Here is a 467,439-nt window from a genome sequence, read left to right on the forward strand (position 1 = left end):
AGAACAACCCCAGCTTCTCCATTCTATCCACGTAACTAAAGTCCCTCATCCCTGGAATCATTCTAGTAAATCTCTTCTGCACCCTCTCTAAGGCCTTCACATCTCTGCTCAAGTGCGGTGCCCAGAACTGGACACAATACTCCAGTTGTGGCTGAACCAGTGTTTTATAAAGGTTCATCATGACTTCCATACTTTTGAATTCTATGCCTCTATTTATAAAGCCCAAGATCCCGTATGCTTTTTTAACTGCTGTCTCAACTTACCCTACCACCTTCAATGATTTGTGCACATATACTCCCAGATCTCTGTCCCTGTACCCCTTTTAGAATTGTGCCCTCTGGTTTATATTGCCTCTCCTCATTCTTCCTACTGAAATGTATCGCTTCACATTTTTCTGTGTTAAATTTTATCTGCCATGTGTCCGCCCATGCCACCAGCCAGTCTCTATCCTCTTGCAGTCTATCACTATCCTCCCCACTGTTCACTACACTTCCAAGTTTTGTGTCATCTGCAAATTTTGAAATTGTGCCCTGTACACCCAAGTCCAAGTCATTAATATATATCAAGAAAAGCAGTGGTCCTCGTACTGACCCCTGGGGAACACCACTGTACACCTCCCTCCAGTCTGAAAAACAACCGTTCACCACTACTCTCTTTCATTTCAGGTGCTGAAGATGTAGACGTACCTCTGCCAGTTGAGGAAGAGGAGGCCAGCCTTCTTGAAGATGCAGTGTCACACGATCTGGACCCTCACAAGCACCAGCTCAGAGACTAGCACCACATATATTTTAGAGGCTAGGCTAGAGGACAGGTCTTCACGTGGTGAATCACCGGGCACAAGTGTGCAGGCCTGTGCTCATTTCAGGCAGCCACCAGGACTGAATAAAAAACGCCCTGACCAATTTAGCAGTGGCCCGAACATCCTACTGATCGGAAGCGGGCCTCTGCCCTGCTTAACTGTGTAATTTTACACGCATAAAACGAGCGCAAAGATGTTAAATTTATGTCCTTTAATGTCTGCAGAGTGATTATCCTTGTCTTCAGTACGTTTTTACTTTAGTCTGCACTGTGTAAATTATATAACCCTACTATTATTCAGTGCTGAAATCAGGAAAACGCTTTGAGTTCTTGGCATTACTTAAGATTCTTTGTTGTAAGAAAAGTTGTCATTAAAGATACAGGAAAATCCATATTCTTTCATGGCACCGACTTGCTGTATTTCATTAACCTCTAATGGGGGAGGGATGGGAACAGCAAGGTAAGACACCTTATGATAGCCGGCTGTTCATAGTTAGGATGATAGCTAAGGTTTCACCAGAGGTTTCTTCCAGAATTTTCAATCTGTAATTTTCTCTCCGTTTATTTTTCTGCTACTCAGTTTGAAAATCTCCATGGGTTAGTAAAGCAGAATGGTCAAAGCCTGGGGACATCTCTTTGGATGCTGTTAACAATACTGCTCTCTACTTGGTCCCCTCTGGTTAGCCCTCAGTAATATAGGAATAAAAGACAAAAGCATAACTGTGAGCTCTGGACGAAGCATTTCTTGCAGTGGGCTGTCAAACACTTGACTACAGGACTCTTAGGAACTGGTATATTTAAAAATGAGTTGGGAAAGTATTTGGTGTAAATGAGGTACAAGTCTAGAATTTGCAAGAAGACAAATATAAGTCATGCTATAAGATTATGGTGAAGTTATAGAAATAAAAGATATAATCATGAGCCGAGCATTTGAAGAACAGTTTGAATCATAGGAGTGAATTTGATAGCCTTGTCTGCTCATTGTATTCTTATCAAAGCACATTTCTTTATAATAACTTTCACTGATGTAAATTGAAACCTTAAATTATAATAATCTGTTAATCGGAGGCTCAGTTTCAATTGTGTTATTCACTTAGAAAGAACAGGGGAATTGGACTAAATGGATAGCCTCCTGCACTTTAAAATTCTACAATTCCACATATGCTTATGGCAGTGTTAACAGCGTTCAGTAAACAAGGCATCACGGAAGGGGAAATTAAGTGTCAAATGGTCATTAGGTCAGGTAAAGAATAGATTGATTGATGTTGCTGTTTTTTTACCCTTGCTAATAAATAATGGGTTAAACAATTCTATGTAGATTATTTAAAATAAACATTTTCCTGCACTTAATTTTTTTTAACTAAAATGTTGGGATGCATGAATGGGGACTTTTCCTGAAGGTGAAGGCAAAAAACTTGATTATTAGATGACATTGTTGTGATGGCTTTTTATTATAATAAAGCAAATTTCTTGACAGTCATTAACATTTGAAATGGACAAATAAAGGAACATTGTCTAATCTTTATTATCACTATACTTTTTTGGAGCATAGCACCAGGTCTGTGTTGAACCATTAACCACTGTGTACAGAATTATTTTTAAAAATACAGTCAGATACCATAATACACAAATACTTCAAAACTCTTGTTAGTCAAGGATAAAGGATATTATGATCAATCTATGTGGCCAAGACTTAAACCAAGAAACCAAAAAGTGGAATGATCCAGAGGATTTGGTTCATATGTAACCACAGCCAATCAGACAGTCAAATAACTTATAAATATCAAGCGCAGATCTATGGGGGTGAAACGTCTCTTTTTACAAATTGCGGGAGAATGCCCATTTTTCTCTCTAATTAATGGCTAACGCAATGACATTCTCAGAAATCACACATTTCAAAGCCCTGCTTTGCCATGGTTGTTAGCAGGTTGTTAATTATGGAGAAAAACAGGTATTCTCCAATTTTTCACTAAAAGAGGAATTTTATCCTATCTAGTGACTCAACACCAGATCACAAAGCGTTCAAAAGGAGCATTGCTGGAGTGCTGACAATGTTGTCAGTGAAGCCCTGGAAACTACAAAAGTTAGGAGTTACTTAAAAACCTCAAAAAACAGCACATCTGCAGCACAGCAGTCTGAATGAGGCCAGACAGATTGATAATAATAGTGACAACATTGTTTGCTTCGGGGCCTTGTGGTCGCTTACCAGCCCTAAAGCCTCGTAATGACCCTAAATGCCTGAACAAAAATGCAATTGCTGTGGTTTCCTAAACTAAATTGTGAAAGACAGTGAACTTGCAAAGTGTGAAATAGAGTCTGCATAGATAAGATTGCTACAATGCCATTGCTGTACATAGAACTGCTAAGATTGCTTTAAAGGAAATGATTTATATGTTTGCATTAATTTTTGCATCTACGGTTACGAAGGTGCCAAAAACAGCGATACACAACTGTATGAAAACCTGTTATAGGCAAAAGAGCAATTGGCATTTTGATAATCCATAACCTTGTGGCATGGAAAACAAATGTTAAATTGTATCTTAATCCACTATAATCACAAAGACAGGAAGTTTCTACTTATTTACTATTATTGTTATATAAAGAGTAATCACATTTCCTAAAGAGTTTATAAGACATGGGAATGGTTCAGGCTCTCTTTATACATTTTGTCAGTGAAGGTTTAAATATAGTTCTGAGTTAATTATGTTTTACACTACTTGAAAGATGTTCTAATGACAAACATCCCTTTAAACCAGGCTACTTCTACAAGTATAGTCTGCGACACAATTCATAAGAAAGTTGCATGTTACTCTTTACGTAAACATTAAACAAGTGTGGCCAACCACAAAGCAATTTGGCTTAAATGCTTTTTCAACTGGTATTTTGAGGGCCTGATGTTATTGTGTGTTACATGAAGGAAATAAGAATGAGGGTGTAAAATGTTCTAATAAAAATACATTATTCCGTACTTATCATCATTCCAAATTGATGTTAACTTCAGAGTCTGGAGAATGGAAGCTGTGGAACATTATCCTTATCAACAAGAATGCATTCTTTTTTTTAATGTATCACAATAGAACAATAATACAGATGCTTAGGCGTTTATCATCCTATATTAGCGAAAAAGACAGTGCAAGTATAAAATGGACTTTCCACACTTTATATCTATACCAACTTTTTTTGCTACTATTAGTGAGTTAGAGGAGATATACACCTTGGTATTTAAATGAAGCGCTGGTACTTTCAGAAGGTATGACACCGTCTGAAAATCTACTCTTAGAGGGATGCAATGGCGCTCAGCATACTGTACCATAGAATGGTTGGGTGCACATTCACAACCACAGTTTCAGCAGAGGCCAGATCCGGAGTGACATTGACAGAGGCAGATACTTATGAGCGAGTCACTTGTCTGCCCACGTTACTGTCAATGCAGGGAGTCTATAGAGGGGAATAGTTGAAAATAATAATAAATAACCAAAAACATTTCCCACTGATCTAGATTGGTTATGACTTGAATAGTCATTAGTTCTCAATGCATTAATTGGCAGATGGTTACAAAAAATGGGTTGGCATGAAAGGAAACTGGATTACTGATTGGAACAACAGGAATGATTGACAGAATCATCAGAATCTTACTTTCATTTGATTGGCATAGATAGGCTATTTTATTGAGTTTCCGAGAGTGGACTGGCTAATGCATCCTAACATAATAATCTGAAGCTCAACACGTAATGTTGATGCTGCTTTTAAATTGATATTTGGGATTAGGGAGATTCTGTGGAAATAATGAAAGGAATTTGAGAATAGACCACACCTGCACTTTTTCTATGGTGTCCATGCACTACCTGACAAAACAGTGCTGATCATCTGCATCAAGATGGTGCTGGCAATCTGCAGAATCTACAAAACTAGACTATTTATTGACTTGCTTCAACTACTATTTTTCATTGACCACCAATAAAATAATGAATTGCATTCCTTATCCAAGTCTAAATGGGTATGCAACTTGGGCAGTGCACGCAGATGATGCCCGTTTTTGTGGTCACTGATGCTAAGGAATGCTAACATTGGCAAATGTAACATTTTCCCATTTCAAGTATAGCACAAAAAAATGAAGCATAAAACTACCTCTTGACTGTTGCAAATATGTACCTAGTGCCAACCTCAGAAAAACACCCAAACTGCATCAGTGTGACATTTTCCTTTTTCCACACCAACCATGTCTCTGAATGAGATTAGTCATTTGAAGCCAAATTAGCTATTTGCCCACACACAGCAGGAGATGGATTGAGACTGTTCAACTTAATTTATATAGGAGACTGAAAGAGGACACTTAGGGGCCAATTGTTCAATTCTGTGCTTGCAGGGAGCATATTGTGGTTTTCTGCCCACTAAAATGAACAGATGGAAAATCATGGGCTGCGGGCCTGCAATTTTCTGTGATGCACTCCCTGCGTGTGCAGAAATGGCCTTTTTCATCCCATTAGTCTAGTCCGATTCAAAACCAAGTCCCACAGGCGAAAAGGCACCTAGGGCTAACCTGCTGTGTCGTCACTTCCCCCACAGCTCCCCCCCACCTCCCATCGTTCCTATTGTAACAGTCCTCCTGCACCACTATGCATCTAGTATTACCTCTAAACTCACAACAATAGCACTGCTAATGAAATCACTGGTTTTGGAAAATCCTGCTATCTGGGTCACTGATGAGTAATCTTGTCCTCTGAATTTGACATCCTTGAAATGATCAGATTAGCCGCAAACCTCTTACAAACTTTGACCTTTGATTTTGATTAGTTCAAACTTCACTAATCCATTCCCTGACTGGTTGAAAAAGTTTAAGATTGATTTTAGCCAATCGGACAGGGATTTTAAAGGATATGATGCCATCACCAAAGAAGGACAATGGATCAATGGAGATAGAGAAAAATTAGCGAGTTGAGTAAATCAAGACAAAATAACTGAGAAATAGAGAATAAAATATAAAATAAAGACAGCCTATGGAAGAAAAAACAGACAAAATAAAAGATAGTGTTTTTATAACTTTTCACTTTTATTTAGGATTTCTAAAAGTATATTTTAGTGAAATTACAATAATAAAACTATTATTGTTTAGTTGCATTATTACCGTAATATTAAGTGAATCTTGAGCTTCAGTGTGTGACGTGAAACATTAAAAAATAGGCTGGTCCATGAGGTACAGAGTTCTGTGGAGTCACAATTCTGTTAACTGGTAACATTGGAAGTAGGGTTTTGACCAGTGGAACAGGGATTGATTTTGTTCATCTTATAGAGAATTTTTTCCTGAACTATGAGATGTAGTCCTCATCCCTGCTGATTTTATTTTCACCTAAAATTCTTTTCCTTATGTACTTCTCCACCTCCCTTCCCTCCCCCACTCTGTTCTTGTTCCTGTTTTGATTGCTTTTCATCTTCCTCTGTTCAATTTCTAACAGTGTGGTATCTCATTTTGGTGTGTCATTGCTGGCTTTGGATAGTTTGCACCTTTGACAAGGGAAGATCCCTGTGCCTCTTTCTCAGCTTATTATCTTCTCCCTATCTGAAGTTATCAAGTCACTCATTTCTTCATGCCAGTTGCCGGTTACTTTGAGAACTTCAGCTGGGTTACTTAGATGGCTCAGGAGATCTTTTTTTTCTCCTGGGAGGAAACTGCTTTTCTCTCCAGCAAGTCAGGTACATTAGCATCTCTTGTCCTATGGCAGGGTTGCTATTTCATCCCTTTATTGATTACTTATGTAAGTGTCTTCTGCAAAATATTGCAGAGATGGAGGAGTTCTTTCAAGGTGCAGTCATTTGGCCTATAGAGTGGTCTTTGCTGTCTGCTGACTGTTCATTGCATAGAATTATTAGGATACTTCTTCACTGTTTGCTCTCTCTCTTTGCAGGTAAGACAATGTCCACTTACATTTTGTGAAAAGGAATGAAGGGATAATTAAATGTAGACTGTACAGGGGACATTTCCCTTTCAAGCTTAAGACCTGCCAATTTTAAGAAGCGCTGTAATCGTTACCTTTAAAGGGGCTGCTGCAGCTCAGTATTAGAGTTTCCCTTTAAGAGCAGAGGTTTTAGGCTTCCATCCTACATTGTCTTGAGCTGATCCTGGACCTTTCTTCCTTCTCAGAATGTGGAATTAGGAAGTACATGTGAAAGTAAAAGTACTATCCTTGAGCTAAGCTAATATTCCTGCAAGAACCATTTCCAGTGATTGTCACAACTCAGTGATTTAAAATGTACACCTGCTTATCAGTAATATCTGGAACATACTAAAATTTTCTTACAAAAGAAAAATTAAAAAAACTCTGAACTACATTAAACTCATTACATCAATTTTATTTTGCCTTACTTAGATATAGAGAAATAAAACTGTCATTTACAAAATATCTATATGATACTAAGTGTTTTTTTTAATATTCTTAGAGCAAGATTAACTAATCATATGACTGAGATATCATACATCTGTTTTAAATTTTAAGAATCGAAACTCACTGCTTTAATTAGCACAATAGCTCTCGTCTTGTGAAATAATATCAAAATATGGCATGTGGTGAATAACCCATAATATAAATAAAACCGTGTGAAAATAAATGATTGCGGATAAATAAAGAGAAAAGGACAAACTTTAATAAATTTGGAATAAATAGTGATTTCAATATTGTATAAAAATAAAATGCTAAAAACACTAAAGTAGAAGCACAGACTACTTCCGACAAGGATGCACTACTAAACCCTTGTTATGAAATCTTTCTGTGCTCAAGGTCTCTTCTGGTGCAATGTAATGATAGATTGAGGGACATTTCATTATATATACATAATAAACCTTTCTAATATTTCAGTGTATGAATCATAACCACTTCATGATGTTCTAAGCCAGAGGTTTAATGTTATGATGAACCTTAACTTATTATCGGTGGAGATTCAACACGCAAAAGCCTTGGCTGATGTGGAGCTGGGTGAAGTAAACATAAAAATATGTGGAACGATCCTCCCTCCCCGCCCTCTCCATACATGTCAGCAATGTCTTTGTACACACGCACAAAAAAAAAGGTCAGATCCTCATTCATGCAAAGAATGGTACAATGTCCTCTGGGTTCAGGGTAAACAGTGAATTATAGCTTTGAACAATTGAACTGGCCCGCTCCAGCTGAAGTATGAGTGAATATATCAGTAAGATTGCACCAGACTCGTCAGCCTCTTCGAAGTAAGTGACTTCCCCTGCACAAGGAAAGCAAAAGAGAATTATGGAATTAGGGCACGGCCGATACCATTCATTCACTTCCAGAAAAATAATTTCAAAAACATATAGACCATTGAACACTTTATCATAAATATAAGACGATAGAACCATTAAACATTACCCATGACATACATGAAAGACGCATATGGCAACAAAATAATAAATGCCTACATTTACAGTCTGCACAAAGGATATTCCACTTTCCTATTACTGTATTTTACTAATCCTCTTCCCCCCCTTAATAATGAATGAGACCAAAATTCTGTCCAAAAATACATTGTTTCATGAGCGAAATAAAGAATGCAATATCTCTGCATGCTGAACAAATATTTATATTAACAGAAGATGCACAGTGGTATATTCCTTGTGTGCTTTCTGTCTTGGACGGCTCCACTCTATTGAAATCAAGTAACAGAAAATAAGAAGTAAAATGGGGACTCAGAACCAATGAGACAGAAACTGTGCTTGTCCTAAACATCTCCTGCCACACAACATGACACCATGTACACAAACGAGTAAGACTAACATTAATATTAATATTAGTTCTCCGTTCATAGTGCTTTTTCCTGTTCTCGTGCTTTTCCAGCATGACGATTGATTACTAAAATGAACCAAAATGTCACTGCCCCCGTCTTCAGGCTGTACGCATTTCTGAAAATCACCAACAGCTCGTGAGAGTTTGCTGACTATGTATCTGATAGGCGGGGGCTTGTGATTTATTTATCCCTACGATATCAAATATTGCAGCAGAAATTGGTGTTTTTGGTATGATTTGTATCATTTGTTATTCATTGACGCTCTAGTTTTACTGTTAATGATTTTTGAAATAAGTACATGAACAAAAAAAATTTAATAAAGACGACATATTTATCAAAAAGCTCTTAAATAAATTAACAGCTATCGGAACGCTACAATATAAATAAGATGCCCAGTATGGGCTGAGCTCATTTCAGACATGAAAGTCATTTATGCAACTCCACCAAATGTTTCCTGTTGCTCTGTGAAGAGTATACCCAGCAGTCAATTTTCAAAATACTTGTGATAAGTATTAATGCCTCAAGGGCATTTGTGGGTCCATTATTTTCATAAATATGGAGCATGTTTATGTGCAACAGAGTTGGAAAATTGCAGACCTTTCAAGGAGATGTATAAAAAAAGCTATGGTGCAATTCTTTTTACTGTATGTCTGAAACCATTTACTTCAGTTCTCTACCTCGTGTCCTCCCAATGTCTTATTCTCAGATTTGTTTTGCTCCAAATGATTGGTTTGCATGATTGTTACTCTGTGCTGTTTTAACCTCCTCTAAAACGTAAGGAGAGTAGAGAAACTGGCAACTAAAAGAACTGTGAAGGAATTGTAACACAGAAAATTGCAGTGTATGCGCCATACTATTTATTTACACTGAAATGCAGATATCAGACCATGAAACACACGCACAAAGAAATGCCCAGTTTATACAAATTTCTAAACTTACAAATGTGAAAGTAATTAATTCTGATATCGAAGTTGGGTTGGGGAAATTAGACTACTACAGTCGATTTATAAAAGGAGGATTATCCCAGGCCGGTGAAATTTATTTTTAAAATTGTTTACCTGCAGACATCTATTGTCTAAATATAAATGTAACAGTTTCTTCATTTTGGAAATCACAGCGTTCAAAGTAAAGAAGCCTCTGTACATTTGCTAGGTTGGGAGAACAGATTTGCATATATTTAAAAAATGGGCTGACAATCACTTTGAGTTCTTATTTCCAGATCAGTAGATCTACACACACCCAGAAATGGAATAGCTTCTGTATCAATCATAATGTGTTGTTTCTATCAATGATTGGAAGAGTTACAAAGTCTTGTGTGAACTTGTGCAGATCAACAAATTGTGTCATTTTCAGATTGATTGATAACTATTTTTCGATGATCATTCAGAGAAACATCCCAGAATGCAGCAACAGTGCTCCGATGCACTGAGGTAAAACAGATTTATGGAATGAGAAAATAAACAATGCATAATATTGTGGTGGGAAACCAAGTTATAATAACTTAGAATAAAATGAAACGGAGGGAAAATATGGAACAAAACTATTGACATTACAATTTAGTAAGTTTCTCTTTATGAGGATTGGTAACTACTAGACTGGGTACGACTCACTTACTTTCCATCTACGATCAGACTATCAGTTAGGTTTGTAATGATCCTCTAGTTTATCACTCTTCTGCTTACTATGTTTATCCTAAAGTGTAATCTTGCATAGTGCATATTTTACTAACCTTTTCGAAAAATTAACAGAAGTTGTAATTCAGGACTAAAGAATAAAGGTCTATATTCAATATACTCATTGATAAAATGAGTTTAGAGCAGGCTCAATCCAGGTGCTAGTGGGCTCAAGTCCAAAGCACAAAACTGCCCATAATGTGACAGTAGATTAACATATTCACACACGCTTGGTAGTGTGTGAGAAATCAAAATATCATACTTGAAGAAATGAGTGGAGCAGTGGGTTAGACACTGACCTTTCATCTCTGGTACCTGGGTTCAAATCCAGCCCAGATGAAAAGGTCCTATGTGAGATACATATGGGCCGTTTCAATCCAGTTCCTGGTGGGGCATGGGCATACAGCAAAATACTACATTACTAATTGGCAATCGCACTTAGCGAGGCCACAGCATGCTGATGAGGTAAATGGGAAAAATGGTACATTGATGCACTACAGGGTTCTATCTGAGGTTTGGGCTGAGCTACATTGTTGGTGTAGAGGGAGCTTTACTCTGCACCAGGTGTGCTGACACTGGAAGCCTGAAATGGGAGGTGTTCCTTTCCCTAGCATTAATGCTCCTCACTTCAGTGAGCACAAAAATAACAAAAAAATGTCACAATTATAGAATAAGCTCTATTGAAGCTGGGTTAAAGCACATTATGAGGGCAGACTATTTTGCACCTGGACTGTGTTATTCCAGAGATAGGAGTGGTTGATGCTGGCATCAGACACCAAAATTCTCCAACACTAATATCCCTGCCATAATAAGCACAAGGATTTATTTTTACATCTGCATATTTTAACATTTTCCCAATTACACCCAGGGCTCACACACAGGGGCAGTTTTCACTCACTGCATGTGAGTGTAAATGATCATCTGGGTGGCGCACATATGGGAACATTTGGTGAGGAGGATCATGTGCCTGTAACACAGCCCACCCAATCTTGCATCCATTAATTTAAATAGATGGAAAATCAGACAGGATCCATTATGTGTGTGCAATCTTCCCTGACTGAATTATGCTCCATGTGCTGAACCAGGGTGATCCTTTACACTGAAGTGCTGTAAGAGGAAGGTCTCTCTTTATAAGGATTCCAGTGTAAATGCATTGTGGATTACCAGAAGCAGGGGTGACTGGGTAGCAACCAGCAACAGGAATCCTGGCCATTTCATCTCCCTAACCCAAGGGCACTGAGGCAAACACTTGCCTCAGCAGAAAGCAGCAAACTCAGCACAGACTGGGAGTCAAACCTAGGACTTTCTTGATTTGTATGGCTTAGTGATTCACTGGATAAAATAACTGACCACCACCCCCCCACGATTGATGATGTTTTGACTTCTTAATTCCATTTGAATGTTGATACGTACACAGTGATTTGTTTTTTTAGATATTTTGAAATTTCTTTTTCAATACTACAGGGAATAGAATATAAAAACAGGGAGGTATTGCTGCAGTTATATAAGGTATTGGTGAGACCGCACCTGGAATACTGCATACAGTTTTGGTGTCCATACTTAAGAAAAGACATACTTGCTCTTGATGCAGTACAAAGAAGTTTCACTCGGTTAATCCCGGGGATGAGGGGGTGGACATATGAGGAGAGGTTGAGTAGATTGGGACTCTACTCATTGGAGTTCAGGAGAATGAGAGGCGATCTTATTGAAACATATAAGATTGTGAAGGGGCTTGATCGGGTGGATGCGGTAAGGATGTTCCCAAGGATGGGTGAAACTAGAACGAGGGGGCATAATCTTAGAATAAGGGGCTGCTCTTTCAAAACTGAGATGAGGAGAAACTTCTTCACTCAGAGGGTAGTAGGTCTGTGGAATTTGCTGCCCCAGGAAGCTGTGGAAGCTACATCATTAAATAAATTTAAAACAGAAATAGACAGTTTCCTAGAAGTAAAGGGAATTAGGGGTTACGGGGAGCGGGCAGGAAATTGGACATGAATTTAAATTTGAGGTTAGGATCAGATCAGCCATGATCTTATTGAATGGCGGAGCAGGCTCGAGGGGCCGATTGGCCTACTCCTGCTCCTATTTCTTATGTTCTTATGTTCTTAATACCTGCCTGTGATCCTCTAGATTTCAGATGAGCTACTCTGATACAATGCAAGTGTATCATTTGGCAATGATTCTTGTCCAACCGGCATTCTCCTTTACCTTTTCAATAATCCAATCTATTTGCTATGTTGGTCCCAGCCTTTATTTTTACAGGTGCTTTAGGCATTATTCTGGTATGGGTGACTTTCCTAGAATTTGCAGGAAGGAGATGTAATTTAGCAGCTAATGATTTTAGAGAGATATTAAACTCAGTTGAAAGGTCACTTGCAATTAAAGGATCACAAGAGTGTTTTAGTTGTTGATAAAACTATTCATACTTGCGAGTTCCAAGGGGGCCCCCTGCAGACCATGGAATCACCCTTTATACTCCAACACTTGTGAGGACTGATCAGATAGACTGCATGATCCTTTTTTGGCCCTGTACTTTCCTATGTAATAAGAAACTACATGACCGTGAGCTCTCTGCAGTTGCTGGCATCAATTCCAATTGCATAGTAGAATAAGAATAAAATTTAACCTCGATAGCAGTTCTTTCAAATGTACCCACAGAGATTTCAATTATTTTCTTTTAAACAGAAATATTTAAACATCTGAACAAGCAAAATCCACTTTTCTATAAGACAGAGCTCACAGACTAGTGTATTTTGTTTTCTAAATAACACTATAAAGCATTTAATCTTTTACAAGATCCTACATAAGTTGTCATTCTGTGATCCCACGCTCCCTGTGAGGAGCTGCCCTTGCAGGGAGCGTGGTGGGAGATTCGGTTACAATGCTGTAGCCCTGATTCTCCAACCTGTGAGTGCAGGTTCATGGAATTAGCCCTATTCAGCTATCAATCAATAATAGTCTCATGTTTTGGCAAGTAAAGGCTGGAGTCATAGAAAGTACATCATGGATTGAACATAAACAGCAAGAAACTAAAAAGAAACTGTGTTAACATTGAGTTTGATTGTCCACCAATTGACTAAATGGAAAGCAAATCCACCCCAATAAGCTCATGTGGGATTGATTCATTTTGCAATTTCAAATATATCCAATTTTCTTACTTATTTACTAAAAATGCAGATATCTTCACTCGTAGATTATGTTTGTTGAAGCTATACAAGGAAGTTGTTTTTATAAAAGGCAACCCACTGCAGCATTATCAGATGAGAGAATGAGGCTTCTTCCAAAACTTGGAATTATCTCTCCAAATTTGAATAATATAAGTTTCTTACAGGTCTTGCATCAATCTGACACTGAAATCAAGTTCAATTGATGCAGACTGTGAAGTATAACTGCAGCGATCTTGGCACCATTTGGTACAGAAACAGTGTCAAATTTTACACATCACTTTGCCTTCACATTGGCTGCAATATAACAGAATCCAGTGTTGGACACTTGGGAACTTTTTGAACTTTATTTTCAATGTCAACAAAGGGCTGACTGTCCCAACGCCAGCATTTGGAGGCTGGTAAGCAGAGTTCTGCCCATGTGTATAGGTATGCATGTGCAGAGCTACTCTTTTTCCCGAGCTATCGAGTCAGCAGCATATTAGGTCTGTAAATCAGGTGGAAGCAATTCAAGCAGTGGCGGCTGTCTTTTAGGGCTGCATATCGCCTCCAACGCATTAGCTGACACAGTGCAGCTCATTGGCTGACAGAGTGGTGTCAATAGACACTTCGGTCTTTTAGATTCCTGAAGTTTTCTCAAAGAAGTGTCTACATTTTCTGTACTGTGTTCGATGAAGACTTTAGGGCTATCCCTTCACAATTATAAATCGCTGGTAAGTCATTTCCCTGCTCGATGTTATAATAGAGTAATGAAGTGATTCCGATCGTGAGGCCAATCGCATTTTGTGATGCATATAAGAGACACAGAATGGCTTCCCTCCAGGGTTCCGGGGACTGTTGGAATATGAAAAGATGTAGCCACTTCCAGGATAACTGATGTGAAAATGGGAATCAAGGTAGAGGGCAAAATAAAGCAGACAAAAGACTGGAGAGACAAGCACAGCAAGACAGAGGAGAAAAAAAAAAGTAAAAAAAAAGGGAAAGTAAAATCAAAATAGGGAATAGTTAAATGAAAAAAGGTAGATAAGATAGGACAATAAACAAAAATGAACAATAGCAGGAAAAATGAAGGGAAAGGAGAATGATTAAACAAAATCAAATTAAAAGAAGTAAGGGCTTGTTGCTATAATGCTGGAACTCCTGTTCAAATCTCACCCATGGCTAACATTTATGGTTTATTTTCTCCTGGAAGGGTGAGCTCAGCTGCGTTGAGTGAGAGACTGGGCAAGAAATGGGGGGGGGGGGGGCAGAGGAGGGGTCAAAATCCTTTTTGCACAGCATGAACATGCTTTTTGAACTGACAGTTCAAGAACAGCCGTGATGATATAGATTGAGATTTTGTGGGTTAGACTACGTCCCTGCCTGCCAACTGAGAAGTGTAAAATGCATGTGGGGGAGAAGAAGTTAAAAAATATAAGTGAAGTAAGTGTGAAAATGATGGCAAATAGCAACATAAAAGATTGATGGAAATTAAAAACGAAATTAAAAGTAAGAAAAGAATTCAGGATGAAAAGAGTAATGAAACACTTCCTGTGTAGCTTTAGCTACTGTAGCATTACTCTTGACTGGCCAATCTTGGTATGTTAGTGGCCTGTGATCATTAAAATTGGAGATCTTCTGTGCCACTCAGATTGTATTAGGAATTGTCCTCTTGTGTCCGATTTAAAAGACAATGTGAACTTTCCTGAGATGATTGGATTTATTTCTAGCTCCCTGAATTAGATATCTGTCCTCAACGCTGTGTGCAAAATGTTGGTGGAAAATAAGTGGCCAGCGTTCGAGCCCTTGAAAATAAATGCACTGAATACGTGAGTGTGTAAGTATGAATTATTTCTGCAGTATCGCCAATAATTTCAAACATTAAGGACACCACAAAAAATGTTACAGCTGACATTAAACATGGACAGAAAAAAGCCATTGTTCTTTTATATTACCTTTGTGAACATCCTTCAAAATAAGTTCATACTTTTCTGTGAACAAGGAGAAAGCAAAGTTGAGGGTGTATTATTGGCATTTTGGCTTCTGAAATGATATCACCAAAATGACATCCATGCAAAACGAGAATGCTTTGCATACATTGCTTGATGGAATCTCAGCCCACTGAAACATCTTTGAGGACTGGCTACAATCTGCCAATGCAGTGAGGCCTCAAGCAACTCAGGATGGAAAAGAAAATAAAAGAGCTCATGGTAGAAATAAGCCAGCATGTGTCAAAGATTTAGAATGCTTGGGGATGGTTAATTTCAAGCAATGTTAAGTCCAATAAGGTTAACCGTCCAGACTATCATTTCACCTACATAGTCCTCATGCTGTTATTCCCAAATCTTAGCAGTAACATTCGAGACTAGAATAAACGCGCAAAGGACTTAACAGCAGTAGCTTTATAATGCTCTCCACATAAAATAAGTAACAGTCTGTCTAAAGGAACAGATACGAAATTGAAATCTGGCACTTCCATTTCTACATGAAGTTTTGAATCAGTGTAAAAAATTGCAACAACTTCACTGGAGTTGTCATTCAGGCTCAAAATATCAACTTACCATATTGTGAGTGAATTTCTCAAAATGATCCTCAATGATTCTCGACTTAAATGAAGATAAAGGAACATAAAGAGGAAGAAAACAAGGCAAACAAAAGAGCTGAAGGAATGCAAAATTATAGGCTGCAGGAACAGCTATGGAGAAAACAAGAATAACTGCAGGAATGATAACTGCTGCGTAATGCCATAGGACATATTGGTAAGTACAATGAAGTTGAAGTTGAAGCATAAAGCAGTAAACCCTTCAGAACTTGATACAATATTGCTCCAAATCTACTACTATTAAATATACTAATTCTAATTGTTTACAGATTTTCAAGGGTAAAGATTAAGCCTCATATCATTTTGTGGTTAGCAGCTAACAAAATATGATCACAATGTTACTAGGTAATAGAAGCCTATAATCCAAGTCACACCAATGTTGACATAAAATATAATACGGGTGCCAGTAAAGTTCAAAACTGCAGTTTCAGGAATTTTCTCGGGCCCTAAACTGATCTAGTCTGAGCCCCGGTGGTGTAAAATTACTGTTTGAGTGTTGTTAAGTGACAGCTATTTTCCCAGTTCTAGAAGATTGTATGTACATTTCTAGAAACTGAAAACATCAATTAATATTCCCTACTCTCTTCCATTTTGAGATTTTCCACTAAACTGGCTTGAGTTGGCTTAGTTTGACCAGATTCAGAATTCCTGAACAAAGAAGCTATAAAATGTTACATGTCTGTTTAATTCAGACACAGCTTTGTTCATTGCTAGAGTTTATATTCCAGATGTTAAAGTCTCAGTGATGCCAGATACTTGCATTCATTAGCCATCAATGAGATGAGTTTCGTTGGATCTGAACTAGTGTACAAGATTGGCGTGCCCTGCAGAAATACAGCATTTACTCAAGAATTAATTGATCTGCACCTTCACTGCTCGCACCAAACATCTCTTCTGTCATCTTAGAATTGAGTGTCATTGATGCCAGTGGTCATGGTGGAGCCTACAAATCTTTTGCTTGTCTTTCAAACTAAATAGGATATTTTTGGCAAAGGGTCTATGACAGAGTGGGGACAGAAATTACCAAAAGTAATGGGGATAAAATGTTTTTATTAAATGGAAAAGGAATAGCAGGAGGAAAAGAGAGAGAAACAACATACACAAACTATATATAAAGAAAACGATTTTTTTGTTTTCAAATTTTGGAGATGATTCGGAATACATGTGTCATGACTGGACTGAATCTTTTGGCCTTACCATCCTAGATATTGTTTCCAGTGGCAGAATTTAAGTAAAAAAAAATTTCTGCTTTGTGATGTGCAGCAATGTTGTAAATGAGTTTATGAAGACTTCCTCTGTTTGTTATTTCTAATGAAATCATAGATACATTTTAAAAGAACACTTTTACAATTTCACTACAAGTATCAGAGGAAATTTTCATGAACGCACTTATAATGTCACTACACCTAATGGCTGATTCCACATCGGGTGCTCCCAGCAGAGACCGGCCTTATAGGGAGCCCGTCTTGGGAAATCACATTTCATGATTTTCTGTCCATTAAAATTAATGCTGAGAAAATCACAGGCTAGTTCCTTCCAATTTCCTGAGGCATATTCCCTGCATATCTTGGTCTCCACAGCAGTCACCCCTACAGATCATTAAAGGCAGCACCTCAGGTTGATAAGGCTGTAAAAAAAAAAGCTAATAGAAGTCTAGGCTTCATCTCAGGAAGAACAGAATATAAAAGAGTTAACGATGAGCCAATAAGACCTCAGTTACAGTACAGTGTGCAGTATTGGGCTCTGCACTATAGGAAGAATACTGAGGCATTAGAGAGACTACAACGCTCTAGGATGCTGCCTGGTATGAGGAAATACAAAAACGAAGAAAGATTGAAAAAAATTGGGTCTTTAGTCATTAGAACAACATAGGTTATGGGGTGATATAATAGAAGTATTTACAATTATGCAAGGATGGGACAGGATAGTTAGAAGCAAACTGTTTCAAGTATTTGAGGGGTCAAGAATGAGGGGGTCATAGATACAGCATTAAATGTAAGAGATCTAAAACAGAGAGCAAGAGAAATTTCTTTACACAGCACGTTGTGCGGCTCTGGAATTCATTTCCAGGATTAGTGGTTGAGACAAAAACTACGTCAACAGTCAAGATTAGTTTGGATAGGTGGATAAAGGAAAAGGGGTTGAAGGGATATGGGAACAGGGCAGGTAAATGTGATTAAGACTACTGTATTTGCTTGCGTGGAGGGTAAACTATGACACGGATTGGTTGAGCCAAATGGCCTGTTTTCATGTTGTAACTTCTATGTATGTATAGTGACGAGAACAATTCTTACTCTGTGGTCTTTGAGATCAAAAGGGTAATGTATCCAAGATGTAAAACTTCTAGATCTGTGTAATGATTACGTACTGGAAAAATCTGTCAAAATTTGTTGAATGCACACTTCTGAAATATGAATTTTATTCTTTAAAAGGGAATTCCTCAGGGCCAATTTTACAAAATCACACTCCCAGTAAGGAGCCTTGCCCACTGGGAGCGCACAGTGGGAGATTGCAGGTGCACGCCCCACTTTATTGCATCCACTGATAGAAAGTTGTGGGGAGGGTGGCTGCAATATGCATTCTCAGCGAGCGAGGCTTTCTGCCACAAATACACATTTGAAAAATTGACTTTCTAGTCTAAAGGTGCCTTCAATTTCTTATATGCTAAAAACAAAAAGCTTTAAGATTTTCCCTTTTAAGATAATATTGCTAAAGATCCATATTTTATTTGCAGTTTAGTGATATGAACATTTTTGTCATATGTTTAAAGCTGTGATACTAAATAGTGTATAAACAGTAACATAAAACATACTTTGCAGTGAAGGTGCAATGCTGTTTAAATCAATAAACACAAAATTATGAATCTGATGTAATCATTAGCCAATGTTATGTATGATAACATGAGTTCAAAAGATGAAAAAGTGATTTTCATTGTCCTTTTTTCTGCTCCAACACCTACCATTGTGTCCTGTATCTCCAGCAGATCATTAGAGGCTTGACGACTAAGGTACAAACAAAAGACAACTATGAACGAGTACCTTTTTTTTAGCCTGGAGCAGCTCCTGATAGGCACTGGAACGTATGAAACGAGGGTAGGAATCACTTTTCATCAGTTTGTAAATGTGCTCCTAAAAAAACAAGTTGTCAACTGTAAACATGAGCAGGCTACATCATGGAAGTGTACCTAAAGTGATGTGTTTTAATGTTATAGTATAGTCTAACCATAGAGCTTTACTCTGCATCTGGCTGTGCTACACCTGACCTGGCATTGAATGCCTGAAATGAGGCTCCACTCTATACCTTGACTCAAAAGTGTCTTTCCTGTGTCTATTTTGTGCAAATTGCACCAAAGTCTGTAGGTTAGGAATCACCCAAACTCATTTTCCATGCATTCCATGCAGATAATTGTGTTACTGCTATGAAAAAAGTAGTGGTTGCGTGGCATTCGTACTATGGAGCTTTTAAATAAAAGGCAGATAAAAATAAAGGGGGTGGCTGATGGGATTGAGGGGCAGAAGATCAGATGAAAGAACTTGGTGAAATATTAATGACCTTCTAAGAGCTTCTCTTTGTGCTTTTTTTGTATTAGATTCGAAAGTTAGGCCACTATGGTTAATTGTTGCAGTTAGTTAACTACTAGTACATTAACTGAAGTAAATGTAGTGCTCAATCTGTAGGATTCAATGTTATACAGGCTCTTGAATTTCTATTTTTGTTCTCTCCATCTTTGATAAAGCGGCCTCCCAGTCTTTGGGTCCCCCGTGTATCAAGTGTCAATCTCCAGCCAAAAGAACAAGTGGGCAACCTTCTTTCAGGGCTCTTGAACTGGCTACTGGAACATGAATCTGAGGAGCAGTTTGTGGTGACTCACCATTTGATTGCCCCAGTGTGGTCATTGGGCCTACCATTCCGTGGAATAGTTCATTATTGCAGCAATATACTGTGTCACCTTTGCCCCTCTCACAGTTTATATTTAGTTTTATGGTACAGTTGGAATTGTAAGAGAATTTGTTACAGATTTCCAGTAATACAAACATAGCTATGTGCTTTTAATGTATAGTGTGAGGTCATATTATAATATTTTCACTGGACACATGATACTTATGTGAATGCACACTTCCCCTTTCAGTGCCAATATAAGCTGCTTCTCTTTAGCGGCACAGCTTGCTCACCTGAGCATCTTCAAATGCATATCTTCCTGGGTCTTTCACATTTTGTGTGGTCTTATCGTAGCTTTTGGAGTCTACATTGATGGCACTGGGGGCTCCTGGGGCTAAAAACTCTTGCCAGATTTCTTGAACACGAGATGGCACCTCACGAATAGGCCTTTTCTTCAGATCCAGAACTGCTAACCAGAACCTGTTTAGAATCACAGGGCAGTGTCAACAACTATGCTTTTTCTACTAACTTAAATAGTCAAAAGTTCAAAAGATTGCAGTTTATCAAAAAGCAGGCCAAAATACTTCAGGTCAAGAATAGAATCAGGAATTGTTATTATACACTCAATTTACTATGTATTTTTCTGAAACACTGTGGAATAACGCATGATATTGGTGCTGTTTGTACCATTTTGTACAGTCTAGTACATTATATAATACAATTATTTTTGTGCTGTTGGGATTTTGGAAAGATTTGTGCCCTTCAACTAGTTAGACTTCAATAACATAGGCTTCACTGTTTGACTAAAATCCTGGAGTTTCAGTAGATATCTTGGAGGTCGGAGAAACTTCAAGAAAGTTTAGCCCAGTTTAGTCAGCTCCATCAAGAAGCATGCAGAGTCCTAATTGTACATGGTCTGTGGAAGGAATGAACTTGAGGTTCTAAATAGTTTTTCTTATCCCTTACTTTATTGTATTGTTAATACTGACAATAACAATTACTGTGTTTGGAATTTTTTAATGTGTAATTCTGGAGTTGAGAAGCATAAAATGTTTTTGCAGGTCGGCCTTTAATGATATTTCAGTTTGAATATGAGCATATAGAGATATTCCCTTAGGTTTCAATGTTTAATTTAAGCAACTGGTTGGATCCAGAGAGAAAAAGTCAACAGCATCTATAATATATTAAAATTGGTACTTGGGTCACCACATTGCATGCAATATCAATTATGTCTGTCGGTGGAACTGTTATAGGAGTTTGCAATGTTAAGTGTTAGCAATTGTTAGCTAATGAGGTCACACCATGGCTGCTTCGTCCTATTAAAAAGCTTTAGTTTGAATTTGGCTGCAGTTCCAAACTCTGGCCACTGGGTAGCACTGTGGAGCAGTAGAGTCCTTTCTTCAGCTCTGAATTGCTGCCATGATGGGTTTCTACTGTTGGAGGCGATTTCTTTAGTTTTCAAATTTTAATTTAACCTTTAACTTTAGGAATTTACTTAACTTTTGTTATTTTTTCCTCAACAGATCACATTTCACCCTGAAATTTATTTCCATTTTTCTCTGAGGGGCCACAGAGCCTTTCTTCCCCAACCTTACCCTCTCCCATCACCTCGTGCCTTGACGTAGGCGTATGGGCCTCCATGTGTGCATGTACCTCTTTTTGGTCTATAGAGGCCTCCTGTGCTTTCAACCCATGCACCCATCCGCACAACCTTCCCCCCATCCCCCCACTGATTGCCCCTCAGCTGGTGGCACCAGTCTGTGTCTCCACTGCCGCTAGCCCCTTTCTAATTTTTTTGGGGCTTTTCTCAGGCCCCTCTTTCCCATATGTATTTTTTTTTGGGCTCGGGCTCATTCACTGTCCATTCTCCCTCCCACCCCCCCTTGATGTTGGGGCTCTTGTGCTTGTTCTCGGGCCCCGCCCCTATTTTTACTTTTTTTTGGACTCCTCCTGGACTGTTCTGAGGTGCGTCTCTCCCCTATTTTTGTGAACTCCTGGGCCTGTTCTCAGGCTGCGCTGTTCCTCATAGAAACATCAGCTGCTAGCAAAACGTTTGCTCTCCCTTTCTCCCCCACCTCTCCCCTGCCTCCCTCTGATTCTCCCTCTCACGAAAGATTGACTAATAACATTAGAACAACACAGAACCTTTAAACTCCTGGCCCTCTGCTTAATGGCACTTCTGTTCAAATCACATGGTGAAATTCCATATCTGCTCCTGTTGTATAATTCACTTTCATGGAAAGCGAGGTGAGAGACAGAGAAAGAGAGAATAAGCATGACTGAACAAATCCTGTGGAGGCTAGACTGAAAATAAATCATTAAATGATGTTAGACCAAAAGCGAAGTGACAGGGGGCATTGTCTAACCCCGAAAACATCAAGATGACCTGCAAGAGAGCGAGGCTTCAGGAGGAAGATGCCAATGGTGGTAATTGAGAGCTACAGATGCTAATAGATAGTGTAATGGATAGTTTGAAACATATACAGAAATAGTGATCTCTGCTTCAATTACTAACTCTGATATGGCATTCCAGTTTCACAACCCTCTGTGTAAAAAAGCTTCTCCTGCTCTAAATATCTTACATTTAGTATTATATCTAATCTTATATGTGTATCCCCCATTCTAGCCCTCTCAATTACAACAACAATGTGCATTTATATAGAGCCTTAAACATAGTAAAATGTCCCAAGGTGCTTCATAGGAGTGCAATCAGACAAACATTACTGGAAATAGTCTGTTTCTATCTAGCCTGTTCCATTCTTTCATAATACAATATTTCTCTATTAAATCACCCCACAAAAATAGCCCCAATTTTTCAAGTCTACATTCGTATTTCTACTTTGTCATACCAAGCAACATCCTAATTAGTCTGCACTATACCTTCTCAATTGCCTCAACATTCTTCCTATAGTGTGGAGACCAAAACTGCACACAATACTCCCACTGTGGTCTTACTAAGGTTTTATATAGATTCACCATTACATCTCAACTTTTATATTCTGTACCTCGTGCCATAAAACCCATTATTCCATGTTCCAATGGTCTTATCCACTTTGAGGTGCTGCTTTTAATATCTTATGAACCTGCACCCCCAAATCCCTCTGCTCTTCCACATCACCCAGCTTTCCCCCATTCAAAGAATAATTATTTTATTTTTTTTAAGCAATATGTACCATCTCACACTCATGTTGAATTCCATCTGCCACTTTTTTGCCCATTCCACTATCTTATCAAAAATCCCTTGCAGCTCCTTTTGGTCCTCAGAATTATTTACTATGCTTCCTATTTTAGCATCATCTGCAAGTTTTGGCACCACTCCCTCCCGCCCTATATCCGAATCATTGATGTACACAGTGAACAGAAGGATCCCAGAATAGAACCTTGTGGGACACAGTTTTGCATTTCCATCCACTATGAGAACTGTCCTTAAATTCTATTGCCTGTTTCTTCCCTTCTAATCAGTCTTTAATCCAATTTAGTTCCCATTCCCTAATTCCATACTTCTTAACCTTCACCAGTGTAATACCTTGTTAAAGGCTTTCTGAAAGCCCATGTTCTCCACATCTACCGTATTTTCCCCACCCACCACCTCCTCAAAGAACTCTCACAGGTTTGTCAAGCACGATCTTCCTTTCTGAAATCTATGTTGGCTGCTTCCAATTATTTTCACTTCATTCTAGATATTTAGTAATTTCATCTTCAATAAAAATTACACCATTTTCCCTACAAGAAATACTAAATTAACTGGCCTGTAATTACCCCGGTTTAGCTCTGTCTCTCTTAAAAAGTTACACTCTCTAGCACACATCCACTCTCAATAGAACTCTGAAATATAATTTCTAGGGTCTCCGCTACTTTTCCCCATTTCCCTTAGGATCCTTGGCTGTATCTCATCAGGCCCGGGCTCTGTTGATTTTTTTTTTAGCTTTATTAATTTCGCTAATATGTTCCTTTTATTTGTTATAGTATCTCTCATCTCACTTTTCAACCAATTCTGGATTTACCTCATTCCTAATATCCTTCTCTTTTGCAAACACTGAAGCAAAGTATTTGTTAAGTATTACTGTCATTTTAATTTATCCACTGCCAACTCCCTATTCTGTCCTCTCAGGGGTCCCGCCTCATATTTAACAATTCTGTTTTCACTGATGTGCACGCCTGGCAGGCAAAACTCCGGGACACAAGGATTGCAAAGTCAGGAGGTTACCCCTTTAGAGTAGTTGCAACCAACTTTTCTGGTTTTATAGTGTGTGAACACACATGCAATTTGTTGTGTTTTCTTTATTTCTTTCATGAGGAAACCTTCTTTGAATTTTGGCAGCAGTGATGGTACCAGAAGTATTGATCTCACACGACAGCAAGAGGGAGTACAATAGGAATCATGATAACACACCTCCAGCATATCAAGTCATGTAAATGTCAGTGATATAGAAAAAATGGTTAGTGTTTGATACAAAATATGATCTAAATTGTGTAGATTCGAAATTGAACTTTTAGAAAATGCTAAGTGCCTTAAGACCAGAATTCCACTGTATATTTGGTTAATACCAGCACGTGACCTGAATGTGAAGTGGAAGATTTTACCAGTTATGTGACCATTTTCAATGTCAGTTTAATTTCCGCATAGGAAGACTCCAACATTCTGAATCGTTCTACATGCAGTACATACCGTAGGTTTTCAGAGCTGAATTCAGACTCCACAAACTTAAGGAACTGTTCCCTCCCTACAGGATCTTTCAAAACTTCATCGATGCAGAAGCCCCATCGCTTTACCCTCTGTGCATATGGTTCTTTACTGCAAACATAAGGAGTGAAGAATTTTAAGAGCCAACAACAGTAACAGCAGGTTTCATTTGTGCATATGGATAGTAGTAAATAATACTTATCACACTGTAACATCTCAAAGAACCTCAGCCAAAATTTACTTTGAAATGTGATGACTTATTACGTTGGCAAATGCTGTAACCATTCTGCACCAGCAATGTCCCACAAGCAGCTATCAAGTGAATGATCATGTCAATATTTTGTTCTCGCGGTGGTATTCATTACTAGATGGTTTAAAAATACCATTATATTTACTTGCCGTTTTTATCCAGCAGAGATAAGTTATCATTAGTAAGACTGTGTAATTAATTTGGGGTTTATAAATGTAGAGTGACACCATTTTGTGTTCCTTTCAGTGATATGATCAAAAAATGCCAATGCATCACTCTGAAACAGCCATCCACTTAGTCTCATTCCTCTTCCCTTTTCCCATACCCTTTTAAATATTTATTTTTCAAATATTTATCTACTTCCCTTTTAAAAGGTATTATGGATTCTGTTTCCATCACTGCTTCTGGTAGGGCAATCCATGTCCCAAAAACTTTGTGTAAAAAAATTCTCCTAACTTCTCCCTTTGTGTTTTTGGTGGTGATCTAAAATTTATGCCCTCTAGTTGCTGACTTGCTGAAAAGTGGAAATAGTTTTTTTTTCCTAATTGAACAATTCCAACCATTCTCCTCTTAACCTTCTTTGTTGTAATGAAAAGAGCCCAAGTTTTTCAAGTCTCTCCTCATTACTAAAGCCTCTCATCCCTGGTACTTTGGGACTGGAAGAGGCAAAGAGTTACTTCCAAGAGGCCAGAGAACTAGTGTCATTTAATGTAACTGAAATCCAGACTACCAGGAGGAAAGTAAGAGATATGAGGCTTGGTGAAGGAGATAACTTCTCCTGAGCCCCACCTCCCAGTTCACATTGGTGAATATACAATTTTTAAACAAATGAACGGGCCCAACAATTTATAACTCATTTCTTAAAATATAAAAACAACAATCTTGGCAGCATTTTTATGCAATAAATATTACCCCTCAAACACGTTTCATCATTTTCTTATATCTAGAAATGTAACCTATTCATTAAATCAGGTGTATGCATTTGAACATTTTTTTCGTCAATTGTTTGTTTGATAACGCTCCTGTGAAGCGCCTTGGGACATTTTACTATGTTAAAGGCACTATATAAATGCAAGTTGTTGTTGAACAAGCAATTGCTTTGTGCTATCTTCTTGATTATGCTTATAAAGTAAATGTTTAACAAGCTCATCATACTACCTAAACATTTTGTCACATTGAACATCCTGCTTCTTGTCTCCATACATTTCAATGGCTCTTAATATAATAATTTTTTTTAAAACTATGGTTATAGGTATGGTATAAGCTGGTACAAAATTAGTTGTGTTTAACTATCGAGTGGGACCATGCTAACCACTTTTATTATTTGAATGTTTAATTGAGGACTCAGCAACATTCCACAAACTCTAGCCAAGTAAATATTCATTGTTCCCTTTTAAGGACCATTGGGTTATCCTTTGCATTAAGCAGGTCATTAGGAAGTGGCACTGGCGGCCTGATATTCCTTAGTTGTAAACGGAGGCTGTACATCGAATTGGTATCTATCCCACAGATTCTTCATCCACATATTAGTATAACTATGTAATTACATTCTTGGAGCTATTAGAAGCTCTCTCTGTTATCTCACAACCCATTTGAAATTAAAACGGCAGAACTAAAGCATCTGTATTTTGGAATCTCGGTATCTGAACTTATCTGAATACACATTCCTTCGGGACACTCAGTGAGACAACTGTGGATCTCAGTGAGTCTTTGGAGTCTTCTTCACAAGTTGAATAAACCGCATTCCACAGACACCATTGAATACTTTGTTAGTTTTCATTACAACATTACAATTTAGAGAAATTAAGATACATTTTTTGATCATAGTCTGTAACATCATATACACTATATAGAACTCAATGGGCATGATTTTAACTTGGAGTCGCGAACCCAGTCCGTCCCTAGATATTCGTGGGGGGAACCCGGAAGCCGGGTGTCACAATCTGCGATCGCAATTCAATTAGAAGGTAAGTATTTGTGCTTCCGGATTTCCCACGCGCTAGGAAGCCAGATTGACAGGCTGGTGGTTCAGCCAGCATCGGGATTGTGGGGGGGGTCCAGCCAGCATTGGGATCGGGGGGGATCCAGCTAGCATTGGCATCGGGGGGGGGGTGTCCAACCAGCATCGGGGGGGATCCAGCCAGCATTGGGATCGGGGTGGGGGTCCAACCAGCATCGGGGGGGGATCCAGCTAGCATTGGGATCGGGGGGTGGGGGTCCAACCAGCATCGGGGGGGGGGATCCAGCCAGCATTGGGATCGGGGGTGGGGGGTTGGGGGGGGGTCCAACCAGCATCGGGGGGGGGGAATCCAGCCAGCATTGGGATCGGGGGGGGGGGGGGGTCCAACCAGCATCGGGATTGTGGGGCGGTGGGGGGTCCAACCAATATCGGGGGGGGGGGGTCCAATCAGCATCGGGATTGGGGACGTGGGGTCGGACGATCGCGAGGTCATGTCGCGCCTGGTGAGCTTGTTGGGTCTGGATGAAGCACTCCTGCTCCTCCAAGCCCACTGGCAGTGCAATAAAGGCACTCACCTCATGGATCCGGCCCTTCCCGCCTGCTTTCATCTGACATGAATTGGAAGCGATTGGAAACCCGAACAGGTAAGGTTTTGCAATACGTAAAAAATTAAGTACCTCAACTATTTCAATGAGGTATATTGCCCCTTTAAGTATCAGCCCGCCGGCTTTAAATGGGGGCAGGACTTCCGGGTGCCTGTTATGCGCACGCATCCAAACATGCCTGGGTCAAACCCACAAGTGGGCAGACTGAAACTAGAATGTAATCAGGCTCCAAAAAGTTGTTATTTCAACCTACCATCTGCCCCTAACTCACCCATTCTTGGGGGTTAAAATTACCCTCAATGCCTCAATAAGTAAATTAGAGACTAAAACATGCATTGTTATTTGTTTTGAAGTTGTAACAATATTATAAGTCTTGTGCAGAACAGGATCCGTAGAATCCAGGGTCTAGATCAAATGAACATAAACCAGCAGGTTTGATGCATTGATTATTTAAACTTCATTGCAGTTTAAGATTAATTATATCCTTGATAGGAAGGAAGGAAGGAAGCAAAAACATTTTGTTTTCTTTTTTAAAAAGTCCATGGTTTGAAATACTGCACACAATATAATTAACTCAATATAATACAACAGCAAGGCTTTGATTCATTTTATACATTTTGCAGTTAAACTGGACAAACTAGCTTGACAATTTAACACCTGTCAACTCGTACATATACAACCCTGTCTAATATAATTGCAGCATCTTAGTTGCAGAGTTCCAGTGGAGGGCACTGTAGAGGCATTTAAACACTGCTGGAAATGGAGGTCAGTTTTTATCTGTGACAATTCAACATTTGTTCTTAATTCCTCCAGATTGTACACTCAATGAGTACAAAACATTATTATGCACTATTGTGAAAGTAGGATAGAAAGATATGCTTTGCAATCAATGTACTGAATTACCAAATACTTCAATATGCATATACAATAAAGAAAAAGTCAATATTTAGTAATAAGAGTTCTTAATTCACTTACTTGTATCAGACCTTTCTCTACATCATCAACAGATATCAAATTCCTGCTCTAGTAAAAGCACAAGTGTAAAGGAGCTGTGTATCTTTGGAAGGATTTGTTTGGAGTAGAGTTAAGAATGTAATTCGCCCACCAGAATCTGTCAAGTCAAAGTTCTATTTTTATAAGTTGTTACCATTTTATAAAAACTGAAGGGAGTCTTGCGGCTACTTTCTATGCAGGCAGACTTAAGGAACATTGGCTGAATCTTCCTGCTCGCCTGCAGTCTGACCCAGTTTGTCAGACAGTGTGCTATACAGGGAAAGATGTGACAAACTAACGACTGCATCAAAGAAGAAAGAATAGAGGCTGAGTGTAATGTTGGGTCAAAGGTATACTGACCCAGTCATTTAAAATTATTTGAAGTTTTACAGAAAAATGAGGGCAAGCAATTATATATATTTTTAACAACATAAAAAGTGTACGCTCCTTTAACTGCTCAAGTATTCGAGAGTAGATGTCAGGCTTTCGGCAGTATAAACTGTGGAAATTAAGGAACGTGTGATACATTTAAGGACGTTTTCTAGGGAAAGAGGAAAAAGAAAACTACTTTAAAGACTGACCTTGCTTCTAGCTCCCAGAAGGAAATGTCATCTGACGTCCATGGGTTTGAGGGTTCAGGAGTTACAAGGAATGGGTCAAATTCCATATACTGCTCTGAGTACCCTATCAGACTAAAGACAAAACAGACAGCTTGTGAGATAAAAATGTGCTCTACAAGTGATATAACACCAAGGGCTATATTTTCTGAAGAAAGGGTTAATTGGTCTTATTTTACGGCAAGCAACAAACTCAAATCAAGATGGCAGCTGTACATAATTTTGCTCCTGAAATTCCTGAGCAATCTGAATTTGATAGCACAAACAAAAGAAACCTGTCAATCATAATGCACTTGCAGCAATGCTGCTTTCACATTTTTTGAGCATCTAAGTTACCACTTTACAGCTATGAATGGTGAATATTTCATCCACCCAACTGTGGAGCGTCCAAAGATTTGTAAGAATGTGAAAAAAGGAAGTCAGAAAATCTGTTTACTGAGCTAGGACACTGAGGTCATGATTGCTAGTATTCTGGAAGATATGCTGATTTTCTTGGCCTGGGGTGGATAGGCATTACATCAAAAAGCAATGTGTCCCAAGCACCTACAGTACCAAACGCTCCTAGCCCTGTTGCAAGTATATCAGAATTAATCACAGATGCAGGGGGCAGGCGTTCTGACTCACAGGCTGAATCACTGAGCTAGAGAAGCACTTAGGAGTAGGACAATAACTACAAACACATCAATCACAAAGAAGTTTTTGAAGCAGCTCGGAAAAAATACCTTGAAGTCTTATACCACACACACTCAAACATCATATGTATTTAAACACCACAAGCTCTCAAACAACACAAGTACGCCAACAAATGCAATAAGCACTCAAACAAACACCGCAAAGTCTCAAACTGTACAGGCACTCAAACACCATAAGCTCTCAAATGTATAGGTGGCAAACTACAAAACTCAGAAAAGCTAATGAACAACTTCAAAACAGCTAACGCATGCCCCCAAAAACCTGACAGCTCATAAGGCAACATACAACTGATAAATAGCCCTGAATAAAGTTAAATTCCATTTTATTGCAACAACTTTCAGGGTTTGTATTGGTACTTTGGGATCATATTTTGCAATTCAGTTTGTTTTTCTGTTAAAATGGAATCCAATGGCCTGATGTATGACATATGGGAATAAAGCATGTTTCTATCCCCCACTCCCTCAGCAATTCAGTCAGATCTTCTCCTGATTGGCCTTTAGCAAGGTAGAATTGTCCTTGACCAATGAATTTCTTTTTTTTATGAGCTAACTTTCTCGAACATATTTTAACAGGGAAGCAAGTCTCTGAGTAGCACTAAAAACATTAGAAAAGTCCATTAGTGCTCTCTACCTGTCTAGCTTACATGTTTCCTCATGTCTACTTTTAAACTTTGCCGATGGATATAAATAGAAACATAGGGCTCGATATTAGCAGGGCGGTGGGTTCTTAGCGGGGGGTCGACTGGGCACGTGGGTAACGTGCCCGGTGAAATCAGTGTGCTCCGTACAGAATCACAGGCTAATTGGAGCCACTTACCTGTGCTTCCGGGTTTCCCGCTGGTAAGCTGCGCGGCGGGCGGACTGCGCATGCGCAGTAAGGTCTGTCAGCTGGAGGAGCCCTATTTAAAGGGGCAGTCCTCCACTGACTGATGCTGCAGGAAAAAGGAAAAATTACAGCCTGGAGCAGCCCAGGGGGAAGGCTGCTCCCAGGTTTAATGATGCCTCACTCCAGGTATCATTGGATGGGGTGAGGAGGAGGGGGAGGACAGAGATCTTCCCCCCCGGCGGGCGGGAGGAAGCAGCCTGTCTCTGCCACCAAGAAGGCCTGGTTCGAGGTGGCAGAGGAGGTCACCAGCACCACCAACATATCACGCACCTGCATACAGTGCAGGAAGTGCTTCAATCACCTAAGTAGGTCAGCCAAAGTGAGTACACTTACTCATTCCCCTACACTCCGACTGCCACATCACCACCCCCATCCCACATCTCCTTCTGCACTGCCAACACTACTCTATCACTTCACCCCTCACACCCACTCAAAGCTCATCCTCATCTTACCTGCACTTACTCAACTCGTCACCACTACCACTCAACGCAATCCTCATACAATCTCATGGCTCTATCTCACACTCACCCTTTCATGCATCTCTTTCACGGTCAGCCTCACCCAACCTGCCACTACCTGTGCTGCAGCCACAGGGCATGTATCACATATGTGCAGTAGGAAGCGTAAGGCAAACGTGTCGTGAGCATGAAGGGGATGCACAAGGGTGTTTGAAGGTTTGTCATGGTGTTTACCTATATTTAATTTCTGATCAACTCACATAACATATTATATTGTCACCACTACTGCCACGTCTTTGCAAATCTTGTCTGGTTTGTGCAATAATGCCCTTTCCTGAGGATCACTATGAAGACCCACAACTGATGCCACCCATTGTGTCACTGCAGAGTAGGTGTAGGTATATTTGCAGGGCTCTTTTGTGCAGACGACTGAGAGACGTCGGCGATGTCCCCGGTGGCACCCTGGAAGGATGCGGAGGAGAAGTTGTTGAGGGCAGTGGTGACTTTGACAGCGACAGGTAAGAAGATGGTGCTCAGGCCAGCCGGAAGCAGCTCGGCATGAAGGAGGCTGCAGATGTCCACGACTACATGTCGAGTGACTCTGAGCCTCTGTGTGCACTGCTGCTCAGAGAGGTCCAGGAAGCTGAGCCTCCGTCTGTGGACCCTGTGCCGAGGGTAGTGCCTTCTGCGACGCATCTCTCTCTGCCGTTGCCCTCCCTCCTGCTATGCAGGTGGATGTGTCACAGCACTGTGTTGTGGAGCTCCACGTGTCAGAGGTGGACGGCGTGGCTGGTGAGGCTGGTGATGCTGTTCGTCCTCCGAGGAGGTCATGACTGCAGCTACGGCAGCCCCCATCCGCAAGATGTACATTTGAGGGGGTCCGCAAGGTAGGTACATGTGTCTGGACACCGGGGTAAGTGTGCAAGTTTGTGAATTTTATTGTTAGGAGGAGGGTGGTGGAGGCCAAACTTTGTCCAAAGTGACAGCGTGGCCTCCTGCAATGAGTGAGGGTCTTCCCCCCCACCTGTCAAATGGACCTTTGCAGCTGCCACAGGCTGATAGCTGCAACACGTCCATTTGAACTGGGAGTGTTTCCCCCAGTATGGGAAACAGTCTCAGTTCATTTCAAAATCCCAGCCCTCCTAAAATATCAGGTCAATCAGGTCTGTAAACAACCTGAAGTACCTGTTTAAGCACTTTAAGTGGCACCCCGCCGGCTTCAATTGCCGACGGGAGTCCCACATGTGGGGGCTGCACACGCAAGTCAGCATGTCACTGGGGAACCCGGAAGTGGGCGGGTTGGAGTCGGGCTCCAGACCCACCCTGGGAATCCCGGATTTTCGCAACCCCCCCGCCACGAACGCACCCGATCGCGGGTGCGAAAATCGAGCCCATAGAATCTTACAACACAGAAGGAGGCCATTCAGCCCATCGGCCTGTGCCGGCTCTTTAAAACAGCTATCCAATTAGTCCCACTCCCCTGTTCTTTCCCCATAGCCCAGCAATTTTATCCCCTTCAAGTACTTATCCAATTCCCTTTTGAAAGTTACTGTTGAATCTGCTTCCACTACCTTTCAGGCAGTGCCTTGGAGATCATAATAAGTCGCTGCATAAAAAAAATTCTACTCATCTCACCTCTGTCTCGAGAAATGACTCTTAATTATGGTCTACTTGGGTAAGACAGTGCTGGATTGCCAATGTGTCATCCCACAAAGTGGCAGGATGCAAGTTCTTGTTTGAAATCCTCCCGCAAAAAATTCCCAAACTTAGCTGGGCAGGAGTGATGCAGGAGTGACAAAGCAGAGGCTAGATGTTCCCTCACAGGGAGGAGAAGGGACGGAGTTTCACCATCAGTCACTCTCACGCACTTTTGACTGGACAATCCCACACCATCATTAATAAAGGTCTTGCAGCAAGGCATCCATGCACCAGCTGAGTTAGGACCTGGTGCCTGGTACAGAGAGGACTAATGAGGAAGAGTAGGGGAAAAGCAGAAAATAATTCAGCAAAGCCATCAAACAGGAAAATAGAAACTTACCTCTCTGCAACTTTAGACATTTTTAATCGATGCCTATCTAGCTGCATTTGCCAGAGCTTTATCTGTAAAAGGAAAGAACATCAAATCAAACTCACCAAGCTGGACAGGATTGGTTCTACTGTATAAATCATATTTGATTAATATTACCAACCTGTTGATGTAACTCTTCCACTGTGGGTTGTTTTGCTTCTGGTACAGGTGCGTGGGTGGGACTGTGACCTCGGACATCGTTTTGTAGTCCGTAGACAGACTGAAGAACAGGATGCAAAAGGGAAGTATTAGGAACTCTTACTGGCACTGACTTGTTTTAAAGTTACGTTCATTTTCCTTTCAATTTACAATAATTTTCAATCTTATTCAGCTAAATAAGATATTTTAGTTCAAGACTGCGATTTCAATGTATACGTGTTAATACATTTTCCTTTACTGTTCAGAAACATGAAGCTGGATTTTGAATTAACAATTAGCATTGGCCTTTACATAATGGTAATTGCGATCCAGGATTCCATGGCACTAAACATCTTTCTATTAGGCAGTTTGATTTTTCCAAAAGAACTGCTTTGTATATTTCAATTTTTGATTATTATGGCTGGTGTTTACCACTTCTGCACTCTTCATCACTGAATTTTCTACCCATTCACTTTAATGGAGGGGAAATTGCGTGCAAGAGGGCACAGAAGCAGAATTTCTGGCCCTATGTATTTACTTCTAACACCTTATGCACTACTACAGTCTGTCTGGGGTAAGGGGATGGAGTAGCTGCATACAGCACTAGTAAAGAACAGCTTCTCATTAATTGGAATATCCAGTGAATGGTCAATAATCACAGTCAAAACCTTTTCTTTTTCTACCTGTTGGGGGACACTCCTTTGCTGTGTGCTCAGTACTCATCAGCCAGTGGTCAAGGTGATCAGTTCAAAATTCAGTGCGGCTTCTCTGCACAGGTTCAAATCTTACTATCTGTCATTATGTACGGAGTCGTACAACACCAGGTTATAGTCCAACAGCTTTATTTGAAATCACAAGCTTTCACCTGACGAAGGAGGAAAGCTCCGAAAGCTTGTGATTTCAAATAAAGCTGTTGGACTATAACCTGGTGTTGTACGACTCCTTACATTTGTCCACCCCAGTCCATCACCGGCATCTCCACATCATATCTGTCATTACATTGTTGCCAATTTTCAGCACATGGCTTGATGACTCGAAATGCAGGGTGTGCAAGCTTTGGGTGTCTTCATGTGGACAGTGCAGGAGGGAGACATTTTGGGCCCGATTTTACCAGGGGTGCGGGTTGGCAGCGGGTGGTCGAGCGGGCTCGAGGAAAACGCGCCGGCCAAATTGAGTGCGTTGCGCACGCGATCGCGGGATGATTGATGTGATTAGCCGGCAGTTACGGGTTCCGCGCTTCTCAGCTGCGTGCCGGCGGCCTGCGCATGCGCATTGACGTCTGAGCGATGGTTGCGCTCTATTTAAAGGGGCAGTCCACCAAAGCCCCTCCAGCCACAAACTACACTCCATCAAGGATGGAGGAGCACAGGGGTAAGGCTGCTCCCCGTTTCACGGACCACGCCCTCCAGGTGCTGCTGGACGGGGTCCGCATGAGGGGGGAGACGCTGTTCCCCACGGATGGAAGGAGGTGCCCTGCCAGCGCCACCAAGAGGGCATGGGAGGAGGTGGCCGCGGAGGTCACAAGCAGGGGAAACACCACCCGCACTTGGATTCAGTGCCGCAAGAGATTCAATGACCTCACCAGGTCCGGAAAAGTGAGTACACTAACGCATTCTGCATCACTCCGTCTTCCACATCACCTCAAACACCTCACAACCCCATCTCCACTGACAGTACTGCGCTCCCGCACCAATCCTCACAGCCACCCAACTATCATCCTCACAGTGCCTGCACGTACCCACCGTCCCTGTCCCCACTCGACCACTACCACACACCCCAATGCCCATACAATGGGATGGCCATGTGGCACACGCATCCTCCCATCCATCTGGCACACGTTCAACCCAATCACACCAATGCTTGAAGCGTCTCACATTGTAATCATCACTCAATAACGTTTTTGTGTTTTGCCCTCACAGGAGAAGAGGGCCAGGAACGCACGCGATAGGGCATGCACCGGAGGGGGCCCGCCACACGAGATGGCCCTGACAGACGCCGAGGTCGAGGCACTGGAGATCAGCCGCACGCTGCATTGCCTGTCGATGGCGGATGGCGAGTCTGGTTCTGGCGAAACGGCCGGTAAGGGAAAGCTGGCACTCATCACTCATGATCGTGAATGATCGTAGCATCACATGGCATATGCCGCACCGCCACATTTGGTCACATGCCTGATATTTCCCTCTGTTCTCTTCCAGGACCGTCTGCGATCGACGTCTCGGTTGAGGGCGATTCCTCAGAGGACATGCCCGTCTCTGAGGGTGCATCGTCACACATGAGCCTTGCATCCACCAGCGCAGATATACACACCTCGGTGGGTCCCCCCCCTCAGCTAGTTGGGATTGCACATGGTGAGTCACCGCGCACACATGAGCATGAGCAGACCCTGGTGGCAGGGTCAGCCGCGGAGGGTCCGCGTCGGTGGGAGCACTCTTCTCCAGGCTTTGCTCAGCCGGACCCAGATGCTGAACCCAGGGGGCCACCTGTCAAAAGGAGAGTCGTCGAGGGGCACCAGAACATTGCTGAGGTACTGGGAGAGGTGCCACGCGCACTCTCCACAATCGCACGGAGGATGGAGGAGTCCAACTCCTGCATGAGGGGAATGGTGGCACAGGTGCAGGAGGGTATCGCCGAGATAGTGTCGCAGGGACGTGAAGGCATCTCTGAGATAGTGTCGCGGGTAGGTGTGGGAACGTCTGCGGTGGAGGACAGGCTAGCCTCCCTCGAGCGTCACGCACAGCTCACCAATGAGTCCATCCAGGCCCTCACAACGGCTGTTCGGATTCAGGGTGAACAACATTCTGCCGCCATCAACAGGTTGACAGATACATTGGAGGTGGCCTTGCAAGGTCTCACCCACGTCATCCAAACTGCCGTCCAGCAGGGTGGAAGGGGTGATGTGGGCCTTGGCCATGAGAGGGAAGATGGTGAACGGGGAAATGGAAGTGTGGACGCTACTCAAGGCGCCCCCAAGTCTCACCCGTTGCCCCCCTCTCAACCAGTGCCCGCAATAGTCCATCCTCTCCAGGTGGCCGAGTCTGCCCCTGCACAGGTGCAGGAGGAGCAGTCTGTGGAGGTGCCCTCACGGGCACCGAAACCCAGGGGGCGTCGGCCCAAAGCATCTACCCGGTCAGGGCACGAACAGGAGCAACCTGCCACCACCTCTGCTGGAGCCACAGGGGTAGCACCACGTAGGGGGTCCCGAAAACGAACGCCTAAAGTTCCGTGAGCACACAGGGATTGCACCAGGGTGTTTGTCGTTTTTTTTTAATTTTCTACTCTTTGAATGTCACCACAAAATAAACTCACTTTTTCTCACCAATGCTGCCACCTCTTGTCCATAATTCTGCGGCTTGTGCAATATGTCCCTTCCGTGCGCCTCATCATGACGACGACCACCCCGTCCCACCCATTGAGCATAATCCAGTGGGTGCAGGTGTACAGGCACCACTCTTCTGTGGAGGGAGCCTGTATGGACCCTCGTCTGTGCACGTTATGACATGTGAACGCCTCACACAGTGTGATGTTAGGAGAACCGTTGGCATATGAGTGCCTCCCTGGCCTGACGAGCACGCAGGTGAGCCGGTGTTCGGCGCATGGGTCGTTCCTCCTCCTCTCCCTCTTCCTCCTCCTCCTCTTCCTCCTCCACCTCCTCCTCATTGTCGTCCTCAATGTGGGTGGCGGGTGTGCATGGGGCCTCCTCCAGCGGCACCCCTCTCTGTAGTGCCATGTTATGCAGGGCACAGCAGACAACTATAATTCGTCCCACTCTGAATGGCGTGTATTGGAGCGCTCCCCCGGAACGATCAAGGCACCTGAAGCGCATCTTGAGCAGCCCTATAGCCTGCTCAATTGTAGACCTGGTAGCAATGTGGCTGTCATTATACCGACGCTGTGGCTCGGTAATGGGGTTCCTCAGAGGTGTCATAAGCCACGTGTGCAGGGGATATCCCTTGTCGCCGAGGAGCCAGCCGTTGCCGGCGTTGGGTGTGTGGAAGAGGGGCGGGACGGTGGACTCCCTGAGGACGAAGGCATCGTGGCAGCTGCCAGGGTATCTGGCGCACACGTGTAGGAATCTCTGGCGGTGGTCACAAATGAGCTGGGCGTTCATGGAGTGATACCCTTTCCTGTTGATAAACAGCCCTGGCTCATGTGGAGGTGCCCGTATTGCTATGTGGGTGCAATCGATTACACCCTGCACCCGTGGGAAGCCAGCCACAGCATGGAATCCAACCGCCCTCTCCGTCTGGCTGCGCTCATCCATGGCGAAGTTGATGTAGGTCGAGGCCCTGCGGAACAACCCATCGGTGACCTGCCTTATGCACTTGTGTGCAGACGACTGACAGACCCCGGTGATGTCCCCCGTGGCACCCTGGAAGGATCCGGAGGCGAAGAAGTTGAGGGCAGTGGTGACTTTGACGGCGACGGGTAAGAAGATGCTGCTTGGTCCATCCGGGAGCAGCTCGTCATTGAGGAGGCTGCAGATGTCGGCGACTACCTGGCGAGTGACTCTGAGCCTCCGTATGCACTGCTGCTCAGAGAGGTCCATGAAGCTGAGCCTCGGTCTGTAGACCCTGTGCGGAGGGTAGTGCCTCCTGCGACGCATCTCTCTCTGCGGATGCCCTCCATCCTGCTGTGCAGGTGGATGTGCCGCAGCACCGTGTTGTGGGGATGCATGTCTCTGAGGCGGACGGCGTGGACTGCGAGGCTGCTGAGGCTGGTCATCCTGTTCGTCCTCCGAGGATGTCAACGCAGCACCCATCTGGCAGGTTTAGGTTTGCGGGGTTGTGCACGCTAGAAAAGTGTGTCCTCGCACAGGGGTTGGACTTCCACGCCGGTGAATCTTCTTGCTTGGAGGAGGGTGGTGGAGGGCAGGCGTTGCCCAATGTTACGGAGTGTCCTCCTGCGTTGGTGAAGGCTCTCCCCCCCCCCACCTGTGGAATGCACCTTGGCAGCTGCCACAGGCTGCTGGCTGCAACACGTCCGTTGAGAGTGTGAGTGTTTCCCCCAGTATGGGAAACAGTCTCATTTCACTGTAAAATCCGACACCTGTTAAATAAACAGCTCAATCAGGTCATTTAATGACCTGAAATACCAAGATAAATACACTCAAGTGGAACCCCGCTGGCTTTAATTGCCTGCGGGATTCCCACCAGCGGGGCCAACGCACGCACCCCCGCACGTCACCGCGCAACCAGGAAGTGGGCGGGATCGAGGCGCGATCCGGTCCCGCTCCTCGAAACCGGGATTTTAGAGGCCCCCCCGCCGAGAACGCACCCGGAACCGGGTGCTAAAATCGGGCCCTTTGTTTGTTTTCCCTGGCTGTACCATTTTAATATAATTCTGTTGTAGATTTTGTCATTTTTGAAAATGATGTTTTGGTAGGCTAAATACTCCATGAATCTCAAGTGCTACCCACTCCATAGGGGAAGCACTTGGCATTCCCACGGGGTTTGGCTTTACCAATTCCACTGGCCTATCCCAGAGTAGGACACTTTGACTGTGTACAATAACCACAACTTGCATTTATGCAGTGCCTTTAATGTAGTAAACTGTCCCAAGGCACTTCACAGGAGCATTATCGAACAAAATTTGACACCGAGCCACATAAGGAGATATTTGTTTCATTGTGTACACATGTTTCCAGTGTCCTTTTGCAATGTGCGTAATCTTATATTCGTCCACATTAAAATCAATCTGCCATTCCTCAGCCTATCTATCAAAATGGTCCAGATCCCTCTAAATGCTATCGATCTCCATTTAGCTTGATCTCATCAACACAAATCTTATAATATTTCAAGAAATACTCTCCTCTGTATAATTTATGAAAAGGGAACCAGTGAAACAGGATACAGAGAGAGAACCAGAGAAATGACAGAAGGAAAAGCAGCTTTTTGTGTACAAGGAAAAATATAAAGATAAAATCAGAACTGAAATGTACAGAAAAAGTATGTGGTGATAAAAATACAAAAACCAGCCTGACAAATTATTAGTTATTTAAATTTTGACTTTCCACCAATAATAGGAATATTATAAATCTTACTTTGTGCGGGTAACTGTTAGGTGGGTGATAAACCTGCTACTAAATGCCCAAGGGAAATCTCAGCTAAATTTGCAGTAGAGGCTAATTGCATTTTTTCCTAATATTCACTGTCCATTTGATAGGATTTTATTCATGCTTAGTTTTATTTATTACATGTTTATTGGGAAATAATTTGCTGTTGTTTAACGGTACATAGTATTTACAGTGCAATGAGTGCCTGGGAGTGATTACCAAGCAGTAATCTAATTAAAGGGTCAGGATAATGTGATAAACTCAGAGTAAAGCTTGAGCAATTATAATAATCAACTGAGTCCTGGGATGAGATTACAGCCTTGAAATCAGTTCAGGGTATTTACTATTCTTGCAATATGCACTGTGAAATTCACACGATGGCTTTAATAAGTCATTTATCAATTTTTTTCAAAAGATAACACAGCAAGAATTGATGGCCCTTGAGCTCCTTGGGATTTATGATTAATGGCATCTTCGCTGAAGAATACTCAACTTTTATATTAGCCTAAGTTTGTCACTATGGGTGTAGTTTAGACCCGAATGATTCAGTGTGGATTTTAGACAAACTCAAATGAAAGGATGTTATTTGCACCCAATTTTCCAAGGTCATCTTATTAGCATAGCTCGAAGTGCAGATTTGGACTAGTCAGGGAGCATACAAGTGGTGGCAATAGATAACTGCATGTAAGTAAAATTTAAAGGAATGTAGACAATTTTTAAAAATTCATTCATGGGATGTGGGTGTCGCTGGCAAGGCCAGCATTTATTGCCTATCCCTAATTGCCCTTGAGAAGGTGGTGGTGAGCCGCTTTCTTGAACCGCTGCAGTCTGTGCGGTGAAGGTACTCCCACAGTGCCATTAGGTAGGGAGTTCCAGGATTTTGACCCAGCGACGATGAAGGAACAGCGATATATTTCCAAGTCGGGATGGTGTGTGACTTGGAGGGGAACGTGAAGGTGGTGTTGTTCCCATGTGCCTGCTGCCCTTGTACTTCTAGGTGATAGAGGTCGCAGGTTTGGGAGGTGCTGTTGAAGAAGCCTTGGCGAGTTGCTACAGTGCATCCTGTGGATGGCACACACTGCAGCCACGGTGCGCCGGTGGTGAAGGGAGTGAATGTTTAGGGAATAGCACAATTGAAGGGAATAGCACAAATGGGTGACTGAAATACTGAAAGCCTTTGGAAAGGCATCTCAACCTGTTAGTAGCCTTTGCCTTGCTGAAGGGGAAGGGGACTAATAAGCGACAAGCATTAAGGAAAAGGAAACTCAATGAGCTGGCAAGAGACTGCAAGCAAGTGACAAAGCAGCTCAGCGCCCAACCTACTGTTCATTGACTGCTAAAGTGGACCTGTTGGAGCGGGAAATGATTATGAGGAAGCGGAACCATAGAATCATAAGGGTTTACAGCACAGAAGGATTTCATTCGGCCCATTGTGTCTGTGTTGACTCTATGCTAGAGCAATCCAAAACTAATGCCAGTGCCCTGCTTTCTCCCAATAGGCCTGTATCTTCCTCTACTTCAAATATTTATGCAATGTTCACTTAAAAGATGCAATGGTCTTTGCCTCAACCATTCTCTTTGACAAAGCATTCCATACTCCAACAACCTTCTGCACAAAGAAATATCTTCTCATTTCACTCTCCTAGTGACAATTTTAAATTGATGACCCCTCATGACTGACTCCCCAAACAGAGGAAATAGTCTTTCACTATTTACTCTGTCAAAACTCATCAGAATGTTAAAAATCTCAATTGCATTTCCTCTTAGCTTCCTCTGCTCCAGTGGTATTAGTTCTAGTATCTGAAGTCTCCCCTCATAACTATATTTTCCCATCCTTGGCATAATCTTGGTAAATTTATGCTGTAAGCGCTCTGAATCAAATACCTCAACAGGCCATTCTGGCCCAGGCTAAACATTCATTTTCCTTAGCAATACAAAAAAAAACTCCTCTTTCCAAGTAACATTAGCTCAGAACTTTTAGCTAATAAACGTAAATACACTGAAAAATAATGATTACAAATGAAAAAAAATCCACCACTCATGCCTCAAGAGTTATTTGTAAATGTTCTGCCAGGTTTGTCACCATATATTATTGTTCCACAACAGCAGGCTGAAAACTACAGCTCCTATGATATATTTCATATGCATATCATTTGTCCACAGAAGCTGGAGCTCCCTAGTCCTTGGCTACTTGGTTGTCATGTGACAGAGGTTATTGAGGTGTGTTCTAGAATTTATGAAATAGATTTTCATCTACACCGTCCAGGCAACAATCTGGAAGAGCAGATCACCTGCACTTTATATAATCCGCCTGATTTTTATTCGAGTAATGTCTTTTTCAGAAGGGAGTTTTCTTTGCCCTTCCCCAGACCCATTGGAAATACATATCAGTCACAAACGGGGTGCAGGCCCAGTGTTATGGATCTCAGCCCTTTTTTCTACCTGCACTGCCTGAATTTTTAAATTCATTGCAGGTAGGTTTAAAAGGTGTCCAGGAGGTCCCCTGGGCCTTTTTTTAAATCCGACTGACACCACGCTGGAATTACACTCACAAGCACTTGGGCGCCTGCCTTCTTCAGGGAGTCTTACATCACTTATCTCAGGAGTCATGTTTTCCTTTGTGTATAAAGTTAAAGATTTTTTCTTATTTAACTTTTAAAAATAATGACAGTTTAGTAAAAGTATTTTTCATTAACTTTACACACAGGAAATTATACCACCTTTGCAAATTTATACCATATTTTTTTTCTCCAATTTATTCTCTTTAAAACACCTCATACATTCATAAAACATCTTCTTAGTCCCCTTAACATCCTTTAGAATTTATTTAATCACATTTATTTCACCTCAGGCTATCTTTTAGTAGTTTTCATTTAGTTTTCTATATTTTCCAATCTCCCCTGTTTATGAAGTCTTTTAAGACATTTCTATTCCTCCCTGTCCTATTTTAAGTTCTCTTTGTTTGAGTTGAAGTCCAAGTTTTGAAACTGATCTACTGACCATATGATGTGTATGTAATTTGAGCCATCGCTAATACTTGCTTAAAAGCACTTAATTTTCATTTGGTATTTTCTCTCTGGTATATTTTCTCAATTCGTCCTACCCATGTCGACCCTCATGGTTTTATAAACCACCTTTCCTGAAATCTGTTACATTCATTTCATCGTCTTAGACGAATGTCACAAGTTTGTATTAAGCCAATCACATTCACTTTCTGATTCCTCATAAAAGCCTCAAACTCCATTATCTGGTTCCTTAAACTTCTTTACATTATTTCAGTGAGCGAGTGGTAAATAGATGAATAGATTCCCTAGGGAGACGGTGGAAGCAGATGGTATTGATTCATTCAAATGTAAATTAGGTAGATTTCTTTCAGAAAATAATATTTTGGGATACAATATATGAGTAATTTGAGACGTGACATATGGTAAGTGTAGCATGCCTGGGAGGACCATCACTGGGGATTTCCTCATCTCATGTCTGGGTCCACTGCAGACTAATTGATGGAGATTGACTGCCATGATACACCAGCTGCATTATTGTTGTATCATGCGACTACCAGGATGGTAGAAAGCGAACTAGATGCACTTTGGTCTTTTTTGTCTAGCAATTCCTATGTTCCTATGAATGCCACATAATTTCTCCTCAACAACCGTACTCTACCTCTGACCAAAAGAACTGCCAAAACAGATTCTAGTATCAGTTAACCCAACTTTTATTACCTGTTACAGTGTGTGTTGCAATTCAATGGATTCTCCCCCGGTGCATCCCCTTAATGAAAGTGTAAGGAACCTCTAGAGATGGAAATAGTTGAACTACAGGTGCCATGGGTATTGCTGGGTGTCTGCCTAGCCTGCGTGCTATTTGCCACAGATGGAGTCATTTAAGGAGGTGGCCGGGTGTTCTGGATGTGACATCAATTTGAGTGGCAACTCTATAATGTGTGCCAGCTTCTATCATTCCCCTATTGCTAGCACTCCCTCAGAAAGACTGGAAATCAGTGGGCTGCAATAAGGTTGTTGTTGTGTTAAACTGTTCCTCAGCATGGTGAATCCAGCCAAGACTGATTGCTGCAGACTGGAGCTCAAGGTCTCAAAAGTTCCAGTCAAAGCAGTTATGATGGAAACAAAACCAGCACTTAGGATCTTTTCCAAGGGGGGAGGTTCACTATAGGGGGCCTGATAGTGGCCATGTTCTTCACAGTCCACATCTTGGTCAGGTGGTCATGCAGCATTGCACAGATGCAGGTTGTAGACTCTTTTGTAGACGCCCAAACCTTTCAGGCTGCTTGGCACACTCACAAAGTTTTGACGTAGAGCTATCAAAGTGCATTTCTAGGCAGGCACTGTGCGGTCCTAATCCCTGGCTTCAACAGCTGAAGCAGCCCTTAAGCTTGACCTCTGGCCAGTGGATACTATCTCCTGAAATTCCATTTGCACGTCCTCTTCACTCATGCTCTGTGATTCACCAAGAACTCCTTCTTTCAATTCACTAACTGATCCTCCCCCCACCACAGTGGGGGGGGGGGGGGTGCAGGGGGAACTCTACCATCTGCAGCTGTGGATATATGTAGGAGTATGCTTGCCACTGCAGGTTTGGCTGATGCAGGGACCTGTGAGGTGCTCAGTTAAGGCTGTACATCAGATTCTCCCACCTTTTTCATTTCAGCACCTAAAGGAACAGAAGAATGTATTTGGAATGCCAGCATTAAGAACTCCTTGGAAAATAGAAATGCATGGCAAAAGACTTCAGTGTGTTAGGATGCAATATCAGTCTATTTCTGAGGGAGTGGATGAGCGAGTAAATAAGGAGATAATCAACAAAAAGCAAAGGATACAAGCCATGATCTTGGGAGAGGCCTCCCAGCAACCCCCCTTCTCTTCTATTGCCTCCAGATCCATAAGTTTCATTTGACTCCCCCCCTCCTCCCCAGCTGACTGTGTGTACTACCTCTAGTTGTCTGTTTGGTAGTTTTCCACATACATTTAATGGGCCACATGGTCAACAAATAGATATTGTAGCATTACACAGTGCACAGTAATATAAGCATGAGTGTGCATGGATAGTTGGAAAATGCAGTGCATTCTCCTTCTCTGAAGGATATTGAGTTTAGAGGAATGTTTAAATTAATCTTGAACTAAATTTGAAGATCCTCAGCTGTGCACTTTCTTCTAAATATATGCACATATCCCAGTTGTAAGTCTCCAAGCACCTCGATAAACTATCTGTAGTAAACAGAGGTAGATAGAGGTCAGAATATGATCATTTTATGGTAATGATATTTTACTGAGACTGTTGGAACTCATTTGGATTTGACCAACCAAACCCAAGAAAGGATTTTGCTGCTAACTTGGCTAGTGCTAAAACAGCTGATCATCCCGAAAGAGGGAAAACTAATTTCATGGATGTAGAGAGGAAGGTCCTAGTGGAATTAAGTTGGCATGGAAACTCATTATTTCCAATGTATCTTTGGGGAACTTGCCATTAGACCAGCAAAGCAGAGTTCCTTTAGGAAAATTATTATTTGTAAGAAAGACATGGCTGCAGAGTTGGACAGACTGAAGAGTAACTCTTTATAGAAGGGAAGTGGCTGTATTGAATCAATCCCTGTGAACTTATTCATTACACACTGGCGCAGTGCTAATCCCTCCAAACTCATTCACAACGCGTTTCTATTGTCAGTCCGACTGTTCCTATGAGCTCGTTCACTTCACCCTGGCATTGGATCAATCCCTACGAACTCATTCACTACAATGTGGCATTGAGTCAATCCCTGTGCATACACTCACAACACACTGGCATTGTGTCACACCTGTGAACTCATTCACGACAAGCCAGAGTTGTAAACCCATATCCATCCTCCACAGTTGCAAAAATTAATGAGAACTGTAGTGGAACATTAGAAAATGCCCCACAAATGAATGAGTAAAATAACAATGCAGTTATAACGAGCCGGATTTTGCCATGCCAAGCTTTTACACACAAGTTCCTCTAAACTAGAAATCCAAAAAGCACAACATCCTCTTCAGGGCATCTGGGACCTGAGTGAACAGGGCAAGCAGCTGTGTATCCCCTTAACCAATCAGACTGAAGAATCATTAATTAGCAGCGCAGAGACTGAATCACTAAGTGTAAGTTAGAATAACAAATTCAATGTCAAATCAGGTACAGAAAGCGAAATAAAGTGAAGGTAAGAAAGAATGAATTAGGAGACAGATAAAAGAGACAGAAAGAAAAAGTTAAAAAAAGCCCTGTTAACCTCACTGTTATTTTTACAGCAAAATCCAGCCCATTATGTTTGGAAGTAAAATGTATAATTTCTGTAATAAAACTGTAATAAAAATTATAAATAATATTTTTTATATTTTCAGGTGTTATCCAGTTATATGTTTGGCACGGAAAACTGCAAAACATTGCTTCTGGAATGATGAAAGCCTTCACTTAATCTCTGCTCATTAGTAGCACAGAATGAAGGCTATAAAATGTTACTGACTATATGGAAATTATTCAAATATTATTATTTGAAACTGTTAGAATCTATAACTATTTCCAGCTAAACAGACACAGATGACAAAAACAGTACAGCTTTAAGAAGTTGTCAGAAAGGCTCCAAGAAGTTTTATCTACCTTCTTTGATCCAATAAAAACAACAATGTACCTCCAGGACCAAGGACCCAACTGAAGGAAACAGGCCACATTTTTCTTGGTAGGGACTTGTGAGTCACGCTAATGACCTGTCCAGGTAAAAAGGGATTTTGTTATGGAAACATGATCACGAGCATGATCTACCGGGTGTAAAGCAGTGGAAAAAATGATGCGTGAGAGTTTGAAATTTTAGCATTAATTTTATATGGACCACCCCTCATTTCCATCAAAACTGAGGCCTTAATGAGTCTGAAGCACAATTGGCGTATAGACTGCAGGCTTTAAGGCATTTCCTAGTGACATTATTGTGTGCTGTGAGCCTCGGGTGCTCTGTAGGCCTCAAGTGTCAATGCGTCATACTGCAGGGACCTGACAGCTGATATCCATGGGTGCCAAAGATTGCATTATTGGTTCTAATTTTACCCAGAAGGTTAATACAACACCTTTTATAACATCCCTAATGTCATAAAATGTCCCCAAAATCTCACGCACCATTTCTTCCACTGCTTAACACCCGGTAGATCATGCTCAGGGTTGTTTCCATAACAAAATCCCTTTTTACGTGCACAGGACATTAGCGTGACTCACAAGTCCCTACCAAGAAAACTATCTAGATGCAATGGGGGCAATCACTCCATTATTTCCCATTGAAGTGCCAATACATTGGGTTCCATATTGATCTGCCAAGACATTAGGTTCATCGTTGTTCTACCAATACACTGGTTCCACAATGCCCTGTTCATACACTGGTCCCACATTGCTGTGTCAGTGCACCGGTTTCCACATTGCTCTGCCAATACATCGGGTTCCACATTGTTCTGTGAATACATTGGGTTCCACATTGCTCTGTGAATACATCGGGTTCCACATTGCTCTGTGAATACATCGGGTTCCACATTGCTCTGTGAATACATTGGGTTCCACATTGCTCTGCCAATACATCGGGTTCCACATTGCTCTGTGAATACATCGGGTTCCACATTGCTCTGTGAATACATTGGGTTCCACATTGCTCTGCCAATACATTGGGTTCCACATTGCTCTGTGAATACATTGGGTTCCACATTGCTCTGTGAATACATCGGGTTCCACATTGCTCTGTGAATACATTGGGTTCCACATTGCTCTGCCAATACATCGGGTTCCACATTGCTCTGTGAATACATTGGGTTCCACATTGCTCTGTGAATACATTGGGTTCCACATTGCTCTGCCAATACATCGGGTTCCACATTGCTCTGTGAATACATTGGGTTCCACATTGCTCTGTGAATACACCGGGTTCCACATTGCTCTGTGAATACATCGGGTTCCACATTGCTCTGTGAATACATCGGGTTCCACATTGCTCTGTGAATACATCGGGTTCCACATTGCTCTGTGAATACATCGGGTTCCACATTGCTCTGTGAATACATTGGGTTCCACATTGCTCTGTGAATACATCGGGTTCCACATTGCTCTGTGAATACATTGGGTTCCACATTGCTCTGTGAATACATCGGGTTCCACATTGCTCTGTGAATACATTGGGTTCCACATTGCTCTGTGAATACATCGGGTTCCACATTGCTCTGTGAATACATCGGGTTCCACATTGCTCTGTGAATACACCGGGTTCCACATTGCTCTGTGAATACATTGGGTTCCACATTGCTCTGTGAATACATCGGGTTCCACATTGCTCTGTGAATACATCGGGTTCCACATTGCTCTGTGAATACATCGGGTTCCACATTGCTCTGTGAATACATTGGGTTCCACATTGCTCTGTGAATACATTGGGTTCCACATTGCTCTGTGAATACATTGGGTTCCACATTGCTCTGTGAATACATTGGGTTCCACATTGCTCTGTGAATACATCGGGTTCCACATTGCTCTGTGAATACATTGGGTTCCACATTGCTCTGCCAATACATCGGGTTCCACATTGCTCTGTGAATACATTGGGTTCCACATTGCTCTGTGAATACATTGGGTTCCACATTGCTCTGTGAATACATTGGGTTCCACATTGCTCTGTGAATACATTGGGTTCCACATTGCTCTGTGAATACATTGGGTTCCACATTGCTCTGTGAATACATTGCGTTCCACATTGCTCTGTGAATACATTGGGTTCCACATTGCTCTGTGAATACATTGGGTTCCACATTGCTCTGTGAATACATTGCGTTCCACATTGCTCTGTGAATACATTGGGTTCCACATTGCTCTGTGAATACATTGGGTTCCACATTGCTCTGTGAATACATTGGGTTCCACATTGCTCTGTGAATACATTGGGTTCCACATTGCTCTGTGAATACATCGGGTTCCACATTGCTCTGTGAATACACCGGGTTCCACATTGCTCTGTGAATACACCGGGTTCCACATTGCTCTGTGAATACATTGGGTTCCACATTGCTCTGTGAATACATTGGGTTCCACAATATTCTGTGAATACATCGGGTTCCACATTGCTCTGTGAATACATTGGGTTCCACATTGCTCTGTGAATACATTGGGTTCCACATTGCTCTGTGAATACATTGGGTTCCACATTGCTCTGTGAATACATCGGGTTCCACATTGCTCTGTGAATACATCGGGTTCCACATTGCTCTGTTAATACATTGGGTTCCACATTGCTCTGTGAATACATTGGGTTCCACATTGCTCTGTGAATACATCGGGTTCCACATTGCTCTGTGAATACATCGGGTTCCACATTGCTCTGTGAATACATTGGGTTCCACATTGCTCTGTGAATACATCGGGTTCCACATTGCTCTGTGAATACATCGGGTTCCACATTGCTCTGTTAATACATTGGGTTCCACATTGCTCTGTGAATACATTGGGTTCCACATTGCTCTGTGAATACATCGGGTTCCACATTGCTCTGTGAATACACCGGGTTCCACATTGCTCTGTGAATACATTGGGTTCCACATTGCTCTGTGAATACATTGGGTTCCACATTGCTCTGTGAATACATTGGGTTCCACATTGCTCTGTGAATACATTGGGTTCCACATTGCTCTGTGAATACACCGGGTTCCACATTGCTCTGTGAATACATTGGGTTCCACATTGCTCTGTGAATACATTGGGTTCCACATTGCTCTGTGAATACATCGGGTTCCACATTGCTCTGTGAATACATTGGGTTCCACATTGCTCTGTGAATACACCGGGTTCCACATTGCTCTGTGAATACATTGGGTTCCACATTGCTCTGTGAATACATCGGGTTCCACATTGCTCTGTGAATACATTGGGTTCCACATTGCTCTGTGAATACATTGGGTTCCACATTGCTCTGTGAATACATTGGGTTCCACATTGCTCTGTGAATACATTGGGTTCCACAATATTCTGTGAATACATTGGGTTCCACATTGCTCTGTGAATACATTGGGTTCCACATTGCTCTGTGAATACATTGGGTTCCACATTGCTCTGTGAATACACCGGGTTCCACATTGCTCTGTGAATACATTGGGTTCCACATTGCTCTGTGAATACATCGGGTTCCACATTGCTCTGTGAATACATTGGGTTCCACATTGCTCTGTGAATACATCGGGTTCCACATTGCTCTGTGAATACATCGGGTTCCACATTGCTCTGTGAATACATTGGGTTCCACATTGCTCTGTGAATACATTGGGTTCCACATTGCTCTGTGAATACATCGGGTTCCACATTGCTCTGTGAATACATTGGGTTCCACAATATTCTGTGAATACATCGGGTTCCACATTGCTCTGTGAATACATTGGGTTCCACATTGCTCTGTGAATACACCGGGTTCCACATTGCTCTGTGAATACATTGGGTTCCACATTGCTCTGTGAATACATCGGGTTCCACATTGCTCTGTGAATACATTGGGTTCCACATTGCTCTGTGAATACATTGGGTTCCACATTGCTCTGTGAATACATTGGGTTCCACAATATTCTGTGAATACATCGGGTTCCACATTGCTCTGTGAATACATTGGGTTCCACATTGCTCTGTGAATACACCGGGTTCCACATTGCTCTGTGAATACATTGGGTTCCACATTGCTCTGTGAATACATTGGGTTCCACATTGCTCTGTGAATACATCGGGTTCCATGTTGTTCTGTCAATACATTGGGTTCCACATTGCTCTGTGAATACATCGGGTTCCACATTGCTCTGTGAATACATCGGGTTCCATGTTGTTCTGTCAATACATTGGGTTCCACAATATTCTGTGAATACATTGGGTTCCACATTGCTCTGTCAATACATTGTGTTCCACAATATTCTGTCAATACACTGGATTCCACGTTGCTCTGTCAATACATTGGGTTCCACATTGCTCTGTCAATACATTGTGTTCCACAATATTCTGTCAATACACTGGATTCCACGTTGCTCTGCCAATACATTGGTTTCCACACTGCTCTGCCAATACATTGGGTTCCACATTGTTCTGTCAAAACATTGGGTTACACAATGCTCTCTAAATACATTGGGTTTGATATTACTCTGTCAATATCGCATACTGACATATGGAAAATATGTTTTACCTTTCTTGTTTTGTGAGGATTTCTCATTCGGGATGATTTCTTGATATCCACTTCTGTAGTATTTACACAGCCTGGCTAAAAAAAGTACATCATAATAACTTTAAATTAATACATATATCTTAACTCTCTATATATAAATTCACTCCTACAAAGTACACTGCAAAAAACTGTATTGGAAAATGCTTATCTCTAATCTATAAAGAACACTCAAACAGTAAAACTTCCTCACACTTATTAAAAATAATCTAAGACTTCAAATATTCTTAAAACATTTGTTCAATTATACAGTAAAAAGACACATTTTTATAATCACTTGAGAGGCACTGAGACACATAAAATGCTGATTAGGTCACGTGTGGAACTGCACGCCATACTATGCTCAGGAGAGATACAGAATACATGTTAGGATCTTTTGCATATAGTATTTATCCAATGACTTGTCCAAAGTAAATAATGGACTTCAAGGGTGCTATTATGTTAGGTTACCCCAGAGAAAAATCATCTCCAACAGGTCCCCACAGGGCAAAAAGAGTTAATGAAAATTTAAAAAAAGTAAAATATACTTACAGCTGACTAAGATGAACTTAGTGAACTCACAATGTTGTAGAAAATAACAATTTTTCTCTTATTGCACTTAGCTGCAAAGGATCATCTGATGGAGGCCATAGAAAAGAATCGGGCAGGTGAGGATAGCATGCCTATAATTTGATTAACCTGATTTTCCATCATTACTTTAATCAGGCAGGCTCCATTACGTATATTTGGTCCTTCATGCCTGATTTTCATCTATGATCCTGTATATCCAAGCGCAATAAAAGGAACATCTGTCCCACCAAGTCAGCTCCTCCAGATGGCTTTGGGACTTCAGACCCCTACACAACAGGTTCCATGGTTGTTATCATGCTGTGACCGCAGTGATTGTTTATTTGGTAAGTTTTGGTCTCTAGTTGATTAGTAGCGGTTTGGGGAGCACTAGATGTCCAGCATTAAATAACGAACACGCTCTGTTTTGTGCAAGCTAATTCTGTAAAAATTATATATCATGGGTGTTATTTCATGGGCTGAGCGATGCAGTTCATGACATACGGATAAATTCGGCAATCCCACTCCCAGTGATGATATGCACTTGAAGGGAGTGCTGGTCAGAGAATCAGGAATACAGAATCATAGCCCTGATCCGAGCTGTGCTCATTTTATGCTTAACTCCCCATTGGAAGTAAGGGCCTGCAGCATTCACCTTATAGTGTTTTACTGCCTTTTACAATGGCAAGTGCCTGCTGAATGAAAATATGCAGATTTCCCCTCCAGTCATCATTCACAGAGTGCTCTGTGAGACATGTTAATTTTGACATTGGAATTTAAAATGAATGATGTTGCAGAGGTACATAGAGGCCCTGAGATCCTGTGAGTCTTCTATGGGTCTCCCGTCGTACGTCCAGTGGGAAACTGGTAGAAACTCCAGGAAAATGTCTGGAATTTTCTGGCCGGAATCACGCCGCCCGTCATATTGAGTTAGAACAAACAAGAGGCATCTTTTACCCACTCCAGAATCAGTCGTTAGACCCTTTGCATATGCAAATAAAGGGCCTAACGCCTGCATGCGGTCCCCTCTTCCAAGATTGGTTTGTCCCAAGGCAGCCAGCGCCATAGTGGGCTGCACTCAGGGAAACCAGCCCTAGCGATTGCCTGCAACAAAGGAAGGTAAGTAACTTAACTGAATGTGGAGCCAGGAGGAGCAGGAGAGCTCCTCCCGACCCCACATTAAAGGAACCGAGGGCACACCTTCCAAATGCTCACTTATCAGAAAATTTAGACCCACTAGTGCAACTTCGGCTTACAGTAACTTGACTAATGCATGCTTTTGTTTAAAAGAAGGACATAACAGGAGGGAGAGGCAAAGAGCAGGTAATGGCCTCCCCAACCTGAAGTCCCTAACCATTGAGGAAATGACCGTGCAACTGATGGAGCCAGAAAATGATCAAGCCAATTGGAGAGAGTCATGCAGGAGGATATCACCAAGCTCTAGTCTATGACCTATCATTGCTATTTATTCTTCCTCCTCCAAATCATTTGCATATTCAGGCACACTGTCATTCACAAACTTAGCATGCTTTGTATTAGAAAGTCAAATCTGTTAGAAAGAATGTGTTGCTAATACCAATGTAATACTTGTTCCTCTTGTGTTCTTATAAGTGTCCTCAAGCAGCTGCCATTCACAGCCCCTGAGGATGCTCAACCTATCACCTCACAGAACCGTCAATCACTCGAATGATCACAAGCACCAGCATTGGTACATTCTCTTCAAGAAATTTAGATTTTGAGATTGAGGAGGGACAACCAGGATAAGGCACACAGGCAAATAACCCAGGCTGAGCCAGGAACAAGGCAGCATTGGATGTAGTGACAACAGTTGCAGGACTATCTTGTGACCCAGCACAAGGAGGCAAAGAGCCACCTCCATCTCAGGAGCCACTGTCCAACAGCCAGCAGATGGTCACCTCACTTCCTTCTGCCACTGGGACGGCACCTAGAAGAATTAGGTAGATTAGGCAATATAAGATACTAAGGGCTGCATCTCCCTCCACTATCCAGCCTGAAATCAGACAGGAAGGTGGTGGTAAGGACAGGAAAATGAAATGGTGAAACCTATCACCACCTCCCTACCCCAACCTCGATGTCCCATCACCTGCCCCCCCTTCCCCCTGAGATCATCGCGAGCTACTCTTTCCTTGCCCAGCCTCCCGTCCACCATCTTAAAGCTCCTTTTAACTTTGGGGATCTTCTGCCCCATTAAGATCCCTTGTAGTGCTGCAGTGGTACCTCTGCTGTAGCACCACCAGATTTTCCTCTTCGGCCCTGGCAGGCTCCCTCTTGTCAGTGGGTATTCTGTCGTGATCCCACTCTGCATGGCCAATGACCCTTGACCTAGAAAAATGGGTTGGGATGCGGTGGAATCGGAGGAGTGAGCGAAAGTCCCACCTCACTGCTACATTGCCATTGGAAGGAAAATCCAGCCTTCTGTGTACACAGTCATCAAGGGGAAGCATTGGTTAAAGAAGGATGAACACAAGTACACAAAGTACTTGTATATAAACAAATAGTTTGAACATAATTTTCATTAGTAGCGGGGCAGATTTAGGTACGAGCAGTTGAACAGATGGGCATGCATCGTAGATCATGTTTAGTAGAAAATAATCGCGTACTTGGTGTTTGATGGGCCAGCTGTTAAGGCACATGTAGTCACGACTGCTTGTCCTTTATGGAAGAAAATTCTAAGGGATATAATTTCCACAGCGATTCTCCGATTTCCTGCCATAACTTCAGTTGAAATCCCGGAGAAACAATGTAAACGGTGATTTATACCATTTCACCAGGGTTTCCACTGAAGTTACAGTGATCGATCTGAGAACCCCCATCGAAATTACTTGCTTACAAAGAGTTACACAGGGCAAAAATTCGATAGGGCCCATTTTCGGGTGCGGGTAGTGTGATCCGTTATTACCCCTGTGCCCAATGGCCCCTACGCAGGAAACACATGAATTTCGAGCTGCCTGCTACTTACCATATCGGCAGCCTGCCCCTCTTAAAGGGGCAGGTGCACATTTTAAATGGGACATGCACAGTTCACTAGGAGGAGGGAAAGATGGCCACAAGGGTGGCAGGACGGGTGCGAGAGAGGGCCCCACGATTCTCGGATGACGCAGGCATTGGCAGGCTGTGGCCCAGGAAATGAACGCCAGGAGCATGGCACCATGCACGTGGGTGCAGTGCCGAAAGAAGTTCAACGATTTGACACGAGTGGGCAAGGTGAGTGAATACAAGTGTCAAGTGGCACATCCAACCAACTACATCACTGCTCCACACATCACACCCCCTGTCACCCACCTACCAACAAACACTGCCCATCCATATGCAATGCTGCACTCGACATGCTGCATCTCACCCGTACATAGTACCACATTTGCAGGCCACACAACCACCACTCTCATGTCACACACACTGGCAGCTATTCAACCATGACAGGCACATCACCCACACACCTTGCAGGATACTCACTGACACACTGTCTTCTGTCTTGCAGGAGGAGGTGGCACATAACAGCCGGCAGCAGGAGAGACCTGAGGGTGGATGGGAACACTTACACTTCTTCACCCCCCCTAGGGGAGACAGTGCTTCAGATCATTGGGTGGGCCATCGCTGCAGCCGTGACAATATGCTGCGCTGGAGGTCCCAATGAAGGGGGTCTCTGCATATCTAATGCTCCTTCTTGTTTCCCACATCTCCCTCCTCCCATAATCTTTTCTGACTGTTAGCACGCACGTCTTACTTGCTCCTCTCCCTGCTCCACAACTCAACCTGTTTCTCTTTGTCATTGCAGATACCCAGGAACACGTGGCGGCACCGTCCGAGGAGGAGGAGGACACTGAAGCCGCACCGTCACTCGATCCGACATTCGCTTCCACAAGCTCAGACACTGACACTGCGCGTCCTTTAGAGTCTAGTTTAGAGGAGGGATCTGCACATGGTGACACATCAGGCACAAGTGCGCAGGAGCCGGGGTGGGGGGAATGGATACCGCAGGTGACAGCTCGCCGGAGGGCAAGGTCGCTCACTACTTCTGCTGCAGAGGTGTCAGATGAGGACTTTGATGGGCCAGGCTGCGGAAGACAGCTGGTGGGCGTACACGGCCAAATGCTTGGGGCACTGGAAAGCCTGCACATAATGAAAAGGGGCAAGGAGGAGTCCAGCCCCAACTTCGCACAGGGCTTTGCGCAGAGCTTGGAGCCCATCCTTTCCAACATGGAACGGGTGGTCACCTCCATCCCCACACCTGTGGAACCCACCATGATGCAGCGTCTGATGGCCAATGTTGCGGCTTCCGACAAGGATCGGTGTTGCAGCACAAACCGATGTCATCAAAGGTCTGCAAGCTACGGTTGCTGCTCAGACTGCTGCAATGGAAGCTCAGACTGCTGCTATCATGGATCCGGGGACCAATGCGAACGGGGCTTTCAGGGCATCACAGCACTCCAGCAATCCGTTCTCAAGTTGATCACCAGGATTGCTGAGATACCGCCCCGGGAGAGTGGCAGTGTCGCGACGGCAGTCGGACCTGCTGTCCTCTCTCAGGACGACAACGTTCCTGCTCCCACCCCTGCCACTCCGCCAGTGCCCCGTTGTTGCCCATTGGCCAGCCAGGCCAAGCTGCTGCAGCCCATGCTGAGATGGTGCAGTCTGAAGCCGGGCCCTCCAGGCCCAGAGCTGCTCGAGGTCGTCCTCCAAGGCCATCTGCTCCTCCATTGAAGGCCATGCGCCAGCCACTGGGGAAGCGCCTCATCGGATAGGTAAAGGCACACGAACAGCAGGCACTAAGGCAATGCACAAGGGTGAATAGTTCTGTTCTGTTTCCATAATTTCATTTATTTATTGATAAATGTGACTATGAATTTTCATTCTGATTCTGAGGGGACTCGATAGGGTAGATGCTGAGAGGATGTTATCCCTCATGGGGGAATCTAAAACTAGGGGGCATAGTCTCAGAATAAGGGGTCGGCCATTTAAGTTGGAAATGAGGAGGAATTTCTTCTCCCAGTGGGTCATGAATCTTTGGAATTCTTTACCTCAAAAAGCTGTGGAGGCTGAGTCATTGAATACGTTCAAGGCTGAGTTAAACAAATTTTTTATCAGCAAGGGAGTCAAAGGATATGGGGAAAAGGTGGGAAAGTGGACTTGAGGTAAAAATCAGATCAGCCATGATCTCATTGAATGGCTCGAAAGGCCGAATGGCCTACTCCTGCTCCTATCTCTTGTGGTCTTATGGTCTTATTTGGTGGTGGTTTTTATTTGTGCGATGAGCTGAGGGGGAAACCAATGTTCAATCTGATGGAGGATGATTTGATTGTCTTGTGGGAGCAGAAAGGTGGGGAGTGTAGGACTTTTGGTGAGTTGGGCGATGTAGTTGATATTATTGATAGCGGGCACGCATCAGGCGAGCACGCAGAGCCCTTGCAGACAAGGCATGTGGTCCCTGTTACACCCTTGCGTCTTCCTCCACTTCCTCTTCCGGCTCCTCCCACTCCCCTTCCTCTTCCTGCTCCTCCTCCTCCTCAGCCTCCTCTGCCTCCATCTCTGGCTCAGGGTCTTCTCCGATCATTGGTGGCAAAGGCTGGTCCCTCACGATGGCGAGGTTGTTCAGCATGCAGCATACCACCACGAATCTGCCCACCCGCTCAGGGGAGTACTGCAGGGCTCCTCCAGACCAGCCCAGGCAGCGGAAGCGTTGTTTGAGGAGGCCTATAGTGTGCTCTACGATGTGGCAGCATGGGTCTCATTATAGGCCTGCTGTGCATGTGTGCGTGGGTTCCTGACCGGAGTCATGAGCCACGGTGTGAGGGGACAGCCCTTGTCGTCCAGTAGCCAGCCTTTGCCTTGCCGAGGCAGGTGAAAGATAGCTGGCACGTTGGACTGCCGCGTGACGAAGGCGTCGTGACTGCTCCCAGGGTAGCGGGCATCAACCTCCATGATTCGATGTGTGTGGTCGCAAACCAGCTGCATGATCAGGGTGTAGAAGCCCTTCTGGTTGACGAAGACGGCTGAGTTGATATGCGGGGCACGCAGGGCAATGTGCGTGCAGTCAATGGCACCCTGTACCATGGGGAAGCCAGCAATGCGAGCGAAACCCCGTGCTCACTCGTTCTGCTTGTCTCTGTCAAGAGGAAAGATGAAGAACCTGTTCCTCATCTGGCACAGTGCGTCTGTGACCTCCCTCATGCAGCACTGCACTGCATACCGCGAGATGTTGCACATGTCGCCAGCAGAAGCCTGAAATGATCCTGAGCCATAGAAGTTCATCGCCACGGTGACCTTCACAGCCACAAGCAATGCTGTCCTCGTCCTGCTCTGAGGCTGCAGTTGTGGCCGCACCAGTTGACAGATCTCAGTCACGGCTTCCTTGGTGATCCACAGGCATCGGATGGAATCCTCCTCGGTCATGTTGAGGTAAGAGAATTGATCCTGGAAGGCCCTCATTGGATACGGCCTCCTGCTCAGTACCCTGCGCCTCCTCGTCCTCCCTCTCCTCGCAGCTTGACCTGCTGTGCGTGGCCTCTCTGCACGCTCCCAGTCATGCTCAATGCCCAGCGGGAGCCCTAGCAGACCACCCATGGTCGCCAGGAATGTTGCACACCACAGTTTTAACTTTCCAAACCGGAAGGTAGTACCTGCCAAACCGCTCTCAAATCTACTCTAGGAAATCTCAGTAAGTATAGGGAGCTTCAAAAAACACTTCCTATTCCACCAGCAGCCAGAAGCAATAATCCAGCAACTAACCTGTAAATCCTGCATGGTCCCTTTAAATACCACTGGTGAGGGGTCCTCCAGGCACTCTAAGACACATTCAGGTGTGCATGGTTAAGACAGTGCGTTGAGTTGGGCATCAAGTCCAAAATGTTGTTGATCACTTTAAATCAGTTTTGCACACTGATTGCATGCATTTTCTCTTTACTTTACATGCTTCCGGCGTTCGGTATTTGCGCATGCGCTACCTCCTATACCAAGATGGCGTCCGGCGCATGTCATGCTGGAAACGTGTGTGCGCAGCCAAGACGCCATCTTGGATGCTTGAGAGGCCGAAACAACGGGCGCTACACGGCCTAATTTAACACCCACAGAGTGCCATTTGGCCCAACGGGTCAATGCCGGCATTTATGCTCCACACGAGCCTCCTCCCACCCCTCTTCATCTAAGCCTATCAACATATCCTTCTGTTCCCTTCATGTGCTTATCTAACTTCCCCTTAAATGCATCTATGCTATTCTCCTCAACTACTCCTTGTGGTAGCACTTTCCACATTCTTACCACTCTTTGGGTAAAGAAGTTTCTCCTGAATTTCCTACTGGCTTTATTAATAACTATTTTATATTTATGACCTCTAGTTTTGGACTCCCCGACAAATGGAAACCTTTTCTCTACGTCTACCCTATCAAACCCTTTCATAATCTTAAAGACCTCTATCAGGTCACCCCTCAGCCTTTTCTTTTCTAGAGAAAAGAGCCACAACCTGTTCAGCCTTTCCTGACAAGTACATCCTCTCAGGCTTAAAGCTAGGAAGTCAATTCCCTTGTAACTAAATTTTTGATACAAGAAATCACTGGCCCCCTTCAATAGAGTTATTTCCAGTTGCCCATATGGTTGCTTGGCTGACAAATAAAAATTGGACATCGCCTTTAATTATCTGGGTTGCGCTTCTCAACTTTGTCTATATGCTGCACTTTATAATTCACCAAAATGGCCTCAAAGAACATAATTAAAATTTTTAACTAAACTGGAATAACCTTCTAAATAAATTATTTTCTCATGCCAATCTTCTATTAATTATAGCAACTATAAAACACAATTAACTTTTAACAGCTTTATAAATTTTACATTTTCCAGTGACAAAGCATTTACATGCTGTCATGCCATTTGGTTTTATGATTCTGTTGAGATGTAATGGAGGCAACGTCAAGCAATTCATCTAGCATTTCTAGAAATAGAATCCAATCATTGCACTGCGCTATGTGGTAGCAGCAAGTTATTAATCTCGGCACTGCGTCATCAAGGGCAAGTTGTCAGATTTTTAATTAATTCTTGTTGCTTTCTGATGTTATATTCATAAAAAAAAGGAGATATGAAGAAAATTGAAAGTGACGAAAGCACACAATTAAATGTTTACGGTCCAGTAAGTACTCCTGTGCGTATTAATTAATTTAACACTTAATCACTGACAAGAACTACCCTTTATGGACACCAATGCTGTTAGCACATATGATATAATTTAAATCATATAAAGTATATACAACAGTAAAATATTATATATAACAAAGACTTTGCATTGTAGATAAGGCAAGCTGCCAATTCACCAATTCAACAATGTTACTTATAACCATGTAAGCTATAATTAAATCTGTCATTAAATATAATTACATGACACTCTATAGTATTTCAGCTTTGTTCGTAACATGACTTGATGAAGAATTTATTAAAAGTGCCTACAAAATGAGCACATAATGTAGCAATTCATAAAAGGCTAGAACTATTAATTAGTAATTGAATTCTTAGACAATCAAAGCTACTGGGTTACACACTAATTTCTTCACTTTGCTCAGAATTTCTGACCATCTTCAGTCATGCAGAAAGTCTACTCTGCTTTCAGCTAAGATAAGGTCATTTTATGAACCTTTATGAGCTGCTTGAAACAGCAGATCACTGGTACCAATCAGCACTTCAGGAAAGTAACCCCTTGCTGATCCATCACAAAACATATTGCTAATGAATGAATTGTTCTGAGATGTACAATTTTCATGTTTACATCATAAATTATTATGTTGCTCCTTCCTAATGGATGCAACAATTAGATGCATGAGAATGCATTATAAAAGTATGCAGTGTGAGGAAATTACTTATATATATTAGAAAGTGTCCCATGTGTCTTGTAACCCTGCAGCAACTTCCCATTGCTGCAAAGGAATATACCATATATTGTATACGAAAGGGGGAAATTAATTTAATAGTAATATATTAATCTATTCTATAAGAAAGACTCCAAAATTATCTATAAAATATATTTATATATGTAATTAAATGTCCTTATTTCTGCATTTATATCCTTGATTTTGTTACGGAGCTGGTAACACCTTGCCTTCAAATACTGCAACAGAGTGTCTTGGGGTTGTGTTATGAAAAGGAATTACGAGCCCTTGGCTGTCTTTCTAAGGGGATTCAGAACCTTTGGCTGTCTTTCTAAGCTTTTAGCATTGGTTATTATCCCTATTTCCAAGTCCAAGTTGCTCATTGTTCCCATGGGTATATAAATTGCTTGCAGGAACATTATATTCTGAGCCTTTCTTACTGCTTTTGAGACTAAACATTTCAATTTAGTACATACATTTCCCAGAATCAGTAACATTATTGTTTTACAAAAGAACCAGATAATCGGCTGTAATCAAAATTATCAATCATGTTTCACCTTAGGTAAACTGTCCAGTAGCCAGAAGCAGTGTCTTAAGTGTTCTGTGTGTAATGAAGGGGATTTTTATTCATAAGGGGAATGTGCTCTTCTATTAAGTTGTAATTTGTCAATAATATTGCAGTAGGCGCTAGACATAGATCAACAAGCTCAATTATTCAGCTTCAATGCTGGCTTTCATTTTTAGATTCAGTCCAACCCCTGGAACAACAAAATAGTTACCCTAGTTTTCTAAGGTCTGTGTTTGTTGATCCATCTAGTAATAGTTTAATGTATTTATAATGTACCTTAGATGTTATTAAGCAGCCTTTTAAAACATAGGAACATAGGAACAGGAGTAGGCCATTCAGCCCCTCGTGCCTGCTCCGCCATTTGATAAGATCATGGCTGATCTGTGATCTAGCTCCATATACCTGCCTTTGGCCCATATCCCTTAATACCTTTGGTTGCCAAAAAGCTATCTATCTCACATTTAAATTTAGCAATTGAGCTAGTATCAACTGCCGTTTGCAGAAGAGAGTTCCAAACTTCTACCACCTTTTGTGTGTAGAAATGTTTTCTAATCTCACTCCTAAAAGGTCTGGCTCTAATTTTTAGACTGTGCCCCCTACTCCTTGAATCCCCAACCAGCGGAAATAGTTTCTCTCTATCCACCCTATCCGTTCCCCTTAATATCTTGTAAACTTTGATCAGATCACCCCTTAACCTTCGAAACTCTAGAGAATACAACCCCAATTTGTGTAATCTCGCCTCATAACTTAACCCTTGAAGAAAAAAAGAAATTGCACTAATAATTGTAGTAATTAATATTACTGCAATCTTATCATCACAACTTAAATATTTCTATTTTTATATGGAAAAAGTTAGGAATGGGAGTTTCTCTGACATGGTGACTCATAATAACCTTGTCAGACTACAATTAGCAAATGTGGACTTGTTGAACAAGATGGTGACATGCTTTTAGATTCTGCCAGGACTATTTTTCCAATGTAGCCCAGATTGATGGGATGAAAATCTCCTTTCCTTCCCAGCTGCAGGTGTCCTAAATGGAGATTCAGCAAGCTCCATCCAGATCCGAGTAGGAAGAAGTACATAGAACAAAACTAGCCATGATCCTCCATTAACTAGCGCTAACCTAGCAACAGCATTCAGACAGACCCCTGAGTATAATGGTGATGCATTACTAGTGCAACAAGGGTCCCTCTTTTCAGGTCGGAGTTAAGGTGCCTTGTTGGCAATCTAGGTGAGCTTTACACTGCATATGGCATACGCTATACCTAACCTGGAAGCGCTTGATGCTGAGACCGGGTGCAAAAAGTGGAAAAGCTCTCCATTCCACAGCATAGACATCCTTCAACTTGGTGAGCAGAAATTCACCAATATAAAAAACAAATAAATAAAAGAGAGATAGATAAAATATACAAGATCCCGTGAAAATTGATCAGAGATTTATGAATCGCTTCTACAAAACAAGCCATACAACTTTATTAAAGTTAATTCTCATTTATACTGAACATATATTTTACAACAATTTCAGTATAAAGAAGTTTAGGACTGGCAATTAATACCCACATTTTAGGTAGAGTTTAATTATAATCACTGTTTACATTTCCTATCTTAAAGTCTCAACATCTCATTTATCAATTGGTTACATTATCTGCTTATAGGTTTAAGCAGGCTGGAAAATTCCACTCACCAATTAACCTAGTTTGAGAAACGTTCCAGTTGTGGGAAGAAAGAAAACAAAGCAAGTCCTCACCTTGTAAGTATAAATAAGCCATAAATATAAGATAGTCACTAATAACTCCAATAGGGAATTCAGGAGAAACTTCTTTACCCACAGATTGATTAGAATGTGGAACTCACTACCACAAAGAGTAGTTGAGGCGAATAGCATAGATGCATTTAAGGGGAAGCCAGATAAACACACGAGGGAGAAAGGAATTGAAGGTTATGCTGATAGGGTTAGATGAAGACAGTTGGGACGAGGCTCGTGTGGCGCATAAACACTGGCATTGACCTGTTGGGCCAAATGGCCTGTTTCTGTGCTTTACATTCTATGTAGTTGTATGTAAAGTAACATCAATGGGGTAGATTTTCGTCTTTACTGCCTGAGTGTTAAACTTCACCTGTGCAGAAGGTAAACTCTGGCGGGCGGGTTTGCACATCCAATAGAGAATTCACTGGATTTTCCTTCTACTAATTTCAAGGATCCGACTAATTCCTTATTCAATGCTCGTCTCCAGCGTAGGATCCGACTAGCACATTGGAACTCACTTAGTGGGGAGGCGGACTGCAATACCTACTTAAAGAAAAAGCAGTCACTTAAGAGTACGTGGCCAAATGTAGAGAGCAAAAGGTATTTGACTGGCAAAAAAGAAGTGTCTGCCAACAAGGGAAGTGGAGATTTAAAAAAAAAAGTGGAGGCAACAAATGGAATCTCTAGGCAAGTGATGGAGAGGCACTGGATGCAATCCACCCTATTCGCAAAGTGGAAGTGCTGCTGCTTAAGGTGGATGCTCAGAGGCTGCTAGTTTTGGAATTTCAGGGCACCCTCTGCATGTCACAGGATGTTGGCCATCAACCTGCTCTACATTTAGTGCTGATCACTGCAAAGTCCTTACACAACCTGATAGTTCTTTCACTGCTTGCTATGTTCATATTCCAGCAGGACACACATTCAACTGTAACTTACAATGTACTCCTTGGCACAATGACATCTTAAAAGGGCTTCACACAGTAAAAAATTCTTTCTTTTAATTTGTTCTCAGGATGTGGGCAATGCTGTCAAGGCTGCATTTTTTTGCTCATCGCTAGTCATCCTGAGCAGGTGACGGTGGGTCTTCTCCTTCAAACTCAACCTAGCTGTATGATGCATGTTCATTTATACACATGCATACACTGCAATGCAGGATACGCATTTAGGTGTCACCATATATGCTCTTGAAACTTCCAACATCTTAGCACACTTTTCCAGTTACAGGACAGGTAAGGGTAGGTGTGGGCAGTCACCTACAAAACAATCTTTTTTCATCGCTTCTTCATTCTCCAAATAACACAAAAGGAGAGGAATCCACATTGGGATCTCAATTTTCAAAATTATAATTGTTGCAGCTAAATTCTGGCAACCAATAGTCTCGGGTGAAAATCACTATAGATAAACTGGCAAACAAACCATTAAAAGTAACACTTAGCTCAAAGCTAAAGAAAAGCTGCCCTTTCAGATATTCTTCTTTAAAAACAGTGGCTCCCACTTTAAATGTTGACTTCTTGTCAACGCAGAAGTAGCTTGTCTCAAAAGGCCCTTTTTATAAGGCAAACTCAAAGCACAGCAAGTTCCACAGAGAAATTTTGTGTGTGCTAATAAACCTAATATTACAATACAGTAATATTTAAATGAAACTTTTGTTTGTTTTGGACAAACATGCCCACCTTAAGGACTGACCAGAAGTTGATGTGTTACAGAATGGGCAGAGATCCAGCGAGGGTATCTCTGTCCAATCTTCCTCCCCCTGCACCTGTTCTGCTTCAGCACCACTAATGATGGTGACCAGAAAATGTCCCTTATGGTGTACAGTTAGAAGAGGCCTTCGGATCACCCTAGTAATTTGTACCATGTGTTTGGCAGGAAGTACCTTATCAGAACAGTATTTACAACCCAATCCTTTTAGTGGTCCTTAATTACTTCATTATATTGTTACATGTCAGTAGGTTCTCAAAACTTGACTACAAATCTTCTTTCAATTTTACATTATCAAACATGCTTTAACTCAGAGGGGTATCATTGTCTTGGTAAAGAGATCTGCAAGGCATTTTAACAGGTTTGTAAACACAAATGCAGAATGAAATAACAATCGGTAGTCATTGTACCCACTGCTACAGATATTCTCGTTTATTTAAAAATTATAATCTATCTATGGGCAGTCTACACTGCAACAATACACACTACAGCAGTGCAAATATTTCAGCTGTAAAGCCAAATTTTTGGATAATGTTGTTTTAGACAGTGAGTCTGTTCCAATATTCCCCACCCCAAAACTATGAAAACCCTTACATGAATTATCAAGTGACTTTTTTTTTAATCCATAGGTTACTTACCACAGGTCTGTGTACATCCCAGAATGCTCTTTCTTGACTATCAAGAATTTTTCTTTCAATTTTGTCCCTTTTCTTATCAACTCTGTGAATATTAACAATGTGATAATTGGATATTAGATATTTATCCTTGCCAGTTGAAATATCAACAACAATTTATATTTATATATAGCACTTCTCAAGTAAAGGGCACCCTCACAGCTCTTTAAAAATGGGAAGAATGGATATTTAATTGGAATTACTGGAATTTGGGGGAGATCAAATGCCCAGGTAAGCAGATCAATTTTTAGGAGGCTTTTGAATAGAGGGAGAGGTAGTAATGCAGAGTGGTTTTGGCAGAGAATTCCACAGGGCGGGGGCATAATAACTCAAAGATTAACCTCTGGTGGTGGGATAGGGGAACAAACATTAATCCAAAGCCAGAGAGTGAGAGTCTGTACACATGCTTGGATCTTGAAATCAATTTGCTGGGGCACAGCTACAAGAGTGATGGGTGTGCAGAAATTTTCCTGGGAAAAGGCATGTGCTACAGAGTTCTGGGCCAGCCGGTGTGTGTGGAGTGGAGATAGGCCGGCCAGTGAGTGGAGAAACAGAGAAATTTATCTTTGAGGTGATGAAGATGCGGATGAGGGTTTCAGCAATGGCGGGTGATGTTCCAGAGGTGGAAGAGGGCAGTATTGGTGATGGGCCAGTTGTGGGGCTGAAATCCCATCTCAGATTAGCAGACAGAATGCTACGGTTGCACACCAATGAATTTTCAGCCAAGGGGGCTGATGGAATTGGAGCCAGACAAATATATAGGTGCTGGTGGGAACTTAACAAGGCAGGAAACGACCATGTCAAATGAGCTCTCTCATACTCACTTTGCTTGTGCTTCTGCTTGCATAAAGATAAATTCCCATTTTCGAGCAAATGCTCTCTGTAGACGGGCCAAGCTCTCCTAGAAATTCAACAGACTATATTAATATGATCAGCAGAGCCGACATCCAACACCCTAAAAGTATCAGAGTATTGACACCACTGTGTCAGCCAATGAGTTGGAGGCGGGACGAGATTTACGTCAGGACTTACAGCAAACAGAGTCTATTTAAACAGAGTCTGTACGAACTACAGCAAAGGGAACTCATGACTGAAACTACAGCAAAGTCTCCCGATAAAAGCAGGATGATTTCTCCAGCAAAATGCAGGTGTGATCGACAGGGGAATTACCCAATCATCTCCATTCTGGCTGGGACTTGTGGTATCACTATAAGCAGCCTAAAACTATTTGTATTGATGACAAGTTATTGCTGTTAGTAAAACTCTTAACAACCTGTCATTATACTGCAGCCAAGGGAATGGACCTATCCATCAGTGTGTGGTTCCAGTTGTTTTTACTGACATACTTCCGGTCTTAGTAATGAATAATAATCAATGTTAGGTCGTATGATGTTAGACTGATATTTGCTCAATGACCATTTTTTCAAATATGAAGTTATGTTACAATCTCAAAACAAACCATCTGTATACCAGCCCCACTGCCGATAAAGTCACAGTAATGACAGTCACTGCTCCTGTGGTCTGAATGTTATCACAAACGATAATCCGGGACAGAATTAGCAGTCACTTGGACAAGTGTGGATTGATTAGGGAAAGTCAGCACAGATTTGTTAAAGGCAAATCATGTTTAACTAACTTGATAGAGTTTTTTGATGAGGTAACAGAGAGGGTAGATGAGGGTAATGCAGTAGATGGATTTTCAAAAGGTGTTTGATAAAGTGCCGCATAATAGGTTTGTCATCAAGTTTGAAGCCCATGGAATAAAAGGGACAGAATTGGCTAAATACCAGGAAACAGAGAGTAGTGGTGAACGGCTGTTTTTTGGACTGAAGGGAGGTGTACAGTGCTGTTCTCCAGGGTCAGTACTAGGACCACAGCTTTTCTTTATATATATTAATGACTTGCATTTGGATATACAGGGCACAATTTCCAAATTTGCAGATGACACAAAACTTGAAAGTGTAGTGAACAGTGAGGAGGATAGTGATAGACTTCAAGAGGATCTAGACAGGCTGGTGGCATGGGCGGACACGTGGCAGATGAAATTTAATGCAGAAAAATGCGAGGTGATACATTTTGATAGGAAGAATGAGGAGAGACAATATAAACTAAAGGGCACAATTCTAAAAGGGGTACAGGAACAGAGAGATCGGGGGGGTATATGTACACAAATTGCTGAAGGTGGCAGGGCAGGTTGAGAAAGCGGTTAAAAAAAGCATACGGGATCCTGGGCTTTATAAATAGAGGCATAGAGTACAAAAGCAAGGAAGTCATGATGCACCTTTATAAAACACTGGTTCGGCCACAGCTGGAGTATTGTGTCCAGTTCTGGGCACCGCACTTTAGGAAAGATGTGAAGGCCTTAGAGAGGGTGCAGAAGAGATTTACTAGAATGATTCCAGGGATGAGGGGCTTTAGTTTCGTGGATAGAATGGAGAAACTGGGGTTGTTCTCCATGGACAGAGAGGGTTGAGAGGAGATTTGCTAGAGGTATTTAAAATCATGAAGGGTCTAGACAGTGTAGATAGAGAGAATCTGTTCTCATTGGCAGAAGGGTCAAGCACCAGAAGATATGGATTTAAGGTGATTGGCAGAAGAACCAAAGGTGACATGAGGAAAAACTTTTTTACACAGCAAGTGGTTAGGATCTGGAATGCACTGCCCGAGGGGATGGTGGAGGTAGATTCAATAATGGCCTTCAAAAGGGAACTGGATAAGTACTTGAAAGGAAAAAATGTGCAGGGCTACAGGGTTAAGGCAGGGGAGTGGGGCTAGCTGGATTGCTCTTGCATAGAGCCGGCACGGATTCGATGGGCCGAATGGCCTCCTTCCGTGCTGTATCCTTTCTACGATTCTATGATTTTATGAAGTAACACATCTCCTGGCAGGAGACAACACAACATCTCAAGTGCGGGAGACAGTGTTAAAGAGTTTCTAGTTACAACTCACCCAAGGGTAAAAGCAACATTTACATTAGTTTCCATAAGCATTACAGTCATCATTAATTTACCTCAGCTCCCAGCGATATTCAGGTTATTCACCTCTGACATATCTCTGTCCTCCCTAAATCTCTTTCTCCGTGTAAACTCTCCTACCCATATTCATGGCCACCTCTCAACCTTGCCATCTCTACTCCCATGGTCTCGATAACAGACAAGGCCATATCCAACCACTTCCTTGTATGCCTAACCATCCACATCCCCAACCAACCCCACTTGCTTCTGCATCCACCCATGCAAAAGAAATCTCATCCAAGTCATTTACAATTGCACTTTCAAATTCCCAATTGCCTAGCTTTTGGCCTTTCATTTGCCACAATACTTATGCAGCTATCGATCTGCTGAACTACTCCTACATCTGCACCTTTAATGCCCTTGTCCCCAGTAAAACCTTTACTCTCTCCCATCCTGGTCGTTTCCCCTGGTATGGCCCCCATCTTCGCTCCCTGAAGTCCAACAGGCAGAGATTTGCACGTAACCGGCGCACAACTGGTTTCGCCATCCCTCAATAGATCTGGCTGGACCACATCAAGCGCCATCAGGCCTCAATCTCCTCTCCTAAAATTACCCGCTACTCCAGGATCATCCAACAACAAGTGCAAGGAGCTCATGGACATTTTGTCACTAAGATTAGGACCATTCTTTCAGCTGCCTCTATCATATCCCCCCTTCCTTTCCAGCCAAAGGCAAACCTCCCGCAGGCACCACCCACCCTATCCTTGATCCTGCATCTTTCCCTAGTTTCTCTCGTAACTTCCCTCATGCCCTCTCCAAGCTCATCTTCAATTTCACCCCCTCATGTCTGAATGTCTACTGGAAGTGTTTGAAACACGATAATGAATTACCTATTGTCTCAGATTGTTATGGATAATCGTTTCAGTGGTTTGCCTATTAATTCCTGGGTGAGATCATTAACATACCAATCCCTTCTTTAACTCAACAGCGCTAGTCACCTCTTACTGTCAAGGTGCCCAAAAAGGATGCTGGACCTTTGGGCAGTAAGGCTTAAAAAATCCTATTAGAACATGTTATAGAAAATATTATAGCTTAAATCAAAAACCCCTGCTAGGTCAAATAACCAATAATTCCCAATGGTGACAAAAGCCATAAAAAAAGGCCAATAACATTTTGGGTTTTATAAATAGGGGCACAGAGAACAAAAATATTGTACAAAACATTGGTTAGGTCACAGTAAGAGATTTGGCCACCCCATCATGGATAGGATGTTAAAGCCATTGAGAAAGCATACAGTGTAGATTCACTAGGATGGGAATGGTAAACTATAATTATAAAGAAAGACTTGAGATACTAGGACTAATTCCAGTGGAACAAAGAAAGCTAATAGGAGACTTAATAGGGATTTTCCTCTGATTGGGAAGTCAGTGTGGGGTCATGAATTTAAAATTGCCACTAATAAAGTGAAGTTAGAAAAAACATCTTTACACACAGGATTGTTGGAGCATGGAATGCTTTGTCACAGGGAGTGATTGAGGCAGAGACCACTACATCTTTTAAAGGAAAATTGGATAAATAGTTGAAGCAGAGGAAGATACAGGGCTATGGGGAAACAGCAGGCAGTGACATTAGTTTTGTATTGCTCTAACAAAATTCCAGCTCACACACGATGAGCCTCCTCTTGTGCTATTAACTTCTATGGTTCTACGGACTATATCGTACACAATCCCAAGCAACCAAAGTGCATGTTCAACATGCCTATGGTGTGCTTTATGATGGCGGATGAATAGACATGCTCAGTTGATATCCTGGGAAAGTACACAGGTGTCAACAGTCATGACTGAGACCTGACTATCCATGGTCAGTAGTAGCAGCACAGTAGACTGCCTTAAAATAAAGGCACTTTGCAACTCTTAGGGTGTAACCAAAATCATCAATTCTCTGCCATATGATATTCAAAAGCAGACACTGGACAATACCATGATTTGTTAGTTTACCCCATAAATAATTGTTGTGAGGAATAACAATGTAAATTGATTACCAAAGTCTTTCTCATGAGATAAAAACATTTTAATATCAGTGTTATCCTATCAGTGGAGGTAGCTGGCATCAGTTGCATTAAACTTAAAACTACACGGTAGATTTTCCCATCAGTCAGTACGGTTGTGCAGGTGCAGAACAGGTGCAGTGAGACCAGAAAATCAGGTGAGCGGGTAACAGGTACATTTTGCACCCACCTCCTTCTACTTGCGAGTTTTGTGCTAAGGTTTTGGTGCATATCTCATGCCTCATTGAGGCCCCAAAATACATTTTAAAATAATTAAATGAACGGTTGACACAATTTCACAGCTTTTGTGCTAGGATTGAGCTTTTTGTATTCAAAGCTCATTTTGAATAGAACAAAGGAAGCTCCAAGTTTAATGGAGATAGGCTTTGTATATTTTTTGATGTATTGTTTATAGTACCTTTTTAGTACTGCGCTGTTTTAATACAGATTTTTTCTCAAATTTTTATTAATAATATGTATTTTTGGAATAACTTTCTGGAGGATAATTTTTATGTACTCATTATAGTAAGTTTGCTTTTAAATGTCCCCCCAAAAAAGTGTATTCTTGCCCATGGAGTCACTGGTAGGCAGACTGTGAGTGAAGAATTTATAGGACTTCAGCAGAACAGGAACAAATGGAAAAGGGGACACATGAAAAATACCTCTTTTAATACAACTTTCATGGTGTTTAGGAAGCCACAAGCTGTGGAGTCCCAATTTAAAAAAAAAATGTTTATAATTTTAATTGTTAATGTTTTAAATGGTATCTTGTTCTCTGCTGAAAGTGGTTTGCCATCGTTTTGATGGGTACTATGTCTCAGCGGTTTTTGTAACAATTTCAAGGCTTTGTTTGTACTTGTCTTATTCAATCACATTATGGGATCCTGGATGAAAAACAGTCCTAAACTAATTAGTCTGACTCATTTAACATGCGCTTTGTAATTTGAGCATTAGTCAGTTTGTTGCAATTTAAAATTCAAACTCAAAACTATTTTAAAGCTGGAGTGGCATTTTCTAAATGCTGAAGCTTGTGAGATGTTTTTAAGTATCTAATGATGATGATACTCATATGTTTGGTGAGTCACTCAATGCTCATCCAAACAGTCAATAAATGCTGTCCTTCAAGATAAATTGATCAAGAGGGTACTCACAGCTTCGTAGTCTGCTAACTCGAGCCGTGCTTTATTTTGCATTGTTCGCTTGCAAAGGTAGACCGCTGTGAATAAAAACACAAAATTATCGCAGCCTTGACAAAGCAAAAGAACCAGAGGGGAGATGAGGAGAAATTTATTTGCGCAGCGAGTTGTTATGATCTGGAATACACTGCCTGAAGGGATGGTGGAAGCAGATTCAGTAGTAACTTTCAAAAGGGAACTGGATATATACTTGAAAAGGAAAGATTTGCAGGGCTATGGGGAAAGAGCAGGGGAGTGGGACTAATTGGATAGCTCTTTCAAAGAGCCAGCACAGACAAAATGGGCCGAATGGCCTCCTTCTGTGCTTTGTGATACTATGATTCTAAGCAATAAAAATGGAACAGACTTAAAATGATGATGAACATGCATTTTAAACTAGGCTGCACAATGATTGGCTGCCTTGTTGCACTACAGTCCATTTAGTTTAAACATATTTACAAAATGTGATTAACAAAGAGACTTTACTAGTGACACAAGCAGCAGGAATTTCCTCTGGGATTCTCCCGATTGGCTGCTGTAACTTTGGCGGAAGATGTGCAGAAATCCCGGAGAGATGGGTGAACGGGGTTTCTGCTGATGATCTGCCGAAGTCATGGCGGCCGATCGAGGGAACCCCCAAGAAAATTCTCAGAGAGGCTGTATTCAAGTGTCAGCTTTGCTCAGTTGGTAGAACTTTTGCTTCCAGGTCATAAAGTTGTGAGTTCATGCCTCACTATGGACTTGAACACATAGGCACCAAATTTCTGTGGGCCTCGTGATGTAAGCTGGGAGTGTAGCAGAGGGGGCGGAAAATCATAACCCAGGCCGCGATTTTCTGTCAAATTCTGTTTGTGGACGAGCCTTCATTTGCCCCAAACATAATCTGTAATGTTGGAGGGCGCAGGATGGGGAGGAGGGAGGGAATTCCTTGTCACCAGCATCTCTAACATCCGGTACCTAGATGGCAGGATGAACCTTTCAGCGGCAGAAGTGGGGGCCACCTGAGGATCCTGGCCTGGACCCCCAGTAAAAGTCATGGCTCAATTATAGATAGCAATCTTATAAAGGGGGCCAATTCGGCATATTTTTAAAAATTCTTTGCCACCAGTGCAGGCTGGGGCACTAGCAGCTGGCCAGCACCACTTTCCTCAGCCCCCTCTTCTGACTGGTGCTCAAGTTGCATCCATTGTCACGCGGACACCCACTGCTAGTATTTTAATGAGGTAAGTTCCCCTGATCCCAGACGCTCTGGTGAGATCAGGAGTGAAGGTCACTGGCTTGTTTATTTTCGGAGCCATAAACTAGGCTGTCATTTTAGTGCAATACTGAGGGAGTGCTACAATGTTGGAGATGCCGTCTTTTAGACGCGGTGTTGAATTGAGGCCTCGTCTATCTACTCTGGTGTATGTAAAAAAATCCCATGGCACTAATCCAAGAAACTAAGAAAGGTCTGTGTCCTGGCCACCATTCCTCACTTGACCAGCATTATCAAAAGTTGATTATCTGGTCATTCATTCATTTGCTGTGTCTGGGACTTTGCTGTGTGCAAACTGGCCACTGCATTTGCCTACAAAATAACAGTAACTCCACTTCAAAAGTAATTCATTGGTTGTGAAGCACATCCTGTGGATATGAACAGTGCTATATAAAAGGCAAATTATTTCTTTGTTATAAAAAGCATCATGGAGCTTCATGGTAGTTTGAATTCTTGAAACAGCATGTTCCGAAACTGCTTTGTAGCTGCCTCTACTGGCTGCAAAAGACCTTTGTGTTACTGGACATGTGATTGACCTAATTTAGCAGACAGTCACACTGTAGTGTCTAGGAATGAGGTACTGTTCTAGATAGTTGATTAGATGCGTGCCAATGGCTGGTTGAGGTCCAAAGGGAAATGTCTAACTGGATAGCTACCGTAATATCTTGTAATTCCTACTGACACTACATTTTCCTTTTAAAAACTGTTACTGTACCGCATACACAGACAGAGATACAGAAGGAAAAAGACAACGAGATCAAGCTATATAAGTGGAGAATATCTTAAGCCCAGAAAGGGCTTTTTTGGGGCATATCTGGGGCAGGGCAGATGTGCATCAGCATTATGACTGTGTCCCTAACCACAACCTGCTTTCCAGGTCATGTGGATTTGCATATTTCCCGATTCACAGTACGCCCGCCTGAGGTAGTAAGTGGTCCAGCTCTGATAGTTAAATTAGTAAAAAATTCCTTCTTTCAATAGACCAGTTTTTATACTGCAATCAATCACTCTGCAATCCTTCTGAATTTTAAATCCCCCTAAATGGCTTTTAGCAATATTGTACATACACGAGGGCTCCACAGGCAGACCGTTCACCCAGTGTTGCTGGGACACAAATGGAGGAAAGCGCATTGTATTATGTATTTCCCTCATTTGCATGGTGTCATAATACACCTCCTCCCACCTTGGGAACAGGAATTCTGATGAACAGAAAGAGGCATGGGGATATGGTGTGGCAAACTCCTGCTTGGAGTTCTGCCCAACCCACCCTGAAGATCCTCCATTTAAGGGCCGCAGAAATTCAAGACCCTTATGTGTACAAACTGCCTTGTCTTCATACAGAAACTGATCAGAGCAAGAAAAAATGCTTGCCTGAAACTCCAAAAAAAATGAGGATATTATTCAGTGACAGCAGACTTCGGTTAACCCTGCTTATCTTGGTGTTGTCCTCTAGCCTGATCCATGTACTGGGGCCAGCAAGGAGATAAAACGGTGTGGGTCAGCATCCAAAGTCATGCAGCCCAAACACACAAAATGATTGCCCTTTAGCTCTTCCATCCCTTTAAGGACTGGAATTACAGAGTGGGCAGAAGGAGCAGGCCGGCTTAAGATTTTACAAGGAACAAGTACTTACTCAAGTTACTTACCCAATTTGACAGGAAATGGTAAAAAAAAACGCTCGCCCTAATAGCCATCACCATCATAGTCTCTCCAAAATGTATTTGAAGCTTTCACTTTGTAGTGAATTTTGCTTATGAAATCAGAAGGTTTAAACAAAGTCAGGATTTTTGCCGTAACTGTTTGCATTCTGACAGATTGACACATGAAGAAACAGTTCACCGTGTTTAAGAATCTCCAGACCATATTAGGGAAATCCACACAAGTAGTGTTTCTGTTTGCCACATGGAGTGTACTCTCTCCTCCCATAGGGACACACCCACTGACCTAAATACAGATAGCTTAGGTGCAGATTGGCAGAACCAAAGCTTAAGGACACACAAGTGTGCTCAGGAGTACTATGCTGAAGTTAACATGTACTATGGTGCTTCTGTATCCAAAATTAACTATTTTAATTGTGTTGTTTGCTAATATTTAAAATATTTCTCTACTCAGCAATGATTTATTTCTAATTCCTTTGTCCTTCACTACAAATTAATCTTTGCACTGCCACATTTTCTGTTGACTTAGTCCCATGCCATTGTCTATACAATTGTGCAATTGGTGGTCACACCAATAGCACAATTTGTAAACTGTATCACATAAACACAATTTTTTCAAGATCCCACCTATCATCAACTTACTGTTGACAAGTTTGGTGTTTTGTCAACGAGTCTCATCATCTGTCAACAAATTATAAAATTTGTCGACAGCAGATTAATGGGTGAGGTATTTTCCATTATGGAAATCATCAGGCTCCCCATGGCTCAGCAGGTTTACACACTGAGTAGCCAGAACCAACAAACCTGCAAGGTTGAATTCTGAGTCTATGCTGAATTTGCTGAGATGGCAGTAGAGGCACCACATTGGGCCTCTGCCACGGGATTAGCAAGAAGACCAATCAGCCAGGGTTCCCACTCCTGATCAATATCCGATGCCTCCTTTGGAAGTGCAAGTGTATGGATGTAGGGTGAAGACACAATTGTGTTTGTCTGTGCTGCCCTCTACAGCTGAATAGCCTGCCAGTGCTCACTGTCAAAGCGATTATGTGAATCATGCCCACATGGGTAAAAGGCCATGGTGGTGAAGTACCAGTGGGATCTCAGGACGTGTGGAGCTGTATCTCAGTTAATGCCTTCAGGAAAGGAGCGGGAGGGAAACACTGGTGAGAAAAAATGAAGGAGGTCACAGCCACAAAGCTCTTCCATTTCAAAAAAAAGCTTTTTATTGTCATAAATTAAAAGCATATTTTGATTTTAGTTTACCTTATTTATGCAAAAATTAAGAAATAACTTGCATTTATAAAGTGTCTTTCACATCCTCAGAATGTCCCAAAAGACTTCACAGCCAATGAAGTGCTTTTGAAATGCAGTCACTGTTGTAATGTAGGAATATGTGTCAGCCAAAAATGCACACAGCTAGATCCCACAAATGGCAATGAGATAAATGAGCAGTGTTAATTTGTTTTTGATGGTGTTTGCTGAGGGATAAATGTTGGTCAGGAGACCAGAAGACCTCGCCTGCCCTTCTTCAAATAGTGCCATGGGATCTTTCATGGCACCTGAGAGGGCAGATGGGACCTTGGTTTAACGTCTCATCTGAAAGACGACATCTACTGACAGTGCAGCAATCCCTCAGTACTGCACTGGATTGTCAGCCTGGATTATGTGCTCCACGACCTTCAGACTCAGTGGCGAGAATGCTACCACCTTAAATTATGTTGAATAAATCAGCATCCCTGCTTTTCAAGAACAGCATTAATATATATCTACTGCATATTTCATAACAGTGAAGCAGGCTGAATGCTACCACACAAAGACCTGGACTTACAGAGCAATGACACCATAGAAGACAAGCAATTAATTTGGTCTTAATTGTTTCTACACCACAGTTAAGCACTTCTTTGATCAGGTTAGTAACGATTATCTGTCATGACATTCAGCTGGAAAGAATAAAGTCTGTTTGCATCTGGAAAATCCAGTTTGCATGTGCTGGGTAGGTTTGTTTGTATGTTTGTAATGAGTACGAGGTTGCTGATTATTTTGTGATAAATGACCACATCCATTTCAGCAATAGGCTGTGACGTTTTCTCTTTCTTCAAATTACTTTAGTACATTTTCACCATTATGCTTTAATTTCAGATCTCCACTCAGAAAATGACATGCTTTTGGGAATTATTAAGTAATATCAGAAAGCAGAGACTGTGAGAGGAAAGTCATGTGCATCCATCAGAAACAAGAGAACTCATTTACTGATAATGATCACACAGGAATGTTCATGCACCATCCTGGAGAAACAGGACCATGGGGTGTAAAGGAAACCCACTTATGCAAGGCATGAACTATCCATGCTTGTGCTAATTAGAAGTGTGAAAAATTAATTTCACCTTTAACACCTTCAAAACAGACTCAGGAAGTTTCAGCATTGTGCACCACCAAAGTACTTCAGGTGTCTTTGGGTTTAAGAGAATTGTTTTATAGTAATAGGAGGGGATGCAATCCTAATAATTTTGGTATGTTCAAAACCCACAGACCTCCTTGGCAAATTATAATACTACCTAGGAAAAGCCTGAATGTTTCTTGCACTTGACAGGCAGAACTAGATGAGCTGAATGGGCTTTTCTCACGTGTACCTTCTTATGTTGCTATTACTTTATTTCTAGCATTAGAGATAAATGGAAAACAATGTAATTGCTGTACAATTACACCAGTAAAAACTGGGTTCTGCAACATCACAGTTTACTTCTTATTCTCCATTCAGCTATCTAATTTTAGACTGTTATCTTCTTCAGGGTCTAGAATGCCAAGACAGGTTACGGGTTTTAAAAAGTGCCACCTTGAATTAAAAACTATATGACTTATTTCTCTATTAAATTGTTAATAATTAGTCATAACATATTTAGATAAATTGCTATAATCTAGTCTACTGAAATGAAACCATGCATTTGTATACCTCCTACATTTGTAAGTGGCCTTCAGTTATTATCATGCCTCTTGTGCACATATTGAGGAAATACCTTACACAAAAACTAACCATAGTCAGTGTTTTCTGGCTCCCAACAGTTGGATGGCCAAAAGTATGGTGTCTGTAGAAAAAAAATAGAAAAAGGCAACATATTTGTAATTTATTTGTTTCTTTTGAAAGTATCAAATAATTGTTCATTTTCATTTTCAAGTAATTTTGTATTTAACAAAACCTCTATTAAAATCAACTGTTCAGTTATTAATACATCCTTATATTTCATTGGAATTTCATCCATATAGCTGTGATCAATCCTTGTTAAGACCTACAGGAGTAAAAATTTATCTGGCCCTGTTTTTGGGCAGGCACAGGCAGTGCGTGTCACAACTGGGAGGCCCGAGGCCGGCTCAAAATTGCACTTCGGGTCTCATTTCAATAATTTGGACAATCTGCCGGTGTCTCTACTGGCAGCTTGCCCATCTCCGAAAATGAATTTTGGGCTGCATGCCATGCCAACAGCGACCCTCAGGTAAGTGCCGGAGGGGGGAGGACAGCGGGAGTGGGGGATGATCACCGCTGGCAGAAATGCCGTGGAGCTGTGGGGAGCACTCCTGATCCTTCTGGCTCCACATGAATTAAAACATTTTTAAAAAACTTATCTTTGTTCCAAAAAACCACAAGTATAGTGGGATTCCAATGGGCCACTACTGTTGTCATTGGCAAAAAAATGGCAGTGTCCCAACAACTGCCACCATGTCTCTCGACCACCTAAGGTAACCTGACCAATAAAATAAAGCAGCTTGGAAATTATCGCAAGTGATGGCACTGTACAAATGTAGAACATATTTACATCTGAGCAGATGGTTGACCATCTCTGGAGGTTTCTGTGGACCAGATGCACACATCTCATTTAGCATCCCAGTTGAGCCACAGCCTCATCATGCACCACTCCTTCATCATGTCCAAGTAACTGACTCTGTGATGGTAGGTCTGCTGACTGGGGTAATTTGATCTGTGAGTCCTGTTCTTCTGATGCCTGCCGCGCTAACACATCACACTCTCTTCCTGCTCCTGCTGCACTGAGATACCCGGCAATGGCTGCTGCATCCACACTGCAGGCCAGAAATGTCCTCTGTGCTACTTGCTTCTGTTAAAGTTGTAATTATACTTCATAATCTTGCCCTTTGTTCAGCTGACTAACTGCAGATCTGACTTGCAGTTCAATACTCACTTTTCATTTATATCCCCTCCAGTGTAATTCAACTCTATAAATGGCTTTCACAGGCAAAAAAAAAGTGGTTTTTTCTCTATTTTCAGTAAAATTAGCAAACAAGAGAACATGTAACTTATAATTATATAATATGTGTGAGCATAATTATGTAACATGTTCCCTTGTTTGCTAATTTTACTGAAACTACACATGGATAATTTGGAAAAGATATCAAAAATTCATAGATTAGTGGCGACACCACCCTCTAACTGTAAATGGAACCATTAAACTTTACAGCACAGAAGGTGGCCATTTATTCCATCATGTCTATGCCCGGTCTTTGCTAAAGTAATCTGAAACAATCCCAATGCCCAACTCTATCCTGAAGACCCTGCATCTTCCTTTGCTTCATATGATGTAAACAGAGAGAATAATGATGGGGTTAAAATCATGCTGTGTGATATTATAAGAAATGCATTATTTTAAATGGACTAACGCTTTTGTTAAAATAGTGGATGAAGGAATTTCATACAAATGCATTAATGTGTTTGATACTAATATTGCAACCTACATGTTCAATTGGCATTGACTCATTCACTACGTACTGCCTTTGTGATTTTACTTGCTGCATCTCCTGTCACTGTTGGTAGTCAAAAGTGCCTGTGTTTGTTCTTACCTTCAGTTTTCTCATGGAGAAAATCCCAGCTAGTGAGAAAAGTGCAAGGTGTTTTAAAATAGTTGAAAAAGATTAAACTAGTTAGCAAGATTAGACCAGCCAGAAAGATTAAACTAATTAGAAAGAGGAAAATGTTAGCTATTTATTGTCTGTAACATAATCACAGTTCCTGAGCTCTCAAATGGACCAATATCAGATTTAAAAAGATTGCAATCCCTTTGCTTACTTAGGGCTTTGGTGGCTGTCTCGTTGATTCTGCTTTGCTTCCAAAAAATGTAAATGATTTAATTTGCATGAATTTGCAATGCATTTTCACACTGGCACACAAATTTCCAGCAGGGTCGAAATTACTTCACGTGGCACAGCTATTTTCTCCTGACGTGAAAGAGAAGAGTGGGAATAAAAAATAAACAGAAGGTTGTGTATGTTTGGACTCTATGAGGATCAGGTAAATTTTTAACTGAGGTGTGAGAAACAAGGCATTTTGTATGTTACTAAAGCTTCACATTTCTTTGTGGAGTATTTTGTGATGCACTAGCCATGTTGCCTTCAAGAATCAATAGAATAATACTGATTACATTTATGGGCCAGATTGCATTGATAGGAAGTGAATTCTGACTGGAGACAGGGTAAAATTAATGGATGGAAAATCGAGGAAGGTGCAAGCCTGTATTCACCGTATGTGTTCCTGGCCAACAAAGCCCATCAGTTAAACAGAATTAAATTAAAATGGCAGTTGTCCACTATCTTTCTACCCTCACATTTTTTCCATATTCCATCCTCTTTCCCTGAAAGTCAAACTAAAGTAGTTTGGAAAGGTGTATTATTAAATCAAACCAGAAATGAAAAGAAATCTTGACTGAGAAAAGTCCATGGAAGGCAACGGCTAGCCAACAGAACTCTGATTGTCATTGAAGCAAAATCTAGCAGTCAAACCAGACCAGAGAGAAGATACAGACATACATTCAGAACACCAAACTAGACCATAGTGAATTGCAACTTTGGGTTTAAATGGAGGGAAGGACTACAGAAGTAACAGAAGAATGAAGGCTTGCACTGCCATAGTTATGGAGCTACCTGGAGAGTGTTATTGATGAGTTGTTCACTGATGACTGAATATTTAGTCATGTGACCAATTAAGTGGGTTGATTTTAGTTTCTCAAGTGGGTTATGTACTAGATAGATCACAAATAGCAACATTTAAGAAATCTTAAATTTTGAAATATAGTTTACAGTGCAGAAGGAGACCATTTGGCCCATTTGTCTATGCCTGTTTCTTGAAATGTTCAAATTTTCTTTGACAAGGGAGGGTAATGGTTTTGTCAAAGAGAAACTCCTAATAGGCCTAATGGCCCAATTAGGGGAAGGTTGAGAGAACAAAGGAGAATAAATCTAGATTCAGACATCACTAGCTGATGAGTGTTAAGTCTAAATTTAAGCGTCAGTTTGGCTCGGTGGTACCGCTTTCATCTCTGAGGCAAAAGGCTGCCAGTTAAAGCCTCACTATGGATTTGAGCACATCATCTAGGCTAACACTTCATCGTATTGTCACAGGTGCAGTTTTTCAGATCCCTCAATCAATACCATCAAAGGAGATTAACTGGTCAATTAATCTTGTTTGCTCTTTGTAGTACCTTACTGTGCACAAATTGGCTGCTGTGTTTCCCAACATCACAACAGTGACTACACTTTCAAGGTAGTTCACTGGCTGTGAAACATTTTGGGATATCCTGAGGATGTAAAGGGTACAACATGACTTGCAAGCCTTCCTTTCTTTCTTTCTTTCCACTTTTGGCACTGTTTGGCAGGAATGGCTATTGGTGGGTTTAAATGACACATTTAAATGGAAATCATAGAATCATAGAATCATAGAAGTTACAACATGGAAACAGGCCCTTCGGCCCAACATGTCCATGTCGCCCAGTTTATACCACTAAGCTAGTCCCAATTGCCTGCACTTGGCCCATATCCCTCGATACCCATCTTCCCCATGTAACTGTCCAAATGCTTTTTAAAAGACAAAATTGTACCCGCCTCTACTACTGCCTCTGGCAGCTCGTTCCAGACACTCACCACCCTTTGAGTGAAAAAATTGCCCCTCTGGATCCTTTTGTATCTCTCCCCTCTCACCTTAAATCTGTGCCCCCTCGTTATAGACTCCCCTACCTTTGGGAAAAGATTTTGATTATCGACCTTATCTATGCCCCTCATTATTTTATAGACTTCTATAAGATCACCCCTTAACCTCCTACTCTCCAGGGAATAAAGTCCCAGTCTGTCTAACCTCTCCCTGTAAGTCAAACCATCAAGTCCCGGTAGCATCCTAGTAAATCTTTTCTGCACTCTTTCTAGTTTAATAATATCCTTTCTATAATAGGGTGACCAGAACTGTACACAGTACTCCAAGTGTGGCCTCACCAATGCCCTGTACAACTTCAACAAGACATCCCAACTCCTGCATTCAATGTTCTGACCAATGAAACCAAGCATGCTGAATGCCTTCTTCACCACCCTATCCACCTGTGACTCCACTTTCAAGGAGCTATGAATCTGTACTCCTAGATCTCTTTGTTCTATAACTCTCCCCAACGCCCTACCATTAACGGAGTAGGTCCTGGCCCGATTTGATCTACCAAAATGCATCACCTCACATTTATCTAAATTAAACTCCATCTGCCATTCATCGGCCCACTGGCCCAATTTATCAAGATCCCGTTGCAATCCTAGATAACCTTCTTCACTGTCCACAATGCCACCAATCTTGGTGTCATCTGCAAACTTACTAACCATGCCTCCTAAATTCTCATCCAAATCATTAATATAAATAACAAATAACAGCGGACCCAGCACCGATCCCTGAGGCACACCGCTGGACACAGGCATCCAGTTTGAAAAACAACCCTCGACAACCACCCTCTGTCTTCTGTCGTCAAGCCAATTTTGTATCCAATTGGCTACCTCACCTTGGATCCCATGAGATTTAACCTTATGTAACAACCTACCATGCGGTACCTTGTCAAATGCTTTGCTGAAGTCCATGTAGACCACGTCTACTGCACAGCCCTCATCTATCTTCTTGGTTACCCATTCAAAAAACTCAATCAAATTCGTGAGACATGATTTTCCTCTCACAAAACCATGCTGACTGTTCCTAATTAGTCCCTGCCTCTCCAAATGCCTGTAGATCCTGTCCCTCAGAATACCCTCTAACAACTTACCCACTACAGATGTCAGGCTCACTGGTCTGTAGTTCCCAGGCTTTTCCCTGCCGCCCTTCTTAAACAAAGGCACAACATTTGCTACCCTCCAATCTTCAGGCACCTCACCTGTAGCGGTGGATGATTCAAATATCTCTGCTAGGGGACCCGCAATTTCCTCCCTAACCTCCCATAACGTCCTGGGATACATTTCATCAGGTCCCGGAGATTTATCTACCTTGATGCGCGTTAAATGTGCTGTGTTTGCATCTAAATTCCCACGGACAACTCATTCAGATAAATTCCGGGTAAATTTGGACAGATCTATGGAGCTTACTAGTGTTGGGAGAGGAAAATTTAAAAGGATGGGGACAATTGGGGACTTGGAAATATATCGCCGTTCCTTCATCGTCACTGGGTCAAAATCCTGGAACTCCCTTCCTAGCAGCACTGTGGGAGAACCTTCACCACACGGACTGCAGCGGTTCAAGAAGGCGGCTCACCACCACCTTCTCAAGGGCAATTAGGGAAGGGCAATAAATGCTGGCCTTGCCGGTGCGCCCACATCCCATGAATGAATAAAAAAAATGGACGTGTCACAATAGTCTGACAAAAATTCTGAAAGCCTTTGGAAGACCATCAAAAAATGCCTCAATCCATTATTAAACTTTGCCAAGGCTGAAGGGCAAAGGACTTAGAAGAGTCAGGCAAAAATGAAGGGAAAGCAGACCTATGGTTTAGGCAAGATTCTGCAGGCAAATTATGGAGCAGGAAGTTTAACAGACATAGGTTAATACACAAATGAAAAGCAAATAAAAATGACTCAATTTTGCATTTCAATAATTAGTTTGCATTTAGTCTACCTGAAATCTGTAGAAAGTTCCATCATCTTTCAACGTCAGTACATGGTCTGAGATCGGAAAGAAATAGCCATGAGCTGCCATCAGCGTTCCAAGATGCAGTGCTTCTACTGTTCAAAGGAAACAGAGAACAACATGAGAAGCGTTTATTTTCTTTTGCACATTTAAAGACTGTGTTACATTATAATTGACTTGCCTAGCATATTACATTTTCATAGAAGCAACAGAGTCCATATCATATTTTATACAATAGTAATGAATCACAAATGTAGTACAATGACTTAGGTGAAAAAAAGAAACAGGTTAATCGCAAATACCTCCTTAAAGCTGCTCTAGGCAAGGGAAGGGTGGGGGGAGAGCAGCAATTGCTTTGGAAATCAGTAGCAGGAACTACCGACTTGTCTTGGAGCTACCCTTCTGAGATTGGTAACTCGTATTCTGTTTAAAGCATGCATACACTTGGAGATCCAGAATGCAAGTATGGTTTCTACCACAAGGAGGGGGAACTGAGTGAGACCAAATATTACAATGAATCTCGGTGATATCACTGGCTTTTAAGGTGGATCTTTCAATTAACACAACACAACTGGTTTGGAGGCCCGCAGAATATTTCAGGAAACAACAGGCTAAATTTTCTTCTTCTGAGGAATGTGCAGGGCAGTTTGTGGCTTTATATGAGATTGTGAAGGAGCTTACAGCTCAGGGGAAGCCCACTTATTAAGAACCTGTAACTATAGAAGCACATGGTCAAATTCTGGATTTTATCTGGGATGTGTACTCCAGCTTCAAGATCTGTGTAAGGGTAGCTGATTTAGACTCATTGAACCTTTTTCTCTTGAAAAATTAGAATGAGGCAAGGTTGTCTACTGTTGCCCCTTCTATTCCATATCGTAATCAATGAAGTATTGGATGGTATTATGCAGGAATGCATTGGAGCAATTGTTGTAGGCATTCCTGATATTAATGCAGCACTCCTTTCCATCAATGATTTTGTGTTGTTGATTTGGGCATTCACTGACCCTGTGCTCCTAGCAGGGAGTCATGCTCGAAAGTGACTCTACATGACTATGAAACCATCTGAAAACAGTCACTTTTACATCCTAATATAATCATTCAAAGTTCTATTTCTTAATATTTGTCAATATATCGGTCATGTTTGACATTCCATTTGCCGGTCATTCAGCAGTATCTCAGTGATACTGAAACAAAAGTCTCACTAAGCACATAAATTAAATTCAATATCTGATAATACATTAGGCACCACTGAAGGCCGCTCAAAAAAAGGCCGAAGAAATTTTCTGTTTTTATTTTTGTGGGCCAAGGAGAAGCATGACTTCTCCTCCTCGCACCACAAAAATATTCCAGCCCACTACTTGTGCATTCAAGGCCCCCACTCCCCCCGTCCCCCAGATCGGCCCCCCCAACCACTTCCCAGACCTGACCTGCCGGCCGGCTCTGCAGGAGAGCCAGTCATTTTCTTGCCCTCCTCGACGAGCGTCCCCAGCTCGCTGGCAGCATTTAAATGAGGATAGACCGAGCAGTCACACTGCCAACTTTGCGTCCGTTTTGGATGCAAGTCGAACTTCTCCCCCACCATGTGCAAAATCCATCCATAAGCATTTACAGTCTATGCTAGCTTCATTGGTAGCTTTTTAACAGGCTTTTGCATTGGATTTTTGTACCAGCTATTCAGATCTAGTATGTTCAGCATGAACCAATTTCTTTTTGCCCTTTTTTCATGATCCCAAGGCTCTGTTAATGTTGTCTCAAACCAGTCACTGGGTGGCATTTTACAGTGGCCTAATGATACCCTGCACTCTGGTCTTCACTCTCCTTTCCCTGTGCTTCCTTACAGTAATGAAGCAGTGTTCTGGCAGTCAACTTTGACCATTTCCGTCAGGGGGGAAACGGGCAGCACTGGGTTGGTCACCCGTTTTACACATTGCAATTAATGGAAAAGAAAATTGAGTGGGCGGTAAAACGGGAGACTGATCCAGTACTGCCTGTTTCATGCCCGGTGGGAATAATCAAAGCCGACCCCCAGGAATTCACTGGTGAAGGCGATTCCAGGCACAATTCCATGTTCTGCTTCTCCGTGCTGTTGCACGTTGATGTTCTTGAGTGCCGAGCTATTACGTCTCGGTCATATAAAGTCAAGTGGTGTGGCAACAAATATAAACAATCTTGTGCAAGCTGGGGGCAATTTCCAACTTACTGCCGGAGCGTAAAACCAATGTTGTGAGTCGGGTGCCCGTTAGAGAAACCGCCCGATTTTCTGAAAGGTAATTTGGACTGTTTCTCTAACTGGCGCCCGAGCCACAAGTTGAAAATAAACCCCCACTTTCTATGCATTACTTTACTAATGCTCATCTTGTATGCCTATTCTTTGTTCACATATTATTTTGTAAAGCTGGGTAAAACCCAATATGCAAACTTTCTGTATTAATTATTTCCTTTTGCTTTGACTTTGATGGCTTCAATAAGCCTGTAAAAAAAAATTACAGTCACATAAAATTACATTTTGCTGCGATGACTTTGTTAAGGAATCTAAACAACTATTCTCTATATCAAAAACAACTCTCTCTGGAGAAAGGTATTGCTGATGCTGAATCTCTATGGTTACTTCTATAAACATTTCGAAGTAACAATTCGACTAACATCATCTGGCAGGATATTAAACACTGAAATTCTTTATCCCGTCATTTAGAAGCTAAGATAAAAAGCGCTATCTCTTGTAAATGCAGTTGGATTCGGTTTTGATAGAGCAAATATCAAACTGTGCTGTTCCAGTTCTGGAAAGAACTTCCACAAGTTTTGATAGTCATTGCATGTGGTGTAACTGATGATGCCTGCAAACTGTTTGGTAAAAATATTCAGTCGCTGCCATTTGATTTATGCAGTTATTTTAAGTAAAAAGTGAAGTACGTGCAGATCTTCACTTCTTTTCCTGTTTCACCTCCGGCACCAGCTTCTGAAACCAAGCCAGACAAGATAATGCAAGCTACATATGGTTGCCAGGACAATGTCAAATGATTAGACATGTGATTATATTCTAAGAGTGTTAACACAAAGAAGTTCTGCAGCATCCAAAGATCTCTGTGGTCAGAATTTATTCATCCCCATTTTATGTTCCCATATTATTACGCACTGTCCACTATCCTCAAATTCAAACTTTTATTTCAGTAGGATCAGGCAAACATTCATAATCGGCAGCAAGAATTTGACTGATGGATAACAAACTCTTTACACAGTTCTGCATTAGGTACAGGATGTCAAGAGTACAGATTCATGTTTTTAACTCTCCCATTTAAACTGCTTTTGATGAGGCAAACTTTAAGATGATGCACCATAGTGGAAATGGAGGAAAGCATAGAACTTAAAGTCCACTCAGTCCATCAAGACCATACCTTACAACAAATCTTACACTCTTACGATGGACTCTACCCGATCAAGTTAATTCCCTGAGGGAAAGTTCTGCATAAATGCTTCCTAAACGCCAAAGGTAATTAACCAAAATATTTAGAATTCATTCTCATATGTCAACTCTTCAACCGTGACCTGTTGCTTTCCAGAGATAACAAGCTTTCCCCTAACCCCAGCGCACAGGAACCATCATAGCCTGTGGAGTATTTCATCACCTCAGACTGCACTTACCCATATAACCTGCAATTCTGTTCCTAAGCAGATATTTACATAGGTCTTGCTTGATGGAGTTAATCAATACAACATTAACTGCTTTTGCTGGACTCTACACACGCACTAGTCTGTGGAGAGGGTGATAAAAGAAATTTCTGCAAGAAGGACCATGATTCAATAATTTTGGGTTGAAACAAGTCTGCAGACAAAGAAAAGACTGTCACTTGTATAGGATGAGGTTAGAAGTTACCAGGGCCTAAAAGTTTCCGTAAGGGGAAGAGATACGTGTCTAACTATAAATTCTTGGATTTGGCTGGCAGGTGTCCAAATATAACAGAACAATCTGACATCATTAGTGGCAGTAGCCAGAGGTTGAAACTATCAAACATGACTGATGACAATTCTGAAGGAAAAGAATGAATAATAAATTGCCCGTTGACAGCTGGTGGCACTGTGTCAGCACGATGAACAGTTCCATGAACACGAGCCTGCTGAGATTTCCACTGCTGGGCAAACCTTGCTTCGCAGCTGGTTCTGCTCCACGGTAACATGGAGGTGGAAAGATTGCTAGCTGGAACAAACAGAATGAAACACTAAGGGCAGAAATTGTCTGAAAACAGAAACTTTAAATGCTTTACTGCATGTGATCGTTAATAAGACTTTGGATGTTTCCAGTTCAGATTGTCAAAGACTAAGTTCCACTTACGAAAATCTAATGAGAAGTACAATAGATACTCTTAATAAGATTTTTGTAACAATCTGCATATAAATCAGGGTTTGTCCTGAGGCTGTTTGTTGTTTGCCGAATAATGCATCCTTAGGTCACAGGTTATTTAGCAAAATATCATAGTGATTTTATTTACTGCTTTCTTGTTTGTGGTGTGTTTCATTCATGTGGTATGAAGTCAATGGAAAGAAATAACAGGCAGGGTGGATAACAGTCGTCTGATCCATTTCCGTCTGTTTTTAACCCCCTCTGTTTGCCTGAAATGGAGTGCCAATTCACTCCCTTTGGGAACATACCCTACTTACCGAAGTCCAGATAGCTTAGACGCAGGTTAACAAGAACCAAGGCTCATGGAGTCCCCAGTCTGTGCAGAGCTACTGCTTGGCTTTAACTAGCTGAAACCATGCAGCTTATTAACACAGATCACTGGTAAACTTGCACTGCTTATTCCAGTTAGGACCAACCAACCCACTGAAGCATTAACTTATCGGGCTATGTGGAGTCATGTGGGAAGAATACCAGACTCTAGTGCTAGGTCTACTGCTCCAGTTCTCATTAATGAGCCAGATTGACTCATCAGTCATGAATAGTGCTCTGGAGTACTGCAGAATTGTCTGTCTCTGATACATTATCAGATTACTAAATCTGTCAGAGGGTTGACTCAGTTCCAATCTTTCAGTGCCAGGCATGACAGCTTGGGCCCATCTTAATCCCAAAGAGATACTGCTTGCCTCTCTCCTTCACTTGTCAGACCTGTTATGAATCTATCTTAGACTGACGAATGAAAATATCCTCTCTCTGACAGCTGTAAGCATCCTCTATAAAATGGCTTTAGACAGTCTGATCATTGGCATCAATCTACATCTAATAACCATATATAATTCAGTACTATTTGGCACCAAATTGGTGGGATTGAGTACCTCAGTGGGTTAGCACACTATCCTAGCACCTGTCTGAATTATGCTGAGATTTGTGGGACAAAATGATCCTCTCTCTAAAGGCTGTAAAGTTCTTACATGAAATTAGTTTGGCCAGTCTAAATCTAGCTTCCACTGAGCATGGGCAAAACTGCCCTTACTTTGATGCTATGGCCTATAAATTCGGCCCCCAATATGGTGGGCAGAAAGCACGCACACATTTCCGGCTGGACATGCGTCGCTCACCATATTGGTGCAAGAAAAAATTACATTTCAATTGGATCTAGTTATTCAAAGAAACCTTTTAAAATCTATTTGCCTTCTAAAACCTCCCTTCTCCTTTTGCTTTATCATCTTTTGCTGCATAAGTAATTTGAGTAGGATATGCTTCTCTACTGCTTTGGGTATGAAGCTCAGCTTCAATTTGGATTCCTTACCCCTTGGGATTAGCACTGAAATTTTACATTGAAAACTGACGGAAGTGTTTCCTTCTGCTGAACTTCCCCTCAATCATGAGCGCAATTGTTAAAAACTCTGCTGTGAAATATTACCATTGAAGAGCTAGCATTGGCCTCAGCAGGCCAGGACAGCATGGAAAATAAGTCAATGTTCCTGAACTGGACCACTATCCAGATTGTCAGAATGTTTGCCTATGCAGACATCAGATCAGTACAAATGGGGCTCTGCCAGAATGAACATTGCAATCGAATAACTGGCTATTTCCATGGGGGAAAATCGGCCAGGGTGTACAGCAGGTGGCCGATCTGCTACCGCCCATTTTGCACCCCCACTGAAGTTGAATTCCTCCCCCCACCACCACCCCGTGTATCTGTATCCTAGATCTCTCTGTTCTTCCATCCAGTTACGAATCCCCACATTTCGGATATGCTGCTTTCGCTGTTCTTTTTCACTAACAATGGTACTTCACATCTGTCTGCAATGAACTGTATCTTCTATTTATCGGCACACTTTGCTAACCTGTATATGCCACTTGCATTCTTCTGCATTCATTAAAAACCTTTGCAGAATACATGCCAACTCATTACTCATGCACAAGCAATATTCAAAAGGGAATCTATCTTGATGTCACTATGAATTCTTTGATAATATTCACGATTCAGTTCTGGCACTAGAAAACAACCAACTGTTTGATCTCATGCATTCATTACCTTTCATTTTGTCTCTATTTGTTCGATTTTAACTTCTGGGAGGGAACACAGCAAACCGAGTGCCCATCTGGGAGTAGTAGCAGGGAGGCTCGACCGATTTTAATGGCCGGGCCTCATTGGTTTGCTGACTTCCCCAACAATATGGCCAAAAAGTCGTCGCGAAACGGCTGTGCTTCCGTTAAAATCGCATCCCCACTGAAGTTGAATTCCTCCCATCACCACCACCCCGTGTATCTGTATCCTAGATCTCTCTGTTCTTCCATCCAGTTATGAATCCTCACATTTCGGATATGCTGCTTTCATTGTTCTTTTTCACTAACAATGGTACTTCACATCTGTCTGCAATGAACTGTATCTTCTATTTATCGGCACGCTTTGCTTAGGAGGCCACTGCCAGGGACCCAGGGGAACTGTCCCTGGCACAAGATTAGTGTTTTGGGAGGGAAATCCCAGTCAGGGGAGGGAGGAAGCCCAAGGTAGGGGAGGCCCGTTTTCTTGTGAGGCCCAGAGGAGAACTCCTGCTCCTCCTGGCACACAAGGAAACTTAAAAACTATTTAAAAAACTTACCTTGCTGTGCCTCTGCTGACACTGGCTGCTGTTTGGCCTTTGGAGAGAAGCCGCAACTGTTGCCTTTCTCAGGCCACAGGTTAAACTAGCAGATTGGGCCCCAATCGGAGCTTGATCTGCTTATGTAAGGAGGACCTCTGCCGACTTGGAGTGAGTGTCCTTGCCACTTGCAATTTAAAATTGCAGTTGGACAAATCAGGGCGGGAACGGAATGGCTAAGTCGCTCGCTCCATTTTCTGGTTTTCGCCAGGTGGGTGTGAGTTAAAATCGACCCCTATGTGTTTTCATTTATCTCAAATATACTTAATCTGATCTTTGTAAAACTTTATTTTCCTCCTCTTAAATTGCTTTTTTTTCTCATCCGGTTTCCTCTCAACTGAACCCACCTTTCACTTTTCTCTGTTCACCAGGTACTGGTATGCATCAGTGATCACAGCACAGAAATCGACCAGGACTTTTAAATCATGACAACAACAACAGTGTAGAGATAAGAGTGAGGCAGATGGACCATTAAAGTAACTGTCAGAAAATAAGAAAAAAGGAGCATCTGGGTGGTACAGTGGGTGAGAATACTCTACTTCCAGCTCTGGAACTTTGGTTCATATCCAGACTAGACAGATGGTAAAAAATCTACTCTCTCCGCTCGTTGTAAGGCAGTCTCACAGTGGTTCCAATGGAGTAAGTTCATAGTCTAGAATTGTCTATAATTCAGCACTAATTAACATTAAATTGGGACTCTCACGCAGGGAAACTTCAGAGATAGCGGGTATGGAAAATGGGAACAGTCTCACCATTAGGAGGTACTCTTCTGAGACAGGAATTGAGATGCATTGTGGAGCAGTGGAGAGGAAGCTTGCTACCCATGTCTTATCTAACCGGTTGGTGTGAACAAGGATCGTTCAAGAAGGCCACCACAGTTCTCCCTCTCAGGCTGCACACAAGTAGGCATCCCAGCTTTCTTTGAAACTCAGATCACCATTACATAAATAAAAGCATGGTTTTGCTGCATAACGTGTAACTATTCAACATCCATGCAGAGGTCAATGGTACTCCAAACTGCAGAGGAAGCCAGATCATCCAGACTGTTCTGGTCATAGAGCTGGGCATTTACCTACCAACACCTGACTTACCAATTCAGGGATAGAAATTGTGCTGGTAGCTAGAGATAGGGTGGCACCAATGCATAGAGTCATAATGTGTATTGTATTTTGGGATATTGAGTCTGCTCCCATTTAGTTTGTCACCTTAGAGTTCTGGCAGAGTTGACGCATTAAGAGCCACTTTGGATTCAGTAGCTCTATACTGGGGTATTAATAGCGCACTTGAGCTGCTTCGCGTGCAAATGTATGATGAGAATTTAATGGAGCAAGTACATTAGTCAGTAGCCAACTCTGCACTATAGCTTGACTTCGAAACACTTTATGCTGACACTTGGTACAAAAAGTGGTAGAGGTTTGGAACTCTCTTCCGCAAATGGCAATTGATACTAGATCAATTGCTAAATTTAAATGTGAGATAGATAGCTTTTTGGCAACCAAAGGTATTAGGGGATATGGGCCAAAGGCATGTATATGGAGCTAGATCACAGATCAGCCATGATCTTATCGAATGGCGGAGCAGGCACGAGGGGCTGAATGGCCTACTCATGTTCCTATGTTCCTATTTTCCATTCTTCAGCACTGACACCTCTCACCACAAAATACAAAGCCTGTCCCAAATTCAAACTTCCCTTTATTCTCAAAATAAAATTGTGTAAGAAAGAAAGCACCCAGCAGTATCGTGATATCACAAGGAGTAGTTAAAGCGAATAGCATAGATGCATTTAAGGGGAAGCTAGATAAACACATGAGGGAGAAAGGAATAGAAGGATATGCTGATAGGGTTAGAAGAAGAGGGGTGTGAGGAGGCTCATATGGAGCATAAACACCGGCACGGACCAGTTGGGCCGAATGGCCTGTTTCTGTGTTGTGCATTCTGTGTAATTCTTTATAATGGCATTAACGGTGCAGTTCAGGAGTTCAAGCTCCAGTGCTGGTCGGCTCTTGAATCTGCCAAGTACGAAATATAATGAGGTTCACAGGATTTAGCAGACTAGTTACAACAGACACGCAGGGCGCTAAATTGGGCTGTGTAGTGCCCGTTGTTTCGGCGCTACACGGCCTCTCCGACATCCAAGATGACGTCTTGGCTGCGCACGCATGTTTACAGCGTGACGTGCGCTGGACGCCATCTTGGTATAGGAGTTACGCAGATGCAGAAAACGAATGCTGGAAGAATGTAAAGTAGGGAAAAAATGGCTTCAATCAGTGTGCAACGTTGATTTAAAGTGACAGACACCATTTTGGGACTTAACGCTCAACTCAACACACAGTCCTAACCTCGACCATCTGAATGTGTCTTAGAGTGCCCGGAGGACACCCCCCCCACCCCACCCCGCCCCCAGCGCTATTTAAAGGGACCATGCAGGATTTATAGGTTAGTGGCTGGATTATTGCTTCTGCCTGCTGAGACATTTGTAACTGTTTTTGGAGGTCTCCTATACTTGAATACTAGGACCTGGGGACATGGCCTAACATTTAGAGCCAGGACGTGCAGGAGTAAAGTTAGGAAATGCGTCTACACGCAAAGGGTGGGAGAAGTTTGGAACGCTCTTCCGCAAACGGCTGTTGATGCTAGCTCAATTGTGAATTCTAAATCTGAGATTGATAGATTTCTGTGAACCAAGGGTATTAAGGGATATGGGGCTAAGGTGGGTATATAGAGTTAAGTTACAGGTCCACCATGATCTCATTGTGGAACAGGCTCGAGGGGCTAAATGCCACTGCCACTTGCTGCCTCCTGATATGCGCCACCTTCTACTGCAAGAAAGCGGGACTTATGTCTGGGTGATGTGTCTGTCATGGTTGAATAGCTGCCAGTGTGTGTGGCCTGTGAGTTGTGGGTGGGTGGCTTGCAACTGTGGTAATGTATAAGGGTGAGAGGAAGCATCTGATTGGAAGAGTTGAGTACTGATGGAAAGAGTTTATTGGTATGTGGGTGATGGGGGGTTTTGTGCGTGGTGCAGTTGGTAGGAGACGCCACTTGACAGTTGACCTCATTCACCTTGACCACTGTCAAAGCATTGAACTTCTTCCTGCACTGCATCCATGTTCATGATGCTGTGCGCCTGGCATTGACTTTGTCTCCTGCTGCCTCCCGCTGCCTTTTGGATATATGTCTGGAGGGCTTCTTGCCGCCCCCACCCTCCTCGCCCCGTGGATATAGGATGTCCCTCGATCTGTCCACCTCTTGCACCTAGGTCTTCAGTGCATCAGCAGAGAACCTTGGTGCACGCATTCTCGCAGGTCTGGTACCAACTCAGAACGGCAGATTGGTGAGGTCTGGCGTGAAGACTGGAGGATATGGGGTTTAGTAGTGCGCAACCTTTATTCAATGTTTTAACATAACTCATCGGACCTGCATTTGTGTTTTATGTGTGCGATGTCTGATCTCTGTTCAGACTACGTGCAGACAGTAGACTATTATTTTCAGCAAATAACAGGTACCAGCTACCTTTAAGAGATTTCTAAGAAACATCCTCCCTTTAAGAGATTGGGCTCCCCCTGCTGATGGAAAGTGCAAACTGCACTGATTTCATGTGCAAAGCCTGGATTAGAACGCTGATTGCAGCTGAGTCCTCGGGCCAGCTGAAACTTGCGTCCTGCCTGCGCAGGGGTCATTAGGCGCGGGGTAATAGCGCATCACGCTACCCGCGCCCAAAATGCCCTTATCCAATTTTTTTTTCCCCCCGCAATGTTTTAAAGCATCAAAACCTGGTGATTGGAATCAGGAAACACGATAGTTTCATTTAGTAGAATCCCCTTTATATAATGGGATCATTTCAAGCATCTACACTCAAGCTGAGAGCCTGTGCTTTCTTTCATTACAGGGCCTGGAGAAGAAGCCATTGCAGGTGCTTTGCTGCATAACCTGCGCAGACAGATGCAGTCAACAAGGTTTGTATGCGACCTGTCAAGCAAGCTTCACTATCAACAGGGTGCTAACATTCGCACCAGAAGCAGCTGGCTGACATCACTGACAGACCCGTCGCACCTACAACTGAAAGTTAACACTAGCCCCTGGCGATAGTACCATGTCCACAGAGGTGTGAAGTGAGCAGTCCATTAATGTGCCACAAAACCAGCATGCCTTTGGCAATTGAAATCAATCTTTGAAACCACTTAATGAAGATTTTTTTTCCCCCCATGACAAAGAGGAAGGCTAACTCCATGTGCATCAGTTCTCTCTGAGGGAAAAAATTGGTGCACAATGCTTGGGAAAAAGGAAGCTAATGTGACAAGGCTATAATACATTTACTAATGCATGTACCAGCAGAGGTACGTGTAAGAAATAGGGAAACCTCTTGTCTTTATTTAATATGTTTTTTAAAAAAAATCTATTAAGTTGAAAGTGGAGCTAGCTCTGTGTCACTGTGTTTTAAAATGAAGGACAGAAGACATGCTGTTTGCGAGAAGCAGGCAAGATTAATTGATCCGGAAATTAGTCAAGATGAAAGGGATTTGTTCTAAGTATAAATTAAATTGTACACTGTTGGGGTATTAGTAAGTCTTTGTAACAAAGTTGATGTGCAATTAAATGCTCATTAGCATTCAGCGCTGTACTCCCCAGGGTAAATTTTCATCTTTATTCGTGGGCCCATGATTTTCCATTCAATAAATTTAATGGGTTGGGAAATCATGGGCCTATGAATTGGGTGCAGAGCCAAGTTCTTAATATGCTCTATGCCAGGACACTAAAGATGAAAACTTACCCCTTGTGTATTGGGCCTTTGATCATGAGTGATTGACAGCACTGGCTTCAGAGGCCCTTATAAAATTATGGGATTCTCTTGTAGTCTTTAGTTCTGGCATAAGAATAATGATATATTAACCTTTTATGGATTTATTCTAGTTGTGTTGATTTTAAGTATTGTGCTCTTTATGTATCCGTTTCTTTCTCCTATTTATTATTCCACATGTAAATAAATCAGCATGGTAGCCATCCCACACATTCTCAACACAAAACCAACACAACTAGAATAAATCCATAAAAGGTTTTAACCAAAGGTGACACGAGGAAAAACTTTTTTACACAGCGAGTAGTTATGATCTCGAATGCGCAGCCTGAAAGGGTGGTGGAAGCAGATTCAATTGTGGCTTTCAAAAAGGAATTGGATAAATACTTGAAAGGAAAAAATTTGCAGAGCTACGGGGAAAGAGCGGGGGACTGGGATTAACTGGATTGCTCTTACAAAGGTCCGGCATGGGCTCGATGGGCCAAACGGCCTCCTTCTGTGCTGTAACCATTCTATGATTCTGTGATTTTAATATATCCATTTAGAATTGTACTTTTTACAATTTCTGATAAACCACAGATCTTTGCATGGTACAGTTAGGTTTGTGTCTTGCACAGGCCTTCAACATTTGGCTTGCAGCAGTTTGGGTTGTTAAACCTGGGCATGCTATCCCATAAACGGCAGTAAAAAAAGACACAGCTTTCATTTCATAAGGGACTCAGTCTGCTTATGCTTATGGAAATAGTTGTCAAACTCAAACATGAAACATAAAAGCCCAAACCTTAACAATTGGTGCCAGCTACAGTGGGATAAATACCAGGCATGGACCAAGCAAGTATTTGCTGTTTAAATTGCAGTAAATTGTCAGAAGCAAACTGCAAGGACTACGAACGGGAGACGTCAAACAGAAGTGGATACAGAGTTAGCATTTGTGCGATGGCTTGCAAAGAAAAGCCAGCCCTGATACAAAACTGAAATACAAGACAAGCAACAGAAGCAGAAGGTTAAACAAAAGGAGTGACTGCGCCAGCATGAGGGGGAGCAGTGCCTGAAGGTAAGGAGTGACAGCACCATCACAAGGCTAGGATAAGGAGTGACAGCACCATCACAAGGCTAGGATAAGGAGTGACAGCACCATCACAAGGCTAGGATAAGGAGTGACAGCACCATCACAAGGCTAGGATAAGGAGTGACAGCACCATCACAAGGCTAGGATAAGGAGTGACAGCACCATCACAAGGCTAGGATAAGGAGTGACAGCACCATCACAAGGCTGGGATAAGGAGTGACAGCACCATCACAAGGCTAGGATAAGGAGTGACAGCACCATCACAAGGCTGGGATAAGGAGAGACAGCACCAGCACAAGGCTGGGATAAGGAGAGACAGCACCAGCACGAGGCTAGGATAAGGAGAGACAGCACCATCACAAGGCTAGGATAAGGAGTGACAGCACCATCACAAGGCTAGGATAAGGAGTGACAGCACCATCACAAGGCTGGGATAAGGAGAGACAGCACCAGCACAAGGCTGGGATAAGGAGAGACAGCACCATCATGAAGGGAAGCAGCGTATGGATTAAGAGGAGCAAAAAGAGAAACAACACCCATGTGCCCTCAAATTGGCAGAAAGGGATCGAACACCTGCTAATCAGATGAGTAAGGGTAATGTGTTCCCAGCCTGTGATCTGGCACACAATAGCAGTTTCAGTTTTGCACCAATGCTAAACCTGCCTCATTTAAATTAGACCAGCAGGCTGCGGAGTCCTGTTGTGTGTCCCCAGGCAGCTCATCAGTGAAGATAACATCAATTTTGGGCTGCAACGCGCCAGCAGCAGCTCTCAGGTACATCCTGAGAGGAGGGGTGGGGGGAGGGAGGCCATCGGGGGCGGGGGGGGTGGGGGGGGGAGGCCAAGCTGGGGCCCTTCAATGGTCTGCAGGACTGCTAAGGAGATGGGAGGAGCACCCCTGCTCCTCCTGGCTCCCCTAGTAGGGGCTTTTAAAAAAAGCAATATTTTAATAATTTACCACTTGTTGGGGCCCGACCTCTGACCTACTTATCATTGCCAGATTTTTGAAAGGGATCTTTTAACAGGCGTTAGGCCCCAAATTAACATATTCAAGGGCCAGGATGCCTAAAAAATAGGACCCAAGAATTTAGCAGTGAGACCAACGTTTGCGCAGTTTGGGAGCAGGCCGACCCACTGCTAAATTGGTATGCTTTGCACCCAATTTCTACTGCTACAGCTTTATTGTGTGCTTCATACAGCCAGTGGTGCTTTCTAATGACCAGAGAGCTAGATCACCATAATACAAACCCTGTGTTCTCAAAAAATGTCTTTGATAGCCTTTATTAACAGCAAAGCCCCATTGTAATTCTGCAATCTGTCATTTAAACAGAATTAATCTTTGGGGTAGAATTGGACCTCATTACGGCCATTTTATGCCCATAAAATAAGCGCAGTGAGGCCCAATTTTGGGAACAACGTCCTGTGCCCTAAGGGCACCTGAACACTGTCTGACCCAAAACTGATTTAGGCCTTTTTTAGGGGTCAGTGGCGGCCGCCTAAAGCAGGCGTTAGGCCCTGTACATACTTAAATGAGGGAGGCTACTGCCTGTTTTTGGAACCCTTGCGGAAATTGGTCTGCGATGAGCAGGGCAGGAGTCGGGCCTGCTCCGCTCAGGATTTTTCAGCGGCCGTTGCAGCCAAAGCATCGACCACCAATGAAAGGTGAGTTTTTTTGAAGTAATTTTTTAATACGTTCTTGTGGAGGCTGGAGGAGTAGGAGTGCTCCACCCTGTTCCATAGCCCCTCCTGAAGGCCGCTGCCAGCCCACGATCGGCCCCTCCTCCCATTCTCCTTCTCCCCCACCCAGCACTTACCTGAGAGCTGCTGCCGGCTAGACAGGCAGCCTGAAATTCGGACATGCAGAAGGCCGATCTGCCTGTGGAGGCTTGACAGACGCTGGCAGCTCGCCCAAGTTATTTAGATGAGGCACCGAGGTCCAATTTTGAGCCGACCTCGGGCACCCTGGTTTGGGTTGCGGCCGCATCGCCATCTTCACGCCACCGTCGTTTTTACACCTCTTTGTCTTACAGTCACATCTAGTATTAGGCATTCCTGCTACAATGAAGGAGTGCCATTCTCAAAGGGTGGACAGAGCAGCCTGCAGGTTGCCATTGCTGCTGTAGCACCGATTCTGTGGCCCACAAGGAGTGCGGGCCTGGGTGAATTTACTCCATCAATCCATTTGACATCTTTTTCATTTAACCTTAAAAAATAATGAATAACGCAAAAGTAGCTGATTGCTGGAGTGTCCATTTGCAGTGCCGCACAGTACTAGTTGTATCTCCCACTGTGCTGAGCTCCTGTCATCATTTGCAGTAGATTGAGGAGTGCCAAGCAAAGCATAAGTTAGGTAACTTCCTACAGATGGAAGGGAAAATCGGAGGCTTAGTTCCAAGCACCTCCTGGCAGCCAGATAAGACTGGCATTGGCAGAAGACTGGAAGCGGATTGACCTGCCCAACCTCTCAGCTACAGTTGACCTGTGGCCTGGGACAGAAGAATAATGCAGATTGTCATTACTTGTTACTGTACAAGACAGGGGGTGGGGGGGAGGGGGGGTGCATAGGTCACATCGCATTACTGGTGAGTGAAATAGAATGATATCAATTTGGAATTTGTTTTATTACCCAACAACCAAAAAAAAAGAGTTTTGTTAAAACTCTCAGACTGATATTCTCTTGCAAAATAGTTAAACCTTGACAAGTTTTCAAGTCAAAAACTTCCACAGTACTTCTATTGAAAGAAATATCAGTTTTGTAACCTTATTCAAATGTGCCACTTAACTGTTACCTTGCCTTCGCTATTTGTTGTCCATAATAGACTGCCACCCAGCATGTAATTCCTTCCTTTTGCTTTTGTACTGTTCTTTGGTAGCACATCACAGAGAAACCCAAAGGCCCACAAATGTCCCTGGGGGTTCTGACAAAACTCCCACCTCAGTGGGAGTCTGATGGAACCAAGCAGATAACGGCAGGGACTCTGCTGCAGTGGGTCCCAGATGTTTTCTGGGATTTTCTGGTCACCCTTGTAAGGGATGGAAGTTCCTCTCACTCCTTACAAGGCCAGTGACTTCAGAGCGAAACCCTGAGGCCTGTGACTGAATAGATTGTATCGCCTCCCTATGCTGGGGTTCCTGCTTCCCTGGCTCATTTGGAACCTGGCATAGGACCTAGTGAGTTTTTATTGCTACACTTGAAAAAATTGCACTTAACCCAGGACAGAAGGTTTATATGGTTTGCCTCCAGGTGGGCATAAGTGAGGGGAATGCATGGACCCTTGGAGAAAATGTAAGTTTGAAAGGAAAATTGGATCATCCCCCTTGAACAGAGGGAGGGCACTACGGAGTCTCAGGGTAGCAGGCCAGGGCAACCCTCCCGCTCCCAATGAAGGGCAGCTATTAGGTTCCTCAGTTTGCACAGGGTGGGCCAGCACCAGAGATGCGTCCACTGGCCTCATGCAAATAGGATGCCCTCCAGCTGACCCATCAAACTCTGCCCCATGGATTTTCAGAGCCAAAATGTTTTCATTGACTGCAATAAAGCTGCTTTTGAAACTTGTTTTGAACTTACGTACTTTGTGATTTAAATTACTATTCTAATCTTGCTCACCTTCAGTTTCCAGTGAAATTAAGTTTGAAAGCAGGTGAACTGTTTAGATAGGGTTTTTTAAACCCTCTATGTAATTTAGGAGTCAGCAAAATCAATAACACAAGCAATGATATATAAATATGATATATATCCTTTGTAAAAGGAAATTATAGAAATCTTCTCTCTGAGGTTAAGTGCAGTTTTTTCAAGTATAACAATAAAATCTGACATTAGAATATTGACACATCAGAGTATCTGACAGGTTGAAATTAGCATCTTCTTGCAAGAGTATACGATAATAATGGTAGATGCCACATGGAAGAAAATGCTTACAGGATTTGCTTGTGTATGCTTCTCTTACTATTGTATAGTGCCTGAAGCTTATTGTAAAACTGTCCTTACCTGCAATGAAGGACTGTGCCTTTAATCACAGCAAGGTCAAGCCGCTGAGAAATGCAAAATTGATTTTTGATTGTGTTTATCCTGGCATGTAACTTTCTGTACTGGATCAAGTGCTCAGATAAATGCTCCCTGAATGCAACTGTCTGTAATTTTGGTTCTGAAAAGGGATTTCTAGATTTAAATCTAAGCTAGCTGCCAAATGGATAAAACTATTACTTGTGATTTGTATTAAAGAAGATTTATATGATGTAAACCAAGGTCATTGCACGAGTGCCACCAGTAACTTGATGTGACTTCTGTCTTCCGAGGTCTTTGTACAGTAAGGAGTTATGAAGATTTGTATTATTCTTCAATGTCGCATTCCAGACCAACTGAGCTAAACACTAAAGCCTACAGTGTAATCACAGCATATTGTTACATTGCAGGATTTCTTGCTGATCTAAACACACTGACTGATCCAGCTTAAAAGCTTTCAACACTAAAACCAAATTATTTACAACCATGGTATTCAACTTCTGCCGTAATCAAGTACATCAAGATCTTTATTCATGATTGAAGGAACACAATGTTTTTTCCTTAGATAGTCTGATTTTCAATAGAATGAAAGTCCCTTGCAAATATGGCCCCCAAAGTCTGAAACTGAACTTTTCTTAAAGATGCATTGCTCAGTAGATATTAGATTTGAAAACAAGAATCATTCCTGCGTTGGAGGCAAAGCACGCCTCAAACAATAATATTTCTTCCGTTCTACTTTTTCCAGTTCTGGTGAAAGGTCATCGACCTGAAATGTTAACTCTGTTTCTCTCTCCACAGATGCTGCCTGGCCTGCTGAGTACTTCCAGCATTTTCTGTTTTTACTTCAAATTTCTGCAGTGCATCATTTCTGATATTACTTTAGATATGTAGGCCCTGAAAATCCACAGCCATTCTGATGTACTCCTACTGTAACTTCAGCTGGGCTCCACCAAAACACCTGGAAACTAGGCCGAAATCCCTATGTTAGGAGGTCCCATGTCCCAAGCCTTCAGTGGGGCCCATAGGGTGCCTGACCAGGCATACTTCCCTGACCACCAGAGATTGTGAGGACCACAGACAGACAGACAGCGAGAGAGGCAGACGGGAAAAGTAAAATCACCTCAACATAGGTTAAGCAAAATTAAATCGATAAAGAGGGGAGACGATGTGGAATTTTTTTACTGCGTGTTATGATCGGGAATGCACTCACTGCCTGAAAGGGTGGAAGAAGCAGATTCAATAGTGACTTTCAAAAGGGAATTGTATAAATACCTGAAAAGGAAAAGTTTGCAGGGCAGCATGGAAAGAGCAAGAGGGTGGGACTAATTGGATATCTCTTTCAAAGAGCCAGCACTGGCATGATGGGCCAAATGGCCTCCTTCTGTGCTGTATGATTCTATGAACTATCTATCTGGCCTATCTATAAACGCCTCGGGATTCAGGCCAGGATCATGGTCTGGGCCGCAAGAGAAAAGGACAAATTTAATAAAAAAACTAAAAGACCACCCCCCACCCCAAAGAGAGGTCAAGGAGGCACTAAATTATTCTTTCCAGGAAAGGCCAACTCCCCCAGCCTGACAGTCATCAGTTAGGCATTCTGGCAGCCTAGATGTGCCCCTAGTGGTGTGGGAGCTCACCATTGGCAGCAAGATTAGGGAGCTTCCCCTGTCCCTGACTGGCAAGATTCCCGGTGGTTGCATCTTGGCACTTATGCCAAAGGGTGCCCCATTATAGATTTCCAGAGCTAGAGAATCATGTGAATTTAAAACTTACATCAGTTAGCTGTGGCTGAGACACTGGCCAAGATTTTTGGCAGCAGCCTCCATTCGGGCAGTGCATTATTATCACATGACTGACCATTAGTGTTGCTGATCCCATCTCAATTGTTAGGATCAGTCTAATTGGGAAGTCACCCACTTGCGCCTTTAAAGGCCTGTAGCAGTTTAAAGGGACGTAGCTGTTTCTAATGGAAAATAATGATTATCAAGGTATACTGACTTACAAGGATGACATCAAGTTGCTACAGCCACAAGACACCCCAATTTTCAGATAAGGCAATAGAGATCTGGTGCACCAGAGGCTGTAGGCCCTGTTTCTGATTAATGGCCACAGGTCTCAAGATGAGTGTCTTATGGTGTCTGGTGATAAATGTAAATGCCCCATTGAGCGGAACTGCCTGGAATACCGTAAAACGTTTGATGATCTCACCTGGTCCACCAAGGTAGAAAACTCCATAATAACTGTTTTTAACACTACATATTAATCATGCGTGGCCCCTAGAGTTGCCTTCACTATAGATAGTCTTACAGTATTTTGACTACTTCCTGTGAAAATCCATTTTATGGCAGCAACCCTCTCTTGTAAGTGCTCCTTTTCTCACACCCTTAAATAATTTTCCCCTGACAAATCCTTCCATGTGCTGTTTTTTTTTATTCGTTCATGGGATGTGGGCGTCGCTGGCAAGGCCGGCATTTATTTCCCATCCCTAATTGCCCTCGAGAAGGTGGTGGTGAGCCGCCTTCTTGAACCGCTGCAGTCCGTGTGGTGAAGGTTCTCCCACGGTGCTGTTAGGAAGGGAGTTCCAGGATTTTGACCCAACGATGACGAAAGAATGGCGATATATTTCCAAGTCGGGATGGTGTGTGACTTGGAGGGGAACGTGCAGGTGGTGTTGTTCCCATGTTCCTGCTGCCCTCGTCTTTCTAGGTGGTAGAGGTCGTGGGTTTGGGAGGTGCTGTCGAAGAAGCCTTGGTGAGTTGCTGCAGTGCATCCTGTAGACGCATGATTCATGTTTATATAATCACACCTGCCATGAACTGCATGCTGACACATGGGTATCCCTGTATGTCCTCCTGGCAATTTCAATTTCTCAGCTCTTAGATTTTGCTTGTAGAAGATCGAACATAACAAGAGGAAGAGAACACAGATTGGGGGAGGAACCTTCAACCTCTTAGTAAAGAAGCAATTGAAGCAGCAAGGGATGGGGAAGTTGGAGGGCAGACTTCAGCTCAGGGTTTGCACTACATTTCTCTTGCTCTTTTTTCTCATTCTATTTACCCTCAGTCACTGGCACCCAAGCACATAATGAAGTACAATTTCATATCACTCATTCTGTTGGAAGCTATTTGTGAAGATTTCTTATCAAGACACCATTTGTACAATAATAGAATCGTTACAGAACAGAAGGGGGCCATTCGGCCCATCGAGCCTGTGCTGGCTCTTTGTAAGAGCAATCCAGTTATTCCCATTCCCACACTCTTTCCCCATAGCCCTGCAAATCTTTTCTCATCAAATATTTATCCAATTCCTTTTTGAAAGCCACGATTGAATCTGCATCCACCACCCTTTCAGGCAGCGCATTCCAGATCCTAACTACTCGCTGCATAAAAAAGTTTTTCCTCACGTCATCTTTGGTTCTTTTGCCAATCACCTTAAATCTGTGTCCTCTGGTTCTTGACCCTTTCTCCAATGGGAACAGTTTCTCTTTATTTACTTTATCTAAACCCTTCATGATTTTGAACACTTCTATCAAATCTCCTCTTAACCTTCTCTGTTCTCAGGAGAACAACCCCAGCTTCTTCAGTCTATCCACGTAACTGAAATCCCTCATCCCTGGAAATCCTTTCTGCGCCCTCTCTAAGGCCTTCACATCCTTCCCAAAATGCGGTGTCCAGAATTGGACACAATACTCCAGTTGTGGCTGAATCAGTGTTTTATAAAGGTTCAACATAACTTCCTTGCTTTTGTACTCTATCCCTCTATTTGTAAAGCCCAGGATCATGTATGCTTTTTTAACTGCTTTCTCAACCTGTTCTGTCACCTTCAAAGATTTGTGCACATATACCCCCAGGTCTTTCTGTTCCTGCACTCCCTTTAGAATTGTACCATTTAGTTTATATTGCCTCTCCTCGTTCTTCATGCCAAAATGTATAATTTTGCACTTCTCTGCATTAAATTTCATCTGCTGTGTGTCCGCCCATTCCACTAACCTGTCTACGTCCTCTTGAAGTCTATCACTAGCCTCCTCACTGTTTACTACACTTCCAAATTTTGTGTCATCTAAAAATTTTGAAATTGTGCCCTGTACACCCAAGTCCAAGTCATTAATACATATCAAAAAAAGCAGTGGTCCTAGTACCGACCCTTGGAGAACACCTTAGTATACCTTCCATCAGTCTGAAAAACGACCATTCACCACTACTTTCTGTTTCCTGTCACTTAGCCAATTTCGTATCCAAGCTGCCACTGCCCCTTTTATTCCATGGGCTTCAATTTTGCTGACAAGCCTATTACGTGGCACTTTATCAAACGTTTTTTGAAAGTCCATATACACATCAACCGCATTGCCCTCATCAACCCTTTCTGTTACCTCATCAAAAAACTCAATCAAGTTAGTTAAACACCATTTGCCTTTAACAAATCCCTGGCTTTTTTTTATTAATCCACACTCGTCAAAGTGACGATTAATTTTTTCCCGGATTATCATTTCTAAAAGCTTCTCCACCACCGAGGTTAAACTGACTGGCCTGGAGTTGCCGGATTGATCCTTACACCCTTTTTTGAACAAGGGTGTAACATTTGCAATTCTCCAGTAGCAGATGTTCCTCCCTTTTTTCGTCTAGTTATTGCCACGTAAAGCTCAGCCAAGTCCCAGGCGAACAGAGTAAGCCACATCTTACAGCATGCAGTGCCCTTATTCTAATCAGGCATTTCCGCTATTACAAATTTGGGTCTTCCATACATATATTCTTAAATTCATTAAGTTGTTCCCTTAAGTGGTCTGAGCATCTTACTTTTATGGGAGCTGACTCACACTGCCCTGTGTTTGCTTGTACAATAGCATGACCTGGGGGTATAACAATAACACCCCTTGTGACCTGAAACAGATATTTATGTCTTTCACACGTGCATTTCTTCAGTCTCTCTGAAAGCGGACTGAGTGAACACTTGGTGAGATGAGGCTCGATACAAATCATTAAGCTGCTTTACTTTACATCGCGTGAACAGACAGGATCACGGTTATGATTGGGTTCACTTATTTTGACCAATACAACTTACCGTTGCAAAATAACATAAAATAACGAACATTCTATGCTTCCCCACATCAGTGGGTCATCTCACTTAACTTAAACAGAATGGGTTCGAATTTAGCAGGCCTGCGGGTTCCCAGCGGGTGGTCCTCCGGGAGCGTGGAAAACGCGGACGGCTAATCGCGTGCGTCCCCCACGCGATCGCGGGATAATTGGACCGATTAAGCCCTGCTTCCGGGTTCTCCGCTCCCCAGCAGCGTGCCGGCCGGCTGCGCATGCGCAGTGCCGTCGACGCGATGTAGGAGCTCCACTTAAAGGGGCAGTCTCCCAAAGCCCCTCCTGCTGCAATCATTAGGTTTCTAACGATGGCTCAGCCAAGGGGAAAGGCTGCGCCCCGTTTTTCCGACCTAGCGCTGCAGCTGATGCTGGAGGGCGTGAGGAGGAGGAGGGACACGCTCTTCCCGGAGGATGGACACAAGTTCCCTGCCGCCGCCACCAGGAAGGCATGGGCAGAGGTGGCGGCGGAGGTGAGCAGCAGGGCCAACACCCCAAGGACTTGGGAGCAGTGCCGCAAGCGCTTCAATGACCTGACTAGGTCTGGCAAGGTGAGTACACCAACGCACCCTCCCACAGCCCGTCCCCACCATCACGCCAAACAGATCACAACCCCTCCTGCACAGCCACCACTACGCTCCATCAGCAATCCTCACAGCCACTCATTCACCATCCTCGCCATGCACGCAAGTACCCACCGTCCCTGACCCCACCCGAACACTACCACACACCCCAATCCCCATGCAATGGGATGGGCACGTGGCACACGCATCCTCCCATCCATCTGCGCCACGCTCAACCCACCCACACCGATGCTCGATGCGTCTCACGATGCAATACGCACCCAGTCACACGTCTGTGTTTTGCCTTCACAGGAGAAGAGGAGCAAGAACGATCGGGAAAGGGCACGCACCGGAGGTGGCCCGCCGCAAGTGGTGGAGCTGACCGACGCCGAGGTGGAGGCGCTCAACCTCGCCCGCACGCGACATTGCCTGTCGGTGGCTGATGGCGAGTGTGTCGCTGCCGAAACGGCCGGTAAGGGAAAGCTGACACTCAACACTCATGATCGCGAGTGACCGTATCATCACCTGCCATCAGACGCACTGTCAAGTTGGTCCACATGCCTCATAGTGCCCTCTGTTCTCTTGCAGGTCCGTCTGTGTGTGAAGCGATCGAGGAGGGCGATTCCTCAGAGGACATGGCGGTCTCTGAGGGTGCATCGTCACATCAGAGCCAACCATCCACCAGCGCAGAGACACGCACCTCGGTGGGTCCCCCTCGCCAACTAGTTGGGGTAGCACTTGGTGAGTCACCGCGCACGTGTGAGCATGAGCAGACCCTGGTGGCAGGGGCAGCCGCGGAGGGTCCGCGACGGAGGGAGCACTCATCTCCAGGCTCTGCTCAGCCGGACCCAGATGCTGAACCCAGGGGGCCACCAGTGAAAAGGAGAGTCGTCGAGGGGCACCAGCTAATTGCTGAGGTACTGGGAGAGGTGCCGCGCGCATTGTCCACAATAGCGCAGGCGATGGAGGAGTCCAACTCCTGCATGCGGGCATTGGTGGCGCAGGCACAGGAGGGTACCGGCGACACAGTGTCGCGGGTAGGTGCGGGACTGTCTGCGGTGGAGGACAGGCTGGCCTCCCTCGAGCGTCACGCACAGCTCCAGATCGAGTCCTTGCAGGCCCTGACAACGTCTGTACGGATTCAGAGTGAGCAACATTCCGCCGCCATCAACAGGCTGACGGAGACACTAGGGGTGGCCTTGCAAGGCCTCACACATGCCATCCAAACTGTCGTCCAGCAGGGTGGAAGGGGTGATGCGGGCCGAGGCCACGAGAGGGATGATGGTGACCGGGGACATGGAAGCGGGGACGCTTCTCAAGGCGCCCCCATGTCCCACCCATCGCCCACCTCTCAACCAGTACCCGCAATGGTGCCTCCTCTCCAGGTGGCCGAGTCTGCCCCTGCCCCGGTGCAGGAGGAGCAGTCTGTGGAGGTGCCCTCACGGGCACCGAAACCCAGGGGCCGTCCGCCAAAAGCATCTACCCGGTCAAGGCGAGAACACGAGCAACCTGCCACTACCTCTGCTGGAGCCACAGGGGTAGCACCACGTAGGGGTACCCGGAAAAGAAATGTAAAGGCGTTATAATCACAAAGGGAATACACCAGGGTGTCTATTAATTTGTACATTTTTTTTAATATCATGTCACATTGGAGATATTAAATACTCTATTCTTACCACTCCTGCCACCTCTCGTCCATTCTTCTGCGGCCTGTGCAATAGGTGCGTTCTGTGGAGGCCACCATGACGGCGAACACCTGCTGCCGCCCATTGGGCACATTGCTGTGGGTGCAGGATTACTGGCAGCACTCTTCAGTGGAGGAGGCTGGTATGGCTGCTCGCATGTGCAGGTGAGGAGATGCGAGCGCCTCGCAGTGTCTGACTCTAGGAGAACCGTTGACGTATGAATGCCTCCCTGGCCCGGCGACCATCCCGGTGAGTCGTGGTTCGGCGCATGGGTCGTCCACTATCCTCTGGCGCGTCGTCCTCCTCCTCCTCCTCGCCCTCGCCTTCCTCAATGTGGGTGGCGGGTGTGGATGGGGCCTCCTCCAGCGGCACCCCTCTCTGTTGGGCCATGTTGTGCAGGGCACAGCAGACAACTATGATTCGTCCCACTCTGAATGGTGTGTATTGCAGCGCTCCCCCAGAACGATCAAGGCACCTGAAGCGCATCTTGAGAAGCCCTATGGTCTGCTCAATTGTAGACCTGGTAGCACTGTGGCTGTCATTGTACCGACGCTCCGGCTCGGTGATGGGGTTCCTCAGAGGTGTCATGAGCCACGTGTGGAGGGGATACCCCTTGTCGCCGAGGAGCCAGCCGTTGTCGGCGTTGGGTGCCTGCAGGATGGGCGGGACGGCGGACTCCCTGAGGACGAAGGCATCGTGGCAGCTGCCGGGGTATCTGGCGCACACGTGTAGGAATCTCTGGCGGTGGTCACAGATGAGCTGGGCGTTCATGGAGTGATACCCCTTCCTGTTGATGAACAGCCCTGGCTCATGCGGAGGTGCCCGTATTGCGATGTGGATGCAGTCGATTACACCCTGCACCCGTGGGAAGCCGGCCATGGCATGGAATCCAACCGCCCTCTCCATCTGGCTGCGCTCGTCCATGGCGAAGTTGATGTAGTGCGAGGCCCTGCGGAACAACCCATCGGTGACCTGCCTTATGCACTTGTGTGCAGAGGACTGACAGACCCCGGTGATGTCCCCGGTGGCACCCTGGAAGGAACCGGATGCGAAGAAGTTGAGGGCAGTGGTGACTTTGACGGCGACAGGTAAGAAGATGCTGCTTGGTCCATCAGGGAGCAGCTCGTCGTTAAGGAGGCTGCAGATGTCGGCGACTACCTGGCGATTGACTCTGAGCCGACATATGCACTGCTCCTCGGAGAGGTCCATGAAGCTGAGCCTCGCTCTGTACACCCTGTGCGGAGGGTAGTGCCTCCTGCGACGCATCTCTCTCTGCGGTTGCCCTCCCTCCTGCTGTGCAGGTGGGTGTGCCACCGCACCGTGTTGGGGGGCCCCACGTCTCCGAGGCGGACGGCTTGGACTGCGAGGCTGCTGGGGCTGGTCATGCTGTTCGTCCTCCGACGATGTCAACGTACCACCCATCTGGCAGGTGTTGGTCTGAGGGGTTGTGCAGGGTAGGTGGGTGGTTCCTCGGACTGGGGCTGCGGTTTCGTGTCGGTCTGTCCTCTGGCTTGGCGGGGGGTGGTGGAGGGCAGGGGTTGCCCTATGTGACGCGGTGGCCTCCTGCGTGGGTGAGGGCTCTCCCCCGCTGCAACACGCCTGGTTGAGGAGGGACTGTTTCCCCCAGTGTGTGAAACTCACTGCGTTGAACCTAAAATCCCACACTTCCTCTTTTGACAGCTGCTTCAGCTCATTAAATGACCACAACAAGCAAGGTAAGTACACTCAAGTGGAACCCCGCTGGCTTTAATTGCCTGCGGGATTCCCACCAGCGGGGCTTGCGCACGCAGCCCCGCAGGTCAGCGCGGTACCCGGAAGTGGCCGGATATCGGGAACCCGCCGGAAACACGACGCCAAAATCGAGCCCAATAACTCTTGCGCATTCTGGCCCACAGCCGGGACGCAACTTCCTGCCCCTGCACTCTATTATCTTTTTCTGAGCCTACCTTTACTGGGGCCTCTCTGCCCCACAACTTCGATGTTGCTAAAGCTTGACTTCCCTTGCAGTCTTCCTTTTTTTCTAAAAAGCCTGTCGCTATTTGTCTCTTTCTTCACTGACAAAGCGGGGTCACAGGGCTTTCCAAGACAAAAGGTGTCAGGTGTTCTTCGACTAGCTGGACAAGCTAATCAATTGCTTATTTTTAAAGACTCTGGCGAGAACAACTTCCATGTAGCATATTAATCACCCATTACCCAGGTGACTTTTTTTAAACTTGTGGGAATACACTTTGCTAAACAAAAGCATGAAAAGTAACTTCTACTTTCAAGTTTTTTCTGTGAAAAAAAAATTGTCAAAAAAGTCCTGAGACATGACATCCACTCTGGCGATTTTGAGCACTCAGAGCACAAGTGAGCAGGAGCAGATTGGTGAGGCAGCGGAGCAGCACGACCCTGCCATCCAAAGGGCCAGTCATGCACACTGTCAGCTGATGAGGACAGAGGTCGAGACCTCAAGGGTCACTTCTGCAGTCACTGGAGACCTGGCCAAACATCATCCTTCTCGCAATGGTCACAAGCAAGCTGGACCTCGATGGACTAATAGTCTTTGTGCTTCATGAATGCTTAGTTATTGTGCGCAGGAGCACAAAGGGTCACAAGGGAAGAATAAATGACTAAAAACAAAATACTGCAGATGGTGGAAATCTGAAAATAACAATGGAAAAAGCTGTAAAGACTCAGCAGGTCAGACTAGTCCTGAGTAAGGTTTTAAATGAAACGTCAACTGCTGTTTCATCCTAAGATTCTGCCTGACTTGCTGAGTATTTCCAGTTTTTTCTACTTTTATTTACAATCAACCACTTGGACTTTGAGAAACCCTGCTTTGAAAAAACTAGCGTGCCTCTTTATATGGTTGTCAGTTGTCCATGGGAAAATTATTTAAGTTCCTATCTCTGACAAACAAAGCGTTAAGTCACCCGTTTGATGAATCTGGGTACTGCAAATTGACTTATGTTGCTTAAGTCCTCTGTAGTAGCCTGTAATGAGCATGAGGAATAAAAGTTTAGGGCTGCAGCGACTTTGACAGTCATAGAATCATAGAAGTTACAACATGGAAACAGGCCCTTCGGCCCAACATGTCCGTGTCGCCCAGTTTATACCACTAAGCTAGTCCCAATTGCCTGCACTTGGCCCATATCCCTCTATACCCATCTTACCCAAGTCATTGGTATTGTTGGGTCTACCCTATAGTTTGGCTGCATATTACAGTGCAGCATACAGCATAACTCAATCACTAAAACAAAAGCAAACTGCGGACAGCAAGTGCTGGTACTGGTTCTGCTATTATCATTTACACCTCCTCTGGACCAATCTTTTGTTTCTTTACTTGTCCCATTTCCACCCCCTTTTGCCTTGCACCATCATCCCTTTTGTCATTTAATCACTCCTTCCCTCCATCCTATCACAGACCTTTCCCTTTGTTCTTTCCTCCCCCCTCCCCGCCCCCGCCCCTTTTCCTTGGCTCTGTACTTGTTTATAAACTGTTTAATCTTTAAATTCTTTCATTTTAAAGAAAGGTCATCAACCTGAAACGTTAACTCTTGTTTCTCTCTCCACAGATGTTGCCAGACTTGCTGAGTGCTTTCAGCATTTTCTGTTTTTATTACAACTAAGTCACTGCCTCCCTGGTGAACCAAAACACCGGTCCTATCAGCAGGGAGATATCAGACTCACTGCTTCTTAGCAGATATCCTCCACACGAATCACCTTGGCTTACATTAGCTTTACAAAGTGCACAAAGACCTTACTGCCAGCGGCCAAGGGGCATCCATTCAAAATCAGAATTTACAGATTAGACATTTTGAAAGATGATAGATTGAGGACGTGTGCTCACATCCATCTTAAACTGGAAAATTAAACAGCAGTTGCCAAAATATAACCCATCTGTGCACTGGCTTATTTCAATGTCACACGGCACAAAAAAATCTGGGTGTGAAAGAACCTGAAGCTACTTTTGCACAGTGCTTTATTTTCCTTTATTTTTTAACTCTCTGATCTCTGTATAATTCAAAGTAATATTCTATTCTAAAAAATGATACCAATCACAAAGGCAACATGATTCCGAGAAAGAAATTGGACTTCTCTATTTTATATTCAGGAGTAAATGATGAAAAGAAAAATTGAAAGCACCACAGTAATGGTCACCTCTCTTTTTAAAAAACACAGTTAAAAGGCCTGAAGCATTTAAAAGAACTCTGGTCAGTCCAGAAATTGTAAATTTTGACAGGTGCAAAATAAATTGCTCCAAGAACCAAAGACAATGACTAATTCATCAGCTCATTCTTCTGAATAACGACACAGCAGATGGCAAGGAAAGATAAAGGTCACACATCTCAGCAAACTAATTAGTAATCCCCACCATTTACACCGCCCAAGCTTATTGTGGGCAACCGTCTATACCAGGAAATTTCCCGTAACCGTTTTATATCACCATAGAAGTCAATTATAAAGGCTCGCTTACAACACATTAAGCACAACGGCTATTTTGGGTCATTCAATAAACTTCATGCACCTCGTTAAAGTGCGATTACTGTAATTATTTGATCCTCTCTATTTACCGTTTTAAAAGCTCTGTTGATTTCAGGCAAATTGAAGTATTTATTAAATGTCTTTCAGCTTGTACTGCTAACTATTCACCTGATAGGTAGGAGTTGAGGGTCTCAGTACTGCAGTGTCACTGCTTGCATCGGGAATGTGGTGAAATATTGGCTGAGCGACTTGGATTACATGTATTTACTCATTGTAGTGGCTTGAGTTTTATTGTCCTGACTCTCCTCTTCAGGATGTTGATGACTCCAACATGAACAAAGTAGAGCTGGAAAATTGTTCCATGATGCAGCTTTGGGCCAGGTACCTGATCGCTACTGACACTGTCTTTATTTTGCAATTCTCGGTTGTACCCTGCACCACTTATAGCGAGCAAAGCACGGTAACACCATCGCGCCCACTATAAACATGGGAACTGTAATCCACTAACATGTGTCTGCTATTTGGCACCCCTGTGTCACGAATATGCAAGGAAAATGAACCAAAATAAGATGGAGAGGAATAGCAGACTTCAATAGCCAATATGAGGTTCCCACATATTCGAACTCATTTAGTACAATTATCATTATGGAAAGTTAAAAAACATACATTACTTTTAATAACAGGATTGGTTTAATTCAATGCTAAAGAATTAATTTTTATTTTGCATTTTAGGTGGTATATTACTCATAACTTCTGTTTTCCCACAGGGCCTCCTATCACGTATTATATGCTTCCCTAACAAGGTTACTGCGTGGGAGATAATTGTGTATCACAAACAACCCCCAGATCTACTATACATTACTTCTAGCTATTTCATTACAACTCTCTGAATTAACATTAGAGTCATGTTCAGCTGAAGGTCGTTTTTATATCAGCCAAAAAAAGTGGAAACTTTGCTTTAAGCAACAAGCATTCGTACTCCACAATGAATCACCTAGCATCGGTTCGTCAGGGCACTTGTAAAGTAATTATAACAAGTTGATCAGGTAATTAGAATAGCCCACACAGTGCACTTCCCCCAAATGGGATAAAGTTGAAAATAGACTGAAAATATGGCAATTTTGTCAAAATTGTTTGTTATTGACAGAAACGTGGAAAATGTTCACAGGAGATATAGAGGCAGATTTTTCTCTAATTGCACTTAGGTGCAGAAGATCATCTGGGCATATTTAAATAGCTGGAAAATTGGGCAGGCTCCAATATAAGCGAGCGATTCTCCCCGTCTGATTCTTCTCTATATGCTGTGCCCTGGCAATCCTCTGTACCCAAACACAGCAAGAGGAAAATCTGTCCCATATTGTTTTGCAAAAATGTATCCGGCTCAAATCAGGAATATTCAATGTAACACAGCGCTCAAGAATGCTACAACTTTTGCAATAATAATGTTTATAAATATGATGAAGGGTCTGCATCTGAAATGTTAACTTGGCTGTTCTCTCCACAGATGCTGACTGACCTGCTGAGTGTTTCCAGTATTTCTTGTGTGTGCTCCACTTTCGAAGCTATGTTATCACAACATGATCAGACTTTTTCTTCAAAGTACATTTTTTATACCTTGTAATTTTCTGGTATCTCTTTACATGTATCAAATAAACTGTTCTCAGATTTCTCAGAATCTGTTTTCAATTGTCTGTGCATGTGAATACACGAATTGCTTTGATTTAAAAATACATTACACCATATATAGCATTGTTTGCTTTCACTTTACTTCTCATTATGGGTTCAACTTCTGTCCTGTGCTGTTTTAGCTGATCTCAGCCAAGGCAGCAGCTGGGGTGCTACAATTGGCCAGTGTCCCTTAAGTTCGCAAGGGGAAAATTCATGCAGCAATTCCACCACCTCCCCACCCCCGAGGCCCCCACCCTTCCTGATCGCTATCCAGTGAACACCCCACCCCCACCCCTGCTGAAAAGTGCATGTGTGTTATTGCAGGCAAAGACAAGTAGTGTAACATGGGTGACCCTCTGGTAGGGTAGCATGGAGTAGGACTGGATATTCTGGCATTTTTTTTTGTTTTGTGTTTTCATATGGTGCCTTCGGGGCTGGAAGTAGGTTCATGCTGCTGGAAGACCATCAACTCGGTGAAAGACGCCCTTTGGTCTGCCCGAAACTTGCTGGTCTTCCAGCACAAGGAGCTGTCCTCGACCGAGTGTTGCAGACTGGCACATTCCAAGGTCCAGGACTACGTGCTGAGGGACGCACTGAGGATGGGTGCGGCCGCCGCAAAGGCCCTGTGGGGAAAGGCAACCGTTTAGAGCCTTCCCGCCATTGTAAACCGAGGGGCTGCAATCAGGGAAAAACCCCCTCGGGCAGAATGTAAAATTCAAATTGCTGTAATGTACCTGTAATGAATCTGAAATGGACCAGAAATGAATCTGTAAGCAATAATCTGTGTTGAGTATGATGCAATGAGACACCCTAGAGTGTCATGAACTGTAATTATGTCCAATGTGTTCATTGTACTGCACTTAACGTAACCTGCAAATTGTATAATCTGTATTGTGTACGTTTGGAAAGTGATATGACAACTGTTTTGTATGTACTGCTGCAAATTTTATGAATAAAGTATATTTTTTGAAAAAAAAAAAGTAGGTTCATGAAAGCGGTGGAGACGAGACCGTCACCCATCTCCTTATGGAATGTGCCTTTGCAAAGAAGGTCTGGAGAGAGATGCAGTGGTATCTGTCCAGGTTCGTCCCGAGCAGTTCCGTAACACAGGTTTCTGTGCTCTACGGGCTGTTCCCGGGGACGCACACTGAGACGGACATCAGCTGCTGCTGGAAGACCATCAACTCGGTGAAAGACGCCCTTTGGTCTGCCCGAAACTTGCTGGTCTTCCAGCACAAGGAGCTGTCCTCGACCGAGTGTTGCAGACTGGCACATTCCAAGGTCCAGGACTACGTGCTGAGGGATGCACTGAGGATGGGTGCGGCCGCCGCAAAGGCCCTGTGGGGAAAGGCAACCGTTTAGAGCCTTCCCGCCATTGTAAACCGAGGGGCTGCAATCAGGGAAAAACCCCCTCGGGCAGAATGTAAAATTCAAATTGCTGTAATGTACCTGTAATCAATCTGAAATGGACCAGAAATGAATCTGTAAGCAATAATCTGTGTTGAGTATGATGCAATGAGACACCCTAGAGTGTCATGAACTGTAATTATGTCCAATGTGTTCACTGTACTGCACTTAACGTAACCTGCAAATTGTAAAATCTGTATTGTGTACGTTTGGAAAGTGATATGACAAATGTTTTGTATGTACTGCTGCAAATTTTATGAATAAAGTATATTTTTTGAAAAAAAAAAGTAGGTTCATGAAAGAGAATAATCCAGTCTATTTGATAGACAACAGTCCAGAAACAGTGCAGAGCTCTCTCTGCAGCTTCCCTTTGTTTGTTTGTTGCTGCGGTGAAGTCTGTGGGATTCAAAGGTGCCCAACTTTCTAGACTTGGAGGGCTATCATGTACTTTTTTAATTTGTCTATGTAGGCACTTCCATGGGGTCGCCCAACGCAGATCTGCATGAATATACTTCTTGTTTTCAATTTCTTTCCGCTATTCCCAGTTTACCTTTGGTGTCAGGTTCTCGCTCTGATCTCTTGCAAATGCCTGATAAAAACCCAGCAAGAGTTCTACTGTCGTACTAAGGTTGGAATCTTAATCCTGATTGAGCCTGACTTCAAAGAGCAAGTTGTTACATTTGTTTTTGCTAACATATCTGGTGGAGGAATTATTTTAAACCATTTTAAATACAAATACAAAAATGCTGATTGATGCCAATCCCTATATTTAAAAGGTGGGAAGGAAATGCCTCCTAACAAGGCATCTGAATGCTTTTGTCACCAGGAAAGTCTGTTGTTAGCAGTTTATTCTGGTTCCTGATGGCTCTGTGATGAAAGCTTTCCAGGAGACAACTGTTCCATCGCCTTAGGTGGGGGGGCGAGACTGATCTCTAACATCAGCTGAGTGCTTTGTATGGACAGACAATTTTATAACATTTTATTTCAGACAACAGAACGTAAAGATATTTGTAAAGCACCAATAACCAAGACAACGAAAATAAATTCATATCAAAAAGGATATAGAGGCACTGGAGAAGGTGCAGAAAAGATATACAAGGATGATACCAGAACTGAGAGGTTATGACTGTCAGGAAAGACTGAACAGGCTGGTGCTCTTTTCTCTAAAAACGAGAAGGCTGAGGGGTGACCTGATAGAGGTCTTTAAAATTATGAAAGGGTTTGATAGGGTAGACGTAGAGAAAATGTTTCGACTTGTAGGGGAGACCAAAACTAGGGGCCATAAATATAAGACAGTCACTAATAAATCCAATAGGGAATTCAGGAGGAACAACTTTACCCAGACAGTGGTTAGAATGTGGAATTTGCTATCACATGGAGCAGTTGAAGCGAGAAGCATAGATGCATGTAAGGGGAAATTAGCTGAGTACAAGAGGGAGAAAGGAATAGAAGGATATGCTGATAGTGCGTGATGAAGTAGGGTGGGAGAAGGCTCCTGTGGAGCATAAACACCGGCACAGACCAGTTGGATCGAATGGCCTGTTTTGTGCTGTAAATTCTATGTAATTCCTCTGTTCACTATTTTAACAGAGGTAATAATTCATTTAAAATAGATAGGTTAACCACACTGTTAAAATATCAGACAGGGGAATTTGATATGAACATGTTAAGCATTCAACTGCTAATATTATATGGCATCATTTCCAAGCTCTGATTGCCTCACTACTTTACACTGAGCCAATTCAAGCGGATCAGCAAAACTGTATCTGACCTTTGGATGAGATTTTAAATCAAGGTCCTGTTTACCTATTCCAGTGATTCAGGGGGCATTAAAGATCCTATGGGGTTATTTGAAGAACAGCCGGGAGTTCTCCTGGTGTCCTGGCAAACATTCCTCCCTAAACTACCAGCACCAAAAACAGGATTAGGTGGTCATTTATTTCATTACTGTTTAGCTGCATTTTTCTACATAACAATAGTCACCGCACTTCAAAGTAGTTCATTGTATGCGCAACACTTTGAGATGTTTGAGGGTCATGATAAGGTAACCTACAAATGAAAGTCTTCCTTTGACAAGATCAAATATGGTATACCATAAATGGTAGGAATACCATATTCCATGATGCCCAAAACACAAAATTACATACATAAATAATACTGTCCCTCATAGAAAATGCAGAATGAACTCAAATGTATAGACTGCATGGATTCTAGATTCATTAATATGGTTAGCCCACAAAATATTGCAAGTGAATGCCATTCCTCAAGAGGTGCAGCATAGCAATTGCTTGAAGTGCACTCAGTTTAACCAAAAGATCCAGGTGGAAATAATTTCATAGAATCACAGAAAATTTACTGCACAGAAGGAGGCTATTCGACCCATCGTGTCTGCGCCGGCCGAATATGAGCCACCCAGCCTAATCCCACTTTCCAGCACTTGGTTCGTAGCCTTGTATGTCGCGGCACTTCAGGTGCACATCCAGGTACTTATTAAATGAGTTGAGGGTTTCTGCCTCTACCACCCTTTCAGCAGTGAGTTCCAGACCCCTACCACCCTCTGGGTGAAAATAATTTTCCTCAGCTCCCCTCTAATCCTTCTACCAATCATTTTAAATCTATGCCCCCTGGATATTTCTGAAGCACTTTTTGTCCAAGGGGGAAAAAAATGGCAATGTAGTTACAGGTGGAGGTTTCCTGGTCTATTTGATTTAGGTGGGATTCAGATCAATTCAAAAGGGCTGTGTTCATTGGGCCTTTGTAAACAATTTTACAACACCAAGTTATAGTCCAGCAATTTTATTTTAAATTCACAAGCTTTCGGAGGCTTCCCCCTTCGTCAGGGCCTAACAGCCTTATTCTTTTTGTCAATTTTTTTTTAATGTTGCTGCTTTCCTGTTACAGTATTGTAACAAAACAGCAGTTATCAGCAAAGCTACATTAAGTACAGTACTTAAACAACCTGTTACTAGGGCAACGCATGTTAAGAACAGAACCCTCACCATAATTCACTTTATTAGATGTCTGTGGCAGCTAAGATAAGAGGTTTCTAATAATAATACTGATATACTTGCATTTATAAAATGCCTTATCATGTTTGAAGAGCACTTTACACTTTGAATTATTTTCTGAAGTGCAGCGATTGTTATTATGTGGGTGGGTAAACATGGCAGCAATTCTGCACCTGGAACATCCCTAAAGCAGTCATGAGATAGCGGCCCAATTAATCGTTTTTTTGTACTTGTTGAGGGAGAAATGTTGGCAAGGACGCGATAAGAACTCCTTTGAATAGTGCCACAGTATTGTTAATGTCCACCTGAACCCCACAACAGGATTTTGGTTTTTATGTCTCATGTGTAGGAAGACACCGACTTCAAGGCAGCTTTCCCTCAGTGCTGCACTGGAATGTCAACCTTGATTGTGAGCTTAAAACCCAATTATGGGGCTCACTCACAAAGTTCTGATCCACAACGGAGATTGAGTGAAGCAAACACACAAAGGCCTGGGAATTTGATTGCTCCTGACCACGTGGAGTTTGTGCTGGGACCTAACTATCATGGGTCAGCCATGCAGCCAGCGCTACCTGCATCTCTGATGCTACTTAAAGGCAGCCAGCAACTCTTGGTGAGGTGCACTGTGCTGCAGATGGCAGGAAAGAGTCAGAAAGGTGAAAAATGGCTGCAAGAAGTCCAGAGAGGGTACTCAGGTTCTCTGATACCGCATTGGAGGTCCTGGTCCAGATGGTGGGCAGGTGATCCTGCTCACCCCAAGGGGCAGAAAGCCCTCCAGGCAACACCTCCACTGCCAGTAGGAAGAGGTCACTGAAAAGTTCAATGCGAGGAACTTAGCTCCCAGGACATGGCTGAAATGCTAAAAGGTTAATGACCTTACCAGAGTTGTCAAGGAAAGAAACTTACTTCTCGCCGCTATTACTCTCTCCTCACACCTGCAGCCCCACTACTCACAGCACTCCCCTCCCCTCCCCATTTCCCTTCGCTCTGCACCTCCGAGTCTCACCATTATTGCGACCCTCACTTCCCCGTGCCACATCTTGCAGATGACATCTTCACTATTCAACCATGACAGGCACATTCTCAAAACAGCTCACAAGGCTGTCACTAACACACTCCCTTCTTTCTGGCAGGAGGTCGCAAACAACATGAGGCAGCAGATGCCCGAAGGGAAAAGCCAGAGTCGCCTGCACACCCTTTCCCCACTTGAGGAGGATGTGCTGGACATTCCAGGCAGGAGGCGACTCGTGGCCATGGCGAGTGGCAGCGCTTGAGGAGACGTCACACAGGGTCTCTTCAAACTTAACCCCCTTTTTCCCTTCTCACTTCTATCTCACACTACACACTCTGCACGACAAACTGCAGCTGCTTTCGGCAACCACTCATCTCTCTCTGCTCTCCTTTCACATTAAAAGATAACCCTTGTCGCTCTCTTTAATTTCAGGTGCTGAAAATGTCGAGGCCCCTGAGGAAGAGCACGTGGGCCTGGTGGCCAACATTGACAGAGGTTCCAGAGCATCACATCATCCCTATACTCTGTCCTCACGCGAAGCCATAGAAGTGTCCCCAGGAGAGTGACACTGGCTCCATGGGAGAGGCACCTGTTGTCCTCTCTCAGGACGACAGCATGTTTGCACCCCAGCCACCCACTCCGCCAGTGACCTTTTCAGTTCCACATCGCCAAGTGGGCCAGACTGCCCCAGCTCACGCTGAGATGCTGCAGTCTGTAGCCAGGCCCTCAAGGCCCAGAGCTGCTCGAGGTCTCCCAACACGGCCATCTGAAGTGTTCTTAATGGAAGCTCAGCTGCCTTCCACCTCCAAAGCTGTAGCCACCGGGGAAACACTTTGTAGGAGTACTAGAATAGGAAAACTAGCACACAAGACAGGCAATAAGAGTTTGCACAAGAGATATTCTTAATTCAGCAAGTTAATTGTTATACAAATTGAATCAAGTTGTTGGGAGTTTTTTGTTCTGGATCTGGTGTTGGTATTAATATTTGTAGTGCAGTGAGGGCAAGACCCATGAGGCTGGACTGCAGGAAGACAATCGGATGGTGGGTGTGAGGACGGCAGTTATAAGGATGGCAGGACGGTTGGTGTATTGAGGTAGGGAGGGATGGTTCAGATGAAGCGCTATTGGATCAGTTGCTCTCTGAGAGCTCTGGCAGCTAGAACCACTGGTGGTCGACTTTGGTGCTCCACTTCCTCCTCCACTTATTGCTGCCCTGGTGGTGGTAAGCGCTGGTTATGGAGCATTCAGCACACAGCCACAAATATGGATTCCCACTCGAGGGTGCACTGCTGAGCTCCTCCCCAACGATCCAGGCAGCAGAGGTAATGCTTGAGTACAGCGATGGTTTGCTAAATGATCATTCTGATGGCGCCATGTCTCTCGTTGTAGGTACGATGCTCTGCGCCTGGGCCCAGATATCTGACAAGAGTCATGAGCCATATCTGGAGAGGATATCCCTTGTCAGTAAGTAGGTAGCCTGTGACCTGACCGTGTGGCTGGAATAAAGGTGACACAGGGGACTGGCGCAGGATGAGTGAATCACGGCTGCTGCCAGGAAACCAGGCACAGACATGCATGATGCACTGCCTGGGGTCGCAAACAAGCTGGACTTTCTGGGAATGGTATCTCTTTCTAATGACAAGGATGCCGGGCTCAGGAGCATGCAAGGCAATGAGGATGCAGTCTAAGGCACTTTGAACCATGGGGAAGTCTTCAATGTGGATGAAGCCTGGTGCTCTCTCGATGGGGAATGTGATGCATGTATTCCTCTTGGCATAGAGAGCCTTGGTCAGCTCCCTGATTCAGTGGTGCACAGCAAACTGTGAGATATCGCAGATATCTCCTGCAAGCAGCCTGGAACGACTTGTGGTGTAAAAGTTAAGAGCCACAGTAACCTTGACAGCCACAGGCAGTGCTGTCCATGCCCTCGTTTGGGGCTCCAGCTGTGGCTGCAGCAGGTAATGTAGCTCAGTCACAGCCTCCTTGGTGAAATGAAGATGCCTCACAAGTTGCTCCTTGGTGTAGTTGAAGTATGAGAAGTGCTCCTCGAAGACTTGTTGTGACTATGGCCTCCTGTGCAGTGCCCTCCTGCTCCCTCTTCTCGTAGGTGCTCCTGCTCTCTCCTGTCTTCTATGCTGCTCCCCCCTCACCCTCCAGCCCTAAAGGCAGAGCTACCAGATCACCCATGACTAGAATAAACATTTTATTGCAAAGCAGACAAAATCAGTCTAGCACCAGAACAAAGCTGTCCCCAGAAGTCAGAGGTTACTTGTGCAATGGCAAAAATAGCAAAAATAAAGCCCAGAGGGTACCCAGCAACCTAAGTGGACAAAGTAGCCAACTGACCTGTATGGAGTGGATGAGCCCTCTGAATAGCGCAGTGCCCTTGCTGCCTGATAGCGTCATGATTTGCTGAGCGAGTTTATCACGTGGCGAGTCAGGCATTGGGGCAGACCAGTTTCACAACAGGGTCCTACAACAAGCGAAGGACCCTTCTGTGAAACTGTTTTGCAAACTGTTTATTCCAGTCATGAGTGGTCCGTTGGGGCTGGAGGAGGAGGGGGAACAGATAAAAGGAAAGGAGGCAGCAGGAGCAGCTGGGAGAAAAGGGAGGAGCAGCCGGATCCGATATGGCAGGCAGTGCACTTCTGGTGTGGGGCGGGCGCTCGCCTACCGCCAGCCATATTAGACCTATAAGCGTCCACTTAATGCCTGTAAAATGGGTGCAACGTGATTAAATTTCTAGGCCAAAATATTCTTGGTCGTGTGATGTAATTCAGTGAAAGAGGGAAAAAAAATCATTTTTTAAATTATATTGCATTGTTTGGAGGTATACAAAAAAAATCCCACTTCCAATTATTTTAGTTACTTCATTCTTTTTGGGACTCTTGTGAAATAAATGTGTTTTTTTTTTACTTATCAGATTGTGCACAGACTTAACAGTTTGCATCTCAGTAATTGTACCTTGGTCTTCAATGTTCAGGTTCTTCAATAGCCACTGGACAATATCTGCACCTGCAAAAAGATCAGAAAAAAATACTTGAATTAATATCAAACAATTTAATAATATTAGTGGACCTCCCATGGTATTGCTCACATTAAGTCATATGATGCACAGCCTTATGGCGCCAGAAGTGTTATACCATGTAGCGCACAAGATATTATTCCACTGCTAAGGCGCAACAGTGTTTAAGTTATCTTGTCTCTTTAAGGTCACCAAATCTAATTGCCACAGGCCAATTAAAGATTAATTGCAGTTGGTGAGGAAAGTGCAGATTGTCAGCTACTTGTTAATACTCAAGTTTTGGGTCGGAAGAAACTAGCATAAAATGACTGCCTGTCTTTCTTGTCTTTTTCTATTGTTGATACTTTGAAGCATGATGCCTGAAGTGCGAGATGCAAGACTTTTTATATTCAGTGACCTGATGCGTAAGCAGATCAGAGGACCTCTTGGTGTGTCTGCTGTTGGACCTCACTAAGATGGCCGTCCAGAAGGGAAGGTGAGGGTAAAGGGTTCGGGCAAACCAGAAGCAATTGTTTCATTTTTTAAATTTAAAATTGTGTTTTAAATATTTGTTTTTTTCAGATTAGGGTTATTTATTAGCACTGTATTAAAGCTACTTCTAATGTCTGAATAGCATTCAAATTTAAAGTCTGTTTCATCATCATGGAGTGTGAAGTGAAAACTCAGGCCAGGAAGATTGTAGATTCCCAGAATCAGTTGGCAATAAAAACTAGTCACTAAACAATGAAGAGATTTTGGTGCTTTCTGGCTTTATGACTGCATCAGTTGTCTGGTAATTCCAGTATTAATGGACAAAGCAGAAGTTAGTTGAAACAGTCTAAAGCGAGTAAAATATACTGATTATTTGCTTCTGCGTTGCCCTTAAATTCTGTGTCTTTCTCACATTCACTAAAGAGCTGTCACTGATAATCTACTAATTGGTATGATTGTCATCTTTAAAACATTTATATAACTAAAGTTGTTTACGTGTAACATAAGAGTTCGTGACTATTTATCCCTCTATCTACAGAATTATTATGTAGCCAAAGCACAACTTCTACAGACTGCAAGGTTTTTAAAAAAAGTTTCCATATTAAATGCAGCAAGTGTTGGCTTTCACTATTGTAAAATACTACAGAAAGCAAATATTAAGATTGGAAGAGAGCATTTAAAAATTGCAGAGGTCTCAATTAGTCTGTTTACTGAGGGAGAAAGGCCAAGAAACAAAAATGTGTTAACTAGACCAGTAGCGCATCAACAGTGCAAAATGACCTCCATTCCACAAGAGAGGCTAAGGAGCTAATTAGACACCCATCACTTGAAACTCTGCAATGTCAAAGCTGGAAACGGGTTTATTTCTGCTCCGCCACAGTTGTGGTGGTTAGCTTTGGAAGAAATAGTCTGCTAAGATTCTGGAGGATTTTAAACAAGCTAATTGCATTGGGTAATAAAACTGGCAACTGAGGTCTCTCATTAAGCAACATATGTAGCAGCAAAAAAATATGAAGTCAATAGCATTTTGGAATTTATAAATAGGGGTACAAATAATGATAAACTTGTACAAGCCAATGGTTTGGTCACAATTAGCGTATTGATTGCAATTTTGTGGCACCCCATTGTAGAAAGGACATTAAAGCTGTAGGGCCGATTTTCATCCCCCCATCGGGTGAGAATGGGAGGGTAGCACGATGAAAATGGCAGCACTGCACTGCGGGAGTGTGGCACTGTCGGAGGTACCGTCTTTCAGATGGGATGTTAAACCGAGGCCTCTCAGATGGACTTAAAAGATCCCATGGCACTGTTTCAAAGAAGAGCAGGGTCGTTCAACATCACAAACAGATTATCTGGACATTATCATAATTACTGTTTGTGGGACCTTGCTGCGAGCAAATTGCCTGCTGCGTTTCCTACATTACAACAGTGACTGCACTTCAAAAGTACTTCATTGGCTGTAAAGCGCTTTAGAACGTTGTGAAAGGTGTTTTATATATACATACAAGTCTTTCTTTATTTCTTTCCTTTCCTTCCAGAGATGTTAATTTAAATTAGTGAAAAGTAAACCTAAAACAAATATCAAGAAGACCTTCTCTACTCAAAGGGTAATAAATGTTTTGAATAATCTGCCAGGTTGGGTTTTTGGAGACAATCAGAATGTAGTTAGATAATACAATCAGAGAGCTAGGGTACTGAAAATTGAGGTTCAATGGACTTTTGCATCTTTGATCTCTAGTTTATTAGTAGATCATATATGGGAGTTTCACTGTGAACCTTGATCAAAGTCGATCACAAGCCTAGACTTTCTTATTGATTATTTTTATGTTTAAGAATTTATTTGGATTTAGTTTTCTGTGAATTCTGCTACTTTTATATTCCTAACATTTGATCCTGGTTGCTTCATGCAGCAAAGAATTGACTGTTCCGATTTAAAATTCCAGTCTGTAACAAACACAACTATTCCAGACATAGCCTTGTTTATGCCCCTTGTGAACAAAATCTTATCAGTAATCTTAAAGGATTACTGGCTTTTACGGTAATCTAGTCCATATTTCATCTTCAAATATTGACAATGTTGAATTCTTTAAACAGAATGATGAGTATTAATTACCTTCTGAATACAAATGTGTGGCCAAGGTTGACATTTCCCCTCTAACCAGGGAATTTATCCAAAAACATAAAACTTATCCAACAAAGGCAATCAACCAGTGGCGTACATCATTTTTGGACCTTGACAGACAGAAGATCAAGGTTCACAGTGAAACTCCCATATATGATCTACTAATAAACTAGAGATCAAAGATGCAAAAGTGGGTGCAGAGTGGTGGTCCTTTTTGGCTTGTCCCCAATGCCTGCCTGGAATGACCCTGACTTTAACAGCCTCTTACAGAATGGTCTTTGTGTGTGGTGGAGGTGGACTGCAGGTAGACTTGCAGCATGTAGCTTAACTCTTGACAGCTTCCTTTGTAAAATGTAGCATCTGTAGGCACTACTTCTTGATCAAATTAAGGTAGGAGCACCTCTGTCTGTATTATCTGGTGTGGGGGTACCAGTGTTGGGGGCCATGCACCTGCAGTGCAGCCTCATCAGCCTGGCCTCCATCTGTTTCTCCTCCTCTGCTTTTTCTTCCTATATGCAAAAATATAGATGAATTCCCAATGACCTGTCTGACTGTCTGAAAACGGGAAGAGGGTACAAATGGCACCAAAGCAAATGGCAAAGTCGATCACAACAACAAATAAACCCCCAGAAATCAACAAAAATGTCTCAGCAACAATGTTTTTACGGCTCTCTTTAAATTGACTTCCACCTTCAGAGCAGCGCCCAGCAATCCTGGACTTATACTGGCCTGAATATGGATCAATGTAAATGAGGCATAAATGATGGAAAATGGGACCTATGACCTCACCACATCATTACTATGTCATTTGCATGTGCCCACCCAAAATCGGGCAGGTGCTTCTACCAGAAATGACGGGGAGGAAATTGGGCGGGCGCAAAAGTGGGTGGAAATCTAGATTCCCCAACCCATTTCCCGCCCCGGTCTGCCAAATTACTGCCCCAAAATCCGGTAGAATATAGTGAAAAGTCGAGACCACTAACTCTAGGTCTGACCTGGAGTGCTCACTTTTCAACTTGACTGAGGAATGCTGCACCAGTTCCTAATCAATGGTCTTAACATGACCTCACACACACAAACCATCTTTTCCTCTGGGCTTTTCCCCTATGTGCGTTAGTCCATTTCTGGAGGGCTGGGAATACTCAGAGCAGTGCTCGTATCTACTTTTCCACTACAATTATGAAAATGAGGAAGATTGGCACCCGAGCAATTGGGAGAAGCCATTGAAACATAGATGACCAGGCATTAGAGGGCTATAACATAACTGAAAACACCCATTCCAGGCTTATAGAACGATGGGGGGAACTAAATACGGGAGAATTTGCTAGGTCAGTGCCGAGGCGGACTAGCTCGCTGCGGTGCAGTGAATATCGAACATCACACTCTGACCTCCTGCTATCTAATCCAAACTATAAAGAATAAATAAAAATGAGAAATTAACGCAAACCATTATTAAACAGGCCTTGTACTTTGCATAGAGGTAACAGGATAAATCCCTCAAAATTAAACTTTACTATTTTTTACTAGAGTGATTTTAGGGGTACAGAGATGAAAGAACCCCACGTCTTTTTTTAAAACCATTTTGAAATGCAATTTTGAGCAAACCTTATGAGGGTAGAGTTATTTCTTAAATTTGAACTTATTTTCACAGAATATATGTAAGAGAATTGATAGTTTCACCAATCCCCTCCCCCCTCCTATTTCTGGGTCAGCTGTAGCAGCAAAGCACACTTACTGAACTGAACAGTCTCTGGACCATATATTGGGAAATGGTGCTCAAAGGGTGTAGGTGTGCAGGAACTAGTAGCTGTAATGTACTCAAACTGCCTGTTTTCAAAGCACTGACCCCAGTGGGTAGTAGGAATGCAACTCCACTTGTAACTAATTTGAAAAATACATCTGTTTGGCAGATCATCGGTAGCAGAAACACAATTTTAGCAATTCAGCTGCCAACAATGTCACATTTAAAACAGAATTCTTTTCAGAAGGCAGACATTGATTATAAGAGTCTTTTAAGCTGGGTTTTTAAACATTTAAACAAGTGCACTAGAAAATAGTGAGAATGCACTTCCCGTTATAATTAATTTACTCCATGTATACCCATCAGTGGGAATGTATTCCTCCTGTCACTATGTGCAGCGGCATTATAAATATGTGTGGGAAGATTTCCTCAGCTTGACTCTTCTAGCAAAACCATTTTTTTTGAACAACAACTTGCATTTATACAATGCACATTCCAAGGTGCTTCATAAGAGACATGAGAAAAACAGACATCGAGCCAAGAAAAGAGAGATTAAGAGGGATTACCGAATTCTTAGTCAGAGAGGTAGGTTTTATTGAGGATCTTGAAGAAAGAGAGAGGTGAAGAGGCAGATGGGTTTAGGGAGGGAATTTCAAGAGTAGAATCAAGATGGCTGAAGGATCTGTCGCCAATGATGGGAGGGTTTGGGTGGGGGAGGGGCGCAAGCATGTATATAATTTCAATAGAAATAACAACCAGTGGAAATCTTGCTTGTTTATGATATCACTATGATGTGCAGATGCCGGTGATGGATTGGGGTGGACAAATGTAAGGAGTCTTACAACACCAGGTTATAGTCCAACAGTTTTATTTGAAAGCTTGTGATTTCAAATAAAACTGTTGGACTATAACCTGGTGTTGTAAGACTCCTTACATGATATCACTACACAGTGATGAGAGGAAATCATCTGCACAAGGTGATTACTTTTAAATGTCAAGGTAGCAGCTTTTGTTTATATTCCAGGTAAATAACTGGATTGACTTTGTGACGACTGGCAGACAATTTAACAAGCCAAACAAAGACAGCAAGCTCAGTTGATAAATTAAAAGCAGAATACTGCGGACGCTGGAAATCTGAAATAAAAACAGAAAAAGCTGGAAATACTCAGCAAGTCAGGCAGCATCTGTGGAGAAAGAAACAGGGTTAACATTTCAGGTCAAAGACCTTTTGGCAGAACTGGAAGAAGTTAAAGATTTAACAGTTTTTAAGGAAGTACAGAGCAGGGAAAGGGCGGGGGCGGAGGGGGGAGGGAGGGGAAGGGAGGAAAAGAACAAAAGGGAAGGTCTGTGATAGGGTGGAGGGCAGGAGTGATTAAGTGACAAAAGGGATGATGGTGCAAGGCAAGGAAGGTGGTAATGGGACAAGTAAAGAAACAAAAGATGGGTCTAGAGGAGCTGTAAATAGCAACAGCAGAACCATTACCAGCACCTGCTGTCCAAAAAAATGGGAGCAGTGGTTGTGATCTGAAGCTACTGAAATCAATGTTGAGTCCGGAAGGTTGTAAGGTGCCTAATCGAAAGATGAGGTGCTGTTCCTCGAGCTTCCGTTAAGCTTCAGTGGAACAGTGTAGAAGGCTGAGGGCAGAGAGGTCAGAGTGGGAGTGGGACAGAGAATTAAAATGGCAAGCGACCGGAAGGTCAGGGTCAAACTTGCGGACAGAGTGGAGGTGTTCAGCAAAGCGATCACCCAATCTGCGTTTGGGCTCCCCAATGTAGAGGAGACTGCACCATGAGCAGCAAATACAGTATACTGAATTAAAAGACATACGAGTAAATCGCTGTTTCACCAGAAAGGAGTGTTTGGGGCCTGGGCGGTGAGAAGGGAGGAGGTGAAAGGGCAGGTGTTGCATCTCCTGCGCTCACACAGGATGGAGAGTGGGTATTGGGGGTAATAGAAGAGTGGACCAGGGTGTCACAGAGGGAACGGTCCCTTCAGAATGCTGAAAGGGGAAGGGAGGGGAAGATGTGTTTGATGGTGGAATCGCGCTGGAGGTGGCGGAAATGGCAGAGGATGATTCGTTGAATGTGGAGGCTGGTGGGGTGGAAGGTAAGGACAAGGGGGACCCAATTATATGTGTAGTGTGAAACTCAGCCATAAACACTGGGTATGTCCTAGGTTTGGAACCCAACTATATGCTGTTAGTTGGTCTCAGCCAAGATATAGTGTAGATGCTGCAATTAGCATCAATTTTCATGGCTCGGAGGTCATAAAAACAGCCAAGGTTCTCAATCTTGTTTACTATGCAGTGACTCTGCTGAAAATGTGCATGCGTAAATGTCACACATGGAGAGAATTAGACTCCGTTGTGGTGATCCCTGTAGTCGAATAGTTTGCCAACATCATTAATTTAAGTGCAAGAGTCAGTGCCTTTGGGAGAACAAGGCATAAAAAAAGGGCATTCAAAGTGCAAAACTTTGTTTTTGAATCTATTACCAGAATTTTTAAATCTCCTTTGATCCACCAATCAATTTTTCATATTTTGTAATGTTTTATTTGAACAATACCCTAATAATCAGGTGTCACTGAACAAATAGTGCACACCTTTCTGGAAATGTAATTGCAAGAAGCAGATGAAAGATTTAGGAATCATGTTCGAAAAATTCAGACTGAAACATATAGTTAAATAATTTCTGACTCCGTGATGTACATTTTGTGGTAATGAACAAATTTTCTGATGGGCTCAGATTGTCTTTGTTAAAGTAATGGGAGAGGAATTTCATAGGAATGTGTTAACTTGTTCATACATTAATTTCATAGAATGCAGCAATGCGTACATTGAAAACTAAAGGTTCCTGGATGAAGAAAATTGATTTCCTTCTTTTTTTTAGGTTATTGTCACCCTCCCTTTTCTGAGGGTTTGCGCAGACAGAGAATCATTCCCCAGCTAAGAAAGCAGATTCGACCTCAATGTTACAGCCCCAGCACTGCCTGCGCCTCTTGTTTTCAAACATTACTGATATGTATGCGGCACACGTACAGCTCAGGGAAATGTATGAGAGCTGAATTTCTACTCAGGACTCACAAGGTTTAATTTAGTGAAGAAACATCAATTCTTTTTTTGGTGCGTGGAACAGTCCAGACTGTTATTTATATCATTTTTTTAAAAAGTCAGTCCACAGTTAGTTTTGTTGCGGGTTTCTAGATTGAACTCTTTAACGGCCCAGTTATACTGCACTGTCTTAAAGGCTCAGGTCGTGCACAATGACATTCATGCTGCAAGATTAATGACTGTGATCTCATCACCACAAATTTATACAGAAGCAATTCTCAGTTCGTTGCCAGGAAACTCTATGGTCAGTGTGTGTTATTGTTTGTTGTAGTATGTTTTTTTAAACTTTGGGACCAGCAAGATTGCCTGCAGTGGTCTTTTCCCAGTCTTTACCTTCCTATCTTTCTGTGTTGTATGGGACAGGACTATTTAATTATTTTTGAAACATCATCCAATAAAAATATGAAATTATATGATGACAGCTTTGTAAGTATATTTAATTGTTATTCCTTGCTACACTTCTGACTGAAAATGTTAAAAGTATCTTGACTGCAAAGTAAAGGCTGCGTTTGGCACAAGACCAGTTAGAATTTTGAACTTTACAGATTTAATCACAACAGCAGATGCTCATCTCAGCCTGAAGCTTATTAAAACTTGACAACAGTTAATTACAAATCCTTTTTAACATTGGCAGATATTTAATTTTCACTTTCCCGTTTGATTATGCACAAAGTGAATCAGTCTAATATAACATGCTTGTTTGACACTTCACACAAAGATTCACAACTGATGACTGATTTTCAATGGTGTTTGGTGTACAAGTAAGCACCAAACAATGATTCAACACACTGTAATTGCCTGGCTAAGATATGTAAGTGTGATGCATTATGACTTTGTTATCACAAGTACAAATTACTTACACTTTATGTTTGGCAATTTATAAGTCACATTTTTAAAGGGAAGTTTGACTCTGTATGAAAGACATTAAAACCTGGAAGGAATAATTGATATGGAACATGCAAATTTATATGAGTGCAGTCCATTATGTCCGACACCTGGAGGGAGCTCTGTCTTCCTGATTTTCTGCCTCCATAGGAAAGGAACTAAGGCAGTTACTGTGGCGAAGAGCACATCCATATGCACCGCAAATTGATTAATATTGCTTATGTTACCTGTTGCAGCCTGGAATGACCCTGAGGCATAGACATTCAAAGCGACAGTCACCCTCAGAGCCACATGCAATGAATTGTGTGGCCTGGTACTGGGCTGCAGTTGGTGCTGCAACAGGTAACAAAGCTCTGTCCCAGCCTCTTTGCTGAAGTGGAACCACCAAACACACTGTTCCGCACTTAACATGAGGTACAAAGTTCTCGTCTTGTAAACTTGTGTGGGGTAAGGACTCCTGTGACATCTCCTCCTTCACCCTCTTCTCCCTGAAGCTGCAAGTCTCTAGATTCTTGCTCGCTGCTCTTCCTCCTTCTGGTCCTCCAGCCTCAATGCCAGGCTGAACAGCACACCCATGTTGCCAGAGGAAATTTGTGCAGAAGCCCCTGGGCAGAAGTTGTGTCCCAGCTCCAAAACAAAAAGGCATTACCTTCTGTTTTGGGGGGAAAAAATGAGGATCATTTTGACTAAAACAATGCCACATGCAGGGTGACATAAGAAGATGCATTTCAGCACAACTTACATTACTATATCAGGTGTTAAAAACTGTCAAGTGTAGCTGTAAACTTCACTTATTAAGATGCTTTGTATTGTACAGCTAGAATTCCCTAGGATATAGCAAGTCATTTTAATCTGTGTAATTTTATTAAGGATTATTATTTGATTATAGCTTTAGTTTTTTTGTCTTAAGTGATTAAATTAAAATCATGGTACAAAGCAATTTTCATTAATTTTACATCAATTCATTTTCAGTACTAGAAAGTCTTTCATGAGTGAGATTTACAAAATGAAAACCATTAAAGTATTTTTCCAGTACCAGAATAGTTAAGACATTCAAATTCTGGAGCCACATAAATATAAGAGAATTTGATCTTCAGGTTGATACTTAGGGACCCCTAGGTTCAATTGATATCCCAGCAGCTATTAAATTAGCCCTTCCCTCAGAGTCAAATTGAAGTGAGGTACTGAAAAACTTTATTTAGAGACTGTTAAAATATACATGGCCAGCTGCAGCAATTCAGATGCATATTTACAATATGTAGCTCCAGTACAAACTCGGTGTTACATTGAAGTGATCACATATGAGGGACTGATAGCGCACTGGTTGATGCATCCATGTAAGATCTTTTTGGATGCAATTATAACAAAGTGCTTCACCCGATTTATTTTAAGCAAGATAACAAATGCATTGCAATAGTGCATAAAGGAATTTTACACCAACGCGCTAATCAGTACACTGGGGAAACGAAATCTGTAAGAGCCACGATGCACCTAATTCTCAGCCCATCAAACAGCTTCCTCAAGGCTCTAAAATTATACTTGCAAATTCTTCAGGGCCAACTTCTATTAAGCTAAAACACAAACCAATTTGGGAGTTCGTGTTTCATCCTACATCTCCACCTCTTCAGGACTTCTTTCTCTGCTTTCCCTTTGGGAACTTCACCAATCTTGTGTTACGAGAGTGATTGAAGGGAAAGTGGGTCGGAGTGTCGGCACTGCTGCGTTGTAGCCCTATTTCCAATGTAAGCTCTCGCTGTGGCTGCCGAGAGCTTACATGGGAGCACAGGATCAGTGAACTTACCCAATGGTGCCTTTGATCCTACGTAGCCCGTTGCATCTCCACCACTCGCCCATTCTCCCCATCCATACTAAAGGTGTATTTTATTTCCTTGTTAGGAATTAAATGAAATCCTTTCCCTGAAATCCAAACCGTTTCTGGTGAGTAAATGTTAACTTAAGTCAGTTGAAAACATTTCTATTTGGCAAGTGAAAAGTAACTTTCAAATATTCTTTCCAGTTCTGAGCATACCTAATATGGAGCTAGATTTTTTTCTTTTGGCATTCAGTAGCAGGTTTCCAAATAATACAGCTCCTGCCCATTTTCCTATATTTTTCTCTACTGATGACTACTATAAATTAAATATTTAAGTGTTTGCCCAGTTGGCTTTAGAATTCCATGGGCCATTTTGCTTTGCCATTGGCTGGGTGTAGTTGGAGGAAATTCCACATGAGTGGAACATGGGAGGGGACAGGGTTTAAACTTTTAAACAAACTTTTTTCTGGCCTCACTGGTTGTCACCAGAACACATGGTTTGCACCCTACCCTGCAGAGGGCAAGACACTTGGGAGAAAAAAAATCTGTATCTTGGCAGAGAGAGACGGCCATGTCCCTGTTGAACGTATCTCCAGTGCCATCAGTGAAAAAGTGGTAAAAAATAAATGAGGCAACAGGTTAGTAGTTAGTTAGTTGGCCCTAAGCTCTGGAATTCCCTCCCTAACCCTCCCCGCCTCTCTACCTCTCTCTCCTCCCTTAAGTCGCTCCTTAAAACCTACCGCTTTGACCAAGCTTTTGGTCACCTGTCCTAATATCTCTTTCTGTGTCTCGGTGTCAAATTTTGTCAGATAACGCTCCTGTAAAGCGCCTTGGGATGTTTTTACTATGTAAAGACGCTATATAAATGCAAGTTACTGTTGTTGTAGTTCCACTGCCTTACCCTGATTAGAATGACTACCCCTGTCCCTGAGCCTTAGCAGTAACTTTTACCCTGTAGTGATAGTAAGAAGGGAAAAATCTGAAAGCTGGCAGAATTCTGTGTTAAGTGAGTCAGATTCACTTAAGAATATATTAGTCTGTTTAATCGTAGGAATGATTGCAATGATTGGATCCCACAGTACTTGCGTTAGTAATCGTTTCCAGCAGTGTACTGACGTATTGCAATATGCTATTTAAGCACTCCTTTAATTTAAGGTTTAAACAAATGACTTTTATTACAGAGGTCTTTAAGCAGAGCATATACTATACATAATATACTTTATTATTTATTAAGTTACATTAATGACCGCTGATTAAGGTAGATTACCTACCTTTCCTTAGTCATCATTCTACAAATCAAGATATACTCTCTGGCCTAGAAATTTGGCTGTGCAGTGCCGGTTTTTTAGATACTGAATGGCCTTTTATGCCTCCAAAATGGAGGGCAGGAAGCGCACACTCATTACGAGCTGGATGTGCGCCGCCCGCTATATTGGTAAAGGTAAAAAAAAATCAGTGTGCAGTGCCAACACCTGAAACGGTCGTTAGCCCCCTTGCATATGCAAATAAAGGGCCTAATGCCTGTTTGAAGCCCCAGCTGCAAGAGTGATTTGCCCTGAGGCAGCCAGCACTAGAAAGCCAGGTCTACATATGGCTTAACGGGAGGTTCTTAAAGGAACATTTCCTACATTACGACAGTGACTACACTTCAAAAGTACTTAATTGGCTATGAAGTGCTTCGGGACGTCCTGAGGTCATGAAAGGCGCTATATAAATTCAAGGCCTTCTTTCTTTAAGCCGCAGCCAAAAAGAGCCGGGAGGAGCAGGAGTGGTGTAGTGTCCTGCCACTGGCTGATGACACCAAAGACAAGTCCATAACTATTTCAATGGCTCCTCCCCAAGACAACTGGAGGCACTTGACACCTTCTAGCTGCTGTTCTCCAAGCAGCAGCCAGAAAGCCTTGATTGCAGTGGCCTGAAGTGCAGCTGAAGGCCTCTCGGGCCTGCCACTGTGCTCTGATTTCGTCTTGTTTGAATCTAGTTTTAGAGGTCTACACAAAATGAATACACTAAAATGATGTTACAGAAATAGAAGTATGTGGAATAAAATACTGGGGCTTGGAAGTAATTCATGGAGGGAAAGGATTGGCATAATCAGTCCGACTGAGGCCTTGGCGAATTCTAACAATGGACCTGAGTTCCCTACCAGGGTTCAAAGCGTTCAGAAGTGACAGAATAAATATGTGTGGATGACAAGTAGAGCTGCTGGCCAGGAATGACCTGACTGTCAAAGAATATTCTCACAGGGAAGACTGTCAGTTGGTTTGGGTTGAAACTTACATCAATAAAATCACAAAAATAAGAACAGGGAACTTTTATAGACAACTGGGATAAAGCAATGAAATAGATATGGAAATGGTGTCAGAAATTAAGCTACAGCAATGGCCTAATTGTGAAATGGTGAGTAGTAACTATGCAATAATGTTGTTGCCCAGAACTAAAGTGGATTAAACAAAAGGTTAAAAGAACTCTGAATGGAAGAGAACCAAATCATGGAATCACAGCACTGGAGGTGGCCATCCAATCTATCAGGAGGAAGAATGCCAAGATAAGGCCGCCCACAGTTTAGCCCCTTACTGTAAGTCTATGCCCATAGTATACACGCCACAAGTTTGGTATCCTGAACATCAGTGACGGAGCATGGAAAACATTGGCACAAATTATCGTAAATTTCATACCTGCACTTCCTTATTAAAGAATGTTTCAGCTTGAACTTTCTGGCTGGCATTTAAATTGCTTCGATGTCACTCACAGTTTTTGCGTAGTGTGGCACCAAGTCAAAATACCACCTGAAACTACTTACATACTGGTTAGTCATCCTTTCACACAAATGTGATGTAGGCTGAGCACTGAGGTGTCACTCTATGTTCCTCCAAGCGCTAAAAGCTGTATATTTTGGACACCTTGGTATGCCAACCCCCACATCATGAATTGCATTAGGAGGTTGCCCTTCAAATCATGGAAGCAAGGCACTAGAGGATGTGTTCCAGCAGAAGATTGACAACTGGAGGCAGCCCAATAGGCAAGTGTCGTCTTTAACAAATTTTTGCCCTCACCAGCCAGCTATATGATCGGAGACGTGGATCTGCTACCACTGTCACATCAAGCGACTTGACCATTTACACTTGTGCTGTCCACGACGTATCACTGGCATCAAATGGCAGGACAGGGTGCCTAACACTGATGTCCTCAAGTGCTACAATATAACTGGAATTGAGACCATGATCAAAAAGGTCCGGTTATGGTCTGGACAAGTCGTTTGCATGCCTGATTACAGAATTCCCCAAACCGTCTTCTACGGCAAGCCACAGAGGTAGGCAGATGAAACATTGTAAAGACACACTAAAGGCCACTAAACCTTTCAATCGTACCCTCAACACTTGAGAGAACACAGCTACTGACCATGGCATCACATCTGCTGAGTCAGTTTGAATGAGTATGAGGCTGCGAGGTTGTGAGATCTGGCTGCCAAGTGCCTGACACGCAAGGCAACTCATCTACCCTCCTCATCTGGCTTTCAATGCGATATGTGCAGCCATATATGTGCGTCCAGGATTGGGCTCTTCTCCCATCAGTGCACCCGAAACAACTGAGACTCATCCGTCATTTGACAGGGGAGTCCACCAGTGGGGTCAATAGAAAGGGTGGTAATAGAGGTAGTGTTCATTAGCCAGAGCATGAATTTGTGGGCCACACTATTGTGCTCATAATCATAAGATTGTTCATGCATTTTCAGAGTTAAGTAAAAGTCTTTTCAATCAATGATCGTGCAGCAGTGAGTCTGAAGACACTCAACCATTTCTTCTCCCGTACCCTCCTTTGCTAACGTTTTCAGTTGGTCCTGATCACGCAGGAGGACGAAATGCAGATGCAATTCCACGTCGGGCATCTGGTGCCAACTCAGCCTTGTCCCAGGAGCTAGGCATACTTGCCTTCCTCATCGACGCTTTACAATGGAGGTTGGCACAAGGTAATGCTGTCTCCTTGAGATCAACTCCAGACAAGATCTACCATGGGGATGACCGTACCCATGGCTGTGAGGCCTACTGCAGAATTACATTTAACTCAACTGGACCCTTCCAAGCCACCACTGATGACATTTTTCACATCTGTCAGCTTTCAGTTCGTCACTGCATAAAACAATGGAAAGGAGGCAGCAACACGAGTGGGTGCAACATCTTAATCAGGTGACAGGCTTTCCAAAAAATGCAAAGCCCCATTAATGGCACACTTGTAGCCATTAGGATCTCTAGCCACAACAATGGCAGATACGAATATGAAAGGCTTTCATTTCATCAATGCACAGTTGGTGTCGAACCACAGGAACAGAATAAGGCAATTAAATGTGCGCTTCCCTAACAGCAGCCAGTGCCTTTATTTTGTGTGAGTGCACTGTGGTACCATTATTTGAAGGTGTAGGCAGGCTGGACAGCTAACTCCAGGGAACTAATTGATACACAGGACAGATGGTCTTATTAATTAAGAACAAGTTATAGGAAGAAAAGTTCTATTGATGATGGTGCTCAGGCAAACTCTATTTGGGTTGAGTAAAAAAACAGCTTGGAAATTATTGCTATATTGCGAGGGCATTATAAGGCCCATTAAGAAATGGTGCACTCACGAGGATGGGGGGTGGGGGGAATTTTGACATCGGGTCATAGCGTAAAACAGGTGATATCGGATCAGCCACCCGTTATGCATCTCTTCCGCTTTTCATTGATGTGTAACAGCCGGCTGATCTGGTATCGCCCGGTTTACACTATCGCCCAAAGTCAAAGTTAAAGTTACCCCCTCAGAGTGTACCCATGGGTTCTAGGAGCAGTCCCTTGTAAATTGGTGCCATGATGAAATCGGCATTCTTTCTCACATGTTCACTCTGTCAATCATTTAAGAAGAAGGAATGGAAAGAGACTGGAATATATATAAACATAAAATGAGATACTACAAAGATTAGGGAAAATCAAACTGTAGAGGGCGTGAAAGAGAAACTTCTCTGCTATGTCTGCAGCAAACAAGTTTTTGAGGAATAAATACAGCCTTGTGAGTATAAAAGGAAATATTGGAGATTGAAGAGGATCATATGGTTGACCTTGAACAACTTTTCATCACTATTAATTATAGAAGGTTGCAGCATTATCTCATGCTGACCAAACTGCATATTTTACGGAAAGAGGTTAGCAAGGAAATAACTATTAAGAAATGTATGTAATTGAAGATTCATAAACCAGTTGTCCCTCATTCACTACACCTGACTGTATTTTTATGGAACCGAATGAACAAAGAACGCTGGTACTGAAATTTTCCATTCTGCGTTGGAAATAATTCAGAAGACTAAAATATATCTAAAGTGATTTCAATCTGCAAGAAAGGGTAGAAGTGGAAACTACAGAGCAGTAAGCTTGATGGCGAGAGTGGAGAATATATGCGCGGGAAATAAAGAGAAAATGCTGCAAATGCACAGTAGGTCAGTGAACATCTGAAAAGGTCAACATTTCAGTGAGTACCCTTCGTTAGAACAAGTCAGACGATTTTATCCTATCATTTATCTTTTCAGCTGCTGACGAACCTGCCATGGGGGATTTTAATTCCCTCTGACCAAACAGAAACCGGGCGGAATGGAGGTTAAAATCAAAAGAGTCTCCTTTTTCCTGCGCCGTGGTGATTTTAACGTCGGACGGCTGAGGGGCCCCCCAGAGCCAAGTGGACATCTCATTAATATATGCTAATCGAGGTCTGACCAGTAAAACTTTTCGGCCACCCAGCAGAGGCCCCAAAAGGTAACTAAAAAATCTCCTGCTCCTCCATGCCCAAGGAAAATCTGGGCCTCTGCCACCCCAATATCCTCCCCCCCCACTTCCTACCCAGGGAACCTGGTTGAACTGCCGGTTGGTCTCAGGGCCACCCAATCTTCACCTGCTACCAGCCGACCAATTGTCTCTTTACGCCCGTTTCGGGTGGGCAGATGGCCGGCAGCATGTTAATGAAGCCCAGCCGGGCCCACGACAGAGATGCCCGCGCAGGAAGTTTGTCAGCTTCCCCCCCGCATCCGCATCCGCACCCACCCCCACCCCCCGCATGCCACCCGGCCGTTAAAATCTACACTGCTGTGTTTTTCCAGTATTTTCTATTTTTGTTTCACATTTCCTGAATTTTCATTTTTTTTCCCCTTCTACTACTGCAACATCTGAGAGTTTATTGCAGCAGAGATTATCTAGTGGAGATGAAGATAATAAACTCAAGCTTGTATGGATTCAGGAAAGGCAGGTTACAAGTAACAAATTTGATAGAAATTTTTGGTCAAGTTAGTGGAGGAAGGAACTGCTGTTCCAAATGTATCTCTTGACTTTCAGAAGGGAAGCCTCAACAACGACTGATAGAAATGGGCTTTTCTTCCCATAACTTTCTTATGTTCACTGTTTACTCAATTACCTTAAATATTTTCTTTTGCAGGCAACTTTTGGCAAATTCAAACATAAAACTAACCTTCAAAGAATCAGACTACTGAACTGAAATATGTAGCTAGATGAAATAGATCAAAATATAAGCATTGTAGTATATAGCAATTTTGCCAAGTAACAGATTATGGCCCCGATTTTAATGGGGGGGGGAGGGGTGGGAAGGTGTGCGCGAGCCCCAAAGCGGGCGGCGCATCCGGAGAGTTCGGGGACATGGAGGCCCTGCCAATAAAAGTTCTCGGAACCCACCCAGACCCCAGTCACTATTTGGTCGGCAGGTGGGTGTGGGAATTTGGCCACAGGAGGCCTCAGCCGGAGATCCGTGGGAACGGTTCCTGGCAGTCAGTGGAAGGAGGGGTCTGGAGACGATCGGGGATCAGGGAAGAAGGAGGGTTTCCAGCGCAATCGGGGGGAAGCTGGGGTTGGGAAGCCTAAGGACTCCTTGTGAGACCTGGGGGGAGTAAAATCTGTATTTTGCCCCATTTTTCTTCTTTCACAATAATGTTGTCAAACGATATAAAAAGCTATCTAGAACAAGAAGAAACTTTATATATGTCTAAACTGTTTCCCATTGGATGCAGAATCTACATCTTGTGTGATATTTTCATTGTTTCTGGAGAGGGCAGTGCTCAACTGTCCCATAAAGGTTCATTCTTATATTGCAATTTTAGGAAAGACATAATGGAAGTTGTGCTTTTACAGGACAACTCTGGAAAACCACTTTCCAAAGTCAATGGTGAAATCTTGGCTTTTATTTAACTCAGAGAAACATTTGAAAAGCACCTGATTCACACGTGTAGTACAATTTCATTGCTTAAAATGAGTGTTTCACAGATCTCCTGCCCACATTTTATACAGTATTAGCAAATTATACAGCCTTTCATTTTTGTCATGGAGCTTATTCATACCAGTCTGTGTCTGATAGTAGCTGGCACTGTAAATCATGTGTGAAATTATTTCATCACCTTCTCTCATTGAGTTCTCTCTGTTAGTTAATAATTCATATGTGGAATTCAGTAATGATCCATCCTCACATCAGTCATAATTAATATCAATAACGATGACAATCCTTTTTGGATCTGAAGGAGAAAGATAGGTTAACGATTCGGATATAGCCACTGATCAGAATTGGGTTGTGATGAAGCATCTTTTCTTGAAGCATTAACCTATCTTTCTATTTCAGATGGCAATCGGCATGTTGAACATTTCTAGAATTTTCTGTTTTTATATCAGATTTTCCATCGTCATGATTTGCTTTTTACCTTTTCTTTATGAATTGTTTTAATTTATGAATGCATCCTTCACCCTTGAAAATCCCTTTACATGTTTGCTTAATCTTATTTTCATTAACATCCATTGAATCTGTGTGGAGATTTAAAAAAAACCTTATGCATATTGCCAAATATCTAATACATGCCAGGAAATGTTGCTCTATTAGATTTATAATATGGCCTTCAGTCATCACCCCACAGCAGTCTACTATTCTCTTTTTAAACATCTCTCCCATCTTCCATAGCTTCTCAAAATATATTCCTTTTGATCACGTGTTCAGTCACCTCCCCATAAAGCCCTGCCCCGGTTAACCCGGTATGGTGTGTTTTATTTTGTTAAAGTTGCGGTATAAGTGAATGTGTTGTTGTTATGATGACAATGGTTGGTTGGTGGTGAGTAATGAGGCTGCAATTCAATGAAGGATTTCAGATGATATATTATGAAAAACAAGAGTGACGGTAAGTGGTTTATCCATATTACCTGATTAAGTTACAGCCCTATATTTGCTTTAGATAAGCTATAATCTTTTTTCTAATATACATACAGACATGCTAATATACATACAGACATACAAGCCATGCTAATGATAGAAAAGATGCTGAATTACGTAAACAGAAGATTGTGAGAGGCTACTGTTGTACTTCAACGTAAACTAAGATTTTAAGCAATGGAATATTTCAAAATTGCTAAAATATAATGGCTCAAAATTCCAGGGGCCAGGGAGGTTGGGTAGAGGCTGTGAAGCCGGAATTTGAGGCAGTCTGGAATCACCAGGTTTCTTTCTCATTTAAAGTGCAGCTCAAATTCCAGCTGACAGCCAGCATGAGTTCCACTGAGGGCCTTACTAAAGCTCTGAGAATGTACAGGACAAAGGTAATTGATGCCAAAGAGGATTAATGACCTTAAAAAAGGCTGGTTGGATCCCTTGGAACCATTTTGCAACTGTCTCACCTCCTCCTCTTTGACCCTTCTTGGCCACCGTTCCGATCTCTGAATACCGTTCCAATTTTTTTGACCCCATCCCCACTTCGGGGCTCGCACGCACCATCCCCCCACCTCCCCCCCACCTTAAAATTGGGGCCCAAGTTCCAGAAACTCTATCGAATACATCCTAGAAATCCATTGCCTTTACAACTTGAGCTGTTTTGCTTTTCCCAGTTTATGTGAAAATTAAAATCTCCCATTACGACCACGTTGTTTCTCCTACATGCCTCCCTGATTTCCGTATTTATACATCTCCCCACTACTTCACTGCTGTCAGGAGGTCTGTAGACAACTCCCACCAGTCTTGCATCCTTTGCTATTCCTTAGTTATAACCACAGTATTTCCACTGCCTGTTTACCTTTACTCAAATCCTGACTTTCTACTATTACTCCTCCTCCTTTCCCAATTTCCCTGTCTTTTCTGGAGATCCTATAGCCTGGAATATTTAGCTCCCAGTCATGCCCAACTTGTAGCCAGGTCTCTGTAATGACTACTATATCATACCCTTTAAGCTGAATTTGTGCTTCTAACTCGTGTTTTGTTTCTTATGGTACGCGCATTTGTGTACGGAACTCTTATTAGGGTAACTGTCCCCACACTGCCAATGTGCCCTGATGGTGTATTACTCACACTTTTAGACATATCACACTTTTTTTTTGCTCTGTACATTGATGCTCTGTACACTATTATACAGACAATTTAATATGTCCTTAATTTTCATCACACCTGCTTTATTTTTAACAAATATTTTATTTTATTTTCATATTTTTACATCCTGTTAGGTTGCCCCAGTCCAGGGTTTCCTTAAAGAGATAACTTAAAACTGTACAGGATGCAGTGGATCACCTGGGGACAACGGATACAGGAAAATTGAGCGGAGGAGAGCACCCACCTATAAGGGGGGCCATCAATCAAACAAATCACAGCAGAGTAAGGAAAGAAAATGATTTTGCACTTATAAAGGTAAAATTAAAAACCCAGTTCACATGTTCATTTCACAACCGTGTCTGTAGCTTCTAAGTTCCATTGGTGGCTGACATTGAGACTCTGCCAGTCACACATGTGAATAATTTTCATTGGCACTTCGCTAGATCTAACACCTTCACACTTGATGGTGAGAAGAGGGAAGCAGAAGAAAGAAACAAAAAACACTTTTTGAGCTGTAAAATCAAGGAAGAACGATTAGAATAGGTAGAATTATTGCAACAAAACAAGATTAAAGTTACAAAGATAGTAGAGAGAGTGAAAATAGGAAAAAGAGAGTGGAAGGAATAATGAGACAACAGGTTTTTATTTTTATGTAAAATTATTTTCTAATTTAGTAGATTAGGGTTCATATTAAAGTCATAAAACTATCCCCAATGTTTGAGTAGCTTTATTACTGGAATTATATTTAGCATTTAATATGTTACCTGAAAACAAATGAGATCAGTTCAGACAGATTGCAGTTGATGGACCACGGCTTAACATTATTTGACAGCAGTCTTACTGTCAATCATAACAAAATCTAGAAGCTGTAGGCCAGGTGCATGCTGGGAGCTGTCTAGTAATACCTTGTTAAATCTCTTAAACGCACAGTTATACATCTGGGATCCTGCATAAGCTCAAGGTTAAGGCTTCTCACAGACACAGGGTACCAACAGAAAATACTGTTATAGGTAATTTGAGCACAGAAAGGTGACCAAAGGACGTTCCAAAAATATTTGGGGTGCTATCATTACTTCACTTCTCCTTTCTTTTATTGGTAGATTTTACAGACTGCTCTGGTTTGATTCATTGTTTTGCAGTACTTAGTAATTCCTCATTGATAGTTTTTCTACTTGCATTAGGTTTGCATATTCCCTAACTCCCCAGTTCTGATTTCTTGTTGTTTTATGAATATGAATTTCGAGCCCATCAAGTGCAAATGTGATGCAAAAATGTGTCTGTAAAAAGATGCAACACAGTAAGTGTGACGCTAAAAAAACAACAAAGTATGAGAGGCACAGGCACACATGATATGCAAGACTTTTACATATACATATTATTAAAAATCTTGTGTGTGCATGCACTTCCTGTCCAACTGTTTTCATCATTGTTGTTATGCTTTTACATTGACATTTAACATTGCAACTGTACATGTCAACATTTGGAATAGAAATGCTGTATGTAAACAGTCCCCTGCAACAGTGTAGTTGCAAGCACTAACCAGTAGGTGGTGGTGAGGAGCAAGTTTCTGAAGTGTCTTTCCCAACTTTGTTGCCATCTTGTATATAATTAATTATATTTATCAACTGACCATAGGCAACTTATTTTAATATATTCGTAAATCTCCTGTGACATTGTACAAGGGGAGTAGACAGCAAGAGTACTCATCAGGTAAAGCAGGGTTAGCGGGCAAAGGATAATTAGACAGGGCGTACAGACATAATTCACTCCTCATTTTAAAGTCATTCCATCCTTACTTTTACATCATACTTTGATTTTATATTATTTTTAATTAAGTAACAAAACTAACATCAATTTTGTATGCAGAGAAGTAGAGTTGGAGCATAGGAGCTTCTGTGCAGTATGGGAGGGTATAATTATAGCAGGGCAATTTGACACAGTGGAGGGGATGGATGTTTAAGCTGGTGGATGGGGTGCCAATCAAGCAGACTGCTTTGTCCTGGATGGTGTCAAGCTTCTTGAGTGTTGATGCAGCTGCACCCATCCAGGCAAGTAGAGAGTATTCCATCACACTCCTGACTTGTAGGTGGTGGAGAGGCTTTGGGGAGTTAGGAGGTGAGGCACACGCCGCAGAATACCCATCTTCTGACTTAGTAGCCAAGGCATTTATGTAGCTTGTCCAGTTGAATTTCTGGTCAATGGTGATCCCCAGTAGGGGATTTGGTGGGGAATTTGGCGATGGTGCTACCATTGAATGTCATGGGGAGGTAGTTAGAATGTATCTTGTTTGAAATGGTCCTGACACTTGTGTGGCGCGAATGTTACTTGGCACTTATCAGACCAAGCCTGGATGTTGTCCACGTCTTGCTGCATGCGGGCATGGACTGCTTCATTATCTGAGGGGCTGCAAATGGAGCTGAACAGTGCAATCACCAGCAAACAAGCCCCACTTCTGACCAATTGGTGCAGGTTCTTCCCCAATACCACCATGAGCTGGTGCAGTCGCCAATGTGTACACTTAAAACGTTGGCCCCGTAGCAGTAATTCAACCAAGTATGTGACCCAATACTGCAGGATCCTCGATATTTTTGCCAGCAAAGGAGTATGCCAGACAGTGCCACAGGCTGCTGTTAGATCGAGGAAGTCAACACCAGTCTTGAGGTTTTTCTGTAAATTTATATTTCTCAGGAATACAATTTGGCAACTGGATACATAAAATCAATTCATTTCAAATTATCCAACTGCAAACGTGGTGTAAGGTAACACACCTAAAACTACACTTCAAAAAGTACTTATTTGGCTATAAAGAACTTTGGACTGTCCTGAGATCGTAAAAAGTGCTATTATGTAAGATATAATTCACAGGGCTCAGGAAACTCGGCAGCTGAAGGGAGGCAAGAACGGCCGGATCCAGCAGGTACATGCCTGTCCAGCACTGTTTGTGGGCCAGGAGGAGCAGGAGTGCTTTCTTCCATCGCCTCAAGCAAACCTACTGCAATCCGCTGACCCACACCTCCCCCACCATGACAGGATGCCCCCCCCCACACCCGAGCTCCAGGTTGACCTGCGACCTCCCATCCCTCCTCTCCACTCCCCGGTTGCGGCCTTCTATCGCAGGCCTTCCCATCCGACAGCCAGCCAGCCTCTCTATCTGGCTGGCTGCTGGCCGGGAAATGGAGAAAAAAAAATTCAAATGAGGCCCTGCCGTTAAATTCAGCAGGACCTCCGGAAAACCTGCATTTCCCGGCCTCAGCCTCCGCCACCACCACCCCCCCACCCCCACGTAAATATCGGATCCTCTGACTCTGATGATAGATTCTAGTAACCCCCTCATAATTGATGTTAAACTGACATTATCACTTCTTACCATGTAAAATTAGTATCTTACCAGAAAACACACTAGGGATCTTTGACAAAAAGCTTTTGACTGTGCGGATAGGAATCCCATTTTTCTCCTCTTGCATTCGTGCTATAACATCTTCCATCTGAAACAAGAGGATAGAAAATGTGTAATATGTTATTTTTGCATTGGATACCTTTAAATATACTTTCTTAAAAAGAGAGAGAGGCTTGCCAATTTTGTTCTTTGCAGGGACAAAAGGCATAATTGTTGTTCTTTAATTTGGTTAAGTGCCTTTTTATCTCCACACGATTTAATTTTATATTTACTTTAATGGACTCTTTTCCTAAAGAAGCTTCAGGCATAAACCATGGAAAACACTCTACAAGGGAAATGGCATTAGAGTTAAACAACATGATCAGTTCATGCACGATTTAGAATTGCTTTAACGACAATTAACAAAAACCTTCTGACTCCCCAAAATACATACCCTTTTGGAAAACAAAGAGCTTTCTTAGACTAACCCCTTAACAAAAGTTTATATATACTCATTGTTTTGCTCAGGCTTGTCGAGGCCCTCTAAATATCTTGATAGACATGGGTTGTGCTATAGCGCCTGGTTTTCTCTCGTGGTCAGGTCAGCCATTCCAGAAGCAATCTGTAAGCCTGCATCCAGGTAGAAAGTGAGCCATGAGGAAGATAGCAGTGAGGTCCAGGGCTTTGAGAGTCCTTTATTTGTTTAAACTGCATCTCTGGGCCCGTTGTTTGCCAACAATCGGCTTCTTCAAATACAAGCCCAGGACTGATTGACACTCCATTTGTTTTCTTTCAGTGACTTTAATGTAGCCCCGTTAACTAGGTCTTCAGATTGTCTGGAGCTAGGTTCTGCAAATTGGTGATCTGTCCTTTTGGTGTCTTTAATGAGGCGTAATTCAACAGTCCTTTTTGGTTCAACCTGTCTGTTTAATTCTTTTATATAAAACTTTTGATTATCATATGTATTTTTACTCTATCTTGTATTCTTTATTCTGTACTGTACTCCAAGTTGAATAACCTGCTTACATTATCCATACTTCTCAACATTTTAAACACCTGAATTATATCTCCTCTCAATTTCTTTTCGCAATGATTCGAAGTTCAGTTTCATTCTTTGACTCTTTGTGACTTGGAGCTCTAAGTTTTAGAATCATCATGTTGCTCCATTCTTAACTCTCTTCAATATATCAATGTAATTTTGAACATAAGTCAACCAAAATTGTACAAATTATTGCAACTATGCGCTCAATAATTATCTATATGAGATTAGACTAAATTGTTTCAACCTAAAGACAAATTCCCCTGAAATTCCCCTGAAATATACCGGAACATAAGAAAACTTAGAATGGGAACAGGTTATTTGGCCTATTCGGCCTATTCCTTTTCGCAATATGCTTTATCATAGATTCTCCTCAAACAATTTCCTCTCCTGCAGAAAGGTTCTCACAAAGTTTTTCACTGCCTCCCAAGGCAATCAAGCAAAACTCCAGAAGAGTTATGTAATATTATAAGGTAGAAAGTATGGTCAACAATAATAGTTTAACACATTTGTATGCCAATTATTATAACAGAAACATCTACCTCTGAAATGTGTATTGATGCCATTTCATGGACAATTCTAATCAGATTTTTCAATGGTAACAAAACTGAAAGCTCTTTTTCATTGCAACAGTCAGTTCAACAGCTACAGTGTGTAATTCCGCAAATGGCCAGTATGGTAGAGGTTCAACGCAAGCCGTTTGTGGCCGTTGCAGGAATTCTCCTAAATAATGAAAATGTTTCCTTAATGTTATTTGGTAATACTGAGATGACCCTAGTCTTCATACTTTAATAAATAATTGTACAATATTGTCAAAAATGGATTACCTATTACAATATTATTTATCTCCTCTCAGAGATTTAAATATTATTTCTATATATTGTTTCAGCGTGGTAAACATTACTCTTATTTGTGCCATTGATGAAAACTATAATATATTTTCACACTCTTTGCTGGATATTTGTAATACAAATTCACATTTGTGGGAATATTTTTCAGCAGCAAAGAAAATTCTGATGCTTGAAAGCTTATAACAATCAAATGCAAAGTATGTAAAGGAAGTTCATTTATTATCTCAAATAAACATTTTTTGTTTCAATGGAGAATCTAATCCATAAGACACATGACCTTTTCCCTAGTGAAATGTTGCCCACCTCTCAATTACACAGCCTCATTCTGCAGCCTGAAAGAATAAGCGGCTTTAGTTTAAATCAGTATTGCTCTCTTCAGGATCCGCTATTAGCTACTTATCTAGTAAAACCAGACCTTCTCCTTAAAGGAGATTATTAACTTGAAACTTGATTATGCAGGCAGCATTTGGCAGAGATGTCATCATTTAGAAACAATGAGCTGGCCAAAGAGCAGGAAGTCTACACAGTATAACCATAGAATCATAGAATGGTTACAGCACAGAAAGAGGCCATTCAGCCCGTCGAACCCATGCCGGCTCGCTGCAAGAGCAATCCAGCTAGTCCCACTTCCCTGCTCTTTCCCCGTGACCCTGCAATTTTTTTTCCTCCAAGTACTTATCCTATTCCCTTTTGAAAGCCATGATTGAATCCGCCTCCACCACCCTTTCAGGCAGTGCATTCCAGATCATAACCACTCGCTGTGTAAAAAGTTTCTTCTCATGTCGTCTTTGGTTCTTTTGCCAATGACCTTAAATCTGTGTCCTCTGGTTCTCGTCCCTTCTGCCAATGGGAACAGCTTCTCTCTATCTACTCTGTCTAGACCCCTCATGATTTTTAACACCTCTATGAAATCTCTTCTCAACCTTCTCTGCTCTAAGGAGAACAACCCCAGCTTCTCCATTCTATCCACATTCTAGTAAATCTTTTCTGCACCCTCTCTAAGGCCTTCACATCCTTCCTAAAGTGCAGTGCCCAGAATTGGACACAATACTCCTGTTGTGACCGAACCAGTGTTTTATAAAGATTCAACATAACTTCCTTGCTTTTGTACTCTATGCCTCTACTTATAAAGCCCAGAATCCCGTATGCTTTTTTAACCGCTTTCTTAACCTACCCTACCACCTTCAGCGATTTGTGCACATATACCGCCAGGTCTCTCTGTTCCTGCACCCCCTTTAGAATTGTACCCTTTAGTTTATATTGCCTCTCCTTCCTACCAAAATGTATCACTTCGCACTTTGCATTAAATTTCATCTGCCACGTGTCCACCCATTCCACCAGCCTGTCTATGTCCTCTTGAAGTTTATCGCTATCCTCCTCACTGTTCACTACACTTCCAAGTTTTGTGTCATCTGCAAATTTGGAAATTGTGCCCTGTACACCAAGTCCAAGTCATTGATATATATCAAGAAAAGATAACCATGAGCGTATTATCCTTCCTGAGCCCAAGCTTTAAGAAAAATATACATCTATTGATAATACACTACAGTGGTATTTGGTTATCAGCCATACGCAAGTCCCTCTTCGGCAGATGATGGCTATTGGTGGATAATTGAGATTCCCCCAGTGCTGACAATGAGGGAAAGAAATTCAATTTGTGCCGGTTTCTGGTGCAAAATGGACTCCGCAATTGGAACGCCCGCCCAAAAACGCCAGCCTGTGCCCTGATCGAAATTGGGCCTCGGCTTTCATTTGTATTAAACCGGCAAACTACAGACACCAATTGGGGGTCTCAATGCAGCTTGCAGGTCTGTCAGTTTGACGAATTCCAGCTGGCTTCGACTCCCACCGTGGATATGTCCTGGGAGAGGCGGCGAGGCAAAGCAGAGGCGGGGGAGGAGGAGTAGCGGGCCCAGGCTAGCAGCGGCTGACAGTATTTTTGTGGAGCCAGGAGGATTGCCTGATGTCAGGATTCTGTGCTGTGCTGATTTGAGTACTTGCATTAAATTCAGAATCAACCTTCTCACATGATTCTCCTAGGGGAATCCGGCGTGACCAGATCATGTGAAAAGAGGAAATTCAGCTTGGGTCGAAAACACAGTGGCCTAGAAATTAGTTTGTGCCAGCATGCCAGCGTGAACTAGGAACAATCCCTGCACTGGAATGGGTAGTCTCAAGGCCCACTAAATATATGGCCTCAGGCCTCATTTACATTAGACTGGCGAGCTGCAGATGCCTATTGGGCGTCCCCAGGCAGCTCGCAGCGTCCCTCAGCTAGGTCTTGGAAGGGGGGGGGGGCGGTAAGTGATCGGGAGGAATGGGGGCGACTGGGAGAGGGTGTTAAGCAAACGGATTGGGGGTGGGGGTGCGGCAGTGACGCCAGAAGATTGCTACAGAGGCAGAAATAAGGAGAGTGGGGAGACCGCCCTATTTTACACCCCAGTCCACTCAGTACCACAACACAGAATAAAATGCTGCCCACATTATCCTTTAATTTCCTATACTTTAAATTGGGATACAAAATAGATTTGCATAGTATTATAAATTCTCTTAGCTTTACATGCCACAAGTCTGTCAGTCTTACTATTTCTAATGCTGCGTTGTCTATGTGCTTCAAAAAGGCCATGGCCTAGAAATTTGGCTGCACAGTGCCTGTTTTTCGGGTGCTAAATGGCCTCCGCAGCCTCCAATATGGCGGGCAGGAAGCACATGCTCATTATGAGCTGGAAATGTAGCACCCGCCGTATTGGTAAATGCAAAATAATCGGCATGCAGCGCCAACGCCTGAAACAAGCATTATCCCCTTTGCATATGCAAATAAGGGGCCCAACGCCTGTCGGAGGCCCCCGCAGCAAAATTAGTTTGTCCAGAGGCAGCCGGCGCCGTCTGCTCTCAGGAAAACTAGGTCTACATGCGGCCTTAAGCCACAACCAACAAGGTAAGATCTTAAAATATACTTACTTGAATGTGGAGCCGGGAGGAGCACCCCACATTCAAAGAACGCGGGCTACTGCCAGCCACCACTCCCCCTTGATTGCCACCGCTACCTTCCCACCATCCCGACGACCACTACCTCTGGACCTGATCGCCCTTCCTTCCCAATCACCCTCCTTCCCTGTCACGCCCCCCCTTCCCAGTCCCCTTTATTCACTTACCTGAGGGCCGCTGCTGATGTCGCAGATCTCCCATCCTGCTCTGCCGGCAAGCTGCCTGTTACTGTCCGCTGCTCGATAGTAATGAGGGCCGAGGCCCAATATCATGTGTGCCTCAGGCCTCACTGATCAGGCGCAGGGATTGATCCCTCCACCATCCCTCCCTCTCTGCGAATGGGTCTGCCCGAACTTCTAGACCCATACTTTTAATAAAGAAAATTGAACAAATTGGGGGATTTTTCACATCCTTAGATGAACAGGGTGTTTCCTGTATTAAAATGTTAATTCTGCCATGTTCTATTGAACTAAGATATAAGATCTTAGCAACTACAACGCTTTTGATTTTAAAATGAGGCACTTATAGCAGCTGCGTCCCTGAAAACTGTGCCATCTCCCCATAATCAACTTGCAAATGAGTCCACTATCACCTTCTCACATTTATTCCTTTGCCATCACGCTGTGCTGTGTACAGCAGGACTGATCCTTCACAATTATTTACACTTGCAACTCCTCCACAAACCAAGAACTGTTCTGCCGGTTGCCCAGCAAGATCCATTTCATTTTGCATCCCTGCTGTATCTGCATCTGGGCAGGCTGGCAACTCTGACTAAATTGAATGATTAATATGGGAAAGACAGGAAACAAACCTGAAACAGAACAGGGGCAAGTTTTACAGAAAAACAAAAGAGAAACAAAAAGTAAAAATTAAAAAGATATTGAAAAGACTGGATACAACTGAAAGGCATTGGCATAAGAGACAGCACAAATAATATCACACAGCAAATTACTACTAGTAATAATCAGTTGGTCCATGGCCTCGCCCCTGCTTATGTCTGTGACCTCCTCCAGCCCTACAACCCTCCGAGATTTCTGCGCTCCTCCAATTCTGGCCTCTTGCGCATCCCCAATTTTAATCGCTCCACTATTGGCGGCCGTGCCTTCATCTACCTATACGCTAACCTCTGGAATTCCTTCCTTAAACCTCTCCGTCACTCCACCTGTCTCTCCTCCTTTAAGATGCTCCTTAAAACCTACCTCTTTAACCAAGCTTTTGGTCACCTGCCTTAATATCTTCTTATGTGGCTTGGTGTCAAATTTTGGTTGATAGCACTCCTGTAAAGTGCCTTGGGATGTTTTACTACGTTAAAGGCGCTACATAAACGCAAGTTGTTGTTGGATTTGCGGCTCTCTCTAAGAGCATTTAAGCAAAGGACAGATTATCCAAGTAGACTTCATTTGTTACAATAAAACCTACGGCAAATACAGATATTTTTGTCCTTCCTGTTTATGTAAATATAATTCTAATTTCTCCCTTGTCATAAAATATTGGATTAGTTCTTTCCTGTTATCACTGGATACCAGATTGAGCGTGAAATATTGTATTATCAGTAACGTTGCCTAAAAAAAATGAACAAATAAGCTGTTGGTGCACATTTTATTTTTAAATAATGCCTGAAATGAGTAAATCAGACTTACTCAGAATTTTAATAAATAGCACAGTTTGAAAATAAAAAATAGGCACATCCCAGTTAAGTCCTTCAAAATTCCTCCTTTTCGAGTGACTATCTAATTCCCTTTTAAAAGTACTTTTGGATTCTGCTTCAACAATGGTTAGTGGCAGAGAATTCCATAGTCTAACTATCCTTTAGGCCATGCACCCAATTTTAGACCCTCCTCTGGCCATGTGCAAGGCCCTTCCAGAATCATAGGACCTCACAATATTTACCCTCCTGTCTACTTTATTTTGAAGAGGTGTGTCGCATTTGCCACCCTCCAATCCACCGGCAAAATTTTCCTTTCCACAAAGTTTTGGAAAATTATAGTCAGAGCCTTTGGTATTTCTTCGCTCATGCTCCTCGAGTGCAAGTCTTCAGGTCCCAGTGATTTAAGCTTGATTAACTTCTGTAGTACCATTTCTCCTTGAATAATAGCCTCCACTATTTGTTCCACACCCATCTCCAATGATTGTACAATCCTAATATTCATTTCCTCTGTGAAAACGGAGGCAAAACACTTATTTAGTATCTCAGCTATTTCCTCACTCTCCATTACAGGCTCTTTCACCTCTTAGCAGCCCTACACCTATCTTTACTAACTTCTCTTGTAACTTTCCTATATTCTTTGTGTTTGTCCTGTCTTTCTTTTTGGATAAGATGACCTTTGGTTGAACTTGCAGCAAGCTTCACACATCTTGAAATCATGCAATATTGAGTAAACACATGGGTTTTAGTTACTGAGAAGGATCTGTGATATTTTGAGATCTTAAAGGTGAATTCTGGCATCAACCATTGCCAGAGATAATTCAATGGGAGAAAATCTACTTGAGGTAGTTTACTGATTGATATTGAAAACACAAAACCAAGAAAATGCATCGCTATTGGAGTTACACTATTAAAGAATTGGAAATTGAAACTTACCCAAAAGCCTAAAAATGTAGAAAAGAAATCTAACACTTCAAAACTTTTTGTAAAAGAGGAAACCACCAGAATTATCACCTGAAATATAAATGTACTGCTTAAATAGACAAAAGGTCTTCTTCCTATGTCACAGTCAATACCTTACTGATGATGGGAGATAAAGAATTGAGGTGTGACTCAGAATAAGGCCTTTAAACAATGGGCCAGAAATCACGTGGAGCAGTGAGGTAACGGTAACTGCTGCTCCTGCAAATTAAATGAACGAATTTACTTACTGCAGGCTTTGTGACATCCAATTGCTTGAATTTGGACTTTAAAAAAAATATGCGCTATCAACCCGGCCTCTGCACAGCGTGAGTTGCCGTGCGGCTGGAAAAGTCTGTGAGGGGAAGTCACGCCTACAAAATCTGTCATGAAGAGAAGTCCCGCCCACAGATTCAGGCTGCATTGCTCAAGCAGGCAAGCAGACTTCATTCATTTAAAGTTAGTATTCTGGATGTCATTGTAAATAAAAAAAATTATATTTTTAATAAAAAGCCAAAGAAATAATTGAATTAAATTAAAAAGACAGAAGGGAAAAGTAAAAAAAAAAAAATTTTTTAATTTAACATTTTTTTTTAATGACCACAAACTATTAAAATAAGGAGTAATATAAGACTCTACATTTTTAGAAGTTATTTTTTAGTTGTTTGCCTGTCATTAAGACTAACCACGCTGTTAAAATTTAGTTTATACCTGGTATTTTTAAGTACGTGTTTGGTGGCGTAATTAGTTACTTTCCAGCTGGACAGAAAAGCAAGTTGGCGCTTTTTTTAATGATTTCTCCGATTGCAGCGGGTGATGTCCCTTTAATTCGAAGCTGTCATATTGCTGGCAAACCACTAGGAGCAAGTTCCAGACTCACTGCGCATGTGCGAACGCCGCAACTTGCTCCTCCATTTCGCCACTAACAACAGAGAGCGCTGTTGAGCTCTCCGTTATTTCGGAAGCGATTTCTGCCCCAATGAGGTTGTTAAAAAGCAACTGACCAACATGGCACAAATCTCTTTAAGGGTTTCCTTGCTACATAGAAGAGCAGTAGTTTGTCTGTAAATGTTGAAAGAAAGAGGATACAATACAATGGCTATCATACATGCAGGCAAATCTGCAAAGGGCTGTATTCGACTGTTCTTGCTGGATAATCATTTGAAATTGTGAAATTAATATTGAAATGTGTGCTGCAGTGATAACATATCATGCAACCATCTTCCTGGGGTTCAAGCTTAAAGACTGAATTAAATCAGGTAAAATCCATAAAGATAAGTGCTCCTGTAAGCTGACCTCAATTAATTCTCAAGTGTCCCTTTACACTGTACAGTAGATTCTTTGTCAAGCTGTGCCTACGATCAGAATTTTAAATGACGTTGAGTATTGCTAATGTCCTCAGTTACAATCGCACAACACAGGGCAGATAACATTGCCAAATTTGAATGTACCTGTCTAAGCTATCCTCAAATATGCAGGTTATCTTCCAAGCAAAAAATACCAAAATATTCCAGAATTAAAAATTCACAGCTCAATTTTATCCTAGCAGTGCTTACAGTAGCACAAGGTGACTTAGAGGGCAGGGAGATTTTAACACCCGGTCCTCATTTACATGTCCCGATACGGACTCCCACCTGAAGCCAGTGGAAATAATGTCACCGCTGGCACATGGGAGTCAAAATTAATTGGGGGGGGGGGGGGGGTGTTGAGGCTACACGGGGTATCCACGGAAACAGTCCCTGTTGAAATAAGTAAGGATTGGGAAGGGGGTAGGGCAAGTCCAGATTGGGGAGGAGAAAGCCTGGGGCAGGTAAAATTGTGGGGCAATGAGGAGCACTCCTGCCCCTGGGCCTCCTGCAGCCAGGCTACTTGCTGCTGCCAGCTTTGGCTGGTGGGTTAGAGACTGCGTGGGCCTTAGTCGGGACCGCAATTACAATGGCGTGCATGTCCCGATGACGGCATCGGGATGCATCTTTGCCACTGAAATCCTCCGAAGCGAGCAGCCTGATTTCAGGCAAGTTAAAACGATGGCGGGGGGAGCGGAAATGCGTCAGGAACATGGTACGAATCCCCACCACCATCTTAACTCGCCGCCCACATAATTACCGCTGGGCGAGGGGGTTAAAATTGAAATTGATTTTTGATAAGAAAACAATGGGAAATTTCGGGGGGTGGGGGAGGGGTTCTCAAATCGGAAATCACTTTTTACTAGTTCTCCCCCAACAAAAATGCACAGCGTTATCAATGGAAATCAGTAAAAACTGATTTTAAAGGTTCTAGCAATAGCTGGTCCCCATTTTGTGCTGCTTCTAGCATGGGGAGTTCTAAATAGCAGAGTATTATTTGCATTTGTATATTAATTACTGGAAAGGTTTTTAGTGGAGTTGTATATGGTAACATGGTTAAGATGGGGGGATATGAAAAAAAAAAGCCATTTGTCTCACAACCTAGTTGTTGCTGGGGCACAGAAAGACTTGAAGAAATTCCATTAGGAGGACACTGACAAGTTTGAGATTTCCACAAATTTAATGGGCTGGATTCCGATATGAGTGCCATTCCTTCGACTTGCACTTGCCCATAGACTTTCCATGAGCTTTTGCACGGCAAGTTGCTCTCAGCGGGACAGCCAAATGATGTGGTGCCCTCTTCAGGGCATCTGGGACCTGTGTGAACAGGGTAAGTAACTGTGTATCTCCTTAACCAATCAGATAATAACAGCACAGTCGGAACCAGGAAGTGTAAGTTAGAATAGTGAATTCAATGTCAAATCAGGTACAGAAAGTGAAATAGAGAGGGAAAGAATGATTGAATTAAGAGACAAGAGATAATAGATACAGAAAGAAAAAGTAAAATAAAAATGTATTTAAAATTTTTTTTAAATGTCCAACAATAATTAAAATCTGAAGGAATAAGACTCCGCACTTGTAAAAGTTCATTTTCAGTGCCTGAGAAGTTGTTTGGCAGTAATTAAGACTTACCACGCTGTTAAAAGGGTACTTATACTGGAATGGACAAGCCCTAACTTTTTTTGATGTGGAGATGCCGGTGATGGACTGGGGTTGACAATTGTAAACAATTTTACAACACCAAGTTATAGTCCAACAAATTTATTTTTAATTCCACAAGCTTTCGGAGGCTTCCTCCTTCGTCAGGTGAACGGTATGGAAATGACATTTTCGAATCCTTCGCATTTTAAAATCCCAGAACAATGCCTGGTGATTACTGCCCTTTGCCAAGGCAATCACAGTGAGCAGACAGAAAGGTGTCACCTAAAAAGGCCACCGAATATACAAACCCCCCCAAAAAAAAAGAGAGAGAAGGAAGACAGTCAATGACCCGTTATATTAAAAACAGATAACATTTGTTCGCTGGTGGGGTTACGTGTAGTGTGACATGAACCCAAGATCCCGGTTGAGGCCGTCCTCATGGGTGCGGAACTTGGCTATCAATTTCTGCTCGACGATTTTGCGTTGTCGTGTGTCTCGAAGGCCGCCTTGGAGTATGCTTACCCGAAGGTCGGTGGCTGAATGTCCATGACTGCTGAAGTGTTCCCCGACAGGGAGAGAACCCTCCTGTTTGGCGATTGTTGCGCGGTGTCCGTTCATCCGTTGTCGCAGCGTCTGCATGGTCTCGCCAATGTACCATGCTCTGGGGCATCCTTTCCTGCAACGTATGAGGTAGACAACGTTGGCCGAGTCACAGGAGTATGAACCGTGCACCTGGTGGGTGGTGTCCTCTCGTGTGATGGTGGTATCTGTGTCGATGATCTGGCATGTCTTGCAGAGGTTACCGTGGCAGGGTTGTGTGGTGTCGTGGACGCTGTTCTCCTGAAGGCTGGGTAATTTGCTGCGAACGATGGTTTGTTTGAGGTTGGGTGGCTGTTTAAAGGCGAGTAGTGGAGGTGTGGAGATGGCCATAGCGAGGTGTTCGTCATCATTGATGACATGTTGAAGGCTGCGGAGAACATGGCGTAGTTTCTCCGCTCCGGGGAAGTACTGGACGACGAAGGGTATTCTGTTGGTTGCGTCCCGTGTTAGTCTTCTGAGGAGGTCTACACGATTTTTCGCGACGGGCCACAGCGAAAAATCGCGTAGACCTCCTCAGAAGACTAACACGGGACGCAACCAACAGAGTACCCTTCGTCGTCCAATATCGCTACTACCTCCTCCTTTACTGCTACATTGGCAGCATCCTCTTCTCTAGTGAAGACTGATGTGAAGTATTCATTTAATACCTCAGCCATACCCTCTGTCTCCACAAGATGATCTTCATTTTTGTCCCTAATTGGTCCCACTCTTCTTTTGACTACTCTTTTACTATTTATATGTTTATAAAAGACTTTTGGGTTCCCTTTTATGTTAGCCGCTAATCTAGTCTCATACTCTCTCTTCGCTTCTCTTGTTCCCTTTTTTATATCTCCTCTGTACTTTATGTATTCAGCTTGGTTTTCTACTGTATAATGAACCTTACATTTGTCATAAGCCTCTTTTTTATGTTTCATTTTAATCTCTATATCTTTAGTCATCCAGGGAGCTCTAGCTTTGGATGCCCTTCCTTTCCCCCTCGTGGGAATGTGTCTACTCTGTACCCGAACCATTTCCTTCTTGAAGGCCTCCTGTTCAACTACTGTTTTACCTGCCAATTTTTGATTTCAATCCATCTGGGCAAGATCTCTTTTTAACTTACTGAAATTATCCCTCCTCCAGCTACATATTTTCACATTTGATTGCTCCTTGTCCTTTTCCATAACTATTCTAAACCCAATGATATTATCATCACTGTTTCCCAAATGCTACCCCACTGAAACATGCTCCACTTGCCCCACTTCATTCCCCAGAACTAGATCCAGCAGTGCTTCTTTCCTCGTTGGGCTGGAAACACTCTGATCAAGAAAGTTCTCTTGAACACATTTCAGGAATTCCTCTCCCTCTTTGCCATTTACACTGTTACTGTCCCAGTCTCTATTGGGATAATTAAAGTCCCCCATTAGTCTATAGTTCTTGCATCTTTCTGTAATTTGCCTGCAAATTTGCTCCTCTATCTCCTTTCCATGATTTGCTGGCCTATCTCATACACCCAGTAGTGTAATAACACCTCTATTGTTCCTTAATTCTAACCAAATAGATTCTGTCTTTGACCCCTCAACTACATGATCCCTTTCCAGTGCATTCCAAACTCATCTTGACTGCCTCTCATTTGCCCCCTGTTTGATCCCTCCTATTTCTTAACTATTCTTCACTCTAGTACTATTTGTCTCTCCCAGTCCTCTGTGCACCTTGTTTCTCCATTCTACTGTTTCATCCAGGTGCCCATCCCCCTGACAAAATAGTTTGCATAAAAATGTAATTTTGGATGCTGCAGCTTTAAGACTATTCCTGTCTCTTGTATTGCTGATAAATGCATAGATTCAGCTAATGTTAACTGCGTCACACATACTGTGGCATTAATGAGGAGAATGGCACCATGCAGCTGTTAAAACCATTAAAGCTGCATGACTATCTCACTTCTTTAAAATTTCAGGAGCACGCTGTAAATTAATGAGCTCCCAAAGGGAGGAAAAACACAATGCTGCTTTATTTATGGATTGATTGATCATACATGTGCTAGCTAAATGGAAGAAAAATTAAATTTATGTAAGAAAGCTGATTAAAGAGATTGGAGGCTGAGTTTGTCGTGCACTATTTTCAGCTCCACTTGATTGTGACTTATAGCCAGGAGTAACTGAAGCCTACTTGACAGATTCAAATTGAAATTGTTCAGATTAACAAGCAGAAACGAGTCACTTGGCCTGTGCAAACAAAGTGATGTTTGTGTGGTTAGAACAGAAAATGATGACACCAACCAACCAGACACGCAAGACCATGTTTCAGTGAGATGGGACTTTAGTATAAATCTTCCAGTTTTGGTGTTGCAGCGTTGGGATTGCAACACAGTCAGCTTTACGCACGCTGAAGTCACATTTGGCTGACCTTGCCAGATTTGATGAGTGCAGCCTAATTAATTATGCATCGCAAGCCCTCAGTCTGTATTGGTCCAGTCAGCAGGAGCTTCCTGGCAACTCTTAAAGGTTGCAATTGCTATTTAAATGGGCAGTTTAACTGGGCACAATTCCTGGGCACAAACCTGCAAATGGCTTGGTAAGGATGCAGAGCACCTTCATTTGGTAATGTTTGGGTTAAGAAAAAAAGCAGCATAGTAGAGTGGCATCTTTCAGACCCCAGGGCAGCATCCCAACATGGGGCTCCATCCAGATTGCTTGGGATGAGGTAACACAGAGTCAATACTGTGTTCAAAAGCCAAAGGACGTAGGAGCAGATTAAAGACGTTTGCCATGGTAAGGCTAGTTGATGTTTCACTATACCAAGTAAAATGGGCAAATTATGTATGCCACATAGAATTTCCTCTCACCCCATTAAACCATAACTGAGATTGCATGCTAAAACAGTTCTTTCCAAACTTCACATGCATGCCCATATTGCAGCAGTCTTCTTTACTGCCACTTAAATTGGAGCTATTGTCCACTGTCATTTGAAAAGGTAAGCCCACAAACCAAATTTACAATACAACTTACCTTCATGATGTGTATTCATTTACTCACAGATTTAGGATGCAGAGTGGACACTTGATTCTAATTTTTTATGTGATCTTCAGACTTCCAACATTTCAAAACAATTTCTCTGCTTGCAGGACAAGACAGAGCATAACAGGGGGGTGCAAAGTCAAAATGGTGGAAGGCTTCCTCATTTGAGTCAGATTGAACTGGCCATGTTCAACATACTGGGGACAGAGAGCATAGGGGAAGTAGGCAGATGAAGCTAGAGGTCTCCCTGAAGTTCACAGCTGGTATTATCTCTTTCCTGTTATTCTTCCTTCTCGTATTTATGGACTCACAAACATAAGGGTAGATTCTCTTCTTCATCTGTCGGGTGAAGAGCAGATCAAGGGGATGTATCACATAAGACACAAGGCACAAGTATGCAGGAGCAGGTGATGGTGGCTGAGAAGGAGGATGAATCTGATGGCGGAAGATTTAGCTTATGTCCTTCCTCAGTTGCAAAGCCCTGGGATCTGGATCTCACAAGGCCAGCATTAAAAGAAGGATGCTGGCTGAGCAGTAAGATTTCTTGATGCAATTTGAATGTGTAAAACAGCCTGAAACATCTGATAGCAATTGTAAAATAGCTTGGCAACCCCCGTGATATCTGCTGTGGAGCCTCCAGTAACAGTCAGCCTCAGTGGGCTTAGAACTTCTATCATTGTAATCAATCCCCCCCCCCCCCCCCCACCAATGTAAGTCAGATGATGTGTATACAGTCAACTTGAACTCCACTGAACCCAGCTGTATTTCCAACTTGAACATCATGGCGAGCCTACCACCAGATTCAGTGCTCCTTCCATAGGGGGTGGGAATTCATGTGCTGCTGCATGTTTTAAAGGCATGTAGCAGGAAGCAGGTTGAAGGGGGAAACCAATTTTTTGAACGGTGATTGCATCAGCAGCTGAAGACATTGGCCCCAAATCTATTTGCCTTTTACAGCACATCTGTTGCATTGCAATAATGCAACAGCATTTTCTGGGCACCAAATTGAGAGGGGACCCATTTATCCCAGGTTTCCACCCCATTTTAGCAGTGGCATAATTTCCAATCATGCTTGGGGCCTCCTTGTAATCCACCTGCCCCTTCATGCCTGAGCATATTACCATATATTGAAATGAGGGGGGGGGATAGCATAAGGAGGCTAAAATCCCATGATTTATGCCCCTAATACACATAGGGTTAATAACAAAGAAATAAATGAGGTACATGTGTTGTCAGCATGAGCTAATACGGGCGGAAGTTCTTCTATTTGCAGCCTGTAGCCTGGTGGAGCTGTCGAGTGATTTCCGCACTTACAAGTCATCTTGTGGAAAACATTTTTTGCAGTGCTCATATAAAGAGGTGGACTTGCATCTGACAGACTGAGAGCCTGTCAGGCCTCCCGGTAATTTTAACCCCCACCAAAATTAAGAGGTTCTGATTCAGCAGCGTAGGATTCCCAATGGGGATTCCTTTGTTCATCATCTATTAATGTCACAAATATCAACTAACCATTGCATGCACCTACTTTTGTAGGATAAGGTTAACACATGACAAAAGGGAGAGGATGATAAGAGGAGGAGGACTAGTTGAGCTACATCCTCTTTCCATGTTTGAGCAGCAAACGGTCCAACTTTAAAGATGGACTTTGAAAGGGAGGCATGGTGCCAGCTCTGTGTTTCTACAGCAATTGTCCTTCCTTTATTTTCCATGCTATTTACTCACTCACTGGCACCAAAGCTTGTACTGAACAGCAGGTTTATGCCAGTACATTGGTGAAGGCTGTAATAAGGTCCTCTTGGTTACACTATTTCTCTTTCTGTGCAAGTAGTTTTGGAAGAAATAGCTGAGTCAGGAACCACTGAGGATCACCATGGTAGCAAGCACCAGGTTCAGAGACACATCACATTTTGTGGAATAAAATTTGGTGGCACTGGAGTTGCAGTGTGGGCAAAGAGTTTCAGTTGTATGGCTGTGGGAAGGCCGTGTGCAGATAAATAGGGTAGCAGTTCAAATTTACTGAAAGACATAGGGAAGATGGAGGGAAGGACCTTTGATGGAAAGGTTGCATGAGTTGATTAATAGAAAGTCTCCTCCATGAACATCTACCAAATGGCTCTTTTAGTTGTCAAAGATCTGTATGCTGCTGCATCCTTTGATTCCTTAGCGATGTCCTTTAGCTGCTCTTCAAAGCTCCTGCTGCTCCAATTGGTCCATATACACATTTCATCAAATCATGAATTTATGGAGAATAGAGTAGACTATAGTTATCCTGGAAACTTTGGTTGGGATGTATTGGACAATGTCCCTAAACTGTCATGGCATCAGAATCACTGATTCAACAAGCCTATGGTGTGGTCAATAAAATGGATTAATAGTGCAGGCATGCACTTTATTATACCTGTCCTCCACGGCTGTCCATAGATACCACAAAGGAGTCATGAGCCATGGCTACAGTGGGTATCCCTAGTTTCCCAGGATGTAATACTTGACTTTCTTTGCTATAAAATAGAGACATCATGAGTGCGGCTGGGGAAGTGGGTATTCATCTGCATTAACCTGTGCAGATGGTTATACACAAGCTGAACTGTGATTAAGCAGACGCCCTTGTGTATGGGACACTCCTCTGTGCAAGAGCACATAGGGCTATGTCTGTGCCATCCATGACACCCCGGACCTTGGGAAATACTGCCACTTGAGAAAATCCTAGAGTTCTCTCCTGTTCTTGCCCATGGGAAAACGATGCGATTGCTTGCTCTTCAAAACAAGGGATCAGTCACCTGCTTTATGAATCTGTGCACTTGTGCACTGCAGACTGACTGACGTTACCGTTATCCCCATTGGCAGTCTAGACGGTCATTGCCATTGTTAATGTCGTGCCTACCCTGGAGTTTGGATCGCGATCCTCCTGAAACATGTTGCACAGCCTCCTTTGTGAAGCAAAGGCGCCTCAGATATTGCTCCTCAGAGAAGCTGAGGTAGGAGAAGCGCTTCCTGAAAGCCGGCTGTGGGTATTGCCTCCTGCACAGTGCCCTCTTCCTCCCCCTTGTCCCAGCTACTCCTGCTCTCTACTGCTTTCCATGCTGTTCCCCCATATCCTCCAGCCTCAAAGGCAGCTCAACCAGACCACCCACAATGCAGTACAGCTGTTGTGAAGGCAGCCAAAACAGTCCAGCACTCGCAAAACCTTCTCAGCAGTCGGAAAACAGGCCAAGAAACCCAGATGTTAACCAGCAGCCTCAAATCGACAAACCAGCAACTAACCTGTATGTCGTGAGCAGGCACTTTAAATAATGCTGCTGAAGGGTCCTTTCTGCCTGTTAGCGCCACGAATTGTTGAGCGTGTGATGAGTCAGGTGCTAGGGCAGCCCAACATCAGAAAAGGGTCCTGCAGCAAGCGCGGGACCCTTACTTAAATATTTTAATTAAAGATCTTAATAGTTCTGGCGTTCGCCCTGGACGCCTACGGAGCAGCCTGATCCATTATGGCAGGTGACACATTTCTGGCTCGTAATGCACGCTCGCGCCGTGCCTGCCATAATGGATGCTTAGGTGCCCATTCCGTGCCTGAAAAACGGGTGCCGTCATCAAATTTCCAGGCCCGGGTGCATTTTTCACACTCAATACTTAAGGATTTAGCCACTGTGGGGCCTTATGTCCAAGCATTTCTTTGAGAACTTACATACTGAATTAAACAGCTGACTTGCCTTTGCCTTATCATTACTAATATTTAAGCTTTTAAAAGTTATAAACTACATTAAGTTCCATTTGTTTTATTTAGAGAATCAGTTTTCACAAAGATCCAATTGTTGAAATCAATTTTGTCTCTCACCATTAGATTATTTTAACATGGTTTTTAGAAGAGAAAAAATAATGTAGAGTGCAATCTGTCTATTACAGTCACCAGTGGGGCTGGCCCAATTGGCTCTGATACACAGAAAGCTGCTCTATGCAGGATCCTATAAAACAATTGGGAGCCGAGTTTCAACTGGGCCCAGAATGTATAATTGTTTCTGCTGAATAATCCGATCAAAATTACTGGTGTGGAAAATCAAGTTTGCAGCTAACCTATGCATTAATTAGCCTGGGAATAATTTAAGATTTAAAATGTTGGTTTCCTTAGCAATGAAATTCCTCATCCAATCAGAACATATATATTTTTAATTCCGTATCTGAACCTGATTGGAACTGACAAAAGGCGACATAAACAATTTGTTTAAATATAGATGCTGTTTGATCTTGCATTTTAATTAGCTACAGAAAGCTAAAATTACATTTGGAAAAATCTCGTTTTACCAACTACTGTGCTGCAAGGTCCCAGGAGCAAGTCGCATCCTCCTAATTTCCTTTTTTAATGTCACAAGAGGAAGTTAGTGTGCTATCTGCACCCAGTGGAGATAAAAAGCTGGGTCTGATTGCTTCTGCTGGGACCTACTTTAATTAGCAGTGAAAGTGAATGCCAAGCAAACGAAACTGAACGGCAGCATCACCTTGCACTACCTGTTCCTGCAAGCGCAGTGCAATTCATCAGGAGACAGACAGATCGCAAGGGACAGAGCAATGTGGTCCTTTTTTCCACTCCAATTTTGCACCCCCCACTCCCTTTTCCTTCCCTGAATACAACAACTAATGCTACCAGCACTCCTTGACAAACGTCCATTCATCACTTGTGAGCTCAGATGGTCGGTCTTAGCAAACTAGTTCAACAACTTGCTTTTATCACCTTTAACGTAGATAAATGGCCCAACACAGAGGTGTAACCAGACAGAAATTAACACAGAGCCAAAGAAAGAAATATTAGGAAAGATGGGCCTGGATTTGGGAGGTGACAACCTGTTCAAAGACTGTGAAGAGGAAAGGAAGGTTGAGGGTGGGGCGATAGTTTGCAAGGTCAGAGGGGTCAAGGGTGAGTTTTTTTGAGGAGTGGGGTAATGATGGCAGTTTTGGAAGGGAGGGGAACAGTACCTGAAGAGAGGGAACCATTTACAATGTCAGCTAGCATGAGGGCCAGAAAAGGAAGTTAGGTGGTCAGCAGTTTATTGGGAATGGAGTCAAGAGAGCAGGAGGTGGATCTCATGTACAAGATGAGCTCAAAGAGGGCATATGGGGAGATAGGAGAGAAGCAAGAGAAAGACCCGGGTTCAAGGGGGCGATGTGACAGAGGCAGCAGATGGGCTAAATCTTAGTGACAAAGATGTTCATGAGCTCCTCACATTTGATGTTGGAGGATAGGGTGGAGAGAGGTTTAAGGAGATGATTGGTAGTGGAGAAAGGAAATTGTGGGTTATCTTTGCATTCCAAGATGATCCTGGGGTAGTTAGAAGTTTCGGCAGAGGAGAGCAAAGCCTTGGTGTGGTCTAGCCAGATCTGCCGATAGATAGCTGAATCAATTGTGCACTAGATAAGCTCAAGTCGGTGCCTCTTGGACTTGAGTGAGCAAAGATGGGGAGCCATTCCAGGGGGAACAACAAGGGTGGAAGAGAGTAAGAGTTTTACTCTGGACAAGGCCATCAAATGCTGAGGTGAGGAATTGATTGAGCAGATCGACAGCTGCAGAAGTATAATGGCAAATGGAGGTCAAAAGGCTAGACAATTGGGAGTATGAAAAGGCAATTGCAAATGACTTGGAGGAGATTTTTTTCTAGGTCAGAGGCAGAGGTTAAAAGGAGGTGGGGGAATGTGAGTGGTGAGGGATACAAGGAAGTGATCAGAGATTTTCTTGTCTGTGGTCGAGTCAATGGGAATAAAGAGGCCACGTGAGATGGCAAGTTCAAGGGTGTGGCCGTGAATATGAGGAGGAAGTTTATATGGAGCGAGAGGTTAAGGGCACGAGAGAAGTGAAATCAGAGGAAATATGGGCAAGATGAGTTGAGATGGAGGTTGAAATCACCAAGGATAAGGGGTCACTCAGTGCAGAGGCTGAGAAAGGAAAGACGTTTTGGTGATAAATATGGCGTGCAGCTTGAGGCAGCGGTAGAGAACAAGGATTGGAACAAGGGGTGGAACAAGGTAAGGTTCTCAAAGGAGGAAAAGGTGCTAGAGCAGTAGGCGAAGAGACCAAGGTGTGATTTGGTGATACGGGCCACATTCCTACCGTGATGGTCAAAAGTGTAGCCAGGCAGGGAGGTTTCAGTAAGGCTCACGGTATTCTCACCATTAAGCCAAGTTTCCATCAAAGCCATGATGTCAATAAAATGATCCACAATATGGTCATGGATGGCAAGGGCCTTGTATGCAAGTCAACGGACATTCTGGAGGGAAATGCAGAGAGGGGCGGTAAGTGTTGCTCCACGAAGAGAGTCCGAGGGGCCAGCGGTGGGTGGGAAGCAGTAGCTGAGCTGAGTGGGATGGGAAGGAGGTCAGCGAGATTAGTTCCCAGCGGGAAGGTCGCCAAGAGAGGAGCATAGGGCAGTTGGGCTTGCTGCTCATAATGAGACAGTGATGGGTGCCTCGATGGGCTCTTCGGAGAATGCCATGTGAGGCACAGGGAATCGCTTGTACCTATCCAAGGGGGATTCTAACTTAGGATGGTGGCAGGAGAGTAGAAAAGCAGAGCAATTGTGAGGGTTGCTTCACTATAGAGGGCACCACATATGAACCTAATCCTGTCCATCCCAACATCCACACATTTTCCCAACTAGAACAAACGTGCTAATCGTCAGTGTTTTAAAATGATAGCAAGCACTGGGATTGAAAGTTAGTATCAACAATCAGGTTGGTTGCAGGGCAAGATTGGAGGCTGTCAGAATCAATCAAATGTTACTTTCTCCCATTGTTGGTTGCACATGAATTTGGGGAAGTAAAGTTTTACAGTGAAAGGATGATTTCTGATAGTTGAAGTTACAAAAGTGACTATTCATGGGTTTGTGCTTGACAAATAAGCTGCTAAAATATAGTCTGAAATTCTGGGGTCCTTGCTCTACCAACAAAAGCGCAGGCTTCAGTGTGCCTTGGAGTTGACCCTATCCCAAATAGCACAATGTGATCATTTCAATAGCTGGGGGAGGTGGCTCATGAGGGTAACAGAGGCACCTGCCCCAAAGAAGTGCAAGAAAATCAGAACAACTCCAACTGGGGGAGCTAGAGACCCTTAACGGACTGAAACGGTTAGTTAACATTTTTTAATGATTCACCAAAGGGAAACCATGGCCTGAATTCTAAAGTAATCAATCCCCTCTGGAATCGATTACCATTACTTCCTGAAACGTTTTGGGCCTTGGGAAGACCCTTACGGAACCTATACCAGCTCTCAGCAGGTGTGGCGTCCAGTAGGCCTAAGGAGGGTGAAATGGGCAGCAACCCCGAGTTAGTCCAGGAACACTCCTAAATACGGCCCCAAAGTATTTTATAGAGGTGATGGGAATGGGCAGAAAACTAACCCCCTCCCCAGATGTTTCGAGTTTGGGATGCAGCGTTTCTGAGGCATAAACCCAGCAGATCTGAGTTCTGCCCAAATTCTTGTTGCCTCGTGGGCAATCTGAACCAGTTGTGACATTTCCTACTCCAGGAGTTTCAGACCCTTTATTTTTTCTTAAAGGAACTTTGTCAGAGGCATGTTGTGAGGATTTATTTTCCTCAAAGCTGGTTATAGCTGCTTTTTTGAGATAAGGAGAATGTTTCCTGGTGTGACAGCATTAACCGACTTTATCTGAGCATTTCTTCGTCGGAAAGATAATGGAATCTTTACTCAAAGAAACCGAAAATATAATAAAGAATAGTCAGCACTGATTTCAAAAGGGGAGTTCATGCTTGACCAACCTTATTGAATTCTTTGAAGAAGTAACAGAAAGGGCAGACAAGGGTAATGCAGATGATGTAATATATTTGGATTTTCTAAAGGCCTCTGATAAGGTACCACATAGAATCATAACAAAATTTATGGCACAGAAGGAGGCCATTCGGCCCATCGTGTCCGCGCCAGCTGAGGAACGAGCCACCCAGCCTAATCCCACTTTCCCACATTTGGTCCGTAGCCCTGCAGGTCACAGCTCTTCAGGTGCACATCCAGGTATTTTTAAAATGATTTGAGGGTTTCTGCCTCTACCACCCTCTCAGGCAGTGAGTTTCAGACCCCCACCGCCCTCTGGGTGAAAAATGTTATCCTCATTTCCGCTCTAATCCTTCTACAAATCACTTTAAATCTGTGCCCCCAGTTATTGACCCCTCCACTAAGGGAAATAGGTTCATCCTATCCACTCTATCTAGGCCCCTTATAATTTTGTACACCTTAATCAAATCACCCCTCAGCCTCCTCTGTTCTAAGGAAAACAACCCCAGCCTATCCAATCTGTCATCATAGCTAAAATTCTCCAGTCCTGGCAACATCCTCGTAAATCTCCTCTGCACCCTCTCTAGTGTAATTACATCCTTCCTGTAATGTGGTGACCAGGACTGTGCGCAGTACTCAAGCTGTGGCCTAAATAATGTTTTATACAGTTCCAGCATAACATCTCTGCTTTTATATTCTATGCCTCAGCTAATAAAGGTAGACTCATGACGAAGGTCAGAACATGTGGAGTCAGAAGACAAGTTGCAGAATGGATAGCAAGCTGGCTACAAAACAGAAAAGAGAGTAGGGGTTAAAGGTAGTTACTCAGGCTGGCAAAAGGTGGGAAGTGGTGTTCCACAAGGATCAATGCTGGGATCACTGTTGTTCACAACGATTTGGACTCAGGAATCGGAAGTACAATTTCAAAATTTGTGGATGACACCAAATTTGGGGGTACAGTTAATACTCAGGAGGACTGCAAAAAAATACAGCGTGACATGAATAAACTTGCAGAATGGGCTTGTAACTGGCAAATGAATTTCAACATTGATAAGTGTGAGGTGGTACCTTTTGGTAGGAAGAATTAGAAGGCCACATACTCCTTGGAAAATGCAAATCTAAATGGGGTAGAGGAGCAGAGGGATCTGGGGATACAGATACACAAATCACTAAAAGTAGCAACGCGGGTTAATAAGGCCATTAAAAAAGCAAACAAAGCACTGGGGTTCATGAATAGAGGGATTGAATTGAAAAGCAGGGAAGTTATGTTAGACTTGTATAGAACCTTGGTTAGACCACACTTGGAGTACTGTGAACAGTTCTGGGCTCCACATTATAAAAAGGATATAGAGGTACTGGAGAAGGTGCAAAAATGATTTAATAGGATGATACCACAACTGAGAGGTTATACCTATCAGGAAAGATTGAACAGGCTGGGGCTGTTTTCTCTAGAAAAGAGAAGACTGAGGGGTGACCTGATAGCGATCTTTAAGATTATGAAAGGGTTTGACAAGGTAGATGTAGAGAAGATGTTTTCACCTGTGGGGGAGTCTAGAACTAGGGGCCAAAAAACAAGATAGTCACTAATAAATCCAATAGGGAATTCAGGAGAAACTTCTTTACCCAGAGAGTAGTTAGAATGTGGAACTTGCTACCACAAGGACTAGCAGAGATGCATTTAAGGGGAAGCTAGATAAGTACATGAGGGAGAAAGGAATAGAAGGATATGTTGATTGGGTTATATGAAGAAGGGTGGAAGGAGGCTCGTGTCGAGTATAAACACCGGCATGGACCTGTTAGGCTGAATGGCCTGTTTCTGTGCTGTACATTCTATGTAATTCTACGTAATTTCTGTCACTGTGGAATTGCCAGATGTTGGAAAGAAAATAGGGAGTGGGGTTGGGATGGTGTTGAGTTTTACTTTCTTTTAAAAATTCCCATATTAAAGTTTGCAGATGACACGAAACTCAGAAATGTAGTAAACAATGTGGAGGATAGTAACAGACTTCAAGAGGACACAGACAGACTGGTGACCCTAATGCAGACACATGGCAAATTAAATTTAATGCAGAGAAGTGTGAAGTGATTAATTTTGGTGGGAAAAATGAGGAGAGGCAATATGAACTAAATGTTACAATATTAAAAGGGGTGCAGGGACAGAGAGACCTGGGGGTGCACATACACAAATCTTTGAAGGTGGCAGGCCAAGTTGAGATCGCTGTTAAAAAAGCATATGGGCTTTATTAATAGAGGCATAGAGTACAAAAGCAAGGAAGTTATGCTAAACCTTTATAAAAACTGGTTAGGCCTCAGCTGGAGTATTGTGTTCAATTCTGGACACCACACTTTAGGAAGGATGTCAAGGCCTTAGAGAGGGTGCAGAAGAGATTTACTAGAATGGTGCTAGGACTGAGGACTTCAGTTATGTGGAGAGACTGGGGAAGCTGAAGTTGTTCTCCTTAGAACAGAGAAGGTTAAGGGCAGATTTGATAGAGGTGTTCAAAATCATGAACCGTTTTGACAGAGTAAATAAGGAGAAACTGTTTCCAGTCGCAGAAGGGTCAGTAACCAGAGGACACAGATTTAAGGAGGTTGGCAAAAGAGCCAGAGGCGACAGGAGGAAACATTTTTTACGCAGCGAGTTGTAATGATCTGCAATGCACTGCCGGAAAGGGTGGTGGAAGGAGATTCAATAGTAACTTTCAAAAGGGAATTGGATAAATACTTGAAGGGTAAAAATTTACAGGGCTATGGGGAAAGAGCAGGGGAATGGGACTAAATGGATAGCTCTTTCAAAGAGCCAGCACAGCCACCTTGGGCCAAATGGCCTCCTCCTGTGCTGTGCCTACTATGATACGATAATGATTTTACTACAGTGTACTATTGTGATGTGTTGCAAGCTGTTGAGCTATTTGTGGGTAAGTTATAGCATCCAATATGTTCTTTAATTTTGAAAGCTATTGTCAAATTGTTTCCATGCTCTTGGTGCAGCTTCTTTTGTTACCATGCATTAATCTAGGACACCCACACCATCTGGAGCAGAGTGGTTGACATCCAGTGGGAGAAACGACATTATTAATCAATGAGAGAATAACAAATTGCAAACTTAGACTGGAGGCAGTCAGTCGAGTCCATATAAAAGCTCAAAATTGACCTCCCAGTGGACATTCCTACAAACCATGTCTTTGTGTGCTTTAGTGATTTTTTTAAATGATTGCAATGTGTAATGACTTATAAGAAAATTTAAAGCAATACAGTTAAGTCAGGCAAGGTGTAAAATGGGCCAATTCGATCCAGTCAGTTTCCTGCTGGGTGGGTTAAGTTAAAATTGTTTTCCAGTGTCAATGGAGAAGCTGGGATTGTTCTCCTTAGAGCAGAGAAGGTTAAGGGGAGGCCTAATGGAGGTATTCAAAATAATGAGGGGTTTTGATAGAGCAAGTAGGGAGAAACTGTTTCCTCTGGCAAGTGGATCGGTAACCAGAGGTCATGGATTTAAAATAATTGGCAAAAAAAAAGGTGAAATGAGAAGAAATTTTTTCACACAGAGGGTTGTTAAGATCTGGAACGCACTACCTGAAAGTGATGGAAGCAGATTCCATTGGAACTTTCAAAAGGCAATTGGACATGTACCTGAAGGGTAATTTGCAGGGTTATGGGGAAAAAGCTGGGTTGTGAAGCTAAATTGGACAGCTGTCTCAAAGAGCCGGCACAGGCAGGACTGTGCTGCAAGATTCTATGATTCTATGAAACCAAATTCAAGACTATATTTAATTGTCAGCTCTTTTAAGGTTGTCGATGTTTCTGAAGCTATTGATCAGTTTTTCCTAGTTTTGCCATGTCACTGGATAGCACATGTTGCAATCACATAAATTGTGCTGTATTCAGCCTCCTTCCAATAAAGTAATTATTCCCATTTAAAGTCTTATAATTTTTAATCCGTTCTTTTTATGAAACTGTCCATGGAATAATGGTAAATAGTAACTCACACTAAGACTATCGACTCCATTTTTAGGCCGTTATCACCCTAATCACACCAGGTGATGGCAGTGAAAATCGACCCCTAATGCTTTAGGCAATAGTTTACACTGGGATGACTGAGAATTCACCAGAACATCTCCTCATGGAAGGTAAGATTTAGTATTACTATAACACCAGAGTTTGGACTATGGCACAGTTTACACTGAAGATATTTTTATTCTGTAGCTCCAGACTAGGTTCATCTTCCTTAGAAAACCTTAGCAGGGTGTTTGTTTTCGACAACCTACTGAAGACATCGCTACAGTGAACAAAATGGTCCAGTTTCAGAATGTAGAACATACTTGATCATATGAGGTCTGTGTGATTTGAATTAGTGCTGGACTGTATCTCTTGCCATTCTCATGCCATCTGTCAAAGATCATATTATATGCAAAAATCTCTGAAAACACATCGCAGCTAACTTGTGTGTCCTGAATCGGGGCTGTTTAAATTGCACCCACTTCAGGGTGACTTTCATATATGGTCCTTGGTTTGGCAGATGACATAAACTCAGGCAGTGGACACATGATCAAATTAGCTTTCTGCATTCCTACGTTCTGCCTGATACATTTCTCCAGCCCTCTAGACAACAGCCGGCCCTTTACGCAATGCTGTTCATTATGACTGCTGTTGGCCTCAGCAATGGAGATGGTTTGCCCGTATAGAAATACATAGCATGTATGAGTGTAAATGTACAAAAAAAACATAGATTCCTGCTGGGGCACTGCCTCACAGACAGCCAGCAATGTAATTGGGTCAACTTCAACTAAAGCCACTCGTACATATTCAAATGTTAAGGCTTGTTTATACCACTGGGTGTCAGCGTATCCAAGTCACAAAGGAACTGATTTCACTATAAATTTGTCATGTCCAACTGGACAGTGTTTCAAAGGGATGTGGCCTCACTACTTTCATATCCATGTCAGGAAATCTAAATGCAGATGCCTTTATCAAGTCCTGTAGATTCACAACGGTAATAGGTCAGATAGTATGGAACAACTTTTATATCAAAAAGTGACTTAAAAAAGACCCCTCCTTAAAATCGTAGCAGTCTTATGTTTGTTTTGCTATGATTATCTAGCTGGCTAAGTAAACCAAAATTACTAGGCTAAATTTAAAAGACAAAATTTGTTTCAGTTTGTTTATTAAACATAATTCCAAAAAAAATAAGCACATGTGAGTCAGCACTTTTAGTGTAACTTGGGAAGCTGTGCAAAGAAATAAAGAATTTGCATTTATATAGTACCTTTCACAACCTCAGGACATCCCAAAGTGCTTTACAGCCAATGAAGTACTTTTGAAGTATAGTCACTGTTGTAATGTAAGGAAACACAGCAGCCAATTTGTACGAACAGCAGTGAAATAAATGACGAATTAAACTGGTTTAGTGGTGTTGGCTGAGGGATAAATGTTGGCCGGTGCACTGGGAGAACGCCCCTGCTGTTTTTGGAATAGTACCACAGGATCTTTTACATCCACCTGAGAGGGCAGATGGGACCTTAACAGTGCAGTGCACCCTCACTACTGCACTGGAATGTCAGTTGAGATTATGTACTCAAGTCTCTGCAGCCGTGACCTTCTGATTCAGAGGTAAGAGTACCACCACTGAGCCGGGGCTGACATCTTAAAAGAGTTCTATGAAAGTGGTGCTTGACATGGATTCTTTATAACTAAAGGTGTCATGAATATGGTGAGCAGTAGCAGACCTCATGGTATTTCAAAGTGTTACTTAAATGGAAATGGATAGACTGGAGAGGGATAAGGGAGAAGTAATTAAGTATCATTCACAAAATAATGCTCTTAGTTATCAACAGAGGCTCACAGAATTGAACCTATTCGTGTTGAACAGAAGAGTGAGAAAGGACATGATCCATATCTTTAAAATGATGAAACCCATGGATCTACTTTGTCTGGCAATACTAAAGGAAAGTTGGACTGTTAAGTCAGATTGGGAGCAGTGTGACACTTTCCGTTAATGGAATAATTTTTAGTAATACACATCAATCTTGCAGTGGGAAACTGATATATTTGCCGGCAAATATTGGAAAAGGAATAAGACAGCGAAAGACAATGGCCTTGAAATTCTGCGGGGATTTTGCGGGTCTCCTGCTGGAGTTACAGCAGCGGACCGGTAGAGTCCCCATGGAATTTCAGGGCCAATAACAGAGATCAGACTAACATTCTTTATTCATTCATGGGATGTGGGCGTCGCTGGCAAGGCCAGCATTTATTGCCTATCCCTAATTGCCCTTGAGAAGGGCATATCATCATTACATATCATCCACCAGGCAAGGATGCCTAATGGATGTGGATGTAAGCTGACTTCTTTCAGACTTTCCTTCCTCCTACAATTTATAAGCTTGTAAAACTCAAGTTTGGTGTCACCTAAACACTACTTTCTGATTCATCCTATTTACCATCCTGTTCTTTTTCACCTTGGTGATATCCTGCACCATGGCCGTGGCCCTTCACCTAGATTTCTCAATAATGAAAGCAAACTATATAACTTTAACCCCAATCACAGAATAGTAGGTAGGATTACAAATTACTAACCCTCAAATGAGACTAGAGTTTAAGAAAGGTATTTTCCTATGGAGTCGTAAATATATGTGAAAAAATTAATAATTATTCAGCTTCTTTTTAAAGGCATCAAACATCTGGTTAAGACACAAGTTTGAAGATCACTATGATAAACGTAGGTATATGTGATGACATCCTCCACACAATATGATGGTACCTTCCTGTTGGGACCACAGGAACACCGTTTGTGAAAACCAACAGAAGTTGAATAAAGAAGGAACAAGACAGGAGATGAGAAGAGTTTGTTTTACGCAGCGAGTTGTTATGATCAGGAATGTATTACCTGAAAAGGTGGTGGAAGCAGATTTAATAGTAACTTTCAAAAGGGAATTGGATATATAGTTGAAAAGGAAAATATTGAAGGACTATGGAGAAAGGGCATGGGAGTGAGGCTAATTGGATCAAAGAGCTGACACAGGCATGATGGGCTGAATGACCTCCTTCTGTGCTGTATGATTCTATGATTCCATGAAAGTAAATTGTAACTTTTTGGCTGCATCCAGATCCCACCCCAAATTCCAGCTGCCCTCCCTCCCTTACAAAGACTGCTGTTAATTGTATCCATGTGATTTATATCAATTAGTGTTAATTATATTCAGGTGGTGCATATCCATATATAAGAGAGCTTATTTAGGGTGTGGAGTGTGTAATGTGGAGTTCTGTGAATAAAGGCTTGGAAGCAACTGAAGACCAGGCTCTAGTATTCTATCCTTTACCGCCTGGCTATTGAGTTTGTAACAGCTGCCACCAATGTTACCTCCTAGAGCCCAAGAATTTCAGGGGAAAATTATGGATGTTACTCGTAGATATTGGCCAAACCAGGGACTGTTCTGAGATGAGGTGAAATCAGGTGCTCAAAGCTGAACCTGGTGTACTAAAAGTTAAGATAAATACACACCCCTGAATGCACTGTTGCTAGTAGATTATAAATATGGATATTTTTATTTAGCTTTTCTTTCAATTTGCCAGCAGCAGATTTGGTCCAGTATAGTTTAAAGATGAATGAAACTACGAGTTTATTAATCACTTCACAACAGTTCTCAGCCACTCAGTATCCTTTATCTATTACCCGCTTACCCACACAAGAACATTTCAAAGTAATTCATTGTGTGTGAAATGCTTTGGGACATTTCTGAGACATATGATAAGGGACTATATATATTTGTTTGTTCTTTTATAAATTTGCCTGTAACCTAGCATTAATACACAAGCTACCAATGACCTCTATGAAGGTATATTTTGTAGCATGGTCCTTTAGGGAGCAAAATAAACATATGTGTGGCAAATCAAGGCCTTCCCTTCCCCAATGCCCTTTCTGTTTTCCCACCTCTATAGTGCCCTTATTCAAATAGAACAATGGGGGGGAATACGAATGCAGACTTCTCCCTGGCTGCTGCCAATGTGTCTCCCAATCAGTCGATCTCTGTTGCTGAATATATGTCCCTGAAGATTCCTCCCTGCCCTGAAGAGGAGCACCAAATTGACAGCGCTGCAGAACCTGAAAGGTTTACATTTTCACGGTTGCCAAATGTAAAGATCAATTAAGATTAATATTCAAAGTCAGAGCTTCACATTTGAAGACCATGGTTCAATATTAACCCCCCTACCTCAGGCCGAAGAGGGGGGGTTAAGTACTTAAATACGGGGAGCACATCCCCAATCCTCTTTACAGCGGCGGATATCATGGCATCTGAGTGTCCCGCTGTGGAGCGGCGTGACACTTCATTAACATATTTAAATCGAGCTCCTACAGTGCAATTGGGAGCCTGATTTAAAATTCACTTCTGCTGCGCAGGTTTCCCAGGGGTCGGGAAACCCGACAGTGAAAGGGGGGTGGGAGCAAACGGGTCCACAAGGTAAGTGCTTTTTCCAGCACTCCTTTTGGGCCTGGAGGAGCAAGAGTGCTCCTTCCGGCCCCTCAAGGAAGCCTTCGGCTTCCCCCTGCCGATCGCAGCCACTCTCTCTGCCCTGCCGTGACTACCGGCCTCCTCCCCCCACCCTATATCAGCCTCGATGGCCTCTCCCTCCACCCAGCCCCGATGCTCAATCTCTTCCCCACCACCCCCCACCCCAGCTGCATTGGCCGACCTTCTCCCCCTCCCGGATTGCCGGGGACCGTCCCCAAGGATCAATACAAAATTTCTTTTTCAATCAAAATGTTTTTTTGCAGGCAATAGCACAGAGAACATGCAGAAGTCAAATTCTTTTGAATTTCTGTAGTATCCAAACATTCAGTACACATTCAAATAGCGCCCGTTAATCTTACATAACAATCTAAAATCAAATTAAACAGACTTAGAGAACTGCATCTCTACTAGTGCACAAACGATCATAGTCAGTTCACTGGTCAGGTAGGTCAGAACTTGTGAATTAGTGCTTTAGCTTCAAGTTATGCATGAAATAGAATATGAAGCTAAATCCCCTAGGTTCTGGAATTCCTGATGACACACCCAGTGAATTGGAATGCTGATATCATAAAGATATGCAGTACTGAACAACAATATTGAACAAATAGTAAAGGACTGAGCCAAAATAGAAACCCAAGAATTACAACTCGGAATGAGTGATCAACAAACAGATCACAGAGAAATTCAATCATTCCTCATATTCTGTAGGTTCAAGCTAAATGTTCTATTTACGTGATGGCTGTTTTACAGATTTCGAGTCCTCTTCATATTCAGTTTGTAATCAGCTTTCACTTACTTATATTTTAAGCCTGGGTTTGATTTTACAGATCGCAGAGTTGCCTTTTTCCCAGTTGCGTGTTTGGTCAGGGCTGGAGCGTGTAAGGTAGTAAAGCTCTTTCTAGGTCAGCGGGAAAGTGGTGAGTCAAATATACTCTCTGTAATGAAAGGTTTGCCTTTCTCATGAACAAAAATAGAGATTTTATTAGCACCATTACTCACAGTCAGTCAGTTTACTGTGACCACAATCTCTCTGCTGTTGTTTCTTCCTAACTGTTGGGATATCAGGTTGTTGGATACTGAAGAACCAACATAACAACTACTGAAAGAGTGGGAGTAAAATTAGAAGTCAGAAACAACATGGGTAGAAATTAGCATGAAAGGACAACAAAGTGATAACCGGCAGCTGCAATCAAAGCTCAAGATGAACACGTAGGCGAGAAAGTGTTTCGGCAAGTTAAGAGGCTGCAGGCAATCATATTGTGTTAATCATGGGGGATTTAAATATCCCAAAGGTAAAGTGTTTAAACCAAGGACAACGAAAAAGGAGTGAAAGTATAAAAAACTTCACAGAGTCAGTAAATAACTGCTTCTTAACAAACTTTGTGAAGTAGGGAGCTATGGCTAATGTTATACTCGGTTTAACTCCCAGAAACAACGGACATCTAGCTTAACCAGGTCTCTGCCATTTCCAGGGGGTTCTGATGGCCTCCTGCTGGAGTTAGAACGGGAAACCGAAGAAACCTCCTTGCAATTTCAGGCCCCAGGGTCTCCATTCAAAATAATTAATTTTCCCTTTTTACATATTGACTGACCTACTGTATATTTCTGTTTCTGTTTTTATTTCATACCTCCAGCATTTACAATTTTTCTTTTTATTAAATGAGATTTGGGACTTAATTTATAACTACTGATCAGTAACCTGGAGCTAAGTAAACACTTAAACTTCAGTGATCAATGTGCAGTTCAATTTGATGGTCTTCGTACTGCATTCTGCCTCCATATCATTCTCAAGCTTTCACTGACTGGTCAGTCAAAGAAAAAGAAAAAACTTGCATTTATATAACACCTTTCACGACCTCCTAAAGCACTTTACAGCCAATGAAATACTTTTGAAGTGTAGTCACTGTTATAGTGAAACGTGGCAGCCAATTTGTGCACAGCAAGGCCCCACAACAGCAATGAGATAACGACCAGATAATCTGTTTTAGTGATGTCGGTTGGGAGATTAATGTTGGCCAGGATACCGGGGAGGACTCCCCATCTCTTCTTCGAATAATGCCATGGAATCTTTTATATCCACCTGAGTGGCCACATGGGGCCTCTGTTTAACGTCTCACCCAAAAAACGCCACCTCCAACAGTGCAGCACTCTCTCAGTACTGCACTGAAGTGCCGGCCTAGATTGTGTGCTTAAGCTTTGGGAGTGGTACTTGAAGCCACAACCTTTTGGCTCAGAGGCGAGAGTGCTACCACTGAGCCATGACTGACACCTAGAGGAACAAAATAGAAAAAGTTTGAAGTGGTGACCATGAAGCAAGAGATGACTTACATAACTCTTGTTGATTAGAGCAGCACTGATGGGCTTGTAAAACTGAACTTCGCATTTGAAGCTAGGATTAACCCACCCCTTTACCCAAGCCCCAAGTAGTAGCTCCCAACCACCACGGAAATAGAGGTATTTGAAAAGCTTAGCAGTAGTGGCAAATTTGGCTATTGCTGGTGGTAGTCCTGCTCCCATTATGGGAAAGTTGTTATTCCTGGCCATTCAATGAAATGTTTTAGTATTCAAAGGATGACAGTTATAAAAGTAAATCATCGGTATTTTTAGAAAGAGATAAAGGAAAGCAAACAAAAACACGACGCAGGACCCAGTCCCTGCATCAGCTATTTGCCATTGACATCACACTCAGGAAGGCCACATCATCCACCACTTCATTACTAATGAGATTGGGTACATTTAGTCTCCTTTGCTGCAGCTGCAGAGAGTGGGGAGACACAACATATGAGTCACGACTGTTTCGCAATGACACCTCCACAACACAGTAAATCACCATTTAAAACAGGTTTCATTAAAATGCTTTTAAGGACATTGGCTTTATTTCTGTCATGAATTTTGCCTGTTGACTGATCCGATTGAGCAACAGGTTACAAGATTATTAACCTTCTTGCAGTATGGTTTCAAGTGATGGTAAATGGATGCATTTAGCTCATGATTAAATGTTATGCTTTCCTTCTTATTTAGAAACATAGAAAATAGGAGGAGTAGGCCATTCGGCCCTTCGAGCCTGCTCCGCCATTCATTGTGATCGTGGCTGATCCTCTATCTCAATACCATATTCCCGCTCTCTCCCCCCATACCCCTTGATGCTTTTTGTCTCTAGAAATCTATCTAGCTCCTTCTTAAATATATTCAGTGACTTGGCCTCCACAGCCTTCTGTGGTAGAGAATTCCACAGGTTCACTACCCTTTGAGTGAAGAAATTTCTCCTCATCTCAGTCCTAAATGTCCTACCCCGTGTCCTGAGACTGTGAACTCTCATTCTGGACCCCCCGAGCCAGAGGAAACATCCTCCTTGCATCCAGTCTGTCTAGCCCTGTCAGAATTTTATATGTTTCAATGAGACCCAATCCCTCCTGATACCACAGTCCTGCCATCCTAGAGATCAGTCTGGTGAACGTTCGCTGCACTCCCTCTATGGCAAGTATATCCTTTCTTAGGTAAGGAGACTAAAACTTCACACAATACTCCAGGTGTGGTCTCACCAAGGCCCTGTTTAACTGCAGTAAGACATCCTTGCTCCTGTACTCAAATCCTCTTGCAATCAAGGCCAACATACTATTTGCCTTCCAAACTGCTTGCTGCACCTGCATGTTTGCTTTCAGTGACTGGTGTACAAGGACACCCAGGTCCCTTTGTACATCAACATTCACCAATCTATCACCATTTAAATAATACTCTGCCTTTCTGTTTTTCCTTCTGAAGTGGATAACTTCACATTTATCCACATTATACTGGATCTGCCATGTATGTGCCCACTCACTCAACTTGTCTAAATCGCCTTGAAGCCTCTTTGCATCCTCCTCACAACTCACAATCCCACCTAGTTTTGTGTCGTCAGCAAACTTGGAAATATTACATTTGGTTCCCTCATCCAAATCATTGATATATATTGTGAATAGCTGGGACCCAAGCACTGATCCCTGCAGTACCCCACTAGTCACTGCCTGCCACCCCAAAAAAGACCCATTTATTCCTACTCTGTTTCCTGTCTGTTAACCAATTTTCAATCCTTGCCAGTATATTACCACCAATCCCATGTTCTTTAATTTTGCACACTAACCTCTTATGTGGGACTTTATCAAAGGCCTTCTGAAAATCCAAATAAACCACATCCACTGGTTCTCCTTTATCTATTCTAACCGTTACATCCTCAAAAAACTCCAGTAGGTTTGTCAAACATGATTTCCCTTTCATAAATCCATGCTGACTTTGTCTAATCCCGTTGATATTTTCTAAGTGTCCTGTTATCACATCCTTTATAATAGACTCTAGCATTTTCCCTACTACTGATGTTCCCTGTTTTCTCTCTCTCTCCTTTTTTAAATAGTGGGGTTACATTTGCCACCCTCCAATCTGCAGGAACTGTTCCATAATCTATTGAATTTTGGAAGATGACAACTAATGCATCCACTATTTCCATGGCTACCTCTTTTAGTACTCTGGGATGCAGATTATCAGGTCCTGGGGATTTATCGACTTTCAGTCCCATTAATTTCTCCAACACTATTTTTTTACTAATACTAATTTCCTTTAATTCCTCCTTCTCACTAGTCCCTTGGTTCCCTAGCATTTCTGGGAAGTTATTTGTGTCCTCTTCCATGAAGATAAAACCAAAGTATTTGTTTAATTGCTCTGCCATTTCCCTGTTCCCCATTATTTGATTGATGTTTCCAATTGACCCAATGTCCAGCATTTCATATTGGAATTTTGGGGAGTTTGCTAAGGATGCTGGGAGGTTTAACTTTATAATAGGTTACTATACAGCACTCCTTGCCCCAGTAAGGTGCTGGAAACAAATGGTTGAAATTGGATAGAAACAGAAACATTTTGCATTGCACAGACATGCTCTTCCCAGGATCCTGAGGGAAATGTGGGAGGAAATTGCCGAGGCCCTAACAATTATATTTCAGGGTTTTAGTGAGTGTGGATGTGTGCTGGAGGACTGGAGAGTGGCCAATGTTAACCCGGTTTTTAAAAAGGGAGACAGATTTAATCCAAGTAATTACAGGCTATTTAATTTAACATCTATGGTAGCATTTTTGAATCTTTAATTAAGGATGAAATTTCCACATATCTAGATGAAGAGAAAATAGTTATAAGGAGCCAGGATGGATTTTATAAGGGACGATCATGCTTGACAAACCTCAGAATTCTTTGAGGAGGTAATAGATATAGTAGATGGGTGAAGTACAGTGAATATAGTGTACATGAACATTATGAAAGCCTTTGACAAGTTACCACATGGGCGATTACTAGAGAAGACTAAGGGGTGTATGGAATTAGGGGGAGGATAGCCAACTGAATTAAAATTGGTTAGAAGGGAGAAAACAGAGTAGAAATTAAGGGCACTTTTTCAGAGGGGTCGGAGGTAGGTTGTGGTGTCCCACAGGGGTTAGTTCTGGGGCAACTTTAGTTCACTGTGTACATCAATGATTTGGATATAAGCTTGGAGGAAGTGGTGTTGAAATTTGCAGATGATATCAAAATAGGAGATATGGTTAATTCTTTTGAAGACCAAAGGAAGCTGCAATGAGATATTAATAAGATGGGGGAGTGGGCTAAAAAGTAGCAGATGGAATTCAATGTCAGTAAGTGTGAGGTGATGCAAAATAACAACAGTAATTAGACTCTGAATGGAAGTAGGCTCAGTAGTATAGAGGAGCCGAGAGATTTGGGGGTACACATTCTCAGGATATTAGAAGCAGCACCTCGGGCTGTAATAAGGCTGTAAATAAAGGCTAATAGAATTCTGGGTTAATCACAAGAGATACAGATTATAAAAGCCAAGAGGTAAATATATGCCCATATAAAACCTTAATAAGACCTCAGTTAGAGTACTATGTGCAGTATTGAGCACAATATAGGAAGAATATTGAGGTTATAGAGAAGGTACAATACAGATTCACTAGGCTGCTGCATGGTTTCAGAAATACAAATATGAAGAAAGACCTGAAAATTTGGGCCGTTTGTCATTAGAAAAACATAGATTATGGGGCAATATGGTGGAAGTGTTAAAAATTATGAAAGGATGGGACAGGGTAGATAGAAGTGACTCTTTCCAGTAAGTTGAGGGGTCTAAATCGAGGGGCCATAGATACAGGGCTATATGCAAGAGATATAGAATAGAGGGCAGGACAAACTCATTTACAGAATTGTGCAGCTGTGGAACTCACTTCTAGGGTTTGTGGTTGAGGCAGAAACTATGTCAATACTGAAGATTAGTTTGGATAGGTGAATGAAGGAAAAGGAGAGAGAAGGAGTATGGCAACAAGGTGGATAAATGCGATTACAACTATTTGCTCACGTGGACTGGTTGGGCCAAATGGCCTGTTTCTGTGTTGGAACTTCAATGTATTTCTATGCATTTCTTTCAATTTATTGCATTATGGTTTTCTAGCGATCTTGTCAGTTACTCCAATTTAGTTTTTTTTAAATTGATTTACATGGTTTGCACAACAGATAGGCAAAATCTACTGAAAGCCCTCAGTGTTCCATTTCTGACTCACATCACGAACATAGTCAATCTCATTCTGGAGCTAACCTTCTAAGTAACAGGATGTTGCTCTTGCAGTCTCAGACCTTGAAATTCCTGTAGGCCTGCTCCACCAATGTGAGTGCAGTGGAGCGAAATCCCTGCCTGCCTTGTACCGGAGCCATTGACCCCATCCCAAATTGTGGAGAATTCAGTGTCAGGATCCGACCTGACATCAAAGCGAAGCTTTGCGTTGGAGATAGTTTGGAATTTGACACCCAATTTACCTTCTACAATATTAGCGTTGGTGTGAAACCAAAACCATTTCACTATAATGCTAAACTCATGGTGTAAATCTACTATATTCAGTGCCAAAGATTTTATTAATTTGCTTAAAGTTTAACTGTTCAAGTCCAATTAAAAATGTGGATGAGAAACAATGCAACAATTCAACTGCCAGTCTTCAAACAAGAAAGAACACCAAATTTGAGCATTTCCCAAGGCAACAACATGACACAAAGTATATCCAACACCATGCATATTTAATTGGCTCTGTTCCCACACCAACATAGATGTTAGTAGCTTCAGGAGTGTGACAAGCATGAACGTGTTGAGAAAAAATAGCTGTTAAAATGCTATATAAAAACACACTTGGCATATGTTTAACAACTGCCCCAATCTCAACATTTTTTCTCTGTTAATGGAATTTATTTCAAGGTAAACTTATGCCAAACAGACCTCTTCTGGATTGATGAAACTTGTTAGACTTCTATTTTTTATATCTGAATTTTAGGATAAGTTATCAACTAATCCACTTACATATAGTCAACTATACAAGACTGGTACAAGCAAACAAAGAAAGCCCAGTTTTAAAGATGTATATCTTCACCATTGACAATGGGGGTGAACTTCCTCCAGATTTGTCCAACTCTGCTGCTTCACTTCAGTGGAAGTTTGGCAGAAACCCAGCTTACGTGTGTAAATATTGCTTCCGTCGAATATCCACCAAGGTTACGGCAGAGAAGCAGGAGAAATCCCAAGAAAATTTCTGGTGAATGTCTTTGCTGTTTTAAGTGATTTGTGGTCAGTTTAGAGATCCATGACTCAACATTATTATCAGTGCACCGGTAAAGAGAAATAAGAAATATCTGCATTTTAGTTTTTTTTCTCTTGCTGTTCTGTTATGTCTTTATACTTTTTTTCCTGTTCTTCTCCCCACCCCAAATGTCTGTGTGTTTTCCCTTCTTTTTTGTTTTAATTGTTTATTTCACTTTTCTTTTGCTCACTTTCATGTTTCCATATTTTCTGTTTAATTATCAAGGACTTCCGAGCTTTTGAAAATAATCCTTTTTTAGACAGGAGCATGGGCTTGTCTATTCCTGAAATCAGACAAATATCAAATGTCATCTGCACAAATTTCACTCGTGGTAATATCTCCTGTCATCTTCCTACAATAACGTATGAAATCTGTCATTAGTCATGCTCTCCTACTCTGAATTAAATTAAATGTGACTGGCACTGTATGGACACAAAGTAAAATGCACTAGTTTCCATACATGAATAAAACAATAAGTTGGCAGTAAATGCGAGCTCACATGTTGGCTCAGATGGGGTGTTGCCTTAACATCTCATCCAAAATGGTACCTGCAATAATGGAGAACGTCCTCTGTACTGCAATGAAGTGTCAGCCTACATTACGTGCTCGTGTCCTGGAGTGGGGCTTAAAGTCATGATCTTTTGATTCAGAGGTGAGAGTACCACCAATAGAGCCAGGATGAAATTATAATCATGCACATTGGTCAGTTGGCACATGGGGTGTCGATACAGGTAAGCGGAGGACAGAGGCTGAGATAAATGAATTTTAGCCGGCTGCCAGTGAAACCCTGCAGCTAGCCAACACGCTTGCTCCATGCACATGGGACTCACTTAGAAGGTGAGGTGAGAGTGACTGCCCTTGACATCAAGGCAGCATTTGACCGAGTGTGGCACCAAGGAGCCCTAGTAAAACTGAAGTCAATGGGAATCAGGGGGAAAACTCGCCAGTGGCTGGAGTCATACCTAGCACAAAGGAAGATGGTAGTGGTTGTTGGAGGCCAATCATCTCAGCCCCAGGGCACTGCTGCAGGAGTTCCTCAGGGCAGTGTCCTTGGCCCAACCAGCTTCAGCTGCTTCATCAATGACCTTCCCTCCATCATAAGGTCAGAAATGGGGATGTTCGCTGATGATTGCACAGTGTTCAGTTCCATTCGCAACCCCTCAAATAATGAAGCAGTCCAAGCCTGCATGCAGCAAGACCTGGACAACATCCAGACTTGGGCTCATAAGTGGCAAGTAACATTCGCGCCAGACAAGTGCCAGGCAATGACCATCTCCAACAAGAGAGAGTCTAACCACCTCCTCTTGACATTCAACGGCATTACCATCGCTGAATCCCCCATCATCAACATCCTGGGGGTCACCATTGACCAGAAACTTAACTGGACCAGCCATATAAATACTGTGGCTACAAGAGCAGGTCAGAGGCTGGGTATTCTGCGGCGAGTGACTCACCTCCTGACTCCCCAAAGCCTTTCCACCATCTACAAGGCACAAGTCAGGAGTGTGATGGAATACTCTCCACTTGCTTGGATGAGTGCAGCTCCAAAAACACTCAAGAAGCTTGACACCATCCAGGACAAAGCAGCCCGCTTGATTGGCACCCCATCCACCACCCTAAACATTCACTCCCTTCACTACTGGCGCAGAGTGGCTGCAGTGTGTACCATCCACAGGATGCACTGCAGCAACTCGCCAAGGCTTCTTCGACAGCATCTCCCAAACCCGCGACCTCTACCACCTAGAAGGACAAGAGCAGCAGGCACATGGGAACAACACCACCTGCACGTTCCCCTCCAAGTCACACACCATCCCAACTTGGAAATATATCGCCGTTCCTTCATCATTGCTGGGTCAAAATCCTGGAACTCCCTTCCTAACAGCACTGTGGGAGAACCGTCACCACACGGACTGCAGCGGTTCAAGAAGGCGGCTCACCACCACCTTCTCAAGGGCAATTAGAGATGGGCAATAAATGCCGGCCTCGCCAGCGACGCCCACATCCCATGAACGAATAAAAAAAAATTGTTGGTTAGATGTCACACATTGGCATGTTTCCAAATTAAGCTAGCGATATTCACACACTAAACAATGGATTAAATGAATGCACCAAATTTGATTTGCACCTAGTACTAGGTGTATGTTTTTCATTAGTTACAATAAAGCAGAAGTCCGGCAATAGATGGCATTGGAAGAACTGAGCGTGAATGTGTAGAAAAAGGTAGTAAGGGCACAGATACATATAGATGTGGTTTGCAAATTTAAGGATTGTTTTTGCTGTAGTGCTTATTGGAAGGCACCTTGAATGAATGCCCGGCATAGTCTACCCTGCTGCATTACTGAGTTTGCAACTCATTCCCTGTTGTCATTCTCTTGCTCTGACATAGCTTTTCCACTCTGATCATTGACTTACATGCTGCGGCTTCTTTGCAAGATGATGCTACAGGCCATGCAGTAGAGGACAATTATTCCGGAAACCATGGTGGGGATGATGCCTGGGCAGTTGGGACATCTTAAACACTCTTTCAACATCCACATAGTAAATGCAATAATAAAAACAAGAACAGAAAATGCTAGAAACACTCAGCAAGTCAGGCAGCATCCGTGGAGCGATCAGACAAGTTAATGTTTCAGGTATGGACCCTTTGTCGGAACTTCTAATAAAAGAAACAAAGGGCCGATCGTTCAGGGACACAGAGTGGAAGGTCAGAGGCGATAATGAAAATACAGCAGCCGCTGAGATGGGGGTTGGAAAAAAAGTGAAAAGGAAGAAGGATCAGGAGAAAGGCTGGCATCCAAGAGTTGTTGACGATTGCAGTCTTTGCCAACTGAAAGGAAGAAAAAAATATTTTTTGCTAAAGCGCCTGATGAGATGAAGGATAAAATGGATCTGACGACCAGAACAGCTCAGAAATAAAGTGAATCGGTGCTGGTGAAAAGAAATGTTCAGAGCGTATACGTGGCAGCGCATGGTGGAGAGGGTGGATTTTATGAAGAGGTGAGAGCAATAGTCGGAGGAACGTTGAATATTACAGAGATATTGGTGATCATGGCTGGATCTGAAACAGGAAGGGTGAAATTTAAGTTGGAACTCTACCTCCCCTCCACCTTTTTCAACTCCTCCACTGTCTATTTGTTGTCAGACTGCTTATCTATCTGCTGCCCATATCCTAACTCGCACCAAGTCCCGTTCACCCACCACCCCTGTACTTGCTGACCTACACTGGCTCCCGGTCCAGGAACGCCTTGATTTTAAAATTCTCATCCTTATTTTCAAATCCCTCCATGGCCTCGCCCCTCCCCATCACTCCAGCCCTACAAACAGCCAAGATCTCAGCACTCCTTCAATTCTTGCCTCTTGCACATTCCTGATTTTAATCGCTCCACCATTAGCAGCCGTGCCTTCAGCTGCCTAGATCCTAAGCTCTGGAATTCTCTTCCTAAACTTCTCTACCTCTCTCTCCTCCTTTAAGACTCTCCTTAAAACCTACCTCTTTGACCAAGCTTTTGGTCACCTGTCCTAATATGTGGCTCGTTGTCAAATTTTGTTTGATAACGTTCCTGTGAAGCGTCTTGAGACGTTTTACTATGTTAAATGCAAGTTGTTGTTGTTGTCCAATGCCCAATCTTGGATGAGCCACAATTTCCTTCAACTAAACACTGGGAAGACCAAACCCATCATTTTTGATCCCTGCCACAAACTGTGCACTTGCCACCGATTCCAGCCCCCTCTCCAATCACTGTCTCAGGCTGAACCAGCCTGCTCGCACCTCGAGCTGCGTTTTTAACCACATATTCTCTCCATCACAAAGACTACCTAGTTCAAACTCCAACATTGCCTGTTTCCATCCCTACCTCAGCCCATCGGCTGTGGAAACCCTCATCCATGCTTTTGTCACTTCCAGACTCGACTATTCTAATGATCTGCTGGCCAGCCTCCTATTTTCTACCCTCCATAAACTTTAATGCATCTAAAACTCTGTTGCCCGTATCCTATCCCGCACTGTCCCGCTCACCTATCACCCCTGACCTCACTGACCAAAGTTGGCTCCCAGTCCCCCAACTTTTCAAATTTAAAATTCCCATCTTCATGTTTAAATCCCTTCATGGCTTCGACCCCACTCCACCACCACCCCCCCATCTCTGTAACCTCCTCCAGCCCTACAACCCCCAACTCCGAACTCTCCGTTCTTCTGATTCTGGCCTCTTGTGCATCCATTCCCCCTTCAACCCACCTTTGGCGGCCATGCCTTCAGGTGCCTAAGCCCCATATTCTGGAATTCCCTCCCAACACCCTTCCACCTTCCTCTCCTCCTTTCAGACCCTTGTTAAAACTTATCTGTATAACCAAACATTTTGTCACCCCTCAGAATATCTTCTTTGGCTCGTTATCCATTTTCTTGATGACAACTCTGTGAAGCACCTTAAGAGAGGTTTTATCTATGTTTAAGTGTTGTTGTAGTAGCTTAGTAGTAGTAATAGTAATAGAAGCAGTAGTACAAGGAAATGCTGCTTAACCTCACCGTGGCAAATTCTCTGAAGCTCACAAACTTTTTCCTCATAATGCAAGGTCCTCTGGATGTTGAACTTTTTAAGCCACTCCTCCTCTGTGGGGAGAGTGCACGTCAATGCCAAACAAAGCAAACCTTCTTTCGCCAACATCATACAGCAGCAGCTCCAAAGGGATTCTTTGGGCCAGCTGAGCCATTTTTGAACAAATGCAGACCCTTTTACATCATTACTTCTGCACTACATGTGCTCCCGTTTAATGCGCAGCTGTAGTGTTTTTAAGAGCTGCAGCAAAGCACTACTCCCCATCTCCAATAGTCAATGAGCTCTAACTGCTGGCCCAATCCAGCTTTGAGCTCATCTCGAAAATGTCATGAAAGGTCAAACCCCAAAAGATCCAGCAGGGTCAACCGTTGCTGATTTTGTTGATCTAAAAGCTCGTAGCACTGTGCTCCCACCACCTTGGTGCCAGGACTGAGAAATATACCCGTGGGTCTTTTTGATAGGTTTGTTTTGAATTTTACTTCTCAAATTTGCCAGCAAGCACATGTGCAAATATACAATTAACAAGGATCATGATACAGGATGAAAAGGAATAAAGCCTCACATGACTGAAGATCCTATAATATTATAAGACTTATCTTAGTACTGTGAGATAAGCTATACAGTGGGATTGTAAGGCCAAAAAGCAACTATCATTGAAATATAATTTCCAGTAAGGTACAATAATATTATTACCATTAACATAATACAGATGCTATCAGAACAGCAATAATATTATCATCATTAACATAATACAGATGTTATCAGAACATTTTTCATAAAATGCCTCAGGGCAATTTTTCACAATATATTTCCTGATCTATCTCCTAGTAAACATATAGATTGTAAGCAGGTAAAATCTGTTATTTTGTGGATTTTTGCCACATTGTTGTTGCAGTTTACCAGGCAAATATATTTTCCCCCAGTGACATAAGCCTTGTCTAAACTCTTTATTCCTTGCATTAGCAAATTTTATCAGGAAAGCTCTGAAGGTTTATGTTTCCTAGGAACTTGAAAGAAACAGACTGAGTCAACTCCGTAAGCATCTGCTGTACATGAAATGCCATATTGGAAGCCTGAATATGCGGCAGGGAAGTAAACTTGTACCATTTCAATAGTCAGTGAGGTTGCAAGGGGTGCAAGCATTCCAAGGAATATCCCACCCATCCCACCAACCAAGACGAAGCTTGGATGTTTGGGAATGAATGTGAATCAGCCCGGTTTAGAAACTTCAGATCCCAAACTTATTCGGATGTTCGTCTATAGTCATAGCCTTTTACTGCAATTAAAAAATATATATATATTATGGGTTATAAATTGATGTGCAAAACCAGCGGAGGCAACGACAGACGGAAAATGATGTGCCAGAGGACCACCTGAAATTGGTCCTCTTGCATCAACAGGACACAACCGGCGTGCCGGGGGCACCAAGAAAGCAGTGCGCCAGTCCTGAAGGGGACACAAGTTGGTCGGAGGAGACGCCAGCAATGGGCTCATCGTGAGTCCGTGGTGGGGGGGGGGAGATGGGGAGGGGGCCGAGCGGTAGCTGGCAGCAGCCTGCAGTTTCAATGTAGAGGCAGGAGGAGTACTGGCTCCTCCTGGCTCCACATTCAGGCAAGTCATTTTTAAAAACTTTTTTGTGGTAGCCTCCAGTGGTTCCTTTAAGGACCGCTGGTTTGGCTGCTTTAGGCCTGAGAAAACTGACCAAAGCATACACGGCGCGTGCTGTGGATTTGCATGGGAAACGATTCCAATGCTAATTTCAGCTGTGCACCCTGGACAACTCCGGGCCGTCCTAACCAATTTGGCGTGCAGTGCTCCCCTGACGTGGAATGAGCGTGCGCATGCCCCATGCCATATTGGACTCTTCAGCACCCGTTTCTCGCCCCAAAAACGGGCACTGCGGGATGCAATTTCTAGGCCGGTTTCTCTTGTGACATTTCAAATGCTCTCCGCCTCTTTCCAAATGATATGCTTTTTGCCTGATAATCTTTGGCTCTTATGTTTTGGCAGGTGGTTTACCAACAGCAAAAACAGGACAACATCAACATTTAAATTAGAATATACAAAGAATTTCTCGGTTGCAGATTCGGCGCTTTTGATATGATAATGATGGAATAAATATCATCCTTGTTAAACAATTTCTCATAAACATTTCAAACATTCATTCTTGAATACAGACTGTACTATTGAACTTGTTGAGTTGAGAAAAGCATTGCCCTGTACCATTTCGTCACCCCATTTTTTTTTCATCCATTGTCTTGTCTACATTTCAATGAGGACAGGGCTGTGAAAAAAATGAAGCATTCTTCTGTACATCAGATTTATTTATCAGTTTCTCTCCTGCTGAACATGGCACATGCAAGGTTAAGATCAGTCACTGCTCACTGTTTCCACAAATTATATGAATACATTCCAGCTCATTTTCAGCCTTCAGAGCAAACTGTGTCCTGTTCAGCACGGCCTTGGTCTGCATTGTTATCATTGTACTTGGATGTGGATCCATCTAACAGTAGTGGCTTGTCAGGTGAGGCAAGGCCTAACCTAGAATTGTCACGGACTTCCCTAATTTAAACATTTTAACCAACCGCATTTTTTTATTGGTTAAGTTTTATTAATAATAAACCATGAGAGTGTAATAGAACATTAATTAATTGCTACTGAACTTTAAATAATGAGTTAATATTTCTATATAAGGAAACACGCAGTGCGTTCAAACTAATGACATTGCGCATGCTGGAAGGGTCCATTGCCATGGTAACAAACACAGCTTGGCGAGGCAAAGTCATAGATTGCCTAAGGAGGAAGTGTGCAATCGTCTCTGCGGAGACGAGAATTTGTGGGATTTGAGTTGAAATGCTGCTTACTATTTCGTCATCCTAGCGGCATTTTGTGTTAAAATTGATGTAGGATACTATGTCATTCTTTCAAACTAAACATGGGACAATCGAGGACTGGAGATCCAATTTTGTCACGTTAATTTATGTGGTCATGTATAGTGTGTGCCTCACCTGTCAAAAAGGTCACCAGCCGCCACTGCTGGCATGTTAATGTTTAAATCCACAATCTGTTCTGTTAAAAACTATCAGTCCACATGAGGTTAAGACTCCATCCACAAACATTGTCTGTGTTTGAATACTGCAAATTGCTGACAATCTAATGTGGTTATGAGGGATACCTTTTTCTTTAATGTTCCCTTGTTTCAGTATATCCTCAAAGGATTTTGAATGATATACCTCTGGCTGACTTTATGCCAGTCAGCAGTGAGTCTGAGACAGGTAGAAAGACTGAGCTACATCACACACTCTGTCGTAGCAATTTGCCATGTAAGAAGCGAATGACCATGGGAGTAATTTTAACCCCCAAGAACGGGTGGGTTGGAGGTTAAAATAGAAGATTTTTGGAGCAGGACCGCATCCCAGCTCCAACGCGCCCACTTCTGGGTTTGACCCAGGCTCGTTTGGATATGCGCGCACAACATATCGGCCCACTCCTACTTAAGGCCAGCAGGTCGATACTTAAAGGGGCAATATAACTCATTGAATTAGTTGAGGTACTTAATTTTTTGTGTATTACATAAGTAAAATGAATTTAACCTTACCTTTTTGGATTTCCCATTGCTTCCGATTCACGTCAGGTGAACATGGGTGGGAAAGGCCTGATCTATGAGGTGAGTGCCTTTATTGCACTGCTTGTGGGCCCGGAGGAGCAGGTGTGCTTCATCCACGCCCAAAAACCTCACCTGGCGCGACATGACCCCTGCGATCGGCCGACCCCATCCCCCACCCACAACCCCCCCAATGCTGGAGCCCCCCCCCCTCCCCCTGAAGCTGGACCCCCCAATCTTCCGATGCTAGACCCCCCCTCACCGATGCTGGACCACAGATCTTCAAGGCCCACCCGATGCTGTCCACGTTCCTCCCCCCCCTCCAATTTGTTCCAGGGCCCATGATCTCTCCCTCCTGCCCCCCTCGCCGATTCGCGCCTCCTTTCCCTTCCGACAGGCAGCCAGGCGCTGTCAATCTGGCTGCCTGGAGCATGGGAAACCCAGAAGCACAAATACTCATCTTCAATTGAGTTGTGATCGCAGACTGTGACGCACTCATTTGGCTACCAGGTTCCCCACGCGAATATTTAGGGACGGGCTGGGTTCCCATCTCCCAGCAAAAATCATGCCCCATGTTTGAAAGATTCATTTTATATTAAGAGGTAGCTCCAAAGAAGTGTCTTTTTTTTGTTTTGACATTTTAAGGAGGACAGCCAAATTTCTACATACTATTTGTACTGAATGTTATTAAATTTGTTTGTGGATCTATAGCCTGAGCTTCTGTCTAATAGAATGTACTGCATCTGCATACGAAGACAAGGAGATCAGGTGTTGCACGTGATATCTTCCAGTAAGTCAGAATGCAGAGGCAAAGATTCTCTGTTTGATCCTGCGTCTCATTGCATTTACTTAGATATTGGGCAGCAAAAGACATACTCTAAGTTTGTGGGAGACATGAGGTCCACTTACAGGTGTGGTCACTGACGCTGAACCCTGGTAATATGTCTAATGCAAAAACTGAAAAAGGTAACAATGGGCAACACTGAATTGTGCAGGCTTATTCCAGTACAGCACTAACTCAGCATCTCCTTATACACTGAAAGAATCAAGACAGAAAAGAAAGATGGCCATAACCATTATATAATGCTGGCCATATTTAGTAACATATCCTGCATTCCACATATCACTATCAGTGCCTTGTGCAGTGAAACCACTGGGTAATAACCAATTCATGTGACAAGTACCAACTATCTGCTGGGCTAGTCTTCCTGAGGTTTTGCAGGTACCAACTACTACACCTCTTAGCACCTAACTAGAACTGCTTGAACTACTATATCTGTTTGCATTAATTCAAAAACAATTAGCAATTTTACCCTTAATTCTCACATCCAGAATATTTTAAATGGGCACTATCTTCATAAAAAGTGCTTGGCCAACTTTTTTCTCATTTGTTTACAAACACAATTTTACCTAACTGTTTGGTTTTCCCAGTGTCATTGCAAATAATTTGTATTTTATATACATGCTGCATCGATGGTTGTTTAACAATCTTCTTTTTTGACATTTTTCTTACTTTTCTATTTTTAAATTCTAATGCTTTCAAATCGCATTGTGCAATATTAATAACAAATGCCTTCTTAAGTTGCATGAAATTCTTCTGTCCACTATTACAATTAAAGCAGTTACCGTCTGAGTTAAAACAGCAGGCAAAGGAGTTTCATTTGAATGCGTTAACATGCTGGTTACCAATATCACACAGCACAATTTCAAGACAATAGTATTTTCAAAAATGTGAAAATATTTAATGTATCAATGCTTTCATTTCCGTCATCTGTTTATTACATGATTTTATTATGTCTTGTCACATTTTCTCTCTTGTACTTCCCTCTACATTAATGCTGTCTTCCCCAGTGGTCCTGCCTACAGACCCCTCTTCACAAGTAATTATATTGACAACATTCGTTGAAGCTCTAAACCTAGACAAGAACTGGGAGATGACAGAGTAAGCGATTTAAGCTCTGATTCCCCCAGTTGAAAAGCCAGTGCTCTGGCACTATAGTTACTGCCTAATGCACAATTAGTCTGGTACAAAGAGTGGGGCCGATTTTCACCTATTACTCCTGACGCTAACAAGGTGGTAACGACCTCAAAAGTTGGTAACCTAACCGCCCAGTTAACCCCGACGATGTGGCCAGTGCCATTTTGAAAGGGGCCTATGCCAGGCGCCTAAAGCCTGTTTCAGGCGGTAGGCACCTCTTAATACGCAAATCAAGGTCGTAGCACTCCGATTGCCATTTTAGGTCGTAAGTAGTCGGACGTGCGCGGTGCTCCTCCAGGCCCCACAAAAATAATCTGCACAACTGCCGCATCAGGACTCCCAACCCTCCGCTATCCCCTTCCCACACGCACTTACCTTGCTACCAGCCTGGGGGCCTTAATCCAGTGAGCTGCATCAGGACACCCTGCAGCTCAACAGCCCGATGTGAATGAGGCCGGGGCCTCAAAATCATGGCTGCTTCGAGTATGGGCCAGTCACTTGTTTAAAACTCAAAATCGACCCCAATCAGTCTACTGTTCAAGACTTTTTAGCGGTGAAATTGGTCTCGGATAGTAGCGCAAAACAAGCGAAGATCCGATTCGCTATTGCCCATTTTGTTCTACCGCCCTAGAGCAAATTCACCCCCCTTTATGATTAATGTCATTTTTAATCACTTGTGAGTATTTTTTTGTGGTAAAGGCCGCCTCTAAGGCAACTAAAATTTTAAAAATGTGTTCCTGGAGCCATTGGGTCAGGCTATTTGTTTCAAATTTAAAATAACTGACATCTCATTATACCAATTAAAGCTTTCATATTTGGACCCAACAGTGTTTAGCAACAATACAAAAAAAAATCTGCTTATAGTTATGTAACAGTAAAGATTATTTTAAGCGGTTTGCCTATCTGAAGAGCAAAGTATAGAAGATGTAAAAGGTAATTACCTTTAAAATATTCCCTTTGAAAACAACTGCGGTAGCTCGAAGTAGTTGAAAATCAAGTTATGTTCTGGGTCATTCTGTTCTGATGGAGGTAATTCCTTGCAGAGTTTACAAAAGCCTTATGGTAATTTATTGTGTAGTGAAAGTGGCTAGATAAGATTCTGGTCAATAATGAGTCTAGAACTATCCAACAATGTAAATTGCAACAAGTTACCCCTGGGAAATGGAACAAGAATCTAGAAAACATATCACTAATTGAAAAAGGCTTCTGAAAAAAAAAAGCTGGTTTCCTGTTAACTCTAGAAGAGATAAGTTGGAACACCTCTGACTCCTTAGTCTTTTGGGCTACCATACTGCAAGGTTTCAATCACCTGCTCTCAAAAATCATTTTTTTAAAAAGTTCAGTTATTTCCTTTACCCTACTGATCTTAATACATGACCTATGATGCAAATGTAGGGACTGAACATTCTACTGACTTGGAGATTCCATAACCGCCACACTTTAAGCCTATAATTCTCAACCTTGTTTTCAAATCCCTCCATGGTTTCACCCTCCCTATCTCTGTAACCTCCTCCAGCTCTACAAACCTCCGAGATCTCTGCGCTCCTCCAATTCTTGCCTCTTGCACATACTCAATTTGCAATGCTCCACCATTGGCAGCCATGCCTTTACCTTCCCAGGCCCTAAGCTCTGCTATTCCCTCCCCAAACCTCTCCGCCTCTCTCTCCTTCTTTAAGACACTCCTTAAAACCTGCCTCTTTGACTGTCCTAATATCGCCTTATGTGGCTTGATGTCAAATTTTGTTTGCTAACACCCCTGTGAAGCGCCTTGGGACGTTTTAGTACGTAAAAGGGGCTATATAATGCAAATTGTTGTTGTTGTTGTTATAAAGAAGGTCCCTATAAAATTCCAGTAGAGAGCAAGGAATGAGTTGTTGTGCTGTGTTGTGTAACAGTACTGAATGATGTCACTAGAAACCACATGGCTTCACACACTGGACCATCTGTGTGGGATAACACAATTGCACAATTATCATCAATTGCTGTATGTCGCCACTGGTGGTTATGCCACAATTTGTTTGCACAATATTAATCATGTCTTTAATAGATTATCACAGGTTGGCAATGATTTGGGAGTTGATCTCACTTGAGTAATCCAGTCTGTTACTGCCTTGTTTTAATGGAGGTGCTAAAATTTGCTAAGGCAAATAATTTCTACTAGCCTTTTAAAAATTTTTGTTCATTAATATATTTTTATATAAATATATGAATCTGCAATGAGTATCTACAAGGCCACATTATTCTTCACTACATACAATACCTGATGCATTCATTATTTTAAGCAATGAATGATTTTTCAAAATAAAATAATACAGTATATGATGTACTTCATTTAAAAGTGTACTAACACCACTTAATGAGACTCTTTACACAATGCAACTTTTAATAAATTAATTGTCATCAGCCAAGCCTTCTTTAGAACACAAGAACATAAGAAATAGGAGCAGGAGTAGACCATAAGGCCCCTTGAGTCTGCTCCACTATTCAATAAGATCATGGCTGATCTTTGACTTCAACTCCGCTTTCCCGCCCTATCCCCATATCCCTCTATTAGTATCCAAATATGCATCAATCTCAGTCTTGAATATACTCAACAACTGAGCATCCACTGGAGTAGAGAATTCCAAAGATTCACAACCCTCTGAATGAAGAAATTTTTCCTCATCTCAGTCCTAAATGGCCGCCCCCTTCTCTTGAGACTATAACCTCTAGTTCTAGACTCTCCAGCCAGGCGAAACAACCTCTCAGCATCTACCCTGTCAAGCCCTCTAAGAATTTTATACGTTTCAATGAGATCACCTCTCATTCTACTTAATCTCTCCTCACAAGACAACCCTCTCATCCCAGGAATCAATCTAGTGAACCTTCGTTGCACCCTCTCACATATCCTTCCCTAGGTAGGAAGACTAAAACTGTATACAGTACTCCAGATGTGGTCTCACCACAGCCCTATATAATTGCAGCAAGACCTTCTTACTCTTATACTCCAATCCCCTTGCAATAAAGGCTAACATACCATTTGCCTTCCTAATTGCTGTACCTGCATCTTAACTATCTGTGATTCACGTACAAAGACTCCCAAATCCCTCTGACTACGAACATTTCTTAATCTCTCACCTTTTCAAAAAATATTCTGCTTTTCTATTCTTCCTACCAAAATGGATAATTTTACATTTCCCCACATTATACTCCATCTGCCACCTTCTTGCCCACTCACTTATCCTATCTATATCCCTTTGCAGCCTCTTTGCGTCCCCCTGACAGCTTACTTTCCCACCTAGCTTTGTATCCTCTGCAAACTTGGATAATTCACTCGGTCCCTTCATCTAAGTCATTGATATATATTGTAAACAGCTGAGGCCCAAGCACTGATCCTTGTGGCACCCCACTAATTACAACCTGCCCAAAAATGAGCCCTTTATTCCTACTCTCTGTTTTCTGTCCGTTAACCAATCCTCAATCCATGCTGATATATTACCCCCAATTCCATGACCCCTAATCTTGTGTAACAACCTCTTGTGCAACACCTTATCAAATTCCTTTTGAAAATACAAATATACTATATCAACTGGTTCCCCCTTATCTACCCTGCTAGTCACACCCTCAAAAAACTCTAATAGATTTATCAAACACGATTTCCCTTTCATAAAACCATGTTGACTCTACCTAATCATATTATGGTTTTCTAAGTGCCCTGTTACTATGTCCCTAATAATAGATTCTAGCATTTTCCCTACTACTGATGTCAGGCTAACTGGCCTATAGTTCTCTGTTTTCTCTCTCTCTCTTTTCTTGAATAACGGGGTTACATTTACTACCTTCCAATCCATGGGAACCATTCTAGATTCTAGGGAATTCTGGAAGATCAAAATCAATGCATCCACTATCTCTGCAGCCACTTCTTTTAAAACCCTAGGATGTAGGCCATCAGGTCCAGGGGATTTGTCAGCTTTTAGTCCCATTAATTTCTCCAGTACTTTTTCTTTACTAATCTTAATTACTTTAAGTTCCTCACTCTCATTAGACCCTTGATTCCCCACTATTTCCGGTATGTTTTTTGTGTCTTCTGCTGTGAAGACAGATTACAAAATATTTGTTTAACGTCTCTGCCATTTCCTTATTCCCCATTCGAATTTCTCCTGTCTCTGCCTCTAAGGGACCCATGTTTACTTTCACTAATCTCTTCCTTTTTGCATACTTGCAGAAGCTCTTACAATCTGTTTATATATTTCTTGCTAGTTTACTCTCATATTCGATTTTCTCCCTCTTTATTAATTTCTTGGTCATCTTTTGCTGATTTCTAAAAACCCTCCCAATCCTCAGGCTTACTACTCTTTTTGACAACATTGTACGCCTCTTCTTTTAATCTAATACTATCCTTAACTTCTCCAGTTAGCCACGGTTGGTTCACTTTTCCCATGGAGTTTTTATTCCTCAAGGGAATGTATGTTCGTTGAGAATTTAAAAAGTAAGGCTATTGAAATAATGAACATGGGGGAAAGGAATTAGTCCTGTGTGAAACCACCAAGTAGCTTTTCTTTTTTAAAAAAGTGGAATAGCAACAGAACGCCTCTTTTGAGAAAAACTGGGACCCGGGCATCTTAAGGAAGGGGTGGGGGGGGGGGGGTGGGGGGAATTAGTGGAAGAATTATTGCCTGGCCTCCCTCACACAGCTTCTAGGGGGTGGTTCAGAACAGGACTGGAAGAGGCTTGGGAGTAGGTTAGCTGCCAGCTTTCTCAGCCAGGGGATAAAAATAGAAATTTATACACAAAACAAATTTTAAAATGTTCCCATCTGAGCTGAGCTTTTCCAAATTATGCCTCCTTGTTTATATTGCAGTGCTGTCCAAATGCTGCACTATAATACAATGCTCCCATTTATTTTGCAGATTCCTATGCCAGAGGACATGGTTTTAGAATGTAATCTGGCATAGGAATGTGCATGGACAGTTGCTCAAAGTTGCACTCACAACTTTACAATTCTGGCTGCGCTCTTTCCTTGATGTTGTCCTGGTTGGGGCAGGGGAGGATGTGGAAGACCGAGGTCATTACACACTACCACTGTGAAAAATCAAATTTCTGGCCTTCTTCATAACCTTCCCATCTTCTCTATTCCTCCTCCTTCGCCCCCCTCCCCCAAGTCACCCACTCTAGCTTCAATCCCCATCTCTGCAAATTCTCTGCTATCTTCCCCCCACTCTCTCCAACCTCATCTCTTCCATGAAACCCATCTCCTGCTTCTTTGATTGGCTCTACACTTAACTCCTGACCACTCATGACACCCCGGTCTGTGCAGAGTCACTGACTCCCGGTCTGTACAGAGTAACTGACGTCCGGTCAATGCAGAGTCAGTACCATACCTCTCCCTTTAAAAACCACTTTCATCATCTCCCTCCTCAGAAGAACAACTCTCAGCCCATCCGTGCTCTCTAACTACCACTCTATCTCTAACTTTTCTTTCCTCTCTAAGATCCTGGAATGTATCACTATTTCCCAGCTTTGAGCCATCTGTCCCAAAGGCAAACCCCTCTAGTCCAGCTTCTGCCCTTCTCACAGCACCAAGACTGCTCTGGCCATTCACAACTGATATCCTGCAACTGCAACCGTGGTGCATTATGTTTCCTTGTTCTTCTCAACCTCTCTGCAACATTTGATATGGTTGACCATGTCAGCCTCCTCTATTGCCTCTTCTCAGTTGCCAAGCACCGTGGCACTGCGCTTATGTGGGTTTACTCCAATCTATTCAAACACAGCTAGCGCATATCCAGTAATGGCATCACTTCCCATTCCATCACTTAGGCAGTCCCCCAAGGATCCATCCTTGTCCGCTCCTTTTTCTTAGATATATCCTGCCCATCGACAGTATCAACCACTGCATGGGATCAACTTCCAGATGTATGCAGATAACACCCAGCCTACCTATCCACCATGTGTCTCAACCCCACAACCACCACTAAGCTGTCAGACTGTCCAACATTAAGTCATGGCCAAGGTGCAACTTCTTCCAACTGAGCACTGGTATCATTTTCAACCCTCACCACAAATTCCATTCCTCTTACTGCTGACTCCATTCCCCCCACCCCCACCCTCTCCAGCCACTCAAAATCTTGGCATAATGTTTAACCCTGAACCAAGCTTCAAATCCACATTTCATCGATCACTAAGACCTCTTATTTCCACCTCTATAACAGTTACCTTAACTCCTCTGGCACAAAACATTGATCCATGCATTTTTCATCTTGAAACTTTATTTCTATAATGTCCTCTTTGCTGGCCTCCCACCCTCCACTTTCCATAAACTCTAACTGGTCCGAAACTCAGCCACCCATACCCTGTCCAGCTTGCCCATCACCACGTCCTTATTGATCTACATTCACTGTCCCCCAACACATTACGTTTTAAATCCTCATCATCAGTTTCAAAACCCTTCACAGCCTTACCCCACCCTATCTCTGCAACACTCCTTTAGCCTTATATCTCCTCCCACACCCTTCAGTCCTTCGACTCTTGATTTTTTGCACATGGCTGTCTCCCTTCGCTCCACCATATGTGGTAGAGCCTTCTGCTCCATCAGTCCTACTGTCCAAAATTTTTTCCCTAAACCTCTCCTCTTCTCTCTCCACTGTTGAAAACCTTCCCAAAACCCATCTTGTTGACCAAACTCTCAGTAACTGTGGCTCAACATCCATTCCTTAACTGTTCATAATTATATGTTTTTCCTTTTCTGTAAAGTACTTTGGGATATTTTTTCCATTAAAAGGTGCTTTATAAATGCAAATTGTTAGGTAGATGAGCTAATAACTTGAAATAAAACAGTGGTCCCAATGGCAACCGTTGCTACCAATGGCACCTTACCGCAAAAGCAAGAAACACAACCATCTTGTGACGCGGTGTTGCCTGTCTGTGGAAACACCTATATCACCTTGTTTATATTATCTGAGGCGGTATTGCAATATTCTTTACCCAGAGAGTGGTAAGAATTTGGAGCTCGCTACCACAAGGAGCAGTTGAGGTGAATAGCACAGATGCATTTAAAGGGAAAGCTAGGTAAACACATGAGGGAGAAAGGAATAGAAGGCTATGCTGATAAGGTTGAGAGGAGGCTCATGTGGAGTATAAACACCAGTATAGACCAACTGGGCCAAATGGCCCGTTTCTGTGCTGTACATTCTATGTAATTCTATGTAATATAAATGTAGTACAAATGTTACATTTAACGGTGAAAGCAGGCTCCTTGTGAGAGCTTGTCCTGGACTACAAATAAACTGCAGGTTCAGTTTACTGGAAAGCAGCTGAATTAGAATTTCAAATCTGCTTTCTTCTGAGGCCCCAATACTATTTACTCAATTCGACCTTTATGTAAGCACAAAGATCAAAAGATAATTATCTATTCTTTTACCAAAGACTATGCTCTACACACTCAAGTGAGCATCCATAAAACCCATACTAAACGAGGAGAGATGCATCCATTATTCTCATTTTAGTTTTAAAATATGCTGATTTATGTGCTATAATTATAAATTGTCCCAATATAACCCTTCTTTCACAACCTCATGGCTCATACTCTCTTTCATAGGCTAATCTTGAGGTAGTCAGATAATCGTTTATACAAAGGAGATCAACATTAAAAAAAACTCTTCCCAATCATTTTCTATTTAAATTGAAATTGGTAAGTACAATTATTAAACATTATACAGCCAATAAACTACAATTTAGCAACAATTAGACGTGATTTATCATTTTATATATTTTTTTCCTTTTCTCCCGCCGATTTTCTCTCCTCCTCTCCTGCAAGCACTGACACCTTGCTGGGATATGATTCCACAGACGCCAAACACTCTCTGGTACTTCGCCATTCCTCATATGTGAACCTAGGCAATGAGGGCATCACAGTGAAGCCTCATTCTCTTACTGGATAGCAATGGGAAGCAAAGAATCCTGGCCTGCTTCCCCTTCCCTAACCCGGGAGCACTAAGCCTAATTTTAGCAGCCCTGCCACCTCCTTACCTGTGATCCACTAAGTCAACTGACCAGAGATCAAAGGTGTCATCTTCTTTGTCTCAACTATTCTCCGCGTTATCCAGGTAGGACATCAAGGGAGCTAGCAATTTAGAAATCTGATATTGAGTTAGTCAAAAAGTGAAATGCTTTGTTTTTAATTCATTCTTGGAACATGGGCATTGCTGGCATTTTATTACCCATCCCTAATTGCTCTGATGATGGTGGGCCTTCTTGAATTGTGTAGTGGTTTGATACAACTGAGTGGCTTGCTAGGCCACTTCAGAGGGTAACAGTATCATTTCTGAACAATTTGATGTATTTTCTAGATATATATGTGCCAATTATATCGTTACTTGGTTTATTGTTATGTTTTCCACAAAACAGAATAAATGGAGTGGCTGTGACAACTCAAAATCTAAAGCAGCCCCTGAATCCCCACCAAGTTTGGATGCATTTTGCCCTGGCAGCACTTGGCTGAATCTTCACTCTTAGAAAGTTCTCCTCAGACTGGAGGTCTGGGCGGGAAGTCAACACACTTCAGATATTTTCCCATGTATGTGTGAGATTTCAAAATTGTCAAAATACTAGAGAAGCTCCAACAAAATTTGGACAGCATGGGGGTGATTTTAAACCCCAAGAACGGGTGGGTTGGGAGCGGGTGCAAGTTGAAAACAGTTGTTTTTTTGGGTCGCGACCACAACATTTTTGGACTTGGCATTCCCAGTGGGAAGCCTGTACTTTTCCACGCCGACGTTAAACCCGGAAATAAAGCCGGGTTGCGGACGCGACCCAAAAAAACAACTGTTTCCAACTCCCACCCGCCCCCAACCCAACCGTTCTTGGGTTTAAAATCACCCCCCATGAGCTTGCTAATAAATTTTCTGTACTAACTGTGATACATTGGCATTTCTGATGTGAAGATGTTGAATACCATGTTTATTCACTTGTGAAGGATACTAGGACTCGAGCACATAATCTAGGCTTACGTTTCAGTGCAGTGCTGAGGGAGTGCAGTATTGTTAGAAGTGCCACTTTTCAGTATGAGACATAACCCAATGCCCGTCTGCCTATTCAAGTGAACATGAAGGATCCCATAACACTATTCAAAGAAGAACAGGGAGTTCGCCAAGTGTCCTGGCACACCACCAAATGTAGATTAACTGGTCATTCATCTCATAGCTGGTTATGATATTGCTGTATGTAAATTGACTAACACATTTGCCTAACATAATTTGCCTTGTAAAGTAATTATTTGACAGAGGCCTTTGGAACATCCTAAGGATGTGATACAGAACTATATAAAGGCAGTTCCTTCTTACAGTTCACAACTTTGATGCCTATGGGTTATGTGGTGATTGCTGTCTACTTTCATTATGTATCTTCTTCCTTGAAATCATTTTTCAGCCACAGTACCTAGAAAGTAGGCCTCAGTATATTTATACCTATCCATGCACTGACCTTCAAAAAGATCAGATAAATATCAGGTTGTGGATTTAGAATTTTTGCATAGGAGTTAAAGTTTGCTCCGAAGGTTACTCAATTACGATCGGAGTAACCAATGAGTGTCTAGAAAGGCAGTAATCAGCTGATTAAAATTGCTTGAAGATTTCACCTTGGCTGAAATCAACTGAGCCTTTTAAATGGGTAAGTACAGGGTAAATATTTATTGAACTGCCCGAAATAGTCGGCGCGCTTAATACGTTATAAGTGGCATTTGCCCAATATAGGCGGCTGACCGTGCTAAGCAGGTCATGCTAAAGTGGTTTAAGTGGTGGGGACTGTATATAATATATAAATATATTTTATCATTATGCTACATTAAGTTTTATTATCCAATGATCATTCCACCGTGTTAAGTCCTATCTTTTCAATACTTTCTTAACGTTAGTGTGCTACCATAACTATTTGAAAGTTCTACACAAAACAAGCAAAACTCTACTAGAGCAACCAGAAAAACAGCTTTAGCAAAAACTGCGAAAAAGCAAAGGTACTCTTATTTTTGCACTTAATTCTGTTTTGCTTTTCTTTTGTTTAATACCTGTTAATATTTCACAGGAAGCGTCTCTCCTCAATTATCTACATCAATATAAAGAGGTTCCAGGTGGTCAGTGCTGTGTATCTATGGGGCAAGGGCCTATTTAAATCTTTGCAGAGTAGAATAATTAGTTGAGTCATTTTAATTATCTTGAATGCAGTGATCAGAAAACTTCTGAAACCCACTGCCATTCTGGTGGATGTACTGTGTTTGTTGTTAAATCTATACAGTTTCCTTTTATATATATTGGAAGTTCTAGGTGAGAAATATTAGACACATTACACTAAATGGCTGTCCAATTATTTAATGAAAGGTTTAAAGAGATAGGCCTAAATTTTAACACAGAGCAAGGAAGACGGCGGTGGGGGGGGGGGGGGGAATTCCTGACGGAAAACCCGGAAGTACGATTTTGACGTAAGGATGCCTTTTCATAGAATCATAGAAGTTTACAACATGGAATATTTTCTATTGTCGGTTTCCCGCCCGACTGGCCGGCCTGATTGACAGGTTTGCTGTCAGTCAGACAGGAGAAGACGAAGGAAGCAGATGCGAGAGGTAACTCTTAGATGGGGGGGGTCCGGGAGTCGGCGGGGTCGGAAGTCATTGGGTGTCGGGTCGGGAGTCACTATGGGGGGGGGGGGTCCAGAGTCGTCAGGAGTCATCGGGGGTCATTGGGAGTCAGAGATTGTGAGGAGGGGGGGGGGGGGGGTCACTGCAGGTAGGCTTGTTGGGCCTAGGGGAAGCACTCCTGCTCCTCTGGGCCAAAAGCAGTGCTATAAAGTCACTTACCTGCTGTCCTGGGGCTTCTCGTCTCTTCTCACGTGGCATGAAGTAGAAGGCCCGGGAATCTCAGCCCCCAGGGGTGAAAAATGAAAAAACGTGTCAAAATAGAGACCCGCAGCCTCCTTGAAAGCTTTCACTGACTGACCCGCCTCCGTTAAAACTGGAAGTTGGCGGGTTGGGGTCGGGTTTTAGATTTTAAAATTTTTACTGCCCCCCCCCCACCCCGACCCCAGCCCACCCGTACTTCCGGGTTAAAATTTAGGCCATAGTGTCACCTTCTCAGTACTCTTCTTAAAAAAAATCAAACAGCTACAAACAATAATCATTACCTTTACCATTCTTTCATTTTCCGTTCTGCTAATTTCTGTTGTTTTTCTAAAAGATTATCTATTTATTTAAATAGTGAATATAGGAGACATCACTGGGGCGATTAATCTGAAGAAGTTACTGATCCTGACTGCACAGAGTAAGTCACTAACCTGAAGTGATTTAATTTCATCAATGTGTAGTCATTCAGTTCCCTCACACTTTCAGGTTCAGTAACTTCTCGACAACTCTAATATTGATATTGTAATTCACTGATCAACGAAAATATGTTACATTTACTAAGAATTATTTTAAAAACAGCAGTAAGACTCGCAGCAACTGTTTTAATTATTTAGCAACTAGGTCCTAAAGCTAACGTCTAGCTCACAACTGAATCCTTTAATTAACTGGTCATTCAGTTCATGGCTGTTTGATAGAACTTTAGAAAATTTACGGCACAGAAGGAGGCCATCCGGCCCATCATGTCTGCCACAGCCAAAAATGAGCCACCCAGCCTAATCCCACTTTCCAGCACTTGGTCCGTAGCCTTGTAGGTCATGGCACTTCAGGTGCACATTCAAGTACTTATTAATATGAGTTGAGGGTTTCTGCCTCTACCACCCTTTCAGGCAGTGAGTTCCAGACCCCTATCACCCTTTGGATGAAAAAAAATTTCCTCAGCTCCCCTCTAATCCTTTTACCAATCACTTTAAATCTATGCTCCCTGGTTATTGACCTCTCTACTAAGGGAAATAGGTCCTTCCTATCCACTCTAACTACATCCCTATCCACTCTATCTAGGCTATTGTTGGGCATTGCTGATACAAAATGGCTGCTGCGTTTGCATAACAAGTCACTGTACTTCAAAAATAAATTATGTGAAGCACTTTAAGATATTTCAACCTGATAAGGCACTGTGTAAATACAATTGTTATTCATACTATCAAAATAACTGGTTATTATGCATTTAATCAGGGTTTAATATTATGACATTTCTACTGAAATATTTCTAATATTATCCTTCCTCCAGATTTCAATGCATTCCATTACAGTTGATGCACTTGGTCTGCTACTCTGGACAGAAAGTATTTCCCCTCCCCCCCCCTTTTTTCTACCTCTCCTAAAGGCACTGACTCATCAAAAGCAAAGTACTGCGGATGCTGGAAATCTGAAATAAAAACAGAAAATGCTGGAGAAGCTCAGCAAGTCTGGCAGCATCTGTAGAGAAAGGAACAGAGTTAACGGGCTCAATTTTCCCAGGAAATTGCGGGTGCGTTGGGGGTGGCGGGGGGGGGGGGGGTGGGCTCCGAAAATCGGGGCAATCCAGTTCGGGTTTGGAACCCGGCTCCAACCCGCAAACTTCCGGGTTCCCCACTGACGCGTCTGGGTGCGTGCGCAACTCCCGAATGCGGAAATCCCAGCGGCAATTAAAGCCGGCGGGATGATACTTGACACAGTTGTTTAGATAACTTAAGTAGTTGAACTACTTAATTTTCTCCACATTGAGGCTGGGGTGCGATTTTGAAGCGTCCTCAGCGTGTTTCCCGTGCTGTGGGAAACACTCCATGTTGCAACAGATGTGTTTCAGCCAGCAGCCAGTTGCACATTCAAATGGTTCTTTGACAGATGGGGAGAAAAGGTCACTTATTGCAGCAGGGCACTCAGTTCTTTCAGACAAAGTTTTGGCTGCGAGATCTCTGTGTTTTCATTGAAAACGCTTACTCTCCACCCAAAATTCTTCTGTTCACACATATTTAACTACTTTGCGGACTCCCTCAAACTCACACCGTCAGGATGGGGGGGGGGGGGGGCGCCATGGCTGCATTCACTACTACATCCGAGGACGAGCAACATCACCGGCCTCGCCAGGCACGGCGTCCACCTCCGCCACTTGGAGCACCACAATACGGTGCTGCGCCACAGGCACCTGCACAAGAGCACGGAGGGCAACAACAAAGAGGGGTGCCGCTTGAGAAGGCCCCATCCTCATCTGCCACCCACATGGAGGAAGTGGAGGAGGAGGAAGAGGAGGAGGAGGAGGAGAAGGAACCCAAGGGCAGAGCAGCGGCTCACCTGGCTGCTCGTGAGGCCAGGGAGTCATTGATATGAGAACGGTTCTCCTAACATCAGAAAGTGTGAAGAGTCCAGTCCTCACATCACCTGGAAAGAGCAGCGCCCACCCCAGGCCGCCCACCCCTCCCTGCACAAAACAATACTGCAACTACGCATACACCCACTGTAAAGTGACCCAATGAGTGGCATCAAGTGTCGCCGTTCATCATGAACCTCGTGAAAGGGCCCTATCACAAAAACCAGTCAACAAAGGGCAAGGCGTGGCAGCAGTGGTGATAATCATAACATTTAAAGTCACTTTAACAAAAGCTAAATATAAATGAAAAACATGACAGTCTGTCAAACACCCTTGTGCAAACCCTTTGTGCTCACAAAACCTTCGCCTTTCTCTTACGACTACTTCTACGTGGTGCATCCCCTGTGGCTGCAGCAGATGTAGTGGCAGGTTGCTCGTGTTCATGCCGACTGCTTAGATGCTTTGGGCCTACGCCCTCTGGGTTTTGGAACCCGTGAAGGCCCCTCCAAAGACTGCTCCACCTGCACATGTGCTGGGTCAGACTCGGCCACCTGAAGAGGAGGCAGCATTGTGGGTACTGATTGAGAGGGGGGCAACGGGTGAGGCGCGCTTTGATTGACGTCCCCACTTCCATGTCCCCTTTCGCCATCATCCCTCCCCTGGGCCAGGGCCACATCAATCCTACCACTCTGCTGGACAACAGTTTAGAGGACATGTGTGATGCCTTGTAAGGCCAGTGCTAGTGTATCTGTCTGTCTGTTTAAGGCGGCAGAATGTTGTTCAGGCTGAGTCCGAACAGCCATTGTCAAGGCATGAATGGGCTAATTTGTGAGCCATGCTTGAAGCTCAATGGAGGCTAGCCTTCTCTCCATCGCAGACATTCCTGCACTTACCTGTGAAAGTATCTCAGAGAGTTGCTCACGTCCCTGTGACACTATCTCGGAGACTCCCTCACGTCCCTGTAACACTATCTCAGAGATTCCCTCACGTCCCTGTGACAGTATCTCAGAGATTCCCTCCCATACCTGTGCCACCATTCCACTCATTCAGGAGTTGGACTCCTCCATCCTCTGCGCTATTGTGGAGAGTGCGCATGGCACCTGTTCCAGTACCTAGCAAATGTGCTGCTGTCCCTCGATCATTTTCCTTTTAAAGGATGGCCCCCAGGGTTCCGCATCTGTGTCCAGCTGAGCAGAGCCTGGACAGGAGTGCTCCCACCGACACGGACTCTCCACAGCTGCCCCTGCCAGCAGTGTCTGCTCATGCTCACACGTGTGTGGTAACTCACCAGGTGCCAACCCAACTAACTGAGGACTAGGACCCATTGAGGTGTGAGTATCTGCACTGGTGGATGGCTCGCTAAGATGTGACGGTGCACCCTCAGAGGCCAGCAGGTCCTCTGAGGAATTGCCCTCTGCCGTCACAGCAGTCGCTGAAGGCCCTGTAGTAGAACAGAGGGCAATATTAAGCATCATCACAGATGTGTCATGTTGCGATGAGCATACTGAGGTGCTGAAGATGGCACGGCATGTTAACATTAATTCATATTGTGTCACCAGACGTTTGTCGGGCCAGTCTCGGCGTCCTCGACAGACAGGCACTCGAGGGTTCAGCTGAGCTCCAGCGCCTCCTGCTCCACCTCTGTAAGGACAACAATTTGTTGCGGCCCCCCCTCCAATCCTTGCCCTCTCACGTGCATTCAGAGCTCTCTTATCCTATGAGGGGAGAAAGTACAGACGTGTGAATGAATGATGATGAAGTGGCCAACTGATGAATGCATTGGTTTGGGCGAGGCTGACCATGAAAGAGATGCATCAGAGGGTGAGTATGAGACAGAGCCATGACACTGTATGAGGATTGGGTTGAGTGGTAATGGTGGGGTGACTAATGGGGAGGTGAGGAAGTGCAGGTAAGTTGAGGCTGAGCCTTAAGTGGGTGTGAGGAGTGATGTGATAGAGTAGTGTTGGCAATGCAGAATGAGTTGGGGGGGTGACGGTGATGTGGAAGACGGAATGTAGGAGAATCAATAAGTGTACTCACTTTGGCTGACCTTGTTAGGTCATTGAAGCACTTCCTGCACTGGACCCAGGTGCACGAGATGTTGCTGCTGCTCGTACCTCCTCTACCACCTCCAGCCAGGCCTACTTGGTGGCAGAGGAAGGCCATTTCCTCCCATCTGCCGGGTAAAACAGGTTCCTCCTCCTCCTCACCCCATCCAGTAGCACCTGGAGTGAAGCATCATTGAACCTTGGAGCAGCCTTGCCCCTGTGTTGCTCCAATGTGGTGTGTGGGTGTTTGCTCCAGGAAAAGCCATTGGAAGAATGCCCCTTTAAATAGAGCTCTTCCAGCTGACAGTCCGTGATGCGGGTGCGCAGCCCGCCTGCTGCGCAGCTTTCAGACGGCAAACCCGGAAGCCATGTTAAGTGGCACCAATTGAATCGCGATCGTGTGGGAAACGGACATTTTTTATTGGGCGGGTTACCCATTCACCCCCCAGCTGCCATCCCACTTGCACTCTAATATCGGGGCCAATGTTTCAGGTCGAAGACCTTTTGTGAGAACTGGAAGATGGTGAAAGAGTTAAAGTTTTTGAGCAAGTACAGAGCCAGGGAAAGGGGGGAGGGGATGGAGGGAGGGGAGGGGAGGAAAGAACAAAAGGGAAGGTCTGTGATAGGGTAGAGGGCAAGAGACAGTAAATGACAAAAGGGATGATGGTGCAAGGCAAGGAAGGTGGTAATGGGACAGATTAAGAAACAAAAGATTGGTCAGGAGTAGATGTAAATGGCAGCAGCAGAACCATTGCCAGCACTTGCTGTACGAAAAAAGGGGAGCAGTGGTTATGATCCGAAGTTATTGAAATCAGTGTTGAGTCCGGAAGGTTGTAAAGTGCCTAAGCGAAAGATGAGGTGCTGTTCCTCGAGCTTATAGTGAGCTTCACTGGAACAGTGTAAGATGCCGAGGACAGAGAGGTCAGCATGGGAGTGAGACGGGAATTAAAATGGCAAGCGACCAGCAGGTCAGGGTCACGACTGTGGACAGAGCGGAGGTGTACAGCAAAGCGATCACCCAGTCTGCGTTTGGTCTCCCAATGTAGAGGAGACCGCGTTGTGTGCAGCAAATACAATCATGTTGGGCAGTTCCATAATCTCAGGCTACCCTCTGGTACCACATTAACTAGAGATTCTTTATGCCTAGATAATGGTTCTTAGGAAACTATACAAATGTGGGAGGCATCACAACTAGGCCCTATCCTGTCCTCATTCCACAACCACACATAAGCACTTTCCAGCGAGTGTAACTAGATATCAACCAGGAGCAAGCTAATTCAGGGAATCAAAAATGCAACCTTCCTTGTCTATTTAGCACTGGGCAGTCCCTTTGCCAATTGGGCTATCATTATCTATAATTATATATTTTACATTGGAAATTATAAACTCATTTCTTGAAGTCTTAAACAACAAGCTCACTTCACTTCAGCAAGAGAATACTGTTTCAACACAATGTATAATAGAGGGGGCACTACAGCAAACAATTTGATTGGGGAGAAGTCAGATCTGGAAATCTAATGGCAGTACATTATGCAAATATTTGAACAGGAAACAATCTATGCAACACACTGTACCACCTACTCCGATTTGACCTGTTCTCCCTCTTTATCGGTAAAGCTCTACTTCCATAGAATCAGACAGCTCTTCTCCCTCTAATAAATGAGTGGGAAGATGAGAGTTGTTGGAGGTTGGGAGACTGATAATGGTCATACTTTTTCATCAAAACAGCTCTTTTTTTCTCCTATTCTGTTCAAGGTACTGCCCATATCAATCCTGGAATGGTTTCACAAACAGATGATGGTGCCTATAAAGCTTAGACCTGCATTCTAACTGTACGGGTCAACGTACACAATTTATGTAATGCAGTATTTAGTCCAAGACAAAACAGGATCATACATTAGGAGATCCAAGAGGAAGGATAATTAGGACACAACAGCAAATTCAATCAGTAATACAGATCTGCATCATAAAATGGGTTATAAAACCTTGGAATACTCTGCCATTTCATGACAGCAATTCATGTGCATAATAATGTAACATCCAGAAGTCCATTTGCTTATCTGTCCTGCTAACTTTTTTCAACATAAGAAGCTGTTGGTTTGTCATTAAAACTCAACTGGTTCACTCATGTCCTTTAGGGAAAGAAACCTGACATCCTTACCCAGTCTGGCCTATTGTAACTCCAGTCCCACACCAACAAGGTTGACTCGTAAATGCTCTCTGAAAAAACTTAGCAAGCCGCTACAAAAAATAAAAAGCAGCATGGTAGAAGCACCTTCACCAAACGGTCTGCAGTAGTTCAAGAAGGAGGCCCGCCACCACCTTCTCAGGAAAACTAGGGATGGGCAATAAATAGAATCATAACAGCACAGAAGGAGGCCATTTGGCCCATCGAGCCTGTGCCGGCTCTTTGTAAGAACAATCCAGATAGTCTAATTCCACTGCTCTTTCCCCATAGCCCTGCAAATATTTCCCTTCAAATATTTATCCAATTCCTTTTTGAAAGCCAAGATTGAATCTGCATCCACCACCCTTTCAGGCGATGCATTCCAGATCATAACTGCTCACTGCGTAAAAAAGTTTTTCCTCATGTCGCCTTTGGTTCTTTTGCCAATCACCTTAAATCTGTGTCCTTTGGTTCTCGACCCTTCCGCCAACGGGAACAGTTTCTCTTTATTTACTTTATCTAAACCAGTCATGATTTTGAACACTTCTATCAAATCTCCTCTCAACTTTCTCTGTTTTAAGGAGAACAACCCCAGCTTCTCCAGTTTATCCACATAACTGAAGTCCCTCATCCCTGGAACCATTCTAGTAAATCTTTTCTGCACCCTCTCTAAGGCCTTCACATCTTTCCTAAAGTGCAGTGCCCAAAATTGGACACCATACTCCAGTTGGGGCTGAATCAGTGTTTATAAAGGTTCAACATAACTTCCTTGATTTTGTACTCTATGCCTCCATTTATAAAGCCCAGGAACCTGTATGCTTTTTAACCACTTTCTCAACCTGTCCTGCCACGTTCAAAGATTTGTACACATATAACCCCAGGTCTCTTTGTTCCTGCACCCCCTTTAGAATTGTACCATTTAGTTTACATTGCTGGCCTTGTCAGTAACATCCAAATCCTAAGAATGAATAAACAAAATAATATATATATATGTACATATATAGAGACAGAGAAAGGAGAGAACAAACAACAAATATTTAGCAATTAAACTTGTATTTTTCTGTGTCAGTGGAACCTGTCAATCTGTAGCAGTAAACCAGAATCTTCAAAATGTTGCCTTAGAGTTCCAATGCCTCGAAGACTGATTCTCAGAGGCAGTCATTAGCAAACAGTAGGTCTGTGACTAACAATATCGTTCCTGGTAACCAATGAAATAACAGCATTTCTTGAGGAAAACCGTTCTCTCCCAATGGGATAACAAAATAAAACAGATGCAGAGTTTAAAGGGCAAGTCGCATTATTTTTTATGGATTAGATATAAGGACCAATGTAATAAATTAATCTTGGTTTTAAAATTTACAATAATCACAGGATATTAAAATATATAACCCTTAAACTAGGATTTATGATTTGATACCAAAGTAAAGATAACAGCAGAAGTTCAAATGCACAAACTCCTAGCTCCACCCATTCTTTCATAAATAAATGCAACACCTGCTTTGGTATTGAATCCTGCTCACAAGCAAGGTGCAAAGTCCAGTCCCCAGTCTGCGCTGCGTTATCTGATCTCAGTTGGTGCAAAAGTTATGGGGCCACTAAAGAAGAAGAAAGCATTTATATAGCGCAATTCTTGGCCTCAGGACGTCCCAAAGTGCTTTACAGCCAATTAAGTACTTTTTAAAGTGTGGTCACTGTTGTAATGTAGGTAACACAGCAGCCAATTTGCACAGAGCAAGGTCCCACACACAGCAATGAGGTAATGACCAGATAATCTGTCTTTAGTGATACTGGTTGAGGGATAAATATTGGCCAGGACATCGGGAAGAACTCCCCTGCTCTTCTTCAAAATAGTGCCATGGGATCTTTTACGCCCACTTGAGAGGGCAGACGGGGCTTTGGTTTAATGTCTCAATCGAAAGACACCTCCAACAGTGCAGCACTCCCTCAGTACTGCACTGGAGTGTCAGCCTAGATTTTGTGCTCAAGTCTCTGGAGTGCGACTTGAACCCACAACCTTACCTTCTGACTCAGAGGCCAAGAGTGATACCCACTGAGCCACAGCCATCACCTATCCAACGGGCGTCAGCGCCTCTGGTCTGGGGGAGGGAGAAAATAAGACAAGAATAATGGCCCCATTTGCTATTCAACGACCCCTGCTGCAAATTGCATGTCGGTGACCATTGGGGGAAGTTAAGAGGGGGCTCAGCTGTAATGTCATCCACAGTTAAATAGCCTGCTGAAGTGCACTCACTATCAAGGCTCACATACGAAAAAGGGGTGTTGCAAGAATTTTATCATTTTTTTCATCCTGGTAACAGCGTAGATAAACTGCTGTGTGTTCCGTCATCCTTATAATGTGATGGCATTTCAACGGCACCAGTTTCCATGACAACAAATTCAAGAACACAAATCATGTTTGGCGAGAGGGTTTACACTGCATTAAATGATCCCTTGTAGCTTCTAACATGTTTATGTTCTTTATAATTAAAGAGCTCCCCGTTGCAAAGAGTGTCAATATTTTCACAAGAGTACAGAGAGCAATTGAAACCAGATTTTTGGGAGGGGTTAAGCAAAAAAAAAATTCCCTGCATTTATGGAAAAGAAAACACTAATGAAGAACCCCTGAGAAAATGTCTAAAGTGCAACTGAAAATTTACATATTGGTTGCTTTTCTCCCTCCCCAAATGATTTATCATGGAAAAATAAAAAGCAGGATGGATTCCTTACTGTCAGGGATTCAAATGTCTGCCAGAGCCGTTCGCTTAATCGCCATCCCTACCACTGGACTCAGTAGCCACCTCCTCCACCACCATCGCACTGTGTCTGCTGTGCATAAGGTGTACAGAATGCACTGCAGCAACTCATTGAGATTACTTCAACAGCATCTCCCTTTCCAATGACCTCTACTGCCGAGAAGGGCAAGAGCAGCAATGTTGTGGGAACACCATCACCTCCAGGTTCCCCTCCAAGTCACACACCATCCTGATTTGGACATATATCACCATTCCTTCATCATCATTGGGTCAATATCCTGGTATTCCCTACTTAACACAATTGTGGGAGCACCATCGCCACAAGGACTGCAGCGGTTCAAGGAGAAGGCCCATCACCACCTTCTCAGGGCCAATAAGAATGGGTAATAAATGGGGCTTCGCCAATGTTGCCCACATCATGAGAACAAATCTTAAAGAAATTATTCTCGACGTACACAACATAATGCAAAATAATGGTTAGCACCAGAATCTGGTTCAATGAGTTTGGTGTGAAGGACAGAAGGATTCTATTTGGTCAATAATTTATAGGGAGCGGATTGGAAGAGTGTGAAAACTAAATTGTTCATCAAATCAGGACGTTTGGCATGAAGGACAGAAGGGTTCCTAATAATTCAGCAATTTATAGAGAAGGGACAAGGAGAGTGAGCAAATTTATTTGTTTATCAGATCAGTGAATTTAGTTTAAAAGACAGAAGGGATCCTATTTATTTAGCTATTTATGGAGCTGGGAACGGGCCAATGAGATTGAGAGTTGTTATGGTTACAGCTGGCTTTCACTGTTGTTGACAGTGAATGCACACCTCTTTTTTTGTCGTAACGGCTTGTGGGTGACAAGAAAATAGTTCTGGTTGAGTTGTTACCTCATACAATGGAATAAATCATATGGCCCTTCTATATGACAGAAACAACTATCTATCACATGATAGTAATGGCCACATTTGTCATATCTTTAAAAAAGTACCAAAATAAAGAAAGAAAGCCAGTTGTTTCCTTCTGCTGCTGATCTGCAGAGAAATAATCATCCGCAAATTGATCTGTATAGTGTGCTGACCTCAGGATATGCCTGAGGAAATGGCCTCTATTTCACCTCACAATGCAATTATTCGTAACAATTAGACCTTAAAGGGACAGCTGTAACCTAGCAGCAAAATAATATATTTAGTGTTGCATGTTATAATGGTCTTGTTCTTATAAAATGGTATACCATCACTCTGACTGTGAGCAATGGCATAGGTGATCTGCTGATTATGTATAAAATAGCACAGCTGAGGACTGGACTATGGATCTCTCAAGAAACATATTTTAGGATGGGAACAAGCCTCGGGGTAGCCATAAAACCACACTAATTGTGCATTACCACTTTCTTGCGCACATTTACACACTTTTATTTCTTCCTCAAATTTAATAACCAATGAAAAACATGACCACAGGTGTTTTTCCCACAAGAAACCTCAAGATTGTTATCACAGACCGCTGATTCTTTTTTAACGTTTGCTTCATGTTTTCGACTCTGTGGCAGTTGGCAGTATTAGTTGCTGCTACGGTCGTAAACTGACAAATACCAAGTTTTCAAAAGATTGGCTTGTGAGTTTTACTTGTGGGCCCAAGCCAGCCGCTCAGCTGGACGGGAATCTGCAAGGAGCTGTGAATGATTCTGCATCCCAGCTCAAAGCAATGAATGAAATCTGCTTTGAAATGCCTTAAATTGCTTCATTTCTCAGTCATTGCCTGACCATTCTGTTTCTTTGCACAATTGTCATCTATCAAAGTCTCCATTTGTCTCCGAAAAAGTGTGCAATGTCATAATTTGATCAGATGTAAATCCCAGAGTTGCTGTTATATCTAAGTGGCAGTTGTTAGAGATGAATGGTGCTTATGTATTGGGCAAACTGAATGCCTAATTATTGTTTTTAAAAATTTTTTTAGGTTCGTTTGTCGTACCATACAAAAAGCAACAGCCTATCCGCTCTCACTGTGCAAACTTCCAGCTGCTGTGTTTTGGCAAAGTTTGTTAAAAAGAAAACAATTCTAAAAACTTGAATAATGGGTAGGAATAACTCCATGTACATTGCATTAAGGGAAAAAAAACTTGACACTCACTGCAATTCTTATTTTACAGAAGCCGTTTTTCAGATTTAGATAGCAGGTAAAATCCCATGAATTATTAGCTGCTTTTATATTGTTCTCCTTCAAATTTAGATTCGGTCTATATTCCAGCTCCCGGTGTTTATGCTGTCAAATCCGTTTTCTGTATCATTTGTTTCTGAATTTAGGCTGGTTAGAATAGTAAGGGTTCCAGCAATTATTCTTGGGACACTCCATCAGTACATCTTCCCAACCCAACATCACTCAGCTAGCTACTATTTCCTGCTTCCTCTCTTTCAGCCAATTCCCTCTCTGCCTCCAGTTTTTACCACAAAATTCTGGTCTGGGCGAAGAAAGAATCTCGGAGAAGGTTGACTGTCAGCATCGGGAGGCAAAAAATGGGGCAGTACCTGGTTCTACCTGCATTCTGCCCCATATCTTCTATCCTACCCACCAGCGACCCCTCCCCACCCCCACCGCATACATAGCGTCGTGTATCATGGGGAGTTCCCAAGCTACATTAAAAAATCCATTCATTCTGCCCTTTTGAGGTCTCCGTGGAACTCTCGCCAGGCGAGAGCTGTCTTGAATCCCATTGAGGCCTTTGAAAGGCAACAAAACTTATCAAAACTAAGGTAGTCGATCCTGGAGGAGATCGATTATTTTCTGTTTTCAGGCAGAATGACTTCTTTTGGAGTTGAAGACTGCTGCGGCCAATTTTTCCCAATACCAACCATGGTGCCAGCTGGGCCAGACAGCCCTGGCAGCAGCTGAATTGCGTCAGTCTGCAGCTGGGTCGAGACTCGAGCTCCCAGAGGACGCCAGCCATGAGCATCTCAAGGGTCCTCACATTAACAATAGCAGCCTTCCACCAACTCTGCTGAAACCACTGGGGGAGTGCCTCGTAGGAGCAGCAGAATTAGTAAACCTTCTTTTAAGTAAAGTACTATAGGTTGATCACTTAGGTGACAAAATAATTCACTGCAATATTGTTTTTGGCATTAAACGGATGACCTTTACCACATTTGGAACCTTGGTCTATAGTTTCTTTTCATTACAGCTTCTTTGTCTGTATTGTCAGGGAGTCATTGACATAGAGGTTGGTTGAATGGTTTCAGTGTTCTTTAAGGCAGAATCACAGGAGTTGTGAAGGAGTAAAATGGACTTTTCATGTGAGGAGAATGAGAAAGTCACCCAAAGCACTGCTCTACCAATTACTCCCCAGCCTGTCCAGCTGCAATGCCTGGTACTGGCCCTCCTTCTTGTGGTTCTCCCTTGCCTTCATCCTCATTCTTCCTCTTCTTATTGCTGTGCCACTTCCAACTCCAATCCTCTTTGCATTGTCAAGTTGTGCAGAATGCAGGAAGGTACAATGAAGTGGCCGACATTGTATGGGCCATATTGTAAGGTGCCCCTAGAGCAATCAAGGCACCTGAACCTTCGATTCAAAATGCCAATGGGTATGCTCTACGTCGTTCCTGGTGGTCCCATAGCCCTGATTGTACCTGTGTTGCTCGGGCATGGTGGGGTTGCACAGGGGTGTGATCAGCAATGTGTGTAAGGGGGTATCCCTTGTCCCCGAGCAGTCATCCTCTCACATTCCTGGATGGGTGAATAAGTGGAGGGGGGATGGATGAGTGTCACAAAATGAAGGCATTGAGGCAGCTGCCAGCAAAACCGGAACACACTTATAATATCCTTCTCTGGGTGATCACATTGTAAAGGGTTTGTTGTACAAGTGCAGAGGATGATGCGTGTGCTGGTGTCCAAGTTGGGCAAGGAAGAATGTTTGGTGTGTTATGTTGCCTGTTGTTGGTGAGGTCACTGAACTTCTAGCGGCAATGGTCTGCAGTCCTGGGGGGCGGGGGGGGGGGGGGGGGGGGGGGAGTGAGAGAGTTGGAACTCAGTGTCAGTGTCAGCTCCGTCCTGGTGGCACTAGTGACATTTCTGGCATGTTTGCTGCCATGGACACCCAGCAGTCTGTGTCTCCTGATATCAAGTTCCTCGAGGAGGGCTGGCAGGTCAGAATCTGTAAAATGATGACATCTTCTTCTCGATCTGTGTGCTATGCGCTGCTGACTGTTTGGCTGCGTGCGGCAGCTACTCCTATAGTAGACGTTCTTGAAAGTATCAGATAAAGATTGATAAGTGATACAGTGAAGTTTAGCTGAGAGTCAAGTGAGTAAAGCACTGCTCCTTCTTTATCTGCTTGTCCCTCGGTCTGCTGCTGCAGTGTTCAGCAGAACTGTCTTTTTAATGGTTGCACCCTAATTTCTATGCACCCCAGCAGATTACATCCGTCTTACAAGGGATTTACACCAATCACTACTCCATTGAGCGGATCCAGGAAACTCTCGTATAAATACCTCTCCAGACCACCAGCGGGCGTAAATCTTTTTCCACTGGCATAAAAGCAGCGCAAATCACCATGTGGAAATTCACTCCTATATATTTTGATCTTCTGACCTATGATCACTCAACTAAAGATAAACGAAACAGACAGATTTTCACGTCACACTTTTTCCTTGCTCACTTTGCCAAGTTGTAAATGATCAATTTTAAAACTCACTGGAGAGTTTCAGCAGAAGAAAAATGACATTAAATGTTATCTATTCATACACAACAGTATTATGGTGTCAAATTTTGTTTGATAATGGTCCTGTTCTACTATGTTAAAGGCACTATACAAATGCAAGCTGTTGTCGTATTAAATAAATATTTCTTGTATGTGGGGGGGAAGAGAGAGTTACTTAGTTTGAATAATTATAGTATTTCTGCTGCCATCTGCCATGCTTAAACGTGACAGGTGATCAGCAAACATAAACAAAAGCTTTATTTAAGTGGTACTTCGATTTAAAATGTTATTGCACAGAAAGAAAACAGAAAGCAATTGGTGGCATAGTCAGTGGGATAAAGGTTAGCCACAATCAGCACCACTCTGAAGATGTGCATTGTTGATGCTCTTTTAACATTAAGAAAATAAAACTGTCACAAGTACTGAAGATGGTCTTGCTGGGCTGCTTACACCAAGCCCGGCAATAAATTTTAAAATGGTGGAGATTCCAGCAAGGTAACGGGACAAACAAAGCTCCATTTGGAGTAGGTAGAAACTAGGCATTTTCCTGAAATATGGGGGGCCAGTTTGGTCTCTGCCTCATCCTGTTTTTCAGTAGGCTTGGGGTGCTGGCAAGACCAAAATAAAAAAAAAAGGCCCCCAGCCCGAGGTCCACCTGTTGCCATTTTCGAGCAGGCCTTGAACTCAGTGGCTAGCGCTCCCCTCCCAGAAATAGACAGAAACCTCACTGGGCAATGCAAATCGAGGTCCAATGATGTATATAGGACCCCGGTGCCATTTTCCTCCAGACCCGCCCTGTGACCTGAGCAGAAAGTGGCCACAACTAGCATCTGACAATTTCTGCACAGTGACTTCGGCAAACCAGTTTGTTCCGTTAAATTAGTTTTGGAATCTTAATTTTTTAAACTGCACAATTTATTTTGCAACAAAACAATAGTGCGAGATAAACCTCTTGGTGCATGTTATATAATCGATGACAACTTTTGGTCATTATAACAAATAACAAATAAAAACGATACCCTTGGAAAATCTCTCATTTGATGTTACAGTATCCTACTTGTTAAATGGGTGTTCTTTGTTGTAAAATTCACTTTGTCTGCAGTAAACATCCACCATTGGGAATATTATACCACAATACTGAGATTAGACTTCAAAGTATCCCTAATCTGTACATTTTCTGGAATTTTTGCCTATATTTCCCTGTGTTGTCTCTCCAATCGGTCACCGTATATTTACAATCACAGAACTGCTGCCATTTGCTTTACATGTTTATTTTTGTAGACAACTGCATATGTTCTGTGAGGTTTACTTTTGGAAAACTGATGCTTTTTTCACAATAAAGGAACAAAACACTGGTGAAAAAGAATTAATCTTGTTTTGTGTTTAGTGCAAATGATGTATTTGTTTAATTTGAAGAAATGACAGACATACTGAACAAGCATTTTGCCTCAGTTTTCATAGGAGGTGAACATTATTGAGACTGCAGAACCACCAGTACTGGGTTCAGAGCTGATTTTTTTTCTTTATTATTTGTTCTCAGAATGTGGACAATGCTAACAAGGCTGCATTTACTACCCATCCCTTGTTGCCTTGAGAAGGTGGATGCTCCTATGTGGTGACATAGAGAGAGACATGGTTGGAGGGCAAAAAGTAACAGGCAGGGGTAGAGGGAAATCTCTCAGACTGGAAAGATGTGGTGAGTGGTGTTCTAGAGAAGTCTATGTTGGGGCTACTCTTATTTACCATAGACGTAAATAGGAATTGAAATCTTTTTCTGCTGATACCAAACTGTGGGGAATATGGCAAATGAGAGTTTATAACTATCAGGAAAGACTGAATAGGCTGGGGCTCTTTTCCCTAGAAAAGAGAAGGCTGAGGGTGACCTAATAGAGATCTTTAAAATTATGAAGGGGTTTGATAGGGTAGATGTGGAGAAGATGTTTCCACTTGTAAGGGAGTCCAAAACTTGGGACCAAAAATATAAGATAGTCCAATATAGTCTAATAAATACAATAAAGAATTCAGGAGAAACTTCTTTACCCAGAGAGTGATGAGAATATGGAACTTGCTACCACATGGAGTACTTGAAGTGAATAGTACAGATGCCTTTAAGGGGAAGCTAGATAAATATATGAGGGAGAAAGGAATAGAAGGTTATGCTGATAGGGTGAGATGAAATAGGGTAGGAGGAGGCTCATGTAGAGCATAAACACCAGCATAGACCAGTTGGACCGAGTGGCCTGTTTCTGTGCTGAAAATTTTACGTAATCCTAAGTAAAATTCTGACGAGAACTGTAGGAGGACTTAGACAGGCTAGCAAGGTGGGTAGGTAGGTGGCTATTTGGTTGGCAGATTCAGTTCAATGTAGACATATTGGAAAGTAATGTACGTTGGAATAGGAGAAGGAAGTACATCTTAAATGGTAAGATTTTAAATGGAGTAGAGGAGCAGAGGGATCTCGTTACACAGGTTATTAAGATGGCAGCACAACTAAATAAGGTATAGAAGACAAATGGGATCCTTGGTTTTCAATACAGAGGCATAAAATACAAAAGCAGGGATCAAATGTTGAACCTCTACAAGAACTTGTAAGAATTACTCCAAAGCAGGTCAGGTTCAGTGAGTTGTCATGCACCCGTTTTAAATGAGTGGTGTTTGTGTAAGGGACAGAGCCTTGGATGAAATGGTGATATTCAGCATGGAACTTCTTTTCCATAATTTGTGTATATTAATTTTGGTTTGGCTTGCCTTCAGTGCTGCCCTCTTTCTCCCCACAGAATCATGCCTTGTAAAAAATGGGAATGCTACAAATCAGGTGCGTGAGTTTAGGGACCCAATTTTCCAACCTATGACCTCCAGCAGCAAGCATCGGCACTCCCAACAGAGCCTCATAAAATTGTCCCCATTAACCTCTCTCTCTTTTTCGGATGCTGACACGTAATCTCAACTTTTTCTGTTTCAATTCCTGAAAGGTTGTACTGTGTATGTTAAAAGATATACAGAAAAGTCAAGGTATAAGATTTTACATTTGAAATCCTGGCTGATTGTTGAGATGGCTACAGTTATCGACAGAACAATCTGCTAGGTTGACACGGCAAATAATTTCTCCTCACTCAGCCATGATCCCAGGGGTTTTGTTTTATTGACAGCTCAGAAGAATCTCTCAGTATCTAGGACAAGGTGAAATGTTGCAGAAACTTTGTTTCTGTGTTTTAAATCTAGCCTTGCTGTGCAGATCCAAGACAGGAATCACAAGGGCATTAACATTCTTATTAAATAGCTAACAAACTGATAATATTATTTAACATTTACTTTAACCCTTTAAATAACAGGCCTTTACTTGAAGATAATAGACCCAATTTATTTTATATTTATCCTCAGGATGTGGATACTGGCAAGGCTGCGTTTATAGCCCATCCTTAGTTGCCCTGAAAAGCTGGCAGTGGGCCTTCTTTTGGATAGCAATTTTTTTTCTGGGCATCAATGTAATTTGAGGGATATGGCCCTGAAATTCCTGTGATGTACGAGGGCAGAAATTGGTCAGGTTATCCTTTGGGGCCTGCAAATTGTGGCAAAACCCAGATCTGCCCTGAGTAAAGATCAGCTTAAATTCCAGATGAGGGAGAGCAGGTGACTCTTCTGCCTCCCCACCCCATATCAAAGGAGGCATGTCTGGGGACATTCTTGAGCTATCCTGGACCTTCTTTCCAGTATGCAACCAATGGGCCCAGTGGAACCTAAGCCAGCTGAGAGTTAATTTAAGTCCCACCCTGCTAAGACCCCAAAAAGCTTTGCCGGAAAAAGTACCGCTCCAATTTCCTGGCACTTCTTCAGGACGGACACTTGTGCAGCTCCTCTACAGGACCACCAGGTTATGTTAAAATTACTCCCAATGTTAAAATAATTGTTAATATTTTCTATACAGCACTGGTTTAGGATAAATTGAATTGCCACGAGTAAAGGGGCTAATTCTCCTATTATATTCAATTTCCATCGAAAAATTGTTACTATACCAGTAGGCTGTGTCTTATCTAAGATAAGAATCAACTAAACAATATTTTGTTACAGTTCAAGAACTCCAGCAAGTTCCACATAAGAACGTTGGTGCAAAATCTGGTACTTTGTGGACTGGCACCAGAAAATAACCATGAAAGCTTCTGGATTGTTATAAAACCCCAACTGGCTCATTAATGTCCTTCAGGGAAAGGAATCTGCCACCCTATCTGGTCTAGCCTAAGGCAACTAGGGATGAGTAATAAATACCACCTTGTCCCTGTTGCCCATAAGATCAAAAAAAATTAAATGTTTTCAAATGATCAGCCTCCTACAATACAAGGCTTATAAAGTTAAACTACAAAGCAACCGAGCAGCATGTTGAACTTGCTTGTTCAAAACCCAATGTGCTTCCCCACAGAGTAGTTAGGCAAAATACCCACAATCCTTCAACTCCTCGGTTGTCCATCTTAGCCCTTCGCTGCAGACAATTGAGGCACTTCCCCATGGAAAGGGAGTGAATATTGGCTCGAGAGTCACCATAAGCCACTCTAATATATATTTAGTGTCTGGTCAATTGCCCACTTTATCTTTCAGAGCAGAAGCTGGCAAGAGATGACCCAAGGAAGGGGAGAAACTATTTCCAACAGGGAATCTCACTCTCAAGCAAACAAATACATGAATGAATTGTAAATACTAATAAAAAAATATGCCAGCCCAAAAAAGGGAAAAGTTAAAAATGAAAGAAATAAATCTTTGTGAGTTCTTGAGGAGATTAGGAAAGGCGTAAACCAGTTATCCTGAGAAATCTTTAGACAGAATGATGAAGAGGAAACATTGGTTGACCCATGGCATATTGCCCTCAGTTTCCTTGGTTCTTGTTATTTAAAATCTGTTTCTCCAGGCTACACATTCCAAGAGCTGAAATGTATGATCTTTGTGCTGTCTCACTTCAGAATAAACAATAGCTAACTTTCCATTTTCATCATCTGACATTTACACATGCAGATGGGTAAAGATTGCTTCGTGCTGTGCCCAGGTATCCACAATGAATTGTCTATATTCAGATAGTTCTTGAGGCTCAAGGGCATTCATTTTTCAATATAATTATTTCCATCTGCTCTTGAAATATATTGTATACCTGCACTTATATCAAACAGAACATCAAATGCCTACCGCCAGTTAATCTTTGTCATCAAAAATACGATCAGGCACACAGATACGTTTCTGAAAACAGCAGCAAATTGGCATATGTGTGACTTTAACACACAAGGATTAGGTTAAGCAAAATTGAATTTGCTTTGGTTTTCTCTTACCATTCCTCTAGCATGTTTCTTTGTATTTTAGAACTCTGTAAAATTTCTTCCCAGAACCTATGAAACCAAGATTTTTTTTACTTTGTTCTCAGGATGTGGGCGGCCCTGGCAAGGTCACATGTATTGCCTATCCCTGGTTGCCCTGAGAAGGTGCCCTGAGTGGGCTTTCTCCTTGAACTGCTACAATCCTTGTGCTAATGGTGCTCCCACAAAAGGGAAATCCAAAAATAGACCCAACAATAATGAAGGATTGGCAGTATGAGTCCAAGTCAGGATGGTGTGTGACTTATAGGGGAACTCGCTGGTGATAGCGTTACCATGATGTTGCCGCTCTTGTCCTTCTCCGTTGTAAGCGAAAATACCACAATATCAAAGCAGCACTTGTCTTACATCCACAAGTGCATTGTAATTGCTGTCTACTTGCAGATTCTCGTGGTTGTAGGTGTAATGATTAGCAAAAGAAGGTAATACTTGCATTTACACAGTACCTTATTACATCCTCATAACTTAAGCTTAGTAGTTGATTATTCTTTAATATTAATATTTAATATTATTCTTTAATATTACTGATATGGTCTCACTTTCTAGCAATTGTGTTTAGATGATGAAAGGTTCTTGAAAAACTGCAACAAAAACTTTTCTGGAGAAAGTCTTCATTGCCTCTGCTCTATTTTAGAGGAATTCACTGCTGAATCGCTGTAACCAACAATTAAATTACATTTCACAGAATGAAGAAACCCAATACTAGAGAAGAAATGAAGAGGAGAAGAAACACCCATAAAATCAAATTAACAGAAAGTGCTTTTAACTGAATTAGCCCTCAAGCTATCCAACACATCATTATTCAAATAGCACTTAGCAATAATTGTTAGGACATGAAGGGGGAAAAGTTGAAAAGGGCCATTTTTGGGCACGAGTATTACCCTGCGCCCAGTGGCCGCTACTCAGGTAGCATGTAATCTTTGTGCTGCCTGTTAATTATCATGAAGGCTCTGTGCAGCCAGCGCCACCCGTGCTGCTGAGAGGCTGCACGGAGAATGAGGAAGTCGGAAATGGGGCGTCATCAGCAGCCTACACCTCTTAAAGGGGCAGGTGCACATTTTAAATGGCAGGTGCACAGTTCACTAGGATGGCGGGACCGGTGCGAGTGAGGGCCCACCTCTTCTCCGATGATGCACTGAGGCCCTGGTGGAAGGGGTGGACGAATCGAGGGCCAACTTGTACCCGCAGAGTGGCAGGAGAGCCTCCAGACTGCAGCTTCACAGGCATTGGCAGGCTGTGGCGTAGGAAGTGAACGCCAGGAGAATGGCACCGCGCACGTGGGTGCAGTGCCGGATGAGATTCAATGATTTGACACGAGTGGTCAAGGTGAGTGAATGCAAGTGTCAAGTGGCACATCCTACCAACTGCACCATGCATCACACTCCCCGTCACCCACCCACCAACAAACACTGCCCATCCATACGCAATGCTGCACCTGGCATGCTGCATCTTACCCGCACATAGTACCACACTTGCAGGCGACACAATCACCACTCATAGATCACACACACTGGCAGATATTCGACCACAACAGGCACATCACTCACACACCTTTCAGGACACTCAATGACACACTGTCCTCTGTCTTGCAGGAGAAAGTGGCACATAACAGCCGGTAGCAGGAGAGACCTGAGGGTGGACGGGGACGCTTACACGTCCTCACCCCCCGAGAGGTGACAGTGCTTCGGATCATTGTGCGGGCTGTCGCTGCAGCCGTCACAACATGTCGTGCTGGAGGTCCCGTGAAGAGGGTCTCTGCATATCTAATACTCCTTCTCATTTCCCAAATCTCCCTCCTCCCATAATCTTTTGTGACTCAGGTGCTGCAGATGCTGTCGGCACGCACGTCTTACTTACTCCTCTCCCCTTTCCACAACTCAACCTGGTTCCCTTTGTCATTGCAGATACCCAAGAACACGTGGCGGCACCGCCGAGGAGGAGGAGGGAGATAACGAAGCCACACTGTCACTCGATCTGACACTCGTTTCCACCAGCTCAGAGAGTAACACTTTAGAGGCTAGCTTAGAGTAGGGATCTGCACATGGTAAGACACCGGGCACAAGTGCGCAGGAGCCAGGGCAGGGGGAACGGATACCACAGGTGCCAGCTCGCCAGAGGGCAAGGTCGCTCAATATTTCTGCTGCAGAGGAGTCAGATGAGGACTTCGATGGGCCAGGCTACAGAAGGCGGCTGATGGGCGTACACCACCAAATGCTCGGGGCACTGGAAAACCTGCCAGAAAGCCAGTGCTCAAGAAGGGGCATGGAGGAATCCAGCTCCAACTTGGCACAGGGTTTTGCGTAGAGCTTGGAGCCCGTCCTTTCCAACATGGAACCGGTGGCCACCTCCATCAGCACACCTGTGGAACCTATCATGATACAGCGTCTGATGGCCGATGTTGCGGCTTCCATTGCAGCACGAACCGACGTTATCAGAGGTCTGCAAGCTACAGACTGCTGCAGTGCAAGCTCAGACTGCTGCTATCGTGGCTCTGGGGACCAATGTGGAACGGGGCTTCCAGGGTGTCACAGCACTCCAGCAATCCGTTCTCCAGCTGATCACCAGGATTGCTGAGGCACTGCCCCGGGAAAGTGGCAGTGGCGCCGCGGCAGTCGGACCTGCTGTCCTCTCTCAGGACGACAGCATTCCTGTTCCCACCCCTGCCACTCCGCCAGTGCCCTTGTTGGTGCCGGTCGGCCAGCCAGGCCAGACTGCTGCAGCCCAGGCCGAGATGGTGCAATCTGAAGCAGGCCAGTCCACCTGGCACAGAGCTGCTCAAGGTCGTCCTCCAAGGCCATCTGCACGCTCCTCCATTGAAGACCAGCAGCTTCCCACCACCCATACTCCAGCCACTGGGGAAGCACCTCGTAGGAGCACTAGGATAGATAAAAGCGCACGAACAACAGGCACTAAGGGAATAGTTCTGTTCTGTTTGCATAATTTAATTTACTCATTGTTAAATGTGACTTTGAATTTGCATTTGGTGGTGGTTTTTATTTGTGCGATGAGCTGAGGGGAAAAACAATGTGCAATCAGATGGAGGGTGATTTGATTGTTTTGTGGGAGTGGAAAGGTGGGGAATGTAGGACTGTTGATGAGTTGGGGGATGCAGATGATAGTATTGATAGCGGGCACGGATCAGGCGAGCATGCAGATCCCTTGCAGACAAACCGTGTGGTCCCTGTTGCACCCTTGCGTCTTCCTCCACTTCTTCTTCCAGCTCCATCCCCTCCTCCTCCACCTCCTCCTCCTCCTCCTCCTCAGCCTCTGGCTCAGGGTCTTCTCCGATCATTGGTGGCAAAGGCTGGTCCCTCATGATGGCAAGGTTGTGCAACATACCACCACGAATCAGCCTACCCACTCAGGGGAGTACTGCAGGGCTCCTCCAGACCGGTCCAGGCAGCGGAAGCGTTGTTTGAGGAGGCCTATGGTGTGCTCCACGACATTGCGTTTGGCAGCATGGCTCTCATTATAGGCCTGCTGTGCACGTATGCGTGGGTTCCTGACCGGAGTCATTAGCCACGGTGTGAGAAGACAGCCCTTGTCGCCTAATAGCCCGCCTTTGACCTGCCAAGCCAGGTGAAAGATAACTGGCATGTTGGACTGCCGCATGACGACAACGTCGTGACTGCTCCCAGGGTAGCGGGCATTGACCTCCATGATTCGATGCGTGTGGTCGCACACCAGCTGCACAAGGAGGTACTGGAAGCCCTTTCGGTTGACGAAGTCGGCTGAGTTGATATGCGGGGCATGCAGGGCAACGTGCGTGCAGTCAATGGCACCCTGCACCATGGGGGTGCCAACAATGCGAGTGAACCCCCATGCTCGCTCGGTCTGCTTGTCTCCGTCAAGAGGGAAGGTGATGAACCTGTTCCTCATCTGGTACAGTGCATCTGTGACCTCCCTTATGCAACAGTGCACTGCATACTGCGAGATCTTGCATGTCACCAGCAGAGGCCTGAAATGATCCTGAGCCGTAGAAATTCAGCGCCACAGTGACCTTCACAGCCACAGGCAATGCTGTTCTTGCCCTGCTCTGAGGCTGCAGTTGTGGCCACACCAGTTGACAGATCTCGGTCACGGCTTCCTTGGTGATCCTCAGGCATCGGATGCAATCGTCCTTGGTCATGTTGAGGTAAGAGAATTGGTCCCAGAAGGCCCTCATTGGATACAGCCTCCTGCTCAGTGCCCTGCGCCTCCTCGTCCTCCCTCTCCTCGCAGCTTGACCTGCTCTGCATGGCCTCTCTGCATGCTCCCAGTCATGTTCAATGCCCTAGCAGACCACCCATGGTTGCCACGAATGTTGTTCAACCATGGTTGTAACTTTCCGACCCGTATAGCAATACCTGCCAAACCACTCTCAAATGTACTGTAAGAACTCTCAGTAAGTATAGGTAGCTTCAAAAAACATTTCCTATTCCACCAGCAGCCAGAAGCAATAATCCAGCAACTAAGCTGCAACATCTGCATGGTCCCTTTAAATAGCACTGGTGCGGGGTCCTCCAGATGCTCTAAGACACGTTCAGATGGTCTTGGTTAAGACAGAGCGTTGAGTTGAGCGTTAAATGCCAAAATGGTGTCTATCACTTTAAATCAGCGTTGCACACTGATTGCACGCATTTTCTCCTTACTTTACATGCTACCAGCGTTCGGTATTTGCGCATGTGCTAACTCCTATACCAAGATGGCGTCCAGCGCATGTCATGCTGGAAATGTGCGTGCGCAGCCAAGTCGCCATCTTGGATGTTGGAGAGGCCGAGCATGCGAAGAAACAACAGACGCTACACAGTTCAATTTAGCGCCCAAAGTGTTTTATTTCATAAAGTAAATTGATTCCTTAAGAACAATAGTATCTAGTCCTACTGAAGCACTTGTGAAGCTATTAATAAAAATATGTAATGGACATTGCACAAGTCCTAGATTTATGCAAAATAAAGCAATTAAAAAAATAGAACTGAGCTTTTCATGTTTGTAAACATTTCACCCCAGAAAGTCTGTCACTGATGGTATATGGTTTACCCAGGGCTGGATTTTGCTGTAAGCAGCAAACGAACGGTGCTAGCCACTTGTTAGACTTGCACTTGCCCATACACTTTCTATGAGCTTTTGCATAGCAAGTTCCTGGAAATTAGGGGCGAGAAATTCAGCCATGTAGTGCCCGTTGTGCAGGCGCTACGTGACCTCCTTAAGTTCCAAAATGGTGTCCGGAACACGTGCACATGCTTCTAGTGTGACGTGCGGCAGATGCCATCTTGGTAAAGGGGTTCGCGCAGGCACAGATATCGACGCCAGCTGCACGTAAAGTAGGGACAATATGCGTTAGATCAGTGTGCAATGCTGATTTAAAGGGATAGACACCGTTTTGGCACTTAACGCTTCAGCCAATGCACTGTCTTAACCACCACCATCTGAACATGTCTTAGAGTGCTTGGAGGAACCCCATAAGGGCTATTTAAAGGGACCATGCAGGATTTACAGGTTAGTTACTGGAATATTGCTTCTGGCTGCTGATGAATTTGTGCCTGTTTTTGGAGGTCTTCTACACTTGAAAACTAGGACTAGGGGACATAGCCAAACATTTAGAGCCAGGACTTGCAGGAGTGAAGTTAGCAAACGCTTCAACACGCAAAAGATGGAAGAAGTTTGGAACGCTCTTCCGCAAATGGTGGTTGGTGCTAGCTCACTTGTTAATTTTAAGTCTGAGATTGATGGATTTTTGTTAACCAAAGGTATTAAGGGATACTGGGCTAAGGCGGGTATATGGGGTTAGGTCACAGATCAACCATGATCTCAATGAATGGCGGAACAGGCTCAAGGGGCTACATGCCACTGCCACTTGCTGCCTTCTGTTATTCGCCACTGTCTCCTGCAAGAAAGCGGGATGTTTGTCGGTGAGTGTCCTGCAAGATGTCTGGGGATGTGCCTGTCATGGTTGAATAGCTGCCAGTGTGTGTGGCCTGTGAGTTGTGGGTGTGCGACTTGAAACAGTGGTAATGTGTGAAGGTGAAAGGACGCATCTGATTGGAAGAGTTGAGCACTGATTGAAAGAATTTGTTGGTAGGTGGGTGATGGGGATGTAGTGCATGGAGCAGTGGATGTGGCTAGTGGTGTAGTTGGTAGGAGATGACAGTTGTCCTCACTCCCCTTGACCACTAGTGTCAAAGCATTGAACTTCTTCCTGCACTACATCCATGTTCGTGTGCTATGCACCTGACTTTGACTTCGTCCCCCACTGCCTCCCACTGCCTCCTGAGCGTATGTTTGGAGGGGCCTTTTGCCCCCCTGCTGTAGGATGCCCCTCCTTCTGTCCACCAGTGCATCAGCAGAGAACCTTGGTGCACAGGCTCTCGTAGGTCTGGTACAAACTCAGATCAGCAGATTGGTGAGGGCTGGCATGCTGATTGGAGGATGTGGGATTTAGTAGTGTGCAACCTTTATTCAATGTTTTAACATAACTCATCAGTTTGTAAACATAGGGACGGGATCTGCATCTGTGTTTTACACATGCGATGTCTGATCTCTGTTCAGACTCCATGTGGACCCTTAACTTATATTTTGCACATACATATATGGTGCAAGCTGCCTTTAAGAGGTGCAGGCTGCCTTTAAGAGGTGCAAGCAGCTCACGCGAGATTTGAGCCCCCCTGCTGGTGAAAAGTGACGAAGCTGGAGAGAACGTCACAGTTAGGCCTCGATGCTGCGCTTCAATTAGGTAAACGAGGAGGCAGCACGAATCTTATATGCTGCCTGCATCGGGACCACCGGGCGTGGGCTAATCGGGCACCGCGATGCCCTCGCCCGGATTCGGGCCTTATCCAATTTAACCCTCCTAAAATCCAAAAAGCACTGTGTCCTCTACAGGGCATCTGGGACCTGTGTGAACAGGGCAAGCAGCTGTGCATCTCCTTAATCAATCAGATTGAAGCATCGTTAATATCAGCGCAGAGTCAGTACCAGGAAGTGTTCGTTAGAATTGTGAATTCAATGTCAGATCAGGTACAGAAAGTGAAATAAAGAGAGGGTAAGAAAGAATGAATTAAGAGACAGAGATAAAAGAGACAGAAAGAAAAAGTAAATTATAAAAATGTATTTATATTTTCTTTTTAACGTCCAACAATAATTAAAATCTGAAGGAATGAGACTCCACACATGTAAAAGTTAATTTTCAGTGCCAGAGGGGTTGTTTGGCAGTAATTAAGACTTACTGCGCCGTTAAAATGGTACTTAAATTTGAAATGACCTGACAACTTTTGTTGGCGAGTTTAGTCCACATCCGCGACGTCAGTATAGGAACTTCACGCCGTTTAATAGGGGATCAGACAGCGAGATGCTGTTTTTGCAGAGCTTTTGGCGGAGCATCACATCACAGACAGCAACTTCCGGATTTCCGCGTTTGCGCATGTGCGGTCGCCGGAAATTGCTGTCTGATTTGCACATGAGTAACAGTGAGCGCTGTTAGACTCACCATTATTTTTACAGCAAAATCTGGCCCATTATGTTTTCGACAATCTTTTGGTACAAATGAACAATGAGCTAAAAATTCTGAAAATTTTAAATCACTTTCCATACGTCTGAAAATCCTCAGCTCTGTTGATGGAAAGGAAAGAACTGGTATTTATATGGCACAGCTTTTACATGAAACAGCATGCCACAATTTAACAGTAGCCACGAATTAATGAGAGTCCATAGAGGACAATGACAGACGTCACTGCAGTCTTTTCAGGGACTCGGAGAGCAGGCTGCAGCACTAAGATAAGACTACAGAGGTGAGGGAAGGGGAAATTAGGAATAAAAAAATTTGCCATTCCATTTTGTACACAACAAAGACGATTTCAAACAGGTGAAACATGAACATAAGTTTCAAAACCTCACTTGTATAAACGATGTGGGGCATCTGTTTTGTTTCACATCATCAGATTCCACATGTACGCTGACAACACCCAGCTCTACCTCACCACCACCTCCCTCAACCCCTCCAATGTCTCTGATTTGTTACACTGCTTGTCTGACATCCAGTACTGCATGTGCAAAAATTTTCTCCAACTAAATATTGGGACGATTGAAGCCATTGTCTTCAGTCCCCGCCATGAACTCCGTTCCCATCCACCGACTCCATCCCTCTCATTTGCAACCTCGGCCTCCTATTTGACCCTGAGATGAGCTTCCAACCACATACTCACTCACCAAGACTGCCGACTTCCACCTCTGTAACATCAACCTTCTCCACCCCTGCCTCAACTCATCTGCAGCTGAAACCCTCATCCATGCCTTTGTTACTTCTAGACTCTACTATTCTAATGGTCTCCTGGCTGGCCTCCCATCTTCCATCCTCCATAAACTTGAGCTCATCCAAAACTCTGCTGCCCATATCCTAACTCGCACCAAGTCCCGTTCATCCAACACCCCTGTGCTCGCTGATCTGCAGTGGCTCCCGGTCTGGGAACACCTCAATTTTAAAATTAAAATGTCATCCTTAGTTTCAAATCCCTCCACAGCTTTGACCCTCCCTATCTCTATTACCTCCTCCAGCCCTACAACCCTCCGAGATCTCTGCGCTCCTCCAATTCTTGCCTCTTGCGCATCCCTGATTTTAATCGCTCCACCGTTGGTGGGCGTGCCTTCAGCTGCCTAGGTGCTAAGCTCTGGAATTCCCTCCCTAAATCTCTCTGCCTCTCTCTCCTTCTTTAAGATGCTCCTTAAAACCGACCTCTTTGACCAAGCTTTTGGTCACCTGTCCTAATATCTCCTTATTTGGCTCAGTGTCAAATTTTATTTGATAACGCTCCTATGAAGCGCCTTGGGACGTTTTATTACGTTAAAGGCACTATATAAATGCAAATTGTTGTTGTTTACAGCATATGAAAAATGCAACTAGCTGTTTAACAGCATTGGCTGCACAGAAAATAAAAAGAAATAAAAATATAATCAGAATATCTTTCAGCTAGAAAAGCTTTTAGAACAGCCATGAACAGACTAGGAATAATAATTATTCTTTGCAAAATCCTTAACTATGAGACCCTAACAATAGTAAAAAAAAACATGCAATTCAATATTGAAATACTGTTGATTAGTTGTCATTCCGTGATGGGAAAGTGAATCATCCTATTTATCAAATCAGAACATAGGACAGGAAGAGCCCATTGCAGTCCATCTGGCTGGTCCCAAAGTTCAAACAATGTCATACTCCTCAATCACTTTCTCTGCCAAACATCTATCCAGTTCCCTCTGGAATTTGCCAACGCTATCCACCTCCATCATAACCACAGGCCGTCTGCTCATATACTCACCACCTGCTGTGTAAAGTAGCTGAATGTGAACTACTTGTTCACCGTCCCTCTTCTAAACTTAAGGGCTGTCTTCCCCTCCCCCCCCCCCCCCCCCCCCCCGCTTTGTGACAGGGTGGTGGTGGGGCAGGATGTCTGACAGCCCTGTCACTCCAAGCCATTTTTCTAGGTTAGGAGAGGAAATTCTAGCTTGGGGCTGTGACACAGCGGCAAGCCTTACCACTAGATTTTGTCCCCTTCTCTGTCACTATCCCACCTGAGTTCAAGCAGGATAGCAGAGGAAAATCCAGCTGTAAATCTTTGCCCTGTTTTTGTAGAGTTTGTGATTATGTCCAAATTATCATTACAGTTCAATTTATCTACAACCTGGAATTGTGAATACCTCTCCTTGCAACTGATGTGTCTAATCCAAGATATTAATTTAGCTGTTCTTTGCTTCACTCTCCAATGCTCCATGTCTCCTCTGTGATATGTCGGTCAGAACTGCACACAGTACTCCACTGCTTTCTACAAGTACATTCTCACTTCCTGGAACTTATGCTCTATCGCTCTGGCTGTCCACCCTAAGATCCTATTTGCCCCATTATTCCCATTGAAAAAAATATATATATTTGGATCAATACTTGAAGGGGAAACATTTGTAGGGCTATGGGGAAAGGGCAGGGGAGTGGGACTAATTGGATAGCTCTTTCAAAGAGCTGGCACAGGCACAATGGGCCGAATGGCCTCCTTCTGTGCTGTATCATTCTATGATTCTATAAGTGGTATGATTTTTTTTCTCTCTGTATAAGAATGGCACTGTCAAGTAGCAGTTACTGAATTCGTCATAGAAAATACCAACATTGTTGATTCAAATGTAATTTACCATGCTTTTATGCATTGATGTTCTCCTCAAGACGACATCTTTCCTACCTTTCCTTTATTACATTGTTTCTTTTAGTTGATGGAGTACTACATTGTAAACACATCCAGTTGGACCTAATTGAGTTGTGATGTAAAGTAAATATATTTACTACAGTACACATGCCAGTTGATAGAACACAGTATCATTGTGAACATATGTTTGAGAGGGCCATGTCTTTAGGCACCAAGCATTACTAATTCAAATTTTAAAAATAACTGGTGGTCTATATGAGCAGTGTAAACTGGGGTTGCTGCATTCTAGTCACAATTCTGATCCATGATTAATTAGCAGATTTATGTTCCTTAAAACCCCAATTTTTCAAGGCTCCCATCAGCAGCTTGGAGTCGTGCATGCAGCAAACGCGGATCAGCAACAAACAGGCCCCAGACCCGGGTGATTGATTTGCTTACTCTCTGACTGCCGGTGAACTTTCTGGTATTAGAAAAGAACCAATGGGGCAGTCAACTCTTTCCAAACAAATTAAACTTGGAGATGGTTCAGGGGATTCCCCATCTTTTTTTAAACTTTGAAACGTTTTTGCAACGATCACAGTTAAACTGTAGCCAACGTGAGGCCACAGCAATCTGAGACCACCCATACAAAGTGCTGAACTGACACAGTTATGCTGCAATTCTTCTGTTGTAGCAAAGCAGAATTGGCTTTACAGCCAGAAGATATGTCACTGCACTATGACGTGTGCCAGTACAATTAAAAGTTGGAGAAAACAGCTATCCTCCAACTTCCTAACCATGTGCAAAATAAACTTGACCTTGGAATGGCAACTGGCAATAACATTTGGAAGATCGTACACAAAGTAGGCAATTCATTCTGATTGTGTTAATGTTTGCTCGAGCATATCCTGATTCTTGGCATTCAAGATTCAAAGAATACTGGCCATGCAGAGAATATCCAAATATGTGAAAACCTGGAGAAAATTATGATTGCTGGAAATCTAGATTAAATACAGAGAATGTGGAATTGTGCAGCAGGTGATCAATACCTGGAAGAGAAAGTAACATTAATGGTTTGGGATTGACCATTGACCATCTGAACTAAATGACCTGCACATCCTGAATTTCTAGCATTTTTTGTTTTATTTGAAACCCTTGTTAACCCAACTGAATGATATGTTCTGTTGAATTACAACTGGTATATCTCAGGCATTTTGATTTTTTAGTAGTTCAGCATGTACTTCTAGATATCTCATCAAATATTTCAAGGGGCTAATTTAAATCTACATTTATTAATTATCTATGTGCTTTTGAGGTAGGATTCATGAATCTACCCAGGCAGGCAGGACAGAAGCTGCTGTTGAAGTCTCATTTCCTTTTCATGTGATATACATCAGCACTATGTCAAGCTTTCTCCCACATATATCACTTAAGATCCCAGATTGTGATATGGCTATAGTCAGCTATCTGTTGCCATTATAAAACCAGCTGCAGCAGGCAAAGAATAATCAGACTTGAAAAATCTGAACTTGCTATTTTTAAAAAATTGTTCAGTTTCCTATTGTTTTCACATTCATTTAGCAATTTTTGTTTTGAGCACTGTAGATTGCATGTATAAAGAAAGAACTTGCATTTATATAGTGCCTTTCATGTCCTCAGGACGTCCCAAGGCGCATCACAGCCAATGAAAACCTTTAAAATGTAGTTACATTCATGTAAGAAAATGCAGCAGCCAATTTGCACACAGCAAGATCCCACAAAACAGCAATAAAAGAAATTCTGTTTTTTTAGTGACGTTGATTGAGGGATAAATGTCAGCCAAGACACCAAGGTAAACTCCCTGATCTTCTTCAAATAGTGTCCACTTGGGACAACAGACTGGGCCACAGTTTAACATCTCACCCAAAAGACGGTATCTTTGACAGTACAGCACTCCTTCAGTACTAGTACCAGCCTAGATTATGTGTGCAGGTCTCTGGAGTGGGGCTTGAGCCAAAGACTTTCTGACTCAGAAGTGGGCATGCCACCACTGAGCCAAGGTCAAAACCGCTTATATGCTCTTGTATCTGTATATTGTCACACTATAACATGTATAGAAATAAGATTGTATGCAGTGGTAGTACCAAAACTTCAAGTTAAACTATTTTTTTTATTCGTTCATGGGATGTGGGCGTCGCTGGCAAGGCCAGCATTTATCGCCCATCCTTAATAATTACCTGATTAAAATACAACAATGCAATGAAAACATTTCAGAATAAAAAAAATTCAAATCTTCATTTTAAACAAACATGTAAGAAAGGTAATCATATATTTGGAAAGCACTTTAAGCTAAATCTCTTACTTAATTAATAATTGAACCTCAGCAAGTACATTTGTTTGTTCTTACTGTGTACCTTCTCACTGTATTATTCTTATTCACACTTTCTATGTTTTTCCTCCCCTTTGAAGCCAGTCTGCCACCCTCCCTCTTTCACCTAAGATGGAGGGATGACACTTTATACTAGGCCATAGATTCTGCTTGGGCACAGTGGTACCCACTCTGCGACTGGGTACTGCCAGTATTCCCAAATTCTCTATTTCCACGATTTCCAGAATCCTCTGGAACAATTGGTATTCAACTCACTGCCATGATAAAGCATCACCTGTTGCACCACTCCCCACCCCAGCAGTATGACCCAGTGATACACCATGTCATATAGAATATTTAATCATCTCAATCTATACCTACCTCTATAATCACCAATCCAATTCCAAACCACATACAGCACTTATCCAGCTATCCAGGTAATTATATGATTAGCATTCTTATACTTACTTTTATTTTTCTTGGCACTTTCTGCCTTGCCTCTGTGTTTTGCTTATTGTATTATAATCACAATGCACTGAATTATGTGAAATGTGCAGGGTCGTAAAAATGACAGGGCAGACAGTGGCCCATAAGAATGATTTTGAAAGGTGGCAAAATTGTGGTATGACCCAGGTGAAAGTGGTACATCAATGCTAGACATTTAAACACAGCACTGATAATAAGTGACAGAACTTTCCATCTTAAAACAGCAGATTATGTTAGGCTCATGATTAAGCTCATGGCTGATAACCTCACAGTAAGCAAAGTATAACATGATACAGTCACATCACCTGGTATTATAAATTTACATGACCACAAAGTTATTATCACCCTCTCATTCCAGTTAATGTTTAATGAGGAACTATTTGCTTTATGCTTTCATCAGAGCCAAACAATCACACTCATTCAAAACAGATTAGAATTATGGTATAAATAACTCCAGTCCAACTGAAACCGATTAGACCTAGAAATAATGTGCAGATTAATAGATATTCTCTGATATGATATTGATGATTATTCCATTTACAAATGGCAAATAGAACAATTTGCTCAATATCAGCTCACATCCTGTACCAGTCAAATGTCACAAAATGGACTTCAGGGGAGGGAGGCAAGAAGCGACTCTAGGTACAGAGGTGAGTCAGGAGACTACAGCCTTGGGTTCATGATTAATGCTGCCATTATGGGAGGCTTTTTTACATAAACATTTAGGTTAACCTTAATTCTGCACTCCATCCATTAAAGCTGCATGTTAACATGGATGCTCTTTTTAACAGCAATAACAGATATGGTGCTGATTTTGAAGCTAATGTTACATGGCACAACCTTTACCATTGTAAATGCCAATCACAGACACAATTACAGATGTAGCAAGTACTGTAGGTAAATGTTGACACTTTTACAATGGGTTTGCATATTCACAAAGCCTGACGTAGGAGTTTGTGCTGTATTTTGAGAGGGAATGTTGAGATCCACTCAGTAATATATATACAATAGATATTGTAATATAATCATTACCTGAAATTTTTATCTAATAATTAGACAAAAGACAACAAGAATAAAACAGTCAGTAGGTAAAAACACCACGGGATATTTCATTACGTGAAAGATGCTATAAAAGCATACGTTGTTGCTGTTGTGAACTACTGTCGGGAAAAAAACAGAACACCTATGTTGTTGGAATTACAGCTGTACAATGCACAAACATTTTTATAGTTTTTAAGCAACACCTAGGTCTAGGAATTGGATATTGCCTAATGAGGCCGGTGGTAGGACCACGGCAAATTGGTCTGCCTGCCTCATTAAGGTAGTAGCGGAGAGCTACAGGCGCCATTTGTGGCCCCAGAGGCGTCCGAGGAAAGTCCGGGGGGAGAGGAGGCAATTAGGAAGGAGGCAAATGGTGGCCGGCAGTAAAAAACTTACCTTTCGGGTACTAGCCTCCAGTGGCCCCTTTAAGGACCGCTGGTTTGGCTGCTAAGAGCCTAAAAATGGTGCACCATGGTGAGTAGTATTGAAATGCAAATAGCAGATATACATCTCGAGTCCCTTTGCATTGCAAAACAAGATGCCCTCAATAGGATTTGAAACTTCAATTTGTACCACATTTACATTTATGATCATGCAGGAAAGGAAAATCCTATTTCTTTCTTCTATTAAAACTGAGATTTTAAATAACTACTGAATCCCCATATTTAAATATTTTGCCTTACTTTGCTTGCCGTTCATTCTTAGTAATTTCAGTTTAAAAGCTCCCTTAAGCACTGCACTGTGAACTATTATTTATGTAAAAATATTAGCACAGTGGAAGCCTCTTAACAGAAACAGCCCGTGGGGAGAGAAAATGTCCCTTCTAACCACTCATTCCTATTAAATAAGCAGCATGAACCCGATTGGCAGCAATTTGAGGCTTCATTAGAATTTGAATTCTGGTGAAATTTCCCATTCATTCACACAACCACTGTCTATTCTGCTTTATTTTCATTAACAGGGTCGATTTTTAGCCTGCCTGAGCTTCTCTTCTTCTATGGTTCTTCTAAGCTGCAAATATACTGTCCTACACAATATTCCTCCTCCTTACATCCTCACTGTATTGAAATCAAGATTCCATGGAGTCTCCTACTCTAACCATTACCTTCTCTAGTGCAACAAACACTGGCCTTGCTAGTGGCGCCCTTAACCCAAAAATGAATTTTAAAAGAAACTTATACTTAGAACCTCAAAAGTTTGGAATTCCTTACCTCCCTCAGACTTGCCTTCCTCCTATAATCTTTAGGTTTTTAAAAGCCTGGCTAATCACTGCTTTGTGATTTACTGTGTCTTCTCTTTCCTATGGCCCTTGACACTTCACCGTGGCTTCTTAAAAATAACTAAATTATCAGAAATCATTTATATTTTTCTACAATTATTTGCTAAGACTGTTCCAATTTTTGAAGTCAAATAAAGTTTAATAAAAAAAAGTGGAAGAATCAAGAGGTTGCTCCAAAGTAGTGCTGTGACTATTTTAATTTACAGTGAAATAAAAGGCAGGGATTTAGCCACCCCTGTAGAATAGCAAAATCTCCCTGATGGACTGGGAAATCTCACTAAAAGCATCATCTTAAATCCCTGACGACATCAGTTAAAATGGCAATGTATGGACTCAAGAAGCACAGGTCAACATGGAGCTCTTTCCTGGTAGCCTACACAATCCAGGTACCTATCTCCACCCCCCCCAACCCCACCCCCATCCCGCCCCGCCCAACATGAACGTACGGACCCCCCTACAATTTTGAACACTGCCATAAGACAACAGAGGATTTCTTCTGTTTGCCTGAGCCCTTAAAGCTCCACGTTACACAACAACCCAACCCTGCAAAACCCTTCTCTATCTAGGTAAGATCCTTCCTCACCTAGCCAAACTGAGGGAAACTGTGAAGCTACCTTGGTCCCTGTAAGCATGTGGGTCTCAGCTTGTGCTTAACTGCCAACAATACAATGTGCCAACATACCCTCCTGCAAGTACCTCGTAATAAAACTCTGATTTCACAATGGGTTGTTAGTTGAGAAGTGTGGTAGGTTTATTCAAGCCCTGAACCTAATTTGAGCTACATCAAGCAAGGAGATGCCAAGTGAAGGCTACATCATCTCCCAGCAGAAGGAGAGAAAAGCAAAGGTGAGAATTATGTGTATGTGAACCCCCAGGTGTCTCTGTTCCTGCACCCCCTTTGAAATTGTACCATTTAATTTATATTGCTTCTCCTCATTTTTCTTTCCAAAATGCATCACTTCACACTTCTCTGCATTAAATTTCATTTGCCATGTGTCTGCCCATTTCACCAGTCTCTCCATATCCTCCTGAAGTCTGGTACCATCCTCCTCACTATTTACACTTGAGCACTCTCTGGTGCCCTTCTGGTGGCCAGCTACAGAGGTCATTGGCAGCTGTCTGGGAGCAGGACATGTACCTATTCTCTTGGGATCAACAGGCAGCAAGGTTATGTTGCTGGGTAACAGCCTCATAAGTGTGGGTCAGAGAATTGAGACCATAGCGTTATAGCCCTATCTTCAATTCAAGTTCATGCCTCGCAAACTGTGCACTTGGAGTGCAGCCTCGCTGAATGTAGCCACAAGTGTCAAACCAGGTGAATGAGGAAATTGAATAAAACGTACAAAAAAAGGGGAACTTGCAAAAATAATTTTTTTAAAATAAAAAGGGCAAAAGAACCAAGAGGAAAAGGTTATTCTATCAAGAAACACGTTGAAAATCAGTAAAGCTGTGTACGGAATATTTTGGGAGATTGCTATGTCATTTTGTTTCATGATGATATCGTCACTTGTGTAAAAATGTACTTCCATTTTGGAACAAGATTTCTGGTCAGAACTACTGTGTTTCCACTATATAAAGCCTTCTTTGTCTATGCAAGCACAGTGCTCTTTGGATTATAAAAGTATTTCTTAGTATTTTTCCAGAGTGCAAATATTTATTCTGCAACGCTCAACAAAGCAATAATTCCCTGTGCTGCTGGTGAAGAGAAGTGGTTACATTTCTCACATTATTCCACCTCTGCTATCTCTTCCTTTGTTTTTCTACTGCTACATCATGAATCTATTAATAGGCACCACTAATGCACAGTTATAAATAAATTGGATGTCAACTCACAATGCCCCCTTTTCTCATTTAAAAATGTAAAATAAGTAATTCAGTCAAAATCCATGAGCGGGGGGGCGGGGGGGGAACGATCGCGTGTATGGGGTCGCGGCAGGTAAGCTTGTGGGCCTGGAGTAAACACTCCTGCTCCTTCTGGCCTACAAGCAGTGCAGTAAAGGCGCTTACCTGTTGATCTGGGCCTTCTCGCCTCCTCACATGTGGCACGAAGCAGAAGGCCTGGGAATCCCGGCCCCCAGGAGCAAAAAAAAATGTTGCTGTTAAAATGGAGGCCCACAGCCTTCTTAAAAGATCTTACTGACCGACCTGCCTCCTGAGCGCGGGGTTGGTCACCCACCCCTCGACTGCCTCCATTAAAACCGGAAGTGGGCGGGTTCGGGTCGGGTTTTACTTTTTTACAATTTTTACCTTCCCACCCATCCCAACCCACCTGTTCTTAGGGTTAAAATTTACCCGTGTGTCACAACACATGGCTTCGACCACGAACTACAAATCAGGTTCGTTAAATGTAAAGGCAGCATTGATACAGCAGGTTTTACTTAATTACAGAATTTCTAACATACACTTCCTCAAATATAAAAAAGATAAAAGACACAATGCTTTTCTAACTCTTAGTAATGCTAAGCTTGGACCAGCATCCAAAACATAAAATGTATATGTGGGCTTTCACCTACTATTACGGAATCTCTATGTGTCACCTCCACACCGGCTGCAGAATAGTGGTACGGAAAGAACTAATAAACTTGGAGCACTTTTGCTCCACCTGGCCCACAAGGAAATCTGAAATAAAGTTATAAACTTACTTGCCTAGGCCTCTCTGGCCCACGACCCAGCTCCCGACATGGGGAAGCTGTCACTTCATAGGGATATATCTCATTATGTGAGGAACTGTAGGGGTGAACCTTTATCTCCACATCCTGCTACTCTAAGTGTACTTAACCATTCAGAAACATTATATACATGTATTCATGTTTTTATTATTCCCTTCCTATTGCAAGATAATGTTCTTAGTTAGTCCCAGGAAGAACCTATGATAGGAAAATGGCATCATTCCAACCATAAGAAATTCAGGAGGGATGCTTACACTTTCCAACAACAGTAAGTGATGTTCTCAATCAGACACAAACAGAATCCCATTAGTGTGTTACAAAATCTTATTATACTGTTAAGTGGCCTTTCAGTATAATCCAGTTTTAATTGGGGTAGTCCTCTAAGAATTGCCCACAATTCCTGACATTGAGCAGAGTGCTTATTTTATTATCGTTGTGGTTAAAAATCTTAGAGTACTTTTTAGTGCAAAAAAATACTGGCCCTGATTTTGGTGGGGGGGGGAGGGGGGATACAGTGTTTACGATCCCTGAAATGGGCGGCGAACCCTTGGAAGTGGAAGCCAAGGAGCGATTCTCCAGGAGTCCCACCCGAAACCGCCAGATGCACTACCTGGCCGGCGGGCAGGGGCAGGAATTATTCGGGGGGGGGCGCCTCTAGCCGTGATCGGGGGAGGAGGGCCGGGGTAAAGGGGGCCCAAGGCTACTTCGCGAGGCCCATGAGAGCACTTCTACTCCACCTGCCCCACAAGAAAATCTAAAATAAAGTTATAAACTTACCTGCCTGGGCCTCTCTGACCCACAACCCAGCTCCCGACATGGGGAAGCCGTCACTTCTCCCCGCTCAGGCCTCCAACTAATAGTGCTGTCGGGTCCTGATGACATCATGGGGGCCCGATCTGCATATTTAAAGCAGGACTCCGCTTCCTTTCTGTGGCTGTTCTGTTCGCTTGCACGAAGGAGCAGGTCAATATGGGGACATGGCGAGAAGGCAGCAGGCTCAGAGGGGGTAAGTGACTGGCTTCATTTTAAGTATTTCAAAATCTCAGCAGCCATCTTGAGTCTTGTAACTCTGGTTCCACCTCTCAATCTCCCTTTCCTGTTTTAAGACCCTCCTTAAAACCTACCTCTTCGACCAAGCTTTTGGTCACCCATCCTATTATCTCCTTCTTTGGCTCAGCATCCATTTTTCCTTATGCCTCTGTGAAGCGCCTTGTGATGTTTTTCTGCGTTAAAGTTGCTATATCAATGTAAGTTGTTGATGTTATCCAAAGGCCCCAGCAGGAAAGTGTACATGTGCATACATTAGGTGGGAACAGGAAGGAGTACGTGCAGCTGTGGTGCTTCCCACAATCAGAAAGCCTGCTGATGTTATGTAAACTTCCACAAGAAGAATGGCAACTTCAGCAAGCACCTGGAGGTTTCCTAGCATTCATGGAATTACACCTGATTTATTCTACGATGTCCACTAGCATTGGACAGTTCTCAAATTACAACTGAAACTCAAAATAATTAGGTATTGCGGGCCATTTCATAGAATCATAGAAATGTTGACTGACTAATGATATTATATTAAGAGCAATGAGAAGATGGTGGTTCTGCTCTGGCATATTTCCGAATACTTTTGAGGACGTACCAAAAATGACCTTAAAATAAACTGAAAATGACTCTCACGAGTACAATATCTTACACTACACAGGTTATTTCAACAAGGCTATTTTTCTAATGCATGTCTGTATATAAATGCACAGAACTGAAGTGATTAAAGAAATCTTGCACGTGTGTGCGTATCATTTCAAAGCTGAGTTTCCCCATAATTATTTTACCTAAATCAAAGTAGTATCAATGTCCATTTTTGTTAAGCTTTCCTGAAAAAATACAGCCAGAATAGCTCCACCAAAGCCTCCTGTGAATTCTGTCACATGCTCTGGTCTAACAGATGTTAGCACAGATTTTTCATATCTAGATGCTAATAGCAGACAATTAGGCCATTATGAATACCAATTCACTCACCTGTGTTTTAATCTTTTTGGAAGAAAATTTTAAAAAGTTGGTGCAATTGATTTAAATAGCCTTCCTTCTTCACTTTCTGAATAAACATTTTTTGTGAGGGTGGGGGTAAGGTTTCTGGAACTTTCAATGGTTCCGGCTCTACAGTAAGTAAACCAATCATAATGAACAGAATAGTTGTAATCAAAGCAACTGTCAAGTGAATGCAGTACTAATATTCTTATGGTTCTCAGAATTAAAATATTACTGGCTCTGTAAGCTGAATACGGTAAAATGGCTGCCAAATGTGTTAGAGATAAATGGTTTAAAAACATTTCTTTTGTGGTTGACAGTACTTGTCCATAATTCAGGCTGGCTCTTCCTGTAAGTGTCATTAGTCTACATGAACAGTTTGAGTTTTATCAACACTGCAGTTTCCTCTGTGTATGATTTGAGTTCTGAGTGCACATTAAAAACAATGAAACAAGTCTTGCATAAAAAAATCTTCTATATATTATTATTTACTGTATTATAGCAAACTCAATTTGGATAACATAAAATACTTGCTGTACTTTCTTCCAATTATTGCCTTGACAGTATTGTACTTTGAAATTTTATCAGATCACTGCTAGTAACAATATTATCTTATATCAATTAATTTTGAACAGTGATTACGACCAGTGGTTTTCATTACTCTCCCAATTTGAGGTTTTTTTTGTTAGTTCTGAATCGTTTGTGATGGATCATTTTGCAATGTTGATGTTTCTGGAAGTGCTGCCAGTATTATTGACACGGCCCATGTAATATTGTTGCAATATACTTCAACAGTAATTGTATAAAATTGCTACAAATTAGACTTGTTCTGAATGGGGCTCGGCTTTGACAGGGTAACAATGGACTGTGTCAAAGATCTGTATGATCACTTCAGAAGTAAACACACGTAGTTGTACGGCTAGAAACACATTTTCAAGTTTCTAAGACTGGTTTTATAAAAAAAGGGGGGAGGGAACTACTTGCCACTACATGTTTTTGAATTGTTTGCAAGTTTTGAGGCGAGTATATTAAGCTGGATTTTCAGATGCATGCGGGGAGTGTTGGAAGTCGACACATCAGGTGTTGTGCTTGCCTGATTGGAGGAGAACTAACCCCAGTGCAACTTCTGGGGTTAGCCTAATTATAATAACGGCCCACAGGGGCCTGGGGCTGGGAAGACAACAGGCTGCTTACAAGGATAATTAGCAAAATTTAACAGAATGCAGACGCTTAAAGAGATGCAGCTGCATAGAGGGTAACAGAACCATTGCTAGCCCTTAAAAAGGCAGTAAATATCTGAGATGCACATTTCAGCCTTTCCAAAGATTGTTTGCTGGCTGGCACACTAAATGTGGAAGCAGAAAACAGAGTCTGTGGGCACATGGCACTCAAACCATCTGTTTGATGGAAGTGGTGCTGCATGAGGTGTTGCAAGAAGAGTAGCCCTGTTTCACAATCCAGGGCACCTTTCCCCAAGGATAGGATAGCATGCTTGGCAGAAGATAGCAACCAGGATCAACACTGTGCGCTATGGGCATGATCTGGGAACAAATGCAGAAGAAGATGATACACCTTAAGAAAGCTGCCAAGATAAGCTCATCCAACGATTCCATTTACCAGAGCATGGCCCATGTTTGCATGCTGCAAAGTGCTGTCAAGCAACCCGTCGCAAATTTACTGCAAGCCCGTACAGAACCTTACCACTAAAGGCCTCCTCCAAGTTGGTACCATTCAGTTGTCATGTCTTGTCTCTTATCTCACACATGCCAAGTGAGTGGCCGAGCCAACATTGCCTGTTTTACACTCGTCCAAAGTCAAAACTGCCCCCCCGCTTTCTGGTGTGTGAAGCTCTGCACCAGCATCACTGAAGATACATCTTACCCCTATATCTTTAATAAAAATTGAAGACAATGTCAAAAAATGATTTGAAAAAAATTCTAGTAGGAGTTCCCTAATGGCTCAATTGTAAAGACACGGCCCATACAGATCAGGAAGGCTTGATCACCATCCATACTGAGCGAACTGATGTCAGAGAGGACTGTGTTAGACAGCCACAGTTGGCCTCCATGTCCCTGAACTAAAGAGGGGGAAAAACAACTGCAAGGGTTCCCAATCTTCTTCGCTATCCGCTGGCCCCTACTGATAAGCAGCAGCTGAGCACCGAATTGGACACAGCTGTTATTTCTCCCACAGTCGATTAGCCTGCCAACATACACTGTTTCGGCTCACACGTGATTTGCCACTTCGTTGGCTTTTCTTTTGCCTCCTTTTCAGAAGACACTGGCCCATGGTTGATGTACAGTTCCACAGGGATGAGTGAAACTGTACACCTAGTAGATTTCTGTTCCAGCATGAGTCAGTGCACTAGAGTTTGACCACAATAACAACAATTTGCATTTGTATAGCACCTTTTCAACGTAGTAAAACTTCCAAGACGCTCCACAGGAGCATTATCAAACAAAATTTGACACCAAGCCACTTATGGTGATATTAGGACGGGGGGGGTGGGGGGGGGGTCAAAAAGGTATGTTTTAAGGAACATCTTAAAGGAGGAGAGCGAGGCAGAGAGGTTTAGGGAGGGAGTTCCAGAGCTTAGGGTGTAGGCAGTTGAAGGCACGGCCGCCAATGGTGGGGCGGTGAAAATTGGAGGAGCGCAGAGATCTCGGAGGGTTGTAGGGCTGGAGGAGGTTTTGAGGGAACCAGCCGGCAGAGTGCACCCGACGACAGCCCGATAGTCCCAAGAGGAGGCCCGGGCCTCCTTACCATAATGCAGGTGCGCTGCGTGCATCCTGAGGCAACCTGCCGATTTTGGGCCACTGCGATATCAGGAGGCCCAGCTGGAAGAAAGGAGGTCTGGTGGGGGTGGGGGATTCATTCTTGGGATGGGCGAGGGCCCGGTGCGTCAGTGGCCCAGGTTGTTTTTGTGGAGCCTGGAGGAGTCTCTTCGGCTGGACCGCTAGCTGATCCTGTGCGGAACATGCACCGTGCACGCTCCACCGTTTCCACGAGACAGGAGGCCTCAAAATCTGACCCAGTGTCTCCTGGAGAAGAGGCAAATAAATGGGAGGAGAAACATCCATCAGATTGATCGTAGAAAATTGCATTATTGGAGATTCTAACAGTGCTAAATCATGCCTTAGGCATATCACTCCTCGAATAGCACTTCCAGTTATGTTTTATTACATTACAAAACTGTAAACCAACCAGAAACAATGGCAGGCACGAAGTACTGTCATCTCAGCTCAATGAGCATTAGACCTAAAACAACTGGCTGCAATTCATGATTACATTCACTGCAGTAATATGACACTGAGATAACACAATGTTTTGGATCGTTAAGGACCTTTCAACAGATCAGCATTTGGACCGTTCCCACATTCATTTCTTGCTGTTATATTTTCTGCCATTTACTGTATTCTCCCTTAAACAGCATTAATTTTCTGTGTAGCACGAAATAAAAAATAACAGCTTGACTGCAATCGATATGCACATCACATGGGTGCTTTGAAAACATGGACCTGCATAAAATATAACGCATGGTATAAAGTAAAGGCCATTCAGCCCATTAAGTCTACGTCTAGCACAGGCCACGTACTACATATTCTATTACGGGCTCTAATCTAGCCATGTCGTCACCCGAGAGAACTATTTCAGGGCGGGTTCTCCCTGAACTCACCACGTATTTTGACTCCAGCCTCACTGGTGATGACATCAGTCCCGCCAGCTTCGAGCAGGAGTCAATGTCAGAACATGTAAATGAATCCCGGGATTAAAACCTTCTGGGCCTCACGATCCAGGGGTCTCCACCCGCTTTGGCTGCCGCACCACCGATTCCCACCCCGAGTTAAAATTTGCGCTAAAAAGGTCAAAATGACTCCTCTAAAGGATCTGGATAATGGAACAGGCTGAAAGGCCTTTCTTTATTTCATCATAGAAACATAGAAAATAGGAGCAGGAGTAGGCCATTCGGACCTTCGAGCCTGCTCCGCCATTCAATATGATCATGGCTGATTCTCTATCTCAATACCATATTCCCGCTCTCTCCCCATACCCCTTGATGCCTTTTATCTCTAGAAATTTATCTAGCTCCTTCTTAAATATATTCAGTGATTGGCCTCCACGGCCTTCTGTGGTAGGGAATTCCACAGGTTCACCACCCTCTGAGTGAAGAAATTTCTCCTCATCTCAGTCCTAAATGTCCTATCCCGTAACCTGAGACTGTAACCCCTCATTCTGGACCCCCCAGCCAGGGGAAACATCTTCCCTGCATCCAGTCTGTCTAGCCCTGTCAGAATTTTATGTTTCAATGAGATCCCCCTCATTCTTCTAAACTCTAGTGAATACAGGCTGAGTCGACCCAATCTCTCCTCATATGACAGTCCTGCCAACCCAGGGATTAGTCTGGTGAACCTTTGCTGCACTCCCTCTATTCCAAGTATAACCTTTCTTAGGTAAGGAGACCAAAACTGCACACAATACTCCAGGTGTGGTCTCACCAAGGTCCTGTATAACTGCAGCAAGACATCCTTGCTCCTATATTCAATCCTCTTGCAATGAAGGCCAACATACCATCTACCTTCCTAACTGCTTGCTGCACCTGCATGTTTGCTTTCAGTGACTGGTGTACAAGGACACCCAGGTCCCTTTGTACATCAACATTCACCAATCTATCACCATTTAAATAATACTCTGCCCTTCTGTTTTTCCTTCCGAAGTGGATAACTTCACATTTATCCACATTACACTGGATCTGCCATGTATGTGCCCACTCACTCAACTTGTCTAAATCGCCTTGAAGCCTCTTTGCATCCTCCTCACAACTCACAATCCCACCTAGTTTTGTGTCGTCAGCAAACTTGGAAATATTACATTTGGTTCCCTCATCCAAATCATTGATATATATTGTGAATAGCTGGGGCCCAAGCACTGATCCCTGCGGTACCCTACTAGTCACTGCCTGCCACCCCAAAAAAGACCCATTTATTCCTTCTCTCTGTTTCCTGTCTGTTAACCAATTTTCAATCCATGCCAGTATATTACCACCAATCCCATGTGCTTTAATTTTGCACACTAACCTCTTACGTGGGACTTTATCAAAGGCCTTCTGAAAATCCAAATAAAGCACATCCACTGGTTCTCCCTTATCTATTCTAACCGTTACATCCTCAAAAAATTCCAGTAGGTTTGTCAAACATGATTTCCCTTTCATAAATCCATGTTGACTTTGTCTAATCCCGTTGATATTTTCTAAGTGTCCTGTTATCACATCCTTTATAATAGACTCTAGCATTTTCCCTACTATTGATATTAGGCTAACCAGTCTGTAGTTCCCTGTTTTCTCTCTCTCTCTCCTTTTTTAAATAGTGGGGTTACATTTGCCACCCTCCAACCTGCAGGAACTGTTCCATAATCTATTGAATTTTGGAAGATGACAACTAATGCATCCACTATTTCCATGGCTACCTCTTTTAGTTCTTTGGGATGCAGATTATCAGGTCCTGGGAATTTATTGGTTTTCAATCCCATTAATTTCTCCAGCACTATTTTTTTACTAATACTAATTTCCTTTAATTCCTCCTTCTCACTAGTCCCTTGGTTCCCTAGCATTTCTGGGAAGTCATTTTGTACATTAAAGTGATGTGTAAATGGAAGTTGATTTTGTTCTCGTTGTAGGGACAGAGCCAGGAGATGGAAAAGAACAGAGGATGTACACGAGACAAACAAAGTCCACAGAAATAGACCAAAACTGAATACAGTATTCTAACTCAGGCCAAATCAAGGTATAAGTCCCAGATATTTCTGTTAACCACTATGATCAACACTTGGTATTACACTGATCATAAATGAATGAAGGCCAGTATCAGCTTAGAGACCCCACTGGAGTATCTGAGATGATGAGTTGCACAACTTTTCAATAGGGCAATAAAAATGGATGGGTGTCTCAGTTTATTCATGGTGAAATATCACATTTTCAACATCTTTTCAAACCCTTTCCTGCGATTCTCGCTAAGTAACTTTGATTTCTCATGAAGCTCTGAAAGTTGTGAAGAATTTGCGTGATTAAATAAGGTTCAACAATGCAGCATTCAGACTGAAATATTAAATCTATAAGTACAGCTGAAATACACCTCAGTCACATTAATATATTCATCTGAATTACAATTAGGTCCAGTTCACCCACATACTCTAATGTAAACTCTTGATTAGTTATTTTATCCAAGTATAAGATAACTAAAGAAATATCAAATGGCAAATGTTGCCTGCAGCCAGCCCTTAATCAAAGGCTAGCCACAAATGTAATGCACATCTATTTTTCATTGGCCCAGTGCTGGGAGTGTGCAATTTTTATGGATAGGGTCATAAAGGAGGAGACTGAAGTGGAATGGTTCACATATGAAAAATTACAGACAGGAAAAGACCTACTGGTCCATCCAGCTCCCTGTCCCATTCAGCTGTGATGCCTAGTGCATACACAATACATCACTCCCCACTCCACCTGGATTCATGTGATCTCCAAGAAGGGGTGAAAAATCAGGATAGAAAACCCAGGCCAATTTGGGGAAAGAAATCTGGAAAATTCCTCTCTGACCCCCTTAGGCCATCGAAGCTAGTTCAGGAGACCACCACGGCCATGATCAACGTCACAAGGAACCTATCTTTTGTACAAGGTGATCTCCGCCCCAGCCAGAAACAGGTCCAGCTCTCGCTTGAAGGAATTCAGCGGTCACCACATGAGCCAGCAATCTGTTCCACAGGTCCACTGTTCTCTGGGAAAAGGAGAACCTCCTAACATCTAACTTAGTTCTGTCATTACTTAACTTGTAAGAATAATCCCTGGTCCTTCCTAACTATTCAGTTGAAACAATTGATCTATACAAATACAATCTATTCCCTTCAGCATCTTAAAATCCTCGATCAAAGCACCCCTAAGTCCACACTTCTCTAAAGTATAGACACCCAGTTCTTTGAGCCTATCTGGATAACTAAAATGCTTTAAATTGGGAATTAATCTTGTGGCTTTCCAAAGCCTCACTATCACCCACCATGTGAGGAGACCAAAACTGAACACAGTATTCTAACTCAGGCCTAACCAAGGTCTTGTACAAGGACAAAATGGTGTGTTTTGTTTTATAGTGAATTGTCCTATAAATACATCCTAGGATAGTATTTGCTTTAGCTATAGCTTCATGGCATTGGTCATGAACCTTTAGAGATTGGTGCACTAAAATGTCCAGATTTCTTTCTTTCACCTCTGGTTTTAGTTCTTTTCTCTGAAGAATATGTTCAGCATTTGACCTGTCCACATGGTAGGGCAACTAAAGCCAGAGCTCCCTGGATGACAAAAGAGATAGTGAGTAAGATGAAGCAGAAAAAAAGGGCGTATGACAGAAACGATAATCGGGGACAGAATTAACAGTCACTTGGACGAGTGTGGATTGATTAGGGAAAGCCAGCATGGATTTGTTAAAGGCAAATCATGTTTAACTAACCGGATAGAGTTTTTTATGAGGTAACAGAGAGGGTAGATGAGGGGCAATGCAGTTGATGTGGTGTATATGGACTTTCAAAAGGGGTTTGATAAAGTGCCGCATGGTAGGCTTATCATCGAGATTACGGCCCATGGAATAAAGGGGGCAGTAGCAGCATGGATACAGAATTGGCTAAGTGACAGGAAACAGAGAGTAGTGGTGAACAGTTGTTTTTCGGACTGGAGGGAGGTGTACAGTGGTGTTCCCCAGGGGCCAGTGCTGAGAACACTGCTTTTCTTGATATATATTAATGACTTGGACTTGGGGGTACAGGGCACAATTTCAAAATTTGCAGATGACACCAAACTTGGAAGGGTAGTAAACAGAGAGGAGGATAGTGATAGACTTCAAGAGGATATAGACAGGCTGGTGGCATGGGCAGACATGTGGCAGATGAAATTTAACACAGAAAAATGCGAAGTGATACATTTTGGTAGGAAGAACAAGGAAAGACAACATAAACTAGATAGCACAACTCTAAAAGGGGTACAGGAACAGAGAGATCTGGGGGTATATGTGCACAAATCATTGAAGGTGGCAGAGCAGGTTGAGGAAGCAGTTTAAAAAAAAGCACACGGGATCCTGGGCTTCATAAATAGAGGCATAGAGTACAAAAGTATGAAAGTCATCATGAACCTTTATAAAACACTGGTTCAGCCACAACTGGAGTATTGTGTCCAGTTCTGGGCACCGCACTTTAGGAAAGATGTGAAGGCCTTAGAAAGTGCGCAGAAGAGATTTACTAGAATGATTCCAGGGACGAGGGACTTTAGTTACATGGATAGAATGGAGAAGCTGGGGTTGTTCTCCTTGGAACAGAGAAGGTTGAGAGGAGATTTGATAGAGGTATTCAAAATCATGAAGGGTCTAGACAGAATAGATAGAGAGAAACTGTTCCCATTGGCGCAAGGGTCAAGAACCAGAGGGCATGGATTTAAGGTGATTGGCAAAAGAACCAAAGATGACATGAGAAAAAACTTATTTACACAGCGAGTGGTTAGGATCTGGAGTGCACTGCCCAAGGGGGTGGTGGAAGCAGATTCAATCATGGCCTTCAAAAGAGGACTGGATAAGTACTTGAAAGGAAAAAATTTGCAGGGCTATGGGGAAGTGGGACTAGCTGGATTGCTCTTGCATAGTACCGGCACAGACTCAATGGGCCGAATGGCCTCCTTTCATGCTGTAACCTTTCTTTGATTCTATGAATCTATGCATAACACTGCACTTATCTAAATTAAACATAATTTGCCAGACACTGGTCCAATCCCCCAGTGTGTCTAGATCTGCTTGTATTAGTCAAGCATCCTACCCTGCTCCTTAGGGAAGCTAGCAAACCATAAAACTATAAGGCCCTCTCTCACTCTGCTGCTTTGCTGTAATTCCAAAAGTTATAATTTGGGCTACTCTTGTGTAAAGGCTGTCAGCGACCTGACAAACCCATGCCTGTACTGCTCCTGAACTGATGTTAGAGATTCCCAGTGGCCTGAAATGACGATAGAAGTTGAGGGTGGTAGTCACTTTCATAGCCACTGAGCGAATGAGCACAGCTTCAGATCTTCCTGCAGCAGGTCACAGAGATGCCCTACCGTCTCTTTGGTAAAGCACACTCTTCTTACACAGAGTTCCTGATATGACTTGTGCTGCCTGTATATTCTCTGGGGGAGGGGTAATACCTGGTGGGCTGCACCTACCTTAAATGGTACTTGACACTCATTCTCCCCGTCCTGTACTGCTCATCCCCCTTCTCCTCATGATCACGGCATACAGTGGTATGCCCGTAGGGAAAGCCAGATCTACTCCTGAGATTCCATGAATGTGTGTTGGGGAAGGGGGATCCAAAAATCTTCCAATGGGCTGAACCTGTGAGGCACAGTCGGAAGCAGGTGCCAGTATTTGTAGAAATAAATGCAAAAAAAATGGGTTCAAAAAGCATTTCCAAGCTGCAGAAGTTAGTATTTAAACTCTCCAGACTCTTTATAGTCAAACACCTCCCTTCCACCTTGATCAGGTGGTTCTGGCCGCAGCAACACCTCCTGCATCTCAGTCTAACTTACCTAGAGTGTAATAGCAGTGCAAACCCAGGAAACGCACAATTTGCAATGCTACTGGCTCCCTCTCTGACATAAGCAAATTAGGACAGAGGGCGCAATCACAGGAAGGCTCAAGAAGCGCAAGGGAACTAGAGAGAAGTGTTTTCAAGGCAGACAACAGGTAGGAACAATTTATCAGTCTCAGAAAATTTCCTGTACCATTTCTACACTGCTATTGTGCTGAAAACAGCAAGGAAATTCACTCCCTTAGTTTCTGTAGAGAGGAACTGAAATCTGTAATAGCTCTGGCAATTTCAACAATAATTTTAAATTAAAATAGTAATTGCTACATGCACATTCCCCATCAGTCATCCCATTGCATTTCATTGAAATTTTAAAAAAATGCTTTAGAGGAAACTTTAAGATAGTAACATTCAATATTGAAGAGACTGGGAGCTTTCAAACTACTGTGGAAATCAACAACCAAGTACAGCTCTCCCTTCCTGCAAATGATACTTGCCAGTGGAATTGTAGATGGTGACTGCAAATCTGACAACTTTGAACACATGACCTTTTGTAGGTAAAAAACCATCTCAAATGCAAAGGGCTCTTAAAAAGGGGAAGAAAAATGTAGGTAACGAAAAGTGCACGTAACAAGCACTCTCCTAAATAAATTTCCCCCAAGTTAGTCTTTGTTCCATTTAATGGGTGATGGGTGAGATCCTAAATGAATATTTCACATCGGTATTTACGGTTGAGAAAGGCATGGATGTTAGGGAACTTGGGGAAATAAATAGTGATGTCTTGAGGAGTGTACATATTACAGAGAGGGAGGTGCTGGAAGTCTTAACGCGCATCAAGGTAGATAAATCTCCGGGACCTGATGAAATGTATCCCAGGACGTTATGGGAAGTTAGGGAGGAAATTGCGGGTCCCCTAGCAGAGATATTTGAATCATCCACCGCTACAGGTGTGGTGCCTGAAGATTGGAGGGTAGCAAATGTTGTGCCTTTGTTTAAGAAGGGTGGCAGGGAAAAGCCTGGGAACTACAGACCGGTGAGCCTGACATCTGTAGTGGGTAAGTTGTTAGAGGGTATTCTGAGAGACAGGATCTACAGGCATTTGGAGAGGCAGGGACTGATTAGGAACAGTCAGCATGGTTTTGTGAGAGGAAAATCATGTCTCACGAATTTGATTGAGTTTTTTGAAGGGGTAACCAAGAAGATAGATGAGGGCTGTGCAGTAGACATGGTCTACATGGACTTTAGCAAAGCCTTTGACAAGGTACCACATGGTAGGTTGTTACATAAGGTTAAATCTCACGGGATCCAAGGTGAGGTAGCCAATTGGATACAAAATTGGCTTGACGACAGAAGACAGAGGGTGGTTGTAGAGGGTTGTTTTTCAAACTGGAGGCCTGTGACCAGCGGTGTGCCTCAGGGATCGGTGCTGGGTCCGCTGTTATTTGTTATTTATATTAATGATTTGGATGAGAATTTAGGAGGCATAGTTAGTAAGTTTGCAGATGACACCAAGATTGGTGGCATTGTGGACAGTGAAGAAGGTTATCTAGGATTGCAACGGGATCTTGATAAATTGGGCCAGTGGGTCGATGAATGGCAGATGGAGTTTAATTTAGATAAATGTGAGGTGATGCATTTTGGTAGATCGAATCGGGCCAGGACCTACTCCGTTAATGGTAGGGCGTTGGGGAGAGTTATAGAACAAAGAGATCTAGGAGTACAGGTTCATAGCTCCTTGAAAGTGGAGTCACAGGTTGGTAGGGTGGTGAAGAAGGCATTCAGCATGCTTGGTTTCATTGGTCAGAACATTGAATACAGGAGTTGGGATGTCTTATTGAAGTTGTACAAGACATTAGTAAGGCCACACTTGGAATACTGTGTACAGTTCTGGTCACCCTATTATAGAAAGGATATTATTAAACTAGAAAGAGTGCAGAAAAGATTTACTAGGATGCTACCGGGACTTGATGGTTTGACTTATAGGGAGAGGTTGGATAGACTGAGACTTTTTTCCCTGGAGAGTAGGAGGTTTGGGGGTGATCTTATAGAAGTCTATAAAATAATGAGGGGCATAGATAAGGTAGATAGTCAAAATCTTTTCCCAAAGGTAGGGGAGTCTATAACGAGGGGGCATAGATTTAAGGTGAGAGGGGAGAGATACAAAAGGGTCCAGAGGGGCAATTTTTTCACTCAAAGGGTGGTGAGTGTCTGGAACGAGCTGCCAGAGGCAGTAGTAGAGGCGGGTACAATTTTGTCTTTTAAAAAGCATTTGGACAGTTACATGGGTAAGATGGGTATAGAGGGATATGGGCCAAGTGCAGGCAATTGGGACTAGCTTAGTGGTATAAACTGGGCGACATGGACATGTTGGGCCGAAGGGCCTGTTTCCATGTTGTAAACTTCTATGATTCTATTCTATCCTCTACAGTCTTAACTCTCACACATATCTTGGTATCATCATCAAACTTGCAGATCATTCCACCAACACCTACATCTAGATCATTAATGAAAATAGAAAATAGCAAAGGTCATAACACCAATCCCTGTGGGACACCACTGATGACCGGTCTCCAGGTAGATCCAAATTCATCAATAAACACTATCAGCCAACGCTCAATCCACAATCCTGGTGACTTCATCAAAAAATAGAATCAAATTGGTAAGACACAACCTTCTTTTTTGGAACCCGTGTTGGGTGTCCCTGATATGGTCTTCTATGTCTAAGTAGTGAGATGGAGCATCCCTAATGATTCCCTCAAGCATCTTACTGACATCAAGCTAATGGCCTCTAGTTACCTGGTCTACCTTATCACCCTTTTTAAAGATTGGAATTACATTAGCCTCTTTCCAGTTTAAGGGAACAGTCCCAGACTCCAGCGAGCTATTAAAGATACGGAAAAGAAGTTTGCATAGCACCTACCTTATCTCCTTGAGGACCCTCGGGTGGACGTCATCTGAGTACTTTCGATTTTAAGGTTACTTATTCTTTCTAAAACAAGAGTGAATTCCAGAGCGTGGGACCTAGATGGCTGAAGGTAATGCCGCCAATGGTGGGGTGAATGGAGGGGGATGCACGAAAGGCAAAAGTTAGATGAACAGAGAGTTCAGGGGTGGTTATGGTGATGGAGGATATCACAGAGATAGGGAGGAGCAAGACCATGAAGGGATTCAAACATGAGGATGAGAATTTTAAATTGGAGGCCTGGGAACCAATTTAGATCAGCAAGGACAGGGGTGATGGGCGAGCGAGACCTGGGGTGGGATAGCTGTCAGTAAAATCACAAAGCAGTAATCAATCAAGCAGGTTCAGGCACCTCATCATGAGGGCCAATTTTAACCCTGCTCGCCCAGTGGTTCCCTTTCCCTTCCCAACGTGCTCCCGCCCGCCACCGTGTTAACTGCCGGGTTTTCGGCAGCTTCGGAATCACCTGCCACAGGCAGGCGGGGGGCCTCATTGATATTTAAATGTTAGGGTCCTATGATGCAATTAGGATCCCAGCAGAATTTTAACTGCCGATCACGGCAGTGACGCCCAGCACTAGATCCGCCAGGGATACCTGGTGGCAAGCAGGAGCATGGCCAGAAGAATAAGTCAGTAAAAAAAAAATGTTTTTGCTTTTTTGTGGGCCATGAGGAGCAGGAGTGCTCCTCTGGGCCCCACAAGGACACCTTGAGCCTCCTCTGCCCTGGGCTGGCCTCCCCCTCCCCTGATTGCTATCCCCTCTGGAACCCCCACCCCCTTCACAACTTACCTTAGTGCCAGGGGACTGTTCCCTCGGGTCCCCGCTGGCCACCTAGTGATTCCCGCTGGATTTGGGCAGCAGTCCATCCTCTAAGGTGGTATTGAGGCCCCAGGAGCTAAAATAAACCGGGCCTCAAGCCACTACTGTTTATGGGCACTCCTGCCCAGCATGCTGCACTCATGCCCCAAGTTAAAATCGGAGCTATAGTTTGGGGATTTAAAAAAAAATTATTGTTTTCATTTTATCATTATATGACGGTACAGAAACATAGGAAATAGGAGTAGTAGTAGGCCATTCGGCCCTTCGAGCCTACTCCATCATTCAAAATGATCATGGCTGATCCTCTATCTCAATACCATATTCCCGTGCTCTCCCCATACCCCTTGATGCTGTGTCTAGAAATCTATCTAGCTCCTTCTCAAATATATTCAGTGACTTGGCCTCCACAGCCTTCTGTAGAAGAGAATTCCACAGGTTCACCACCCTCTGAGTGAAGAAATTTCTTCTCATCTCAGTCCTAAATGTCCTACCCTGTATCCTGAGACTGTGACCCCTCGTTCTGGAACTGTGACTCCTCGTTCTACAGAGGGTTGACAAAGGTAAACGAGTAATACAGATGATGGTGTTTTAGGAGCTGAAGGCATATGGCATCATGTGATTTTATTCCCTCCTGTAGTATAACATGCAAAAGGTTTATTGTCAGCATTGGATTACTGGGAACATAACGTACACTATACAATAAGCACAGTTCTCCTGGACATGACTTATTAGCATTGCCTGATTTAGTACAGAGCCCAGAAATCCCCTGTGACCAACTGAGTTCCTTAGGGCTGCCTCTACTGCACAGTAATAGTAAAAAGCTAAATAAAATCATCCCAGATAATTCTGCTACTTTTACTTTCTTCTAGTTATCAGCATTCATCACTAATAGTCATGGTACCTGGTTAATGTACATGAATATAAGATAATGTTATCCCTGTGAAATGTGACTAACTACATTCTAATTGTTGGATCTGTTTTTCCTTTTAAAATAATTTAGAGATACTGTTCAAAGTAGTATAAACATTTCTAAACCCCCTGTCACGACGACAGACTAATTACCACTCACTCTGCCTTCAGGCTCACTGCAACCAAGCTTCAAAGGAACTCAGTGTACCATTAAATCGATCTTTTTTATTTCTTCACCCAAGTGTTCACCAGATTAATTTCTAACACACAGCAAAAACAGAAATACATTATGAAGACCAGTGGGATATGATTTACAGCCAACTCATAGCACGGACCATAACAACCACAACTTCATTACATAAGTTATCATGTCAGATCACTCTTACAATATGAATCAGATCCCATGGGTCTTTATAATAGATCCTCTGTGTAAAATATTTGCTGCTCACGATGCGACCTCCTCTACCCGGGGATACCAAACGCAGATTGGGTGATCGCTTTGCTGAATACCTCCGCTCAATCCACAAGCGTGACCCTGACCTTCTGGTCGCTTGCCATTTTAATTCTCCGTCCCACTCCCACTCTGACCTTTCTGTCCTCGGCCTCCTACTTTGTTCCAATGAAGCTCAACAGAAGCTTGAGGAACAGCACCTCACCTTTCGATTAGGCACTATACAACCTTCCGGACTCAACAACGATTTCAATAACCTCAGATCATAACCACTGCGCCTATTTTTTTGGCCAGCAAGTGCTGGTAACGGTTCTGCTGTTGCCTTTTTCAGCTCCTCTAGACCCATCTTTACATGTCCCATTACCCTCCTTGCCTTGCACCATCAACCTTTTTATAATTTAATCACTCCTGCCCTCCACCCTATCACAGACCTTCCCTTTTGTTCTTTCCTCCCCTCCCCTTCCTCCTCCCCGCTTTGCCTGGCTCTGTACTTGCTTAAAAACTGTTAACTCTTTAACTTCTTCCAATTCTGACGAAAGGTCATCGACCTGAAACGTTAACTCTATTTCTTTCTCCACAGATGCTGCCTGACTTGCTGAGTATTTCCAGCATTTTCTGTTTTAAGATCAGTTACTAAGATGCCTAAGAATTAAATGTACCTGTAAATCAGCACTCTCCTCTCCTACTCCAATCTGAACAGTTCCTACAAACCAACAGTTGCTCCAGATACTGCAGCCACAGTGGACCAGTGGTGGAGAGGGCGAATATCGAATCCAGTGGTAAGGGTGTCAATCGTTAACTGCTTTGGCCTGGATAGTATTAAGCTTCTGGAGTTGCAGCCCATCCAGACGAGTGGTTAGTATTCCATCAGACTCTTGACTTGAGCCTCGTAGGTGGTGGAGAGACTTTGAAGGGTGAGTTACTCATCACAGTTACTCAAGTGTCTGCCCTACTCTTGTAGGAACAGTTTTGATATGGATGGTTCAGTTAAACCTCTGGGTCCATGGGATCCCAAGCTGTTGATGGAGGGGACCTCAACAATAGTGGTGTTGTTGAAAGTCATGGAGAGGTGATTGGAGGTGATCATTATCAGATATTTGTGGTGCAAATGTTACGTGCCATTTGTCAGCCCAAGCCTGGATGTTGTCCAAGTTTTTCTGTAAGCTGGCATGGGCTGCCTCATTTGGAGGAGTTGCGAATGGAGCTAAACACTAGAATTGTGAACAAAAAGCCCTGACTCTTCCTTTCTTTTGTCCCCTAGAGGCAATGATGTAGGCTCTGTGGAATGCCTTGGCACTCTCCCGCATACTATTGTGGACAGCGTGGCCTCAATTAAAACACAAGAAAGTATAGAATGAAACAAAAAACATTTGATTGCCTGCCATAGACTCTACCCAATCCACTCAATTTCCTTAGAAAAACAACAATTCACAGATAACATCTCCCAGAAGATAAAGTTCTGTGTAGTTTTATCCCAAAGGTATTCACACAAAACTCCAAAATATTAATCCAACCTTATTACTGACACTGTTCAATTCAAACCCACTGCATTTCACAGATTATTCTCTCAAGCTCCAGGCAGCACCAGAACGCTCCACAATGAATTTGATCACCTACAGTCTTCTCCTTGTAATGTCCAAAATCATTCTTAACCAGACATTTACCCAGTTCTTTACTAAAGGAGTTAAGCCATATAGCATTAATTGCTTTTGCTGAGTCAATTCCACATTTTCATTACTCTTAAGAAGGAAAAACAATCTTCTAATACCTAAGTCTCACTAGAAACTTGTTCATTTTATTCTCATGTTCTCTAGTTCTACAATCACAGTCCAAATTAAATAGCCTTTTATAATCCACATTTCCCTTGCCCTCATCATTTTAAAGATCTGAAACTTGCCTCCTCCAAGCCTTGTTTTATCGAATTAAAACAAGTTCAGTTCTGAGTCTCTTTTCAAAACTCAAAGCCCCAAGTGTCAGAATCATCCTTATTACTCCTTTCCAATAAAGAACGAAAAAAAGAAAGAACTTGCATTTATATAGCGCATTTTATGAACTCACGGCATCCCAAAGCACTTCACAATCAACAAAGTGATTTTGAAATGTAGTCATGGTTGGAATGTAGGGAAATGCACTAGTATCCTTTTCGAGTGGTGCCCAAACTAAACATAATTTTTCCTACTCAAGTGGGGCTACATTCAGGTTATAATGCACTGACTAGGCACCACAACCCCATCCTTTTGATAACTGTGTCCATTGCTCTGGATATCCTGCTGCTCCGGACTTTGCTGCACTAGTGCGTGTTAAATATCTCCACAAGTGAATCTGACTCAGAAGTGGGGATATTAGTCATATTACATGGCAGTCTATGACATATATCCTGGATAACTTTTGTAGTGGCAACTGAATCTCAGTGAGCATTTTGGTTGCATAAGAAAATCTGCTGAAGTTGATTTTTGATGCCATTTTGTCATTGATCAATTCTATTCTGACATTGTGTCATTAATTTCAATTTCCCACATTTTTCCTGTAGCATACTTACTTGAGTCCATATAGCGCTTTTTGAAAATAAACCTATAGAGCTTTGTTTATACATGACTAACATCTCCTGACTAACTCATACGCCTATTTCATTCTTTGTTAAACAATACTAAAATGCCAACAGTAATTAAAACATCATTGCTATTTCTGTCTGCACGTTTAACTGACTGGAAAATATAGTATAAAAGGATTGTAAAATCATAATGCACATCTTTCAATATTCTCATTAATGATTGTAAGAGCAGGTGAACAAACATTAACGAAATGGCCATCTAAACTAAACCACCACAAATGACTAATAGTAAAGATTTCATGTTGTGAAATGTAACATGGTATCAGAAATCTATGAAGATAGTCACCAATTATTTCTTGTGAGACTACCTGTATACAGGGAAACAGGTAGAAATATTTTAGGATTGTAGGGCTAGATTTTCGGTGATGGGTGGGTTTTACGCCCATCCATCTTCCTCAGCGCTGAGCTCTATGGAGCTTTGGTAGTCAAGTTCATTTCAATATTTTTGGCATCTCGGGTAGTGGGGATGGGGAAATGGCTTCTTGCTGTACTGTACTGTGGCAGGTGGACCTATACTGATACAACTGATCGCTCTGCACTTCTGTCACCCAGCGATGCTAAGGTGTTATTGGTGGGAAATATGACTGGAAATATGTCAGACGATGTATTGCCACCATTAAGGCATCATTTGATTATACCTGCTCAAATATCAATGGGCATATTCAAAATCTACCATCATTTATCCCTCGACCAACATCGCTAAAAAACAATTTAATTGGTGTTTGTGGGACCTTGCTGTCCACAAATTGGCTGCTGCGTTTCCCTACAGTAAAACACAGTATATTTCAGAAGTATTTCAATGGCTGTGAAGTGCTTTGGCATGACCCGAGGTCATGAAAGACATTTTATAAATTCAAGCTCTTTTTGTCATTAGCAAACTTGCAGCAAGAAACCAATTTAAGATTTTGAACTACAATCTGATGCATATTTACTTTTTTAGGTACAAGGTAATAGATCACTGCCATGTTCATTGCAACAGTACATGACCCAAAAGGTGTAAATAAAAAAAATCTAATTCACATTAGCTTTTCAGACATTACTGTTTGCGAGTGTCCCTGATAGAAGCAGTCATAAAAGCTTGTTTTATAACTTCGATATTACATTTGAATTTGATCATTTAATGTGCTTTTTAACTGCAGACTCTTCTGGGGTGTTCTAATGTTGTCTGTTAAAAGACTAATTATTCTTTTGTTAAATTATTTTCCTATTTCCAATCTACCTGACAGTTCCATGGGTTTACACAGTGAGGAGCTGAGCCACACAAAGCAGGTAGGTCCTAGGCTCAATCCCTGATTTACACTGAATTAGCTGATCTCAGTTGGAACATGGGAACATGAGTAGGCCATTCAGCCCATCAATCCTGTTCAGCCATTCAATTAGATCATGAATGACATGTATCTTAACTCCATCTACCCGCCTTGGTTCCGTAACCTTTGTTACCCTTGCCTATCAAAAATCTAACAATCTCAGTTGGGACACCAATGGAGGGAGAGGGTGTTCCCAATGGGAGCAGTGTCCCTGGGTTTGAGTGGGAAAAATTACTCCTGATTGTTTCCTGCTAGAAGTGAAGATGTGGAGATCAGACGAGGACAGGATAAGCTCAGCTGTAAAATCATCTGCAGCTAAATAATCTGCAGTTCTCACTGTCAAGGCTCACATGAATAATGGAAGAGATAAAACTGGCAAGAAAAAATTACATAAAAGAAAATGCAAAATTGTTCATTTATATTTTTACAGCTCTAAACACAACAAATTTGCAAATTTTGATCATTTTTCTTGTAATGAAATGGAAAAGAATAAAAGTCAGAATTTGATGTAACAAGTATAACTTATACAGCAACATATATTAGTTTATTTCAGTGGCCTTTTCTGTGAGATTCAGGGTCACATACTAGAGAAATGAGTACAAAGAAATTTAGAATACTGACACTTAAAATCTTTGTTTCAGCCACAAAAATGTGGAAACTAGTATTTATGATGTAATTTCTAAGTAAACATTCACTGATGCTGCCAGAGTTTGGAAATCAGTGCACTAGAGTATCATTGTCAACCTTTATTTGCCTGTCTTATCTAATATGTCTTTCTTACCAGTTGTAGGTGCTTTGTCGCTGAATTGAAATTGGTGATACAGTATTTACAAATCCCAGACAATGAAAAACTCTGAATTTTGACATGATATATTTTATGATGAAATTGTAGCATTCTTGCTAAAAAGAGATTGCAGCATATGCCTAAAAGTTATTCACTAATAAACCTTTAGTTTACTCACAAACAAAATTCTATTTTAAGTGTCCTGAACCATATACTGAGATACTGTGGAGTTATTTATTTGTTTTTGGGATATGGGCAACATTGGAAAGGCAATATTTATTGTTCATCCATGGTTACCTTGAAGGTATTAGGAGTTGTGTGGGCCTGGAGTCACATATAGGTCAGACCAGGTAAGGGTAGCAAGTTCCTGTCCCTGAAGGACATTAACAAACCAGGTGCGTTGCTACAATAATCCAGTAGCTTTCATGGTCAGTTTCTGATGCCAGCCCACAAAGTTTACCATTTATGTTTAAGGTTTGCAGTGATGCCCAAACAGGCAGGAGCCTCATTAGACAAGGCAAATCATGGTCCTATGACACAGATAGAACCCCGAGGCCACGTTCATCTGGGAACGCGCAACAGCCACACAGCGCAGGACCAGTATGCTGCCCCGAGCCACAGTCATCATTCCTTAAAGGGATCACTGGAAGCTGCACTGATAAAGTGAAAATAACAATTGAGTGAGGCTGTTTTGATGGCAGGATGGTTTGCACCTCACTTAAGAACCTCCCCAAACGTTAAATTTCATGTCCGCCACCCCCAATCAGCTCTCCCCTATAATGGAGCTGAAGAATTACAGAACCTATATATTTAATTAATTATTATAATCCTTTTGTATTTTCTTTTTCCTTTTAAGTGGTATTTTAAAATATCAGCTTTCTTCTTCACATTTTACACAGAATTACACAGAGTGTACAGCACAGAAACAGGCCTCCTCTCACGCTATTTCATCTAACCATATTTGCATATCATTCGTTGCAAAAATACAGCGCACTTTGTCACATTCAAGTCAACAAACACAAACCAAACCAAACCAAAAAGGAGAAAGCAATGCTTTCAACGTCAATGAGCTGTAGTAGGAAACTCAAATTTTAAATAGAAACGTGGTAACAATATTACACAACACCTCAGTGCTTCAACGTACCTTAATACTGAGTGATAGGAAGTACACTTGTACCTGGATTGTCTGAGTACAGATCAAAATTTTGGATGTACGACAGGCAGCCATATACCACTTAACAAGGAGGGAGAGAAAAAAATCAAAGGGCGTGTCTCACAAAATCACATTATTTACCCCACAGCTTCCAGTTCGAAGCTGACAGTGATCTAGAAGCAGGTATTCATCCTATCCTCTTTGCCTGGGAATGGTGTGTGCTAAGGGAAGATTTAACTAGATGAAGCATGGTGATTAAAATTAAAATAAGGGAGAATTCTTCAACTGTTTATATTTTGAGAGGATTAACTTTTATGTTTGTCTGACGATATATGTGACATCACTTTCCTTCTTCCACGCTGCAACATTTATCAATATTCAATACAATGTACATAAAGATTACACGTTGCTTCAGTTTAAGCAATAATGGTTCTGGAGGTGTGCACTAGGTTGCAATTGAAGACAGGCAGCTTGATTGAAGGATGAAACTATAGGTCAATTATCTCAATCAAACTGCCATCCTCAATTACACCCTGTTATACTACCACAGATGCATTATTGCGATTTGAAGATACTTTTTTAAAAGTCTGATTTGCTTTGTTTTCAGAAGATTTAACTGAAAACACTTTGAAAGCTACAAAATATTTAGTATTTCCTTCACATTTGTGGCCTCCAAACAGATAGAAGCAGCTCAGCTAGTTTAGGGCAGCAGTATAAAATGGAAGCTTTATTACTTCTTCCTGTACGTCTGCTGTTATATTTTTTATAGTAACCTGAGCACCAGCCAAATTAGTTCCTCAAAATGTTATACCATAGGCCTAAATCAATATCTGCTCTGAGAAGATTGCTTGCTGACAAGTGATATTGGCTATCGGTCCCCCAGTGCCTCCAATTTAAAATGCTCATCCTTGTGTTTAAATCCTTTCATGGCCCTCACCCCATCCTCTCTTTCTAACCACCTCCAGCCATACAATCCCACCCCTGAAATCTCCATTCCTCTGATTCTGGCCTTTTGTGCACACCTCCCTCTTTCCCCTAAAATTGGCACTGTGCCGTCAGCCACCTAGGCCCCACGCTCTGGATTTCCCCTCCTAAACCCCTCCGCTCGCCACCTCTCCCCTCCTTTAAGACCTTCCTTAAAACCCACCATTTTTTCCAAGCTTTTGGTCACCCCTCCTAATATCGCCTTCTTTGGCTTGCCATCCATTTTTGACCAATTACATCTCTGTGAAGTGCCTTGGGGCATTTTTCTAAATTAAAGGTGCTATATAAATGCAAGTTGTTGTTGCTAGCATGATGACTGTACCTGCATACAAAGCATTCTACCCACAGTGCAATTACTATGTGGAAAATTGCAAGGTTATGCAGGCCTCAGGGTTTGCCACTTGTCAGTCGTAAGATTGTTTCTTTATCATTTATCTTATCAAATATATGCTGCGGGAATTCTAAGTGTTAAGTTATGATATGTTATGAATTTGTGATTTGCCATGAGAATAATCACTTAGCCCTTAAACAGGAAGCAGAATGAATCAACTTCTTCCAAAGTCTTTAGCCTGTTAATTGAAATTAATCCTCCTGAAGTCAGAAACCAACATTAAACTGTTAATAGCCTTTGCTTGGCTAATAAGATTAAATCTAATTATGTTATGATCACTGCTGCCCAGGTGTTCTCCCTCATGGAGTTGCGATACAGCTGCAGGGTCAGTACTAAAAACTAGGTCAAGAATTTGAGAATCCCACAATCACATCACTAACATGTTGAGTTAAAAAACAATCGTAAAAAATAAATAATATCCACAAATGTTTCAGCTAATTTATCCACCACACAAGAGGATGGTACTGGCGAGAGGCAGGTCAGTAATTATAATATGTTAATGAGGCTCTGTGCCTCAGATTTTGGCAGCCATTTAGATTTAACACCTCCTGCATGGGTTTCCCAAGTCTCGGGAAACCCGGCAGCTAAAGGGAGGCAAGAACTGCTGGATCCAGCAACTAAGTGCTTTTCCAGCACTGCTTGTCGGCCAGGAGGAGCAGAAGTGCTTCACCCCGAGCCCCCAAGCAAACCTGCCGTGATCTTCAGAATCCCCCTGCATAATCTCCAGGCCCCGCCCACCCACGATCCAATCTCTCCGCCGTCCCCCCAAACCCGTGATCCGATCTCTCCGCCTCCCCACCCCACGATCTGATCTCTCCGCCCCCCAACTGCGATCCGATCTCTCCTCCTCCTCCCCCCAGCGATCCGATCTCTCCGCCTCCCCCCAGCGATCTGATCTCTCCTCCTCCCCCCAGCGATCTGATCTCTCCTCCTCCCCCCCGCGATCCGATCTCTCCTCCTCCCCCCCAGCGAACCAATCTCTCCTCCTCCCCCCCAGCGAACCAATCTCTCCTCCCCCCCCCCGCGATCCGATCTCTCCTCCCCCCCCCCAGCGATCCAATCTCTCCTCCTCCCCCCCAGCGATCCGATCTATCCTCCCCCCCCCCCCCCCACAGCGATCCAATCTCTCCTCCTCCCCCCCAGCGAACCGATCTTTCCTCCTCCCCCCCCCCCCAGCGATCCGATCTCTCCTCCTCCCCCCCGACCCAATCTCTCCTCCTCCCCCTTCCCCCCCCCACCCCCCACACCACCATCCCCATCTCCAGTCCCCAGCTGCAGCCTTCTACAGAAGGCTTTCTCGCCCAGCAGCGACCGGCCTCTCAATCTGACCGGCAGCTAGGCGGGAATCAGAGTTAAAAAAATTCTAATGAGGTCCTGCCGTTAAATTCAGCAGGACATCCGCCTTCCCAGTATTTCAGACGCCCCCCGCTCCTTCCCCACCGCCCCGTAAATATCAGGGCCATTATGTAAGAAGTTCATCAAGGGAGGAAATGCTGCTAGATCTAGTAATGGAAAATGAACTGCAGCAGATAAGAGAATGTGAGATCAGTAATCACAGTGTAATAAAGTTTAAGATATGATTGAGAGATATAGATAGTACAAAAACCAAAGTGATAAGATTGGAAAAAAGCCAACAATGAGGTTTCAGTTGTATTCTATAGGCACAAAAGGAGAATTAAGATAGGGATAGGACCACTAGGGATGAGTGGGATAAACTCACAGGAGATGATACTAAATTGCGGGGATACCGAACAAAAAATTTGCCTCAGAGGCTAAGTTCGAGGAAATGACAACAGTCGAAGTCAAAAGGGATATCAGAGCACTTAAGATGGAAAGAAAGGAGATTCTAGACCAACTATCCAAACTTAAGGTGGGGAAGAGCCCAGATCCAGATGGATTGCACCCACAGATACTCAAAGAAACTGGAGAGGAGCTTGCAGATGCACCAGTATGAGGGAGAAGGGCTAAAGGTCAGGATGGGAAGAAGTAATTAGAGTGGGAGAGGCTCGTGTAGCGTATAAACAACGCCATAGACCAGTTGGGCCAAATGGTACTATGTAATTCTATGTTCTTAGATGCCCTACATAATGACTATATACTAATTTATTTTATTGCCACCTTGATTTTTTCTGCTCAATTAAATTCCCTAAAGATGGCTTGGAGACTAAACCATAGGAGCAGTGCTTTATTTTAGAGACAGTGAGGGAGTGGACGATTGGCCACAGAGGTCAAGTGCAATTTAGCACAATGACCATGATTCTCCTCTGCGATCCTACCTGAAAACAGCTGGGATAGCATTGGAGAATGCAGGTAGTGAGGTTTACCACTAACTCACTGCCTGACCCGTATTCCACCCCCCGGAAGACCATAGCGTGGCTCTCCTTGCCCACCTGCCGCATGCATATGGCAGCTAGGGAGGAGTGATGTGATCCCCAGCAGGTCTTCTTTCCGCCCTCCTCTTTACTGCCAATTCCCGGGGCTGCCATGGGAAAGGTGCAGGTAGGCCCCGGAAGCGATAATAACAGCCCTGAGTTGTCCCCATGGAGGAAAAGGATTTTGTAGCGGCCTCTTCTCCCTCCAGTGCAGCCCCAGCATTTATCTGTTGAAGGTGGGACATTCATTCCAATCTTGGAGGTGCTTCTGCCGTTTTAAGGCCCCTCGTCAGCTCTTCCGATGCTGCAGCGTTTTCCGTGCTGCAGTACCTTTGGGACTGTCCTCTTTGCACTGGCAGGCCCCCTCTTAGCGATGGGTACATCTCTAATGACTCCTGATCCAAGAAAATGGGTCGGAGTTAGGTGGATCCAGACGGGTGGGCGGAAATGCTATGCTGCCGAAACTCCAGCCCAAAGAGGAAAGACCTAGCTGAAATATCTAATGGATACAACGCTGACCCCTATTTCCATTGTCAAATGGCTGGGAAATACCACAACAGTGTAGCAAGCATAGCAAAGTTCCTGCATTCCCTTGTTTTCGCCCCGTGTTCTAAGGCATCTTAGTGTTTACATTGGTGGCCTTTGTAGCTTTTCCCCTGGTATTAGGAAAGTTGTATAGATAGGAAATAAAAGTCATCATTATAAATTTTAAACGACTGAGCGCAGTCACATTTGTGTTTGTGCAGTTAGTTGTCTGCCAATCGTCACTACTGCTGTGGACTGTGACCCACAATGAAAATGGGATTCATTCCTCAGCCCTGAGAGCCCCAGTACACTGCATTATTACTTAAAGAAAGAGTTCTGTAGTATAAAGGGAAACAGAACACCAATACCATTCCATTGAGTCATATGGTCATAGTAATTAGACAAGGTCAATGGAAAATTATTCTATCCTTTGAATTGAGTTTCACGAACATATCCAGTTATCAATTGCATTGGAACTATGAAACATGAACAATTAACAAGTACCATCATTCAACCTAGAAAAGTGGGGGTGTAGAGATTTGAACACGCATAGTATAATTCCATGTCAAAGTCACAGGTGTTGATGATGGAGAATGTGGGAAGAAGCTGTTTACACCTATTCAAGATAGCGTTCCAATGTCTTTCAATCTTTATGCCCTGTTCAAGCCTTAATTTCCTATTTTGCAGATTCAATAGACACTTATCAGTCTTTGCAGTCTTGTGCAGGTGCTGCTGTATTCACTCAGCATAAAGGCCTTGCTATTGAAAACATAGTGTGCTACGGCAGCCTTTATTTTTGTTTTTGTCTAACAAAGAACTTGTATGCTCTTTTGATCTGTATATTGAAGTCTGGGGTCTCGAGTGCAGTTTTCATTTTTAGCATGGTCTCATTCTGAGCTGGGGAAGGACACACAGCAGGTGGCCAGGGAGAACTGCACATGGGGTGGGGAATCATGCACAGCCTGGAGAACAGGGAGGGGAGAGGTGTGAGTACAGGATGGAAAACTAGGACATGCTCGTGGAATAGTTTTGGGAACGTGGCAAACTGTGAATATCAGGTGTTCAAAGATTTCTTTTCCTGGATCTGATTTCCTAACAGAAGGCTGTATTTTGTGTTTCTTCCATCAGAAAATTGGGATGTGCCTTTCCTTGATCAGCAGCAGAGGTGGCTCTCTGAGAGCAAGCACAACTTCCTATTTTAAACCCTGCTCTATCTGTCCAATGCTAAGTTAGAGTGCAGAAAAGTGACAGTCTTAATCTGTATTGTGCAAGCTGTAGTTACCAGACTGACAGGGATATTACAGTAGTTTATTCTGGGGGTTGTTGACCAATAGTGTGATTTGCACAAAGTGAAACTAATGAATTCTGGAGTCTGCTACTCAGACCTGAGGAAGCAGAAAAGATCAAGTCAGACCTCTGAACACAAAAACATTTTAAACAGACAAAAAAAACAACTGTATAGGAAAGTTTAATTATATTGTTCTGAATTTTTTCTTTCTTATGTCAGAAACCTTATTTTTAGTTCTGTCTCATGAGGTGACTGACAAAACAAGATGGCAACCAAAAATATTTTTCAAACAAATATTTTAAGTGATTTCATAGGTTCCTCTTCTCCTTCATACTGTTTGTTTAGTGTTCATACATCCTGATTGGTAGTTTCTATTGTCACTTTTATTTGTAGATCCCTTACCTGTTTGGTTGTGATTTGTTGCAGTTTGAGTCAGTCGGGTAAAGTGTGACACAAACATTTGCATATGTGATACCTGAGGTATACTCTATACTGGTATAGTGCATGGTGTATAGCAAAGACTGTCCCCACCCTATCTGAATGAAATTCCACTAGGCATATATTCCCACTTACAACCTCCACTTCTCTGTTACAGGGTCACTTCTTGTTCCCTGTTTCCACTCAACCATTTTTCAGTCACTATGGGCTCGAATTTAGCAGGCCTGCGGGTTCCCAGTGGGTGGTCCTCCGGGAGCGTCGAAAACGCGAACGGCGAAATTAGTGGGTTGCCCACGCGATCGCGGGATAATTGGACCCATTAAGCCCTGCTTCCGGGTTCTGCGCTCCCCAGCTGCGTGCCGGCCGGCGGCGCATGCGCAGTACCGTCGACGCGATGTAGGAGCTCCAGTTAAAGGGGCAGTCTCCCAAAGCCCCTCCTGCTGCAAGCAAGAGGTCTGAGAGAATGGCTCAACAAAGGGGAAAGGCTGCGCCCCGTTTTTCAGATCTGGCACTGCAGCTGATGCTGGAGGGCGTGAGGAGGAGGAGGGAAACACTCTTCCCAGAAGATGGGCGCAAGTTCCCTGCCGCCGCAACCAGGAAGGCATGGGCAGAGGTGGCGGCGGAGGTGAGCAGCAGGGGCAACACCCCAAGGACTTGGGAAAGGGCACGCACCGGAGGTGGGCCGCCGCAAGTGGTGGAGCTCACCGACGCAGAGGTGGAGGCGCTCGAACTCGCCCGCACGCGACATTGCCTGTCGGTGGCCGATGGCGAGTGTGTCGCTGCCGAAACGGCCGGTAAGGGAAAGCTGACACTCAACACCCATGATCGCGAGTTACCGTCTCATCACCTGCCATCAGGCGCACTGTCAAGTTGGTCCACATGCCTCCTGCGACGCATCTCTCTCTGCGGTTGCCCTCCCTCCTGCTGTGCAGGTGGGTGTGCCGCAGCACCGTGTTGGGGGGCCCCACCTCTCCGAGGCGGACGGCGTGGACTGCGAGGCTGCTGGGGCTGGCCATCCTGTTCGTCCTCCGACGATGTCAACGCACCACCCATCTGGCAGGTGTTGGTGTGAGGGGTTGTGCAGGGTAGGTGGGTGGGTCCTCGGACTGGGGCTGCGGTTTCGTGTCGGTCTGTCCTCTGGCTTGGCGGGGGTTGGTGGAGGGCAGGGGTTGCCCTATGTGACGCGGTGGCCTCCTGCGTGGGTGAGGGCTCTCCCCCGTGGAGCGCACCTTGGCACCTGCCACAGGCTGCTGGCTGCAACACGCCTGGTTTGAAAGGTACTGTTTCCCCCAGTGTGGGAGACTGACTGCGTTGAACCTAAAATCCCACACTTCCTCTTTTGACAGCTGCTTCAGCTCATTAACTGACCACAACGAGCAAGTTAAGTGCTCTCAAGTGGAACCCCGCTGGCTTTAATTGCCTGCGGGATTCCCACCAGCGGGGCTTGCGCGCGCAGGCCCGCACGTCAGCGCGGTACCCGGAAGTGGCCGGGATTTCGTCCGAATCCGGTCACGTGACCGGAGATCGGGATTTTCGGGGCCCCCCCGCTGGAAACCCGCAGGTAACCCGACCCTAAAATCGAGCCCTATGTCTCTGCCTTTGGGTCTTTGTTTCCCTTTGTACTCGCTGCTCACGGTGCGGTCTCCTCTACATTGGGGACACCAAACGCAGATTGAGTGATCACTTGGCTGAACACCTCTGCTGAGTCCGCAAGTGTGACCTTGACCTTCCAGTCGCTTGCCATTATAATTCTCTGTCCCACTCCCACTCTGACCTCTCTGTCCTCGGCCTCCTACGCTGATCCAATGAAGCTCAACGGAAGCTCAAGGAACAGCACCTCATCTTTCCATTTGGTACTTTACCACCTTCTGGACTCAACAACGATTTCAATAACTTCAGATCATAACCACTACTCCCCTTTTTTCGGACACCAAGTTCTGGTAATGGTTCTGCTGATGCCATTTACAGCTCCTCTAGGCCCATCTTTTGTTTCTTTACTTGTCCTATTACCACTCCCTTTGCCTTGCACCATCATCCCTTTTGTCATTTAATCACTCCTGCCCTCCACCCTATCACAGACCTTCCCTTTTGTTCTTTCCTCCCCTCCCCTCCACCCAACCCCCCACCTTGGCCTGGCTCTGTACTTGCTTAAAAACTGTTAAATCTTTAACTTCTTCCAATTCTGACGAAAGGTCCTCAACCTGAACCGTTAACTGTTTCCTTCTCCACAGATGTTGCCTGACTTGCTGAGTATTTCCAGCATTTTCAGTTTTTATTTCAGATTTGCAGCATCTGCAGTCTTCTGCTTTTGACTATGTCTTGCCATCTCCCTCACACTTTCAAATGCCTCCTAAAAACCCTTAGCACCAGCCATGTTTTCAGTGCCCTCAATCTTTCCATTACCCCCTTTCTTCCCTCCTGCTCAGCATCCACATCCAAAGTGGTCTGAGACATCTTCCTGTAAACGATATAGAAATATAAGCTCATGCTGTTGTTTCCATACCAGTGATGGAAGATTGTTGATAGTTTGCCACAACATTAGTAGGTCTCTCATTAACTAGTTTTTGTCAAATACCCCTTTAAAATTAACAAGGAAGCATCCAAGATTCTGGTTAATCGGGCATTCACATTACTTAATGATACCATTGGAACTGTTGTCCAGGCGGAGAAGTCTCCATGGGCATTAACTGTGTGCCAAGCAAGGTTTTTCAGAAACCTTCGACTAAGGCAAAGACAGGTTCCCAATTGCAGCCTACATGATTGGTGCAGCTTGTCACTTTTAACCATGTTTAGCTTTTTGGCCTGAGTCAGTGCCTCAAGTATGTTGTTAACTCATGACTGAAGATCTCATGCCTCGGATTTCCCCAGCCTTGACAGCTCTGCCTGTCTCTACCTTCCTTCTGGTGAAATAGCAGTACATTTAGGATAGAAATCATTAGTTAACCTGTATTTTATGAAGCAGCCTCTTTTAGCCATTATTTGAAATTAGAGGCAGCTCACTAAAATCTGATTGTTCTGATACACACTCACTAATACTGCTGCTGGGAAGAACTAAAGAAAAGTGCCGTGAGCACTACGAAAACATTACAAATACTGCTTTTGTCTCTGGATAAATTGATTCAACAACTGACTGTAAGTGATTCATTCCTGAAGCTTTATCATCCTCAAAATACAATCATATAATTTGATTGATAAAGGTTTTTGCCACTGCTAATTAATCTCTTGCTGACAGTATTGTGCCTTTTCCTAAAATGATTACAGCGTTCTGATCATGGCTGTCAGTGCTGTGATTAGAATGGAAGCCTGATAATAATGTCACACTCTCAGATGTGTTTGATTAGATTCTCGCAGTGTCTTTTTCAGTCCATTGCTTGACCTGTGATCACCTACATCTCGGTATATAACTATTTGAAGTGTCTCTCTGATGCAACGCAATTGCTAATTATACTTCCCACTTTAAACCATGCAAAATAAAATAAAAAATACTTTGACTTTCTCTCTTTCAAACTTGTTTTATACAAAAATCAAGCAGAAAACAACTTCACACAAAAAATGAACAGTATGATGTGCTGTTCCTTCTGCACACACAAGTAGGAAATAATTATTTTAAATCTTAAAAGAACTAAAGTGCATTGAAGATAATTTGTGAAATATGAAAATGTGCTGAACCTATCAAAATAAAACAGAATATTACAATATTAATATATTTATATTACTGTTCATTTCTTAGTTTCTCCTGCACTACCTTTAATTCATTCCTAAGATCTCCTGCTGAATTAGTATAATAATAGCCATGAAGAAAAAATGGAAAAACAAAGAGCGGAGAGGGGCCTTTTTAAAAAAAAGAGACTAGGAAAGAAAATGGAGCAGCAGAATATAGTTTTACAAAAAGAGATCTTGGGAAAAAAAGCAGAGCTGGCAACAGATCTTGGCAGGGGGGGGGGGGTGTGGGGGGAAGAGCACAGGTTTTTAAAAAGATTTATCTATGATACGCTTTAACTGGCCTTCTCACATTCTGCTACAGATGAAGGTTTGAGAATTAAAGCCATTCTTTTGCTGTATGTGGGTGGCCTAACCCTGGCATGCTTAGTTTTACCTATTCTCTGATGGTATAGAAAGGGAGGCCATACTGCAGAACGTGAAGATGCGTTTGAGATGTCGTCATAGCAGGATGGGATAGCTCCATGGGTGCAGATTTCCATTTGTGGAGTGATAATAACAGATTTGAAGATGATAACCATTTATATCTTGTGTCTTCCCCCCCGACCCTGTAAACTTTGAAGGGGTCAGGTGTGAGTGCATTTTGGCCTTTGTGCCAAGATGCTCCAGCCTCAGATTTTTTTTAAAAATTCAATTTTGGGCTTTCTTGCTATCATGCCACTTCAGTCAATAGATTCGTAATTGTTTTACCATCAGGAGGTAGAATTTCAGCATATCAGGTAGTGCAACATTTTTCCTGGAGTTGGAATACTCTGCTATGCCAAATGCTCCAGCTATCAGCTGATACAACTCTTCAGAGCAATTAAAAACTCAACAGTTATGCAGCCCTCATTCTTGAACCTAGACATTTCTGGTTCCAAAACCAGCATTATTATCATTGCCTACAATTTCTGCGAAATACACACACTTTCGCACACAAATTTATCAGCAATTAATTAAAGGCCCAATTCCCCCACTCGGGACAGAAGTAGAAAATGGCCATGAAGCACAAACCAGGCTGAACTAGATTCATGTAGAAGTCAAGAATAATTCCTTCAGATGCAAGGAATCTAAAATATATTTCAACAGTATATTAACTGAAAATTTCACATGCATTTATAATGTCAGTACACACCAAAGGAATTTTACTGCTATATTTTCATACAATTAACAGACAGAGGAAAATATAGTCCTGAGACTTAAACAAATTCTTCCAATAATATATATTGTATCAGCTCATTACATGCATCTTGTTTAATTTATTTATATTTCTCCTTTTTTTGTTTTTTTTTTAGCATTTCCAGACCTGTCACAGACTTCCAGTAAGGCTGCTCTTTAACTGGTTATTAGGAGGCGTGTAAGAACGGCCCAGATTGCCTTGCTCTTTGATTTTCCCTTCTTCACTGTGAAACGCAATTTACGTTTGATCTTCATTTTCCCTAGTTGGCCCAGTACGTTAAGTTTTAAATTCAACAAGGGACTGAAAAAAATATTTTGGAGAAAAGGCAATTTTATATATCAAAGTTGTAAAACGGAATTTTAGACCTTGAAGACATGAAAGCTCCAAAGGTGAGGTCACTAATTCTGTCAGTTTTGTTTATATGAGTACACTGTTGTAATTTGATGCTTGATTCTTGCAACATGGAATAGACATCAATAGGGAACACTCAAAATCTCCAATGACTTTGCATAAAGATGATGGAAACTGATCACTTTAAAAGATTCGCAGACTCAGCCACTTAAATAATGAAATCATTGATTTACTGTTATTATAGAAAAATGAATGGAATTGCAGAACGTGATCCCTAAACATCAGTTTAAAAATCAAGGACTCCCATGTAATAAAAATGGAATTTGCCTGATCCTTTATATCTCTGCAGCCTTTGATATGGTCAAACACACCATCCTCCTCCAATGCCTCTCTTCCAAGGTCCAGCTCAGTGGGGCTGCCTGTTCTACTCTTACCCATCTAATCATAGCCAGAGCATCTCCAGCAATGGCTTCTCGTTCCACCCCCACAGTTACTTCTGGAGCCATCTAATATAACTTCCCCCTCCTTTTCCTCATTGAAATGTTGCTCCTTCGTGACATTATCCAAAGACTGGATTAGCTTCCACATGTATACTAACGACACCTAGCTCTACATCTCCACCACACCTCTCGACCCTCCGCTACCTGTGTTGTCAGACTCGTTTGTCTGACATCCAGTCTTGGATGAGCCACAGTTTCCTCTATTTAAACATGGGCCCCGATGTTTACGAGCAGGTGGGGAGGGAGCAGGGGTGCCTGTCAGCAGGCGCGAAACCCGGAAATACGGGGAAGGCGGAGGTTCTGCCAAATTTAAAGGCAGGATCTCATTAGAATCTTTTTACTCAGTTACCCACCTGGCAGACAGCCAGAGTGGGAGGCTGGCTGGCTGCTGGGCAGGAAAGCTTGCTGTACAAAGCCGCAGCAGGGGACTGGAGAGGAGAGAGGGAAAGATCGAGGGGTGGGGGGGAGATCGGGGCGGGAGAAATCGTGGTGGGGGGGGGGGGGGGGGAGAGAAAGAGATTGCTGGTTGGGGAGATAGGTCGCCGGGTGGGGGGGGGTGGGCGTTAAGAGATGGCTGGGGGGGTTATTGGGATGTCTTGGGGGGGGGGGGGGTATAAGAGGTTGCTGGGGGGTAAGAGATGGCTGGGGGGGGGGGGGTAAGAGGTTGCTGGGGGGGGGGGGGGTCGGCCGATAGCGGGAGGGTGTCTGAAAATCGCAGGGGGGAGATCACATTGTGGGGCGGGGGGTCTGAAGATCGTGGGGAGGGACGCAGATCACGGCAGGTTTGCTTGGGGGGGCCCATGGGGAAGCACTCCTGCTCCTCCTGGCCCAGAAGCAATGCTGGAAAGGCTGCTGGATCTGGCAGTCCCGAGCCCTGGGAAACCTGGCCTGCTGCCATTAAATGTAAATGGCTGCCAAGATCTGAGGCATGGAGCCTCATTAACCTATTATAATTACCGACCCACCTCTCAAGAGTGGATTACTTGCCTGGCCCCCAACCCGCCCCGGTTAAACTGGAAGTAGGCATGTTCCCGATGGGTTCGGGTCGGGTTTCCCATTTTTAAGAATTTAACCTCCATCACTGTCCCAGCCGTCCTAGGGGGTTTAAAACTCCCCCCATCGTCTTCAGCTCCTGCCACAAATCTGTACTCTTGCCACCTATTCCATCCCCTCCACTACCTCTCCATCACAATATCGACCTACTTCGACTTCTTTCTTTATTTCTTTTCTGTAACATTATCCGCCTCCGCCCCTACATTAGTTGATTTGCTGCTGAAACACTTATCCATGTTTTTGTCACCTCCAGACTTAACTATTCCAATGCTCTCCTGGTCTGCCTCCCATCTTCCACCCTCCAAAAACCTCAGCTGCCCGTATCCTATACCACATCAAGTCCCGCTCACCCATCACAACTGTTCTTGCTGACCAACAATGGCTCTCTAACCCCCAATGCCTCACATTTTAAATTCTCAACCTTGTGTTTAAAACTCTTCATGGCACCGCACCTCCCTATTTCTATCACAACCCAGCCCACAGCCACATCCAACCCCGAACTCACTGTTTATACCGATTCTGGCCTCTTGTGCAAGCCCCATCACCCTTCACCCCACCATTGGTGGCCGTGCCTTTAGCTGTCTAGGCCCATGCTCTGGAATTCTTCCCTAAGCCCCTCCATCTCTCCACCCTCTGCTCCTTTAACCCATCACCTTCTTTGGCTCGGTATCAATTTTTGACTGATCACACCTCTATGAAACGTGTGGGATGTGTTTCTACATATTAAAGGTTATTGTCATTGTTTCACTATAAGTCATTGGCCCCAACTGTAAACAAGTGGAATTGTAGAATGCAATCTCCAAAACACTTGCAAAATTTCCAGAATCCGTGGAGTGAAAACTGATTTTGATTTATTCTATCATCAAAAATCAGTGGCTATGATTATAATTTAAATAAGGCTTTACATAATTCATAAAGGCAAAATGAATTGAGAATATAAAGGATCTACAGTTAAAAGGTTCCTGTTAGCAATTTTTATGTATGGCTCCGAATTATACTAATGGCTGCATAATTTCTATGCTGCATTACAATTGTTTCTTAATTCTGATTGTGTAATTTTTCAAGTTCTTTTGTCTTTTTGTGGCATAAAACCGGACGTCACTTTTTGTTGGTTTGTGCTATTTCTAAGGATTAATTAGTGTTAGGTCAATTAATTTGCTTCAATTTGAGATCATTATAATTTGAGTAGAAAAAAGGCATTACATTGCAATTCTATCACATGAAAGTATTTGGGTGTATCAAATTTAAATGTGGACATTAAAACCCTTAGGAAATAGTCATAGAAGTTATGGGTCATTGTTACCGTTTGAGCAGAAAAGCAGCAAAATTCTGCAAGTAAAATCCTGTATTTATAATCAGCAGAAAGTTAGCTGTCACTACTCAAAACGATAGCCCCAAAGAGGTCCTTTATGTCTTATAAGATTTGCTAAGGAACATGCACATACATTGCTGGTGGTAACAACACAAAATTGAATCCAGAAGGAGACTATGGGGGAGAAATTCAACTGGTACTGGTTCCCAGCACAAAATGGGTGGCGCGATCCAGACACGTTTGAATTACACTGATGAGCTGCGGAAGCCAATCGGGCATCCAGATGCACCTTTGCCAGTTAGGGCCGATAGGTTCTAGGGAGGGGAGGGGGAGGCGAAGGGGGGTAATGGGGGGGGGGTGCGGGTTGAGCCTGGGCCAGCAGCGGCCCATAGTTTTTTGAGAAATGTTTTTTTATTGTTTTGTGGGCGGCATCCAATGGTCCCTTTAAGGACTGCTAGTTAGGCCGGTGAAGACCCGGAACAACTTGGCGGAGCATGGGTCCTACAACCGGTGTTAGGATCCTAATTTGCACATGTAACGCGCCTGACTTCTGTTTCGGGCCAGTACCCTGCACACCTACAAGTCAACGACTTCTAATTTGGCAGCGGGCGCACTTCCTGGGGAGATTGGGTGCTTTGTCCCCACAATGTTGATTTTTCGCCCAAAAAACGAGTGTGACAATGTTCAACTTCTCCCCCTACGTTTCTCCCAGTTAAAGATTTTTACTCTTGTCAAACATTTCACCAAGCATCAAGACACAGTCCTAGAAATTGCCCTATCACTACTAACACCTAAAGGGAGAGCAAACATATGAACAGTTAAGTACCTAAAACTTTGTTGAACTTCACAAGATTGAAAAAAAAATCAATAACCTGGAAAACCAAAATCAATGCTATGCCTAAAGAGCAAAGGACATCGTTGTGCCATCAAGGTTATACTTGCAGCTAAAACATCTACACTGGAGACTCAGATATCTGATAAGTTTGCATTGCAGTCTCTCATTCCATGCATTCTCCCAATATTGCAAAAGTCACGCATCAATTAATCTTTGCAAAAATTGACTAATATACATGTAATTACTCCTGTTGACAGAACTCCATACTGCACCACTACTGCCTTTCCAAATCTCTTTCAAAATGGAATCTGATGCCTAGGACAGTCACTCTCACTTCACCTCTGGAATTCAGCTCTTGTCTCCATAAGGACAGGATTGGGTTCACAACTGTAATATTCCCATGGTTGAATGGCATGCCGGCACCCTATCAAAGTACAGCATAGAAGGAGGCCATTCAGCCCATCGTGCCTTTGTTGGCTCTTTGGTAGAGCTATCCAATTAGTCCCACAGCCTGCAATTTTTTTCCCTTCAAGTTTTTATCCAATTCCTTTTCAAAAGTTACTATTGAATCTGCATCTACCTCCCTTTCAGGCAGTGCATTCCAGATCATGACAACTCACTGCGTAAAAAATGTTTCCTCATGTCACCTCTGGTTCTTTTGCCAATCACCTTAAATCTGTGTCCTCTAGTTACCGACCCTTCTGCCACGGGAAACAGTTTCTCCTTATTTACTCTATCAAAACCCTTCATGATTTTGAACACCTCGATCAAATATACCCTGAACCTTCTCTGTTCTAAGGAGAACAATCCCAGCTTCTCCAGTCTCTCCACTTAACTGAAGTCCCTCATCAGATGAGAACTTTGATGGGCCAGGCTACAGAAGGCGGCTAATGGGCGAACACAACCAAATGCTTGGTGGACTAAAAGGCCTAACAGAAAGCCTGCGCGCAATGTCAAGGGTCATGGAGGAGTCCAGCTCCAACTTGGCACAGGGCTTTGCGCAGAGCTTAGAGCCCATCCTTTCCCACATGGAATGGGTGGTCACCTCCATCAGCACACCTGTGGAACCTACCATGATACAGTGTCACAGCTTCCACTGCAGCACAAACATCTGCCATCCAAGGTCTAACTGCTGCGTTTGGAGCTCAGACTGCTGCAATGGAAGCTCAGACTGCTGCTATCGTGACTCTGGGTTCCACTGTGGAATGGAGCTTCCAGGGTGTCACAGCACTCCAGCAATCTGCATCAGGTAATCCGGAAGGCAAACGGAACATTGGCCTTTGGTTCTAGGGGGATGGAGTATAAAAGCAGGGAAGTCATGCTACAACTGTACAGGGTGCTGGTGAGACCACATCTGGAGTACTGCGTACAGTTCTGGTGCCCTTATTTAAGGAAGGACATATTTGCTTTGGAGGCAGTTCAGAGAAGGTTCACTAGGTTGATTCCAGGTATGGAATGGTTGTCTTATGAGGAAAGATTGAACAGGTTGGGTCTATACTCATTGGAGTTCAGAAGAATGAGAGGAGATCTTATTGAAACATACAAGATTCTGAAAGGACTCGATAGGGTAGATGCTGAGAGAATGTTACCCCTCATGGGGAAATCTAAAACTAGGGGGCATAGTCTCAGAATAAGGGGTCATCCGTTTAAGACGGAAATGAGGAGGAATTTCTTCTCCCAGAGGGTCGTGAATCTTTGGAATTCTTTACCCCAAAAAGCTGTGGAGGCTGAGTCATTGAATACATTCAAGGCTGAGTTAGACAAATTTTTGATCAGCAAGGGAGTCAAAGGATATGGGGAAAGGGCGGGAAAGTAGAGTTGAGGTAAAAATCAGATCAGCCATGATCTCATTGAATGGCGGAGCAGGCTCGAGGGGCCGAATGGCCTACTCCTGCTCCTATCTCTTGTGGTCTTATAATCTGTTCTCCAACAGGTCGCCAGGATTGCTGAGGCGCCGCCCCGGGAGAGTGGCAGTGATGCCATGGCAATCAGACCTCTCTCAGGATGACAGTATTCCTGCTCCCACCCCTGCCACTCTGCCACTACCCTTGCTGTTGCCTGTCAGCCAGCCAGGCCAGACTGCTGCAGCCCAGGCCGAGATGGTGCAGTCTACAGCCGGGCCCCCTTGGCCCAGAGCTGCTTGAGGTTGTCCTCCAAGGCCATATGCACTCTCCTCAATTGAAGGTAGGCAACCTTCCACCATCCATGATCCAGCCACTGGAGATGCACCTCGTAGGAGCACTAGGATAGGTAATTCTACTTGAATGACAGGCACTAAGGGAATGCACAAGGGTGAATAGTCTCATTTTGTTTGAATTATTACGTGTTAATTTATAAATTTGAATTGAATTTGCATTTGGTGGTGGTTTTCATTTCTGCAATGAGCTGAGGGAGGAAGTAATGTGTAATCATAAGGAGGAAGATTTGATGGTCATGTGGGAACAGAAAGGTAAGGAATGTGGGACTGTTGGTGAATGGGGAGGTGTCATTAAGGTTACTGGTATTGCTCATTAATCAGTTGATCATGCAGAGCCCTGGCAGACAGGGTCTGTCTACCTTGCAGCCTCCCTGCCTCTTCCTCCACTTCCTGCAGCACTTCCTCCACTTCCTCCTCTGACTCTTCCTCCTCTTCCTCGTGGTCAGGTTCTCGCCTGATAGGACGTGGTAAGGGCTGTTCCCTCATAATGGCGAGGTTGTGCAGCATGCAGTATACAACGAGAAATCTTGATACCCGTTCACCTGAGTACTGCAGGGCTCCTCCAAAGCGGCCCAGGCAGCGGAAGCATTGCTTGAGGACACCTATGGTGTGCTCGATGATATTCCGTGTGACAGCATGGCTCTCTTTGTACACCTGCTCTGCACGTGTGCAAGCGTTCTGGACCAGAGTCAACAGCCTCTTCATGAGGAACTTTTGACTTGACGTGTTGGTTGACATCTAGGGGGCACATTGAACTGCCGCAGAATGAAGGAGTCATGATTGCTGCCAGGGTAGCGGGCATCGACCTGCACGATGCATTGCATGTGGTTGCACACCAGCTGCACGGTGAGGGAGTGGAATCTCTTTCTGTTCATGAATATGGCCGAGTTCAGATGTGAAGCACGCATGGCAATATGCGTGCAGTCAATGGCACCCTGCACCATGGGGAAGCCTGCAGTGCGAGCAAACCCTTGCGTTCGCTCATGCTGCTTGTCTATCAAGAGGGAATGTGATGAATCTGTTTCTGAGTGCATACAGAGCCTCAGTGACCTCCCTTATACAGCAGTGCACTGCAAACTGCGAGATGTTGCTTATATCGCCAGCAGCAGCCTGAAAGGAGCTAGAACCGTAACAATTAAGCACCACGGTTACCTTGACAGACACAGGCAATGCTGTCCTTGCCCTGCTCTGAGGCTGCAGTTGTGACTGCAGCAGTTGACAAATCTCAGTCACAACCTCTTTCGTGAACCGCAGCCGTCAGATGCACTGGTCGTTGCTGAAGTTGAGGTAAAAGAATTGGTCCCTGAAGGCCCTCGTTGGATATAACTTCCTGCTGAGTGCCCTGTGCCGCCTCCTCCCTCTTCTGGAAGCTTGTCCTGCACTGCGTGGTGTCTCTGCATGCTCCCAGTCATGTTCAATTCCCAGAGGAAGCCCTAGCAGGCTGCCCATGTCTGGCAGCAAACTTGTTCAGCACACTATTTTAAATGCTGGTAACAGTACTGCAAGACCAGCCAGACCATTCTCTATAGAATATTGCAACTTTCTCCATGTATAAGAAACTTCCACAAACACCCACAATTGTACCAGCAGCCAGAATAAGTAATCCAGCAATTAACCTGTAACTCCTGCATGATCCCTTTAAATAGCACGGGCAGGGTCCTCCATGCCCTTTAATTCCCATTCAGCTGTACGAGGTTTGGACAGAGCATTGGCTGGAGCGGGGAGTTCGAAAATGCTGCCGACTGCTTCAAATCAACGTTGCAGACTGATTGACGTCATAATCTCCCTGCTCTACATGCTGCCGGCGTTCATTCGGTGCACAGGCACAACCGCCTTTACCAAGATGGCGTCCTGCACACGTCACGCCGGAAGTATGTGCGCGTACATCTTGGGCACCATTTTCGGGGCTTAGGAGTCTGCACAGTACCTACAGAACGGGCGCGACGCGGCCCAATTTAGCCCCCTATGCCCCAATCAATAAAGCCAAGGATTCCAAATGCTTTTTAACAGCCTTATCAACTTGTCCTGCCACCTTCAAAGATTTGTGTACATATACCTCGAGGTCTCTCTATTCCTGCATTCCCTTTAAAATTGTACCATGAAGTTTATATTGGCTCTCCTCATTCTTCCTACCAAAATGTATCACTTCACTCTTCTCTGTGTTAAATTTCATCTGCCATGTGTCTGCCCATTTCACCACTCTGTCTATGTCCTCCTGAAGTCTGTTACTATCCTCCACATTGTTTATTACATTTCCGAGTTTCATGTCATCTGCAAACTTTGAAATTATACCCTGTATACCCAAGTCCAGATGATTAATATATATATCAAAAAGAACATGGTCCTAATACCAACCCCTGGGGAACACCACTGTATACTTCCCTCCAGTCTGAAAAACAACCGTTCAACACTTCTCTCTGCTTTCTGTCCCTTAGCCAATTTTGTATCCATGCTGCCACTGTCCCTTTAATCCCATGGACTTTAATTTTGCTAACAAGTCTATTATATGGTACTTTATCAAATGCCTTTTGAAAGTCCACATACACATCAACCCCACTACCCTCTCCGTTGCTTCATCAAAGAACTCAATCAAGTTAGTCAAACACGATTTTCTTTAAAAATTCCTTGCTTATTTTCATTTATTAGACCATACCTTTCCAAATGCCAATTAATTTTGTCCCGGATTATTGTCTCTAAAAGTTTCTCCACCACCAACTTTAGGCTCACTGGCCTGTAATTGTCGGGTTTATCCCTCTCCCCTTTTTTGAACAGGGGCCAGTCCTCTGGCATTGTCCCCATATCTAAGGAGGATTGTCAGATTGTGGCCAGAGCCTCCGCAGTTACCACCCTTACTTCCCACAGTAACCTCGGATGCAAGCCATCCGGACTGGGTGACTTTTCTGCTTTGAGTACTGCCAACTTTTTACTCCCTACTCTTTATCTATTTTTATCCTATACCTCCTCCTTTACTGCAACCATGGCAGCATCATCTTCTCTAGTGAAGACTGATGCAAAGTATTCATTTAGTACCTCTGCCTCCAGAAGAAGATCTCCTTTTTTGTCCCTAATCAGCCCCACCCTTCCTTTGACTACCCTTTTACTATTTATATGTTTATAAAAGACTTTTGGGTTCCCTTTTATGTTAGCCGCTAATCTATTCTCATACTCTCTCTTCGCTCCTCTTGTTCCCTTTTTTAGATCTCCTCTGTACTTTATGTATTCAGCTTGGTTCTTTACTGTATTATGAATCTTACATTTGTCATTAGCCTCCTTTTTATGTTTCATTTTAATCTCTATATCTTTAGTCATCCAGGAAGCTCTAGCTTTGGATGCCCTTCCTTTCCCCCTCATGGGAATGTGTCTACTCTGTACCCGAACCATCTTCTCCCTGAAGGCCTCCCATTATCCAATTGCTGTTTTGCCTACCAATTTTTGATTCCAATGCATCTGGGCAAGATCCCTTTTTATCTCACTGAAATTAGCCCTCCTCTAGTTAAATATTTTTGCGCTTGATTGTTCCTTGTCCTTTTCCATAACTGTTCTAAATGTTCCCCAAATGCTCCCCCATTGAAACATGCTCCACTTGCCTCACTTCATTCCCCAGAACTAGATCCAGCAGTGCTTCCTGCCTCATTGGGCTGGAAACAAACAGATCAAGAAAGTTCTCTTGTTCACATTTCAGTAATTCCTCCCCCTCTTTTCCCTTTACACTGTTACTATCCCAGTCTATATTGGGATAATTGAAGTCCCCCAATATCACTACTCTATAGTTCTTGCATCTTTCTGTAAATTGCCTGCAAATTTGCTCCTTTATCTCCTTCTCACTATTTGGTGGCCTATAGTATACACCCAGTAGTGCAGTAGCTCCTCTATTGTTCCTTAATTCTAACCAAATAGATTCTGCCTTTGACCCCTTAACTATATCATCCCTTTCCAGTGCTATAATAGTTTCTTTGATCAATACTGCCACCATCACCACCCCCCCCCCCCACCACCTTTCTTTCCTTCCCTATCTTTCCTGAATACCGAGTAGCCAGGATTTTTAAGTTCCCAATCCTCCCCTTCTTTGAGCCAGGTCTCTGTTAATGCCACTATATCAGAGACCCATGTGGCAACTTGTGCCTGCAGCTCACCAACCTTATTTACCATGCTACATGCATTTACACACACTCTATAACTACGTGGCTCAATCACAAAAAAACGTCCACTTTGTTGGGATATTGAGGAAGCTGATGCCTCCATAAATATACACCCGAATGAGCTACTGAGAAGAGAACACAAGCAAACTGGAAAACAAAATGTGCAATGCATGAAATCTCAGTGAATGTTAATTTGAGGACTGAGTTGAGTTGAGATGGCATATATGTGCTGATTCTCAAGTCTGTTAAGTATGGACTGCAAAGTACAAAATATTTCAGCACTGTGGTCACTGTTGCAAGGAATACAAAAAGAAACCTCATTAGCTACTTCTTTCAGGCACAACCGTTCCAGAATAGGACTGCATGTTCCTTCAGCCCCAGTCATACTACAGCTGGTAATTCATTTTTGTTTCAGATTGGCAACTGAGGTGAATTAAAGGGCACAGAGTAAGGAGTCCGTATTGCTTTTCAGCTGCAATGAAACACCAGCCACAAAACAACTTTGACAGAATCTTTACCTTCCTTATAGACGCTGAACCCATTTCCAAAAAGACTGAAACCAGAACTGTAGCCACAGTCTAAAAATGCAAAACGCAAAATCATTTTTCTGCCAATTATTTTTCTTAGTATTTCCTAATGAAATTTACATACTGTACTTTGTGCTATTATATGTTCAACGATATTTCTGCATGCCGCCTCTCCTGCATCCATAGAAAGTATGCCTCAGCTATTTTTAATTTTTAAATATTTTATTATCTTCCAAGTCTAGTGAATAGTTTCCATCCTCGTACATTTTTATCTTCAGTAGCTCTAGTTCTTAAAACTGAGTACATTTTTATAACAAAATAGTCGATGCAACTAAACTGCTGAGCAAAAGCAGAGCAAACTTTTCTTCCATTACGACGACTTGTCTTGGTTTTGCTCATAGTGTGAAATGATTATAATGGAAATAAGAAAAAAATACAAGCTGCCTGTTAAGGTTTTGGTAATGATGGTAAAGGCCTTAAGAAAGGCCCACGTTAAGAAACATATGCAGTTTGGATGGATGAGTGCAGCTCCAACAACATTAAAGAAGCTTGATACCATCCAGCACAAAGCAGCCCGCTTGATTGGCACCCCATCCAACACCTTAAACATTCACTCCCTCCACCACCGGCGCACAGTGGCTGCAGTGTGTAGCATCGACAGGATGCACTGCAGCAACTCACCAAGGCTTCTTCAACAACACCTCCCAAACTCACGACCTCTACCACCTAGAAGGACAAGGGCAGCAGGCACATGGGAACAACATCACCTGCACGTTCCCCTCCAAGTCACACACCATCCCGACTTGGAAATATATCGCCGTTCCTTCATTGTCGCTGGGTCAAAATCCTGGAACTCTCTTCCTAACAGCACTATGGGAGAACCTTCACCACACGGACTGCAGCGGTTCAAGAAGGTGGCCCACCACCACCTTCTCAAGGGCAATTAGGGATGGGCAATAAATGCTGGCCTTGCCAGCGACGCCCACATCCCATGAACGAATAATAAAAAAAAGTTTTATATTGGGGGGAAAAAACAGAAATGAAAAGTACGCCCTAAACCCCCATTCAAAATGGGGTTAGTCATATGAAAGAAAAGTAAGATTAGTATATCTAGAAGTTACTGTTGAAAAAAACGTTAGATTCTTCTGATGCCTCAACAAGTTTATCCATTAAGCTTTTGAGCCATATAAACCAGGAAATTCTTGTGTTTTATCCTTAGTCCCTGCTGAGTTCTCTGATCTAAGGCAGGGCAACAACAGGGGCAATATAATTGGCCTCAGCATTTTTGGGTTAGAAAGGGGAAAAATAAACCAGGTTTTCCAACCCTGATCATTATCCAGAAGCTCGTGTCGGATGTGCACATATGTGAATGTCAGGTGAGGAAAAGATCAGGCTCAGTTGTGATCCATCCACTGTCAAGGCCAACACATCAAAAAGGGCCACAAGGTATTCGAGTGTATCTGACACTGTATAACTAGCAAGGAGTCAATAACTGCAGGAGAGTGAAAATTAGCAGAGAGAAATTGACAAAACATATCATTACTGTGATTCGGAGTTCTCTGACTTGGCAGTATGGAGAGAAGACTCATAGAATCATACAGCACAGACAGAGGCCATTCGGCCCATCGTGCCTGTGCCAGCTCTTTGAAACAGCTACCTAATTAGTCCCACCCCCCCTGCTCTTTCCCCATAGACCTGCAAATTTTTCCTTTTCAAGAATATATCCAATTCCCTTTCGAAAGTTACTACTGAATCTGCATCTGCCTCCATTTCAGGCAGTGCATTCCAGATCATGACAACTCGCTGTGTAAAAAGATTTATCCTCACTTCCCCCCTGGTTCTTTAGCCAATTACCTTAAATCTGTGTCCTCTGGTTACCGACCCTTCTGCCAGTGGAAACAGTTTCTCCTTATTTATTCTATCAAACCCCTCATAATTTTGAACACCTCCATTAAATTTCCCCTTAACCTTCTCTGATCTAAGGAGAACGATCCATGCTTCTCTAGTCTCTCCACGCAACTGAAGTCCCCCATCCCTAGTATCATTCTAGTAAATCTCCTCTCCACCCTCTCCAAGGCCTTGACATTCTTCCTAAAGTATGGTGCCCAGAATTAGACACAATACTCCAGCCTAACCAGTGATTTATGAAGGTTTAGCATATCTTCCTTGCTTTTGAATGCTATGCCTCTATTTATAAAGCCCAGGATCCCGTATGCTTTTTTTTTTAACAGCCTTATCAACTTGTCCTGCCACTTTCAAAGATTTGTGTATGTGAACCTGCATGTCTCTCTGTTCCTGCACCCACTTTAGAATTGTATCATTTAGTTTATATTGCCTCTCCTCATTCTTCCTTCCAAAATGCATCACTTCATACTTCCCTGCATTAAAAGAATATGTCGGATCTCTGGTAGTCTACTGAGGGAAACAGGAATATGGTCCCTCCTAATGAAGTAATCTATGGGGATTTATGTAACATCTTTTATTATCAGCATCCATTTTCAGCTTCCTGAATGTTTGAATTGTAACCCTTAGAGCACTGATGAATTATCTTGTCAGGAAGCAATTGAGCTGCTTAGGTTGCCAATGAGATAATCTGTCTAGTAGTCCCACTTCCTCTTTGATGCTTAAATATCGCATCAAAAGTATACCATATTGCAGATTTGGCCATGTCAATCATGAGAATTCCAGGCTTCATTTGGCTAAAAACAATAATTGGATTCAGTTTTCAGCCAAAGCACAATTTTTCTAACATAAATGGACAGTGGGAACCTGAAGACTCTGGAAAAATAGTAAAAGTATCTCAAATGTTTTTCTTTTTTAAGAACAAGATTATAAAATAGTTGTAGTGTGTATAAGAAATAAAGTAAAAGTAAAGTAAAAAATGTAGGAAGAAAAAGAAAATGGGAAAGAAGATGAGAAAAACAGAAGACAAAACAAGCAAAACAAGGATCTTTCGTATTTTTGTATTTTTCATGTTCTTATTTTAGTTTTATAGCTTTATTATTGCACTAGTACAGCTACTCCTAACATCTGACTGACTTTAATGCTGTAATATTAGTATTTAATTCAGAGTAACAGTGTGTGAGCTGAAAACTTACACAGAGAGCATGAAGTTCCCTAGAGTTGTTGGTAGTCTAAGGATTAAGACTTCTGAAACCAAAGGTTTATTAACTTAACTCATTATCTATATTATAGATATGCGAGGAAACTCCTCTGTCTCATTAAAAATGGACAGTGAATATTTTTTGCAGAGTCTAGAGTTAGTGATTTCGAAAAGTATATTGGATGGACATTAGAAAGTAATCATTTGTCACAATTAAATTCTGCCTGTCACAAATGCAAGTGCAACAATGTTGCATAGAGCAATTTCTCAACAGGATGAATTGTTGTCTATTCAACAGTACGTGAGCTGACCTCTAGAACAAAAATCCTTTATCTTTTATGAATTGTAAGTTGACTGAATACAGTCCTCAGATACTTTTTCCAAAGACCGGCAACTATAAATATGTACCCATCCCATCTTACTCATCGAAAGAAAGAGGGTAATAACTTAAATTTATATAGCGCCTTTCACAACCTCAGGACATCCCAAAGCATTTTACAGTCAATGAAGTACATTTGATGTGTAGTCACTGTTGTAATGCAGGAAACGCACAGCCAAATTGCACAGAGCAAGGTCCCACAAACAGCAATGATATAAATAACCAGTTAATCCGCTTTAGGTGTTAGTTAAGGGATAAATGTTGGCCAATACACTGGGAGAACCCCCCCGCTCTTCTTTGATCAATGCTGTGGGATCTTTTACATCCCCGAGAGGGCAGATAGGGCCTTGGTTTAACATCTCATCCGAAACTGCACCTCCTCAGTACTGCACTGAAGTGCCAGCCTAGAATATGTGTTCATGTCTCTGGAGTGAGGCTTGAACCTGCTGTCTCAGGTAAGATCCTACCACTGAGCTAAGGCTGACACCTAAACAGAGAGGGCGAGGGAGTGATGGCATGGTTGAAGGCTTTAGAAAGCAATTCTTGATATAGTTGCAACATTTCAGGTTTAAATGATATGACTATATACAAAGACTACAACAAACTCTGATTGCAGTGACAGTTTAAACACCCAGTCATCTTGCGATGTTTATAAACACAGCAGTTATAAAAAGATTCAAGCTGACCTAAGATCCAGTATTTAACTGTGTCACAATAAATCTTCAACAGTTCAGTCATATTACTGAATCACATGGGAGTATGATATTGTTGCTGTCACAGAGACATGGTTGAGGGAGGGGCAAGACTGGCAGCTCAATATTCCGGGGTACAGAATCTTCAGGCGAGACAGAGGGGGAGGTATAAGAGGAGGGGGGGTCGCAATATTAATTAAAGAATCAATTACTGCCATAAGGAGGGATGATATATTAGCAGGTTCCTCTAATGAGGCCATATGGGTGGAGCTTAAAAACAAAAAGGGGGCAAGCACTTTGATGGGAGTGTACTATAGGCCCCCAAACAGTCAGGGGGAGATAGAGGAACAGATATGTAGGCAAATCTCAGAAAATTGTGCAAATAATAGGGTAATAATAGTGGAGGATTTCAACTTCCCCAATATTAACTGGGATACTCAGAGTGTAAAAGGCTTAGAGGGTACAAAATTCTTAATGTGCATCCAGGAGAGCTTTTTGAGCCAGCATGTAGAAAGTCCTACAAGAGAGGGGGCGGTACTGGACCTAATTCTAGGGAATGTGGCCGGCCAAGTGGAAGAAGTGCTAGTTGGTGAGCACTTTGGTGACAGTGACCATAATTCGGTGAGATTTAAGGTGGTCATGGAAAAGGACAGGGAGGGGCCGGAAATAAAGGTTCTAAATTGGGGGAAGGACGATTTTAATAGGATAAGGCAGGATCTGGCCAAAATGGACTGGGATCAGCTGCTTGTAGGAAAATCCGCATCGGAGCAATGGGAGTCTTTCAGAAGGGAGATTGAGACCATACAATGGCAACATGTTCCCGTAAAGGTCAAGGGTGGTTCCAAGAACTCCAGGGAACCTTGGATGTCAGGGGATATACGAGAATGGATTAGGAAAAAAAGGTGGGCTTTTGGCAGATACAAAAGGCTAAAGACGGAGGAAGCCCTAGAGGAGTACAAAAAGTGCAGGGGGATACTTAAAAAAGAAATTAGGAGATCAAGGAGGGGCCATGAAATAACACTGGCGAGCAAAATAAAGGAAAATCCTAAGATGTTTTATAAGTATATTAAGGGTAAGAGGATGACTAGGGAAAAAATAGGGCCCATTAGGGACAAAAATGGCAATCTGTGTGTGGAGCCGGCAGATGTAGGAGGGGTTCTAAATGAATTTTTTGCATCTGTTTTCACTATGGAGAAGGACGATGTAGACATAGAAATACGGCAGGGGGACTGTGATATACTCGAACATATTAACATCGAGCGGGAGGAGGTATTGGCGGTTTTAGCAGGCCTAAAAATGGATAAATCCCCAGGCCCGGACGAAATGTATCCCAGGCTACTGTGTGAGGCAAAGGAGGAGATTGCGGGGGCTCTGACACATATATTCAGAACCTCTCTGACCACAGGGGATGTGCCAGAGGACTGGAGAACCGCTAATGTAATACCATTATTCAAGAAGGGGAGTAGGGAAAAACCGGGGAACTACAGGCCAGTGAGCCTAACATCAGTGGTAGGAAAATTATTGGAAAAAATTCTGAAGGACAAAATTAGTCTCCACTTGGAGAAGCAAGGATTAATCAGGGATAGTCAACATGGCTTTGTCAAGGGAAGATCATGTCTGACTAATTTGATTGAATTTTTTGAGGGGGTGACCAGGCGTGTGGATGAGGGTAACGCAGTGGATGTGGTATACATGGATTTCAGTAAGGCCTTCGATAAAGTCCCCCACAGGAGACTGGTCAAGAAGGTGCGAGCCCATGGAATCCAGGGTGCCTTGGCACTTTGGATACAAAACTGGCTTAGTGGCAGAAGGCAGAGGGTGATGGTCGAAGGTTGTTTTTGTGACTGGAAGCCTGTGGCCAGTGGGGTACCACAGGGATCGGTGCTGGGTCCCTTGCTGTTTGTGGTCTACATTAATGACTTGGATATGAATGTAAAAGGTATGATCAGTAAGTTCGCTGATGATACAAAGATTGGTAGGGTGGTAAATAGCGAGAAGGATAGCCTCAGTCTGCAGGACGATATAGATGGGTTGGTCAGATGGGCGGAACAGTGGCAAATGGAATTTAACCCGGAAAAGTGCGAGGTGATGCACTTTGGAGGGACTAACAAGGCAAGGGAATACACAATGAATGGGAGGACCCTAGGCAAGACAGAGGGTCAGAGGGATCTTGGTGTGCAAGTTCACAGATCCCTGAAGGCGGCGGAACAGGTAGATAAGGTGGTAAAGAAGGTATATGGGATACTTGCTTTTATTAGCCGAGGCATAGAATATAAGAGCAAGGAGGTTATGATGGAGCTGTATAAAACACTGGTTAGGCCACAGCTGGAGTACTGTGTGCAGTTCTGGTCGCCACACTACAGGAAGGATGTGATCGCTTTGGAGAGGGTGCAGAGGAGATTCACCAGGATGTTACCAGGGCTGGAGCGCTTCAGCTATGAAGAGAGACTGGGAAGATTGGGTTTGTTTTCCTTGGAGCAGAGGAGGCTGAGGGAGGACATGATTGAGGTGTACAAAATTATGAGGGGCACAGATAGGATGGATACTAAGGAGCTTTTTCCCTTCGTTGAGGGTTCTATAACAAGGGGACATAGATTCAAGGTAAAAGGCGGGAGGTTTAGAGGGGATTTGAGAAAGAACTTTTTCACCCAGAGGGTGGTTGGAGTCTGGAACTCACTGCCTGAAAGGGTTGTGGAGGCAGGAACCCTCACAACATTCAAGAAGCATTTGGATGAGCACTTGAAATGCCATAGCATACAAGGCTACGGACCAAATGCTGGAATATGGGATTAGAGTAGACAGGGCTGATGGCCGGCGCGGACACGAGGGGCCGAAGGGCCTCTATCCGTGCTGTATAACTCTATGACTCTATGACTCTATGACTATTTTGACTTTCTGTGTATGCATCATTTTCACATTAAAATACAATAATACATATGAAACTTTCACATACTGTTTGAAAATACAGCCTGAAAATTAAGATGTGCAATAATTTTGTACAAATGCTTAATGTATTCCTATCAAATTCAGCTTCCCTACACTGTCCAGTTCAACAAACCCTGCAAGCTCGTCCCTCTAATAATGTCAGCAGGCCTCACCACATAAATAAAAATAAATTGCAGGGAAAAAGACAAATTGATGTTCAAGTTGCTTGTAAATGTTTGACTTTTAAAGGGGAATACTGATGGTTCTGCTTTTAACGTCAAATATTTACAAATGTTTTTCTGAAACATTACATGCAAAATAATAACAGCATGGATCAGTAAATTGGTTCAATCTCCCCGCTCTGCAGAATTCCTGATCTCAGTTGCACGGGTCTCCTACTGGCCAGGTCAAGATTGGTACTGGAGGAGACTAGGAATGTGTCACCTGCCTACCCTATTGGCCACACTAAATACAATCCCCGCCACTTATAGTTGGTGTTAACGCGATTTGCCCGGTATAAGAAGTGGACGGTAAAACTGCAACTTTGCTACTGGTTATTACGACAACACTCTGATAACTGGAGGGAGGCACTGATTGGTGTGCATGTTTTGGGAAGCAATGAAGCTTCAAAAGAAAATTGGTGCCTACAAGAGGGTTAAATAACGCATCCTGCAGCATCTCTTTTAAGAATGGCCTGGTGATGGCTTTCCTCCGAGGCAAAGTGTCTGGGGACAGCAAGGCTTAAATCCATCAAAGGGCTCGAGTGGTGTTATAAGCAGAAGGGTGTCGTCTAAAACCTTTTATGGGATGTCTACTCATGGTCCAGGTATGTTATTTAGTGTGCTAAGTAATATGACTGATCCGGTCGCTGCCCGAAATAACCACTGGGCTTAATGTGTTATAAGCGGAGCATTTGTAATTGACTTCAGTTGAAATGGCAAATGGTTAGCACCATTTGCCCGATACAGGTGGCTGCCCATGATAAGCATGTACAGTGTGACTGGTGCGGACTGCACATGCCTGGAAGTCCAGAGGAACTCGGTTGAAATACTTCATATTAGCATAAAAGATTAACATCTTGATTTCCCCCAGCCAGACTGAGAGAACAGGAAACTATTTCCAAGTCTTGTCAATGCCACCCTGAACTCGACTGTGAGATTGGCACAGGGTGATTGGCCCTCCAATTTTCCTCCCTGCCTATAGTACTGTCCAATTGATGTCACAGTTGGCATCAAGAAATTACTGTGAGAAAATCAGGTGCTCATACTCACTTTGCGTTATCCATGTGAACATCTGTCCATGCCAAGTGCACCTCGTTCACAATATCCAACACAAACATGAAGTGCCATACGAAAGAAGGCTATGCAATTATATAGTGAACTAACACCTCTCTCAGAATGTTTGTAAGCCTTTGCACATAGCAAGATCCCACAATCAGTTAATCTGCATTTCTTTTTTGATATATTGGTAAAGGGAAGAATATTGGCTATGACACCAGGAGGCCTCTATGCTCTTCTTCAAATTGTGTCATGACATCTTTAATGTCTACCTGAATCAGTTGAACAGGCAGAGGAGGCCTTGGTTTAAGGTCCAATTGATAAAGCAAAAAAAAACAGATAGATAAACTTTTTGCCATTCAGGAGGAGATGTATTCAACCATAATCATAGGTTATGTCAGTGAAAAAAGGTCAAGACATCCATTTGAGCAGAAAATACTGTTACAGGGCATTCACCATGAAGATGTATTTTGGCATATACACAGCAAATTCAAGTATGTGTCAAAATGCAAGTATAATGGTCAGTAAAGCAATTTTCCCAATCTTCTGATAATCCTACTTAATAGCTAATATGTAAGTTAATATTTTCAAAGGAACAGCAATTATCAAGGAAATTAAACTTTGGTAAAGCATTTTACAATTTAATATATTTTGGGAAGTACATCCAACTGAGAAGCTATCAACAAAAAATATAACTCAAATCAAACATTTCCTGCAATTTCCAGTACTTATCTGCATATATAATGAATTTGTTTGTACTAAATCCATGTATTTTCTAATGGGATACTAATATATTCACAAAATGTAAGTTAAATCACTCTAATTTTAAATTCAGCATTAATATTAAATAAAATAAAGAAATCCTGACATAAGAGTAAAAAAATAGTTTTAGTGTTACATTTATATAAATGAAAATTAACTGAGGAATAGTTGCTTGTAAAATACTTAACAGAATTAATTAGTATTTAGCAAAATGGCACCACAATCGCAACATTTTTGGCTGTGTTTATTTAGCATTTAAGTTTTTGACAGCTGACAACATACCGAAAAATGCACATTTGACTTTTGACAGTACGCAGACATAAAGCTGCACAAATATATTAAGCTACACAAGTGTTTTGATAAAGAACTGTTCAGGAGCTGGAAGCCCAACAGCAGAGGTCAATTTTCACAAAATGACCCCAGGGAGCCATTTACCAACAGTTGTCATTCCAGTTAAATGTTACAAGTAATAAAATTATGAAAGTTGATAATACGAAATACAGAACACCAGGAGGTAAAGTCCATGATATTGTATTGTCTCCCACCATCATGGTAATCAAAACCACAATATAATAATCATCATGTGCAACAAGAGAATGGATTAAAGGACCATAATTAAGGCTTTCACTTGGACAGCAAAGGATCAGTGTCCTAGGGGAGAAAGACAACATATCATTTATTTCACGGTATTGAGATAACTATTACATTATGATACTTTTAAAATTAATTATTGTATTGTCTAAAAATCATACTGTGACAACCCCATGAGCCCTTTCTCATTCATAGAATGAACAACATCATTTTATGTTCTCCACGGTACAACTCTCCATTTCTGTAATTTCTCCTTATGGAAACATAAGACTATAAATTAGTGTTACTGATATTAGCAAGTAAATATAACACATCTGTGAGGCATTCCTCCATTTGTCACTTTAATGATTGCACTAACCTGTTGATTAGCCTTTGGCCACTAATATCACCAGCTAGTCTATATCCTCTATAAACAAACATTTCCATTAAGATTTACCTATTTTTATTATCATGAAAATAGACACATTAGCATTAGAGATTTTTCCCCCCAATATAATCTCACTATGCAATGAAATGCCATTTAGTAAGCGTGCACAAAATGTCCTTTATAGGACCTTAAAAAGTAAATAAATTGAGTTGACATTCAGTGTTACGATGGTTCACAATGTATGTGGTCATTTGCATTCCCTGAAAAGATAACACAACCCGAATCCTAAAAATGTGGACCAAATGTTTTAAACACTATACCTATGAAATATGTACAATTAATAAACAGCTTTTGACATGATTAATATCTTATTTTTGACAAGATTAATGTCTTACTTTTAAATGATAATGAGGCATCTTTAAAGATTGATCATTATTTGTTGATCAGTTGTGATTCTGAAGCTTTTAGCATGGCTCTCAGATTCGTTTTTATGTTATGAATGTATTTATTTTTCTACTAATTATTATGGTTAATTATTTTATAGAAGTTTTACTAAAAAAAACTCTATTGGATTGCATCTGGTTTATGTGTATTCAATTTACAAAATACTTTTCTGATGTTTTATTGCTAAGTTAAAATAGGACAAATGCACAAACAAAAACAAGACTGTCAGTGAAGGATTGCGTCATGAAGCTGAAATATCAAACTAAAAGAATAATTTTTAACACTGGTACCAGTTAGAAAGGTGGGGCAGTGTTCTAAAACCACAGCACACAATAGAACAGAATGGAAGGAAATCAGTTCATGCTTACAATCTCCCATTAGCTGAGTTTCTGATCTTAGTCAATTTGTCATGTGGAGCTACCTGTTTCCTCACAGAGGAGGAGATGGAGGAAATCAGAAGCAGAGTTACACCAAGCCACTTTTGTATAATTCCTTGCTACTGGGTTCAAACCAAAACTGGCAAAGTCTTATGTAGGTGATGCTACACATTATGTACAGTACAAGGACACCAAGAAAGGAGCATTTTTTTAAAAATGGAGGCTTACAATCAAAAACAAAAATAGTGCACTTAAAAACAACTTAAGTCAAGACTGCTTCTGTTTGCTTATACAATCAGTTCTAGTTAATGGCAGCATATACCCTGATTAAAGGAGCATTGTCAACTGCTGAAGTGTTTTGCAAGATTCTTACAGGTTAATTATAAACAGCCAGAGAAAAGGTCAAGTTTGAAGTGTCTGATTAGCTGTAAACAATAGATTGTACAATGAACCTATCAATAATGACGTCAATGTAATCAATTGATTACATCCATCTCTGGCATTTCCAACACTCATTTAATGTTAAAATTGAGTACAAAAGAAAAGGGGTAAATGCTAAACCTAATCAAACTATTGGTTACGTTCCAGTTAAAATATTGTGCCTAGATTTTGGTACCGTACTTTAGGAAGGATGTCAAGGTCATAGAGACGGTGCAGAAGAGATTCACTAAAATAATACCAGAGATGAGAGGCTTCAATTAAAAGACTGAAGAAAATGAGGCTCTTCTTTAAAACTAAAAGGGTTAAGATCAAGGTGTCTAAAATTATGAAAAATTGTGATTAGAAAAATTGTAAATAGAGAAAAATTATTTTCTGTGGTCGGTCAGTGCATTTGTAACTAGAGAACATAAATTTAAAATTCTCACCAAACAGCAGGTGAACAAGTTAAGAGAATTTCTTTTACACAAAGGGTTGGTATGATAGGGAATGTCCTAACAAAAACAATACAAGCTCAATCTATCATAACTTTTAAAAGGGAAATGGATTAATATTTGAAAAAAAGAAAAATTAGGAAGAGGATGGTATAAGGGTTGGGAAATGGGACTAAGTGAATAGCTCTTTCAAAGCTGGCATAAGCACAGTGGGCTGAGCGGCCTCCCTCTGTACAGTAAAGTTTATAATTGTGTGATTCTAAGCTAAAACGGAATGAGAAGATATTGGAAAAGCTGATGCTTAAAGCAGATATAGTACCTGCTGCAACAGAAACTATCTTTAATGGCCAATATTACAGCATTTGAGCTGAGTTTTCATATCACAACATTCCAGGAACTAAAAGCTCCCCAATTTCAAGAAAAATGTTTTCACAGCAGTTTTTAAATCTTGATCTCCCCTATGCACGTCAATAAAGCAATAACATCATTTTGTTCAATTATTTGAAGAACAGCCTCTTCAGGTCTCATGCAAGTCCAAGCAACATCTTATCACCATTTTCACCTACTGACATTCTTGGCCTTACTATTTCCTCTGGTTTGAAATGGAACTCCTGCATCTAATCTAATGCTAAAATTGAATTAAAGACGTTCAGTTTCCTCTTTTCGCCAAAACTCATCTTTTCCCTGCAACAACTCCTAATTCTCAACAAAGCCTAAATCCATCTAAGAGTTGAACACTGCTTTCACATGTAGGGATAGTCTCCTATACAAGGCCTACTGTCTGACATGTGATCCTTCTCTCACCTCTAACCTCTCTGCATCATAATCTTTCTTATCTTTCTCTATTTAATCAATACTATTATGTATATTGCTCCTTTCGCATTCCTCTTATCTCCAATATGCCATCTTACAGCTTCTCTTCCTCTGCATCCTTATTGTTTTGAAATCAAGTCTCTGCACTGTCTCCAACTTATATATTCCTAGCGCTTCAGCGTTACAGAACTTCCTTCGTTTTTCCTTCATACTACAATCTACAAACTGCTAAAACCCAATCATACCATCACCTAACTATTACTTATTAAATTTTTTACCTCATCTTCTCTCCTATTCTTTTCAGCCATGGTAGCTAACTGCACTATGGGCCTTGACCCTTCGTCTAGTCTTCTCAATTAAAAAAATAAGGCTGCTGTGATTGGTGTAGCATAATAAGAGATATTTTCTTTTCCAAGGTATCCCCATTCTCATTTCACTATGGTAAATGAAAATGTATTCATGGGCATGTTTTTAGCCCGGAGCTGGGAAGGGGGCGGGGGTGGAATTCCTGACGGGAAGTACAGGTTTCCCCGACGTCCTTACGATTTTGTCGTAAGAACGTTGAACGTTGTTTTTTTTTGCCGGTTTCCCGCCCGACAGGCCAGCCTGACTGACCGGCTGGCTCTCAGTTGGACGGGAGAGAAGAAGGAAGAGGACGTGAACAGGTAATTGTTAGATGGGGGGGGGGGGGGAGTCAGTCACTGGGGGCTGTCAGTCATTGGGGGGGTCAGTCATTGGGGGGTCAGTCATCGGGGGGTCAGTCATCAGGGGGGTCAGTCATCAGGGGGGTTGGAGTCGGGGGTCATCGCGGGGTCGGAGATCGTGGGGGATCGGAGATAGTGGGGGGCGGTTGGAGATCGTGGGGAGGGGTCAGAGATCGTAGGAGGTATTGGAGATCGTGGTGGGGGGGTCGGAGATCATGGGGGGGTCGGAGTTTCGAGCCTTCTTGCCTCCTCTCACATGGCGTGAAGGAGAAGGCCCGGGAATCTCGGCCCCCAGCAGCTAAAATCAAAAAAGCTTAGAAAATGGAGGCCCAGAGCCTCCTTAAAACCTATTAATACCCAACCCCGCCTCCTAAGAGCGGGTTAGTTGCCTGCCCCTCATCCCGCCCCCATGAAAACCGGGAGTTGGTGAGTTGAAGGTGGGTTGGGGGCAGGTTTTAGATTTTTGCAATTGTTATTGCCCCCCTCCCCCCCATCACCGACTCACCCATTTTTCCAGGCTAAAATCATGCCCCATGCATCCGAAAGCACAACATCAGATTCCAAATGTATGCTGACGACACCCTGCTCTCCCTGACAACCATCTCTCTCGACCCCTCCACTGTCTCTCATTTGTCACATTGCTTGTCCGGATGAGCAAAAATTTCCTCCAACTAAATATTGGAAAGACCAAAACCATTGTCCTTGGTCCCCGGAAAATCCGTTCCCTAGCCACCGACTCCATCCCTCTCCCTGGCCACTGTCTGAGGCTGAACCAGACCGTTCGCAACCTTGGCGCTCTATTTGACCCCGAGAGGAGCTTCCGACCACATATCCACTCCATCACCAAGTCCGCCTACTTCCACCTCCGTAACATCGCCCGTCTCCGCCCCTGCCTCATCTCATCTACTGCTGAAAACCTCATCCATGCCATTGATGCCTTCAGATTGGACTACTCCAATGCTCTCCTGGCTAGCCTCCCATCTTCCACCCTCCATAAACTTGAGCTCATCCAAAACTCTGCTGCCTGTATCCTAACTCGCACCAAGTCCCATTCTCCCATCGCCCCTGCGCTCGCTGACCTCCATTGGCTCCTGGTCTGGGAACGCCTCGATTTTAAAATTCTCATCCTTGTTTTCAAATCCCTCCATTGCCTCGCCCCTCCCTATCTCTGTAACCTCCTCCAGCCCTATAATCCTCCGAGATCTCTGCCCTCCTCCAATTCTTGCCTCTTGCGCACCTCCGATTTTAATCGCTCCACCATTAACGGCCGTGCCTTCCGCTGCCTAGGCTCTAAGCTCTGGAATTCCCTCACTAAACCTCTTCCCCTCTCTCTCCTCCTTTAATTCGCTCCTTAAAACCTACCTCTTGGACCAAGCTTTTGGTCACCTGTCCTAACACCTCCTTATGTGGCTCAGTGTCAAATTTTGTTTGATAACGCTCCCGTTAAGTGCCTTGGGACGTTTTACTACATTAAAGGCGCTATATAGATGCGAGTTGTTGTTGTTGTTCAACTGGCTACTAGAATCCTTGAGCAGTCCTAGAATGCCCCATTATTATCATTTGATATGTAGCATATTATGTGTCACATATGAAATTATTTTAGTCTAGAGGTAAGGAACATGTCTTTTCCATGACAAACGTTTTTGTGTAAAACTTTTAGGGACTGTGTACCATAATTATTGAGTGTGGTGCAGTCTCAAAAATCAGTGACTCATACGGATAATCTTTCTAAAAGTTGCTGATGATTTTTGAATATGATTTTTGTGCCAGTTGCGCTTGTCAAAAAATCATTAGCTATGTGTGCTAGGGTGGAAGGATTGGAATGTAACGCTAAATTCAACATGATTCAATGCAAATTAAACATGCAATGAAAATTAAACGTGCAATGAAAATTAAACCTGATTCAATGCAAGCTGGGAGGTTGCGGTCAGAAGATACTGATCCAACTGAGGTGTTTTTGTGGTCATAAATATAAAACAGAATTTGTGCAAATAAATTTATTCTTATATTACTCCAACTCTTATAAATCATCAAGCTCTCTTGATCAGTCAGAAGTGCCTTTTCTTGTCATCAGAAAACACTCTTCATGACTGAACAGGTGGCTGGAACATGCATTCTCAACTAGTTTCCATGGCAACATTTCATCAATCAAAAAAATAATTTTGTAAGCTTTCCCTAACATAAATTTATAATTTATTTTCCATTAAAAAATTGAAATGTTGCTCATGGAGGGGGAATTTTGTACCCACCAAACTATGACAATGTAGAATTGGACTTTTCCACCCAGAGTCAGCATCAAGTACTCACAAGTCAGTACTGGCCGGATGCAGAAAAAAAATCCTAATTAATGCAGCTTCAACCTCAGACGAGTGCCCCTCTATTGTACCAGTGTGATATCATTATTTTGTACGCCAACCATCCCTATGAGATTGCCAATTTGGTGTAGAATTACGACAAATTATAGGAAGTGTTGAACCCAGAAGCAACAGGGTGAAGATTGTCATTTAATTTCACATCATTACACTCAGCAGAGAGGAGACTTTTTAGGCTGAATTCAAACCCAGCTCTGAAAGATGCAAGGAGCCAGTGTGCTACCCATCTCCTTCTTCCCTACCATGAATAATTCTACATGAAGTACTTGCCAATGGAACAGTTCATTTTTGTAAGTAAACTTACAAAAGAAAAATGTCATGATGGATGCAAGCAGTTATCTCACTGTTAAACATGTATTAACTCAACTCCATCCCGTATATCGGAACTCCTCAGCTAACATGGAACTTTCAAAAGATGCTGAAAACTTCTGTTTGCTCTTATTAAACTGTAGATGTACTTCTCATGAGTCAATTAATTTTAGGGATAATTGGGGACTGGATAGTGCAATGGGTTAGACACTGGTCTTTTACTCTGGGGCTAGGGTTCAAATCTAGACAAATTAATTGGATGAAAGTTTCCTCTGTATCCTAGCTGTAACCACCCCATCTGAAATAAGTTTGCATAATTTCAATCAGTACAAACTGACAAATGCACTCAGATGCCACTGGCTTACTGGCATGGAAAATAGAAAAATGTCACTTTGATCCAATGCAGTGGGAGGGGAGTGCTTTTTGAGGTTCGGGGTGAGGTATTTTGTTGGGATGGAGCCTAACCTTAAATCGGAATGCTTGATGCTGATAGTGAATGCACAAAATGGATATCTCTCACCTTGATGGCCACAAAAATTCACAAAAAAGTCATAGGCCTAGAAATTCATTCGCACACGCTAAACAGCCTCCTAAGGCTCCAGAATGGTGGGCTGGAAGCACATGCTGATTACCGGAAGTGTGCTGCCTGCCATATTGGTATAAGCAAATAAACAGGCATCCAAGGCCCACGCCTGAAAGAGGCATTAGGCCCTTTGCATATGCAAAGAAGGGGCCTAATGCCTATTTAAGGTCCCCTCTGCAATATTGGGTTGCCCTGAAGTAACCAGCGCCGGCTGCATTCAAGAAAATATGGTCTACATACGACTGAACAGGCAGGCCCTAAAGGGACTGCTTCAGGCCGCCACCAAAAAGGTAAGATTTTATAATATACTTACCTGAATGTTGAACCAGGAGGAGCAGGAGTTCTCCTGCTGATTCCCCTCTCCCTGGCATCCCAGAATTCATTTTTTTTAAGGAAAGGTTAGACTAAATTTCCTAAATGTCAAGGTAACAGAAAAAAGGTATTCTGCCCTGAACCTTCATCAAATGAGAATCTCCCCAGTCCGTTGAAATCTAGATGTCCATCATAGTGCTGAAGGGTTGGATTTTGTTTATCAGGATAATTGAGGAGAATGCTGTTTGCAAAGCTATGGAGAGTGTTCAAAAGAAGAGAGGTGGCAAGAAAAGGTGACAAGTTGTTTCACTGATGCAAAACATAAAAGTGAAAAAACAGAGTGCCGTCTGAAGTAAAGGGAGGAGAGGGGCAAAGCTCATGTTTCTACTTGAAGACTCCATGCATCTTCAACAACTGGCGGTGTGCTGTTGGGCAAGTTTGCAGCCACACGTTGAGGCTTTTTTTTGAATTGGCGCGACAAAATCATGTGACAGCACTTTGCAATTCTTTTCAGAAAATGAGAACGTTGTCTCAGCAGCGACAGCTCAAAAGCACTTAGTGGTTCAACGGGAACTTTATATTTAATTCATTTTCTGACTCCATAGTCTCTGATGAATAGAACCATCTGTGAAAAATACTAAAAGTAGTGGAGTTTTCGGACTGTAAGTGCGCGCTATTGGGACCAGATTGTGAGCTGCATTCATAATTAGGAGCAGGACTAGGTTACAGATGACAGTCGGAATTGGGAGTCGGACTGGGAGCAGGCCATGAATCTTGAGATGAGAAAGAGAAGTAGGATAAAGATCTGATAAGGTAAGAATAACTATTGGAGCACCAATGACTATTTTAGCAGGACATAATTGCACTGCCAAGGGTGCCAAGTAAGCTCATTGAACGATAGAACTTTCAGCTTGGCCAACAGAAACCAATGTCAGAAGCTGACTAGGTTGTGTCTATCACAGGTCGATTTCCAACTCTTGTGTCTGAACTGATTGAAAAACTGGCCAACTGAACCAGCTTTCAGCCCATCAAAGGCCCAGAACAATGCGGGTCCTGCCTCCAGAATGGATGACAAGACTCTGGCTGGTAAGTGGAGTATTTAAACATTTTTTAAAAAGAGATGAAAATATTTTAAAAGTTAGATTGTAGTCTTAAAAGAAAGGTAAAAGAAAATTTAAAGTAATAAAAAAGTAAAAGGGACATACTGGGAAAAGGGAAGACAAAGAAAATGGAAATAATGCTTTTAAAACTTTTCACTATTATTTATATGTTTTAACTAGTGTGAGTTTAATGTTACAACAATAAAGATACTTGTGACAACTGAATAGCTTTTTACTATAAAATGGGGTTTGTTTCAGTAACTCAGTGCATGGGTTTAAATATTTTTTTAATGGTAGGCCCAGGGACATCAGCAGTCTACGGGTTAAGGGAGATATCTGATTAAACATTAATCAAGGTAACCAAAAGGGGGTTTCAAGTGAGCTCACTTTTCAATAGCTGCATTCATGCTATTGTAAATATGCACAGGTCACCATCACTCATGGTTATATACATTTAAATGTTGATATTTAAGAATTGAATCATAATAAGAGAACTTCTTTAAAATACAGCATTAAAAAAATTTAAATGACAGTCTACATTCCCAATGGCCTAGTGTGTGAATGCACTGTGCAATGTGGCACAAAATCATACGGTTCAGAAGGCCACTGGGTCAATTCCCAAGCTGCCCTGGGTTAGCTGACCTCAGCAGTTTGGGCACTTCATTTGGTCTCATTACCACTGGCTTAAGGAAGGTAAAGAAAAAAATCAGCCAATGGCTTCCGATCCGAATCCAGACTACCGTCCAGTGAACGGATACTGGCAAGTGCTACTGTGTGGACATTGGGTGAAGAAAGTATGAGGCTCAATTGTGATGTCCTCCAAGATGAAATAGCCTGGACAGACGCACTGTTATAGGTAATGCTCATGGCATTAAATCTATGCTGATCAATGCGTAATTGACATGGACAGGCAATGTCATCAGAATGGCCGATAGGCCATACCCACAAACATCATTGATAACTAAGGAAGAGAAAAAAAGGAACATCTACTACTAGGTTCAAACATGAAGTCTGCTGTCACCTGAGAACTGTGCCTCAATAACTGTGAGGAGGGGTGGGGAAAAATTGGAGGGAAATATTTTTATAACCAAAGACAATGAGAAGAAAGGCGGATGACCAGTAATTATGTAAATTTAAGTGAGAACGGGGATTGTTACATGTCTGAAAAGATTAAAGAATTAATTCAAGGATAATGGATATTCATCACGGTCAGTCAGAAACAATCACAGAGCAATTCATGCCAGTCTAAATATGTTTGCACATTAACTTTGGGTTTGATGTGGCAACCGGAGTTTTTATTTTAAAGTCTGAAATGATTTATTACAGAACAAAATGGGATAAATTATAAGGCATTAAGGTTTGTTGACGTTTAGAATTTTACTGCAATATCCAGATTATGCTATTGAACTGTCTGATTATTGATGAAAAAAATCAGTTCATCCCAATTAGATGAGACAGTGGTACTATGGGACACGTTCCATCGCGTTTGGCTGTATCCACCTGCCTTCATTCCTTTGAAGCAATTATAACTGTTATCAAGAATCTCCTACAACTCTGTACCTGATGTACCTACACACGCAGTAACTGATATGAGATTTTTGCCTCTATTCGGACAGAATTTCTAAACATCCTTGCTGATCTACCATACGAGATATACAGCAGACACGTCCATATTACAACAAAATGGCCACTGATATTCTCCAAGATCTTCAGAGAATCTCATCTGCCATTTTTTATAATCTCCATAGGCTTTGGCGATCCCATAGATTGTGAAAACTCAGAAAATCCTTATCTGTATCCATAGTTCCACTGGGAATCAGATTTGTGTACATACAGGAAAATAGAATGAAAATACAGGGGGGAAAATAGCATGATGTAGAACAGTGTTGTCCAAAACGTTGGGCATCAGCCAAATGTGGCTAATTGGGAATCCAGATGTGGCTAATTACACTAGATTGATAAACAAAAAATGAGTAATTGACACCCTTGGGCATGTGATCTCAATACTCATATTCACACGGTGTATGCATGTGTGCTTTAACTCTTTTTTGCATTTGTTAGTAAAATGGTGAGATGGAAAGCACAGCGTGCAAGTGTTTTTTTCATCATTGTGTGTACTTTACTTCCTTGGTTATTGGTCACTGGTTAGCTGCTAAAATGGTGTGTAACATGGGTAAAAATGCCAGCCTTCTGCTCTGTGGAAAGTCCACTTCACTAAGTTTTAATTTTCCTCATTGATTGCACACTGGATAAGATGTTCATGACATAGTTGGAGCCCAGTTTTTCTGGAACAAACCTCAGCTACAATAAAGCAAAACTGCAAAAAACTGATTTGCTTTAAATTTTGCTTTAGCACCAAGTATTTTGTTAAATTTACAATGATGCTTGATAAAACCTTGCTGTTTAGAAGGCTTAGATTGAATGAGTTTGACAGAAGGTGCCTGATTCACAAAAAGAAAATGGGAAAACAGGAACAGAGATATTGACTAGGAATTGATAAAAGGTCTAAACTGTATGCTAGCCACACTGCAAGCATTAAGCAAATAATTTGGTTTGTGAGGCGAATGAGAACAAATAGCTTGACCGATAATAGTCTTGCATCACTAGGAGAAGAAGTCCCCTAGTGGTCAATGCGAGACATGGCAAAATATAACAGCAAGATTTGGTGTTAACTGCACACTGTTCTGAGTTGATAAAAGGCAGGCTACCAAGAACAAAGTGCTGTGTAACTGGTGTGCACAAGCTCTATGACCCCCTCCGCCTTGAAAGCAATAGGCTTACTCATTAGTTTACACAGTGTAGAAGTTAACACAGGTATGCGTTGAATGCACATACACAGCGGAGACACGATGTGGTAGAAATTAGTGTGGGTGCGTACTTGGGCTCAGACTTGGCGCTGCACGAGCAGCACGCGCCTGAACCGAGAGGCCCAAAGCTGGTGCAAAATTGGGCAGGCAGCTCACCCTTCAGGAGGATTGAATTTTGGGCTGATTGCTTCGTCAGCAGTGGTCTCAGGTAAGTCCGGAAGAGGGGACAACAATAGGAGGATCGACCACAGCCGGCAGGAGTGCTTTGGAGCCCCGAGAAGCACTCCTGCTCCTCCTGGCTCCAAATTTTTTAAAAATCTAAATGCTGACTTACCTATTTTGGTGGCGGCCGCATCTACGCCAGTAAAACCTAAGTGGAACAGGCCGGGCCCCAGTTCCACTCAGGGCAGTCCAATCTTCCTGTGGGGTCCTAAAACAGGTGTTAGGCCCTTCATCAGCGTAGGAAAGGGGCCTAATCCTGTCTTATTGGCCTCGGATGTTTATCAGGCGTCCATGAGGCGCAGTGAAATTGGTCATTTTTGCTCCCGTTTTCTGCCCGGAATATGGGCGCAATGTTGACGAATTGCTACCCCGATATTTTTGCCATACATATGTACACCGTTTAAACTGGAAATATTATTTTAAAGCTGCTTTATTGATCAGGAACACTAGTAAAATACCAGCTCCTGCATCTTGAAAATAATATATCCCTCTCTTTTAGTAATAATTAGTAGATATGTTAATTGATGAAATAAACAACACAAGTTACAAAGGCAGTTCGGTTATGTCATGGTAATTCAGCATTAACTGTTTGCTGACTATAAATTTACAGTCAAGATCAATGTTTGAGATTGATATAAGGTGGTCAGGTTAATTTAGGATTAGACTACGGAGATAGAAGGCAAGTTAGTAGCCTGTCTATCAAAACTATGTGCTTGTAGTTAGCAATGATTCCAGAACTTATATGACCTCGTCCTTATGAGCTGGTGTGGGTGAACTGATTACCTCATCTGCCTCTGGAAGGATCGTGTTATCCTTCTGAGATGTCAGAGTGTTAGTAGAGTAGCTATCTGTTTCTCCTGGGTAACTGCACGTTCCTTGCTGGTAGCTATATCTGTACTAGCTGACTTAAATCTCTCCTCACTCAGGCCAACTTGTACATCTAAGTAACACACTTATATCTGGCTGGTATAACTGTACAATCTTAACTTCTGTTACTCTTCTGTCTTTTTACAGACACCCCTCTACATGTACTAGACAAAAACTTCTATGGCTTCTACTACAAGAACTACTAAAAGAAATTAAAGGTGTTCAAAATCATGAAGGGTTTCGATAGAGTAAATAAGGAGGGTCGGTAACCAGAGGACACAGATTTAAGGTAATTGGCAAAAGAACCAGAGGCGAAATGAGGAAAAAATAATTTATGCAGCAAGTTGTTATGATCTGGAATACACTGTCTGAAAGCGTGGTGGAAGCAGATTCAATAATAACTTTCAAAAGGGAATTGGATAAATACATGAAGGGAAAAAAATTGCAGGGCTATGGGGAAAGAGCAGGGGAGTGGGACTAATTGAATGGCTCTTTCAAAGAGCCGGCATAGGCATGATGGGCCCAATGGGCTCCTTCCGTGCTGTATCATTCTTTGATTCTATGATTCTAACTGGAACTAAACTAAGAACTGAGGATTGAAGACTGAGAACTAAAAACTGAACTTTAGTGTCAAAAATACTATCTTATAGATCCTTAATTTCTAAAAAAAAAACTGTCTCAATTCTACTAGCCAATCTGAGTGAGACATGTGTTGGAGAGTTCAGCTTTTTTGATGTCGATGATCTCATACAGCCTTGTGGTACCCTTGGTGGCCTCCAAATAAATGAAGCACTGGCACCAGACTTGTTTACTCCCTAGCTTCTCAGTTCTTTACTAACAAAAGGGTTACACACAGGTCCAGATAAGGCAGGACATCTTTATGTACCTTTTAACATGCCATCTTTGGGCCTATGGTTATAATGGCTTGTTTTCTATTCATGGTAAGGAATGTTTTATTTGTTTAAGCCTTTGTGGTTTAATCAGCACTTGCCCTTTCCTCTCATAGAATTCAGTCTGACTATAGACTCCATTCTGAGGAAACATTTAAGGCAATTGCATTTTTCCTACAACTCTCTCACTGGATGTCCCAAGGGTCATTTGAAAGTTCATTCATTCATTTCTCAATGTGAGTACTCTTAGAAATGAGCATGTATCAACACCTTTGGAAGAAGAGAGGAAATGGAAGAGCTCTGTTGTTATCTCACTGCTAATAGGAAAGTGCACCAGATACTTTACACTTCTTATAATATAGGAACTATTGTACACTAATGAAAAATAAACATTATATTTGTCCTACTTGAAATTCTCCTTGACTTGGATAGTTTCAGTTATGTATACTTTCATTTGGTTACTGGAATTTAGCAAATATTGTAAAATTGAAAATATCACATGGTTTACATGAATATTAACAAATAGCTACACTATACACAGATCTACAGGAGAATACTGGTAAATTATCAGTTTCATATCTGATATATTAATAATACCCTTCACTGTACACATATTTAAAATTGCAATTTGGGAATTAGAAACAAAAATATTAATCAAGCTATTAAAACCCAAAGAGGAAAAGCCAAGTGCTAATTAAACCACAAAGGCTTAAACAAATAAAACATTACCCTCCCAACCCCATTTCCTTCTGTATTTGCTCCTGGAAAAAACTCTTCCCCCAAGTCACTTAAATGGCACTTTCAAATTACCAAATGACTAGCCTTTGGTTCTCCATTCACCATGACATTTCTGCAGCTACCGATCTGCTCAATCACACCCTCACATCCACCTTTGATGCCCTTGTCCCCATTAAAACCGTTACTCTCTATCACCCTGGTCGTTCCCTCAGTACGACCTTCATCTCCGCTCCCTTAAGTCCAAGGGACACAGACTTGAACGTTTATGGCGGACAACTGGTTTAGCCATTCATCGTCAGATCTGACTGGACCACATAAAGCACTATCGGGTCATGCTCTCCTATGCCAAAACTGCTCACTATTCCAGTATCATCCTGGAATGCAAAGATAACCCCTGACTTCTCACTACAAACCGTCTTCTTAAACCCCTCTCCCCTGCCTCTTCCATCCTCACCTCCAACAACAAGTGCGAGGAGCTCATGGACTGCGTGGTCAGTAAGATTGAGCCCATCTGTTAAGCTGCCTCAGCCGCTTCCTTCCCTTCCCCTAGCCCACCAAGCCAAACTTCCCCTACGATCCCCCAACGCCCTAGTCCTGAACTTGCATCTTCATAGAATCATAGAAAGTTACGGCATAGAACTTTGGGCCCATCGTGTCCTTACCGGCCAAAAAAAGAGCTATCCAGCTTAATCCCACTTTGAACACTTGGTCCATAGCCCTGTAGGTTACGGCACTTCAAGTGCTCATCCAAGCACTTTTTAAATGAGTTGACGATTTCTGCCTCTACCACCTTTTCAGGCAGTAAGTTTCAGACCCCCACCGCCCTTTGGGTGAAAAAAATTCTCCTCAGCTCCCCTCTAATCCTACCATTTACTTTAAATCTATGCACCCTGGTCACTGACTCCTCTGCTAAGGGAAATAGATTCTCCCTATCCACTCTATCTAGTCCTGTCATAATTTTATATACCTCAATTAAATCTCCCTTCAGCCTCCTTTGTTCCAAAGAAAACAACCCCAGCCTATCCAATCTTTTCTCAGAGCTAAAATTCTCCAGCCCTGGCAACATCTTCGTAAATATCCTCTGTACTCTCTCTAGTGCAATCACATCTTTCCTGTAATGTGGTAACCAGAACTGTACGCAGTACTCAAGCTGTGGCCTAACCAATGTTTTATACAGTTCTAGCATAACCTCGCTGCTCTTATATTCTATACCTCGGCTAATAAAGGAAAGTATCCCGTATGCCTTTATAACCACTTTATCTACCTGTCCTGCTACCTTCAGGGATCTGTGGACATGCACTCCAAGGTCCCTTTGTTGTTCTACACCTCTCAGTATCCTCCCATTTATTGTATACTCCCTTGCCTTCTTTGCCCTCCCCAAATGCATTTTTTTTTATGCGTTCATGGGATGTGGGCGTCCCTGGCGAGGCCGGCATTTATTGCCCATCCCTAATTGCCCTTGAGAAGGTGGTGGTGAGCCGCCTTCTTGAACCGCTGCAGTCCGTGTGGTGACGGTTCTCCCACAGTGCTGTTAGGAAGGGAATTCCAGGATTTGGACCCAGCGACGATGAAGGAACGGCGATATATTTCCAAGTCGGGATGGTGTGTGACTTGGAGGGGAACGTGCAGGTGGTGTTGTTCCCATGTGCCTGCTGCTCTTGTCCTTCTAGGTGGTAGAGGTCGCGGGTTTGGGAGATGCTGTCGAAGAAGCCTTGGCGAGTTGCTGCAGTGCATCCTGTGGATGGTACACACTGCAGCCACTGTGCGCCGGTGGTGAAGGGAGTGAATGTTTAGGGTGGTGGATAGGGTGCCAATCAAGCGGGCTGCTTTACCTTGGATGGTGTCGAGCTTCTTGAGTGTTGTTGGAGCTGCACTCATCCAAGCAAGTGGAGAGTATTCCATCACACTCCTGACTTGTGCCTTGTAGATGGTGGAAAGGCTTTGGGGAGTCAGGAGGTGAGTCACTCGCCGCAGAATACCCAGCCTCTGACCTGCTCTCGTAGCCACAGTATTTATATGGCTGGTCCAGTTAGGTTTCTGGTCAATGGTGACTCCCAGGATGTTGACGGTGGGGGATTCGGCGATGGTAATGCCGTTAAATGTCAAGGGGAGGTGGTTAGACTCTCTCTTGTTGGAGATGGTCATTGCCTGGCACTTATCTGGCACGAATGTTACTTGCCACTTATGAGCCCAAGCCTGGATATTGTCCAGGTCTTGCTGCATGCGGGCTCGGACTGCTTCATTATTTGAGGGGTTGCGAATGGAACTGAACACTGTGCAATCATCAGCGAACATCCCCATTTCTGACCTTTTGATGGAGGGAAGGTCATTGATGAAGCAGCTGAAGATGGTTGGGCCAAGGACACTGCCCTGAGGAACTCTTGCAGCAGTGCCCTGGGGCTGAGATAATTGGCATCCAACAACCACTACCATCTTCCTTTGTGCTAGGTATGACTCCAGCCATTGGAGAGTTTTCCCCCTGATTCCCATTGACGTCAATTTTACTAGGGCTCCTTGGTGCCACACTCGGTCAAATGCTGCCTTGATGTCAAGGGCAGTCACTCTCACCTCACCTCTGGAATCCAGCTCTTTTGTCCATGTTTGGACCAAGGCTGTAATGAGGTGGTCCTGGCGGAACCCAAACTGAGCATCGGTGAGCAGGTTATTGGTGAGTAAGTGCCGCTTGATAGCACTGTCGACGACACCTTCCATCACTTTGCTGATGATTGAGAGTAGACTGATAGGGCGGTAATTGGCCGGATTGGATTTGTCCTGCTTTTTGTGGACAGGACATACCTGGGCAATTTTCCACATTGTTGGGTAGATGCCAGTGTTGTAGCTGTACTGGAACAGCTTGGCTAGAGGGGCAGCTAGTTCTGGAGCAGAAGTCTTCAGCACTACAGCTGGGATGCTGTCGGGGCCCATAGCCTTTGCTGTATCCAGTGCACTCAGTCGTTTCTTGATATCACGTGGAGTGAATCGAATTGGCTGAAGACTGGCTTCTGTGATGGTAGGGATTTCGGGAGGAGGCCGAGATGGATCATCCACTCGGCACTTCTGGCTGAAGATGGTTGCAAACGCTTCAGCCTTGTATTTTGCACTCACGTGCTGGACTCCGCCATCATTGAGGATGGGGATGTTTGCAGAGCCTCCTCCTCCCATTAGTTGTTTAATTGTCCACCACCATTCACGACTGGATGTGGCAGGACTTCTACCTCACACTTCTCTGGATTGAATTCCATTTGCCACTTTTCTGCTCACCTGACCAGTCCACTGATATCTTCCTGCAGTTTACAACTTTCCTCCTCACTCTCAACCACACAGCCAATTTCTGTATTATCTGCAAACTTCTTGATCAAGTCCCCCACATTCAAGTCCAAATCATAATATATACCTCAAAAAACAAGGGACCTAGTACTAAGCCTTGCAGGACACCACTGGAAACAGCCTTCCACTCACAAAAACACCCATCAACCATTACCCTTTGCTTCCTGCCACTGAGACAATTTTGGATCCAACTAGCCACTTTCCCTTGGATTCCAAGGGAAAGTAGCAAGTTGGGCTTTTACTTTTTTGACCAGTCTGCCACGTGGGACCTTGTCAAAAGCCTTGCTAAAATCCACGTACACCACATTAAACGCATTACCCTCATCGACCCTCCTTGTTACCTGCTCAAAAAATTCAATAAAGTTAGCCAGACACGACCTTCCCTTAACAAATCCATGCTGATTGTCCTTGATTAACCCGTGCCTTTCTAAATGACAATTTATGCTGTCCCTCGGAATCAATTCCAATAATTTGCCCACCACCGAGGTTAGACTGACTGGCCTATAATTACTTGGTCTATCTCTTTCTTCCTTTTTAAACAACGGTACAACGTTAGCAGTCCTCCAATCCTCCAACACCACGCCTGTAGCCAGGGAGGATTGGAAAATGATGGCCTGAGCCTCCGCTATTTCCTCCCTTGCTTCTCTTAACAGCCTGGGACACATTTCATCCGGGCCTGGCGATTTATCTACTTTCAAAGATGCTAATCCCCTTAATACTTCCTCTCTCACTATGTTTATCCCAGCCAATATTTCACACTCCTCCTCCTGAACTACAATCTCTGCAGCATCCCCCTCTTATGTGAAGACAGATGCAAAGTATTCATTAAGAACCATTCCCACATCTTCCGCCTCCACACATAGGTTACCTTTTTGGTCTCTAATAAGCCCTACTCTTTCCTTAGTTATCCTCTTGCTCTTTATGTATTTATAAAACATATTTGGGTTTTCCTTAATTTTACTTGCAAGTATTTTTCATGCCCTCTCTCTTTGCTTTCCTAATTTCCTTTTTAATTTCACCCCTGCACTTTCTATACTCCTCTAGGCTTTCTACAGTATTGAGCTCTTGGTGTCTTACATAAGCTTCCCTTTTTTGCTTTATCTGTATGCTTCTTGTCATCCAGGAGACTCCAGATTTGGTAGTCCCACCCTTTTTCTTTGTGTGAACATGTCTACTCTGAACCCCTTGAATCTCTCCTTTGAATGCCTCCCACTGCTCTGACACTGATTTACCTTCAAGTAGCTGTTTCCAGTCCATTTTTGCTAAATCACTTCTCAGCGTAGTAACATTGACCTTTCCCCAATTTAGAACTTTAACTCCTGTTCTATCTCTGTCCTTTTCCACAACAATGCTAAATATAACTGAATTATGATCACTACCAGCAAAACGCTCTCCCACTGATACTCCTTCCACCTGCCCAGCTTCACTCCCTAAAACTAAATCCAGAACTGCCCCCCCTCGTGTTGGGCTTGCTATGAACTGGCTAAAAAAGCTCTCCTGAATGCAATTTAAGAATTCTGCACCCCCTATGCCTTTTGCACTGATTGTATCCCAGTTAATATTAGGGTAGTTGAAATCCCCTACTATTACTGCCCTATTGTTTTTGCACTTATCAGAAATTTGCCTACATATTTGCTCTTCTATCTCCCTCTGACTGTTCAGGGGTCTATAGTACACTCAGAGCAGTGTAACTGCCCCTTTTTTGTTCTTTAGCAACTCATATGGCCTCATTTGATGATCCTTCTAATATATCATCCCTCCTCACAGCCGTTATTGTTTCTTTAACCAATATTGCCAACCCCCCCTCCAATTTTACGTCCCCATCTCTGTCTTGTCTGAAAACCCTGTAACCAGGAACGTTGAGCTGCCATTCCTGCCCCTGTTTAAGCCATTTTTCTGTAATAGCTAAGATATTGTACTTCAACGTGTCTACCTGTGTCCTTAGCTCATCTGCCTTATTCACTATCCTCCTTGCATTGAGGTATATACCATTAAGCACTGCCAAACTCCTTTGTTGTCCAGTTTCTAACCTTTGTTTCCTCTGCCTTCCAAACTCACAAACTAATTTTCTGCCTTTCATTTCCAGCTCTGCTTCTCTCCATTCTGAATCTAAGCTCAGGTTCCCATCCCCCGCCAAGCTAGTTTAAACCCTCCCCCCACCCCCCCCCCCCCACCAACAGCATTAGCAGCATTAGCAAATCTCCCCGCGAGGATATTGGCCACGACCCTGTTGAGATGCAACCCATCCGGCTTGTACAGGTCCCACCTCCCTCAGAACCAGTCCCAATGCCCCAGGAATCTAAAGCCTTTCCTCCTGCACCATCCAGACACTCATTCATCTTCTCTATTCTCCTATTTCTATACTCGCTTGCGCGTGGCACCGGGAGTAATCCAGAGATTACTACCTTAGAGGTCTTGCTTATTAATCTCTTTCCTAACTCCTTAAAATCTGCCTGCAGGACCTCATCCCTCTTTCTACCTACATCGTTGGTACCGATATGGACCACGACCTCTGGCTGTTCACCCTCCCCCTCCAGAATATTCTGCAGCCACTAGGTAACATCCTTGACCCTGGCACCAGGGAGGCAAAATACGATCCTGGAATCTCGTCTGCGACCACAGAAACGCCTATCTGTTCCCCTAACTGTGGAATCACCTATCACTATCGCTCTCCTGACCTTCCTCCTCCGCCCCCCCCCCCACCCTGCAGCTGAGCCACCCATGGAGCTGTGGACTTGACTCTGGCTGCACTCCCCAGAGGAACCCTCTCCCCCACCAGTATTCAGAACTGAATACTGGTTAGACAGCAAGATGCCCTCAGGGAACTCTTGCATTATCTGCCTGGTCCTCCTTGTCTGTCTGGCGGTCACCCAGTCCCTCTCTGCCTCCACTCTCTTAAGCTGTGGGGTGACCACCTCCTGAAACGTGCTATCCACAAAACTCTCAGCCTCGCAAAATCCGGAGCTCGAGCTCATCCAGCCAACGACACTTCCTGCACCTGTGGTTGTCCAGGACACGGGAAGCATCCTGGTGTTCCCACATGTCACAGGCCGTGCATTCGGCGGGTCTGAGCTGAACTGCCATGCGCTCGATTTATTACATTATTAACTAAAACTTAACAAAAATAAACTTGAAGACATTTTTTTTTAAATCACCAGGGAAAAAAAAATTCTTCCTTTATCTCAAACGCATTATTTTGCATTAGTCCAAGACTCGGTTACTGCAACACTTGTCGAAGATCATCGTTCTTTCAAGTTCCAATAGCACACGTGCTAGCTATAGCCCACTGCCAGGACTCTTCCACCCCAACTTGTGGGCATATGGCGAGAATAAGAGGTATGCACGCCAGGTCTGGCTCAAATTTGCTTTACAGTGTGGCCACCTGTCACTCCAGTGACGTCACGAGAAACCGGTCTATTTAGCCCGCGAGCCGAGCCCCGGGGCTGCGTCTATCGTGCAGCTATAAATAGCCTCTAAAAAGGTTCTCTACAGCTGTCCGGAATGACAATAATCGGCATGCAGCTTAAACTGATCCATCAAACACCAGGGCACGCTAGGAATACAGGAATCTAAATTACCTTTAGCCCCAATTGCTATTTTTTTCTCTCTCTCTCCCTTGCTAGCTACAGTCCAAATGACAGGCAGAAGAGAACATTGCAAAAATTATCGGACCCAAACAACGCACTGGACGTCGTAGCTTTAGGAATACGTTGCATCTTCCACCACAAGTCACACACACACACACACACACTTTCCTACCTTTCTGTACACCAGCATGTTCGGCGATTCGTCTGCCATACCGTTGTTACTGGTGTTCTGTCCATAATTATTTCCTTGCGCCATAGCAAGATCTGCCCCAGCTGCCCTCGGATTCCTGAATTTGCACTAAGGGAAAAAGGGAATTTTTTTTAAAAAGAAATAATCATTAAGTGAGGCGCCAGCATCAGAGTAATAAATGTAGCAGCAGATGCCAAATCCAGGACACAGCAAAGGGCAATGTGTGTATACCAACACCACGGGGGCGGGGGACACCACTTTAGATAAACTTAGATTCAAAATAAAAAAGACAATAAATTTATGATTTTATGACAGCGGATTTAGTAGATAATAGCACCACAAAAGCACATACGATCTTTGCCCCGATTCATGCTACAATGCCTGTGATAATGGCATGCTTGCTGAAAGAAATGGAAAGGGCAAGAGGACAAACCATCAAAGGTATGCAAATAATAATATAAACAGACTGCAAAAAAATTGCACTATAAGTGCTCAATGCACGCTGCCCATGTTGCCGTTATGCCGTTGCAATTTTGCAAGTGCTGCCGTTCACATTACGAGAGCATGCCGCGGTTGGTCCTCTGAACAGCCTTTTGCATTAAATGTTACATCGTTTCGAAAAGCCTGTGCATTCATGTGCCCTCCGAGCAGCAAAAGGCACTTAGGCTATTTGCACGGAGACGAACCGCAGCGAGCCCGAGCCATTAAATACGCTCAGCACCATAGACAGCTACCGAACCCGGCGAACACAACCTCTTCGAAAGCCACAGAGTGCAGAGAGAGAAAATGAACGGTAACAGCGAATAGTACCGCGCCTCACTGGCGATGGGTTTTTTTTTTGCAATCTCTCTCTTCGCCCCCCCACCCCCCCTCCTCCTTTGCAGGCTTTTTTAAACAACGAGCCGCTTAGATTTACCTCAAGCACAACACACTGCACGACAAGAGCACAACGTTCTGATTTCTGCAATGTTTTTGTCCGATACAGATCCCGGCCTCAGACAATTCATTGAAAACCTTGCGGATTTGCAGCGAGGCTCGGAGAGGGGTGTGTGTGTGTGTGTGTGTGTATGGCGATGGGAAGGAGGGGGGTAAGGCTCGGTTTTCTCTCTCTGTCTCTCAGCCTTGTTTCTGGTGGGGGGGGGGGGGTGGGGGGATGTGTTGCGGCGCGAGCTCGCGCTCCAGGTTGGGTCTCGCGCGCGCGCTGAGGGGAGTAAAAGAGAGGGCGGGGTGGGGGGGGGGGGCGCGCGCGCCGCGCCAGCCTCCAACACGCGCGCTCCCGGGACTCAGACTCAGCAGCAGCAGCAGCAACAACAGTCAGGAACACACAACACATCAACACGTCAGAACTTGTAAAGAACAGGAATGGATCTCATTCAGGGGGCCCCCAGTAGGATTGCATTCTTAAAGCTGCAACCGGTGAGCGTGAGGCACGTTAAAAAGGGGGCTACATAAATGCAAGTCGTTACTGTCAATTTGAAAAAAAAAGTGGGTTTTTAAAAAAATTAATTATTGCTAGCGAACCTTCGGTGGCATTGTTCACTGCGAGTGAGACGATGTGCTGTTTTACAACATGAGCCCAGTAAGGCCAATAACAATCGAGCCAGTGATCCCCCCCCCCACCTCCCTCCGCGCTCCACATGCAAAACGAGATGTCTTTCATGATGGTGTTTGCGATGGGGAAATTGGAGCCAAGTTTATGGTTAAGTTTGTGATTTTTTTTTGTGTGTGTGTATTTATGTGACATTTAATTTTAAGAATATAAAGTGGGATGGGTGAAAAACTGATATATCTTAGATAATCAGGTCTCTCTCCGCACCCACCAGGTGCATAAGAGGTCTGCTTCCTCTCCGTCTTTAAGGTGGATGGCGTCTACTTCCCTCCTCAAAATTTCTTTCTCTCTCTCTCTTTACCCCTCCAACATCTGTCTCTTATCTCCTCATTCTCCAGGCTTAGTGCTGCTGAAATGAATAAAGTTGGGGGATTGCTCATTGGAGATGGACTCCTCCTGCACATGCATTAGGGCTGCCTTTGTTACATGAAGAATGTACATCCATCAGAGTCCTGGCCAACCTATGGCTCCTGGGAACTATAGTCTTTTTTTACACCAGAGCTGGATTCCTCTACGTGCCACACCGGGCCTCAGAACATGGCTAGTCAGCTAGCCTGGAGAGGATACCTATTTGCTCAGAGGACAGACACGGTGTGTTATGATGGTGTTTGCGATGGGGAAATTGGAGTAAGTTTATGGTTAAGTTTGTGATTTTTTAGTGTGAATTTATGTGACATTTAATTTTAAGAATATAAAGTGGGATGGGTGAAAAACTCATGGTGGCTATATCTTAGATAATTATTTTGGTAAAATGTGATTGTGTAGCACTTTTTTGGTGGAAAAATTACAAAGTTTAGTAATGACTATTCGTCAGCAGAGACCTCGAACCAGAACTCCTTCTAACAAAGCATAAATTGATATATTCAATCAGCAACATGTCTGGCTTTCAGAAGGCTAGTTAAGGCCAAGCTAGAAGCCCCCGTAATATAATTGAAGCAACTGCTTTAAAATCTTTATTAACGAGACTAGCAGATCTCTCCTGGCGTGGCTCATGGCATAAGGAGGATACACTGGAACTTGAGTTTTACTTTGTGTGGACACCAGGTGGTGCGATTGCTTTAAGTGAGCCAGTTTGAGGGGCGGACCTCATTTACATTTGATTGGCAGGCTGTGAAGCTATCTGTTTGCTTTGAACATTCAATTTTAAAAAAAGAATCCGAATTAGGATAATGAAATATAGGGGGTGAAATTGAAGTCAATAGAAAAGAAAATTGGGTGCGCTGTAAGACGAGCTGCTGATTCGCTATGAGCTCATTTTGTGCTACAGGTGAAGACCTCTTTCATTTTGCATTGTATTTTTCTCTCTCAGCTTAATACATTTACTGAAGTTTTAGAGTGCTCATAAGTCAAATTCAACATAAACTGTATCAGGTGTCTAATAAGTACAGTCCATTGTTCTCCCTCCCTCTCTCTTACATATACACCCAACTGTTCTGTTAATCAAAAAATCAATATAAAATTTTCCTGAATAAAGCTTTTAGCATGTACCCTCTAGCTTTCCTTCAAATAATTTAAAAACAATCAAATAGCTTTTCTTAAAGACTGAAAGAGAAGTATTCTATAATTTGGCTAGCTAAATTCTGCTGACTTTCATGGGAAATGGCACCTTATACATGCTCTGACTACAAGGTCGACTTTCATCTGACAACGTCAGCCATTGTGGACACAAATATCAAGTCCAAGTACAGGCTTTTGAAAGACTTGAAGTGAAAATTTTAAAGACGTCATTAAAAGACACAAAGGCAATTCAATGGATAAATGTAATCACATTGTGAAAGATATAACTTTTGATTTTTTTAAATTTAAGACCTTGTTTAAGACATTAGGAATTTCAGTTACTGAGAAAAAAAGTGGAATTTTTTTGTAAAGCATTGTGAGTAATGTGATCACTTCATTAACAAACTGTAATGGTGGAATGTTGATATAGGGTTTTTGCATTATAAATGTTAACGAAGAAATTCCTATTTAAAATGTTTACATAGGGAATTTCTATTGAGATGAAAAGCATCACATGAAAACAGAAAATAAGTTTTGTGGATCGTAAGCAAATGCCATATACAAAATCTTTAATACGTATATAAATAGAAGGGTGAATTCGCCAATCCCACACTGAAAGGCTGTGTGTGTCAGAGAATCACTGCTACAGTGTTGCAGCTCTTTCTCTGACCTGTACCATCTTTGTGCATGGTTCCCCGCTGAGAACATGTAGCACTTAAAAAGGGATTAAATGATTAACTTAAATGCCACGGCTGCTTAAAACTATACTCGTATAGGATTCATCATATTAGAACGTCTATGAAATTTCACAGAGAGCCATCGGCCTCCAGAAAAGAGCGCCAGAATATGTCATGAGTACGGATTCACTACGGGCCTTCAAAGGAGAGCTAGACGAGTTTCTGTGAGTGGAAGACACCTGGAGTTGTGGAACGTAGATGCACTCACTTGCAGCTTGCTTGATTGCCTTAGAGGACTAGAGACAAATTTCCCAGAGTCTTTTCCTAAATTGGCCTATGGTTTTTTCTCTTTTTTTTGCCTCACCAAAGAATTTGCATGACTCGGGGGGAGGGGATTAATGGTGCATGTAGGCAGCGCCATATCTGGATGGGACAGGGTGAATAGACCAGTTGGTCTTTGTGTGTCCTTTTTTCTATGCTTGCAGGTTGACGTTACATAATCAGTTTAATAATGCATGAATTACTCAATTGCTTCCGAGATAAACTGGTAGGTGTGACTGAAACAAATATATTACACCGTTTTTGGGTGCAGTCTCTCCATAAACCTGTTTATTTGACAAGCAGCAACAAGATTTACTAAATAAATAAAAGCTTCTCAAATGGATTAGAGACCTCTTCATTACCAAGTTGATGCATTGTATAATTAGTATAATTTTTGCATCCATATGAATAATACAAGTCGATATATATATATTGGTACAATAAAGAGAGAAAGAATATCCAAATACATCCAAAAACATGTTAGGTCTAGGAATCCGAATCAACAGTTGCCCATGGTGCAGTAATGATTATCACCTGGAATTTCCACAGGAATTCTCCCAATCTCCTACTGTAAGTTGGTGGAGGATCTGCAGAAACAGCGAAATGGCCATTTATGCTGTTTCTCCGGGGCTGCTGCCGATCTTACCGAAGTTACAGTGGTAGAGTGGGAGAACCTTCACAGAAATTTTACCCCTAAGTGTTTAAAGATGCCTTTAGCTTGCTGAGGAAATATAACAAGAAATAGTAATAGATAGAAAATCATGCAGGACCCGCTGGCCTCCGCTCCCGAATTCCCGTTTTGCGCTCCCATCACAAAAGTTTTGTGCCGAGAGCACCGGTTTGCAAAATCTACCCTAGTATTTGCTCAATGTGCAAGTGACATCTGATAGTACATCATCTCTCCAATAATTGCTGAATGTTCTTGGATTCCCAATGAGAATACAGATACGTGCAAGACATTCCTGGGATTATTGTATCCATCAAATTTCTAGTGCCCATAAAACAATGGAATGAAATGGAACAATGGAACACCTGGAATGAGTAGGTGTGTGGTGTTGAACCACAGCCACATATGGTGGTCACAGAACGGAGGAGCTTTTCTTTTTTTTTAAATTGTAATTTGCTTTGACTCCCTCTTAGACCTGGACTGGAGAGGGAACTGAAGAGGCTGAGAGCTATGAGAGGGAGTGAGACAGAGAACTGCCAACAGAGCTGAAGTCATTTTCGCATTACAGGAATCATACAATCATACAGCACAGAAGCAGGCCGTTCGGCCCATCCTGTCTTTTAAAGAGTTATCCAATTAGTCCCACTCCCGTGCTGGTTCCCCATAGCCCTGCAAATTTCTCTTTTTCATGTATATATCCAGTTCCTTTTTGAAAGTTAATATTGAATCTGCTTCCACCACTTTTCAAGCAACACATTTCCAGAAATGCACCAAGAATTTTTTTTTTATTCGTTCATGGGATGTGGGCGTCGCTGGCGAGGCCGGCATTTATTGCCCATCCCTAATTGCCCTTGAGAAGGTGGTGGTGAGCTGCCTGCTTGAACCGCTGCAGTCTGTGTGGTGAAGGTTCTCCCACTGTGCTGTTAGGAAGGGAGTTCCAGGATTTTGACCCAGCTTGTAGCAGAAATAAAGGAGAAAAAGAAACATGGGGCCCAATTTTAACTCCAGATGGGTTTTGGGCAGGTGGCTAGTAGGGTGAGTTCAAAACTCACCTGCTGTCCCAGAAAACAGGCTCAGGGTATTTTAACTCCCTGAATTGCATGGGGGGCTTTCCCACCCAGTTCGCTGACAATGGGAAACCCATCCACTTTAGCAGCGCAATTCCCACCAGTCAGCCAGAAGCCATTTTAAAGCAGAAGTGCACCTCTTAAAGCAAGGTTGCGTTCCCTTGTGCCACATTTCGCTGTTGGAGCAAGAAACTGATTCTGCATAAGTCGCAAGCAAGCCCTCATATTCTCTGACGCCTTCTTGGAGGTCTGCTGGAAGAGGTCAGGGTAAGGAGGGACATTCTCTTCCCTGCCAGTGTGAGGAAGATCCCTAAATAACAAGTGCACCAGGCATGGAGAGAGTTTACTGAGATTATCAGGAGCATCACTCCCAGGACCTTATTGCAGTGCAGAAAGTGCTTAAATGATCTCACAAGAACAGCAAGGGTGAGTACAACAATAACCTTTTAACCTTAGAGAGAAACTAGTGGTGATTTACAAGCAGCTGACAGTCTTCAGAGAAATAGTTGTTTTCTAACTGACCTCAAGATGTATCTATTTACAGCATTAGGTCTTGTAGTAATAAAGGGACAAACCAAGTTATAGACTGCTCCACATTAATAGCATTTACTAATACATTGTACTTGAAATGATATAATACTCCTTTACTTATAAAATGGAATATCATTGCCATGAATAACTCAACAGGAGATTCAGTATATATAAAAAAACTATATGATATTCCCCGCTCTGTCAAGCCACAAATGATGATTTGTAGTTACTTTGTGCATTTAAAAAAGTATGATATAGATGTATCTGTATTATATTTAGTACAGCATGGTTATAATTTTTTAAAAATTCATATATTAGTCATCTTAAATTCTTTTTCTGTCAAACAATCTTGGTGAATAAAGTTTCAGCATTTTTTTATTTATACTGCCAGCCCATGATGGTTTACTCAAAATAATGGCCCTGCTGGTATAGAGATGAATTAATACCTTATAGGAAAAGTATTCCTTCTAAGTTCTATTTCTAATTTCCTTCCCAAGTGCTATACTACTGATTATATGAAATTATGAAGGAATGCTTTTTTAACCAAGATTATTTTTATTAAGAATTCAAAAATCTTATTTTACCAATTGATCCAAAACTTGAGAACAATGTTAAATTGTTCTCAAGCTACTTGTGTTTAAGTGGAACATTTTGTAAATAGAAAAGAAAAGCATACAGAATAATAGATACCTGGGGTAACTCTCATCTGAGAATTCAGATAATATCATAAGGTACATACACTGTAGCAATTTGCAACCATCCTCTGAGCCCTGACATTAGATTTTGGTCTTGAAATTTTTCTTTGGCTGAAATCACTTTGGTTATCTGAAATTACTTATTGCTATCTGTTGTTTTATTTATAATGTGGAGATGCCGGTGATGGACTGGGGTTGACAATTGTAAACAATTTTACAACACCAAGTTATAGTCCAACAATTTTTATTTGAAATCTACAAGCTTTCGGAGGCTTCCTCCTTCCTCAGGTAAATGTTCATTTACCTGAGGAAGGAGGAAGCCTCCGAAAGCTTGTAGATTTCAAATAAAAATTGTTGGACTATAACTTGGTGTTGTAAAATTGTTTTATTTATAAGCTACTTTGTGCACTTCTAAACCAGTTTCCATCATAGCTATGTTCATGACCTATAGTTTTCTCTCTAATTGGTCGCTCTGTGCTGCAGCTAATAGCTTATCCTCTAACTTGTTTTCCATTATTTCAGAGAGTCCCTGGAGTACTAAACTTTCATATAATTGACTTCTGCCTATCACAATCCAACCCTATCCACTGCTTTTGCTGATTATTCTACTCTACAGTCAAATTACAGTGCAAACTATCACCATCTCCATTTTCTCACAGTGTGTTGGTTGAAACAACAGATCTTGATCTCTTCCATACCCATCAATAATCAATGAAAAATCATGACCTAGAAATTTGTTGATGCTGCACCCGTTTTACAGGCATAAAACAGGCACCTAAGCATCCAATATGGTGGGCGGTGTGTGCGCACGCATTCCACACCAGAAGTGTGCCGCTTACCATATTGGATGTTTAGGCACCTCTCTACCTCTCTCTCCTCCTTTAAAATGCTCCTTAAAACCTATCTCTTTGATCAAGCTTTTGGTCACCTGTCCTAATATCTCCTTCTGTGCTCGGTGTCAAATTTTGTTTGATAGCACTCCTTTGAACTCTTTGGGACATTTTACTACGTTAAAGGCACTATATAAATGCAAGTTGTTGTTGTTGTATCGATCCCAATGTATATGCACCATAATGATATTCACAGTTGAACTGGAGTCAGCATAGCACAATATATTGTAACAGGCATGTTAAATTCTCATAATTGCATACACAGCACTTGTAGATGTTTGTGTAACCAATTACATCAGGTGGGAGGCGGGCAGAGTGAGTCCATCATCCACTCAATTGAAGTAGACCGAAACCCAACATATTTTCATGAAAATCTATGAAAATCTATCCCCTATAGTCCATCCATCACTGCATCTGACTGCATCTTCAATGATTCCAAAGTGTTTGCCTCCTCTAACCTACCAAAAGATCTTAGAAATTGGATTGCACCTGATTGGATTGCTACCCACCATATTGGACCCTTAGGTACCCGTTTTACACCTGTAAAACCGACTCTGGGTAATCCAATTTCTAGACCCATGTCGGGCATTGCTCACTCTTTGTAGGAAGTACTTCCTGACATCAGTTCTGGACTTGCCTTTTACCTCGTAGTGTTTCCTTGTGGTTTAACTTGAACCAGTGCTCTGGTTCATCTTTATTTTTACTTAGTATCTTATATTATCTCTGTAAAATCCCTTCTCGTTCTCCTCCTTTCAAGACTGAAGGCCTCAACTTTTTCCAATTGTTCTTCACAGTTCAATTCTCTGACACCAGAGATCAGCCTACTGGTCCTTCTCTGCACCACTTCCAGGGCTTGGATGCTTCCCTTTTACCCCAGTGACTAGCGCATTATGCAGCTTCAGTCTTGCAGTGTGAGACTTACCTGACAATATCATTCACCATTCTGTTTCCTTTGTTGGTTGCTGGTCCACAACAATTGGACATAATGGGGCAGAATTCCTGCTAAGTGGGAACATTCTCACCGCCGAGAATTGGGCATGTGGGGACCTGGAAAATGATCTTGCTGATCAATGATCTTGTTTCAATTCTGCTTGGAACTTCCCTCATGCAAACTTCCGTTCATCATTCAATGCTCTATAGTGCTGTCAGACAGAGTTTCATTAAACATGCATTCCGCCTTTATCTTAAAATCACAATTTCCTGATCCTTGGGCAGCCTTCTGCCTAGCGATAATTCTGCCCATTCGCAATGACGATTAAAGGTAAACTGTATGCTGAAAGAGCCCTTAAGGGAACAGAGACATTTTTTGGCATGTCATTTTTTATTAATGATGGGTTTACTTTTAAAATGCCCCAATTGCAGTATTAAATGGTTGAATTGATACAAAATGAAAGAGTACATACTGGGGCGGGAGAGGGGGGGGTGGATCAACTGGCATAAAACTGGGCTGCCTACACCCACCATTATGGAACCAGCCATATAGGTAGGCCTTGGTACCTGGAAAAAATTGAGAGCAATTGCCTCCATAAGCTCTAGGTCAGCCTGGAGGCCGTTGCAAAGCGATGCCATCTATGGTGTGGGTACCTGCAACCTTCACCACAGGGATGCACTGCCAATTACAGTCAAGCTCATCACTACCTCAACTGCTATGCCTGTGCCTCCTTCCAAGCTAGAATAGGGTTCATCTGCAATCTCAGCCAATTTTCTGACAAGAGATGAATCAACCAAATAACTGATGCATTGTCAACTAGGGAAAGCACCTTTCCAACTGAACAGTACGATCCGGCTGCCTAGTTTCACCAAAATCCAGGGGTCACTGATGGTATCATGCAGGCTGCTGAGTACATGTCATGGTCTACATGACCAGAAAGAATTCCCACTCTATCACTGTGCAGTTGGTCCCAGGAAACTTCCTTGATGCTTTTATTCTAAGGTAATTATCAATGGCAGGCTTTTGACATTAAACACAAGCTGAAAGGATGGCTCCTAAGAGACGAAAGCTACCGTCTTTAGGTCTGACAGATACCCTGTGGCAGCCATGGACAGAAACAAAGCACAAATGCAATGAGCTTTTAAAATGCCCCAGTGGCAGTATTAAATGGTTGAATTGATACAAGATGAAAGAGTGCATCGACTAGCAGAAAACTGGCTGCCTACACCCACCATTATGGAACCAGCCATATATGTAGGCCTTGACGAAGGGGATAATCTCCGAAAGCTTCTGATTTTACAATAAATTTGTTGGACTATAACCTGGTGTTGTAAGATTCCTTACAAAAATATTTAGGAAGACTCTGTAAGTTTTGGTGGGAATGGCTCTGTGGAGCATGGGGAAGGAGGTTAAATAGCCCACTACATTCTATTCACACTACAACTGCACAACATAGAAAATCCACTCTACCAACTTCTCCCCTAACTAGTTCAATACCATTCATTGAGGAAGTATGTCCCCATTTTATCTTCCATCTATGTGTAACAGCTTGCACGTATCTGTATTGACTTTAATCTGTCATAGCTTTTCCCACTTTCCAAATCTTGCCTAGGTCCTTCTGTAGCTTAAGGTTAGAAGTGAATAGGAATGTTTAAATAACAAAAACTCTCAGTTACTGATAATTTTTCAATTCAAAAAAAGAAAAGTTGAACTAGTCATTGAAACACACAACTCAAAAGGTTAGAATGATGTAAATCTTCACAGAGAAAGATAAGATGCTGCTTGGAACCCATCTGGCATAAAAGTGCGAATGTGGAGAACAGATAAATCAATGAGATACTCTGCCAAAAATATATTCTGAGTCTTTTGTTTGATACAGTAACTACTAAGACATTTTAACAATGCTAAGAAGACTCTTACTGCCTTTATTTATTCATGAAGCACATTGTCCTTGATTGTGTATTTGTATGTAATATGCAGGAGAGTGAGAGAGTGTGTTTGTATGCGAGACCAATGACAGATGGAATAAATTGCAATGATTTCTCTTCGTGACTTGTGGGATAACACAGTGCATACCAAAAATAACAATTGCATTTTAACCCGTTTCGACTTTGGGAAAGATAGACGACTACTACATTGAAAGAGGAATGACAACATAACCCACAATTCATGGACAAGGTAGCCAGCTGGGAAAACTAATGGAATGTCTCTCCCTGTGAGAGATTTCAGACCAAAACTGCACAAACTTGTTTTCTTGGACATTACTTGAGTCTTGGTAGGCAGGCCTCTTCATTTCTTTTGATCATAAGACACCCTATTGTCTGATTTATTGCTTTTGCTAATCTGTTATAGATATTGAAGATACTCGCATATAAGCACTTTATAAGCATTACTGACTCAAAATGTAATTGGTGCAGCAAACATAATTATTCGGACCTTATTCCTAAGTGTCAAGCATAAAGTTCATTTGACAGATTTACAGTGGTATATGGTAACCTGAACACCAGTCACGCCTACTTTAAGCTCCAATGGATTTTTATCTGCTGTCAACTTTAAGTTAAACCACTTAATCAATGCTAAATTGAAATGATTGAAATTTTCCATTTTAACGACTGAAATGAGTCCCATTACCTAACTTATTAAAAGATGGAAAATGATAACCTGACAGATTCAGAGGATAACGGAATGGAAGTTCACATGTTGCAAATGCAGTACAAAATGAAGTTTTTATTCTTTGCAAAGAACATAACACTGTCAACAACAAAGGGCTGTCAAAAGATAGTGTCAAAAAAGATAATAAATATGCCAAAGTGCCCAGAACATCAGAGAAACAGGAGAACATTACAACTAGGAAATAATCTCTCATAATCGAGGACATAACCGAAGCATTCAAGCGCTAGATTGAGGATGACAAAACCTCAATATCAGAATCCACTGCCAAGTAAGTAATGTCTGTTATCTGTTGTAGTTGCAAATAAATATCAGCACAGCAGTGTCTACAGTTTTCTCTATTATGAATGTCGGCAATATTTAGTAAAGTCTTGTAAATACATGGGTGTAATGTCCTGTATCCATAATCATTTACTGTGTAAATTAACACGCTGCATCTTCTACAACACAATAGTTAAAATTGATATTGATTTGACAATGCTGCAGATTGGTCTTTTGGGGTATCTAAAGAACAGTGAACTTCTACAAGACTGTATAACATTTCAGATATCATGAGGTATCTGCCCATTATCCTTCTTCTAAATGCTCTGGTGCATGATGGGGTATTGAAGGGTCAATATCTGACCACAGTGGCTAGCATGTCCAATATTTTTTTTTATAATCTGTTTCACTTTTGTGATGTAAATAATGAACATTTTCATTCCATAGTTTCTGCTTCTTCTAGCTTTGCCCATTTTTTTCAACTGAGAAAACAAGATAAATGGCCAAGACCAGTAGTGCAGGGACTACCAGTGTTGAAAAGAGTAAAAGAAAGGATGAGGTAAATCAAGTAGCAATTAGGTGACACCAAGCTTGGATTATAAAAACCTGACGATTGTTGGAGGAAAGGGGTTCTAGAGTTCTGAGATCCTGGGTAAGAATAAGTTATGGTAGGACTGTAACGAGTCTTGAGGATATAGGTAGGAGGAAAAAAATATCGGATATATATTGTAAACTCACAAAGAACAAGTGGGGATAGTTCAGTGGAGAACTGACATTAGCAATGTCAGTAAATAGAGGGAGGAAAAGTTGCAACAGGGAGACAGAGGTTGCAGGTTAGGGAGAGAAGGCTCACCTATCTGATAACAAGATTTTACCTGTATCCTGTCCAGGAGTGGAGAGTTAGAAGAGCCTTCCTATAAATGGGAGTAATATTTATCAGCAAAATACATAATACATGGTAATACATAACACTCCTGTTCTTATAAAACCTCCGACCCACTGTAAGCAACGTTATAGGAGACCTGCTGGTATTTTTATTAATTTGTTAATTCAAATGTTATCAATGTCACCATTATAGAGGGGCACAACAGAATAGCACTTTCCATTAGTTAACAACTCATATCATCCTGTTTCTACAAAAATCAATAATACACTGAGCAAGTCTCTTGAACTGAGCTCATGAGTGTAACAAAGGCGTCCTACATAACAGGTAGCTCAGATTTTTAACTGTATAATGACATTGTATTTTATCTTTTAATAGTTTTATGATCTTGGAAGTTTATATTGGTCTAAACTGTTTCTTTTAGGTAGCACAGCATACCCATGATGTTACTGAAATCTTTGTTTCCCAATACATTAGTCACATATCTAGAAACAGACTGGGTACCTCACAGACAAGCAGCTTTAGTCCCTGTTCTGCTGTCCATAACAGCTGTCCAAAGAGGATGTTCCTGCTGATTCTTTCTCCATTTAATTAAAATCTGTGCTGGGGGGGTGGGGGAGTTGTTGAAACATAATTTGTTGCTGGAGGAAGAGGGTCACTCTCACATATGCAGACTGTAAATTAACAAACCCTGGGAGAGATACTGATTCCAACTTTTTAGACGTGCATATGGGAGGAGAATGACACCTAATTCAAACTTTATGAGACTCCTTATTCAGCTTAAAATCTTACACAGAATTTGATACTACTAGCAGCCGACTTTCACAGGGAAATCAAATATACTTGTTCATACCAGTCCCAGTTGGGTTACATGGGTGGATGCAGCAATCCTACATGTGGTGATCTTTGGAATGGGCATAAATTGCATAAAAAATCAAACTGATAAATGCAACAAGTTGTGGGCTTTGTTATTGAAATGTCTAATAGAACACAAGAAACACAAAATGTTAGCACGCAGGTACAGCAAGCAATTAGGAAGGCAAACAGAATGTTGGCCTTTAATGTAAGGAGGTTGGAGTACAAGAGTAAGGATGTCATACAACAATTGTACAGGGCTTTGGTGAGACCTCACCTGGAGTGCCAAGTTCAGTTTTGGTCTCCTTATCTAAGGAAGGATATACTTGCTTTAGAGGCGGTGCAACGAAGGTTCACTAGATTGATTCCTGGGATGAAAGGGTTGCCCTATGAGGAGAGATTGGGTAGAATGGGCCTATATTCTCTGGAGTTTAGAAGAATGAGAGGTGATCTCATTGAAACATATAAGATTCTGAGGGGGCTTGAAAGAGTTGATGCTGAGAGGTTGTTTCCCCTGGCCGAAGAGTCTAGAACTAGGGGCCATAGTCGCAGGATAAGGAGTCGGCCATTTAAGACTGAGATGAGGAGGAATTTCTTCACTCAGAGGATTGTGAATCTTTGGAATTCTCTACCCCCAGAGGGCTATGGATGCTGAATCATTGAACATATTCAAAGCTGAGATTGATAGATTCTTGGAATCTAGGGGAATCAAGAGATATGGGTATCGGGCAGGAAAGTGGAGTTGAGGTCGAAGATCAGCCATGATCTTATTGAATGGCAGAGCATGCTCGAGGGGCCATATGGCCTACTCCTGCACCTATTTCTTATGTTCTTAATGGAGAAATAAGATCACATTAATCATTGTAACTATGAGTATGATTTGACATCAAGATGGGCCAGAACTTTTTCCAGCTCAGCATCAGGAAGACTGAAGCCATCCTGTTCAGCTTACACCAGAATTTTGAAATATCAGGAGCCAATCCCATCTATCCTGCCTTCTGATCCATCTTCTTCCCCCTGCTCCCCACTCCACCTGCCTTACCTCCACTAACGCAGACTGAACCTTCGTATCCTGTAGAAATCTGAACTGAGCTTCAAATCCCACCTCCAGTCCATCCATCACCAATAACACTTACTTTCATCTCCAGAACATGTCTTAGAATGATTTGGACTCCTTAATGGAGGAATACATATTCCTACATGTACCATTCACAATACAAAAGAACTAAAGTAAAATTCTGCTGGGATTGCTTTCCAAATGATTACTGCTTTTCAGAATAATTTCCAAATCTATTCCTCTATATAAAGTCCCACAAAATGCAATTTGTTAAAAGCAAAGCTGAGCTGGTGACCTGTTTAGTGTGCACAATAATTATACACTGCATCAGTACTACATATGATTTACCTTTAAGTTGGCTAAGACTTTTTTATTTCCACCTGCCAGCAATGTCCTTGTTGTTTTTGAAATTACAAGAGGGAAACAGGCTATTTAACTGAACCAGTTGGTGTTTATCCTCCACACAAACAGTAGTCCAATCCCATGTGCCTGCCCTGTGCCCATATCCCTTTATTTCCTTTTCCTTCAACCATCTGTCTAACCTATTATTAAATTTTGACATGGTCTCTGCTTCAATCACTAACATTGTAGTGCATTCCAGAGCCTCACAGCCCTCTATAAAAAAGTTTCTCCTCATCACAGCTGAGCTCAATATTGTCCTCATCCAGCATTCACATACAATTTTGCAGGGAGTATTGAACAACAGTTACGAGTTGGATCCCTCATTTTTTTTTCTCCCTAGCTCAGGGATGCTGAGACCAACTGTAGCAACTCTACTTACATTCTGGCTGAAACAGCACAAATCGGTATTGGATCTGAGCCCTGTCAGGTCCAATTGGTTGAGAAAAGCGTTATCCCCAGAGTACTGTAAAAGCCCTGATTTTGCAAGGCTGCACTGACAATGCGGACACCGGTTATGAAATTGGGTGTACAGGTCCATGCACCCAATGTATGTTTTGCATGAGGAATATTTTTAGGTTTGTGGAGGTTGCACTGGAGCACAGGGCTAGCATCATTACAGTTGTTAAATTGATTTACATAGGTCCTGTGCTGGATTTCATATTGTTTGCACCAACTCCTTTCCTGTAGCACTACTTATCCCTATAAAATGGGTAGATGATTTTTTGTCTGGCTTGAAAAATGCTTCCATTAATTTGTACATCTGCACCACACAGAACTAGTCCTGTCCAATGTGGCAACAATGGCCCAATACACACCATGCTATCTATTCCTATCTACTATGACTTACATACCATAGTTGTCCATCTGGCCATCTGCTGCTACTTTTATATGGCCCTTCCCAAAAAAACTCTGCACAAAGATGAAATAAAGTGCATCAAATCTATAAACCTATTAACGAAATGAGCATGTGAAATTATTGATAACCATCAAGCTTCCCCTTAGTGACGCTATAAGATGTCTGTCCCATACTAACATCGTGGTACATCTCCATGCCACCTGAGCGGGCAAAGCAAATCTGGTGGTAAATGAGGGCCACATGGGATGCAGGTGGCCCTATATCTCTGGCTGCTGCAACATGATTTGGCCTTGTAACAGTTGGCACTTCCCCTGAGAAGACAATGGCTGCAAGTGCAATCCCATTACTTGGAACTTCTTCAGTTCTTTGAGGGGGCCAGCTGAGTGAGCTAGATGTGATGTCCTGAAAGGAAGCCGTCTCAGATGTCCCTCCTCTTGCCATGCCTCAGCTGTTGGGCATTCCTTCAGGATGACCAGCAATCTGATACCATGGGGCCCGTATCAGTGTTTATGCCTGCACCAGGTGGAGTGTGTGATGTGGCATGCTGTGAAGTGCTATGTTCCTAGATGTTACTCAGCCCTGTGCCCTCATCTTGGGAAGGCTGTGTAGGAAGAGAAAAGGAAAAAGTGTCACAATGGTGTCAGGTGGGAATACCTTCTAACAGACAAGATGTCAATATATAGTATGCCATATTGCTGTATAATGTCTTCCTCTATGTTACTGATGAGTGTTGTCAGTAAGAATAACAATGATACACCAAGCTGCCAAATTGTTGCTCCTACTCCTTTCATGGATTGGTGCTGAAGACTTCATGTGTCCTCAACCCTTGTGAACTGTTTCTAGTCGGGAGGTTCCTTTCTAATCTAGATTATTTCCTGATAGTTATGCTGTAGATTTTCCTGAAAGCATACACAGCATGTGAAAATGTTACAATTTGGAAGAGCCGCTAGACAGCAACCCCTGTGGACAGCCTATTTCTCTCCTTGCGTGAGTCCATTACAATGTAGCACGCATGCCACATAAAGTTGTCTTTGCAGCTCTATTGTCATGAAAGCACATGTGGAAAAGGTGGAAGATTGTTTTTGTACTTTGCATGCTGCCTCCCAGAGAGTGTACAGACTATGTAAATTATGCAACAATATGTGAAGGAGATGCTATGAAGGCAGGAGTGCCATTGGTTGGTTTGGCTTGATTTAGTGAAGTGTTGAAAGGGGAACCAGTGGATGTAGTATATTTGGATTTTCAAAAGGCATTCGATTAGGTGCCACATAAAAGGTTGTTACGCAAGATAAGGGCTCATGGTGTTGGGGGTAATATATTAGCATGGATAGAGGATTGGTTAACTGACAGAAAACAGTGAGTAGGGATAAACGGTTCATTTTCAGGCTGGCAGGCTGTAACCAGTGGGGTGCCGCAAGGATCGGTGCTTGGGCCTCAGCTATTTACAATCTATATTAATGACTTAGATGAAGGAACCGAGTTTAATGTATCCAAATTTGCTGACAATACTTGCTAGGTGGGAAAATAAGCTGTGAGGAGGACACAAAGAGTCTGCAAAGGGATATAGACAGGTTAAGTGAGTGGGCAAGAAGGTGGCAGATGGAGTATAATGTGGGGAAATGTGAGATTATTCACTTTGGTAGGAAGAATAGAAAAACAGGATATTTTTAAAATGATGAGAAATTATCAAATGTTGGTATTCAGAGAGATTTGGGTGTCCTCATACAAGAAACACAAAAAGTTAGCATGCAGGTACAGCAAGCAATTAGGAAGACAAATGGCATATTGGCCTTTATTGCAAGGGGGTTGGAGTACAAGAGTAAGGAAGTCTTACTACAATTGTACAGGGCTTTGGTGAGATCTCACCTGGGGTACTGTGTATAGCTTTGGTCTCCTTATCTAAGGAAGGATATACTTGCCTTAGAGGCGGTGCAACAAAGGTTCACTAGATTGATTCCTGGGATGAGAGGGTTGTCATATGAGGAGAGATTGGATAGAATGGACCTACACTCTCTGAAGTTTAGAAGAATGAGAGGTGATCTCATTGGAACATATAAGATTCTGAGGGGGCTTGACAGGGTAGATGCCGAGAGGTTGATTCCCCTGGCTGGAAAGTCTAGAACTAGGGGCTATAGTTGCAGGATAAGGGATCGGCCATTTAAGACTGAGATGAGGAAGAATTTCTTCACCCAGAGGGTTGTGAATCTTTGGAATCCTCTAACCCAGAGGGCTGTGGATGCTCAGTCGTTGAGTATATTCAAGGCAGAGATAGATAGATTTTTGGACTCTGGAGGAATCAAGGGATATGGGGATCGGGCAGGAAAGTGGAATTGAGGTTAAAGATCAGCCATGATCTTATTGAATGGCGGAGCATGCTCGAGGGGCCATATGGTCTTCTGCTACTCCTATTTCTTACGTTCTTACGTTCTTCTTCTCTGGTCAGCCTGCTTACAAAGGGGAATCAATCCCTCTGGTGGGGCCCACTTGCAGCTTAGTACAGCACATACACATGCTTTCTGCAGACATACATACCATTGGTTGTAAAAGGAGTTTATCTGGTGGGATTTCCAGGGGAGCCCAGGATCCCTCCCCATCCCTAACACATTCAAAACTCTAGGTGAAGGATTCCAGTTTGAACCCTTAACCTCTTGTCCTACTATTCTGACTTACCTGGATCGCCTTTTCTAAAATATTTGATCATAGAACCATCAGAAATGACAGCATGGATACACTCCCAAATTGACTCCTTTTGGCCTCGCTCACTATCTCTGTGAACTTCAGTAGATTTAGCAGCAGTGGTCTCAGGTGGGTGCATATTGGCATTTATACCAGGAAGCAGCACCCCTATTTTTTCAGGGCCATAGTTATAATTTTAAATACTGATTTAAAATTCACTACTCAGTTACTGACCTCTCAATCAGACCTGCCATTTTTGTTATGCTTCCAACATTTGGTGCTATTACATAGAATTATATAGAAATTATAACACGGAAACAGGCCGTGTTGATGCTTATCCTCCACATGAACAGTAGTCTTAATTCCATATGCCAGCTCTGTTCCATACCCCTTTATCCCTTTTGCCTTTAACCACCTACAAACCAATCCTTAAATGCCCCTTAATCTTCTCCAGTGTGGTACCTTGTCAAAGACTTTCCGAAAGACCATATACATCACATCCTCTGCATTTTCCCCATCCACCATATCTGTCACCTCCTCAAAGAATTCTATCAGGGCTGTCAAGCACAGCATTTGTTTGTTTAGTCTTGGCTTCCATCATCTTGCTGCTCATTGCCTTCCGTGGATCAGTGGGAAAGGAATGCTCAGAACCAAGCCTAAGGGGAAAAAAAGAATACTTTATCCTGGGCCTGGAGTATAATATTTTTTAAAAATTTCTCAATTTCTAGGTCCCTTTTTCCAGCCCTCTGCCACTTGGCTCCAGACCTCATTGCAGCCTTGATCCAGAAATGATCATAGTATTACATAGAATTGCAAGAGCTGAATGCCAGAAGCGAGATGAGAGCAACTGCCCTTGACATCAAGGCAGCATTCAATCAAGTCTTGCACCAAAAAGTGCTAGCTAAATTGAAGTCAATGGGGTTCAAAACCTTTAGTGACTGGAGTCATACCTGATGCAAAGACAACTGGTTGTGACTGTCGGAGACCAATTATCACAGCCCCAAGACATCACTGCAGGAGTTACTCAGGGACGTATCCTTGGCCCAGCCATCTTCAGCTGCTTCATCAATGACCTTCCCTCCATCACAAGGTCAGGAGTGAGGCTGCTCACTACAAAGACTGCAGCGGTTCAAGAAGAAGGCCCTCCACCACCTTCTCAAGGGAAACTAGGAATGGGCAATAAATGCCAGCTTTGCCAGTGATGCCCATATTCTGAGAATGAATAAAAACAAAATAATGACCATCTTGTACAAGAGAAAACCCAGCCACCTCCCCTTGACCTTCAATGGCACCACCATCAATATATCGGGGATCACCATTGATCAGAAGCTTAGTTGAATAGCCATATCAACAATGTGGCTACAAGAGCAGGACAGAGGCTGGGTACTTTACAATCAGTGCCTCACCTCCCTCAAAGCTTATCCACCAACTACAAGGCTCAAATGAAGAGTGAGATGGAATGCTCAACGCTCGCCTGGGTGGGTGTAGCCGCAACAACACTCAAGAAGCTCAACACCATTCAAAACAGAACAGCTCACTTGATGAATGCCCCTGCTATGTTCACCCCCTCCACCACCGATGCACTGTGCAGCAGTATGTATGATCTACAGGATGCACTGTAGCAACTACTCACCAAGGTTACTTTGACAACACCTTCCTCCCCTGTGACTTCTATCACTGAAAACGACAAGAGCACCTCCAAGTTCCACTCTGAACTACAAATCATCCTGACTTGGACATATATCGCCGTTCCTCAATCGTCGCCAGGTCAATATCCTAGAATCCCCTATCTAACACCATTGTAGGAGCATCATCACCACAAGAACTGCAGCGGTCCAAAGAGAAGGCCCACCGGCACCTTTTCAGAACAACCAGGGATGGGCAATAAATGTGATCTTGCCAATATTACGCATATCCCAAGAACAAAATTTTTTAAAAATCTGTTACGTAATCAGTCACTAGAAGGTGTACAAGTTATGAGTTTGAAAAATAAAATTCCTCTCTTCCTCTCTGTATAATTCCACTTGATTCCAGTCCAGATGAGAACAGCAATCATTTTTGGACTAAATGATAAGTGGGATCTTGAAAACCCAGACTATTTTAATTATGGATTTTTTGCAGTTACAGAAACCCTTAAAAGGAAAAGAAATAGTAATTTGAATCATTTTGTGTTTTTACAAAGTGTGAAACAATTGATAAACTTGTTATGTGAAACATTGACCTTTCCCCTTATTTGGTATTTTTGTGTAGCATCAAGTCTTAAATCTATATGATGAATATTGAACAAAATGTGCCATGGTGAACAACTAGTCTACAAGCATACATCACCTACGTTCACCGAGAACCACATAGATTGTTTCTGAACATTAATTGCAGTGCTGTGAAGTACTAAGGAAATGCTTTTAGCACATTCTGTTTTGTATTCAAGATATATATATTTGCAAACACTATACACAATATCACAAAATCGATACAAATGAAGAAGGACATTTGGACCATCTTAATTCATCTATCCAGAAAGAACCTATAGCCCATCACAGAATCCAACTGTTTCTGAAACGATTCCAGAATTTTTGCCTCCATTACCCTACTATGACACAAATTATGTATTTTGTCCATGTTTTGATTTAGTGGCTGTTTCATCAATCAGTCGTTGTGCTTTGGGAATTTAACGGCCAGCTAAACCATAATCTTGTACCAATTTATTCCAATAAAATGTTGCAAAGTTTGTTCTCATAGTTTCCCTGGTAACAGGTTCATCGGGGAGACTAATGTACAATTTTAATGTGACCCCTTACAAAGAGGACCACTAGGGGCCAGCAATAACTATTTCCAAGGTCCAGACACCTTCCAGCCTGGACTGTAAGGCCATATTTTGCATTATCTTCAGTAGATGGTCACCCATAATGCGTCCATGGTGACACTGGTGCCAGCCACCCCTACGTAAGTGAAGCAGTCTCCCATTAACTCCAAATACTCCAGCGGGGTCAGCACCGGCGGTCACCAACGGTTGCGATACCAGTGAAATTGCTGGGATCATGATACAAGGATTTTCAGAGTCAGGGAGTTCATGTTTATTCTACATGAAGTCCAAATTTTGAAAGAAATCCATGCATTTTATTTGTTGTCAACTTCCTAAACTGGCTTGTGTCAACTTGACTCATTTGGAGGCACTCTGACCTCTGAATCAGAAAGTCACAGCTCCAATCCCCACTCCAGGTCTTAAACACATAAATTTTAACCCCATGAACAGTTGGGTGGGAAGGTAAAAATTGTAAAAAAAAACTAAAACCCGACTCCAACCCGCCCACTTCTGGTTTTAACGGAGGCGGGACGAGGAACAGGCGACCAACCCACTCTTAAGAGGCAGGTCGGTCAGTGAAAGCTTTCAAGGAGGCTGCAGGCCTCCATTTTGACAGCTTTTTTTATTTTTATCTCCTGGGGGCTGGGATTCCCGGGCCTCCTGCTTCATGCCACATGACAGGAGGCAGGAAGGCCCGAATCAGCAGGTAAATGCCATTATCGCACTGCTTGTGGGCCCAGAGGAGCAGGGATGCTTTCCCCAGGCCCAACAAGCCTACCTGCAGTAACCGCCACATCCCCCCACAGGATCTCCAACTCCCCCACGATCTCCAACCTCTCCATGATCTCTGACCCCTCCACAATCTCCGACCCCTCCACGATCTCCGACCCACCCCTGATGACAAATCCCCCCAATGACCCCCAACCTGCCCGATGACCAACCCCCGATGGCTGACCTCCATTGACGCCCAACCCCCCAATGACCGACCCCCAATGACTCCTGACCCCCCTAACGACCGACCCCGATGACCCTTGATGACCGACCCCCGATGACTGACCTCCAATGACCTTGACCCCACCGGCCGACCCCTGATGACTGGCTGCCCCCAATGACTGACCTCAATGACAGACCCCAATGACCCTCGATGACTCCCCCAGATGACTCCCGACCCCCGATAAACTCCCTATGACCGACCCCCGATGACCGACCCACCTAACGACCGACCCCAATGACTGACCCCGATGAACCCTGATGACCGATCCCATTGACCGATCCACAATGACTCCCAACCCCAACAGCCGACCCTGATGATCGACCCCCCCTTACGACCGACCCCAATCACCCCTAATGACTGACCTCAATGACCGACCCTGATGACCTCCCGATGACCAAGCCCAATGACCGACCCTGATGACCAATTCCCGATGAGCCCCCGAACGACCCTGATAACCGACCCCCAATGAGCCCCCGACCGACTCTGATGACCGATCCTGATAACCGACCCCCGATGACCGACCCCCGATGACTCCCCACACCGATAACTCCTGTCCCCCGACCGACCTCTGTGACTCCCGCCCGATGACCAACCCCCGATGACTCCCTCCCCCAATGACCGACCCCTGATGACCCCCGACCCTGACCCCCACTCCCCCAGGACCGCCCCCCCCCCCCATCTTACTTAACTGCTGGCATCCGCTTCATGGCTCTTCTCCCGTCCGACTGACAGCCAGACTGTCAATATGGCTGGCCTGTTGGGCGGGAAACCGACAAAAAAAAACAGACACCCTTATGTCAAAATCGTAAGGACGTCCAGGAAATCTGTACTTTTGGGTTTCCCGTCAGGAAATTCCCCCCCCCCCCCACCACCCCCGCCCTCTTCCCGGCTCCGATTTAAAATTTACCCCATGCAGCCTAAAATTCTGTGCCTCCCGTTGAAACTCTCAATGCCGATCGGACTGGTTCTGAGGTTAGGTGGGGGCCCCGGACAATCCCACTCCAAAGGCATAATAAGTCCTGAGTTTCCAGCAGCATGGGACAAGCAGGCACCAGAAGTGCACCTAAATTGGCGGTTATGCCCGCCTACGTCATGCTAATAGAGTGCCCTCCCACTTACCCCGTTAATTCAGGTGGGGTCAGTACTAGAGGGCTCGATAGGCGTTGATGCTGGGATCATACCCCAAACAAATTCAAGGCCATAATCTAGGCTGACACTTCAGCGCAATACTGAGGGAGTATTGCCTTGTTGGAGATGCTGGCTTTCAGATGCGGTGTTAGATAAAAACCCTGTCTGCCTGTAGATGTAAAAGATCCCATTGAACTATTCAAAGAAGTTCTCCCAGGGTCTTGGCCAAAATTTATCCCTCAACCAACATCATTTAAAAAAAATATTAATTGGCCATCTCATTTGCTGCTTGTGGTACCTTGCTATATACAATTGACTGCAGTGCTTACCTATGTAACAACAATCACTGCACTTCAGTAATTCATTGGATGCAGCACATTTTGATAGTTCTTGAGGACATGATAAGGTGCTTTGTAAATGCAAGTTTTCCTCTTTCTTCACAGTTCCAAATGCAATCACATAATTAGTTGAAATACATGGTCCTAATTATAATAGTGGTGAGAGAGAAAGGATGTAGAGTGAATGTCTTTCATTGGTGGTAAAGAAGGAGTATGCTCATTGCTCTTGTGAAACCACTCCTCCCCTTTCATGATGTCAAAGATAAGTTGGTGTACTTACCTTAATCATGTAACACACAACTGTGGGTTTAGATTCTTTTATGACACTTTATACATTGTTATAAATCCTACTGAAAGTATAAATTCTTCTCTGACCCTTTTTGATTGATTTCAGATTCCTGTGAAGGATGACATGAAGAAAACAGAATCTGAAATAAAAAGAAAAATTGCTGGAAATGTAAAGCAAGATAGACAGCATCTTAAGGAGAAAGGTAGGCTAACAATTTAGGCAGGACCTATCAACGGAATTCATGTGGGGTCCCATGTGATGCATTAGTCTATTTTTCTCTTTCAGATTTGACTAACCTGCTGTACATTTCCAGCATTTTCTATTTTAATTTAGGAATAATGGAATGGTGATTTAGTGACCTAGATGATATTCAGGATCAAGTCTGAGCACTTCTGTTGTGTTCTGTCAGATGGAGTAGGGATGTCCAGTGACTAAATATGCTTTTCACCTTTTTAAACTGAATTCAAATTATTAACAGCCGTGGTGAGATTTGACCTTGCGGTCTACTTCTGGATTACTACTCCAGTAACATAACCACTACTCTATCATGCCCCTATTATCTTCTTAAATGTCTTGTGCTTACAGGCCTAGGGTCCACACAACCACAGAGAGAAGATGAGGGCAGGTAGGGGACTATCCGTGCTAAAGCAGTTCACTGACATTGAAGAGATAGCCCTTGCCTTTTTTGGCCAAGAAGCTATGGAATAAATTGGTGAGAGTGAGTTTGGAGGCTTGGTGCCACGACACAGCAAATATTTAGCATAATCCTACCCTTACTCCCTTTTTTAATCTCTCTCCAGGAGCTACATTGGCTAAGTAGCTGCATGACACACAAAATGTCTTCTGATCTGACAGCTCTTTCAATTCATTATCTCGGGGATAATTTTTCTTTCCTTTTCTCTTTCTGTAGGTTATTCCCAAGATGAGGCTAGATTAAACACTTCCTAGATTCTACTCTACCCCATTACATCCTCAGGATATCCTAAAGCACTTAACTGACCTAGAATTATAAGATTGTGGTATTAGGTGGATGTTTAATCCAGGTGGTATCTCCATTTGGTTCTAAACAGACTCTCTTTAGACAGGCATCAATTTAATCATGGTTCTCGGACATGTGGCTTGCACTGTACTATGCGAATGATCATGCTTGAATTCATGTTTAAGTAGGTCAACCACAAAAGTGCCTATAGATATGCAGTTGCTTTATGACTTTATGAAATATAGATCTGAGTTAATGAAAATTGCTTATATACTTGGTATACAAGATTCTAGGTCAGGCAATTGTTATTTACTTGCAAATTTATGCTGTAGCCACTTAATTAATTTCCCTGCACTCAGCAATATGAGCCTGATAAATTACTTTTTGAAAAATAAGCCGTTTTATGACTCTTCGGACTTGCAAATTTTGGAGCTTAATCAGTGGTAATGATTTCTTTGACATTTGTATGGAATACAAACTTATCAAGCGGATACCACTATCTGACAGCCAAAATGATCTTCTGTAGCCAGGGTTCTGTATAGTTTTAATCAACACAAATTTCAAGATATTCAGTGTGTCACTTGAATCCTGAACTGCCTATTATACAAATATATTATCCCTATATCTTGTGGGATTCAGAATGTGGTTTTCATAATATGAATTCCATGTGTATTATTAACACTGCTTTGACTGAGCCACTTTGATTTATGGTTTTAATAAGTCCCATCAGTCGAGCTCTTTGTGAAAGAACTATTACAGCAAAGACAAAAGTAGGACGGGTTCCACAAAATGCATCTTTGTAAAGGCTAGTTCTATTTCAGTGTTCTTACCTTGCCTCATTTTAATGATTTGATTAAAAAGACTACACTTATCTTGAAACCAGTATATACATCTTTTCCAGATTTAGACTTTACAGGTAGAAGAGTAATAATGTTACCGAGTCAGTCAGACACAATGAATCTCATTCAAGTTTAGATTATCTCCGTTCAGTCACTCCCTTTTCTCTGTTACTTGTGACGTGCACGAGACATTTTTCCATAAGTATAGGATTTATAATTCATAGTTATGTTTTTGCATGGATACCCCATCAGCAAAGATGAGAAAGGAAAAGGATTTGGATGCAGTTCTTGACCGTTGACTGAAAGTATCATTCCATGTAAAGCTGTTATCAACTAGGCTAATCAAGTACTGGGTTACATTTAAAGGCATTTGGTTGCAAGTTAAAACAGATTATCTTAACCCTCTGTAACACAAGGAGAAGATTTCTGTGGTTTTCTAAATACATCAGAAGCACAGTGTATTGCCTCTCTAGGATAAGGTCCATTATCCCTTTACAAAGAATTCCATCAGCTGGATTCCTTGGATGATTCCCAGGACAGGCTTCAAATGAAGATGGCTTGTCACCAAATTTATTGTCAAAGACTGGCTCATAAGTCAGCAACCCATACTTAGTACATCGCCTCGGTCCAATTAAGGAGACGTCCTTCTGCCGATAAATAACTTCCTCCAAACCATCACCCTGCAGCAACAGTGCACAGGAAATACCTTCAACTTTGATCACTCCTCGGAACCTTCAGAAGATTCAAGAGCCAAAACAATTCTATCAATACTGGTTATTCTGGTCTCCTAACATTTTGCAGTTGACCATGACAGTGCAAGTTATGCTCCCTCAAATACAGGTAGGTAAATTCACCAATCCTTTGCTCCCAGTGAGCAGCTATTCTTGAAGGGAGTGCAGGTCGAAGAAAAGGGTACAGCACTGTATCACTGATTCTTTCGCCCATACTTTCTTCGAGTATAGTTCTCCACTCGGAGCAAAGGAGTGGTGAATTTATCCAAGGAATTCATGTCCCAGATAAAAGTTCCAGTTTTAGTATCCATTTCCTATGAACTTAACATTTTGGCTTTTAAATTGGAAGAAATAAGAGCTAAAGATATACTATCTTCTGCTGTAAGTACCTCATGACATGTGTTTCTCTCAGTTGGTACCACTCTTGCCTCAGAAGGTTATGAATTCAAACCCTACTTCAGATTTCAGCACATAATCTAGTCTGACACTTCAGTGCAGTACTGAGGGATTGCTTCATTATTGGAGGTGCTGTCTTTTGGGTGAAACATTAAACTAAGATCCTGCCTGGCTGTAAAAAGTGGATGTAAATGATCCCAAGACACTATTCGAGAGTTCTCCTCGTGTCCTGGCCAATAGTCCTCCATGAATCAACACCACCTAAAACAGATTGGATGCGATTTTGTCTCTTTACTACCACATTTTCACTCAAAAACAATGTGGTAGCGGACAGAAAATAAGGGCACAATAATCATGACCTCAGGATGTCCCAAAGCGCTTTCCAGCCAATTAGGTATTTTTTTGAAATGTAGTCACAATGTAGGAAACGCAGCAGCCAATTTGCGCACAGCAAGGTCCCACAAATAGCAACGAGGTAATGATCAGAATAAATCTGTTTTAGTAATGTTGGCTGAGGAATAAATATTGGCCAGGACATTGGGGAGAACTCTCCTGCTCTTCTTTGAAATAGTGCCGTGGGATCTTTTACGTCCACCTGAGAGGACAGATGGGGCCTTAATTTAACGTCCCATCCAAAAGACGGCACCTCTGACAGTGCAGCGCTCCCTCAGTACTGCACTGGGAGTGTCAGCCTAGATTGTGTACTCAAAGTCTCTGGATGTGGCGCTTGAACCCCCACAATCTTCTAACCCAGAGGGGAGAGTGCTATCAACTGAGCCATGGGTAAAAGCACCTCCTTTCTGTTGTCTGCTTACTCCACCAGAATCCCCGTAGCTGCATCTGAAAACCTTGGGACCTTTGCTGGAACTTATGTTGCGCACAGTCGTCTTCCTGCAGCTCCATGGCATTGCTCCCCTCTTTTGCGCACAAAAAGCATTTCCCCTTTAAGCTGCTGTAGGCCCTTAAGAACCTGCAGCAGTGCCTGATTGTCTAACTCCTGGTTGTGCTGCCACCTCGCCTCCACCATGCAAATGACAATGATACGGAAACTGGGTTGCGCCCTGCACCATCTCCTCTGGCCGCCCGCTGCTCTTGCCCCTCCTACCTCCTGCCAGTTTCCCGTTGGGAAACCAAAATTACCCTTATTATCTGGTCATTCATTCATTCACGATTTGCTGTGGGACCTGTCTGTGCACAAATTGCCTTCCACATTTGATACATAACAGTACTTCACTTTAAAAGTAATCTGCTTGGGCATCCTCAGGACATGATAAGGTGCTATATAAATCAAGCTCTTTCTTTACCTCCCACGAATAATGTTTCTAACAGTAAATAAAAGTTTACTTTGATTGCCAGATTATTTCTTTTATCCAGCAGCTTTTTGGAGTACCAACATCACCTCTAGCAAAATGGTATAAACATGTTCTTTTTTATATGTTTACAATTTCACTGAAATACTAATGAGTGGAAACTTCCCAAATTTGTTTTACAATGCCACTACACATAGTGACAAGAGGAAATCATTCTCACTAAATCTAGGCATAAAACCAAATCCAGACAGGATTATAAAAAAGCTCCTATGGCTATATTCCACATTTCTATAGACAATCTTTTCTCTGGGACCATCTTTTAACTTTACATTTTATGTGTGGAGCTTTGAAGCCTAATCTTCTCCACTGGCTTGTACGTACAATCTAAATGTTGCCCTTCATAAAAATAATTGCCCCGCATTTCCTTCGAGGTTCTCCCAATCACCCGCCATAACTTTGGCGGTAGATCACAGAAACTCTGTTTGTGCATTTATCCAGGGTTTCTGCCAATCTTCCGCCAATGTTACGGCGGCCGATTAGGAAAACCCCCAGAGAAATACCTGGCTATGATATCCACATTTTCCATTCATCTAATTTTAAAATTGTTGCAAAATATTACTGTCAGATTATTATTATTTTAACAATGGTTCTGAGTGGGGCCAGAAGCTGTGTGTATCTGTGGAATACAAGCAACATCAACATCACAGAACTAGGAGAAAAAGAGCAACACTAGTAGCAGAAACAGAGCACAGCATTAGCAACTGTTGCTAATGTTTACAATGTCATTGAAACCCAGAATACTATTATTTTGTACTGCACCACTGGGAGCTCACACGTATCTGAATCTTCCCTCTATCCTAATAACAAATGGAAACCAAACTTTATGCACCTACAAATTAGTTTTGTGACACTGCTTTATACAATTTAAAATAGCACAAAAATAATGAAAAAAACCACAAAACCAAACTTTTTGTTTTAAAACAGACTTGATAAAGAAGATTTCAGAATCAGTCGCTAGATCAAGGATAATTGATAGCTTTATTATTGACTGAAATTTTAGTTGGTAAATCAGCAATACATACAAATGAACTGGGCATATGCAACTTCCACTTTTTGTTAACTAGAACCACATTTATCAATAAATTATTTATTTACAACACTTTCATGTATAGAGCCCCGTCTTGTAAAAGGGCAGCAAAAGGCTTTTTGATTTTGTATTTTAAGGGAATGAGACTGAACAAAAAGTCTGAACTACAAAAAAAACCCAAAATGTCTGCATTAGAGTGGCCGTCGGAGAACATGGTACTATTTGCTTTAATGACTTCAATGAAAGATTGGAAATATTAAAAGATATTGAGGAAAGCAATCTGTTTTTGATGAGTTGTCTTATCCATTGTACTTTACTCGCATTACAATAGAAAGCTGAGCATGAAGTGTAACACCATGCAAATTTTCTAAGATACAAATTTTTGCAATCCAACTAGTAATAAAAAGGTGAATACCAATAATAATAAGCAATGGAGATTCATTTGAATTATATATGAGGCTGTGGCAAGTTAATTTCTACTCTACCTGGACAACGGTTTCCTGCATTCTTTTGAATTATTTAAAGCACTTAAGATTTTTTTGTGGTGAAAGCAGAAATACACTAAAAGGTACCCATCACACATCAGATTTCTGGAGTATAGTCCAGTTAGTCCAAAGGAGATTACAAAATAAATGATGCACACTCTCGATGATCCTTCAATTGTAGTTCTAAAGTGAACTTGTACCATATTGGTAACAAACTATAAAATCAATTAACAGAAATATTGTCCAAAATAGAATTCTGCTTGTGGTTTCGACAATATTTGGATGAACAGCATTCCCATTTATATCTGTAATTGAAAACACAATCATAGAAAGCCTCTTCAGAGCCAGATCATGCCAAGGATTTTAAGTAGAGCTCACATCCTTTAAAGCATCCTTTAAACAATATGGCGCTTGGCTTACCTCAATGGTTTGTACCTACTTTGAGCCATCAACAAAACATTTTTTTGTTCTTCAAACCATTGGGACATGAGTGGTTTAATTTTTTTTAATCAACAACCAGCTGTGATGTTTACTATATTTTAATATGTTTATGTTAGATTTTTTTTTAAAGAACGTTAAGCAAATGTTTTTTTCTTCTGATTTCAACTGCTTCACATGCTATCAAGCAAAAGAAATCTAAACTCTTAAGAAAAATAATATTTAAAAAGATTAAACATGTTGCTTACATATCGGGCCAGGGATTTATTCAATAAACTTGAGTTGCCACCAGAAAACACTGTGGACAGACTACTTGTGAATTATGCAGCTACCCCAGTTGGTGGGTTATTTTGCATAATCCATTGGTTTTTCTGTGATCTGGCTGGATCAACGTTTTGTATTGTTCTTTTAGGTAAATAAATTGCAAAACATACTTTAGAGTAAGAATTGTAAGTGTCACTCAAATTGAATTATTTAATCCCCTCCTGTTCTCTAGCTATGGATCATTTGCATTTGTTGTATTTAATCACTAAGGGTTGTGATTTACTGATCACCATCAAAGAGCTCTAATCAGTACTGTGCATGGCAATTTGAGTTAACTCTGCTCAATAATTCATTTTACCCTATCGTTTTTGGACAGCAGGTTGTAAAATGCACAGTATAATTCATTTTTATAATTTTTCTCAGTTATTTTTTAGTGGTTTTAAATTGGCACAAAATATTGATACAATTTTTTAGTTAAGATTTTCTTCACTGATGAGAAGTTTTATCCAGCAAAGCCTATAAGCCGTCTAAGTTTTAAGTATTTCTTCTGCATGTTTTAGTACTTTTTTAAAATTGCTATTTTTGATTGTAGTTGTGCACATGTTAACTGCTAGTACAAATACTTTGCAAGCAATGAAATTCTCTAAACTGCAATCAATTTGAGATCTCCCAGTCCCTTAGTGGCAAAATGTACCACTTGTGTGGTATTGAGCCTCAGACTAAACAAATTTCAGGTTTCACCACTGATCTGTGCTGGACTGAGTACTCTACTACAATTAACCTCTGTCCCAGTTAAGGTGAAAAATCAATCATGCTTCCCACCCTGATCACAACTTGCTGACTCCTGTTAAGTACATGTCTGTTCCACTACTCTGCTAGAAGAATCCAAAACCAATCCCATTGCCCTGCTCTTCCCTAGTCCTGTGTTATCCTCTGTTTCAAATATTTATCCAGTGATCCCTTAAGATGCAATCTCTCTCTGTCTACTCCATGTTCTAAATCATCCTATGCTCTAGCATCTATATGTAAAAAAATCTCAACCCCTTTCCTCACAATGATCCCTCATTAATGGCTCCCCAAACCAGAGGAAATAGTAGGAGACCTTATGCACTAATACTTTTATTTATCTGTATTGGGTTGGAGGAGGGATCTCTTTGGTAATAGTTTTAACAAGTCAGATTATATCCTCATAGCTGCCTTTTGAAGTTGGATCGTGGAAAAGGTGTTCATCTACTTGAGAATTGAAATGAATACCTGGTTACATTATCCAGTCAACACTGTCATAATTGTATGGCACTGATTTAACAGAGGCAGTTCAAGATTATATTAAATATTTTGAATTATTCAGTCACTATAACTAATGCAGCAAATTACAGTATAGCACCATTGACTGAATAATTTTAGCAATATCATGCAGTTTTCAGGTTTTTAATTCTGAGATTAATGACATCTTTGTAAATCAAGTTACAGTGACGCTGAATAATTCAAAAATATTAATGATGCAGTCTTCAACAGTTCTCAAACCTGTACTAAATGGAGCCACTTCTAAGCGAATTAATCATATTAATGACATAATCATGGCTAATCAATTTAATTTGATTTATTCTCCCTCTGCCTTACCCCAGCAAAAATAAAATCACACTATTGTGGTATGTATCCAGAAAAGAATGAGAGTAGTGCTGCACTGACGGTTGTGCTGTCTTTTGGATGAGACATTAAACCACGGCCCTCTCAGGTATACATAAAAGATCCCATGGCACTAATGTCCTGGCCAATATTTATCCCTCAACCAACATCACTTCAAAAGTACTTAATTGGCTGTAAATCATTTTGGGGATGTCCTGAGATCGTAAAAAGGAATTTGCATTTATATAGCACTTTTCAAGAGTATTAATCCTTATTTCCCCCAAATGAAATACTAAACTCCAGTATGTTTTACCCAAACACAATAAACATGCTCTACCTCCCAGATAGCATTCCTACATGGTTATCAAAATTGTGATCCAATGCTACTGAACTGTGTTGTCTCACTGATTTGTGATGACTTTTCTTCGCAATGCACTGTGACATATATCGCTCATGGTGGAATCTACAGTTGCTTTCTCTTAAAAATGCCACTTGGATAACAGTCTAGTAGTTATTCCAGTGTTGAAAAATAGATGTCAATGATCAATATATGTACTAGTTAAAAGCTACTCTGACCTGCAAAAGCAATGTATGAAGCTTGAAATGATACGATTATGCTAGTGCGGAACAGTAGTGCAGAGTGTAGGAGCTCCAGCATGGGATGCCATGGCGTGATAGGATACCGGTTCCTACCCATCATTTCTTCATGTCGTGATTTCCTTCTGCACTGTGAGCCCCACATTTGGGAGTGAAAAAAATGTACTGTTAGTTATTTTAATCACTCTTACACTTCTAGTTATCAGATAGAATGGGATTCAGAGTTTTGGGACCAAATCTCCTCTTGGCTACAAAAGGTGTACAGTACAGGGAAATGGGGGGGGGGGGGGTGGAGGGGTGGGAGAGAGTGGAATTTAAAAGTAACAATCAAACTAGCTCGTTTATCAAAACTTTGTTTCTCAACAGGTAACTGATTTAAGTCCTGTCGACATCACACTGTTTGCACATGCTGAGTACGATACATTTCTACGACAATCTGTCTCAGTTCTCACACTTTGTTGAATAGCCTACTCTGTTATATATATTTCCATCAAATATATGACACTCCTTTCCTGTGCAGTCAATAAAAATTCACCTGTAATGAATATACCCAGGTTTCATCAGAAAGGTCTGTTATAACAATTTATCAGTTATAGGACTACTGGCCTGTGGTATTTTACTTTGAAGTCACTTAAGGGACATTCAGTAATAACACGCAAAATGCTTGACTCCCAAGAACATAGTAGCACTTTATAAAGCATATCACAGAGGTCCCAGAGTGATTCAACAACACATGGGTCTGACCACAAAACACACAAGCCTGTTACGTTCAGTCAGGCCAAGCAGTCAGACAAATATCATACTGAATCAGGACCAGTATGGTATTCCCATTATTTTTGTGATTATACTGAATGTCTTTGAATTGTGAAAATCATGTGTGATTGGGCCGACAGTTAAATTGTCCTGAAGCAGCAGTCGCCAAATAAAGGTCATGTTATGTAGTTGCTGTGGTATTTAGGTTGCAAACAAGTGTTAATGGTAGTCAGGGAAAGAAAGAGCAGAGCAGAATAGCAACCAGTCAGAATGAAGTGGAGATAGTAAAACAAGTATGAAGCAGATATCAGCAGATGAACAGCTTATAGGGTTTTTTATATTCTTTTCCAGTTTGTTTGATGGTTTTGCAGGGCTATGGGGAAAGAGCAGGGGAGTGGGACTAATTGGATAGCTCTTTCAAAGAGCCGGCACAGGCACGATGGGTCGAATGGCCTCCTTCGGTGCTGTATGATTCTATGATGGTGTTTATTTTATAAGTATTGTTTAGTGTCCTTGTTATCTCAACAGCCTCTTCAGATTATCTCGAGTTGAGGAAAAAGTGGCAGGAAATAAGTGGGTTTCTTTTTTTAAAAAACATTACAAGTACAAGTACAAGGCACATTGAAAATTGTTATAAAATAAAAGGACAAGTTAGCACCATCCTACATTATACTCAACGCCACCTGTATTCTTTTCATGTTCCAAACTCCAAGGACATTGCAAGCATGTGTGTGAATGCTCCACCCCCAGCATACTGCAATAAGGCCAGTTTTAGGCAGCTCGGTTTGCTGGTCCCAAAAGTACCTAAAACTATTTTAAATTTGTTTGAATAAAACCTTAAAAGTCACAAATTTGGGCGGTTACAACAGATTCTTACTAATCAGGTGAATCACGCACAATAATTCCTTGCCTCGTTGTTGAGGTGCAGTACACATTTGAGTCAAACATTGACAAGAGCCTTAGCTTCAGGTACATCTATTCATTTAGCTGCACAGCTTGCAGTTGTGGAAAGAAATATGGAGCATTATATTTCACATGAAAGCAAAGCTCAGGAGCCGTGTTCCTCCTCTTTAGGAATAAACACTGTGGAGAGAGCAAACTTTACACACTAGCAATGTATTCTGCATGATAAAAAATAAAGATAGCACAGAAGGACTGCAGTTAGCAGTTTCACAAAACATTTATTTTCCATTATTACAGAACATATGGAGCTAAAGTACTGTTAAAGTTACTTGGGACCCAGCATTTCATGTGGTTTGACCCACTGTTCAAATTGCTCCGGTGTAAGGAAACCCAACTTGACTGCTGTTTCTTTTAGTGTTGCACCTTCCTTGTGAGCTGTCTTGGCGATCTTTGCAGCTTTATCATAACCTGTTTGTAACGATAAATAAAAATCATCATTCCTTGGTTACAAACAACCCAGATCTCTTCCAGCAATTTCATGGCAGGTAGCGTTTCAAATAACTCCACATAGCAATCCATGTAACTACATTTCATTCTCAGCTGTTTGCATGTGAAAAGCACTAAAACGGCAATGAAAACAAGACGTGCTATTACTGATCAAAAATGCACACTACCATCTGCTGGATGAATCTAACTTTATAGAGTATTACTCCATATACATACAGAACAAGTCCACCGAATCAGGGCATGATGAAGGCCTACCCAGCCCAGCAACGTCCTCCTCACTAACACTGGGAACTGGTGCCAAAGTTGGGAGAGCTGTTTTACAGATTAGTCAAGCAACCGCCTGACATAATCATACCCTATTATACCTAGAGGTCAACGTCCCAGACTCCTCCATCGTCATCATCGGTCAAAATCCTGGAACTCCCTACCTAACAGTATTTTGCAAGCACATTCACCACATGGACCAGGGGTTCAAAAAGATGGCCCACCACCACCTTCTCAGGGCAATGAGGGATGGGCAATAAATGCTGGCACTGCTAGCGACCCCCACATACCAAGAATTAAAAATAATTTTTAAAATGTACTTAACATTTATTTCATGTTAAATTTAATGAAGTGTCTTCATCTTTCCTGATGGACACAGCAAACGCCTGAGATATTTGTCCCTGGAGCAGGATCTGAAGGCTTGTCAGCTGTGTCTCAGATTCTTGTCAAGGTCACAGAATTGTGCATTGGATTGCATAAGCCGGTGCCGCCACCCGAGCATTCTAATACCAGGGCAGTACACAAGCCCACAATCACTAGTCTTCAACTTATCCACGGTCAGCCCTATCCACTTCAGTAGAGTTTAATTTCTTGTACATCCCTCCTCTCTTGGCTCTAACGCTGCCAGCCATGTCTACAGCCATCTAGGTACCACGCTCTAGAATTCCCTCTATCTCCCACTTCTCCTTTAAGACCCTCCCTAAAAGTTACATCTTAGACTGAGCTTTTTGATCTATCCCTCCTAATTTCTCCTTCCTTGGCTCAGCATTCATTTTCCTCACGCCTCTGTGCCACACATTGGGATGCTTTACTATAGAATCTTACAGCACAGAAGGAGGCCATTTGGCCCACCGTGTCTGTGCCTGCTCTTTGAAAGAGCTGTCCAATTTAGTCCCACACCCCAGCTTTTTCCCCATAACCCTGCAAATTAATCCTCTTCAGGTACATTGCCTTTTGAAGGTTCCAATGGAATCTGCTTCCACCACCCTTTCAGGTAGTGCCTTCCAGATCTTAACAACTCCGTGAAAAAATTTCTCCTAATTTCTGCTCAAGTTCTTCTGCCAATTATTTTAAATCTATGACCTCTGCTAAACGACCCACTTGCTAGAGGAAACAGTTTCTCCATCAAAACCCCTCATTATTTTGAATACCTCTATTAGGTCTCCCCTTAACCTTCTCTGCTCTCAGGTGAACAATCCCAGCTTCTCCAATATCTCCACATAACTGAAGTCCCTCATCCCTGGTACCATCCTAGTAAACCTCCTCTGTACCCTCCGCAAGGCCTTGACATCCTTCCTAACATGTGGCGCCCAGAATTGTACACAATACTCCAGCTGAGTATTCAAGGCCCCTATTCACAAAGCCAAGTATTCCATACACTTTCTTAACCGCCTTATCAACTTGCCCTGCCGCCTTCAGATTTGTGAATATGCACCCCCTCAAGATAGTACCATTTAGATTATACTGCCTCTCCATGTTGTTACTCCCAAAGTGCATCACTTCACACTTATCTGCATTAAATTGCATCTGCTATGTGTCTGCCCATTTCACCAGTTTGCCTATGTCCTCCTGTTAAAGGTGCTATATGAATGCAAAGTATTGTTATTACATCAATCCAAAACAACACCCGTTGGTACCACACGTAGGGTTAATTTGTATAGGCTGATAGCCAGCAATATGAGCTCCTTGCTTCTCTACTAGTGGTGCATTCAGTAATGGAAGCTTCCCAGTACCAAGTCACTCGATTACAAGTATCATAACCTCCCATGGATTCCTTTATCTTATACTGAGCAGAAGCAGAGACAGCAGTATTGACCAGTACAGGAGTCAACAAACTGGCACTGAAGTACCAAGCATAACACTGCTAAATATTCCAATCCACTAAGTTTTACTCATTGATTTACTTAGTACTAGTTGGAGCATCTGAGACTCACTTCACAGTTAACAAACTGGTTTAGCATCCAGATCGGTTGAGCAACCACCTTGAGCCATCTTCTGAGTCAACAGTCTGTTCTTTTACTATGTCAGACTCAACAGCAGTCCCAAAAAAGTCATAATTTCTACCCTGAAAGTGTTTCAAGCTGCGGATCGAACATTCGTACTTTTTTTCAGCGACAACAACTCCATTCAGGAACTGTTGGCACTATTCCTCTTGCTCTCCTGATTCCAGTCATGAGTGATTTTTTTCTGTGAAGGTTATCTTTCAAAGAGATGGTTTAGTCTTTTGTTTTTTCTTACCTATCATTACATGGTGATAGGTAGTTTTTGGTAGGCATTTAGTAGAATCTTTATACAAAGAAAGCAAATATTGTTCAAAAATCAGTACTTGAGTATAGCAGGGATTTTACCATGCAAGTGATGGTCAATCACAGCAGGAATATTGATCCTACGTATCTCACTGCTCTGCTTCCTACTGGCAGTCAGCTGTTTCCCAAAGTAAATACAAAAAGCAATAAATTCCACCATTTACTGTCTTTCTCTCTTACCAATATGTGGGTTAAGTGCTGTCACCAGCATCAGTGACTCGTTCATTAACTTGTTAATTCTTTCTGTGTTAGCCTGAATTCCAGCTGCACAGTTATCTGTGAAGGAGACACATGAATCTCCAATCAATTGTGCTGAATTCAGCACATTTTTAATCTGCAAGAGAAAAACAAAATACATTAAGTCATCTTGGTGATTACAAAATGCAGTTAATACTTGTGATGCAGAATGAGGATTGAAAGCTCTGAAAAGCTGAACATTACTTAGTCTTTGTGACCATATTGAATGCATCCAAATCAGGAATGGTGACGATTAATAGCAATGAAAACTGCTCCTCTTTCCCCCAACCCAATGATGTCCTATCACTGCAGGCTAAAAAATGCTTTCTTCTGCATCAGAAGGCTCTACCATTCACCAAAGCTTAATATCAGACCTCTCAAGAACTAAAACAGCTGACTACAAAATTGCTGTGCTATGGACTATCAAGTGTGTGTGTGTGTGTGTGTGATGTCTTCTTTTCATTAAGATCCACCGAAGTTACAGATTGTTTTGTCATCTACTCCAGCACATAGAGTTTCCTGAAAATAGTTCACTGCTGTTTACCATACAGGCTATTTTTTAAAAGAACTATAAAGGTAGACTTCATGCATTTTTAAAGCTCCTTAACAAAATCAGAAAAACAATTCAGAGAGCGGTGAGAATGTGGAACTCGCTACCACATGGAACAGTTGAGGCGAATAGCATAGATGTATTTAAGGGGAAGCTAGATAAGTACATGAGGGAGAAAGGAATAGAAGGATATGCTGATAGGGTTAGATGAAGTAAGGTGGGAGGAGGCTCGTGTGGAGCACAAACACAGTGTGAAGTATAGACTGGTTGGGCCAAATGACCTGTTTCTGTGCTGTGAATTCTATGCAATTTAAAATGGTTATTTTCCAAATACTGAAAAGGGCTGTACAGAGGACAACAAATTCTAACATCGGCAAACTTGTGAGTGCACCAATCTTTTCTTCGTTTTTGCATTTCAAACAACCAGTCTCAACAACTTGCCTTTAATATAGACACTTTGAGGGCAGGCGAGAAAGGGGAAATTAAATAAAGAAAGGGAAGAACTTGCATTTATGACCTCAGAACATCCCAAAGCATTTCACAGCCAAAGAAGTACTTTTGAAGTGTGGTCATTGTTGTAATGTAGGAAAATGCAGCAGCCAATTTGGACACAGCAAGGTCCCACATACAGCTATGAGATAAATGACCAGATAATCCGTTTTAAAGTGATGTTGGTTGAACGATAAATGTTGGCCAGGACCCTGGGAGAACTCTTTGCTGCTCTCTTTTACCATAGCTCTTTTACATAACACCTCAGAAGGCAGCTGGGACTTTAGTTCAACATCTCCGAAAGATGGCTGACGGGAAGCATCAGGTGATAAAGCTATTTGGCTTTATTACCAAAGTCCTGGTGATGACCAGCAGCTATTGAACTCTCTGTTTGGGATTGTGGCCTTCCCCCCACCCCAATCAAAAGTTAATGATTACCCTTGCTCTACACCTTCTTAGAATTAGCAAAGCAGCATGCTCTACAGTTCTAGAAATCAATACAAGATCCATACAACAATGTAACAGGCAATAAGATTTGAGGATTGATATCACACACATGTATGAAGATCTATACATCAAATACAGTTGCAGTTAGAAGAAAATCAATTCACATTATACAGCCACTCAGTACAGTTCTTCATAATGTTACACCACTTTATATATAGCAATCTGCCAAGGTCCCATACATTTAACACTACCAAATTATTTTGAAAAATCAGGTTTCTTAGTACTTACAATCATGGGTTTGAAAACATTCAGCTCAAAGTGGCCATTGCTTCCTCCAACAGTAACAGCAACATGATTTCCCATGACCTGTGCTGCGACCATGGTAACAGCTTCACACTGGGTGGGGTTCACCTTACCTTTCAAAACCCAGAAAACGCAATTAGTACTTTGTGAAAATTAAATCACACATTACCAGAAATTGTGATTTTAGCCAAATTGTTGATTGTTACTGCAAAGACAGTAAATAGCAAAAGAAAATGCTTTTAGCAACTAAAAGAAGTGAATCTGCCTCCCCTAAGTTTAGCAATTATCCTGTCTGGTCCTAACATTGTCTCAGTCAGCTGTGGTTCCCTAAAACTTGGTGGTGCAGTTTCTTGCAGTGCTAACACAAAGGACAACCAGGTTCACATGCACAGTTTCCCAAACAGCGACTTGTCAGGGAAGCGCTGAACTCAGGCTAAGCACTTCCTGATGGAAAAAAAGGAAATAAATAAAGGCGGCATATAGTGACACCACAAGTCCCAGCCAGAATGGAGATGATTGGGTAATTCTTCCGTCAATCAGGCCTGGAGACCGCACTGCTGTAATTAAGAATGATTTTACGCACGTTAATTTGTATTATGTAACTATCCTCACTCACTGCATTTTGCTGGAGAAATAATTCTGCTTTTATCAGGAAACTCTCGGGAGAATTTCAGTCATGAGTTCCGTTTGCTGTAGTTCGTAGAAACTCTGTTTAAATAGACTCTGCTGAGTAAGTAGACTTTGCTGTAAAATAGACTGTTTGCTGTAAGTCCCGCCCTACCTCCAACTCACTAGCTGACACCGTGGCATCAACACTCACTCCGATAAAAAAAAGTGTACAGATCACTTCAGGTTGGCCTCAACTCATCTCATAACACACTTTACACTGAAGAACTGCTGACGGTTGTGGTATTTGTGCTATTGACAGCATTAAAGGACCCTATGGTGTCAGAGAGATAGATTTTGATGGATTTTGTGAGCTGCTATCAGGTCTCCATTTGACTATAAGCCCAGAGAGCCAAGTATCCTCCATTTTAGTCATAGGAATTGCAATTCTTTGGCCTCCAATATGCCTAGATTACAAACTGCAGCACCAGCTAAAGGAAAAAGGGAAAATGACAAACAGAGATTGAGCACTGCTGCCCCAGGGCCCATTAAAAGAAGTGCCATTAACAGCAGTTACAAGAGAAGCTCTCAGAGGCATAAGAATAGGTCATCCATCTGGGCTGTTGGATGAGGAATGTTATTTGGTACATGGGGCATTAGAGACAGGAGAAAGCAAAACAGGAATTAAAAACAGACAAAAAAAACTGCACAATTCCAACTAACTTGTTGATTGCTAAACAATTTGTTGCAAAGATGAGAAAATCACCTTTAGATCCCATTAAATGGCAGTTAAATTCACAACAGGAAACTCTATAATTGCAAACCATTAAAATCATAGCCTAGAAATTGGCACTGCTGATGTTAGCAGATAACAGTTTCGCAAGAGATTCCCTTGTTTACGACTTTAATGCAAGCATTAACACATTTAAAATAAATGGATTAGTACCTGCTCTAAAACAGCAAAGAACGTTATGCGACCATGGTAAGCATTATATACCAATATCAACAACAGTAATTTTGAAGCCAACAAGTATGGGCCTACAGCACAAACTCTACCTTTCCCTGACACAAAGGGACACATCAGTCTAATTTTTCTAGTATTGTTCTGCTGAAGGGCCTTTAAGCACAAACATTCTGCGAACCAACTAAGATTTTTGCAGGTGTAAGCTTGGTCTTTTAGCTAGACATCTGCTCATTTGCATCACTTTGTAAAACTGAAAATGTGTTGCAATAAAGATTAAGTCACAAGTTATAGATTTCTGTGCCATGTATGTATCCCACAAGACAGGGTAGTAACATATAACAACTTCTGGCAGACGCTTTTCTGTACTTGGTTTGAACACAGATTGTGGAATTACCTGGCATGATGCTGCTCCCTGGCTCATTTTCAGGCAAAATGAGTTCACCCAAACCAGAGCGAGGTCCTGAGCCCAGAAAACGAATATCATTGGCCACCTTCATCAAACTGCAGGCAACAACATTCATGGCACCACTCAGTTCAACCAAGGCATCGTGCGCAGCAAGGGCTTCAAACTTGTTAGGTGCTGTTACAAAGGGTAAACCTGAAAACAAAGGCAACATTATTTTCTGTGGTCACTCTGCATCTGCTGCAGTTTACCAGCTGCCAATTGGGCTGTAAACACACGATCTGATGTGTGCTGAATGCCAGTATAACTGCAGGAAACACAAACATTTCTCTGTGCAGAAGGTAATGATGGTCCTGCCCAGCATTTGACAGCATAATCCCACTGAACACAAAAGTAACACTCACTAATCAAAGCAACACAGGTTTTATTTTTATTTTGCTGTGAGCCAGTGTTAGGAGCTGCAGGGAATTTTTTTTTAATCCAAGACTGCTGGAGGCAAGGAATGGAAAAATAGAAAAGACAAAAAAAAAGGAACGCTCAGAATACCCAAAAAGGGAGATGTTTAGTCGCACGGTTAGTGTCTAACATGTCAAAACTCAGTGCGCTTTTCTAATTTTGTTAAACACCATTATTTCAAAATATACAAGGCAAAATTCTGTGGCAAGTTGTGTCTAATAGGAGTAATTACATTGCTAGGGAATATATTAACCAATATGCACTGCATGAGAATGGAACCCTCATACATGATACAAGATGCACAGCAGGTCAGTCGCCGTCCAAAACAGAAAGAGAGGTTAATGCTTTGAAAAACCTTGATCAAAAGACCCTGTGCATATCCAACATTTTATGTTTTTATTTCAGATCTCCAGCATTCGAGACTTTTCTTCTCAGCTCTGTGCAAAAGTGCACGCTAGAATTGTTCACCTCACATGGTGCAGAAGACCTTCCACATGATTGTGCACATAAGTAAATGATTGTGAAATCTGAATAGTTTAAAATAGAACTGAATTATTAAGATATCAACAAGAGCTAATGTTTTATGCTCCGTCTGACCTGTGAGCTCTGAGACTTTGGCAGCCACCTTCTCTGCAAACCCTATCCTCGTGTTCAGTCCTGTTCCCACTGCAGTCCCGCCAGCTGCTAGCTGATATATTCTTGGCATTGCAGCCTTAATCCGTTCCATGCTATATTTTATCTGCTGTACATAGCCACTAAATTCCTAAATATGAATAAATACAACAGACTGTGAATTTCAATCAATACTTTAAAACAAAAACCTAACACAATGTAACTCAGCCAATTTGAAAGAATATTTCACAAGATACCAGGGTCACAGTATTTAAAAAAATGGTTTTCCAGAGACAGAGTTAGCAAACTAACCTCCTACCTTGGAGACCTGTGTTCCAAATCAACCTAAGTTGATGGGATAAAGGCTTCCTTTCGCTGACACAATCAATCTAGTTCCTGGTATGGGACACAGCACTAAATTGGCCACAAATTAGCAATTTTGCACAAAGCTGCAAAAACTGCTAGTGTGGAAACCAGTGCTGCCATAGCAGAACTCTCCTGAATTCAAGGCTAATGCACAACATCAGAACAAAGTAGAAGGAGCTTTACACCTGATCTTGCTAAAACCTTGTTGTTTGATACCGACACTGGGTGCCTGAATCGGAAAGTGTTCTAATCCCCAGCATTAAAATCCCTTGCTTAATGAACACAATACCTGCTTGCCAACTCACGCTTAGTATGTAGCTCTACAGTGGCAGCCACATCCCATGTACCAAATCATTTCACTACGACAGTTATAGAATGAAAACTAGGTCCCAACACCCAGCTTTCACTTTCAAGCAGTGTTGTCCAATAATTTAGCCACTAGCGACATGTAGCTAATTGGGAATCCAGATAGGGATAATTGCATTTTTGATTAGTAAATAAAAAATGAGTATGAAACACCATCGTTGGGCATGTGATCTCAATACTAGTATTAGCATGAAATACGGTTGTGTACTTTAACCTTTTTGTGCGTTTGTTGATAAGATAAAAAGCAGCACGTGCGAGTGCATTTTAATTGTTGTGTGCGCTTTACTTTCTTGGTCACTGTTTATTGGTTATCTGCTAAAATCGTGAGAAACATGGGTGAAAACCCCGAATCCAGCACCATGGAAACTCCAGCAATATTAATGTGCAGTGTGTGCCATCCACAGGATGCACTGTAGCAACTCGCCAATGCTTCTTCGACAGCACCTCCCAAACCCGCGACCTCTACCACCTAGAAGGACAAGAGCAGCAGGCACATGGGAACACCACCAGTACGTTCTCCTCCAAGTCACACACCATCCCGACTTGGAAATATATCGCCGTTCCTTCATCGTCACTGGGTCAAAATCCTGGAACTCCCTTCCTAACAGCACTGCGGGAGAACCTTCACCACACGGACTGCAGCGGTTCAAGAAGGCGGCTCACCACCACCTTCTCAAGGGCAATTAGGGATGGGCAATAAATGCCAGCCTCGCCAGCGACGCCCACGTCCCATGAACGAATAAAAAAAAATTATATGGAGAATGAAGGTGTCATCGTGGTCAGCTTGACCAGTCAGAATAACCGCTCCAGAGCTGCGGAAGGCTGCAAGCCCAACCAATAAAGCGTAGCACCAATAGGGCACATTATGGCAACAGTAAGCAGCATCTGACCGCAATCTGGATGGAAAGCAGGGGTAGGTCTGGCGGGACTTGTTGCTCAGAATGTTGACACGCACAACCACTCTGATTAAGTCAAAGTACTAGCAACTGCTGGACAAAAACCTAGAAGCTACACTGAGATGTGTTGCGTCTGATAAATTTTTGCCAGAATTCGAAACATTGGTGAAAGAGAATGGGGGTGAAATTGCCCTTCAGTGGTATCGCAAAACGGATGATAGCGAATCGGCAGTCTGTTTTACACCCTACTCAATTTTCTTTTCAATTGACTGAATGGTAGAAGATCTTCGTTAAGTAAATAAACACATGAAGTGCATTCACCTGTACTATGTGTAAGGCGTTTTCTACTAAAATTAGTGCATGTGGCCAAAATGGTTTTGCCATAGCCATGCCTGTGGCTAGTCAGCAATTTTTATTGGACAACACTGCTTTAGAGCTGCAGCAAATTAAAGTGGCTTTAGTACTATGGACACAGTGGCACAGCATACTGGTGGGCCAACCCAGGATGGAGCTACTTCTCTACTATATCCCACATGGTGAGCTCCGAATCTCAGCTATGCTGTCCGAGAAGCGTCAACCGGAGGAAAGGCATTTCTTGAAAGGAAAGCCCATAGGAGGAATAAAAAAAAAAGGGTCAATGCGCATCACCAACTAACATCCAAAAGGCAGGAAAATATATTGAATGTCATCAAAAAGCTTTTAATGCTTCAGTAGAAAACAAGTACCTGACTTATCATAAACTCAGAGGGGAGCAATCATTACTATCAGGTCAACAGTAATGGGATCAAACAGAAAATGCAGGCAAAGCAGCAACACAGGTTGATAAGGCCACAAAGGGTGCAAAAAAAGTACTGGAGTTCATTTCTAGAGGACTAGAATACAAAAGCAGGGAGATAATGTTAAATTTATATAGAACCTTGGGTAGACCACACTTGGATTAGTGTGTGCAGTTCTAGTCTCCATACTACAAAAAGAATATTGAAACACTGGAAAAAGTACAGAAAAGATTTACAAGGATGTTATCAGAATTCAGAGGATTCAATTATCAGGAAAGATTGGGCAGGCTGGGGCTCTTTTCTCTTGAAAAGAGAAGACTAAGAGGGGACCTAATAAAAGGTCTTTAAAATTGTGAAGGGGTTTGATAAGGCGAACGTGTTAAAACTGTGAGTGAGTCCAGAACAAGAGGGCATAAATACAAGAGAACCACCAATAGGTCAAATAAAGAATTTAGGCTGAATTTCTTTACACAGTGAGTGGTGAGAAGGTGGAACTTGCTGCCACATGAAGTGATTAAAGCAAATAGCATGGATGCATTTAAGGTGAGGCTTGATGCATACATATAGGAGAAGGCAATAGAGGGATACAGGGGCTAAGTGGGAAGAGGTAATTAGTGTGAGAGGAAGCTCGTGGAGTATAAACAGCAGCCAATTGGGCCGAATGGCCAGTTTCTGTGCCGTAGATTCTATGTAATTCTAAATAGGTCGATAAGCATCTGAAAGAGAAAGATAGATCAAAACTTTAGGCAGGACTCCTCATGAGGATTGATGGCTTATGATGACAGGTCACACCTGAAACACTAAACTTGCCTTTCGCTTCTAGATGCTGACTGACCTGCTGTGCATTTCAAGCAATTTCTCTTTTTTAGGACAGATTTCAAACATTCACATTTTTCCTCTATTTATCTTTTCTTACAATAATGAGATTTCATGGCACAATAGATAAGTTTTGTTTTAACCTACCTGCCCTAATGACAGAGGCACAGCATCTTGTGTATGAGTCCGGCCAATCTTAATGATGTCAGCAAACTCGTTGGCCTTGGCCTCAAGTACATCATGGAGCTTCTGCAGTCCGGGCAGCAGCACCTCGTGGACCTCTTTAGCAGCAGCAATGTGCATGGCAGTTGGGAAGGTATCGTTGGAGCTCTGGCAATGAGGGAAAGAAGGAAAACACGGATTAAACTGACTCAACACTGAACTTAGAATCATTAAATGCTGCATCAGTACACAATCATTTTTATAAGCTGCATTTCAAAAACAACTTAAAACTATTCACCACGTGCAAAATGTCAACGTTGTTTATAAATAACTGCAATCAAATTAAAATTGAACCTTCTAGTACATTATTAGTCGCATTTCTGGAAGAACTCTGCTCCCCCAAGATAAATATATATATTTCCTATTATGTATGAGATAATAAATGGTGTTCAGATAGAACAAAAGTAACAATGCAAATCCCCATCGCTCTTTTCCTGGACCATGGAAGGGAAAAAGAGGTTCAAAACTCCAAGGGGTCAGAACTGAGTCCTAGACTAGTACCTGGCTCTTGTTTACATGATCATTGGGGTGTACAGGATCCTTGGTGCCCAGTTTACCTCCAAGAATCTCAATCGCCCTGTTGCTGATAACTTCATTCACATTCATGTTAGTTTGTGTTCCAGAGCCGGTTTGCCATACCACCAGAGGAAAATGGTCATCTAATTTCCCAGCAATCACCTGTGCAGTAAACACATAGCAAATCTCATTTTTAGATCCTTGTACCAAGTGGACAAGACAGCACCAACTTTTATTCACCTTAACTGACGAAGAAAAACAGAGACAGAATAAATTGTTCTCAAAAATACACCACATATAGAATGTTGCATGAGTCAAAGAAAATTGGGAGTCGTAAATGGAATGGTAAGTTATGTCGTGCAATCATATCTAATATTGATATTTCATGGCGCTAATCAAACTTTTATTAAATTATGTTTTGCAATTGTAACTTACTGCCGCCAGTGGGTAGCACTGCAAAGTACTGCTGTACAATTGCAAAACACCACCCACTGGCTAGATTACAGTATTACAACAATACTGCTCAGAGAATTTTACAATGGGAGGGGGAAAACGAGAAAAATGTTTTTAACAGGTTTTCAGGGGGAAAAAATGTTTGAAATCACATGTATCTTCAATTCTTAAAATACTACATTTTGCTATAGTGGTATTATCACAAACCACTTATTATCTTCTCCCATGAGATTTCCACAGCTTTGGGATTTTTTTCTTGGGAAGACAGGCTTGAAAAAGAGGAGGGGATTACATAGAATTACATAAAAATTATAACATGGAGTCAGGCCTGTAGGCCCAAAGGGTCCATGTTAGTGTTTATGCTCCACAAAAGCCACAAGGAAAGGACATGATTCATTGCTTTTTTGAGACTAGTACCTGGAACAGTTATTTGGAGGTCAGTAGTGGTAGTTTTCCATATGCACTGAAAACTTAGGTGCTAATTTCCAATGAAATATAAACCCAAGATACCATAACAGCTATAACACGAATTGATTATTTTCAAGGTATGTGATTCTTAAAACATTGTGGTGAGGATTACAGGAGTGACTGATTTGCACTACAATACCTAAACTCAAAAGTCTTCAAGCATCATGTTGCATTCAGTCTTTTTTAATAAGAGCGGAATTATCAGCACTTACAGCCAGAAAAATACCATCAGTGTTTTCGTCACTAGGTCCTTTGGTTCCAGTAAGACATCACATTGACATTAGTTTTGTGATACAGATTAAATGTTGCAATTGTGTTCTGCATCTTTTCTTTTTAATGACATTTATTGAACGTCATATTTAGTGAGTCAACGGAACACAGTGAAAAATAATTCATATTATCCTACTGTATGATTTAATTTGACCGTATACAATAATGAATCAAACTTCTCCAGGAAGCAGGCAGCCCCTCTTTATCACGTCAGCAGAGTGACTCTGGAGAGAAGGTATAAAATGATCAAGTCTTCATGAGGCCGTAAAATCAGTGCTGTTCTAATAAGGTAATTAACATATTGATCTTTATAGATTTTTTTCAAAGAGAGATAGGTGATGTACTTTGACCTATTGCCTTCCTAATAAGAAATACTAAGGGTGAAGGCCACTGTAAGGATTTCCCCCAGTACAAAAAAAATTAAACCTGTGCATACACAGAAAAATGGGAGGAGGAGGAGTGAAGATCAACACTTTTTGCGAATCATAGTAAAATTGGAAACAGGTGCGGAAACACATAGCCACCCCCAATACAACTGAAATTCTTCATATTAAAATTATGAAAGGATGTCTTCTAGACCTATTATATATTACATTCAGCTTATGGGGCATGTGTTCCATTGAAAGCTCCGAAGAGCAATTCCATTATAAAAGTGTCCACATTTACCTGCAATAGTTGTTATGTCCATAGGTGGTGCTGTGATAGGATCTGCAATATTAAAGGTGTCGCAACTTTGCTGTCATATAATGCCTGATATCACATAACACTTCGTGTCACACAATACCTGCTATTTTATAGTGAAAGTATGGTTTAAAATAAACTGCTTTGAGTCAGTGTGCAGTTGCACAATCTGGCCAACAGGCGTCACTGTAGAGCAGCTTTTTGAGTTTCTCAATCTCCAGCATGTCGAACATCTTGGTAAAGATAAATAAGTAGCAAGGTAAGGACTAAGTTTTCCTTTGAATCTATTTTTAAAAACGCTTTGCCCCTTACAAGTTTCCTGGAGCTCCAACAATGCCATCTCCCCCCGCCCCCCCCCCTCGGGCATTTTAGGTCTCCTCTATCCTGACGCTGCCATTGACCAGCTCTGACATAGCTCCCATGGGTGCTTTCTCTCATCCCAACTAGTTTCTCCTGTCATTGCTCCCTGCCTCCCAATTCAGCTATCCTGGCTTATGTTTTGCCGCTGCCCCCTCCCCCTCCCCCTCCCCCTCCCCCCACCCCTCACAGAATGCACCATGATACAAGTTATAAATGATTACCCTTCAGGCTGTTCCTACCTCATCTGCTGCCTTCACAATACTATCTGCAATCTTCGCATCCAAACCATATTCCACGTTCACTTCTGCAGCAGCTCGCTTTAGAATGCCAAAGGCTTTTATCACTTGGATCTGTGAAAAGAAACAACAAAGATGAAGCAACATGGAACATCTCTCTCTGTGTCTCTCTCTCTCTCTCTCTCCTCCACTTCCCAACAGAAGCATTTTATTAAAATAATATGCCTGGAAAGTGCATATTGATTGAATCAGTAAAGAATGTAATTTCCTCATGGTTTAGTTTTACTTTTGTGACAGATGATCTGTTAGCTATTTCACTTATGGCTGTTATACTAGGACAAGCAATGCAAACAGAACCAGTTGAATGCTGCAGTGGGGTAAACTGCAATTACACTGCCCACTTGCATCGCTGGTTCAGTGGGGAAAGACAGTGCTCCAAATGTGCTTATTGAATCACAGACAAAATCCTGCTCACTGGACTCCAACAGCCAGTGAAACTTCCAGCGATTTGTTGATGGCACAGTCAGCTCTTCTCAGTCATCAGAAATTGAACAGTATTAAAAAAAAAACTTTAAAACTGCAGGATTTTCCAGATGAAAATTTAAACCAAGACCCTATCTGTCTGTTCAGGTTGATGTAAAAGATTACATACTCTTCGAAGATGAGCAGGGAATTTCTCCTGGAACCTGGCCAACATTTATTGCTAAACCAACATGGCTAAAACACTATTTGGTTATTTGTCTCATTTGTTGTTTGTGGTACCATGCTGTGTGCAATTTGGCTTCCACATTTGCCTACAAAACAGTGACTACACTTCAAAAGTAATTCATCAGCTGTGAAGCACTTTGGGATGTCCTGAGAAATGGAGGTTTGTTCTTTCTTTAAAGTGCTTTAGAGTATTGCTTCCTCCCTCCAAAGCAGTGTAGGTCTGGGCTGCTAACGAGTAGATCAGCAGAAAGAACTATGGACCGTTACTGTTATTTGAGCAAATGTGGCAGAATTTCCAAATTTAAGGACAACATTCAGCAGCAAGTAAACGTAATGCACAACAGCCCTTGTAACTCAAGATAATTACAGATAAGGAAGGCCATTCAGCCCATCCATCCAAAATGAACATAAAGTTCCCTCCCATTGCAACTCTGAGTAGTGGATTCAGTGGTCAGTGTGCAGCACCGCGGAGTGGGTCTGTGCCTGTGATCTTATACCACTGAATTCTCAATCTCAGACACGTGAGGTAGAATTTATGCAGATTTCACACCATGTGCATCACTGGATATTTATTTCAGATTCTCATGCACTAATTTAATTTTATACTGTGATTTATTTTTTAGTGGGAAGAAAATTGCGACATCTCTTGGAAATTCTACATTAGCTTTTTTAAAAAAAAAATCACTTTAAAATGATTCTCAAGCAGCACTGTTTAATTAACACTTATGTGGAATTATTTGCCTGCACAGTAGCCATTTAAACTAGATAGTCAGTGCCGCATCGTTATCTTTGGTGCATCAATGATAAAAATGTTAAAATCAAGATTCTCTTTTTTCTTTAAAAAGGCATTTCATTACATAATGTGTTTGAAAAATCTCACCAAGACTTCAATTTCAATTTCCGTGATTTTTGTCTGAATCCTCAATGAGGCGATTCCTTTTATTATCTTTAAATCAGTTATAATCCCTACCAATTACTGCATATCCAGAGGCTTGCAACAAAGCAACCACTTTCTTGACCTTTTCACCAAGTGAATAAGAAAATAAAAACTTTATTCTCTACAATAGGAGGTGGGACAAGCATTGTGGAAAGAAATTATGACGCTTAAAAGAATCAGTTGCCAACTGTTTTCTTTAAAATTAAAACTTTGCCAAAAACTTACAGGCATCCTCTCAGAAACCCCTCCGATTTTAAAGTTCATCATTGATCTAACTGTCTGGGCTCCATAGTACTTGTCATTTGGCACCTTCAGTTCACCAAAGGTATCATATTCAATTCTGTCGCGATCAGAGCTTTCCTGGAAAAACAAAAAGAATGTCAACTGTTTCAGTTTCTTCAGTAAACGCATCAAAATGTTTTGTGTAATTTCCAAGTTAAATCTGAAACTAGTGGTGAAGCATGCCTGAACTTTGGAAATCATGGACAAAAATCAAACAATCCTTTTAAAACTTCAATCGATTGCGCAAGATGACAGTTTGGAGAAAGTGGTTTCCCTCTCCGCACAAACACGTTGTACAGATGTGTCTGACAGTATTAATAAAATTAGGGTAATATTGTGTCATAGAATAGTCCTGGTCAATCTCCCCAAAGAGTTTAAATATTATTACTACCGCGCCCTCTTCTAACGTTTGGATTAATGTCTGAAGCTATACTCATTTTGCCATGGCTTTAATTGAATCTTTTACCAGCACTTCGATGTCATGTGAAATTAGTCATTTCTAAACATTAGTTGGAGCTTTTCAGTGACATCACAGCACTGAAAACAGGCATATGCTTAATTAAATATTTGAAAATTGAATAATATATACTGAATTAGAGCAAACTACATTTCCAAACTGCTTCAGACTGAGCTTTAAAGGGCACAGCATGGCACCTGCTGTTCTTTATCAAACAGAGTAGCTCTTTAACATGACCTTAAAGCAAATGGGTGTAGAATTGTGTCGACTAAACAGAATAGGGTTTTTTGCTGAAATAAACTTTGAGAAGGTTAAAGGACAGCAGTGCTGAACAACCCTATTGGACCAATTTCTGCTCTGCTCCATGATTAGAGTAAATAAGTTACTCTCAAATACGGATGTTGCAATCTTTGTTCAATCGCAGACACACGGTCAAGCAGTAATCCCAGTACAACTGCATGTCCACCACAGTTCAGACAATGAAGTGCCATAGTATTGCACAAAGATATACTCAATTCCAGTGCGTTGCAAACTATAGACCCAATTTTAACACCCCTCTCCCCCTGTACCAAACAAGAATGGGGCTTGTGGGGGGTTAAAATCAGGGCACCGTGGTACTCACCTTGTCCACACTGCACTCTTGCTCTGTACCATTTTACCAGGCGCATTTCGGCCAGCACAGGCAGGCAAGGGCCACATTACATTATAAAAGTTGCAGGCCGATGAGGTTTTTCGGATCGCAACTCAATTTTAATCCCGGGTGGGGTGAGTCACACACAGTGCCAACCCACGCCCGGGGAAGCAGCTGCAAAATGGATCAAGGGTTAGAAGAGGCCCAGGTAAGTGAGTTGCTTTTTTTAAAAAAAAGGTTTTCTTACTAGCCACAAGAAAACCTAGGGACCCAGGCTTCCCTCCTCTGATCACCAACCCCAATCCATGTTAAAATTGGATAGCCAAGTGGTGAAGGACAGAATACTTGGGCCTGGTATTTAGCTGCTTCCAAGCCTTTATTCAGAGATTCTCCTTGCACACACCATACCCTACATAAGCTCTCCTATAAAAAAGGATACAAGAGAGTCCCCAATTGATACCCACCACCTGAATACAATTAACACTCCCCCACCATTTACCTGACTGCCAGGGACCTTTGCCACTGCCTCCTGCTGGCCTGACCTAATTAACGCCAGGTTCGGGCGGGAGTCGAGTGCGATCTATGTTAACGAGGTCCGCGAGTTAAAATGGCCCGAGCCTCATGCCAGCCAGTTGGGCCGAACCTGTCGCTCGCAGAATTGCACACCACCACATCCACGATGGGGGGATCCTCGGTGGGGGGGGGGCCGAATTCCCCTGCACATTTCTTACTCCTCCATCACCAGCAAGCCGAGAGACCAACCCTAGTTCAATGCAGTGTCCTAATCAATGGGTGGGAGTTGGACAGCTTTCCAATCAGGCAGGGCTGTCCTCTCTCTGCAGTCATGTTCACGTGTTGCATCGAGCTGTTTACCTGCGACTTTCCTGATGGACGCGGCATCGGGGTGACGATCCCAGACAGCGGAGGCTCTCAGGTTAAGGACTCCCTGTACATGGATGACGTCACTGTCTTTTGCTCTGATCATCGGTCAGTCCACACACCGATGGGCATCTATGACCTGTTCAAGCTGGCCTCGAGGGCCAGACAATGGTTGGCACAGAATATTCTGGAGATCTTGCAAGGAAAGGAGAGGGTGGATTCGATCAGGCAGTTCCCCAACAAGACGGTCGAAGCCTATTGGCAGAATGTCTCGTCGTCGAAACTGACTAACAGACACCAGGATGTAGCTCGGATGGTAGTGAGAAGGGCCATTTTCAGTGCAGTCTTTCCTGCATGCACGGCATCTCAGCACCACCACGAGGTGCCCTTGAGGCTGCAGCAGGGATGAGACCATCGTCCATCTCCTGGTGGACTTCCCCTTTGCGCATAAGGTGTGGAGAGAGATGCGTTGGTATCTGTCCTGGTTCTTCCCCAACAGCTTGGTAACACAGGACTCTGTGCTCGACAGGCTGTTCCCTGGGACACACACTGAGACAGATGGAGAGAAACTATTTCCGCTGGTTGGGGATTCTAGGAGTAGGAGGCACAGTCTAAAAATTAGAGCCAGACCTTTCAGGAGCGAGATTAGAAAACATTTCTACACACAAAGGGTGGTAGAAGTTTGGAACTCTCTTCCGCAAACGGCAATTGATACTAGCTCAATTGCTAAATTTAAATCTGAGATAGATAGCTTTTTGGCAACCAAAGGTATTAAGGGATACGGGCCAAAGGCATGTATATGGAGTTAGATCACAGATCAGCCACGATCTTATTAAATGGCGGAGCAGGCACGAGGGGCTGAATGGCCTACTCCTGTTCCTATGTTCCTAACTGCTGCTGGAAGACCATCAACTCAGTGAAGGAGGCCCTTTGGTCCACCCGAAACCTGCTGGTCTTCCAGCTGAAGGAGCTGACCACGACCGAGTTTGCCAACTGGTACACTCCAAGGTCCAGGAGCACGTGCTGCGGGCTGCACTGAAGCCAGGTGCGGCCTACACAAAGGCTCTATGGGGATCAGCCACTGTGTAAGGCCACCCCACCTTGTATTGTTCACCATATATTATAAAATATGTATTGTGTTTGAATTGTAATATTGGGATTGTATTGTGTACGATCTGTATTGTATTGCTTTGGAATTGCGATTTTTATGTTGAACTGTGTGTATCCTTAAATTTTATGAAATAAAGTATATTTTGAAATTTTAAAAAAATTATAAAATGCGGTGCAGAAAGACGTATCAGGAGCAACAACAGGCGTACATTAGAATGAGATCTATATTAATGACTTAGAGGAAGGGACCAAGTGTAATGTATTCAAGTTTGCTGACGATACAAAGCTAGGTAGGAAAGTAAGCTGTGAGGAGAACATAAAGAGTTTGCAAAAAGGTATAGACAGATTAAGTGAGCGGGCAAGAAGGTGGCAGATGGAGTATAATGTGGAGAAATGTGAGGTTATTCACTTTGATAGGGAGAATAGAAAAACAGAATATTTTTTAAATGGTGAGAAACTATTAAACGTTGGTGTTCAGAGAGACTTGGGTGTTCTCGTACAAGAAACACAAAAAGTTAGCATGCAGGTACAGCAATTAGGAAAGCAATGGAACGTTGGCCTTTATTGCAAGGGGGTTGGAGTACAAAAGTAAGGAAGTCTTACTACAATTGTACAAGGCTTTAGTGAGACCTCACCTGGAGTAGTGTGTGCAGTTTTGGTCTCCTTATCTATGGAAGGATATACTTGCCTTAGAGGCGGTGCAGTGAAGGTTCACTAGATTAATTCCTGGGTTTAAGAGGGTTGTCCTACGAGGCGAGGTTGAGTAGAATAGGTCTTTACTCTCTGGAGTTTAGATGAGAGGTGATCTAATTGAAACATATAAGATTATGAGGGGGCTTGACAGGGTAGATGCTGAGAGGTTGTTTCTCATGGCTGGACAGTCTAGAACTAGGGGGCATAGTCACAGGAGATGGGGTCGGCCATTTAAGACTGAGATGAGGAGGAATTTCTTCACTCAGAGGGTTGTGAATCTTTGGAATTCTCTACCCCAGAGGGCTGTGGATGCTGAGTCGTTGAAAATATTCAAGGCTGAGATAGACAGATTTCTGGACTCTAGGGGAATCAAGGGATACAGGGATTGGGCAGGAAAGTGGAGTTGAGGTCGAAGATCAGCCATAATCTGATTGAATGGCGGAGCAGGCTCGAGGGGCCATGTGGCCTACTCCTGCCCCTATTTCTTATGTAGATCTGAACCGAGTGAAAGTAGTGCAAAGGGCTACCTGTATACTAAACACTAAAGGTAGCAGGGTATAGCCAGAGCTAAGAAGTTCCATAACCAACTGATCAGAGCAAAACTCTGTAGCCCTACCACATCCATTCAAGAATAGTGGTGGAAGGCAGGGAACTAGCAGGAGCAGGAGACTCCACGAACATCCCATCCTCAACCATGGAGCCCAGCATGTGAGAACAAGAGACAACGCTGAAGTGTTTGCAAGCGTCTTCAGCCAAAAGTGCCAACGAGATGATCCTATTTGGTTTCCCCTGAGGTCCCAACTATCATAGATATCAGTATCCAGCAATTCGGTTAGCTCCACATGACATTAAGAAACAGCTGATTGCATTGGACACAGCAAAGGCTCTGGAGCCTGACAACATTCTGGCAGGAGGGCTGAAACCTATGCACCAGAGCTAACTGCTCCACTAGCCAAGCTATTCCAGTCAGCTATGACACTGAATACCAGTAGCCCAGCAGGTCCCTGGTGTTATTCAGTTTGCTTCGCCATCTTCAGAACAGGACTCAAAGTGGTTCTACTCCATGACTCAAAACATTGAGGACTAACCCTCAATGATCTTTCACTTTCAGTATCCTGGAAAGAAATGTCCCCTCTATTTCCCTCAATCCACAGCATACTGCAGGAAAAAAAACAGAAATCGCTCTTACTGGCTGACAAAAGCTGTTTTTTTCGACTTGTGTGGATCAACCTCAAGCTCTTCCTCACAGGCTGAACCTTTGTTCCAACTCAATGTCCAGATCTAACAACTCCACTTTACAGTGTGGTCGTTAAGACCAAAAGGCAGCAGCCAAAGGATCCTTTATTATTATTATGTATTTCAATGCCTAGAAAATTCTACATTCTGAAAACTTGTTTTCTGCAAAATTGTTTTTTCTTTAATATGGTTAGCTATTGGGATAATAAACATCAGATGCCAGTAGCTTTTGAGTAACAAAAAAATTGTTTGCAGACTTTAGAAATACACACTGAACATCTTTTCACTTCCACAATATTTGCCAAAAGGCATTTCTGTGCATTTCACCAGTTAATTAATTGGAATTTAAGTGTATAACACCAAAAACCATTTCTTAAAAGGGACACATCAGATTGGTCAGCATCTATGGAGAGAACTGAATGTTTCAGGTGGATTCTGCTCATCAGAACTGAAAAATAAGTTTACTGGATTTGTACAGAGACAAACACACAATGACAGCAGTCCATCATTGATCAAGTGTGGTATTAACATTTTGTAATTTTATGCAAAGTTAAAATGACAATTAAAGAAATCTAAGTTGCAAAAGTTTGCACTGCAACAGCTGAAAAAGCATCTACATTACTCAAAGTCTTGTCCAGCAGTTAACTAAAATAAAGGGTCATTTAGCTGACAATAATGCAAGTCTGATAGGTTGTAAAATTAGTTCAAAAATCGATCTGTCATCTGTTTCTACTTTCTGACGAAAGGATTGGTGGTAGCAATACACATCTTGGATCTGCTCCAGAAGTCAATTTTGAGCCCATTATATATACTGGGTCAAGCTGGCAACTCTCCAGCTTTTGTTGCTGTCACTCCATATTGTCTTGGAGGAGTCCCTCCCTTCCTGCCCTGCCTTTCTTCTAGCAACATATTTGAGCATTCAAACTTCCTGCCTCCACGTGACCAATTCAACCTAGTTTTGCCTGCAACGCATTCTTCAATGATCCAACTATTTAAAAAAAATATCCACCCCCATTTTGGATCCATTATGTTACAGCTATTTTGGTTCTTCAGGATAAAAACTTTGGTTTCAAAGTAGTTATTTACTCATGTCCTACCAAGAACAGTGGTGGAAACAGAATCCATAATAACTTTAAAAGTGAAGTGGATAAATATTTGTAAGTTGTAAATATGTTTTTTTTTTAAATAAATAGTTTGGGGAAAGGGACTAAGTGGACAGATCTTTCAGAGAGCAACTACAGGCGCAAAGGGCCAAAAGGCTTCTTTCTATTCTGTAAATGTCTATAAATTTATAATTCAGTGATTTAGCATGAATTTGAAAATAGTAAATATCGTTCACTTCCCCATAATAATATTCTGTAGTTCTACAACAACAATTTTACTAATTTCAGAAAAGATTATAACCTACTGAAAAAGAAAGATGTCTGCTCCCTGTACATTCCACATGAACTCCTTCGCTGATCCCACAGAAGGCTTTTATAACATGAGAATAAGGATTGCAATTCATTTGCTTACAACCGCTGGGGGGAAAGAAAGCAAACACCGCACAGCCTACATTTCTGTTGTGTGCTGTTCTTATTCTTTTTTAAAAAAAAACTGATAATGGGGATTGCTGAGGCCTGCTGTGTGCAGAGTGATTTGTCTCCGTCAGATAGTTTCCTGCTCCCCTGCGCGCTTTGGAGAACAGTAACAACAAGGAATGCAAACAAGACCAAATATTTTTTTTTTTTAGCAAAATGGTATTAAAATGAAAATAAAATAATATAAAGCATCGGTTAACAAGGAGGACAATATCCGATCCTGAAAGTGACCCCGATGAGTACCTCTCATATGTGGGCTACCAGTGACCTTGCTCAATGGAACGTCGCCCAGAGAAACCCGGGCAACCCCAGGCTGCGCGCGCTCCCGGGGTGCGGGGAACTCTTGAAGGAACCAATAATGCAAAGAAAAGAAACATTTTTAACAACAAAGCACAAAGTCCCGCGAGCAGCCGTGTACTAATCCGGTGCTAAAACCCGAACTGCGGGAGAGGCCGCTCGGCATATGTGTGTGTGTGTGTCTCTCTCTCTCTGTCTGTCTGTCTTGGTGCGTGGGTTTATTTCATTGCACTCACCATCCTCTTACTGATTGCAATAGCAGCGGCCGGGTGCGGATTTCTGCTAAATAGTTGAGAGGTCTCTGTCACTTGGAGTTTGCTGTGGAACCGCCGGAGGTTTCGGAGAAAGCGGAACATGGTGAAGAGGAGGCCGGGGAGGGACCAAGGGCAAGGGTGGGGAAGAGAGGCCGCCAGAGGGAGCTGTAGATAGGGGCAAAAGCACGCAGCAATTACAATCAGACTGCTAATTTTAGCACTTACTATTAAAAAATCTGAAAGGAAAACCTGAAGATTTGTTTTTGTTTTAAATTTAAAACAGGATCTATTTTCTTGTTCTACAATTCTGAAATGTTTGTTGAAACCCGAACTTTGATTTATTGCACAACTGCAGTATTGACAAAACTCTAAAGTTTACAAAGTATCAACATTGCTAACGTCAGTGGAACTTGGGTTATTTGGATATGAGACATGCAGCAAAAGGTTATATATTTTCACAAAGAGTTGACTGCCACTGGAAATCACAGGTGTATTTGTACTCACATTGACAAGTTATTTCTTTCAAGCCTGGCAAACTTGAAGTTTGAAATGTTTGAGTAATACTGGGGAGATGTATACTGCGCTCTTAATTCAACGTAGGAATGTTTTATGCGAGGTGAAATTCTCCATCTGCCTCTGGTGGAAGAAGGACGTTTTGACCATATTGCTTCCCTTCCATGTAGGTACATTTAGTTTCTTCAATAATGGACAAAATCTCACATAAACGCCCTTAGTACTTTCCTTCTTAGAATGACAGCAAGACTACTGTTGACCACGCCTATTCTGGGAGAAAATATTTTAATTGAAATTCATATGTACATATATATGGTTCACAGAAACGAGAGCCCTGCCTTAAGTTTGAAGCTGTGCTTTTTGCTCTCAAGTATCTGAGATTTTGAGGTAGGTAACACAGAACTTGCTGGGACTGACTGATTCCATTCAACAGACTTGCAGCCCAAAGACTCACACATTTTATATAATGGCTCTGCTGATCCTAAGAAAAGTCAGGGGCTATTTCTTTTCTCTGAGGGCTAAGCTCAGCTAATGAAAAAGATACAGGAAACTTCACTACCTTTCCAGCATCCCCAACTTCTCGGAATCGCCAGCCCACCTTCGATTCTGTGCAATGTTCCTATGGCTATTTGAACTCAACACTGCAAAACAGAAATGACCTTAAAAAGATGCTATAAAATCAGAAAATGCTGGGAATACTCAGCAAGTCAGGCAACATCTGTGGAGAAAGAAACCGAGTTAACGTTAGCTCTGTTCCTCCACAGATGCTGCCTGACTTGCTGAGTATTCCAGCATTTTCTGTTTTGATTTCAGATTTCCAACATCCGCAGTATTTTGCTTTTAAGAAGGTGCTAACTGCTCTGTGTCAACGATTGGAAACCAACCCGGTGGCTGCTGCACGCCAGATGCGGGGCAGCCAGCGCTGTCAAAGAGCTGGGGCTGCCCTTAAAGTATGTGGCGGTCAACCTTACTTTCCTCTCTTCGCAGATGCTGCCTGACCTGCTGAGCGATTTCAGCATTTTCTATTTTTTTATTTCTGAATTTCCTGCATCTGCAGTATTTTGCTTTTCGTTTTAAGACCTACCTACTTCTGCTGCTCTTCATTCCTGTTTTATAGCCTTGTGGCAGGTACAAGTTTTAACAGGGACCAGCAGTAAGAAGAGAAAATTCTAGAAACATTCAGCAGGCCATGCAGCATCTTTGGAGAGAGAATTTCCAGCATTTTCTGGTTTTTTAAATTTCAGATTTCCAGCATCTGCAGAATTTTGCTTTTGTTTTTAGCTGTAAGAGTATCAGGATTGCTGCATTTGCTGAACAACAAAGGAGCAGCCAGTTCCGCAGGTTTAAAAAAGTCTGCACCGTTTAATTCAGTGGCTATGCCTCTTTAATGACAAACACCGAGCACGAGTTAGTACCTTCCAAGAGAGAGAGACAGTAAATTGGAAAAAAAAAGGTCGTCCATTAACTTGAGGAATCCAACTTTTAGCCAATGACGTTTGGAGTTTGACATTACGTGCCCTCTTCTCCTGGAGTTGAAACTGACTGGTTTGTAAACCGCAGTCATAGCGGGAGGTAGACTCTGAGTGATCTCTGTCAGGGAAACAACATCGTCTCTGTGTCTGCAAGATGTCATCACAATCCAGTCCCAGAACATCTGATCAAGAAAAGACAAAGAAAGTGGCGATTGTTGGCGGTGGCTTGGTAAGGTTCCGATTTTTAAAACGATCGAATATCTCCTTGCAGTCAGTGCATTTTGCAACTGCAGTTGAGGGTCGAAGCACGTGACAACTTTAATGCCAGACTTCAACTCTACCAAGCCAAACACTGAATATGAGCTCAGATTGAACCCAGTGGAAACTGACCTCGTGGTACTTCAGAGCCCACAGATTTTTAAAATTATACTATATAATTTGAGAAAAATGTATAAATGTTGCAAAATACCGTTGTGGTCTCAAATGATTTAAGAACATAAGACAGAGACAACAGTTTCAAAACGTGTAATTGAAAGCCTGCACTCTCAACAGCTGTTTTTTTCGAACTAGGAATCTTTTCCCCTACGAGGCGAACGTGAAAACCACTGCACGAGAAACAGGACTAATAGCGATCACACAACTAATCACAATTTTACCAGGTGTAGGATTTGAACCCACATGGGCATACACCCATTGGATTTTGAGTCCAATGTCTCAACCACTGAGCCATGCTGTTGCTCCTGTGCATTGCGATGGGACTGCTTAATCCTATAGTGGCTGTAAACAAGTGATTTTGTGTTTCCCCTCACTAGTTGATCCAGAAAGACACATAATGCTGCCTCTGTTGTGTTCATCACATGCTCCGGTTATGTTGGTTCCCATGCACTGAGCATGCCATTTCCTCATACACTGAAAATGCTACTGCATCTGCAGTATATGGGGTTGGTTTTCTTGACCTGTGTGTTTGTGGCTGCAACGCGTGGTGGAAAATGGGTGGAGGCCTATTTACCCCCCCCCCCCAAAAAAAAACAATTGTTCTTTCTGTGTTGGGTCAAGCATTCTTATTTAAATCATGCCCCAGTGATATTTTACTGGCCTGTGACTTATTTTCCTTTGCATCTACTGGCACAGGTGTGGTGCTGCCTGCCCCCATTTAAACTGGAAGCTGAGGCACTACGCAGCTAGGAACAGGAGTAGGCCATTCAGCCCCTCAAGCCTGTTCCGCCATTCAATTTGATCATGGCTCATCTATATCTCAACTCCATTTATCCAAATCCGTATCCCTCAATATCCTTACCTAACAAAAATCTGTCGATCTCAGTCTTGAAAATTTTGATTGACCCAGCATCTGCAGCCTTTTGGGGGGAGAGAGTTCCAGATTTTTACTACCCTTTGTATGCAAAAATGCTTCCTAATTTCCCTCCTAACTGCCTTAGCTCCAGTTTTAAGATTATGCTCCCTTGTTCTGGATTCTCCTACCAGAGGAAATAATTTCTCTGAATCTATCCTATTGAATCTGTTTATCATTTTAAACACCTCAATTAGACCACCCCTCAACCTTCTAAACTGCAGGGAATACAAACAACAACAACTTGCATTTATACAGTGCCTTTAACATTGTAAAATGTCCCAAGTTGCTTCACAGGAGCATTATCAAACAAAATTTGACACCGAGCCACAAAAGGAGATATTAGGACAGGTGAGAGAGGTAGGTTTTAAGGATGATTCTGGAATAGTGAGTAGTTTTGGCAAAGGGGAGCAGAATCCAATAGTGCTTTATGTGGTCCAGCCAGATCTGGCGATAAATGGCTAAACCAGTTCTCCACCATAAATGTTCAAGTCTGCATCCCTTGGATTTAAGGGAGCGGAGATGAGGGCCATACTAAGGGGAACAACCAGGGCGAGAGAGAGTAATGGTTTTAATGGGGACAAGGGCATCAAAGGTGGAGGTGAGGGTATGATTGAGCAGATTGGTAGCTGCAGAAATGTCGTGGTGAATGGAGGGACAAAGGCTAGACAGTTGGGAATTTGAAAGTCCAATTGTAAGTGACTTGGGGGAGAGATTTTCCAGGTGCAAACACAGAAGGAAGTGGGGTTGGGAGGGGGAAGAGGGATGTGGGTGGAGAGGGATACAAGGAAGTGATCAGAGATGGCTTTATCCATGATTGACACAACGGGAGTAGAGAGGCCACGTGAGATGGCAAGGTCAAGAGGTGGCCATGAATATGGATAGGGGAATTTATATGGAGGGAGAGATTAAGGGAGGATAGGAGGGCAGTAAACTCAGAGGAGAGAGAGCATGATGAATTCAGGTGGAGGTTGAAATCACCGAGGATGTGAAGTCGCTCAGTGCAGGGGCTGAGGGAGAAAAGCAGTGAAGAATTTGGCGTGGTATTTGGGTGAGCGGTAGCGAACGAGGATTTTAAAGGAGAGGTGAGAGGGGTGAAACAAGATGAGATGCTCAAAGGAAGAGATGGTGCCAGAGGAGTAGGGGGACAGACCAAGGTGTGATTTGGTGATAAGGGCCACACTGCCACAGCGGCAGTCTGGACGGGGCAAGTGTTGGAAGATATAGCCAGGCGAGGAGGCTTCATTAAAGGGGAAGGTATCATCACCAGTCAGCCAAGTTTCTTTCAAGGCCATGATGTCAACGCAATCATCCACAATAAGCTCATTGATGGCAAGGGCCTTAATCACAAGTGAACGGACATTCTAGTGTGAGATGTGGAGAGAGGCGGAGAGGGGCGGTGATAGCTGATCCACTGGCAGTGTCCACAGGGTCAGTGCTAGGAGGGATGAGTGGGACGGGAAGGAGATTGGCAAGATTAGCCCCCAGTGGGCATGCTGGGTGGGAAAGTTGGTGAGAGAGTAGGATGGGGCAATTGAGGTTGCTGCTCATAAGGAGGCAGCGATGAGTGCCTCGATGGGCTCTTTGGAGGATGCCAAGAGAAGCAGAGAGAGAATCTGTAGGCTTACCTAAAAGGGAATCAAACCTAGGGTGGTGGCAGGAGAGTAGGAAGGCCGAGGAGAGCTGAAGGGTTGGGCTAGGGATTTGGTGGGGGGGCGTTGCAGAGTACCCGAGAGGGGAGAAATGAAAGAAAGCATTACGACGTGAATGAGGGGCCCAGGAGGGCTAAAGAGAAAAGAAAAAAGGTGAAAAATGGGGAATAGAAGTGATGGGCTTGGGTCCCGAGCCGCAGCCAAAACATGCACACGAATGGACACGGGGAAAGTCAAGTTACATAGGCATGGTTACATAGCAAGATTGGGATAGATATGTCCTGGTAATAAACAGGGAATAAAGAGGAGACAACAGGACGGAGTCCAAGGTAAAAGTCAGAGGTCCCATGGTGGGATAAAGTTGACGTAAGTAGGGTGGAGTCTGCTTGGAGCATCGACGAACTGATGTCCATTAGCCTTTTTAATTACTTTTTGTACCTGTGCACTAACTTTTAGTGATTTGTGTACATAGATACTAAATCCCTTTGCTCCTCCACAGTTTCTAGTTTCTCATCATTAAGAAAATATTCTAATTGGTCTTTCTCAATCCAAAGTGGATGGCCTCACATTTCCCCACATTGATCCCATCTGCCATAGTGCTTAAATGTAGAGAAATTACCTGCTATTGCTACATATGTTAACCTTTTTTTGTGTGTGGACCACTTGTGTTTTTCTTAGAAGAGATAGCTTTCTCTGCTGGCTGGAATATTTTGTGATGTCTGGGAGTTTAGGGATGGTACTATCATCTGCAACTGAATGGAGGTCCCCTTTAGTATATCTCTATATATGTTTTATTTAGAGGAAGAAAACGAACAGGAGGCACTCTTGAGTGCCAGAAATGTGAGGTGTCACCAAATGAGGAGGGTATCTTTATGCTATTTTCCTGTTAGCGGAATATATTGGCCAAGAAGAGCTTTCTACACCAAATGGAGGAGCTGTGCTTTCACAAACCGTCCGGTTCAGGAGGGAGGCTGTCTGGGAGCTTTATGACCTAATGCAGGACGACCATCAGCCATATAGTCCTATCAGTGACAGTCGGTGACCGGCGCATCACTGCAATCTTGAATTTCTATGCTTGGGTGTTCTGGAGGCCACAGCCGTCATTGTCAGTATTACTAAGTCGGTGGATTTCGCAAGTAACTGCACTGCTCACTAGAGCCAACCACTGCATCAACTTCCCCTGAAGCAGCAGGCCTGAGCCCTAGGCTTTGTTTTCACATGGCTGGTTCCCCAAAATACAGGCGGCAATCGATGGTACATGTGCAGCCCTATGTGCATCTGCAGAGAGGGGTGGCCTAAATATGAACGCAAAGCATTTTACTTAATTGATTTTTAGTTAATATTTGACCGCTGCCACAAGAATATGCAGGTGGCACCAGCACTGCTGTCTGTCATTGTGTGCCTCTCAGAATAGAGGCACAATATTACCTCCATTCTGAGAGGCATGCACTGACAGACAGCAGCCAGCCAACCACACTTCCTCTCACTGGAAAATCATCTTAAAAGGAGCACATAGGTAGTTGAAGCATACATGCCAACTTACAAAACTCAGAAAAGCTGACAAACAGTTTTAAAATAAAAATTAACATTCCCAAAAAAGATGACAATTCAAAAACCCGTACATTTGAAAAACAGCCTTGAATAAAGGCCTGAGACCAAGTCCACTGCTTGAAGGTGATTGAATAAGTTAAAATCCTTTTTATTACATTGGATATCAGGAAATTTGGGGTCACATTCCACAATTCAGTTACATTTTCTATGAAAACTGAAACACAATGGCTTCACATATGACATATGAAAAGGAGTAGTTACAATGGGAGTACAGTGGGACATGAACTTGTCGTGACTTAAGCTGCAGCTATACCAAGTATCCCATCAGTTGCATTATGGGAGGAACTGAAGTACACTAAGGTACAACTTTTTCATTGTTGGATTTAGAAATTTTTGAAGAGGGAGGTGAGCTGTGGTGGAAACTTTATTTCCTGGGAGGCTGGGGCATCCCATTCCCTTACCCCAAGAAATACTGATTTTAAAAAAAACTCTTTTTGGGGCATTTTCAAGTATTTTTGTCTAATTTTATTTTAGCTGTTCTTGTTCCTTCAAATCCAGTTAAAGTACTAGGGTTGCCAACCGTCTCGGATTGTCTGGGAGTCTCCTGGAATTGTTGATTGACCTCCCAGGCGCTGCTGCTGGCGATTCGGAAGAAAAGTTCTTCTGTGTGCCGGTTCGTGCCTGCGTGCCCCGATGGCCAGGAGTGTCCTTTCCCACCACAAACCATCCCACCTGCCTCCATGGAGCTGGAGGCACAGTCTATCACCAGATTGAGTGATTCCCTGCTGGAATAACACTCATGGCTGGCCGCTGGTCCCGCCCCTACTGCCTTTAAGTTTGTTGAAGAGGCAGTTTGCCACACTTCCTGTGAAGTTATGGCAGTGGAGTGGGACCAGTCACGAGCAAATTCACTGTGCCTGCAACAGCCTGCCTTGCTTGCTTTATTGCCATGAGCCAGCAAGAGCAGGACAACCCGTACCTGGTGGAGGAGCCAAGTGATGAGGAGAACGCAGTCTCCAGCTCTGAAGATGAGTCCAGAGATAATGAATTTGCAAGATGAAGCATTAGATTCTCTGGTTACCAATATAACAGAATATACATTACCATCCTTGAGCTTCAATTTCAGTGCTATCATACTCAGGTTAGTTGTTTAAAATTATAGCCTTCAATCACAGTCATTGGCATCCTAAGCAAAGCACAGATATCAAGCCATTAAGTAAATGCATAACACGTGACTGACTGTCATGTGACTAAACCTATAGAAACAGAGTTGGCAACCCTGTACACTTTGTTTTATCCCATTTCTCTTAATCAAGCCAAAACATACAGATCCTCCTGGAATAATCTGTTAGGATTTAAAAAAAATTTTAGTGCTGCGGTTTTATAAACTGGTTTTATTTATTTGCTCAATCCCTGACTTTGTCATAACTGTTATTTTGGAAACATGACTTCACACAGCTTTGTTATTCCATCACAGCAACCCATTTGTTTGTATTAATAAAAGTCATTTTTATAAAGTTGCTGAAAAAGTTATATTTTCAATTAAAAATCAAAAAAAGTTTCTTTTGAGTGATAAGGGAACTGGTTTTGCCAGTCAAAATTGTTATTTAATGACAATTTAGAGTATTAGTATACTATATTAACTAGTTGAGCAATTGCAGTCACCTTTCAGTCAGGCTAATCATTAATTCACCAACATCTAGCAGGACCAGCAGCTGAACTGGACAATATGACTGTAGTAAACAATTTTACAACACCAAGTTATAGTCCAGCAATTTTATTTTAAATTCACAAGCTTTCGGAGGCTTCCTCCTTCGTCAGGTGAACGATGTGAAAATGAAATCCTCGAAATGAAATCGCATTTATAATTCACAGAACAATGCTTGATGATTACAGACAGTTTTTTCAACTGCCCGTTGCCAAGGCAATCAGTGTGCAGACAGACAGGTGTTACCTGCCAGGTCTCAGAATATACAAATCACCAAAAAAAAACAACAAACAAAAAAAAACAGAGATAGAGAGGTAGAAACATAGAAAAGACAGCAACTGACCCGTTATATTAAAAACAGATAACATTTGTTCGCTGGTGGGGTAACGTGTAGCGTGACATGAACCCAAGATCCCGGTTGAGGCCGTCCTCATGGGTGCGGAACTTGGCTATCAATTTCTGCTCGACGATTTTGCGTTGTCGTGTGTCTCGAAGGCCGCCTTGGAGTACGCTTACCCGAAGGTCGGTGGATGAATGTCCATGACTGCTGAAGTGTTCACCGACTGGGAGGGAACCCTCCTGTTTGGCGATTGTTGCGCGGTGTCCGTTCATCCGTTGTCGCAGCGTCTGCATGGTCTCGCCAATGTACCATGCTCTGGGGCATCCTTTCCTGCAACGTATGAGGTAGACAACGTTGGCCGAGTCACAGGAGTATGAACCATGCACCTGGTGGGTGGTGTCCTCTCGTGTGATGGTGGTATCTGTGTCGATGATCTGGCATGTCTTGCAGAGGTTACCGTGGCAGGGTTGTGTGGTGTCGTGGACGCTGTTCTCTTGAAAGCTAGGTAATTTGCTGCGAACGATGGTCTGTTTGAGGTTGGGTGGCTGTTTAAAGGCGAGTAGTGGAGGTGTGGGGATGGCCATAGCGAGGTGTTTGTCCTCATTGATGACATGTTGAAGGCTGCGGAGAACATGGCGTAGTTTCTCCGCTCCGGGGAAGTACTGGACGACAAAGGGTACTCTGTTGGTTGCGTTCCGTGTTAGTCTCCTGAGGAGGTCTATGCGATTTTTTGCTGTGGCCCGTCGGAACTGTCGATCGATGAGTCGAGCGTCATATCCTGTTCTTACTAGGGCGTCTTTCAGCGTTTGTAGGTGTCCATCGCGTTCCTCCTCTTCTGAGCAGATCCTGTGTATTCGCAGGGCCTGTCCATAGGGGATGGCCTCTTTGACGTGGTTAGGGTGGAAGCTGGAAAAGTGGAGCATCGTGAGTTTGTCCGTGGGCTTACGGTAGAGTGCGGTGCTGAGGTGCCCGTCTTTGATGGAGATTCGTGTGTCCAAGAAAGAAACTGATTCTGAGGAGTAGTCCATGGTGAGCTTGATGGTGGGATGGAACTTGTTGATGTTATCGTGTAGTCTCTTTAGTGATTCCTTGCCGTGGGTCCATAGAAAGAAAATGTCGTCGATGTATCTGGTGTATAGTGTTGGTTGGAGGTCTTGTGCAGTGAAGAAGTCATGCTCGAACTTGTGCATGAAAATGTATTGGGGTGCGAATTTGGTCCCCATGGCTGTTCCGTGTGTTTGGGTAAAGAACTGGTTATCGAAGGTGAAGACATTGTGATCCAGGATGAAGCGGATGAGTTGTAGGATGGCGTCCGGAGATTGGCTGTTGTTGGTGTTGAGTATTGATGCTGTCGCAGCGATGCCGTCATCGTGGGGGATACTGGTGTATAGTGCCGAGACGTCCATCGTGGTGAGAAGTGTTCCTGGTTCAACTGGTCCGTGGGTACTGAGTTTTTGTAGGAAGTCTGTAGTGTCGCGACAGAAGCTGGGGGTTCCCTGTACGATGGGTTTCAGGATGCCCTCGATGTATCCAGAGAGGTTCTCACACAGGGTTCCGTTGCCTGATACGATAGGACGTCCGGGTGTGTTGGCTCCAACCAACACTATACACCAGATACATCGACGACATTTTCTTTCTATGGACCCACGGCAAGGAATCACTAAAGAGACTACACGATAACATCAACAAGTTCCATCCCACCATCAAGCTCACCATGGACTACTCCTCAGAATCAGTTTCTTTCTTGGACACACGAATCTCCATCAAAGACGGGCACCTCAGCACCTTACTCTACCGTAAGCCCACGGACAACCTCACGATGCTCCACTTTTCCAGCTTCCACCCTAACCACGTCAAAGAGGCCATCCCCTATGGACAGGCCCTGCGAATACACAGGGTCTGCTCAGACGAGGAGGAACGCGATGGACCCCTACAGACACTGAAAGACGCCCTAGTAAGAACGGGATATGACGCTCGACTCATCGATCGACAGTTCCGACGGGCCACAGCAAAAAATCGCATAGACCTCCTCAGGAGACTAACACGGGACGCAACCAACAGAGTACCCTTTGTCGTCCAGTACTTCCCCGGAGCGGAGAAACTACGCCATGTTCTCCGCAGCCTTCAACATGTCATCAATGAGGACAAACACCTCGCTATGGCCATCCCCACACCTCCACTACTCGCCTTTAAACAGCCACCCAACCTCAAACAGACCATCGTTCGCAGCAAATTACCTAGCTTTCAAGAGAACAGCGTCCACGACACCACACAACCCTGCCACGGTAACCTCTGCAAGACATGCCAGATCATCGACACAGATACCACCATCACACGAGAGGACACCACCCACCAGGTGCATGGTTCATACTCCTGTGACTCGGCCAACGTTGTCTACCTCATACGTTGCAGGAAAGGATGCCCCAGAGCATGGTACATTGGCGAGACCATGCAGACGCTGCGACAACGGATGAACGGACACCGCGCAACAATCGCCAAACAGGAGGGTTCCCTCCCAGTCGGTGAACACTTCAGCAGTCATGGACATTCATCCACCGACCTTCGGGTAAGCGTACTCCAAGGCGGCCTTCGAGACACACGACAACGCAAAATCGTCGAGCAGAAATTGATAGCCAAGTTCCGCACCCATGAGGACGGCCTCAACCGGGATCTTGGGTTCATGTCACGCTACACGTTACCCCAACAGCGAACAAATGTTATCTGTTTTTAATATAACGGGTCAGTTGCTGTCTTTTCTATGTTTCTACCTCTCTATCTCTGTTTTTTTTTGTTTGTTGTTTTTTTTTGGTGATTTGTATATTCTGAGACCTGGCAGGTAACACCTGTCTGTCTGCACACTGATTGCCTTGGCAACGGGCAGTTGAAAAAACTGTCTGTAATCACCAAGCATTGTTCTGTGAATTATAAATGCGATTTCATTTCGAGGATTTCATTTTCACATCGTTCACCTGACGAAGGAGGAAGCCTCCGAAAGCTTGTGAATTTAAAATAAAATTGCTGGACTATAACTTGGTGTTGTAAACTTGTTTACAATTGTCAACCCCAGTCCATCACCGGCATCTCCACATCATGGACAATATGACATCCATGATCTACATGATTGACAATAATTAACCAGTTTACTCAAGCATAGATTAAGATTTTTTAAGAGAGTCCAAGCTCCTGTTTTATGTTCTTCCATTCCTTGCCATGATTTCTCCCCCTCCAGACCATATACACCAACTGCGATGAGAGCACTGACAAGTAAGCTGTTCTCTGGCTTTTGCCAATAGCATTTTACGTTGCCTGCTAGAAGATACTTGAAAATAGTCCAGTAATGACTCCTTTTTACATATATTCTCTCATCTGTGGGGAAGCGTCCAGTCTCTGTGCAACCAGATAACAATGTGCCTGAGATCTCAAAGTAGCATGAAGGATAGCAAAAATAAGACTCAACGTTCCATCATTCCAGGGGATCATGTGTTGGGTGATGTCATACTCTGTTGTCACTGCACAGTCATTTTAATTGGCGTTCCCATTTATTTTTTCATTTTGTTTCTTGTTCAAAATTAGATAGTATTGAAAACATAGCCCCTTTTCCCCATAAAATCATTGCTCCCTCAAAGGAAAGTGGTGAGGAAAACTCATGTTAACTTGCAGAAAATTAATTTTTTTTGTGCCCCTCAGGTTGGTGCTTTAAATGCATGCTTCTTTGCAAAGAGAGGCTTTCAAGTGGAAGTTTATGAAGCACGAGAAGGTAGGGTTCACTTATTTATTTGCTGCCTTGTCATTTTCAGATGAATGTTTTTCCAGTTTGCTGTGTAGTCTTCGTTACGGATGTTGTCAGAGTATCTTTGAAGTGCTCAATCATTAAACTCAATCTGAACACCTGGATTTATACATCTATATTACATTAAAAGATCTTGTGTAAGCTATGCAATTCCTGTCCATATACCTTGCTTCCTATGTTATGATTTTGAGTCACACTATTTATGTCAAAATTTTCCATCTATAATTGGAAAATCCTATCTAGAGATATAGACATCTTCTTTGCCATCATACTTTACTGATGAACCAACCAAACCTCTGAAATTGATTTTTGGAAACATTTACTTAATTTTTGAAATTCCTAATGTCCAAAAATGTTTGTTAAAAATAATAAAACAGAATTGAACGTGCCCACTGAATTGTCTTTTAATATCTTTATTAACATTTTTACTACAAGGCCTCAGTCTCTCAAAAGCCTGGGCCTTGACTGGATATTTATTCCTCACAGCAGTTTAAGAGAGCTTTCAATCATGTGTGCATTCTGAACAAGTGCAGTTGGCTGAATTTCCCTGTAGGCAATCTGCTCATCAACAGGAGTTGAAGAGTAGAAGGATGTGTCCCTCACCTTGTGAGAATGTGACCTCCCTCCCCAAATTCCAGCATACCTCTGCCAAAAATACTGCTAGGCTCTGACAGTCCAGCAGTGAACGAGCCTGGGTTTCCTTCACAGTGCTCCCAGGGCCATCCAAAATACTAATAAGTCAGTGTTCTTAGTAATAAAGAAAGAAAGACTTGCATTTATATAGTGCCTTTCACGACCTCAGGACATCCCAAAGCGCTTAACAGCCAATGAAATACTTTTGAAGTGTAGTCACTGTTGTAATGTAGGAAACACAGCAGCCAATTTTCTTCCGCTGGGTGGCTCAGATACCCTCTAGAATCAGGCGGCAGCCTCACTAATCTGTGCAAATAGGGGTCCTATGACGTAGGTGGGACTCCGATGCAATTTAGAGTGCCTGCTGCCCCTTGGATGCTACGCTCAGTAAAGCCTGGTTGTCAAGAGGAAGAGGCCTCCAAAAGATAAATCTAAAACTGTTTTGAGGAGCCACGAGGATCGCTCCCCTAGACTCCACGAGAATAATGTGAGCTGCTGCCTCCCTGCGCACCCCCACTCCGCGATAGACGCCCTCTCTGGACCTACTGTTCTGCTGTCTGGGTCGGCCTCTGGGCCGCCTGATATTGCACCGGCCTGGAGCTGGCGAGCTGCAGCAGGACACCAGTTTGGGGTGTCCCAATGTCAGTTCTGTGACATGGGCAGAAACCTGTTTGGAGGGATTCAAACATTAAACCTTGCTGCTCCTTCAAACAGCAAAGATAATTAAGTTAAAGTGGCTGAGTGCCACTTTAGAGCTACCCAGAGCTGGAAACCATGCTGCAGGTTGAGAAATTTGCATTCTAGTTTGCATTGTTATGCTGGTTCCCAGGTTGGGTGGCTCCAGAGTGACTCTCAGGCTGGTTCAAATTCCCATCTTTACTTTTTGAAATGGTGTTGCTCTGGGACATTCTCCACAACTAATATCACTCCATAACGAATGGCTTCGGAGGAAGGGAGACCCTGCTTGAGAATCTCCATGTCAGCAAAAGTCAAATAAATTTTAAATGAATTTACTAATTTTTGCTATTTAAAAAAAGTACATTTTAATACAAAACTGTTATGCATAGATATCAAATCTTGAATGGATATAATATGAATGAAATAGGCTAACTAATTTTTGATAAATACCTCAAGACTAATTACTTGTATTACTTTGTAGTACTGGCATATAGCAGAAAGGACTCAGATTCAAATCTAGTTGTATATTGAATGACCTAGGTCAGTGATGGGGTTGCTACAACTGGCTTCAATATCCCCTGTGCTAAGGTGTACAAAAATTAGCCTGGGTTCCTAATCACTTCATATGAATCTATGCTGGAAAGAGCATGTTTGTACATCCAGTGAGGGCAAAATTGGGCTTGGCAGTGATATTGCCACAGTTGAATAGCCCAGCAATGCTCACTGCCTGAGTTCAAAGATGAAAAATGACCACATGGGATGAAGTGATGGATGGCCACCAGGGCTTGTAGAACCATACCCCAGTACGAGTCACTTGTCTTTCGGTGAGCATACGGAAATAAAACCCTAATTGCTGCTATTGAGCTCACTGGTATTGCTTGAGGATCTTGCACTTCTGGTTGGTGAAGCTGATAGACAGTAAAGTATTTAAGGAAAGAATATATCAAAACACTTTTGGCATTTCCCTTTCTCTTTTTGACAGATATTCGAACTGCTAAAAATGTAAAGGGAAGAAGCATCAATCTTGCTTTATCTTACAGAGGACGACAAGCTCTAAAAGCTGTTGGAATGGAAGACCAGGTATGGAGGATCTGTCCATTTTCTTATGAAATCCATGGAAAGAAATAATTTTCCTCTCTATTTCAAATAAAAGATTATATTCCCTGTTTACAAAAATTTTACCAAACCCAAATTAAAATGGTGGGTTCTTCCATTTTAGATGCAAGCAATTTCATGTTACATGAATTCCATATCAGGAATTAAAGGAAGCCAGCTAATCGTAATGTACCAATAATATTGCTTCTTCTACACATCTGGAACAGCTAACAAAACATTTAACCAATATAATTTATCTGGCAAATGTGTAGAGAAATGGTCCCAACAAAATGTTAGAAAAGCTTGATTCACTTACCTAAAGGTTCTGATGGGCTGCATTTTAGAAAAATACAGTGAACATTTTTGGCCTGGGGAGCAGTCCACAAACATGCAAAAGACACAGAGACTTACAGTATTGCACAAAAGGGTCAACTCAGAATTTTTGTAAATCCATTTAGCATGGGGCCAAGATACAGAGTAACTATTTTAACTGTTTCCTTTTTCAGTTCCAGTCTATTTCATTAAACTTTACAACCGGAAGAAAATATGTTTTCTTCAGCATTACTTGTAATTAGCTGTTTTGACATCTTGAGGGTAATTTTAACCCCCAAGAATGAGTGGGTAGTAAAAATTGTTGAATTCTTCAGCGGGACCGCACCCCAGCTCCCACTTCCAGGTTTAACCCAGGCACATTTGGATGCGCCCGCGCAACAGAAACCTGGAAGTCCCGTTCCCACTTAAAGCTGGCGGGCTGATACTTAAAGGTGCAATGTACCTCATTGCGATAGTTGAGGCACTTAATTTTTTTGTGTATTTGAAATGTCACACGAGTTTAACCTTACCTGTTCGGGTTTCCCATCACTGATGGATTCATGTCAGGTAAAAGCAGGCGAGAAGGTTCGGACCCATGAGGTGAGCGCCTTTATTGCACTGCTTGTGGGCCAGGAGGAGCAGGAGTGCTTCAACCAGGCCCAACAAGCTCACCTGGTGCAACAGAACCCCCGCGATTAACCGACCCCACCCCCCGATAGTGCATTCCCCCAACAGTGGACCTCCCTCACCCGATGTCGTCCACATCTCCTCCCCGCCCCCCCGCCCCCCCGCAATTTCTTCCATGGCCTGTGATATCTCTCTCTCTCTCTCCCTCCCTCCTCTCCAATTCGCAACTATTTTCCCTCCCGACTGGCAGTCAGCCTGTCAATCTGTCTGCCTGGTGCCTGGGAAATGCAGAAGCACAAATACTTACCTTCAATTGAGTTGTGATCACAGAATGCGACCCATTCACTTGACATCCTGGTTCCCCACGCCAATATCTTAGCATGTGCTAGTTTCCCGGCTCCGAGCTAAAAGATGCCCCTTATCGTTTTTAAGGTGTTGTATATTTAGTGTTGAATAAATCTGTTTTGTAGACAATTTGAGGACATTTTCTGATCGGTAGGGAGGGCCTTAATAAAGAAGCCTAAATAAAGGATTTTACTCTCAAGGCCTGAATAGAGATTTTATTTTCAGTTATTTTATGGTTAAAACAGTAAGTTTTTATTTAAACATTTTTGTTTACTGTGATTTGTAATCAGGCATTTGATATCTGAAAAAATTAATATCTTTATCCCAATATTAATTGAGGATTACCAGTAAATGTGGAATAGAATCATTTAACAAAATAAAGTCAGAAACATCCTCCCCCTCCCCCCTGCTCCTCCTTCCCCCACTGTTGCATTTTTTTTAGACTTCTCGGCTAAACATTTCAGCCGTTTATGTGGGGATCATGTAGGATGCCTGAGTGGGATTAAGGGCAATTTCAAGTTGCTCTTAACCACACTCCTGTTTCCAGATCAGTAAATCAATTGTGAATGACAATTCCTGCTTCACTACCTCTGATTTAGATCAGCCCACTGGAGTAGTCAGCCATTACTTTTGCTGTGGTTACATATTGTAAAAATATCCTTGGTACAACTATTAGTTTGACCATATGTCCACTGGTGACCTTGAGATTTTTTGAAAAGTGTCACAGATATTAAATTGGTAAATTTGATGGCACTTGACCCACAGTCAGGTTTGTTGTGTTGAGCTGAAGAGATAGTGGTCAAGGATAATAACTACTTTGCAGTTTTAGCTTTTATTGCCTAGCAAACCTCAGATTTCCCAATTTCTTAAAATATAATTCTTCAATACTTGTTTTTAAGGTAGTATCCAAGGGCATTCCCATGAAAGGCAGGATGATCCATTCCCTTTCAGGCAAGACGTCCTCTATTTCTTATGGAACAAAAAGCCAGGTAACATTTTCATTTATATTTTATAATTTATAAACCTACAACTGTGTAGCACAGCAAGTGTTACCAGGAGTGTCTTGCATGATTTTTATTTTGTTTTCATAGATACAGCTAACAAGCAGCAAGATGAACTGGCTGAGGCCACTCACATTACACCCACTTACTTTCCCTGCAGCGAACATCAAATCAAGAATATTCATTCCTGGGGATTCCTAGAGTTAGAGCAGGGAACACCAGGTGAAATACACAGCATGAATGAGGAGTAAATGGCACAAGAGGTGGCCGGAAGGCCAATTCCAGACCACCCTCAGACGCTGAATTCAAGGATTGATGCCATTCAGGATTGGCCAACAAAGGAACGCTGCTTTCTGAGCACCATCAATTCATAGAGTCCTTCTGAGTGTGTGCAAACAACCCTGCACAGTATGTGGCCTAGTATCTGTGAGATGATGACTGACCACTTTATAGAACTGCAAACCACCTGCAAGGGCACCTTCAGCAGAAACCTGGCTAAACAGAGGTTCTAAGTACAGCTGTGCTTCAGGAGCAGCATAACTGATGATATAGAGACCTTGGGCTCTGGGGTCCTTGATTTTGATTCTGCCTGGATTCAGCGTGCTGGGGAACTGTATGGACAGGGTCCTAATGCAGGGCTTCAGTGACCTCATTGCAGCTCTGCAGTCTGCCCCTAGACAGATGGCAGGACATATTGTGAGTGCCAAGCAGCAGGGCCACGGTAGGAGTAGGCACAGATGAGAGAATTGTCTCTCGGCGACTCGCCATCCATGTTGTCCGATTCAAATGACCCATGCATAGTTAGAAAAAGAGCAAACCCTGAAGAAGGAGCTAATGAGCCGCACCTGTCCAGGAAGCCCTTGAGAACACCCAGCAGCCAGCTACCTCACTTGCTTCTCCATTTAGAGTGGAATTTAGAAGGAGCAGTAGAAGAATGAGTGACACATCCTCACCATATATTTCATAAAAAGAAAGTACTGCATTTGCACAAATTTTGGGAATTTGGACTTCAACGTTTTGCTGGGAGTTAATTCGTTATATAACACCTTACTGCTTTACGTTATGACTGGATGTGCATGGATGGTGGGCGATGTATAGTACCAGATCCTGATGTTACGTGGGGTTATTGTGACAGCTAATTAGGAATATGATAGAGGAATACTTGTGTTAGATGCAAAATCAGGTGGGCTGCTTACAGGGTGTCCAATCCCTCCCACCCAATCATCTTCTGTGTGTTCTGCCAGGCAATGTTTTATGCCTAAGTTCTAAAGTGGAAAACTGGCCCATGTTTTTTTTAAAAAAATGTACATTGCTGCATTGGGCAAGATTTCCCAGTACTAACCTGGCCATAAACGTGAATATATTTCCCAAGGCATGTGGCTGATAATATTAACTATATTCCTATTGTCACTGCATCTGAGAATTACGTTTAATTGTGTATCTTTGTCTTTCAGTATATCCTATCAGTGGATAGAGCAAACTTAAACCGAACGCTGTTATTTGGTGAGTAAATGCTGGACATCTTATTCCAAGAATGCTTTGTCACATTTCTCGTCTCTTACTAAAGTGTACTTAATGTATTTGGATTTGCAGCTGCTAGCCAATACCCGAATGTCAAGTTAAACTTTGAAGAGAAGTTGCAACACTACAGTGCTGAGAAGGAGGTGCTGACAGTTATCAGGTAACCTTTGTGCCGTTCTTCTCCATTTTGAAGAGTTCACATCCGAGTTCAATTTACTCCACAGTTTGAGATGAAGCGAGCCATGCAGATTGTAGAACTACTGAGTACAACACTGCTGAAAGTCTGCATGTGGGAAAGGAGGAGTTAACAAGACATGTTGCATTGAAGGTGTGAGCCATTCTGGCTTCTGCACATCAGTTTGGCTCAATTAGAGCAGCTGCTCTTCTGCCAAACAGGAATTTCAGCAAAGCTGCTGCTCCTGTGGCTGTGTCTGTGTGCATAGGCGTGCGTGTGTGCATGTGTCTTATTATTTGTACAAAATGTCAAAATGTGTAATTGCATCAGCAATGGGCCCTGAAATTCCAAACCGTTTTTGACAGATCTACATCGTTAAATCAGGATAAGTGCTTTTTCTGGCCAGCAGATCGGGGCAGAAGCCATTTCTGCCAATTTCCAACCGCAAAATCATTTTTTTTCTTCCCTCTTCTGATTTTCTTAGCACAATTCACTACTTGGCTCTTTCCATGATCTGCCCGCTCAATTTCCACCTATTTACAATATTATACTGATGGCAAGTGGCGCTACAGCCATGAATTTCCTGGATTTACTCTTGCAATGCACTAGGCGTAAGTTAGAATGAAAAGTATAAAGCACAGCTGTTGTCAGGATCAGCTCAGACTGGTGAAATTGAGGAGTCTTTGAGCCTGAAGTCAGCTGAGGGTTTGAGAGATTGACTGCAGTTGGGGATGACTTTTTGGAGCGATTTTTACATAGCCCTGAACTTGCTTCTGACTGCCTGTAGGAGTGCGAGATCACTGGGAGATTTTGGGCTCGATTTTCACACCCCCGAGCGAGTGCGTTTGCGGCGGGGGGGCTGCGAAAATCGGGGATTCCTGGGGCGGGTCCAGAGCCTGGCTCCAACCCGCCCACTTCCGGGTTCCCCAATGACGCGCTGACATGCGTGCGCAACCCCCGCATGTGGGACTCCCGCCGGCAATTAAAGCCAGCGGGATGCCACTTGAAGTAATTAACCAGGTACTTCAGGTTGTTTACAGACCTGATTGACCTGATATTTTAGGATGGGTGGGATTTTGCAATGAACTGGGACTGTTTCCCGTACTGAGGGAAACACTCCCAGTTGAAATGGACGTGTTGCAGCCATCAGCCTGTGGCAGCTCCAAAGGCCCATTTGACAGGTGGGGGGAGGGAGACCCTCACTCATTGCAGGAGGCCACTCTGTCACTTTGGACAAAGTTTGGCCTCCACCACCCTCCTCCTACCAGTAAAATTCACAAACTTACACACTTACCCCGGTGTCCAGACACATTTACCTACCTTGCGGACCCCCTCAAATGTACATCTTCCAGATGGGGGCCGCCGTAGCTGCAGTCATGACCTCCTCGAAGGGCGAACAGCATCACCAGCCTCGCCGGCCACGCCGTCCACCTCTGACACGTGGAACTCCACAACACAGTGCTGTGACACATCCACCTGCACAGCAGGAGGGTGGGCAACGGCAGAGAGAGATGTGTTGCAGAAGGCACTACCCTCGCCACAGGGTCCACAGACTGAGGTCCAGGAAGCTGAGCCTCTCTGAGCAGCAGTGCACATGGAGGCTCAGAGTCACTCGACATGTAGTCGTGGACATCTGCAGCCTCCTTCATGCCAAGCTGCTCCCGGCTGGCCCGAGCACCATCTTCTTGACCTTATCAAAGTCACCACTGCCCTCAACAACTTCTCCTCTGCATCCTTCTAGGGTAAGGAATCTTACAACACCAGGTTATAGTCCAACAATTTTATTTTAAAAGCACAAGCTTTCGGCAATTATCCCCTTCGTCAGGTGAGTGAGTCACTCACTCACCTGACGAAGGGGATAATCTCCGAAAGCTTGTGATTTATAAAATAAGATTGTTGGACTATAACCTGGTGTTGTAAGATTCCTTACATTTGTCCACCCCAGTCCATCACCGGCATCTCCACATCATCCTTCTAGGGTGCCACCGAGGACATCGCCAACGCCTCTCAGTCGTCTGCAGAAAAGAGCCCTGCAAATACACCTACACCCACTCTGCAGTGACACAATGGGTGGCATTAGTTGTGGGTTTTCATAGTGATCCTCAGGAAAGGGCATTATTGCACAGACCAGACAGGATTCGCAAAGACGTGGCAGTAGTGGTGACAATATAATATGTAATGTGAGTTGATCAGAAATTAAATATAAGTAAAAACCATGACAAACCCTCAAACACCCTTGTCCATCCTTGTTGGCCAGGGGCTGCAAAAAACTACTGAGTTTATTTTGAATTGCTAACACTCAGGCAAAAGTAATTTTTGAACTGAAGTGACCTGGAGTTCAGTCACTGGTCTGAGCTGGCCGGAACCGGTTTGAATTAGTTCCGCTTCTAAGAGACAAAGGGGCTGTGATGAGACACCAGTCCTTATTTAGAAAAGGAGTAATGAGGTGATGCTGCCTAACCCCTTGGAACAGAGCCAATCAGGGGATGATACCGACCACTCAAGGAAATCTAAGCCAACAGGAGAAGGACAACACCATTCGAAAAGACAGACTTGGAAATAAGACTGAAGAATTGCAGGCTTGGTGCCTGTGTGTGTGCGAAACTCCGGAGACTAACCATCGCGGAAGTGGAAGACCCTACGTCAGGGACATAGAGACGACGTCAGGGACATAGAGACGACGTCAAGAGAGAGAGAACGGAACGCCTGGCCAGCGTCAGCTCTCCTTTCCGGGTATATAATATCCTTTCTATTCTGTGACCACTCAGGGAGTGTCAAAGAAACCTAGTGGGTGTGCGTTTAAATCCTAGTTTGGGTATAAAACTGTATAACCTGCTGTAAACTGCATGCCTATATCTAACCAGACATATAAGCTATATGTACATGATCTAACAACGTTAATAAAGCGAATTGAGAATTAAGAGAGAATTGACTCGTCTCCTCTTTGTACTAAGCCAATAACCGTAACAGGTGACCTCCAGTCAACAATCCCCTTCATGCTCATGACACGTTTGCCTTACGCTTCCTACTGCACATATGTGATGCATGCCCTATGGCTCCAGCACAGGTAGTGGCAGGTTGGGTGAGGCTGACCGTGAAATAGATGCATGAGAGGGTGAGTATGAGATAGAGCCATGAGATTGTATGAGGATTGGGTTGAGTGGTAGTGGCGGGATGAGTACTGGCGAGGTGAGTAAGTGCAGGTAAGATGAGGATGAGGTTTGAGTGGGTGTGAGGAGTGATGTGATAAAGTAGTGTTGGCAGTGCAGAAGGAGATGTGGGGTGGGGGTGGTGATGTGGCAGACGGAGTGTAGGGGAATGAGTAAGTGTACTCACTTTGGCTGACCTACTGAGGTCATTGAAGCGCCTCCTGCACTGTATGCAGGTGCGCGATATGTTGGTGGTGCAGATGACCTCCTCTGCCACCTCGAGCCAGGCCTTCTTGGTGGCAGAGGAAGGCCACTTCCTCCTGCCTGCCGGGGGGATGATCTCTGTCCTCCCCCTCCTCCTCACCCCCTGCAATAAGACCTGGAGTGAGGTATCATTAAACCTGGGAGCAGCCTTCCCCCTGGGCTGCTCCATGCTGTAATTTTTCCTATTTTCTGCAGCATCAGTCAGTGGAGGACTGCCCCTTTAAATAGGGCTCCTCCAGCTGACAGCCTATGCTGCGCATGCGCAGTCCGCCCGCTGCGCAGCTTACCAGCACGAAACCCGGAACAAGAGGTAAGTGGCTTCAACCAAGCTTCAATCAAGCTGCAATCGCATGCCAAATCCACCGATTTCACTGGGCGCGTTACCCACGCGCCCAGTCGACCCCCCACTGCGAACCTGCCACTCTCTTCCCTCCACTGCGTCCCCCCCCACCCACCCATGGTGAAGTTTTCTCAGGAGCAGATATGCCATTTCCATTACTTTAATAAAATGTATTTACTGCTGTGTTCTGACTTTGTCTTTCCTACTTTAAAGATAAAATACATGTTTCAATGTTCTCAGTTTGATGTAATCGGGATTAACTGTAACTTTTATTGTCAGGTAAAAAAACGGGTGATAGTGAATTGGCAGTCAATGGAAAAGAGAATCAGACCAGGTGTAAAACGGGCTGCCAATTCGCTATCACCCGGTGATAAAAGTTAAAATTACCACCATACAGTGCAGTAATAATGTATGTATGAGCAGATTACTGGATCAATTCAGGTTAAGTATACGAAGATAAGTAAATTTGTCGTAACCTGTAATTCGCTTTGATTGTAATTAATGGGAGCCTCCATATGTGGTTGGTAAGGTTTATTTACACTAGCAGCCATTTCTCATCAAGCCTTGTGCCTTCTTCCAGATATTGTTATGTACTACTGTAACTGAAAGTCTTGTGACGGCATTCTGATCTTCACCCTTTAGGCATTAGTGGCTGATTCCACTTGCCTGTAGAATGCACTTTGCAGTGTCTGCAGATCCTGACTGCAAACACTATTTTATTTTCTCTTTTCCCTCTCTCTCTCTCTCATAGAAATTGCACACTTCAGTGCATTGTGTATACCTGTTAAGTGGCTGTCTAACTAATTGAGAAGAATTCTTGCATCTGTTTTCCGAATGCCCATTCAGTGTGCGTTTTTATGCTCCTAGAAGGTATACAGAATAAACTTAGATATTTCTGATGGTGTGTTTTTAAAAAAATAAATGGCAACATTTCAAATTCCTTTAACATGCTGTCTATGTGCTAAGAGTAATTTCACCTCCTTAGTGAAGATATATTAGATGCCTCTTAAAATGGTGGACTTCTCTGCTGTTATCACCATGTGATTTGATCATATTTTGGAATGATTAGTCTATAGTTAATAAGAGTGTTTAGCAAACTGGAGGGGAGAGGACACGTTAGAATCAGCCATTCTCTGGTTTATTTTAGCTTCTCAATGCTTTAAAAAATTTTCTCAGCAAACATTTTGTGGCTGGCATTGTTCAGCACTGTTCTCATGATTCTAAATGTTTCTTTCTTGACTCCCAGAGTCTGCTATCATTGTTGTAAACTACAGGGTTAAAATATTTGGTTTTGTATTCATACCAGATCCGACAGCTCTACTTATGAGGTTTCACAAGACCTTGTTGTTGGATGCGATGGAGCTTTTTCAACTGTGAGGAAACAGTTCATGCGACAACCCAGGTTTGATTACAGCCACGTGTACATCCCCCATGGTTACATGGAGCTTACAATACCTCCGAAAAGTGGTGACGTAAGGATTGGTTTACCTAGAAGTACATTTTTTTTTAAAAGTATCTTCCTGCTTGACTTTCATATTGAATGTTCAATAGAGAAATAAACATCAGAATGCTTTCTTTCAGTTTGCAATGGAGCCCAATTTTCTTCACATATGGCCGAGAAACACCTTCATGATGATTGCTTTGCCTAACCAGGTGAGCATTAGTCACTACTTTGTCAAAATCAATGTCTGAGAAATGCCGTTTCCTTATACTTCTTTTAAATTAGAGCCCTATTCTCATTCGTGCTCCCGTTTGACTTTGGAGAGTTTGAAGCTACACAGGAGCCTGATCCTTGGGGCCCTGAAATTCAGCAGGGGTTCTCCCAGTCTCCCACCCTAACTTGGCAGAGCCCCCGGATTAAACGGCCTAAACGGCCATTTATGTTATTTCTCTGGGGACTCCACTGGTCACCTGCCGAAGTTATCACAGGAGAACTCCCGTGGAATTTTAGAGGCAAGGGTTTACTACAGCGGTTGTTTAGAAACCTTGAAATATTCTGCTTCAACCATTAGAAGTTTACAACATGGAAACAGGCCCTTCGGCCCAACATGTCCATGTCGCCCAGTTTATACCACTAAGCTAGTCCCAATTGCCTGCACTTGGCCCATATCCCTCTATACCCATCTTACCCATGTAACTGTCCAAATGCTTTTTAAAAGACAAAATTGTACCCGCCTCTACTACTGCCTCTGGCAGCTCGTTCCAGACACTCACCACCCTTTGAGTGAAAAAATTGCCCCTCTGGACCCTTTTGTATCTCTCCCCTCTCACCTTAAATCTATGCCCTCTCGTTATAGACTCCCCTACCTTTGGGAAAAGATTTTGACTATCTACCTTATCTATGCCCCTCATTATTTTATAGACTTCTATAAGATCACCCCTTAACCTCCTACTCTCCAGGGAAAAAAGTCCCAGTCTATCTAACCTCTCCCTATAAGTCAAACCATCAAGTCCCGGTAGCATCCTAGTAAATCTTTTCTGCACTCTTTCTAGTTTAATAATATCCTTTCTATAATAGGGTGACCAGAACTGTACACAGTATTCCAAGTGTGGCCTTACTAATGTCTTGTACAACTTCAACAAGACATCCCAACTCCTGTATTCAATGTTCTGACCAATGAAACCAAGCATGCCGAATGCCTTCTTCATCACCCTATCCACCTGTGACTCCACTTTCAAGGAGCTATGAACCTGTACTCCTAGATCTCTTTGTTCTATAACTCTCCCCAACGCCCTACCATTAACGGAGTAGGTTAGAAGAGGAAATTTTGACAGCTGAGTCCCATGCTGTAGACCTTGTAATTTCATTTCCATCTTATTGTCAGCAATGATGAAGTATTCTAATGGTCTGGTAACTGTGAACATCATCATCTCCTGGAGCAGTCTGATGGCAAGGAGCTTTGTTTTATGCAAAGTACATGCTGCTAATTTGAAGGGAAAATAATACTTTACACAGTCTATAAAACTCTTAAATTAAATGTGAATCCTTTTCCTTGTGGTTTCTATAAAAGTTAGCCATCCACTTTTATGGGAGATGCAGTGCTGGCATATCTTCTGATCTTAAAGAATGTAAGACTCCCCTGAAATCACAAAATGGGTGAGAAAGATCGTTCAGCCCGTCTAAATTCATCCATCCAGAAAGATCCTTAAGTTCCTCCCCCTTATTGTAATTGTTTCTTAAATGATTCCAAGGCTTTTGCCTACACAACGCTATCTATGTCTACACCATAAATTGATAACTCTTTTTGCGTGAAGAAGAATTTCCTGCTATCAGTCCTAAATTTACCTTTATACTAGTTTGAACCTGTGACCCTGAAATTCCAAGGGGCTTCTCTTGATCTCCCATGTAACTTTGGAGGGAGACCAGCAGAACTCCCAGAGAAATGGTGTGAGGGTTAAAAGTATCCATTAATTCCATATCTCCAAGGGTTCTGCTGTTATCCCCACTAAATTTACAGCAGGAGATCGCGAGAACGCCCACAAAATTTCTGAGCTCGTGACTCTTTATTCTACTCTTGCAATTTAATTTAAAGTGATATACTGGGTGTACTTTTTTCTATTCCCTTAATGACCTTGTATACCTCAATTAGATCACCTCTCAGCTGCCTCCTCTGTAGGCTGAAAAGCCCAAGTTTCTCTAGCCTTTACATATAACTCAGACTCCTGATACTAGAAATGAGCCTCGTGGCTCTTCTCTGCACTACCTCCAGTACTTTAATGTCTGCCTTGTGTCTCAGCAACCAGAACTGGGTGCAGTATTCGAGGCATGGTCTGACCATAGCACAGTGAAGTTTGATTATGACTTCCTGTGGCTTACGTTCTACTGTTTTGGCCAGATATTTCAACATTCTATTGGCTTTCTTGATTTCTGCTCTGCATTGGTTGGACAACCCTGAAATTCCACAAGGTTCTCCCATTTTCCCGCTGTAACTTCGAGGGAGACCAGCGGAATCCCCACAGATTAAAGCGGTGCTCTGTTGGAATGTGAGGTTAATTATAGTCAGATGGAGGCCATAGGGTTGAGACTTCGGCTCTCGTTTAGAATTCTTTTGATAATTCTAATGTTAGTTAACAATGCAGATATAAATACATTACAAGTGACTCTGCATGTATTCTTGACTGTATATTAATTGAATATAGAAATTATTGGAAAGAAATAAGTGCAGAAATTTCTATTGGAGACGGAGCAAGTTATTATTTCATAATGCAATGTCATTATTGTAAACTAGCATAAACATTTGCTTAAATTGTCTGTAAACACTGGAAATGGTGACCACGTACAACTCATGTTATGGATCCATGTTTCCACCCGCATGGTGAGATTTTGAATTTGGGAGGCCTTGGGCAGAGGTCAGGCGCTTCACCAGAAAAAAAGAGAGGGAAATTGGATGAAAAGTCAACTCAGGCCACTCATACACTTCCTAACAACTGGCTCAAGAATAGCTTTGGCAAATCCCGGAAGCACTCATGCTTACAGTTTGGAGATGGTGCAAAACCTGAAGAAAGGGGATGAAACAATAATTTCAAAATGGAGCACATTTTAAACCACTTTTTCATGTTCTTTGATACTTGAGCAGGACAAGTCGTTCACATGTACTCTGTTCATGCCTTTTGAAGACTTTGAGAAGCTCACCACAGGAGACGAGGTGCTTCAGTTTTTCAAGAAATACTTTCCAGATTCCATACCTCTAATAGGAGTGTAAGGTTCTTATTTTACTCAAGATAATTGTTCATCAGTTTGTCTGTTTACCCTGTTCTTGTGATATAAGTTTATGATTGTATTTTCAATGTGAAATAATATGGCTCCTGGTGATCAGGTCCAAATATCATTGGAAGACATCTGGAGCAGATCAAATGCTGGCCCTCTTGCTGTATTGCTTGAGGATAAATGGAGGCTTATCCTGGCCTGTCTCTCCTGCTCCATGTTCCTCCTGGCCTGATTCTCCTGCTCTATGTTCCTCCTGGCCTGATAGTTTGCTCCATGTTCCTCCTGGCCTGACTCTCCTGCTCCATGTTCCTCCTGGCCTGACTCTCCTGCTCCATGTTCCTCCTGGCCTGACTCTTCTGCTCCATGTTCCTCCTGGCCTGACTCTTCTGCTCCATGTTCCTCTTGGCCTGACTCTCCTGCTGCTTTGTGCTTCTCCTGTTGCAGTCCTCCTGCACTGTTCTTTTGCCCTGATTCTTCTGGTCTGTGCACCTCTTGGGCAAGTCCTTCTGCTCTGTTCTTATCTTTTTCACCACCACAAAAAATCAACTAAACAGACTGTCATGGAGTTTGATAAAAAGCCACATTTTAGATCACTTGGTTATTGAGATAGAGGGTATCTATACACTCTGAATTGTGGGTAAAACCCACCTCCATTAATTCCAGGTTGACTTTAACTCGGGTGAATACGTATTGAGATTTAAAAAATATATAATTTTAGTTTCACAAATACTCTAAATCCTATCTCACACACTTGATACGACTCTCTTAATATTACTAGGTACCATACCACCACTGTGGGAGCCTTATCTCGGAACTACCTGTGCCATTGTTACTTATGGGTGATGAGATCATGTCTAATTGTTGAAAGCTCAAACCAAATTAAAACATTTCCTAAAATACTAGAAAACCTTTACAGTTGCCAAAGCAATTGTAAAGTTTCCATTTGAGACTCTTCAACCATCCACTAGGAGGTGTACAAGAGCTGCCTGGGGTGGCTTGCCCTCAGAGGTTGGTTTATCCAATATATTCTTTAAGTTTGTCACTAAACTCATTTTTGTTTTTCTTTTTTTTCTGGTTTCATTTTTTTGATGACTCGAGAATTAGTTGAGGCCTGTTGACAAATATTTTCATTAAAACGTGTGCATATTTTAAAAAATATTTTCACACTTCAGCTATGCTTTATTGACAAAGAAATTGGCTTCAGATAACTAAAATCTCAGTAATGACACTGTTCTATTAAAATGAGTGAAACTTAATATGAGTATGGAATAAATACTAGCGCGAACCATTGAAGCAGACAGAGCGAGTGAATTCAGTAGACAATTTGATGCATTTCTGGAGAGGGAAGAGGCTGAGGGATATAATGAGAAGATGGGTTTGAACAATGAGAGACAGATTAAAATTTGTTTGAGTCTTATGGCCTATTCCTGTTCCTAAAGACCCTTGTATGTGACTTCTTTGTTTTACAGTGAGGCACTGAAGCAGGATTATTTCCGCTTGCCGGCCCAGGCTATGATTTCAGTGAAGTGTTCCTCCTACCATCTTGGTTTCAAGTGTGTGCTCATGGGAGATGCAGCTCATGCAGTTGTTCCTTTTTATGGTCAAGGCATGAATGCAGTAAGTGCTGAGCATTCAAACAGGACTTTACTACATTAGAATCTTCAGCTATACCTACAGCAAACTTAAAAAAACAAATGTTCATCTGTACCTCCCTAAAACTTTTCTGTTATTTTTGTTTAAAATTTGGATGATAATTTTTGTGCTGATAAGATGTGTGGAATGGAATACTTTTACCACATTTTGCACCCAGTGTCAGCATCAAGCATTACCAATTACAGTACGAAATGGGCAGGTGAAAGGTAACCATCCCTTTTACAGTCTCAACGTTGTTTCTTCACTTCAATCTGGACTGAATTCCAACCCAGGTCATAGTGGTGAAAGAAAAGAATACTAACCCAATATGCCACCCAGTCCCCATAATTAGTTTAAATTACCTTTTCAAAATATATGTAAAAGATTTTTGGCTTCAACGGTTTTATTTGCACAAGAAGTTGGTATTCTATTCACTGCAAAGCCTCATTTGCCACTGTTGAATAAGTCCACATGTACATCATTGCTCACGCAAAGTGGTTTCACAAAAACCATTGGGGATGATTGATTATAGTCAGAGGGATTTGGGTGTCCTTGTACATGAATCACAGAAAGTTAACATGCAGGTACAGCAAGCAATTAGGAAGGCAAATGGTATGTTGGCCTTTATTGCAAGGGGGTTGGAGTATAAGAGTAAGGAGGTCTTGCTGCAATTACATAGGGCTGTGGTGAGACTACACCAGGAGGAAAAAAAAATATATACTTTTAGTATCACAAATACTTACAAGTACCATTTAAAAAGTACTTGGATGTGCTTTTGAAGTGCTGCAACCTATAAGGCTATGGAACAAGAGCTGGAAAGTGGGATTAGGCTGTTTGGCTCTTTTTCAGCCTGCATAGATACAATGGGCCGAATGGCCTCTTTCTGTGTTGTAAATTTCCATGATTTTCTATGAGTACTCTACTGTTTTGGTTTCCTTATCTAAGGAAGGATATACTTGCCTTGGAGGGAGTGCAACGAAGGTTCACTAGATTGATTCCTGGGATGAGAGGGTTGTCCTGTGAGGAGAGATTGAGTAGAATGGGCCTATATTCTCTGGAGTTTAGAAGAATGAGAGGTGATCTTGTTGAAATGTATAAAATTCTTAGAGGGCTTGACTAGGTAGATCCTGAGAGATTGCTTCCCCTGGCGGGAGAGTCTAGAACTAGATTTCATAGTCTCAAGATAAGGGGTTGGCCATTTAGGACTGAGATGAGGAAAAATATCTTCCTTCAGAGGGCTGTGCATCTTTGGAATTCTCTCCCGAGAGGACTGTGGATACTCAGTTGTTGAGTATATTCAAGATTGAAATTGATGGATATTTGGAATCAAGGGATATGGGAATCAGGCAGGAAAGTGGAGTGGAGGTAGAAGATCAGCCATGATCTTATTGAATGGCAGAGCAGGCTCGAGGGGCCGTATGGCCCACTTCTGCTCCTAATTCTTATGTTCTTATGTAATCTGTGCTAGGGGAATTATTGGAACTGAACAGTTTCCTGGGCCATACAAGGACTTAAAATGGGCATGGGAGAAATTTTGGTAACTATGGAACGGCACAGTGATTTGCTTTTTTACATAATCACTTTGACTAACTTTTATTACTAGGCCGATTTCTGAGACCATTGCAATTATATCCCCATATCATTGGATTATTACTTCAATTCCATTTTTCTGTCTGTGACTGAGCACCATGTGATGTACAGCATAGCTTGGCGGTTTCAGCTGTGAATCATCGTTCCCTGCAAGTTCTCCACGGGCAGATGTTTTATCTTTTACGTCAAGCCTCTGAAATGAATGATCAAGAGAGTAAAAAAAAAATCCAGGCAAGAGAAATTAGATGATTGATTTTGTTCAGTTTGTATAAGCAAAGTCTAGTTTACTGAGTTCAGATCAGATAAGTTCTAATTTAATAAACAAATTCCTGATCTCCTGCACAGTAACTGGAGATGAGAACATTTTTGCATTTTACAAAGTAGCTTTAATTTTCAATTGGGCTAGAAGGTACATTGGACTTGTGTCAGTTGATCAGTATAGGATAGATTTTCATCTTGCACTCACTGTAAAGGACCACCTGGGTGTAATGTATAGAGAAAAATCAGGTGAGGTGGACCTGTAATGGAGCCAGCCCAATTTATCATCCTTTGTGATCCTTTATGCCCAAAAATCATAAGAGGAAAATCTGCCACTATATTTCCTTTTGGATGTGATGGAGTAGCAATAACATAAACAACGAATATTTTTTCTCTCTCTCCATTTCTTTAGGGTTTTGAAGATTGTATTGTCTTCGATGAATTAATGGACCAGTTTCACAATGATACCTGTGAGTCTGTAAAGCTTGTGGAGATTGCACAACTGTGTGATATTGTAATGTTATGATTGTGGCTTTCTCCAAACCACTTTTAACCTGTGTTCACAGCAAAAAAGCAGTATCCATTAGCAATGATTCTGCATTGATTTAGCTCTCCCAGCTCCAGCTTTTCCCTATTAACTTCACAAGCTACAGATACATGGAAGTGTATATTTTATTAAACTTGCTCTGTATGGCACACACTCCTTATTTGGACATCGCCGCACCGTGACGCACAGTTACACCTTCACCAGCACGTTTCTACCACTAGATGGAACTTTAAACACTCCAGATTTCCATACCTATACCGACAGCATAGCTAAAACACTCTGAGGGAAATTCACTTCCTCTTCATTACTTTGGGCAAAGTCACAGGAGACTAGTTTAAATCATTCACCAACAGTGCATTATACTGCAATTATGCTAAAACTCCCACTGTTTCATCCATCTAAGACATACACTCTAGCTGCACTTTGGCCTAGGGTACATCATTTTACCCAAAGTACCATCGATGCAAGCACTCTGGCCTCTGGAAATGCTTGTTCCTCACCAGATCAAGGTGCACCAGTTTCAGACTATACCCCAGAGTTTCTCACACCAAGAGTGCCCATCGGACAGTGGGCACGGCAGGATTTTCTGTCTGTTAAAACCAACGGACGGAAAATCTTGCAGGGTGCTAATTTCCGTATCTGAATTCCTGATATGTCCTTTCCCCCCCGCCCCCTATGAGGTTCTGTGTATCTAACCTGTAGAAAATGGATTTGGACCAAAGCCTGAAGAGAAAAGGATTGTGTCCCAATACATTGTGCTGCTGGAACCAGTACAATCCAATGGTTTCCAAAGGCAAAAAAAAAAACAAGCAATTTCCAAGATCAAATATGACTTAGAAATCCAAAAGGCACCACAGTTCACAGATCCCTATGATCTGAATCCCTTTAAATACTGCCGAAACCAATCCCACTAGCTTTTACTGAGCACTGTTAATATTGCATCTGGGTCCTAATGACATCATGGGACCCCGCTTAGCGTGTATTTATGAGGCAGCTGCCTGCTTATGGTTGACTGCCTAAGAAAAGCGCATGGTTAATATGGCGGTGGGTGAGAATCAAGTGGGAATGGGGCGGTGAGTACTCCCAGGCTATTTAACTGCACGCCCGCCAATTGTTTAGTATATCTGTTGGCAGCAAATTGCCTGATACATGAGATGATCCCTGTTTTAGCCTTGAAGGAGGTGGAGTCGTAACAATTGAGGGTAGAGGTGAGCTTGACTGACATTGGCAGTGCTATTCCAATGGTGAGGTTGCCTGCAGGCATTCTTACATCTGATGGCACAGCTCTGCAATTGCCTCCCTGCTGACCCAGAGCCTCCAGACTTCCACCCGATAAATGAAAATCAAGGGCTGCATTTCAGTGCACTTGTTAATTGAGAATATGCATGCCTAATGAAGGTTTCACACATTCTGTGCAAGAGCAAAGAATAGCAGGAACAAATGTGAATAAGAGAATGTGTGGCGCATGTTGCAAGCAGGGACCCAATAAGGTCAGCTTAAGTCCTGATTTTTCTAGTCCCTGTTTGCCCATTTATCACCGGTAGGACAAACCCAATCAAAAAATCAATCCAATATTCCTAAATGTTATAAGGAGAGAAACTGGTATCTTACCTTCGTCCGTTATCATGTTTTATGATTTACAACTGCTAGTGTGGAACTCTTTCCCCCGCCCACTCCCCATTTGCCATCATGAAGTTCAGCTCCAATGAGACCATGAATGGGGAGTGCTATCCACAATCCGACTCATGATGACACTTGAATGGAACTTCATGATGTCAGAAGAAGAGGAGAAGTTAAGCACAAAATAACTGCTCTCAGGCACAAGAACAAAGGAAAACTGAGAGACTAGACATGGTATACAGAATTATATAGGAATTCAGATGAATACACTTCCACTTTAATATATGACTTAAGTGAATTCACACACAATGCATTCTTAATGGTTAATTTTCAAATTGGCAAATCATTTTGTCGGTTGAGCAACTCCATCATTTATGCAGAAGATTAGTGTCATTCATAAAACTGACTATTAATTATATTTGATTGAAATGACAAATAGATGCTTTGAGGAGCTGTTTGAAATGTAAGCGTTTCTACATTGCAGCTAAATGTCTTCCAGAGTTTTCAAGGTTGCGTGTACCTGATGACCATGCTATAGCAGATCTGGCCATGTACAACTATGTGGAGGTATGTGGCATACAGTTCCAAAGACATTTTTATAATAAACACTTTAATTTGACAACAGGATTCCGTGTTAAGAATCCACATTATTTCTGCTTTCAGAACCTTGTTTTTTCTAATGGTTGATTCAGACTAATATTTCTCATCACACCACAGAGGGATGAATTAGCACCTGTAGTCCCCCACACAGTGAGCTCCTGATTTTAGTCATGTAGTTGACAAGTGGAGGCAAAGTTCATACAAGAACGACCTATTCTAATTTTAGTTTAAGAGGATCTTTTCACTTGCTCTACGGAGGCTGCTTCCTAATAGCATTTTGTTGTTTTCTTTTGCTGAAGAGCAAGAAAAGACGAGGGAACACCATTCAATCTGACTTTTGTCACCAGCCCACAACCAGGAAGACCGTGAATAGAGACCTAGAGATACGTACAACATAAAAGAGATGGTTTTAGCTGGAGGCATATAACAGGCAGGCACTGGGCAGAGTGCTGCCCACCTTTTGGCACTGTCTTGAGGCCCGAACATTTTGAGGCTCCGGCCTAGTTTACATTCAGCTAGCGAGCAGTGGGCACCAAGTGGACACACTGCTGCAGCTCGCCGGTTGTGGGAGGGCAGGATATTGGCCAGCTCCATGCTGAACCAGCCAACAGTTGGAGCCAGGGGAGGGGTGAACATGGGCTTGCAGTGGGCCTTAGTTTTTTTGTGGACCCAGGAGGAGGACTCCTGCTCCTCTTGGCCTTCCCAAAAAAAAATAAAAAATTTCCTGGGCCATTTTCTGAGCAGCCCTTTAAGGACTGCTAGTTAAGCTAACCCAACGCCTGGTCCAAATGGGCAGAGCATGTACCTCAAAATTGCAGTTGGGGACCTAGGTACATCACCTTACCTATTACAATTAGCCTGCTGCCTGAAATGGGCAATTGCTCCAGCTGCTCATCTCAGGATCCCACCCGATATGGCAGCGGCCAGAGTGCCAGCGTAAATGGGTGTGGTAAGTGATCTGATGATATTTTCAGTCTACCACTACCCCGTTTACATTAGGCAGGGGTCCTTAAAATCGGCCCTAAAGTTTGCTGAGGGTCACAGGTGGAGTATTTCATCATCTCAATCTGTACTTATCTCGATATTCTTCAGTTCTATTCTTAAACAGATACATACCCAACTCGTTTTTTTAAAATGTATTAGTAATAGATATGACATTAACAGTTTTTGTTGCAAGTCTGCCCCACAAATGGGCCTACATTCTCTGGAGTTTAGAAGAACGTGAGGTGATCTCATTGAAAGGTATAAAATTTTTAGAGGGCTTGATAGGGTAGATGCTGAAAGGCTGTTTCCCCTGGCTGGAGAGTCTAGAACTAGGGGTCATAGTCTCAGGCCATTTAGGACTGAGATGAGGAAAAATTTCTTCACTCAGTGTTGTGGATCTTTGGAATTCTGTACCCCAGAGGGCTGTACATGCTCAGTCGTTGAGTATATTCAAGACTGAGATCGATAGATTTTTGGACACTAAGGGAATCAAGGTGTATGGTGATAGGGTGGGAAAGTGGAGTTGAGGTGGAAGATTAGCCATGATCTTATTGAATGGCAGAGCAGACTCGAGGAGCCGTATGGCCTACTCCTGTTCCTATTTCTTACGTTCTTATATCCATTACTCTGGTAGTTATCAAGATAGTCCATGAGTAGCCCTGTGGATTTTGACAAAATATAAGTTAGATTTTCTTGAATGCATTTCTTACTGTTCAACATAAGTCAATAGAAAAGGTCCATGTAAATCCAATATAGTATATTGAATTTTGGTTCAAAGCTCATTCTGTTCAATACTCTGGGGCCCGTGCTGGTTGTGTGGTTGTGTGGTGCCAGCTGTCTCGAGATAGTTGCTTTGGAAAATAGTATATGTATTTCTTCCAACAAAATCAGATTAAGTCTAGGTAAGTATTACTGCCTTTACATGTCTGGCCTTCACTGGGAACATCAATTGATCTTCAATATACTTGTATTGTACTTTACAATACTAATCAACATGTATTGATTTGTTGCAATTTTGGGTTACATGAAATTTGCGAAGTTATCTTAAAAAGGTGTTATTTTCTGCATATCTATTTTCAGATGCGTAAGCATGTGAACTCAAAGTGGTTTATTTTCCGTAAATATGTGGATAATTTCCTCCATTTCTGTATGCCGAAGACTATTGTGCCCTTATATACCATGGTGAGATATGTGCCAGTTCTCAAACTCTGTATACTTTATAACCTAATGTAGTTCACGGTGAATGGGGCAAACACCTACAGTTTAAATCCTTTCCATTACTTCTGTTTAATTTTAGGTGACTTTTACCAGAATACGTTATCACGAGGTGATACAGCGGTCAAACTGGCAAAGCAAGGTATCATGTTTTAACATTTTTAAAGGGTCTTAATTATTTTGCTGAGTAAGCAGGGATTTAGAGGTGAAATTATTCTGTGTGTTAGAGTTAATGCATGTGCTAAGTGTACATTAGTGTGTAGCCATAGTGTTGACCACCTTCAAAAAATCCCTTCTGGGATTGCATCTGTTTCATGTACATTAATGTACAGAACCAGCTCAAGTTTGCTTTCTAGCCCACATTGCATTAATGGCGTCTACTATAAAAGTGGCACTAAGATAGTGGAGAAAACTGCTGTGGAAGTCCAGTACAGAACAGAGCAACAGACATTGAAAGGAGCTACTCATCTGTTTCATTCCACCCAGAAGCATGTATATATTAGCACGCCTCATTATGCTGTACGTGATGGTGGTGATGGAGGAGGAGGGCAAGGCAAATCTAAGAGCAAGAGGGGATGATCACCAGCACCCACTATTCCTCAAGGGACTGTGTACCACAGATGACCAAGGCCCACTATTGCCCCTACCTCACCCTGCCGCATCTTAAACCCTTACCTGTGCTTTCATTATCTCAAGGCTTGACTTCTCCACCCCGCTTCTTGGTGGCTTTCTGAGCTCCATTTTAAACAAACCAAATCATTCAAAATTTTACTGCCCACATCCAGTCCCGCGCTAATTCCCACTAGCATATTAACCCTGTCCTCACTGACTTGCACTGGCTCCCTCTTCCCTAAAGAACTAAATTTAAAGTCCTTGTCCTTGTCCTTGTTTACAAATCCCTCCATGCCTTGACCTTACTTCTGCAATTTACTCCTGTGTCCTAGTGTCCTGGCTCTGGCTTGGTGGCAGAAGTTTTAGAGGCCTGTGTCCTACCCTCTGGAACTTCATCTCTAAAATTCTTTGCCTTTCAACTACTTCGCCCACCTTTTAAAAAATCTCCTAAAAAATCTATCTTTTCAATCATGCATTTAGTCAATTCACCTAATTCTTCTACTGCTCCTTGGTCTGGGTGGAATTGCCAGGACAGCCTTAGAACTCTCCCAAGACACTCCCCCTTGATGTGGGGACGGAGAAAGAGAGCAGAAGCCTCCATCAATTAATCCCGTCCTCCAAAAAAGCTGGAAATTAGGATTGAATTCTTACAGAACTGGGTCACTTCCAAAATTCTGGCCCATCTCCATTCGCCCCGTCCCCACCACCACAGCCGGCTCTGTCTGCTGTCTGCTCTCCATCCTGGCTGCGAACCAGAGTTTCAGGGCCTAAGTCATAGTGCATTTTCAGAAATTCAGCTCTTCTTATCATTCTACATTCTACAAGATGTATTCACAGCTTTTATAGTAAGACACACTAAGATAAAATTATGCAAGGGCCCCAGATTCTTGGTGGGGGCCTTGCATTGCAACCAGTGCTTTTTGTAAAATCATGTGCATGTTGCTGCCATTTTCTGTCCATTGAGTTCAATTGATGGCAATCACAGGCATTGCATCTGCAACTCTTGATATGTGCTGGCTGCATGTGAGGCTCTGCCGGCAGTGTGACACCTGCCAAAACATTACCCTATTGTATAAATATGAGGCTATGGTTGTAGTAAATCTACTCCTTTTCCTTGCAGGTAATCAATACTGTGTTACTTGTTATGGGAGCATCAGCAACAGTCACTGGAGCATTCCTCCTCTTCAAGCATTTGCCCAAGTCACTTAACATCCAGCAGCTGCAGAATTGGAACTTTGGCTTTAAGTAGCTAGAAGCAGTCAAATGGGAAACAAAATCCTTGTGGTCAAAAAATAGAAATTCTTTATTATACCAATTTAAAAGATAATAGCCTTGATTTTCATGTGAGCAGACAGCAAGGGGCTATCACAAGTAAAAAATACTTTTGTGTGCCGGCCAATGGCATTTATCACTTCCTGCAGTAAGTACATATTTTAACTATTACTCCAACCTTGTTACGCCATTTCATTGGCAACAAAAGCAATGTTTTCCAGCAGAAAATAAGGGGAGAGATATCAGGCCCGATATTTGTACCTGTTTTCAGGCAGGAACAGGGTGATAGCGGCCTGAAAATCATGGCGAGCACTTATCACCCTGTTTCTGCCGACTTTCAGCCTGTCGTGAATTTGGAGTGGGCCAGGAAACGGGTGAGCTGTGCTCCCACACAAAACAGACGGGATTCTTCTTACAATATGCAAATCAGGGTCCTACGCCGACTGTAGGACCTTGTTGCAATATTGGTGTTCCACTGAGCATTGAGCATCCAAACCAGCGGTCTTCAAAGGGATCTCTGCAGAACGCTCCGAAATTGCTAAGGAAAAATGCTGTGGCACTGATTTTTGTGGGGCCTGGAGGAGCTGGTTGGTCCCTCTGTGCCAAGACCCCCCTCCCCCCAGCTATCACTTCCCATCCCTTTAAGGACTCACTACTGGCTCGGCACTGTGCTGTCAGCACCCTTTCAGCGCTGGCGGCTTGCCAGAATTATTCTAATGAGGCCCGACCATGAAAGTCGGTCGGACATCGCACTGATTACAGTGGGCAGGTGGCAATTTTGCAACCATGATATCCTGACCGATGGAATTGGATACACGAAAATTTACCCCATCAGCAAAGCACAAGCAGAATGAGAAATTTTAAAACTATTAAAAATCCTTTCCCCAAGTATTGTATACATATGTGACTGGAATCGTGCACCAGTAAGAGCACAGCTGCTGCCAAGTGAAAGCTGGGTATTACAAACTGGTCTACCCTTATCCTTTCTCAAAAGCGAGGAATATAGAAGCAGGACAGTAATTCTACCAGCTCACCTTCAATTGCTCACACTGGAGAAAAGTCATTACTACTAGTGAGGGTCCCATTGAGAGAAAGAACTTACCACAGGTGAACTGAGCATAGGAAAATCAGTCCTGTGTTTTACTACATTCATGAACTGTTGCATAACTACATCAACAGTTAATATTTTGATTAAGGAAAATCTTCTGACCCAGCAATGCAAATAATATTTCTAAAAATAAATCCTTTTTAATCCCTGAAACATGGTTGGACACTTCTTACATGGTGAAATGCTACCACTAAGCCTCTGAAATCCCTCATTTCTGGATGACCTGAGACCGATTAGAACAAAGTCTGCCTCAGAGATACACGTCAAACTCCTATGAAGATACGTTGAAAAAAAAGGACATTAAAAAGCAGCTGGGCGGTAATCTGATGGAATGGATCACCCACCCTTTATAGAACTTGCCAGATTTTCATTCTGTTGATTTCAAAGGCAAAGATGTAGAGAGGTCGAGCAGGATGAGCAGAGATAGGGATCCACAGTCACAATTACACAGGATGTTGTTTGTCACTAACCAGTGTGGTCTTAGTGCGTTGGCTGATAGTAGGAGGGGTGACCAAAATCTTGATCAAAGTGGTGGGTATTAAGGAGGGTGTTGAAGGCGAGGGAAGTGGGGAGGCGGAGGTGTTTAGGAAGAGAATTCCAAAGCATTGAGCCTAGACGGCTGAAGGCACAGATGCCAATGGTGGGGCGCAGGAATGGGGGCATTCCCTAAAGGCAAGAGTCAGAGGAATGGAGAGTTTGGGGGGGTGGTTATAGGGCCGGTAGAAGCTATGTAAATAGGGATGGGTAAGGCCATCTTTCTGACATGAGCTCGTCTGCTTATCCCAATCTATATGAAAGTTAAAATCCCCCATTAAAACCACTCTGCCTTTGCTACATGCTTGTCTAATCTTTGCATTTATATATTCTGCCACTTCACAGCTGCTACCAGGGGGCCTATACACAACTCCTACTATAGTCTTAAATCCTTTTCTATTTCTTAATTCTACCCATAAAGTCTCTACTGCCTGCTCTGGAGGTAATGGGTGCAGGGGCAGGAAGAGAAGCCATTGCTGAAATGCTCTACTTCAATCAGATAGGTAAGAGTGGAACCAAGCGAGGACAAGCCCACAGATGGACAGTGGAGGAAAGGCGTTTGAGGAGTATGGCGTGGTCAACAGTGTCAAAGGCTGCAGAGAGGATAAGGAAGAATAATCCACCATGGTCACAGGCCAGAGGATGTCATTTGTTAGTAGGGCCATTCGAGTGCTGTGGCAGGTGCGGAAACTTGATTGGGGAGATTCAACAAGGAAGTTTTGGGAGAGATGAGCACAGATTTGGGAGATGACAACACTTGCAAGCACTTTGGAGAGGAAAGGGAGTTTAGAAATGAGGCAATAGTTTGCAAGGACAGAGGGGTTGAAAGTGGGTTTTTTGAGGAGGTCGGTGATGACCGTGGTTTTGAAACGAGAGGGACCAATTACCAATATCAGCTATCATGGGGGCCAGGAAGGAAGTTGGCTGATCAGTAGCTTAGTCGGAATAGGGTCAAGGAAATAGGAAATGGATCTCACGGACAAAATGATCTGAGAGATGGCATGAGGGGAGAAAAGCTAGAGAAAAATGTGGGTTCAGGACTAGGTCAGGGAGGAGCCTGGGGGATGGGTTTGGGGAGGAGATTGGCTTGGTGGGCAAAGGGAAGGGGGAATGCAACTGAGGCAGGGTGATGCAGTGGCGGTCAAGGTGGGCTGGAAATGTGGATGTGGAGTTCAGCAAGGCCAGGCTAGGAAGAACGTAGTCTCACCAAGATTATGGGCATTGGTGTTGCAGTGAAACTCAAGCCTCAGACTCTTAACAGAGGTTAGACCTCAGGGGGAAAAACTTAATAGACATACCTCAAAAAGGAATTGGGCAGTAGGTGTAGTTATTTCTTTTCATCTGACAATGATAGCTGTCGTAAAAATATCTATTTCAACTGTAGGCTTTTGAGAGATGTTAAGGCTTCCTATTTAGAACATTAATGAAGGTACACAAACAAGAGACAATTTTATAGGTAAATTTAATTGTTATTGCGAAGTATGTAAATTTTTATAACTTTATGTTACAAACTTTATTTTCCACATTAGAAATTTGAGTTACTGACAAAAAATTGGTGTCCAGAAGGACTTTGAAATTTTTTTTAATGATTTGATTATATCAGTTTCTGCTCTTGTGGTAGATTTTCCTCACTGCTCGTAGTTACAGAGTTCTTGATTTGTTGCTGTTTTATGAATATGAAATTTAACCCAATTAGCTGAAAATATAGCGTAAAAAATGATATGAAACCGCTTGCTGTTTCAATCAATTTTGTGTTTTTTTTTAGGGGGGTGGGGGGTGGTACTCAGACTAGACACTAGCAGTTACTGTACCCCATAGTATTGGTTAGAGGAGCTAATAGTGAATGCCCATTCTCCACATTATTGGGCATGTAGACACAAGGCCAGTAATCTCACAAGGCATCCAGCCCACCACATTTGCAATGGGCACTGAAGGAGGAAATGTCATTTAAATAATTTTTTTTAAAGATTCTGGCACCTCTGTTTGATGCCGCCTCTGCCTGGTGCAAATTTCTCCATGCTGAAAAATCACTTGACATAAAAATGAGCAGCCAACAGCCGTTCACTGGCTGCTGGCTCCCAACATTCTGGCCCTGTGCGCTTCAGTTGCATGATGAGTGACCTGCCCAGAGTGCGAGAAAATTCTGCAGATGATTCTATGTAATAGGTGTATGCAGCACTTGTGCTGGTGGCACTGTGCACAGGGCATAAATAATGGCATCTATACAGAACTATTAACTTTTCTAATGCTTTATTTGAGGTGGATCTCCTCTTTGGTCACAACTTTGTATTATAGAGACATAACCAATGTAGCAGACAGCAATGATCTTGGAGAGGTTGGTGGGGCTCTGCTGTAAGGCACCCTTAATCTTTCAAGAGATCTAATGCATTGCTTCAAGATACAAATGTTAAAGTCTGTAATAACTCCGGTAGTTGCGTGTCACTCGCTGTATTTGAGTCCCAATTCTGTCTGATGCTGGCACAAGAATGGCATTAGCCAAGGCTAAAGGGAATGTCTGAGGGCCTTTGCCTTAAATAAACCCAGCAGAAATTATTGTTAAATTAAAGGCATTGTGACTACTGCCTGAGATATAGGCACTGAACTGCATGATATGGTGGTGGTGGTCACTGCTCTGCAGATCATTGATGTTTTCATTCATGTAAGCAATGGCATTAAGCCTAGGGGCCTGGTTGGCCTCACAAGTACGGTCAATCATCCCCCTATAATTTGGGAAATTCAGCAGCATAATGAAATTAGGCAGCCCTTTTATGCATCATGTGTTGTACTAACTTCTACTTGAAAGCATGTTCCCTAAGCTGGCACTTGGCTCTGTATCCATGTCAGTGCAAGGGACGGGAGAGCCATCATATACACTGCAGTCTGTCATTGAGCAAGGGGTAATACCATAGCCACAGTAGAAGCATCTTTCATGTATGCTAGATGCTAATGTGGATCCTTTGGGTGAGTTCAAAAGTAAAGCACTCAAGACTGGCTTCTATTTATTTGGACAAAGCTTAATGGTGAACTTTGTAGAGGTCCTTTGGTTCTATGCTGCGACAGATATTTGAGCATCACGAGTTAGAGGGCCTCTAGCACTGGCATAGGTGGAGAGATACAGCAGCAACCAAGTGATTGTCATGTCAGTCACTGCTTTAAGCCACCATGTTCCTGTGCTCAGAAAACATTGGGCCCCAGTAAGTACAGCAGCCACATCACAGTTAGTCATAACATGCAGGCAGTGGGCCATCTGTCCTCCAAGCAGCTTCCCAGGTGGTTCACCCATCAACTTGCATTGCTAGGGAAGTCTTGGGTATAGGGGAATACATAGAAGTTCATACATAACCAGAGGCACTTTAAGACGTTGGGAAAGCCTGTTGAACAGTCACATCCCGTACAATGTAGCACCATATCCACAGGAAAATGACATGTGCCAAAGCATTACAATTACTCATTCATTATACAAAATTATAGCACCTGGAATATAAGTGCAGATTTTACTCTTCACACTCCTGGCAGAGAATTTAGGCAATAGGATTGTATATTGGGAACTTGGGTGTAGAAGTCAGTGTGCCCCACAGAATTCTCGTGGATGGAAAATTCTGTGGGCCACACAGATTTCCATGTCAGAATCCCAATGTGTGCACCTGAGGCCCGAAACTCTCATACCAGAGGTATGAATTTGTAAAATCTATCCTTATATGTCAGGTTCCTGGTTTTCAAGTTTCTCTATCGATAAAACTCCAATATTTGCAAAATTTGAAAGTTGCCATTCATGCTAAATATAGCGATGAAAGACCATGTGCAACCTCTCCTTGGACGAGCTCTAGTCTGCCTTATATTTTGGATTAGATCTTTTCTGTGTAGTAATGTAAATGTCTGCAATTGCCAGCAGGTCAGATAGGAGAAACATGTTAAAATGCTGATTTTGCTTCTTTCTAAGAAAAAACACCAAAAAAGACACTGAATTCAATGAAGATAAAAGAGGGCTACAAATAAACAGAATCTGGGAACGATAATCACCAGCAACCTTAAATATATGCTGTAGTTTGTTCTTTCAGTGCTGAATAGGTAGCTTTTCTTGTTCCAAAGTACACCAAACCAAGTTTGCACTGTTGTTAAAGACTAACTAAACAGTTAAAGCAACTAGCACTTCAATACCTGTAATTATGTCCAATAGACCTTTATGGTGTGCAATTAGAGAGCACACTAGAAGCTCTATGCAAGGAAACAGTCCGGTCAGTCTCTGGCGCACTGCTGTTGATGAAGCTATGCTGTAATGATAGAAACTTTTCTACTAATCATTTCTGCTAGACATTTTTCTTATCTTCACAGTGAGTACATAGCTAAACTTCCTTTTCAGTCTGAGCAGAGCAATTTTCAAAGATTCTGTGCAGATTAATCTTTAACAAGGCCTTAAAAATCCTTTATTTTACTCCATTTCTATTAACACATTTCAGCAGGGAGCAAAAATTTGAGCTGAGGCTAAAAGCAAAAGTAATGGCAGGTTTGCTTTCCAATGGTTTTGATCACCCTGTCTGCTCCTCCATTAGACTTAGTCCAGGAAGAAAAACTTAGGCCCCGATATTACCAGGGAGGCGGGTTGGCAGCGGAGGTCAACTGGGCTCGTGGGTAACCCGCCCAGTAAAATAGGTCGGTTCCCCACGCGATCACGAGTAAATTGAAGCCACTTACTTTGGCTTCCGGGTTTCCCGTTGGAAACCTGCGCAGTGGGCGGACTGCACACCCGCATCACAGGCTGTCAGCTGGAGGAGCCCTATTTAAAGGGGCAGTCCTCCAATGCTGCTCTTGCGACAAACAGCCAAAATTTCAGCATGGAGCAGCCCAGGGGAAAAGCTGCTCCCAGGTTTAATGATGCCTCACTCCAGGTTTTACTGGATGGGGTGAGGAGGAGGAGGGAGATCTTCTACCCAGCGGACGGGAGGAAGTGGCCTGCCTCTGCCACCAAGAAGGCCTGGCTCGAGATGGCAGAGGAGGTCAGCAGCACCAGCAACATATCCCGCAGCTGGATACAGTGCAGGAGGCGCTTCAATGACCTAACTAGGTCAGCCAAAGTGAGTACACTTACTCATTCTCCTACACTCCGTCTTCCACATCACCGCCCCCACCCCACAACTCCTTCTGCACTGCCAACACTACTCTATCACATCACTCCTCACACCCACTCAAACCTCATCCTCATCTTACCTGCACTTACTTACCTCGCCAGTACTCATCCCACCACTACCACTCAACCCAATCCTCATACAATCTCATGGCTCTGTCTCATACTCACCCTCTGATGCATCTCTTTCATGGTCACCCTCACCCAACCTGCCACTACCTCTGCTGCAGCCACAGGGGATGTATCACGTATGAGTAGTAGGAAGCATAAGGCAAAGGTTTCGTGAGCACAAAGGGGATGCACAAGGGTTTTTGACGGTTTGTCATTTTTTAATTTATATTTGATTTTGGTTCAACACTCATTAAATATTATTGTCACCGCTACTACCACGTCTTGGCAATAAGTCCCTTTCATGAGGTTCACCATGAACACCCACACTTGATGCCACCCTTTGGGTCACCCTACAGTGGGCGTACGTGTAGTTGCACGACTATTTTGTGCAGGTGCCTGTGGCGCAGCACTGTGTTGTGGAGCTCCACGTGGCGGAAGTGGACGGCGTGCCTGGTGATGTTGCTCATTCTCAGATGAAGTGATGAATGCAGCCATGGTGCACCCCCCACCATCCTGACGGTGAGAGTTTGAGGGGTCCGCAAAGTAGGTAAATGTGTTTGCACAGCAGAGTTTAGGGTTTAGGTTTTGCAGCCAAAACTTTGTCTGAAGTGACAGAGTGCCCTGCTGCGAGAAATGAGATTCCCCCCTCCAACTATCTAAAAATCCTTCGCATCTCCCACTGGCTACTGACTGAAACACATCTGCTCCAACAGGGAGTGTTTCCCACAGCACGGGAAACACGCTGAGGCTCCATGAAAATTGCACCCCTGCCAAAATCTCCTGTCAATGAGGTCTGTCAAGTACCTCAACTAGGTAAGTAAGTATTTAAATTGCCATCCCGCCGGCTTTAATTGCCGGTGGGAGTCCCGCCTGCGGGAAATTCCTGTACAAGGCACAAGTCAGGAGTGTGATGGAATACTCTCCACTTGCTTGGATGAGCGCAGCTCCAACAACACAAGAAGCTCGACACCATCCAAGATAAAGCAGCCCGCTTGATTGGCACCCCATCCACCACCCTAAACATTCACTCCCTTCACCACCGGCGCACCGTGGCTGCAGTGTGTACCATCCACAGGACGCACTGCAGCAACTCGCCAAGGCTTCTTCGACAGCACCTCCCAAACCCACGACCTCTACCACCTAGAAGGACAAGAGCAGCAGGCACATGGGAACAACACCACCTGCACATTCCCCTCCAAGTCACACACCATCCCAACTTGGAAATATATCGCCGTTCCTTCATCGTTGCTGGGTCAAAATCCTGGAACTCCCTTCCTAACAGCACTGTGGGAGAACCATCACCACACGGACTGCAGCGGTTCAAGAAGGCGGCTCACCACCACCTTCTCAAGGGCAAATAGGGATGGGCAATAAATGCTGGCCTCGCCAGCGACGCCCACATCCCGTGAACGAATAAAAAAAAGCTGCGCGCGCACCCAAACGTGTCACTGGAAGTGGGCGGGTTGGAGCCGGGCTCTGGCCCCACTCCGGGATTCCCCGATTTTACGAGCCCCCCCGCCCCCAATGCACCCGCTTGGCCATCCTAAAATCGAACCCTTAGTCTTTTCATCTCCCACAATCTTCAGGTTTTTAAAACCCAAACTTGCCAGCATCTAAATAAATACTTCTTGATTTAGTTTTTAATCTCTCGGCTACCTTGATGGCGCTTGTGCTATGGGCCTTCACTTTAAAGTAAAATGGTGCGTTCACAGGCTCTGGCCTGCCATCATCAGGGAGGGATGGGACAGGATATGCAGGTACCTGTTGGAGGCCACTTATAAAACACCACTGGCAGAAGTCTTGGTATATGGAGAAAGCGTCGAAAGTGTAAGGAAATTTTTTTTTTTTAAAAAAGGCTTATACAACAATGGGCTGATAATAGAACACACTCTACTTTTACACAGTACAATCTGCTCAGGTAAGGAACAACATCGCAAAGTGCAGAGACAATTGTCGAGAATTTCCTTGGACCTGCTCCCGCTTCGCCATTGTAAGCGTGGCATGAACACAGTTGCTGCCACACTTCTGGTGAAGTTAGGGTGGCGAAGCAGGAGTGGCTCAGAGAAAATTCCTGGCCAATAAAAAGAAGAAATGCTAGCGTATTTTCAAATGGCAAAAAGGAATTATTAGATGAGTATGTTAGATGAAGTTTATTGCTCAGAATATAAGTTTTCCTATTGTTTCACAAGGTAACAGCCCAAATTTTTATGAATTCTTCAAATTTCCCTCTTCCAACAAAGGACAGGAATCTGGGGCATTTTCTATTTGGAGAGCTCAAACATATCACTTAACATTTCAATTTTTAAAAAAGTTTGGAACTGTATATTATAGGCATGATTAAAAATTAAATGGAGAAAAATGGAACCTAACTTTTAAAGAACTTATAATTCATCATCACTTTTTCTTCGAGATCTAACTGCAAGGTGCTATAGAAGCCATGCGGTGACAGAGAGGGTTATTGTAAAGGGAATGTCAATAATAAATCTTCTATAAATAAGAAGACAAGTTCACCCTGCGTCAGTATTCACTTTTATTTTCTCTTTATGCTCTTTCCGATCTTAATGGTCTCACTTGGATGATGTTTAGGTTCGTGGCACTGAGTTCAGCAGTGTTATCAATATCCTGAGCTTCATCGCTGGTTATGAAGAAGATTATCGATGAACTACTAAAAGTCACTCTTTTTTTGGGTCGGTCCACTGCCTTTTCAGATAAGACGATGGGCTTGACCGGCTCGTCACTTCGGACTCTAACAGCATGATCTTTTATTATCCACTTGATTCTCATTAGGCGAGAGCAAAGTAGTTGCATTAAGCACCATCGATACTGTGAAAGGTCACAAAAAGTCAGTATATTATTTAATTGCCATTAACTATATTATTTATTTTCACTTTCATTTTGTGAACACCAAAACCTTTACTTTTCCATTACTCTTTACGGTGCAATGAGTGACAGTCATTCAGACCGGGAAGGTAAGTGGTGTTAGTTCAATGGTGGTTGGGTGGAAATCAGACTCTATTCCTGCTCCTGATTATTTTCCAGAAACCTCTGTTGGAAATGCAAGTATGTCAACATCAGCTGAGGAAAGCATCAGGCTTAGTTTTTATGCCCCATGTTTGAATAGCCTGCCACAACAACTAGCATTTATATAGCACCTTTAACGTAATGAAACATCCCAAGGCACTTCACAGGAGTAATTATCAAACAAAACTTGACACCGAGCCACAAGGTGATATCGGGACAGATGACCTAAAGCTTGATCAAAAAGAAGTAGGTTTTAAGGAGCATCTTAAAAGGAGAAGAGAGGTTTAGGAAGGGAATTCCAGAGCTTAGAGCCTAGGCAGCTGAAGGCATGGCCGCCAATGGTGGAGCTATTAAACTTGGGAATGCGCAAGAGGCCAGAGATCTCAGAGGGTTGTAGGGCCGGCGGAGGTTACAGGGATAGTGAGGGGCAAGGCCATGGAAGGATTTGAAAAAAAGACGGCATTTTAATTTTAAAATAGAGATGTTACTGGATCCTCTCCTGAAACTGCTGACTTATGTTTGGTATCTCTCTAGCACCTCACTATCATGGGTGAGCCTAGACAGCAAGGGTCAATAGGCTATTGGATTGAGGGAGCATCACAGATGAGCCCAATGTTGTCCTCACTCAATTTCCACACGTGAGCTTTTCCAACAGAAGTGACTCCAAGTCACGGCTAAAGTCTACTTCAAAAGGATGAGAATGAAAATCAATTGTCTCACCCCAAGTCCATTGAATCTGCACCCCAAGAGGAGGGGGAAAGAGGTAGCTGGTCTTATTGCTAGGCCTAATGGCTAATCAAACAGGGAAGTAGTCAGAGTGTCAGCTCTCCCATTTGCTGGGAACAGAGAGATTGTTTTTCAAGCCCAGATCTGGTCAGAATCAGAAAGCTGTATGCTCATTCGCTGCCTGTGAAATAAAGCAGCTTAAATGATTCACATTTAGCCTTGTCTCACTAAAGTATTTCAATCTGCCTTTGAAAAGATTAGAGAAGTGCATGTGAGAACACACACACACACACACACACACACACCACTCCTGGATTACATCAAGGAATGTAAGGCCCATTGTAGCATCCTTTTGTCACTCCAGCTGAGATCAAGTAACTCAGCAAAGACCAGGGATCAAAGGTGCAATCTTCATGATCTGTACGACTCAGGTTACTCACTGCCTTAATCAGCTGAGCTATCAAGGAAATGCAAGGTATTTGAGTTAACATTACTTCTATTATGATAAGTGCTACAACATACCTTTCTGCTCATGAAGGTATAAATGATAGGATTATATGTTGTGCTTGATTTGGCAAGAAGTGAAAGGATAATGGTTACAGTGGGGGTAATGATGTCAGTGTAACCATAAACCACCATGAAGGATACTACGGCATACGGCACCCAACAAATCAAGAAGGTGGAGATCATGAGGAAGCACATCTTTGCCATCTTCTTCTCATATGTTAGTATCTTTGCAAATCGGACTGTCTGAAGGTCTTGAATGCTTCGAAGCTGCAAAACAAGGAGACTCCGTGTCATATGTAGTTAAATCTGGGAATGGACTAACCTGGCAAGTTTGCCACTTTTGTTTCCACTGAGCCCTTCCCCCATGTTTCCAATAATCTGTAGACTAATCAGGCATAATTTTATCCCCTCTTATCCAGAAGGTGCCAACTCATACCCATGGTACAGTTCCACAGACTCTGGCCACCTCTGGAAGTAGCCATTCTTCAAGTGTGATCTTAGACAGTGCATGAGTGTCAGCAAACAATTCAAATATGGGGCACAAAACAGTTGAATTAACTTTGTAACTTCTTCCTTCCCCCCCACCCACCTGCTAACCTCCACAAGCAAGTACTTTTGTAATAAACTACTAGTACAGAAAACCATTCAGGTATGTTTTCTGCTGCCAGTACCCACCATGGAGGTTTGTAATACAAGGTGCTAAAACCGGAGAAGAATCAGCACTAGCAGTGGTGTTCCAGCACATGAATAAAAAAAAAATTACCATGGTTGTTACTTTAACCTGAATTGCTTAATAACAGAATTTGCTAATGGCTCTGAATTCATCTGGTCACTATGTGTAGCAACATGGAGTTTGTGAAGACTTCCTGTGTTCAGTATTTCTATTGGAATTACAAACAGGTATACAAAAATCATTAAACGGTTCCTTTTTATTTATTATTTACTAAACATTAAGCATAAGAGAAACATACAAGTCATAGAAGTGATGCAGAGAGAGGCCTTGAGATCGATTCATAGTGCACCAGACTGAGTTATGAGGAAAGGTTAGAAAAAAAATCTCTTCCACCTTTAAAGATGATGATTCAGAGAGGACTTAATAGGAGGTATATCAGACACTAAGAGATAGAAAAAGTTAAATCATGAGCACTATTTCTACCTAAACCACAATAACAAAAAAGGATGTAGGTACAAACCAATAGTTCAGGATTAAATGGAGACATATTTGTATATTTGTTATATTTAAAGTAAGATGTTTGAAAGGAAGCATTTGTTCACACATGGAATTATAGAAAATTAAGGAGTGATTTGATTGAGTTTTTTAGGATTTTGAAAAGGAATTGATAGGGTAGATAGAGAGAAACTTGGTGGAGGAGTCTAGGGCAATGGGACATAACCTTAACTTCTCGCTGAATGCAATGATTCTGATTTTAAGAAACACTTCTTCACACAAAGGGTGGTAGGAGTGTGGAACTTTCTCCCACAAAAAGCAGTAGATGCTAGCTCAATAATTTTAAATTTGAGATAGATAGATTTTTGCTAGCCAAGGGTATTAAGGGATATGGAGCCAAGGAGGGTGGATAGAGATCAGCCATGATCTCATTGAATGGCAGAACAGGCTCAAGGGGCTGAATGGCCTACTCCTGTTCCTAAGTGGCTTTCTAAGTCCCCACAATGGCATGCAGGAAGCGCGCGCACATTTCCAGCTGGAAGTACACCATCCACCATATTGGGTAAGAACAAACAAGGGGTGTCTATTACCTACACTTGAAGCAGGCATTAATCCCCTCGCATATGCAAATAAGGGACCTAACACATGTTTGAGGACCCCTCCAAAATTGGTTTGCCCGGCCCGGAGGCAGCCAGCACCATTGTGGAATATGTGCCCTGTCATTTTGCAGTGTTTACCTTGAATGTTCCCTTACATACAATTTCACACTTTGAAGATAGGAAGTAGCTGGTTTTACCTACCATCCTTATAGTATATAAAATATTCCCATAGCAGTAAGCTATGACACCTACAGGGACAAGCAGGCAGCCCAGGAATAAAAAGAGGACAAATGAGGTATCGCTGGGGTTTCTGGAGTCCCAGTTCACCGAGCAGCCCAGTCTGTGCAGCTCCAAAGTGTATCTGTTCCAGCCAATTAATGGTGCTCCAGTCCAGGCCAGTGAGTAGAGCCAGATATACGTGATGGCACGCCAAGCCCAGGAAAAGTCAATCGCTGTTGCATTCACCACCCGGAGGTAGCGCTCGTATGCCAGGACTGTCAGTGACATTATTGATGAAATTCCTGTGAAGTTAAATGATATACGGATACATTAAATTATTCTTGTCCTCTGTAGATTAGCTACAAGTTTTTAAAAAGCTCGGCATCAACTAATTCCTATTTCTTGGTTTATCTTCTCCCCTCTCCCTCCTTATCAATCTTGGTGACCTTCACTGTGGGTCTTGGCCTGTCGCACTGATTTTATCAAAAAAAATACACTATCTCGGAGAAGCTGTAAATCTTACCCCTCCCAACACATTACGGTGAGGCTGATTCTTCCCCGTAAAACAGTAATCCTGATTTTCTGATGCCTTCGGGGAGATTACAGTTTCTAGAAAATACCAGTTAATTTATCATACTATTTTTTGGGATAAGAGATAGGCCCTTTGAATGAAAAATTGTCACCTTATGAGGCATATTTAGTATATTCTGTAACCTTATCAGTACCTTTGAGAATATGCTATTTTTTTATTTTTTGGAATTGAGCCAGTTTCCTTTAAGGGTTGCAAGCCCTGGATATCCCACACCACTGTGGGAGCACCATTACAAGGACTAGCAGTTCATGGCAGTGGCCTACCACAAGAGGGCTCAGTAGTCTAGTTTCCACCACTCACTGGGTCCCAATTGTATTTAAACATCAAAAAAAATCATAGCAAAAAAAATTCCTGTCAAGGCAAAGAGGGTTACTATATAATGTGCACTTGTATTAAGACAGCATCCTATCACATGGACATTACAAAGTTAGAAACAGGAAAACAAACAGGCTTTTTATAGCTAGGCACAGTGGTTTCATAATATGCCTCTCAGTCATATACACAACTAAATTACACAACAGAAAAAGAATGATTTCAGCAAAATGTAGAAATTATACAAGATTTTTTTATTGACAGTATTACAATAGAACTTTTTAATGCTATCTTTTGATGCTGCACAAAAGTATTCCCTCTCTATATTAGAAACAAATGCTGGAAAACCATAGGCATCTACAGAGACAGTTTAGCATTTCAAGTGTAAACCTTCATCAGAACTGGAACAGGAATAAAGGGAGTCCTTTAAAAAAAAAAGTGAGAAAAACAAAGAGAAAGGCAAATACTGGACCTGTACATTATTTACCCATCACCACTGTTTCCCCATGGTTTGTTCAGTTGCATTAAAAGGGCCCAATTATCTTTCAGTTTCCTGATCTCGAGAGGAATCTATGCCCAGGAAATTAACCTTTACTTTCCCTTTTCAGGTGCTGACAGACCTGTTGTTTATTCATATTTGTATAGAAACATAAAAAGGTACAAATATGTTTTTAAACTCTAATATTATCTTTAAGAGCTTTAGAGAGTGTCACACGGCAAGATAATCTGAATATTAGTTCTGTACTAGTGGAATTTGTTTTTACAACTAGATAAGGCTCTGTGCTTAATACAATTTTTGCAGAGTCCCTGATGTAGAAGTGTTCCACAGTCTATGTAGAACATGCCTATAAAATATACCAAGTTCCTTTCAACTTCACAGAGCTTCAACCTGGACAGTGCACTCCATGAAAAACACAGCCCTGCAAATACACTGCTCCTGCAATCATTGTAACTGTACACTCCCCAAAAAAATGGTGCAACAGCTCCTCCTAGCATTTCAGGTAAGTGCAAGTCAGGAATTGGTGAGCTAAAGGGGGCACAAACTTCACTTACCGATTACAGGCTTCAAAAGGAACTTTTTTTAAAACCTTACCGTCACATTTTTAAAAAAAATCACAGACATCTGCACTTCATTTTGCTGTAGTACTTTCCTCTCTTCCTAGAAAAATATTGGTAGCCTGATGTCCCACACTCCCAACCCATACACAGATCGACTTTGGACAAGGGATGGCTTTCCCCATGGAAGTTTAACTCTGCACCATAAGGGAGGAGGAGTTACAGCAGTAGCATGTCCAGGCCAGAAGAATTGGAACACATGGCAGAGGACAGAAGCCCACCAGGTACAACCCTCCCCAACATGTTGTACAGGCCACTGCTCCCATGAGGACCTGTGCATTTGACGGGCTGCGCCTCTCCATATAACTGGGCACCTCTGCCAACTTCATCATAAAGATTTGCAGACTTGCTCCCCTGCCACAACTGCTCTGTCCGTGGCAATTAAAGGGACAGCAACCATGAAGTTTTATGGCTCTGAAACCTCCCAGGCTACCACAGGTGACCTGTGCAACATTAACCAGGGAGCCATCAGGGCATGCATCCGGCAGGTATCAGAAATCCTCTTTCATGAGAGTAGCTGAATTCAACCATTTCAACATCACCCCCAGGCAACAGAGGCACAGAACCAGGTACTTCTACAACATAACAGAATTCTCCAGGGTGCAGGATGCCACAATAGCATGCATGTGACAATGAAGGCACCAAGTGTGCAGCTAATGACGTATGTGAATAGGAAGAGGTACCAATCCCCAGGTCATCCAGCTTGCCTATGATGGAAACCTGGCTGTGTCCTCACTCACTGCTGCAAGGGGCATATTCTGCAGGACATCTTCATTGACCGATTAACCGTAGTAGCAGCACTACATCCATACTACCTTCTACACACCATGCCAGATGACACCAAAGCAGATCTGTTTGGCTCAGCAGGATCTTGCCAGGAATCCTTACCTAAATGAAGAGGTCTGAACCTACTGAATAGTCTATTTGCTGACTTCCTGTAATGTTCATAAAGAATCACGAGACAAGCATCCAATATACTTCAAAGCAAACATTTCATTTATTGCAAGCTAAAGGGGTGCTAGGTTGTGTGTGAGAATAAGGCTGTCATTTAAGGAATGTGTGGAAATTGTGATGGGAAGTGAAGTGAGAGATGTGGGAATGTTAAAGTAGAGGAAGGTGTTTTGGGGTTATGCAAAGCAGTTAGTGTGGGCACCCTTACCCAGTTAGTGTGAGTGTTGCTTTAAGAGGGTGAAGTGTGGTGGTGCCCAAGTGGGTGGGCAGGGAGAACATGGCGACATGCTACTCTTGCCTGCCCTCATGAAATGTTCTCACTTCTTTCTGTACTGTTGATCAGTCCTGGGTTTGGGGAAGTTGGATGTTGCACCATTGTTGCATGGAAGCTTCCTGTTTTTGCACTCAATTGACACCAGAGATGCACCAAGAATATTGATGTTAACTTACGCCAGGAAACTTGCGTGTAACTCTTTCTGCTGGGGAACGGTGTAACTTTCAGGGACATTTCTTTGTACAGCACAATAGAATGGTCTTTTTGGACTAGATGGCACGCTGAAGTCACAACCTCCCTGTTAAGCCTGAGTTTTGTAATGGACTGCTTCTCCTTCATGCCTGGATTTGTTGCGGTAGATCTGTTGATTGTGGGTTTTATGCCACCATTGTCCTTTGCTCCTGGGCCCCCTTCCATACCCATGATGACTAGCGTACGCATGCCCAGATGCAATATATTGTACACGGTCTGTGAAGGAGTGGGATTTTTGAGTTGAATGGCTTTTTCTTCCATATTTTATGTTCTGCAGACCACTGCACGTATGTTTCTGATGTCATGAGCTGCTGCTGCATTTAGCATTGCCACATTTATTATCTTAAAAGAATTGTAAACTTGATTTTAATTGTGTCAGAAGCAACTCAAAACCATCAAAAAAATCAATACAAACACTTAAATGTTACTTTACTTCTTCAACTCCTCCATTGATTTCAAAACTTAGGCTACACTTTGCAATTGCCTGTCTGGCATTAAGACTAGGATGAGCTGAAATTTCCTCCAGCTCAATGTCAGCACCTATATGCCTCTGGCTTTGATCCCACCAACCTTCCTGGCTGCAACTTCAAGTAGAATATTGGCATATTTCTCAACTGAGCTAACTTCCTTCTCCACTTTAATTCTGATATCAACACTACTTTCTTCCATCCCTGTCTCATTCTCACCACCGTTAAAACCAGATCCTTGCTTTTATTACCACCCAGGCTTGACTTTGCTACTGCCTCCTAGCTGGCATTCACCCTGCACAAATTATAACACAATCAGAATTGCAAACCCCTGGTCCTGACCTGCCCGATGTCCTGCACTCCCACCACCCCATGTTCTTGCCAAGTTTGACAGGCTCCCTGTGCCTCAGTGAAGTGACTTGGATCCTCATTTTTCACTTTCAAGTCCCTTCATGCCTTACCCTATCTCAGCAATTTCCTCTAGCTATACATCCCTGTTATACCCTCCACTCCTCTAAAGCTGATTTACTCAGAGGCCCTGAATTTTCTCAATGTCAATTATACCATAGTTGCCACTACCCTCATCTTTTATGTCAAAGATTTTCAGTCACCTACAGGAGTCATTCTGTCCATGAAAGAGGTAGCTTTTCACCATGCACCATCACAATGACCACCACCAGCAGAACCTGGAAAGTTTTTTTTTCCAAATTGTGTTCCCCCCCCCCTTCAAGGCATACAGTATCACAATGCGTTGCACATAGCCATCCTGAAACTACCAGCAATCTTATGGCCTAATGAAGCAGCTGTTAGCTGTTATTTCATCAATGAGTAAATGTTTGCAACTTCCAGCAGAAAATAATGCATGCCAAACCAAAGATCCTGGGCTGTGGGGGGGAGGGGGATGGAAGGTATATGATGCCTTCATTCTGAGGCAATTAAACATGACACAGCTCTTTGAAGCAGAAAGATGGCTGGCTGAGTGGCCCCCAAGAGATACAGGCTACATAATGCAATCACCCAATGAGAACTATGCACAATCTCCATATCCCACACCGAACAGCAACAACCTGGGCATTTATTTAGGGTGCTAAAGCGATGCTTGGACTGGTCTGTGGAGAGAAATGTTACGCTAAACCCCAGAGATAATTGTCAAAATTATAATCGTATGCTAAAAGCCACAGCATTTTCCAAAGGCCTCACGATGGATGAGGAACAGCAGCATCCATGGAAGGCCTGGGGATGAGGGTGATGGCAACTCCAGCAGACCAGCACTGTAAGGAGATCCATTATCTGGTTCTCCCAGCAAGCTCAAGCAATTGATCATCACTACTTTCTATTGGAACATTCATAATCACAGAACTGCTAGCTTTTGTTAAAAACTAGTCTGCACTACTTTGGTATAATCAATATTTTTCGGCAGAATGAAGCATTAACAAACTTCAAAATATACTAAAAGTGAAATACTTTAGTTAGTATTTCAGTGCATACGGTGATCGTGTTCAAAATGAAATTGAACAAACCATGATACGAATAAAAAACCCGTAACATGTGTTGTCTTTATTTGAAGTGAAACAGACAGAACAGAAACAACACTGTTCAGGGTAACATAATGACTGAAATTGTTAACGGATCACAAGGCATTTAACATGAATCCTAATTTCATCCCATTCCGCTAAAGCTCGTTGTATCTTAAGCCATTGTGAGATGAGCCTTGGCAAGCTCAGCTCTATAATTCACAAACCCAAGAACACAGTGATCTGTTAATGGTGAAAGGCCGTCGCCCTAGAACGTTAACTCGGTTTCTCGCTCTATATATGCTGCCTGACCTGCTGAGTGTTTCCAGCATTTCCTGTTTTTATTTCAGAGCTGTTAGTTAACACTTCGCGGCGTCGTCATCTTCTGCCCAATCGGCTACCAACCAATTTTCCCCAAGCGCACCGTTTGTGAAAATAACCCAGGGGCCAGGAGAGGGGTTCTGTCCAGTGAATCTTTTACACAGTCACGGGGTGAATGAATCGTTCGCTTTGTACTCACCAAATAAACTGTTGCTGAACCCGTCCCAGGTACAAGCTGCAGAGTCCCAAACCCATCGCCCCTTTACGCAGGAAACAAACGTAAAGATAACTCCAAAGACCGAGAGCAGTAGGTCACTGATGCTGATGTTCACAAGCAAGAGGTTAGTGGGGGTCCTGAGCTTCTTGAATTTGCAGTAGAGCACCAACATCAGGAGATTATTGCAGAAGCCTACCACACCTATAGAGCCTGTGATGACTGCCAAAACTTTGTAGGTATTGGGGCTGAAGAGGTTTTCCTCCCGTGTGTCAGTGCTATTCGCCGGATTCATCGCTGCCTGTCGTCTAGCTCCGACATGCTGTGTGATCGCTCCGGAGATGAGCTCCAGCAGGATTCAGGAAGTAAATTGCTGCTAACGTGCTCTGGGAGTTGTAATCCGATTACAGGCAGCGCACACCTACCGCCGCGCAATTAGGATAATTTTCGTTTGAAATCGAGGTGGTTAGTGTCATCCCGTGTTAAAAGCTTCATACACTTCTCACGTCATCGGTGGGGTGGAGCTGTTCTGACAGCCAAACTAGACTTGCAATTTGACCAGGAAAGCAAACGGAATGTTGACCTTTTAAAAAAAATTAGAAACGCTCGCTTTTCAGTATTATATTCTTGGCCTCTTTAATATTGTGAACTCTTTTTGATTGGAAAGCTGCATGAGCATTCAATTAACGAACCAGTTAAATACCCACTGCTAGTAAAGTGTCGCTAATCGGTTAACAGTGAGTAAACGTACTCACTGATTGAACTGTTAATTATCAGTTGGAGAATAACTTCCTGATGTCAAAAAATTCATTCTGAACACATTTTCGAAAATAGTTTAATACTTCATTAAATATACAAATAAAAGTCAGTTTAACACACATTGTATTTTATTTCTATTATATGCACACATAATCTTGTACCTAGCATGTCTTTTTGCCTACCTGCACTTCTGACATCCCATGTCTTTATATGCAAATTTCTATAATCACACTTGTAAGTGATTGGGTGAATATTATATTCATAACCAGCAACTGATCAGGGTTGAACAGATAGGGTTGGGGCCAATCAAAAGTGAGAACATAAACTTTCAATTAAAAATGGAAGTACATTTGAAAAATCCAAGTAACAATGAGCAGTCAGAAGAAACCACCAATAAAAAAGGGAATCCCAAGGAACAGCTCAAATATTTTTGAAAATGTTCTCTGCTGTCATCTTATTTCTCACCGAACTTAATACTCAAAACAAGATTTTTAACATAACAGAAATAAAACATTAACATTTACAACAAAAAATATTAAACTTACCTATCTAAATGCCTTTTGTGTATTTGGAGTATTTTCCATCAGAGGTCTGTAGTTCTCAATGAAACCTAGGCTTGAGCTATGACTTCCCAAAGATATGACTCAACTGTATGAAGGGACTCAGATAGGTAGGAGATTTGTGAATAGATCATGGGGGGGGAGAGGGGGGGGGTGAAAAACAGGGCACGGCAGGGAACAGACCCCCAGGAGTAGAACACAGCAGAGGGGTGGAGAGAAGAATACAGTGGTGGGGGGAAGGGGAGCCAGAGAGGGTACTGGTAAAATTTTAAAATTACACTTCAGCACCTCAAGAGAAGAAGGAGCTGATCTGTTTAATATCACTGGGAAAAGCTGTTTCTTATTTTTTTTACTGGATCTGATTTGCAATCATAAGTCTGTATCTGAGAAAGAGAAAAAGATTGTTTGGCCATTGAGAAAATTGGGATTTGTCTTTAAAATATCACAGATTTCATGATTTATAGCTAGACTGGTCATTCAAAGGATAAGACACAACTTCCTGTTTATAATCCCCACCCTCTCTGTCTAGTACTGCAGTGCCCTGCGTGGAGGAGGGAGGCTGGTTTAACTTGCACTCTGAGAGTTGTAGTCTATCAGTGTGACTTGTATTCCAGCAGTGGGATATAGTGTGACACTGTTGCATTTTGGTAGTCTGCTCCCTGGTTTGATTCCCAGGAACCTTGAGAAGCAGCTAAACCCAATTTTCAGGTTTCCAACACAGGGATAAGCCTCTGAACAAAAATAATCAAGCACACAAAGCTGAACTGTATGGGTATGGGTAAGTTTAATGATATTATTCTGAATTTTTAATGTGTTTTTTTTAAGTTAGAAATCTTAGTTTAATTATTCTCTCCTGCAGTGACTAACAAGCGAAGATGGTGGCCAAAACAGTTTCCAAAAACTATTTTGAGTAATCTTGTTAGTTTTCCTTTTTTTTAATTGGTAACTGTTTCCTGACAACAAATTTTAAATGGGTCATTTTCTTTCCCACTTGCTACTTGTTGATTTGCACATTTTGTACTTGTTCAGCTGTGATTTGTTGGTGTTTTATGAAAATTATATTCCAGGCATTCAAGTACATCTGAGACAATGTGATACTTTGAAGTGCGGCAGATATGCGCAGGGCAAAAGACTTTTATAAATATAAAAATGTTTTGTTTTGCATGTGGTCATTACACCTCCAAAGTATCTTGTCACACAAACAATCCTAATTGGCTCAAATTTTTTTAAAAAAATGTTTACTTCACTATCTCTGAGTATATCTCTCACAACTTTCTTTCCAAATCTGTTCAGTGGTTGTATACACTCCTCCACCAACTTCATAGCCCAGCACTCCTGCCCTTAAAACAGTATAATGGTCAACTCACCATAAGCAAATGCTACTGGAGATTAACTAGTATTCCTAAAATACTGTTTTATAAAAATAGTGCATATATTCAGATGAAATGTAAAGAATGGTGAAATATTTATTTGAAATATTCTGCTGCACTTCACTCAAGATCGTATCCAATAGTTTGTAGATTATTTTATAACAAGTGGAACGGTTAGTTTGAGGTGAGATTGTAAAAATATTTATTACAATATAGTTATGGTTAAATGCAAATGGGAAAAATTTAAGAAATCATAATAGACTAAATGCAAGTTCACAGTATGACAGAATACCTACAATGATAATATTCAAATAAAATATGGCATAAATGCTGCTATTGCTTCAATAATTAGGCTTGTCCTTCACCTGAAGCTGGAGGGTAAAGAACATCTCTTGTACTCCAAAGAAATCTTGAAGTCCCATATTTATCCATACATAATTTATTGTTCAATTATTATACTATATTTTTGTTTTTTTAAGCTAAATATTTCCTTTGTTTTAGTGCCACCAGCAACTCTCCTAAGTAGGCCTTGCATGCCCAATGACTCAGAATGTGATTTTACCTACCCAATATCTAAGTAGATGTAGCAAGATCCTAGGTTGAGGAGAGAGTGTTGCCACTGCTATCAGTTTACTGGAATATATCATGTGCTGCTACATGATCCCCTCAACTTCAGAAGATATAAGAATGTATACTTTATCAGACCACTGCTCAAACTATAAACCTACAGCCTGACTTCTTGAACAAAAAAACAGCTAGATGAACAGTACTATGTACAAACAGTATAGTAATTATAAACTTGACTCCGTTCGTCTGTTGTGTTCTGCCTTAGGGCAGGTCATAACTCACGTTTCACACATGAGATTCTTGAGCCACTTACTAGGGAAGAGTAACTGAGGCGGTTTCCCATTGCCTTCCTCATGGTTTTAACCTTCGGCGTACCTTCTCTTAGCTGGGCTTCAGCCAAGGCTGAAGAGCATCATCCACCCTTTACAAAGTGTTGGAGGGGGGGGCAACCCATACCTATCGGACGTAAGTACCTCCACTGGACGCCAACCCAAGATTCAGAGCCACCACTCTGTTCTCCACTTACTGGGGCTCTTGGGAGTGGGACTCGAACCCAACTTTTCTGACACAGCGGCAGGAATTCTACCACTGAGCTAATGGTTACTCCATTTGGACACCCTGCTGGATGTTAACTGAATATTTAGAAACCACATTCTGATCTCCACTTGCCGGGGCTGTCTGGAGTGAAGTTCAAAAACTTCACGTTCTAACTCAGAGGTGGGAATGCTACCACAAAGCCCAAGACTGACTCCATAAACTTGACTGTTCCTCAAAATGTATAAAAAACAAAGACATTTATGTGCTAATTTTCAGATAAAATTGACTTTTGAATCACAGTTGCTACTTCTTATGTACTTGCACGTTACCAAAGAGTCTTCTGATTAGCTCCAAATCCCAGAATTCTTGTTGCAACACAGCCAAAGTATTGCTCCAATTTTGTTTGAAGATATCCCAAAAGCACAGAGATTAAAAATATGTTTTTTACTTTCTTAGGTAGTCAGCTATTCAACAGTGTTCAAATTGGCATTTGCCCCAAAAATACAGCACCCAAAATAAGATGTACTGTAAATGCTGCACAGAATGCTTGTACTGTAATTGAATGAAATGGCTTAACTTAATGATCTGTTCCAGACACTTTGATCTGCGATTGCCAGAAATTAACACTTGTGCAAACAACATGCAACAGACTTTAGCACACCTTTTGTTCAACAGGAATAAATTATAGATGCATGTTAATGTCTTCAGCATGCAATACCATTAGGTATGTTCTCTGTAAATTGATGAATCATTTATCAGTGCTTAAATTCAACCTTGTGTGTATGTGACCAGCAAGAAAGAATTCAATAAATAACCCATCATAGACAAAAAGGTTTAATTTTTGTCACATACTGTATAACAAAAATGTTCCAGTATGCCTTCTGTTTTGAATACAAATTAGGTGGTTATTATTCAGTCTAATGCTATGAGAAAGAGGATGCATTTTGATTTGATAGTCATGGTTCATTCTTGATCCAGTGAGAGATAGTACACTAACTGAAAAAACAACGCTGTCTTGTAACCTTTATGGAGGCTTGAAAAAATTTGCTGCTAAGACCACCTTGTCTCCCATTACTGTAATAAAATTGGCTTGAAATCTAATTAGCAACAGTGATGCTATAATTTGTTGCTGATTTTCTTAACAGTTCTCAATGATTTCCAATCACAGAGTGAAAGTAAGGAATAAAGTTTAAAATCAAAAGTCAAAGGCTTTGGGGCGAAGAAATTTAGAGAATTGGCCAGAATAGAAAAGATTGGTTACCGCATGTAGAGGAGTGTCTCCAGTCCCGCAGAATACAAACGGTCTTTCCTGAGGTATTTTTAGGATAACAACAATGTGGATCTGGTGTAGGTTCAGGGACTGATTTAGTTCTAAGCAAACCCCAGCCCTCCTTCCCAACCCCAAGTCTGGAATTAGTCAACTCTTGAGAGCAGTTATCAGTGAGATTATAATACTAGTGCTGGATTTTGATTCAAGCTCTCAGTTATCCTAGTCAGTCTTTCCAGTCAGTTTTACTTCTCTGTCCTTGTTTTTTCTTTCCCCTTATATTTCTTTATGTTTCTTTTTCTTCTCATTTCTTCCTTTAATTGCAGCTCCTTTAGTGTCCTGCCTTTCACATCATTGTGGATCTGAACTCTTTCTGTCTCATGATATCTTATAGAGTCAGGAACCATTGGAGTGAAAATAGAATTGGAAGATCACATAGTTAGTTGCAGGTTACAGCTGGGAAGATTGAGCTAGTAGCTAATGAAGAGCTGAAACAAAATCACAGGGGTACAGTTGGGAGATGGAATTAGATGGAACTGGAAATCAAGATAATACAATAGAATAAAAGAGAAAGACAAAAAAAAGATGGATTAAAGAAAACACAATGATAAAGGCAAAATAGATAAAGAGAAAGACCATTAAAGAATAAGAGAGCTAAGGATGAAATTTGGAGAAATCCAAGGCACCATCCTTGCCTGTCTCTTATTTCTTGTTTACATGCTCTCCCTAGGCAACATTGTTTGCAGACATAATCAGTTTTCATACATATGTTGATAACACCCAATTTCTCTCCCTGTACCCTCAATTCCATAATCACCTCTGTTTTCAGAAAGAAAAGTACAAATTTAGCTAATTAGCTCATCCTTCCATGCGTAGGCTTCGAGGAGCTCCTGAACATTTACCTGAGGAAGGAGGAAGTCTCCAAAAGCTTGTGAATTTAAAATAAAATTGCTGGACTATAACTTGGTGTTGTAAAATTGTTTACAATTGTCAACCCCAGTCCATCACCGGCATCTCCACATCATAAAAAACATCAGTCTTCTCCATCACAGTATAAGGATTTTGGATATTGGGTCAAACCTCATTTTACTCTTTTGAACTACTGGACAATTCAACATTAAGGGTTAACCAGTCCCTTTAAGGATTTGGACATTCACTTGGATAGTACATTTACAGTACATTTGAAAGCAAGAGTTAACTTGCCCTGGACATGACAGTATAAATGCATAATTGCAAAACAGCAAAGTGCAGACCATTTAAACTGGACAGTTGGTCATCAATTTAACACTGCAAGAGCAATACGGTACAGAAACTGTAAACAGGCTTCGACTTTCAATAACAACTGATAAGGAGAAGCTTCCTGAAGGTTTTCAATGTCCACAACTACGGCGAAGGACAAAGATAAGAGGACATCTGGCTTCACGTAGAGAGGAGGATGTAAGGGGTTCATACCAGCCGCCCATCTTAATGCTATGGACAAATTGGACCTTCTCGTAACTTGGTTCACACCTATTTGCTCAGAAGCATATAAAGATAAGATATCGTAGCAGTCAAAACAATAGACAACATCGGACAAGCTGGAAGAAGCTTCAAGAGTTAACGACTGCAGCATGAGCTCCTTCAAAGAGACTTTGTTTCTAAACTTCGTCAAAAGGACTTTGATTCTGAGCTTTGACCAAATCACTTTGTCTCTAAACTTTGATGAAAAGACTAAGCCTTGATGAGAAGAACCTCGACACATCATTCAACACATCTTTCAATGATGCACCTGGTACTACAGCAATTGACACCTTACTTCTAGACCTAGACGGCTGCTTTGATGCATAAGGTTGTATATGCTACTTGCTCGCTTTGTTTCATGCCTGCTTATGTGCTCTTTTAAATCATTAAATAAAGAACGTTGTGAACCCCCACTTGTATTATCGGGTAGAGAAATCCACATATTGATTGAGTTGCTTCATGCTTGCTATGTACTGTTTTTAAATCACTAAATAAATAATCACTTTGATTAAGGAAATACCGTGTCAGAGTGGCTTTCTTCATCTGAACTATCATCCAGGTCCACGAACCTCTGGGAAAGACCCTAAATTCCCTACAACAGCATCCAAATGCCTGCAGGACCTTTGCCTCTGTGACTGTAACTGGAAAACCATTCGGTAGTTTGTAAGGACAATGGAGTTGAGGGTGAGTTTTTTGAGTGGGGGTTGTGGATGATGGGAGTTTTGAAAGGGAAGTAGACAGTACCTGAGTAGAGGGAACCATTTACAATGTCAGCAGGCACAGGACCAGGTAGGGAAGTTTGGGTGATTAGCTGTTTAGTGGGATTTGGGTCAAGGGAGCAGGAAGTGGGTCTTAGTGACAAGATGAACTTGGAGAAGGCATGAGGGGAGATATGGGAGAAACTACAGAAAGATGCAGATTCAGGTCTAGGGAAGGGGAGAGCTCTGGGAATGTTTGACTTGAAGGGCAAAGGGAAGGGAAGGATGCGACAGAGGCAGTTGAATGGATGGTCTATGAGCTCCTCGCACATTGGTGAGGGTGGAGAGCGCAGAGGAAAGGGTTTTAATAAGATGGTTGGTAGTGGAGAAAAGAAGCTGGGGGTTATCTTTGCTTTCTAAGATGATTCTGGAGTAGTGTGCGGTTTTCAGAGGAGAGTGTTGCCTGATACAGCTTGATGTGATCTAGCTATATCTGGTGATGGATGACTAAACCAATTGTGCGCCAGATACACTTAAGTCTGCACTCCTTGGACTTGGGAGAGTGAAGATGGGAGAATATACTAGGGGGGACAACCAAGGTGAGCAACAGTAAGGGTTTTACTGGGGATAAAGGCATCAAAAGTGGAGGAGTATTGTGGCAAATGGGGGGCTAAAGGCTAGACAGGTTGGGAGTTTGTAAGTGACTTGGGGAGTTTGAAAGTGCAGTTGTAAGTGACTTGGGGAAAGTTTATTCCTGGGGTAGATGGAGAAGAAAGTGGAAAGGGGTAGGGGGTTTTGGGAGGTGAGGGATACAAGGAAGTGATCTGAACTGGCCTTGTATGTGATCAAGACAATGGGAGTGGAGAGGCCACATGAGATAGCAAGGTTGAGGGGGTGGCCATGAATATGGTAGGAGAGTTCATATGAAAGCAGAGGTTAAAGGAGTACAGGAGGGCAGAGAAATTTGAGGAGGGAGGACATGGTGAGTTGAGATGGAGATTAAAATAATCTAGGATGAGGGAGTCGCACAATGCAGAGACTGACATTGTTCCGTTTTACCAATCACATGCATTTTATGTGTATATGGAATTATTTTCAAAGTGAGGCATTTGAATAATGGTTCATTGAAAAAAAAAGTTACATAAGTTTTGCAACTTAATGGGGTCATTATCCTACACAGGATAAACAATATGAAAATGTTATATAATCTTCATTACAGAAATGAAAAACAACTTCCAGAAAATCAATCGGCTGATTCTTGTGGGGCCTGGAGGAGCATGAATGGTCAAACAAAAATTGTCCCGCCTGCCACTGGTCCCTCAGTGTCCAACCCCTTCCAGCTCATTTAACACATTAACTTCCTCTCTGTGATTGGGGTAGCTGTTGCCTTCCCCTCCTCTCCTTTTGTCCCAACCTTATTAAAATGCTTGCTTACCTGACAAAAGTTTACAGTGAAAAGTTAGCCTGTCTTTTCTGTGTACAAATGCAGACTGAACTGCTGTGTATTTCCAGCATTTTCTGTTCTCTTGTTTTAGCATTTGCATGTTATTTTCTATTTAACCTGTGCTTACAGTGCAGCACAAATAAAGTTAATAATGCTTTACAAAGCAAGGCTGGTATGATGAGGGTATTAGGTATCTGTTAAGTATAACTGTAGGAGGGGTTCCATGTATATATGTGTTTATCAACAGATAAAACATCTGGTTATTATTCTTTTTATTATTTCTGACATCAAAAGCCATTCACCTCTGATGCTCTCATGTAGACAAAGGATTTAAAATTGAAGGCACCTCATTATGCTTTTTCTTTCTTGCAATGCCATTCATTGGCTACAGTCCAGGAGCAATGATGATATCAAGCTTTAATCATAGATTTTGCACTGCTAACTACATTTTGTTGTTAAGGTTTTTCTTGTGTGTCACTGAGGATTGCAAAATTTGTGTAGTATTGAATGGAAATTAATACTGTATTGGGAATTCACATCAATTTTAGCATTGCTGTTAACAGCAGTTTGCACAAAGAGAGCTATTAACTACATCATTCTGCTTAATACTCTCAACGGCCCAAAGATCATTTGCTAATCTTTGAATATGGAATAGTATTACCAGCTGAAACTGAGGATTTTGTGCATTGCAGCAGAATGGGAGCAGACCAATTGTGGACTGTGACACAATGGAAGAGCAGATGGTGAGGACAGCAGAAAGCTGAAGGCAAATAAGGCTCAGAACTGTGCCCACCAACTATCCCAGGCAGAGACACTTCTGCAGTATGAAATTGTGCTGCTTATTGCACAATATTGTTATTAGCAGAGGCCTGGTACTGGAACAGTACGAGAAGCAGCAAGGAGACAAGAGCAATTGAATTTTTCAAGACTGATATTGATAGATTCTTGTTAGGTAAGGGTATCAAGGGATATGGAGAAAAGGTGGGTTAATGGGGTCAAGGTACAGATCTGCCATGATCTAATAAAATGGCTGAACAGGCTCAAGGAGCTGAATGGCCTACTCCTGTTTCTATGTTCCTAATGGGACAAAGAACAAGCCAAGGACCAGTGAAAAGCACAACAGGTAAACACAGAAAGCTATGGGAGGGCATCATAGCTACTTTCTTTCAAGGACCCTGCCAATATTCAAAAGGACTTTTATTCTTTTCACTTGTAGCAGATCAAATATATTTTCCTCATATTTTTAGGAGCAGGACTTTCCCCATTTCAAATAGTCAAGTCTGACTCTATTTTCTTTGTAATAAAACCACAGAATGCAACTTTTAGTGCACTTTAGTTTTGTTGATCTTTTTGGTGTATGTTAGTGTTTACTATCACATGGACCACTATACAACTACAATCATGGGTGACTTTAATTTACATATAGATTGGTGAAATCAAATTAGCAATAATACTGTGGGGGAGGAATTCCTGAAGTGTGTACGTGATGGATTTCTAGACCAATATGTTGAGGAACCAACTAGAGAACAGGCAATCCTAGACTGGGTATTGTGCAATGAGAAAGGATTAATTAACAATCTTGTTGTCCAGGGTTCCTTAGGGAAGAGCGACCATAACATGATAGAATTCCTCATTAAGATGGAGAGTGAAGTAGTTGAATCTGAAACTAGGGTCCTGAATCTAAATAAAGAAAATTATGAAAGTATGAGGTGTGAGTTGGCTAGGATAGATTGGGGAACTTTACTAAAGGGGATGACGGTGGATAGGCAATGGCTAATATTTAAAGAATGTGTGCAGGAATTATAACAATTATTCATCCCTGTCTGGCGCAAAAATAAAACAGGAAAGGTGGCTCAACTGTGGCTTACAAAAGAAATTCGGAATAATATTAGATCCAACGAGGAGACATATAAAATTGCCAGAAAAAGCGGCAAGCCTGAGGATTGGGAGCAGTTCAGAATTCAGCAAAGGAGAATAAAGAGATTGATTAAGAGGGGAAAAATAGAGTATGAGAGTAAACTAGCAGGAAACATAAAAACTGACTGTAAAAGCTTCTATAAATATGTCAAGAGAAAAAGATTAGTGAAGACAAATGTAGCTCCCTTACAGTCAGAAATGGCGGATATTATAATGGGGAACAAAGAAATGGCAGAACAATTAAACACATACTTTGGTTCTGTCTTCACAAAGGAGGACACAAATAACCTCCCGGAAATGTTAGGGAACCAAAGGTCAAGTGAGAGGGAGGAACTGAAGGAAATCAGTATTAGTAAAAAAATAGTGCTATGGAAATTAATGGGGCTAAAGGCTGACAAATCCCCAGGACCTGATAATCTACATCCCAGAGTACTAAAGGAAGTGGCCCTGGAAATAGTGGATGCATTGGTGATCATCTTCCAAAATTCTATAGACTCTGGAACAGTTCCTACAGATTGGAGGGTGGCAAATGTAACCCCACTATTTAAAAAGGGAGGGAGAGATAAAACAGGGAATTACAGACCAGTTAGCCTAACATCAGTAGTGGGGAAAATGCTAGAGTCTATTATAAAGGATGTGATAACAGAACACTTGGAAGGCATTAACGGGATTGGACAAGGTCAGCACGGGTTTATGAAAGGGAAATCATGCTTAACAAGTCTACTGGAGTTGTTTGAGGAGGTAACTAGTAGAATAGATAGGGGAGAACCAGTGGATGTGGTGTACCTGGATTTTCAGAAGGCTTTTGATAAGGTTCCACACAAGAGGTTAGTGTGCAAAATTAAAGCACATGGGATTGGGGGGAATATACTGGCATGGATTGAGAATTGGTTGACAGACAGGAAACAGAGAGTAGGAATTAACGGGTCTTTTTCCGGGTGGCAGGCAGTGACTAGTGGGGTACCGCAGGGATCAGTGCTTGGGCCCCAGCTATTCACAATATACATCAATGATTTGGATGAGGGAACTAAATGTAACATTTCCAAGTTTGCAGATGACACAAAGCTGGGGTGGAATGTTAGCTGTGAGGAGGATGCAAAGAGGCTTCAATGTGATTTAGACAAGTTGGGTGAGTGGGCAAGAACATGGCAGATGCAGTATAATGTGGATAAATGTGAGGTTATCCACTTTGGTTGTAAAAACAGAAAGACAGATTATTATTTGAATGGTGATAGATTGGGAAAAGGGGAGTTGCAACGAGACCTGGGTGTCCTTGTACACCAGTCGCTGAAAGCGAGCATTCAGGTGCAGCAAGCAGTTAGGAGGGCGAATGGTATGTTGGCCTTCATTGCAAGAGGATTTGAGTACAAGAGCAGGGATGTCTTACTGCAGTTATACAGGGCCTTGGTGAGACCACATCTGGAGTATTGTGTGCAGTTTTGGTCTCCTTATCTGAGGAAGGATGTCCTTGCCATGGAGGAGTGAAACGAAGGTTTATCAGACTGATTCCTGGGATGGCAGGACTGACGTAAGAGGAGAGATTGGGTCGACTAGGCCTATATTCACTAGAGTTTAGAAGAATCAGAGGTGATCTCATCGAAACATATAAAATTCTAGCAGGACGAGACAGACTAAATGCAGGGAGGATGTTCCCAATGGATGGGGAATCCATAACCAGGGGTCACAGTCTCAGGATACGGGGTATGCCATTTAGAACCAAGATGAGGAGAAATTTCTTCACTCAGAGGGTGGTGAACCTGTGGAATTCTCTACCACAGAAGGCAGTGGAGGCCAAGTCATTAAATATGTTCAAGCAGGAGATAGATATATTTCTTAATGCTAAAGGGATCAAGGGATATGGGGAAAAAGCGGGAACAGGGTACTGAGTTAGATGATCAGCCATGATCACTTTGAATGGCGGAGCAGGCCCGAAGGGCCAAATGGCCTACTCTTGCTCCTATTTTCTATGATTCTATGATTCTATGACCCTAAATGCTATGTTATCTTTTTAATGTGTCTACCCAGTGTGTCTACATTATGTCATCTGTGTGCTGTTTACTTCTACATAAGAGTGGGCATGGTATTGCTTGGCCTGATGCATGTGCTCCCGAAATGAGCAGCCAAAGGTTGGGGACCACTACTGTTCCTGAGACTTTGGGTTCCCTCTCCCTGGAGTGATGATTACCTCTGCTGCTCCTTCATCAGTTCCAGGAGGTTTTGTGTTTGAGTCCCTGCTATCAGAGGTGCCCCGTAAAGCCACTAGTGTGAAGCCTGAAGCTGACACAGAGCTCACATTGACATTTCAGTTATTCAGCTGTATACTCGCAGGCTGCTGTTGATGAACCTCTTCCCAGGAAGGCGGAAGAGTGGACATCTCAGAGGCTCTTACTTCCCTTCCCAATAGATGACAGTAACTCTTCTTCGATGGATTTCATGCAGCAAGCCATTGGTGCAAATGGTGGTGGTGTCTCACCAATAGAAAACTCCATATCAGACAATTGTCAATCCATCCTAAGGGATTGAATAAAATGATGTCGCCACAATGTCCAGGTGTTCAATCAGCCTTTTTTGGTTGTGATATGTATTCTACTTGCATATTGGTAACTGAACACTAGAGGGCCCCTAATGAGAGTAAGCATACTGCAGCAATTACACTCCAGGGTCTCCTCTTATATTGTTCGATATATTTTTGAGCGAATGTTCCAGAGAATCTGAAATAAAAGCAACACTAAATTGAGTGTTTATTGGACATAATGCAGGAAAGAGAAGCATGCCAGACCAAAGAACCTCACCAGGTGCGATTGGTTCTATACTTGCTGCTTCATGACAAGTCCCCAGCACTTCATCACCTTCTACTCCTTCCTCACCATTATGCTTCACCATATTCATTGCTTCTTCCAGCTTCTCTATATCAGTAAATTCTGCGATGCTCCTACGTGACGTAATGCCCACTTCAATTGATAACGCTGGAAGCTCTGGTGTAAAGTGTTTCTCTGGTTCTAGTTGTGCCCCATTGCTTCCTAAACCATCATCTGTAAAGTGAAGGTACATTTACGAATACTTTGGTACACTTTGCCAATTCAGCATCGCTTTTGAAAGTAATGACATGAAATTACATTATACTCTGTGGAGAGTATTAACCCATTAATATTAGCTGCTCCGTATATCAGTAAAGGCATGAATTTGGAACCTACTAGCTGATGCAGGTCTCTCTCTTAACTCATCAACATGAGTGTCTTCCACTGTCTCTATATCGATGGCATTCTTTGTTCAAAGTTTTTTGTGGTTTCATTGCTGACCCCAAGAATACAATCATGAACCTTGTTGTATGTCTCATTTTCTATAAAAATGACATGAGTAGAAAAACATCTAGAAACTGAAAACATAATAAAGAACAGTCAGCTCGGATTTCAAAAGGGAAGGTCATGCTCGACCAACCTCATTGAACTCTTTGAGGATACACAAGGGTAATGCGGTAGATGTAATATATTTGGATTTTCAAAAGGCCTTCGATAAGGTACCGCATAGTAGACTCATGACTATGGTCAGAGCATGTGAAGTCAGGGGACAAGTTGTAGAATGGATAGCAAGATGGCTACAAAACCAGAAAACAGAATTGAGGTAAAGGTAGTTACTCAGACTGGCAAAAGGTGGGAAGTGGTGTTCCACAGGGATCGGTGCTGGTTCCACTGTTGTTCACCATTTACATAAACAATTTGGACTTGGGAATTGGAAGTACAACTTCAAAATTTGCGGATGACACCGATTTGGGGTTAAAGTTAATACTGATGAGGACTGAGACAAAATACAGGAAGACATTAATAAACTTGCAGAATGGGCATGCAATTAGCAAATGAATTTCAATATAGATAAGTGTGAGGTGGTACATTTTGGTAGGAAGAATAAGGGGGCCACATAGAGCTTGGAAACTAAGAGTTTAAATGGGGTGGAGAAGCAGAGAGATCTGGGGATACAGATACACAAATCACTAAAAGTAGCGATGCCATAAAAACAAACCAAACCAAGCTCTGGGGTTCATTTCTAGAAGGATGGAATTGAAAAACGGAGAAGTTATGTTAAACTTGTATAGAACCTTGGTTAGGCCATACTTGGGGTACTGTGAACAGTTCTGGTCTCCATATTATAAAAAGGATAAAGAGGCACTGGAAAAGGTGCAAAAAAGATTTACTAGGGTGATACCAGAATTGAGAGGTAATACTGATCAGGAAAGATTGAGCAGGCTGGGGTTCTTTTCTCTGGAAAAAAAGACTTAGGGGTGACCTGATCGAGGTCTTTAAGATTACGAAAGGTTTGATAGGGTAGACGTGGAGAAAATGTTTCCACTTGCAGAGGAGACCAGAACTAGGGGCCATAAGATAGTCACTAATAAATCCAACAGGGAATTCAGGAGAAACTTTTTTACCCAATGTGGTTAGAATGTGGAACTCGCTACCACGAGGAGTAGTTGAGGCGACTAGCATAGATGCACTTAAGGGGAAGCTAGATAAATACATGAAGGAGAAAGGAATAGAAGGATATGCTGATAGGGTTAGATGAAATAGGGAGGGAGGAGGCTCGTGTGGAGTATAAACACCAGCATGGACCTGTTGGGCCAAATGGCCTGTTTCTGTGCTGTACATTCTATGTAGTCCATGTAATTGGTAGGATCCATTCAGCAAAACTCAAGTGATGCTACATTAGCTTTCCTGTGTTATCGCACAAATGTAAATTGTATAGAATCATAGCTCACAGAAGGAGGCCATTCAGCCCATCGTAGCCTGTGCTGGCTCTTTGAAAGAGTTACCCAATTAATTCCACTCTCCTGCTCTTTTCCCATAGCCCTGCAAATTTTTCCTTTTGAAGTATATATCCAATTTTCTTTTGAAAGTTACTATTGGATCTGCTTCCACCACCCTTCCAGGTAATGCATTCCATATCATAACAACTCGCTGCGTATAAAAAATTCTCCTCATCTCCCCACAGGTTCATTTACCAATTATTTTAAATCTGTGTCCTCTGATTATCGACCCTCCTGCCAGTGGAAACAGTTTTTCCCTATCTATTCTATTGAAACCCTTCATAATTTTGAATACATCCAATAAATCTTCCCTTAACCTTCTCTTCTCTAAAGAGAACAATCCCAGCTTCTTTCGTCTCTCATGTTGTGGTATCTTTGCACAATTACATCTGTATCACTGCAGGGCTAAAAATGGATTTCCGATTATACATATTGTCAACCCGTAATCTATCAGATTGAAAAATACAAACAGAGTGCATAATAAAGGCTACATTTGAAGTTCCACTTCCATATTATTTCTGTGACTATACTCAAGTCATGGTACTTCATCTTCATATCTTTCCAAGCAGTTAGTGGGCTGCCCTTACGTCCCTCAAAGGTCATGTTATTTGTCATACGTGCAATCATGATGTGGAGATGCCGGTGATGGACTGGGGTGGACAAATGTAAGGAGTCTTACAACACCAGGTTATAGTCCATCAGCTTTATTTGGAATCACAAGCTTTCGGAGCTTTCCTCCTTCATCAGGCGAGTCACCTGACGAAGGAGGAAAGCTCCGAAAGCTTGTGATTCCAAATAAAGCTGTTAGACTATAACCTGGTGTTGTAAGACTCCTTATACATGCAATCAACTGTTTGTCATTTTGATTTCCTCAGTGTGTAGCCGCATTTACAGTCTGTTTGAAAATAATGTTGGTGACCAAATAACACATTGTTTGCCTAAGAAGAGAAACTGAGTGTGAGTGCAGGTAGGTGCTGCTTAGCCAGTGATTTGCTGGGTGAAATTATCAAACTCGTGGGCACAAATCTGAATAGAGGAAATCCAAATATGCACAATAGACAAACAGTATTTATAAACGAAAAAGGGCAAACTTTAATGCTTACTTTAAGGAAGATACACACAATAGATTTGTAGTGAAGATAATACTGAAATAATAGGCCTTTTTTTATTTTGTGTAAAGATTTGAGAAAGAAGACCTGGATACCAATATCAAATATTTTGATGAATATCTTAAAATCGTAAAAAGAGAGTAGCTGAAGAGACATTGATAGAGATAAAGCAGATAGTGCAGAAGCAATATTTGAAATGAAATGGAAAGGAATTTTTTTCCACAGAGCCGTATGTGGATTAAATTCCCTACAAAGCAAACAATGCAGTGTTGATTAGCACCTTTTAAAAAGAGCTGGATGAATATTTCATTAGGAACAGGATCAAGGGTTACAAATAGATATGATGTGGAGATGCCGGTGATGGACTGGGGTTGACAATTGTAAACAATTTTACAACACCAAGTTATAGTCCAGCAATTTTATTTTAAATTTAAATAAAATTGCTGGACTATAACTTGGTGTTGTAAAATTGTTTACAATTTACAAATAGATAGGGATGATTGAATGCTGTGTGGAGCACAATGATTCTTGAGCTGGCAAGACAGTGTAAATGCCATACCAAGGAAAGCATGACTGAATGAATTAGATCAAAGATAAATTAAGTAGGGTGTAATGTTAGATATTTTGAGCTTTGCTGGTTGGAGCATGGAGGAAAAGACTTGGTAGAAACTTTACTCAGGAGATTAAATGGGTTGGATTAAGTCCATGATACAACAGATTGTACATTGTCTATAGAAGGAATAGTCTTCCTCACTCCATTCTTTATGTCCTTGATAGCCAAGCTGGTGGCCTTAACCAAACTCAGCATTCCTCAACATACCCTTTTTGCTGAGGCAAGTGACTGTGCTTTGGAAAAGACTATGGATGTAATAGATTACTATATAGTTTACACTGAAAAAAATTATCTTCTCCCTGAGCTTTGAATTGCCAGGTATATTTTCCAATATGATACACTCTCAGTTAGATCCAAAGGGTGGGCCTTTTGATTTTTGATATGTTGTTTTGCCACAGATAGGGCAAATAAAAAGATTCTATGGATGGTTGGTAAGAGGAACTTCATAACAAACAAAGCTTTACACCCAGCTCTAAACTTACAACGTTGCTCCAGAATGGAATCCTCAGATAATTCATTGTTTGACCGTCAATTTTCAAGGATGCAATACAGCGTATACAGCCTAAAAATAGAAGAGCTGCACTGAATGCTGAAACTTATCCTAGTTTATTTTATAATGTGGAGATGCCGGTGATGGACTGGGGTTGACAATTGTAAACAATTTTACAACACCAAGTTATAGTCCAACAATTTTATTTTTAATCCCACAAGCTTTTGGAGGCTTCCTCCTTCCTCAGGTGAACGGTGTGGAAAATGTTTATTTTAGATCATGCTGTACCAAGTTTTTATACCAGCCATAATGTGTAACATTTTCCCATTCTTTGCTTTCATTTTAAATTTGAAAGAACTTGCACCTGAGGACATTCCACAGCACTTCACAACCTATGAAGAATTTTTGAAGGGTCGCTATTGTAATGGAGTCAAACACGGCAGCCAATTTGCATACACAAGTTCCACAACCGCAATGAGATAAATGATCAGATGATCAGTTAATCTTTTTTGGTAGCGTTTGGTTGAGGGATAAATGTTGGTTAAAACACTGGGAGAACTCCCTGCTCTTCTTCAAATAATGCTATGAGATCTTTTACATCCACCTGCTCTGGCAGACAGGGCCTCAGTTGAATGTCTCATCAAGAGGATGCACCCTCAGTGCTGCGCTGAAGTGTCAGCTTAGTTTATGTGCTCAAGTCTTTGGAATGAGGCTTGAACCCCCAAACTTTTTGCTTAGAGGCTGATACATATTGATAAAAGTGAATGTTAAACACTAAAGTTTTCAGTTAGTACTTTTTAATATGAAATTACTATTCCCACATTTGTACTAGTTTTGACACACAGATCTAATCAAATGCTCTGAATTAAGTGATCTGCAATGATAATGAATTACTAGGTCCAATGTCACTTGGTGGTGATTTTCTCATAACATCCTGCTTCTTGCCATGTAGCTTATATTTATATATGCTACTAAATGTATACGAAGGGGATACTTAGACCAAAGAAAATAATAATGCATTTATTAAACTTAAAAGACAACTGAAAGTTACAGATCATGAGAGACTGTGGTAGTAAATTCTAAAGGCTTATTGCTGCAGCTATAAACCACTGATGGTTTAACATCTTATCCTAAAGATAGCATCTCCAACAGTGCAACTCTCCCTCGGTGCTGCAGGAAATGTCAGCCTGGATTATGTGCTCAAGTCTCTGGAGTGAGGTTTAAACCAAGGTGTAGCAACGGGTAGCCACAGCCCACCCAATTAACACCAATATCTGAGCCTGTGTGAATGCCACTCAGGTGAAATACAGCTGCAGCAGAGCAGTGTAGTTTAGATTTCCCCTAAGTTAGCAGTCGGACATGAGCACATCAGCAAATTCCAGCTTTAAAACACAGGCTACGAGGGAGATCGACCACTAGAAAAGGTCACTGGAATAATGTTCAGAGATGGATAGCATGAGTGGACGTGGGCTATACCTCTAAATGTACCGTCCTATGTATCTGCCTCTAAAATATTTCAACATTGAGTTTAGGTGATTTGGAGGGAGTAGCCTATAAAACAAAGTGGTAACTTGAATTATTTGTACAATATAATATAAATGATTTGCCGTGACATCAGACCTTTGGTGACTGCCAGTCCACCATATGCTGGGACTGAATCAAATTTCCATTCTTAGCTATGCTACTGGTTTAAACTCACAATTTTCTGACTTAGAGATGAGAGCCCTACCTCTGAACCAAGGATGACACCTGGTTCATGCATTTCCAGCTTCCCTTAATGATTACTTAAATATTCCAGATACTGTACTCAGGTTAAGAAAACGCTGCACAAGAGATAATATTTTAAATCTTCTCATTGATTGTTCTTTCATATCGAGATGTGTTGCTTAATAATTGTTTATTGTTACATCCTGTCTGGATGAATTAAAGTAAAATCTTAAAATATCACACTTATTTTAAAATAATTTAATTTATATTAATTGGGAAGTTTGGTACAAACCAAAGATGTAATTTTTGAAATACATTTTTCCACAAATGTATTCACGACTTGAAATTAATGATGGAGCAGTAACCATCAAACTGCAACTTGTGCAGTCGCGGCCCATGGGGGTGGTCGCTCTGGCTGCCTGCCTCTCTTCCGTGGTCTTGGCCGCACCCGGGTGGCCCTGGAGAAGGAGCACTCGGTATCCGCCGGTATGCTTGAGGCCTTCCGTGACCGATGGGCACAGCAAGGACCGGAGGGCACAGTGGACATCAATAATAACATTATTATTTAATTTTATACATTTCCTTTGTTTTATGGTTTAGTTCCTTCTTAGTTGTGCCCCTCTAAAAAGGGAGCACTTTTGTTTGTTTTTTGATTGATCTTATTGGTTTATTTAGAAAAGGCAACTTGTGTGGTGAATTTAGTCACTACATTCTGGAAATTCACCTATTCTCACTATGTCCTTCCTGCACATGCAAGAAACTTTGATGTGCAGGGTTTTTTATTAAGAAGATATAAACATTTAGCAAATGCCCACATGCAAAAGATGCTGCACATTTTACCCATAATAATGTTAGTGCAGAGGAGGGCAGTCCCAGTTAATGGCTCTTTTATTATCACTGTTTGGAAACCAAGGTGAGTGGGCCAGGCTCATGGTGCAGGACAACATCAAGTATCAAAAGTGTCAGGCCGTGGGTTCAAGTCCCACTCCAGAGACTTGAGCACAAAATCTAGTGCAGTATTAAGGGAGTGCTGCGTTGTTGGAGGTACCCTCTCAGGTAGATGTAAAAGATCCCACGGCGCTATTTCAAAGAAGAGCAGGGGAGTTATCCCCGGTGTCCTGGCCAATATTGATCCCTCAACCAGCATCACTAAAAAAGATTATCACATTGCTATTTGTGGGAGCTTGCTGTGTGCAAATTGGCTGCCATGTCTCCTATATTATGTGGCTATGCTTCAAAAAATACATCATAGGCTGTAAAGCACTCTGGGACGTCCTGAGGTCATGAAAAGTGCTATAAAAATGCAAGTCTTTCTTTCAGAGAGAACACAATCTTAATTTTGAAGCCTGTTCTTATAAAATCCATAAGGAGACACTGGGTAGTGTCATCAAACAAAAAACACTAACAAAAGTGCCCCTTGGCACAGCTAATAGAAGACAAAATCATAAGAAAAAGGAAACTTATCAAATTAAATAATAACACTGCCACCCGTGTCCAATATACCCTCCAGTCCCTGTGGTGCCCACTGGTTGTGGAAGAGAACCGTGTTTATGTTACGTTGAAAAATGTTTGCGCCCTTGAAATATTGGTACACGCGCACTTTAAGGGGGTGATTTTAAACCCCAAGAACGGGGTGGGTTGAGGGGGACGGGTGGGAGTTGAAAATAGTTTGTTTTTTTGGGTCGCAACCGCAAAATTTTCGGACTTTGCATTCCCAGTGGGAAGCCTGTACTTTTTCCCGCTGACGTTAAACCCGGAAATAAAGCCGGGTAGCAAAAAACTATTTTCAACTCCCACCCGCCTCCCTCCCTCCGACAACCCACCCATTCTTGGGGTTTAAAATCACCCCCAAAAAGTATGTCTCTCTCTCTCTCTGTCTTTGTAATCTGACCGCTTGCGTATTCAGCGGTCTGGGGTGTAATGTTCCCCTGTCTGAACACCATCCACGCAGAGGTGTGATAACGGGCAGTTGGAAAGATTATCTGTAATCACCAGGCATTGTTCTGTGACTGTATATGCGGTGCTTTTATGGAAACCTTCACACACCTGAGGAAGGAGTAAAGCTCCGAAAGCTTGTGATTTTCAAATAAAACTGTTGGACTATAACCTGGTGTTGTTAAGATTCCTTACATATGTTCAAAGAAAGCTGCAGGGGATGATGCAATCTGGGGCCCCGCCTTTCTTTCCCCACGTGGGTTCACCAGACGTCACAGTGGCACTGACGACACAGGGGACGCCGATGTGACAATCAGCCGCGGGTTGGGTGGGGGTTTATCGGGCTGCTCTGTGATTGGACCTTGGAGGGGGTCGGGTTGCTAGGGGTAACGGCACGCAGCGGGCGGGAGTACCTGGGTGCAGCGCCACGTGCTCAGGTGTGTCAGCGAGCACTCACCTGGTCAGGTGTGTCAGCGAGCACTCACCTGGTCATGGCTGCTTCCAACCGGGTGTAGTCATGGGTTCCACTTTCTCCATTGCATTCAATGCCCGAGAGACGCTTTCTTTTTTTTTCGCAAATTGTTGGACTGGTTATTCTTAAGCTAAAATATGGCAAGAACAGGTGGAAACGTTAATGCAAAAAAGTCGTCCGAGAGCTTGACGAGCCAGTGTCTGGCAGAACCATTCGTCATGCCCACGTTCCAGCAGCGTGTGGAACGGTACCAAAGTATTTTGGTGACAATGATACACAATCTAAAAGAGATTGATAGTAATAAAATGATGGCAGATTTCGGTGAGCAAACTTGCACAGCAACAATGCAATTAATATTATTTAAGTAGTTTCCAGTGGGAATGGAACTTTGGGTGGGCCCCAGCTTATGGTGGACGGCCAGTGACCCAAGGGTCTGACGTCGCAGCAAATCATTTATATTTTTGTGCAAATAATTCAAAGTCGCTTCTTTGTTTTGTAAGCTGCTCCCTCGCGATCATCCCAACCGATGCAATGTTGGAACATTTTAGAGACAGATACGCAGGATGGTATATTTATATCCACTCGTGTTATCCATCTCTTATCGTTGCTCCATTCACCTTTTCTGCTGGACTAATTCCCCCGTAGCGCCCGTTTTAAGGCTGGACTTTGCCTACTCTGCTTGTGTCTGACTGCGAACTTGGGAGAATCTAAGCCACACACCTCCGGCCCCATCCATGCCCCTGGAGGTTTCTGTGTTTCCCCAGTAATTCTAAGAATGAGGGGACGTATTGAGATTTTTGTTTCTGTCTAGTTGTCACTTATTTCCTCAAAGGAACACCGACTTCGTTAAAAAATGCCAAGTTATTCCAGAGGATGGGTGAAGGCAGATAAACAATGAATTATTTGCAGCACAGTAATACTATGTGCAAGTGAAATGTGTTGACATTTCTGTTAAGTCTGGAAACAACAAAATGTTTATGAACCACATTTTTGAGAGAATAGCGCCCATTTGAAATGGACGTGACTGTCCCCTGTGTTACCGACTGGCACACTCCAAGGATCTGGGGTGCGGGACGCACTACGCAAAGGCTCTATGGGGAAAGGCCACCATGTAAGACCATCCCACCTTGAATTGTACAGCATGTATTATAAGATATGTACTGTGTTTTAAATTGTAATATTGGAATTGTATTGTGTACGATCCATGTATTGTTTTGAATTGTATCGCCTTGCAGTTGTGGTATCTTTAAAATTTATGAAATATTTTGAAATTATAAAAAGGATGTGACTGTTCCCTTTGCGCAGAAGGTGTGGAGAGAGATGCGTTGGTATCTGTTTCGGTTCATCCCCAACAGCTCGGTAACACAGGGCTCTGTGCTCTACGGGTTGTTCCCCAGGATGCACACTGAGACAGATATCAATTGCCGCTGGAAGACCATCAACTCGGTGAAGGAGACCCTTTGGTGCACTCGAAACTGATTGGTCTTCCAGCTGAAGGAGTTGTCTGTGACCGAATGTTGCCAACTGGCAAACTCCAAGGTCCAGGTGTACGTGCTGCGGGGCAAGCGAGGTGCGGTCTACACAAAGGCTCTATGGGGAAAGGCCACTGTGTAAGGCCATTCCACTTTGTATTGTACAGAATGTATTAGAAGATATGTACTGTGTTTTGAACTGTAAAAATGAGATCATAGTGTGTATGATCTGCATTGTATTGGTTTGAATTGCATTGCTTGAAATAGTGTCTTTTTACATTGAACTGTGTATCTTTAAATTTTCTGAAATAAAGTATATTTTGAAATATTAAAAAAATATGACTGCGGTACAATATATGAAGTGAAATTATGCTATGCGATTGTAACATATAAACCTGTTGATATTGCCTTATGGAATTCCTCTGCTATTTCAACAAAGTTGCTTACTCATTTAAAATAATTAGGCAAATACCTCTGTTAAAATGAAATTACATATAAATTAGTTGATTCCCCATGCATTGCATCCAGGAGTCAAGACCAAGCGCAGTATTCAGGTCAAACAGATGACATTTATTAGAGTTTTTTGAGAATATAACTAGCAGGGTAGCTAAAGGGGAACCAGTGGATGTAGCATATTTGGATTTTCAAAAGGCATTCGATAAGGTGCCACATAAAAGGTTGTTAGGCAAGGGTTCATGGGGTTGGATGTAATATATTAGCATAGATAGAAGATTGGTTAACGGACAGAAAACAGACTGTAAGGGTAAGTGGGTCATAGACAGATTAGATGAGTGGGCAAGAAGGTGGCAGATGGAGTATAATGTGGGGAAGTGTGAGATTATTCACTTTGATAGGAATAGAAAAACAGAATTTTTTTAAATGGTGAGAAAATATTAAATGTTGGTGTTCAGAGAGATCTGAGTGTCTGCATGCAAAAAATTAGCATGCAGGTACAGCAAGCAATTAGGAAGGCAAATGGCATGTTGGCCTTTATTGCAAGGGTGTTGGAGTACAAGAGTAAGGACGTCCTACTACAATTGTACAGTGCTTTGGTGAGACCTCACCTGGAGTACTGTGTACAGTTTTGGTCTTATCTAAGGAAGGATATACTTGCCTTAGAAACGGTGCAACAAATGTTCACTAGATTGATTCTTGGGATGAGAGGGTTGTCCTGTGAGGAGAGATTGAGTAGAATGGGCCTATACTCTCTGGAGTTTAGAAGAATGAGAGGTGATCTCATTGAAACATATGAGATTCTGAGGGGGTTTGACAGGGTAGATGCTGATAGGTTGTTTCCCCTAGCTGGAGAGCCTAGAACTATGCGGCATAGTCTCAGGATAAAGGATTGGCCATTTAAGACTGAGATGAGGAGGAATTTCTTCACTCAGAGGGTTGTGGATCTTTGGCATTCTCTACCCCAGAGGACTGTGGATGCTGAGTCGTTGAGTATGTTCAAGGCTGAGATAGATAGATTTTTGGACTCTAGGGGAATCAAGGGATATGGGGATAGGGTGGGAAAGTGGAGTTGAAGTCGAAGATCAACTGTCATTGAATGGTGGAGCAGGCTTGAGGGGCCAAATGGCCTACTCCTGCTCCTATTAGGTTCTTAAAAGGTGGGGGGGATAACTGGACCTAGGAAGCGGAGAGGAAGACTAGGGACAAGAAGGGAGTGGAGGAGAGGACGCACTATTTGAAAATGAGCAGGGGAGTTCTCCTGGAGTCCCAGCCAATAATTATTCCTCAACCAACACTGCCAAAAACAGATTCTGTAGTAATTTATCTCATTGCTGTTTGTGGGACCTTGCTGTGAGCAATTTGACTGCCGCATTGCCTACACGACAACAGTGACTACATTTCAAAAGTACTTCACTATCCGTAAAGCACTTTGTGGCATCCTGAGATCGCAGAAGACATTGCATAAATACAAGTTCATTCTTTATATCGATTCAAAAAATATATAAGTCTTCTCGTTAGTAACTGCTATTATTTTATGTATAACTTATATAAAAGTTGTTTATGCATACACAATACCTGCAGACATCTTGCAATGTATTTACTTCTTTTTCTTACCAGAGACCCTTTCTTATGAGCAGTTTCATGATGCCGTGCAAGTTCTCTTTAATTATGAGTTGAAATCTGAATACATAAAGGCAATTTATAGGAAGATTAACATCAATCTAGAAGCACCTATAGAGTGGAGTGAAGTAAGTTTTTATACCAATTTATATTATGGGGGGAGAAAACATTAATTTTCTTCAAGTTATTATGCATTCTCCTTTAGTCTGGATGATGGGAATTTTCACTATATCTACTAGTACAACTGGAAGATCTGTGGGATTAGTTTTTCCATTATTTTCTCCCAATCCTTTCAACGTAAAATTTTTGGTTAGCAATCTAAAAGCAACACAGTAGTAAATAGACACTCAGTTTTGTTTTAAAAAAAACCTTATTAATTCTGTAGTAACTGACATTTATGAAATTTATGATGCTAATCATATATATAAATGAGAAGAGGTAGAAGCTGGGGCATGAGGAACACAAAGTGGGTGGAAGTGGACAGGGGTCTTTGATGCAGTATAAGTCAGGAACACCAATGCAACATAGAGAATTGCAGGGACCAAGCCAAAATTTCTGAAGGATAGAGGGTGAGCAGAAACAGGTCAGGGCCTCAGGAGCACAATGATTGTTATCTGAAGAAAGCAGTGCATTCCTTTGCACAAGCATGGCAGCTCTTGCGAATAGTAATCATTTATATCGGAGATCAACTTCTGCACGTGCACATTTTGTTTCTTTGCTTTGGGACCATTATATTGGGTCTTGAAATGTGGGGGCTCAGCTGTCCACATGGAGGTCATTAAATATAAAGGGCTGGCATCCTAGATGTTCAAAGACCTGGGAGGATGTGTCATGCTGTTTATGGAGTGGGACAGCAAAGTTGTTGGAGCCCAGCTTGTTAGTTTTTTTTGTGAATTTATTAATGTGTGTGTTATGTAGACATTTCTTGGGGAGTAATCAGTAGGATGGGTGAGGATCTGTCATGGTAGCTGTAGCTTAGAGAATTTATTCGGTAGAATGCGACTGTGCAGAAATTTAATACTGGGAGAAAGGCCTTTTGCAATAGGTTTATTGAATAACAGTACAAAATAGCTAGCATGAAAGAAGAAAACATTAACTTAACCAAGGAGGAAGAACAAAATTGACTCAAATATTCACAGATGAAATTGTCAATTATAATAGACACAAGTCACTTTTTACTTTATTTTAATGCATGTGTTTACATGCATATTAAAATTATTGATATGTATTTTAACCTGGGTTGATGATGTTCAGTTAAAATTGAATATTTTTGGTGATATTTTAAAAAATGCCTATATATTTGTGTATATTTGATTCTTCATTATTATGTTAATATGTGACATTTTCTGGCTATTTTGTACATTTATTAAAGTTCTGTAGGATTTTCCATTTTTATTGTGAATTTGAAATATGTGTATTAAATAGCTATTTCAAAAATATGCCTCATTTATTTTAGAGTTTCTGATTGTGAATGTTTAAGGACTTACTCTTATCATTTTTCTTCTAATTTCACAAGATTTTTCATTTTGTCTATATTGCACATGATTATTTTTTAATTTCTCAGATTTTTAAAATTATTTCTGGGATTGATTTATATAAATCCTGGGGTATATTCGGCATTTTGTTTAAGTTCCCAAGAATCTTGAAAACTGAATCCACTTTGCAAATCAAAGGAAACTGAATGTTTTTTTCAGTTTCCTTTGATTTGCAAAGTGGATTCAGTTTTCACTTCAAAAATGTCTGTCAATTAAAAGGGCTGTTTCAATGATTCTCTAATGGTTCAGTGGGTAAACACGTAGGTTAGTATGCTTTTGAGCAAAATAAATCAGGAAGCTCTCATTCACTCAACAATAACAACTTATGTTTATATAACGCATTTCACATAGTAAAGATGAGAATTTTAAATTTGAGGCATTGCTGGACTGGGAGTCAATGTAGGACAGTGAGCACAGGGGTGATGGGTGAATGGGACTTGGTGCAAGTTAGGATACAGGCAACAGAGTTTTGGATGAGCTGAAGTTTACAGTGGGTGGAAGATAGGACCAAACAGGAGATTACCGGAGAAGATTAAGGAGTGTGGAATTAGGGGAAGGATAGTAATCGATGATTTGGATATTGGCTTAGATTGACTGGTGTTGTAATTTTCAGATGATGCCAAAATAGGGAGATAGTTAATTTGCTCACTGTTCACTAAGACTTCTGTGATAAAGGACAGGAAGGGCTGGGAGCCCGTGCAGTCTGTAGGCTTTGCGTCACACAGTCTGGCATAAAAGGACTTGCTGACCGTTAGTACGTTGGCCTGTGAGGATGTCACCGAGCCATCTTCTTCCTTCAGGCTACTGATCACAGAGATCTCTCTGAGCAACTTCTGGAAGGAGAAGCGCGAGCATTTCTCATCCTGCTCCATGGAGCAGACTCTGGAATGGAAGATGATCTTTGAGGCCTCGGAGGTGAAGAGCGAGGCTTGTTGGCCCTTCACCTCTCTGAATTCCTCCTCGACATCGACCCCCATCGACTGCAACTGGAGCAGATCCTGCATGCTTTTCTGGAGCTGCGACATGTCCCTCCCTCTCTCGCCTTCTGAATACCTTTGAGGATGAAGAACCTCTTTTTACTGGCCTTGATCGTTTCCCACCAGTGCACCGTGGAGTCGAAGAGGGGTTTCATGGTCCTCCAACCTGTGCAACCCCTCTTTAGTCCCTCGATGTTCTCTGGGGTCAACAGTCTTGCATTCAGCTTCCATATTCCCCTGCCCGCCTTCTGGTTGTCGTGTGATTGACAGTCGGCCAGTAGGAGGCAGTGGTCAGAGAAGAACATCGGCTGGACATTGGTGGATTTGACCTTGAGCGTTGGGGCACAAGTAGGAAGTCTATCCTGGAATGGATGGACCCATCTGGTCCATACCAGGTATATCTCTGTGGTGCTCTGTCTGCAGGGTTGCTGAAGACGTCATGAAGTTTTGTGTCTTACACCACTTCCATCAGGAGTTTGGACGTGGTGTCCAGTATTCCGTTGACCCTGCTGGATCGTCCAGCATGTGTTCTTCAGCAGAGATTGGATGTCAATTGCCCCTATAGCCAGCTGGTTCCTTTTCCTCTTGTGTCACCGCTACCTGATCACTCTTCATTTGTGCTTTGTGTCAAAAAATGGCTCAGACTGTAAAGTGCCACTGAATATGCTGTTGACTACTGCATCAGTAAGGTAAGGAATGATGCAACCAAAAATTCTTTAAGATATCGAGTTTTTATATTGATATTTTTAAGTTAAATCCAAAACAATTCGATGTCTCAGGATTGGGAGCATGACAAACTTTGTTAAAATGAGAATTTTAGAATATCACAGTTTGATATATGGAGACTCCACTGGACAACACTTTTTTGGTATGGTACTAAAAGGAAAATGTGAATTTTCTATGTTTTAGCAGAAATGGAATGCCATTAGTATTGATATTGCCAGCAGCAGAAAAGTTTTTAAAAAAATCAGTCAATCATATAGTTAAATTGCAAATGTCAATTTAACATTTGCATAATAGTTTGATATGATGTGTAACACAGATTGAGGACATATTCTGGCAACATAGAGAAAGCTTTTATAAGCTTTATGTTAAGACTGAACTGCATCAGTGTGAGAGAAGTTGCCATTTTCCTTTTGAGAAAATTGGATTGTTTATCATCATTATTTAAGTCATGTATTGTAACAATAGTGATATTTGTAAAAACTGTTTATTTCCAACTATATATAATTTTTTTTTGCAGCTTTTTGGGTATTTTCCGTCAGAAGGAAAGAGTATCATGAAGGAGTTACCTATATTTATGATTTCCGGACGACAAGAGATTGAACCTGGAGAAGGTATTGTAAATAGTTCCTACAAAATGTAATTAGTTATTAAGTTTTAGTTGTTTACAATCAGTTTGGCTTTTGCTACTGAAAAATAGCTATATGTAACAACCCAGCTTGCCTATGCTAATTAATAGAATTATAGTTGCTAATTAATAGAATTATAGTTGTAAGGATTAGACACTGGTGGGACATGAAATGGCACCTAAGTTGCATAGAATTACATAGTAATGTCCTAGATCTGAGTTCTGAAATGTATTATGTTAATATACAGAATTTAATGTGTAATTAGATGGTAAGTTTTGGTAATTTACCTAATATTAAACTATCAAGCACAAAGCACAAGTGATTGTTTTAATTTGGTGTTTTGTATAACTTATCTGGCAAAAATAACTAGGTTATAATAACATACTCCCAGGTAACAATAATTACTCTGCAATTCAATCGGGCGGGGTGGAGATGGGGCGGGGTGGGTGGGGGGGTGTAGAAACCAGGAAACTGTGCACATAAAGAAAGAACTTGCATTTATATTCATGACCTCAGAACTGGATAATAATTGATAAAGAGGAGGTACTAGAAAGGCTAGCTGCACTTAAAGTAGATAAGTCACCTGGTCCAGATGGGATGCATCCTAGGTTGCTGAGGGAAGTAAGGGTGGAAATTGCAGCGGTGCTGGCCATAATCTTCCAAACATCCTTAGATACAAGGGTGGTGCTAGGGGAAGTGGGGAATTGCAAATGTTACAGCCTTGTTCAAAAAATGTAAGGATAAACCCAGCAACTATAGGCCAGTCAGTTTAACCTTGATAGTGGGGGAACTTTTAGAAACGATAATTCAGGACAGAATTAGCAGTCACTTGGACAAGTGTGGATTGATTAAGGAAAGCCAGCATGGATTTGTTAAAGGCAAATCATGTTTAACAAACTTGATAGAGTTTTTTGATGAGGTAACAGAGAGGGTTGATGAGGGCAATGCGGTTGATGTTATGTAAATGGATTTTCAAAAGGTGTTTGATAAAGTGCCGCATAATAGGCTTGTCATCAAGATTGAAGCCCATGGAATAATGGATATAAAATTGTCTAAATAACAAGAAGCAGAGAGTATTGATGAACGGTTGTTTTTCGGATCGGAGGGAGGTGTACAGTGGTATTCCCCAGAGATCGGTACGAAGACCACTGCTTTCCTTGATATATATTAATGATTTAGACTTGGGTGTACAGGGCACAATTTCCAAATTTGCAGATGACACAAAACTTGGAAGTGTAGCGAACAGTGAGGAGGATAGTGATAAGACTTCAAGAGGATATAGACAGGCTGGTGGAATGGGCAGACAAGTGGCTGATGAAATTTAACGCAGAAAAACGCGAAGTGATACATTTCGATAGGAAGAACGAGGAGAGGCAATATAAACTAAAGGGTACAATTCTAAAAGGGGTAAAAGAACAGAGAGATGTCGGGGTATATGTGCACAAATCGTTGAAAGTGGCAAGGCAGGTTGAGAATATAATTTATAAATAGAGGCATAGAATACAAAATGGGGATGTTCGCTGATGATTGCACAGTGTTCAGTTCCATTCGTAACCCCTCAAATAATGAAGCAGTCCGAGCCAGCATGCAGCAAGACCTGGACAACATCCAGGCTTGGGCTCATAAGTGGCAAGTAACATTCGCGCCAGACAAGTGCCAGGCAATGACCATCTCCAACAAGAGAGAGTCTAACCACTTCCCCTTGACATTCAACGGCATTACCATCGCCGAATCCCCCACCATCAACATCCTGGGGGTCACCATTGACCAGAAACTAAACTGGACCAGCCATGTAAATACTGTGGCTATGAGAGCAGGTCAGAGTCTGGGTATTCTGCAGCGAGTGACTCACCTCCTGACTCCCCAAAGCCTTTCCACCATCTACAAGGCACAAGTCAGGAGTGTGATGGAATACTATCCACTTGCCTGGATGAGTGCAGCTCCAACAACACTCAAGAAGCTTGACACCATCCAGGACAAAGCAGCCCGCTTGATTGGCATCCCATCCACCACTCTAAACATTCACTCCCTTCACCACTGGCGCACTGTGGCTACAGTGTGTACCATCTATAGGATGCACTGCAGCAACTCGCCAAGGCTTCTTCGACAGCACCTCCCAAACCCGCGACCTCTACCACCTAGAAGGACAAGAGCAGCAGGTACATGGGAACAACACCACCTGCATGTTCCCCTCCAAGTCACACACCATCCCGACTTGGAAATATATTGCCGTTCCTTCATTGTCGCTGGGTCAAAATCCTGGAACTCCCTTCCTAACAGCACAGTGGGAGAACTGTCACCACACAGACTGCAGCGGTTCAAGAAGGCGGCTCACCACCACTTTCTCAAGGGCAATTAGGGATGGGCAATAAATGCCGGCCTCGCCAGCGACACCCACATCCCATGAATGAATAAAAAAAAGCAAGGAAGTCGTGATGAACCTTTATGAAACACTGTTTTGACCACAACTGGAGTATTGTGTCCAGTTCTGGGCACTGCACTTTAGGAAAGTTGTGAAGGCCTTAGACAGGGTGCAGAAAAGATTTACTAGAATGGCTCCAGGAAAGAGGGACTTTATTTACGTGGATAAACTGGAGAAACTGGGGTTGTTCTACTTGGAACAGAGAAAGTTGAGAGGAGATTTGATAGAGGTGTTTAAAATCATGAAGAGTCTAGACAGAATAGATAGAGAGAAACTGTTCCCATTGGCAGAAGGGTCAAGAACCAGAGGACATAGGTTTAAGGTGATTGGCAAAAGAACCAAAGGTGACATAAGGAAAAACTTTTTTACACAGCAAGTGATTAGAATCTGGACTGCACTGCTGGGGGGCGTGGTGGAGGCAGATTCAATCATGGCTTTCAAAAGGGAACTGGATAAGTACTTGAAAGGAAAAAATTTGCAGGGCTATGGGGATGCAGAGAGCCGGCATGGACTCAATGGGCCGAATGACCTCCTTCCGTGCTTTAACCTTTCTATGATGCTCGGACATCCCAAAGAGCTTTACAAAATTGGAGTTTATGATTCATTATTTGACCTTGGTGCAAAATACTGCCAGATTTTTCAGTTCAGCAGCTGAGAACAGCTAACTCAGCATAGACGGGTGATAAAACCTGGGACCTTCTTGGTCTGTATAATTGAGATACTCACTGTCTTAACCTGCTGAACCATTGCAAAATCTAGTTGCTAATGTCTTAATTTCCATTTTTGCAATGGTTTTGTAAACCTTGTTCTTGTGTAAAACCTTTATGATTAGTGCTAGTTTTCCACTAATACTCTGTATGTTGGTATCAGCCCATTAAGGTATCTCCATCACTTTGGAATTGTTGCTCTTGGCAATGCCAGATATCGGTTTTAAAATATATGTTTAATTTTTTTCTTCCGTTCTTGTGAAATTTGTACTTATCATGGTGATTGATGTTAGTGCTAGGGAATGGAACACTTTCCATTTCAGACACCTGCCTGTACATTTTCTTCCCCTTCATGGCCTGTTTTTGAGCAGTAGTGGGACAGATAGGGAAATCAGCCAGTTAGCCGATCTGTCAGCTCTCTGCTGATTCTGTACTTCTGGGGTTTTCCACTGAGAGTGACAGCAGATGCTGAACACATCTGCACACCTTTGGGTGGGCTTATTCAAATGGCATTGGTGTCCTACGTTGCTAAGAAGGCAGGTGCTTACATTTTAAATGGCCGCAAGCTGAGTGCAGTTGATTGTAGAGTGATTGATTGTGCTCAGCCAGTGCACCAAATTTAAAAGTTCCCGAAATTTAAAGGAGTTCAGCTGTCCTGGAGATAGCTGGCCACGCTTCACTGCTGCAGACTGTCGACATTTCCCCTCTCCCCTCCCAGGTCAGTGCAAGTTTGGGCAGGATTATCACCACAGATGAAAATCTAGGCTGCAGTTTCGTCCTCTAGCACTCCCGGGTAAGATCAAGCACTGGTTAAATTAATTGAATCACTATGTTATTACACTTGGCATTGGTGCTTTTGTTGTCATTTGTCAGCAATTTGCAAAATTGCTGACAAAAAAATTAACCCCTTGGCAGATAGGACTATTGTAGATAAAATGGAGAAATTGTAAATTTTTATGAATTATCTTTACTGGAGTCCATTGTTTTTGTTTTGGCAGAAGAAAGAAGGAAACATGATCATATTCAGTGTATAGTTACTGTGCCACAGCTTGATCAAATGATAGCAGCTACCCAAAAAGGAGAAATTTTACTTTATAACAGCCAAGTAAGTCTGAGTACCATTACGGTCCCTTAAGATATCTGGCAAAACTAGTAGAATACAAATTTTGATAGTTTAGCGGACCATTTACTCAATAGTCCTCATAGTGTAAAATCAGTAGTCTTCATTGCCAATATCAGTTTAAGTACATCATAGAGTAGTTAAAGAAAGTATCACTTGATTGAAATACATTGATTTTGTGTTGTTAAGGCAAAAGATTCTGCAGGCAAGGCAACTGATTTATTTTATTGAAAAACAAATCCTTGGGTAAACCACTTTCTAATCACAGGTTTGCAAATTGGGTAGTAGCATGCATGTCTTGGTGTTACTTTTTGGAGAGGCAGAACCCACCAGAGAAAGTCAGAGCTCATTCCTTCTGCAATTGCTATTTCATTGCCCAGTAGGTAGAATCATAGAATACAATCATAGAATGGTTACAGCACAGAAGGAGGCCATTCGGCTCATTGAGCCTGTGCTGGCTCTTTCTAAGAGCAATCCAGTTAGTTCCATTCCCCCGTACTTGCCTTGCAGCCCTTCAATTTTTTTCCCTTCAAATATTTATCCAATTCCTTTTTGAAAGCCTCGTTTGACTCTGCTTCCACCAATCTTTCAGGCAGCGCATTCCAGATTATAACCACTCACTGCGTAAAAAGGTTTTTCCTCATGTGGCCTTTGGTTTTTTTGCCAATCATCTTAAATCTGTGCCCTCTGGTTCTTGACCATTCTGCCAATGGGAACAGTTTCTCTTTATTTACTTTATCTAAACCCTTCATGATTTTGAACACTTCTATCAAATCTCCTCTTAACCTTCTCTGCTCTAAGGAGAACAACCCCAGCTTCTCCAGTCTATCCACATAACTGAAGTCCCTCATCCCTGGAAGCAGCTTGGGCTGATAAGTGGCAAGTAACATTCACGCCAGACAAGTGCCAGACAATGACCATCTCCAACAAGGGAGAGTCTAATCATCTCCCCTTGACATTCAACGGCATTACCATCACCGAATACCCCACCATCAACACCTGGAGGTCACCATTGACCAGAAACTTAACTTGACCAGCCATATAAATACTGTGGCTACAAGAGCAGGTCAGAGGCTGGGTATTCTGCGGCGAGTGACTCACCTCCTGACTCCCCAAAGCCTTTCCACCATCTACAAGGCACAAGTCAGGAGTATGATGGAATACTATCCACTTGCTTGGATGAGTGCAGCTGCAACAACACTCAAGAAGCTTGATACCATCCAGGACAAAGCAGCCCGCTTGATTAGCACCCCGCAATTTCCACCCTTACTTCCCTCAGCAACCTAGGATGCATTCCATTGGGCCCAGGTGACTTATCTACTTTAAGGACAGCCAGCCTTTTCAAACCTCCTCTTTATCAATTTTGGCCCATCCAGTATCTTAACTACCTTCTCTTTTACTGTGACTTTGGCAGCATCTTCTTCCTTGGTAAAGACAGATGCAAAGTACTCATTTAGTATCTCACCCATACCGTCTGCCTCCATGTGTAGATCTCCTTTTTGGTCCCTAATCGGCTCCATCCCTCCTCTTACTACCTGTTTATTATTTATATGCCAATAGAAGACTTTTGGATTCCCTTTTATGTTAGCCGCCAGGTGGACGGTTCTAGAAAGGTTAACAATGTGTGTCAGGGTGGGTCATCCACATCCCGAGAATGAATAAAAAGCTAATATTGGGCTGGACTCTGGGGAAGTGATAATTTTACTGACAAAATCAACATAAGTACCAAATGCGAAATCCCCTCTTGTAGCACTGATTATGTTTTCAGTAAAAAAATTAAACAGGAAGATTTCAGCCTCATATTTCTCTAGGAGAGATTTTTGGAGCGTCTTCTACAGTATCACTGGAGGAATTATTGGTTATTACCCTTGATGTTAATTCTGACGAGTTCTAGCTGCAACAGGTCTAAAGAATCAATAGTGCTGGTGATTTTTACTGTTTAAAAGTGATTATGCAGAACAAAGGGGTCTAAGTGATTAAAAAGAAACATTGTTGCATGGGTATTAGTGAACTTTTCACTATAATCGATGGGTTAAAATAAAAGTAATGCCTATTTGCACTTGCTTATCATTTAGCCCAGTACTGACAACATGTTCCAGAATGTGTTTAACAAAATCATTTGTATTATGAAATGTTGCAAGACTTGATGAGTTATGTGCAATTTTCACTTATTGGGTGTTTAACATTCTTGAGAGAACTGCATATACTGTTGTCAGTGTGACACCCAGTATTTACACAAGTCAGGATATATTTTCCATTATCATACTATTCAGAATGTTATCAGATGACAAATTTTACACTATAAGAATACACCATCTGTTGGATTTAATTTTCATCTCATAATTTCATCAACAAATTTACATTAGCAAAATATATTAATCACTTTTAGGTGATCTCATCTGTCACAAGTAATGGCTTTATCCAATAATAGGGAAGTTTCTAAAGTATTAAGTATTATAGTAACTACTGTATTTGCAAATTGTGGAAATTCTCAGAGAATCAATGGTAATATTCATGAACTAAAACTTTGTAACACAACTTATTATGTGCTCTTTTTCAAACACATGAATCCTACCTTAAGACGACCAATATAAATGAGATGAAAGACCTAGAGAGGCTAAAAGGACGTAAAACAAACTATCACCAGGGATGAACTATATTTATCCCAGAATACTGAAAGAGAATAGGGAGGAGATTTGTGAGCCACTGATAACCACTATGAAGGAGTCACTGGAGAGGTACCAGTAGATTGGAAACAGGCCCAGTTGGTCCTCATACTCAAAAAGTAGGATAAAACGGACTCCAACAACTAGAGATCCATTAGTCTCACTTCCATTCTGTGTAAAATAATGGAATTGATTAATAGGAGTAAACTTGACGAGTACAATAATATCCTAGTAAATAGTAGCCAACATGGATTCACAAGGGGAAGATCCTGCCTGACCAACCTCCTTAACTTCTTTGAAGAAGTAACATCCCATGTGGACTGTGAAATGCCCTATGACATAATGGGCTAGAAATTGAGTGGTCTAGTGCCCATTGTTTTGGCACAATGTGGCCTCCCGAACATCCAAGAAGGCATCTTAGATGCGCACGCCGCTTCTAGCGTGACGTGCGCCGGACACCATCTTAGTAAAGGGTTTAGCGCATGTGCAAATAACGAACGCCGGCAGCATGTAAAGTAGGGAGAATATGCGTTTGATCAGTGTGCAATGCTGATTTAAAGAGATAGACACCATTTTGGGGCTTAATGCCCCACTCAATGCACTGTCTTAACCATGACCATTTGAACATGTCTTAGAGTGCCTGGAGGACACCCCACCAGCACTATTTAAAGAGATCATGCAGGATTTACAGGTTAGTTGCTGGATTATTGCTTCTGGCTGCTGGTGCATTTGTACCTGTTTTTGGAGGTTTCCTATACTTGAATACTAGGACGCGGGAATATAGCCTAACATTTAGAGCCAGGACGTGCAGGATTGAAGTTAGGAAACGCTTCTACACGCAAAGGGTAGGGGAAGTTTGGAACATTCTTCTGCAAACGGCAGTTGATGCTAGCTCAACTGTGAATTTTAAATCTGAGATTGATAGATATCAGTGAACCAAGGGTA

The 467,439-nt window shown here is 42.6% G+C and overlaps 4 protein-coding genes across 4 annotated transcripts; 1 reads left to right on the forward strand and 3 right to left on the reverse strand.

Annotated features, from left to right (window-relative positions):
- Nucleotides 1-7,810: 7,810 nt before the first annotated feature.
- LOC137324152 (regulator of G-protein signaling 7) lies at nt 7,811-315,671 on the reverse strand. Its single transcript, XM_067988293.1, has 16 exons — nt 315,588-315,671; nt 144,349-144,445; nt 121,398-121,448; nt 82,621-82,727; nt 76,747-76,798; nt 70,779-70,843; nt 65,451-65,527; nt 64,591-64,672; nt 50,487-50,561; nt 33,218-33,316; nt 33,067-33,128; nt 28,957-29,067; nt 24,553-24,678; nt 20,177-20,363; nt 19,043-19,132; nt 7,811-8,028 (listed from the first exon to the last, which is right to left on the reverse strand). Exons 1-16 carry the CDS (start codon nt 315,669-315,671, stop codon nt 7,978-7,980), a joined length of 1,416 nt encoding a protein of 471 aa, XP_067844394.1. The 3' UTR covers nt 7,811-7,977.
- A 34,697-nt stretch (nt 315,672-350,368) lies between these two features.
- fh (fumarate hydratase) lies at nt 350,369-373,886 on the reverse strand. Its single transcript, XM_067988726.1, has 10 exons — nt 373,727-373,886; nt 366,551-366,685; nt 364,684-364,794; nt 362,198-362,374; nt 361,622-361,804; nt 358,240-358,405; nt 357,178-357,381; nt 355,199-355,326; nt 353,368-353,521; nt 350,369-350,578 (listed from the first exon to the last, which is right to left on the reverse strand). Exons 1-10 carry the CDS (start codon nt 373,844-373,846, stop codon nt 350,436-350,438), a joined length of 1,521 nt encoding a protein of 506 aa, XP_067844827.1. The 5' UTR covers nt 373,847-373,886; the 3' UTR covers nt 350,369-350,435.
- Nucleotides 373,887-375,789: 1,903 nt separating this feature from the next.
- On the forward strand, nt 375,790-413,041 carry LOC137324153 (kynurenine 3-monooxygenase-like). Its single transcript, XM_067988294.1, has 15 exons — nt 375,790-375,958; nt 386,016-386,085; nt 388,412-388,509; nt 390,708-390,797; nt 392,264-392,312; nt 392,403-392,490; nt 397,565-397,730; nt 397,840-397,911; nt 400,836-400,957; nt 402,436-402,583; nt 404,859-404,916; nt 407,098-407,180; nt 409,278-409,379; nt 409,495-409,554; nt 411,145-413,041. The coding sequence occupies exons 1-15, from the start codon at nt 375,884-375,886 to the stop codon at nt 411,271-411,273; spliced, it is 1,410 nt and encodes a 469-aa protein (XP_067844395.1). The 5' UTR covers nt 375,790-375,883; the 3' UTR covers nt 411,274-413,041.
- Nucleotides 413,042-420,176: 7,135 nt separating this feature from the next.
- opn3 (opsin 3) lies at nt 420,177-430,978 on the reverse strand. Its single transcript, XM_067988727.1, has 4 exons — nt 430,410-430,978; nt 424,394-424,713; nt 422,441-422,692; nt 420,177-420,994 (listed from the first exon to the last, which is right to left on the reverse strand). The coding sequence occupies exons 1-4, from the start codon at nt 430,717-430,719 to the stop codon at nt 420,713-420,715; spliced, it is 1,164 nt and encodes a 387-aa protein (XP_067844828.1). The 5' UTR covers nt 430,720-430,978; the 3' UTR covers nt 420,177-420,712.
- Nucleotides 430,979-467,439: the final 36,461 nt, after the last annotated feature.

Source organism: Heptranchias perlo, chromosome 8 (assembly GCF_035084215.1).
Source record: "Heptranchias perlo isolate sHepPer1 chromosome 8, sHepPer1.hap1, whole genome shotgun sequence".
Taxonomy (NCBI): Eukaryota; Metazoa; Chordata; class Chondrichthyes; order Hexanchiformes; family Hexanchidae; genus Heptranchias; species Heptranchias perlo.

Coding starts and splice junctions, on each gene's coding strand:
- LOC137324152 (XM_067988293.1), bottom strand. CDS start 315,671: ATGGCGCAAGGAAATAATTATGGACAGAACACCAGTAACAACGGTATG. Junction 144,446..315,587: donor ACATGCTGGTGTACAGAAAG/GTAGGAAAGTGT, acceptor CTCTTGTTTCAG/ATGGAAGATGTTATAGCACG. Junction 8,029..19,042: donor TGCTCCAGGCTAAAAAAAAG/GTACTCGTTCAT, acceptor TTCCTTGTGCAG/GGGAAGTCACTTACTTCGAA.
- fh (XM_067988726.1), bottom strand. CDS start 373,846: ATGTTCCGCTTTCTCCGAAACCTCCGGCGGTTCCACAGCAAACTCCAA. Junction 362,375..364,683: donor TTGTGAAGGCAGCAGATGAG/GTAGGAACAGCC, acceptor TTTACTGCACAG/GTGATTGCTGGGAAATTAGA. Junction 361,805..362,197: donor ATCATGTAAACAAGAGCCAG/GTACTAGTCTAG, acceptor CCTCATTGCCAG/AGCTCCAACGATACCTTCCC.
- LOC137324153 (XM_067988294.1), top strand. CDS start 375,884: ATGTCATCACAATCCAGTCCCAGAACATCTGATCAAGAAAAGACAAAG. Junction 386,086..388,411: donor AGTTTATGAAGCACGAGAAG/GTAGGGTTCACT, acceptor TCTTTTTGACAG/ATATTCGAACTGCTAAAAAT. Junction 409,380..409,494: donor TTGTGCCCTTATATACCATG/GTGAGATATGTG, acceptor GTTTAATTTTAG/GTGACTTTTACCAGAATACG.
- opn3 (XM_067988727.1), bottom strand. CDS start 430,719: ATGAATCCGGCGAATAGCACTGACACACGGGAGGAAAACCTCTTCAGC. Junction 424,714..430,409: donor GTTCAGCAACAGTTTATTTG/GTGAGTACAAAG, acceptor TTAACTTCACAG/GAATTTCATCAATAATGTCA. Junction 422,693..424,393: donor TTTTATATACTATAAGGATG/GTAGGTAAAACC, acceptor CTTGTTTTGCAG/CTTCGAAGCATTCAAGACCT.